Genomic DNA, 476,061 nt, shown 5'->3' on the forward strand with positions numbered 1-476,061 from the left:
CGTCTCCACGGGTCTCAATGAAACTGCTAAGCTGGTGTCCGGCCCAAGCCTGAAACTGCTTCAGGACCTTCTCATAGGATTTCCTTGCAGAGGATACCTCCACTGCTCTGCAGCCAGATCTGTCCCCAAAGCAGCGCTTGAGAGTATCGCGTGCAGTAACCAACACTACAAGATTGCTGTGAAGGTCTTTTTGCAGGCAATCCCACTTGGAAAAGCACATAAGGGATCTGGACCATTCCCTGCTCTTCCTGCTTAGTGGGGTCTGCTTCTCGGCACAAAGACACCGGCTTGGAGATGCCCCTTTCACAGCTGGTCAGCAGGGGTGGTGCCTGTGCTGTCTGCAAGGGCTTGCTGGTCTGCACCCCCTCAGCTCTGAGAACAGAACCCAGCAACTGTGGGGAGTGGAGCACCTCCAGAGCTCAGGGTAGCACTGTGCAAGTGAGGACACCGAGCTGCCCACAGGGAGCACGGCGTAGCTCTCAGCATCAGGCCCTTTCGGAAGTCTTCAGCTATTCCCAACTCTGAGACACAAGGAGCTCTCAGGGGCAGGGCTGCACTGCTGGCTGTTACCCTCGCGGCCCCTGAAGACAGGCTACAGGAGTCCCTACTAACTTGAGAAGCCTCCGATGTACACGCTGGTGAAAGGCAGTGTCCTCTGGGGGACGGGAGGCGAGAGCTTTCTGCTGCTCCAGGGCATGTTCCTCAATCAGCATCTCCTCCATCTGCATCTGCAGCTGAGCATCCCACTGAGGAAAGGAAAGACAGGGGCTGGTTAGCCAAGGTCCTTCCCAAGGCACAAGCTTGTCTCGGGTGGAGGATCCCACCATGCTCTTGTTGAGAGGGGCGATGGAGTCAGTCTGCCTCACTGATCGGTGTCTGTGACACTTCCTGCTCTCTCAGGCAGGATCATATCCCCACAGAAATGAACTCCAGTGTCTCTGCCTGCCCAGTTATCAAAGCTGATCTGGACAGACACACAAACAAGCCAGAAACCTTCCAAAGCTCCAAGTATGTCCCTGCCTCCAGTCAGTGCCAAAGCAGCCTGGACAAAAGCTCTCCTGGAAAGGGAACCATGAGAGAGCTGGAGCCTCCTGGAGATACACAGCACAGCCTCAGGATGCATTCAGGCTGCTGCTTTACGCTCTGTAAACCTGGCAGGGTTTGGCCGGTGAGCAACAAACCCCCCAGCACCGCCCTGTGTGTCCTTCAGAGCACCAGAAACCCAACTGCCCGAGCACAGCTTTCAGCATCTCCCTGGGGTAGTCAGGAGCTGGCGCATCGCCACGAGGGACAACTCCCAGAGGTGGGCAGCCCAAGGGGCACGCTGAGCTGACACACTCCGTGGCCAGGGGCGTGCAGGGAGGTGCCCAGTGCCGGCAGGGCCCTGGGCAGCTGCCGTGGGGCGCAGGGGCTCCAGTGTCTCGCAGGAGGGTGGCACGTGCGGGACAGGGCAGCAGCTCTACTCACCACGGTGCCCGAGTCGTCCACGCGGGGCTCGGCTGCCACAGCCTCCCCCAGAGCAATGGCCTCTTCTCTCTGGCTGCCTTTGTCCAGCTTTTCTTTGGCCTTTAGGAGGATCTTCTCATATTTGGCGTTGCCTGAAAGCACAGAACACCACCCATAGCAGTGGGGCAGCACAAATCCCACGGAAGACGGGAAGCCCCATTCCCCCGACACCCAGACACAAACTGCTCCAGCAATGTAGGGAAAGGAGATCCTGCTGCTTCTCACCCCCACCCGTCTTTCTCGCCACACAGGAGCATCTCAGCCCCACAGCGTGATGCAAACCCAACCCCTGTCAAAATCCCTGCCAGCCTCTATTACAGCTTTCCCAAGCTTTTCTGCCCAGCCATCATCTTCCCAGACCTCTTGGCAAGCTGTGCATGATGGTTCCTGCGGCAAAGCCCACATGGGCTCGTCTGCCAGAGGCTAAAGAAGCAACCAGAGGGCTGACCTTGTCTGACAGCCCTGAAACCTCCAGGCCTGCTCGAGGTGCCTGTGAGCTGCCCTGTGGGCATATGGCATGGGGGAAAGCCGAGCAGACAGGCAGTGCTCACCTTTGATGTTCCTGGGCAGGTCCAAGTGGATCCTGGGAAAGGTCCCCTCTCCTTTCAGGGAGATTTTTTCTGGCTCCAGGTGACCCAGTTGGATCTGGAAAGCCCTGCAGAAGACTCCAGGCACTCCTGGCAGGTAATACACTTTCAGCACTTGCTGCTTGCCAGGTTCAACGTAACCCTGCAGGGCACACAAGAGGGAGGGACGTAGTGTACCAAAGAGGATTCAGTGGAGGGATGGCTCACATGACAGATGCGCTGAGAGCACAAGACAGGTTCTCATACATAAGGAAACATCAGACATCACCACCTCCAGCTTTCCTGTATCCAAACGCCTGAGTCTCACAGCTCTTCTGCTCACAGGGTTTACCCTCTGCTAGCCAGAGCCAGGCACAACAAACCAAAGCTCTTTCACCAGCTGCTCTGGAAGAACGGAGAAGGGCCTCTGCTTCCAGCAGGGCCAGCAGCTCCTGGCAGCAGCTTGCAGGAGAGGACATCAGCATGTCACCCCTCAGACGGACAGGCACTGAGGAAGGTGGAAGCCACTTGGCCCTTTGGCTTCCTCTTCCCATCGCAAAAGGGCACCAAGACAGGAACACTGCTCCAGCTCTAAGACACCCAGGCAGGATGACAAGCTGGGATGGAGTGATGCTCCAGTGATGGCACAACCAGAGAGCTCAGCACTCAGCTCCAAAGAGCTCCCGGAGCACTCGTGCCTCCCACTGGTGCTTGCTGTAGGACAGCAGAGCCAGCGGCGCCCAAGGACAATCAGGGGCTCTGTTAGGATTCTGCTCGATGGACCTCCTCTGCCTCTGCAACAGTCGCTCACAGCCCTGTGTCTCCTGGCTGGTTTTGGACGGGGCTTGTGTGTTCATTCCCCCTGTTTTCCCCCAAAACGCTCTCCTGGGCAGCCTGACACAGACCGGGTGAAGCCCTTGTGCTACTCACCCTGCTGGGCACGACCAGGGGCACGCCAGGCAGAGGGCTGGCTGCAGTGCCTGTGCCGGGGCTCAGCACCGCAAAGGCAAATCCCAGCTTCCCACTGTTTTGCAGGGTCACCGCTGCTTCCGTGACTTTGTTAAACACCTGAGGAGAGGACAGAAGAGCAGGAAGTTACAGGCACACGTCTGCTGCCGAGAATTTCATTCCTCTTCCATCGGGTTGAAAGCAAAGGAACACAGCCCAGAAGCAGGGAGCGCACAGGAGAGATGGGCACTGGGCTCTCTGGGTTAGCCTGGGCAGCCCGCGGCCACAGGGTACCCCTGGGCCCTACACAGGAACAGCTATTTGTGGCAGAGGTGCAATAGCAACCATGGAAAGATCAGTAATAAAGCAAGTAGGGGACACAAGCTCTCTGCACTTGAAGGTGTCACCCAACTGCGAGCTGAAACGCAGGAGGAGGCATTGGGGCATTTCAGGAGAAAAGGCACCTGCACACAAGTATTTGTGGGCACAACACAAGCCAAAAGGGAGGGAGAGAGGGCAACGCACACAGGGCCAACAGCTGGAAACAGCTGTGGGGGTTGTAACCGGAAAGAAGTACAGTGAGGGTTATTCGGGGACATTCTATCCGGCTACGGTGACTGGAAGCCCAAGTCAGCTGCCTCCTTGGTTGATGAATCAGGAGCATTAAAAGAGAGCACCTCATTTGGGCTTTAGGAGCAGATCAGCGGATGGATGTCTCAGGGACACATCCCTCTGCAGATCACCACTGGGATCCTGCCTGCCCCAGGAGGCAGCGTTAGTTAGAGGAGGGATTCCCAGCTTTGGGCTGGGCTGGGGTGGAGATGGCCATTAAACGCCAGCTTGGAGGTATCCCCCAAACGTTGGACTTCCAAGCCACAGAGCCAGCGAAGCAGCTGGGAAGGGGGGAGAGCCCTGGACCCGGGTGGGCAGCAGCCCACCGGTCATGCTTGGAGGCAAGGAGCACTGACAAGAGCAGCGTGCGGCACCTGCAGCCCGCAGTCGATCTCGGTGGTGTCCAGGAGGTAGCTGATGCGCGAGGCCTCCCCACGCAGAGCCACCTCGTAGCTCGGGCCTCCCTCCACCCCGCACAGCGCCGTGACCTGGCTGACGGTGTTGGCGTGGCCGAAGAAGGAGAAGCAGACGCGCTGGCTCTGGCCCGGCTGCAGCTCACCGTGCAGCGGCAGGATATCGAAAACCTGCACGCAGGGAGGAGAGATCCACACGTGGAGCACGGGATTGATGCAGGAGAGCAGCCTCGGCTTGGGCCAAAGGACAGACGTGGCTGCAGGGGCCTCTTCCTCAAACACAGGCAACATCATCCTCATCTCACACTGCAGCCGTTCCACTCACCAACGGAGAGACCATGGGGAAAACCTTCTCCCACAGTCCCAATTAATGCAGTAGCTAATACACTACATTCATTTGTGATGTCTCCTGGCAGCAAGAAATTCTCTCTGCTGCAGAACTTGCCTTCAAAAACACCTTTTCCTGACCTCAGAAGAACACGAGACTGGGAGCTGAGAGCCTGTGGAGCCGGGGGCAGGATCCAGCCCAGCTCCTCGCACTCCTCATGCTTTTCCCTGTCTCTGATTCACATCCTGCTCTCTCCAGATGCTGCAGCAAATGCTGCCGCAGCAAATGCTGCTGCAGCAAATGCTGCTGCAGGAATTTCCTACCCACCACTTGATGAGGACCAAGATGGATAAAGTCCTCCATAGCTGCCGCACAAGGAGTGTTCTTGACCAGCCCTATAACACCTCCCATGTGGCCTCTCCAATGACCAGCGATGCGCTTGTTATGACATGAGGCCACTCCGGCAGCAGCACCCAGGACACCAGTGGGAGTGGGAGTACGTAACTGCTTGCTACACTGGAAATGTGGAAGTGAGACAGATTCCCACTTACCTCCTCCACACCCAAGGCGAGGGGCTCTGTCTCCATGAACCTGGAAAAAGAACAGACCTTTGCTCAGGGACCTTGCAGTGGGAGGGAGGGAAGTCTGCACAGCAGCTCCTCGGCAGGATGGGGCCCCTGCGGGGGCATCAGTGGTGTGAGCTCAGCAATGAGCTCCAAAACTGGGATGGAGCAGGTCAACGCCTGGCAATGACACTGGCACAGCAGCGCTGCAGGCAGCTGGCAACTGCTTGCCTCCAGATCTGCTATCTCCTGCTGCGTGATTCTGAAGATCCATTCCGTCACTGGAGAAAACACCTTGGTGCAAAGTCTTAGCTCAGCTTTGAGCTCTCAGACGTCCAAGGGGTGAGGCTTAGGGTTAGTCTGTCTCTAACCACGTGGGTCTACAACAAGAGTAACCATGAGAGATTCATGCCTCAGAAGTCAGAGAAAGGGCACACGTTGGTCTACACTGCCTATGTCCAGCCACACAGCAACAGTTGGATTGTGTTGCTCATATGATCACTCTGCCCCAGGTAGCAGCAATGACCAAAGAGCAAGGAGGAAAGAACGGGCTGGACAATTAGAAAGAAAAAAATGTAAACACACAAAGTCTTGTTGAGGCAGAGAAACAGCATTTTTCTCTCCTGACCAAAATAAATGTGTGCGACTGATCCTGGGAGTCTCTGATGACCAGCTCCAGCAAGGTCCCAGGTAGGGAAAGTTCCAGTCTTTGATCTCCCCTTCATGAGACCTGATGTTTGATTCCCTCCATGTCAGACTGAGTTAGAGCTGATAATTTAGAATACCAACAGTGCTTAGTGTGGACCAGAAATAACATCTGACACGCTGCTCTTCTGCAGGCTCCTAATGAACACTTTGAGGTGGTAACACCTTAGAGACCATCTTCATTTCCAGCTCTGGCACACAGCATCCCATGGTGTCTGCGGAGCACCCCGGAGTGCTCCAGTGCCCTAGTCGTCTCCCCCAAGCCCTCCTAATAGCCACAGCTCATCTCCAGTTCCCAAGAGGTCACCTCCTCCGAGTCAGATCCCAATTCCCTTCACACAGCTGCTTCTTGATCGTTTCCCTTGTTTGTAATAACAGCGCTTCAGTGCCATGTGGTGAACTTTGCTGGGTTTCCTAGGGCATTACTGAAAACCATTTGCTACCGTCCTTCAAACTGCCCAGAGCAGACTTTTGTGCTATGCAGAGAAGCCGCAGCAGAAGGAGCACTAGGAATGTGCTTCTAGATGTGCTTCAGCACCACTACAAGTTTGCTCTTGGCCTTGGAAACCATAGACCACCACTGCATGGTCCTCCTTCCCAGGGATGTCCATACAAGGGCTCCCTCCAGCATCTACAGCTGGACCTAAAGTCACAGCAGAACCTGCCATTCCTCACTAAAACTCTACATAGCTCTTCTGTGAATGTGACGTGCAGTTCAAGAGATGAACACTCACTTCAAGGGGCTGTTTGCCTCAGGCCACGAAGATCTGAGAAAGCAGCTTTCTACATCAGCCCTCCTGCCCCCAGGAACCCATACAGGCCTACAGCAAAGCAGAGCAAGGGACTGCGACAGCAGTGTGTCACTCTGATGGCAGTGCCTGGGTAGGATCTTAGTACAAAATGACAACAGATGGGCTTAGCAGGAAAGGACACCTTCTACATCCGCTTCTCCAAGTGCCGAAGCATGCCTTTGCAGCTGCAGAGATAAAGCAGAACTCCAGCTTATGGCTATGTGAAAAGGGTCAGTAGTGTCCTGCAGTCCCAGCCTGGCTGGAGAATGCTGTCTCCTTCCCAGCATCAAACCGGTGGAGATCACCTGTTCCCTGAGCACCTTGGCTGAGCACAACTGAGAGGTGTGATTTCCTCAAGGGAAGGTTGAAAACAATTTGGCAGATCAGGCAAATGGCCTCAGGCTTTGCAAACCACAATCAGGACACCAGGAAGAAGAGCTTCCAGGAGGGGGAGAGGTGCGCATACCTCACTGGGTTCACCTGGCTGTCCTTCAGGAATGCCCAGTGGTACTGGACAACCAGTGGGCTGCAGTTGGTCATCTCCATGTAACGCACATCCTTGGTGTCATTCAAGATGCAGCCAAAGTCCACGGCCGTGGTCTGGATCTGGAGATTCGGGAAGTAGACTTCTCCCCGGACGGTGACCTGCTCTTCGTGAGGATGCTCCAGGAACTTGATCTTCAGAGCCTTCTCCGCTGCCCGGATAAGCAAATCCTCCTCATAAGCAGGGTTAAATCCGATGCAGAGTTGAAGTTCCTCCCCTGTCCTCAGCTTCATGGGCTGCAAGGAGATGAAGAGAAAATGTTCAACATGTGACCCCAACAAGGGCTTCTGGCTTCATCCTTCATTTTCTTCACGCTGTCTGACCAAGCACCGCACTTTTTTCTGAAGCTGCCTGAGGCTCACGGTTCTGTGCTCTGCACCAATACAAGAGGAAATCCACATTGGTCTCCTGAATTCTGGAGCCGCAGAAGCCACCTGCTAAACACAACCAAAGCAGCACTCTGGCACCCAGGCCTTCGCCCTCACTCTGGAGGAACTCCTTTAGCCTGCAGCACAGCGGTGGCTGCACCTCTGACAACACGTGCACTGCAGAGCCCATGCCCAACACCTTCCGCACACACCAGGGCAGGAGCCAGACAGCAGCTGGAGAAGCCTACCTCAGCCTTCCCAAAGGCAGGGCTGCCCTCAAAGACAGCAAGCTGTTCCCCAGCTTATCTGAAGATGGCTGCTGGAGAGCTGGCATGCCTTCCAGCAGACACCTTTCCTACAGCTTGCCCACAGCTGGGTGCCTGCTCCCTCCTCCCCCTGTCTTCAAGCCAGGAGGTCTCTTCCCGATTCAGATGGCATTCTGTTTCCTTCAGCAGCTCGTTTCATATCTGATTTAGCTCGGGCCACTTTACTGCAGACTCTACAGAACACACTTCCATCATGGAGGACCTCCCAACAGAGACACACCACCACGTTCATCCCCCTTCAAAGCCCAGCAGCAAGACAGTCCGGGGCTGCTCACCTGAGCATCTGCAGGGAGAGGCTGCTGGTCCGCAGTGCAGATGGAGAAGGGCTGCTCTAAGGCAAGGACCACGCTGAGGGGCAGCGAGCACATGTTCTTTACAGAGAGAGGCTTATACATCACAGCCAGGACATCACTGGGGTGCTACAGAAACAGGAGACAAGAAAAAATGACCTTGAAGTGGCCATGGACCTCCTCCCCTTCAGACGCATTTCAAATTTTCCAACCCCAAAAGTGCATCCATCTCTATTTACTCTTTTGATTGGTTTCTACCCCTCTGCAAAGTTTGTCCTCCAACTCTAGCAGACGCTTTCGCGTTTAGAACCCACAGCCTTCCCCAGGGGACAGGGAAACAGTCTCGTACAGATGAGGGAGCAGCCCCCCAGAGGAGGCAGCTGCTTCAGCAAGATCCAAAACAGAAAGTGAACCCACTCTGGCTCCAGTTGTGTGTCCTCTCCTGCCCAGAGAGGACACACAGGCACAAGGCACAAGGCCATTTCCACTCCCATACAGTAGTTTCTTACCACACTATCAGCTCTGCCAGGCCTGTAAGGCAGTGATGCTGCTCAGAGGAGGCAAGCAAGCAGGATATGGCCTGCAGCGGACAGCCTGCAGCAGCCCGAGGTCAGCTTTGAACATTCACGGGCACATGCAGACAGCTCCAAACCTCAACAGTCTGGCCGCAACCTGCTGCCCCTGCTCCACTGACAAGATGTTGCAGCCTCAAAGCTAAGCTCAGCCTAAGCCTTTTCCTCCTGTCCATGCATTGCTCCGCGCTTCCTGCATGGTTTATTTAAACTAGACAGTCTTTGGGAAACTAATTGTGGATGCATTGGCATCCAACTCCTGCAGTGTCGCAGCACGCAACACATGGGAGCATGTGGCATCAAGCAGACCACAGGCAGACATCAGGGGGAGCTGAAAAGCTTCTGATTAGATGTGAACCGCCTGCTCACAGGATTTGTGCTTCTCTGGAAGCCTGGGAAGTGGAGGAGAGACCTGAAACCGCAGAAACTAAATCATGAGCTATCTGCTCTTTTTCAGACACCTCACGTGACGGGGAAAGGTGATGCAGGAGTCGGGATCCAGACACTAAAGGGCACACACGTTGCACTGGTGCTCTCATCGCTGCAGCTGAAGGGCACTCGTGGGTCCTTTGAAGAAGGTGAGGCTTGGGAAAGGCAAAGAGGCAGCACCCATACCGACGGCAGGGAAGGCAAAGAGGCGCAAGAGATGCCAGTTTTTCCTCATCAGCTTGAGGAGTTGACAGGAATCTCAGCTTTTCTCAGCTTCCCTACACGATCGCTGCTCGGACATCACCACACCTTGGAAGATCCTCAAAACCCTGCCTACAGACACTGGCGTCTCTCTAGAGGGGGGCATGCTCCCCCTCGCCAGAGCAGCTGTAATCTCAGTTCTACCTGGCTCAACTTAGAGAACAGCCTCATCTCTAGCAGCATCCTCACTCCTCTCACCACCACCTCAGGGAGGGTGAGGAGGGATCTGCTCTCCACCTGCAGCCCCAGCACACCAAGTGGCTCTTCCAAAGCCCACGCTGCTCTCATGGGTCCCACATCTCAGCCCGTGCCCTTGGCTCAGCAGCTCAATTCTGTCTCCACCTCGAGAAGGGCAGAATAGAGCTGCGGAGACTGTCCCCAGCCCCACAGGGGTGAAATAATGATCTCGGCATTCATGACAAAAGCTGGGCCTAGCTCAAGTCAACAGCCAAAGCTCTGTGGACTTGGAGAACTTCCTCCTTAGGACACAGGCACACCCCAGCCACACCAGTCAGTGCCAGGATGCAATGCAGAGACTCACCTTCTCCACCCGGAAAGTGATTTCTCGGCTGGATATTTGCAGAGCAGGAGCAATGAACTCGCACGTGACGTCCACCTGCACGATCAGATTCTTCACTCCCTCCTTGCCCACGATGGCGTGACACAGCAGCTTCTCCTTCACCACCTGCATGCGAGCCACACGGCCCCCAGCGGGTGTTATCAGGGTGTCCACAAAACACACTGCATCTTTGAGCCGCCCACCCACACGCCCCATTACTGCATGAAGTTACAGCCATTGGTCTCCTCAGGAGCCCTCTCTTCTTTATAAGCTGCATCCTCTTTGTTCTGCACTCACGCGTCCCTCGTGTTACAACCCAACCACCACAAAAGGCCCTCAGGAGTCTTGTGCTGCCTACAGCTCTCAGAACAATCCCTGCCCAAACGGTTATTGCTTTGCTTTGTCCCACTGCCAAACAAAATGCTTACCGAAAACTGTAGGAACTCATTAAAAAAAAACAAACCAGACTGTATGAAGGGAAACAGGGGATAGAAGGATCAATGCCAGCAAATCCTCCCTTGCAAGTTTAGTGGAAAGGATCCCTGGGAAAACCCCAAACAGACAGCCTGCCTTCCTAGGATGTACTGTGTCCCCCTAGACCTGCCTGTAAAACAAACCTCCCCAGGAAAGAGATGTCTTCAACCTGGCATGAAAACCCTCTACTTAAGCTGGATGCTCTTACATCCAAGACTTTTCCTGATTCCTCCTCATGGTTTCACTTCCCCACATTCCTCCCTTTTTTCCTCTCTCTTCCCTCTGATAGACCACCACAACCCAACTCCTCCTCAGAGCCTAGAGACGTCAGAATCACCTGTGCTGCACGTGCACCACAGGGTCTTGGGCTTCTAACCAGCCTCAAGAGTATGAAGTTCTCGAGACCTAGGGAAGGTGGAAGACCCAATCCCAGGCTCTTGGCTTGGACTGCACGAGCCAGGTAGCCACAGCTGAGATCACAGATGCCCATTTGGCTTTCCAGGAAGGCACCCTCACCAGTGGCCTGACCATTTCCCTTCTGGTTCCTTCTTCCCTCTTCAGCAAAGCCTCATGGGCTCAGGACTGCACACGGACAGTCCCATCGGAGTCAACCAGCTGAGAGATCAAGTCTTCCTCAAGCTACCACTCAGGCAATCCTTTAAAACACCTCTCAAACTCTTGCAGCAGCAGGAGCTTAATGCACATTTATTCCCCATTCACTTAAACACTTGTGCCCAGTGCTCCTGGAGCCAGGGAAGGCACACCGGGGTCAGACGGCAGCTCCTCTGCAGAGCTGGATTTCCCCCGGAGAGAAGGGTCCAGGGAGGAGAACACTCAGTGACCCTGCTGAAATCTGCCCCTCTGAGCTGCAACCCAAGGGTGCTGCAAGACCTGCCTGCCCTCGGCACACGGGGGCTGGCTGAGGGAGCGGGGCGAGCGCTGATGGGAATACTGACACAAGTCAAGCTCTCAGTTCTAATGATCCCTGGAACACTTTCCCATGTGGACGGACATCATTCGGATCATTAGAGCTGGCACACTGGGTTCATTTCTCTCGTCCCGGTCTCCGGGACGGACAAGCTCCCGGCCCGTGTCTGTCTACAGAGGAAAATCAATGCTGCTCCCAGACACTCCCTACCTTCCTGGGTGTTTTGTTTCACTCGCTGCTTCCCCACACAGACAACTGGCCATTTCTTTAGTTACTTTCTGCCTGGGCTCCCAGTCTACCTCTAACTTTAAGGCCAGCTGAGAAAACTGGGGCTGCTCAGCCTGGAGAAGAGAAACCGCGGGGAGACCTCAGAGCAGCCTTCCACTAGCTGAACGGGGCCTACAAGGATGCCGGACACGGACTCTTCTCAGGGACTGCAGCAACAGGACAAGGGGTAATGGACTTAAACTCAAACAGGGCAAGTTCAGGTTAGATACAAGGAAGAGGTTCTTCACTGTGAGGATGGTGAGGCACTGGCACAGGTTGCCAAAGCAGTGGTGAATGCTCCATCCCTGGCAGGGTACAAGGCCATGCTGGACAGAGCCTGGGGCGACAGTGCCTTCAGGCCATGTTTTGCTACCACCAAGTTGGCTTTATGGTAGCCATGGAACTCAAAAAGCCTCAGCAACTGATGGTGGCGAGCATGGAAAGCAACTGGTGCTGCCACGGTAACTTATGGCAGGAAACCAGGTTCTCAGAAGCACTTGCCCATTTGCTCAGGCAAATGTCAAGGGGCTGCAGAAATGCCCTGATGCAGAACTCACCTGGGGGGTGCTGCAGGAGCCTTTCAGCACCACCTCCGCTGTCTGGCCGGGCATCAGCTCCGTCCTCAGCGGCTGAAGCTTCAGCACGGGGCCACAGGAGGAAACCTTGCCCTTGCTCTTACTGATGCGAGGGAGACGCTTGCGCTGCTTAAGTGTGGTGCCACCTTCTGTGGTCCAATAGAGCAGATGGGTGCGTCGTCCTTTGTTTGTCATCTTGAAGCGGTAACAGCAGGGATCCAGGCTAGAGGAGAAGCAGAGACACAAAATGGCAGGGGAGCTGCTATTTGCCACTGGTCACCCAGCTTCAGCACCCTGAGGGCACGACCTGACTGCACACTCGGCTTCACCAAAAGCCAGACCTTGGCTGCCCCTAGGTTTGTCACCATCCAGCAGCTGCTCTGCTGGCACCCTTCCAGCAAGGAAGAGCTTCGTAAAGAGCCGGCCCCACATGCAAGTAGCTGGAGGAACAGCCTAGCTGCCACTCCACCTTCCCCTTGGGAGCTGTTGTTCATGCCTCTGAGGCGTCTCGTAGGGAGCATCCAACCCTCATTGCCCCCAACGTACCACCCTCTGGTGGCGGCTCTGCAGCCGACAGCAATGGCAACAGCTCCAAACTGAGCCCGCGGGCAAAGACATAAAGGGGGGCAGAAGACAACTACATGAATCACATGGACACTGTCCCCTCCATTGTGCAGCCAGCTTGTGGCTGCACTGAGCACAGGAAACTCTGGACAAGCACCAACCTCCCTGCGATGTCCCTGCGTACGTGGAGGGCTCGTGGGTGCGTATTTTACCTCTCCAAATCTATCCCAAGTACTTAAGGTAGGATTAAGCTGCTCTTTCTACCCCAAGAATTCAGGTATCGGAGCACCACGGACCCTCTTTGCAGCCACAGAAAGGAAGAGCCACCCCAAGAAGACTGTTCTTCTTCTCTGAGGAGGTCTCCAACACAAGGCAAACAGCACTTTTTTCCTCCTGTCTCCAAGAACATGACTGGTTTCAGACACACACGTTGGGACCACTGAATCCTCTCCTTCCAGCTCACCAATTTCAATCGAGACTCTTCATTTATCCCACTCCACCTCAGCAGACTTCCACACTTCCACACTTCCTCCCCCTTCCAGAGCTGGTCCTGCATCCACACTCGCTTGCCCGTGCCTCGGGAAGCAGGCAGGAGAAACCAGGGAAGAGCCACCACGTCTAATAAAGAGCAACCGGGCACGGAGTGGGGGAGAGGAGCCAACTGGGGGATGACACAGGGCAAAGAAATTCTGCTGCTCCTCCAGGGCTCCTGGCCAGAGGGGAAATAAACCAGCGCCATTCATTCAGTCGAGGAGCTGCTAACAAGCTACTGCCCAGGCTTGCTGCTGCTCTGAGATCTTACTCCAGACGGAATGGCAAAGCAAGCAATATCACTGCAGAGAGAAACATGTCTGTACTTGAAAGGCAGCATTTCTCAGCTGGAGGCTTCCAGGACCTGCTCTCTTCCTCCAAATCTTTGTTTGATAAAGTGAGGAGACAAATGGATTATGACTAAAGACAATTCAGCAACAACTTAGCAACTGCTCTCCAGCTCGGTGGCTTTCAGAGTACCGACTGACTTGCAGATGGCCATAAAATGTTTCCAAAGGAAGCCCTGTGGCTTCAGGGAAGCAGAGCCAGGACTGTGAGCACTGAAGAAGCTTGAGGGACTGCAGCAGAACTCCTCCTTGCTGAGCCCATGGGGAAGTGGGAGCTGAGAGATTCCCTACCTGAAGCAGGGCGCCAGGTTGAGCTCCGGGCCAAAGGGTTTGTCAATGACAATCGTGGTGCCAACGCCAACAGCCTGGACGGGGATGACGTAGGCACGACTGTTCTCAATGAACAGCACCACCTCGTCCTTGAATTGCTCCGTGTCATCCAAGTTTGCAGTGACAGCCAGAGACACCTCAGCCTTGGCAGGGATCACTCCCTGACTGGGTCCAACGGTCCAGCACGAGTCTGCACCAGCCTGGAAGACAACACTCATTTAGGACGGAAACCACGGACCTGGCTGCCACCAGCCAAGGCCTGCCCAGGCAACACGTTCACACCGAGCCAGTGGGTGTGAAGATTCCACTGACATTCATGCACAGCTTCTCTGGCTCGTGCTGACACAGGGCAGCTCGCTTGGAAAGGAGCCCTGAGAGCTCCGCTCCAAACGTGAATCTGAGAGTCTGCTCCCTGACAAAGCTCATTTATCAAAGCTTGGCAACAAGCCCGCCAGAAAATTGTACCCCAGAAACTATTCCTGAGGAATGAGGATGGGGGTCTCGACGGAGCCAGACCTTCAACTCCCTGGCGTGACCCAGCACAGCCCTGCTGGGCCCGCCCAGGCCAACAGCCCACGCCAACAGCCCAGGCCAGGGGAGGACGATTTGCATCCTCTCCTCATTCTTTCAGTCAGCATCTGCTCTGGCTCCAAGGGGCAGCACCGTGCACTGCTGAACAGGAGACCTGCCAGGGCCACAAGGCTCTGCCGAGACACATTCCCTTGGGTTTCTAGGTCAGCTTCTGCCTGCCCCCAATCCAGCCTGTGTCTCAGAGACAAGAAACCTCTTGGAGCCACGCTACAAAATACCCCCACTTTCAAGACAAATACCCAACCTCTGATAACATCTCTGCTACTTGCTTATCCTTGAGTGCGCCGCAAAATGATGCCGTAGCTGCATGCACTGCATGCACAAAGACAGTGGCTATTTCTGACCCTATAGCAGCTTCTTGTACTATTGGGCATCAGAGCTCCTGAGTAACCAGTAAGGGCTGGGATCCACCACTTCAGAAGTTCACCACGATAATCAGAATCTTATCCCAGCACAGACGTCCATCGTGAATGAAAGCTTCCACAATCTGGTTACAATGGACACCAGTGTGCAGCTGACGGATGGAGGGAGGGAAGGAGAGAGGGAGGAAGGGACGGATAGCTGCCCCAAGGGATGACTGAGGAGACACCACAATCAGCTCTCTTGAATCTGTTTACAGATGAGTCACTGAAGTGATCTGGTCACTCTGGCCTTGCACAAGAGGCAGAGGAAGCAGAACTCCACGTTACAAATGCAGCTGCACTTGATCAAGCCGTAGCTCTAGCGAGAGCCGTAGCTCTAACAACAGCATTCCCATTCCCGTAGCTCTAACAACAGCATTCCCATTCTCAGTCAGGCTGAGTCACTGTCCTCGTAGGGCTGCTCATGAAGGGGAAATAAACCCCGTCCTGCACCAGCTGGCTGCAGAGCCTTGTCCCAGGTGGTTCAGCATTCCCGGTGGGGGGGACCCTCTGTTCTTCATTTCAAAGCTGCTCCTTATCCACACAAACAGCCAGTGGCAGGAAAGAGCCCAAAAGCACCCCGAGCCCTGCAGGAGGCGGAGATCAGAGCCTGAGGCTGGCTACATGCTCCCGCCAACAACCGGCCTCCTCCTGCCTCCTCAGCATCAGCATCTCCTCAGCACAAGCACGGGGACCACTGTGGTTTAGCCTCTGCCCCGAGCACCGTCAACGGGATGTTTTACGGGATCAAGGGGCAGAGCTTGTCTCCATTTGTGCTCCCTGTCCACAGCTCACCCCTCCATGATCGCATCTGCCCTCCCTGCCAGGCTGGGGAGGCCAGGGACACCACTCTGCGCATCGCGGCTCTCCAGGGCACGGCTACGGCTTGCCCAGCTGCTGCCAAGCACAACATTTAAGAACCAAACTGCTCCTGCTTTGCCTTTGGGAAAAGCTCTCAGCTTGCTTCTAGAAGCACAGCTGTCTTGAAGACTTCTAACCCTCTGTAATTCAGTTGCCAATAGGCACAGCGCAACAGGACATGTTTGCTTTCCCCTGACGAGCAGAGTAACAATTGCTTTGCTTACCAGCAAGTAAGAAAGGGCACTGAAGGAGGCAGCTGCTGAGGGCACTGGGGTGCTTGCTCTTTGCAGAGGTCAAAAGCAGATTTTTATGGTGCGGACAAAGCAAGCTGCCTGCGAATCCCCCACTTTGAGGTTCTATTTAACCCCCAAACGCCTGGAAAAGCAGCAGGAGGGAAATTCAGCCCCCTCCTCCTTGCCCAGGGGGCTGAGCCTGTGCTCTCACACCCTGCTGGATGCCTCATGCGCAGACACAACCAAGTCCCCAGCCACAGGCCTGCGTGAAGCGGCTCCAGAACTTCAACAACCCAGCCTGCAGAAGAACAAACCTCCTCTCAAGCCCCTCACAGACGCCCCTCCGGTGGGGAGCACCCCCCAGACCCAGCACACGAGCCCTTCCTGGCTGCATCAGCCCCTGTCAGAAGACCCCACAACCTCCTTCTGCTCCGCAGCCTGTTCCACCGTGCCGCCTCCAGGAATTAAACAGCCTCTTTCTGCAGCCACATGCTCTACAATGTTACAGAGCACACAGGCTCTGCAGGTACACAACCCTTACAAGTCTGCTTCTGGGCAACAACCCAGCTGGTTTGACCCCTGAGGAGGTGTGAAACCCACTTCACCGTAAGCGCCTTGAGGACAGACCTCTCAGTTCCAAAAACAAAGACTCTCACAGCTAAACACCTTCCACAAAATAAAGGGAGAACTTGCAGAAATGAACTCCTTTCTGCTCAAACATCTCTGCAAACTCTGTTTTACTGACGGGTGCCCCAGCTACAAGTGCCCCCGGAGCCAGGCTCCTCTTGCTGCACTCGGATGGACCATCTGGCTTTCTCTCTCAGACACATCTCAGTGACATGGAAATGTTGCATAGAAATAAGTGCTCCAGTCACAGGCTGCTATGGGCCACTCACTTGCTCTGGAAAACAGCCCCAGCGACACTTACCATCTTTGCCGAGAAGGATGCAGGGATGACAGACTGATTGGAGAGGTGGAGAGTCCGGGAAGCATCTTGTAGAACTTGGATGCTGCCAAAATTTATCTCACTTGGGTGCACGTGGACAACTGGTCCTTCTCCAGTGCTCAATAAATGGATTTCCTGCTCCAGGAGGCAGGCAGGAAAGAGAAAAAAACAACAGGGAAGGTTTAGAATGACTGGACAGCTCTAAGGGTGCTCGTAGGCTGAGGGAATTCTGACTGTTTGAAGCTGTCAGGGTTGTGAGGCTGAAACAGGAAGGCTGGAGCAAAGGTGGCACCTGGAGTGGTCCCTGCGGATCTGAAAGCCACAAGATCCCATTATGAGGGGATACAGAACCCCCATCTCCCACACATGCTTTTCACACCTCCTCCATGCTCTCAGCTCTCCTTCCGCTACTCTGTGCCTACGCCTGCTCCTTGTACTGCTCCATCATGCCATAAACCACCCTCCCTGACTGCTGCGGCTGCACAGCCACACTGCACAGGAACTTCTTCAACCTTCCCAAAGCTTCTCCTGTGAAAACCAGTAGAGGCTGGAAGCAAAGCTCTTCTCAGCAGAGATCATGCAAGTTAGTTGCCTCTCATTTGTGCTTGTGTGCATTCCTGGTATTACTTCTTTATTGCACCAAGACATTCATTATTAATTGCATCATTCGAGCAGTATTTTTTTCTGCTGACAGCCTGAGACCCAAAAGTTTGTTCCTGCAGAAGGGGCACAAACTAGCGGAGGAGGAATGTGGATCCTTTTGCTAAACCCCCTTCTCACATCACTAAAACCAATGAGAATTTATCCAGTCTGGCGGGATTTCCCCAGCTCCAGACACCCCAAGCCTTAACCAGGCTTGTAGAGCCTGAAGAAGGGAGGGCTCTGGGGAGACCTTAAAGCACCTTCCAGTGCCTAAAGGGGCCAACAAGAAACCTTGAGAGGGGCTTTGGATAAGGGCCTGCGGGGACAGAACAGGGAAGGACGGCTCTAAATTGACGGGGGGGGGGGGGGGGGGTGGTGATCAATACGGGATCCTGGGAAGAAGCTCTTCCCTGTGAGGGGTGGTGAGGCTCTGGCACAGGCTGCCCAGAGGAGCTATGGCTGCCCCATCCGTGGCACTGTTCAAGGCCAGCTTGGATGTGGCTACCAGCTCCCGAAGGTGCACTCAAGCCATATGGCAGACCTAGAGGAAATGACACCCAGAAACTCCCATTTGTGCAGGCAACACCCAGCCAGGTTTTGACCAGCATTTGCGGGCTGCGAGCAGCAGCCGAGCACGAGCGCAGCGCCTTGAGGATGGATTGACCGGGCACAGGGTCACTCAGTCCCATGTCTTCTCCAGGCATTAGTGTTGCTTATGCCACGAATGCCTTCTTTCCTTGTAGACAACAGCCATAGATCATTTTCCCTGGAAGAACCCCTGTACGCTCTACATCCCACCAAGATGAGAGGCACAAAGGCACACGTCTGCCCCAGCACTCACCAGTGGGGATTCTTTACTCCCAAACACCGCAACACGAGCAACGGTGTCCTGCTTTCCCGTCACCTGGACTTCCAGTGTGAACGGGATCTCCACCGAGCTGTGAGGCTGGATAATCCCACGGGGCTCAGGGCTGGAGTACCACACAGCAGCAGCATCCTTGTTCTCCTATAAGGGACAGAACCAAACACGGCTTCAGACTGACCTTTGAGGAAACTTTCAACTCTTTAACATCTACCACAACGGCAACTCACACACGTGTCTAAAAATGCCTAGGAGAAAGCAGAAAGGCACAACTCAAGATGCAAGACATGTATGGGTTCAGCATCCTGAGGGGGGCCAACAGCTGCTGCCTCCACAACCCCCCGTCCCGTGCTGGCAGCCTCCTTGCAGCAGCTTTTCACAACCCTACAAGTTCTCCCGCATTGAAAGCATCCCGAAGACTAGAATATAATCTGCTTCCTGGAGAGTTTAAGCTGCTTCCTGGAGTTGATATTCAGGTAGCTTCCTGTTCCCAGCAAACCTTTAGGGTTGAATACAAACCAGCAACATCTTAACCAAACCCGGTTTTTCCCTAACAAACCCCTAGGTGACATTGGAGGCAGGAGGCGGATGCGATGCCAAACCTGAGGAAGAGCCCAGTAGCAGCCTGGAAGGTTGCTGTCGTTCACAAGGGTCAGCATCTGCTGGTAAGGGACTTTGAGAGAGCATCGTCCAAAGGTCAGAGCCGGGTGGAGCACTCGCAGCGGGGGAATTACACATCTAGGCAGAGAGATGAGCAAAAGGGAATTAGATTCTGACACAGCGTTGCTTACTTGTTTACTTCTCAATGAGCACCAAATGGAGCACGACCCATTTGTCACCGTCAAATAGACATTTGATACACCTACAGTGAGAAACAGCCTTCAACTTCTTTTTACCCAACAACCTCTTGCAAAAGAGGGGCAGACCCTGAGTCTCAGCATCACAAAAGCTGCTCAGTGCCCAGGCAGAGCACGGTGCCCTGTCCCAGGTCAGCTTTGCCCCTCCTTTGCCCCAGGAGGCTCGCAAGGACCCTCTCAATGGCCCCAGCGAGGTGTGAGCTCTGAGGGAGCTTTCCCACCGAGGAGCAGCGCTCGCCAAGGCTCCAGGAACACCAGACTCCAGTGTCTCAGGGAAAACACCGCTGTGTCCCTGCCTGAAATCCAGCCCTTTACCCCAGCAACGCAGGGTGCAGGCCACCACCTGCCCTGCACCGCGAGCGATAACCCTCTCCCAGGCCCTGTGGCTGCCTTGGTCCTTTCCCCACGGGTCCACACGCCAGCTGCTCCCATTTGCACTTGTTCTACACAACTGCAGCCCAGGCACTGACTGCACAACTCTGCCCGGGAGAGGGAACAGCACCGGTGAAATGCATCCCTCTTGCCGTTGAACTGACGCCCACCGCAGCACAACAGGCCTGAATGTGGCTGAAGCAAGAACAACTTTGAGCTTAACTCCGAGAACATCAATGCTCAGCAGAGCCAGACGGAAGCACAAAAACCTGAGCTCACCTTCCACACCAAGGACTACTTTGTCACAAGATCTCGCCTTTACTTTTCCCTCACCAGTCTTGCCCTAAGCCCCTTGCCCGTCTGCACGGCCCCTCCTTAACTGAGGCAGACAACAGCTTGCAGCAGCTGCTTGCTGTGGCCCAAACCAGTCCTGGATTCTGGCCACAACCCAGCACAAGTCCAGCACTTGCAGGAAGGAGGAGAGGCGGCCCTTTGGAAACATTACACCTCAAGCCCCCAGAGCAGGCCGATAAGGAATATAATCACAGTTTCCTGTAGGAGAAGGCCCTGGGCCGTGCCTGTGGCTGAGCACAAGTGCTGCTCATCATGGACTGCTTTCCATGCGCTGCTGTTCTCCTGTCTAGCTGGGCAGAACTAGCTCATTGAGCAATGCTCCTCATTTGGAGCTGGAGCCAGCCAGCTCTACGCAAGGCAGCACCACTTGCTTCTGGCAGATGCATAGGGAAAGAAGAGGGGCTGCAAGGGAAGCGTTGGTACCTGGCTCTGACGGGCAGTGATAACACCTCTCTGCCAACACCATCCACATCAACCACCAGGGCCAGCTTGTATCTCTTCACGGTGTTGGAGCACAGGGTGACCTGGAAGACAAGAGCATCAAATACTTCATCACTCCCAAAACCTATCGGCCATATGCAGTGCCCTCCACATCTCCTTCCACAGCAAGGAAAGGGAGGATTTAGTAGATATGAGGAAGATGAGGTATCAGGAAGAAGTTCTTCCTTGTGCGGGTGCTGAGGCCCTGGCACCGGTTGCCCAAAGAAGCTGCGGCTGCCCCATCCCTGGCGGTGTTCAGGGCCAGTTTGGATGTGGCTTGGAGCAGCCTCGTCTGGTGGAAGGTGTCCCTGCCCATGGCAGGGGGCTGGAACTGGATGAGCTGTAAGGTCCCTTCCAACCCAAAACAGGCTAGGATTCTGTGATGTTTGCCTTTAATTCTTCTGCTGGTTCATGTGTAGGGCACAGTCTCTGGCAGTAACAGAAGTCTTTGGACAATACCTGAATTACCGAATGCGCTTTGCGTTGCCAGGGCAGATGTAGAGCCCAACACTAGTGCCCAACTCTCACTCGCAGGATGCTCAGAGCCAGCAGTGCTAAAGCCCCCTCAACGCCACCGAAGCTCCAGCTCCACCTCTGAAGCACACAGGGCTGCGTACCTGGATATCCAAGTGTCCCTTGGCACAGATGGTCCCTGTGCAGGGCCTGATAGTAAATTCAGCTGGCTTCTTGGCACCTGGGGCTCGCTTTCTCCACGACGGACCAGTGCTGTCTGACACCTGAGCAAAACTGGTCACGCTGGGTGCTCCCGAGCCGTCCCCAGGAATGCGAAGGTTGAAGTTGAAGGGCACCGAGGAAGTGTTAGTGAGGCGGCAGCACAGGGTGCGAGGAAAGCCTGGGAAAAGGACACAACAGGAGTTTATTATCCCGTGATTCCTGGGGTGGACATCCTGCGCTGATAAAACTGCGCTTGGAGTTTGCCTCCTTTCAATGGCAATTACAGCTGATTGAGAAGCTCTGTGGGGAAGTCGTTGTCAATTACGGTCCCTTTTACGCTTGTCACACAGAAATGCCACTCTGACACAGGTGTCTCTAACTGTGAGGAGCTCTCACCTCCCCCAGACCAGCACCAATTCCTTCTCAACCGTGACGGTGCATCCAGAACATTTACTCTCAAAAGTCAGTCCAGAAAAGTCCCTGTGAACTCCACAAACACTCCCACAGTTTTCGAGAGATAAAAGCAGTATGCTGCCATCGAAGAGATGATCCAGGAAAGGAAAGGAAAGATGAAATTGGCAGCCACAGCATGATGCAGAGCACTCTGAAGCAGCTTCTCCAGACAGGAACCTCGGTGCATCTCCTGGTTTGGGACAATCGAGACCGAGCCTGTGGCAGCTCACGGCCCACTTCACTGGAGGCAAACCTGATGCTTGCTCAAGAACAAGCAGGACCTGTGTCTCACCCTCCCGAAGGAGCGGGGACAAACGGCCATGCTGCACACCGCCTTTCATTACCCCACAAAGGCTGACATGGCTTCAGCTTTGGTACTTGCTTTCCATAATGGAAGCCACTGAGACAATCGCAGCTGATCTGGGGGGTTGAGTTCACGTTTAAACTTGAGACCATCTCAGTGAGAAGTCCTTTGCGAGACTGAGGTGGAGAACCAGAATCTGCATCTCAGTGGAGAAGCCCTGGGTGCACAGCCGCCAGCTCTGTCAGCAGAGCTGGGCTTTTGGTGGGGAAGGAGGAGCCCATGTCTGAAGACATGGGCGCCCAATGCGGAGCTACTGCTTGGCCATGTTACCTGGGAGCTGACAACGAGTTGGCCTCACAGCACTAATTGATTTCTCACGCTAACGGTCAGGTGGGTAAATGGTGCCCTTGCCTCACAACAGCAAAATTCACCCAGGGCACCTACAACTTGCCTTCAACTCCCTTCTCCAGTTGGCCGCGGACAAGAAAGACTTTCACAGTCATTCTGTTGCTGAGGACTGGCAGATTGGGGCTGGACTGACTGTGAGGGACACCAGAGAACACTGACTTTCTACTCCTTCCGTTCTATTTGAACCATTCAATTGGCTCTGTGCCATTCTGTCTGGTTCTGTTTGATCTCATGATGGCAAAATACTGCCTAGCAGCTGGCAGTCCTGGTTTTGACATGCTGAAGGTGGCTATGGAGGAACACAAGTGACAATGCTGTCCTGGACAAGTGCTCCATCTGGGTAAGGCTCAGACCTCCCACCCTGCAGCCCAAGCCCAGGGCACACTCACCAAAGGAGACTTCACCGAAGCGGAGGGACGATACATTGAAATGAAACGCCGGCCCAGTGACACAGCCACTGTGAGGACAAAGGCAGAGGAGACATGGCCTCGGTTAAAGAGAACTGCAAAGCCTTCAGCTTTCCTTACCGTTCCGGTGGGTAAAAGCCGGCCTGAGAACCTCAGGGGGTTTCAAATCAAGCCCTCACCCTCATGCTCAGCACAGCATCCAGGTGGACGGGAGGCAGCCAAAGCAAAGCGGTCAGCAGCCCATAGCTGCTTGTGGGGCTTGGGGCACAGTGTCATGCAGGGTATGCCCCCAAGTTGTTGATGGCCTGAGGAAGGACACCAAACAAGTGATGGCTGCGTGCCTCAGTTTCCCCATCTGTAATGTGTTGGACACAGGGGTGTCCCCAGTAAAGCACACTCAATGTAACTACCCTTCCCAGCCACAGCTTTCCTGCTTTGGCATTTCTTAGCTGGAACCGCTCTTCCCATGGAGTACAGGAACACCTTGCTCAGAAGATCTTGATCCACGCAAGCGTTATGGGGGCAGGACTTTGAGACACGAAGCCGGGGGAGCCCCAAACATCCCTTGACAAGAGCCGCAACAGCTCAACAGAGCGGACAGTTGAATCTTGGAGGAAAACATCAGCCAACCACCAGGGCACCAGCTGACCCATCCAAGAGCAACACGTCTTAAACCACCCAACACAGAATCGTCAAATCATCTACGCTGGAAAAGACCTTTAAGATCATCAAGTCCAACTGTCACCCCAGTGCTGCCAAGCCCACCACTAATCCATGTCACTAAGGGCCTCGTCTACACGGTTTGGGAACACTTCCAGGGATGGTGACTCCACCACTGCCCGGGGCAGCCTCTTCTAATGCCTGACCACCCTTTCGGGGAGAAACTGTTCCTAACATCAAGTCTAAATCTGCCCTGCACACACTGAGGCCGTTTCCTCTTGTCCTTTCCCTTGTTACTTGGGAAAAGAGACCAGCCACCTCCTGGCTCCATCCTCCTTTCAAGTAGTTGCAGGCATAACGGAACCTGAACACACCGCATCTCCTCACCCGCCCTTAAATTCAGCAGACTTGAAGGCTCCAAACTCCAGGACTCACCAACATCCACCTGAATCACCACGTGAAGCTGCACAGCACCCATTAATTTATTTCATGGTTGATGCCAACCAATGCCAGCTCTGCCTCTCAGCTCAAAATCAAGGACCACAGCAACTGGTGTGTTCAACCCAACCTATTCCATGGCTCCCTCTTGCTGAGAATTCCACTTCATTTGCTGCTGCGGTCGCAAGGAGTCAGCGTCAAACTGGAGTCAAGGTTAGTGTGGGCTCCTAGTGTGGGGATGCCAGGATGAGAGCCAAGATCAAGACCTCAGACAAGCCTTTTCTTTCTCTGCTCCATCAGCAAATGAGGCAGGTGGGAGATGACTACCCAGAGAGAGCTACAAATGTGGCCACCAAGCTCCTAGAACCCTCCTCACCTCACAGTCAGCGTCAGAGGCTCAGGGGATCCCTTCACATTGAACTGGAATTCCTCTGTGAACTGCCCCACGACACTGGCATTGAAGGAGATCCAGATGGCCTGATGATCAAAAGGCAAAAGCATGCCCTCCCGGGGGCCAAAGGTGAAGCAGGAGCCCAGAGCTCTCTCCGGAGAGACCACGCTGAAGGGCGTCTCAGTAACTCCTCTGTTGAGCAGGAACACCTGCAGCAGCAGCGAGAAGGCAACATTGAAATACATGAGGAATCCTCTTTGCTTACAGAAGGCTCACTTCTTTTCTAGTTTAGCAATTAACATCTGTAAAAGGCAGAAGATGCTGAGCGCTGCTGCCAAATACAACAGGACGAGTTCTGCCTCGGGGTTTTTTTCCATGCAAAGCGGGGATAACTTCACACAAACAGAGCCACTCTGGGCTTATTCCCCTGACACAGAGCACTCCACTTGACCTGCAGTGCCAAGCGCCTGCTCAGCACCACCAAGTTGATTCAGACCCATCCCACAGCTCCACGAGGCTCGCTGCTGCCCGGGAGCCATCCGGATCCACCCCATGCCCTGCGCCCCGTCCTGCTCACCCTGTAGCTGTGGCTTGAGCCAACAGTCACCTCCCCGATGCTCAGCTGGTCACAGCTGAGTTGGACCTGGGGCCCGACGCCTTCCCCGCTGATGCACAGGGGCAGCCTGGTCTCACAGCCTGTGGAGGGAAATCTCTGTGAGTGCAATTCCCTCTGCTACCCGGCACTTTCCAGGTTGTCTCAGTGCTGCTGCCGGTCCCTGGGCTGGATGGAACCAGCTCTAGATGCTCCAGGAGAAGATACGGGACCCATCTCGTCCCTCAGGACATACGCCTTGGGGCTGCTTTCTCATTTCTAACCAACCCCCTGGGCCGGTGTCTCAGACAACCACAGAATGGTTTGCGTTGGAAAGGACCTTAAGATCATCCAGTTCCAACCCCTTGCCATGGACAGGGACACCTTCCACTAGAGCAGCTTGCTTCAAGTCCCGTCCAGCCTGAACTTGAACATTGCCACGGGTGGAGCAACTTCCTTGGGCAGCCTCTTCCAGTGCCTCACCACTCTCACAGGAAAGAATTTCTTCTGTACATCTAAACTAAATCTCCCCTGTTTAAGCTCGAACCCATCAGCCCTTGTCTTATCTCTCCAGTCCCCGATGAAGGCGCTCTCTCCAGTCATGGAAAACCAGCCTTCTCACTGAGCAGATCACATAAGCCATAAATGTACTGCTAACGTGCACATCCCTTGGTGCAAAGGCAACCGAGACCTCAAGGCTTACAGCTAAACTCCAAGGTGGGTCCTTTCCCTTACATTTGCTAGAGATGACAGAGCACAAGATCTTCAGTCTGAAGGCTGCTCTCAGCCACTGAAGCAGCCTAAGGTGCCTGAATCCTGGCTCAAATTTTGGATGAGCTCTCACTGCCATCCCAGCCTACCCTGCACACAAAGTGAGCAGCACGAGAAGGAGGAGAGAGCCACGCCACAAAGACTCATCTTGGACGTAACTGGTCTGCAGGGGCCTGGTGCTCCTTCACTAAAGCTGTGTTGCAAATGCTGGCAAAGCCATGGCGGGAAAGCTTATTCCTTCACTGCTTGGTCACTTCTGGGATCAGGAAGGCAGAGCCAGGCATCCTGAGCCCTGGCCTCCGACAGGAGACCACCGGGAACCACGGGGACAGCGGCGTGTGCCAGCACTGCCCTGTTGAGCCCTCCAGAACTACATGAGGTCCGAGTGGGCTGGAAGAGTGTTTCTACCTCCTCTGTGGGAACAGGAGCAGGAGGAAAGAGCTGTACCTGAGATGTCACAGTAGACTGTCTCTTGGTAGACTCTGGCTTCTTTGGGCTGAAAGATCACACTGATTTCAAGGGAAGAATTGGGCAAGACATCTCCCTCCTGAAACAGAAGTGACAGCAAACCATTTATCTTCAAACATCACATTCTTGTTTCCACTGCAGCCCTGGAAGCCTTTATTTAGAGCATCAGCAAAGAGCAAGGAGCAAGCAACGCTTGTCAACAGCATTTATAGGAGAGCTTGGAAGCAGCAGCTTCCAAAGTCCCTCGCCTTTACTGGCACCCGGAAGGGGCATTTTGTTCCCCTCAGAAGAGACTGAGCTCTTGCCCACGGATTTAAGTCTGGGCCACGCTATCAGTTTCTGCAACTCTCTGCTGCTCTCGCAGAGGATCCTGGCACTGGTGCACAGTCCCAGGAAGCCCTGCCACACATTTCAGGAGGCATCCCTGGTTTCTATAGGCTCTCACTTCCTGCAACTGGTTTAAGGAAAGGCACCTCTCAGCCTTCCATGGGCTGCAGGAGCAACCAAGAAGAGAACAGCAGCCCCTTCCTCGGAAAACAAAATAGAAAAAATAAACTACTTTCACCCACTGTAAAAGAAAGAAGAGGTTGGGATTATTCCAGGGTTTACTCCAAGATGAGAAGGGATGCTGCGCTGCTCAGACAGCAGCCATTCTTCATCTCAAGACCATGCAAATACTCAGAAGGCAGGCTCTGGCTGATTGAAGGCCATGGGGTTTTTGCTGGCATCACCAGGAAAGTGAGCAGTTTTCTCTGCCTATCTGCAGTAGAACTCAAAAAGCCCGTTTAAACCTGCCAGCCTCGTGTCCAGGCTCACAGACGACACTGGAAGGGAGTCTCAGATGTGGTATAAATCCAGGTTTTAGGAAGGGATTGCTGTGCTTGGGCTCAATTTGGCCTCCTTTCCACCCAGGACCATTGCATTCTGCAGGTCAGTATGTGAACTAACAGTGCACCAGTGTCCTTTCTTCACCCCCGCGCGCTACGTGGGAATGTGTCCTTACGGAGAATAACTGATACCTCTGAACACTGTGAGGACACTCATGACGTGCCCTTAATTCACAGCCCTTGCAGCAGAGCCCAGCCTGGGGTCGGCTCTTGCCGCTGTTCAGAAATGCTTTTTGCAACAAGTGCCCCTAGCCTCACCAGAAACCGGATGTCTCCTCTCTTGGCACATCAAGCAGCTGATGTGGGATCTGCCAAGGGACCTCCTTCAGAGATGAGAAGGAGGAGGAGCAGCAGGAAGGGAGGTTCTCAGCCATCACTTACCATGGGCACAATGGTGAAAATATCACTGCAGAAAGGCATGGAGCCTCCCTGCACCTCTGTCCCCTGGTTCTGGGAGCTGCAGATGGGAAGGGAAGGGTGTTCTCTGAGAGGGGGGACCAGCCCGTGCTCCGCAGGAACATCAACCAGCTTGTCCTCTTCCTGCCTCTGCAGCCTGTGCCATGGGAGAGACGAACCAAGCAGATAATTGAATAAGCAGCAGATTTGCAAAGCCTGTCGTGTCAGTGCACGAGCAGCAAAGCACTCGGCGAGGAAGAGCAGCAGCTCAGCACAGGGCTGACCCTGAGACACAGGCTCCCACATGGATCCCATTATTGCCGTTCTTCCCAGCACAGCAAGGAGTTTTACTCCTCACTGACGAGCTAACAAGAGGTTTCTTAAAGCTGGCAGCCCTCAAGAAAAAGCCTCCTGCATTGGGAGGGGAGAAGCAACTGGCTTTCAGCTGCTCGTTACCAGCATCACACTTTTCCCCTTCCCTTTTGCACCCACAGGGGTGAGGAGACAGTATCTGCACTGCCTTCCACCAGAGGATCCCGGTGCACTTCCAAAGCAAAGCAACGGATTTGGGCATCCCATCACTTCAGTGACACAAATGGGTTTCTGAGCATGAAAACATAGGTGCCAAGAGACGAAGGGACTCTGCCCAGCATCACCTAGTAAAGAAGTCAGGACCAGCATCTCTGAATGCAAACCCTACGTGGAATCTTGAACCACCTCATCTTTTCCCTCGTTTTGGCCTCCACTGCAGAGCTGTGATGCACTTAACCTCTCCCTTTATCGGCGGCTGCAGCAGAAATCAATCTAGTGTTTAAAGATCACAAGCGGGAGATGAAAGGGGAGCACTGCTGCAGAGCGGTTGCTCCTTGCTGGCACACTGCTGTCCCCCCTTCACGCTCCAGTCCCCTGGCCATGAAGAACCAGCGGGTGACAGCACTGGGGGACCAGGGGAAAGCTCCATGTGCAGCAAATCGAGGCAACGCCGTGTGAATGATCATCACCCAGCTAAATCCAAACACAAAGAGAAGGGAAACAGGCAAGGACGTTACTTGCTGCACACACACTGAGCCTCGCGCACATGCTGTGCATGAGGAGGGCTTCCACACACTGGCATGAGCAGCCCTCAACTCAAGCTCCGTCAGCAGGCCAGAATCACATCCCCAAAAGCGCTGCAGGAGGGACACCTTCTAATGGGCCATGTCTTTTGGGGTCACATCCCAACACAGGCGCCTGCACTGCCTCCTCTCAGGAAAAGGCCCTCTCTCCTCTGAGATCTCAAAAGCTTCTCTGACAGCAGGACGGTGGCCTTGGACCATCCCCAAAACTACGAGTAAGGAGGAACCAAGCGTCGTGCTCAGAGTCAAGGACAGAGACTGGCACGACAGCAAGTCTCATACGTAAAAAATCAGGTTGAAGTGAACTCTGGGGAAAGCTGGTGGCTTCTGAGGGGACAGAGGATCACCCAGGGTCCAGTCCGAGACAGGCAGGTGGGGAGAGATGCTAAAGAAATGGTCCAGGGAAGAATCAAGGCAAGCTCACGAGATTTTCTTTTAACTCAGTGCGTTTGCACAGAACTCACACACTGTGTCATTAAAAACAGACAACAGTGGAAAACCAGTTCTGGCCTTTGAGGCATTTCTGACCTAATTACGCTGAACTTGATGTGCTCAAAGCCCTTGAAAAGTGCTGCAGTTCAAGGCAGTTTCCTGATCAGCTCTGGGTTCAGACTAACTCCCGTATATCTGCACCCATCTGAGCCTGAAAAGTCGCACAAGGATTGCCCAAGTCACATAAGCTTTAAAGTGTCATTTCCAGTTCATCCCCCCAGGCTGTGAGTGTTTCTCTGCTGCCTGAAATGGCAATTTCAAAGCTTCGCCAGAGACACCCTTGGAAGAACCTGCCCCATCTCTCACCACCACGACGACACAGGTTGCTGAAGCCCAAACGCACTTCCAAGTCCTGGCTGCCCTCCCTTCCCCGCAGAGCCCTCCACATCTGCCCAGCCTATGAGGAAGGGGAGAAACACCTCGTTGGGCCAGAAACCAGGACACTGAAAGGCAATTCCCCAGCCTACGGCAGGACGGCCTCCACCTTCTGGGCCAACCAAGCACTCTACCCTGCCTGTGACTGGAAAAGGAGCCTGCCAGCTTATCAAAGAAGAAACTGCTTGAGTATCACAATAGCTGTGCCACCTGCAGCTCTTCAGTGCTACTGCTCAGTGCAGTCCCAGGTACCGAGTGCTGACACCTTCCTCAGCCTCATGGACCCTCCGTAGTGCACGGATCTCTGAACTCAATAGTTTGCCGCTCCCAAACGTGAGTTTGCCCTCTCAGGCAATCCAGTGATTGCACTCAACCTTCTCTCCCCAAAACATCATCCTCAGCTGTAGCACGGCTGGGACTGCAATGGCAAGGGTTAAGCTCCACGCTGTGCATGGGTTTACGTGCCCTAATCCGTTCAAAAGCCCCAACAGCCCTCTGAGACCGTGTGTTAGTTTTCCCCTGGGGCATCTATCTTTCTGAGACGAATCTCTCAAACAAACCTCAGCTTCTGCCGCTCCTCCTCTTCCTGATCAACAAAACGCTTCCACTGGAAGTGGGCCGTGATGGCACTCTGATTGTGGATGACCAGGGAGCTTAGCTTTGACAGCGTGACAGAAGTCTTCTCAACTGTCAAGGAGCTCTTGTCAAGCCTGATGTTGACATTTACGGCTGTTCCACAAAGGCTTTTGTGAACATCTTCACCTGGAACAAAGCAAAAGCAAGTCTCGCCTCATCTCACTTGCTGACGGAAGTACAAGGAACAGAGCAATCTGCAGGCAACAGAAGAAAGAGCTGCAGTTTTGAGCTGCATAAGCAGTTCCCCGGATCAGGACACTTAGCATATCCTGACAGCTGCACATGCTACAGCATGAGGATGTCCTGGCACCACCTTAGGCACCTTATTTTGGGGGACGTTCGTGGAGATGTATCTTTTCAGATGTGCCCGGGTGCCCTTTGGGCTGCCATCCCACTCAGGTCACAGGGAATTCTACATCCAAGTCACTCAGTGACACTGAGGAGCGCCACCTCAGCCATGCCTTGCCCAGGGTCTCCTGCAGGCAGGAGATGCCCCCAGTGTCGTGTCATCCTCATCTCCTGGTCCTGAAATACTTGGCATAGCTCTGATCTCAGAACCCAAGCGGGAGCATTTGAAATGAAATGGAGAAGGGCAGAAACAACAATGGAAACTACAGAGCAGCTTCGGTGCTGAGCTCTGCACTCAACAGGCTGCTACTGGGCCCTCGGATCCATCTGCCAACTCCTTCTTTGGCTCCTGCTACGGTCACAGCCAGGTGCCTCACCACTGCCCGCACATTCTTCCTTGTCAAACGTGCTGCTGTTACCACTTCACCACCGGAGAAGTGAGTCCCTTCACTAGGGTAAGTGTCCTCTGGAAGGCTGGAGACTTACTTCCAGCACCAGAGCAACACGCACAGCAGCACAGCCATTTCAAAGTGTTTCTCCAAGGTGGTGCTCACGACCTACCTTCAGGCATCATTGCGCCCTCACATTACTGACTCCAGCCAGCCCTAGCAGCAGCTTGCTCATAAACCTCACCACTAAAGAACTGCTGCTAACAAGGCGGTTTCTACAGAATCATTCCCAGGCTACAGCAAAGCTCAGAGCACCCTAATGGCTACCGCTGCCACAGTTACTGCTCCTCCTGGTCACAAGTCCTCAGCATGGCCCAGCTCTCAGCACAGCACCAACTGTACCCATGCAGCACATCACAAGAAGAGGGTCTCTACCTCAAAGGCCTTCCCAGGAACTGTAACACAACAGATCGGGATGAAAAGCAATGACCCGTCAGGAGAGCTCTAGGGGACAGGTTGCAGGCTCTTCAGAGAGCTCTCTTGCACGTTAAAAGCCATCTCCTTTTCAGTCAGGCTCCCTGCTGTGAGTTCTTCTGCAATGGAGCACCCAGAATATTCGCCATCGCCCCCGGTGCACCGTGCGCAGGAAGATCTGCCTGCCTTGTTACAGGCTGAAATACTCCAGCACAGGAATATCTGGCAGCCAGCAGGGGAGCTTTGCTCTACTCAGCGTGAAGGAACCTTGCAGAAGGGATTCAACAGGACAATGAAGCCACCAGATGATGACAGACAGCGCAGACACCGCTCTGGTTCGAAGGACACACGGAGGGTGCTCCACGCGCTTACCTGTGTCATAGTGAACGATCATTGGACTCGTATAAACACCGGTCTTTGGTGGGTGGAATTCCACCGTGACTTCCATCGCTTCTCCAACGCCAAGAGTCCCAATGGAGGGATCCACAGAGAAAGGGCTGCAACACAAAGAGAGAGATCAGGACTGTATGGGAGACCCGGGCCCTCCGTTAAGTTTGCAGTCTAGTTCGCTTCAGCTCACTTGTGCAAGCAAGGAGCAAGCAAACCACAGTCGGTACAAGAAAACCAGAACATCCAGGATCAGAAATAGAGCGGGTGACTCTCCCTGCTGAAAGAGAACCAGACCTCAGAAGATCCCGCGGTATAACACGACCCCAGCCCCCCACACTCTGCACCCAGATCTCAGTTCTCAGCTCTTCACCTCTGCACACGTGCAATCCAGTTACTCAGAATTCTGCTTTTTTGTGTAGTTCACTTAAAACTTTCCTAATGCTTCCCATTTCTTTATTGCAACTTGGGACTGAAATAGTTCATTGCCGAAGTTCGGGAACTCTTAAAACCCTTGTCAAGGAGCTCTCAACACACGCTCTATTACCCAGTAGAGTAGTTGGCAAGCGCCTTGCAAATAGATGCTAGACTTCACTGGGTATTTATTGTGGTGGTGCCTCTCACCAGCTCATTGCTTGCCTGTTTCTTGAGGCTGTGTTTGGGATCCGTGACCTGAGCCCCTCGAACTGTCCTCTGCCACACAGCACCTTCTTCAGCAGTCAAGCTGCCTTCCTACCTTGCCTCTTCCAACCCAACAACATCAGACCTGCAAGATGCTGCGTTGCAGACACCACTGCAGTGTAAAACTTGCTTGCAGAGCTTTCTCAAAACACTGCAAGCAATGGCAAACCCCACGTGTCCTGCCCATCTCCAGCACCTCAGATGCTCTGCCTCCTTTTTCTCACAGTTTACAAGCCCATGACCACGCAACAGCGTTTTGCGCAAGGGATGAGCTCCTTTACCTCAGAGTGGTGATGCTGTAGCAAGCCTCCCGCTTCCCCACGTTGCGCACCAGCAGAGTTTTCTGGGTGCTGAACCTGACTGGACACTCGGAGAAGTTCAGCTGCTCAGGGAAGTCCAGGCTGGCTCGGGCACCTATGGCTCGGATAGGCACAAAGAACTTCTCCCTCTCTGTGATGATGATAAGCTCGTCGAAATAATCCTGCAGGGAGAGAAACAATCTCAGCACAGTGCCTTTAGCACCATGCCCATGGCAGAAGAAGAGCTGCTGGTTTCTGTGACTCTCACAGTAGCATTCGGTAATGTACATGCACTTTTTACCTTCATGGCCTTTCATTACAGATTATTTCACAAGCAGGGGCAGCCAGGGACCATGGGGCAGATCCTCTTTAGTTTCTACAGGCATGCTGCCCGAGGGTAGGCCAGAGTATTGAACTACATTTAAGCAGCAAACAGAAGATGAGGAAAAGGCCGTGCACAGGCAGCAGACTCTCAGCCCTGAAGCCAACAGACGTTACGTTAAATATTCCACCACTGAAGGGGAAAACAGCCTGAAACAGGCAAGAGCCTCCAGCCTATGGGAGCACAACCTTCACCACCAGGAAAGAGTCTCCCCCAGGTCTAGATCCAGTGCAACTCCACTGAACGCAGGCCACTTCTTCAAAACCCACACCACACGCCTGCTTTGGAACCCAGCCCTGCAGGTTCACCTTCCCCTCAAGGCGCCATCTCTCGGGACCTCCACTCTCACCTTGTCCTCATCAGGTCTGAAAAGGATGCGGTAGGTTGAAGACATGCCCGGTGCTACCTTATAGTCCTCATTACTCGGGCTGATCAACTCGAAGTAAGGAGAGTTCCCCAGGATGACGTTCAGCAGACGAGGAACCTGCAGGGAAGACACAAGTAGGATTTTGTCGCTTGTGGAAACATGAGAAGGGACCAGGACAGGCCATGTGACATCCTTCCTTACCACCTTTCCAAAACACTTTTAGCTCTGAAGCTACACGCACGTAACACACGAGAGTGGACTTGAATCCCTTCTGCTGAGCTACACAGCTGCAGCACAGAGACAGTAGGAACAACACGCCCTGCTCTGAAGGCAGCAGGAAGGAGATGCAGTACCTCAAGCCACCTGCGTATTCAACAAGCCCAAAGAACATGCTTGCTTCTGCCTGCACACATCCATGCAGTCATACCTCTGGAGGGGGAATGTATCATCTGAAGGCAAACCAGCGTGCGTTACACAGGGAGGGAAGGAAGTCACTTCTGACACACCAGGGTGGAGCGGGGTGGTCAAGCTGCGGTGCTAGTCATGGCGGTGGACCAGCAAGAGAAGCAGACCACAGACACTCTGGGCTTCCTGAGAATAAAAGCTTACCTCAAGAGCAAAAGGACGAGCGCAGGAAGACAAAAGAACAACCCCAGGAAGAGGCAGATGGCTAAGAGAATTTAAAGGGGGCTGCAAAGCAGCAAGGGAGATCCGTAATACAAGGAAAGGCTGGTGCAGAGATGAGAACACCCAACGTGCCTCTACGATGGATACCACAGGCACGGAGACAGCAAACAGACATTCTCTAGCACACAGGCAGCAACGCCCCAGCACCCAATCTCATCTCAGAAAGCATAACAAGGAGACTTTGAATGACAGGCAGCTCCACTGATGAACACGACGAGCCTTGGAAAAAATGGAGGCTCATTCTGCACCCCTGACCCAAGCCTGGTGACCCATGGCCAAGGCAGCCCTGGACGCTCTAAACACCCTTTGCTCCCACCAATGCCCTGGGGCAGCAAGCTCCAGGAGCCCATTTCCCACTGCAGCCACACGTTCTGGTCGCCAAGTCCCTTGGCACGTGAGCCCAGGTGGCAAAGATCTTCAGCAAGAGCCACCCAGGATGCCTCTGAGGGTGCTGAGGAGCAGCCTGAAGACAGGAAAGCAATTCGACAGCAAGTAGGCAAGAGCAGTAAGCACAGAGTGCAGCACTTCCGTATCGGAGTGAATACAGAGCACCTATTGGGCTCGATTGCACTTTGCCTCTGTTACACATTGCTGCTAGCTGCAGTTTTAGGGAGCAGACAACCTCAGCTACCACGCAGGATACATCAGTAGGATTCCGAGGAATGTGGGAAACTCGTGAGACAGAGCACAATGTTCCTTTTCTCCAGGACATGACCAAAACCCAGCAAAATTAGAACATAATGAACTCTCTTGGGATTAGCATCTCTATCTTTGTGCATTTAAATATGCAAATGGCATCTTAGGGTGCATTAGAAAGGGAGTGGTTAGTAGGTCAAGAGAGGTTCTCCTCCCCCTCTACTCAGCATTGGTGAGGCCGCATCTGGAATATTGCGTCCAGTTCTGGGCCCCTCTGTTCAAGAAGGACAGGGAATTGCTTGAAGGAGTCCAGCGCAGAGCCACAAAGATGATTAAGGGAGTGGAACATCTCCCTTATGAGGAGAGGCTGAGGGAGCTGGGTCTCTTTAGCTTGCCAAAGAGGAGACTGAGGGGTGACCTCATCAATGTTTACAAATATGTAAAGGGTAGGTGTCAGGATGATGGAGCTAGGCTTTTTTCAGTGATATCCAGTGATAGTTCCACGTTAACATCAGGAAGAAATTCTTTACTGTAAGAGTGACAGAGCACTGGAACAGGTTGCCCAGGGGGGTTGTGGAGTCTCCTACACTGGAGATATTCAAGGCCCGCCTGGACAAGTTCCTGTGTGATGTACTGTAGGTTACCCTGCTCTTGCAGGGGGGTTGGACTAGATGATCTTTTTAGGTCCCTTCCAACTCTTGGGATTCTGTGATTCTGTGAAGGGTTTTCCTTAGAGCTCATCTGCCTTTTACACCAGGGCTCTCTGACGCCTGAGGTTGTACCAGCTTCACAACTGATTCATTTTGGGTAAAATCAACAGTTCACACACTGCCTCCCCTTCACAGGGCATAGAAATCCCAAGCTGCAGCTGTTACCAGTCTCTTACGTTTTATTGGGAATGGCACCAACATCAATGCAGGTGTTGTTTTCCACTTGGGAAGCACGAATAGAGCAAATTCACTGTTTGCCTCTTTGCTGGTACTTGGCAAAGGCAAACATTCTGAGGAGCTGCACGGATGAGGGAGCAGCTGAAGCCAAAAGGCACAGTGGCAACGAAGCAGAGCAGTAGGAAAAGAGAAACAGAGGCCCATTTTAATAAGCAAAGGGCACACCTGCAGCAAAGATTGCCCAAAGTCACTGTGAACCACACCAGTGGTGTCCCTTGGGCATAGGTACCCACATTGCAACTTCCCAGTATGCCCAAGCTACACCAGGAATGACACAGTACTCTCTGGGAGTAACTGAGGGACCATACCTTCATCCTTCCTTGCCAAAGGGTCTTCCATGCTCTACCACGTCCCTGTAAAACCCGTTATCTCAGGAGATACTTTGACTTCTCTTGCTGTTCCTCCCCCTACATTAAGCCCTGACGGTGTCATTCCTTTTGTCCCCTCCTTTGTTTCTCCCAGCAGGGAGATTTGAGGAGGGCGTTAATTCACCTGCACACTTCCACCTCCCCCCCAGCTCCCCGCTGTGCCCTCCTCTCACACACACGTCTTGCTCTTTCTTACACAACCGGATCCTGAATTACGCCTGTTTCTCACCTTTCTCTGCTTCCAGCACACTTCCTCTTACGTACCAAGAGAATCCCTGTGCGGAAGAAAGCGCTCCGCGACAGGACATTGAACTCAGCCCCTTTCCTCCCTCCTGTCTTTTCCCACCAGCTTGCTCTTGGCACATGCCTCACTGGAGCAAACGTTTCCCCAGCTGAAATTCAAAAGGTCTCCATTTCCCCCTCTACAGCAGAGCAGAACAAAATTGCTGCCACTTCTCAACTTCTCCCTGCTCATTTTTCGTAGGAAATCTCAACAGGATCACAATCTTTCCCGTTCCAAGTTGGAGACCTTCAGGAGCACATTACCCTGCCTGTGCTGGGATTCTCCAAAGAGAACGCACAGCCACGCTGGCTTAGAAACACCTGAGCAGAACCGAATTAGGCTTAGCAGGAGACTCAAGTGGCACCTCAAGTCCAGCCCTTTAACTGCTGCTGCTAAGCCAGCCTGTTTCTCCTGCTCTTCCAAAACACCCAGCCTGGAGTGCTAATGCCAGGAGTTACAACTTACTCCAGCACAAAGTGGAGAAAACTCAAGCCCTGTGCTTTGACACGGAGTTGCACACAGGGGGCTCAACAGGCTGAGAGAGGGAAACATGCCCTGCCAGAAACCAAGATTAACCAAGGAGCCACCGGGACATGGTGCACACTCGCGGTAAAGCATGACAGCAGGCAAGCACTGCCCAGCCCTCGACATTCCCATCAGTCCAGGGCTTTCAAGGGGAAGCATGCTGGCTCAAAAAGCTCCTTTGGCTTAGTTACCACCAGTGCGCGGCCAAAACCAGCGGCAGAATCCCCAGCATGGCAACATTTCCCCCATCTTGCAGAATCACGCTGCTGAGACATTTTATTCTGGATGCGCTGCGCTGCAGCAGGTAACTTGCTCTGCTGCACACCACGTGAATTCCACTGCTCTCCTCCTCCAGCCCAGTGCTCAGCCTCCACAGCCCAGCACTTACCCTGTCGATGTTCCTCAGAGCTAGCGCCGCTATGTAGAACTGGCGGGGAACGTAGTTCTCAAACACCACCTCGGATGGGAAAGGCTGGAACAACCTCTGGTCCAGGCCAACTGCTGAGAACTGCAGATGCAAGACAGAGCAGAGAGAGCTTCAGCTGCTGGGAGAAAGATTAACGAATGAAGATCCCACACTGATCTCCAGTAAACACAGTCTCTTGGTGAGTGCATCTGCCCAGCTCACACTAGGAGATGGGAGCCCACCCACCTCCGCTCTCAGCTCACAAAACGTTTCTGGACCATGTTGAGCAGCCTCAAGCTAAGAAGCTCTTTTGCAGGCTCTTTCTCCAGGTTGCCTTCTCCAAAAGGCAAAGCAGCGCCCACCTCCAGCAGAGCCCTCTGCTAAGGGGCTCCCTCAGCTCCAGACGCTTGCTGGAACAGTCACGAGCACTCAGGGAGCAAGCAAAACCCAGGAGTTTCCAGGAGCCTCCACAGGAAACAATTTGCAGGTGAACTTCCCTCTGAGACAGCGAGACTGAGTCCCACGCATCCCAAATATCTTTTTGGTTTTTTGATGCAGACCCGAGAAACCAGTCGGAAGACACCAGTACCAGGGAGGAAAGGCCAACAAGAAAGAAACAGGGCAGGTGGGAAACAGACAAATGAGGTGAATGCTGGATGGGGATGAAGTTTCAGCTGAAGTCTCAGCATTACGGGGCAACTTGAGCTAGACTGCAATTCGTATCCCCTTTCCCCACGAGCTTTAAGTTGATGCTTCACTGTATTCTCTTACTGCTCGTTTCTTGAACACCGCTGCAGAAGCAGCTCTGAAAAATGCACGCAAAGACCAAACGCTGACCCAGCAGAGGCAGTACTTGGAGATAATTCCTCCCTGCTTGCTCTCCCCTCTCCCAGCTGCACTGTTGTCACGCGAGAGACACAGGCAGCTCTCCCGCTTCTCCACAAAAGCCACGCTCAGGCCGAGCCCAGTAGCTGTAGCACTGCCAGTTATTTGGGCGCCCGTCTTACGTGTTCCCACCTCCTGTGCTGCCTGGGGCAACCCGTAACCGATGTGCTACATCAGGTCTCTTGCTGGCAGCTTTCTGCTCAACAGCCTACCTCAGTCATCCACCCACCTGGACTGTGTGTTAGACTGAGCAGTCCTGCAAGAAAAGCAGCTTTGAACATCCATCTAAGAGAACACTGATCCAGGCAAAGCGCATCCACTCTTCTCTGCCCAGCAAAACCCACCCACTGCAGCAGAGGTTCCACCGCCTTTGTGCAGACCAGGAACTTCAATGGCTCATTGGAGAAATGTGTTTTTTGCCTTTCCCCCAGCACAAAGAACTCCACCACCACCAGTTGGAAATGACAACAGGACCTCATCACCAAGCTGCTTGGGTAAGCTGGAGGCAAGGCTGCCACAAGCACGTGCCCTCTTCAAATGTCACATCAAACGGCAAGGAGAAGAGCAGGGAAAGGCTACCTTTTGATGGGAGACTTCACCCATGTCCCGAAGCTGGGTAGCCCGGGGCCGCCTCATCTCCCGAGGGCTGGCCAGCCTCTGCCTGGTGGTGAGAGACTCTTCTGCCTCTCTGACCAGCTTCGGATTACGAGATGCTACCACTCTGCTCTGGAATCCATCCGCCCTTCTGGAGGACCTCATGGGCCGGGGGGTCTTGCCACTGGCCATGTCGCAGAGGTCGCCTGGAAGAAGCAACAGTTGGACAATCCACAACCCCAGAACCTTAAAACCCTGGACCCATGGAACCCTGGAACCCCGCAACCTCAGGGAAGGGCCCTTAAAACTCACCCAGTTGCAACCCCCTGCCATGGGCAGGGACACCTTCCACTAGGGCAGGTTGCTCCAAGCCCCGTCCAACCTGGCCTTGAACACTGCCGGGGATGGGGCAGCCACAGCTTCTCAGGGCAACCTGTGCCAGGGCCTCGCCATTCCTGGCACACCCAAAGGACACAGCTGTGTCTCCAGCCTCTGGCATCCTTCCTAAGCGGAGAACACAGGGCCTCCCCACCCTCACTCATGATTAGACCATATTTAGGCTCCATTCATAGACGTAAAACCCCACAACAAACAGACCCTGAGCCAAAACAGCCTTTTGCTCTGGGGGCAGTCCCACGAGCCACACAGACGCACCAGGCGCTACTGGCACTTCTCACCCTCTCTGCAAGGAGCCTGATGATGTTTCTAACTAACTCAGCACAGAGTTCAAGACTCTGATTAAGAACTATACTTTCTCAAGGCTACTTTGCCTGGCTCACGTTACAAAGATTATCTGGCAAAAACGGCTCCTTCCAGGCAGGAAATCACCCCACTGCCCAAGAGCATTTCTCCATGCAGAAGGACGCCCTCATTTTCGCTTGTTAACACCCAAACTCCAGGCTCCCTACAGGCACTCCAGGCTGCCACAGCAGGAAAAAAGCAGGAAACCATCGAAGGCACATGAGCAATTAGCTCAGAGCTACGTAAAATCCAGGATGATATTCCCTCCTGCTTCCCTGTGCTCCACATCACCTCTGCTGTGTGCACTTGCTGGACACAGCAAGACAGCATCTAGGCAAAGATGGCCATTCCCTGCCCCTCGACTGCTCCCCACACCCTGCAAGCAAGGCAATCACTTCATTCCTTTACTGCCAAGGCAGCGACAGCACTGCACGTGTTTGTGGTGCCGGGCCCTCCACGGCTTCAGGAAACAAGGCTACCGTTTCCTTTTGTCCTTGCAAGAAACTCCAGAGCTCTGCACTGCCCTACGGACAGGAGGACCTGCTGCAGCAAGAGCTGGGATTTAGAGCTGGAAATAACTCCTTTTCAAGGGAGAAACCTAATGGGGATGATCCAGCATTAAGCTGGGTTTCAGTGGTTTCTTACCGGGTCTTAAGAATAACTGCCTTATTCGTTCCAATTCTCCGAGCTGTGATTTCACTTCACTTGAAACGAACCCTGTCATCGCCCCCACAACGCTTATTTCCAGAGGGCTTCCAACCTCCACAGCCCAGCCAGCCCAGCAGCTTCCCCCCGCGCCCTGGAGCAAGGCTCTTCCACAGCCCCAGAGCCTGCAGGGACCAGCCTCCCAGAGGAGCAGGAAAGGAGCACAACGGAGCAATCGGGCACATCTCCCTGCAGGGGCAGGACAAACCAGCCACCAGGACACAGCACCCCTCCAGCCCACCACCCCACGGCTCCCTGCTCCCCACCTCAGACAGCCAAGGCTCCCTTTGCTGCAGGACCTACAGCCTAGCTCCAAGTCTCTACCCTCCCTGCAAGTTGCACGGCAATTTCAGAGCCCGTTCAAGCCCTTCTACCTGCCCAGCCCTGCTCTTAGCCCAGGGATGTTTAAATCCTGCCGGCTATCACACAACTGCCCCATCCCTGCTGCCAGCGGAGCTGCCTCCTCCCTGCCCAGGGCCAGACGCTACCTGAGCACGGGTGATTCACGCTTCTCCTGGAGGATTCCTCCGTGCGGGGCCCAGCCTTGGCTCCTGAATGCCCTCGCGCTGCTCGGCAGCTGTGGGCAGCTGCAGGGACAGGAGCCGCCCAGGGACGCCTCGGTGTGGCTCCTGCCCACCAGCACAGCAGCTAACTGCTGCTGGGCTGCCAACAGCCAGGGGAACCTGGGCAGCAAAGGACAGGGCTGGCACCTGGGCTGCCCAGCCCCTCTCCTCAACGCTCTGGCTTTGCCAGCTAGGGCAGGGTTTCACCAGCGCCTCGAGGAAGCAGAGCTCAGAGCCTGACAGTAGCTCAAGCCTGCTCCTGCCTCAGCGGCTCAGCAACTCCTGCTCTCACTGGGCCACGGCTGCTGCTCGCCTTTAACAGCAGCAGCTCCCCTGTACGTCACAATAGGCGAGGGCCACACGTGGCTTCCACGGCCACCGCAGGGCCTTGCTAAAGCTACAGCCTTGCGGATCCCTGCAGCCCCCCTACGCCTTCAATGTCTCCCCCGCAGTGAAGCCCTGCACCAGGGCTAAAGTGCACCTTACAGCAGCATTTGGTCACGCTCCGTGAGCGACACATAAATTGCTGGAGACACCGCAGATGAGCCAAGAATTTCTCTGCTTCAGCAGGAAACAAAAAAGCTTCCGCACTGACTACAAAGCAACCATTTAATTCCTACTTTGCTGGCCCACGAGGAGCCCCGCCACACCAGGGCCATGGCCAGCCTGCCTTTGGGGTGACCCCTGTTGCTGTCCCTGCTGAGCGCCCGTCGATGACTTTGTACCCATTAAGCCTGCGCACACGGGCACACGCACCACACAAGGCCACCCAACTGCCCGGGGCATCTCAGCTGCCAGGAGCTTCACACGTTTGCAGCACAGCGTTTGCCAGAAACAAAAGCTTCCCATGAGACTCGGGGCCACAGGCAAAGCAAATCCTCACACCTGCCTGGCGGGGAACGTGGAGCCCTCACTTTGAAACCAACACTCATCATCTGGGCCTTTACAACACAGGCAGGGAGGATATGAGCCCCGAGTGCTAACTGGCTCTCCAGGCAGCCAGCCTCTGGAAACACTCCAAAACATGTCCCGCACCATGTCCAGCCACGAATCCAGCTGGAAACTGGAGAGCTCAGGCAAAGACACCTCAGGCGTGACACCCCTGTGTGCTGAAGGCACCAAGGCAGAAGCTCTCTAACTAAAGGAAACCCCTTACAAAAGCTCTACCACAGCTGACATCATTAATAGGAGCCCACTAGTAGAGCTTCCTGCTATTTCCTTCATAACCTTCAACTGCCAGCCAACGCCGAGACAGCCCAAGCTCCCTTCCAGGGTCATAGAATCATAGAATCATAGAATAGTTAGGGTTGGAAAGGACCTCAAGATCATCTAGTTCCAACCCCCCTGCCATGGCCAGGGACACCTCACACTAAACCATCCCACGCAAGGCTTCATCCAACCTGGCCTCGAACACCGCCAGGGATCGAGCACTCACAACCTCCCTGGGCAACCCATTCCAGTGTCTCACCACCCTAACAGGAAAGAATTTCCTCCTTACATCCAATCTAAACTTCCCCTGTTTAAGTTTTAACCCCTTACCCCTTGTGCTGTCACTACAGTCCCTGATGAAGAGTCCCTCCCCAGCATCCCTATAGGCCCCCTTCAGGTACTGGAAGGCTGCTATTAGGTCCCCACGCAGCCTTCTCTTCTCCACTCTGAACAGCGCCAACTTGCTCAGCCTATCTTCCTACGGGAGGCGCTCCAGTCCCCTGATCATCCTCGTGGCCCTCCTCTGGACTTGTTCCAGCAGTTCCATGTCCTCTTTATGTTGAGGACACCAGAACTGCACACAATACTCCAGGTGAGGTCTCACAAGAGCAGAGTAGAGGGGCAGGATCACCTCTTTCGACCTGCTGGTCTCGCTCCTTTTCATGCAGCCCAGGATACGGTTGGCTTTCTGGGCTGCGAGCGCACACTGCCGGCTCATGTTCATTTCCTCATCGACCAGCACCCCCAAGTCCTTCTCTGCAGGGCCGCTCTGAATCTCTTCTTTGCCCAACCTGTAGCTGTGCCTGGGATTGCTCCAACCCAGGTGTAGGACCTTGCACTTGTCATGGTTGAACTTCATAAGGCTGGCATCAGCCCACCTTACAAGCGTGTCAAGGTCCCTCTGGATGGCATCCCTTCCCTCCAGCATATCAACCGGACCACACAGCTTGGTGTCACTGGCAAACTTGCTGAGGGCGCACTCAAGCCCACTGTCCATGTCAGCGACAAAGATGTTGAGTAAGACCGGTCCCAACACCGCTCCCTGAGGGACACCACTCGTTACCGGTCTCCAGCCGGACATCGAGCCATTGAGCACAACTCTTTGCGTGCGGCCGTCCAGCCAGTTCTTTATCCACCGAGTGGTCCATCCATCAAATTGGTATCTCTCCAATTCAGAGAGAAGGATGTCGTGTGGGACAGTGTCAAACGCTTTGCACAAGTCCAGGTAGATGACATCAACTGCTTTACCCTTGTCCATCAATTCTGTAGCCCCATCATAGAAGGCCACCACATTGGTCAGGCAGGATTTCCCCTTAGTGAAGCCATGCTGGCTGTCACCAAGCACCTTGTTGTTTTTCATGTGCCTTAGCATGCTGTCCAGGAGAATGTGCTCCACGATTTTACCAGGCACAGAGGTGAGACTCACTGCTCTGTAATTCCCCGCGTCTTCCATTTTCCCCTTCTTGAAAATGGGGGTTATATTTCCCGTTTTCCAGTCGTCGGGAACTTCACCTGGCTGCCATTATTTTTCAAATATGATGGCCAGTAGCTTAGCAACGTCATTCGCCAGCTCCTTCAGGACCCGCGGATGGATTCCATCAGGTTCCATGGACTTGTGCACGTTCAGGTTCTTAAGACGGTCTTGAACCAGATCCTCTCCTACACTGGGCCTAAGGTCTTTAAGTGGAACCGACTGAAGTCTTAACCGTGCTTTCCCAAAGAATCTTAGAGAATAACAGAATCGCAGAACGGTTTGGATTGGAAAGGACCTTAAGATCCCCTAGTTCCAACACCCTGTCACAGGCAGGGACACCTCACACAAGACCATGGGGCTCAAGCCCCGTCCAACCTGGCCTTGAACACTGCCAGGGATGGAGCATTCACCACTGCTTTGGGCAACCTGTGCCAGTGCCCCACCACCCGCACAGTGAAGAATTTCTTCCTTCTAGCTAACCTGAACTTCCTCTGTTTCACTTTAAGCCCGTCACCCCTTGTCCTCTTGATACAGTCCCTGATGAAGAGTCCCTCCCCAGCATGCTGGTAGGCCCCCTTCAGATACTGGAAGGCTGCTATGAGGTCTCCACCCCGCCTTCCCTTCTCCACGCTGAACAGCCCCAGCTTTCTCAGCCTGTCTTTGTGCAGGAGCTGCTCCATCCCCCTTAGCATCCTCGTGGCCCTCCTCTGGATTTGCTCCAACAGCTCCATGTCCTTCTGTTGAGGACACCAGAACTGTACACTGTGCTCCCAGTGGGGGTCTCATGAGAGCAGAGGAGCAGGATCACCTCCCTTGACCTGCTGGTCATGCTCTTGGTGATACAGCCCAGGACACAGGGGGTTTCCGGGCTCAAGCGCACGCTGAAGCGCCTCATGTTCCAACCCCCAGGTCCTTCTCCTCACGCTGCTCTGAATCACTTCTCTGCGCAGCCTGTAGCTGTGCCTGGGATTGCCCTGACCCAGGGCCAGGAGCCTGCACTCGGCTTTGCTGAACTTCATGAGGCTGGCCACCTCTCCAGCATGTGCAGGTCCCTCTGGATGCCATCCCTTCCCTCCAGCGCGCCGGCTGCACCACACAGCTTGGTGTCATCTGCAAGCTTGCTGAGGGTGCTCGATCCCACTGCCTGTGTCAGCGACAAAGATGTTGAACAGGGTCTGCCCCAACACCGACCCCTGACGGACACCATTCGTCACTGGTCTCCGTTTACACATTGAGCCATTGACCGCGACTCTCTGTGTGCAGTCATCCAGCCAATTCCTTGTCCACCGGCTGTGCATCCAGCAAATTCATGCCTCTCCCGTTTAGAGACAAGGACGTCGTGTGGGAGGATGCTAAATGAAATTTATTGGCTCCAGAGAGCACGAACGTGGCGGGAAGGGCCAGGGGCAGCTGGTCACTTGCGGGTGGAGGGCAGGCCCCGGAGGTGGTAGATCCAGGAGCCGCCAGGGCAAGAGACCACCAGCCTGCTGGTGACAGGAGCGGGGCCGCCCGTGAAGGAGACGGTGATGGTGGTGCTGCTCTTGGCGCGCAGCATCTCCGGGGCCCTGACGCTGAAGGCCGGGTGCTTTACGGCATACTGGAACGCCGTGGCCCTCGGGAAGACGTTCCTGAAGGAGATGGAGGTGGTGCCGCCGGCTGGGATGAGGAAGGGGCCCTGGGGTTCAGGGGGCAGCGCAAGGCCGATGAGTGGGATGCAGTACTGCCCGCCCAGTGCAGAGCTGAGCTGCAGCGTGGCCTTGGCTTTGCCCAGGTGGCAGGGCTCAAAGGTCACTTCCACGTTCAGCTCCGAGCCCCCAGCGCTGGCGGGTGCCGCACTGATGGATTTTGCCGTCTGGAAGTCGGCACAGTCGGTCTGCGCAGGGGAGACAAGAGACCATGGGGGGTTGGTCACAACAGCAGAGCCAGCGCCTCGGGAAGAACACGATGGTCCCCTGGCACTGGCCCGTCCCACCCAGACCATAGCCCTGGTGAGTGCCTGCGGTGAACGGGCACGAGAAGTGTGCAAACGTGCCGAGCAGGGACAACCCTGCACCCAAGCCCCAAGACTGCCAGACCTGGGCTGCAAGCGGGAAGCAAGCCCAGGCACCACGGGGCCTGCAAAAGCAGCTCCAACCAGGGCAGCAGACACGGGCCCGCAAGGGAGGACAAGCCCACACTAGTGGGAAGGCCCCTGGGCTCACATGGCCACCCTGGCTCTGCCAGGCCACGCCAGAGGCACTCGGACCCCTTGGTGGAGAGGGCTGGTGCTGGCCAGAGGAGCTGCCTCCCAGCCAGAGCCCCGGCAGCCCGGGCTCACCTGTAGGAGGTACTCGGTCTCCTGCTGGGCAAAATTCCGGATTTTGGTGGTGATGGTCTGACGGGAGCCCAGCGTGGTGCGGAAATACACGGGCTTCTCTGGCCTGCTCGAGGTGGCTTTCAGCTGCAGGTTGTAAGACAGAGAGCCCAAGTCGCTGCTCTGGAGCACCAGGTGCCCGGTGCTCTCACCCGTTTTCAGGGGCTGATACTCCAAGACAAGATCCGCCTGGGAGGAAGGAAGGAAAAAGCCACGGCGTCAGGCACAGGCAGGGAACACGTGTGCCTGAGAAGGGGGCAGCTGGTCCCTGCTCTGCTCAGGCAGCGCTTGAAGGCTGGGCTGCCTTCCCCGCTCTGACTCCCTCTCTCTCGGGCACAGCCTTGCTCCTTCTGGGGGACGGTTCACTCAGGGACAGATCCCAACAGCTCAGAGCCCTCCAGCATGATGCCAGAAGCTGCCCACCCTAAAAAGCCCCTGTGCTCCCCCAGGGCACACACCACCTCCTGTCAATGCAGGCTGCAGACAACCTGGCCGCGGGATCAGGCTTGTCCTGCAGCCACTCGCACCTGGAAGCAACACATTAAATGAGGGGCACATGGCACAAGGACCTGCCACGTGACGCCCAGTGGCGGCGTGTTACAGGGGCCAGCAGGGCAGACTCCACCAGCGCAGGATGATTCCCACTGGGGATATTCTCGCACACTGCTCCCTCTCTACATCATCGGCAGGGAGCTGCCACCACGGAAAGAGGCCCCACATGGCTCCTTTCAGGCATCACCCTCCAAGAGCCCCCCCTCCGGCCACGAGTAGGGAGAGCAGAGTGAGCCGCAGGAGCTTTGCTCCTACCTTTGACTGTGCAGGAACAGTAAAGTGCTGTGGAACGCTGACGCCCGGCACTTTGCAGTTGATGGCAAACGTCACCGGGACAGGCAGAGGGTTGTCCACCTTGACGGTGGAGGACACTCTCTGCCGAACGGCGGTGCTCATTTCGACAGTGCCGATGGGTCCCGAAGCCATCACCTTGAAAGTCACCATGTGGAACAAGTACTCTCCGGTTGTCTCGTTGAGGAAGGTCACCTGAATCAGACAGAAAGGGAAGTGCTGCTCATTCCACACATGAAAACAGACCCGGAAGAGCCCACCGAGCTCAGCGCCCTGCTTCCAGGAATGGCTATGAGCACCCAGCGAGGAGGAGTGCAAGACCAGAGAAAGCACCTGTGGTATTTCATAGGACCCGTGCACGTGGAGGTATGAAAACAGGCGTGTAGCTTCTCGGTGAGCCAACAGCTCCTTGAAGGGCCCTGCAGACCAGTGTCCTCACTCACCTTTGCCCTGTAGACTCCTTCTTTGTAGGAGAAGAAGGTGAGCTGGTAGTCCTTCTTCGCAGAGCTCGGCACGTCGATGTATGAACACCCCTGCAGCACAGAACTGCTTTCCAGGTTCTCTGGTTTGAGCATGTCAATAACCACCAGGAACCTGCGGGTGAGAAGGACGCAGTGAAGGTCAACAGGAAGGACTCCCATAGGATACCCATCCTGCGGGGGTACAATACAGCCCCTCTCATCCTCAGTGCCTCGGGCACAGGGCGCCAGCTCTCACCCCCCTTGGAGGAAAGCCCTCCAGGATGGCTCTGCACAGGCAGAACGTGGGTATGGCCAGACACGGCCAAGGAGAGGGAAAAGCTTTCAGGAAGGAGCTTCCAGGCACTGGAAGCTTCCTGCCTTGTGCTGCTGCAGGGATTGCTCATGAGGCCAGACTCCCTGGGCTGGACTCACCTCTGTGGTCTCTGCAGCCAGTTGGACACAGGGATGAGCTCCGTGTGGGAATTCCTGCACGGAACCTGCCGGGAAATGGCCCCTGAACACCTGGGGGCTTCAGCAGTTCCTTCCAGCTGGTAGCGTAAGCCTGTCCCGTCCGGCAGGGGGAAGAAGATGGAGCCCTACAGACAACGAATAGGACAAGTCGGCTCTGGAGCACCCCTGGACAGTCCCATGCCTGAGGCTCTCACTGAGGCAGCTTTCAGCACGTCCAGCTGGCAGAGCTGTGACTGCAGCCCCGTCCCGCGCAGGAGGAGACAGACGCCAGCGTCGCACCTGCTCTGAGCTGCTTGTGAGCGGGTGCGTGGCCCACAGGACACGGCACAGCTACAGGACACAGAGGCATCATCTCTGGGCAAAGCAAGGAAACACGGGCCCTGCAGCAGAGCTGCTCTGCACATCCCAACACTCCCTTACTGGCCCCACTCACCTTGGGCATGTCCCTGCCAGCCTGTGCTCACGCAGGGACAGCCGTGGGCAGGGGGTGGCCGTCCCTGATGAGCTCCATTGCCTCAGTCCTGCTGGCCTTAGCCCCAACAGCGCTGACCAGAGAGCAGCCTGTAAGCTGGCACAACAGGGGCCCCCAGACATGGGCCATGGAAAGCTCATATCCATGCTCATTCTGGGTGCCCGTGGATCCCAGACACCTGCCTCTGCCTCCACAGCAGCTGAAAGCTGCAAGACTCCTCACGCAGGCTGTACGTTAAAGAGATGCTGAGCACGTGCCACCCTAAGGGCACAGATCTGCTGAGCACCCTGGAGACTTGAGGCCAGAAATCTCTGACCTGGCCCACTGTAAGGCCAGCTGGAGCGGGACAAGGAGCGCAACAAGGACCCGGCAGCTCCAGCACCACAGAGCCCTTCTGAACTGACCCCTTGGATTTAGGAGCTTGTTGCTGGCCTGGCACAGAAAACATTGCAGAGGGGCCAGTCACCCCCATGTGCCCAGCCTGAGACCTGCAGGAAGGGCTCCTCCCAAAGCTCCTGCATGACCCTCAAGAGATCTCTCTCGTTTCCCACCTGCCTGCTCACGGCCAGGACGGCACTGACAAACTGCAGGGCAGCTTTGCCCTTCTTGCTCCCTGCAAGCTGCAGAAGGACACCAGCCAGGTGCTGCTGGCAGAAGTGGTTGTGCCCGGGGCTTGGAGAGCCTGTGCAGCCCGTGCGCTGAGCATGGGGGTCTCTGAGCCCCCTGGGCTGCCACAAGCAGCGACCCGGAGCTACGCAGAACAAACTTCATTTCTTGGCCTGCAGAAAGCCTGGCTTTTTACGTTAGCTGCTCCAACACGTTTGGTGCTCAGTCCCGACTTCCCATCTGCCCTTTGCCCGTGCCTGGCCCCCAGCCACCACAAAACCCAGCTTCCAACAGAGAGCACAGGACACCTTCAGCTTGGACAGGGCCTCCAAAGGTCATCTCGGCCAACCTCCTGCCCAAAGGAGAGTGACCTACGAGGGTCATGCCACGAGGGTCAGCACGCTGGCACAGCTCACCTACCTGATGCTTCTTGTTCCCACAGCTCATGGTTAGGGGTCTGTAGGTGACCTGGTAGGCCTTTTCCTTTTGCCTGGCCTCCAGATGGATAAATTCAGGCCCTTTCCAGTATTTCCCCTCAACAATGGGCTTCAGGGTCCAGGAATCGCTGCTCGGGTTCGACAGGAGGATGGTCTGGCTCTGCTTCTCACGCACATTGCAGATGAAAGTCAGGGTCTGTAACAGAGGAGCACAGAGGCTGCTGGGTCGTACCCACAATCCTTGCCACTCTTCTCACGCTGGCTCTACACCAGGACCTGGAGCACAGGGAGCAGCTTTTCCTTGTCACATGCAAAAATTACACTTTGGCCACAGCTTTTGGAGTAAATCAAGCTGGTTGTTCTTGAAGAAGGGAGCAGAACAAGCCTTTCGCATGCTGGGTGAAAGGAAACTTCAGGGGAGTCCTGAAAGGAAAGTGCTGTGCAAGGACAGATCTGCAGCCACACAGCCCCTTCCTTCATGGGCAGGATGAAGAGGAGCTCCATGCTCTCTTTGGGAGCAAGAGCCAACTGCTCCCAAGCTACCCCCTCCCAGGGGCTGGATGCAGATGCCTTGCCCCTTCCTACTGCTGAATGCCCTCCCCTGGCCCGGTATGGGGGAGAAGTGTGGCTGCGAGTGCAGTGCTGGGATACAGCGGGGTGGCTCTGTGGGGAGGGTCTCAGGAGAGCCCGGCAGGGTGCTCCCACGGCACGGGTGCTGCAGTGCAGAGCCAGGACAACCGAGCTGCTCACTGGAGGAGCAACACCTCGAACAGGGGAGAAAGGCAATGACAGGGCTCAGGAACTCTGGCAGTCCTGCCCAGCACTTTCTCTCTGGGATACCCCGGCACAAGCGAGTCTGCGCTCGCAAGTGTCCTTCAGTTCCTGCCCTGGGAGAGATGTGGCGCAAATGCTGGGGTCCAGGGGCCCATCCTGTCCCTGCTGCGTTACCTCTCTGGTGCCAGGGGCCTCCACGCAGGATCCTGATAGCGTAAGGCGGAGCGCCTCGCTGCCCGGGATGAAGCACCGCAGCCCCTCGTACTGGACAGCCTGGCTCAGCTTCGAGGGGCGGAAGGTCACAACGAAGGGGACATCCACCCCTGGCCTGATGTAACCCTTCGTGGGGCTGATAGAAAAGTCCGGCTGGAAGCTCTCCACGTCCCACAAAAACCTTGCCAAGGAAAGCACAAGGACAGGAAAGAAGGATTAGCCACGGGGAGCTGTCAAGGCAGGGTAAGTCTCAGCGTGAGGCTCTCTGTCTCTGGTGGGCTTTCCCACCACATCTCAGGCCTGATGCTGAGCCACCTGGCAATAAGGCTTCAGGCTGGGCAGGACCCACTGCACCCATCTCTAAATGAGCTTTTGCTCGTACCCCCTTGCTAACTGCCAGGGCCTGACTGCACGGCCATGGCTGCACGACTCTCCAGCGGGATGGAGAAGCAGAGAGGAGCTATCTGGGCACACTACGGCTCCTCACAACCCTCATCCAAGCAATCAGCCCTCAGAGAGGCGGGGGGGTCCTGCTTTACCTGACTCCTGTGTTGCCCGCGTTCCGCATGACGATGCGCCGGCACGTGTAGCTCTGCCGCACCACGGCTCCAAAGCTGAGCTGGTCCTGGTCCAAGCTCACGAGGCTGCCCTGGCAGGAGCCCCGCACCGCAAAGAGGGAGCGCACCAGCCCGCGGCACTCCAGCAGCACTTCCCCGCTGAACGGCTGCATGCGGCGCTTCGGGGAGAAGGTCACCTCCACTTTGCAGGTGTCTCCTCTGGCCTTCAGCTTTAGCTCCTTGCTGGGCTTCAAGCACAGAACCTACCCGAAGAGATGAGTGGAGACTATTTCATCTGGCAAGCCAGCTGCGGAGCCTCCCTCACCAGACTCAGGGAAGAGGCTTCCAATTCCTCTTCTGTCCACACCAACACTGACCCAGTCCCACTCATTCCCTCGTAGGCATTCCTAGGTAATACCAAAGGTGTTTTCTGCCATGTGTCCACCTGGTCACGGTGAGGTCACCTCTGCCTTCTAAAGCTTTCACGGAAGTTCCAACAGAGCTGTAACCCTCCCTCTTTCAAGATTCACCTCCCTCGCCTTTCCAGATCTAAAATATGCGGCTGCATCCTGACCTATGCGTCTAAAACAGGTTAGAGGAATTGTGCCGCCTTCTCACTTGTGGCTCTCGGGGAGTCCTGGCACCCAGCTCAGCTGAAGCGTTCACACTGCAAGCATCTGCTGGCAGAGCAGTGCCAGCAGGGAGGACGGGGCAGGCACAGGCAGCCAGGGCAGCCCACAGCTGTCATTAGCTACTACCTCCCACCCACAGCAGCTCATCGCTCCCTGCAGGCACACTAAAGTGCTCTGCAGAGAAGGAATGGCACTTACCCCAGCTTCCTGCAACTCTGGCACGGTGGATGTGACTCTGAGCTTAAAGGCGAGAGGGCCTGCGCTCTTGTTGGCTATGGTGACGATCTTCTTCACCGTCTGCCCAATGCAGATGTTTCCTAGCTTCACCACCTTTCCTGGTGGATGCACAACGTCAACCTGAGGCAGTAGGGATTGATATCAAGCCAAAGGAAAGAAGGAGAAGAGGTTTTCTGCCGCTCTCGTGGCAGAAACACAAACCATGGTAGGCTGGGGAAGAGATGAGGAAATGAGAAAACCATGCTGGTTGCCACCTGCACTTTTAGCATTTAGATTTCATCTCACCTTCATTTCTATGCCCCTTCCTTGGGCCTCAACAGTCAGCTTCTCAGCCGGGGCACACGGAGGCAGCAACAAGCTGTTGTGGCTGTTGTCGTCTTTAGGTGTCCGTAGGAGCTGCGCACAGAGGGAAGAGAAACCACAGACAGCATGAGTTTCTGGACCTTCACCACGTGAACAGACTCCCCAGACGAGCCATCCCCTCCCATATTCTTTCCCCCCAGTGGCAGGGATTATCCAAGTCCCTCCACAGCCTGCCAGCAGAGCCGGCTAACCCTGGGATGCCGCCGGGCTTTGCCCTGCGCGCTGCCCCCGTTTCCCTGGCACAAGCCTGGGAATGCTGGAGCGCTGGGAATCTCCAGGAGCGTGCACAGACCTTCCCCCTCACCTGCTCCTCAGCAAGGTGCTGCTGGTCAAACTCCAGTGAGTAAACCCCACAGGGGTTCTTCACCACCACCGTCCCCTCTTCCCCATGGCTCTGTGGCAGCAGCGGTCCCAGCTCGAGCTCTGCGGGGCTCAACTCCAGCCGTGGCTGCAGACCACATCCCAGGACCGGCACCCGCAGGCGTTGGCTGCTCTGGCAAATCTGGATCTGCAGCTCGCCCCGGTAGCACTTCTGCAAAGAAGCAGCACAGAAAGCTCCTCCGTGAAGCCCCAGGTGACAGCGCCTCCAAGGCAACAATCGCCCCAGGCTCAGGGGTCTTCTCAGCACCTCTAAGCTGAACCCAAACCAGGCAGTTACTTAGAGCAGGGGCTACAGCATCTGCATGGCTCTGAGTAACTGCGGTGAGTCCTGCTGGGGAGTGTAACTGGTCAGTTGGCTACCAGATGGATCTAAAACGGCCTATCAGAGGTTTTCACCTAGTCGTGGGGGAGCGCAACGCACGTGAGAAAAGTCTGCTTTCTCAGACACAGTCCTGGCGCTGCAGCACCGGGCAAACATCAGCTGTGTGAAAGAGGCAGCTGAGCTCTCACTGGACAGAAATAAGGATCGTCTTCTCTGCTCAGTGCTTGGCTCTGGTCAAAGCCAGACACGAGACGCTGAAATCTCCACGAGCAATTGAAAGATCCCTGCGACTGTCCCAAGCCATGGAAGCACTTGGGTCCATCCTGTCACACGCTGCCAGTTTCCAAGTCACGGTGGCCACATGCAAACTGCCTTTGGGAATGCTCCACCATTTAAGCTGACTCCCAAACTGCGTGGGACCGTGCAGGGGAAACTGAGGAACGGTGGGCACAGGGCTGGCAGAAAGCTCCACGCGGAGGCAGAGCTCATTCCCCGCTCCCTGTGCTGGCCTCCCCTTACCACACTGCCCTGACAGACCTCCTGGGGGTGACACCCACCAAACTCACCTCTTCCGTGGGTGAAAAACGGACTTGGACATGGCACTGCTGTCCTGGAGCGAGGGTTCCAGCTGAGGGCAGCACCTCAAAGCCACAGGGCGCGGGCCTCATCTCCTCCCACAGCTTGTCATGCTCGCTCGCTGGCAGATGCTTGTCCACCTGCGCACAGAAACCAGTCGCGTGAGGTCTCCTTGGTCTGCGAGGACAGACCCTCGGTTCCTGCAGTGCTCCGAGATGCTGGCACGGTGCAGGGAGCACCTTCATCCCACCCAGACGTGGCCACCCCTGCCTAGAACTGGAGGGCAAACATGTTGGCAGGGCAGGCAGATGGGGAGGCAGTGTCCTCGGAGGGGGAGGAATGGGTGAAGATGGCAGAGAAGTGAAGCATCAGCTAGTGAGCAGGCCCAGGTGAACCAGCCTTGCTCTGTACCCTCAAAAGCTTCCTCAAGCGAGCTGCAGCCCAAGTGCTCAGGCAGCCAGAGGGGCGGGAAAGCCAAGAGAGGCAAAGAAAACCCAACCGAGAAGTTGTGTGTTACACGTTGTCTGTGCTTTACCTCCTTAACAGCCTCATTCATGCTCATGGACCATTTACAGGGGACCTGGGACGTGTTGTGGAGCTGGATGGTTTCTTCCTGCCACTGCCCACACTGGACAGAGGAGAACTCCAGCCTGTCCCTCGAGAGGCAGAGGGACGGCTCAGCCACAATGGCACGCAGGCGGACCTGGAACGTGGGGCCTCCTCTGACCTAGAGAAGGACAGAGCATCCAATTGAGAGCCCGGCTGACACTCGCTGCTGTGCCCAACCTGCTGCCTGCCCCACAAGCTGGCCTACCTTGATGGGCAGGAGCACATCCACCTTTCCCAGGGGCACGTTGGCACTTTGTGGGTCGAAGCACACTTCAAATGTCTTGGTCTCACAGCAGGGCAGGCGCTTCACAAGGTCCAGGCACACGCTGAAGCCTGAACACAGGAAAATCAAGCAGCTGAGATACACAAGCAACAGGAAATGGCTCAGGAGCATGGCAAGGCCACAGGGGTGTCCTGGCTGGCAGCTCTGTGAAAGACCCCTTTCCATCTCCAGAGAAGCTGCTCTTCTCCCCTTGTCACTGCCCAAAGCAAAAGGATTTTCACAGCCAGAATCCAGGGGTTGCAGGGTAAAACCGAACCACATTGGTTGAGGAGCTCCAGCAATTCCTTCAGCAGGCATCTCAGGGAAGGACGCATACACCTCTCCAAAGGACAATTTCCAACTAAGATACCAAATGCTGTGGTGTTCCCTGGACAGTGGCTTAGAAGAGACGCCTGGCCACCCCTCACAGACAGCAGTCCCCATGTGACGGAGCTGCAGCCTTACCCCAAGGCCTCTTTGAGAAGCCTGTTTCGATACGGCACAGGATCCCACAGGCCGTTCAATAAGGCTGAGCAGAAGTGCTCTGGCACTAGGAACTCTAAACAAAGCCCTTCCGAACCACAGAGGGTCCATCTGGCTGCAACATAAACCCTCAGAGTGCACAAAGAAACTCCGATGGTGCTCACGGGAGCCAAGAGCAGAAGATGCTGAGAATCGATCACGCTGATCAGCCTATCTGGCCCCTGCAATGACTTTTTAGGGCAGCCACAGGCAGACCAGGTCTCTGGGCACTGCTCGACAGAATTCAGGCTCTTGAACAGGGCACCGGCCAGAGGGGTACGAAGGAGGAAAAAGCTGCCCAAGGAAGTACTCAAATCTCCCCATGCCCAATGGCTCCAGCTGATGTGGCAGAGACAGCCCCTTCAAGCCCCCGTGAAGCCACTGGTTACCTGTGTTATACAGGACATATCCATCGGCCTTGAAAGATGCAGGGAAGTGCCCGGTGTTGGTGATCTTCACCATGTGTGTGTGGATGTCACCAGGAACGACATAGCCAAGGTCCAGGACGTATTCGGGCAGCTCAGCTCTGAAAGGAGGAGGAAGGACACTCTGTAAAGCCCAGCATGGCGTGGGGTGGAGAAGCAAATGGAGTGGATAATTCTGTATCCACTGCTGTGAAAACTCAAGCCAAGCCCAGGAAACCCAAGGCCTGACCTGAGCACCCAGTAATAAGACTTGGCTAAGTCATGGGGAGTGCAGGGCCTAGGATTTATCAGCCACCAACGGGATCTTCGAGTCAGTTTAAAGTGGGTACTGGACACAGTTCCTATGCTGTGAAAAGCCATTGCAGAGAAGTCCACTGCGTCTCCACGGGTCTCAATGAAACTGCTAAGCTGGTGTCCGGCCCAAGCCTGAAACTGCTTCAGGACCTTCTCATAGGATTTCCTTGCAGAGGATACCTCCACTGCTCTGCAGCCAGATCTGTCCCCAAAGCAGCGCTTGAGAGTATCGCGTGCAGTAACCAACACTACAAGATTGCTGTGAAGGTCTTTTTGCAGGCAATCCCACTTGGAAAAGCACATAAGGGATCTGGACCATTCCCTGCTCTTCCTGCTTAGTGGGGTCTGCTTCTCGGCACAAAGACACCGGCTTGGAGATGCCCCTTTCACAGCTGGTCAGCAGGGGTGGTGCCTGTGCTGTCTGCAAGGGCTTGCTGGTCTGCACCCCCTCAGCTCTGAGAACAGAACCCAGCAACTGTGGGGAGTGGAGCACCTCCAGAGCTCAGGGTAGCACTGTGCAAGTGAGGACACCGAGCTGCCCAGAGGGAGCACGGCGTAGCTCTGAGCATCAGGCCCTTTCGGAAGTCTTCAGCTATTCCCAGCTCTGAGACACAAGGAGCTCTCAGGGGCAGGGCTGCACTGCTGGCTGTTACCCTCGCGGCCCCTGGAGACAGGCTACAGGAGTCCCTACTAACTTGAGAAGCCTCCGATGTACACGCTGGTGAAAGGCAGTGTCCTCTGGGGGACGGGAGGCGAGAGCTTTCTGCTGCTCCAGGGCATGCTCCTCAATCAGCATCTCCTCCATCTGCATCTGCAGCTGAGCATCCCACTGAGGAAAGGAAAGACAGGGGCTGGTTAGCCAAGGTCCTTCCCAAGGCACAAGCTTGTCTCGGGTGGAGAATCCCACCCTGCTCTTGTTGAGAGGGGCGATGGAGTCAGTCTGCCTCACTGATCGGTGTCTGTGACACTTCCTGCTCTCTCAGGCAGGATCATATCCCCACAGAAATGAACTCCAGTGTCTCTGCCTGCCCAGTTATCAAAGCTGATCTGGACAGACACACAAACAAGCCAGAAACCTTCCAAAGCTCCAAGTATGTCCCTGCCTCCAGTCAGTGCCAAAGCAGCCTGGACAAAAGCTCTCCTGGAAAGGGAACCATGAGAGAGCTGGAGCCTCCTGGAGATACAGAACACAGCACAGCCTCAGGATGCATTCAGGCTGCTGCTTTACGCTCTGTAAACCTGGCAGGGTTTGGCCGGTGAGCAACAAACCCCCCAGCACCGCCCTGTGTGTCCTTCAGAGCACCAGAAACCCAACTGCCTGAGCACAGCTTTCAGCATCTCCCTGGGGTAGTCAGGAGCTGGCGCATCGCCACGAGGGACAACTCCCAGAGGTGGGCAGCCCAAGGGGCACGCTGAGCTGACACACTCCGTGGCCAGGGGCGTGCAGGGAGGTGCCCAGTGCCGGCAGGGCCCTGGGCAGCTGCCGTGGGGCGCAGGGGCTCCAGTGTCTCGCAGGAGGGTGGCACGTGCAGGACAGGGCAGCAGCTCTACTCACCACGGTGCCCGAGTCGTCCACGCGGGGCTCGGCTGCCACAGCCTCCCCCAAAGCAATGGCCTCTTCTCTCTGGCTGCCTTTGTCCAGCTTTTCTTTGGCCTTTAGGAGGATCTTCTCATATTTGGCGTTGCCTGAAAGCACAGAACACCACCCATAGCAGTGGGGCAGCACAAATCCCACGGAAGACGGGAAGCCCCATTCCCCCGACACCCAGACACAAACTGCTCCAGCAATGTAGGGAAAGGAGATCCTGCTGCTTCTCACCCCCACCCGTCTTTCTCGCCACACAGGAGCATCTCAGCCCCACAGCGTGATGCAAACCCAACCCCTGTCAAAATCCCTGCCAGCCTCTATTACAGCTTTCCCAAGCTTTTCTGCCCAGCCATCATCTTCCCAGACCTCTTGGCAAGCTGTGCATGATGGTTCCTGCGGCAAAGCCCACATGGGCTCGTCTGCCAGAGGCTAAAGAAGCAACCAGAGGGCTGACCCGGTCTGACAGCCCTGAAACCTCCAGGCCTGCTCGAGGTGCCTGTGAGCTGCCCTGTGGGCATATGGCATGGGGGAAAGCCGAGCAGACAGGCAGTGCTCACCTTTGATGTTCCTGGGCAGGTCCAAGTGGATCCTGGGAAAGGTCCCCTCTCCTTTCAGGGAGATTTTTTCTGGCTCCAGGTGACCCAGTTGGATCTGGAAAGCCCTGCAGAAGACTCCAGGCACTCCTGGCAGGTAATACACTTTCAGCACTTGCTGCTTGCCAGGTTCAACGTAACCCTGCAGGGCACACAAGAGGGAGGGACGTAGTGTACCAAAGAGGATTCAGTGGAGGGATGGCTCACATGACAGACGCGCTGAGAACACAAGACAGGTTCTCATACATAAGAAAACATCAGACATCACCACCTCCAGCTTTCCTGTATCCAAACGCCTGAGTCTCACAGCTCTTCTGCTCACAGGGTTTACCCTCTGCTAGCCAGAGCCAGGCACAACAAACCAAAGCTCTTTCACCAGCTGCTCTGGAAGAACGGAGAAGGGCCTCTGCTTCCAGCAGGGCCAGCAGCTCCTGGCAGCAGCTTACAGGAGAGGACATCAGCATGTCACCCCTCAGACGGACAGGCACTGAGGAAGGTGGAAGCCACTTGGCCCTTTGGCTTCCTCTTCCCATCGCAAAAGGGCACCAAGACAGGAACACTGCTCCAGCTCTAAGACACCCAGGCAGGATGACAAGCTGGGATGGAGTGATGCTCCAGTGATGGCACAACCAGAGAGCTCAGCTCTCAGCTCCAAAGAGCTCCCGGAGCACTCGTGCCTCCCACTGGTGCTTGCTGTAGGACAGCAGAGCCAGCGGCGCCCAAGGACAATCAGGGGCTCCGTTAGGATTCTGCTCGATGGACCTCCTCTGCCTCTGCAACAGTCGCTCACAGCCTTGTGTCTCCTGGCTGGTTTTGGACGGGGCTTGTGTGTTCATTCCCCCTGTTTTCCCCCAAAACGCTCTCCTGGGCAGCCTGACACAGACCGGGTGAAGCCCTTGTGCTACTCACCCTGCTGGGCACGACCAGGGGCACGCCAGGCAGAGGGCTGGCTGCAGTGCCTGTGCCGGGGCTCAGCACCGCAAAGGCAAATCCCAGCTTCCCACTGTTTTGCAGGGTCACCGCTGCTTCCGTGACTTTGTTAAACACCTGAGGAGAGGACAGAAGAGCAGGAAGTTACAGGCACACGTCTGCTGCCGAGAATTTCATTCCTCTTCCATCGGGTTGAAAGCAAAGGAACACAGCCCAGAAGCAGGGAGCGCACAGGAGAGATGGGCACTGGGCTCTCTGGGTTAGCCTGGGCAGCCCGCGGCCACAGGGTACCCCTGGGCCCTACACAGGAACAGCTATTTGTGGCAGAGGTGCAATAGCAACCATGGAAAGATCAGTAATAAAGCAAGTAGGGGACACAAGCTCTCTGCACTTGAAGGTGTCACCCAACTGCGAGCTGAAACACAGGAGGAGGCATTGGGGCATTTCAGGAGAAAAGGCACCTGCACACAAGTATTTGTGGGCACAACACAAGCCAAAAGGGAGGGAGAGAGGGCAACGCACACAAGGGCCAACAGCTGGAAACAGCTGTGGGGGTTGTAACAGGAAAGAAGTACAGTGAGGGTTATTCGGGGACATTCTATCCGGCTACGGTGACTGGAAGCCCAGGTCAGCTGCCTCCTTGGTTGATGAATCAGGAGCATTAAAAGAGAGCACCTCATTTGGGCTTTAGGAGCAGATCAGCGGATGGATGTCTCAGGGACACATCCCTCTGCAGATCACCACTGGGATCCTGCCTGCCCCAGGAGGCAGCGTTAGTTAGAGGAGGGATTCCCAGCTTTGGGCTGGGCTGGGGTGGAGATGGCCATTAAACGCCAGCTTGGAGGTATCCCCCAAACGTTGGACTTCCAAGCCACAGAGCCAGCGAAGCAGCTGGGAAGGGGGGAGAACCCTCGACCCGGGTGGGCAGCAGCCCACCGGTCATGCTTGGAGGCAAGGAGCACTGACAAGAGCAGCGTGCGGCACCTGCAGCCCGCAGTCGATCTCGGTGGTGTCCAGGAGGTAGCTGATGCGCGAGGCCTCCCCACGCAGAGCCACCTCGTAGCTCGGGCCTCCCTCCACCCTGCACAGCGCCGTGACCTGGCTGACGGTGTTGGCGTGGCCGAAGAAGGAGAAGCAGACGCGCTGGCTCTGGCCCGGCTGCAGCTCACCGTGCAGCGGCAGGATATCGAAAACCTGCACGCAGGGAGGAGAGATCCACACGTGGAGCACGGGATTGACGCAGGAGAGCAGCCTCGGCTTGGGCCAAAGGACAGACGTGGCTGCAGGGGCCTCTTCCTCAAACACAGGCAATATCATCCTCATCTCACACTGCAGCCGTTCCACTCACCAACGGAGAGACCATGGGGAAAACCTTCTCCCACAGTCCCAATTAATGCAGTAGCTAATACACAACATTAATTTGTGGTGTCTCCTGGCAGCAGGAAATTCTCTCTGCTGCAGAACTTGCCTTCAAAAACACCTTTTCCTGCCCTCAGAAGAACATGAGACTGGGAGCTGAGAGCCCGTGCAGCCGGGGGCAGGATCCAGCCCAGCTCCTCGCACTCCTCATGCTTTTCCCTGTCTCTGATTCACATCCTGCTCTCTCCAGATGCTGCAGCAAATGCTGCCGCAGCAAATGCTGCTGCAGCAAATGCTGCCGCAGGAATTTCCTACCCACCACTTGATGAGGACCAAGATGGATAAAGTCCTCCATAGCTGCCGCACAAGGAGTGTTCTTGACCAGCCCTATAACACCTCCCATGTGGCCTCTCCAATGACCAGCGATGCACTTGTTATGACATGAGGCCACTCTGGCAGCAGCACCCAGGACACCAGTGGGAGTGGGAGTACGTAACTGCTTGCTACACTGGAAATGTGGAAGTGAGACAGATTCCCACTTACCTCCTCCACACCCAAGGCGAGGGGCTCTGTCTCCATGAACCTGGAAAAAGAACAGACCTTTGCTCAGGGACCTTGCAGTGGGAGGGAGGGAAGTCTGCACAGCAGCTCCTCGGCAGGATGGGGCCCCTGCGGGGGCATCAGTGGTGTGAGCTCAGCAATGAGCTCCAAAACTGGGATGGAGCAGGTCAACGCCTGGCAATGACACTGCTATAGCAGCGCTGCAGGCAGCTGGCACCTGCTTGCCTCCAGATCTGCTATCCCCTGCTGCGTGATTCTGAAGATCCATTCCGTCACTGGAGAAAACACCTTGGTGCAAAGGCTTAGCTCAGCTTTGAGTTCTCAGAGGTCCAAGGGGTGAGGCTTAGGGTTAGTCTGTCTCTAACCACGTGGGTCTACAACAAGAGTAACCATGAGAGATTCGTGCCTCAGAAGTCAGAGAAAGGGCACACGTTGGTCTACACTGGCTATGTGCAGCCACACAGCAACAGTTGGATTGTGTTGCTCATATGATCACTCTGCCCCAGGTAGCAGCAATGACCAAAGAGCAAGGAGGAAAGAACGGGCTGGACAATTAGAAAGAAAAAAAAAAATGTAAACACACAAAGTCTTGTTGAGGCAGAGAAACAGCATTTTTCTCTCCTGACCAAAATAAACGTGCGCGACTGATCCTGGGAGTCTCTGATGACCAGCTCCAGCAAGGTCCCAGGTAGGGAAAGTTCCAGTCTTTGATCTCCCCTTCAGGAGACCTGATGTTTGATTCCCTCCATGTCAGACTGAGTTAGAGCTGATAATTTAGAATACCAACAGTGCTTAGTGTGGACCAGAAATAACATCTGACACGCTGCCCTTCTGCAGGCTCCTAATGAACACTTTGAGGTGGTAACACCTTGGAGACCATCTTCATTTCCAGCTCTGGCACACAGCATCCCATGGTGTCTGCTGAGCGCCCCGGAGTGCCCCAGTGCCCTGGTCGTCTCCCCCAAGCCCTCCTAATAGCCACAGCTCATCTCCAGTTCCCAAGAGGTCACCTCCTCCGAGTCAGACCCCAATTCTCTTCACACAGCTGCTTCTTGATCGTTTCCCTTGTTTGTAATAACAGCACTTCAGTGCCACGTGGTGAACTTTGCTGCGTTTCCTAGGGCATTACGGAAAACCATTTGCTACCGTCCTTCAAACTGCCCAGAGCAGACTTTTGTGCTATGCAGAGAAGCCGCAGCAGAAGGAACACTAGGAATGTGCTTCTAGATGTGCTTCAGCACCACTACAAGTTTGCTCTTGGCCTTGGAAACCATAGACCACCACTGCATGGTCCTCCTTCCCAGGGATGTCCATACAAGGGCTCCCTCCAGCATCTACAGCTGGACCTAAAGTCACAGCAGAACCTGCCATTCCTCACTAAAACTCTACATAGCTCTTCTGTGAATGTGACGTGCAGTTCAAGAGATGAACACTCACTTCAAGGGGCTGTTTGCCTCAGGCCACGAAGATCTGAGAAAGCAGCTTTCTACATCAGCCCTCCTGCCCCCAGGAACCCATACAGGCCTACAGCAAAGCAGAGCAAGGGACTGCGACAGCAGTGTGTCACTCTGATGGCAGTGCCTGGGTAGGATCTTAGTACAAAATGACAACAGATGGGCTTAGCAGGGAAGGACACCTTCTACATCCGCTTCTCCAAGTGCAGAAGCATGGCTTTGCAGCTGCAGAGATAAAGCAGGACTCCAGCTTATGGCTATGTGAAAAGGGTCAGTAGTGTCCTGCAGTCCCAGCCTGGCTGGAGAATGCTGTCTCCTTCCCAGCATCAAACCGGCGGAGATCACCTGTTCCCTGAGCACCTTGGCTGAGCACAACTGAGAGGTGTGACTTCCTCAAGGGAAGGTTGAAAACAATTTGGCAGATCAGGCAAATGGCCTCGGGCTTTGCAAACCACAAACAGGACATCAGGAAGAAGAGCTTCCAGGAGAGGGAGAGGTGCACATACCTCACTGGGTTCACCTGGCTGTCCTTCAGGAATGCCCAGTGGTACTGGACAACCAGTGGGCTGCAGTTGGTCATCTCCATGTAACGCACATCCTTGGTGTCATTCAAGATGCAGCCCAAGTCCACGGCCGTGGTCTGGATCTGGAGATTCGGGAAGTAGACTTCTCCCCGGACGGTGACCTGCTCTTCGTGAGGATGCTCCAGGAACTTGATCTTCAGAGCCTTCTCCACTGCCCGGATAAGCAAATCCTCCTCATAAGCAGGGTTAAATCCGATGCAGAGTTGAAGTTCCTCCCCTGTCCTCAGCTTCATGGGCTGCAAGCAGATGAAGAGAAAATGTTCAACGTGTGACCCCAACACGGGCTTCTGGCTTCATCCTTCATTTTCTTCACGCTGTCTGACCAAGCACCGCACTTTTTTCTGAAGCTGCCTGAGGCTCACGGTTCTGTGCTCTGCACCAATACAAGAGGAAATCCACATTGGTCTCCTGAATTCTGGAGCCGCAGAAGCCACCTGCTAAACACAACCAAAGCAGCACTCTGGCACCCAGGCCTTCGCCCTCACTCTGGAGGAACTCCTTTAGCCTGCAGCACAGCGGTGGCTGCACCTCTGACAACACGTGCACTGCAGAGCCCATGCCCAACACCTTCCGCACACACCAGGGCAGGAGCCAGACAGCAGCTGGAGAAGCCTACCTCAGCCTTCCCAAAGGCAGGGCTGCCCTCAAAGACAGCAAGCTGTTCCCCAGCTTATCTGAAGATGGCTGCTGGAGAGCTGGCATGCCTTCCAGCAGACACCTTTCCTACAGCTTGCCCACAGCTGGGTGCCTGCTCCCTCCTCCCCCTGTCTTCAAGCCAGGAGGTCTCTTCCCGATTCAGATGGCATTCTGTTTCCTCCAGCAGCTCGTTTCACATCTGATTTAGCTCGGGCCACTTTACTGCAGACTCTACAGAACACACTTCCATCATGGAGGACCTCCCAACAGAGACACACCACCACGTTCATCCCTCTTCAAAGCCCAGCAGCAAGACAGTCCGGGGCTGCTCACCTGAGCATCTGTAGGGAGAGGCTGCTGGTCCGCAGTGCAGATGGAGAAGGGCTGCTCTAAGGCAAGGACCACGCTGAGGGGCAGCGAGCACATGTTCTTTACAGAGAGAGGCTTGTACATCACAGCCAGGACATCACCGGGGTGCTACAGAAACAGGAGACAAGAAAAAATGACCTTGAAGTGGCCATGGACCTCCTCCCCTTCAGACGCATTTCAAATTTTCCAACCCCAAAAGTGCATCCATCTCTATTTACTCTTTTGATTGGTTTCTACCCCTCTGCAAAGTTTGTCCTCCAACTCTAGCAGACGCTTTCGCGTTTAGAACCCACAGCCTTCCCCAGGGGACAGGGAAACAGTCTCGCGTACAGATGAGGGAGCAGCCCCCCAGAGGAGGCAGCTGCTTCAGCAAGATCCAAAACAGAAAGTGAACCCACTCTGGCTCCAGTTGTGTGTCCTCTCCTGCCCAGAGAGGACACACAGGCACAAGGCACAAGGCCATTTCCACTCCCATACAGTAGTTTCTTACCACCCTATCAGCTCTGCCAGGCCCGCAAGGCAGTGATGCTGCTCAGAGGAGGCAAGCAAGCAGGATATGGCCTGCAGCGGACAGCCTGCAGCAGCCCGAGGTCAGCTTTGAACATTCACGGGCACATGCAGACAGCTCCAAACCTCAACAGTCTGGCCGCAACCTGCTGCCCCTGCTCCACTGACAAGATGTTGCAGCCTCAAAGCTAAGCTCAGCCTAAGCCTTTTCCTCCTGTCCATGCATTGCTCCGTGCTTCCTGCATGGTTTATCTAAACTAGACAGTCTTTGGGAAACTAACTGTGGATGTATTGGCATCCAACTCCTGCAGTGTCGCAGCACGCAACACATGGGAGCATGTGGCATCAAGCAGACCACAGGCAGACATCAGGGGGAGCTGAAAAGCTTCTGATTAGATGTGAACCGCCTGCTCACAGGATTTGTGCTTCTCTGGAAGCCTGGGAAGTGGAGGAGAGACCTGAAACCGCAGAAACTAAATCATGAGCTATCTGCTCTTTTCCAGACACCTCGCGCGAGGGGGAAAGGTGATGCAGGAGTCGGGATCCAGACACTAAAGGGCACACACGTTGCACTGGTGCTCTCATCGCTGCAGCTGAAGGGCACTCATGGGTCCTTTGAAGAAGGTGAGGCTCGGGAAAGGCAAAGAGGCAGCACCCATACCGACGGCAGGGAAGGCAAAGAGGCGCAAGAGATGCCAGTTTTTCCTCATCAGCTTGAGGAGTTGACAGGAATCTCAGCTTTTCTCAGCTTCCCTACACGATCGCTGCTCGGACATCACCACACCTTGGAAGATCCTCAAAACCCTGACTACAGACACTGGCGTCTCTCTAGAGGGGGGCATGCTCCCCCTCGCCAGAGCAGCTGTAATCTCAGTTCCACCTGGCTGAACTTAGAGAACAGCCTCATCTCTAGCAGCATCCTCACTCCTCTCACCACCACCTCAGGGAGGGTGAGGAGGGATCTGCTCTCCACCTGCAGCCCCAGCACACCAAGTGGCTCTTCCAAAGCCCACGCTGCTCTCACGGGTCCCACATCTCAGCCCGTGCCCTTGGCTCAGCAGCTCAATTCTGTCTCCACCTCGAGAAGGGCAGAATAGAGCTGCGGAGACTGTCCCCAGCCCCACAGGGGTGAAATAATGATCTCGGCATTCATGACAAAAGCTGGGCCTGGCTCAAGTCAACAGCCAAAGCTCTGTGGACTTGGAGAACTTCCTCCTTAGGACACAGGCACACCCCAGCCACACCAGTCAGTGCCAGGATGCAATGCAGAGACTCACCTTCTCCACCCGGAAAGTGATTTCTCGGCTGGATATTTGCAGAGCAGGAGCAATGAACTCGCACGTGACGTCCACCTGCACGATCAGATTCTTCACTCCCTCCTTGCCCACGATGGCGTGACACAGCAGCTTCTCCTTCACCACCTGCATGCGAGCCACACGGCCCCCAGCGGGTGTTATCAGGGTGTCCACAAAACACACTGCATCTTTGAGCCGCCCACCCACACGCCCCATTACTGCATGAAGTTACAGCCATTGGTCTCCTCAGGAGCCCTCTCTTCTTTATAAGCTGCATCCTCTTTGTTCTGCACTCACGCGTCCCTCGTGTTACAACCCAACCACCACAAAAGGCCCTCAGGAGTCTTGTGCTGCCTACAGCTCTCAGAACAATCCCTGCCCAAACGGTTATTGCTTTGCTTTGTCCCACTGCCAAACAAAATGCTTACCGAAAACTGTAGGAACTCATTAAAAAAAAACAAACCAGACTGTATGAAGGGAAACAGGGGATAGAAGGATCAATGCCAGCAAATCCTCCCTTGCAAGTTTAGTGGAAAGGATCCCTGGGAAAACCCCAGACAGACAGCCTGCCTTCCTAGGATGTACTGTGTCCCCCTAGACCTGCCTGTAAAACAAACCTCCCCAGGAAAGAGATGTCTTCAACCTGGCATGAAAACCCTCTACTTAAGCTGGATGCTCTTACATCCAAGACTTTTCCTGATTCCTCCTCATGGTTTCACTTCCCCACATTCCTCCCTTTTTTCCTCTCTCTTCCCTCTGATAGACCACCACAACCCAACTCCTCCTCAGAGCCTAGAGACGTCAGAATCACCTGTGCTGCACGTGCACCACAGGGTCTTGGGCTTCTAACCAGCCTCAAGAGTATGAAGTTCTCGAGACCTAGGGAAGGTGGAAGACCCAATCCCAGGCTCTTGGCTTGGACTGCACGAGCCAGGTAGCCACAGCTGAGATCACAGATGCCCATTTGGCTTTCCAGGAAGGCACCCTCACCAGTGGCCTGACCATTTCCCTTCTGGTTCCTTCTTCCCTCTTCAGCAAAGCCTTATGGGCTCAGGACTGCACAGGGACAGTCCCATCGGAGTCAACCACCTGAGAGATCAAGTCTTCCTCAAGCTACCACCCAGGCAATCCTTTAAAACCCCTCTCAAACTCTAGCAGAAGCAGAAGCTTAATGCACATTTATTCCCCATTCACTTAAACACTTGTGCCCGGTGCTCCTGGAGCCAGGGAAGGCACACCGGGGTCAGACGGCAGCTCCTCTGCAGAGCTGGATTTCCCCCGGAGAGAAGGGTCCAGGGAGGAGAACACTCAGTGACCCTGCTGAAATCTGCCCCTCTGAGCTGCAACCCAAGGGTGCTGCAAGACCTGCCTGCCCTCGGCACACGGGGGCTGGCTGAGGGAGCGGGGCGAGCGCTGATGGGAATACTGACACAAGTCAAGCTCTCAGTTCTAATGATCCCTGGAACACTTTCCCATGTGGACGGACATCATTCGGATCATTAGAGCTGGCACACTGGGTTCATTTCTCTCGTCCCGGTCTCCGGGACGGACAAGCTCCCGGCCCGTGTCTGTCTACAGAGGAAAATCAATGCTGCTCCCAGACACTCCCTACCTTCCTGGGTGTTTTGTTTCACTCGCTGCTTCCCCACACAGACAACTGGCCATTTCTTTAGTTACTTTCTGCCTGGGCTCCCAGTCTACCTCTAACTTTAAGGCCAGCTGAGAAAACTGGGGCTGCTCAGCCTGGAGAAGAGAAACCGCGGGGAGACCTCAGAGCAGCCTTCCACTAGCTGAACGGGGCCTACAAGGATGCCAGACACGGACTCTTCTCAGGGACTGCAGCAACAGGACAAGGGGTAATGGACTTAAACTCAAACAGGGCAAGTTCAGGTTAGATACAAGGAAGAGGTTCTTCACTGTGAGGATGGTGAGGCACTGGCACAGGTTGCCAAAGCAGTGGTGAATGCTCCATCCCTGGCAGGGTACAAGGCCATGCTGGACAGAGCCTGGGGCGACAGTGCCTTCAGGCCATGTTTTGCTACCACCAAGTTGGTTTTATGGTAGCCATGGAACTCAAAAAGCCTCAGCAACTGATGGTGGCGAGCATGGAAAGCAACTGGTGCTGCCACGGTAACTTATGGCAGGAAACCAGGTTCTCAGAAGCACTTGCCCATTTGCTCAGGCAAATGTCAAGGGGCTGCAGAAATGCCCTGATGCAGAACTCACCTGGGGGGTGCTGCAGGAGCCTTTCAGCACCACCTCCGCTGTCTGGCCGGGCATCAGCTCCGTCCTCAGCGGCTGAAGCTTCAGCACGGGGCCACAGGAGGAAACCTTGCCCTTGCTCTTACTGATGCGAGGGAGACGCTTGCGCTGCTTAAGTGTGGTGCCACCTTCTGTGGTCCAATAGAGCAGATGGGTGCGTCGTCCTTTGTTTGTCATCTTGAAGCGGTAACAGCAGGGATCCAGGCTAGAGGAGAAGCAGAGACACAAAATGGCAGGGGAGCTGCTATTTGCCACTGGTCACCCAGCTTCAGCACCCTGAGGGCACGACCTGACTGCACACTCGGCTTCACCAAAAGCCAGACCTTGGCTGCCCCTAGGTTTGTCACCATCCAGCAGCTGCTCTGCTGGCACCCTTCCAGCAAGGAAGAGCTTCGTAAAGAGCCGGCCCCACATGCAAGTAGCTGGAGGAACAGCCTCGCTGCCATTCCACCTTCCCCTTGGGAGCTGTTCATGCCTCTGAGGCGTCTCGTAGGGAGCATCCAACCCTCATTGCCCCCAACGTACCACCCTCTGGTGGCGGCTCTGCAGCCGACAGCAATGGCAACAGCTCCAAACTGAGCCCGCGGGCAAAGACATAAAGGGGGGCAGAAGACAACTACATGAATCACATGGACACTGTCCCCTCCATTGTGCAGCCAGCTTGTGGCTGCACTGAGCACAGGAAACTCTGGACAAGCACCAGCCTCCCTGCGATGTCCCTGCGTATGTGGAGGGCTCGTGGGTGCGTATTTTACCTCTCCAAACCTATCCCAAGTACTTAAGGTAGGATTAAGCTGCTCTTTCTACCCCAAGAATTCAGGTATCGGAGCACCACGGACCCTCTTTGCAGCCACAGAAAGGAAGAGCCACCCCAAGAAGACTGTTCTTCTTCTCTGAGGAGGTCTCCAACACAAGGCAAACAGCACTTTTTTCCTCCTGTCTTCAAGAACATGACTGGTTTCAGACACACACGTTGGGACCACTGAATCCTCTCCTTCCAGCTCACCAATTTCAATCGAGACTCTTCATTTATCCCACTCCACCTCAGCAGACTTCCACACTTCCACACTTCCTCCCCCTTCCAGAGCTGGTCCTGCATCCACACTCGCTTCCCCGTGCCTCGGGAAGCAGGCAGGAGAAACCAGGGAAGAGCCACCACGTCTAATAAAGATCAACCGGGCATGGAGTGGGGTAGAGGAGCCAACTGGGGGATGACACAGGGCAAAGAAATTCTGCTGCTCCTCCAGGGCTCCTGGCCAGAGGGGAAATAAACCAGCGCCATTCATTCAGTCGAGGAGCTGCTAACAAGCTACTGCCCAGGCTTGCTGCTGCTCTGAGATCTTACTCCAGACGGAATGGCATGGCAAGCAATATCACTGCAAAGAGAAACATGTCTATACTTGTAAGGCAGCATTTCTCAGCTGGAGGCTTCCAGGACCTGCTCTCTTCCTCCAAATCTTTGTTTGATAAAGTGAGGAGACAAATGGATTATGACTAAAGACAATTCAGCAACAACTTAGCAACTGCTCTCCAGCTCGGTGGCTTTCAGAGTACCTACTGACTTTCAGATGGCCATAAAATGTTTCCAAAGGAAGCCCTGTGGCTTCAGGGAAGCAGAGCCAGGACTGTGAGCACTGAAGAAGCTTGAGGGACTGCAGCAGAACTCCTCCTTGCTGAGCCCATGGGGAAGTGGGAGCTGAGAGATTCCCTACCTGAAGCAGGGCGCCAGGTTGAGCTCCGGGCCAAAGGGTTTGTCAATGACAATCGTGGTGCCAACGCCAACAGCCTGGACGGGGATGACGTAGGCACGACTGTTCTCAATGAACAGCACCACCTCGTCCTTGAATTGCTCCGTGTCATCCAAGTTTGCAGTGACAGCCAGAGACACCTCGGCCTTGGCAGGGATCACTCCCTGACTGGGTCCAACGGTCCAGCACGAGTCTGCACCAGCCTGGAAGACAACCAACACTCATTTAGGACGGAAACCACGGACCTGGCTGCCACCAGCCAAGGCCTGCCCAGACAACACGTTCACACCGAGCCAGTGGGTGTGAAGATTCCACTGACATTCATGCACAGCTTCTCTGGGTCGTGCTGACACAGGGCAGCTCGCTTGGAAAGGAGCCCTGAGAGCTCTGCTCCAAACGTGAATCTGAGAGTCTGCTCCCTGACAAAGCTCATTTATCAGAGCTTGGCAACAAGCCCGCCAGAAAATTGTACCCCAGAAACTATTCCTGAGGAATGAGGATGGGGGTCTCGACGGAGCCAGACCTTCAACTCCCTGGCGTGACCCAGCACAGCCCTGCTGGGCCCGCCCAGGCCAACAGCCCAGGCCAGGGGAGGACGATTTGCATCCTCTCCTCATTCTTTCAGTCAGCATCTGCTCTGGCTCCAAGGGGCAGCACCGTGCACTGCTGAACAGGAGACCTGCCAGGGCCACAAGGCTCTGCCGAGACACATTCCCTTGGATTTCTAGGTCAGCTTCTGCCTGCCCCCAATCCAGCCTGTGTCTCAGAGACAAGAAACCTCTTGGAGCCACGCTACAAAATACCCCCACTTTCAAGACAAATACCCAACCTCTGATAACATCTCTGCTACTTGCTTATCCTTGAGTGTGCTGCAAAATGATGCCGTAGCTGCATGCACTGCATGCACAAAGACAGTGGCTATTTCTGACCCTATAGCAGCTTCTTGTACTATTGGGCATCAGAGCTCCTGAGTAACCAGTAAGGGCTGGGATCCACCACTTCAGAAGTTCACCACGATAATCAGAATCTTATCCCAGCACAGACGTCCATCGTGAATGAAAGCTTCCACAATCTGGTTACAATGGACACCAGTGTGCAGCTGACTGATGGAGGGAGGGAAGGAGAGAGGGAGGAAGGGACGGATAGCTGCCCCAAGGGATGACTGAGGAGACACCACAATCAGCTCTCTTGAATCTGTTTACAGATGAGTCACTGAAGTGATCTGGTCACTCTGGCCTTGCACAAGTGACAGAGGAAGCAGAACTCCACGTTACAAATGCAGCTGCACTTGATCAAGCCGTAGCTCTAGCGAGAGCCGTAGCTCTAACAACAGCATTCCCATTCTCAGTCAGGCTGAGTCACTGTCCTCGTAAGGCTGCTCATGAAGGGGAAATAAACCCCGTCCTGCACCAGCTGGCTGCAGAGCCTTGTCCCAGGTGGTTCAGCATTCCCGGTGGGGGGGACCCTCTGTTCTTCATTTCAAAGCTGCTCCTTATCCACACAAACAGCCAGTGGCAGGAAAGAGCCCAAAAGCACCCCGAGCCCTGCAGGAGGCGGAGATCAGAGCCTGAGGCTGGCTACATGCTCCCGCCAACAACCGGCCTCCTCCTGCCTCCTCAGCATCAGCATCTCCTCAGCACAAGCACCGGGACCACTGTGGTTTAGCCTCTGCCCCGAGCACCGTCAACGGGATGTTTTACAGGATCAAGGGGCAGAGCTTGTCTCCATTTGTGCTCCCTGTCCACAGCTCACCCCTCCATGATCGCATCTGCCCTCCCTGCCAGGCTGGGGAGGCCAGGGACACCACTCTGCGCATCGCGGTTCTCCAGGACACGGCTACGGCTTGCCCAGCTGCTGCCAAGCACAACATTTAAGAACCAAACTGCTCCTGCTTTGCCTTTGGGAAAAGCTCTCAGCTTGTTTCTAGAAGCACAGCTGTCTTGAAGACTTCTAACCCTCTGTAATTCAGTTGCCAATAGGCACAGCGCAACAGGACATGTTTGCTTTCCCCTGACGAGCAGAGTAACAATTGCTTTGCTTACCAGCAAGTAAGAAAGGGCACTGAAGGAGGCAGCTGCTGAGGGCACTGGGGTGCTTGCTCTTTGCAGAGGTCAAAAGCAGATTTTTATGGTGCGGACAAAGCAAGCTGCCTGCGAATCCCCCACTTTGAGGTTCTATTTAACCCCCAAACGCCTGGAAAAGCAGCAGGAGGGAAATTCAGCCCCCTCCTCCTTGCCCAGGGGGCTGAGCCTGTGCTCTCACACCCTGCTGGATGCCTCATGCGCAGACACAACCAAGTCCCCAGCCACAGGCCTGCGTGAAGCGGCTCCAGAACTTCAACAACCCAGCCTGCAGAAGAACAAACCTCCTCTCAAGCCCCTCACAGACGCCCCTCCGGTGGGGAGCACCCCCCAGACCCAGCACACGAGCCCTTCCTGGCTGCATCAGCCCCTGTCAGAAGACCCCACAACCTCCTTCTGCTCCGCAGCCTGTTCCACCGTGCCGCCTCCAGGAATTAAACAGCCTCTTTCTGCAGCCACATGCTCTACAATGTTACAGAGCACACAGGCTCTGCAGGTACACAACCCTTACAAGTCTGCTTCTGGGCAACAACCCAGCTGGTTTGACCCCCGTGGAGGTGTGAAACCCACTTCACCCTAAGCGCCTTGAGGACAGACCTCTCAGTTCCAAAAACAAAGACTCTCACAGCTAAACGCCTTCCACAAAATAAAGGGAGAACTTGCAGAAATGAACTCCTTTCTGCTCAAACATCTCTGCAAGCTCTGTTTTACTGACGGGTGCCCCAGCTACAAGTGCCCCCGGAGCCAGGCTCCTCTTGCTGCACTCGGATGGACCATCTGGCTTTCTCTCTCAGACACATCTCAGTGACGTGGAAATGTTGCATAGAAATAAGTGCTCCAGTCACAGGCTGCTATGGGCCACTCACCTGCTCTGGAAAACAGCCCCAGCGACACTTACCATCTTTGCCGAGAAGGATGCGGGGATGACAGACTGATTGGAGAGGTGGAGGGTCCGGGAAGCATCTTGTAGAACTTGGATGCTGCCAAAATTTATCTCACTTGGGTGCACGTGGACAACTGGTCCTTCTCCAGTGCTCAATAAATGGATTTCCTGCTCCAGGAGGCAGGCAGGAAAGAGAAAAAAACAACAGGGAAGGTTTAGAATGACTGGACAGCTCTAAGGGTGCTCGTAGGCTGAGGGAATTCTGACTGTTTGAAGCTGTCAGGGTTGTGAGGCTGAAACAGGAAGGCTGGAGCAGAGGTGGCACCTGGAGTGGTCCCTGCGGATCTGAAAGCCACAATATCCCATTATGAGGGGATACAGAACCCCCATCTCCCACGCATGCTTTTCACACCTCCTCCATGCTCTCAGCTCTCCTTCCGCTACCCTGTGCCTACGCCTGCTCCTTGTACTGCTCCATCATGCCATAAACCACCCTCCCTGACTGCTGCGGCTGCACAGCCACACTGCACAGGAACTTCTTCAACCTTCCCAAAGCTTCTCCTGTGAAAACCAGTAGAGGCTGGAAGCAAAGCTCTTCTCAGCAGAGATCATGCAAGTTAGTTGCCTCTCATTTGTGCTTGTGTGCATTCCTGGTATTACTTCTTTATTGCACCAAGACATTCATTATTAATTGCATCATTCGAGCAGTATTTTTTTCTGCTGACAGCCTGAGACCCAAATGTTTGTTCCTGCAGAAGGGGCACAAACTAGCGGAGGAGGAATGTGGATCCTTTTGCTAAACCCCCTTCTCACATCACTAAAACCAATGAGAATTTATCCAGTCTGGCGGGATTTCCCCAGCTCCAGACACCCCAAGCCTTAACCAGGCTTGTAGAGCCTGAAGAAGGGAGGGCTCTGGTTAGACCTTAAAGCACCTTCCAGTGCCTAAAGGGGCCAACAAGAAACCTTGAGAGGGGCTTTGGATAAGGGCCTGCGGGGACAGAACAGGGAAGGACGGTTCTAAATTGACGGGGGGGGGGGGTGGTGGTGATCAATACGGGATCCTGGGAAGAAGCAACCGAGCATGAGCGCAGCGCCTTGAGGATGGATTGACTGGGCACAGGGTCACTCAGTCCCATGTCTTCTCCAGGCATTAGTGTTGCTTATGCCACGAATGCCTTCTTTCCTTGTAGACAACAGCCATAGATCATTTTCCCTGGAAGAACCCCTGTACGCTCTACATCCCACCAAGATGAGAGGCACAAAGGCACACGTCTGCCCCAGCACTCACCAGTGGGGATTCTTTACTCCCAAACACCGCAACATGAGCAACGGTGTCCTGCTTTCCCGTCACCTGGACTTCCAGTGTGAACGGGATCTCCACCGAGCTGTGAGGCTGGATAATCCCACGGGGCTCAGGGCTGGAGTACCACACAGCAGCAGCATCCTTGTTCTCCTATAAGGGACAGAACCAAACACGGCTTCAGACTGACCTTTGAGGAAACTTTCAACTCTTTAACATCTACCACAACGGCAACTCACACACGTGTCTAAAAATGCCTAGGAGAAAGCAGAAAGGCACAACTCAAGATGCAAGACATGTATGGGTTCAGCATCCTGAGGGGGGCCAACAGCTGCTGCCTCCACAACCCCCCGTCCCGTGCTGGCAGCCTCCTTGCAGCAGCTTTTCACAACCCTACAAGTTCTCCCGCATTGAAAGCATCCCGAAGACTAGAATATAATCTGCTTCCTGGAGAGTTTAAGCTGCTTCCTGGAGTTGATATTCAGGCAGCTTCCTGTTCCCAGCAAACCTTTAGGGTTGAATACAAACCAGCAACATCTTAACCAAACCCGGTTTTTCCCTAACAAACCCCTAGGCAACATTGGAGGCAGGAGGCGGATGCGATGCCAAACCTGAGGAAGAGCCCAGTAGCAGCCTGGAAGGTTGCTGTCGTTCACAAGGGTCAGCATCTGCTGATAAGGGACTTTGAGAGAGCATCGTCCAAAGGTCAGAGCCGGGTGGAGCACTCGCAGCGGGGGAATTATACATCTAGGCAGAGAGATGAGCAAAAGGGAATTAGATTCTGACACAGCGTTGCTTACTTGTTTACTTCTCAATGAGCACCAACAGGAGCACGACCCATTTGTCACTGTCAAATAGACATTTGATACGCCTACAGTGAGAAACAGCCTTCAACTTCTTTTTACCCAACAACCTCTTGCAAAAGAGGGGCAGACCCTGAGTCTCAGCATCACAAAAGCTGCTCAGTGCCCAGGCAGAGCACGGTGCCCTGTCCCAGGTCAGCTTTGCCCCTCCTTTGCCCCAGGAGGCTCGCAAGGACCCTCTCAATGGCCCCAGCGAGGTGTGAGCTCTGAGGGAGCTTTCCCACCGAGGAGCAGCGCTCGCCAAGGCTCCAGGAACACCAGACTCCAGTGTCTCAGGGAAAACACCGCTGTGTCCCTGCCTGAAATCCAGCCCTTTACCCCAGCAACGCAGGGTGCAGGCCACCACCTGCCCTGCGCCGTGAGCGATAACCCTCTCCCAGGCCCTGTGGCTGCCTTGGTCCTTTCCCCACGGGTCCGCACGCCAGCTGCTCCCATTTGCACTTGTTCTACACAACTGCAGCCCAGGCACTGACTGCACAACTCTGCCCGGGAGAGGGAACAGCACCGGTGAAATGCATCCCTCTTGCCGTTGAACTGACGCCCACCGCAGCACAACAGGCCTGAATGTGGCTGAAGCAAGAACAGCTTTGCGCTTAACTCCGAGAACATCAATGCTCAGCAGAGCCAGACGGAAGCACAAAAACCTGAGCTCACCTTCCACACCAAGGACTACTTTGTCTGTCACAAGATCTCGCCTTTACTTTTCCCTCACCAGTCCTGCCCTAAGCCCCTTGCCTGTCTGCACGGCCCCTCCTTAACTGAGGCAGACAACAGCTTGCAGCAGCTGCTTGCTGTGGCCCAAACCAGTCCTGGATTCTGGCCACGACCCAGCACAAGTCCAACACTTGCAGGAAGGAGGAGAGGCGGCCCTTTGGAAACATTACACCTCAAGCCCCCAGAGCAGGCCGATAAGGAATATAATCACAGTTTCCTGTAGGAGAAGGCCCTGGGCCATGCCTGTGGCTGAGCACAAGTGCTGCTCATCATGGACTGCTTTCCATGCGCTGCTGTTCTCCTGTCTAGCTGGGCAGAACTAGCTCATTGAGCAATGCTCCTCGTTTGGAGCTGGAGCCAGCCAGCTCTATGCAAGGCAGCACCACTTGCTTCTGGCAGATGCATAGGGAAAGAAGAGGGGCTGCAAGGGAAGCATTGGTACCTGGCTCTGACGGGCAGTGATAACACCTCTCTGCCAACACCATCCACATCAACCACCAGGGCCAGCTTGTATCTCTTCACGGTGTTGGAGCACAGGGTGACCTGGAAGACAAGAGCATCAAATACTTCATCACTCCCAAAACCCATTGGCCATATGCAGTGCCCTCCACATCTCCTTCCACAGCAAGGAAAGGGAGGATTTAGTAGATATGAGGAAGATGAGGTATCAGGAAGAAGTTCTTCCCTGCGCGGGTGCTGAGGCCCTGGCACCGGCTGCCCAGAGAAGCTGCGGCTGCCCCATCCCTGGCGGTGTTCAAGGCCAGTTTGGATGTGGCTTGGAGCAGCCTCGTCTGGTGGAAGGTGTCCCTGCCCATGGCAGGGGGCTGGAACTGGATGAGCTGTAAGGTCCCTTCCAACCCAAAACAGGCTAGGATTCTGTGATGTTTGCCTTTAATTCTTCTGCTGGTTCATGTGTAGAGCACAGTCTCTGGCAGTAACAGAAGTCTTTGGACAATACCTGAATTACCGAATGCGCTTTGCGTTGCCAGGGCAGATGTAGAGCCCAACACTAGTGCCCAACTCTTACCCGCAGGATGCTCAGAGCCAGCAGTGCTAAAGCCCCCTCAACGCCACCGAAGCTCCAGCTCCACCTCTGAAGCACACAGGGCTGGACTCTTCGCGTACCTGGATATCCAAGTGTCCCTTGGCGCAGATGATCCCTGTGGAGGGCCTGATAGTAAATTCAGCTGGCTTCTTGGCACCTGGGGCTCGCTTTCTCCACGACGGACCAGTGCTGTCTGACACCTGAGCAATACTGGTCACGCTGGGTGCTCCCGAGCCGTCCCCAGGAATGCGAAGGTTGAAGTTGAAGGGCACCGAGGAAGTGTTAGTGAGGCGGCAGCACAGGGTGCGAGGAAAGCCTGGGAAAAGGACACAACAGGAGTTTATTATCCCGTGATTCCTGGGGTGGACATCCTGCGGTGATAAAACTGTGCTTGGAGTTTGCCTCCTTTCAATGGCAATTACAGCTGATTGAGAAGCTCTGTGGGGAAGTCGTCGTCAATTACGGTCCCTTTTACGCTTGTCACACAGAAATGCCACTCTGACACAGGTGTCTCTAACTGTGAGGAGCTCTCACCTCCCACAGACCAGCACCAATTCCTTCTCAACCGTGACGGTGCATCCAGAACATTTACTCTCAAAAGTCAGTCCAGAAAAGTCCCTGTGAACTCCACAAACACTCCCACAGTTTTTGAGAGATAAAAGCAGTATGCTGCCATCGAAGAGATGATCCAGGAAAGGAAAGGAAAGATGAAATTGGCAGCCACAGCATGATGCAGAGCACTCTGAAGCAGCTTCTCCAGACAGGAACCTCGGTGCATCTCCTGGTTTGGGACAATCGAGACCGAGCCTGTGGCAGCTCACGGCCCACTTCACTGGAGGCAAACCTGATGCTTGCTCAAGAACAAGCAGGACCTGTGTCTCACCCTCCCTCTTCCTTTTGGTGGGGAAGGAGGAGCCCATGTCTGAAGACATGGGTGCCCAATGCGGAGCTACTGCTTGGCCATGTTACCTGGGAGCTGACAACGAGTTGGCCTCACAGCACTAATTGATTTCTCACGCTAACGGTCAGGTGGGTAAATGGTGCCCTTGCCTCACAACAGCAAAATTCACCCAGGGCACCTACAACTTGCCTTCAACTCCCTTCTCCAGTTGGCCGCGGACAAGAAAGACTTTCACAGTCATTCTGTTGCTGAGGACTGGCAGATTGGGGCTGGACTGACTGTGAGGGACACCAGAGAACACTGACTTTCTACTCCTTCCGTTCTATTTGAACCATTCAATTGGCTCTGTGCCATTCTGTCTGGTTCTGTTTGATCTCATGATGGCAAAATACTGCCTAGCAGCTGGCAGTCCTGGTTTTGACATGCTGAAGGTGGCTATGGAGGAACACAAGTGACAATGCTGTCCTGGACAAGTGCTCCATCTGGGTAAGGCTCAGACCTCCCACCCTGCAGCCCAAGCCCAGGGCACACTCACCAAAGGAGACTTCACCGAAGCGGAGGGACGATACATTGAAATGAAACGCCGGCCCAGTGACACAGCCACTGTGAGGACAAAGGCAGAGGAGACATGGCCTCGGTTAAAGAGAACTGCAAAGCCTTCAGCTTTCCTTACCGTTCCGGTGGGTAAAAGCCGGCCTGAGAACCTCAGGGGGTTTCAAATCAAGCCCTCACCCTCATGCTCAGCACAGCATCCAGGTGGACGGGAGGCAGCCAAAGCAAAGCGGTCAGCAGCCCATAGCTGCTTGTGGGGCTTGGGGCACAGTGTCATGCAGGGTATGCCCCCACGTTGTTGATGGCCTGAGGAAGGACACCAAACAAGTGATGGCTGCGTGCCTCAGTTTCCCCATCTGTAATGTGTTGGACACAGGGGTGTCCCCAGTAAAGCACACTCAATGTAACTACCCTTCCCAGCCACAGCTTTCCTGCTTTGGCATTTCTTAGCTGGAACCGCTCTTCCCAGGGAGTACAGGAACACCTTGCTCAGAAGATCTTGATCCACGCAATCGTTATGGGGGCAGGACTTTGAGACACGAAGCCGGGGGAGCCCCAAACATCCCTTGACAAGAGCCGCAACAGCTCAACAGAGCGGACAGTTGAATCTTGGAGGAAAACATCAGCCAACCACCAGGGCACCAGCTGACCCATCCAAGAGCAACACGTCTTAAACCACCCAACACAGAATCGTCAAATCATCTACGCTGGAAAAGACCTTTAAGATCATCAAGTCCAACTGTCACCCCAGCGCTGCCAAGCCCACCACTAATCCATGTCACTAAGGGCCTCGTCTACACGGTTTGGGAACACTTCCAGGGATGGTGACTCCACCACTGCCCGGGGCAGCCTCTTCTAATGCCTGACCACCCTTTCGGGGAGAAACTGTTCCTAACATCAAGTATAAATCTGCCCTGCACACACTGAGGCCGTTTCCTCTTGTCTTTTCCCTTGTTACTTGGGAAAAGAGACCAGCCACCTCCTGGCTCCATCCTCCTTTCAAGTAGTTGCAGGCATAACGGAACCTGAACACACCGCATCTCCTCACCTGCCCTTAAATTCAGCCGACTTGAAGGCTCCAAACTCCAGGACTCACCAACATCCACCTGAATCACCACGTGAAGCTGCACAGCACCCATTAATTTATTTCATGGTTGATGCCAACCAATGCCAGCTCTGCCTCTCAGCTCAAAATCAAGGACCACAGCAACTGGTGTGTTCAACCCAACCTATTCCATGGCTCCCTCTTGCTGACAATTCCACTTCATTTGCTGCTGCGGTCGCAAGGAGTCAGCGTCAAACTGGAGTCAAGGTTAGTGTGGGCTCCTAGTGTGGGGATGCCAGGATGAGAGCCAAGATCAAGACCTCAGACAAGCCTTTTCTTTCTCTGCTCCATCAGCAAATGAGGCAGGTGGGAGATGACTACCCAGAGAGAGCTACAAATGTGGCCGCCAAGCTCCTAGAACCCTCCTCACCTCACAGTCAGCGTCAGAGGCTCAGGGGATCCCTTCACATTGAACTGGAATTCCTCTGTGAACTGCCCCACGACACTGGCATTGAAGGAGATCCAGATGGCCTGATGATCAAAAGGCAAAAGCATGCCCTCCCGGGGGCCAAAGGTGAAGCAGGAGCCCAGAGCTCTCTCCGGAGAGACCACGCTGAAGGGCGTCTCAGTAACTCCTCTGTTGAGCAGGAACACCTGCAGCAGCAGCGAGAAGGCAACATGGAAATACATGAGGAATCCTCTTTGCTTACAGAAGGCTCACTTCTTTTCTAGTTTAGCAATTAACATCTGTAAAAGGCAGAAGATGCTGAGCGCTGCTGCCAAATACAACAGGACGAGTTCTGCCTCGGGGTTTTTTTCCATGCAAAGCGGGGATAACTTCACACAAACAGAGCCACTCTGGGCTTATTCCCCTGACACAGAGCACTCCACTTGACCTGCAGTGCCAAGCGCCTGCTCAGCACCACCAAGTTGATTCAGACCCATCCCACAGCTCCACGAGGCTCGCTGCTGCCCGGGAGCCATCCGGATCCACCCCATGCCCTGCGCCCCGTCCTGCTCACCCTGTAGCTGTGGCTTGAGCCAACAGTCACCTCCCCGATGCTCAGCTGGTCACAGCTGAGTTGGACCTGGGGCCCGACGCCTTCCCCGCTGATGCACAGGGGCAGCCTGGTCTCACAGCCTGTGGAGGGAAATCTCTGTGAGTGCAATTTCCTCTGCTACCCGGCACTTTCCAGGTTGTCTCAGTGCTGCTGCCGGTCCCTGGGCTGGATGGAACCAGCTCTAGATGCTCCAGGAGAAGATACGGGACCCATCTCGTCCCTCAGGACATACGCCTTGGGGCTGCTTTCTCATTTCTAACCAACCCCCTGGGCCGGTGTCTCAGACAACCACAGAATGGTTTGCGTTGGAAAGGACCTTAAGATCATCCAGTTCCAACCCCTTGCCATGGACAGGGACACCTTCCACTAGAGCAGCTTGCTTCAAGTCCCGTCCAGCCTGAACTTGAACATTGCCACGGGTGGAGCAACTTCCTTGGGCAGCCTCTTCCAGTGCCTCCCCACTTTCACAGGAAAGAATTTCTTCTGTACATCTAAACTAAATCTCCCCTGTTTAAGCTCGAACCCATCAGCCCTTTGTCTTATCTCTCCAGTCCCCGATGAAGGCACTCTCTCCAGTCATGGAAAACCAGCCTTCTCACTGAGCAGATCACATAAGCCATAAATGTACTGCTAACGTGCACATCCCTTGGTGCAAAGGCAACCGAGACCTCAAGGCTTACAGCTAAACTCCAAGGTGGGTCCTTTCCCTTAAATTTGCTAGAGATGACAGAGCACAAGATCTTCAGTCTGAAGGCTGCTCTCAGCCACTGAAGCAGCCTAAGGTGCCTGAATCCTGGCTCAAATTTTGGATGAGCTCTCACTGCCATCCCAGCCTACTCTGCACACAAAGTGAGCAGCACGAGAAGGAGGAGAGAGCCACGCCACAAAGACTCATCTTGGACGTAACTGGTCTGCAGGGGCCTGGTGCTCCTTCACTAAAGCTGTGTTGCAAATGCTGGCAAAGCCATGGCGGGAAAGCTTATTCCTTCACTGCTTGGTCACTTCTGGGATCAGGAAGGCAGAGCCAGGCATCCTGAGCCCTGGCCTCCGACAGGAGACCACCGGGAACCACGGGGACAGCGGCGTGTGCCAGCACTGCCCTGTTGAGCCCTCCAGAACTACATGAGGTCCGAGTGGGCTGGAAGAGTGTTTCTACCTCCTCTGTGGGAACAGGAGCAGGAGGAAAGAGCTGTACCTGAGATGTCACAGTAGACTGTCTCTTGGTAGACTCTGGCTTCTTTGGGCTGAAAGATCACACTGATTTCAAGGGAAGAATTGGGCAAGACATCTCCCTCCTGAAACAGAAGTGACAGCAAACCATTTATCTTCAAACATCACATTCTTGTTTCCACTGCAGCCCTGGAAGCCTCTATTTAGAGCATCAGCAAAGAGCAAGGAGCAAGCAACGCTTGTCAACAGCATTTATAGGAGAGCTTGGAAGCAGCAGCTTCCAAAGTCCCTCGCCTTTACTGGCACCCGGAAGGGGCATTTTGTTCCCCTCAGAAGAGACTGAGCTCTTGCCCACGGATTTAAGTCTGGGCCACGCTACCAGTTTCTGCAACTCTCTGCTGCTCTCGCAGAGGATCCTGGCACTGGTGCACAGTCCCAGGAAGCCCTGCCACACATTTCAGGAGGCATCCCTGGTTTCTATAGGCGCTCACTTCCTGCAACTGGTTTAAGGAAAGGCACCTCTCAGCCTTCCATGGGCTGCAGGAGCAACCAAGAAGAGAACAGCAGCCCCTTCCTCGGAAAACAAAATAGAAAAAATAAACTACTTTCACCCACTGTAAAAGAAAGAAGAGGTTGGGATTATTCCAGGGTTTACTCCAAGATGAGAAGGGATGCTGCGCTGCTCAGACAGCAGCCATTCTTCATCTCAAGACCATGCAAATACTCAGAAGGCAGTCTCTGGCTGATTGTAGGCCATGGGGTTTTTGCTGGCATCACCAGGAAAGTGAGCAGTTTTCTCTGCCTATCTGCAGTAGAACTCAAAAAGCCCGTTTAAACCTGCCAGCCTCGTGTCCAGGCTCACAGACGACACTGGAAGGGAGACTCAGATGTGGTATAAATCCAGGTTTTAGGAAGGGATTGCTGTGCTTGGGCTCAATTTGGCCTCCTTTCCACCCAGGACCATTGCATTCTGCAGGTCAGTATGTGAACTAACAGTGCACCAGTGTCCTTTCTTCACCCCCGCGCGCTACGTGGGAATGTGTCCTTACGGAGAATAACTGATACCTCTGAATACTGTGAGGACACTCATGACGTGCCCTTAATTCACAGCCCTTGCAGCAGAGCCCAGCCTGGGGTCGGCTCTTGCCGCTGTTCAGAAATGCTTTTTGCAACAAGTGCCCCTAGCCTCACCAGAAACCGGATGTCTCCTCTCTTGGCACATCAAGCAGCTGATGTGGGATCTGCCAAGGGACCTCCTTCAGAGATGAGAAGGAGGAGGAGCAGCAGGAAGGGAGGTTCTCAGCCATCACTTACCATGGGCACAATGGCGAAAATATCACTGCAGAAAGGCATGGAGCCTCCCTGCACCTCTGTCCCCTGGTTCTGGGAGCTGCAGATGGGAAGGGAAGGGTGTTCTCTGAGAGGGGGGACCAGCCCGTGCTCCGCAGGAACATCAACCAGCTTGTCCTCTTCCTGCCTCTGCAGCCTGTGCCATGGGAGAGACGAACCAAGCAGATAATTGAATAAGCAGCAGATTTGCAAAGCCTGTCGTGTCAGTGCACGAGCAGCAAAGCACTCGGCGAGGAAGAGCAGCAGCTCAGCACAGGGCTGACCCTGAGACACAGGCTCCCACATGGATCCCATTATTGCCGTTCTTCCCAGCACAGCAAGGAGTTTTACTCCTCACTGACGAGCTAACAAGAGGTTTCTTAAAGCTGGCAGCCCTCAAGAAAAAGCCTCCTGCATTGGGAGGGGAGAAGCAACTGGCTTTCAGCTGCTCGTTACCAGCATCACACTTTTCCCCTTCCCTTTTGCACCCACAGGGGTGAGGAGACAGTATCTGCACTGCCTTTCACCAGAGGATCCCGGTGCACTTCCAAAGCAAAGCAACGGATTTGGGCATCCCATCACTTCAGTGACACAAATGGGTTTCTGAGCATGAAAACAGAGGTGCCAAGAGACGAAGGCACTCTGCCCAGCATCACCTAGTAAAGAAGTCAGGACCAGCATCTCTGAATGCAAACCCTACGTGGAATCTTGAACCACCTCATCTTTTCCCTCGTTTTGGCCTCCACTGCAGAGCTGTGATGCACTTAACCTCTCCCTTTATCGGCGGCTGCAGCAGAAATCAATCTAGTGTTTAAAGATCACAAGCGGGAGATGAAAGGGGAGCACTGCTGCAGAGCGGTTGCTCCTTGCTGGCACACTGCTGTCCCCCCTTCACGCTCCAGTCCCCTGGCCATGAAGAACCAGCGGGTGACAGCACTGGGGGACCAGGGGAAAGCTCCATGTGCAGCAAATCGAGGCAACGCCGTGTGAACGATCATCACCCAGCTAAATCCAAACGCAAAGAGAAGGGAAACAGGCAAGGACGTTACTTGCTGCACACACACTGAGCCTCGCGCACATGATGTGCATGAGGAGGGCTTCCACACACTGGCATGAGCAGCCCTCAACTCAAGCTCCGTCAGCAGGCCAGAATCACATCCCCAAAAGCGCTGCAGGAGGGACACCTTCTAATGGGCCATGTCTTTTGGGGTCACATCCCAACACAGGCGCCTGCACTGCCTCCTCTCAGGAAAAGGCCCTCTCTCCTCTGAGATCTCAAAAGCTTCTCTGACAGCAGGACGGTGGCCTTGGACCATCCCCAAAACTACGAGTAAGGAGGAACCAAGCGTCGTGCTCAGAGTCAAGGACAGAGACTGGCACGACAGCAAGTCTCATACGTAAAAAATCAGGTTGAAGTGAACTCTGGGGAAAGCTGGTGGCTTCTGAGGGGACAGAGGATCACCCAGGGTCCAGTCTGAGACAGGCAGGTGGGGAGAGATGCTAAAGAAATGGTCCAGGGAAGAATCAAGGCAAGCTCACGAGATTTTCTTTTAACTCAGTGCGTTTGCACAGAACTCACACACTGTGTCATTAAAAACAGACAACAGTGGAAAACCAGTTCTGGCCTTTGAGGCATTTCTGACCTAATTACGCTGAACTTGATGTGCTCAAAGCCCTTGAAAAGTGCTGCAGTTCAAGGCAGTTTCCTGATCAGCTCTGGGTTCAGACTAACTCCCGTATATCTGCACCCATCTGAGCCTGAAAAGTCGCACAAGGATTGCCCAAGTCACATAAGCTTTAAAGTGTCATTTCCAGTTCATCCCCCCAGGCTGTGAGTGTTTCTCTGCTGCCTGAAATGGCAATTTCAAAGCTTCGCCAGAGACACCCTTGGAAGAACCTGCCCCATCTCTCACCACCACGACGACACAGGTTGCTGAAGCCCAAAAGCACTTCCAAGTCCTGGCTGCCCTCCCTTCCCCGCAGAGCCCTCCACATCTGCCCAGCCTATGAGGAAGGGGAGAAACACCTCGTTGGGCCAGAAACCAGGACACTGAAAGGCAATTCCCCAGCCTACGGCAGGACGGCCTCCACCTTCTGGGCCAACCAAGCACTCTACCCTGCCTGTGACTGGAAAAGGAGCCTGCCAGCTTATCAAAGAAGAAACTGCTAGAGTATCACAATAGCTGTGCCACCTGCAGCTCTTCAGTGCTACTGCTCAGTGTAGTCCCAGGTACCGAGTGCTGACACCTTCCTCAGCCTCATGGACCCTCCGTAGTGCACGGATCTCTGAACTCAATAGTTTGCCGCTCCCAAACGTGAGTTTGCCCTCTCAGGCAATCCAGTGATTGCACTCAACCTTCTCTCCCCAAAACATCATCCTCAGCTGTAGCACGGCTGGGACCGCAATGGCAAGGGTTAAGCTCCACGCTGTGCATGGGTTTACGTGCCCTAATCCGTTCAAAAGCCCCAACAGCCCTCTGAGACCGTGTGTTAGTTTTCCCCTGGGGCATCTATCTTTCTGAGACGAATCTCTCAAACAAACCTCAGCTTCTGCCGCTCCTCCTCTTCCTGATCAACAAAACGCTTCCACTGGAAGTGGGCCGTGATGGCACTCTGATTGTGGATGACCAGGGATCTTAGCTTTGACAGCGTGACAGAAGTCTTCTCAACTGTCAAGGAGCTCTTGTCAAGCCTGATGTTGACATTTACAGCTGTTCCACAAAGGCTTTTGTGAACATCTTCACCTGGAACAAAGCAAAAGCAAGTCTCGCCTCATCTCACTTGCTGACGGAAGTACAAGGAATAGAGCAATCTGCAGGCAACAGAAGAAAGAGCTGCAGTTTTGAGCTGCATAAGCAGTTCCCCGGATCAGGACACTTAGCATATCCTGACAGCTGCACATGCTACAGCATGAGGATGTCCTGGCACCACCTTAGGCACCTTATTTTGGGGGACGTTCGTGGAGATGTATCTTTTCAGATGTGCCCGGGTGCCCTTTGGGCTGCCATCCCACTCAGGTCACAGGGAATTCTACATCCAAGTCACTCAGGGACGCTGAGGAGCGCCACCTCAGCCATGCCTTGCCCAGGGTCTCCTGCAGGCAGGAGATGCCCCCAGTGTCGTGTCATCCTCATCTCCTGGTCCTGAAATATTGGGCATAGCTCTGATCTCAGAACCCAAGCGGGAGCATTTGAAATGCAATGGAGAAGGGCAGAAACAACAATGGAAACTACAGAGCAGCTTCTGTGCTGAGCTCTGCACTCAACAGGCTGCTACTGGGCCCTCGGATCCATCTGCCAACTCCTTCTTTGGCTCCTGCTACGGTCACAGCCAGGTGTCTCACCACTGCCCGCACATTCTTCCTTGTCAAACGTGCTGCTGTTACCACTTCACCACCGGAGAAGTGAGTCCCTTCACTAGGGTAAGTGTCCTCTGGAAGGCTGGAGACTTACTTCCAGCACCAGAGCAACACGCACAGCAGCACAGCCATTTCAAAGTGTTTCTCCAAGGTGGTGTTCACGACCTACCTTCAGGCATCATTGCGCCCTCACATTACTGACTCCAGCCAGCCCTAGCAGCAGCTTGCTCATGAACCTCACCACTAAAGAACTGCTGCTAACAAGGCGGTTTCTACAGAATCATTCCCAGGCTACAGCAAAGCTCAGAGCACCCTAATGGCTACCGCTGCCACAGTTACTGCTCCTCCTGGTCACAAGTCCTCAGCATGGCCCAGCTCTCAGCACAGCACCAACTGTACCCATGCAGCACATCACAAGAAGAGGGTCTCTACCTCAAAGGCCTTCCCAGGAACTGTAACACAACAGATCGGGATGAAAAGCAATGACCCGTCAGGAGAGCTCTAGGGGACAGGTTGCAGGCTCTTCAGAGAGCTCTCTTGCACGTTAAAAGCCATCTCCTTTTCAGTCAGACTCCCTGCTGTGAGTTCTTCTGCAATGGAGCACCCAGAATATTCGCCATCGCCCCCGGTGCACCGTGCGCAGGAAGATCTGCCTGCCTTGTTACAGGCTGAAATATTCCAGCACAGGAATATCTAGCAGCCAGCAAGGGAGCTTTGCTCTACTCAGCGTGAAGGAACCTTGCAGAAGGGATTCAACAGGACAATGAAGCCACCAGATGATGACAGACAGCGCAGACACCGCTCTGGTTCGAAGGACACACGGAGGGTGCACCACGCGCTTACCTGTGTCATAGTGAACGATCATTGGACTCGTATAAACACCGGTCTTTGGTGGGTGGAATTCCACCGTGACTTCCATCGCTTCTCCAATGCCAAGAGTCCCAATGGAGGGATCCACAGAGAAAGGGCTGCAACACAAAGAGAGAGATCAGGACTGTATGGGAGACCCGGGCCCTCCGTTAAGTTTGCAGTCTAGTTCGCTTCAGCTCACTTGTGCAAGCAAGGAGCAAGCAAACCACAGTCGGTACAAGAAAACCAGAACATCCAGGATCAGAAATAGAGCGGGTGACTCTCCCTGCTGAAAGAGAACCAGACCTCAGAAGATCCCGCGGTATACCACGACCCCAGCCCCCCACACTCTGCACCCAGTTCTCAGTTCTCAGCTCTTCACCTCTGCACACGTGCAATCCAGTTACTCAGAATTCTGCTTTTTTGTGTAGTTCACTTAAAACTTTCCTAATGCTTCCCATTTCTTTATTGCAACTTGGGACTGAAATAGTTCATTGCCGAAGTTCGGGAACTCTTAAAACCCTTGTCAAGGAGCTCTCAACACACGCTCTATTACCCAGTAGAGTAGTTGGCAAGCGCCTTGCAAATAGATGCTAGACTTCACTGGGTATTTATTGTGGTGGTGCCTCTCACCAGCTCATTGCTTGCCTGTTTCTTGAGGCTGTGTTTGGGATCCGTGACCTGAGCCCCTCGAACTGTCCTCTGCCACACAGCACCTTCTTCAGCAGTCAAGCTGCCTTCCTACCTTGCCTCTTCCAACCCAACAGCATCAGACCTGCAAGATGCTGCGTTGCAGACACCACTGCAGTGTCAAACTTGCTTGCAGAGCTTTCTCAAAACACTGCAAGCAATGGCAAACCCCACGTGTCCTGCCCATCTCCAGCACCTCAGATGCTCTGCCTCCTTTTTCTCACAGTTTACAAGCCCATGACCACGCAACAGCGTTTTGCGCAAGGGATGAGCTCCTTTACCTCAGAGTGGTGATGCTGTAGCAAGCCTCCCGCTTCCCCACGTTGCGCACCAGCAGAGTTTTCTGGGTGCTGAACCTGACTGGACACTCGGAGAAGTTCAGCTGCTCAGGGAAGTCCAGGCTGGCTCGGGCACCTATGGCTCGGATAGGCACAAAGAACTTCTCCCTCTCTGTGATGATGATAAGCTCGTCGAAATAATCCTGCAGGGAGAGAAACAATCTCAGCACAGTGCCTTTAGCACCATGCCCATGGCAGAAGAAGAGCTGCTGGTTTCTGTGACTCTCACAGTAGCATTCGGTAATGTACATGCACTTTTTACCTTCATGGCCTTTCATTACAGATTATTTCACAAGCAGGGGCAGCCAGGGACCATGGGGCAGATCCTCTTTAGTTTCTACAGGCATGCTGCCCGAGGGTAGGCCAGAGTATTGAACTACATTTAAGCAGCAAACAGAAGATGAGGAAAAGGCCATGCACAGGCAGCAGACTCTCAGCCCTGAAGCCAACAGACGTTACGTTAAATATTCCACCACTGAAGGGGAAAACAGCCTGAAACAGGCAAGAGCCTCCAGCCTATGGGAGCACAACCTTCACCACCAGGAAAGAGTCTCCCCCAGGTCTAGATCCAGTGCAACTCCACTGAACGCAGGCCACTTCTTCAAAACCCACACCACACGCCTGCTTTGGAACCCAGCCCTGCAGGTTCACCTTCCCCTCAAGGCGCCATCTCTCGGGACCTCCACTCTCACCTTGTCCTCATCAGGTCTGAAAAGGATGCGGTAGGTTGAAGACATGCCCGGTGCTACCTTATAGTCCTCATTACTCGGGCTGATCAACTCGAAGTAAGGAGAGTTCCCCAGGATGACGTTCAGCAGACGAGGAACCTGCAGGGAAGACACAAGTAGGATTTTGTCGCTTGTGGAAACATGAGAAGGGACCAGGACAGGCCATGTGACATCCTTCCTTACCACCTTTCCAAAACACTTTTAGCTCTGAAGCTACACGCACGTAACACACAAGAGTGGACTTGAATCCCTTCTGCTGAGCTACACAGCTGCAGCACAGAGACAGTAGGAACAACACGCCCTGCTCTGAAGGCAGCAGGAAGGAGATGCAGTACCTCAAGCCACCTGCGTATTCAACAAGCCCAAAGAACATGCTTGCTTCTGCCTGCACACATCCATGCAGTCATACCTCTGGAGGGGGAATGTATCATCTGAAGGCAAACCAGCGTGCGTTACACGGGGAGGGAAGGAAGTCACTTCTGACACACCAGGGTGGAGCGGGGTGGTCAAGCTGCGGTGCTAGGCATGGCGGTGGACCAGCAAGAGAAGCAGACCACAGACACTCTGGGCTTCCTGAGAATAAAAGCTTACCTCAAGAGCAAAAGGACGAGCGCAGGAAGACAAAAGAACAACCCCAGGAAGAGGCAGATGGCTAAGAGAATTTAAAGGGGGCTGCAAAGCAGCAAGGGAGATCCGTAATACAAGGAAAGGCTGGTGCAGAGATGAGAACACCCAACGTGCCTCTACGATGGATACCACAGGCACGGAGACAGCAAACAGACATTCTCTAGCACACAGGCAGCAACGCCCCAGCACCCAATCTCATCTCAGAAAGCATAACAAGGAGACTTTGAATGACAGGCAGCTCCACTGATGAACACGACGAGCCTTGGAAAAAATGGAGGCTCATTCTGCACCCCTGACCCAAGCCTGGTGACCCATGGCCAAGGCAGCCCTGGACGCTCTAAACACCCTTTGCTCCCACCAATGCCCTGGGGCAGCAAGCTCCAGGAGCCCATTTCCCACTGCAGCCACACGTTCTGGTCGCCAAGTCCCTTGGCACGTGAGCCCAGGTGGCAAAGATCTTCAGCAAGAGCCACCCAGGATGCCTCTGAGGGTGCTGAGGAGCAGCCTGAAGACAGGAAAGCAATTCGACAGCAAGTAGGCAAGAGCAGTAAGCACAGAGTGCAGCACTTCCGTATCGGAGTGAATACAGAGCACCTATTGGGCTCGATTACACTTTGCCTCTGTTACACATTGCTGCTAGCTGCAGTTTTAGGGAGCAGACAACCTCAGCTACCACGCAGGATACATCAGTAGGATTCCGAGGAATGTGGGAAACTCGTGAGACAGAGCACAATGTTCCTTTTCTCCAGGACATGACCAAAACCCAGCAAAATTAGAACATAATGAACTCTCTTGGGATTAGCATCTCTATCTTTGTGCATTTAAATATGCCAAGGATTTTCCTTAGAGCTCATCTGCCTTTTACACCAGGGCTCTCTGACGCCTGAGGTTGTACCAGCTTCACAACTGATTCATTTTGGGTAAAATCAACAGTTCACACACTGCCTCCCCTTCACAGGGCATAGAAATCCCAAGCTGCAGCTGTTACCAGTCTATTACGTTTTATTGGGAATGGCACCAACATCAATGCAGGTGTTGTTTTCCACTTGGGAAGCACGAATAGAGCAAATTCACTGTTTGCCTCTTTGCTGGTACTTGGCAAAGGCAAACATTCTGAGGAGCTGCACGGATGAGGGAGCAGCTGAAGCCAAAAGGCACAGTGGGAACGAAGCAGAGCAGTAGGAAAAGAGAAACTGAGGCCCATTTTAATAAGCGAAGGGCACACCTGCAGCAAAGATTGCCCAAAGTCACTGTGAACCACACCAGTGGTGTCCCTTGGGCATAGGTACCCACATTGCAACTTCCCAGTATGCCCAAGCTACACCAGGAATGACACAGTACTCTCTGGGAGTAACTGAGGGACCATACCTTCATCCTTCCTTGCCAAAGGGTCTTCCATGCTCTACCACGTCCCTGTAAAACCCGTTATCTCAGGAGATACTTTGACTTCTCTTGCTGTTCCTCCCGCTACATTAAGCCCTGACGGTGTCACTCCTTTTGTCCCCTCCTTTGTTTCTCCCAACAGGGAGATTTGAGGAGGGCGTTAATTCACCTGCACACTTCCACCTCCCCCCCAGCTCCCCGCTGTGCCCTCCTCTCACACACACGTCTTGCTCTTTCTTACACAACCGGATCCTGAATTACACCTGTTTCTCACCTTTCTCTGCTTCCAGCACACTTCCTCTTACGTACCAAGAGAATCCCTGTGCGGAAGAAAGCGCTCCGCGACAGGACATTGAACTCAGCCCCTTTCCTCCCTCCTGTCTTTTCCCACCAGCTTGCTCTTGGCACATGCCTCACTGGAGCAAACGTTTCCCCAGCTGAAATTCAAAAGGTCTCCATTTCTCCCTCTACAGAAGAGCAGAACAAAATTGCTGCCACTTCTCAACTTCTCCCTGCTCATTTTTCGTAGGAAATCTCAACAGGATCACAATCTTTCCCGTTCAAGTTGGAGACCTTCAGGAGCACATTACCCTGCCTGTGCTGGGATTCTCCAAAGAGAACGCACAGCCACGCTGGCTTAGAAACACCTGAGCAGAACCGAACTAAGCTTAGCAGGAGACTCAAGTGGCACCTGGACTGCTAAGCCAGCCTGTTTCCCCTGCTCTTCCAAAACACCCAGCCTGGAGTGCTAATGCCAGGAGTTACAACTTACTCCAGCACAAAGTGGAGAAAACTCAAGCCCTGTGCTTTGACACGGAGTTGCACACAGGGGGCTCAACAGGCTGAGAGAGGGAAACACGCCCTGCCAGAAACCAAGATTAACCAAGGAGCCACCGGGACATGGTGCACACTCGCGGTAAAGCATGACAGCAGGCAAGCACTGCCCAGCCCTCGACATTCCCATCAGTCCAGGGCTTTCAAGGGGAAGCATGCTGGCTCAAAAAGCTCCTTTGGCTTAGTTACCACCAGTGCGCGGCCAAAACCAGCGGCAGAATCCCCAGCATGGCAACATTTCCCCCATCTTGCAGAATCACGCTGCTGAGACATTTTATTCTGGATGCGCTGCGCTGCAGCAGGTAACTTGCTCTGCTGCACACCACGTGAATTCCACTGCTCTCCTCCTCCAGCCCAGTGCTCAGCCTCCACAGCCCAGCACTTACCCTGTCGATGTTCCTCAGAGCTAGCGCCGCTATGTAGAACTGGCGGGGAACGTAGTTCTCAAACACCACCTCGGATGGGAAAGGCTGGAACAACCTCTGGTCCAGGCCAACTGCTGAGAACTGCAGATGCAAGACAGAGCAGAGAGAGCTTCAGCTGCTGGGAGAAAGATTAACGAATGAAGATCCCACACTGATCTCCAGTAAACACAGTCTCTTGGTGAGTGCATCTGCCCAGCTCACACTAGGAGATGGGAGCCCACCCACCTCCGCTCTCAGCTCACAAAACGTTTCTGGACCATGTTGAGCAGCCTCAAGCTAAGAAGCTCTTTTGCAGGCTCTTTCTCCAGGTTGCCTTCTCCAAAAGGCAAAGCAGCGCCCACCTCCAGCAGAGCCCTCTGCTAAGGGGCTCCCTCAGCTCCAGACGCTTGCTGGAACAGTCACGAGCACTCAGGGAGCAAGCAAAACCCAGGAGTTTCCAGGAGCCTCCACAGGAAACAATTTGCAGGTGAACTTCCCTCTGAGACAGCGAGACTGAGTCCCACGCATCCCAAATATCTTTTTGGTTTTTTGATGCAGACCCGAGAAACCAGTCAGAAGACACCAGTACCAGGGAGGAAAGGCCAACAAGAAAGAAACAGGGCAGGTGGGAAACAGACAAATGAGGTGAATGCTGGATGGGGATGAAGTTTCAGCTGAAGTCTCAGCATTACGGGGCAACTTGAGCTAGACTGCAATTCGTATCCCCTTTCCCCACGAGCTTTAAGTTGATGCTTCACTGTATTCTCTTACTGCTCGTTTCTTGAACACCGCTGCAGAAGCAGCTCTGAAAAATGCACGCAAAGACCAAACGCTGACCCAGCAGAGGCAGTACTTGGAGATAATTCCTCCCTGCTTGCTCTCCCCTCTCCCAGCTGCACTGTTGTCACGCGAGAGACACAGGCAGCTCTCCCGCTTCTCCACAAAAGCCACGCTCAGGCCGAGCCCAGTAGCTGTAGCACTGCCAGTTATTTGGGCGCCCGTCTTACGTGTTCCCACCTCCTGTGCTGCCTGGGGCAACCCGTAACCGATGTGCTACATCAGGTCTCTTGCTGGCAGCTTTCTGCTCAACAGCCTACCTCAGTCATCCACCCACCTGGACTGTGTGTTAGACTGAGCAGTCCTGCAAGAAAAGCAGCTTTGAACATCCATCTAAGAGAACACTGATCCAGGCAAAGCGCATCCACTCTTCTCTGCCCAGCAAAACCCACCCACTGCAGCAGAGGTTCCACCGCCTTTGTGCAGACCAGGAACTTCAATGGCTCATTGGAGAAATGTGTTTTTTGCCTTTCCCCCAGCACAAAGAACTCCACCACCACCAGTTGGAAATGACAACAGGACCTCATCACCAAGCTGCTTGGGTAAGCTGGAGGCAAGGCTGCCACAAGCACGTGCCCTCTTCAAATGTCACATCAAACGGCAAGGAGAAGAGCAGGGAAAGGCTACCTTTTGATGGGAGACTTCACCCATGTCCCGAAGCTGGGTAGCCCGGGGCCGCCTCATCTCCCGAGGGCTGGCCAGCCTCTGCCTGGTGGTGAGAGACTCTTCTGCCTCTCTGACCAGCTTCGGATTACGAGATGCTACCACTCTGCTCTGGAATCCATCCGCCCTTCTGGAGGACCTCATGGGCCGGGGGGTCTTGCCACTGGCCATGTCGCAGAGGTCGCCTGGAAGAAGCAACAGTTGGACAATCCACAACCCCAGAACCTTAAAACCCTGGACCCATGGAACCCTGGAACGCCGCAACCTCAGGGAAGGGCCCTTAAAACTCACCCAGTTCCAACCCCCTGCCACGGGCAGGGACACCTTCCACTAGGGCAGGTTGCTCCAAGCCCCGTCCAACCTGGCCTTGAACACTGCCGGGGATGGGGCAGCCACAGCTTCTCTGGGCAACCTGTGCCAGGGCCTCGCCATTCCTGGCACACCCAAAGGACACAGCTGTGTCTCCAGCCTCTGGCATCCTTCCTAAGCGGAGAACACAGGGCCTCCCCACCCTCACTCATGATTAGACCATATTTAGGCTCCATTCATAGACGTAAAACCCCACAACAAACAGACCCTGAGCCAAAACAGCCTTTTGCTCTGGGGGCAGTCCCACGAGCCACACAGACGCACCAGGCGCTACTGGCACTTCTCACCCTCTCTGCAAGGAGCCTGATGATGTTTCTAACTAACTCAGCACAGAGTTCAAGACTCTGATTAAGAACTATACTTTCTCAAGGCTACTTTGCCTGGCTCACGTTACAAAGATTATCTGGCAAAAACGGCTCCTTCCAGGCAGGAAATCACCCCACTGCCCAAGAGCATTTCTCCATGCAGAAGGACGCCCTCATTTTCGCTTGTTAACACCCAAACTCCAGGCTCCCTACAGGCACTCCAGGCTGTCACAGCAGGAAAAAAGCAGGAAACCATCGAAGGCACATGAGCAATTAGCTCAGAGCTACGTAAAATCCAGGATGATATTCCCTCCTGCTTCCCTGTGCTCCACATCACCTCTGCTGTGTGCACTTGCTGGACACAGCAAGACAGCATCTAGGCAAAGATGGCCATCCCCTGCCCCTCGACTGCTCCCCACACCCTGCAAGCAAGGCAATCACTTCATTCCTTTACTGCCAAGGCAGCGACAGCACTGCACGTGTTTGTGGTGCCGGGCCCTCCACGGCTTCAGGAAACAAGGCTACCGTTTCCTTTTGTCCTTGCAAGAAACTCCAGAGCTCTGCACTGCCCTACGGACAGGAGGACCTGCTGCAGCAAGAGCTGGGATTTAGAGCTGGAAATAACTCCTTTTCAAGGGAGAAACCTAATGGGGATGATCCAGCATTAAGCTGGATTTCAGTGGTTTCTTACCGGGTCTTAAGAATAACTGCCTTATTCGTTCCAATTCTCCGAGCTGTGATTTCACTTCACTTGAAACGAACCCTGTCGTCGCCCCCACAACGCTTATTTCCAGAGGGCTTCCAACCTCCACAGCCCAGCCAGCCCAGCAGCTTCCCCCCGCGCCCTGGAGCAAGGCTCTTCCACAGCCCCAGAGCCTGCAGGGACCAGCCTCCCAGAGGAGCAGGAAAGGAGCACAACGGAGCAATCGGGCACATCTCCCTGCAGGGGCAGGACAAACCAGCCACCAGGACACAGCACCCCTCCAGCCCACCACCCCACGGCTCCCTGCTCCCCACCTCAGACAGCCAAGGCTCCCTTTGCTGCAGGACCTACAGCCTAGCTCCAAGTCTCTACCCTCCCTGCAAGTTGCACGGCAATTTCAGAGCCCGTTCAAGCCCTTCTACCTGCCCAGCCCTGCTCTTAGCCCAGGGATGTTTAAATCCTGCCGGCTATCACACAACTGCCCCATCCCTGCTGCCAGCGGAGCTGCCTCCTCCCTGCCCAGGGCCAGACGCTACCTGAGCACGGGTGATTCACGCTTCTCCTGGAGGATTCCTCCGTGCGGGGCCCAGCCTTGGCTCCTGAATGCCCTCGCGCTGCTCGGCAGCTGTGGGCAGCTGCAGGGACAGGAGCCGCCCAGGGACGCCTCGGTGTGGCTCTTGCCCACCAGCACAGCAGCTAACTGCTGCTGGGCTGCCAACAGCCAGGGGAACCTGGGCAGCAAAGGACAGGGCTGGCACCTGGGCTGCCCAGCCCCTCTCCTCAACGCTCTGGCTTTGCCAGCTAGGGCAGGGTTTCACCAGCGCCTCGAGGAAGCAGAGCTCAGAGCCTGACAGTAGCTCAAGCCTGCTCCTGCCTCAGCGGCTCAGCAACTCCTGCTCTCACTGGGCCACGGCTGCTGCTCGCCTTTAACAGCAGCAGCTCCCCTGTACGTCACAATAGGCGAGGGCCATACGTGGCTTCCACGGCCACCGCAGGGCCTTGCTAAAGCTACAGCCTTGCGGATCCCTGCAGCCCCCCTACGCCTTCAATGTCTCCCCCGCAGTGAAGCCCTGCACCAGGGCTAAAGTGCACCTTACAGCAGCATTTGGTCACGCTCCGTGAGCGACACATAAATTGCTGGAGACACCGCAGATGAGCCAAGAATTTCTCTGCTTCAGCAGGAAACAAAAAAGCTTCCGCACTGACTACAAAGCAACCATTTAATTCCTACTTTGCTGGCCCACGAGGAGCCCCGCCACACCAGGGCCATGGCCAGCCTGCCTTTGGGGTGACCCCTGTTGCTGTCCCTGCTGAGCGCCCGTCGATGACTTTGTACCCATTAAGCCTGCGCACACGGGCACACGCACCACACAAGGCCACCCAACTGCCCGGGGCATCTCAGCTGCCAGGAGCTTCACACGTTTGCAGCACAGCGTTTGCCAGAAACAAAAGCTTCCCATGAGACTCGGGGCCACAGGCAAAGCAAATCCTCACACCTGCCTGGCGGGGAACATGGAGCCCTCACTTTGAAACCAACACTCATCATCTGGGCCTTTACAACACAGGCAGGGAGGATATGAGCCCCGAGTGCTAACTGGCTCTCCAGGCAGCCAGCCTCTGGAAACACTCCAAAACATGTCCCGCACCATGTCCAGCCATGAATCCAGCTGGAAACTGGAGAGCTCAGGCAAAGACACCTCAGGCGTGACACCCCTGTGTGCTGAAGGCACCAAGGCAGAAGCTCTCTAACTAAAGGAAACCCCTTACAAAAGCTCTACCACAGCTGACATCATTAATAGGAGCCCACTAGTAGAGCTTCCTGCTATTTCCTTCATAACCTTCAACTGCCAGCCAACGCTGAGACAGCCCAAGCTCCCTTCCAGGGTCATAGAATCATAGAATCATAGAATAGTTAGGGTTGGAAAGGACCTCAAGATCATCTAGTTCCAACCCCCCTGCCATGGCCAGGGACACCTCACACTAAACCATCCCACGCAAGGCTTCATCCAACCTGGCCTCGAACACCGCCAGGGATCGAGCACTCACAACCTCCCTGGGCAACCCATTCCAGTGTCTCACCACCCTAACAGGAAAGAATTTCCTCCTTAGATCCAATCTAAACTTCCCCTGTTTAAGTTTTAACCCCTTACCCCTTGTGCTGTCACTACAGTCCCTGATGACGAGTCCCTCCCCAGCATCCCTATAGGCCCCCTTCAGGTACTGGAAGGCTGCTATTAGGTCCCCACGCAGCCTTCTCTTCTCCACGCTGAACAGCGCCAACTTGCTCAGCCTATCTTCATACGGGAGGCGCTCCAGTCCCCTGATCATCCTCGTGGCCCTCCTCTGGACTTGTTCCAGCAGTTCCATGTCCTTTTTATGTCGAGGACACCAGAACTGCACACAATACTCCAGGTGAGGTCTCACAAGAGCAGAGGGGCAGGATCACCTCTTTCGACCTGCTGGTCTCGCTCCTTTTCATGCAGCCCAGGATACGGTTGGCTTTCTGGGCTGCGAGCGCACACTGCCGGCTCATGTTCATTTTCTCATCGACCAGCACCCCCAAGTCCTTCTCTGCAGGGCCGCTCTGAATCTCTTCTTTGCCCAACCTGTAGCTGTTCCTGGGATTGCTCCAACCCAGGTGTAGGACCTTGCACTTGTCATGGTTGAACTTCATAAGGTTGGCATCAGCCCACCTTACAAGCGTGTCAAGGTCCCTCTGGATGGCATCCCTTCCCTCCAGCATATCAACCGGACCACACAGCTTGGTGTCACTGGCAAACTTGCTGAGGGCGCACTCAAGCCCACTGTCCATGTCAGCGACAAAGATGTTGAGTAAGACCGGTCCCAACACCGCTCCCTGAGGGACACCACTCGTTACCGGTCTCCAGCCGGACATCGAGCCATTGAGCACAACTCTTTGCGTGCGGCCGTCCAGCCAGTTCTTTATCCACCGAGTGGTCCATCCATCAAATTGGTATCTCTCCAATTCAGAGAGAAGGATGTCGTGTGGGACAGTGTCAAACGCTTTGCACAAGTCCAGGTAGATGACATCAACTGCTTTACCCTTGTCCATCAATTCTGTAGCCCCATCATAGAAGGCCACCACATTGGTCAGGCAGGATTTCCCCTTAGTGAAGCCATGCTGGCTGTCACCAAGCACCTTGTTGTTTTTCATGTGCCTTAGCATGCTGTCCAGGAGAATGTGCTCCACGATTTTACCAGGCACAGAGGTGAGACTCACTGCTCTGTAATTCCCCGCGTCTTCCATTTTCCCCTTCTTGAAAATGGGGGTTATATTTCCCGTTTTCCAGTCGTCGGGAACTTCACCTGGCTGCCATTATTTTTCAAATATGATGGCCAGTAGCTTAGCAACGTCATTCGCCAGCTCCTTCAGGACCCGCGGATGGATTCCATCAGGTTCCATGGACTTGTGCACGTTCAGGTTCTTAAGACGGTCTTGAACCAGATCCTCTCCTACACTGGGCCTAAGGTCTTTAAGTGGAACCGACTGAAGTCTTAACCGTGCTTCCCCAAAGAATCTTAGAGAATAACAGAATCGCAGAACGGTTTGGATTGGAAAGGACCTTAAGATCCCCTAGTTCCAACACCCTGTCACAGGCAGGGACACCTCACACAAGACCATGGTGCTCAAGCCCCGTCCAACCTGGCCTTGATCACTGCCAGGGATGGAGCATTCACCACTGCTTTGGGCAACCTGTGCCAGTGCCCCACCACCCGCACAGTGAAGAATTTCTTCCTTCTAGCTAACCTGAACTTCCTCTGTTTCACTTTAAGCCCATCACCCCTTGTCCTCTTGATACAGTCCCTGATCAAGAGTCCCTCCCCAGCATGCTGGTAGGCCCCCTTCAGATACTGGAAGGCTGCTATGAGGTCTCCACCCCGCCTTCCCTTCTCCACGCTGAACAGCCCCAGCTTTCTCAGCCTGTCTTTGTACAGGAGCTGCTCCATCCCCCTTAGCATCCTCGTGGCCCTCCTCTGGATTTGCTCCAACAGCTCTAGGTCCTTCTGTTGAGGACACCAGAACTGTACACTGTGCTCCCAGTGGGGGTCTCATGAGAGCAGAGGAGCAGGATCACCTCCCTTGACCTGCTGGTCATGCTCTTGGTGATACAGCCCAGGACACAGGGGGTTTCCGGGCTCAAGCGCACGCTGAAGCGCCTCATGTTCCAACCCCCAGGTCCTTCTCCTCACGCTGCTCTGAATCACTTCTCTGCGCAGCCTGTAGCTGTGCCTGGGATTGCCCTGACCCAGGGCCAGGAGCCTGCACTCGGCTTTGCTGAACTTCATGAGGCTGGCCACCTCTCCAGCATGTGCAGGTCCCTCTGGATGCCATCCCTTCCCTCCAGCGCGCCGGCTGCACCACACAGCTTGGTGTCGTCTGCAAGCTTGCTGAGGGTGCTCGATCCCACTGTCTGTGTCAGCGACAAAGATGTTGAACAGGGTCTGCCCCAACACCGACCCCTGACGGACACCATTCGTCACTGGTCTCCGTTTACACATTGAGCCATTGACCGCGACTCTCTGTGTGCAGTCATCCAGCCAATTCCTTGTCCACCGGCTGTGCATCCAGCAAATTCATGCCTCTCCCGTTTAGAGACAAGGACGTCGTGTGGGAGGATGCTAAATGAAATTTATTGGCTCCAGAGAGCACGAACGTGGCGGGAAGGGCCAGGGGCAGCTGGTCACTTGCGGGTGGAGGGCAGGCCCCGGAGGTGGTAGATCCAGGAGCCGCCAGGGCAAGAGACCACCAGCCTGCTGGTGACAGGAGCGGGGCCGCCCGTGAAGGAGACGGTGATGGTGGTGCTGCTCTTGGCGCGCAGCATCTCCGGGGCCCTGACGCTGAAGGCCGGGTGCTTTACAGCATACTGGAACGCCGTGGCCCTCGGGAAGACGTTCCTGAAGGAGATGGAGGTGGTGCCGCCGGCTGGGATGAGGAAGGGGCCCTGGGGTTCAGGGGGCAGCGCAAGGCCGATGAGTGGGATGCAGTACTGCCCGCCCAGTGCAGAGCTGAGCTGCAGCGTGGCCTTGGCTTTGCCCAGGTGGCAGGGCTCAAAGGTCACTTCCACGTTCAGCTCCGAGCCCCCAGCGCTGGCGGGTGCCGCACTGATGGATTTTGCCGTCTGGAAGTCGGCACAGTCGGTCTGCGCAGAGGAGACAAGAGACCATGGGGGGTTGGTCACAACAGCAGAGCCAGCGCCTCGGGAAGAACACGATGGTCCCCTGGCCCGTCCCACCCAGACCATAGCCCTGGTGAGTGCCTGCGGTGAATGGGCACGAGAAGTGTGCAAACGTGCCCAGCAGGGACAACCCTGCACCCAAGCCCCAAGACTGCCAGACCTGGGCTGCAAGCGGGAAGCAAGCCCAGGCACCACGGGGCCTGCAAAAGCAGCTCCAACCAGGGCAGCAGACACGGGCCCGCAAGGGAGGACAAGCCCACACTAGTGGGAAGGCCCCTGGGCTCACATGGCCACCCTGGCTCTGCCAGGCCACGCCAGAGGCACTCGGACCCCTTGGTGGAGAGGGCTGGTGCTGGCCAGAGGAGCTGCCTCCCAGCCAGAGCCCCGGCAGCCCGGGCTCACCTGTAGGAGGTACTCGGTCTCCTGCTGGGCAAAATTCCGGATTTTGGTGGTGATGGTCTGACGGGAGCCCAGCGTGGTGCGGAAATACACGGGCTTCTCTGGCCTGCTCGAGGTGGCTTTCAGCTGCAGGTCGTAAGACAGAGAGCCCAAGTCGCTGCTCTGGAGCACCAGGTGCCCGGTGCTCTCACCCGTTTTCAGGGGCTGATACTCCAAGACAAGATCCGCCTGGGAGGAAGGAAGGAAAAAGCCACGGCGTCAGGCACAGGCAGGGAACACGTGTGCCTGAGAAGGGGGCAGCTGGTCCCTGCTCTGCTCAGGCAGCGCTTGAAGGCTGGGCTGCCTTCCCCGCTCTGACTCCCTCTCTCTCGGGCACAGCCTTGCTCCTTCTGGGGGACGGTTCACTCAGGGACAGATCCCAACAGCTCAGAGCCCTCCAGCATGATGCCAGAAGCTGCCCACCCTAAAAAGCCCCTGTGCTCCCCCAGGGTACACACCACCTCCTGTCAATGCAGGCTGCAGACAACCTGGCCGTGGGATCAGGCTTGTCCTGCAGCCACTCGCACCTGGAAGCAACACATTAAATGAGGGGCACATGGCACAAGGACCTGCCACGTGACGCCCAGTGGCGGCGTGTTACAGGGGCCAGCAGGGCAGACTCCACCAGCGCAGGATGATTCCCACTGGGGATATTCTCGCACACTGCTCCCTCTCTACATCATCGGCAGGGAGCTGCCACCACGGAAAGAGGCCCCACATGGCTCCTTTCAGGCATCACCCTCCAAGAGCCCCCCCTCCGGCCACGAGTAGGGAGAGCAGAGTGAGCCGGAGGAGCTTTGCTCCTACCTTTGACTGTGCAGGAACAGTAAAGTGCTGTGGAACGCTGACGCCCGGCACTTTGCAGTTGATGGCAAACGTCACCGGGACAGGCAGAGGGTTGTCCACCTTGACGGTGGAGGACACTCTCTGCCGAACGGCGGTGCTCATTTCGACAGTGCCGATGGGTCCCAAAGCCATCACCTTGAAAGTCACCATGTGGAACAAGTACTCTCCGGTTGTCTCGTTGAGGAAGGTCACCTGAATCAGACAGAAAGGGAAGTGCTGCTCATTCCACACATGAAAACAGACCCGGAAGAGCCCACCGAGCTCAGCGCCCTGCTTCCAGGAATGGCTATGAGCACCCAGCGAGGAGGAGTGCAAGACCAGAGAAAGCACCTGTGGTATTTCATAGGACCCGTGCACGTGGAGGTATGAAAACAGGCGTGTAGCTTCTCGGTGAGCCAACAGCTCCTTGAAGGGCCCTGCAGACCAGGGTCCTCACTCACCTTTGCCCTGTAGACTCCTTCTTTGTAGGAGAAGAAGGTGAGCTGGTAGTCCTTCTTCGCAGAGCTCGGCACGTCGATGTATGAACACCCCTGCAGCACAGAACTGCTTTCCAGGTTCTCTGGTTTGAGCATGTCAATAACCACCAGGAACCTGCGGGTGAGAAGGACGCAGTGAAGGTCAACAGGAAGGACTCCCATAGGATACCCATCCTGCGGGGGTACAATACAGCCCCTCTCATCCTCAGTGCCTCGGGCACAGGGCGCCAGCTCTCACCCCCCTTGGAGGAAAGCCCTCCAGGATGGCTCTGCACAGGCAGAACGTGGGTATGGCCAGACACGGCCAAGGAGAGGGAAAAGCTTTCAGGAAGGAGCTTCCAGGCACTGGAAGCTTCCTGCCTTGTGCTGCTGCAGGGATTGCTCATGAGGCCAGACTCCCTGGGCTGGACTCACCTCTGTGGTCTCTGCAGCCAGTTGGACACAGGGATGAGCTCCGTGTGGGAATTCCTGCACGGAACCTGCCGGGAAATGGCCCCTGAACACCTGGGGGCTTCAGCAGTTCCTTCCAGCTGGTAGCGTAAGCCTGTCCCGTCCGGCAGGGGGAAGAAGATGGAGCCCTACAGACAACGAATAGGACAAGTCGGCTCTGGAGCACCCCTGGACAGTCCCATGCCTGAGGCTCTCACTGAGGCAGCTTTCAGCATGTCCAGCTGGCAGAGCTGTGACTGCAGCCCCGTCCCGCGCAGGAGGAGACAGACGCCAGCGTCGCACCTGCTCTGAGCTGCTTGTGAGCGGGTGCGTGGCCCACAGGACACGGCACAGCTACAGGACACAGAGGCATCATCTCTGGGCAAAGCAAGGAAACACGGGCCCTGCAGCAGAGCTGCTCTGCACATCCCAACACTCCCTTACTGGCCCCACTCACCTTGGGCATGTCCCTGCCAGCCTGTGCTCACGCAGGGACAGCCGTGGGCAGGGGGTGGCCGTCCCTGATGAGCTCCATTGCCTCAGTCCTGCTGGCCTTAGCCCCAACAGTGCTGACCAGAGAGCAGCCTGTAAGCTGGCACAACAGGGGCCCCCAGACATGGGCCATGGAAAGCTCATATCCATGCTCATTCTGGGTGCCCGTGGATCCCAGACACCTGCCTCTGCCTCCACAGCAGCTGAAAGCTGCAAGACTCCTCACGCAGGCTGTAGGTTAAAGAGATGCTGAGCACGTGCCACCCTAAGGGCACAGATCTGCTGAGCACCCTGGAGACTTGAGGCCAGAAATCTCTGACCTGGCCCACTGTAAGGCCAGCTGGAGCGGGACAAGGAGCGCGACAAGGACCCGGCAGCTCCAGCACCACAGAGCCCTTCTGAACTGACCCCTTGGATTTAGGAGCTTGTTGCTGGCCTGGCTTGCAGAGGAGCCAGTCACCCCCATGTGCCCAGCCTGAGACCTGCAGGAAGGGCTCCTCCCAAAGCTCCTGCATGACCCTCAAGAGATCTCTCTCGTTTCCCACCTGCCTGCTCACGGCCAGGACGGCACTGACAAACTGCAGGGCAGCTTTGCCCTTCTTGCTCCCTGCAAGCTGCAGAAGGACACCAGCCAGGTGCTGCTGGCAGAAGTGGTTGTGCCCGGGGCTTGGAGAGCCTGTGCAGCCCGTGCGCTGAGCATGGGGGTCTCTGAGCCCCCTGGGCTGCCACAAGCAGCGACCCGGAGCTACGCAGAACAAACTTCATTTCTTGGCCTGCAGAAAGCCTGGCTTTTTACGTTAGCTGCTCCAACACGTTTGGCGCTCAGTCCCGACTTCCCATCTGCCCTTTGCCCATGCCTGGCCCCCAGCCACCACAAAACCCAGCTTCCAACAGAGAGCACAGGACACCTTCAGCTTGGACAGGGCCTCCAAAGGTCATCTCGGCCAACCTCCTGCCCAAAGGAGAGTGACCTACGAGGGTCATGCCACGAGGGTCAGCACGCTGGCACAGCTCACCTACCTGATGCTTCTTGTTCCCACAGCTCATGGTTAGGGGTCTGTAGGTGACCTGGTAGGCCTTTTCTTTTTGCCTGGCCTCCAGATGGATAAATTCAGGCCCTTTCCAGTATTTCCCCTCAACAATGGGCTTCAGGGTCCAGGCCTCGCTGCTCGGGTTCGACAGGAGGATGGTCTGGCTCTGCTTCTCACGCACATTGCAGCTGAAAGTCAGGGTCTGTAACAGAGGAGCACAGAGGCTGCTGGGTCGTACCCACAATCCTTGCCACTCTTCTCACGCTGGCTCTACACCAGGACCTGGAGCACAGGGAGCAGCTTTTCCTTGTCACATGCAAAAATTACACTTTGGCCACAGCTTTTGGAGTAAATCAAGCTGGTTGTTCTTGAAGAAGGGAGCAGAACAAGCCTTTCGCATGCTGGGTGAAAGGAAACTTCAGGGGAGTCCTGAAAGGAAAGTGCTGTGCAAGGACAGATCTGCAGCCACACAGCCCCTTCCTTCATGGGCAGGATGAAGAGGAGCTCCATGCTCTCTTTGGGAGCAAGAGCCAACTGCTCCCAAGCTACCCCCTCCCAGGGGCTGGATGCAGATGCCTTGCCCCTTCCTACTGCTGAATGCCCTCCCCTGGCCCGGTATGGGGGAGAAGTGTGGCTGCGAGTGCAGTGCTGGGATACAGCGGGGTGGCTCTGTGGGGAGGGTCTCAGGAGAGCCCGGCAGGGTGCTCCCACGGCACGGGTGCTGCAGTGCAGAGCCAGGACAACCGAGCTGCTCACTGGAGGAGCAACACCTCGAACAGGGGAGAAAGGCAATGACAGGGCTCAGGAACTCTGGCAGTCCTGCCCAGCACTTTCTCTCTGGGATACCCCGGCACAAGCGAGTCTGCGCTCGCAAGTGTCCTTCAGTTCCTGCCCTGGGAGAGATGTGGCGCAAATGCTGGGGTCCAGGGGCCCATCCTGTCCCTGCTGCGTTACCTCTCTGGTGCCAGGGGCCTCCACGCAGGATCCTGATAGCGTAAGGCGGAGCGCCTCGCTGCCCGGGATGAAGCACCGCAGCCCCTCGTACTGGACAGCCTGGCTCAGCTTCGAGGGGCGGAAGGTCACAACGAAGGGGACATCCACCCCTGGCCTGATGTAACCCTTCGTGGGGCTGATAGAAAAGTCCGGCTGGAAGCTCTCCACGTCCCACAAAAACCTTGCCAAGGAAAGCACAAGGACAGGAAAGAAGGATTAGCCACGGGGAGCTGTCAAGGCAGGGTAAGTCTCAGCGTGAGGCTCTCCGTCTCTGGTGGGCTTTCCCACCACATCTCAGGCCTGATGCTGAGCCACCTGGCAATAAGGCTTCAGGCTGGGCAGGACCCACTGCACCCATCTCTAAATGAGCTTTTGCTCGTACCCCCTTGCTAACTGCCAGGGCCTGACTGCACGGCCATGGCTGCACGACTCTCCAGCGGGATGGAGAAGCAGAGAGGAGCTATCTGGGCACACTACGGCTCCTCACAACCCTCATCCAAGCAATCAGCCCTCAGAGAGGCGGGGGGGTCCTGCTTTACCTGACTCCTGTGTTGCCCGCGTTCCGCATGACGACGCGCCGGCACGTGTAGCTCTGCCGCACCACGGCTCCAAAGCTGAGCTGGTCCTGGTCCAAGCTCACGAGGCTGCCCTGGCAGGAGCCCCGCACCGCAAAGAGGGAGCGCACCAGCCCGCGGCACTCCAGCAGCACTTCCCCGCTGAACGGCTGCATGCGGCGCTTCGGGGAGAAGGTCACCTCCACTTTGCAGGTGTCTCCTCTGGCCTTCAGCTTTAGCTCCTTGCTGGGCTTCAAGCACAGAACCTACCCGAAGAGATGAGTGGAGACTATTTCATCTGGCAAGCCAGCTGCGGAGCCTCCCTCACCAGACTCAGGGAAGAGGCTTCCAATTCCTCTTCTGTCCACACCAACACTGACCCAGTCCCACTCATTCCCTCGTAGGCATTCCTAGGTAATACCAAAGGTGTTTTCTGCCATGTGTCCACCTGGTCACGGTGAGGTCACCTCTGCCTTCTAAAGCTTTCACGGAAGTTCCAACAGAGCTGTAACCCTCCCTCTTTCAAGATTCACCTCCCTCGCCTTTCCAGATCTAAAATATGCGGCTGCATCCTGACCTATGCGTCTAAAACAGGTTAGAGGAATTGTGCCGCCTTCTCACTTGTGGCTCTTGGGGAGTCCTGGCACCCAGCTCAGCTGAAGCGTTCACACTGCAAGCATCTGCTGGCAGAGCAGTGCCAGCAGGGAGGACGGGGCAGGCACAGGCAGCCAGGGCAGCCCACAGCTGTCATTAGCTACTACCTCCCACCCACAGCAGCTCATCGCTCCCTGCAGGCACACTAAAGTGCTCTGCAGAGAAGGAATGGCACTTACCCCAGCTTCCTGCAACTCTGGCACGGTGGATGTGACTCTGAGCTTAAAGGCGAGAGGGCCTGCGCTCTTGTTGGCTATGGTGACGATCTTCTTCACCGTCTGCCCAATGCAGATGTTTCCTAGCTTCACCACCTTTCCTGGTGGATGCACAACGTCAACCTGAGGCAGTAGGGATTGATATCAAGCCAAAGGAAAGAAGGAGAAGAGGTTTTCTGCCGCTCTCGTGGCAGAAACACAAACCATGGTAGGCTGGGGAAGAGATGAGGAAATGAGAAAACCATGCTGGTTGCCACCTGCACTTTTAGCATTTAGATTTCATCTCACCTTCATTTCTATGCCCCTTCCTTGGGCCTCAACAGTCAGCTTCTCAGCCGGGGCACACGGAGGCAGCAACAAGCTGTTGTGGCTGTTGTCGTCTTTAGGTGTCCGTAGGAGCTGCGCACAGAGGGAAGAGAAACCACAGACAGCATGAGTTTCTGGACCTTCACCACGTGAACAGACTCCCCAGACGAGCCATCCCCTCCCATATTCTTTCCCCCCAGTGGCAGGGATTATCCAAGTCCCTCCACAGCCTGCCAGCAGAGCCGGCTAACCCTGGGATGCCGCCGGGCTTTGCCCTGCGCGCTGCCCCCGTTTCCCTGGCACAAGCCTGGGAATGCTGGAGCGCTGGGAATCTCCAGGAGCGTGCACAGACCTTCCCCCTCACCTGCTCCTCAGCAAGGTGCTGCTGGTCAAACTCCAGTGAGTAAACCCCACAGGGGTTCTTCACCACCACCGTCCCCTCTTCCCCATGGCTCTGTGGCAGCAGCGGTCCCAGCTCGAGCTCTGCGGGGCTCAACTCCAGCCGTGGCTGCAGACCACATCCCAGGACCGGCACCCGCAGGCGTTGGCTGCTCTGGCAAATCTGGATCTGCAGCTCGCCCCGGTAGCACTTCTGCAAAGAAGCAGCACAGAAAGCTCCTCCGTGAAGCCCCAGGTGACAGCGCCTCCAAGGCAACAATCGCCCCAGGCTCAGGGGTCTTCTCAGCACCTCTAAGCTGAACCCAAACCAGGCAGTTACTTAGAGCAGGGGCTACAGCATCGGCATGGCTCTGAGTAACTGCGGTGAGTCCTGCTGGGGAGTGTAACTGGTCAGTTGGCTACCAGATGGATCTAAAACGGCCTATCAGAGGTTTTCACCTAGTCGTGGGGGAGCGCAACGCACGTGAGAAAAGTCTGCTTTCTCAGACACAGTCCTGGCGCTGCAGCACCGGGCAAACATCAGCTGTGTGAAAGAGGCAGCTGAGCTCTCACTGGACAGAAATAAGGATCGTCTTCTCTGCTCAGTGCTTGGCTCTGGTCAAAGCCAGACACGAGACGCTGAAATCTCCACGAGCAATTGAAAGATCCCTGTGACTGTCCCAAGCCATGGAAGCACTTGGGTCCATCCTGTCACACGCTGCCAGTTTCCAAGTCACGGTGGCCACATGCAAACTGCCTTTGGGAATGCTCCACCATTTAAGCTGACTCCCAAACTGCGTGGGACCGTGCAGGGGAAACTGAGGAACGGTGGGCACAGGGCTGGCAGAAAGCTCCACGCGGAGGCAGAGCTCATTCCCCGCTCCCTGTGCTGGCCTCCCCTTACCACACTGCCCTGACAGACCTCCTGGGGGTGACACCCACCAAACTCACCTCTTCCGTGGGTGAAAAACGGACTTGGACATGGCACTGCTGTCCTGGAGCGAGGGTTCCAGCTGAGGGCAGCACCTCAAAGCCACAGGGCGTGGGCCTCATCTCCTCCCACAGCTTGTCATGCTCGCTCGCTGGCAGATGCTTGTCCACCTGCGCACAGAAACCAGTCGCGTGAGGTCTCCTTGGTCTGCGAGGACAGACCCTCGGTTCCTGCAGTGCTCCGAGATGCTGGCACGGTGCAGGGAGCACCTTCATCCCACCCAGACGTGGCCACCCCTGCCTAGAACTGGAGGGCAAACATGTTGGCAGGGCAGGCAGATGGGGAGGCAGTGTCCTCGGAGGGGGAGGAATGGGTGAAGATGGCAGAGAAGTGAAGCATCAGCTAGTGAGCAGGCCCAGGTGAACCAGCCTTGCTCTGTACCCTCAAAAGCTTCCTCAAGCGAGCTGCAGCCCAAGTGCTCAGACAGCCAGAGGGGCGGGAAAGCCAAGAGAGGCAAAGAAAACCCAACCGAGAAGTTGTGTGTTACACGTTGTCTGTGCTTTACCTCCTTAACAGCCTCATTCATGCTCATGGACCATTTACAGGGGACCTGGGACGTGTTGTGGAGCTGGATGGTTTCTTCCTGCCACTGCCCACACTGGACAGAGGAGAACTCCAGCCTGTCCCTCGAGAGGCAGAGGGACGGCTCAGCCACAATGGCACGCAGGCGGACCTGGAACGTGGGGCCTCCTCTGACCTAGAGAAGGACAGAGCATCCAATTGAGAGCCCGGCTGACACTCGCTGCTGTGCCCAACCTGCTGCCTGCCCCACAAGCTGGCCTACCTTGATGGGCAGGAGCACATCCACCTTTCCCAGGGGCACGTTGGCACTTTGTGGGTCGAAGCACACTTCAAATGTCTTGGTCTCACAGCAGGGCAGGCGCTTCACAAGGTCCAGGCACACGCTGAAGCCTGAACACAGGAAAATCAAGCAGCTGAGATACACAAGCAACAGGAAATGGCTCAGGAGCATGGCAAGGCCACAGGGGTGTCCTGGCTGGCAGCTCTGTGAAAGACCCCTTTCCATCTCCAGAGAAGCTGCTCTTCTCCCCTTGTCACTGCCCAAAGCAAAAGGATTTTCACAGCCAGAATCCAGGGGTTGCAGGGTAAAACCGAACCACATTGGTTGAGGAGCTCCAGCAATTCCTTCAGCAGGCATCTCAGGGAAGGACGCATACACCTCTCCAAAGGACAATTTCCAACTAAGATACCAAATGCTGTGGTGTTCCCTGGACAGTGGCTTAGAAGAGACGCCTGGCCACCCCTCACAGACAGCAGTCCCCATGTGACGGAGCTGCAGCCTTACCCCAAGGCCTCTTTGAGAAGCCTGTTTCGATACGGCACAGGATCCCACAGGCCGTTCAATAAGGCTGAGCAGAAGTGCTCTGGCACTAGGAACTCTAAGCAAAGCACTTCCGAACCACAGAGGGTCCATCTGGCTGCAACATAAACCCTCAGAGTGCACAAAGAAACTCCGATGGTGCTCACGGGAGCCAAGAGCAGAAGATGCTGAGAATCGATCACGCTGATCAGCCTATCTGGCCCCTGCAATGACTTTTTAGGGCAGCCACAGGCAGACCAGGTCTCTGGGCACTGCTCGACAGAATTCAGGCTCTTGAACAGGGCACCGGCCAGAGGGGTACGAAGGAGGAAAAAGCTGCCCAAGGAAGTACTCAAATCTCCCCATGCCCAATGGCTCCAGCTGATGTGGCAGAGACAGCCCCTTCAAGCCCCCGTGAAGCCACTGGTTACCTGTGTTATACAGGACATATCCATCGGCCTTGAAAGATGCAGGGAAGTGCCCGGTGTTGGTGATCTTCACCATGTGTGTGTGGATGTCACCAGGAACGACATAGCCAAGGTCCAGGACGTATTCGGGCAGCTCAGCTCTGAAAGGAGGAGGAAGGACACTCTGTAAAGCCCAGCATGGCGTGGGGTGGAGAAGCAAATGGAGTGGATAATTCTGTATCCACTGCTGTGAAAACTCAAGCCAAGCCCAGGAAACCCAAGGCCTGACCTGAGCACCCAGTAATAAGACTTGGCTAAGTCATGGGGAGTGCAGGGCCTAGGATTTATCAGCCACCAACGGGATCTTCGAGTCAGTTTAAAGTGGGTACTGGACACAGTTCCTATGCTGTGAAAAGCCATTGCAGAGAAGTCCACTGCGTCTCCACGGGTCTCAATGAAACTGCTAAGCTGGTGTCCGGCCCAAGCCTGAAACTGCTTCAGGACCTTCTCATAGGATTTCCTTGCAGAGGATACCTCCACTGCTCTGCAGCCAGATCTGTCCCCAAAGCAGCGCTTGAGAGTATCGCGTGCAGTAACCAACACTACAAGATTGCTGTGAAGGTCTTTTTGCAGGCAATCCCACTTGGAAAAGCACATAAGGGATCTGGACCATTCCCTGCTCTTCCTGCTTAGTGGGGTCTGCTTCTCGGCACAAAGACACCGGCTTGGAGATGCCCCTTTCACAGCTGGTCAGCAGGGGTGGTGCCTGTGCTGTCTGCAAGGGCTTGCTGGTCTGCACCCCCTCAGCTCTGAGAACAGAACCCAGCAACTGTGGGGAGTGGAGCACCTCCAGAGCTCAGGGTAGCACTGTGCAAGTGAGGACACCGAGCTGCCCAGAGGGAGCACGGCGTAGCTCTGAGCATCAGGCCCTTTCGGAAGTCTTCAGCTATTCCCAGCTCTGAGACACAAGGAGCTCTCAGGGGCAGGGCTGCACTGCTGGCTGTTACCCTCGCGGCCCCTGGAGACAGGCTACAGGAGTCCCTACTAACTTGAGAAGCCTCCGATGTACACGCTGGTGAAAGGCAGTGTCCTCTGGGGGACGGGAGGCGAGAGCTTTCTGCTGCTCCAGGGCATGCTCCTCAATCAGCATCTCCTCCATCTGCATCTGCAGCTGAGCATCCCACTGAGGAAAGGAAAGACAGGGGCTGGTTAGCCAAGGTCCTTCCCAAGGCACAAGCTTGTCTCGGGTGGAGAATCCCACCCTGCTCTTGTTGAGAGGGGCGATGGAGTCAGTCTGCCTCACTGATCGGTGTCTGTGACACTTCCTGCTCTCTCAGGCAGGATCATATCCCCACAGAAATGAACTCCAGTGTCTCTGCCTGCCCAGTTATCAAAGCTGATCTGGACAGACACACAAACAAGCCAGAAACCTTCCAAAGCTCCAAGTATGTCCCTGCCTCCAGTCAGTGCCAAAGCAGCCTGGACAAAAGCTCTCCTGGAAAGGGAACCATGAGAGAGCTGGAGCCTCCTGGAGATACAGAACACAGCACAGCCTCAGGATGCATTCAGGCTGCTGCTTTACGCTCTGTAAACCTGGCAGGGTTTGGCCGGTGAGCAACAAACCCCCCAGCACCGCCCTGTGTGTCCTTCAGAGCACCAGAAACCCAACTGCCTGAGCACAGCTTTCAGCATCTCCCTGGGGTAGTCAGGAGCTGGCGCATCGCCACGAGGGACAACTCCCAGAGGTGGGCAGCCCAAGGGGCACGCTGAGCTGACACACTCCGTGGCCAGGGGCGTGCAGGGAGGTGCCCAGTGCCGGCAGGGCCCTGGGCAGCTGCCGTGGGGCGCAGGGGCTCCAGTGTCTCGCAGGAGGGTGGCACGTGCAGGACAGGGCAGCAGCTCTACTCACCACGGTGCCCGAGTCGTCCACGCGGGGCTCGGCTGCCACAGCCTCCCCCAAAGCAATGGCCTCTTCTCTCTGGCTGCCTTTGTCCAGCTTTTCTTTGGCCTTTAGGAGGATCTTCTCATATTTGGCGTTGCCTGAAAGCACAGAACACCACCCATAGCAGTGGGGCAGCACAAATCCCACGGAAGACGGGAAGCCCCATTCCCCCGACACCCAGACACAAACTGCTCCAGCAATGTAGGGAAAGGAGATCCTGCTGCTTCTCACCCCCACCCGTCTTTCTCGCCACACAGGAGCATCTCAGCCCCACAGCGTGATGCAAACCCAACCCCTGTCAAAATCCCTGCCAGCCTCTATTACAGCTTTCCCAAGCTTTTCTGCCCAGCCATCATCTTCCCAGACCTCTTGGCAAGCTGTGCATGATGGTTCCTGCGGCAAAGCCCACATGGGCTCGTCTGCCAGAGGCTAAAGAAGCAACCAGAGGGCTGACCCGGTCTGACAGCCCTGAAACCTCCAGGCCTGCTCGAGGTGCCTGTGAGCTGCCCTGTGGGCATATGGCATGGGGGAAAGCCGAGCAGACAGGCAGTGCTCACCTTTGATGTTCCTGGGCAGGTCCAAGTGGATCCTGGGAAAGGTCCCCTCTCCTTTCAGGGAGATTTTTTCTGGCTCCAGGTGACCCAGTTGGATCTGGAAAGCCCTGCAGAAGACTCCAGGCACTCCTGGCAGGTAATACACTTTCAGCACTTGCTGCTTGCCAGGTTCAACGTAACCCTGCAGGGCACACAAGAGGGAGGGACGTAGTGTACCAAAGAGGATTCAGTGGAGGGATGGCTCACATGACAGACGCGCTGAGAACACAAGACAGGTTCTCATACATAAGAAAACATCAGACATCACCACCTCCAGCTTTCCTGTATCCAAACGCCTGAGTCTCACAGCTCTTCTGCTCACAGGGTTTACCCTCTGCTAGCCAGAGCCAGGCACAACAAACCAAAGCTCTTTCACCAGCTGCTCTGGAAGAACGGAGAAGGGCCTCTGCTTCCAGCAGGGCCAGCAGCTCCTGGCAGCAGCTTACAGGAGAGGACATCAGCATGTCACCCCTCAGACGGACAGGCACTGAGGAAGGTGGAAGCCACTTGGCCCTTTGGCTTCCTCTTCCCATCGCAAAAGGGCACCAAGACAGGAACACTGCTCCAGCTCTAAGACACCCAGGCAGGATGACAAGCTGGGATGGAGTGATGCTCCAGTGATGGCACAACCAGAGAGCTCAGCTCTCAGCTCCAAAGAGCTCCCGGAGCACTCGTGCCTCCCACTGGTGCTTGCTGTAGGACAGCAGAGCCAGCGGCGCCCAAGGACAATCAGGGGCTCCGTTAGGATTCTGCTCGATGGACCTCCTCTGCCTCTGCAACAGTCGCTCACAGCCTTGTGTCTCCTGGCTGGTTTTGGACGGGGCTTGTGTGTTCATTCCCCCTGTTTTCCCCCAAAACGCTCTCCTGGGCAGCCTGACACAGACCGGGTGAAGCCCTTGTGCTACTCACCCTGCTGGGCACGACCAGGGGCACGCCAGGCAGAGGGCTGGCTGCAGTGCCTGTGCCGGGGCTCAGCACCGCAAAGGCAAATCCCAGCTTCCCACTGTTTTGCAGGGTCACCGCTGCTTCCGTGACTTTGTTAAACACCTGAGGAGAGGACAGAAGAGCAGGAAGTTACAGGCACACGTCTGCTGCCGAGAATTTCATTCCTCTTCCATCGGGTTGAAAGCAAAGGAACACAGCCCAGAAGCAGGGAGCGCACAGGAGAGATGGGCACTGGGCTCTCTGGGTTAGCCTGGGCAGCCCGCGGCCACAGGGTACCCCTGGGCCCTACACAGGAACAGCTATTTGTGGCAGAGGTGCAATAGCAACCATGGAAAGATCAGTAATAAAGCAAGTAGGGGACACAAGCTCTCTGCACTTGAAGGTGTCACCCAACTGCGAGCTGAAACACAGGAGGAGGCATTGGGGCATTTCAGGAGAAAAGGCACCTGCACACAAGTATTTGTGGGCACAACACAAGCCAAAAGGGAGGGAGAGAGGGCAACGCACACAAGGGCCAACAGCTGGAAACAGCTGTGGGGGTTGTAACAGGAAAGAAGTACAGTGAGGGTTATTCGGGGACATTCTATCCGGCTACGGTGACTGGAAGCCCAGGTCAGCTGCCTCCTTGGTTGATGAATCAGGAGCATTAAAAGAGAGCACCTCATTTGGGCTTTAGGAGCAGATCAGCGGATGGATGTCTCAGGGACACATCCCTCTGCAGATCACCACTGGGATCCTGCCTGCCCCAGGAGGCAGCGTTAGTTAGAGGAGGGATTCCCAGCTTTGGGCTGGGCTGGGGTGGAGATGGCCATTAAACGCCAGCTTGGAGGTATCCCCCAAACGTTGGACTTCCAAGCCACAGAGCCAGCGAAGCAGCTGGGAAGGGGGGAGAACCCTCGACCCGGGTGGGCAGCAGCCCACCGGTCATGCTTGGAGGCAAGGAGCACTGACAAGAGCAGCGTGCGGCACCTGCAGCCCGCAGTCGATCTCGGTGGTGTCCAGGAGGTAGCTGATGCGCGAGGCCTCCCCACGCAGAGCCACCTCGTAGCTCGGGCCTCCCTCCACCCTGCACAGCGCCGTGACCTGGCTGACGGTGTTGGCGTGGCCGAAGAAGGAGAAGCAGACGCGCTGGCTCTGGCCCGGCTGCAGCTCACCGTGCAGCGGCAGGATATCGAAAACCTGCACGCAGGGAGGAGAGATCCACACGTGGAGCACGGGATTGACGCAGGAGAGCAGCCTCGGCTTGGGCCAAAGGACAGACGTGGCTGCAGGGGCCTCTTCCTCAAACACAGGCAATATCATCCTCATCTCACACTGCAGCCGTTCCACTCACCAACGGAGAGACCATGGGGAAAACCTTCTCCCACAGTCCCAATTAATGCAGTAGCTAATACACAACATTAATTTGTGGTGTCTCCTGGCAGCAGGAAATTCTCTCTGCTGCAGAACTTGCCTTCAAAAACACCTTTTCCTGCCCTCAGAAGAACATGAGACTGGGAGCTGAGAGCCCGTGCAGCCGGGGGCAGGATCCAGCCCAGCTCCTCGCACTCCTCATGCTTTTCCCTGTCTCTGATTCACATCCTGCTCTCTCCAGATGCTGCAGCAAATGCTGCCGCAGCAAATGCTGCTGCAGCAAATGCTGCCGCAGGAATTTCCTACCCACCACTTGATGAGGACCAAGATGGATAAAGTCCTCCATAGCTGCCGCACAAGGAGTGTTCTTGACCAGCCCTATAACACCTCCCATGTGGCCTCTCCAATGACCAGCGATGCACTTGTTATGACATGAGGCCACTCTGGCAGCAGCACCCAGGACACCAGTGGGAGTGGGAGTACGTAACTGCTTGCTACACTGGAAATGTGGAAGTGAGACAGATTCCCACTTACCTCCTCCACACCCAAGGCGAGGGGCTCTGTCTCCATGAACCTGGAAAAAGAACAGACCTTTGCTCAGGGACCTTGCAGTGGGAGGGAGGGAAGTCTGCACAGCAGCTCCTCGGCAGGATGGGGCCCCTGCGGGGGCATCAGTGGTGTGAGCTCAGCAATGAGCTCCAAAACTGGGATGGAGCAGGTCAACGCCTGGCAATGACACTGCTATAGCAGCGCTGCAGGCAGCTGGCACCTGCTTGCCTCCAGATCTGCTATCCCCTGCTGCGTGATTCTGAAGATCCATTCCGTCACTGGAGAAAACACCTTGGTGCAAAGGCTTAGCTCAGCTTTGAGTTCTCAGAGGTCCAAGGGGTGAGGCTTAGGGTTAGTCTGTCTCTAACCACGTGGGTCTACAACAAGAGTAACCATGAGAGATTCGTGCCTCAGAAGTCAGAGAAAGGGCACACGTTGGTCTACACTGGCTATGTGCAGCCACACAGCAACAGTTGGATTGTGTTGCTCATATGATCACTCTGCCCCAGGTAGCAGCAATGACCAAAGAGCAAGGAGGAAAGAACGGGCTGGACAATTAGAAAGAAAAAAAAAAATGTAAACACACAAAGTCTTGTTGAGGCAGAGAAACAGCATTTTTCTCTCCTGACCAAAATAAACGTGCGCGACTGATCCTGGGAGTCTCTGATGACCAGCTCCAGCAAGGTCCCAGGTAGGGAAAGTTCCAGTCTTTGATCTCCCCTTCATGAGACCTGATGTTTGATTCCCTCCATGTCAGACTGAGTTAGAGCTGATAATTTAGAATACCAACAGTGCTTAGTGTGGACCAGAAATAACATCTGACACGCTGCCCTTCTGCAGGCTCCTAATGAACACTTTGAGGTGGTAACACCTTGGAGACCATCTTCATTTCCAGCTCTGGCACACAGCATCCCATGGTGTCTGCTGAGCGCCCCGGAGTGCCCCAGTGCCCTGGTCGTCTCCCCCAAGCCCTCCTAATAGCCACAGCTCATCTCCAGTTCCCAAGAGGTCACCTCCTCCGAGTCAGACCCCAATTCTCTTCACACAGCTGCTTCTTGATCGTTTCCCTTGTTTGTAATAACAGCACTTCAGTGCCACGTGGTGAACTTTGCTGCGTTTCCTAGGGCATTACGGAAAACCATTTGCTACCGTCCTTCAAACTGCCCAGAGCAGACTTTTGTGCTATGCAGAGAAGCCGCAGCAGAAGGAACACTAGGAATGTGCTTCTAGATGTGCTTCAGCACCACTACAAGTTTGCTCTTGGCCTTGGAAACCATAGACCACCACTGCATGGTCCTCCTTCCCAGGGATGTCCATACAAGGGCTCCCTCCAGCATCTACAGCTGGACCTAAAGTCACAGCAGAACCTGCCATTCCTCACTAAAACTCTACATAGCTCTTCTGTGAATGTGACGTGCAGTTCAAGAGATGAACACTCACTTCAAGGGGCTGTTTGCCTCAGGCCACGAAGATCTGAGAAAGCAGCTTTCTACATCAGCCCTCCTGCCCCCAGGAACCCATACAGGCCTACAGCAAAGCAGAGCAAGGGACTGCGACAGCAGTGTGTCACTCTGATGGCAGTGCCTGGGTAGGATCTTAGTACAAAATGACAACAGATGGGCTTAGCAGGGAAGGACACCTTCTACATCCGCTTCTCCAAGTGCAGAAGCATGGCTTTGCAGCTGCAGAGATAAAGCAGGACTCCAGCTTATGGCTATGTGAAAAGGGTCAGTAGTGTCCTGCAGTCCCAGCCTGGCTGGAGAATGCTGTCTCCTTCCCAGCATCAAACCGGCGGAGATCACCTGTTCCCTGAGCACCTTGGCTGAGCACAACTGAGAGGTGTGACTTCCTCAAGGGAAGGTTGAAAACAATTTGGCAGATCAGGCAAATGGCCTCGGGCTTTGCAAACCACAAACAGGACATCAGGAAGAAGAGCTTCCAGGAGAGGGAGAGGTGCACATACCTCACTGGGTTCACCTGGCTGTCCTTCAGGAATGCCCAGTGGTACTGGACAACCAGTGGGCTGCAGTTGGTCATCTCCATGTAACGCACATCCTTGGTGTCATTCAAGATGCAGCCCAAGTCCACGGCCGTGGTCTGGATCTGGAGATTCGGGAAGTAGACTTCTCCCCGGACGGTGACCTGCTCTTCGTGAGGATGCTCCAGGAACTTGATCTTCAGAGCCTTCTCCACTGCCCGGATAAGCAAATCCTCCTCATAAGCAGGGTTAAATCCGATGCAGAGTTGAAGTTCCTCCCCTGTCCTCAGCTTCATGGGCTGCAAGCAGATGAAGAGAAAATGTTCAACGTGTGACCCCAACACGGGCTTCTGGCTTCATCCTTCATTTTCTTCACGCTGTCTGACCAAGCACCGCACTTTTTTCTGAAGCTGCCTGAGGCTCACGGTTCTGTGCTCTGCACCAATACAAGAGGAAATCCACATTGGTCTCCTGAATTCTGGAGCCGCAGAAGCCACCTGCTAAACACAACCAAAGCAGCACTCTGGCACCCAGGCCTTCGCCCTCACTCTGGAGGAACTCCTTTAGCCTGCAGCACAGCGGTGGCTGCACCTCTGACAACACGTGCACTGCAGAGCCCATGCCCAACACCTTCCGCACACACCAGGGCAGGAGCCAGACAGCAGCTGGAGAAGCCTACCTCAGCCTTCCCAAAGGCAGGGCTGCCCTCAAAGACAGCAAGCTGTTCCCCAGCTTATCTGAAGATGGCTGCTGGAGAGCTGGCATGCCTTCCAGCAGACACCTTTCCTACAGCTTGCCCACAGCTGGGTGCCTGCTCCCTCCTCCCCCTGTCTTCAAGCCAGGAGGTCTCTTCCCGATTCAGATGGCATTCTGTTTCCTCCAGCAGCTCGTTTCACATCTGATTTAGCTCGGGCCACTTTACTGCAGACTCTACAGAACACACTTCCATCATGGAGGACCTCCCAACAGAGACACACCACCACGTTCATCCCTCTTCAAAGCCCAGCAGCAAGACAGTCCGGGGCTGCTCACCTGAGCATCTGTAGGGAGAGGCTGCTGGTCCGCAGTGCAGATGGAGAAGGGCTGCTCTAAGGCAAGGACCACGCTGAGGGGCAGCGAGCACATGTTCTTTACAGAGAGAGGCTTGTACATCACAGCCAGGACATCACCGGGGTGCTACAGAAACAGGAGACAAGAAAAAATGACCTTGAAGTGGCCATGGACCTCCTCCCCTTCAGACGCATTTCAAATTTTCCAACCCCAAAAGTGCATCCATCTCTATTTACTCTTTTGATTGGTTTCTACCCCTCTGCAAAGTTTGTCCTCCAACTCTAGCAGACGCTTTCGCGTTTAGAACCCACAGCCTTCCCCAGGGGACAGGGAAACAGTCTCGCGTACAGATGAGGGAGCAGCCCCCCAGAGGAGGCAGCTGCTTCAGCAAGATCCAAAACAGAAAGTGAACCCACTCTGGCTCCAGTTGTGTGTCCTCTCCTGCCCAGAGAGGACACACAGGCACAAGGCACAAGGCCATTTCCACTCCCATACAGTAGTTTCTTACCACCCTATCAGCTCTGCCAGGCCCGCAAGGCAGTGATGCTGCTCAGAGGAGGCAAGCAAGCAGGATATGGCCTGCAGCGGACAGCCTGCAGCAGCCCGAGGTCAGCTTTGAACATTCACGGGCACATGCAGACAGCTCCAAACCTCAACAGTCTGGCCGCAACCTGCTGCCCCTGCTCCACTGACAAGATGTTGCAGCCTCAAAGCTAAGCTCAGCCTAAGCCTTTTCCTCCTGTCCATGCATTGCTCCGTGCTTCCTGCATGGTTTATCTAAACTAGACAGTCTTTGGGAAACTAACTGTGGATGTATTGGCATCCAACTCCTGCAGTGTCGCAGCACGCAACACATGGGAGCATGTGGCATCAAGCAGACCACAGGCAGACATCAGGGGGAGCTGAAAAGCTTCTGATTAGATGTGAACCGCCTGCTCACAGGATTTGTGCTTCTCTGGAAGCCTGGGAAGTGGAGGAGAGACCTGAAACCGCAGAAACTAAATCATGAGCTATCTGCTCTTTTCCAGACACCTCGCGCGAGGGGGAAAGGTGATGCAGGAGTCGGGATCCAGACACTAAAGGGCACACACGTTGCACTGGTGCTCTCATCGCTGCAGCTGAAGGGCACTCATGGGTCCTTTGAAGAAGGTGAGGCTCGGGAAAGGCAAAGAGGCAGCACCCATACCGACGGCAGGGAAGGCAAAGAGGCGCAAGAGATGCCAGTTTTTCCTCATCAGCTTGAGGAGTTGACAGGAATCTCAGCTTTTCTCAGCTTCCCTACACGATCGCTGCTCGGACATCACCACACCTTGGAAGATCCTCAAAACCCTGACTACAGACACTGGCGTCTCTCTAGAGGGGGGCATGCTCCCCCTCGCCAGAGCAGCTGTAATCTCAGTTCCACCTGGCTGAACTTAGAGAACAGCCTCATCTCTAGCAGCATCCTCACTCCTCTCACCACCACCTCAGGGAGGGTGAGGAGGGATCTGCTCTCCACCTGCAGCCCCAGCACACCAAGTGGCTCTTCCAAAGCCCACGCTGCTCTCACGGGTCCCACATCTCAGCCCGTGCCCTTGGCTCAGCAGCTCAATTCTGTCTCCACCTCGAGAAGGGCAGAATAGAGCTGCGGAGACTGTCCCCAGCCCCACAGGGGTGAAATAATGATCTCGGCATTCATGACAAAAGCTGGGCCTGGCTCAAGTCAACAGCCAAAGCTCTGTGGACTTGGAGAACTTCCTCCTTAGGACACAGGCACACCCCAGCCACACCAGTCAGTGCCAGGATGCAATGCAGAGACTCACCTTCTCCACCCGGAAAGTGATTTCTCGGCTGGATATTTGCAGAGCAGGAGCAATGAACTCGCACGTGACGTCCACCTGCACGATCAGATTCTTCACTCCCTCCTTGCCCACGATGGCGTGACACAGCAGCTTCTCCTTCACCACCTGCATGCGAGCCACACGGCCCCCAGCGGGTGTTATCAGGGTGTCCACAAAACACACTGCATCTTTGAGCCGCCCACCCACACGCCCCATTACTGCATGAAGTTACAGCCATTGGTCTCCTCAGGAGCCCTCTCTTCTTTATAAGCTGCATCCTCTTTGTTCTGCACTCACGCGTCCCTCGTGTTACAACCCAACCACCACAAAAGGCCCTCAGGAGTCTTGTGCTGCCTACAGCTCTCAGAACAATCCCTGCCCAAACGGTTATTGCTTTGCTTTGTCCCACTGCCAAACAAAATGCTTACCGAAAACTGTAGGAACTCATTAAAAAAAAACAAACCAGACTGTATGAAGGGAAACAGGGGATAGAAGGATCAATGCCAGCAAATCCTCCCTTGCAAGTTTAGTGGAAAGGATCCCTGGGAAAACCCCAGACAGACAGCCTGCCTTCCTAGGATGTACTGTGTCCCCCTAGACCTGCCTGTAAAACAAACCTCCCCAGGAAAGAGATGTCTTCAACCTGGCATGAAAACCCTCTACTTAAGCTGGATGCTCTTACATCCAAGACTTTTCCTGATTCCTCCTCATGGTTTCACTTCCCCACATTCCTCCCTTTTTTCCTCTCTCTTCCCTCTGATAGACCACCACAACCCAACTCCTCCTCAGAGCCTAGAGACGTCAGAATCACCTGTGCTGCACGTGCACCACAGGGTCTTGGGCTTCTAACCAGCCTCAAGAGTATGAAGTTCTCGAGACCTAGGGAAGGTGGAAGACCCAATCCCAGGCTCTTGGCTTGGACTGCACGAGCCAGGTAGCCACAGCTGAGATCACAGATGCCCATTTGGCTTTCCAGGAAGGCACCCTCACCAGTGGCCTGACCATTTCCCTTCTGGTTCCTTCTTCCCTCTTCAGCAAAGCCTTATGGGCTCAGGACTGCACAGGGACAGTCCCATCGGAGTCAACCACCTGAGAGATCAAGTCTTCCTCAAGCTACCACCCAGGCAATCCTTTAAAACCCCTCTCAAACTCTAGCAGAAGCAGAAGCTTAATGCACATTTATTCCCCATTCACTTAAACACTTGTGCCCGGTGCTCCTGGAGCCAGGGAAGGCACACCGGGGTCAGACGGCAGCTCCTCTGCAGAGCTGGATTTCCCCCGGAGAGAAGGGTCCAGGGAGGAGAACACTCAGTGACCCTGCTGAAATCTGCCCCTCTGAGCTGCAACCCAAGGGTGCTGCAAGACCTGCCTGCCCTCGGCACACGGGGGCTGGCTGAGGGAGCGGGGCGAGCGCTGATGGGAATACTGACACAAGTCAAGCTCTCAGTTCTAATGATCCCTGGAACACTTTCCCATGTGGACGGACATCATTCGGATCATTAGAGCTGGCACACTGGGTTCATTTCTCTCGTCCCGGTCTCCGGGACGGACAAGCTCCCGGCCCGTGTCTGTCTACAGAGGAAAATCAATGCTGCTCCCAGACACTCCCTACCTTCCTGGGTGTTTTGTTTCACTCGCTGCTTCCCCACACAGACAACTGGCCATTTCTTTAGTTACTTTCTGCCTGGGCTCCCAGTCTACCTCTAACTTTAAGGCCAGCTGAGAAAACTGGGGCTGCTCAGCCTGGAGAAGAGAAACCGCGGGGAGACCTCAGAGCAGCCTTCCACTAGCTGAACGGGGCCTACAAGGATGCCAGACACGGACTCTTCTCAGGGACTGCAGCAACAGGACAAGGGGTAATGGACTTAAACTCAAACAGGGCAAGTTCAGGTTAGATACAAGGAAGAGGTTCTTCACTGTGAGGATGGTGAGGCACTGGCACAGGTTGCCAAAGCAGTGGTGAATGCTCCATCCCTGGCAGGGTACAAGGCCATGCTGGACAGAGCCTGGGGCGACAGTGCCTTCAGGCCATGTTTTGCTACCACCAAGTTGGTTTTATGGTAGCCATGGAACTCAAAAAGCCTCAGCAACTGATGGTGGCGAGCATGGAAAGCAACTGGTGCTGCCACGGTAACTTATGGCAGGAAACCAGGTTCTCAGAAGCACTTGCCCATTTGCTCAGGCAAATGTCAAGGGGCTGCAGAAATGCCCTGATGCAGAACTCACCTGGGGGGTGCTGCAGGAGCCTTTCAGCACCACCTCCGCTGTCTGGCCGGGCATCAGCTCCGTCCTCAGCGGCTGAAGCTTCAGCACGGGGCCACAGGAGGAAACCTTGCCCTTGCTCTTACTGATGCGAGGGAGACGCTTGCGCTGCTTAAGTGTGGTGCCACCTTCTGTGGTCCAATAGAGCAGATGGGTGCGTCGTCCTTTGTTTGTCATCTTGAAGCGGTAACAGCAGGGATCCAGGCTAGAGGAGAAGCAGAGACACAAAATGGCAGGGGAGCTGCTATTTGCCACTGGTCACCCAGCTTCAGCACCCTGAGGGCACGACCTGACTGCACACTCGGCTTCACCAAAAGCCAGACCTTGGCTGCCCCTAGGTTTGTCACCATCCAGCAGCTGCTCTGCTGGCACCCTTCCAGCAAGGAAGAGCTTCGTAAAGAGCCGGCCCCACATGCAAGTAGCTGGAGGAACAGCCTCGCTGCCATTCCACCTTCCCCTTGGGAGCTGTTCATGCCTCTGAGGCGTCTCGTAGGGAGCATCCAACCCTCATTGCCCCCAACGTACCACCCTCTGGTGGCGGCTCTGCAGCCGACAGCAATGGCAACAGCTCCAAACTGAGCCCGCGGGCAAAGACATAAAGGGGGGCAGAAGACAACTACATGAATCACATGGACACTGTCCCCTCCATTGTGCAGCCAGCTTGTGGCTGCACTGAGCACAGGAAACTCTGGACAAGCACCAGCCTCCCTGCGATGTCCCTGCGTATGTGGAGGGCTCGTGGGTGCGTATTTTACCTCTCCAAACCTATCCCAAGTACTTAAGGTAGGATTAAGCTGCTCTTTCTACCCCAAGAATTCAGGTATCGGAGCACCACGGACCCTCTTTGCAGCCACAGAAAGGAAGAGCCACCCCAAGAAGACTGTTCTTCTTCTCTGAGGAGGTCTCCAACACAAGGCAAACAGCACTTTTTTCCTCCTGTCTTCAAGAACATGACTGGTTTCAGACACACACGTTGGGACCACTGAATCCTCTCCTTCCAGCTCACCAATTTCAATCGAGACTCTTCATTTATCCCACTCCACCTCAGCAGACTTCCACACTTCCACACTTCCTCCCCCTTCCAGAGCTGGTCCTGCATCCACACTCGCTTCCCCGTGCCTCGGGAAGCAGGCAGGAGAAACCAGGGAAGAGCCACCACGTCTAATAAAGATCAACCGGGCATGGAGTGGGGTAGAGGAGCCAACTGGGGGATGACACAGGGCAAAGAAATTCTGCTGCTCCTCCAGGGCTCCTGGCCAGAGGGGAAATAAACCAGCGCCATTCATTCAGTCGAGGAGCTGCTAACAAGCTACTGCCCAGGCTTGCTGCTGCTCTGAGATCTTACTCCAGACGGAATGGCATGGCAAGCAATATCACTGCAAAGAGAAACATGTCTATACTTGTAAGGCAGCATTTCTCAGCTGGAGGCTTCCAGGACCTGCTCTCTTCCTCCAAATCTTTGTTTGATAAAGTGAGGAGACAAATGGATTATGACTAAAGACAATTCAGCAACAACTTAGCAACTGCTCTCCAGCTCGGTGGCTTTCAGAGTACCTACTGACTTTCAGATGGCCATAAAATGTTTCCAAAGGAAGCCCTGTGGCTTCAGGGAAGCAGAGCCAGGACTGTGAGCACTGAAGAAGCTTGAGGGACTGCAGCAGAACTCCTCCTTGCTGAGCCCATGGGGAAGTGGGAGCTGAGAGATTCCCTACCTGAAGCAGGGCGCCAGGTTGAGCTCCGGGCCAAAGGGTTTGTCAATGACAATCGTGGTGCCAACGCCAACAGCCTGGACGGGGATGACGTAGGCACGACTGTTCTCAATGAACAGCACCACCTCGTCCTTGAATTGCTCCGTGTCATCCAAGTTTGCAGTGACAGCCAGAGACACCTCGGCCTTGGCAGGGATCACTCCCTGACTGGGTCCAACGGTCCAGCACGAGTCTGCACCAGCCTGGAAGACAACCAACACTCATTTAGGACGGAAACCACGGACCTGGCTGCCACCAGCCAAGGCCTGCCCAGACAACACGTTCACACCGAGCCAGTGGGTGTGAAGATTCCACTGACATTCATGCACAGCTTCTCTGGCTCGTGCTGACACAGGGCAGCTCGCTTGGAAAGGAGCCCTGAGAGCTCTGCTCCAAACGTGAATCTGAGAGTCTGCTCCCTGACAAAGCTCATTTATCAGAGCTTGGCAACAAGCCCGCCAGAAAATTGTACCCCAGAAACTATTCCTGAGGAATGAGGATGGGGGTCTCGACGGAGCCAGACCTTCAACTCCCTGGCGTGACCCAGCACAGCCCTGCTGGGCCCGCCCAGGCCAACAGCCCAGGCCAGGGGAGGACGATTTGCATCCTCTCCTCATTCTTTCAGTCAGCATCTGCTCTGGCTCCAAGGGGCAGCACCGTGCACTGCTGAACAGGAGACCTGCCAGGGCCACAAGGCTCTGCCGAGACACATTCCCTTGGATTTCTAGGTCAGCTTCTGCCTGCCCCCAATCCAGCCTGTGTCTCAGAGACAAGAAACCTCTTGGAGCCACGCTACAAAATACCCCCACTTTCAAGACAAATACCCAACCTCTGATAACATCTCTGCTACTTGCTTATCCTTGAGTGTGCTGCAAAATGATGCCGTAGCTGCATGCACTGCATGCACAAAGACAGTGGCTATTTCTGACCCTATAGCAGCTTCTTGTACTATTGGGCATCAGAGCTCCTGAGTAACCAGTAAGGGCTGGGATCCACCACTTCAGAAGTTCACCACGATAATCAGAATCTTATCCCAGCACAGACGTCCATCGTGAATGAAAGCTTCCACAATCTGGTTACAATGGACACCAGTGTGCAGCTGACTGATGGAGGGAGGGAAGGAGAGAGGGAGGAAGGGACGGATAGCTGCCCCAAGGGATGACTGAGGAGACACCACAATCAGCTCTCTTGAATCTGTTTACAGATGAGTCACTGAAGTGATCTGGTCACTCTGGCCTTGCACAAGTGACAGAGGAAGCAGAACTCCACGTTACAAATGCAGCTGCACTTGATCAAGCCGTAGCTCTAGCGAGAGCCGTAGCTCTAACAACAGCATTCCCATTCTCAGTCAGGCTGAGTCACTGTCCTCGTAAGGCTGCTCATGAAGGGGAAATAAACCCCGTCCTGCACCAGCTGGCTGCAGAGCCTTGTCCCAGGTGGTTCAGCATTCCCGGTGGGGGGGACCCTCTGTTCTTCATTTCAAAGCTGCTCCTTATCCACACAAACAGCCAGTGGCAGGAAAGAGCCCAAAAGCACCCCGAGCCCTGCAGGAGGCGGAGATCAGAGCCTGAGGCTGGCTACATGCTCCCGCCAACAACCGGCCTCCTCCTGCCTCCTCAGCATCAGCATCTCCTCAGCACAAGCACCGGGACCACTGTGGTTTAGCCTCTGCCCCGAGCACCGTCAACGGGATGTTTTACGGGATCAAGGGGCAGAGCTTGTCTCCATTTGTGCTCCCTGTCCACAGCTCACCCCTCCATGATCGCATCTGCCCTCCCTGCCAGGCTGGGGAGGCCAGGGACACCACTCTGCGCATCGCGGTTCTCCAGGACACGGCTACGGCTTGCCCAGCTGCTGCCAAGCACAACATTTAAGAACCAAACTGCTCCTGCTTTGCCTTTGGGAAAAGCTCTCAGCTTGTTTCTAGAAGCACAGCTGTCTTGAAGACTTCTAACCCTCTGTAATTCAGTTGCCAATAGGCACAGCGCAACAGGACATGTTTGCTTTCCCCTGACGAGCAGAGTAACAATTGCTTTGCTTACCAGCAAGTAAGAAAGGGCACTGAAGGAGGCAGCTGCTGAGGGCACTGGGGTGCTTGCTCTTTGCAGAGGTCAAAAGCAGATTTTTATGGTGCGGACAAAGCAAGCTGCCTGCGAATCCCCCACTTTGAGGTTCTATTTAACCCCCAAACGCCTGGAAAAGCAGCAGGAGGGAAATTCAGCCCCCTCCTCCTTGCCCAGGGGGCTGAGCCTGTGCTCTCACACCCTGCTGGATGCCTCATGCGCAGACACAACCAAGTCCCCAGCCACAGGCCTGCGTGAAGCGGCTCCAGAACTTCAACAACCCAGCCTGCAGAAGAACAAACCTCCTCTCAAGCCCCTCACAGACGCCCCTCCGGTGGGGAGCACCCCCCAGACCCAGCACACGAGCCCTTCCTGGCTGCATCAGCCCCTGTCAGAAGACCCCACAACCTCCTTCTGCTCCGCAGCCTGTTCCACCGTGCCGCCTCCAGGAATTAAACAGCCTCTTTCTGCAGCCACATGCTCTACAATGTTACAGAGCACACAGGCTCTGCAGGTACACAACCCTTACAAGTCTGCTTCTGGGCAACAACCCAGCTGGTTTGACCCCCGTGGAGGTGTGAAACCCACTTCACCCTAAGCGCCTTGAGGACAGACCTCTCAGTTCCAAAAACAAAGACTCTCACAGCTAAACGCCTTCCACAAAATAAAGGGAGAACTTGCAGAAATGAACTCCTTTCTGCTCAAACATCTCTGCAAGCTCTGTTTTACTGACGGGTGCCCCAGCTACAAGTGCCCCCGGAGCCAGGCTCCTCTTGCTGCACTCGGATGGACCATCTGGCTTTCTCTCTCAGACACATCTCAGTGACGTGGAAATGTTGCATAGAAATAAGTGCTCCAGTCACAGGCTGCTATGGGCCACTCACCTGCTCTGGAAAACAGCCCCAGCGACACTTACCATCTTTGCCGAGAAGGATGCGGGGATGACAGACTGATTGGAGAGGTGGAGGGTCCGGGAAGCATCTTGTAGAACTTGGATGCTGCCAAAATTTATCTCACTTGGGTGCACGTGGACAACTGGTCCTTCTCCAGTGCTCAATAAATGGATTTCCTGCTCCAGGAGGCAGGCAGGAAAGAGAAAAAAACAACAGGGAAGGTTTAGAATGACTGGACAGCTCTAAGGGTGCTCGTAGGCTGAGGGAATTCTGACTGTTTGAAGCTGTCAGGGTTGTGAGGCTGAAACAGGAAGGCTGGAGCAGAGGTGGCACCTGGAGTGGTCCCTGCGGATCTGAAAGCCACAATATCCCATTATGAGGGGATACAGAACCCCCATCTCCCACGCATGCTTTTCACACCTCCTCCATGCTCTCAGCTCTCCTTCCGCTACCCTGTGCCTACGCCTGCTCCTTGTACTGCTCCATCATGCCATAAACCACCCTCCCTGACTGCTGCGGCTGCACAGCCACACTGCACAGGAACTTCTTCAACCTTCCCAAAGCTTCTCCTGTGAAAACCAGTAGAGGCTGGAAGCAAAGCTCTTCTCAGCAGAGATCATGCAAGTTAGTTGCCTCTCATTTGTGCTTGTGTGCATTCCTGGTATTACTTCTTTATTGCACCAAGACATTCATTATTAATTGCATCATTCGAGCAGTATTTTTTTCTGCTGACAGCCTGAGACCCAAATGTTTGTTCCTGCAGAAGGGGCACAAACTAGCGGAGGAGGAATGTGGATCCTTTTGCTAAACCCCCTTCTCACATCACTAAAACCAATGAGAATTTATCCAGTCTGGCGGGATTTCCCCAGCTCCAGACACCCCAAGCCTTAACCAGGCTTGTAGAGCCTGAAGAAGGGAGGGCTCTGGTTAGACCTTAAAGCACCTTCCAGTGCCTAAAGGGGCCAACAAGAAACCTTGAGAGGGGCTTTGGATAAGGGCCTGCGGGGACAGAACAGGGAAGGACGGTTCTAAATTGACGGGGGGGGGGGGTGGTGGTGATCAATACGGGATCCTGGGAAGAAGCAACCGAGCATGAGCGCAGCGCCTTGAGGATGGATTGACTGGGCACAGGGTCACTCAGTCCCATGTCTTCTCCAGGCATTAGTGTTGCTTATGCCACGAATGCCTTCTTTCCTTGTAGACAACAGCCATAGATCATTTTCCCTGGAAGAACCCCTGTACGCTCTACATCCCACCAAGATGAGAGGCACAAAGGCACACGTCTGCCCCAGCACTCACCAGTGGGGATTCTTTACTCCCAAACACCGCAACACGAGCAACGGTGTCCTGCTTTCCCGTCACCTGGACTTCCAGTGTGAACGGGATCTCCACCGAGCTGTGAGGCTGGATAATCCCACGGGGCTCAGGGCTGGAGTACCACACAGCAGCAGCATCCTTGTTCTCCTATAAGGGACAGAACCAAACACGGCTTCAGACTGACCTTTGAGGAAACTTTCAACTCTTTAACATCTACCACAACGGCAACTCACACACGTGTCTAAAAATGCCTAGGAGAAAGCAGAAAGGCACAACTCAAGATGCAAGACATGTATGGGTTCAGCATCCTGAGGGGGGCCAACAGCTGCTGCCTCCACAACCCCCCGTCCCGTGCTGGCAGCCTCCTTGCAGCAGCTTTTCACAACCCTACAAGTTCTCCCGCATTGAAAGCATCCCGAAGACTAGAATATAATCTGCTTCCTGGAGAGTTTAAGCTGCTTCCTGGAGTTGATATTCAGGCAGCTTCCTGTTCCCAGCAAACCTTTAGGGTTGAATACAAACCAGCAACATCTTAACCAAACCCGGTTTTTCCCTAACAAACCCCTAGGCAACATTGGAGGCAGGAGGCGGATGCGATGCCAAACCTGAGGAAGAGCCCAGTAGCAGCCTGGAAGGTTGCTGTCGTTCACAAGGGTCAGCATCTGCTGATAAGGGACTTTGAGAGAGCATCGTCCAAAGGTCAGAGCCGGGTGGAGCACTCGCAGCGGGGGAATTATACATCTAGGCAGAGAGATGAGCAAAAGGGAATTAGATTCTGACACAGCGTTGCTTACTTGTTTACTTCTCAATGAGCACCAACAGGAGCACGACCCATTTGTCACTGTCAAATAGACATTTGATACGCCTACAGTGAGAAACAGCCTTCAACTTCTTTTTACCCAACAACCTCTTGCAAAAGAGGGGCAGACCCTGAGTCTCAGCATCACAAAAGCTGCTCAGTGCCCAGGCAGAGCACGGTGCCCTGTCCCAGGTCAGCTTTGCCCCTCCTTTGCCCCAGGAGGCTCGCAAGGACCCTCTCAATGGCCCCAGCGAGGTGTGAGCTCTGAGGGAGCTTTCCCACCGAGGAGCAGCGCTCGCCAAGGCTCCAGGAACACCAGACTCCAGTGTCTCAGGGAAAACACCGCTGTGTCCCTGCCTGAAATCCAGCCCTTTACCCCAGCAACGCAGGGTGCAGGCCACCACCTGCCCTGCGCCGTGAGCGATAACCCTCTCCCAGGCCCTGTGGCTGCCTTGGTCCTTTCCCCACGGGTCCGCACGCCAGCTGCTCCCATTTGCACTTGTTCTACACAACTGCAGCCCAGGCACTGACTGCACAACTCTGCCCGGGAGAGGGAACAGCACCGGTGAAATGCATCCCTCTTGCCGTTGAACTGACGCCCACCGCAGCACAACAGGCCTGAATGTGGCTGAAGCAAGAACAGCTTTGCGCTTAACTCCGAGAACATCAATGCTCAGCAGAGCCAGACGGAAGCACAAAAACCTGAGCTCACCTTCCACACCAAGGACTACTTTGTCTGTCACAAGATCTCGCCTTTACTTTTCCCTCACCAGTCCTGCCCTAAGCCCCTTGCCTGTCTGCACGGCCCCTCCTTAACTGAGGCAGACAACAGCTTGCAGCAGCTGCTTGCTGTGGCCCAAACCAGTCCTGGATTCTGGCCACGACCCAGCACAAGTCCAACACTTGCAGGAAGGAGGAGAGGCGGCCCTTTGGAAACATTACACCTCAAGCCCCCAGAGCAGGCCGATAAGGAATATAATCACAGTTTCCTGTAGGAGAAGGCCCTGGGCCATGCCTGTGGCTGAGCACAAGTGCTGCTCATCATGGACTGCTTTCCATGCGCTGCTGTTCTCCTGTCTAGCTGGGCAGAACTAGCTCATTGAGCAATGCTCCTCGTTTGGAGCTGGAGCCAGCCAGCTCTATGCAAGGCAGCACCACTTGCTTCTGGCAGATGCATAGGGAAAGAAGAGGGGCTGCAAGGGAAGCATTGGTACCTGGCTCTGACGGGCAGTGATAACACCTCTCTGCCAACACCATCCACATCAACCACCAGGGCCAGCTTGTATCTCTTCACGGTGTTGGAGCACAGGGTGACCTGGAAGACAAGAGCATCAAATACTTCATCACTCCCAAAACCCATTGGCCATATGCAGTGCCCTCCACATCTCCTTCCACAGCAAGGAAAGGGAGGATTTAGTAGATATGAGGAAGATGAGGTATCAGGAAGAAGTTCTTCCCTGCGCGGGTGCTGAGGCCCTGGCACCGGCTGCCCAGAGAAGCTGCGGCTGCCCCATCCCTGGCGGTGTTCAAGGCCAGTTTGGATGTGGCTTGGAGCAGCCTCGTCTGGTGGAAGGTGTCCCTGCCCATGGCAGGGGGCTGGAACTGGATGAGCTGTAAGGTCCCTTCCAACCCAAAACAGGCTAGGATTCTGTGATGTTTGCCTTTAATTCTTCTGCTGGTTCATGTGTAGAGCACAGTCTCTGGCAGTAACAGAAGTCTTTGGACAATACCTGAATTACCGAATGCGCTTTGCGTTGCCAGGGCAGATGTAGAGCCCAACACTAGTGCCCAACTCTTACCCGCAGGATGCTCAGAGCCAGCAGTGCTAAAGCCCCCTCAACGCCACCGAAGCTCCAGCTCCACCTCTGAAGCACACAGGGCTGGACTCTTCGCGTACCTGGATATCCAAGTGTCCCTTGGCGCAGATGATCCCTGTGGAGGGCCTGATAGTAAATTCAGCTGGCTTCTTGGCACCTGGGGCTCGCTTTCTCCACGACGGACCAGTGCTGTCTGACACCTGAGCAAAACTGGTCACGCTGGGTGCTCCCGAGCCGTCCCCAGGAATGCGAAGGTTGAAGTTGAAGGGCACCGAGGAAGTGTTAGTGAGGCGGCAGCACAGGGTGCGAGGAAAGCCTGGGAAAAGGACACAACAGGAGTTTATTATCCCGTGATTCCTGGGGTGGACATCCTGCGGTGATAAAACTGTGCTTGGAGTTTGCCTCCTTTCAATGGCAATTACAGCTGATTGAGAAGCTCTGTGGGGAAGTCGTCGTCAATTACGGTCCCTTTTACGCTTGTCACACAGAAATGCCACTCTGACACAGGTGTCTCTAACTGTGAGGAGCTCTCACCTCCCACAGACCAGCACCAATTCCTTCTCAACCGTGACGGTGCATCCAGAACATTTACTCTCAAAAGTCAGTCCAGAAAAGTCCCTGTGAACTCCACAAACACTCCCACAGTTTTTGAGAGATAAAAGCAGTATGCTGCCATCGAAGAGATGATCCAGGAAAGGAAAGGAAAGATGAAATTGGCAGCCACAGCATGATGCAGAGCACTCTGAAGCAGCTTCTCCAGACAGGAACCTCGGTGCATCTCCTGGTTTGGGACAATCGAGACCGAGCCTGTGGCAGCTCACGGCCCACTTCACTGGAGGCAAACCTGATGCTTGCTCAAGAACAAGCAGGACCTGTGTCTCACCCTCCCTCTTCCTTTTGGTGGGGAAGGAGGAGCCCATGTCTGAAGACATGGGTGCCCAATGCGGAGCTACTGCTTGGCCATGTTACCTGGGAGCTGACAACGAGTTGGCCTCACAGCACTAATTGATTTCTCACGCTAACGGTCAGGTGGGTAAATGGTGCCCTTGCCTCACAACAGCAAAATTCACCCAGGGCACCTACAACTTGCCTTCAACTCCCTTCTCCAGTTGGCCGCGGACAAGAAAGACTTTCACAGTCATTCTGTTGCTGAGGACTGGCAGATTGGGGCTGGACTGACTGTGAGGGACACCAGAGAACACTGACTTTCTACTCCTTCCGTTCTATTTGAACCATTCAATTGGCTCTGTGCCATTCTGTCTGGTTCTGTTTGATCTCATGATGGCAAAATACTGCCTAGCAGCTGGCAGTCCTGGTTTTGACATGCTGAAGGTGGCTATGGAGGAACACAAGTGACAATGCTGTCCTGGACAAGTGCTCCATCTGGGTAAGGCTCAGACCTCCCACCCTGCAGCCCAAGCCCAGGGCACACTCACCAAAGGAGACTTCACCGAAGCGGAGGGACGATACATTGAAATGAAACGCCGGCCCAGTGACACAGCCACTGTGAGGACAAAGGCAGAGGAGACATGGCCTCGGTTAAAGAGAACTGCAAAGCCTTCAGCTTTCCTTACCGTTCCGGTGGGTAAAAGCCGGCCTGAGAACCTCAGGGGGTTTCAAATCAAGCCCTCACCCTCATGCTCAGCACAGCATCCAGGTGGACGGGAGGCAGCCAAAGCAAAGCGGTCAGCAGCCCATAGCTGCTTGTGGGGCTTGGGGCACAGTGTCATGCAGGGTATGCCCCCACGTTGTTGATGGCCTGAGGAAGGACACCAAACAAGTGATGGCTGCGTGCCTCAGTTTCCCCATCTGTAATGTGTTGGACACAGGGGTGTCCCCAGTAAAGCACACTCAATGTAACTACCCTTCCCAGCCACAGCTTTCCTGCTTTGGCATTTCTTAGCTGGAACCGCTCTTCCCAGGGAGTACAGGAACACCTTGCTCAGAAGATCTTGATCCACGCAATCGTTATGGGGGCAGGACTTTGAGACACGAAGCCGGGGGAGCCCCAAACATCCCTTGACAAGAGCCGCAACAGCTCAACAGAGCGGACAGTTGAATCTTGGAGGAAAACATCAGCCAACCACCAGGGCACCAGCTGACCCATCCAAGAGCAACACGTCTTAAACCACCCAACACAGAATCGTCAAATCATCTACGCTGGAAAAGACCTTTAAGATCATCAAGTCCAACTGTCACCCCAGCGCTGCCAAGCCCACCACTAATCCATGTCACTAAGGGCCTCGTCTACACGGTTTGGGAACACTTCCAGGGATGGTGACTCCACCACTGCCCGGGGCAGCCTCTTCTAATGCCTGACCACCCTTTCGGGGAGAAACTGTTCCTAACATCAAGTATAAATCTGCCCTGCACACACTGAGGCCGTTTCCTCTTGTCTTTTCCCTTGTTACTTGGGAAAAGAGACCAGCCACCTCCTGGCTCCATCCTCCTTTCAAGTAGTTGCAGGCATAACGGAACCTGAACACACCGCATCTCCTCACCTGCCCTTAAATTCAGCCGACTTGAAGGCTCCAAACTCCAGGACTCACCAACATCCACCTGAATCACCACGTGAAGCTGCACAGCACCCATTAATTTATTTCATGGTTGATGCCAACCAATGCCAGCTCTGCCTCTCAGCTCAAAATCAAGGACCACAGCAAATGGTGTGTTCAACCCAACCTATTCCATGGCTCCCTCTTGCTGACAATTCCACTTCATTTGCTGCTGCGGTCGCAAGGAGTCAGCGTCAAACTGGAGTCAAGGTTAGTGTGGGCTCCTAGTGTGGGGATGCCAGGATGAGAGCCAAGATCAAGACCTCAGACAAGCCTTTTCTTTCTCTGCTCCATCAGCAAATGAGGCAGGTGGGAGATGACTACCCAGAGAGAGCTACAAATGTGGCCGCCAAGCTCCTAGAACCCTCCTCACCTCACAGTCAGCGTCAGAGGCTCAGGGGATCCCTTCACATTGAACTGGAATTCCTCTGTGAACTGCCCCACGACACTGGCATTGAAGGAGATCCAGATGGCCTGATGATCAAAAGGCAAAAGCATGCCCTCCCGGGGGCCAAAGGTGAAGCAGGAGCCCAGAGCTCTCTCCGGAGAGACCACGCTGAAGGGCGTCTCAGTAACTCCTCTGTTGAGCAGGAACACCTGCAGCAGCAGCGAGAAGGCAACATGGAAATACATGAGGAATCCTCTTTGCTTACAGAAGGCTCACTTCTTTTCTAGTTTAGCAATTAACATCTGTAAAAGGCAGAAGATGCTGAGCGCTGCTGCCAAATACAACAGGACGAGTTCTGCCTCGGGGTTTTTTTCCATGCAAAGCGGGGATAACTTCACACAAACAGAGCCACTCTGGGCTTATTCCCCTGACACAGAGCACTCCACTTGACCTGCAGTGCCAAGCGCCTGCTCAGCACCACCAAGTTGATTCAGACCCATCCCACAGCTCCACGAGGCTCGCTGCTGCCCGGGAGCCATCCGGATCCACCCCATGCCCTGCGCCCCGTCCTGCTCACCCTGTAGCTGTGGCTTGAGCCAACAGTCACCTCCCCGATGCTCAGCTGGTCACAGCTGAGTTGGACCTGGGGCCCGACGCCTTCCCCGCTGATGCACAGGGGCAGCCTGGTCTCACAGCCTGTGGAGGGAAATCTCTGTGAGTGCAATTTCCTCTGCTACCCGGCACTTTCCAGGTTGTCTCAGTGCTGCTGCCGGTCCCTGGGCTGGATGGAACCAGCTCTAGATGCTCCAGGAGAAGATACGGGACCCATCTCGTCCCTCAGGACATACGCCTTGGGGCTGCTTTCTCATTTCTAACCAACCCCCTGGGCCGGTGTCTCAGAGAACCACAGAATGGTTTGCGTTGGAAAGGACCTTAAGATCATCCAGTTCCAACCCCTTGCCATGGACAGGGACACCTTCCACTAGAGCAGCTTGCTTCAAGTCCCGTCCAGCCTGAACTTGAACATTGCCACGGGTGGAGCAACTTCCTTGGGCAGCCTCTTCCAGTGCCTCCCCACTTTCACAGGAAAGAATTTCTTCTGTACATCTAAACTAAATCTCCCCTGTTTAAGCTCGAACCCATCAGCCCTTTGTCTTATCTCTCCAGTCCCCGATGAAGGCACTCTCTCCAGTCATGGAAAACCAGCCTTCTCACTGAGCAGATCACATAAGCCATAAATGTACTGCTAACGTGCACATCCCTTGGTGCAAAGGCAACCGAGACCTCAAGGCTTACAGCTAAACTCCAAGGTGGGTCCTTTCCCTTAAATTTGCTAGAGATGACAGAGCACAAGATCTTCAGTCTGAAGGCTGCTCTCAGCCACTGAAGCAGCCTAAGGTGCCTGAATCCTGGCTCAAATTTTGGATGAGCTCTCACTGCCATCCCAGCCTACTCTGCACACAAAGTGAGCAGCACGAGAAGGAGGAGAGAGCCACGCCACAAAGACTCATCTTGGACGTAACTGGTCTGCAGGGGCCTGGTGCTCCTTCACTAAAGCTGTGTTGCAAATGCTGGCAAAGCCATGGCGGGAAAGCTTATTCCTTCACTGCTTGGTCACTTCTGGGATCAGGAAGGCAGAGCCAGGCATCCTGAGCCCTGGCCTCCGACAGGAGACCACCGGGAACCACGGGGACAGCGGCGTGTGCCAGCACTGCCCTGTTGAGCCCTCCAGAACTACATGAGGTCCGAGTGGGCTGGAAGAGTGTTTCTACCTCCTCTGTGGGAACAGGAGCAGGAGGAAAGAGCTGTACCTGAGATGTCACAGTAGACTGTCTCTTGGTAGACTCTGGCTTCTTTGGGCTGAAAGATCACACTGATTTCAAGGGAAGAATTGGGCAAGACATCTCCCTCCTGAAACAGAAGTGACAGCAAACCATTTATCTTCAAACATCACATTCTTGTTTCCACTGCAGCCCTGGAAGCCTCTATTTAGAGCATCAGCAAAGAGCAAGGAGCAAGCAACGCTTGTCAACAGCATTTATAGGAGAGCTTGGAAGCAGCAGCTTCCAAAGTCCCTCGCCTTTACTGGCACCCGGAAGGGGCATTTTGTTCCCCTCAGAAGAGACTGAGCTCTTGCCCACGGATTTAAGTCTGGGCCACGCTACCAGTTTCTGCAACTCTCTGCTGCTCTCGCAGAGGATCCTGGCACTGGTGCACAGTCCCAGGAAGCCCTGCCACACATTTCAGGAGGCATCCCTGGTTTCTATAGGCGCTCACTTCCTGCAACTGGTTTAAGGAAAGGCACCTCTCAGCCTTCCATGGGCTGCAGGAGCAACCAAGAAGAGAACAGCAGCCCCTTCCTCGGAAAACAAAATAGAAAAAATAAACTACTTTCACCCACTGTAAAAGAAAGAAGAGGTTGGGATTATTCCAGGGTTTACTCCAAGATGAGAAGGGATGCTGCGCTGCTCAGACAGCAGCCATTCTTCATCTCAAGACCATGCAAATACTCAGAAGGCAGTCTCTGGCTGATTGTAGGCCATGGGGTTTTTGCTGGCATCACCAGGAAAGTGAGCAGTTTTCTCTGCCTATCTGCAGTAGAACTCAAAAAGCCCGTTTAAACCTGCCAGCCTCGTGTCCAGGCTCACAGACGACACTGGAAGGGAGACTCAGATGTGGTATAAATCCAGGTTTTAGGAAGGGATTGCTGTGCTTGGGCTCAATTTGGCCTCCTTTCCACCCAGGACCATTGCATTCTGCAGGTCAGTATGTGAACTAACAGTGCACCAGTGTCCTTTCTTCACCCCCGCGCGCTACGTGGGAATGTGTCCTTACGGAGAATAACTGATACCTCTGAACACTGTGAGGACACTCATGACGTGCCCTTAATTCACAGCCCTTGCAGCAGAGCCCAGCCTGGGGTCGGCTCTTGCCGCTGTTCAGAAATGCTTTTTGCAACAAGTGCCCCTAGCCTCACCAGAAACCGGATGTCTCCTCTCTTGGCACATCAAGCAGCTGATGTGGGATCTGCCAAGGGACCTCCTTCAGAGATGAGAAGGAGGAGGAGCAGCAGGAAGGGAGGTTCTCAGCCATCACTTACCATGGGCACAATGGCGAAAATATCACTGCAGAAAGGCATGGAGCCTCCCTGCACCTCTGTCCCCTGGTTCTGGGAGCTGCAGATGGGAAGGGAAGGGTGTTCTCTGAGAGGGGGGACCAGCCCGTGCTCCGCAGGAACATCAACCAGCTTGTCCTCTTCCTGCCTCTGCAGCCTGTGCCATGGGAGAGACGAACCAAGCAGATAATTGAATAAGCAGCAGATTTGCAAAGCCTGTCGTGTCAGTGCACGAGCAGCAAAGCACTCGGCGAGGAAGAGCAGCAGCTCAGCACAGGGCTGACCCTGAGACACAGGCTCCCACATGGATCCCATTATTGCCGTTCTTCCCAGCACAGCAAGGAGTTTTACTCCTCACTGACGAGCTAACAAGAGGTTTCTTAAAGCTGGCAGCCCTCAAGAAAAAGCCTCCTGCATTGGGAGGGGAGAAGCAACTGGCTTTCAGCTGCTCGTTACCAGCATCACACTTTTCCCCTTCCCTTTTGCACCCACAGGGGTGAGGAGACAGTATCTGCACTGCCTTTCACCAGAGGATCCCGGTGCACTTCCAAAGCAAAGCAACGGATTTGGGCATCCCATCACTTCAGTGACACAAATGGGTTTCTGAGCATGAAAACAGAGGTGCCAAGAGACGAAGGCACTCTGCCCAGCATCACCTAGTAAAGAAGTCAGGACCAGCATCTCTGAATGCAAACCCTACGTGGAATCTTGAACCACCTCATCTTTTCCCTCGTTTTGGCCTCCACTGCAGAGCTGTGATGCACTTAACCTCTCCCTTTATCGGCGGCTGCAGCAGAAATCAATCTAGTGTTTAAAGATCACAAGCGGGAGATGAAAGGGGAGCACTGCTGCAGAGCGGTTGCTCCTTGCTGGCACACTGCTGTCCCCCCTTCACGCTCCAGTCCCCTGGCCATGAAGAACCAGCGGGTGACAGCACTGGGGGACCAGGGGAAAGCTCCATGTGCAGCAAATCGAGGCAACGCCGTGTGAACGATCATCACCCAGCTAAATCCAAACGCAAAGAGAAGGGAAACAGGCAAGGACGTTACTTGCTGCACACACACTGAGCCTCGCGCACATGATGTGCATGAGGAGGGCTTCCACACACTGGCATGAGCAGCCCTCAACTCAAGCTCCGTCAGCAGGCCAGAATCACATCCCCAAAAGCGCTGCAGGAGGGACACCTTCTAATGGGCCATGTCTTTTGGGGTCACATCCCAACACAGGCGCCTGCACTGCCTCCTCTCAGGAAAAGGCCCTCTCTCCTCTGAGATCTCAAAAGCTTCTCTGACAGCAGGACGGTGGCCTTGGACCATCCCCAAAACTACGAGTAAGGAGGAACCAAGCGTCGTGCTCAGAGTCAAGGACAGAGACTGGCACGACAGCAAGTCTCATACGTAAAAAATCAGGTTGAAGTGAACTCTGGGGAAAGCTGGTGGCTTCTGAGGGGACAGAGGATCACCCAGGGTCCAGTCTGAGACAGGCAGGTGGGGAGAGATGCTAAAGAAATGGTCCAGGGAAGAATCAAGGCAAGCTCACGAGATTTTCTTTTAACTCAGTGCGTTTGCACAGAACTCACACACTGTGTCATTAAAAACAGACAACAGTGGAAAACCAGTTCTGGCCTTTGAGGCATTTCTGACCTAATTACGCTGAACTTGATGTGCTCAAAGCCCTTGAAAAGTGCTGCAGTTCAAGGCAGTTTCCTGATCAGCTCTGGGTTCAGACTAACTCCCGTATATCTGCACCCATCTGAGCCTGAAAAGTCGCACAAGGATTGCCCAAGTCACATAAGCTTTAAAGTGTCATTTCCAGTCCATCCCCCCAGGCTGTGAGTGTTTCTCTGCTGCCTGAAATGGCAATTTCAAAGCTTCGCCAGAGACACCCTTGGAAGAACCTGCCCCATCTCTCACCACCACGACGACACAGGTTGCTGAAGCCCAAAAGCACTTCCAAGTCCTGGCTGCCCTCCCTTCCCCGCAGAGCCCTCCACATCTGCCCAGCCTATGAGGAAGGGGAGAAACACCTCGTTGGGCCAGAAACCAGGACACTGAAAGGCAATTCCCCAGCCTACGGCAGGACGGCCTCCACCTTCTGGGCCAACCAAGCACTCTACCCTGCCTGTGACTGGAAAAGGAGCCTGCCAGCTTATCAAAGAAGAAACTGCTAGAGTATCACAATAGCTGTGCCACCTGCAGCTCTTCAGTGCTACTGCTCAGTGTAGTCCCAGGTACCGAGTGCTGACACCTTCCTCAGCCTCATGGACCCTCCGTAGTGCACGGATCTCTGAACTCAATAGTTTGCCGCTCCCAAACGTGAGTTTGCCCTCTCAGGCAATCCAGTGATTGCACTCAACCTTCTCTCCCCAAAACATCATCCTCAGCTGTAGCACGGCTGGGACCGCAATGGCAAGGGTTAAGCTCCACGCTGTGCATGGGTTTACGTGCCCTAATCCGTTCAAAAGCCCCAACAGCCCTCTGAGACCGTGTGTTAGTTTTCCCCTGGGGCATCTATCTTTCTGAGACGAATCTCTCAAACAAACCTCAGCTTCTGCCGCTCCTCCTCTTCCTGATCAACAAAACGCTTCCACTGGAAGTGGGCCGTGATGGCACTCTGATTGTGGATGACCAGGGATCTTAGCTTTGACAGCGTGACAGAAGTCTTCTCAACTGTCAAGGAGCTCTTGTCAAGCCTGATGTTGACATTTACAGCTGTTCCACAAAGGCTTTTGTGAACATCTTCACCTGGAACAAAGCAAAAGCAAGTCTCGCCTCATCTCACTTGCTGACGGAAGTACAAGGAATAGAGCAATCTGCAGGCAACAGAAGAAAGAGCTGCAGTTTTGAGCTGCATAAGCAGTTCCCCGGATCAGGACACTTAGCATATCCTGACAGCTGCACATGCTACAGCATGAGGATGTCCTGGCACCACCTTAGGCACCTTATTTTGGGGGACGTTCGTGGAGATGTATCTTTTCAGATGTGCCCGGGTGCCCTTTGGGCTGCCATCCCACTCAGGTCACAGGGAATTCTACATCCAAGTCACTCAGGGACGCTGAGGAGCGCCACCTCAGCCATGCCTTGCCCAGGGTCTCCTGCAGGCAGGAGATGCCCCCAGTGTCGTGTCATCCTCATCTCCTGGTCCTGAAATATTGGGCATAGCTCTGATCTCAGAACCCAAGCGGGAGCATTTGAAATGCAATGGAGAAGGGCAGAAACAACAATGGAAACTACAGAGCAGCTTCTGTGCTGAGCTCTGCACTCAACAGGCTGCTACTGGGCCCTCGGATCCATCTGCCAACTCCTTCTTTGGCTCCTGCTACGGTCACAGCCAGGTGTCTCACCACTGCCCGCACATTCTTCCTTGTCAAACGTGCTGCTGTTACCACTTCACCACCGGAGAAGTGAGTCCCTTCACTAGGGTAAGTGTCCTCTGGAAGGCTGGAGACTTACTTCCAGCACCAGAGCAACACGCACAGCAGCACAGCCATTTCAAAGTGTTTCTCCAAGGTGGTGTTCACGACCTACCTTCAGGCATCATTGCGCCCTCACATTACTGACTCCAGCCAGCCCTAGCAGCAGCTTGCTCATGAACCTCACCACTAAAGAACTGCTGCTAACAAGGCGGTTTCTACAGAATCATTCCCAGGCTACAGCAAAGCTCAGAGCACCCTAATGGCTACCGCTGCCACAGTTACTGCTCCTCCTGGTCACAAGTCCTCAGCATGGCCCAGCTCTCAGCACAGCACCAACTGTACCCATGCAGCACATCACAAGAAGAGGGTCTCTACCTCAAAGGCCTTCCCAGGAACTGTAACACAACAGATCGGGATGAAAAGCAATGACCCGTCAGGAGAGCTCTAGGGGACAGGTTGCAGGCTCTTCAGAGAGCTCTCTTGCACGTTAAAAGCCATCTCCTTTTCAGTCAGACTCCCTGCTGTGAGTTCTTCTGCAATGGAGCACCCAGAATATTCGCCATCGCCCCCGGTGCACCGTGCGCAGGAAGATCTGCCTGCCTTGTTACAGGCTGAAATATTCCAGCACAGGAATATCTAGCAGCCAGCAAGGGAGCTTTGCTCTACTCAGCGTGAAGGAACCTTGCAGAAGGGATTCAACAGGACAATGAAGCCACCAGATGATGACAGACAGCGCAGACACCGCTCTGGTTCGAAGGACACACGGAGGGTGCACCACGCGCTTACCTGTGTCATAGTGAACGATCATTGGACTCGTATAAACACCGGTCTTTGGTGGGTGGAATTCCACCGTGACTTCCATCGCTTCTCCAATGCCAAGAGTCCCAATGGAGGGATCCACAGAGAAAGGGCTGCAACACAAAGAGAGAGATCAGGACTGTATGGGAGACCCGGGCCCTCCGTTAAGTTTGCAGTCTAGTTCGCTTCAGCTCACTTGTGCAAGCAAGGAGCAAGCAAACCACAGTCGGTACAAGAAAACCAGAACATCCAGGATCAGAAATAGAGCGGGTGACTCTCCCTGCTGAAAGAGAACCAGACCTCAGAAGATCCCGCGGTATACCACGACCCCAGCCCCCCACACTCTGCACCCAGTTCTCAGTTCTCAGCTCTTCACCTCTGCACACGTGCAATCCAGTTACTCAGAATTCTGCTTTTTTGTGTAGTTCACTTAAAACTTTCCTAATGCTTCCCATTTCTTTATTGCAACTTGGGACTGAAATAGTTCATTGCCGAAGTTCGGGAACTCTTAAAACCCTTGTCAAGGAGCTCTCAACACACGCTCTATTACCCAGTAGAGTAGTTGGCAAGCGCCTTGCAAATAGATGCTAGACTTCACTGGGTATTTATTGTGGTGGTGCCTCTCACCAGCTCATTGCTTGCCTGTTTCTTGAGGCTGTGTTTGGGATCCGTGACCTGAGCCCCTCGAACTGTCCTCTGCCACACAGCACCTTCTTCAGCAGTCAAGCTGCCTTCCTACCTTGCCTCTTCCAACCCAACAGCATCAGACCTGCAAGATGCTGCGTTGCAGACACCACTGCAGTGTCAAACTTGCTTGCAGAGCTTTCTCAAAACACTGCAAGCAATGGCAAACCCCACGTGTCCTGCCCATCTCCAGCACCTCAGATGCTCTGCCTCCTTTTTCTCACAGTTTACAAGCCCATGACCACGCAACAGCGTTTTGCGCAAGGGATGAGCTCCTTTACCTCAGAGTGGTGATGCTGTAGCAAGCCTCCCGCTTCCCCACGTTGCGCACCAGCAGAGTTTTCTGGGTGCTGAACCTGACTGGACACTCGGAGAAGTTCAGCTGCTCAGGGAAGTCCAGGCTGGCTCGGGCACCTATGGCTCGGATAGGCACAAAGAACTTCTCCCTCTCTGTGATGATGATAAGCTCGTCGAAATAATCCTGCAGGGAGAGAAACAATCTCAGCACAGTGCCTTTAGCACCATGCCCATGGCAGAAGAAGAGCTGCTGGTTTCTGTGACTCTCACAGTAGCATTCGGTAATGTACATGCACTTTTTACCTTCATGGCCTTTCATTACAGATTATTTCACAAGCAGGGGCAGCCAGGGACCATGGGGCAGATCCTCTTTAGTTTCTACAGGCATGCTGCCCGAGGGTAGGCCAGAGTATTGAACTACATTTAAGCAGCAAACAGAAGATGAGGAAAAGGCCATGCACAGGCAGCAGACTCTCAGCCCTGAAGCCAACAGACGTTACGTTAAATATTCCACCACTGAAGGGGAAAACAGCCTGAAACAGGCAAGAGCCTCCAGCCTATGGGAGCACAACCTTCACCACCAGGAAAGAGTCTCCCCCAGGTCTAGATCCAGTGCAACTCCACTGAACGCAGGCCACTTCTTCAAAACCCACACCACACGCCTGCTTTGGAACCCAGCCCTGCAGGTTCACCTTCCCCTCAAGGCGCCATCTCTCGGGACCTCCACTCTCACCTTGTCCTCATCAGGTCTGAAAAGGATGCGGTAGGTTGAAGACATGCCCGGTGCTACCTTATAGTCCTCATTACTCGGGCTGATCAACTCGAAGTAAGGAGAGTTCCCCAGGATGACGTTCAGCAGACGAGGAACCTGCAGGGAAGACACAAGTAGGATTTTGTCGCTTGTGGAAACATGAGAAGGGACCAGGACAGGCCATGTGACATCCTTCCTTACCACCTTTCCAAAACACTTTTAGCTCTGAAGCTACACGCACGTAACACACAAGAGTGGACTTGAATCCCTTCTGCTGAGCTACACAGCTGCAGCACAGAGACAGTAGGAACAACACGCCCTGCTCTGAAGGCAGCAGGAAGGAGATGCAGTACCTCAAGCCACCTGCGTATTCAACAAGCCCAAAGAACATGCTTGCTTCTGCCTGCACACATCCATGCAGTCATACCTCTGGAGGGGGAATGTATCATCTGAAGGCAAACCAGCGTGCGTTACACGGGGAGGGAAGGAAGTCACTTCTGACACACCAGGGTGGAGCGGGGTGGTCAAGCTGCGGTGCTAGGCATGGCGGTGGACCAGCAAGAGAAGCAGACCACAGACACTCTGGGCTTCCTGAGAATAAAAGCTTACCTCAAGAGCAAAAGGACGAGCGCAGGAAGACAAAAGAACAACCCCAGGAAGAGGCAGATGGCTAAGAGAATTTAAAGGGGGCTGCAAAGCAGCAAGGGAGATCCGTAATACAAGGAAAGGCTGGTGCAGAGATGAGAACACCCAACGTGCCTCTACGATGGATACCACAGGCACGGAGACAGCAAACAGACATTCTCTAGCACACAGGCAGCAACGCCCCAGCACCCAATCTCATCTCAGAAAGCATAACAAGGAGACTTTGAATGACAGGCAGCTCCACTGATGAACACGACGAGCCTTGGAAAAAATGGAGGCTCATTCTGCACCCCTGACCCAAGCCTGGTGACCCATGGCCAAGGCAGCCCTGGACGCTCTAAACACCCTTTGCTCCCACCAATGCCCTGGGGCAGCAAGCTCCAGGAGCCCATTTCCCACTGCAGCCACACGTTCTGGTCGCCAAGTCCCTTGGCACGTGAGCCCAGGTGGCAAAGATCTTCAGCAAGAGCCACCCAGGATGCCTCTGAGGGTGCTGAGGAGCAGCCTGAAGACAGGAAAGCAATTCGACAGCAAGTACGCAAGAGCAGTAAGCACAGAGTGCAGCACTTCCGTATCGGAGTGAATACAGAGCACCTATTGGGCTCGATTACACTTTGCCTCTGTTACACATTGCTGCTAGCTGCAGTTTTAGGGAGCAGACAACCTCAGCTACCACGCAGGATACATCAGTAGGATTCCGAGGAATGTGGGAAACTCGTGAGACAGAGCACAATGTTCCTTTTCTCCAGGACATGACCAAAACCCAGCAAAATTAGAACATAATGAACTCTCTTGGGATTAGCATCTCTATCTTTGTGCATTTAAATATGCCAAGGATTTTCCTTAGAGCTCATCTGCCTTTTACACCAGGGCTCTCTGACGCCTGAGGTTGTACCAGCTTCACAACTGATTCATTTTGGGTAAAATCAACAGTTCACACACTGCCTCCCCTTCACAGGGCATAGAAATCCCAAGCTGCAGCTGTTACCAGTCTATTACGTTTTATTGGGAATGGCACCAACATCAATGCAGGTGTTGTTTTCCACTTGGGAAGCACGAATAGAGCAAATTCACTGTTTGCCTCTTTGCTGGTACTTGGCAAAGGCAAACATTCTGAGGAGCTGCACGGATGAGGGAGCAGCTGAAGCCAAAAGGCACAGTGGGAACGAAGCAGAGCAGTAGGAAAAGAGAAACTGAGGCCCATTTTAATAAGCGAAGGGCACACCTGCAGCAAAGATTGCCCAAAGTCACTGTGAACCACACCAGTGGTGTCCCTTGGGCATAGGTACCCACATTGCAACTTCCCAGTATGCCCAAGCTACACCAGGAATGACACAGTACTCTCTGGGAGTAACTGAGGGACCATACCTTCATCCTTCCTTGCCAAAGGGTCTTCCATGCTCTACCACGTCCCTGTAAAACCCGTTATCTCAGGAGATACTTTGACTTCTCTTGCTGTTCCTCCCGCTACATTAAGCCCTGACGGTGTCACTCCTTTTGTCCCCTCCTTTGTTTCTCCCAACAGGGAGATTTGAGGAGGGCGTTAATTCACCTGCACACTTCCACCTCCCCCCCAGCTCCCCGCTGTGCCCTCCTCTCACACACACGTCTTGCTCTTTCTTACACAACCGGATCCTGAATTACACCTGTTTCTCACCTTTCTCTGCTTCCAGCACACTTCCTCTTACGTACCAAGAGAATCCCTGTGCGGAAGAAAGCGCTCCGCGACAGGACATTGAACTCAGCCCCTTTCCTCCCTCCTGTCTTTTCCCACCAGCTTGCTCTTGGCACATGCCTCACTGGAGCAAACGTTTCCCCAGCTGAAATTCAAAAGGTCTCCATTTCTCCCTCTACAGAAGAGCAGAACAAAATTGCTGCCACTTCTCAACTTCTCCCTGCTCATTTTTCGTAGGAAATCTCAACAGGATCACAATCTTTCCCGTTCAAGTTGGAGACCTTCAGGAGCACATTACCCTGCCTGTGCTGGGATTCTCCAAAGAGAACGCACAGCCACGCTGGCTTAGAAACACCTGAGCAGAACCGAACTAAGCTTAGCAGGAGACTCAAGTGGCACCTGGACTGCTAAGCCAGCCTGTTTCCCCTGCTCTTCCAAAACACCCAGCCTGGAGTGCTAATGCCAGGAGTTACAACTTACTCCAGCACAAAGTGGAGAAAACTCAAGCCCTGTGCTTTGACACGGAGTTGCACACAGGGGGCTCAACAGGCTGAGAGAGGGAAACACGCCCTGCCAGAAACCAAGATTAACCAAGGAGCCACCGGGACATGGTGCACACTCGCGGTAAAGCATGACAGCAGGCAAGCACTGCCCAGCCCTCGACATTCCCATCAGTCCAGGGCTTTCAAGGGGAAGCATGCTGGCTCAAAAAGCTCCTTTGGCTTAGTTACCACCAGTGCGCGGCCAAAACCAGCGGCAGAATCCCCAGCATGGCAACATTTCCCCCATCTTGCAGAATCACGCTGCTGAGACATTTTATTCTGGATGCGCTGCGCTGCAGCAGGTAACTTGCTCTGCTGCACACCACGTGAATTCCACTGCTCTCCTCCTCCAGCCCAGTGCTCAGCCTCCACAGCCCAGCACTTACCCTGTCGATGTTCCTCAGAGCTAGCGCCGCTATGTAGAACTGGCGGGGAACGTAGTTCTCAAACACCACCTCGGATGGGAAAGGCTGGAACAACCTCTGGTCCAGGCCAACTGCTGAGAACTGCAGATGCAAGACAGAGCAGAGAGAGCTTCAGCTGCTGGGAGAAAGATTAACGAATGAAGATCCCACACTGATCTCCAGTAAACACAGTCTCTTGGTGAGTGCATCTGCCCAGCTCACACTAGGAGATGGGAGCCCACCCACCTCCGCTCTCAGCTCACAAAACGTTTCTGGACCATGTTGAGCAGCCTCAAGCTAAGAAGCTCTTTTGCAGGCTCTTTCTCCAGGTTGCCTTCTCCAAAAGGCAAAGCAGCGCCCACCTCCAGCAGAGCCCTCTGCTAAGGGGCTCCCTCAGCTCCAGACGCTTGCTGGAACAGTCACGAGCACTCAGGGAGCAAGCAAAACCCAGGAGTTTCCAGGAGCCTCCACAGGAAACAATTTGCAGGTGAACTTCCCTCTGAGACAGCGAGACTGAGTCCCACGCATCCCAAATATCTTTTTGGTTTTTTGATGCAGACCCGAGAAACCAGTCAGAAGACACCAGTACCAGGGAGGAAAGGCCAACAAGAAAGAAACAGGGCAGGTGGGAAACAGACAAATGAGGTGAATGCTGGATGGGGATGAAGTTTCAGCTGAAGTCTCAGCATTACGGGGCAACTTGAGCTAGACTGCAATTCGTATCCCCTTTCCCCACGAGCTTTAAGTTGATGCTTCACTGTATTCTCTTACTGCTCGTTTCTTGAACACCGCTGCAGAAGCAGCTCTGAAAAATGCACGCAAAGACCAAACGCTGACCCAGCAGAGGCAGTACTTGGAGATAATTCCTCCCTGCTTGCTCTCCCCTCTCCCAGCTGCACTGTTGTCACGCGAGAGACACAGGCAGCTCTCCCGCTTCTCCACAAAAGCCACGCTCAGGCCGAGCCCAGTAGCTGTAGCACTGCCAGTTATTTGGGCGCCCGTCTTACGTGTTCCCACCTCCTGTGCTGCCTGGGGCAACCCGTAACCGATGTGCTACATCAGGTCTCTTGCTGGCAGCTTTCTGCTCAACAGCCTACCTCAGTCATCCACCCACCTGGACTGTGTGTTAGACTGAGCAGTCCTGCAAGAAAAGCAGCTTTGAACATCCATCTAAGAGAACACTGATCCAGGCAAAGCGCATCCACTCTTCTCTGCCCAGCAAAACCCACCCACTGCAGCAGAGGTTCCACCGCCTTTGTGCAGACCAGGAACTTCAATGGCTCATTGGAGAAATGTGTTTTTTGCCTTTCCCCCAGCACAAAGAACTCCACCACCACCAGTTGGAAATGACAACAGGACCTCATCACCAAGCTGCTTGGGTAAGCTGGAGGCAAGGCTGCCACAAGCACGTGCCCTCTTCAAATGTCACATCAAACGGCAAGGAGAAGAGCAGGGAAAGGCTACCTTTTGATGGGAGACTTCACCCATGTCCCGAAGCTGGGTAGACCGGGGCCGCCTCATCTCCCGAGGGCTGGCCAGCCTCTGCCTGGTGGTGAGAGACTCTTCTGCCTCTCTGACCAGCTTCGGATTACGAGATGCTACCACTCTGCTCTGGAATCCATCCGCCCTTCTGGAGGACCTCATGGGCCGGGGGGTCTTGCCACTGGCCATGTCGCAGAGGTCGCCTGGAAGAAGCAACAGTTGGACAATCCACAACCCCAGAACCTTAAAACCCTGGACCCATGGAACCCTGGAACGCCGCAACCTCAGGGAAGGGCCCTTAAAACTCACCCAGTTCCAACCCCCTGCCACGGGCAGGGACACCTTCCACTAGGGCAGGTTGCTCCAAGCCCCGTCCAACCTGGCCTTGAACACTGCCGGGGATGGGGCAGCCACAGCTTCTCTGGGCAACCTGTGCCAGGGCCTCGCCATTCCTGGCACACCCAAAGGACACAGCTGTGTCTCCAGCCTCTGGCATCCTTCCTAAGCGGAGAACACAGGGCCTCCCCACCCTCACTCATGATTAGACCATATTTAGGCTCCATTCATAGACGTAAAACCCCACAACAAACAGACCCTGAGCCAAAACAGCCTTTTGCTCTGGGGGCAGTCCCACGAGCCACACAGACGCACCAGGCGCTACTGGCACTTCTCACCCTCTCTGCAAGGAGCCTGATGATGTTTCTAACTAACTCAGCACAGAGTTCAAGACTCTGATTAAGAACTATACTTTCTCAAGGCTACTTTGCCTGGCTCACGTTACAAAGATTATCTGGCAAAAACGGCTCCTTCCAGGCAGGAAATCACCCCACTGCCCAAGAGCATTTCTCCATGCAGAAGGACGCCCTCATTTTCGCTTGTTAACACCCAAACTCCAGGCTCCCTACAGGCACTCCAGGCTGTCACAGCAGGAAAAAAGCAGGAAACCATCGAAGGCACATGAGCAATTAGCTCAGAGCTACGTAAAATCCAGGATGATATTCCCTCCTGCTTCCCTGTGCTCCACATCACCTCTGCTGTGTGCACTTGCTGGACACAGCAAGACAGCATCTAGGCAAAGATGGCCATCCCCTGCCCCTCGACTGCTCCCCACACCCTGCAAGCAAGGCAATCACTTCATTCCTTTACTGCCAAGGCAGCGACAGCACTGCACGTGTTTGTGGTGCCGGGCCCTCCACGGCTTCAGGAAACAAGGCTACCGTTTCCTTTTGTCCTTGCAAGAAACTCCAGAGCTCTGCACTGCCCTACGGACAGGAGGACCTGCTGCAGCAAGAGCTGGGATTTAGAGCTGGAAATAACTCCTTTTCAAGGGAGAAACCTAATGGGGATGATCCAGCATTAAGCTGGATTTCAGTGGTTTCTTACCGGGTCTTAAGAATAACTGCCTTATTCGTTCCAATTCTCCAAGCTGTGATTTCACTTCACTTGAAACGAACCCTGTCGTCGCCCCCACAACGCTTATTTCCAGAGGGCTTCCAACCTCCACAGCCCAGCCAGCCCAGCAGCTTCCCCCCGCGCCCTGGAGCAAGGCTCTTCCACAGCCCCAGAGCCTGCAGGGACCAGCCTCCCAGAGGAGCAGGAAAGGAGCACAACGGAGCAATCGGGCACATCTCCCTGCAGGGGCAGGACAAACCAGCCACCAGGACACAGCACCCCTCCAGCCCACCACCCCACGGCTCCCTGCTCCCCACCTCAGACAGCCAAGGCTCCCTTTGCTGCAGGACCTACAGCCTAGCTCCAAGTCTCTACCCTCCCTGCAAGTTGCACGGCAATTTCAGAGCCCGTTCAAGCCCTTCTACCTGCCCAGCCCTGCTCTTAGCCCAGGGATGTTTAAATCCTGCCGGCTATCACACAACTGCCCCATCCCTGCTGCCAGCGGAGCTGCCTCCTCCCTGCCCAGGGCCAGACGCTACCTGAGCACGGGTGATTCACGCTTCTCCTGGAGGATTCCTCCGTGCGGGGCCCAGCCTTGGCTCCTGAATGCCCTCGCGCTGCTCGGCAGCTGTGGGCAGCTGCAGGGACAGGAGCCGCCCAGGGACGCCTCGGTGTGGCTCTTGCCCACCAGCACAGCAGCTAACTGCTGCTGGGCTGCCAACAGCCAGGGGAACCTGGGCAGCAAAGGACAGGGCTGGCACCTGGGCTGCCCAGCCCCTCTCCTCAACGCTCTGGCTTTGCCAGCTAGGGCAGGGTTTCACCAGCGCCTCGAGGAAGCAGAGCTCAGAGCCTGACAGTAGCTCAAGCCTGCTCCTGCCTCAGCGGCTCAGCAACTCCTGCTCTCACTGGGCCACGGCTGCTGCTCGCCTTTAACAGCAGCAGCTCCCCTGTACGTCACAATAGGCGAGGGCCATACGTGGCTTCCACGGCCACCGCAGGGCCTTGCTAAAGCTACAGCCTTGCGGATCCCTGCAGCCCCCCTACGCCTTCAATGTCTCCCCCGCAGTGAAGCCCTGCACCAGGGCTAAAGTGCACCTTACAGCAGCATTTGGTCACGCTCCGTGAGCGACACATAAATTGCTGGAGACACCGCAGATGAGCCAAGAATTTCTCTGCTTCAGCAGGAAAGAAAAAAGCTTCCGCACTGACTACAAAGCAACCATTTAATTCCTACTTTGCTGGCCCACGAGGAGCCCCGCCACACCAGGGCCATGGCCAGCCTGCCTTTGGGGTGACCCCTGTTGCTGTCCCTGCTGAGCGCCCGTCGATGACTTTGTACCCATTAAGCCTGCGCACACGGGCACACGCACCACACAAGGCCACCCAACTGCCCGGGGCATCTCAGCTGCCAGGAGCTTCACACGTTTGCAGCACAGCGTTTGCCAGAAACAAAAGCTTCCCATGAGACTCGGGGCCACAGGCAAAGCAAATCCTCACACCTGCCTGGCGGGGAACGTGGAGCCCTCACTTTGAAACCAACACTCATCATCTGGGCCTTTACAACACAGGCAGGGAGGATATGAGCCCCGAGTGCTAACTGGCTCTCCAGGCAGCCAGCCTCTGGAAACACTCCAAAACATGTCCCGCACCATGTCCAGCCATGAATCCAGCTGGAAACTGGAGAGCTCAGGCAAAGACACCTCAGGCGTGACACCCCTGTGTGCTGAAGGCACCAAGGCAGAAGCTCTCTAACTAAAGGAAACCCCTTACAAAAGCTCTACCACAGCTGACATCATTAATAGGAGCCCACTAGTAGAGCTTCCTGCTATTTCCTTCATAACCTTCAACTGCCAGCCAACGCTGAGACAGCCCAAGCTCCCTTCCAGGGTCATAGAATCATAGAATCATAGAATAGTTAGGGTTGGAAAGGACCTCAAGATCATCTAGTTCCAACCCCCCTGCCATGGCCAGGGACACCTCACACTAAACCATCCCACGCAAGGCTTCATCCAACCTGGCCTCGAACACCGCCAGGGATCGAGCACTCACAACCTCCCTGGGCAACCCATTCCAGTGTCTCACCACCCTAACAGGAAAGAATTTCCTCCTTAGATCCAATCTAAACTTCCCCTGTTTAAGTTTTAACCCCTTACCCCTTGTGCTGTCACTACAGTCCCTGATGACGAGTCCCTCCCCAGCATCCCTATAGGCCCCCTTCAGGTACTGGAAGGCTGCTATTAGGTCCCCACGCAGCCTTCTCTTCTCCACGCTGAACAGCGCCAACTTGCTCAGCCTATCTTCATACGGGAGGCGCTCCAGTCCCCTGATCATCCTCGTGGCCCTCCTCTGGACTTGTTCCAGCAGTTCCATGTCCTTTTTATGTCGAGGACACCAGAACTGCACACAATACTCCAGGTGAGGTCTCACAAGAGCAGAGGGGCAGGATCACCTCTTTCGACCTGCTGGTCTCGCTCCTTTTCATGCAGCCCAGGATACGGTTGGCTTTCTGGGCTGCGAGCGCACACTGCCGGCTCATGTTCATTTTCTCATCGACCAGCACCCCCAAGTCCTTCTCTGCAGGGCCGCTCTGAATCTCTTCTTTGCCCAACCTGTAGCTGTTCCTGGGATTGCTCCAACCCAGGTGTAGGACCTTGCACTTGTCATGGTTGAACTTCATAAGGTTGGCATCAGCCCACCTTACAAGCGTGTCAAGGTCCCTCTGGATGGCATCCCTTCCCTCCAGCATATCAACCGGACCACACAGCTTGGTGTCACTGGCAAACTTGCTGAGGGCGCACTCAAGCCCACTGTCCATGTCAGCGACAAAGATGTTGAGTAAGACCGGTCCCAACACCGCTCCCTGAGGGACACCACTCGTTACCGGTCTCCAGCCGGACATCGAGCCATTGAGCACAACTCTTTGCGTGCGGCCGTCCAGCCAGTTCTTTATCCACCGAGTGGTCCATCCATCAAATTGGTATCTCTCCAATTCAGAGAGAAGGATGTCGTGTGGGACAGTGTCAAACGCTTTGCACAAGTCCAGGTAGATGACATCAACTGCTTTACCCTTGTCCATCAATTCTGTAGCCCCATCATAGAAGGCCACCACATTGGTCAGGCAGGATTTCCCCTTAGTGAAGCCATGCTGGCTGTCACCAAGCACCTTGTTGTTTTTCATGTGCCTTAGCATGCTGTCCAGGAGAATGTGCTCCACGATTTTACCAGGCACAGAGGTGAGACTCACTGCTCTGTAATTCCCCGCGTCTTCCATTTTCCCCTTCTTGAAAATGGGGGTTATATTTCCCGTTTTCCAGTCGTCGGGAACTTCACCTGGCTGCCATTATTTTTCAAATATGATGGCCAGTAGCTTAGCAACGTCATTCGCCAGCTCCTTCAGGACCCGCGGATGGATTCCATCAGGTTCCATGGACTTGTGCACGTTCAGGTTCTTAAGACGGTCTTGAACCAGATCCTCTCCTACACTGGGCCTAAGGTCTTTAAGTGGAACCGACTGAAGTCTTAACCGTGCTTCCCCAAAGAATCTTAGAGAATAACAGAATCGCAGAACGGTTTGGATTGGAAAGGACCTTAAGATCCCCTAGTTCCAACACCCTGTCACAGGCAGGGACACCTCACACAAGACCATGGTGCTCAAGCCCCGTCCAACCTGGCCTTGATCACTGCCAGGGATGGAGCATTCACCACTGCTTTGGGCAACCTGTGCCAGTGCCCCACCACCCGCACAGTGAAGAATTTCTTCCTTCTAGCTAACCTGAACTTCCTCTGTTTCACTTTAAGCCCATCACCCCTTGTCCTCTTGATACAGTCCCTGATCAAGAGTCCCTCCCCAGCATGCTGGTAGGCCCCCTTCAGATACTGGAAGGCTGCTATGAGGTCTCCACCCCGCCTTCCCTTCTCCACGCTGAACAGCCCCAGCTTTCTCAGCCTGTCTTTGTACAGGAGCTGCTCCATCCCCCTTAGCATCCTCGTGGCCCTCCTCTGGATTTGCTCCAACAGCTCTAGGTCCTTCTGTTGAGGACACCAGAACTGTACACTGTGCTCCCAGTGGGGGTCTCATGAGAGCAGAGGAGCAGGATCACCTCCCTTGACCTGCTGGTCATGCTCTTGGTGATACAGCCCAGGACACAGGGGGTTTCCGGGCTCAAGCGCACGCTGAAGCGCCTCATGTTCCAACCCCCAGGTCCTTCTCCTCACGCTGCTCTGAATCACTTCTCTGCGCAGCCTGTAGCTGTGCCTGGGATTGCCCTGACCCAGGGCCAGGAGCCTGCACTCGGCTTTGCTGAACTTCATGAGGCTGGCCACCTCTCCAGCATGTGCAGGTCCCTCTGGATGCCATCCCTTCCCTCCAGCGCGCCGGCTGCACCGCACAGCTTGGTGTCGTCTGCAAGCTTGCTGAGGGTGCTCGATCCCACTGTCTGTGTCAGCGACAAAGATGTTGAACAGGGTCTGCCCCAACACCGACCCCTGACGGACACCATTCGTCACTGGTCTCCGTTTACACATTGAGCCATTGACCGCGACTCTCTGTGTGCAGTCATCCAGCCAATTCCTTGTCCACCGGCTGTGCATCCAGCAAATTCATGCCTCTCCCGTTTAGAGACAAGGACGTCGTGTGGGAGGATGCTAAATGAAATTTATTGGCTCCAGAGAGCACGAACGTGGCGGGAAGGGCCAGGGGCAGCTGGTCACTTGCGGGTGGAGGGCAGGCCCCGGAGGTGGTAGATCCAGGAGCCGCCAGGGCAAGAGACCACCAGCCTGCTGGTGACAGGAGCGGGGCCGCCCGTGAAGGAGACGGTGATGGTGGTGCTGCTCTTGGCGCGCAGCATCTCCGGGGCCCTGACGCTGAAGGCCGGGTGCTTTACGGCATACTGGAACGCCGTGGCCCTCGGGAAGACGTTCCTGAAGGAGATGGAGGTGGTGCCGCCGGCTGGGATGAGGAAGGGGCCCTGGGGTTCAGGGGGCAGCGCAAGGCCGATGAGTGGGATGCAGTACTGCCCGCCCAGTGCAGAGCTGAGCTGCAGCGTGGCCTTGGCTTTGCCCAGGTGGCAGGGCTCAAAGGTCACTTCCACGTTCAGCTCCGAGCCCCCAGCGCTGGCGGGTGCCGCACTGATGGATTTTGCCGTCTGGAAGTCGGCACAGTCGGTCTGCGCAGAGGAGACAAGAGACCATGGGGGGTTGGTCACAACAGCAGAGCCAGCGCCTCGGGAAGAACACGATGGTCCCCTGGCCCGTCCCACCCAGACCATAGCCCTGGTGAGTGCCTGCGGTGAATGGGCACGAGAAGTGTGCAAACGTGCCCAGCAGGGACAACCCTGCACCCAAGCCCCAAGACTGCCAGACCTGGGCTGCAAGCGGGAAGCAAGCCCAGGCACCACGGGGCCTGCAAAAGCAGCTCCAACCAGGGCAGCAGACACGGGCCCGCAAGGGAGGACAAGCCCACACTAGTGGGAAGGCCCCTGGGCTCACATGGCCACCCTGGCTCTGCCAGGCCACGCCAGAGGCACTCGGACCCCTTGGTGGAGAGGGCTGGTGCTGGCCAGAGGAGCTGCCTCCCAGCCAGAGCCCCGGCAGCCCGGGCTCACCTGTAGGAGGTACTCGGTCTCCTGCTGGGCAAAATTCCGGATTTTGGTGGTGATGGTCTGACGGGAGCCCAGCGTGGTGCGGAAATACACGGGCTTCTCTGGCCTGCTCGAGGTGGCTTTCAGCTGCAGGTCGTAAGACAGAGAGCCCAAGTCGCTGCTCTGGAGCACCAGGTGCCCGGTGCTCTCACCCGTTTTCAGGGGCTGATACTCCAAGACAAGATCCGCCTGGGAGGAAGGAAGGAAAAAGCCACGGCGTCAGGCACAGGCAGGGAACACGTGTGCCTGAGAAGGGGGCAGCTGGTCCCTGCTCTGCTCAGGCAGCGCTTGAAGGCTGGGCTGCCTTCCCCGCTCTGACTCCCTCTCTCTCGGGCACAGCCTTGCTCCTTCTGGGGGACGGTTCACTCAGGGACAGATCCCAACAGCTCAGAGCCCTCCAGCATGATGCCAGAAGCTGCCCACCCTAAAAAGCCCCTGTGCTCCCCCAGGGTACACACCACCTCCTGTCAATGCAGGCTGCAGACAACCTGGCCGTGGGATCAGGCTTGTCCTGCAGCCACTCGCACCTGGAAGCAACACATTAAATGAGGGGCACATGGCACAAGGACCTGCCACGTGACGCCCAGTGGCGGCGTGTTACAGGGGCCAGCAGGGCAGACTCCACCAGCGCAGGATGATTCCCACTGGGGATATTCTCGCACACTGCTCCCTCTCTACATCATCGGCAGGGAGCTGCCACCACGGAAAGAGGCCCCACATGGCTCCTTTCAGGCATCACCCTCCAAGAGCCCCCCCTCCGGCCACGAGTAGGGAGAGCAGAGTGAGCCGGAGGAGCTTTGCTCCTACCTTTGACTGTGCAGGAACAGTAAAGTGCTGTGGAACGCTGACGCCCGGCACTTTGCAGTTGATGGCAAACGTCACCGGGACAGGCAGAGGGTTGTCCACCTTGACGGTGGAGGACACTCTCTGCCGAACGGCGGTGCTCATTTCGACAGTGCCGATGGGTCCCAAAGCCATCACCTTGAAAGTCACCATGTGGAACAAGTACTCTCCGGTTGTCTCGTTGAGGAAGGTCACCTGAATCAGACAGAAAGGGAAGTGCTGCTCATTCCACACATGAAAACAGACCCGGAAGAGCCCACCGAGCTCAGCGCCCTGCTTCCAGGAATGGCTATGAGCACCCAGCGAGGAGGAGTGCAAGACCAGAGAAAGCACCTGTGGTATTTCATAGGACCCGTGCACGTGGAGGTATGAAAACAGGCGTGTAGCTTCTCGGTGAGCCAACAGCTCCTTGAAGGGCCCTGCAGACCAGGGTCCTCACTCACCTTTGCCCTGTAGACTCCTTCTTTGTAGGAGAAGAAGGTGAGCTGGTAGTCCTTCTTCGCAGAGCTCGGCACGTCGATGTATGAACACCCCTGCAGCACAGAACTGCTTTCCAGGTTCTCTGGTTTGAGCATGTCAATAACCACCAGGAACCTGCGGGTGAGAAGGACGCAGTGAAGGTCAACAGGAAGGACTCCCATAGGATACCCATCCTGCGGGGGTACAATACAGCCCCTCTCATCCTCAGTGCCTCGGGCACAGGGCGCCAGCTCTCACCCCCCTTGGAGGAAAGCCCTCCAGGATGGCTCTGCACAGGCAGAACGTGGGTATGGCCAGACACGGCCAAGGAGAGGGAAAAGCTTTCAGGAAGGAGCTTCCAGGCACTGGAAGCTTCCTGCCTTGTGCTGCTGCAGGGATTGCTCATGAGGCCAGACTCCCTGGGCTGGACTCACCTCTGTGGTCTCTGCAGCCAGTTGGACACAGGGATGAGCTCCGTGTGGGAATTCCTGCACGGAACCTGCCGGGAAATGGCCCCTGAACACCTGGGGGCTTCAGCAGTTCCTTCCAGCTGGTAGCGTAAGCCTGTCCCGTCCGGCAGGGGGAAGAAGATGGAGCCCTACAGACAACGAATAGGACAAGTCGGCTCTGGAGCACCCCTGGACAGTCCCATGCCTGAGGCTCTCACTGAGGCAGCTTTCAGCACGTCCAGCTGGCAGAGCTGTGACTGCAGCCCCGTCCCGCGCAGGAGGAGACAGACGCCAGCGTCGCACCTGCTCTGAGCTGCTTGTGAGCGGGTGCGTGGCCCACAGGACACGGCACAGCTACAGGACACAGAGGCATCATCTCTGGGCAAAGCAAGGAAACACGGGCCCTGCAGCAGAGCTGCTCTGCACATCCCAACACTCCCTTACTGGCCCCACTCACCTTGGGCATGTCCCTGCCAGCCTGTGCTCACGCAGGGACAGCCGTGGGCAGGGGGTGGCCGTCCCTGATGAGCTCCATTGCCTCAGTCCTGCTGGCCTTAGCCCCAACAGTGCTGACCAGAGAGCAGCCTGTAAGCTGGCACAACAGGGGCCCCCAGACATGGGCCATGGAAAGCTCATATCCATGCTCATTCTGGGTGCCCGTGGATCCCAGACACCTGCCTCTGCCTCCACAGCAGCTGAAAGCTGCAAGACTCCTCACGCAGGCTGTAGGTTAAAGAGATGCTGAGCACGTGCCACCCTAAGGGCACAGATCTGCTGAGCACCCTGGAGACTTGAGGCCAGAAATCTCTGACCTGGCCCACTGTAAGGCCAGCTGGAGCGGGACAAGGAGCGCGACAAGGACCCGGCAGCTCCAGCACCACAGAGCCCTTCTGAACTGACCCCTTGGATTTAGGAGCTTGTTGCTGGCCTGGCTTGCAGAGGAGCCAGTCACCCCCATGTGCCCAGCCTGAGACCTGCAGGAAGGGCTCCTCCCAAAGCTCCTGCATGACCCTCAAGAGATCTCTCTCGTTTCCCACCTGCCTGCTCACGGCCAGGACGGCACTGACAAACTGCAGGGCAGCTTTGCCCTTCTTGCTCCCTGCAAGCTGCAGAAGGACACCAGCCAGGTGCTGCTGGCAGAAGTGGTTGTGCCCGGGGCTTGGAGAGCCTGTGCAGCCCGTGCGCTGAGCATGGGGGTCTCTGAGCCCCCTGGGCTGCCACAAGCAGCGACCCGGAGCTACGCAGAACAAACTTCATTTCTTGGCCTGCAGAAAGCCTGGCTTTTTACGTTAGCTGCTCCAACACGTTTGGCGCTCAGTCCCGACTTCCCATCTGCCCTTTGCCCATGCCTGGCCCCCAGCCACCACAAAACCCAGCTTCCAACAGAGAGCACAGGACACCTTCAGCTTGGACAGGGCCTCCAAAGGTCATCTCGGCCAACCTCCTGCCCAAAGGAGAGTGACCTACGAGGGTCATGCCACGAGGGTCAGCACGCTGGCACAGCTCACCTACCTGATGCTTCTTGTTCCCACAGCTCATGGTTAGGGGTCTGTAGGTGACCTGGTAGGCCTTTTCTTTTTGCCTGGCCTCCAGATGGATAAATTCAGGCCCTTTCCAGTATTTCCCCTCAACAATGGGCTTCAGGGTCCAGGCCTCGCTGCTCGGGTTCGACAGGAGGATGGTCTGGCTCTGCTTCTCACGCACATTGCAGCTGAAAGTCACGGTCTGTAACAGAGGAGCACAGAGGCTGCTGGGTCGTACCCACAATCCTTGCCACTCTTCTCACGCTGGCTCTACACCAGGACCTGGAGCACAGGGAGCAGCTTTTCCTTGTCACATGCAAAAATTACACTTTGGCCACAGCTTTTGGAGTAAATCAAGCTGGTTGTTCTTGAAGAAGGGAGCAGAACAAGCCTTTCGCATGCTGGGTGAAAGGAAACTTCAGGGGAGTCCTGAAAGGAAAGTGCTGTGCAAGGACAGATCTGCAGCCACACAGCCCCTTCCTTCATGGGCAGGATGAAGAGGAGCTCCATGCTCTCTTTGGGAGCAAGAGCCAACTGCTCCCAAGCTACCCCCTCCCAGGGGCTGGATGCAGATGCCTTGCCCCTTCCTACTGCTGAATGCCCTCCCCTGGCCCGGCACGGGGCAGAAGTGTGGCTGCGGGTGCAGTGCTGGGATACAGCGGGGTGGCTCTGTGGGGAGGGTCTCAGGAGAGCCCGGCAGGGTGCTCCCACGGCACGGGTGCTGCAGTGCAGAGCCAGGACAACCGAGCTGCTCACTGGAGGAGCAACACCTCGAACAGGGGAGAAAGGCAATGACAGGGCTCAGGAACTCTGGCAGTCCTGCCCAGCACTTTCTCTCTGGGATACCCCGGCACAAGCGAGTCTGCGCTCGCAAGTGTCCTTCAGTTCCTGCCCTGGGAGAGATGTGGCGCAAATGCTGGGGTCCAGGGGCCCATCCTGTCCCTGCTGCGTTACCTCTCTGGTGCCAGGGGCCTCCACGCAGGATCCTGATAGCGTAAGGCGGAGCGCCTCGCTGCCCGGGATGAAGCACCGCAGCCCCTCGTACTGGACAGCCTGGCTCAGCTTCGAGGGGCGGAAGGTCACAACGAAGGGGACATCCACCCCTGGCCTGATGTAACCCTTCGTGGGGCTGATAGAAAAGTCCGGCTGGAAGCTCTCCACGTCCCACAAAAACCTTGCCAAGGAAAGCACAAGGACAGGAAAGAAGGATTAGCCACGGGGAGCTGTCAAGGCAGGGTAAGTCTCAGCGTGAGGCTCTCCGTCTCTGGTGGGCTTTCCCACCACATCTCAGGCCTGATGCTGAGCCACCTGGCAATAAGGCTTCAGGCTGGGCAGGACCCACTGCACCCATCTCTAAATGAGCTTTTGCTCGTACCCCCTTGCTAACTGCCAGGGCCTGACTGCACGGCCATGGCTGCACGACTCTCCAGCGGGATGGAGAAGCAGAGAGGAGCTATCTGGGCACACTACGGCTCCTCACAACCCTCATCCAAGCAATCAGCCCTCAGAGAGGCGGGGGGGTCCTGCTTTACCTGACTCCTGTGTTGCCCGCGTTCCGCATGACGACGCGCCGGCACGTGTAGCTCTGCCGCACCACGGCTCCAAAGCTGAGCTGGTCCTGGTCCAAGCTCACGAGGCTGCCCTGGCAGGAGCCCCGCACCGCAAAGAGGGAGCGCACCAGCCCGCGGCACTCCAGCAGCACTTCCCCGCTGAACGGCTGCATGCGGCGCTTCGGGGAGAAGGTCACCTCCACTTTGCAGGTGTCTCCTCTGGCCTTCAGCTTTAGCTCCTTGCTGGGCTTCAAGCACAGAACCTACCCGAAGAGATGAGTGGAGACTATTTCATCTGGCAAGCCAGCTGCGGAGCCTCCCTCACCAGACTCAGGGAAGAGGCTTCCAATTCCTCTTCTGTCCACACCAACACTGACCCAGTCCCACTCATTCCCTCGTAGGCATTCCTAGGTAATACCAAAGGTGTTTTCTGCCATGTGTCCACCTGGTCACGGTGAGGTCACCTCTGCCTTCTAAAGCTTTCACGGAAGTTCCAACAGAGCTGTAACCCTCCCTCTTTCAAGATTCACCTCCCTCGCCTTTCCAGATCTAAAATATGCGGCTGCATCCTGACCTATGCGTCTAAAACAGGTTAGAGGAATTGTGCCGCCTTCTCACTTGTGGCTCTTGGGGAGTCCTGGCACCCAGCTCAGCTGAAGCGTTCACACTGCAAGCATCTGCTGGCAGAGCAGTGCCAGCAGGGAGGACGGGGCAGGCACAGGCAGCCAGGGCAGCCCACAGCTGTCATTAGCTACTACCTCCCACCCACAGCAGCTCATCGCTCCCTGCAGGCACACTAAAGTGCTCTGCAGAGAAGGAATGGCACTTACCCCAGCTTCCTGCAACTCTGGCACGGTGGATGTGACTCTGAGCTTAAAGGCGAGAGGGCCTGCGCTCTTGTTGGCTATGGTGACGATCTTCTTCACCGTCTGCCCAATGCAGATGTTTCCTAGCTTCACCACCTTTCCTGGTGGATGCACAACGTCAACCTGAGGCAGTAGGGATTGATATCAAGCCAAAGGAAAGAAGGAGAAGAGGTTTTCTGCCGCTCTCGTGGCAGAAACACAAACCATGGTAGGCTGGGGAAGAGATGAGGAAATGAGAAAACCATGCTGGTTGCCACCTGCACTTTTAGCATTTAGATTTCATCTCACCTTCATTTCTATGCCCCTTCCTTGGGCCTCAACAGTCAGCTTCTCAGCCGGGGCACACGGAGGCAGCAACAAGCTGTTGTGGCTGTTGTCGTCTTTAGGTGTCCGTAGGAGCTGCGCACAGAGGGAAGAGAAACCACAGACAGCATGAGTTTCTGGACCTTCACCACGTGAACAGACTCCCCAGACGAGCCATCCCCTCCCATATTCTTTCCCCCCAGTGGCAGGGATTATCCAAGTCCCTCCACAGCCTGCCAGCAGAGCCGGCTAACCCTGGGATGCCGCCGGGCTTTGCCCTGCGCGCTGCCCCCGTTTCCCTGGCACAAGCCTGGGAATGCTGGAGCGCTGGGAATCTCCAGGAGCGTGCACAGACCTTCCCCCTCACCTGCTCCTCAGCAAGGTGCTGCTGGTCAAACTCCAGTGAGTAAACCCCACAGGGGTTCTTCACCACCACCGTCCCCTCTTCCCCATGGCTCTGTGGCAGCAGCGGTCCCAGCTCGAGCTCTGCGGGGCTCAACTCCAGCCGTGGCTGCAGACCACATCCCAGGACCGGCACCCGCAGGCGTTGGCTGCTCTGGCAAATCTGGATCTGCAGCTCGCCCCGGTAGCACTTCTGCAAAGAAGCAGCACAGAAAGCTCCTCCGTGAAGCCCCAGGTGACAGCGCCTCCAAGGCAACAATCGCCCCAGGCTCAGGGGTCTTCTCAGCACCTCTAAGCTGAACCCAAACCAGGCAGTTACTTAGAGCAGGGGCTACAGCATCTGCATGGCTCTGAGTAACTGCGGTGAGTCCTGCTGGGGAGTGTAACTGGTCAGTTGGCTACCAGATGGATCTAAAACGGCCTATCAGAGGTTTTCACCTAGTCGTGGGGGAGCGCAACGCACGTGAGAAAAGTCTGCTTTCTCAGACACAGTCCTGGCGCTGCAGCACCGGGCAAACATCAGCTGTGTGAAAGAGGCAGCTGAGCTCTCACTGGACAGAAATAAGGATCGTCTTCTCTGCTCAGTGCTTGGCTCTGGTCAAAGCCAGACACGAGACGCTGAAATCTCCACGAGCAATTGAAAGATCCCTGCGACTGTCCCAAGCCATGGAAGCACTTGGGTCCATCCTGTCACACGCTGCCAGTTTCCAAGTCACGGTGGCCACATGCAAACTGCCTTTGGGAATGCTCCACCATTTAAGCTGACTCCCAAACTGCGTGGGACCGTGCAGGGGAAACTGAGGAACGGTGGGCACAGGGCTGGCAGAAAGCTCCACGCGGAGGCAGAGCTCATTCCCCGCTCCCTGTGCTGGCCTCCCCTTACCACACTGCCCTGACAGACCTCCTGGGGGTGACACCCACCAAACTCACCTCTTCCGTGGGTGAAAAACGGACTTGGACATGGCACTGCTGTCCTGGAGCGAGGGTTCCAGCTGAGGGCAGCACCTCAAAGCCACAGGGCGTGGGCCTCATCTCCTCCCACAGCTTGTCATGCTCGCTCGCTGGCAGATGCTTGTCCACCTGCGCACAGAAACCAGTCGCGTGAGGTCTCCTTGGTCTGCGAGGACAGACCCTCGGTTCCTGCAGTGCTCCGAGATGCTGGCACGGTGCAGGGAGCACCTTCATCCCACCCAGACGTGGCCACCCCTGCCTAGAACTGGAGGGCAAACATGTTGGCAGGGCAGGCAGATGGGGAGGCAGTGTCCTCGGAGGGGGAGGAATGGGTGAAGATGGCAGAGAAGTGAAGCATCAGCTAGTGAGCAGGCCCAGGTGAACCAGCCTTGCTCTGTACCCTCAAAAGCTTCCTCAAGCGAGCTGCAGCCCAAGTGCTCAGACAGCCAGAGGGGCGGGAAAGCCAAGAGAGGCAAAGAAAACCCAACCGAGAAGTTGTGTGTTACACGTTGTCTGTGCTTTACCTCCTTAACAGCCTCATTCATGCTCATGGACCATTTACAGGGGACCTGGGACGTGTTGTGGAGCTGGATGGTTTCTTCCTGCCACTGCCCACACTGGACAGAGGAGAACTCCAGCCTGTCCCTCGAGAGGCAGAGGGACGGCTCAGCCACAATGGCACGCAGGCGGACCTGGAACGTGGGGCCTCCTCTGACCTAGAGAAGGACAGAGCATCCAATTGAGAGCCCGGCTGACACTCGCTGCTGTGCCCAACCTGCTGCCTGCCCCACAAGCTGGCCTACCTTGATGGGCAGGAGCACATCCACCTTTCCCAGGGGCACGTTGGCACTTTGTGGGTCGAAGCACACTTCAAATGTCTTGGTCTCACAGCAGGGCAGGCGCTTCACAAGGTCCAGGCACACGCTGAAGCCTGAACACAGGAAAATCAAGCAGCTGAGATACACAAGCAACAGGAAATGGCTCAGGAGCATGGCAAGGCCACAGGGGTGTCCTGGCTGGCAGCTCTGTGAAAGACCCCTTTCCATCTCCAGAGAAGCTGCTCTTCTCCCCTTGTCACTGCCCAAAGCAAAAGGATTTTCACAGCCAGAATCCAGGGGTTGCAGGGTAAAACCGAACCACATTGGTTGAGGAGCTCCAGCAATTCCTTCAGCAGGCATCTCAGGGAAGGACGCATACACCTCTCCAAAGGACAATTTCCAACTAAGATACCAAATGCTGTGGTGTTCCCTGGACAGTGGCTTAGAAGAGACGCCTGGCCACCCCTCACAGACAGCAGTCCCCATGTGACGGAGCTGCAGCCTTACCCCAAGGCCTCTTTGAGAAGCCTGTTTCGATACGGCACAGGATCCCACAGGCCGTTCAATAAGGCTGAGCAGAAGTGCTCTGGCACTAGGAACTCTAAGCAAAGCACTTCCGAACCACAGAGGGTCCATCTGGCTGCAACATAAACCCTCAGAGTGCACAAAGAAACTCCGATGGTGCTCACGGGAGCCAAGAGCAGAAGATGCTGAGAATCGATCACGCTGATCAGCCTATCTGGCCCCTGCAATGACTTTTTAGGGCAGCCACAGGCAGACCAGGTCTCTGGGCACTGCTCGACAGAATTCAGGCTCTTGAACAGGGCACCGGCCAGAGGGGTACGAAGGAGGAAAAAGCTGCCCAAGGAAGTACTCAAATCTCCCCATGCCCAATGGCTCCAGCTGATGTGGCAGAGACAGCCCCTTCAAGCCCCCGTGAAGCCACTGGTTACCTGTGTTATACAGGACATATCCATCGGCCTTGAAAGATGCAGGGAAGTGCCCGGTGTTGGTGATCTTCACCATGTGTGTGTGGATGTCACCAGGAACGACATAGCCAAGGTCCAGGACGTATTCGGGCAGCTCAGCTCTGAAAGGAGGAGGAAGGACACTCTGTAAAGCCCAGCATGGCGTGGGGTGGAGAAGCAAATGGAGTGGATAATTCTGTATCCACTGCTGTGAAAACTCAAGCCAAGCCCAGGAAACCCAAGGCCTGACCTGAGCACCCAGTAATAAGACTTGGCTAAGTCATGGGGAGTGCAGGGCCTAGGATTTATCAGCCACCAACGGGATCTTCGAGTCAGTTTAAAGTGGGTACTGGACACAGTTCCTATGCTGTGAAAAGCCATTGCAGAGAAGTCCACTGCGTCTCCACGGGTCTCAATGAAACTGCTAAGCTGGTGTCCGGCCCAAGCCTGAAACTGCTTCAGGACCTTCTCATAGGATTTCCTTGCAGAGGATACCTCCACTGCTCTGCAGCCAGATCTGTCCCCAAAGCAGCGCTTGAGAGTATCGCGTGCAGTAACCAACACTACAAGATTGCTGTGAAGGTCTTTTTGCAGGCAATCCCACTTGGAAAAGCACATAAGGGATCTGGACCATTCCCTGCTCTTCCTGCTTAGTGGGGTCTGCTTCTCGGCACAAAGACACCGGCTTGGAGATGCCCCTTTCACAGCTGGTCAGCAGGGGTGGTGCCTGTGCTGTCTGCAAGGGCTTGCTGGTCTGCACCCCCTCAGCTCTGAGAACAGAACCCAGCAACTGTGGGGAGTGGAGCACCTCCAGAGCTCAGGGTAGCACTGTGCAAGTGAGGACACCGAGCTGCCCAGAGGGAGCACGGCGTAGCTCTGAGCATCAGGCCCTTTCGGAAGTCTTCAGCTATTCCCAGCTCTGAGACACAAGGAGCTCTCAGGGGCAGGGCTGCACTGCTGGCTGTTACCCTCGCGGCCCCTGGAGACAGGCTACAGGAGTCCCTACTAACTTGAGAAGCCTCCGATGTACACGCTGGTGAAAGGCAGTGTCCTCTGGGGGACGGGAGGCGAGAGCTTTCTGCTGCTCCAGGGCATGCTCCTCAATCAGCATCTCCTCCATCTGCATCTGCAGCTGAGCATCCCACTGAGGAAAGGAAAGACAGGGGCTGGTTAGCCAAGGTCCTTCCCAAGGCACAAGCTTGTCTCGGGTGGAGAATCCCACCCTGCTCTTGTTGAGAGGGGCGATGGAGTCAGTCTGCCTCACTGATCGGTGTCTGTGACACTTCCTGCTCTCTCAGGCAGGATCATATCCCCACAGAAATGAACTCCAGTGTCTCTGCCTGCCCAGTTATCAAAGCTGATCTGGACAGACACACAAACAAGCCAGAAACCTTCCAAAGCTCCAAGTATGTCCCTGCCTCCAGTCAGTGCCAAAGCAGCCTGGACAAAAGCTCTCCTGGAAAGGGAACCATGAGAGAGCTGGAGCCTCCTGGAGATACAGAACACAGCACAGCCTCAGGATGCATTCAGGCTGCTGCTTTACGCTCTGTAAACCTGGCAGGGTTTGGCCGGTGAGCAACAAACCCCCCAGCACCGCCCTGTGTGTCCTTCAGAGCACCAGAAACCCAACTGCCTGAGCACAGCTTTCAGCATCTCCCTGGGGTAGTCAGGAGCTGGCGCATCGCCACGAGGGACAACTCCCAGAGGTGGGCAGCCCAAGGGGCACGCTGAGCTGACACACTCCGTGGCCAGGGGCGTGCAGGGAGGTGCCCAGTGCCGGCAGGGCCCTGGGCAGCTGCCGTGGGGCGCAGGGGCTCCAGTGTCTCGCAGGAGGGTGGCACGTGCAGGACAGGGCAGCAGCTCTACTCACCACGGTGCCCGAGTCGTCCACGCGGGGCTCGGCTGCCACAGCCTCCCCCAAAGCAATGGCCTCTTCTCTCTGGCTGCCTTTGTCCAGCTTTTCTTTGGCCTTTAGGAGGATCTTCTCATATTTGGCGTTGCCTGAAAGCACAGAACACCACCCATAGCAGTGGGGCAGCACAAATCCCACGGAAGACGGGAAGCCCCATTCCCCCGACACCCAGACACAAACTGCTCCAGCAATGTAGGGAAAGGAGATCCTGCTGCTTCTCACCCCCACCCGTCTTTCTCGCCACACAGGAGCATCTCAGCCCCACAGCGTGATGCAAACCCAACCCCTGTCAAAATCCCTGCCAGCCTCTATTACAGCTTTCCCAAGCTTTTCTGCCCAGCCATCATCTTCCCAGACCTCTTGGCAAGCTGTGCATGATGGTTCCTGCGGCAAAGCCCACATGGGCTCGTCTGCCAGAGGCTAAAGAAGCAACCAGAGGGCTGACCCGGTCTGACAGCCCTGAAACCTCCAGGCCTGCTCGAGGTGCCTGTGAGCTGCCCTGTGGGCATATGGCATGGGGGAAAGCCGAGCAGACAGGCAGTGCTCACCTTTGATGTTCCTGGGCAGGTCCAAGTGGATCCTGGGAAAGGTCCCCTCTCCTTTCAGGGAGATTTTTTCTGGCTCCAGGTGACCCAGTTGGATCTGGAAAGCCCTGCAGAAGACTCCAGGCACTCCTGGCAGGTAATACACTTTCAGCACTTGCTGCTTGCCAGGTTCAACGTAACCCTGCAGGGCACACAAGAGGGAGGGACGTAGTGTACCAAAGAGGATTCAGTGGAGGGATGGCTCACATGACAGACGCGCTGAGAACACAAGACAGGTTCTCATACATAAGAAAACATCAGACATCACCACCTCCAGCTTTCCTGTATCCAAACGCCTGAGTCTCACAGCTCTTCTGCTCACAGGGTTTACCCTCTGCTAGCCAGAGCCAGGCACAACAAACCAAAGCTCTTTCACCAGCTGCTCTGGAAGAACGGAGAAGGGCCTCTGCTTCCAGCAGGGCCAGCAGCTCCTGGCAGCAGCTTACAGGAGAGGACATCAGCATGTCACCCCTCAGACGGACAGGCACTGAGGAAGGTGGAAGCCACTTGGCCCTTTGGCTTCCTCTTCCCATCGCAAAAGGGCACCAAGACAGGAACACTGCTCCAGCTCTAAGACACCCAGGCAGGATGACAAGCTGGGATGGAGTGATGCTCCAGTGATGGCACAACCAGAGAGCTCAGCTCTCAGCTCCAAAGAGCTCCCGGAGCACTCGTGCCTCCCACTGGTGCTTGCTGTAGGACAGCAGAGCCAGCGGCGCCCAAGGACAATCAGGGGCTCCGTTAGGATTCTGCTCGATGGACCTCCTCTGCCTCTGCAACAGTCGCTCACAGCCTTGTGTCTCCTGGCTGGTTTTGGACGGGGCTTGTGTGTTCATTCCCCCTGTTTTCCCCCAAAACGCTCTCCTGGGCAGCCTGACACAGACCGGGTGAAGCCCTTGTGCTACTCACCCTGCTGGGCACGACCAGGGGCACGCCAGGCAGAGGGCTGGCTGCAGTGCCTGTGCCGGGGCTCAGCACCGCAAAGGCAAATCCCAGCTTCCCACTGTTTTGCAGGGTCACCGCTGCTTCCGTGACTTTGTTAAACACCTGAGGAGAGGACAGAAGAGCAGGAAGTTACAGGCACACGTCTGCTGCCGAGAATTTCATTCCTCTTCCATCGGGTTGAAAGCAAAGGAACACAGCCCAGAAGCAGGGAGCGCACAGGAGAGATGGGCACTGGGCTCTCTGGGTTAGCCTGGGCAGCCCGCGGCCACAGGGTACCCCTGGGCCCTACACAGGAACAGCTATTTGTGGCAGAGGTGCAATAGCAACCATGGAAAGATCAGTAATAAAGCAAGTAGGGGACACAAGCTCTCTGCACTTGAAGGTGTCACCCAACTGCGAGCTGAAACACAGGAGGAGGCATTGGGGCATTTCAGGAGAAAAGGCACCTGCACACAAGTATTTGTGGGCACAACACAAGCCAAAAGGGAGGGAGAGAGGGCAACGCACACAAGGGCCAACAGCTGGAAACAGCTGTGGGGGTTGTAACAGGAAAGAAGTACAGTGAGGGTTATTCGGGGACATTCTATCCGGCTACGGTGACTGGAAGCCCAGGTCAGCTGCCTCCTTGGTTGATGAATCAGGAGCATTAAAAGAGAGCACCTCATTTGGGCTTTAGGAGCAGATCAGCGGATGGATGTCTCAGGGACACATCCCTCTGCAGATCACCACTGGGATCCTGCCTGCCCCAGGAGGCAGCGTTAGTTAGAGGAGGGATTCCCAGCTTTGGGCTGGGCTGGGGTGGAGATGGCCATTAAACGCCAGCTTGGAGGTATCCCCCAAACGTTGGACTTCCAAGCCACAGAGCCAGCGAAGCAGCTGGGAAGGGGGGAGAACCCTCGACCCGGGTGGGCAGCAGCCCACCGGTCATGCTTGGAGGCAAGGAGCACTGACAAGAGCAGCGTGCGGCACCTGCAGCCCGCAGTCGATCTCGGTGGTGTCCAGGAGGTAGCTGATGCGCGAGGCCTCCCCACGCAGAGCCACCTCGTAGCTCGGGCCTCCCTCCACCCTGCACAGCGCCGTGACCTGGCTGACGGTGTTGGCGTGGCCGAAGAAGGAGAAGCAGACGCGCTGGCTCTGGCCCGGCTGCAGCTCACCGTGCAGCGGCAGGATATCGAAAACCTGCACGCAGGGAGGAGAGATCCACACGTGGAGCACGGGATTGACGCAGGAGAGCAGCCTCGGCTTGGGCCAAAGGACAGACGTGGCTGCAGGGGCCTCTTCCTCAAACACAGGCAATATCATCCTCATCTCACACTGCAGCCGTTCCACTCACCAACGGAGAGACCATGGGGAAAACCTTCTCCCACAGTCCCAATTAATGCAGTAGCTAATACACAACATTAATTTGTGGTGTCTCCTGGCAGCAGGAAATTCTCTCTGCTGCAGAACTTGCCTTCAAAAACACCTTTTCCTGCCCTCAGAAGAACATGAGACTGGGAGCTGAGAGCCCGTGCAGCCGGGGGCAGGATCCAGCCCAGCTCCTCGCACTCCTCATGCTTTTCCCTGTCTCTGATTCACATCCTGCTCTCTCCAGATGCTGCAGCAAATGCTGCCGCAGCAAATGCTGCTGCAGCAAATGCTGCCGCAGGAATTTCCTACCCACCACTTGATGAGGACCAAGATGGATAAAGTCCTCCATAGCTGCCGCACAAGGAGTGTTCTTGACCAGCCCTATAACACCTCCCATGTGGCCTCTCCAATGACCAGCGATGCACTTGTTATGACATGAGGCCACTCTGGCAGCAGCACCCAGGACACCAGTGGGAGTGGGAGTACGTAACTGCTTGCTACACTGGAAATGTGGAAGTGAGACAGATTCCCACTTACCTCCTCCACACCCAAGGCGAGGGGCTCTGTCTCCATGAACCTGGAAAAAGAACAGACCTTTGCTCAGGGACCTTGCAGTGGGAGGGAGGGAAGTCTGCACAGCAGCTCCTCGGCAGGATGGGGCCCCTGCGGGGGCATCAGTGGTGTGAGCTCAGCAATGAGCTCCAAAACTGGGATGGAGCAGGTCAACGCCTGGCAATGACACTGCTATAGCAGCGCTGCAGGCAGCTGGCACCTGCTTGCCTCCAGATCTGCTATCCCCTGCTGCGTGATTCTGAAGATCCATTCCGTCACTGGAGAAAACACCTTGGTGCAAAGGCTTAGCTCAGCTTTGAGTTCTCAGAGGTCCAAGGGGTGAGGCTTAGGGTTAGTCTGTCTCTAACCACGTGGGTCTACAACAAGAGTAACCATGAGAGATTCGTGCCTCAGAAGTCAGAGAAAGGGCACACGTTGGTCTACACTGGCTATGTGCAGCCACACAGCAACAGTTGGATTGTGTTGCTCATATGATCACTCTGCCCCAGGTAGCAGCAATGACCAAAGAGCAAGGAGGAAAGAACGGGCTGGACAATTAGAAAGAAAAAAAAAAATGTAAACACACAAAGTCTTGTTGAGGCAGAGAAACAGCATTTTTCTCTCCTGACCAAAATAAACGTGCGCGACTGATCCTGGGAGTCTCTGATGACCAGCTCCAGCAAGGTCCCAGGTAGGGAAAGTTCCAGTCTTTGATCTCCCCTTCATGAGACCTGATGCTTGATTCCCTCCATGTCAGACTTAGTTAGAGCTGATAATTTAGAATACCAACAGTGCTTAGTGTGGACCAGAAATAACATCTGACACGCTGCCCTTCTGCAGGCTCCTAATGAACACTTTGAGGTGGTAACACCTTGGAGACCATCTTCATTTCCAGCTCTGGCACACAGCATCCCATGGTGTCTGCTGAGCGCCCCGGAGTGCCCCAGTGCCCTGGTCGTCTCCCCCAAGCCCTCCTAATAGCCACAGCTCATCTCCAGTTCCCAAGAGGTCACCTCCTCCGAGTCAGACCCCAATTCTCTTCACACAGCTGCTTCTTGATCGTTTCCCTTGTTTGTAATAACAGCACTTCAGTGCCACGTGGTGAACTTTGCTGCGTTTCCTAGGGCATTACGGAAAACCATTTGCTACCGTCCTTCAAACTGCCCAGAGCAGACTTTTGTGCTATGCAGAGAAGCCGCAGCAGAAGGAACACTAGGAATGTGCTTCTAGATGTGCTTCAGCACCACTACAAGTTTGCTCTTGGCCTTGGAAACCATAGACCACCACTGCATGGTCCTCCTTCCCAGGGATGTCCATACAAGGGCTCCCTCCAGCATCTACAGCTGGACCTAAAGTCACAGCAGAACCTGCCATTCCTCACTAAAACTCTACATAGCTCTTCTGTGAATGTGACGTGCAGTTCAAGAGATGAACACTCACTTCAAGGGGCTGTTTGCCTCAGGCCACGAAGATCTGAGAAAGCAGCTTTCTACATCAGCCCTCCTGCCCCCAGGAACCCATACAGGCCTACAGCAAAGCAGAGCAAGGGACTGCGACAGCAGTGTGTCACTCTGATGGCAGTGCCTGGGTAGGATCTTAGTACAAAATGACAACAGATGGGCTTAGCAGGGAAGGACACCTTCTACATCCGCTTCTCCAAGTGCAGAAGCATGGCTTTGCAGCTGCAGAGATAAAGCAGGACTCCAGCTTATGGCTATGTGAAAAGGGTCAGTAGTGTCCTGCAGTCCCAGCCTGGCTGGAGAATGCTGTCTCCTTCCCAGCATCAAACCGGCGGAGATCACCTGTTCCCTGAGCACCTTGGCTGAGCACAACTGAGAGGTGTGACTTCCTCAAGGGAAGGTTGAAAACAATTTGGCAGATCAGGCAAATGGCCTCGGGCTTTGCAAACCACAAACAGGACATCAGGAAGAAGAGCTTCCAGGAGAGGGAGAGGTGCACATACCTCACTGGGTTCACCTGGCTGTCCTTCAGGAATGCCCAGTGGTACTGGACAACCAGTGGGCTGCAGTTGGTCATCTCCATGTAACGCACATCCTTGGTGTCATTCAAGATGCAGCCCAAGTCCACGGCCGTGGTCTGGATCTGGAGATTCGGGAAGTAGACTTCTCCCCGGACGGTGACCTGCTCTTCGTGAGGATGCTCCAGGAACTTGATCTTCAGAGCCTTCTCCACTGCCCGGATAAGCAAATCCTCCTCATAAGCAGGGTTAAATCCGATGCAGAGTTGAAGTTCCTCCCCTGTCCTCAGCTTCATGGGCTGCAAGCAGATGAAGAGAAAATGTTCAACGTGTGACCCCAACACGGGCTTCTGGCTTCATCCTTCATTTTCTTCACGCTGTCTGACCAAGCACCGCACTTTTTTCTGAAGCTGCCTGAGGCTCACGGTTCTGTGCTCTGCACCAATACAAGAGGAAATCCACATTGGTCTCCTGAATTCTGGAGCCGCAGAAGCCACCTGCTAAACACAACCAAAGCAGCACTCTGGCACCCAGGCCTTCGCCCTCACTCTGGAGGAACTCCTTTAGCCTGCAGCACAGCGGTGGCTGCACCTCTGACAACACGTGCACTGCAGAGCCCATGCCCAACACCTTCCGCACACACCAGGGCAGGAGCCAGACAGCAGCTGGAGAAGCCTACCTCAGCCTTCCCAAAGGCAGGGCTGCCCTCAAAGACAGCAAGCTGTTCCCCAGCTTATCTGAAGATGGCTGCTGGAGAGCTGGCATGCCTTCCAGCAGACACCTTTCCTACAGCTTGCCCACAGCTGGGTGCCTGCTCCCTCCTCCCCCTGTCTTCAAGCCAGGAGGTCTCTTCCCGATTCAGATGGCATTCTGTTTCCTCCAGCAGCTCGTTTCACATCTGATTTAGCTCGGGCCACTTTACTGCAGACTCTACAGAACACACTTCCATCATGGAGGACCTCCCAACAGAGACACACCACCACGTTCATCCCTCTTCAAAGCCCAGCAGCAAGACAGTCCGGGGCTGCTCACCTGAGCATCTGTAGGGAGAGGCTGCTGGTCCGCAGTGCAGATGGAGAAGGGCTGCTCTAAGGCAAGGACCACGCTGAGGGGCAGCGAGCACATGTTCTTTACAGAGAGAGGCTTGTACATCACAGCCAGGACATCACCGGGGTGCTACAGAAACAGGAGACAAGAAAAAATGACCTTGAAGTGGCCATGGACCTCCTCCCCTTCAGACGCATTTCAAATTTTCCAACCCCAAAAGTGCATCCATCTCTATTTACTCTTTTGATTGGTTTCTACCCCTCTGCAAAGTTTGTCCTCCAACTCTAGCAGACGCTTTCGCGTTTAGAACCCACAGCCTTCCCCAGGGGACAGGGAAACAGTCTCGCGTACAGATGAGGGAGCAGCCCCCCAGAGGAGGCAGCTGCTTCAGCAAGATCCAAAACAGAAAGTGAACCCACTCTGGCTCCAGTTGTGTGTCCTCTCCTGCCCAGAGAGGACACACAGGCACAAGGCACAAGGCCATTTCCACTCCCATACAGTAGTTTCTTACCACCCTATCAGCTCTGCCAGGCCCGCAAGGCAGTGATGCTGCTCAGAGGAGGCAAGCAAGCAGGATATGGCCTGCAGCGGACAGCCTGCAGCAGCCCGAGGTCAGCTTTGAACATTCACGGGCACATGCAGACAGCTCCAAACCTCAACAGTCTGGCCGCAACCTGCTGCCCCTGCTCCACTGACAAGATGTTGCAGCCTCAAAGCTAAGCTCAGCCTAAGCCTTTTCCTCCTGTCCATGCATTGCTCCGTGCTTCCTGCATGGTTTATCTAAACTAGACAGTCTTTGGGAAACTAACTGTGGATGTATTGGCATCCAACTCCTGCAGTGTCGCAGCACGCAACACATGGGAGCATGTGGCATCAAGCAGACCACAGGCAGACATCAGGGGGAGCTGAAAAGCTTCTGATTAGATGTGAACCGCCTGCTCACAGGATTTGTGCTTCTCTGGAAGCCTGGGAAGTGGAGGAGAGACCTGAAACCGCAGAAACTAAATCATGAGCTATCTGCTCTTTTCCAGACACCTCGCGCGAGGGGGAAAGGTGATGCAGGAGTCGGGATCCAGACACTAAAGGGCACACACGTTGCACTGGTGCTCTCATCGCTGCAGCTGAAGGGCACTCATGGGTCCTTTGAAGAAGGTGAGGCTCGGGAAAGGCAAAGAGGCAGCACCCATACCGACGGCAGGGAAGGCAAAGAGGCGCAAGAGATGCCAGTTTTTCCTCATCAGCTTGAGGAGTTGACAGGAATCTCAGCTTTTCTCAGCTTCCCTACACGATCGCTGCTCGGACATCACCACACCTTGGAAGATCCTCAAAACCCTGACTACAGACACTGGCGTCTCTCTAGAGGGGGGCATGCTCCCCCTCGCCAGAGCAGCTGTAATCTCAGTTCCACCTGGCTGAACTTAGAGAACAGCCTCATCTCTAGCAGCATCCTCACTCCTCTCACCACCACCTCAGGGAGGGTGAGGAGGGATCTGCTCTCCACCTGCAGCCCCAGCACACCAAGTGGCTCTTCCAAAGCCCACGCTGCTCTCACGGGTCCCACATCTCAGCCCGTGCCCTTGGCTCAGCAGCTCAATTCTGTCTCCACCTCGAGAAGGGCAGAATAGAGCTGCGGAGACTGTCCCCAGCCCCACAGGGGTGAAATAATGATCTCGGCATTCATGACAAAAGCTGGGCCTGGCTCAAGTCAACAGCCAAAGCTCTGTGGACTTGGAGAACTTCCTCCTTAGGACACAGGCACACCCCAGCCACACCAGTCAGTGCCAGGATGCAATGCAGAGACTCACCTTCTCCACCCGGAAAGTGATTTCTCTGCTGGATATTTGCAGAGCAGGAGCAATGAACTCGCACGTGACGTCCACCTGCACGATCAGATTCTTCACTCCCTCCTTGCCCACGATGGCATGACACAGCAGCTTCTCCTTCACCACCTGCATGCGAGCCACACGGCCCCCAGCGGGTGTTATCAGGGTGTCCACAAAACACACTGCATCTTTGAGCCGCCCACCCACACGCCCCATTACTGCATGAAGTTACAGCCATTGGTCTCCTCAGGAGCCCTCTCTTCTTTATAAGCTGCATCCTCTTTGTTCTGCACTCACGCGTCCCTCGTGTTACAACCCAACCACCACAAAAGGCCCTCAGGAGTCTTGTGCTGCCTACAGCTCTCAGAACAATCCCTGCCCAAACGGTTATTGCTTTGCTTTGTCCCACTGCCAAACAAAATGCTTACCGAAAACTGTAGGAACTCATTAAAAAAAAACAAACCAGACTGTATGAAGGGAAACAGGGGATAGAAGGATCAATGCCAGCAAATCCTCCCTTGCAAGTTTAGTGGAAAGGATCCCTGGGAAAACCCCAGACAGACAGCCTGCCTTCCTAGGATGTACTGTGTCCCCCTAGACCTGCCTGTAAAACAAACCTCCCCAGGAAAGAGATGTCTTCAACCTGGCATGAAAACCCTCTACTTAAGCTGGATGCTCTTACATCCAAGACTTTTCCTGATTCCTCCTCATGGTTTCACTTCCCCACATTCCTCCCTTTTTTCCTCTCTCTTCCCTCTGATAGACCACCACAACCCAACTCCTCCTCAGAGCCTAGAGACGTCAGAATCACCTGTGCTGCACGTGCACCACAGGGTCTTGGGCTTCTAACCAGCCTCAAGAGTATGAAGTTCTCGAGACCTAGGGAAGGTGGAAGACCCAATCCCAGGCTCTTGGCTTGGACTGCACGAGCCAGGTAGCCACAGCTGAGCTCACAGATGCCCATTTGGCTTTCCAGGAAGGCACCCTCACCAGTGGCCTGACCATTTCCCTTCTGGTTCCTTCTTCCCTCTTCAGCAAAGCCTCATGGGCTCAGGACTGCACACGGACAGTCCCATCGGAGTCAACCACCTGAGAGATCAAGTCTTCCTCAAGCTACCACCCAGGCAATCCTTTAAAACCCCTCTCAAACTCTAGCAGAAGCAGAAGCTTAATGCACATTTATTCCCCATTCACTTAAACACTTGTGCCCGGTGCTCCTGGAGCCAGGGAAGGCACACCGGGGTCAGACGGCAGCTCCTCTGCAGAGCTGGATTTCCCCCGGAGAGAAGGGTCCAGGGAGGAGAACACTCAGTGACCCTGCTGAAATCTGCCCCTCTGAGCTGCAACCCAAGGGTGCTGCAAGACCTGCCTGCCCTCGGCACACGGGGGCTGGCTGAGGGAGCGGGGCGAGCGCTGATGGGAATACTGACACAAGTCAAGCTCTCAGTTCTAATGATCCCTGGAACACTTTCCCATGTGGACGGACATCATTCGGATCATTAGAGCTGGCACACTGGGTTCATTTCTCTCATCCCGGTCTCCGGGACGGACAAGCTCCCGGCCCGTGTCTGTCTACAGAGGAAAATCAATGCTGCTCCCAGACACTCCCTACCTTCCTGGGTGTTTTGTTTCACTCGCTGCTTCCCCACACAGACAACTGGCCATTTCTTTAGTTACTTTCTGCCTGGGCTCCCAGTCTACCTCTAACTTTAAGGCCAGCTGAGAAAACTGGGGCTGCTCAGCCTGGAGAAGAGAAACCGCGGGGAGACCTCAGAGCAGCCTTCCACTAGCTGAACGGGGCCTACAAGGATGCCAGACACGGACTCTTCTCAGGGACTGCAGCAACAGGACAAGGGGTAATGGACTTAAACTCAAACAGGGCAAGTTCAGGTTAGATACAAGGAAGAGGTTCTTCACTGTGAGGATGGTGAGGCACTGGCACAGGTTGCCAAAGCAGTGGTGAATGCTCCATCCCTGGCAGGGTACAAGGCCATGCTGGACAGAGCCTGGGGCGACAGTGCCTTCAGGCCATGTTTTGCTACCACCAAGTTGGCTTTATGGTAGCCATGGAACTCAAAAAGCCTCAGCAACTGATGGTGGCGAGCATGGAAAGCAACTGGTGCTGCCACGGTAACTTATGGCAGGAAACCAGGTTCTCAGAAGCACTTGCCCATTTGCTCAGGCAAATGTCAAGGGGCTGCAGAAATGCCCTGATGCAGAACTCACCTGGGGGGTGCTGCAGGAGCCTTTCAGCACCACCTCCGCTGTCTGGCCGGGCATCAGCTCCGTCCTCAGCGGCTGAAGCTTCAGCACGGGGCCACAGGAGGAAACCTTGCCCTTGCTCTTACTGATGCGAGGGAGACGCTTGCGCTGCTTAAGTGTGGTGCCACCTTCTGTGGTCCAATAGAGCAGATGGGTGCGTCGTCCTTTGTTTGTCATCTTGAAGCGGTAACAGCAGGGATCCAGGCTAGAGGAGAAGCAGAGACACAAAATGGCAGGGGAGCTGCTATTTGCCACTGGTCACCCAGCTTCAGCACCCTGAGGGCACGACCTGACTGCACACTCGGCTTCACCAAAAGCCAGACCTTGGCTGCCCCTAGGTTTGTCACCATCCAGCAGCTGCTCTGCTGGCACCCTTCCAGCAAGGAAGAGCTTCGTAAAGAGCCGGCCCCACATGCAAGTAGCTGGAGGAACAGCCTCGCTGCCATTCCACCTTCCCCTTGGGAGCTGTTCATGCCTCTGAGGCGTCTCGTAGGAGCATCCAACCCTCATTGCCCCCAACGTACCACCCTCTGGTGGCGGCTCTGCAGCCGACAGCAATGGCAACAGCTCCAAACTGAGCCCGCGGGCAAAGACATAAAGGGGGGCAGAAGACAACTACATGAATCACATGGACACTGTCCCCTCCATTGTGCAGCCAGCTTGTGGCTGCACTGAGCACAGGAAACTCTGGACAAGCACCAGCCTCCCTGCGATGTCCCTGCGTATGTGGATGGCTCGTGGGTGCGTATTTTACCTCTCCAAACCTATCCCAAGTACTTAAGGTAGGATTAAGCTGCTCTTTCTACCCCAAGAATTCAGGTATCGGAGCACCACGGACCCTCTTTGCAGCCACAGAAAGGAAGAGCCACCCCAAGAAGACTGTTCTTCTTCTCTGAGGAGGTCTCCAACACAAGGCAAACAGCACTTTTTTCCTCCTGTCTTCAAGAACATGACTGGTTTCAGACACACACGTTGGGACCACTGAATCCTCTCCTTCCAGCTCACCAATTTCAATCGAGACTCTTCATTTATCCCACTCCACCTCAGCAGACTTCCACACTTCCACACTTCCTCCCCCTTCCAGAGCTGGTCCTGCATCCACACTCGCTTCCCCGTGCCTCGGGAAGCAGGCAGGAGAAACCAGGGAAGAGCCACCACGTCTAATAAAGATCAACCGGGCATGGAGTGGGGTAGAGGAGCCAACTGGGGGATGACACAGGGCAAAGAAATTCTGCTGCTCCTCCAGGGCTCCTGGCCAGAGGGGAAATAAACCAGCGCCATTCATTCAGTCGAGGAGCTGCTAACAAGCTACTGCCCAGGCTTGCTGCTGCTCTGAGATCTTACTCCAGACGGAATGGCATGGCAAGCAATATCACTGCAAAGAGAAACATGTCTATACTTGTAAGGCAGCATTTCTCAGCTGGAGGCTTCCAGGACCTGCTCTCTTCCTCCAAATCTTTGTTTGATAAAGTGAGGAGACAAATGGATTATGACTAAAGACAATTCAGCAACAACTTAGCAACTGCTCTCCAGCTCGGTGGCTTTCAGAGTACCTACTGACTTTCAGATGGCCATAAAATGTTTCCAAAGGAAGCCCTGTGGCTTCAGGGAAGCAGAGCCAGGACTGTGAGCACTGAAGAAGCTTGAGGGACTGCAGCAGAACTCCTCCTTGCTGAGCCCATGGGGAAGTGGGAGCTGAGAGATTCCCTACCTGAAGCAGGGCGCCAGGTTGAGCTCCGGGCCAAAGGGTTTGTCAATGACAATCGTGGTGCCAACGCCAACAGCCTGGACGGGGATGACGTAGGCACGACTGTTCTCAATGAACAGCACCACCTCGTCCTTGAATTGCTCCGTGTCATCCAAGTTTGCAGTGACAGCCAGAGACACCTCAGCCTTGGCAGGGATCACTCCCTGACTGGGTCCAACGGTCCAGCACGAGTCTGCACCAGCCTGGAAGACAACCAACACTCATTTAGGACGGAAACCACGGACCTGGCTGCCACCAGCCAAGGCCTGCCCAGACAACACGTTCACACCGAGCCAGTGGGTGTGAAGATTCCACTGACATTCATGCACAGCTTCTCTGGCTCGTGCTGACACAGGGCAGCTCGCTTGGAAAGGAGCCCTGAGAGCTCTGCTCCAAACGTGAATCTGAGAGTCTGCTCCCTGACAAAGCTCATTTATCAGAGCTTGGCAACAAGCCCGCCAGAAAATTGTACCCCAGAAACTATTCCTGAGGAATGAGGATGGGGGTCTCGACGGAGCCAGACCTTCAACTCCCTGGCGTGACCCAGCACAGCCCTGCTGGGCCCGCCCAGGCCAACAGCCCAGGCCAGGGGAGGACGATTTGCATCCTCTCCTCATTCTTTCAGTCAGCATCTGCTCTGGCTCCAAGGGGCAGCACCGTGCACTGCTGAACAGGAGACCTGCCAGGGCCACAAGGCTCTGCCGAGACACATTCCCTTGGATTTCTAGGTCAGCTTCTGCCTGCCCCCAATCCAGCCTGTGTCTCAGAGACAAGAAACCTCTTGGAGCCACGCTACAAAATACCCCCACTTTCAAGACAAATACCCAACCTCTGATAACATCTCTGCTACTTGCTTATCCTTGAGTGTGCTGCAAAATGATGCCGTAGCTGCATGCACTGCATGCACAAAGACAGTGGCTATTTCTGACCCTATAGCAGCTTCTTGTACTATTGGGCATCAGAGCTCCTGAGTAACCAGTAAGGGCTGGGATCCACCACTTCAGAAGTTCACCACGATAATCAGAATCTTATCCCAGCACAGACGTCCATCGTGAATGAAAGCTTCCACAATCTGGTTACAATGGACACCAGTGTGCAGCTGACTGATGGAGGGAGGGAAGGAGAGAGGGAGGAAGGGACGGATAGCTGCCCCAAGGGATGACTGAGGAGACACCACAATCAGCTCTCTTGAATCTGTTTACAGATGAGTCACTGAAGTGATCTGGTCACTCTGGCCTTGCACAAGTGACAGAGGAAGCAGAACTCCACGTTACAAATGCAGCTGCACTTGATCAAGCCGTAGCTCTAGCGAGAGCCGTAGCTCTAACAACAGCATTCCCATTCTCAGTCAGGCTGAGTCACTGTCCTCGTAAGGCTGCTCATGAAGGGGAAATAAACCCCGTCCTGCACCAGCTGGCTGCAGAGCCTTGTCCCAGGTGGTTCAGCATTCCCGGTGGGGGGGACCCTCTGTTCTTCATTTCAAAGCTGCTCCTTATCCACACAAACAGCCAGTGGCAGGAAAGAGCCCAAAAGCACCCCGAGCCCTGCAGGAGGCGGAGATCAGAGCCTGAGGCTGGCTACATGCTCCCGCCAACAACCGGCCTCCTCCTGCCTCCTCAGCATCAGCATCTCCTCAGCACAAGCACCGGGACCACTGTGGTTTAGCCTCTGCCCCGAGCACCGTCAACGGGATGTTTTACGGGATCAAGGGGCAGAGCTTGTCTCCATTTGTGCTCCCTGTCCACAGCTCACCCCTCCATGATCGCATCTGCCCTCCCTGCCAGGCTGGGGAGGCCAGGGACACCACTCTGCGCATCGCGGTTCTCCAGGACACGGCTACGGCTTGCCCAGCTGCTGCCAAGCACAACATTTAAGAACCAAACTGCTCCTGCTTTGCCTTTGGGAAAAGCTCTCAGCTTGTTTCTAGAAGCACAGCTGTCTTGAAGACTTCTAACCCTCTGTAATTCAGTTGCCAATAGGCACAGCGCAACAGGACATGTTTGCTTTCCCCTGACGAGCAGAGTAACAATTGCTTTGCTTACCAGCAAGTAAGAAAGGGCACTGAAGGAGGCAGCTGCTGAGGGCACTGGGGTGCTTGCTCTTTGCAGAGGTCAAAAGCAGATTTTTATGGTGCGGACAAAGCAAGCTGCCTGCGAATCCCCCACTTTGAGGTTCTATTTAACCCCCAAACGCCTGGAAAAGCAGCAGGAGGGAAATTCAGCCCCCTCCTCCTTGCCCAGGGGGCTGAGCCTGTGCTCTCACACCCTGCTGGATGCCTCATGCGCAGACACAACCAAGTCCCCAGCCACAGGCCTGCGTGAAGCGGCTCCAGAACTTCAACAACCCAGCCTGCAGAAGAACAAACCTCCTCTCAAGCCCCTCACAGACGCCCCTCCGGTGGGGAGCACCCCCCAGACCCAGCACACGAGCCCTTCCTGGCTGCATCAGCCCCTGTCAGAAGACCCCACAACCTCCTTCTGCTCCGCAGCCTGTTCCACCGTGCCGCCTCCAGGAATTAAACAGCCTCTTTCTGCAGCCACATGCTCTACAATGTTACAGAGCACACAGGCTCTGCAGGTACACAACCCTTACAAGTCTGCTTCTGGGCAACAACCCAGCTGGTTTGACCCCCGTGGAGGTGTGAAACCCACTTCACCCTAAGCGCCTTGAGGACAGACCTCTCAGTTCCAAAAACAAAGACTCTCACAGCTAAACGCCTTCCACAAAATAAAGGGAGAACTTGCAGAAATGAACTCCTTTCTGCTCAAACATCTCTGCAAGCTCTGTTTTACTGACGGGTGCCCCAGCTACAAGTGCCCCCGGAGCCAGGCTCCTCTTGCTGCACTCGGATGGACCATCTGGCTTTCTCTCTCAGACACATCTCAGTGACGTGGAAATGTTGCATAGAAATAAGTGCTCCAGTCACAGGCTGCTATGGGCCACTCACCTGCTCTGGAAAACAGCCCCAGCGACACTTACCATCTTTGCCGAGAAGGATGCGGGGATGACAGACTGATTGGAGAGGTGGAGGGTCCGGGAAGCATCTTGTAGAACTTGGATGCTGCCAAAATTTATCTCACTTGGGTGCACGTGGACAACTGGTCCTTCTCCAGTGCTCAATAAATGGATTTCCTGCTCCAGGAGGCAGGCAGGAAAGAGAAAAAAACAACAGGGAAGGTTTAGAATGACTGGACAGCTCTAAGGGTGCTCGTAGGCTGAGGGAATTCTGACTGTTTGAAGCTGTCAGGGTTGTGAGGCTGAAACAGGAAGGCTGGAGCAGAGGTGGCACCTGGAGTGGTCCCTGCGGATCTGAAAGCCACAATATCCCATTATGAGGGGATACAGAACCCCCATCTCCCACGCATGCTTTTCACACCTCCTCCATGCTCTCAGCTCTCCTTCCGCTACCTTGTGCCTACGCCTGCTCCTTGTACTGCTCCATCATGCCATAAACCACCCTCCCTGACTGCTGCGGCTGCACAGCCACACTGCACAGGAACTTCTTCAACCTTCCCAAAGCTTCTCCTGTGAAAACCAGTAGAGGCTGGAAGCAAAGCTCTTCTCAGCAGAGATCATGCAAGTTAGTTGCCTCTCATTTGTGCTTGTGTGCATTCCTGGTATTACTTCTTTATTGCACCAAGACATTCATTATTAATTGCATCATTCGAGCAGTATTTTTTTCTGCTGACAGCCTGAGACCCAAATGTTTGTTCCTGCAGAAGGGGCACAAACTAGCGGAGGAGGAATGTGGATCCTTTTGCTAAACCCCCTTCTCACATCACTAAAACCAATGAGAATTTATCCAATCTGGCGGGATTTCCCCAGCTCCAGACACCCCAAGCCTTAACCAGGCTTGTAGAGCCTGAAGAAGGGAGGGCTCTGGTTAGACCTTAAAGCACCTTCCAGTGCCTAAAGGGGCCAACAAGAAACCTTGAGAGGGGCTTTGGATAAGGGCCTGCGGGGACAGAACAGGGAAGGACGGTTCTAAATTGACGGGGGGGGGGGGGTGGTGGTGATCAATACGGGATCCTGGGAAGAAGCAACCGAGCATGAGCGCAGCGCCTTGAGGATGGATTGACTGGGCACAGGGTCACTCAGTCCCATGTCTTCTCCAGGCATTAGTGTTGCTTATGCCACGAATGCCTTCTTTCCTTGTAGACAACAGCCATAGATCATTTTCCCTGGAAGAACCCCTGTACGCTCTACATCCCACCAAGATGAGAGGCACAAAGGCACACGTCTGCCCCAGCACTCACCAGTGGGGATTCTTTACTCCCAAACACCGCAACATGAGCAACGGTGTCCTGCTTTCCCGTCACCTGGACTTCCAGTGTGAACGGGATCTCCACCGAGCTGTGAGGCTGGATAATCCCACGGGGCTCAGGGCTGGAGTACCACACAGCAGCAGCATCCTTGTTCTCCTATAAGGGACAGAACCAAACACGGCTTCAGACTGACCTTTGAGGAAACTTTCAACTCTTTAACATCTACCACAACGGCAACTCACACACGTGTCTAAAAATGCCTAGGAGAAAGCAGAAAGGCACAACTCAAGATGCAAGACATGTATGGGTTCAGCATCCTGAGGGGGGCCAACAGCTGCTGCCTCCACAACCCCCCGTCCCGTGCTGGCAGCCTCCTTGCAGCAGCTTTTCACAACCCTACAAGTTCTCCCGCATTGAAAGCATCCCGAAGACTAGAATATAATCTGCTTCCTGGAGAGTTTAAGCTGCTTCCTGGAGTTGATATTCAGGCAGCTTCCTGTTCCCAGCAAACCTTTAGGGTTGAATACAAACCAGCAACATCTTAACCAAACCCGGTTTTTCCCTAACAAACCCCTAGGCAACATTGGAGGCAGGAGGCGGATGCGATGCCAAACCTGAGGAAGAGCCCAGTAGCAGCCTGGAAGGTTGCTGTCGTTCACAAGGGTCAGCATCTGCTGATAAGGGACTTTGAGAGAGCATCGTCCAAAGGTCAGAGCCGGGTGGAGCACTCGCAGCGGGGGAATTATACATCTAGGCAGAGAGATGAGCAAAAGGGAATTAGATTCTGACACAGCGTTGCTTACTTGTTTACTTCTCAATGAGCACCAAATGGAGCACGACCCATTTGTCACTGTCAAATAGACATTTGATACGCCTACAGTGAGAAACAGCCTTCAACTTCTTTTTACCCAACAACCTCTTGCAAAAGAGGGGCAGACCCTGAGTCTCAGCATCACAAAAGCTGCTCAGTGCCCAGGCAGAGCACGGTGCCCTGTCCCAGGTCAGCTTTGCCCCTCCTTTGCCCCAGGAGGCTCGCAAGGACCCTCTCAATGGCCCCAGCGAGGTGTGAGCTCTGAGGGAGCTTTCCCACCGAGGAGCAGCGCTCGCCAAGGCTCCAGGAACACCAGACTCCAGTGTCTCAGGGAAAACACTGCTGTGTCCCTGCCTGAAATCCAGCCCTTTACCCCAGCAACGCAGGGTGCAGGCCACCACCTGCCCTGCGCCGTGAGCGATAACCCTCTCCCAGGCCCTGTGGCTGCCTTGGTCCTTTCCCCACGGGTCCGCATGCCAGCTGCTCCCATTTGCACTTGTTCTACACAACTGCAGCCCAGGCACTGACTGCACAACTCTGCCCGGGAGAGGGAACAGCACCGGTGAAATGCATCCCTCTTGCCGTTGAACTGACGCCCACCGCAGCACAACAGGCCTGAATGTGGCTGAAGCAAGAACAGCTTTGCGCTTAACTCCGAGAACATCAATGCTCAGCAGAGCCAGACGGAAGCACAAAAACCTGAGCTCACCTTCCACACCAAGGACTACTTTGTCTGTCACAAGATCTCGCCTTTACTTTTCCCTCACCAGTCCTGCCCTAAGCCCCTTGCCTGTCTGCACGGCCCCTCCTTAACTGAGGCAGACAACAGCTTGCAGCAGCTGCTTGCTGTGGCCCAAACCAGTCCTGGATTCTGGCCACGACCCAGCACAAGTCCAACACTTGCAGGAAGGAGGAGAGGCGGCCCTTTGGAAACATTACACCTCAAGCCCCCAGAGCAGGCCGATAAGGAATATAATCACAGTTTCCTGTAGGAGAAGGCCCTGGGCCATGCCTGTGGCTGAGCACAAGTGCTGCTCATCATGGACTGCTTTCCATGCGCTGCTGTTCTCCTGTCTAGCTGGGCAGAACTAGCTCATTGAGCAATGCTCCTCGTTTGGAGCTGGAGCCAGCCAGCTGTATGCAAGGCAGCACCACTTGCTTCTGGCAGATGCATAGGGAAAGAAGAGGGGCTGCAAGGGAAGCATTGGTACCTGGCTCTGACGGGCAGTGATAACACCTCTCTGCCAACACCATCCACATCAACCACCAGGGCCAGCTTGTATCTCTTCACGGTGTTGGAGCACAGGGTGACCTGGAAGACAAGAGCATCAAATACTTCATCACTCCCAAAACCCATTGGCCATATGCAGTGCCCTCCACATCTCCTTCCACAGCAAGGAAAGGGAGGATTTAGTAGATATGAGGAAGATGAGGTATCAGGAAGAAGTTCTTCCCTGCGCGGGTGCTGAGGCCCTGGCACCGGCTGCCCAGAGAAGCTGCGGCTGCCCCATCCCTGGCGGTGTTCAAGGCCAGTTTGGATGTGGCTTGGAGCAGCCTCGTCTGGTGGAAGGTGTCCCTGCCCATGGCAGGGGGCTGGAACTGGATGAGCTGTAAGGTCCCTTCCAACCCAAAACAGGCTAGGATTCTGTGATGTTTGCCTTTAATTCTTCTGCTGGTTCATGTGTAGAGCACAGTCTCTGGCAGTAACAGAAGTCTTTGGACAATACCTGAATTACCGAATGCGCTTTGCGTTGCCAGGGCAGATGTAGAGCCCAACACTAGTGCCCAACTCTTACCCGCAGGATGCTCAGAGCCAGCAGTGCTAAAGCCCCCTCAACGCCACCGAAGCTCCAGCTCCACCTCTGAAGCACACAGGGCTGGACTCTTCGCGTACCTGGATATCCAAGTGTCCCTTGGCGCAGATGATCCCTGTGGAGGGCCTGATAGTAAATTCAGCTGGCTTCTTGGCACCTGGGGCTCGCTTTCTCCACGACGGACCAGTGCTGTCTGACACCTGAGCAAAACTGGTCACGCTGGGTGCTCCCGAGCCGTCCCCAGGAATGCGAAGGTTGAAGTTGAAGGGCACCGAGGAAGTGTTAGTGAGGCGGCAGCACAGGGTGCGAGGAAAGCCTGGGAAAAGGACACAACAGGAGTTTATTATCCCGTGATTCCTGGGGTGGACATCCTGCGGTGATAAAACTGTGCTTGGAGTTTGCCTCCTTTCAATGGCAATTACAGCTGATTGAGAAGCTCTGTGGGGAAGTCGTCGTCAATTACGGTCCCTTTTACGCTTGTCACACAGAAATGCCACTCTGACACAGGTGTCTCTAACTGTGAGGAGCTCTCACCTCCCACAGACCAGCACCAATTCCTTCTCAACCGTGACGGTGCATCCAGAACATTTACTCTCAAAAGTCAGTCCAGAAAAGTCCCTGTGAACTCCACAAACACTCCCACAGTTTTTGAGAGATAAAAGCAGTATGCTGCCATCGAAGAGATGATCCAGGAAAGGAAAGGAAAGATGAAATTGGCAGCCACAGCATGATGCAGAGCACTCTGAAGCAGCTTCTCCAGACAGGAACCTCGGTGCATCTCCTGGTTTGGGACAATCGAGACCGAGCCTGTGGCAGCTCACGGCCCACTTCACTGGAGGCAAACCTGATGCTTGCTCAAGAACAAGCAGGACCTGTGTCTCACCCTCCCTCTTCCTTTTGGTGGGGAAGGAGGAGCCCATGTCTGAAGACATGGGTGCCCAATGCGGAGCTACTGCTTGGCCATGTTACCTGGGAGCTGACAACGAGTTGGCCTCACAGCACTAATTGATTTCTCACGCTAACGGTCAGGTGGGTAAATGGTGCCCTTGCCTCACAACAGCAAAATTCACCCAGGGCACCTACAACTTGCCTTCAACTCCCTTCTCCAGTTGGCCGCGGACAAGAAAGACTTTCACAGTCATTCTGTTGCTGAGGACTGGCAGATTGGGGCTGGACTGACTGTGAGGGACACCAGAGAACACTGACTTTCTACTCCTTCCGTTCTATTTGAACCATTCAATTGGCTCTGTGCCATTCTGTCTGGTTCTGTTTGATCTCATGATGGCAAAATACTGCCTAGCAGCTGGCAGTCCTGGTTTTGACATGCTGAAGGTGGCTATGGAGGAACACAAGTGACAATGCTGTCCTGGACAAGTGCTCCATCTGGGTAAGGCTCAGACCTCCCACCCTGCAGCCCAAGCCCAGGGCACACTCACCAAAGGAGACTTCACCGAAGCGGAGGGACGATACATTGAAATGAAACGCCGGCCCAGTGACACAGCCACTGTGAGGACAAAGGCAGAGGAGACATGGCCTCGGTTAAAGAGAACTGCAAAGCCTTCAGCTTTCCTTACCGTTCCGGTGGGTAAAAGCCGGCCTGAGAACCTCAGGGGGTTTCAAATCAAGCCCTCACCCTCATGCTCAGCACAGCATCCAGGTGGACGGGAGGCAGCCAAAGCAAAGCGGTCAGCAGCCCATAGCTGCTTGTGGGGCTTGGGGCACAGTGTCATGCAGGGTATGCCCCCACGTTGTTGATGGCCTGAGGAAGGACACCAAACAAGTGATGGCTGCGTGCCTCAGTTTCCCCATCTGTAATGTGTTGGACACAGGGGTGTCCCCAGTAAAGCACACTCAATGTAACTACCCTTCCCAGCCACAGCTTTCCTGCTTTGGCATTTCTTAGCTGGAACCGCTCTTCCCAGGGAGTACAGGAACACCTTGCTCAGAAGATCTTGATCCACGCAATCGTTATGGGGGCAGGACTTTGAGACACGAAGCCGGGGGAGCCCCAAACATCCCTTGACAAGAGCCGCAACAGCTCAACAGAGCGGACAGTTGAATCTTGGAGGAAAACATCAGCCAACCACCAGGGCACCAGCTGACCCATCCAAGAGCAACACGTCTTAAACCACCCAACACAGAATCGTCAAATCATCTACGCTGGAAAAGACCTTTAAGATCATCAAGTCCAACTGTCACCCCAGCGCTGCCAAGCCCACCACTAATCCATGTCACTAAGGGCCTCGTCTACATGGTTTGGGAACACTTCCAGGGATGGTGACTCCACCACTGCCCGGGGCAGCCTCTTCTAATGCCTGACCACCCTTTTGGGGAGAAACTGTTCCTAACATCAAGTCTAAATCTGCCCTGCACACACTGAGGCCGTTTCCTCTTGTCCTTTCCCTTGTTACTTGGGAGAAGAGACCAGCCACCTCCTGGCTCCATCCTCCTTTCAAGTAGTTGCAGGCATAACGGAACCTGAACACACCGCATCTCCTCACCCGCCCTTAAATTCAGCAGACTTGAAGGCTCCAAACTCCAGGACTCACCAACATCCACCTGAATCAGCACGTGAAGCTGCACAGCACCCATTAATTTATTTCATGGTTGATGCCAACCAATGCCAGCTCTGCCTCTCAGCTCAAAATCAAGGACCACAGCAAATGGTGTGTTCAACCCAACCTATTCCATGGCTCCCTCTTGCTGACAATTCCACTTCATTTGCTGCTGCGGTCGCAAGGAGTCAGCGTCAAACTGGAGTCAAGGTTAGTGTGGGCTCCTAGTGTGGGGATGCCAGGATGAGAGCCAAGATCAAGACCTCAGACAAGCCTTTTCTTTCTCTGCTCCATCAGCAAATGAGGCAGGTGGGAGATGACTACCCAGAGAGAGCTACAAATGTGGCCGCCAAGCTCCTAGAACCCTCCTCACCTCACAGTCAGCGTCAGAGGCTCAGGGGATCCCTTCACATTGAACTGGAATTCCTCTGTGAACTGCCCCACGACACTGGCATTGAAGGAGATCCAGATGGCCTGATGATCAAAAGGCAAAAGCATGCCCTCCCGGGGGCCAAAGGTGAAGCAGGAGCCCAGAGCTCTCTCCGGAGAGACCACGCTGAAGGGCGTCTCAGTAACTCCTCTGTTGAGCAGGAACACCTGCAGCAGCAGCGAGAAGGCAACATGGAAATACATGAGGAATCCTCTTTGCTTACAGAAGGCTCACTTCTTTTCTAGTTTAGCAATTAACATCTGTAAAAGGCAGAAGATGCTGAGCGCTGCTGCCAAATACAACAGGACGAGTTCTGCCTCGGGGTTTTTTTCCATGCAAAGCGGGGATAACTTCACACAAACAGAGCCACTCTGGGCTTATTCCCCTGACACAGAGCACTCCACTTGACCTGCAGTGCCAAGCGCCTGCTCAGCACCACCAAGTTGATTCAGACCCATCCCACAGCTCCACGAGGCTCGCTGCTGCCCGGGAGCCATCCGGATCCACCCCATGCCCTGCGCCCCGTCCTGCTCACCCTGTAGCTGTGGCTTGAGCCAACAGTCACCTCCCCGATGCTCAGCTGGTCACAGCTGAGTTGGACCTGGGGCCCGACGCCTTCCCCGCTGATGCACAGGGGCAGCCTGGTCTCACAGCCTGTGGAGGGAAATCTCTGTGAGTGCAATTCCCTCTGCTACCCGGCACTTTCCAGGTTGTCTCAGTGCTGCTGCCGGTCCCTGGGCTGGATGGAACCAGCTCTAGATGCTCCAGGACAAGATACGGGACCCATCTCGTCCCTCAGGACATACGCCTTGGGGCTGCTTTCTCATTTCTAACCAACCCCCTGGGCCGGTGTCTCAGAGAACCACAGAATGGTTTGCGTTGGAAAGGACCTTAAGATCATCCAGTTCCAACCCCTTGCCATGGACAGGGACACCTTCCACTAGAGCAGCTTGCTTCAAGTCCCGTCCAGCCTGAACTTGAACATTGCCACGGGCGGAGCAACTTCCTTGGGCAGCCTCTTCCAGTGCCTCACCACTCTCACAGGAAAGAATTTCTTCTGTACATCTAAACTAAATCTCCCCTGTTTAAGCTCGAACCCATCAGCCCTTGTCTTATCTCTCCAGTCCCCGATGAAGGCGCTCTCTCCAGTCATGGAAAACCAGCCTTCCCACTGAGCAGATCACATAAGCCATAAATGTACTGCTAACGTGCACATCCCTTGGTGCAAAGGCAACCGAGACCTCAAGGCTTACAGCTAAACTCCAAGGTGGGTCCTTTCCCTTAAATTTGCTAGAGATGACAGAGCACAAGATCTTCAGTCTGAAGGCTGCTCTCAGCCACTGAAGCAGCCTAAGGTGCCTGAATCCTGGCTCAAATTTTGGATGAGCTCTCACTGCCATCCCAGCCTACTCTGCACACAAAGTGAGCAGCACGAGAAGGAGGAGAGAGCCACGCCACAAAGACTCATCTTGGACGTAACTGGTCTGCAGGGGCCTGGTGCTCCTTCACTAAAGCTGTGTTGCAAATGCTGGCAAAGCCATGGCGGGAAAGCTTATTCCTTCACTGCTTGGTCACTTCTGGGATCAGGAAGGCAGAGCCAGGCATCCTGAGCCCTGGCCTCCGACAGGAGACCACCGGGAACCACGGGGACAGTGGCGTGTGCCAGCACTGCCCTGTTGAGCCCTCCAGAACTACATGAGGTCCGAGTGGGCTGGAAGAGTGTTTCTACCTCCTCTGTGGGAACAGGAGCAGGAGGAAAGAGCTGTACCTGAGATGTCACAGTAGACTGTCTCTTGGTAGACTCTGGCTTCTTTGGGCTGAAAGATCACACTGATTTCAAGGGAAGAATTGGGCAAGACATCTCCCTCCTGAAACAGAAGTGACAGCAAACCATTTATCTTCAAACATCACATTCTTGTTTCCACTGCAGCCCTGGAAGCCTTTATTTAGAGCATCAGCAAAGAGCAAGGAGCAAGCAACGCTTGTCAACAGCATTTATAGGAGAGCTTGGAAGCAGCAGCTTCCAAAGTCCCTCGCCTTTACTGGCACCCGGAAGGGGCATTTTGTTCCCCTCAGAAGAGACTGAGCTCTTGCCCACGGATTTAAGTCTGGGCCACGCTACCAGTTTCTGCAACTCTCTGCTGCTCTCGCAGAGGATCCTGGCACTGGTGCACAGTCCCAGGAAGCCCTGCCACACATTTCAGGAGGCATCCCTGGTTTCTATAGGCGCTCACTTCCTGCAACTGGTTTAAGGAAAGGCACCTCTCAGCCTTCCATGGGCTGCAGGAGCAACCAAGAAGAGAACAGCAGCCCCTTCCTCGGAAAACAAAATAGAAAAAATAAACTACTTTCACCCACTGTAAAAGAAAGAAGAGGTTGGGATTATTCCAGGGTTTACTCCAAGATGAGAAGGGATGCTGCGCTGCTCAGACAGCAGCCATTCTTCATCTCAAGACCATGCAAATACTCAGAAGGCAGGCTCTGGCTGATTGAAGGCCATGGGGTTTTTGCTGGCATCACCAGGAAAGTGAGCAGTTTTCTCTGCCTATCTGCAGTAGAACTCAAAAAGCCCGTTTAAACCTGCCAGCCTCGTGTCCAGGCTCACAGACGACACTGGAAGGGAGACTCAGATGTGGTATAAATCCAGGTTTTAGGAAGGGATTGCTGTGCTTGGGCTCAATTTGGCCTCCTTTCCACCCAGGACCATTGCATTCTGCAGGTCAGTATGTGAACTAACAGTGCACCAGTGTCCTTTCTTCACCCCCGCGCGCTACGTGGGAATGTGTCCTTACGGAGAATAACTGATACCTCTGAACACTGTGAGGACACTCATGACGTGCCCTTAATTCACAGCCCTTGCAGCAGAGCCCAGCCTGGGGTCGGCTCTTGCCGCTGCTCAGAAATGCTTTTTGCAACAAGTGCCCCTAGCCTCACCAGAAACCGGATGTCTCCTCTCTTGGCACATCAAGCAGCTGATGTGGGATCTGCCAAGGGACCTCCTTCAGAGATGAGAAGGAGGAGGAGCAACAGGAAGGGAGGTTCTCAGCCATCACTTACCATGGGCACAATGGTGAAAATATCACTGCAGAAAGGCATGGAGCCTCCCTGCACCTCTGTCCCCTGGTTCTGGGAGCTGCAGATGGGAAGAGAAGGGTGTTCTCTGAGAGGGGGGACCAGCCCGTGCTCCGCAGGAACATCAACCAGCTTGTCCTCTTCCTGCCTCTGCAGCCTGTGCCATGGGAGAGACGAACCAAGCAGATAATTGAATAAGCAGCAGATTTGCAAAGCCTGTCATGTCAGTGCACGAGCAGCAAAGCACTCGGCGAGGAAGAGCAGCAGCTCAGCACAGGGCTGACCCTGAGACACAGGCTCCCACATGGATCCCATTATTGCCGTTCTTCCCAGCACAGCAAGGAGTTTTACTCCTCACTGACGAGCTAACAAGAGGTTTCTTAAAGCTGGCAGCCCTCAAGAAAAAGCCTCCTGCATTGGGAGGGGAGAAGCAACTGGCTTTCAGCTGCTCATTACCAGCATCACACTTTTCCCCTTCCCTTTTGCACCCACAGGGGTGAGGAGACAGTATCTGCACTGCCTTCCACCAGAGGATCCCGGTGCACTTCCAAAGCAAAGCAACGGATTTGGGCATCCCATCACTTCAGTGACACAAATGGGTTTCTGAGCATGAAAACAGAGATGCCAAGAGACGAAGGCACTCTGCCCAGCATCACCTAGTAAAGAAGTCAGGACCAGCATCTCTGAATGCAAACCCTACGTGGAATCTTGAACCACCTCATCTTTTCCCTCGTTTTGGCCTCCACTGCAGAGCTGTGATGCACTTAACCTCTCCCTTTATCGGCGGCTGCAGCAGAAATCAATCTAGTGTTTAAAGATCACAAGCGGGAGATGAAAGGGGAGCACTGCTGCAGAGCGGTTGCTCCTTGCTGGCACACTGCTGTCCCCCCTTCACGCTCCAGTCCCCTGGCCATGAAGAACCAGCGGGTGACAGCACTGGGGGACCAGGGGAAAGCTCCATGTGCAGCAAATCGAGGCAACGCCGTGTGAACGATCATCACCCAGCTAAATCCAAACGCAAAGAGAAGGGAAACAGGCAAGGACGTTACTTGCTGCACACACACTGAGCCTCGCGCACATGCTGTGCATGAGGAGGGCTTCCACACACTGGCATGAGCAGCCCTCAACTCAAGCTCCGTCAGCAGGCCAGAATCACATCCCCAAAAGCGCTGCAGGAGGGACACCTTCTAATGGGCCATGTCTTTTGGGGTCACATCCCAACACAGGCGCCTGCACTGCCTCCTCTCAGGAAAAGGCCCTCTCTCCTCTGAGGTCTCAAAAGCTTCTCTGACAGCAGGACGGTGGCCTTGGACCATCCCCAAAACTACGAGTAAGGAGGAACCAAGCGTCGTGCTCAGAGTCAAGGACAGAGACTGGCACGACAGCAAGTCTCATACGTAAAAAATCAGGTTGAAGTGAACTCTGGGGAAAGCTGGTGGCTTCTGAGGGGACAGAGGATCACCCAGGGTCCAGTCCGAGACAGGCAGGTGGGGAGAGATGCTAAAGAAATGGTCCAGGGAAGAATCAAGGCAAGCTCACGAGATTTTCTTTTAACTCAGTGCGTTTGCACAGAACTCACACACTGTGTCATTAAAAACAGACAACAGTGGAAAACCAGTTCTGGCCTTTGAGGCATTTCTGACCTAATTACGCTGAACTTGATGTGCTCAAAGCCCTTGAAAAGTGCTGCAGTTCAAGGCAGTTTCCTGATCAGCTCTGGGTTCAGACTAACTCCCATATATCTGCACCCATCTGAGCCTGAAAAGTCGCACAAGGATTGCCCAAGTCACATAAGCTTTAAAGTGTCATTTCCAGTTCATCCCCCCAGGCTGTGAGTGTTTCTCTGCTGCCTGAAATGGCAATTTCAAAGCTTCGCCAGAGACACCCTTGGAAGAACCTGCCCCATCTCTCACCACCACGACGACACAGGTTGCTGAAGCCCAAAAGCACTTCCAAGTCCTGGCTGCCCTCCCTTCCCCGCAGAGCCCTCCACATCTGCCCAGCCTATGAGGAAGGGGAGAAACACCTCGTTGGGCCAGAAACCAGGACACTGAAAGGCAATTCCCCAGCCTACGGCAGGACGGCCTCCACCTTCTGGGCCAACCAAGCACTCTACCCTGCCTGTGACTGGAAAAGGAGCCTGCCAGCTTATCAAAGAAGAAACTGCTTGAGTATCACAATAGCTGTGCCACCTGCAGCTCTTCAGTGCTACTGCTCAGTGCAGTCCCAGGTACCGAGTGCTGACACCTTCCTCAGCCTCATGGACCCTCCGTAGTGCACGGATCTCTGAACTCAATAGTTTGCCGCTCCCAAACGTGAGTTTGCCCTCTCAGGCAATCCAGTGATTGCACTCAACCTTCTCTCCCCAAAACATCATCCTCAGCTGTAGCACGGCTGGGACTGCAATGGCAAGGGTTAAGCTCCACGCTGTGCATGGGTTTACGTGCCCTAATCCGTTCAAAAGCCCCAACAGCCCTCTGAGACCGTGTGTTAGTTTTCCCCTGGGGCATCTATCTTTCTGAGATGAATCTCTCAAACAAACCTCAGCTTCTGCCGCTCCTCCTCTTCCTGATCAACAAAACGCTTCCACTGGAAGTGGGCCGTGATGGCACTCTGATTGTGGATGACCAGGGAGCTTAGCTTTGACAGCGTGACAGAAGTCTTCTCAACTGTCAAGGAGCTCTTGTCAAGCCTGATGTTGACATTTACGGCTGTTCCACAAAGGCTTTTGTGAACATCTTCACCTGGAACAAAGCAAAAGCAAGTCTCGCCTCATCTCACTTGCTGACGGAAGTACAAGGAACAGAGCAATCTGCAGGCAACAGAAGAAAGAGCTGCAGTTTTGAGCTGCATAAGCAGTTCCCCGGATCAGGACACTTAGCATATCCTGACAGCTGCACATGCTACAGCATGAGGATGTCCTGGCACCACCTTAGGCACCTTATTTTGGGGGACGTTCGTGGAGATGTATCTTTTCAGATGTGCCCGGGTGCCCTTTGGGCTGCCATCCCACTCAGGTCACAGGGAATTCTACATCCAAGTCACTCAGTGATGCTGAGGAGCGCCACCTCAGCCATGCCTTGCCCAGGGTCTCCTGCAGGCAGGAGATGCCCCCAGTGTCGTGTCATCCTCATCTCCTGGTCCTGAAATATTGGGCATAGCTCTGATCTCAGAACCCAAGCGGGAGCATTTGAAATGAAATGGAGAAGGGCAGAAACAACAATGGAAACTACAGAGCAGCTTCTGTGCTGAGCTCTGCACTCAACAGGCTGCTACTGGGCCCTCGGATCCATCTGCCAACTCCTTCTTTGGCTCCTGCTATGGTCACAGCCAGGTGCCTCACCACTGCCCGCACATTCTTCCTTGTCAAACGTGCTGCTGTTACCACTTCACCACCGGAGAAGTGAGTCCCTTCACTAGGGTAAGTGTCCTCTGGAAGGCTGGAGACTTACTTCCAGCACCAGAGCAACACGCACAGCAGCACAGCCATTTCAAAGTGTTTCTCCAAGGTGGTCTTCACGACCTACCTTCAGACATCATTGCGCCCTCACATTACTGACTCCAGCCAGCCCTAGCAGCAGCTTGCTCATAAACCTCACCACTAAAGAACTGCTGCTAACAAGGCGGTTTCTACAGAATCATTCCCAGGCTACAGCAAAGCTCAGAGCACCCTAATGGCTACCGCTGCCACAGTTACTGCTCCTCCTGGTCACAAGTCCTCAGCATGGCCCAGCTCTCAGCACAGCACCAACTGTACCCATGCAGCACATCACAAGAAGAGGGTCTCTACCTCAAAGGCCTTCCCAGGAACTGTAACACAACAGATCGGGATGAAAAGCAATGACCCGTCAGGAGAGCTCTAGGGGACAGGTTGCAGGCTCTTCAGAGAGCTCTCTTGCACGTTAAAAGCCATCTCCTTTTCAGTCAGGCTCCCTGCTGTGAGTTCTTCTGCAATGGAGCACCCAGAATATTCGCCATCGCCCCCGGTGCACCGTGCGCAGGAAGATCTGCCTGCCTTGTTACAGGCTGAAATATTCCAGCACAGGAATATCTGGCAGCCAGCAGGGGAGCTTTGCTCTACTCAGCGTGAAGGAACCTTGCAGAAGGGATTCAACAGGACAATGAAGCCACCAGATGATGACAGACAGCGCAGACACCGCTCTGGTTCGAAGGACACACGGAGGGTGCACCACGCGCTTACCTGTGTCATAGTGAACGATCATTGGACTCCTATAAACACCGGTCTTTGGTGGGTGGAATTCCACCGTGACTTCCATCGCTTCTCCAACGCCAAGAGTCCCAATGGAGGGATCCACAGAGAAAGGGCTGCAACACAAAGAGAGAGATCAGGACTGTATGGGAGACCCGGGCCCTCCGTTAAGTTTGCAGTCTAGTTCGCTTCAGCTCACTTGTGCAAGCAAGGAGCAAGCAAACCACAGTCGGTACAAGAAAACCAGAACATCCAGGATCAGAAATAGAGCGGGTGACTCTCCCTGCTGAAAGAGAACCAGACCTCAGAAGATCCCGCGGTATAACACGACCCCAGCCCCCCACACTCTGCACCCAGTTCTCAGTTCTCAGCTCTTCACCTCTGCACACGTGCAATCCAGTTACTCAGAATTCTGCTTTTTTGTGTAGTTCACTTAAAACTTTCCTAATGCTTCCCATTTCTTTATTGCAACTTGGGACTGAAATAGTTCATTGCCGAAGTTCGGGAACTCTTAAAACCCTTGTCAAGGAGCTCTCAACACACGCTCTATTACCCAGTAGAGTAGTTGGCAAGCGCCTTGCAAATAGATGCTAGACTTCACTGGGTATTTATTGTGGTGGTGCCTCTCACCAGCTCATTGCTTGCCTGTTTCTTGAGGCTGTGTTTGGGATCCGTGACCTGAGCCCCTCGAACTGTCCTCTGCCACACAGCACCTTCTTCAGCAGTCAAGCTGCCTTCCTACCTTGCCTCTTCCAACCCAACAGCATCAGACCTGCAAGATGCTGCGTTGCAGACACCACTGCAGTGTAAAACTTGCTTGCAGAGCTTTCTCAAAACACTGCAAGCAATGGCAAACCCCACGTGTCCTGCCCATCTCCAGCACCTCAGATGCTCTGCCTCCTTTTTCTCACAGTTTACAAGCCCATGACCACGCAACAGCGTTTTGCGCAAGGGATGAGCTCCTTTACCTCAGAGTGGTGATGCTGTAGCAAGCCTCCCGCTTCCCCACGTTGCGCACCAGCAGAGTTTTCTGGGTGCTGAACCTGACTGGACACTCGGAGAAGTTCAGCTGCTCAGGGAAGTCCAGGCTGGCTCGGGCACCTATGGCTCGGATAGGCACAAAGAACTTCTCCCTCTCTGTGATGATGATAAGCTCGTCGAAATAATCCTGCAGGGAGAGAAACAATCTCAGCACAGTGCCTTTAGCACCATGCCCATGGCAGAAGAAGAGCTGCTGGTTTCTGTGACTCTCACAGTAGCATTCGGTAATGTACATGCACTTTTTACCTTCATGGCCTTTCATTACAGATTATTTCACAAGCAGGGGCAGCCAGGGACCATGGGGCAGATCCTCTTTAGTTTCTACAGGCATGCTGCCCGAGGGTAGGCCAGAGTATTGAACTACATTTAAGCAGCAAACAGAAGATGAGGAAAAGGCCGTGCACAGGCAGCAGACTCTCAGCCCTGAAGCCAACAGACGTTACGTTAAATATTCCACCACTGAAGGGGAAAACAGCCTGAAACAGGCAAGAGCCTCCAGCCTATGGGAACACAACCTTCACCACCAGGAAAGAGTCTCCCCCAGGTCTAGATCCAGTGCAACTCCACTGAACGCAGGCCACTTCTTCAAAACCCACACCACACACCTGCTTTGGAACCCAGCCCTGCAGGTTCACCTTCCCCTCAAGGCGCCATCTCTCGGGACCTCCACTCTCACCTTGTCCTCATCAGGTCTGAAAAGGATGCGGTAGGTTGAAGACATGCCCGGTGCTACCTTATAGTCCTCATTACTCGGGCTGATCAACTCGAAGTAAGGAGAGTTCCCCAGGATGACGTTCAGCAGACGAGGAACCTGCAGGGAAGACACAAGTAGGATTTTGTCGCTTGTGGAAACATGAGAAGGGACCAGGACAGGCCATGTGACATCCTTCCTTACCACCTTTCCAAAACACTTTTAGCTCTGAAGCTACACGCACGTAACACACGAGAGTGGACTTGAATCCCTTCTGCTGAGCTACACAGCTGCAGCACAGAGACAGTAGGAACAACACGCCCTGCTCTGAAGGCAGCAGGAAGGAGATGCAGTACCTCAAGCCACCTGCGTATTCAACAAGCCCAAAGAACATGCTTGCTTCTGCCTGCACACATCCATGCAGTCATACCTCTGGAGGGGGAATGTATCATCTGAAGGCAAACCAGCGTGCGTTACACGGGGAGGGAAGGAAGTCACTTCTGACACACCAGGGTGGAGCGGGGTGGTCAAGCTGCGGTGCTAGTCATGGCGGTGGACCAGCAAGAGAAGCAGACCACAGACACTCTGGGCTTCCTGAGAATAAAAGCTTACCTCAAGAGCAAAAGGACGAGCGCAGGAAGACAAAAGAACAACCCCAGGAAGAAGCAGATGGCTAAGAGAATTTAAAGGGGGCTGCAAAGCAGCAAGGGAGATCCGTAATACAAGGAAAGGCTGGTGCAGAGATGAGAACACCCAACGTGCCTCTACGATGGATACCACAGGCACGGAGACAGCAAACAGACATTCTCTAGCACACAGGCAGCAACGCCCCAGCACCCAATCTCATCTCAGAAAGCATAACAAGGAGACTTTGAATGACAGGCAGCTCCACTGATGAACACGACGAGCCTTGGAAAAAATGGAGGCTCATTCTGCACCCCTGACCCAAGCCTGGTGACCCATGGCCAAGGCAGCCCTGGACGCTCTAAACACCCTTTGCTCCCACCAATGCCCTGGGGCAGCAAGCTCCAGGAGCCCATTTCCCACTGCAGCCACACGTTCTGGTCGCCAAGTCCCTTGGCACGTGAGCCCAGGTGGCAAAGATCTTCAGCAAGAGCCACCCAGGATGCCTCTGAGGGTGCTGAGGAGCAGCCTGAAGACAGGAAAGCAATTCGACAGCAAGTACGCAAGAGCAGTAAGCACAGAGTGCAGCACTTCCGTATCGGAGTGAATACAGAGCACCTATTGGGCTCGATTACACTTTGCCTCTGTTACACATTGCTGCTAGCTGCAGTTTTAGGGAGCAGACAACCTCAGCTACCACGCAGGATACATCAGTAGGATTCCGAGGAATGTGGGAAACTCGTGAGACAGAACACAATGTTCCTTTTCTCCAGGACATGACCAAAACCCAGCAAAATTAGAACATAATGAACTCTCTTGGGATTAGCATCTCTATCTTTGTGCATTTAAATATGCCAAGGGTTTTCCTTAGAGCTCATCTGCCTTTTACACCAGGGCTCTCTGACGCCTGAGGTTGTACCAGCTTCACAACTGATTCATTTTGGGTAAAATCAACAGTTCACACACTGCCTCCCCTTCACAGGGCATAGAAATCCCAAGCTGCAGCTGTTACCAGTCTATTACGTTTTATTGGGAATGGCACCAACATCAATGCAGGTGTTGTTTTCCACTTGGGAAGCACGAATAGAGCAAATTCACTGTTTGCCTCTTTGCTGGTACTTGGCAAAGGCAAACATTCTGAGGAGCTGCACGGATGAGGGAGCAGCTGAAGCCAAAAGGCACAGTGGGAACGAAGCAGAGCAGTAGGAAAAGAGAAACTGAGGCCCATTTTAATAAGCGAAGGGCACACCTGCAGCAAAGATTGCCCAAAGTCACTGTGAACCACACCAGTGGTGTCCCTTGGGCATAGGTACCCACATTGCAACTTCCCAGTATGCCCAAGCTACACCAGGAATGACACAGTACTCTCTGGGAGTAACTGAGGGACCATACCTTCATCCTTCCTTGCCAAAGGGTCTTCCATGCTCTACCACGTCCCTGTAAAACCTGTTATCTCAGGAGATACTTTGACTTCTCTTGCTGTTCCTCCCCCTACATTAAGCCCTGACGGTGTCACTCCTTTTGTCCCCTCCTTTGTTTCTCCCAACAGGGAGATTTGAGGAGGGCGTTAATTCACCTGCACACTTCCACCTCCCCCCCAGCTCCCCGCTGTGCCCTCCTCTCACACACACGTCTTGCTCTTTCTTACACAACCGGATCCTGAATTACGCCTGTTTCTCACCTTTCTCTGCTTCCAGCACACTTCCTCTTACGTACCAAGAGAATCCCTGTGCGGAAGAAAGTGCTCCGCGACAGGACGTTGAACTCAGCCCCTTTCCTCCCTCCTGTCTTTTCCCACCAGCTTGCTCTTGGCACATGCCTCACTGGAGCAAACGTTTCCCCAGCTGAAATTCAAAAGGTCTCCATTTCCCCCTCTACAGCAGAGCAGAACAAAGTTGCTGCCACTTCTCAACTTCTCCCTGCTCATTTTTCGTAGGAAATCTCAACAGGATCACAATCTTTCCCGTTCAAGTTGGAGACCTTCAGGAGCACATTACCCTGCCTGTGCTGGGATTCTCCAAAGAGAACGCACAGCCACGCTGGCTTAGAAACACCTGAGCAGAACCGAACTAAGCTTAGCAGGAGACTCAAGTGGCACCTCAAGTCCAGCCCTTTAACTGCTGCTGCTAAGCCAGCCTGTTTCTCCTGCTCTTCCAAAACACACAGCCTGGAGTGCTAATGCCAGGAGTTACAACTTACTCCAGCACAAAGTGGAGAAAACTCAAGCCCTGTGCTTTGACACGGAGTTGCACACAGGGGGCTCAACAGGCTGAGAGAGGGAAACACGTCCTGCCAGAAACCAAGATTAACCAAGGAGCCACCGGGACATGGTGCACACTCGCGGTAAAGCATGACAGCAGGCAAGCACTGCCCAGCCCTCGACATTCCCATCAGTCCAGGGCTTTCAAGGGGAAGCATGCTGGCTCAAAAAGCTCCTTTGGCTTAGTTACCACCAGTGCGCGGCCAAAACCAGCGGCACAATCCCCAGCATGGCAACATTTCCCCCATCTTGCAGAATCACGCTGCTGAGACATTTTATTCTGGATGCGCTGCGCTGCAGCAGGTAACTTGCTCTGCTGCACACCACGTGAATTCCACTGCTCTCCTCCTCCAGCCCAGTGCTCAGCCTCCACAGCCCAGCACTTACCCTGTCGATGTTCCTCAGAGCTAGCGCCGCTATGTAGAACTGGCGGGGAACGTAGTTCTCAAACACCACCTCGGATGGGAAAGGCTGGAACAACCTCTGGTCCAGGCCAACTGCTGAGAACTGCAGATGCAAGACAGAGCAGAGAGAGCTTCAGCTGCTGGGAGAAAGATTAACGAATGAAGATCCCACACTGACCTCCAGTAAACACAGTCTCTTGGTGAGTGCATCTGCCCAGCTCACACTAGGAGATGGGAGCCCACCCACCTCCGCTCTCAGCTCACAAAACGTTTCTGGACCATGTTGAGCAGCCTCAAGCTAAGAAGCTCTTTTGCAGGCTCTTTCTCCAGGTTGCCTTCTCCAAAAGGCAAAGCAGCGCCCACCTCCAGCAGAGCCCTCTGCTAAGGGGCTCCCTCAGCTCCAGACGCTTGCTGGAACAGTCACGAGCACTCAGGGAGCAAGCAAAACCCAGGAGTTTCCAGGAGCCTCCACAGGAAACAATTTGCAGGTGAACTTCCCTCTGAGACAGCGAGACTGAGTCCCACGCATCCCAAATATCTTTTTGGTTTTTTGATGCAGACCCGAGAAACCAGTCGGAAGACACCAGTACCAGGGAGGAAAGGCCAACAAGAAAGAAACAGGGCAGGTGGGAAACAGACAAATGAGGTGAATGCTGGATGGGGATGAAGTTTCAGCTGAAGTCTCAGCATTACGGGGCAACTTGAGCTAGACTGCAATTCGTATCCCCTTTCCCCACGAGCTTTAAGTTGATGCTTCACTCTATTCTCTTACTGCTCGTTTCTTGAACACCGCTGCAGAAGCAGCTCTGAAAAATGCACGCAAAGACCAAACGCTGACCCAGCAGAGGCAGTACTTGGAGATAATTCCTCCCTGCTTGCTCTCCCCTCTCCCAGCTGCACTGTTGTCACTCGAGAGACACAGGCAGCTCTCCCGCTTCTCCACAAAAGCCACGCTCAGGCCGAGCCCAGTAGCTGTAGCACTGCCAGTTATTTGGGCGCCCGTCTTACGTGTTCCCACCTCCTGTGCTGCCTGGGGCAACCCGTAACCGATGTGCTACATCAGGTCTCTTGCTGGCAGCTTTCTGCTCAACAGCCTACCTCAGTCATCCACCCACCTGGACTGTGTGTTAGACTGAGCAGTCCTGCAAGAAAAGCAGCTTTGAACATCCATCTAAGAGAACACTGATCCAGGCAAAGCGCATCCACTCTTCTCTGCCCAGCAAAACCCACCCACTGCAGCAGAGGTTCCACCGCCTTTGTGCAGACCAGGAACTTCAATGGCTCATTGGAGAAATGTGTTTTTTGCCTTTCCCCCAGCACAAAGAACTCCACCACCACCAGTTGGAAATGACAACAGGACCTCATCACCAAGCTGCTTGGGTAAGCTGGAGGCAAGGCTGCCACAAGCACGTGCCCTCTTCAAATGTCACATCAAACGGCAAGGAGAAGAGCAGGGAAAGGCTACCTTTTGATGGGAGACTTCACCCATGTCCCGAAGCTGGGTAGACCGGGGCCGCCTCATCTCCCGAGGGCTGGCCAGCCTCTGCCTGGTGGTGAGAGACTCTTCTGCCTCTCTGACCAGCTTCGGATTACGAGATGCTACCACTCTGCTCTGGAATCCATCCGCCCTTCTGGAGGACCTCATGGGCCGGGGGGTCTTGCCACTGGCCATGTCGCAGAGGTCGCCTGGAAGAAGCAACAGTTGGACAATCCACAACCCCAGAACCTTAAAACCCTGGACCCATGGAACCCTGGAACCCCGCAACCTCAGGGAAGGGCCCTTAAAACTCACCCAGTTCCAACCCCCTGCCACAGGCAGGGACACCTTCCACTAGGGCAGGTTTCTCCAAGCCCCGTCCAACCTGGCCTTGAACACTGCCGGGGATGGGGCAGCCACAGCTTCTCTGGGCAACCTGTGCCAGGGCCTCGCCATTCCTGGCACACCCAAAGGACACAGCTGTGTCTCCAGCCTCTGGCATCCTTCCTAAGCGGAGAACACAGGGCCTCCCCACCCTCACTCATGATTAGACCATATTTAGGCTCCATTCATAGACGTAAAACCCCACAACAAACAGACCCTGAGCCAAAACAGCCTTTTGCTCTGGGGGCAGTCCCACGAGCCACACAGACGCACCAGGCGCTACTGGCACTTCTCACCCTCTCTGCAAGGAGCCTGATGATGTTTCTAACTAACTCAGCACAGAGTTCAAGACTCTGATTAAGAACTATACTTTCTCAAGGCTACTTTGCCTGGCTCACGTTACAAAGATTATCTGGCAAAAACGGCTCCTTCCAGGCAGGAAATCACCCCACTGCCCAAGAGCATTTCTCCATGCAGAAGGACGCCCTCATTTTCGCTTGTTAACACCCAAACTCCAGGCTCCCTACAGGCACTCCAGGCTGCCACAGCAGGAAAAAAGCAGGAAACCATCGAAGGCACATGAGCAATTAGCTCAGAGCTACGTAAAATCCAGGATGATATTCCCTCCTGCTTCCCTGTGCTCCACATCACCTCTGCTGTGTGCACTTGCTGGACACAGCAAGACAGCATCTAGGCAAAGATGGCCATTCCCTGCCCCTCGACTGCTCCCCACACCCTGCAAGCAAGGCAATCACTTCATTCCTTTACTGCCAAGGCAGCGACAGCACTGCACGTGTTTGTGGTGCCGGGCCCTCCACGGCTTCAGGAAACAAGGCTACCGTTTCCTTTTGTCCTTGCAAGAAACTCCAGAGCTCTGCACTGCCCTACGGACAGGAGGACCTGCTGCAGCAAGAGCTGGGATTTAGAGCTGGAAATAACTCCTTTTCAAGGGAGAAACCTAATGGGGATGATCCAGCATTAAGCTGGATTTCAGTGGTTTCTTACCGGGTCTTAAGAATAACTGCCTTATTCGTTCCAATTCTCCAAGCTGTGATTTCACTTCACTTGAAACGAACCCTGTCGTCGCCCCCACAACGCTTATTTCCAGAGGGCTTCCAACCTCCACAGCCCAGCCAGCCCAGCAGCTTCCCCCCGCGCCCTGGAGCAAGGCTCTTCCACAGCCCCAGAGCCTGCAGGGACCAGCCTCCCAGAGGAGCAGGAAAGGAGCACAACGGAGCAATCGGGCACATCTCCCTGCAGGGGCAGGACAAACCAGCCACCAGGACACAGCACCCCTCCAGCCCACCACCCCACGGCTCCCTGCTCCCCACCTCAGACAGCCAAGGCTCCCTTTGCTGCAGGACCTACAGCCTAGCTCCAAGTCTCTACCCTCACTGCAAGTTGCACGGCAATTTCAGAGCCCGTTCAAGCCCTTCTACCTGCCCAGCCCTGCTCTTAGCCCAGGGATGTTTAAATCCTGCCGGCTATCACACAACTGCCCCATCCCTGCTGCCAGCGGAGCTGCCTCCTCCCTGCCCAGGGCCAGACGCTACCTGAGCACGGGTGATTCACGCTTCTCCTGGAGGATTCCTCCGTGCGGGGCCCAGCCTTGGCTCCTGAATGCCCTCGCGCTGCTCGGCAGCTGTGGGCAGCTGCAGGGACAGGAGCCGCCCAGGGACGCCTCGGTGTGGCTCCTGCCCACCAGCACAGCAGCTAACTGCTGCTGGGCTGCCAACAGCCAGGGGAACCTGGGCAGCAAAGGACAGGGCTGGCACCTGGGCTGCCCAGCCCCTCTCCTCAACGCTCTGGCTTTGCCAGCTAGGGCAGGGTTTCACCAGCGCCTCGAGGAAGCAGAGCTCAGAGCCTGACAGTAGCTCAAGCCTGCTCCTGCCTCAGCGGCTCAGCAACTCCTGCTCTCACTGGGCCACGGCTGCTGCTCGCATTTAACAGCAGCAGCTCCCCTGTACGTCACAATAGGCGAGGGCCACACGTGGCTTCCACGGCCACCGCAGGGCCTTGCTAAAGCTACAGCCTTGCGGATCCCTGCAGCCCCCCTACGCCTTCAATGTCTCCCCCGCAGTGAAGCCCTGCACCAGGGCTAAAGTGCACCTTACAGCAGCATTTGGTCACGCTCCGTGAGCGACACATAAATTGCTGGAGACACCGCAGATGAGCCAAGAATTTCTCTGCTTCAGCAGGAAACAAAAAAGCTTCCGCACTGACTACAAAGCAACCATTTAATTCCTACTTTGCTGGCCCACGAGGAGCCCCGCCACACCAGGGCCATGGCCAGCCTGCCTTTGGGGTGACCCCTGTTGCTGTCCCTGCTGAGCGCCCGTCGATGACTTTGTACCCATTAAGCCTGCGCACACGGGCACACGCACCACACAAGGCCACCCAACTGCCCGGGGCATCTCAGCTGCCAGGAGCTTCACACGTTTGCAGCACAGCGTTTGCCAGAAACAAAAGCTTCCCATGAGACTCGGGGCCACAGGCAAAGCAAATCCTCACACCTGCCTGGCGGGGAACGTGGAGCCCTCACTTTGAAACCAACACTCATCATCTGGGCCTTTACAACACAGGCAGGGAGGATATGAGCCCCGAGTGCTAACTGGTTCTCCAGGCAGCCAGCCTCTGGAAACACTCCAAAACATGTCCCGCACCATGTCCAGCCACGAATCCAGCTGGAAACTGGAGAGCTCAGGCAAAGACACCTCAGGCGTGACACCCCTGTGTGCTGAAGGCACCAAGGCAGAAGCTCTCTAACTAAAGGAAACCCCTTACAAAAGCTCTACCACAGCTGACATCATTAATAGGAGCCCACTAGTAGAGCTTCCTGCTATTTCCTTCATAACCTTCAACTGCCAGCCAACGCTGAGACAGCCCAAGCTCCCTTCCAGGGTCATAGAATCATAGAATCATAGAATAGTTAGGGTTGGAAAGGACCTCAAGATCATCTAGTTCCAACCCCCCTGCCATGGCCAGGGACACCTCACACTAAACCATCCCACGCAAGGCTTCATCCAACCTGGCCTCGAACACCGCCAGGGATCGAGCACTCACAACCTCCCTGGGCAACCCATTCCAGTGTCTCACCACCCTAACAGGAAAGAATTTCCTCCTTACATCCAATCTAAACTTCCCCTGTTTAAGTTTTAACCCCTTACCCCTTGTGCTGTCACTACAGTCCCTGATGAAGAGTCCCTCCCCAGCATCCCTACAGGCCCCCTTCAGGTACTGGAAGGCTGCTATGAGGTCCCCACGCAGCCTTCTCTTCTCCACGCTGAACAGCGCCAACTTGCTCAGCCTATCTTCATACGGGAGGCGCTCCAGTCCCCTGATCATCCTCGTGGCCCTCCTCTGGACTTGTTCCAGCAGTTCCATGTCCTCTTTATGTTGAGGACACCAGAACTGCACACAATACTCCAGGTGAGGTCTCACAAGAGCAGAGTAGAGGGGCAGGATCACCTCTTTCGACCTGCTGGTCTCGCTCCTTTTGATGCAGCCCAGGATACGGTTGGCTTTCTGGGCTGCGAGCGCACACTGCCGGCTCATGTTCATTTTCTCATCGACCAGCACCCCCAAGTCCTTCTCTGCAGGGCCGCTCTGAATCTCTTCTTTGCCCAACCTGTAGCTGTGCCTGGGATTGCCCTGACCCAGGGCCAGGAGCCTGCACTCGGCTTTGCTGAACTTCATGAGGCTGGCCACCTCTCCAGCATGTGCAGGTCCCTCTGGATGCCATCCCTTCCCTCCAGCGCGCCGGCTGCACCACACAGCTTGGTGTCGTCTGCAAGCTTGCTGAGGGTGCTCGATCCCACTGTCTGTGTCAGCGACAAAGATGTTGAACAGGGTCTGCCCCAACACCGACCCCTGACGGACACCATTCGTCACAGGTCTCCGTTTACACATTGAGCCATTGACCGCGACTCTCTGTGTGCAGTCATCCAGCCAATTCCTTGTCCACCGGCTGTGCATCCAGCAAATTCATGCCTCTCCCGTTTAGAGACAAGGACGTCGTGTGGGAGGATGCTAAATGAAATTTATTGGCTCCAGAGAGCACGAACGTGGCGGGAAGGGCCAGGGGCAGCTGGTCACTTGCGGGTGGAGGGCAGGCCCCGGAGGTGGTAGATCCAGGAGCCGCCAGGGCAAGAGACCACCAGCCTGCTGGTGACAGGAGCGGGGCCGCCCGTGAAGGAGACGGTGATGGTGGTGCTGCTCTTGGCGCGCAGCATCTCCGGGGCCCTGACGCTGAAGGCCGGGTGCTTTACGGCATACTGGAACGCCGTGGCCCTCGGGAAGACGTTCCTGAAGGAGATGGAGGTGGTGCCGCCGGCTGGGATGAGGAAGGGGCCCTGAGGTTCAGGGGGCAGCGCAAGGCCGATGAGTGGGATGCAGTACTGCCCGCCCAGTGCAGAGCTGAGCTGCAGCGTGGCCTTGGCTTTGCCCAGGTGGCAGGGCTCAAAGGTCACTTCCACGTTCAGCTCCGAGCCCCCAGCGCTGGCGGGTGCCGCACTGATGGATTTTGCCGTCTGGAAGTCGGCACAGTCGGTCTGCGCAGAGGAGACAAGAGACCATGGGGGGTTGGTCACAACAGCAGAGCCAGCGCCTCGGGAAGAACACGATGGTCCCCTGGCCCGTCCCACCCAGACCATAGCCCTGGTGAGTGCCTGCGGTGAACGGGCACGAGAAGTGTGCAAACGTGCCCAGCAGGGACAACCCTGCACCCAAGCCCCAAGACTGCCAGACCTGGGCTGCAAGCGGGAAGCAAGCCCAGGCACCACGGGGCCTGCAAAAGCAGCTCCACCCAGGGCAGCAGACACGGGCCCGTAAGGGAGGACAAGCCCACACTAGTGGGAAGGCCCCTGGGCTCACATGGCCACCCTGGCTCTGCCAGGCCACGCCAGAGGCACTCGGACCCCTTGCTGGAGAGGGCTGGTGCTGGCCAGAGGAGCTGCCTCCCAGCCAGAGCCCCGGCAGCCCGGGCTCACCTGTAGGAGGTACTCGGTCTCCTGCTGGGCAAAATTCCGGATTTTGGTGGTGATGGTCTGACGGGAGCCCAGCGTGGTGCGGAAATACACGGGCTTCTCTGGCCTGCTCGAGGTGGCTTTCAGCTGCAGGTTGTAAGACAGAGAGCCCAAGTCGCTGCTCTGGAGCACCAGGTGCCCGGTGCTCTCACCCGTTTTCAGGGGCTGATACTCCAAGACAAGATCCACCTGGGAGGAAGGAAGGAAAAAGCCACGGCGTCAGGCACAGGCAGGGAACACGTGTGCCTGAGAAGGGGGCAGCTGGTCCCTGCTCTGCTCAGGCAGCGCTTGAAGGCTGGGCTGCCTTCCCCGCTCTGACTCCCTCTCTCTCGGGCACAGCCTTGCTCCTTCTGGGGGACGGTTCACTCAGGGACAGATCCCAACAGCTCAGAGCCCTCCAGCATGATGCCAGAAGCTGCCCACCCTAAAAAGCCCCTGTGCTCCCCCAGGGCACACACCACCTCCTGTCAATGCAGGCTGCAGACAACCTGGCCGCGGGATCAGGCTTGTCCTGCAGCCACTCGCACCTGGAAGCAACACATTAAATGAGGGGCACATGGCACAAGGACCTGCCACGTGACGCCCAGTGGCGGCGTGTTACAGGGGCCAGCAGGGCAGACTCCACCAGCGCAGGATGATTCCCACTGGGGATATTCTCGCACACTGCTCCCTCTCTACATCATCGGCAGGGAGCTGCCACCACGGAAAGAGGCCCCACATGGCTCCTTTCAGGCATCACCCTCCAAGAGCCCCCCCTCCGGCCACGAGTAGGGAGAGCAGAGTGAGCCGCAGGAGCTTTGCTCCTACCTTTGACTGTGCAGGAACAGTAAAGTGCTGTGGAACGCTGACGGCCGGCACTTTGCAGTTGATGGCAAACGTCACCGGGACAGGCAAAGGGTTGTCCACGTTGACGGTGGAGGACACTCTCTGCCGAACGGCGGTGCTCATTTCGACAGTGCCGATGGGTCCCGAAGCCATCACCTTGAAAGTCACCATGTGGAACAAGTACTCTCCGGTTGTCTCGTTGAGGAAGGTCACCTGAATCAGACAGAAAGGGAAGTGCTGCTCATTCCACACATGAAAACAGACCCGGAAGAGCCCACCGAGCTCAGCGCCCTGCTTCCAGGAATGGCTATGAGCACCCAGCGAGGAGGAGTGCAAGACCAGAGAAAGCACCTGTGGTATTTCATAGGACCCGTGCACGTGGAGGTATGAAAACAGGCGTGTAGCTTCTCGGTGAGCCAACAGCTCCTTGAAGGGCCCTGCAGACCAGTGTCCTCACTCACCTTTGCCCTGTAGACTCCTTCTTTGTAGGAGAAGAAGGTGAGCTGGTAGTCCTTCTTCGCAGAGCTCGGCACGTCGATGTATGAACACCCCTGCAGCACAGAACTGCTTTCCAGGTTCTCTGGTTTGAGCATGTCAATAACCACCAGGAACCTGCGGGTGAGAAGGACGCAGTGAAGGTCAACAGGAAGGACTCCCATAGGATACCCATCCTGCGGGGGTACAATACAGCCCCTCTCATCCTCAGTGCCTCGGGCACAGGGCGCCAGCTCTCACCCCCCTTGGAGGAAAGCCCTCCAGGATGGCTCTGCACAGGCAGAACGTGGGTATGGCCAGACACGGCCAAGGAGAGGGAAAAGCTTTCAGGAAGGAGCTTCCAGGCACTGGAAGCTTCCTGCCTTGTGCTGCTGCAGGGATTGCTCATGAGGCCAGACTCCCTGGGCTGGACTCACCTCTGTGGTCTCTGCAGCCAGTTGGACACAGGGATGAGCTCCGTGTGGGAATTCCTGCACGGAACCTGCCGGGAAATGGCCCCTGAACACCTGGGGGCTTCAGCAGTTCCTTCCAGCTGGTAGCGTAAGCCTGTCCCGTCCGGCAGGGGGAAGAAGATGGAGCCCTACAGACAACGAATAGGACAAGTCGGCTCTGGAGCACCCCTGGACAGTCCCACGCCTGAGGCTCTCACTGAGGCAGCTTTCAGCACGTCCAGCTGGCAGAGCTGTGACTGCAGCCCCGTCCCGCGCAGGAGGAGACAGACGCCAGCGTCGCACCTGCTCTGAGCTGCTTGTGAGCGGGTGCGTGGCCCACAGGACACGGCACAGCTACAGGACACAGAGGCATCATCTCTGGGCAAAGCAAGGAAACACGGGCCCTGCAGCAGAGCTGCTCTGCACATCCCAACACTCCCTTACTGGCCCCACTCACCTTGGGCATGTCCCTGCCAGCCTGTGCTCACGCAGGGACAGCCGTGGGCAGGGGGTGGCCGTCCCTGATGAGCTCCATTGCCTCAGTCCTGCTGGCCTTAGCCCCAACAGCGCTGACCAGAGAGCAGCCTGTAAGCTGGCACAACAGGGGCCCCCCAGACATGGGCCATGGAAAGCTCATATCCATGCTCATTCTGGGTGCCCGTGGATCCCAGACACCTGCCTCTGCCTCCACAGCAGCTGAAAGCTGCAAGACTCCTCACGCAGGCTGTACGTTAAAGAGATGCTGAGCACGTGCGACCCTAAGGGCACAGATCTGCTGAGCACCCTGGAGACTTGAGGCCAGAAATCTCTGACCTGGCCCACTGTAAGGCCAGCTGGAGCGGGACAAGGAGCGCGACAAGGACCCGGCAGCTCCAGCACCACAGAGCCCTTCTGAACTGACCCCTTGGATTTAGGAGCTTGTTGCTGGCCTGGCACAGAAAACATTGCAGAGGGGCCAGTCACCCCCATGTGCCCAGCCTGAGACCTGCAGGAAGGGCTCCTCCCAAAGCTCCTGCATGACCCTCAAGAGATCTCTCTCGTTTCCCACCTGCCTGCTCACGGCCAGGACGGCACTGACAAACTGCAGGGCAGCTTTGCCCTTCTTGCTCCCTGCAAGCTGCAGAAGGACACCAGCCAGGTGCTGCTGGCAGAAGTGGTTGTGCCCGGGGCTTGGAGAGCCTGTGCAGCCCGTGCGCTGAGCATGGGGGTCTCTGAGCCCCCTGGGCTGCCACAAGCAGCGACCCGGAGCTACGCAGAACAAACTTCATTTCTTGGCCTGCAGAAAGCCTGGCTTTTTACGTTAGCTGCTCCAACACGTTTGGTGCTCAGTCCCGACTTCCCATCTGCCCTTTGCCCGTGCCTGGCCCCCAGCCACCACAAAACCCAGCTTCCAACAGAGAGCACAGGACACCTTCAGCTTGGACAGGGCCTCCAAAGGTCATCTCGGCCAACCTCCTGCCCAAAGGAGAGTGACCTACGAGGGTCATGCCACGAGGGTCAGCACGCTGGCACAGCTCACCTACCTGATGCTTCTTGTTCCCACAGCTCATGGTTAGGGGTCTGTAGGTGACCTGGTAGGCCTTTTCCTTTTGCCTGGCCTCCAGATGGATAAATTCAGGCCCTTTCCAGTATTTCCCCTCAACAATGGGCTTCAGGGTCCAGGCCTCGCTGCTCGGGTTCGACAGGAGGATGGTCTGGCTCTGCTTCTCACGCACATTGCAGCTGAAAGTCAGGGTCTGTAACAGAGGAGCACAGAGGCTGCTGGGTCGTACCCACAATCCTTGCCACTCTTCTCACGCTGGCTCTACACCAGGACCTGGAGCACAGGGAGCAGCTTTTCCTTGTCACATGCAAAAATTACACTTTGGCCACAGCTTTTGGAGTAAATCAAGCTGGTTGTTCTTGAAGAAGGGAGCAGAACAAGCCTTTCGCATGCTGGGTGAAAGGAAACTTCAGGGGAGTCCTGAAAGGAAACTGCTGTGCAAGGACAGATCTGCAGCCACACAGCCCCTTCCTTCATGGGCAGGATGAAGAGGAGCTCCATGCTCTCTTTGGGAGCAAGAGCCAACTGCTCCCAAGCTACCCCCTCCCAGGGGCTGGATGCAGATGCCTTGCCCCTTCCTACTGCTGAATGCCCTCCCCTGGCCCGGCACGGGGGAGAAGTGTGGCTGCGGGTGCAGTGCTGGGATACAGCGGGCTGGCTCTGTGGGGAGGGTCTCAGGAGAGCCCGGCAGGGTGCTCCCACGGCACGGGTGCTGCAGTGCAGAGCCAGGACAACCGAGCTGCTCACTGGAGGAGCAACACCTCGAACAGGGGAGAAAGGCAATGACAGGGCTCAGGAACTCTGGCAGTCCTGCCCAGCACTTTCTCTCTGGGATACCCCGGCACAAGCGAGTCTGCGCTCGCAAGTGTCCTTCAGTTCCTGCCCTGGGAGAGATGTGGCGCAAATGCTGGGGTCCAGGGGCCCATCCTGTCCCTGCTGCGTTACCTCTCTGGTGCCAGGGGCCTCCACGCAGGATCCTGATAGCGTAAGGCGGAGCGCCTCGCTGCCCGGGATGAAGCACCGCAGCCCCTCGTACTGGACAGCCTGGCTCAGCTTCGAGGGGCGGAAGGTCACAACGAAGGGGACATCCACCCCTGGCCTGATGTAACCCTTCGTGGGGCTGATAGAAAAGTCCGGCTGGAAGCTCTCCACGTCCCACAAAAACCTTGCCAAGGAAAGCACAAGGACAGGAAAGAAGGATTAGCCACGGGGAGCTGTGAAGGCAGGGTAAGTCTCAGCGTGAGGCTCTCCGTCTCTGGTGGGCTTTCCCACCACATCTCAGGCCTGATGCTGAGCCACCTGGCAATAAGGCTTCAGGCTGGGCAGGACCCACTGCACCCACCTCTAAATGAGCTTTTGCTCGTACCCCCTTGCTAACTGCCAGGGCCTGACTGCACGGCCATGGCTGCACGACTCTCCAGCGGGATGGAGAAGCAGAGAGGAGCTATCTGGGCACACTACGGCTCCTCACAACCCTCATCCAAGCAATCAGCCCTCAGAGAGGCGGGGGGGTCCTGCTTTACCTGACTCCTGTGTTGCCCGCGTTCCGCATGACGACGCGCCGGCACGTGTAGCTCTGCCGCACCACGGCTCCAAAGCTGAGCTGGTCCTGGTCCAAGCTCACGAGGCTGCCCTGGCAGGAGCCCCGCACCGCAAAGAGGGAGCGCACCAGCCCGCGGCACTCCAGCAGCACTTCCCCGCTGAACGGCTGCATGCGGCGCTTCGGGGAGAAGGTCACCTCCACTTTGCAGGTGTCTCCTCTGGCCTTCAGCTTTAGCTCCTTGCTGGGCTTCAAGCACAGAACCTACCCGAAGAGATGAGTGGAGACTATTTCATCTGGCAAGCCAGCTGCGGAGCCTCCCTCACCAGACTCAGGGAAGAGGCTTCCAATTCCTCTTCTGTCCACACCAACACTGACCCAGTCCCACTCATTCCCTCGTAGGCATTCCTAGGTAATACCAAAGGTGTTTTCTGCCATGTGTCCACCTGGTCACGGTGAGGTCACCTCTGCCTTCTAAAGCTTTCATGGAAGTTCCAACAGAGCTGTAACCCTCCCTCTTTCAAGATTCACCTCCCTCCCCTTTCCAGATCTAAAATATGCGGCTGCATCCTGACCTATGCGTCTAAAACAGGTTAGAGGAATTGTGCCGCCTTCTCACTTGTGGCTCTCGGGGAGTCCTGGCACCCAGCTCAGCTGAAGCGTTCACACTGCAAGCATCTGCTGGCAGAGCAGTGCCAGCAGGGAGGACGGGGCAGGCACAGGCAGCCAGGGCAGCCCACAGCTGTCATTAGCTACTACCTCCCACCCACAGCAGCTCATCGCTCCCTGCAGGCACACTAAAGTGCTCTGCAGAGAAGGAATGGCACTTACCCCAGCTTCCTGCAACTCTGGCACGGTGGATGTGACTCTGAGCTTAAAGGCGAGAGGGCCTGCGCTCTTGTTGGCTATGGTGACGATCTTCTTCACCGTCTGCCCAATGCAGATGTTTCCTAGCTTCACCACCTTTCCTGGTGGATGCACAACGTCAACCTGAGGCAGTAGGGATTGATATCAAGCCAAAGGAAAGAAGGAGAAGAGGTTTTCTGCCACTCTCGTGGCAGAAACACAAACCATGGTAGGCTGGGGAAGAGATGAGGAAATGAGAAAACCATGCTGGTTGCCACCTGCACTTTTAGCATTTAGATTTCATCTCACCTTCATTTCTATGCCCCTTCCTTGGGCCTCAACAGTCAGCTTCTCAGCCGGGGCACACGGAGGCAGCAACAAGCTGTTGTGGCTGTTGTCATCTTTAGGTGTCCGTAGGAGCTGCGCACAGAGGGAAGAGAAACCACAGACAGCATGAGTTTCTGGACCTTCACCACGTGAACAGACTCCCCAGACGAGCCATCCCCTCCCATATTCTTTCCCCCCAGTGGCAGGGATTATCCAAGTCCCTCCACAGCCTGCCAGCAGAGCCGGCTAACCCTGGGATGCCGCCGGGCTTTGCCCTGCGCGCTGCCCCCGTCTCCCTGGCACAAGCCTGGGAATGCTGGAGCGCTGGGAATCTCCAGGAGCGTGCACAGACCTTCCCCCTCACCTGCTCCTCAGCAAGGTGCTGCTGGTCAAACTCCAGTGAGTAAACCCCACAGGGGTTCTTCACCACCACCGTCCCCTCTTCCCCATGGCTCTGTGGCAGCAGCGGTCCCAGCTCGAGCTCTGCGGGGCTCAACTCCAGCCGTGGCTGCAGACCACATCCCAGGACCGGCACCCGCAGGCGTTGGCTGCTCTGGCAAATCTGGATCTGCAGCTCGCCCCGGTAGCACTTCTGCAAAGAAGCAGCACAGAAAGCTCCTCCGTGAAGCCCCAGGTGACAGCGCCTCCAAGGCAACAATCGCCCCAGGCTCAGGGGTCTTCTCAGCACCTCTAAGCTGAACCCAAACCAGGCAGTTACTTAGAGCAGGGGCTACAGCATCTGCATGGCTCTGAGTAACTGCGGTGAGTCCTGCTGGGGAGTGTAAGTGGTCAGTTGGCTACCAGATGGATCTAAAACGGCCTATCAGGGGTTTTCACCTAGTCGTGGGGGAGCGCAACGCACGTGAGAAAAGTCTGCTTTCTCAGACACAGTCCTGGCGCTGCAGCACCGGGCAAACATCAGCTGTGTGAAAGAGGCAGCTGAGCTCTCACTGGACAGAAATAAGGATCGTCTTCTCTGCTCAGTGCTTGGCTCTGGTCAAAGCCAGACACGAGACGCTGAAATCTCCACGAGCAATTGAAAGATCCCTGCGACTGTCCCCAACCATGGAAGCACTTGGGTCCATCCTGTTACACGCTGCCAGTTTCCAAGTCTGGTGGAAGGTGTCCCTGCCCATGGCAGGGGGCTGGAACTGGATGAGCTGTAAGGTCCCTTCCAACCCAAAACAGGCTAGGATTCTGTGATGTTTGCCTTTAATTCTTCTGCTGGTTCATGTGTAGGGCACAGTCTCTGGCAGTAACAGAAGTCTTTGGACAATACCTGAATTACCGAATGCGCTTTGCGTTGCCAGGGCAGATGTAGAGCCCAACACTAGTGCCCAACTCTCACTCGCAGGATGCTCAGAGCCAGCAGTGCTAAAGCCCCCTCAACGCCACCGAAGCTCCAGCTCCACCTCTGAAGCACACAGGGCTGGACTCTTCGCGTACCTGGATATCCAAGTGTCCCTTGGCACAGATGGTCCCTGTGCAGGGCCTGATAGTAAATTCAGCTGGCTTCTTGGCACCTGGGGCTCGCTTTCTCCACGACGGACCAGTGCTGTCTGACACCTGAGCAAAACTGGTCACGCTGGGTGCTCCCGAGCCGTCCCCAGGAATGCGAAGGTTGAAGTTGAAGGGCACCGAGAAAGTGTTAGTGAGGCGGCAGCACAGGGTGCGAGGAAAGCCTGGGAAAAGGACACAACAGGAGTTTATTATCCCGTGATTCCTGGGGTGGACATCCTGCCATGATAAAACTGCGCTTGGAGTTTGCCTCCTTTCAATGGCAATTACAGCTGATTGAGAAGCTCTGTGGGGAAGTCGTCGTCAATTACGGTCCCTTTTACGCTTGTCACACAGAAATGCCACTCTGACACAGGTGTCTCTAACTGTGAGGAGCTCTCACCTCCCCCAGACCAGCACCAATTCCTTCTCAACCGTGACGGTGCATCCAGAACATTTACTCTCAAAAGTCAGTCCAGAAAAGTCCCTGTGAACTCCACAAACACTCCCACAGTTTTTGAGAGATAAAAGCAGTATGCTGTCATCAAAGAGATGATCCAGGAAAGGAAAGGAAAGATGAAATTGGCAGCCACAGCATGATGCAGAGCACTCTGAAGCAGCTTCTCCAGACAGGAACCTCGGTGCATCTCCTGGTTTGGGACAATCGAGACCGAGCCTGTGGCAGCTCACGGCCCACTTCACTGGAGGCAAACCTGATGCTTGCTCAAGAACAAGCAGGACCTGCGTCTCACCCTCCCGAAGGAGCGGGGACAAACGGCCATGCTGCACACCGCCTTTCATTACCCCACAAAGGCTGACATGGCTTCAGCTTTGGTACTTGCTTTCCATAATGGAAGCCACTGAGACAATCGCAGCTGATCTGGGGGGTTGAGTTCACGTTTAAACTTGAGACCATCTCAGTGAGAAGTCCTTTGCGAGACTGAGGTGGAGAACCAGAATCTGCATCTCAGTGGAGAAGCTCTGGGTGCACAGCCGCCAGCTCTGTCAGCAGAGCTGGGCTTTTGGTGGGGAAGGAGGAGCCCATGTCTGAAGACATGGGCGCCCGATGCGGAGCTACTGCTTGGCCATGTTACCTGGGAGCTGACAACGAGTTGGCCTCACAGCACTAATTGATTTCTCACGCTAACGGTCAGGTGGGTAAATGGTGCCCTTGCCTCACAACAGCAAAATTCACCCAGGGCACCTACAACTTGCCTTCAACTCCCTTCTCCAGTTGGCTGCGGACAAGAAAGACTTTCACAGTCATTCTGTTGCTGAGGACTGGCAGATTGGGGCTGGACTGACTGTGAGGGACACCAGAGAACACTGACTTTCTACTCCTTCCGTTCTATTTGAACCATTCAATTGGCTCTGTGCCATTCTGTCTGGTTCTGTTTGATCTCATGATGGCAAAATACTGCCTAGCAGCTGGCAGTCCTGGTTTTGACATGCTGAAGGTGGCTATGGAGGAACACAAGTGACAATGCTGTCCTGGACAAGTGCTCCATCTGGGTAAGGCTCAGACCTCCCACCCTGCAGCCCAAGCCCAGGGCACACTCACCAAAGGAGACTTCACCGAAGCGGAGGGACGATACATTGAAATGAAACGCCGGCCCAGTGACACAGCCACTGTGAGGACAAAGGCAGAGGAGACATGGCCTCGGTTAAAGAGAACTGCAAAGCCTTCAGCTTTCCTTACCGTTCCGGTGGGTAAAAGCCGGCCTGAGAACCTCAGGGGGTTTCAAATCAAGCCCTCACCCTCATGCTCAGCACAGCATCCAGGTGGACGGGAGGCAGCCAAAGCAAAGCGGTCAGCAGCCCATAGCTGCTTGTGGGGCTTGGGGCACAGTGTCATGCAGGGTATGCCCCCAAGTTGTTGATGGCCTGAGGAAGGACACCAAACAAGTGATGGCTGCGTGCCTCAGTTTCCCCATCTGTAATGTGTTGGACACAGGGGTGTCCCCAGTAAAGCACACTCAATGTAACTACCCTTCCCAGCCACAGCTTTCCTGCTTTGGCATTTCTTAGCTGGAACCGCTCTTCCCATGGAGTACAGGAACACCTTGCTCAGAAGATCTTGATCCACGCAATCGTTATGGGGGCAGGACTTTGAGACACGAAGCCGGGGGAGCCCCAAACATCCCTTGACAAGAGCCGCAACAGCTCAACAGAGCGGACAGTTGAATCTTGGAGGAAAACATCAGCCAACCACCAGGGCACCAGCTGACCCATCCAAGAGCAACACGTCTTAAACCACCCAACACAGAATCGTCAAATCATCTACGCTGGAAAAGACCTTTAAGATCATCAAGTCCAACTGTCACCCCAGCGCTGCCAAGCCCACCACTAATCCGTGTCACTAAGGGCCTCGTCTACACGGTTTGGGAACACTTCCAGGGATGGTGACTCCACCACTGCCCGGGGCAGCCTCTTCTAATGCCTGACCACCCTTTCGGGGAGAAACTGTTCCTAACATCAAGTCTAAATCTGCCCTGCACACACTGAGGCCGTTTCCTCTTGTCCTTTCCCTTGTTACTTGGGAGAAGAGACCAGCCACCTCCTGGCTCCATCCTCCTTTCAAGTAGTTGCAGGCATAACGGAACCTGAACACACCGCATCTCCTCACCCGCCCTTAAATTCAGCAGACTTGAAGGCTCCAAACTCCAGGACTCACCAACATCCACCTGAATCAGCACGTGAAGCTGCACAGCACCCATTAATTTATTTCATGGTTGATGCCAACCAATGCCAGCTCTGCCTCTCAGCTCAAAATCAAGGACCACAGCAAATGGTGTGTTCAACCCAACCTATTCCATGGCTCCCTCTTGCTGACAATTCCACTTCATTTGCTGCTGCGGTCGCAAGGAGTCAGCGTCAAACTGGAGTCAAGGTTAGTGTGGGCTCCTAGTGTGGGGATGCCAGGATGAGAGCCAAGATCAAGACCTCAGACAAGCCTTTTCTTTCTCTGCTCCATCAGCAAATGAGGCAGGTGGGAGATGACTACCCAGAGAGAGCTACAAATGTGGCCGCCAAGCTCCTAGAACCCTCCTCACCTCACAGTCAGCGTCAGAGGCTCAGGGGATCCCTTCACATTGAACTGGAATTCCTCTGTGAACTGCCCCACGACACTGGCATTGAAGGAGATCCAGATGGCCTGATGATCAAAAGGCAAAAGCATGCCCTCCCGGGGGCCAAAGGTGAAGCAGGAGCCCAGAGCTCTCTCCGGAGAGACCACGCTGAAGGGCGTCTCAGTAACTCCTCTGTTGAGCAGGAACACCTGCAGCAGCAGCGAGAAGGCAACATGGAAATACATGAGGAATCCTCTTTGCTTACAGAAGGCTCACTTCTTTTCTAGTTTAGCAATTAACATCTGTAAAAGGCAGAAGATGCTGAGCGCTGCTGCCAAATACAACAGGACGAGTTCTGCCTCGGGGTTTTTTTCCATGCAAAGCGGGGATAACTTCACACAAACAGAGCCACTCTGGGCTTATTCCCCTGACACAGAGCACTCCACTTGACCTGCAGTGCCAAGCGCCTGCTCAGCACCACCAAGTTGATTCAGACCCATCCCACAGCTCCACGAGGCTCGCTGCTGCCCGGGAGCCATCCGGATCCACCCCATGCCCTGCGCCCCGTCCTGCTCACCCTGTAGCTGTGGCTTGAGCCAACAGTCACCTCCCCGATGCTCAGCTGGTCACAGCTGAGTTGGACCTGGGGCCCGACGCCTTCCCCGCTGATGCACAGGGGCAGCCTGGTCTCACAGCCTGTGGAGGGAAATCTCTGTGAGTGCAATTCCCTCTGCTACCCAGCACTTTCCAGGTTGTCTCAGTGCTGCTGCCGGTCCCTGGGCTGGATGGAACCAGCTCTAGATGCTCCAGGACAAGATACGGGACCCATCTCGTCCCTCAGGACATACGCCTTGGGGCTGCTTTCTCATTTCTAACCAACCCCCTGGGCCGGTGTCTCAGAGAACCACAGAATGGTTTGCGTTGGAAAGGACCTTAAGATCATCCAGTTCCAACCCCTTGCCATGGACAGGGACACCTTCCACTAGAGCAGCTTGCTTCAAGTCCCGTCCAGCCTGAACTTGAACATTGCCACGGGCGGAGCAACTTCCTTGGGCAGCCTCTTCCAGTGCCTCACCACTCTCACAGGAAAGAATTTCTTCTGTACATCTAAACTAAATCTCCCCTGTTTAAGCTCGAACCCATCAGCCCTTGTCTTATCTCTCCAGTCCCCGATGAAGGCGCTCTCTCCAGTCATGGAAAACCAGCCTTCCCACTGAGCAGATCACATAAGCCATAAATGTACTGCTAACGTGCACATCCCTTGGTGCAAAGGCAACCGAGACCTCAAGGCTTACAGCTAAACTCCAAGGTGGGTCCTTTCCCTTAAATTTGCTAGAGATGACAGAGCACAAGATCTTCAGTCTGAAGGCTGCTCTCAGCCACTGAAGCAGCCTAAGGTGCCTGAATCCTGGCTCAAATTTTGGATGAGCTCTCACTGCCATCCCAGCCTACTCTGCACACAAAGTGAGCAGCACGAGAAGGAGGAGAGAGCCACGCCACAAAGACTCATCTTGGACGTAACTGGTCTGCAGGGGCCTGGTGCTCCTTCACTAAAGCTGTGTTGCAAATGCTGGCAAAGCCATGGCGGGAAAGCTTATTCCTTCACTGCTTGGTCACTTCTGGGATCAGGAAGGCAGAGCCAGGCATCCTGAGCCCTGGCCTCCGACAGGAGACCACCGGGAACCACGGGGACAGCGGCGTGTGCCAGCACTGCCCTGTTGAGCCCTCCAGAACTACATGAGGTCCGAGTGGGCTGGAAGAGTGTTTCTACCTCCTCTGTGGGAACAGGAGCAGGAGGAAAGAGCTGTACCTGAGATGTCACAGTAGACTGTCTCTTGGTAGACTCTGGCTTCTTTGGGCTGAAAGATCACACTGATTTCAAGGGAAGAATTGGGCAAGACATCTCCCTCCTGAAACAGAAGTGACAGCAAACCATTTATCTTCAAACATCACATTCTTGTTTCCACTGCAGCCCTGGAAGCCTCTATTTAGAGCATCAGCAAAGAGCAAGGAGCAAGCAACGCTTGTCAACAGCATTTATAGGAGAGCTTGGAAGCAGCAGCTTCCAAAGTCCCTCGCCTTTACTGGCACCCGGAAGGGGCATTTTGTTCCCCTCAGAAGAGACTGAGCTCTTGCCCACGGATTTAAGTCTGGGCCACGCTACCAGTTTCTGCAACTCTCTGCTGCTCTCGCAGAGGATCCTGGCACTGGTGCACAGTCCCAGGAAGCCCTGCCACACATTTCAGGAGGCATCCCTGGTTTCTATAGGCGCTCACTTCCTGCAACTGGTTTAAGGAAAGGCACCTCTCAGCCTTCCATGGGCTGCAGGAGCAACCAAGAAGAGAACAGCAGCCCCTTCCTCGGAAAACAAAATAGAAAAAATAAACTACTTTCACCCACTGTAAAAGAAAGAAGAGGTTGGGATTATTCCAGGGTTTACTCCAAGATGAGAAGGGATGCTGCGCTGCTCAGACAGCAGCCATTCTTCATCTCAAGACCATGCAAATACTCAGAAGGCAGGCTCTGGCTGATTGAAGGCCATGGGGTTTTTGCTGGCATCACCAGGAAAGTGAGCAGTTTTCTCTGCCTATCTGCAGTAGAACTCAAAAAGCCCGTTTAAACCTGCCAGCCTCGTGTCCAGGCTCACAGACGACACTGGAAGGGAGACTCAGATGTGGTATAAATCCAGGTTTTAGGAAGGGATTGCTGTGCTTGGGCTCAATTTGGCCTCCTTTCCACCCAGGACCATTGCATTCTGCAGGTCAGTATGTGAACTAACAGTGCACCAGTGTCCTTTCTTCACCCCCGCGCGCTACGTGGGAATGTGTCCTTACGGAGAATAACTGATACCTCTGAACACTGTGAGGACACTCATGACGTGCCCTTAATTCACAGCCCTTGCAGCAGAGCCCAGCCTGGGGTCGGCTCTTGCCGCTGCTCAGAAATGCTTTTTGCAACAAGTGCCCCTAGCCTCACCAGAAACCGGATGTCTCCTCTCTTGGCACATCAAGCAGCTGATGTGGGATCTGCCAAGGGACCTCCTTCAGAGATGAGAAGGAGGAGGAGCAACAGGAAGGGAGGTTCTCAGCCATCACTTACCATGGGCACAATGGTGAAAATATCACTGCAGAAAGGCATGGAGCCTCCCTGCACCTCTGTCCCCTGGTTCTGGGAGCTGCAGATGGGAAGAGAAGGGTGTTCTCTGAGAGGGGGGACCAGCCCGTGCTCCGCAGGAACATCAACCAGCTTGTCCTCTTCCTGCCTCTGCAGCCTGTGCCATGGGAGAGACGAACCAAGCAGATAATTGAATAAGCAGCAGATTTGCAAAGCCTGTCATGTCAGTGCACGAGCAGCAAAGCACTCGGCGAGGAAGAGCAGCAGCTCAGCACAGGGCTGACCCTGAGACACAGGCTCCCACATGGATCCCATTATTGCCGTTCTTCCCAGCACAGCAAGGAGTTTTACTCCTCACTGACGAGCTAACAAGAGGTTTCTTAAAGCTGGCAGCCCTCAAGAAAAAGCCTCCTGCATTGGGAGGGGAGAAGCAACTGGCTTTCAGCTGCTCATTACCAGCATCACACTTTTCCCCTTCCCTTTTGCACCCACAGGGGTGAGGAGACAGTATCTGCACTGCCTTCCACCAGAGGATCCCGGTGCACTTCCAAAGCAAAGCAACGGATTTGGGCATCCCATCACTTCAGTGACACAAATGGGTTTCTGAGCATGAAAACAGAGATGCCAAGAGACGAAGGCACTCTGCCCAGCATCACCTAGTAAAGAAGTCAGGACCAGCATCTCTGAATGCAAACCCTACGTGGAATCTTGAACCACCTCATCTTTTCCCTCGTTTTGGCCTCCACTGCAGAGCTGTGATGCACTTAACCTCTCCCTTTATCGGCGGCTGCAGCAGAAATCAATCTAGTGTTTAAAGATCACAAGCGGGAGATGAAAGGGGAGCACTGCTGCAGAGCGGTTGCTCCTTGCTGGCACACTGCTGTCCCCCCTTCACGCTCCAGTCCCCTGGCCATGAAGAACCAGCGGGTGACAGCACTGGGGGACCAGGGGAAAGCTCCATGTGCAGCAAATCGAGGCAACGCCGTGTGAACGATCATCACCCAGCTAAATCCAAACGCAAAGAGAAGGGAAACAGGCAAGGACGTTACTTGCTGCACACACACTGAGCCTCGCGCACATGCTGTGCATGAGGAGGGCTTCCACACACTGGCATGAGCAGCCCTCAACTCAAGCTCCGTCAGCAGGCCAGAATCACATCCCCAAAAGCGCTGCAGGAGGGACACCTTCTAATGGGCCATGTCTTTTGGGGTCACATCCCAACACAGGCGCCTGCACTGCCTCCTCTCAGGAAAAGGCCCTCTCTCCTCTGAGATCTCAAAAGCTTCTCTGACAGCAGGACGGTGGCCTTGGACCATCCCCAAAACTACGAGTAAGGAGGAACCAAGCGTCGTGCTCAGAGTCAAGGACAGAGACTGGCACGACAGCAAGTCTCATACGTAAAAAATCAGGTTGAAGTGAACTCTGGGGAAAGCTGGTGGCTTCTGAGGGGACAGAGGATCACCCAGGGTCCAGTCCGAGACAGGCAGGTGGGGAGAGATGCTAAAGAAATGGTCCAGGGAAGAATCAAGGCAAGCTCACGAGATTTTCTTTTAACTCAGTGCGTTTGCACAGAACTCACACACTGTGTCATTAAAAACAGACAACAGTGGAAAACCAGTTCTGGCCTTTGAGGCATTTCTGACCTAATTACGCTGAACTTGATGTGCTCAAAGCCCTTGAAAAGTGCTGCAGTTCAAGGCAGTTTCCTGATCAGCTCTGGGTTCAGACTAACTCCCATATATCTGCACCCATCTGAGCCTGAAAAGTCGCACAAGGATTGCCCAAGTCACATAAGCTTTAAAGTGTCATTTCCAGTTCATCCCCCCAGGCTGTGAGTGTTTCTCTGCTGCCTGAAATGGCAATTTCAAAGCTTCGCCAGAGACACCCTTGGAAGAACCTGCCCCATCTCTCACCACCACGACGACACAGGTTGCTGAAGCCCAAAAGCACTTCCAAGTCCTGGCTGCCCTCCCTTCCCCGCAGAGCCCTCCACATCTGCCCAGCCTATGAGGAAGGGGAGAAACACCTCGTTGGGCCAGAAACCAGGACACTGAAAGGCAATTCCCCAGCCTACGGCAGGACGGCCTCCACCTTCTGGGCCAACCAAGCACTCTACCCTGCCTGTGACTGGAAAAGGAGCCTGCCAGCTTATCAAAGAAGAAACTGCTTGAGTATCACAATAGCTGTGCCACCTGCAGCTCTTCAGTGCTACTGCTCAGTGCAGTCCCAGGTACCGAGTGCTGACACCTTCCTCAGCCTCATGGACCCTCCGTAGTGCACGGATCTCTGAACTCAATAGTTTGCCGCTCCCAAACGTGAGTTTGCCCTCTCAGGCAATCCAGTGATTGCACTCAACCTTCTCTCCCCAAAACATCATCCTCAGCTGTAGCACGGCTGGGACTGCAATGGCAAGGGTTAAGCTCCACGCTGTGCATGGGTTTACGTGCCCTAATCCGTTCAAAAGCCCCAACAGCCCTCTGAGACCGTGTGTTAGTTTTCCCCTGGGGCATCTATCTTTCTGAGATGAATCTCTCAAACAAACCTCAGCTTCTGCCGCTCCTCCTCTTCCTGATCAACAAAACGCTTCCACTGGAAGTGGGCCGTGATGGCACTCTGATTGTGGATGACCAGGGAGCTTAGCTTTGACAGCGTGACAGAAGTCTTCTCAACTGTCAAGGAGCTCTTGTCAAGCCTGATGTTGACATTTACGGCTGTTCCACAAAGGCTTTTGTGAACATCTTCACCTGGAACAAAGCAAAAGCAAGTCTCGCCTCATCTCACTTGCTGACGGAAGTACAAGGAACAGAGCAATCTGCAGGCAACAGAAGAAAGAGCTGCAGTTTTGAGCTGCATAAGCAGTTCCCCGGATCAGGACACTTAGCATATCCTGACAGCTGCACATGCTACAGCATGAGGATGTCCTGGCACCACCTTAGGCACCTTATTTTGGGGGACGTTCGTGGAGATGTATCTTTTCAGATGTGCCCGGGTGCCCTTTGGGCTGCCATCCCACTCAGGTCACAGGGAATTCTACATCCAAGTCACTCAGTGATGCTGAGGAGCGCCACCTCAGCCATGCCTTGCCCAGGGTCTCCTGCAGGCAGGAGATGCCCCCAGTGTCGTGTCATCCTCATCTCCTGGTCCTGAAATATTGGGCATAGCTCTGATCTCAGAACCCAAGCGGGAGCATTTGAAATGAAATGGAGAAGGGCAGAAACAACAATGGAAACTACAGAGCAGCTTCTGTGCTGAGCTCTGCACTCAACAGGCTGCTACTGGGCCCTCGGATCCATCTGCCAACTCCTTCTTTGGCTCCTGCTATGGTCACAGCCAGGTGCCTCACCACTGCCCGCACATTCTTCCTTGTCAAACGTGCTGCTGTTACCACTTCACCACCGGAGAAGTGAGTCCCTTCACTAGGGTAAGTGTCCTCTGGAAGGCTGGAGACTTACTTCCAGCACCAGAGCAACACGCACAGCAGCACAGCCATTTCAAAGTGTTTCTCCAAGGTGGTCTTCACGACCTACCTTCAGACATCATTGCGCCCTCACATTACTGACTCCAGCCAGCCCTAGCAGCAGCTTGCTCATAAACCTCACCACTAAAGAACTGCTGCTAACAAGGCGGTTTCTACAGAATCATTCCCAGGCTACAGCAAAGCTCAGAGCACCCTAATGGCTACCGCTGCCACAGTTACTGCTCCTCCTGGTCACAAGTCCTCAGCATGGCCCAGCTCTCAGCACAGCACCAACTGTACCCATGCAGCACATCACAAGAAGAGGGTCTCTACCTCAAAGGCCTTCCCAGGAACTGTAACACAACAGATCGGGATGAAAAGCAATGACCCGTCAGGAGAGCTCTAGGGGACAGGTTGCAGGCTCTTCAGAGAGCTCTCTTGCACGTTAAAAGCCATCTCCTTTTCAGTCAGGCTCCCTGCTGTGAGTTCTTCTGCAATGGAGCACCCAGAATATTCGCCATCGCCCCCGGTGCACCGTGCGCAGGAAGATCTGCCTGCCTTGTTACAGGCTGAAATATTCCAGCACAGGAATATCTGGCAGCCAGCAGGGGAGCTTTGCTCTACTCAGCGTGAAGGAACCTTGCAGAAGGGATTCAACAGGACAATGAAGCCACCAGATGATGACAGACAGCGCAGACACCGCTCTGGTTCGAAGGACACACGGAGGGTGCACCACGCGCTTACCTGTGTCATAGTGAACGATCATTGGACTCCTATAAACACCGGTCTTTGGTGGGTGGAATTCCACCGTGACTTCCATCGCTTCTCCAACGCCAAGAGTCCCAATGGAGGGATCCACAGAGAAAGGGCTGCAACACAAAGAGAGAGATCAGGACTGTATGGGAGACCCGGGCCCTCCGTTAAGTTTGCAGTCTAGTTCGCTTCAGCTCACTTGTGCAAGCAAGGAGCAAGCAAACCACAGTCGGTACAAGAAAACCAGAACATCCAGGATCAGAAATAGAGCGGGTGACTCTCCCTGCTGAAAGAGAACCAGACCTCAGAAGATCCCGCGGTATAACACGACCCCAGCCCCCCACACTCTGCACCCAGTTCTCAGTTCTCAGCTCTTCACCTCTGCACACGTGCAATCCAGTTACTCAGAATTCTGCTTTTTTGTGTAGTTCACTTAAAACTTTCCTAATGCTTCCCATTTCTTTATTGCAACTTGGGACTGAAATAGTTCATTGCCGAAGTTCGGGAACTCTTAAAACCCTTGTCAAGGAGCTCTCAACACACGCTCTATTACCCAGTAGAGTAGTTGGCAAGCGCCTTGCAAATAGATGCTAGACTTCACTGGGTATTTATTGTGGTGGTGCCTCTCACCAGCTCATTGCTTGCCTGTTTCTTGAGGCTGTGTTTGGGATCCGTGACCTGAGCCCCTCGAACTGTCCTCTGCCACACAGCACCTTCTTCAGCAGTCAAGCTGCCTTCCTACCTTGCCTCTTCCAACCCAACAGCATCAGACCTGCAAGATGCTGCGTTGCAGACACCACTGCAGTGTAAAACTTGCTTGCAGAGCTTTCTCAAAACACTGCAAGCAATGGCAAACCCCACGTGTCCTGCCCATCTCCAGCACCTCAGATGCTCTGCCTCCTTTTTCTCACAGTTTACAAGCCCATGACCACGCAACAGCGTTTTGCGCAAGGGATGAGCTCCTTTACCTCAGAGTGGTGATGCTGTAGCAAGCCTCCCGCTTCCCCACGTTGCGCACCAGCAGAGTTTTCTGGGTGCTGAACCTGACTGGACACTCGGAGAAGTTCAGCTGCTCAGGGAAGTCCAGGCTGGCTCGGGCACCTATGGCTCGGATAGGCACAAAGAACTTCTCCCTCTCTGTGATGATGATAAGCTCGTCGAAATAATCCTGCAGGGAGAGAAACAATCTCAGCACAGTGCCTTTAGCACCATGCCCATGGCAGAAGAAGAGCTGCTGGTTTCTGTGACTCTCACAGTAGCATTCGGCAATGTACATGCACTTTTTACCTTCATGGCCTTTCATTACAGATTATTTCACAAGCAGGGGCAGCCAGGGACCATGGGGCAGATCCTCTTTAGTTTCTACAGGCATGCTGCCCGAGGGTAGGCCAGAGTATTGAACTACATTTAAGCAGCAAACAGAAGATGAGGAAAAGGCCATGCACAGGCAGCAGACTCTCAGCCCTGAAGCCAACAGACGTTACGTTAAATATTCCACCACTGAAGGGGAAAACAGCCTGAAACAGGCAAGAGCCTCCAGCCTATGGGAGCACAACCTTCACCACCAGGAAAGAGTCTCCCCCAGGTCTAGATCCAGTGCAACTCCACTGAACGCAGGCCACTTCTTCAAAACCCACACCACACGCCTGCTTTGGAACCCAGCCCTGCAGGTTCACCTTCCCCTCAAGGCGCCATCTCTCGGGACCTCCACTCTCACCTTGTCCTCATCAGGTCTGAAAAGGATGCGGTAGGTTGAAGACATGCCCGGTGCTACCTTATAGTCCTCATTACTCGGGCTGATCAACTCGAAGTAAGGAGAGTTCCCCAGGATGACGTTCAGCAGACGAGGAACCTGCAGGGAAGACACAAGTAGGATTTTGTCGCTTGTGGAAACATGAGAAGGGACCAGGACAGGCCATGTGACATCCTTCCTTACCACCTTTCCAAAACACTTTTAGCTCTGAAGCTACACGCACGTAACACACGAGAGTGGACTTGAATCCCTTCTGCTGAGCTACACAGCTGCAGCACAGAGACAGTAGGAACAACACGCCCTGCTCTGAAGGCAGCAGGAAGGAGATGCAGTACCTCAAGCCACCTGCGTATTCAACAAGCCCAAAGAACATGCTTGCTTCTGCCTGCACACATCCATGCAGTCATACCTCTGGAGGGGGAATGTATTATCTGAAGGCAAACCAGCGTGCGTTACACGGGGAGGGAAGGACGTCACTTCTGACACACCAGGGTGGAGCGGGGTGGTCAAGCTGCGGTGCTAGTCATGGCGGTGGACCAGCAAGAGAAGCAGACCACAGACACTCTGGGCTTCCTGAGAATAAAAGCTTACCTCAAAAAGGACGAGCGCAGGAAGACAAAAGAACAACCCCAGGAAGAAGCAGATGGCTAAGAGAATTTAAAGGGGGCTGCAAAGCAGCAAGGGAGATCCGTAATACAAGGAAAGGCTGGTGCAGAGATGAGAACACCCAACGTGCCTCTACGATGGATACCACAGGCACGGAGACAGCAAACAGACATTCTCTAGCACACAGGCAGCAACGCCCCAGCACCCAATCTCATCTCAGAAAGCATAACAAGGAGACTTTGAATGACAGGCAGCTCCACTGATGAACACGACGAGCCTTGGAAAAAATGGAGGCTCATTCTGCACCCCTGACCCAAGCCTGGTGACCCATGGCCAAGGCAGCCCTGGACGCTCTAAACACCCTTTGCTCCCACCAATGCCCTGGGGCAGCAAGCTCCAGGAGCCCATTTCCCACTGCAGCCACACGTTCTGGTCACCAAGTCCCTTGGCACGTGAGCCCAGGTGGCAAAGATCTTCAGCAAGAGCCACCCAGGATGCCTCTGAGGGTGCTGAGGAGCAGCCTGAAGACAGGAAAGCAATTCGACAGCAAGTACGCAAGAGCAGTAAGCACAGAGTGCAGCACTTCCGTATCGGAGTGAATACAGAGCACCTATTGGGCTCGATTGCACTTTGCCTCTGTTACACATTGCTGCTAGCTGCAGTTTTAGGGAGCAGACAACCTCAGCTACCACGCAGGATACATCAGTAGGATTCCGAGGAATGTGGGAAACTCGTGAGACAGAACACAATGTTCCTTTTCTCCAGGACATGACCAAAACCCAGCAAAATTAGAACATAATGAACTCTCTTGGGATTAGCATCTCTATCTTTGTGCATTTAAATATGCCAAGGGTTTTCCTTAGAGCTCATCTGCCTTTTACACCAGGGCTCTCTGACGCCTGAGGTTGTACCAGCTTCACAACTGATTCATTTTGGGTAAAATCAACAGTTCACACACTGCCTCCCCTTCACAGGGCATAGAAATCCCAAGCTGCAGCTGTTACCAGTCTATTACGTTTTATTGGGAATGGCACCAACATCAATGCAGGTGTTGTTTTCCACTTGGGAAGCACGAATAGAGCAAATTCACTGTTTGCCTCTTGCTGGTATTTGGCAAAGGCAAACATTCTGAGGAGCTGCACAGATGAGGGAGCAGCTGAAGCCAAAAGGCACAGTGGGAACGAAGCAGAGCAGTAGGAAAAGAGAAACTGAGGCCCATTTTAATAAGCGAAGGGCACACCTGCAGCAAAGATTGCCCAAAGTCACTGTGAACCACACCAGTGGTGTCCCTTGGGCATAGGTACCCACATTGCGACTTCCCAGTCAAGCTACACCAGGAATGACACAGTACTCTCTGGGAGTAACTGAGGGACCATACCTTCATCCTTCCTTGCCAAAGGGTCTTCCATGCTCTACCACGTCCCTGTAAAACCCGTTATCTCAGGAGATACTTTGACTTCTCTTGCTGTTCCTCCCGCTACATTAAGCCCTGACGGTGTCACTCCTTTTGTCCCCTCCTTTGTTTCTCCCAACAGGGAGATTTGAGGAGGGCGTTAATTCACCTGCACACTTCCACCTCCCCCCCAGCTCCCCGCTGTGCCCTCCTCTCACACACACGTCTTGCTCTTTCTTACACAACCGGATCCTGAATTACGCCTGTTTCTCACCTTTCTCTGCTTCCAGCACACTTCCTCTTACGTACCAAGAGAATCCCTGTGCGGAAGAAAGTGCTCCGCGACAGGACATTGAACTCAGCCCCTTTCCTCCCTCCTGTCTTTTCCCACCAGCTTGCTCTTGGCACATGCCTCACTGGAGCAAACGTTTCCCCAGCTGAAATTCAAAAGGTCTCCATTTCCCCCTCTACAGCAGAGCAGAACAAAATTGCTGCCACTTCTCAACTTCTCCCTGCTCATTTTTCGTAGGAAATCTCAACAGGATCACAATCTTTCCCGTTCAAGTTGGAGACCTTCAGGAGCACATTACCCTGCCTGTGCTGGGATTCTCCAAAGAGAACGCACAGCCACGCTGGCTTAGAAACACCTGAGCAGAACCGAATTAGGCTTAGCAGGAGACTCAAGTGGCACCTCAAGTCCAGCCCTTTAACTGCTGCTGCTAAGCCAGCCTGTTTCTCCTGCTCTTCCAAAACACACAGCCTGGAGTGCTAATGCCAGGAGTTACAACTTACTCCAGCACAAAGTGGAGAAAACTCAAGCCCTGTGCTTTGACACGGAGTTGCACACAGGGGGCTCAACAGGCTGAGAGAGGGAAACACGCCCTGCCAGAAACCAAGATTAACCAAGGAGCCACCGGGACATGGTGCACACTCGCGGTAAAGCATGACAGCAGGCAAGCACTGCCCAGCCCTCGACATTCCCATCAGTCCAGGGCTTTCAAGGGGAAGCATGCTGGCTCAAAAAGCTCCTTTGGCTTAGTTACCACCAGTGCGCGGCCAAAACCAACGGCACAATCCCCAGCATGGCAACATTTCCCCCATCTTGCAGAATCACGCTGCTGAGACATTTTATTCTGGATGCGCTGCGCTGCAGCAGGTAACTTGCTCTGCTGCACACCACGTGAATTCCACTGCTCTCCTCCTCCAGCCCAGTGCTCAGCCTCCACAGCCCAGCACTTACCCTGTCGATGTTCCTCAGAGCTAGCGCCGCTATGTAGAACTGGCGGGGAACGTAGTTCTCAAACACCACCTCGGATGGGAAAGGCTGGAACAACCTCTGGTCCAGGCCAACTGCTGAGAACTGCAGATGCAAGACAGAGCAGAGAGAGCTTCAGCTGCTGGGAGAAAGATTAACGAATGAAGATCCCACACTGATCTCCAGTAAACACAGTCTCTTGGTGAGTGCATCTGCCCAGCTCACACTAGGAGATGGGAGCCCACCCACCTCCGCTCTCAGCTCACAAAACGTTTCTGGACCATGTTGAGCAGCCTCAAGCTAAGAAGCTCTTTTGCAGGCTCTTTCTCCAGGTTGCCTTCTCCAAAAGGCAAAGCAGCGCCCACCTCCAGCAGAGCCCTCTGCTAAGGGGCTCCCTCAGCTCCAGACGCTTGCTGGAACAGTCACGAGCACTCAGGGAGCAAGCAAAACCCAGGAGTTTCCAGGAGCCTCCACAGGAAACAATTTGCAGGTGAACTTCCCTCTGAGACAGCGAGACTGAGTCCCACGCATCCCAAATATCTTTTTGGTTTTTTGATGCAGACCCGAGAAACCAGTCGGAAGACACCAGTACCAGGGAGGAAAGGCCAACAAGAAAGAAACAGGGCAGGTGGGAAACAGACAAATGAGGTGAATGCTGGATGGGGATGAAGTTTCAGCTGAAGTCTCAGCATTACGGGGCAACTTGAGCTAGACTGCAATTCGTATCCCCTTTCCCCACGAGCTTTAAGTTGATGCTTCACTGTATTCTCTTACTGCTCGTTTCTTGAATACCGCTGCAGAAGCAGCTCTGAAAAATGCACGCAAAGACCAAACGCTGACCCAGCAGAGGCAGTACTTGGAGATAATTCCTCCCTGCTTGCTCTCCCCTCTCCCAGCTGCACTGTTGTCACTCGAGAGACACAGGCAGCTCTCCTGCTTCTCCACAAAAGCCACGCTCAGGCCGAGCCCAGTAGCTGTAGCACTGCCAGTTATTTGGGCGCCCGTCTTACGTGTTCCCACCTCCTGTGCTGCCTGGGGCAACCCGTAACCGATGTGCTACATCAGGTCTCTTGCTGGCAGCTTTCTGCTCAACAGCCTACCTCAGTCATCCACCCACCTGGACTGTGTGTTAGACTGAGCAGTCCTGCAAGAAAAGCAGCTTTGAACATCCATCTAAGAGAACACTGATCCAGGCAAAGCGCATCCACTCTTCTCTGCCCAGCAAAACCCACCCACTGCAGCAGAGGTTCCACTGCCTTTGTGCAGACCAGGAACTTCAATGGCTCATTGGAGAAATGTGTTTTTTGCCTTTCCCCCAGCACAAAGAACTCCACCACCACCAGTTGGAAATGACAACAGGACCTCATCACCAAGCTGCTTGGGTAAGCTGGAGGCAAGGCTGCCACAAGCACGTGCCCTCTTCAAATGTTACATCAAACGGCAAGGAGAAGAGCAGGGAAAGGCTACCTTTTGATGGGAGACTTCACCCATGTCCCGAAGCTGGGTAGACCGGGGCCGCCTCATCTCCCGAGGGCTGGCCAGCCTCTGCCTGGTGGTGAGAGACTCTTCTGCCTCTCTGACCAGCTTCGGATTACGAGATGCTACCACTCTGCTCTGGAATCCATCCGCCCTTCTGGAGGACCTCATGGGCCGGGGGGTCTTGCCACTGGCCATGTCGCAGAGGTCGCCTGGAAGAAGCAACAGTTGGACAATCCACAACCCCAGAACCTTAACACCCTGGACCCATGGAACCCCGCAACCTCAGGGAAGGGCCCTTAAAACTCACCCAGTTCCAACCCCCTGCCATGGGCAGGGACACCTTCCACTAGGGCAGGTTGCTCCAAGCCCCGTCCAACCTGGCCTTGAACACTGCCGGGGATGGGGCAGCCACAGCTTCTCTGGGCAACCTGTGCCAGGGCCTCGCCATTCCTGGCACACCCAAAGGACACAGCTGTGTCTCCAGCCTCTGGCATCCTTCCTAAGCGGAGAACACAGGGCCTCCCCACCCTCACTCATGATTAGACCATATTTAGGCTCCATTCACAGACGTAAAACCCCACAACAAACAGACCCTGAGCCAAAACAGCCTTTTGCTCTGGGGGCAGTCCCACGAGCCACACAGACGCACCAGGCGCTACTGGCACTTCTCACCCTCTCTGCAAGGAGCCTGATGATGTTTCTAACTAACTCAGCACAGAGTTCAAGACTCTGATTAAGAACTATACTTTCTCAAGGCTACTTTGCCTGGCTCACGTTACAAAGATTATCTGGCAAAAACGGCTCCTTCCAGGCAGGAAATCACCCCACTGCCCAAGAGCATTTCTCCATGCAGAAGGACGCCCTCATTTTCGCTTGTTAACACCCAAACTCCAGGCTCCCTACAGGCACTCCAGGCTGCCACAGCAGGAAAAAAGCAGGAAACCATCGAAGGCACATGAGCAATTAGCTCAGAGCTACGTAAAATCCAGGATGATATTCCCTCCTGCTTCCCTGTGCTCCACATCACCTCTGCTGTGTGCACTTGCTGGACACAGCAAGACAGCATCTAGGCAAAGATGGCCATTCCCTGCCCCTCGACTGCTCCCCACACCCTGCAAGCAAGGCAATCACTTCATTCCTTTACTGCCAAGGCAGCGACAGCACTGCACGTGTTTGTGGTGCCGGGCCCTCCACGGCTTCAGGAAACAAGGCTACCGTTTCCTTTTGTCCTTGCAAGAAACTCCAGAGCTCTGCACTGCCCTACGGACAGGAGGACCTGCTGCAGCAAGAGCTGGGATTTAGAGCTGGAAATAACTCCTTTTCAAGGGAGAAACCTAATGGGGATGATCCAGCATTAAGCTGGGTTTCAGTGGTTTCTTACCGGGTCTTAAGAATAACTGCCTTATTCGTTCCAATTCTCCAAGCTGTGATTTCACTTCACTTGAAACGAACCCTGTCGTCGCCCCCACAACGCTTATTTCCAGAGGGCTTCCAACCTCCACAGCCCAGCCAGCCCAGCAGCTTCCCCCCGCGCCCTGGAGCAAGGCTCTTCCACAGCCCCAGAGCCTGCAGGGACCAGCCTCCCAGAGGAGCAGGAAAGGAGCACAACGGAGCAATCGGGCACATCTCCCTGCAGGGGCAGGACAAACCAGCCACCAGGACACAGCACCCCTCCAGCCCACCACCCCACGGCTCCCTGCTCCCCACCTCAGACAGCCAAGGCTCCCTTTGCTGCAGGACCTACAGCCTAGCTCCAAGTCTCTACCCTCACTGCAAGTTGCACGGCAATTTCAGAGCCCGTTCAAGCCCTTCTACCTGCCCAGCCCTGCTCTTAGCCCAGGGATGTTTAAATCCTGCCGGCTATCACACAACTGCCCCATCCCTGCTGCCAGCGGAGCTGCCTCCTCCCTGCCCAGGGCCAGACGCTACCTGAGCACGGGTGATTCACGCTTCTCCTGGAGGATTCCTCCGTGCGGGGCCCAGCCTTGGCTCCTGAATGCCCTCGCGCTGCTCGGCAGCTGTGGGCAGCTGCAGGGACAGGAGCCGCCCAGGGACGCCTCGGTGTGGCTCCTGCCCACCAGCACAGCAGCTAACTGCTGCTGGGCTGCCAACAGCCAGGGGAACCTGGGCAGCAAAGGACAGGGCTGGCACCTGGGCTGCCCAGCCCCTCTCCTCAACGCTCTGGCTTTGCCAGCTAGGGCAGGGTTTCACCAGCGCCTTGAGGAAGCAGAGCTCAGAGCCTGACAGTAGCTCAAGCCTGCTCCTGCCTCAGCGGCTCAGCAACTCCTGCTCTCACTGGGCCACGGCTGCTGCTCGCATTTAACAGCAGCAGCTCCCCTGTACGTCACAATAGGCGAGGGCCACACGTGGCTTCCACGGCCACCGCAGGGCCTTGCTAAAGCTACAGCCTTGCGGATCCCTGCAGCCCCCCTACGCCTTCAATGTCTCCCCCGCAGTGAAGCCCTGCACCAGGGCTAAAGTGCACCTTACAGCAGCACTTGGTCACGCTCCGTGAGCGACACATAAATTGCTTGAGACACCGCAGATGAGCCAAGAATTTCTCTGCTTCAGCAGGAAAGAAAAAAGCTTCCGCACTGACTACAAAGCAACCATTTAATTCCTACTTTGCTGGCCCACGAGGAGCCCCGCCACACCAGGGCCATGGCCAGCCTGCCTTTGGGGTGACCCCTGTTGCTGTCCCTGGTGAGCGCCCGTCGATGACTTTGTACCCATTAAGCCTGCGCACACGGGCACACGCACCACACAAGGCCACCCAACTGCCCGGGGCATCTCAGCTGCCAGGAGCTTCACACGTTTGCAGCACAGCGTTTGCCAGAAACAAAAGCTTCCCATGAGACTCGGGGCCACAGGCAAAGCAAATCCTCACACCTGCCTGGCGGGGAACGTGGAGCCCTCACTTTGAAACCAACACTCATCATCTGGGCCTTTACAACACAGGCAGGGAGGATATGAGCCCCGAGTGCTAACTGGCTCTCCAGGCAGCCAGCCTCTGGAAACACTCCAAAATATGTCCCGCACCATGTCCAGCCACGAATCCAGCTGGAAACTGGAGAGCTCAGGCAAAGACACCTCAGGCGTGACACCCCTGTGTGCTGAAGGCACCAAGGCAGAAGCTCTCTAACTAAAGGAAACCCCTTACAAAAGCTCTACCACAGCTGACATCATTAATAGGAGCCCACTAGTAGAGCTTCCTGCTATTTCCTTCATAACCTTCAACTGCCAGCCAACGCTGAGACAGCCCAAGCTCCCTTCCAGGGTCATAGAATCATAGAATCATAGAATAGTTAGGGTTGGAAAGGACCTCAAGATCATCTAGTTCCAACCCCCCTGCCATGGCCAGGGACACCTCACGCTAAACCATCCCACGCAAGGCTTCATCCAACCTGGCCTCGAACACCGCCAGGGATCGAGCACTCACAACCTCCCTGGGCAACCCATTCCAGTGTCTCACCACCCTAACAGGAAAGAATTTCCTCCTTACATCCAATCTAAACTTCCCCTGTTTAAGTTTTAACCCCTTACCCCTTGTGCTGTTACTACAGTCCCTGATGAAGAGTCCCTCCCCAGCATCCCTATAGGCCCCCTTCAGGTACTGGAAGGCTGCTATTAGGTCCCCACGCAGCCTTCTCTTCTCCACGCTGAACAGCGCCAACTTGCTCAGCCTATCTTCATACGGGAGGCGCTCCAGTCCCCTGATCATCCTCGTGGCCCTCCTCTGGACTTGTTCCAGCAGTTCCATGTCCTCTTTATGTTGAGGACACCAGAACTGCACACAATACTCCAGGTGAGGTCTCACAAGAGCAGAGTAGAGGGGCAGGATCACCTCTTTCGACCTGCTGGTCTCGCTCCTTTTGATGCAGCCCAGGATACGGTTGGCTTTCTGGGCTGCGAGCGCACACTGCCGGCTCATGTTCATTTTCTCATCGACCAGCACCCCCAAGTCCTTCTCTGCAGGGCCGCTCTGAATCTCTTCTTTGCCCAACCTGTAGCTGTGCCTGGGATTGCTCCAACCCAGGTGTAGGACCTTGCACTTGTCATGGTTGAACTTCATAAGGTTGGCATCAGCCCACCTTACAAGCGTGTCAAGGTCCCTCTGGATGGCATCCCTTCCCTCCAGCATATCAACCGGACCACACAGCTTGGTGTCACTGGCAAACTTGCTGAGGGCGCACTCAAGCCCACTGTCCATGTCAGCGACAAAGATGTTGAGTAAGACCGGTCCCAACACCGCTCCCTGAGGGACACCACTCGTTACCGGTCTCCAGCTGGACATCGAGCCATTGAGCACAACTCTTTGCGTGCGGCCGTCCAGCCAGTTCTTTATCCACCGAGTGGTCCATCCATCAAATTGGTATCTCTCCAATTCAGAGAGAAGGATGTCGTGTGGGACAGTGTCAAACGCTTTGCACAAGTCCAGGTAGATGACATCAACTGCTTTACCCTTGTCCATCAATTCTGTAGCCCCATCATAGAAGGCCACCACATTGATCAGGCAGGATTTCCCCTTAGTGAAGCCATGCTGGCTGTCACCAAGCACCTTGTTGTTTTTCATGTGCCTTAGCATGCTGTCCAGGAGAATGTGCTCCACGATTTTACCAGGCACAGAGGTGAGACTCACTGCTCTGTAATTCCCCGCGTCTTCCATTTTCCCCTTCTTGAAAATGGGGGTTATATTTCCCGTTTTCCAGTCGCCGGGAACTTCACCTGGCTGCCATTATTTTTCAAATATGATGGCCAGTAGCTTAGCAACGTCATTCGCCAGCTCCTTCAGGACCCGCGGATGGATTCCATCAGGTTCCATGGACTTGTGCACGTTCAGGTTCTTAAGACGGTCTTGAACCAGATCCTCTCCTATAGTGGGCCTAAGGTCTTCATTCTCAAATTTTTACCTTTAAGTGGAACCGACTGAAGTCTTAACCGCGCTTTCCCAAAGAATCTTAGAGAATAACAGAATCGCAGAACAGTTTGGATTGGAAAGGACCTTAAGATCCCCTAGTTCCAACACCCTGTCACAGGCAGGGACACCTCACACAAGACCATGGTGCTCAAGCCCCGTCCAACCTGGCCTTGAACACTGCCAGGGATGGAGCATTCACCACTGCTTTGGGCAACCTGTGCCAGTGCCCCACCACCCGCACAGTGAAGAATTTCTTCCTTCTAGCTAACCTGAACTTCCTCTGTTTCACTTTAAGCCCATCACCCCTTGTCCTCTTGATACAGTCCCTGATGAAGAGTCCCTCCCCAGCATGCTGGTAGGCCCCCTTCAGATACTGGAAGGCTGCTATGAGGTCTCCACCCCGCCTTCCCTTCTCCACGCTGAACAGCCCCAGCTTTCTCAGCCTGTCTTTGTGCAGGAGCTGCTCCATCCCCCTTAGCATCCTCGTGGCCCTCCTCTGGATTTGCTCCAACAGCTCTATGTCCTTCTGTTGAGGACACCAGAACTGTACACTGTGCTCCCAGTGGGGGTCTCATGAGAGCAGAGGAGCAGGATCACCTCCCTTGACCTGCTGGTCATGCTCTTGGTGATACAGCCCAGGACACAGGGGGTTTCCGGGCTCAAGCGCACGCTGAAGCGCCTCATGTTCCAACCCCCAGGTCCTTCTCCTCACGCTGCTCTGAATCACTTCTCTGCGCAGCCTGTAGCTGTGCCTGGGATTGCCCTGACCCAGGGCCAGGAGCCTGCACTCGGCTTTGCTGAACTTCATGAGGCTGGCCACCTCTCCAGCATGTGCAGGTCCCTCTGGATGCCATCCCTTCCCTCCAGCGCGCCGGCTGCACCGCACATCTTGGTGTTGTCTGCAAGCTTGCTGAGGGTGCTCGATCCCACTGTCTGTGTCAGCGACAAAGATGTTGAACAGGGTCTGCCCCAACACCGACCCCTGACAGACACCATTCGTCACTGGTCTCCGTTTACACATTGAGCCATTGACCGCGACTCTCTGTGTGCAGTCATCCAGCCAATTCCTTGTCCACCGGCTGTGCATCCAGCAAATTCATGCCTCTCCCGTTTAGAGACAAGGACGTCGTGTGGGAGGATGCTAAATGAAATTTATTGGCTCCAGAGAGCACGAACGTGGCGGGAAGGGCCAGGGGCAGCTGGTCACTTGCGGGTGGAGGGCAGGCCCCGGAGGTGGTAGATCCAGGAGCCGCCAGGGCAAGAGACCACCAGCCTGCTGGTGACAGGAGCGGGGCCGCCCGTGAAGGAGACGGTGATGGTGGTGCTGCTCTTGGCGCGCAGCATCTCCGGGGCCCTTACGCTGAAGGCCGGGTGCTTTACGGCATACTGGAACGCCGTGGCCCTCGGGAAGATGTTCCTGAAGGAGATGGAGGTGGTGCCGCCGGCTGGGATGAGGAAGGGGCCCTGGGGTTCAGGGGGCAGCGCAAGGCCGATGAGTGGGATGCAGTACTGCCCGCCCAGTGCAGAGCTGAGCTGCAGCGTGGCCTTGGCTTTGCCCAGGTGGCAGGGCTCAAAGGTCACTTCCATGTTCAGCTCCGAGCCCCCAGCGCTGGCGGGTGCCGCACTGATGGATTTTGCCGTCTGGAAGTCGGCACAGTCGGTCTGCGCAGAGGAGACAAGAGACCATGGGGGGTTGGTCACAACAGCAGAGCCAGCGCCTCGGGAAGAACACGATGGTCCCCTGGCCCTGGCCCGTCCCACCCAGACCATAGCCCTGGTGAGTGCCTGCGGTGAACGGGCACGAGAAGTGTGCAAACGTGCCCAGCAGGGACAACCCTGCACCCAAGCCCCAAGACTGCCAGACCTGGGCTGCAAGCGGGAAGCAAGCCCAGGCACCACGGGGCCTGCAAAAGCAGCTCCAACCAGGGCAGCAGACACGGGCCCGCAAGGGAGGACAAGCCCACACTAGTGGGAAGGCCCCTGGGCTCACATGGCCACCCTGGCTCTGCCAGGCCACGCCAGAGGCACTCGGACCCCTTGCTGGAGAGGGCTGGTGCTGGCCAGAGGAGCTGCCTCCCAGCCAGAGCCCCGGCAGCCCGGGCTCACCTGTAGGAGGTACTTGGTCTCCTGCTGGGCAAAATTCCGGATTTTGGTGGTGATGGTCTGACGGGAGCCCAGCGTGGTGCGGAAATACACGGGCTTCTCTGGCCTGCTCGAGGTGGCTTTCAGCTGCAGGTTGTAAGACAGAGAGCCCAAGTCGCTGCTCTGGAGCACCAGGTGCCCGGTGCTCTCACCCGTTTTCAGGGGCTGATACTCCAAGACAAGATCCGCCTGGGAGGAAGGAAGGAAAAAGCCACGGCGTCAGGCACAGGCAGGGAACACGTGTGCCTGAGAAGGGGGCAGCTGGTCCCTGCTCTGCTCAGGCAGCGCTTGAAGGCTGGGCTGCCTTCCCCGCTCTGACTCCCTCTCTCTCGGGCACAGCCTTGCTCCTTCTGGGGGACGGTTCACTCAGGGACAGATCCCAACAGCTCAGAGCCCTCCAGCATGATGCCAGAAGCTGCCCACCCTAAAAAGCCCCTGTGCTCCCCCAGGGCACACACCACCTCCTGTCAATGCAGGCTGCAGACAACCTGGCCGCGGGATCAGGCTTGTCCTGCAGCCACTCGCACCTGGAAGCAACACATTAAATGAGGGGCACATGGCACAAGGACCTGCCACGTGACGCCCAGTGGCGGCGTGTTACAGGGGCCAGCAGGGCAGACTCCACCAGCGCAGGATGATTCCCACTGGGGATATTCTCGCACACTGCTCCCTCTCTACATCATCGGCAGGGAGCTGCCACCACGGAAAGAGGCCCCACATGGCTCCTTTCAGGCATCACCCTCCAAGAGCCCCCCCTCCGGCCACGAGTAGGGAGAGCAGAGTGAGCCGCAGGAGCTTTGCTCCTACCTTTGACTGTGCAGGAACAGTAAAGTGCTGTGGAACGCTGACGCCCGGCACTTTGCAGTTGATGGCAAACGTCACCGGGACAGGCAGAGGGTTGTCCACCTTGACGGTGGAGGACACTCTCTGCCGAACGGCGGTGCTCATTTCGACAGTGCCGATGGGTCCCGAAGCCATCACCTTGAAAGTCACCATGTGGAACAAGTACTCTCCGGTTGTCTCGTTAAGGAAGGTCACCTGAATCAGACAGAAAGGGAAGTGCTGCTCATTCCACACATGAAAACAGACCCGGAAGAGCCCACTGAGCTCAGCGCCCTGCTTCCAGGAATGGCTATGAGCACTCAGCGAGGAGGAGTGCAAGACCAGAGAAAGCACCTGTGGTATTTCATAGGACCCGTGCACGTGGAGGTATGAAAACAGGCGTGTAGCTTCTCAGTGAGCCAACAGCTCCTTGAAGGGCCCTGCAGACCAGTGTCCTCACTCACCTTTGCCCTGTAGACTCCTTCTTTGTAGGAGAAGAAGGTGAGCTGGTAGTCCTTCTTCGCAGAGCTCGGCACGTCGATGTATGAACACCCCTGCAGCACAGAACTGCTTTCCAGGTTCTCTGGTTTGAGCATGTCAATAACCACCAGGAACCTGTGGGTGACAAGGACGCAGTGAAGGTCAACAGGAAGGACTCCCATAGGATACCCATCCTGCGGGGGTACAATACAGCCCCTCTCATCCTCAGTGCCTCGGGCACAGGGCGCCAGCTCTCACCCCCCTTGGAGGAAAGCCCTCCAGGATGGCTCTGCACAGGCAGAACGTGGGTATGGCCAGACACGGCCAAGGAGAGGGAAAAGCTTTCAGGAAGGAGCTTCCAGGCACTGGAAGCTTCCTGCCTTGTGCTGCTGCAGGGATTGCTCATGAGGCCAGACTCCCTGGGCTGGACTCACCTCTGTGGTCTCTGCAGCCAGTTGGACACAGGGATGAGCTCCGTGTGGGAATTCCTGCACGGAACCTGCCGGGAAATGGCCCCTGAACACCTGGGGGCTTCAGCAGTTCCTTCCAGCTGGTAGCGTAAGCCTGTCCCGTCCGGCAGGGGGAAGAAGATGGAGCCCTACAGACAACGAATAGGACAAGTCGGCTCTGGAGCACCCCTGGACAGTCCCATGCCTGAGGCTCTCACTGAGGCAGCTTTCAGCACGTCCAGCTGGCAGAGCTGTGACTGCAGCCCTGTCCCGCGCAGGAGGAGACAGACGCCAGCGTCGCACCTGCTCTGAGCTGCTTGTGAGCGGGTGCGTGGCCCACAGGACACGGCACAGCTACAGGACACAGAGGCATCATCTCTGGGCAAAGCAAGGAAACACGGGCCCTGCAGCAGAGCTGCTCTGCACATCCCAACACTCCCTTACTGGCCCCACTCACCTTGGGCCTTAGCCCCAACAGCGCTGACCAGAGAGCAGCCTGTAAGCTGGCACAACAGGGGCCCCCCAGACATGGGCCATGGAAAGCTCATATCCATGCTCATTCTGGGTGCCCGTGGATCCCAGACACCTGCCTCTGCCTCCACAGCAGCTGAAAGCTGCAAGACTCCTCACGCAGGCTGTACGTTAAAGAGATGCTGAGCACGTGCGACCCTAAGGGCACAGATCTGCTGAGCACCCTGGAGACTTGAGGCCAGAAATCTCTGACCTGGCCCACTGTAAGGCCAGCTGGAGCGGGACAAGGAGCGCGACAAGGACCCAGCAGCTCCAGCACCACAGAGCCCTTCTGAACTGACCCCTTGGATTTAGGAGCTTGTTGCTGGCCTGGCACAGAAAACATTGCAGAGGGGCCAGTCACCCCCATGTGCCTAGCCTGAGACCTGCAGGAAGGGCTCCTCCCAAAGCTCCTGCATGACCCTCAAGAGATCTCTCTCGTTTCCCACCTGCCTGCTCACGGCCAGGACGGCACTGACAAACTGCAGGGCAGCTTTGCCCTTCTTGCTCCCTGCAAGCTGCAGAAGGACACCAGCCAGGTGCTGCTGGCAGAAGTGGTTGTGCCCGGGGCTTGGAGAGCCTGTGCAGCCCGTGCGCTGAGCATGGGGGTCTCTGAGCCCCCTGGGCTGCCACAAGCAGCGACCCGGAGCTACGCAGAACAAACTTCATTTCTTGGCCTGCAGAAAGCCTGGCTTTTTACGTTAGCTGCTCCAACACGTTTGGTGCTCAGTCCCGACTTCCCATCTGCCCTTTGCCCGTGCCTGGCCCCCAGCCACCACAAAACCCAGCTTCCAACAGAGAGCACAGGACACCTTCAGCTTGGACAGGGCCTCCAAAGGTCATCTCGGCCAACCTCCTGCCCAAAGGAGAGTGACCTACGAGGGTCATGCCACGAGGGTCAGCACGCTGGCACAGCTCACCTACCTGATGCTTCTTGTTCCCACAGCTCATGGTTAGGGGTCTGTAGGTGACCTGGTAGGCCTTTTCCTTTTGCCTGGCCTCCAGATGGATAAATTCAGGCCCTTTCCAGTATTTCCCCTCAACAATGGGCTTCAGGGTCCAGGCCTCGCTGCTCGGGTTCGACAGGAGGATGGTCTGGCTCTGCTTCTCACGCACATTGCAGCTGAAAGTCAGGGTCTGCAACAGAGGAGCACAGAGGCTGCTGGGTCGTACCCACAATCCTTGCCACTCTTCTCACGCTGGCTCTACACCAGGACCTGGAGCACAGGGAGCAGCTTTTCCTTGTCACATGCAAAAATTACACTTTGGCCACAGCTTTTGGAGTAAATCAAGCTGGTTGTTCTTGAAGAAGGGAGCAGAACAAGCCTTTCGCATGCTGGGTGAAAGGAAACTTCAGGGGAGTCCTGAAAGGAAACTGCTGTGCAAGGACAGATCTGCAGCCACACAGCCCCTTCCTTCATGGGCAGGATGAAGAGGAGCTCCATGCTCTCTTTGGGAGCAAGAGCCAACTGCTCCCAAGCTACCCCCTCCCAGGGGCTGGATGCAGATGCCTTGCCCCTTCCTACTGCTGAATGCCCTCCCCTGGCCCGGCACGGGGGAGAAGTGTGGCTGCGGGTGCAGTGCTGGGATACAGCGGGCTGGCTCTGTGGGGAGGGTCTCAGGAGAGCCCGGCAGGGTGCTCCCACGGCACGGGTGCTGCAGTGCAGAGCCAGGACAACCGAGCTGCTCACTGGAGGAGCAACACCTCGAACAGGGGAGAAAGGCAATGACAGGGCTCAGGAACTCTGGCAGTCCTGCCCAGCACTTTCTCTCTGGGATACCCCGGCACAAGCGAGTCTGCGCTCGCAAGTGTCCTTCAGTTCCTGCCCTGGGAGAGATGTGGCGCAAATGCTGGGGTCCAGGGGCCCATCCTGTCCCTGCTGCGTTACCTCTCTGGTGCCAGGGGCCTCCACGCAGGATCCTGATAGCGTAAGGCGGAGCGCCTCGCTGCCCGGGATGAAGCACCGCAGCCCCTCGTACTGGACAGCCTGGCTCAGCTTCGAGGGGCGGAAGGTCACAACGAAGGGGACATCCACCCCTGGCCTGATGTAACCCTTCGTGGGGCTGATAGAAAAGTCCGGCTGGAAGCTCTCCACGTCCCACAAAAACCTTGCCAAGGAAAGCACAAGGACAGGAAAGAAGGATTAGCCACGGGGAGCTGTCAAGGCAGGGTAAGTCTCAGCGTGAGGCTCTCCGTCTCTGGTGGGCTTTCCCACCACATCTCAGGCCTGATGCTGAGCCACCTGGCAATAAGGCTTCAGGCTGGGCAGGACCCACTGCACCCATCTCTAAATGAGCTTTTGCTCGTACCCCCTTGCTAACTGCCAGGGCCTGACTGCACGGCCATGGCTGCACGACTCTCCAGCGGGATGGAGAAGCAGAGAGGAGCTATCTGGGCACACTACGGCTCCTCACAACCCTCATCCAAGCAATCAGCCCTCAGAGGGGGCGGGCTCCTGCTTTGCATGACGACGCGCCGGCACGTGTAGCTCTGCTGCACCACAGCTCCGAAGCTGAGCTGGGGTGGGAGTCGGCTCCGCCATTTTTTGTGATGTCTCAGAATATCTTCTGTCCAAAATGGCTGACCGAACAAGGGCTGTCATGGCCACAGACCCCGTATTACAGGGCTAAGCACGCCCCAATGTCAGCCACGAATGCCCCCTTCCCCCTTGCCTCGTAGTCCTTCAGTTCCGGCACCGCGGACGCTGATCGGCTGCGGGCAGCGCCCGCTGCAGCTAGCTGGCGAGTAACAGCAGGCTCAAGGCCGAGAAGTTCCTGGCCACGGCCAGCACCGCTGACGGCACCGAGAAAGTGATTGGCATAAGATGGTTCAAGCGGAATGACTCAGCTAAATGAGAAACTTATGAGAGTGTCACTGAAGAACCTGCGGACCGTCAGCAGGTCCATGGGACGCCGCGGCACCCAGGGTGCTACTATTTTTACTTTTAACCTCTTTTCTCTTCCCTTCTCTCTCTCTTCTTCCCCGTACGTTAGATAATAACCCTCAGCAGTTTAACTAATAAAACGACACGAGTTCCGGTTACCGTTAGGGCGCCCTGTTTGCGCTTTGTCGGCACTCGGTGATCTCGAACCTCTTTTATCAGCCAGGATTCTTAGGCAGGGGTGCCCTCTAGCCGCAGGCGGGTAGAGCACACCAATAAAACTATAGGCGGGCTGCACTAGGGGGCTGACTGCATTGTGTTCGCTGTGGGTTGCTGCTGATTGGGAGAACTCCAGGAACTCACCGACAAATCTGCAGTTGACAAGCAGGAATTCTTTACTGCGACGTCGGGAGACGCGGGGTATAGCTCCTCCTAGCGTGTCTCTCCACATTGCTAAACAAACCGTCCTTATATAGTCACTAAGCATGCATATTCATTACGTACATACATGCATATTCATGGCGCTACTTATGTATTACATCATTGTTCTAGAAGGTTTCCTCACATGCGTACAAAAACGTGGTGGTGGTCTCTGAGTGTCGTTTACTCCTTCCAACAATCTTCATCACTTCTGGCAGTCTCTGAAGCACGCGCAGTAGACAAAGCTTACAGCAGCCTAATGAGTTCGATAACACTGCAGACATAATCATCCTGTCCTACTTACCTGTTAGCTTAACTGCAGACCATCCTGGACATCTCCTCATTTCAGATACTCTGTATCTGCACTTAACTGCTCTTCTATCCTGATTTCCTTACACTTATTTTTGTACTAAGGTTGTAAGGACCTAAAACAACAACAGCTACAACAGTTTATATTATACAAGGATTCTCAGTATGTTCTCTAGCTTCACTCCATTTTTTCCTTCTCTGAAAAATGTACCCCAGTTATTTTCCATTGCTATTGTTACAAAGCCATCAAACTTGACATCACTTACTCATTTACAAAGGTTTGTATTTCAGCTGTTGTGGCTGCTGTCGTCTTTAGGTGTCCGTAGGAGCTGCGCACAGAGGGAAGAGAAACCACAGACAGCATGAGTTTCTGGACCTTCACCACGTGAACAGACTCCCCAGACGAGCCATCCCCTCCCATATTCTTTCCCCCCAGTGGCAGGGATTATCCAAGTCCCTCCACAGCCTGCCAGCAGAGCCGGCTAACCCTGGGATGCCGCCGGGCTTTGCCCTGCGCGCTGCCCCCGTCTCCCTGGCACAAGCCTGGGAATGCTGGAGCGCTGGGAATCTCCAGGAGCGTGCACAGACCTTCCCCCTCACCTGCTCCTCAGCAAGGTGCTGCTGGTCAAACTCCAGTGAGTAAACCCCACAGGGGTTCTTCACCACCACCGTCCCCTCTTCCCCATGGCTCTGTGGCAGCAGCGGTCCCAGCTCGAGCTCTGCGGGGCTCAACTCCAGCCGTGGCTGCAGACCACATCCCAGGACCGGCACCCGCAGGCGTTGGCTGCTCTGGCAAATCTGGATCTGCAGCTCGCCCCGGTAGCACTTCTGCAAAGAAGCAGCACAGAAAGCTCCTCCGTGAAGCCCCAGGTGACAGCGCCTCCAAGGCAACAATCGCCCCAGGCTCAGGGGTCTTCTCAGCACCTCTAAGCTGAACCCAAACCAGGCAGTTACTTAGAGCAGGGGCTACAGCATCTGCATGGCTCTGAGTAACTGCGGTGAGTCCTGCTGGGGAGTGTAACTGGTCAGTTGGCTACCAGATGGATCTAAAACGGCCTATCAGGGGTTTTCACCTAGTCGTGGGGGAGCGCAACGCACGTGAGAAAAGCCTGCTTTCTCAGACACAGTCCTGGCGCTGCAGCACCGGGCAAACATCAGCTGTGTGAAAGAGGCAGCTGAGCTCTCACTGGACAGAAATAAGGATCGTCTTCTCTGCTCAGTGCTTGGCTCTGGTCAAAGCCAGACACGAGACGCTGAAATCTCCACGAGCAATTGAAAGATCCCTGCGACTGTCCCAAGCCATGGAAGCACTTGGGTCCATCCTGTCACACGCTGCCAGTTTCCAAGTCACGGTGGCCACATGCAAACTGCCTTTGGGAATGCTCCACCATTTAAGCTGACTCCCAAACTGCGTGGGACCGTGCAGGGGAAACTGAGGAACGGTGGGCACAGGGCTGGCAGAAAGCTCCACGCGGAGGCAGAGCTCATTCCCCGCTCCCTGTGCTGGCCTCCCCTTACCACACTGCCCTGACAGACCTCCTGGGGGTGACACCCACCAAACTCACCTCTTCCGTGGGTGAAAAACGGACTTGGACATGGCACTGCTGTCCTGGAGCGAGGGTTCCACCTGAGGGCAGCACCTCAAAGCCACAGGGCGCGGGCCTCATCTCCTCCCACAGCTTGTCATGCTCGCTCGCTGGCAGATGTTTGTCCACCTGCGCACAGAAACCAGTCGCGTGAGGTCTCCTTGGTCTGCGAGGACAGACCCTCGGTTCCTGCAGTGCTCCGAGATGCTGGCACGGTGCAGGGAGCACCTTCATCCCACCCAGACGTGGCCACCCCTGCCTAGAACTGGAGGGCAAACATGTTGGCAGGGCAGGCAGATGGGGAGGCAGTGTCCTCGGAGGGGGAGGAATGGGTGAAGATGGCAGAGAAGTGAAGCATCAGCTAGTGAGCAGGCCCAGGTGAACCAGCCTTGCTCTGTACCCTCAAAAGCTTCCTCAAGCGAGCTGCAGCCCAAGTGCTCAGGCAGCCAGAGGGGCGGGAAAGCCAAGAGAGGCAAAGAAAACCCAACCGAGAAGTTGTGTGTTACACGTTGTCTGTGCTTTACCTCCTTAACAGCCTCATTCATGCTCATGGACCATTTACAGGGGACCTGGGACGTGTTGTGGAGCTGGATGGTTTCTTCCTGCTGTGGAGAAGTGGCTAACAGAGAAAGGTCACGTTCCCATCAACGAGCTGAAATAGAACATTTGTTTAGAGAATGGTGCAGACTTACTAGCACCAGATAATGAGGAACTGAGGGACATCTGGAGGGAAGCGCCATGCTCTGGCCAATTACAGACAAGGACACTAACTAATAAACAAGATAAGCACATAAAAATAGAGAATATAAGAGTACACGGTTTAAATGTAAAAATAATGAGCTTACGCAATACCTTATTTGTGCCAGAACCAATCAAGTGCCTAGTATTTGCATATTCACTGTTGTATTAACCGAAGGTAGAAGCCCAATAAACGAATCGTGTTTATTGATCACTATGGTTGTGTTGATTCCTCCCTGCTGCAACAAACTGGCGCCCGAACAGGGACCCTCTTGCTGTTGCTTGACTGAGCGAAGAAGGCAGCTGGAATAAGAGGGGAGCGGACCGATTGGAACAGGAACCCAGGTACCTTTAAAGGCTGGGAAGACAGCAGGGATCGGGAAAGCTCCGAAGAATGCAGCCTTCGGAAGGCAAAGAACGCTTCGCTGCTGGCAGCGTCGGTTCCGAAAGCCTGAGCAAGATTTTACTTGGCTCGCCGCCCGTATTTCGTCTGCCTCCTGGTGAGCTGCACTGGCGCCAACGTCTTATGAGTTGAGAAAAAGTTGAGTAATAATTGAGTAATAATGGATAGAGAGGCAGCATATGATTTATTTAAGTGCTTCTTAGAGAAGCGGGGAGTGGATAAGGAATTGGACTTAACGAAGCGATTAAAGGCTCTGTTAGAATACGCGAGAGAGTTAGGCTGTTTCCAAGATCCTAACGATGTATTTGATCTACCCAAATGGAGGAAGTTTGGGGATGAGCTTTGGAATAGAGTGATTGATGATAACAAGCAAGCGAGGGGAAAAAAAAAAAGTAATCGAATGAGCAAAGAAGAAACGGGAGTACTTCAACTCTTCCGATATATCCTCTCTGTGAGAGGGATAGCGTATGATGAAGCTATGCTAAAAAGATTGTTTTTTTCTGGATTAAGGAGAAGGATTTCATCCAGGGGGTTGGAGAAGCCTTTGAGCTGGGGACTTGGGAAAAAAAATCACTAAGGAAGAAGTCTCTGTTTTATGGATGTTTTCAGTCCTTAAGGTGAAGGGAACAACCTTTAAAGAGACAGACTTAAATTTAATATTGAAATGGTCAAAGATGCATTATCCAGAGACTGATGAGTCTACCGTATCTGAGGTCTCTTTGTGGAATGGTGCACGAGTTAAGTTGTGGGACGCAGCCACAAAAGGCAGTGACACTGTGAAACATTTGTTAGTCATTTGGAGAACTATTTTAGAGACGTTAAAGTCAAAAAGTGAGATCGTGGAACCCAGTGTCCCCCCCACCCCCGGCCACCCTTGAGCCTCTGCCAGTTGCCACCGCGGCTGCAAAGACTGAGGACAGAGATGAAGACAGTCTTTTTGACCCGGGCCCTATTGACTCCAAGAAGGAACCTGTGCGTGCTCATCAGGCTGCTGTTGCTGTTCCTGAGGTTCTGACGCCTGTTAATTCTGATGCTGACCTGGATGGTCCTTTTGACATGGAGCCGGAAAAGAAGCCTGATTTATATCCCCAGATCCTCATGATAAATGGGCAGCTGTAAAGGGAGAAGCGAGATGGGTGTGGGATGCAGATGTATTGTGTGCTTTCCCTGTGATGTATGTGCTGGATCAAGACCCGCGGTGGGAAGGTCTCTCGTATGCCCTTATCAGGGGTATCGGGCGGACTGTGGCGGACCGTGGACTTGGGGTCCCATATACAACTCATTTGATACAGTCCCTCTGTGATACTCATGTACTAGAAGTTGGCAAATATGTCTATGATTCTACTGATGCTTGGAAACCTTTATAGATATTGCGGGCCACTTCTTCTGACATAGGCTGGCCACCTGTGCCAGAATGAGTGTGCATTTTGGTCAGTATAAAAGCCCAAGCCTCATGCGATGTGGGGGAGGCAGAGCCTCTGCGGGGATGCTCGCTAGGGCTGAGCCTGCCACCTCACACTGCGATGATGCTTGTTGGAGCTGGTTTCCTGATAGTCCTCACAGAGTCCTTGTGCCACGTTCTGTATGTGGGACTGTGTAGTGGGAGTAATGATTGTCTGAATTTTGTGTTTCAAATGTTGTAGTTGTGTGGAGTGTGCTTGTGGGATCCCATACGTATGTGTGTGTGATGAGGGCAGATGGTGTTCTATGTATTGTTTTTGTTATCGTGTTCATGTAAAAGCTTTTAACAGGTAGTGGTTTAACATTTCAGGCAAGAAAGGGTTAAGGCAAAAGTGTGGTTGCTGACAGGTATTTATGGTTGCTGCTGAAGCAGGCAGGCAGCTGTAGCTGCTGCCGAGCAGGCTGCTGTTTGTAGCCGTGCAAAGCAGGGTGAACAACTTTTGAAAAAAAAGAAAAAAAAAGAGAGAAGAAAAGAAGGTAAAGTTGCAGAGCACAGGTAGACAAATGCGAATCCAGGTGATAGACTGGAAATCTATTCAGAGAGAGGCTCTGTCAAACAATGATTTTGATTGTTTGCAGGCGTTGCAGGAAAAGATTCTCGCCTTTCCTGTTAAGTACCAGATTAACGCTCAAGGTCAGGCAGTAAATGCTGAAATGTCTCCCTTAAATTGGAAATTGCTCTCTCAGTTAAGGCAAACTGTTTTTTCTACAGGCATTCAGTTTGAACCCACTAGGCAAATGTTGTCATATATTTGGGGAACAGATTTGCTGTTCTATTAAAAGTATTGCGAAATTAATCCTCACGCCTTCGCAGTTGTTGTTATGGAACATGTATTGGCAGAAAGCCTGTCAAGAGGCGGCTGCAGTTCAGCGAGGCCAGGGAGATCCCCTGATTGGGGTGCAATTACAACACCTGATGGGAATTGGGCAGTTCTCCACTAAGGAGGCTCAAGTCCAGCTAGGTCCAGAATTGTTAAAAGAATCTATGAGACTAGCCTTGCGAGCTCTATCACAGATTAAAGATACTACTGCAGCTCCTGCCTACATGAAAGTGACACAGAAAAAGGACGAGCCCTTCAGTACCTTTGTGGATAGGGTAGCTGATGCTATAAGGAAGTCAGGTACTCCAGAATACATGCATGGTATTTTACTGCGTCAGTGTGCAATACAGAACTGTAATGATGCTGTAAGGCAGATACTTGTTCAGTTACCTGCAACTGCCACTGTAGACGAGATGCTAGAACGAATGGCACGGGTACTTATGGGGCATCAGGCAATGTTGGTTGAGGCAGTAAAAGCAGTGGGAGAGGCAATTCAAAAAAGTCATTCGCAAGTATTAGCGGCCTTGGCACCTTTGCAAGCCACCGGTATGGTCAAGGGTCCTTGATGTTTTAGATGTGGTCAAAATGGGCACATGAGAAAAGATTGCCACCACTCGGTTTGGTGCCCTAATTGTCAAATGGATAACCATTGTGCTGCTACCTGTCGACGTAAACAGAACCTGTCGGGAAACAGGCAGCGGAGCGCCAAGACCCGTTGCGCGATGGTCCCAAGCATGGGTACTACAGCCCCTGCGCCTCAACGTGTGTACGCAGCAAATCAAACTCCATCGCCCTGCAACCAGCCACCACCGGCAGCCTCCGAACGGACTTGGCAACCGCAGCAGATACTACCTTATATGATAAGACCGTGTCATTGCTCTCTACCGGAATGTATGGTCCTCTGACTTTAAATAATAAGCCTATAGGAGCCTTGCTACTGGGGAGATCATCATCTGCGTTGAAAGGACTATTCATTGCTCCAGGTGTCATCGATGCTGATTATATGGGTGAAATTAAGATCATGGCAAAGACTGACTATCCTCCTCTGCATATACCAAAAGGCACACGTATAGCACAACTTGTGCCCATTTCGCAGTTAATATCAGGAGCACATCAAACCGTTCGTGGCACTGGTGGTTTTGGATCTACCGGAGGACTCGCCCTATTTTCTCTATCAATGGCAACCCGGCCAGAGATTACAGCAATATTAACTTGGGGAAATCACTCGATAACTTTGACTGCATTGCTTGACTCTGATGCCAATATTACCATAGTTTCTCTGAGTAAGTGGCCATCCGCTTGGACGTTAAAAGAAACATTCAGGCATAATAGATGTTCAAGAGCGGATTTCCTTAACATTGTATACATTAAATTATCTATGTATCTTTGGTGATGAACAAACTCCAGCGGTTGTTAAGCACTTTGTACAAACAGAACCGCAAAAGATGAAGCCTTCTTTTAAGGCGTACTATCGAGATCCTAATATGGGTTTGTGGCAGGGACAGGCAGAAGTAGTATATCTGGGCAGTGGTTACGCCTGTGTTTCTGCTCCCACAGGACCCTTGTGGGTACCATCCAAGTGGCTAAGACCAGCTGCTGCAGAAGCTCCAGTGACGGCGTCTCCGAGCTAGTGTATGGACCCTGACTCGCAGGCCCGGGAGGAGCGTTGCTTGCGCCGAGCGCTACAGCACTAATAGAAGAACTTGACTGCTTAACCAACACAGAGCTTTCATTGAGCACAGTCGCCCTCCTATATCCAGTCCATGGCCACAGACATATAGTGGTACAACTGAGATTGGTGATACAACAAGTCCTTCGATAACTCTGTAGTTTTTGTCATCAGTGTGACCCTACAGTAGAATTGTATTGTGGTGGTTGTCAGTCTATAAGGTATCTTCGCCAGAGCTGGCTAAAACAAAAGACCTTTTGTGTAGCTTGTCGGAACAAATTTTATCGCAAAAGTGACCCGCTTATAGCGCTTCGGAAATATTTAGCTGATTTTAGAAGTACAGATTTTGAATTACTAGAGTTATTTGAAAAATCGAGGTTCGCTTCATAGAGCTGCATATATGTTTGCTTTACAAGCTGCTTTGCCATAATAGGACTCATAATTATAGGGGGCTTGTTGCTTTGTTGTGCTTTGCAATGTTGTTCTGCTTGTTTACAGTGACTCCTGACTCAGTCCTTATTCCTTCATAAAGAAAAAGGGGGAATTGTGGAGAAGTGGCTAACAGAGAAAGGTCACATTCCCATCAACGAGCTGAAATAGAACATTTGTTTAGAGAATGGTGCAGACTTACTAGCACCAGATAATGAGGAACTGAGGGACATCTGGAGGGAAGCGCCATGCTCTGGCCAATTACAGACAAGGACACTAACTAATAAACAAGATAAGCACATAAAAATAGAGAATATAAGAGTACACGGTTTAAATGTAAAAATAATGAGCTTACGCAATACCTTATTTGTGCCAGAACCAATCAAGTGCCTAGTATTTGCATATTCACTGTCATATTAACCGAAGGTAGAAGCCCAATAAACGAATCGTGTTTATTGATCACAATGGTCGTGTTGATTCCTCCCTGCTGCAACATCCTGCCACTGCCCACACTGGACAGAGGAGAACTCCAGCCTGTCCCTCGAGAGGCAGAGGGACGGCTCAGCCACAATGGCACGGAGGCGGACCTGGAACGTGGGGCCTCCTCTGACCTAGAGAAGGACAGAGCATCCAGTTGAGAGCCCGGCTGACACTCGCTGCTGTGCCCAACCTGCTGCCTGCCCCACAAGCTGGCCTACCTTGATGGGCAGGAGCACATCCACCTTTCCCAGGGGCACGTTGGCACTTTGTGGGTCGAAGCACACTTCAAATGTCTTGGTCTCACAGCAGGGCAGGCGCTTCACAAGGTCCAGGCACACGCTGAAGCCTGAACACAGGAAAATCAAGCAGCTGAGATACACAAGCAACAGGAAATGGCTCAGAAGCATGGCAAGGCCACAGGGGTGTCCTGGCTGGCAGCTCTGTGAAAGACCCCTTTCCATCTCCAGAGAAGCTGCTCTTCTCCCCTTGTCACTGCCCAAAGCAAAAGGATTTTCACAGCCAGAATCCAGGGGTTGCAGGGTAAAACCGAACCACATTGGTTGAGGAGCTCCAGCAATTCCTTCAGCAGGCATCTCAGGGAAGGACGCATACACCTCTCCAAAGGACAATTTCCAACTAAGATACCAAATGCTGTGGTGTTCCCTGGACAGCGGCTTAGAAGAGACGCCTGGCCACCCATCACAGACAGCAGTCCCCGTGTGACGGAGCTGCAGCCTTACCCCAAGGCCTCTTTGCGAAGAGGCCTCTGTTTCGATACGGCACAGGATCCCACAGGCCGTTCAATGAAGGCTGAGCAGAAGTGCTCTGGCACGAGGAACTCTAAACAAAGCCCTTCCGAACCACAGAGGGTCCATCTGGCTGCAACATAAACCCTCAGAGTGCACAAAGAAACTCCTATGGTGCTCACGGGAGCCAAGAGCAGAAGATGCTGAGAGGCGATCACGCTGATCATTGCTAGGCCACTTTCCATCATCTTTGGTAAGTCGTGGGAAACGGGCGAGGTGCCTGAGGATTGGCGGATGGCAAAGGTCACACCAATCTATAAGAAGGGCAAGAAGGAGGACCCGGGTAATTACAGACCGGTCAGCCTTACCTCCATCCCTGGAAAGGTGATGGAACAACTTATTCTTGACTCCATCACTAGGCATATCAAGGACGAGGGGGTCATTAAGAGCAGCCAACATGGTTTTATGAGGGGGAAGTCATGTATGACCAACCTTATAGCCTTCTATGAGGAAGTGACTAGGTGGAGGGATGATGGTAGAGCGGTAGATGTAGTTTTTCTTGATTTCAGTAAGGCATTTGATACTGTCTCCCACAGCATCCTCATAGATAAGCTAAAGAAGTGTGGGCTTGACGATCAAGTAGTGAGGTGGATCGAGAACTGGTTGAAAGGAAGAAGGCAGAGAGTTGTGGTCAATGGCGCAGAATCTAGCTGGAGGTCTGTGACTAGTGGAGTTCCTCAGGGGTCGGTGCTGGGACCGGTGCTGTTTAATATTTTCATCAATGACCTGGATGAGGGAACTGAGTGCACCCTCAGCAAGTTTGCTGATGACACAAAACTGGGAGGAGTGGCTGACACACCAGAGGACTGTGCTGCCATTCAGCGAGACCTGGACAGGCTGGAGAGTTGGGCGGGGAGAAACTTGATGAAATTTAACAAGGGCAAGTGTAGAGTCTTGCATCTGGGGAAGAACAACCCCATGTACCAGTACAGGTTGGGGGTTGACCTGCTGGAAAGTAGTGAAGGGGAAAGGGACCTGGGGGTCCTGGTGGATAGGAGGATGACCATGAGCCAGCAATGTGCTCTTGTGGCCAAGAAGGCAAATGGCATCTTAGGGTGCATTAGAAAGGGAGTGGTTAGTAGGTCAAGAGAGGTTCTCCTCCCCCTCTACTCAGCCTTGGTGAGGCCGCATCTGGAATATTGCGTCCAGTTCTGGGCCCCTCTGTTCAAGAAGGACAGGGAATTGCTTGAAGGAGTCCAGCGCAGAGCCACAAAGATGATTAAGGGAGTGGAACATCTCCCTTATGAGGAGAGGCTGAGGGAGCTGGGTCTCTTTAGCTTGCAAAAGAGGAGACTGAGGGGTGACCTCATCAATGTTTACAAATATGTGAAGGGTAGGTGTCAGGATGATGGAGCTAGGCTTTTTTCAGTGATATCCAGTGATAGGACAAGGGGCAATGGGTGTAAACTGGAACATAGGAAGTTCCACGTTAACATCAGGAAGAACTTCTTTACTGTAAGAGTGACAGAGCACTGGAACAGGTTGCCCAGGGGGGTTGTGGAGTCTCCTACACTGGAGATATTCAAGGCCCGCCTGGACAAGTTCCTGTGTGATGTACTGTAGGTTACCCTGCTCTTGCAGGGGGGTTGGACTAGATGATCTTTTTAGGTCCCTTCCAACCCTTGGGATTCTGGGATTCTGTGATTCTGTGACTCCCCCACTGCAGTCCTGAGTCCAACTCTGAGGCAACAACACACGAGGGACGTGGAGCTGTTGGAGCGAGTCCAGAGGAGGCTACAGAGGTGCTGCAAGGGCTGGAGCAGCTCTGCTCTGGAGCCAGGCTGAGAGAGCTGGGCTGGGTCAGCCTGGAGAAGAGAAGGCTCCTTAAGGGGAGACCTTAGAGCAGCTCGGTGCCCAAAGGGGCTACAGGAAACCTGGAGACGAGCTTTGGACAAGGGCCTGTAGGAACAGGACAAGGGGGAATGGCTTCAACCTGACAGAGGGGAGACTGAGATGAGCTCTTAGGCAGAAGTTCTTCCCTGTGAGGGTGCTGAGGCCCTGGCACAGGGCGCCCAGAGAAGCTGTGGCTGCCCCATCCCTGGCAGTGTTCAAGGCCAGGTTGAACGGGGCTTGGAGCAACCTGCTCTAGTGGAAGGTGTCCCTGCCCGTGGCAGGGGGCTGGAACTGGATGAGCTTTAAGGTCCCTTCCAACCCAAACCACTCTGATTCTATGAAAGGGACAACACAGAAGCCATCTCTGTCCCTTCACTGGCTCAGACGATTTGCTGGAGGAGCTGTGCCTCTGGGATGGCTCCAGGGTGCCTCCAGCATGCAGCACTTCTTCCTTAGCAGTTTATGCTTCGTAACCAGCTGTAGTTGTCACAGGAATCAAAGGTTGCTCAGCATTCATCCCCCCTGAACCTCACCAAAATCGCTAACCAGGATCTCACTAGACATAACAGAATGCTGAGACCCTTCCTTGGGGTCAGGCCCCATGTGTCATCTCACTGCTCTCTACATGTAACATCCCTTGCTTCCTGCCACCCGCCTGCAGCCTCTCAACAGTAAGGAAAAGAGGCACTTACTCCATTTCAGAGAGACAGGGACAGCTCCGCAGCATGACAACAATCTCCTTTGCATGTTGGGAAGACAGGCTGCAGTCCTGCAAGCTGTGAACAGGAATGTTTAATAAGCAAGCAGTGAGCGGACAGCGGGGCTCATACACTTCTGGTGTCTCTCTCCAAGTGAGGGCACACAGAAACAGTACCAAGAGAGAATTTTTTACTCTCTGCTGTCACAACCCTGGGCATTCTGTCCCTCTGTAGCCTCTCTGCAAAAGGAGTGCAGAGGGACGCACCAGCAGAGTTGCTGTGCAACTGCAACACCTTGTGGGAGCTGCCTGTCACCACCATCCATGAGAAGGGGATGGATAGAATTGTTCCTGTTGTACAGAGTAGTGACAGAAAGACGAGGGATGGGAGGGCCATTTCCCAACATTGTCAGGCTCAGATTACATGCCTGAGGTCTATTTTGAGAAAACCATTACTCTCTTCTAGAGCCCAAGCAAGAAAGAAAACTATTATGCCTTTGAACATATGGCAAGATGGCCACTACCAAGGGAACTCTGCCTCTCTAGGGCTGCTCTCTAGAGCCCAACACACAAGTAATAAAGCCACTGGCTGGCCCAATAGCAATTTCTATTGTTATTTTTATTTACTGATTCAGGTTTATTTAAAATATTTTTGTATGTGGAAGCATATTCTGTCCTTAAGGAACAACACAGATGCTACCTTTGTCCTTCTGTAGTAGCTGTCATCTGCAAATCACATTCACCAGCAGGGATTTCAATGCCTTCTCTTACCATAACTTCACTTGTCTAGTTGGAATTACTTGTTCTTTATTCTCCTCCCACCTCAAATCCAAAGATCTGCAAGCAAGCAAAATATCTGGCTTTTAATATCCCTTCATAAATAACAGGATTTGAATGCTGGTTAGTATTTTCTGGCAGAAACCACAAATTCTGTGTTCTGTGCAACCATTCCGTGCAAGGTTAAGTGATTTTCAAGAGCCAGAGAGCTCTATCAGGAGATGGGAGCACAGGGATTTCACTGTATATTTGAATCAACTTGATAACTGAGCCCCAGTTCAAAGGCACTACCAAGATGCAGGATGTTCTGCCTCTGTGTGGGACTGTGCCATGACAGGAAGGGATAAACAAATCCATGTGTGCTAGGCTGCCCACAGCATCTGAATAGAATGTTCAGGCATATGAATAGTAGTTTCTACAGGGCCAGGCTGAGCCAGTTTACACATTTGTAGAATACTGGGAGGTCCCTCAAGGACTGCATGACAGGGTAAAGTGAGCTCCCTGGCAGGGAACAAGTGATTGTTTTGTAGTTTCTGAATTAAGGTCAAATCCACCCTCCCCTCAAAAGTAAACAGGCAGGAAGAACACAGGAGCCAGCCAGAGAAACAGCCAGAGAAGGAAAGTCTTTTCCTTCATTTGGCCTCACACTCCATTGTTTTTCAGCAGTTTTGCAGTAGAAAATCAGCACATCAAGCTTACTCAGGCACTATGGTGAGCCTTTGTGGAACTGGCTGGTAGGTCTGTGTAAAGACCAGCTATTTTGCTTATGTTTCTGCTTGCTCAGGTGGATTGAGCTCTGTCAGATACAAGGGTAGAGACAACCAGTTCTGTGGCTGGAGTGGTTTATGGTAATGCCAAGCTGATGGCTCGAATCAGCCTAACGTATATAGCACAACCCCGAGTGCAGTTTCTCAGCTTGGAACTTTCACAGATGGACCAGAAAAGCATATAATCACAGTGTCCTTCCTGGAAAAAAGAGGTGCTTAATAAGGACTGAAGCTGTTGCCTGGAGGCTAAAGAGGGCCTTGGCACCTTCCACACCAGCACATTGCCACAGGCAAGCCACATGCCTCCAGGGCAGCAGGACACCCCTCATGCTGGGGCGGTGGTACACACATCACAGTAACACAGGTAAGAAGACTGAGCTGGGGTTTTTCAATTCTTTTTTGCAAGACCAGCAGTTTGTTGAAAAGAGGATCTGTAGAAACTCCATTCCAGCAAGAAAAATATTAAAAACCTGCATGCAATTTGGCTTCCCTGAAGTCACAGCAAGGATTCATTTGGGCTGTTAAACTTACAACATATGACAACCATAAGAGCTAGGATTTAAAAATTCTATCTTTTCTTGGTCATTCTGGAACCATGAAAACACCAAAAGCTGTAATTTGAAGGAATACAGAGCTAAAGCTACTTAAATCCACACCTTTTCAATAAACTTAGCTGATTTGTAGCAAATTCATGCTAGCTGGTAAAGAAGCTGATGTATCCAGAGCTTAAAAGCAAGTTTAAATTCTATTATATAAGAAGAAGTATTACAGCCTGCAAAACAATTTCTAGACCAAGGATAAAACGATCTGTTAAAAAAATACAAAGAGTAAGTCCATAATGTGATGGATTTGAATTTTGTTTCAAACAGAAAACAAAAAGGAGTAAAATTATTTTTTGTTGACTTGATTAGCCAACAATTAAGCTGTAAAGGAGTGTCCGTTTAAAAGGCAGCACCTAAAGAGACAACCTACAGCATGTATTGATGTATGTATTGATACCTGACAAGCAGCTCAGTAGCATTCTGACAAGTGATGACTTCTTTTGCCAAAGTGAGAACAGCATCCAAGGAAAGGCTGTTGCTGCTCAGACTGTGAACATGAGGAAGAAGACAACCTCAGCTGCTGGACCCAACATACTTCTTGCTGTAATAAATCCCATTTAAGTACGGCATGTTACAGTAGCATGGCATGAAACCCGTTATAACACCCCTGAAGACACAATACTAGCAACCCCTGAGGAGATATTCTTTAATTGCATGTTTATTTTGTTTCAGTACTTGTTGGACCTCATTAAATATGAACTGTGAGGTCTTGCTTCTCTTTCTGGGGTTCTTTTAAACACTTCTAATCATGCTATAAAACCACTAACTCCTGCACAGGATCCAGCAGTAATTGCAGGTTATATTTGATTCACCTGCTTGCACCTGGGGGTGTGTGGAAGACCTTTAAAGAGGCACTCCCTTTTAACTTGGGTAGGAAGGCGGTTGTGTGGCTTTGACTCAGAGCATGCCTCTTACTGTTGAAAATCCAAGGGAACAGTGTCTTTTCTGTCTCTTCCTTCGAACTGTAGCTAAAATCCATGTGGAAATGGGATGTTGTAAGTGGTTTTGTCCACAAACTGATTTATCTAATACTGTTCCTGATTACAGTATCAATAGTTGGACTTGTTGATCTCAAAGATCTTTTCCAACCTAAACGTTTCTATGATTCTATGATCTGTGCAAAGAAAACCCCAAGCCATTAAACTTACACGTCAACTGTAAATACCTCAAGAGACAGGTTCTGCCTTTTGGTACGGTGACACCATGCAGAAGTGCTGCCACAGACGAAGAGTCAGCCCTACCACACGTTCCAAAAAGGTAAGGACCCCGGAGACAAGGATCACACAGGGGCAAACCAAACTCCTATAAACAGAGATTGTTTCCCAGCTCCCACATGATGAGCTGTTGAGTTACAAGAGCACTGATTTCAGGTCAGATATTTTAAATTTGGGCAGCAGAGAATCCAGAGTTGTTCAAAATATAAAAGACACAAGGTATTCAGGGAAAGTAACTCTTTTATAGATGAAACTGATGGTGTTGAAAAAAACAAGCAAACAGGGAAGCTTTCAGGCACACGAGCACTCCTTTGAATCAGCTGCAGAATGTACTGATTATAGGATGCATTGGTACACAGCACCCTGGGTTGCACGTCTCAAACAGCATGTTTGGGGGCCCTGAAAGCAGAAAACCACCTATGGCCCTGTTGCCCCAAGTGCCCCCATCACCCTCCCCTAAATCAGAGGGGATCAGGAACATGCTGCACAGGGGTGGTGGCATAATGTATATGGCCCACAGTCACTAGGAACATGCCTGAGGTGATGCTTGGGGTCCCACTGCCCTTTGCCCACCCTTGCAAGAGACAGTTCTCAGAGTGCTGGTATCCTGCAGGCCATAAACAAAAGCAGGCATGGACTAGAGTGTGTATGAGCCAAGGAAGAGTCCCCCAAGATCCTGTGTTTCATTCTCCTAATAGAAGGGAACATCCCAACCAATCTTGGTCATCTGCTAAGCTGCTCGTGGGCCCCATGCACTGCCCTGTGCCTGCATGAGCAATTTACAGTTAGGATGTACCATCAGAAAGCTTTTCTAACAGCAAACTGCATGGTATTCCAGTTTTTCTTAATGGAGGCAAAGAACAATCAATGCTGTCCTTTTTACAATAGTATTGCTGGCCAGGTATAGCAGTTTTCATGTCTGTTTTTGCTCCTCCTCCTCACAGCAGACAAAAACATTCTCTTCAGGGGAAGGTAATTCTCCCCCCGGCTGCTCCCCATGTTCTACACATTAGCAAACTCTACATATACTCCTCTGAACCCAGTCACAGAAATACAAAATGAGACCTTTTCCATGACAGGATCCAAAGAGATCCTCCTCCAAAAGGCCTTCCAGCATTATTACAGCAAAGCACCAACAGAGAGCACCTGAGATTGTCATCTTTTGGTCACCTGGTTTATGGTGATTTCATACTTTCTCATTTGCTTGCAGGATTCACCCTGCACGGTCAAGAAATGTCCATCATTTTCTCTCTTCTCTACTACACTAATTACCTGATTATTTAATTGTTTCAATCAAAACAAAGAAGCACACAAAAATATCTTTATATATATCCTTAACATCCTTCCCTCACTCATAATTTTTTTATTTCATAAATTGCTTCAGTATTGAAGTTACACTGTTCAGATCAGCATTTCTCACACCTTCTTTCTCACCCTTCTAAAACAAATCCGGGCTCGCCTTTCCAACCCCTTGCCCTTTCTCCCCACCACCAGCCCATAGCACTCAGTGTGTTTACCTCAAGTCCTCTACATTTTTACAGCTGACCAGAATTTCCAAACAGTCAATGTCCACGAGACATCCTGTAAAATCCAAACGAGTCAAACCCTGGCCCAAGTTCATGACAAAAAGCAAAGCCAACATGTCCAGGGCTGTCAGTCTAAAGTTTTTGAACTCGCACTTGAAATTCAGCAGGCTCCAGATGTGCTGGACTACTTTGAGGTCTTGTGTTTCAAAAGTGCAATGGCAGAGCTCAATGACCTTAGGCCCTGTCAGATTAGTGGCTGCCAGTTTCTTGAGAAACTGCAGGATTACATCCTGCTTATCCTGCATCCAAGCTTCATCTTGTTCAGCTGGCAGTATGAGAAATGTCCTGCGTTCTTTCGACAGCAGGCCTGAGAGGAAGAAGAACTTCTACCTCAAGTAGTTCTTGTCCATCCTCTTACTTATCATGAGACACAATGCCGCAAAAAAATCTTGCAAACTCAATTGCACAAAGGCACAGCCAACCTCTGGGCAAGCGCCACTCATCTTCACCTCAAAAGTGGTCAGCAATCCATGTAAGGAAGCAAATTCCTTCATGTGCTCTGGAATTTCTCCAGTATAAAATACAAGCTTTTTTTCTTCCAGGCCTTTCATTGCGAGATCAGAGACCCAAAATGGCCTTTTTGTTGCAGTGCAGCTCAGCCTCCTCACCACCTTCATGCTCTCCCTGCTGTTTATTTATGAAGATGAGAAACGTTTTGATATAAAACTGTGTCATAGTCTAAGGAAGCTCCACATTCATCTGATGCTTAAGGAGCAAATACTCCAAACAGTTGCACGCAACATAACACAGAGGAGGGATGTGGCACATGTTGAGGAGTTTAATGCTGTTCTTCAGGTGAGCAATGGCTTGCTCTTTGAATGAATGCTGATGAAAATAGTGGCTAGCATATTCCTTAATCTTCTCATAGTCAAATCCCCGTATTTCTGCTAGCAGATTTACTGTGGTTACTAAGAAGTCAAGTAGTCTCATAGGTCAGCTGGTGACCAACACTGTGCACCCAGGCAGGAGCTTCCCATGACAGAGGTCTGCAAAGAACTCAGATATGGACATACAGGAAGTAAGGGTTGGCCTTCCCTCAGAAGAGCCTGACACATCCATGTTAGCTGCAAACTCATCCAGCCCATCAAAGATGATCGATGTATGGCAGGTATTTTCCAGCAGGTACTGGAACACTGCATCAGGGCTGTCTTCTGTCTGAAGGAACAGGTCAAACAAAAGCTCCTTCAGAGTCAAATTTCTTTATAATAAATTCAGCTGCCGAAACTCAAACAGGAAAGTGAAAAGAAACTGAGGTAGGTCACCTTCAACCCATTTCTGACAAATGCTGTGCATTAGCATGGTCTTGCCTGTACCTGGTTTACCAAACAAAAAGATCACCTTTGTTGTGCATGATGGGACCACACTACAAAACAGATCTGATACTTTCACGGCTGTATCCACATATTCTTCTGGCTTACGAGCATCTGCCACATCCTCTCGGGATTTCTGTGTTCTCTCTTTTAAGCAGGAGGTTTGAGAATAACAAGGTTGACAAAGGCTTGGTTGACAGCCAGTGGCTGCATTTGTTCCTGCGCTGCTGCTCCTGCTGCTCTCCAGCTTCCATATCTCTAGCAGACAGAATCCATAAGGAGATGCCAGTACTTTTTAGGTGCATCTGAGAAGACAACAGAACAAGTATGAGGGTGAAAAAGTTAGTTCTGAACAGTGACAGATCCAAAATACTACCAAAGAAAACATGGTCTTGGTCAGAGGCTGCTGCACACAGCTGGGTAGAGATGACAAATTTTGAACACACGAAAATAACTTGTACTTTTTCCTGCTTTTGCATAGGGGCCAAAGGAAAACAAAGCTAAGGGGACAGGTGAAACAGTTTTTGTAAAAATTAAATCTTATTATCTCCTTAAGCTATTGGTACGTTATGCATATAGCCTCCTGTTCATTAGCTCCCTGTTCACCCACACTGATCTTGTGCCACGCTTGTCAGCTTACCAGCACCTTGGGACACTGCTTTTGCTCTGAGAACTGGAGATCCCTGATGGTACCAGCATCTCTTTGCTGAAGAGAACAGTGGCAATCATTAAGGGTGCTCAGCACCTTCTGAAAAACCCTATCCTCACTCATGTCAGCAGACAAGATCTGGCATCCTGGGAGCACCTCAAGGCCTTTCCTGTACACAAACTGTCCATCAAAATCCAGCTCCAGCCCAGCAGCAGCTGCTGGGAGTTTTGCCATGCTCCCCACGTTCCCACATCAGACACTGGAACATGGGCATCGCAAGGCTAAAAGCAGAGGTGGAAAAGTGTGGAAGGACAGCTGATGAAGGAAAGGACATAGACTCTGGTGCAGGACAGCCTGCAAGTCTGCTCAGGCTACCCAGTTCTTCCTGGAATTACTCTGGCTCAACTCTGTCATCACTCATCTATTCAGTTCTCTGTTTTAGAGTGAGCTGAAACCATACAAGTTTTAAATGTGCTGGAGAAACTGTGGAGCCTTTAGTGGGTTTTCAATTGCTAGTATAGCTCATGATTTGGCTTTAAAAAGAGCAAACACAGGGATGACCTACAATAGAATGCTTCACCAACATATCACACTTCTAACAGAGTTCTTAGCCTGTGCCACACTTCTCCACTAGATTTAATACACCTCTGCAAAGGAAATGGATACTTGTTTTTATTCACCAGGTTCCATTGTCTGTGTATTTTATAACCTGCTGCACTAAGATTTTATGCAGCTACTAAACAAAAGTTACCCTCAAGCTGGGAGGCTGGGTTTTTGGGTGCTTAAATAGGTCCTTCCTCAGAGGCAAGCACACCACTGCTTTGCTGCTGGAACTTCTACTTACTGAGCTGCTGCTGTTTCACATCCTTCTCACACATAGAGCTGCTGTGATGGTGACATCAAGCAAAACCTGAAAGTTGAAAACTCAGAAACATGTCAAATGAGGATTTTGAATGGCGCATTATTAAAGCTGAGGAAGACCCTCCAGCAAAGCATTTGGGCAGCTGGAGAGGCGAAATCAGAGACAAAACTATTAGCACATTCAGGCTGAGTTTACAGAACTGCTTTTGCAAACACTGAAGTAAAAGCAGAGGGGCAGCTAGCTATAGAAAGTCAGCTTGGGCTGGTCCTCATGAGGCTAATCCATCCTCTAATCTCACCCCAAATATGCTACAGCTCTCAGAAGTGACCGAGGGGTCTGGGATGGTTTAAAGGCCTTCAGTAATGGAGCTCCCTGAACCTCTCTAGGCAATCCATTCCAACACTTCAGTTTGTTTATATAGATTTTCCTAGTGGATAACAACAATCTTGCCTGCCTCAGTGTGAACTGCTACCTCTCCATTCTCTCCACTTGAATCTTTCTGCAGAGAAATCAAGCAAGTCCTTCGTCTTCCCTGAGACACATGATCAGCTACAAGGATTCAACATTTATCTAATACTGGAAAATGATGTTGTGCTTCACAGAGATGCTTATAGCCAAATCTTACTCCTCTCAGCCAGGGGCAGCAGAGACATCAGAAACACGGAGGTGCAAGCTTCTGGTGGAATCCTGGCTTTGGAAATCTTTGCAGGAAACAACATGAATTTTAAAAGGTATGTTTTCCAAGAAATGTGTTAGGTTTAGCAAATGATGCTTTGATCCTTTTGCTCAATCCCCTCATTTGCTTAGAAGCATAGTGCCAAGTAGTGCTAGAACATTACAAAAAAAAAAAAAAAACCCTATCACAACAGCCCATCAAAATGTACCCTCAGAAATAGTCCTGCTGGCAGCACAGCTGCTGGAAGGCAAAAATAACAAGGTATCTGTTCAGAAGAGCGTACAGCAATAGAGAGCATTAATGACTTGATCAAAGACAGGGTCCCACAAGGTCCACAGAATCTTCCATCCTCAAATCAGGCCATTTCCTACAGAAAGGGTGAAGAAAGTGCCCACCAACAGCAGCCAGGCCTAGCAGCGGTGAAAAAGCACATCTGAAAACATGAACTATTGCTATTTGCTCCAATAGCTATTTTTGGAGGTCCTGATCTTACTCCAGACATTATGGTGAAAGGCAAGAATAAACCAAGTGGCTTGGTTAAAAAGGCTTGTAACTGCTGGACACCACAGAGAGGACTGCCAGTTCACATGGACCATGTGAATGAGGCACTGATGTTCTCTCTGCCTAGCCTGGTCTGTTAGCTCTGGGGGCCAAGGCATTGGCTGTGTTTGGAGATAGTTAGAGAAAGCTGGCCATTGCCTTCTCTTGCCAAACTCAAGAGCTGTGTCTCCAGGTCCAGCGGGAGGTCGCACTCCATGCAGAGGCATTGTACAAATTGTTCCCAGGTGGCAGGGCCAGCCTCCCCCAGCAGGCCAAGGAGCATTGAGACTTTTTCTTTGTGGTTGGTGATCTCATCCAGGCCATTCAGGGCCACTCCTGGGAGGAAGCGCTGGGAGGTCGTGAGCAGCCATATGGGAGGGTGGCTGAGGAACTCCACTAGCTGGGAGTGGGCACTGACTACATCCAGGTCTAGATCATCACTCTGAAGTGGGGGCTAGAGGGTAGCAATGGGCATAGAAGTGAGAGATGTGGAGCAGCCAGCACAGCCCTTAATGACTTGATCTGCTTTTCTAGCCCCGGTCTAACTCAGAATATCCTAGCTGCCGTACTCTCACAGTGTAATGTGGACAGCCCCAGCCCAGCCATGATACAGTGCAAGGACCACAGTCCTTACCTGCACACTGCCTAACGCAGCAGTACTGTGAAGGGCAGGAGAAAGCAACAGGAGTCAGCCTCTCTGGCATCAGCCAAAGAGAAGCTCTGTTGACATCTGTATCGCTACAGTGGCCACACACCACATGTGACAAGCTTCACATGCAGCAGGAGGCATGTGAAGAGACTCTAAGAGCAAGGTATTTCCCTCATCTAAGGGCTCAGACAGCTGTTCTTGCTGCTCCTTTTGTGGGGATGAACAACTCGTTTCTGCTTTGGTGTCAAAGTCTCTCTCCACTTTCACTTCCTTCCCACAGCAAACCTGTGCAATTACAGCCTCCTACCTGCACTGTTGTATGGTCAGCCCCCTGTCCGTTGCCAAGTGCGAAGATGGCTTCTGCTCCATTCCCTGATGAAGACCTGAACTGCTAGCAGCAGCACTTCAGCACACCCCAACCCATGGTGCATGCCAATATATGGCTGTCTCACTCCATGTAGTTGCCTAAGGATAGTAACACAGCAGGATGCAGATAGGAAAGCACATAGGCAATTACACAGATCACAGATCTAGAGCTCTGCCTTTAATCCTAGAGTCAGCTCTGGAGCTTTTAATCTCTAGGTAGCAACTTCCACTCAAACCAGCAGTGACCACAGTCTGGACATTTGAGGATCCACTACTGGTGTGATAAAAACACAGGAGTGAGCCATGTGCCCTAAGACGCAAGGGAAGACAGGCTTTACAGGAGCACTTTAAAGGAATCACAGCTTTCCTGGTGTCACCAGCCATCCAACCTGGCCTTGAACAATGCCAGGCATGGGGCAGCCACAGCTTCTCTGGGCAACCTGTGCCAGGGCCTCAGCACCCTCACAGGGAAGAACTTCAGCCTAAGAGCTCATCCCAATCTCCCTTGTGTCAGTCTAAAGCCATTCCCCCTTGTCTTGTGTCCTGGTTTAAGCCCAGATGATAACTCAGAACCACGTAGCTGCTTGCTCATGCCCCGCCTCCTTTCCTCCTCCCCTTTCTGGGTGACATGGGGAGGAGAAACAAAAGAATGTATACCCCAAGGGTTGAGATAAGAACAGTCCAATAACTAAAGTATAATATAAAAATACTAATACTAATAATATTACTACTAATAATAATAATTATAAGGGGAATAACAAAGGGAGAGAATATAAAACTAAAAGGGGAAAGGGAAAAACCCAAGAAACCCAAGTGATGCCCAGTACAATTGCTCACCACCCACTGACCAATACCCAGCCTGACCCAAGAAGTGATGTAGCCCTTCTGGGTAACTCCCCCAGTTTATATACTGGGCATGATGTGCTGTGGTATGGAATACCCCTTTGGCTAGTTTGGGTTAGGTGTCCTGTCTCTGCTTCCTCCTGGCTTTTCATGCCCCTCTTCACTGGCAGAGCATGAGACTGAGAAGTCCTTGGTCAGGGCAAGTGCTGCTGAACAACAACTAAAACATTGGTGTGTTACCAACACTGTTCTCAGACTAAAAAACACAGCACTGCACCAGCTACTAGGAAGGAGAAAGATAACTTTTACAACTGAAACGCAGACATCCAGTCACTACAAACCCTTGCAAAAGGTACCACTCCAGGTTTTGCTCAAATTGCTCAAGATGTTTGTCCTACTTATGTTTAAGAGGATACTCCTTCCCCATAACCCACCACTCTCTGCCCTCTCTGTGCTGCCTCTTTGAACAGCCTGGCATGTTCATGAGACTAAAAGACAAATAAATGCAGCAAAAGGATGTGACCTGACTGAGTGCTGCAGCAGATGACAGGGTGGAAAGGACCTCATCAGTCTTTTCTCTTCCTGCACTCCAAAAGACAAGCAGACATCCCACAAAAGCAAAGCTGGTGACACTGGATGCTGTTTTACTGATCTCTGATCCTTCAGGTCAAAACCATGTCATAGTTGGTTATCATGTAGTGTTACCATACATTGCTATAACAGAGTATCACTGCAAGAAAGGCTTCTCCCAGGTTCCCATTCCTGATGAAGCTTTCAGGATGTGTTGTGTAAAACATGAGGCATCTCTGGGATCCACCAAAATGTGGGCAAACCCCTCAGTTTGTAAAAAGCCTCTAATGCCCATCACTCACTATTCTAACAAAAACAACATCAAAGTTCCTGGTGAAATGCTAAGAAAATTGGTCTTAACCAGGATCAGTTTTCTCCTCAGGCTATTCCCATAAATCCAAATATTCAAATTCTGAATGTCCTGGAAAGGACTCTCCAAGTTCTCATTCAAAATTTTTATTATGAAATGCATTTTATATTACCAGTTATACAAATAATGAAGGCTAACAGTAACACATGCATTAAAAACAAAGGAAGCAATGGAAGACTTAAAAAAAGACTTAAACATGTCAAATTTTAACAAACTGCAAAATAACAGGGCTTCTGGCAAAATAAACATAATTTCCCAGTAGCCTGATGAGTCAAACTTTAGGGACTTTCATTTTATAATTCCCCAGCCAAGAAAAAACCCAGAAACCTGTAGACAGCAACACCCGACTTTATTCCCCTGGTGATGAAGAGCTACTACTTAATATTGAATGTAAATATTGAATCGTGCCAATGAAGACTGGAAGCCATTCAGACAAAGACTATAAATTAATTTCTTATGAACTGATGAAAGACTCATATTCAAGAAGTCTACACTGAGAAGTTAGATGAAAGCTCAGGCAGTGCTCGCAGCTCTTGTGCTACTACTGCTCCGCTAAATAAGACCATCAGAAATGATGGGCAGTGACCTACAATAAAACACCTCTGAGCTTAAAATGGAGCACAAAAACTTCCCAAGAGCCAAGAAACTTCTGAGCCTTGACCCTTGGCCTCACTCTTCAAATGTAGAAACACCATTAAAACAAATTAGAAAACCACTCCTTGCCTCTCCTTCCCAACTCAGCATTCCCACTATCTCCAGCCACAAAAAAAAAAAAAAACCAACCAAATTTGAAGCTCCCTGTGGCAAATCTACTCTGGCAATTTCTTGCAGTCTCTGATGAGCACTGGCTACTTACTAAAAGCCCAGAAACATAGCAGTGGCACTGAAACCAAAGTGGGGTCACGAAACAGAGGGGCTGGGGGACAATGTCCACTGCCTTGATCTCTTCACTTGCTAAGCCACCTCTTCCCTGAGGTATGCAGCAAAATGAAAGAAAAACCATCTAGGAATTCCCCAACCGCAGCTCCTCTGTGATAACAACAGCAAGGGGAGCAAAAACACCCACCCGGAAAAGCAGAAGAGCATTATCCTTATCTAAAATATATATAGCTAGATGATAATTCAGGAAGATTTTGGGGAGTTGTCCAAAGAAATTGGACTTGGGTGCGAATACTCTCTGTGGAGTAAATTCTGACTTGGTTGTGGTTAAGGCTGTTGCAATGGGAACATTTTAATTTATTTGCATTTACTCTGGCACACAAAGAATGTTTATTTATCATTTCCTTTATATCTAAGGGAAAAAGGCAACATGCCTTTCTTTGGGAATAGGGACAAGGTTTAAGGGAGAGTAGATATAAATGACCTGAGAACAAATCCCATGTATCTAAATAGAACTCTGTGAAGTGCGACAATTAAATATTATTTACATTTCTCTATACACCAGAGAAGCGATGCTGGAAGCTCAGATGCAGCCTGCACCTGACCCTCACACAAGGCAAGATGGTAGACACCACTGTTTCAAAATTCACTTGTCAGAAAATGAGTAAAAGGAAAAACCAACGCCCCCAAAAAACACATATCCAGCAATGCCCACAACTCCAGACAGAAACACCTGCTCTGCTTGTCGGGCTTTGAGTAGGGTGCAGAGGATGGGGGAGCTCTGAGAGAGCTGGGGCGTGGGTGGAGAGAACTGGGATGGTTGGAGGGGACCAAGGAGTGGATGAAGGAGACCAAGGAGTGGATGGAAGAGAACAGGGGTGGATGGAGGGGACCAGAGAGGTGGATGAAGGGGACCAAGGGTGGAAGGAGGGGATGGGTGGGTGGATGGTGTTTCCACCAGACCAGAAGTTGTCACTGCGCTATCAATGCAACCCTTTTATGGCCAAATTAGCAATTTTGTGCCTAAAAGTCCCCAACATCATCCTTGACAGATTCCCATATATCACTTCAGTTAGGAAAAGCTGTGATACTGGTGAGACCAAGCCATTAGGCCTTAGCTGAAATAACTTTACTTTTTAGCATGAGTATGACTTAGCACCCAAATGTGACTTCTCACTCAACACGGGACTCCTCTGAGGGCTAGAACCTGCCCCTGAGTGGGCATGATAAACAATGCGTTAGAATCTGAGCCTGTAGATGGCTTGCATCTGCTTCTGTAAATTGCTTCTAAGCAGGGACATCCCTAATGGTAAGATACGTTAACAATTTGAACAAAGAACTAAGCACATAGCTCGCAGGTATTAGCAGCTGATCAATACTACTAAAGCTAAAAGGTAGGCAATAGGCTGTTGCTGTGATACCTGGGAATAAAGGGTTAATATTGTGCCTTCTTGCTTAAGCAGTCCCTGTGCTTGGTGAAGCAGAACCGTAGGAGTCAAAGTTGCTAGAATGGTGAAGCAGAATTGGAGGAGTTGCAGCTGCTAGGCAGAATTGTAGTAGGTAAGATTCATAGCTTAACATTTAAGACATTCTTGTTTAAATAGTATCCATAGAAAGAAAAGGAACAAAGATAGCCAGAGTAACAAAATTTGCAAACTTGACAAGTTTCTGCTTTAAGATGCATAAAGCCGGCTTGTACCGAACCTGAGGTTTGGATAGGAGCCGAAACCCTATTGAGTCTGCGTGAAAGCAAGAGGTTACTCGCGGTGATGAAGAGGAACTAGAGGCCTTCATCCTCACGACCCCCTAACGACCACGACCAGGAGGCACTGTGCAGGTGCACCAATGGGACGAATGCCAGAAAACTAATTATAATACTAGATGGGAATAGGTTTTGCATATGTATTAGGCGTGAAGCAATCTCATGTTTAGGTAATCATTATGTGTAATATAAACGAGCTGAGTGACAAAGAAAAGGTGTGCATGCTTTTGGAGGAGCGATCCCCGTGCACCTCAGCACTGAATAAAGCATACATACTTTACAACTCTAACGAGTTGTGGAATCAATCCGCGTATCAATTGTAGCCCTAATCCAAGTGTGCAGGAGGATGAGAGTTCTATAACTTACTGAATTGTCTGTGTGGATGCTTTAGATAAAATTGTATCAAGATGAGAATGTAAAGTAGAAAAAACCCTGAAATTTACTGTGCTTTGGAGACGTGTATGGAGCTTTGAACCCCCACATGATCCCGGCACCAACAAAGGTCTGCGCTTTACTATACAGTGATTTCTTTGAATCACTGGTTTGATCCCAGCACCAGGGAGCAAAAGGCATCTCCATGAACGCATCCAGCCTTAGCCCTGGGCGCGGAGAAGCAAAAACCGCGGCCACACCCGCTCGCCCCGTCCTCTGAGCGCTCTCCGCAGGACGCCCCCCGCCTGCTGCCGCCGCGGCACCCACCGGTGCGCAGTCGGTCGGTCGCAGCGGCAGCGCGGTCCGCCTCGAAACAGAAGCCGCCCGACGGCGGAGCGGCTTTGCCGAGAAAGTACGTGGGGCAGCGGCACCGGCTGCGCGACGGGCTCGGCCGCCGCCGCCTTCCTCAGCTCTGCTCCCGGCGTGGGGCTGCGCCGCCATGTCCGGGGGCGGCGGGAGGGAGGCAGGTGAAGGCGAGGCGCGGCTGGGCTCAGCGGCCGCCCGGGCTGGCCCTGCGCCGCCGTTTCGCGGTGGTACCCTCTGGGGTCTGCTGGACTCTTCCCTCCTTCTCCCCTCGGCAGAGCTCCTGCTCTCTATGCGAGGGCAGCCGGCTTGGGCAGCCTCAGTGGGCCCCAGCAGGCTCCTTTGGCTGGCACGGCAGGGCACCTCTAAGGGTGAAAAAAGGTGGGTTTTTTCCCCTGCTTGTCACTCCACTGGAATATCAGGAGGACTTGACAGGCTCGACAGAAGCCAGTTCCCATACAATTCAGCAGGCATTGCCAATGCGAGAGGGGACACGTCACCTCAGCATCAGTGGCTTTAGAGCAAGAAGGAACACAGGCAAACCCTTAGCTGGTACTGAAAAAGCCAGCAGAGACAGCATAGGGACAGGGTAGGAAGGGAGGTGAGAAGGTGCCCACTACACCAGGGCTTCTTCAAGGGTAGCGCTAGCCCTGCTATGGTGTCACTGTGAAAGCTGCAGTGTCATGGACACGGCTGGTTGAGGCTCAGCAGGATAAACCTTCCTTGGCTGCCATGGAGCAACCTGTAACCTCAGCCCACTCTGTGTGCCACAGTCTGCTCCTCCACCAGCCTTGGCACCAAGTCCATTGAACAGGTCTTGAACCCAGCCGTTGTGGGGAGCAGGAAGCGCTGGGGAGGTCAGAGGCTCCTTCTCCAGGGAGGACACCCATGGCAGTGCAGAGGGAGCAACCACCATGCCCAGGGAGCTTAATAAACCAAGGTTGTCCTGTTGCCAGCCTCATAGGGCTCTTTCCAGGAGCCCCAGCTTTAATACAGGTTTGTGTGGAAGGATAACATCATCCTCTGCCTTTGTTAATGTGATCACCACTACAGCCTTAGGTGTGCTAAGGTCTCTTCTAAGTGAAGAGACAAATATAAAACAAGGAAGCATGAATTGGTACACGAAAATAACAGACACTTCAAATAAATTGTAGGAAGAAAGAGGGACCTGCTGTCTAACTGGACTCCTGCTCTTTCTCTTCTGATCTTTTTGTCTTCCTTACAATTTTATTTGTTTTTCTCAAGTTTGTTCCCATCGTCTCAACAACATGGGCATCGCAGTTTACCTGGAGCTCTACGAAGAGTACAGACTGTGTAAATAAGGCACCCAGCATGCGAGATCTGTCAGTTCACATCCATTTACATTTTTTCAGCCACACCCAGGTCTTTTAGTATAATTGGTTCTGAGTTTACTTGGAGTCTGGTAATGTCACTGGAGTTGTCAAAATCAGGAGCCTCTTGGCTCATGGTAGAAATGAAACCCAGGGTCAACACAAAAGATGCTACATTTCCAAAATGTAACAATGAAGATGCCAGAAGCATCAGATGCAAAGCCCATTTCTTCTGCCTCCCCTGAGTGCTAATCCAGAGCCCAAGCCCAAGCCTTACTCCTAAGCACACAAGTCCTTAAAGATTCTGGAAAAGTAATGTGCATAGAAGTGCAGAATTCAAGATTGTTTCAGAGAAAAGGCTCCATGGAAGTACAATTGCACAAAAACTGGAGCATTTATTAGGAAAATGAAAGAAAATTAAACTGAAACTCATTTAAATCAGCTCATCTTTTAACTGGTTCACACACGGTCTTTCATTTTGTACACAAGTTCCTGCGCTCCTTTAAGAAGAGATCATCTTTATAATCTATTCTGAAGAAAATCAAGAAGCAAATGGTTCGGGAAGCTAAAGTCAAGTTGTACAATTATGTATCCCTAAAAAGGGAGGATAAAAGAGAAAAGTATTATATTAGTTTGTGTCACACTCACAAGAAGGGCTTTGAGATCCAGGTATTTCTAAACTCTGCTTACCTTTCTTGTGATGATCTCAGGATTTCTGATCTCAAATAGATTAAGCCCTTTGCTGTTCATCAGTGAAGTCAAAGCTGGTTCGATCCCTATGGAATCAGTAAACCAATGCAGTTACAGGTACAGCCATCCTGGCTTGCTGCTCATCATGTACTGCTACCTTTTCTGCCTCTTGCCAAAAGCTAATTGTGCCTCAATTCCCCACATCCTTCAGCATGACAGAAGACTCACTTTTCCTTTGTCCCAGCCATTCATAAAAGGTTCCCCATTCCCCAAGTGAATCCAGCAGAAATTTACTTGAGTAATGTGGTCCCCCAAAGCTGTCAGGGTTATTGATGTATTTTTTAATGCTTAGGTTTAGGAGATCTGATGTTAGACACTTTAATGGAGTAGGCTGGCACTTCCCCAAAGGAAAACTCACTTGAAATCACTTCTGGGATACCAACAACCGAGATCATTGTCTGCAGGAAGTTTCTTATGGATGGGTCATTCTAAAAGCCAGAAAATTCATACAAACAGGTTTGAAATACATCATTTTGCCACAGGTGGCCTGGAGAATACTTTCTTAGGACTTACCTCACTTGGATCAGCTGTGCAGTTAAAGACTTTAAACTCTATCCTGAAGGGAAGGATGAAAAGGAGGGGGAGAAATCACTATGGGCTGCAGAGATCCTCTTGTCATGCTGCTCTCAGATACAGGCTAAAAGAGGCAGAGAAACCCCCCAGAGACCACACTACCGACCTGGAGTCCAGAGGATTCAAAATGAGTTTCTTTTCTGCATAGGCGGCTTGGATGGTGACCGTGATTTCCTGCACAAAGATGAGCAGTAGGGTTGAGACCTAGCTTATCTTGCCTTACAGCAGCAAGTTACATTTGGTCATTTTGGTTTACTTTCTATGACCCAGAGTTCAACATCCTTCTGGCTTTACCTCCAGATATTACTAGAGAAGGTCATCATTTTACTTCTGTATTTGCATACAGTGAACTCCTCCCTGATGCCCACAGCCTCATCCTGTGGTGTTCTACACTGGGTTATTCACAGGACTGATGCTTTTGCCATTTTGTGAATCAAATCCTGCTTATGCAGGAAGGAAATGGGTTATATAGGGTAATGTTTCCCAATGACCATCCAGTTCAACACGAAGGTCATCAGATAGAATGTGGAGAGAATAGCCACAGATACTACAAGTAGTCTTCCTATAGTGTTTGCATTTATAACCAAACTTAAAAAGAAAGCAATCTCTGAATTCTGGCCATTTAGGATCATTTTCTTGCTTCTGCCTGTATGCAAACATTCATTTAAAAGGAGCATTTTGTGATCTAGGAGGCTGGCAGGCCAGGAGCAGATCACATCCTGAGAGCCACAGCTTTGGGCACTACCTCTAGTCCAGTAGTTTCCTACCAGAAATTAGTTTCAAGAGATCACCTGAAGCAGAAAGACCAGCCATGCATGTTTCCCTGGAATACTCTGCTAGTGTGAGATGCTTGCAGAAGGCAGGAGGGAACTGTACTCAATTGAAGTTTAACCCTTTAAATTGAAGAGGCCAGTCTACCCTCAGGCAGGATTTGCTTTTATGCACTGTTTAGTGTCTGTACCAGCCCATAATTACAAGGCTGGACAGACATACCACTTTCTTGTGATGTTACCCATGACAGCAAGGCTGTTGGCATTTCTTTTTTCTGCCTCCTTAGATTCAGTATAAAGGAGTTTGGGGTAAAACACAGTGTAAGCAGGAACTTTCATACAGGCATATATAGTGGAAAAGGTTATATTTTGAGCTTCGCATTCTCCAGAGCTGTACCTTGATGTTGGAGACAACCATCTTCTAAGCAGGGGCCAGAGCTAGAATTTGGGAATGAGGAAGTTTGAAGTTTCAAAATAAATACATTCCCATGGTGCCTTCATTCTCTCCTAAAATACCTCAGCTAAAGAGTTTCACTGTGTCTGGTACAGGCTAATGGGGGCTCGTCAGAGCTTTCTGCTGCTTTTACCACTTTGCACACCAGTGATGGGCTAGCCTAATAGGGGAGGCACTGAGCCAGCATGATTGCTCTCATCATCCCAGCTTTAGTTGTTGAGGGAAGAGATGGGAGTGTTAAAAGGAACTGATATGCTTTCTCCACCTCCCATGGTTTAGCCACCCACCCCTCCCAAGGTCTTCACAGTCAGGAGAAGCAAGAACTGACCTTCTCCATGTACAGAACCATTAGGGACTCTTCTCCCACAGGAAGGGTGCTGACCTCCACTGCTACCAAGGACTTCACGACTGTCCCTTCAGGCTGAACAGAGATTTGGGGATGGGCAAGACTCCACACCCTGGCCACAGAGTCATTATAGGAGGTGCCTTGAAAAATCTGGTCAAGTGAGGAGCAACAGAAGAGTCAGGCTTTTTCCCGGTTTCATGCCAATTTGCCTCAGAAGTGCATCCCTTTTGTAGCCCCCAGTTTTTCCTCCAGCTCACACAAGGCCAGTAATTCAGCTGAGTTGGAGGGAACCTGTGCCAGCTTGGAGGGTGAAGAAATCCTTGCAAGGCACAGTTTCTCCATCAGTCCCTGGTTTTCCCCATCAGGCCCACCCAAGATTCAAGTTGTCAAGGGAAGGACAGTGTTGTTACAGTGCAACAGAATCTATTTGAAAAGTTCTTTGTTTGACATAAACCACTTTGAATAAAACCAAAATTACCATCTGCACCGCATTCCTCTGTGCTTCCGTATCTTCCATTTCAAACAGCGCCTTCAGAAACAAACCAGAAACAGGTTGTAGAAAAGCACGACAGAGGTTATGGTCAGCCCTGATGCAGGCTGGATGGCCAGAGTGGCTTGTGGCCAGGTCAGAGGCATGGCTAAGTTCCCCCTGAGCTATCTCAGTACTCCCACAGAGAGCCACATCACTTTGCAGTTCAGAAGGCATGTTTTCTACCAGCTGGTGTTACTGCTCTAAGGTATAACACTGCCTGGTAGCACATTCTTGCTAAGAAGGCACAAATTTCCGACCAGGATCACATGTAGTGACTGACTATAGATGTCTGTCTTCTACGAGCCTAACCCTCACCAAAAAAACCCTCCAGTATTTAGGGACTTTTTTACTGTCTCGCCACAATGCGATGTAAGGAGGGAACCACCCCTGAAATCACCTGCAACTCCTCTCCTCTGATGGTCAATTCCAGGCGCTTGTCTAAGAAAGCTGCCGAAGCCAGAGAGTTGAGGATGTGTTCAGACAGCCAGAAATAAAGCATCCGGGACTCAGTCAGCAGCGATGGGGAGAAAATGGAGTCAGTGAAGACATCAGAGTAGTTCTTGTACAGGACGAGGCCCTTTAAAGGGAAGCAAGCATGTTGGTCACCTCAAGCAGCTCGCAGACAGGGCAAGGTGTCAATACCTGCATTTCCATTGCAAGGTGAAGGCTGGACTTGGAGCAGAGCATGAGCTGTGTGCCCAGGTAAAAGACTGGTATCAGGCCACACTGCAAATGCAGATGTAGCCCATGCTCTGCATGACAGCAAGGGACCAGCTGCTCACAGCCGTCCTGCAAACATCATCCACAGAAAACCTTTAGTCTCTGAGCAGCATGGGTTACTTTACCTTGTGGTGGGATTCTAGGTAATTTGCTTTTATTAAAGGAACTGATGCAAGGGAGATATCGATGCTGATACCTTCATCCCGGACAAAATTTTCTGCAGGAAGAAAACACCAAAACCTCACACCAGAATGTGACTGTGGGCACAGCATGTGGCCATCACTTTTAGGACTTGCTGCAGAAGGTGACTGGGAGTTACAAAAGGACACAGAGATGTCTCTTCATCAGGGACTGTAGTGACAGGACAAGGGGCAATGGGTTTAAACTTAAACAGGGGAGATTTATGTATACTGAAGAATTTTTTTACTATGGGAGTGGTCAGACATTGGAACAAGGTGCCCTAGGAAGTTATGAATGCCCCGTCCCTGGCAGTGTTTAAGGCCAGGTTGGATGGGGCTTGGAGCAACCTGCTCTAATGGAAGGTGTCCCTGCCCATGGCAGGGGTTGGAACTGGGTGAGCTTTGAGGTCTTTTCCAACCCAAACCATTCTAGGATTTTATGATGGGACTCAGGGACCCCATTCCTTTGGGTGCTAGTGCTGGGTCTTGCTACTGCCCAATGACTCCCTTGGAAATGGTGGGAACTACTCTCAGTTTTACATTTTTTTTTTTTTTTCGTATTCCATGTCCTTTTCCCTGATATCTGGGACTGGGAACTATGGGAAAATCATCAGCAGGCATATACAGGTGCTGTAATATCTCAGCCTCAATACTCAAATGCATATTCCTGTGCTAGCTAACATCAGTCCTTTTGCAGTTGTTCCGCACCTCTGGTCATTGCATGATAAAGGAGAAATACCTCATTCATGAATTGAGGTATTTCATGTCTTTCAACCAGGCAATCACCCTTAAAATCAACCTGATACAGAAAAATTCAAACTAGAACTTTGCTAAGGTTTATTTTGCCTTTGCCTGAGGGCTTGGGATCCCATATACAGTTTCAAAGGATTTTTTTGATGGATGTAGCTATTGCCCTGCTTGGGCTCAAGCATTAAAAGTTGCACATAGAAAAGAAAGCAGAAAACCCAAGGATATGTACCTGCTAAATCATGTACAAAATTTGCCAGCACCTGGGCAAGAAAATTGATTTCGTTGCACACCTACAAGAGGAAAACAAGGCGTTAGGACTTCGGGTTGTGAAGCAGAGCTGAGCCTCATGGTGAGACCTGACGGCTATTCTTCAGTCCAGCACCATCCAAGATTCCAGCATCAGTACAACCTCTGACCCCATCCAAGCTGCGGTGGGGGCAGGTTTTGTGGATTCTATTTATTTGTCTTATTTTTTGCAAGCACTAAAATGCTATTGCTATTATGTTGTGTGCATACGTGAGCAGAGGAGTGTGTAGCGAACTGACCTTTCCTCCATCCACAGGCAGTGTCTGATCTTACCTCACTCTTGAGAACAAACTTCAAAGTGAAGGAGATGAAATCCGTGAAGAGCTGCTTCAGCCAGCCCGGTCTGCACAGAACATGAGCATGGTCAGGGATCACTCAGCAGTCCCCAGGGTGGGTGTCACTTGGGCTGAAGTACATGGGGACCAGCAGCCGGGCAAGTGAAGCCTGATTTTGAAGGGGGACAGACTCACTCCTTGTCTCCCTGCAGGTGAAGCGTGAGTTTGTGGAAAGTCAGGTAGCAGTCCGAGGCATCGGCAGCCACTTGGTCCTTCTGGCACACTGCACGGGACGAAAGAAAAGAAAAAATAGCTAATTTGCTATCAAGGTGAGGAGGATGAGTGCACTTTGCAGACCCTGCAGACCTGAAGCTGGGCATCACTGCAGAGGGGCAGACAATGTCCCCCACACCTCCCAGGCCGTGTTTCCAAAAGATCCAGGACCCTGCAAAGCTGGGCCTAATGAGGCTACCTTGGACCTGGATGGAGGGTTTCTGCTCGCAGCTCCAGCTGAGCTAGTTTACCAAGCACCCTTCTTTACACTTCATTTAGATACCAGCTCCTTTGTTGTTTGCTAACATCACCCAAGAGAACTTGGGCAGTACATACAACCCACAGACCAGAGCATGGAGGGAATTACATTGTAGTGCAGAACGTTAGAAAATTGCAGTATACTGTCATCAAGACCTTCACACTGCTCTCCCCCTGGACCTTACCAGGAAAATGTATTTTGAGGCAGGAAAACGTATTTTGAGGCCCATGTGATAACACACATTCCTCTCATCCTTTATGGAGGTTTGCCTCTGTCCTTTTCTAGTCTAGGTCTACTGACTTTCTCAAGAAATAGGCTTTGCAGAAATTTTCTATACCAGCTTCTTCTGCTTGACCCATTAAAACTACAAGTTCTTTGAGGGCCATGTGGTCTCCTGTCCTGTGTACACAGGGTGATAGAGACCCACTTGAGGTGCCAGCTGCTACCCCGTCCCCACAGAGGTGAGCGGAGCCAGATGTCCAGTCCTTCCTATGACTCTGGAGGAAGCACACATACCAAGACCCTTGCAGCCTGCAATCCCCAGCTGTTACTTACTCAGCTTAATGTTTATCTGGAGGTCAATGGAAGACTCGATTTCAAAATCAACTGAATGAAAAAGCTGCAAACTGTAATGGCAGAAGAGAGAACATTTAGCAACCTGAATGCTAAATGGGATGCATCTTCCCCCTGATCCCCCAACAGCCACAGGGTGGGTTTTGTAACACTTTTCACATCAGTCACATTAGTGTAAAACCCTAATATGCAGCAGCACATTCAGATACTCTGGTTTTAAATCATTGCAAACCACTGCCTTAGCAGCACTTGAACCAGGAGCATTAAACACCTTTTTTCCACCACTCAAAGTATATAGAGCAGCAAAGGGGAAGGAAGAACCTGCATGCTTTGGCCATTTGTCTCCTCACGCAGGGGATGATGGTGAAGACAGAAAGGCAGAAAGCAGGATGAGAAGAGTTGTGATAGGGCTGAGCAACACTCCTAGTATATAAAACCTTTTCTCATGTAGGCAGTAAGCAGTGCTGCTATCCAAGAGAGCCAGAGCGCAGCCCCTCAACAATGACACATGCCTATGGGCAGCAGCATGAGAGGGTGTGTGGTGTTCAGCAGCAACCAGCCCTCTGGTACTTACAACCAGGCCCCAGCATAGCCGTAGTTCAGGGTCCCTTTGAAGAAGGCTGTCACATTTTTAATAGCAATGTGAATGGCATCGTTCTCCTTGAGCTCCACCTCACTCTGCTCGATGGACAAGTCATTTACCTGTATGCTGGAAACAACAAAAACCTGGTTTGTCACCAACCCCAAGGCTGCTTTCTGTGACCAGGAGAGACAGGTTTGCTAACGAAGACTTGGGGTCCCTAAGGGGCCTCTGCCGACCCTTGGGAGCTTTTGCAAATCACAGGGGTAGCGCCACGCACAAGGACAACAGTGATTTTGCTCAGCCTCAATGCAGAGTCAAGGGGAATGCTTTAAACAGGAAACACAGAGCACTGCACTGCAGAAACAGCCGTTTTCATAGAATCCTGTCCTGGTTTGTGTTGGAAGGGACCTTAAAGCTCATCCAGTTCCAGCCCCCTGCCACGGGCAGAGACACCTTCCACTAGACCAGGTTGCTCCAAGCCCCGTCCAACCTGGCCTTGAACACTGCCAGGGATGGGGCAGCCACAGCTCCTCTGGGCACCCTGTGCCAGGGCCTCAGCACCCTCACAGGGAAGAACTTCTGCCTAAGAGCTCATCTCAGTCTCCCCTCTGTCAGGTTAAAGCCATTCCCCTTGTCCTGTCCCTACAGGCCCTTGTCCAAAGCCCCTCTCCAGGTTTCTTATAGCCCCTTTAGGCACTGGAGCTGCTCTAAGGTCACCCTGGAGCAGGTGCTGTCCAGGCTGAACAAGCCCAGCTCTCAGCATGTTTCATTGCAGTGCTTTCTGTTCACCGCAGACGCAGCAGGAAATCCATCCTGTGTTTGCACCATTGCATTTGTTAGCCCAGATCAGCAGCCTAAACCTCAACGTCCAAATTGTCTGCAAGGCGCAGATCAGAAAGTGGATCTGTCCCAGTTCAGACCTTTGCTTTCACCAGAATTGGTGGATCAAAGATCCCCCCGAGGCCAGTTCCCAGTCCCCTCTGTCAGCCCGCACCTCAGCTGGCATGGTGATGCAGAGACACTCACTTGGTCAGCCCATAAGCCACCTTGCCGAGGAGCCGCATGGACCTTTCCCCAGTGATATTTGGGAACTTGGCATTTCTGAATGCTGCTTGAATGACCTGTGCTGTTTCCTGGTTCACTGTTGGAAGAAAAGGGCAAAGATATCAAACTGCAACCTGTCCCTGCTGCAAAGCTGAGTCAGCACCCTGGGTTAAAGCTCTACAGGACAGTTTCAATCAAGGCATTCCCATTAGATTAAGGAAGCACAAGAAGTAGTTTCAGAGCATACTAAACACAAAACCAACTCCAAACCTGACTTTAAGAGCTGGTGGCAGCTGGCAACAGCCACATGTGGGCTGGACAGTGACCAGTCAGGCTGTTTCCAGGGAATCAAGTCCAGCTTTCACACACCTCACTTGCACCTTAGGGCAGACTTTGGAAAGGTTGAAGGTCCCTTATCCGTACACTGAGCAAACTGTTGACTTTTTCACCCTGGTGCTTTGCCCTGTTGCTGCTTACTTGTATTGCAGCCAGCTGATGGGTCTCCAAAGCAAAACTGAGATTCAAGTTTCTGTACCCATTTTTCAAATGTTATCCATCTGATTCCAGCCTCAGCATCAGGCGCAAGCCTGTACTGGACTTTTTCCTTGCAGAAGTATCCTCTCTGAGTTTGGCCGAGCATCCTTCCCTGTATGTCCCACTGTTGGAGAGGATAGGACAGAGCTGCTCCCACCCTTTGCACAAGCTCTAATTATTCTTCTTCCACCTGCAGAGCACCCAGAGCCTTGCACAGAAACCCCAGTAGCAGAGAACCCTTGTTTCTCCCCTTCTGTGCTCCCGCCCCACGCAAAGTGAGAAATCAAACACACATTTGCTCTAGCTCTTCCATCACACCAGCTCCCCGTGACTAACATTACTAAAGGTTTGGGCTGTGGAGAGGGCTTGGGGATTATTTTCTAGCTTCTTTGAGAAGTGCTATTGAGTTCAGGTGCCCATGCTTTAACCAGTGCTCCCAGGCAGGTATTAATACATCTTATGGGATAAACGGTTTCCACAAGAGCCAGGTAAGCAAGAAATGCACTTCCTTGACTGCTCTATCACTAACTTGCAGTTGGGAGTGGGGAAGCGCAGCCCGTACAGCAGATACTTACGCAGCAACGCGGCGGGCTTGGTCATCCTGCAGACGATCCCTGTGACACTGTAAGGGAAGGGCCCGAACTCACAGGCTGCTGCCACGTGGACCAGCACTAGAAAGATCCTGAAGGTCCCCAGCCTCATCCTGCCAGCCCAGAGCTTCAGCCAGAGCAGAGAGTGCCGACGAGATCAACTGCTTCTTGACCGTGGCAAAGCCTGCTTTCATACCTCCAAGCAGTGCTCATTCAAAGCAGGACATGACCTGCTTCCTCCAGTTATCAAAACTCATCACACATTTCCTAATGTTCCTATAGTTTCCTTAACACTCTTCAAGTCACACACTGCCTTCCTCCCACAGCAGGCACTTGGGCTGCAGGACTTGGTGCCAAGACTGTTTTAACTCAGGACATGCACGCATCAAAGCAAGCAGAGAAAGCTGCAGGGGGATGGAGATCAAGGCGATGAAATCAAGGTAGCAGCCTCATGCTCTGCCTCCAGCCAGTTCATCATTTGCTCTTTACACAGAAATATTCTGTATTTTGCATTCCTGCAGTAACTTCATAGAACCACAGTCTGGTTTGGGTTGGAAGGGACCTTAAAGCTCATCCAGTTCCAAGCCCTGCCACAGGCAGGGACACCTTCCACTAGACCAGGTTGCTCCAAGCCCCGTCCAACCTGGCCTTGAGCACTGCCAGGGATGGGGCAGCCACAGCTTCTCTGGGCACCCTGTGCCAGGGCCTCAGCACCCTCACAGGGAAGATACTGTTTTTCCCAGCAAAGCCCTGTTTGGGTGGTACCTCTGTTGTCCACTGCTTCCCCTTCCACTGATTTCCTTTCCACTGTGAGGAAACTGAGGCATGCTCCTGGGAAGGGGTCTCGTCCCACTGCGACTGCTGGGTGAGTGTACATATCCAACATCTGTGGAGAGCCCCAGGACCACAGGACTTGGGAGCTCTCTGCCTCTGGGCTGGATTTTTGGGCTCTCTTTGGTTTGGCACATTCAGGATGGGGAAGAACCCACCACGCTGGAGCCTTCCATGCACCTAGCCTCTCAGCTGCTACATGGGAGACATTAGAAACCAGGTTTACATGCACTCCTCACTCACCCACCGTCCCCTGGCACCCTGTTGACTCGCAGGGGCCCACCCCAGGACAAGCTGCAGAACAAAACAGGGTGAGCTCATTTTGTACAGAAGACTTGCAGCAGCATGTCTTGTGAACCAGTCAGCCAGCAAGGACTGACAGAGAGGGAAGGGTGAGATCTTGCAGCTCTGAGGGGCACACTTGAGCCCCGAGCGAGACAAGGTGCCAGCCACCCTCCTCTCCCTAGCAGACGCTCCGTGCTCCCTGCTCTGAGCGAGGACACTTCCTCCGGGCCCCGCTGTCCGGTCCCCGCCCTGACACACTGTTTGCGTCCGGAGTTGAGATGTGAACGGCCTCAGGTACCCGCGGGGCACTCGCGGCCACTGACCTGCCCAGCAGCTGCCACAGCCTCATCCAGGCAAGTGGCCCAGAACAGGCTGCTCACTGCAAGCCCATACTGGGCAGTCAATGAACAAGGACATTTGACAAGGGCCTGTAGGGACAGGACAAGGGGGAATGGCTTTAACCTGACAGAGGGGAGGCTGAGATGAGCTCTTAGGCAGAAGTTCTTCCCTGTGAGGGTGCTGAGGCCCTGGCACAGGGTGCCCAGAGAAGCTGTGGCTGCCCCATCCCTGGCAGTGTTCAAGGCCAGGTTGGACGGGGCTTGGAGCAACCTGGTCTAGTGGAAGGTGTCCCTGCCCGTGGCAGGGGGTTAGAGCCAAGATGGAATTTCTATGATACCTTAGTATTTGGAAGCATGTATAAAGGTAGCGGGTGCCTGACCAGCAGAGCTTCTGCATGGCAGCCCAGTGCTATCACCCCAGCTACTGTGGCATCCTCACAACCACTTTTCAGGGGAGCTGCAAAGGGCAGACCTGGTAAAAAAATATTACAATTCAAGAGGCTTTAACCCTGTGACAATTCTGGGTTCTGCTCTTCTTCAGCTGAAGGCTCCCACATGCCCAGCCCTCCCCACAGATCACAGTTTAAGTGATGTGCAGTGGCCAAGAGCTGGGGTCACAGTAGGAGGGGGTGCCACCAGCAGAGCCAGTGAAGCACTTAAGCTGGCAGAGACAGGGTTCTGCTGGATGTTACACAAGCACATCTGCCAGTATCCTTAGCACCAGTGATGATGATACAAACTTGGGTGTGCTGTGAAGTTTTGAGTTTTATTGGAACAGATCCAGAGGAGACACTGCAGCAGGGAAGTAGCCCCACTGAGGCTGGTCTCAGTCACTGTAAATGAAAGCAGAGCAGGGCCCGTGAAGACACTGCCACCCCCTTGCCCAGAGCAGCAATTCATACCAGCATGAAGGGAGAAGCAGAGCAGTCTGGTACAGGGGTGTTTGTCACTGGTGTCCCAGGTTAGACACAGGCAGAAAGACCAAGAACCCAGACCCAGTGTGCTGGTCCTGATAGATCTAGCACATTGGCAGCCCCTTACAGGCTGCCTCCCTGCCCCATCACCACTTGGGAAGCTGCTGCTGGGATGACCTGAGGTGAGAGCAAGGGAGGACAGGGGACTGCAGGGTATTGACCTCCAGGGGGAACAGGAAGGCTAGAGACTTCCTGCCTACAATAACAAAAGCATATGAAACACGGAGATGCTACAGGAACCCCTGCCCTGGAGTAACCAGGCAGAGGCGAGGGCAGTAGGGACACAGCATCCTCCTCCTCCCCGTGCAAGGTCAGGCCAGCAGGAGACAGGTCAAATTTAAACACCCTATAGAAAGGTTAAATTCAGGTACCAGGAGGCAGGGTAGGGTTGAAATGCCAGAGAAAGGTAAAATGCCCAAGCTGGTGCGTAGTGCTTGCAAAGGGGACACTGGAAGATGTTTTGATAAGTACTTGTTGTGTAAGGCTTTATCTGAAGGCCATACACGCACACCATGTGCTCACCCTCTTGCCGGGGATCGTCCTGTAACTGGGGTTGTTTTTCCCCCACACTAACCAGAGCAGAGGTACATCACAGTGCCATTAATCTTTGTGCTGCATTGACCCCAAACGCTCAGTGTTACCCTGCAGCTGCTTCCTGCGATAGCCTCCAGGTACTGCACTGCATTCTGCTCCGTCAGCAGGACAGGCCCAGCACCACGCCAGGCTCAGGCAGCAGTTCAGCCCTGGGTGGCAGGAGGGCCAGGCCAAAGCTCTCATCTCACCCTGAATCCAGTGCTCACAAGGCCATGGTCAGTCCCATGGAGAACACAGCCACACGCCCTGCGTTGTCCTTGCCGTACCCCAGCAGTGGGGATCTTGAGTTCAAGAGACTCAGCTTTGAGGAGAGCTTATTTCTCACAGTTAAAAATTACAACCATGATGGCTTGGATGGTCAACAGCAAATAAATTCAAACTCCTGTTTGTGAATGGTGAGATTTTAACAGGCTCTCACCTGGGAAGTAAACCACCCATGAGGCTTTTGTGAACAATGAAGTCTCACATGGTTTTCTACAGAATTCTCCTGAAACTAACCCGATTTCTTCTCTTCCCTGACAGTACCACCCGTAACAGCCTCCAAAACCTGTAAAAATAAACTAGCAGGCACAGGCCAGCTCAGGTTTTTCACCTCTGAGTCTGCCCAGGGCAGCAGGGTTAAAGCCTGGAAGAGCAGCGGCTGTTTCTGCACTGCCCAAACCCAGACTGGAACAGCAACAAATACAATTTTCAGTGCTAATATAGGAAAACTGGGAGGTCCTTTTGCAGCACAGGCCACCAAGCAGACACAAGATATAGGCCTAGGAGCAGCACATCCCAGCATTTCCCAACGCTCCTGAGCGGGCAGCTGAGCATTAACTGACTTCTAGCCCCTCACTGCAGGTTTCTGACCCTGGCTGAGCACCAGGTCTGGGTTACACCTGTGGTATCACTCATTTGATATTCAAGCAACATAAATACGAGCAGATATTTCAAGAGCTATTCTTAGGAAGCACAGGCTGGGATGCGGTGCTGGAGGTGCAGTTGGCATGTTTGGTAGCTTGACTGGGGAAAAGGGGCAGACTGACACCTTCCCCCAGATAGACACATTCCCCCCTTACATCCCCCCCAGCTTATCTGCTCAGCAGCAACCTCATTCTCATGAGATTTATGTTCCACAAGTTGAGGACAGGTGCATGCCTTTGGTGACAAATAGGACTTCAGTGTCTCCTTAAGTAGGAAGACTGTTACAAGTTTCTGCAGAGAAGAAAGCAAGTTTCTGCAGAGAAGAAAGATGCGTGAGAAGACACACTAGACTGTACATTTCTCCTTTGGCTCTTCCAGGACAGAAATCTGCTCTCAGCAGGGGGAACCACAGCAGCAGAATCACACAGCTTGAAGCGTGGCCAAAACAAACCCAGCTTCCTAAGCCCACAGCCTTGAGGCCCTTTCCCTTCTTCACAATTCGTGTCACAGCACAAGGTCATGTTATTCCCAGAAAATCTCTCTGGGATTCCTATGCTCTTTCAGCAGCCTTGCTCTCAAGTTTCAAGGCTCAAATCACTGGCACAGGTTGCCCAGAGAAGCTGTGGCTGCCCCATCCCTGGCACTCTTCAGGGCCAGGTTGGATGGGGCTTGGAGCAGCCTGCTCTAGTGAAAGGTGTCCCTACCCCGGGCAGAGGGTTGGAACTGGATGAGCTTTAAGGTCCCTTCCAACCCAAACCATTCTATGATTCTATGATACAATTCTAGTGTCTGACCTAAATTCAGCCAACTAACTCAAGGCCCATGCTCCTGTCTCACCACAGCAGGCACGCAGGCCATCTCCCCTTCCTCACCATCACTATTTACATACGCCCTTGTTCCCACTGCCCTTCACCTAGGCTGAGCTGCCTCCATCTCCCTCCACTACTCCCACACCTCAGCCATCCCCACTTGCTCCCAGGCTGTCTCAGGCAAAGCCAAGGGATCCCTGCTGAGGGATTAGTAGCAATTAGGACCACACCAGACTCACAGCTCCACATACCACCAGGCTAGCCCAGTCCCCTGGCCCGCAGCCAAGGTCTGCTCTCATTCCCAGTGTTCCTGCCAGGATGCAGCAGAATTACACACCAGTTACTCACATGATCCACCCAGTGCCCCCTGATGTAGTTCCCTCCGCCACACAGATGCATTTCACTAAGCCATCCAGGAAATGTTCCCCAAGGGCCAGGAACCTCACCACATGCCTCCAGCAGCATTAGCTATGCTTAATTAGTTTTCCAGCTAATTTTAAACCAGTCTGCCTACCTGTGGGAGCAGCAAAAGCCTCAAGACAGCAAGAGATGTTTTGCTGTCTCTGCTAAAGTTCACAAGTAAGCCAGCACTTGGTGCTTGTTGCCTAAATCACACCAAACCCATTCAGCTCTGGCTGCCAAGAAACTGGCAGATTTCCTCCAGGCCCACACACATCTCAGTTGATTTAGGCACTTTGAAACACCTGAGTGATTAGATACACCCTGAAGAAAAAATATCCTGAACACAAGTAGACTTACCACTAGCAAGAGAAAGAGGGAACACTGCTTGTGCAAACATCCTCAAAAGCTTATGCAGAATATATCTCAAGTAACAAGTCATCTCCTCTCAATTTACTTCAAAGCATTTAAATCCTTCATTGCTAAACTCTACCTATCCTCCCCCAAGCCTCCAGCAAACTGAAGCTGTGGCAGAAAAAAAAACTAATTAGTAAGAGGCTGAGAAAGAAAACTTGTTCAAAGCCAAAAATAACATCACCAAGGTTAAACTTGGTACTGCAGGTGAACACCACACATCTAGCATCAGTGTAACCTGAAGCAGCAAGATCAAGTGCTGACAGCTGGGCTGTTACAACCACTTGTACCAACTCCTGTGTGTCAGCCCTGAGACTCTTCGACGAACAGTTTTGCCAACTGCAGGTAGCACAGAGGAAAAGCACTACAATTGTCATGAGTAGCTGTTCCTGGGCAGCACATTTCAAGCCAGGATAACAAACTGCAGCACCACTGGTCACACACAGGACTCAAGGCATGAAACTCCAGACTTACCAGATCCCTCCAGAATTACCTGCTTCAAGGTATATACGGCCTTTGTGCCAGCACCCTTCAGTGAGCGAACATGAGCTGCAAGCTATCCCAAGCACTTTAATTGCTGAAGCTTGCTTCATGAAGAATACAGTTCAGCAAGGAGCTGAGTTTAAGGCTCTGTGGGCACTTTTTCCCTTCACATCCCAGTTCATTTATCATGATTTTACAATAAAAATCAAGGTGAGAGCAGATCCTGTGCTTTGCACAGGTAGTCTTCTGACTGCTGTACAAGTGTGGATATGAATGTTTGCAAAGTTTTATTTGAATCAAAGGCCTTGACAGTATCAGAAAGTAAAGGGAACAAACTGAAGTAACACAAGGGGGTTGCTCTGCAGTAAGAATGCATCAAAACTGAATACAGGCATTAGACTGCTTTAACTTCCCATCCAAAAGCACTGAAGTTTTATATCTTGCATAAATTCTTGCTAGTTAAAGCTGGACACACTCTTCTCTCATGATCTGCCAGGGGAAAATTAAGTCTGAAGTTTAAACTGCCTGAATTTGGCAACATGAAATTTAGCCTACAACTCCAATAAGGTAATTGCTTTAAGAAGTCACTGTAAGAATCCTCCACTTCAAACCAGCAAGGAAATTGCATCATACATCATTCATAGGAAAATATTTACAAAAATCTTAAACTCTTTGTTGAAGCAATTTAACAATAGATCTAAAAATCTGCAATCTGCTAAAGCTTATCTAGCAATCTTTTTTTTTTTGAGATCCTACACTCAGTGTAATTTAAATAGCATGAGACATTCCAACAGGAATCACATTGCACAGAAGCAGCAATTTGCTTCTCTGACATTCTTGCACACCTGCTTAGAGCCTGTGCATTTAGTGCACAAGTTCACAATGCCAAGCTTCAACACAGGTAACTAATAAATGCTTCAGAACAAAGTTCTTTGGACTAAGGGCAAGCATCTCAGTCTCTAGGCTGCAATGACTTAAGGCTTCTTGCAGTTTTATTTGCTTGGTCAGTGAAAGCCAGAAGTGTCATCAACTTTCACTCCTGGTTTGCAGTGTCAGACAAGCAGACTGATGACAGGTCAGTTGTGGGTCACTCCGAGCCCTTCTGGAAGGAGGGATGCAAAGAAAGTCTTAAAGAAAACCCACACTGTGCTCATCAGTGAAGGGTTTGTCTGCTGCAGCTCTTGTAAGCCTTGTCCATCATCAGGAGATGCCTCAGATTCATCTGCTCCACCTGCATTCTCCCCCTGCCAAAAGAAAGGGTATTTGGTGAGTAAGGTAATTTCAGAAATGCATTAGAAGTATCAGGTGTCAAACAGCATTTTGTTACCCAAATATCTGTCATAATATAAAAAGCTTTCAAGTATCCCAGACAACCACCACCAAGTCAAAAACCCAAGCTGCACACTGGTGCTACTGGTGAACTCTCACAGCATGTCCAGGAACACTGCTTAGGGCAGACATGAAGCACCAGGCTCAGGTGAACTGTGGATGAATTCACAGCTTTCCCTACCATCAGATAGAGCATCAGCTTGAAATGCAAGACTGATTGTTTACCAACTCAAATTCTGCCACCAAGGTACTACTCTAAACCCTGCCTTCAGCTACAGAACCTGGGACAAGCCACTCTCCATACAACATCCTGAAGGACAGAAGCAACTAAGTGGTAACATTCAGCCTGAAATACCTTGTAGAACAGAGGAATTAGCAAAGGAGGACTCAGGCTGGCAGTTCTGCCCCCATGAAAGATAGCTTCTGAATAAAGTTCAAAGAAAAGTCGCTGCTACAACATGTCGTTAGTAAACTGAAAGTAAAATTCCACAGGTTTTCATGCTCATGGTTTAAAAACAAAATAAGACAGTACCTGTAAGTTATTATTCTGGTCCTGGTTTATAGCTGCTTGAGGAGGAGCATTGCCTGGGAAGGGCTGAATCGGTCTTCGTCTAAATGGAAGCCATCCAACATGGTGCCTGGGGAAGGCAACAGATTTGTATTAATACTACTTAAACATTACTCCTTCCTGTTACACCAACACAGCTCAGAGCTGCAGACAGCAAGGTTAGCATATTAAGGTCTCTTTCTACCCTAACCCAGCAAGCACTTTCAAAGCCTCCTGTTAGCAGCAAGCCATGGGGTAAGAGGGGAAGGCTGACCATCATCTTGCACTCAGAATAAGCAGCACTACATCCAGGTGTGTATCCAGCATGCTGCCAGAGGGCCTGCTTGGTCACCATGCTCTGTGCACCCCAGATTAACTTCCCTGTACTCACCCTAAGAAAAGGGGCACAAGGAATATATGAAACACAGCACTCTGACCAAAACATAGGCCATATAGACCTTCTTAAAAGGTCTGTATCTCTACAGCACAGACATGTAACCCACAAAGCAAGCTGTTCACATTACGCTTTAGAACTACCAACAGCAATTAATCTTCACTCTCCAAAGTCTGCATAGAGGCTGGCAGAACTGATCATTTGAGCTGCTCCAGCTTTAACTCTTAGACCTACTGGCAGGAATTCAGAGGCCTACTTCACAGGTGATCAAGGAATTTGAAAGGACAGATTATCTTTCTCAGGCAAGACATCCCAAAGCACATCAGCTGAGGAGCCATTACCTTCTTGTGCTTCTAAGATTTATCCCAACCTTTCTAACACAATAATAAATATTAACACCATACACTCACAGGTACATCAGGATACTGCCACCCATAACCAGAAGGAATCTGCTGACACTGGAGTAGAAATAGATCATGTTGACAAATACATAAAACAACGTTGCCGAGTAGAGCCAGTCCAACCAATCTCGACGGCCACCCTCCTCCTCTTCCTCCATGAGGCGACCCCCTTGTGCATTCATTTGCAAGTTATGGTTGGCCACTGCGTTAACCTGGGCAGCAGCATTCTGGTTTCCAGGCTGATTTTGTGCAGGAAATGTGTCTGGGAGAGGACCCGGTGTTGTCACTGGAATCTCTTGAGAACGTTGTGCATGGGATGGGTCAGCAGATGCAGCAGTAGAAGCCAAGCTGAAACCAGAGAACACAAAAGTACAGAATAATGCTAAGTCAAATAATTTTACTCTTAACACAGGCACTGAAAGTTCATCCATCTTTAAATAGAGGCAGATCACATGCAAGCAGAAAGCATCAAGTTTAGAGGATACAGAAACCCAAGTTTCAGTTCTTTCCGTGACAATGGTTACACAGAAGAGACTTCAGGAAGTCAAACCAGGAACCTTCCACTTTATGAACAATTTCAATACTTCGCAAAAAAACTCTTCAGCAATCCACAAATAGTCTGGAAGGCTCCTGCCAGTCTCAGCTTTACCTCTGCTACCTATTTTCAGTTAGTGCCTCTCTGTGCTACTTTAAGCAGTCAAAAATATGGTGGAGCTGAAGTTTATCACCAGGATTACAGTTACTCTACAGACATGTGCCCTCCCAAAAGAATCAGAGCTGCAGATTGCAAGATTCAAAACCACTGGCCTAAACCAGAAGCTATGCACCACATGACAGGTAGAGGAACATTCCCACACCATTCAATGTGAAGTTACAATACCAACTACCATCAAAAGAAGAACTGCCAGCAGCTCTCTATTCCCTTGTATTACAGTTCTACTTCCTACTGGTAGCTTTGGACAGAAAACTTACTATTGCAAGTAGTACTGTCTTGCGTATATCTGCTGGAACCAGGACATCTGAAGCATGTTGTAGGTTGTATACACAGAGAAGCCAGGAGCCACACGTTGGAAGGGATGTTGAATTGTTTCCAGCCTTGGTTAAAATTTAAACATACATTAGCAAATACTGGACAAGCTGCACAAGTCATTTATTACAGGACAATGTAAATAGTTTCTGCCATTTTGCAAACCGTAATGCAAAATCAGGGCTTCCTTCCAGAGCATTAACAACATCTCTTCACCAACACAAATAAAGGGATGATTTTTTCAATTAACAGAGCAGTGCATTTTCCTTCAGCTTCTTCCATGTCCACTAAAGCTTTCATATATAATTTCATCATCTCTGACCCACATTCTGTGGGCTTAAGACAATATATGTGGCATAAGAAGCTGGTATCCAACACAAAGCCAGTGTTTCGAAGGCCATATTTACCTATTCCTGACTTCTGCTGAAGACTGGCCACCAGAAGAGCATCTCGGTCTTTCACCATCTGAAGAAGATACAGCTGGCTCTTGACTAGCTTCTGATGGTAACTTTGGCTGATCAGCTTTAACCTAGGGACAGCAATGCAGTGAGTGAGGTTTATTCAGGACACCATATAAGCATGATGCAATGAGGTTACACCACAGAGAACACTCTTATAACTGTCATAGACTTGATGCACTTTGGCCTGCACAGTAGCTCCAGCACTGCCTGAGCACTGACACTGTTCTTAGGCTCCATGCCACAAGCACCTCCAACAGTATTTTAAAGCTCCTTAAAAAGTGACTGACACATAAACCTGATTTTCTGTTTACCAGATCTACACCTGTGTTTGTTACCTTTTATGCATGCAGTCAGGTCCCATTGGGTTATAAAAACAACTGGAAGAAACAGAGGGAACTGTGCTCAACACAGTTTGACTTCTAGCTTTGTTAAATTTGTACTTGCATACACAAACCATCACACACAGAATTCAAGAGTTGTTCTATGGCAATCCATCTGTGTAATACCAAAATTGGCTCACATCTAGCAACCATCAGACAAGGGGAGGATAAGCTCAGATTGCCTATAAGGGGCAACACAAACACAACTCTAGACACACCAGCATGTCCACTTCAGAGTAAAAATTGGGTTTGGCCATTTGCACTGGAAGAATGGAAAGTACTCAGCTGAGCCTTAGTGCCTGAGCTTCAGCTTCTTCTCCACAGGCTGAGTCATTAATGAGAGCAGCTACAGTGTCCTCCACTAACAGCCTTCTTCCTCCCCCACAGCCTGAGGGGAACCCACTTCCACTTTAATACCCTGCCCTTTGCCCACCAGCACAGCCTCTGTCCCAAAGAGCCTCAGACATGGTAAGTCATACTCTGCTTAAAAATTAATTTACCAGAAAGCACTTCTACTCTGAGCAGTAGGTTGCTACAAGATTAGTTTTGATATTTCTTAACAGATGCCATAAAAGCCTTTACTGATGAACTGTAGGTCAATTTTTCTAACTTTGCTTAATCCAAATACATTCTCACATACCTTATCAAATTGTCACAAAGTAATACTGCCACTACAGAGACTGCAGCACCAGTGAACTTTAGAGTAGCTGTTCAGCACTTCCCTTTTTTTTAGTCACAAGCCCAAGATTCAGAGTAGTAGATTCACTTAGTTTAAGTACCTCTGCACTGGATTCTTGCACATGTGCAGGAGTCCTGAATTTGTATACCAGATGAAGAGCATGCAACTCCCCGTGCTAAAAATGAAAGGGGAGACATGTTCAAAAAACAATCACTTTCCTCGTTTCAGCACATAAAAGTTTATATATATATATATATATACACACACACACCTTTGGCAGCAACTCTCTCAGATACTGATGATCCAGCAGCAGCTTACCAGAATAAATCAGTTTTTGGTCCTCTTCAGGCTTTGAAGAAAGAAAACAAAGAACAGTATGATTTGCTCTGCCAAGCACATACCAGCACTAACTGACAACTTGCAGCCAGACGGACAGAGGGACACCGCTGGAAGCACCCTAGACAGTAAGGCATATTGTGCACGTGGAAATTCAGCTGATGAAAACAAGTCACTGAAGTGCAAGATTTACCAACAATGAAGTCTAAGTCAGCAGGAGGCTATAAAGTACTCCTTTCGCAAAGAACTTTGTTACATGCCACCTCCTCTAGAGTGTCTTTTAAGAGAGGTCTGAAGTACAATATAATCTGACCAGCACTGGAGGTGGTGGTATCAAGTCAACGCGTTACACCCCATGAGACGAATCCCAGCAGGTAGATAAAACCCTGTGTCCTTCCCACCGCAGCCCAGCAGTGGGCGAAAGCACAATGATCTTTGCTCCCGGGAAATCTCAGGAAAGCAGGCAAAAAGCGCGACCTCCTGCCGAGACAGCGCCTGTGGGGTACCGCGGAGCTGGGCTCCCGTGGTGCCGGCCCAGAAGGAACTCAGTCTTCTGCACTCTCACGTCTAGAATCCCAGCTGAGCACTGACCAGGCCGCCTGCCCTTGGAGGAGTCAAGAGCTTGCGAAGGAAGGCGCCACGGCAGCGGGGTGCCACCCGCACACCGCTGCCCAGCCCGCAGCCAGGAGAAAGCCGCTAATGCTTAACAGCGGCCGAATCGGAACCCAGGTTCAGCCCCCGGCATCCCCCGCGCGGGAGGGCAGCGGGGTGCGGGACACTTCGGAGGCTGGGGGCAGAAACGGTCAGGGCTCGGCCGGGGGAGGGGGAGGCCGCGCTCCCCACAGCGCCCGTGCGGCGGGAAGAGGCAGGCGCGGCGGGCTCACCGGTGCCCCGGGAACGAGGCGGCGCAGCTCGGCCTTGAGGCGCCCCACCGTCCAGGCGGGCTCGGCGCGCAGGCGCAGGTCCGGGTGCCGCTGCGCGGGGCTGCGGACGAGCAGCCACAGAGGCTCCCCCATGGCGGTGGCACGGCCCAGGACCACGCTAGCCCCCGGCAGAGCCTTTTATAGGCTCGCGGCGCGCCCCGCCCTGCCGCAGGGCCGCGCTGGCTGCAGCTGATTGGCAACGGCGGGAGCGGGGAGAGGGATTACGACGTGGACCAATGGGACGGAGGGCTGCGTAAGAGGGCGGTGGCGGTAGAGGTAGGAACTGATTGGGGGCCGACCGGTGATGGGCGGGGACTCCAAGGTCGTCGCGGCGTCACCATGACAACCACGACCCCTGCCCCGGAGCTCGCTGGGCCGGGGGGAGCCTAGCCGGGAGCGGCCGTAACACCGGGCCCGGCCTCGGCTACGAGGGGGGCCGGGACCGCCTCCGGGTGCATCTCATCCTTCAGACACCCACCCCGCAGGCCCGCCAAAACCTGCGCCCATCGCTGGCAGCGCAGGAACGTTAACCCAGGTCCGCACAGCCCGTGAGGCTCCGCTGCGGGCTCCTTCGCTGCGATTTCCTGGTCCTCCACTCAGGCAAGAGCTCCAAAGTGCCGGGTCCTGACTTGCGTCCCCACAGCCGCACGCAAGGCTCCAGGCTTGGGGAAGAGTGGCTGTCAGTGGAAAAGGACCTGGGGGTGCTAATTGGCGGGGCTGAACATGAGCAGCTTGTGCCCAGGTAGCCAAGAAGGCCAAAGGCATCCTGGCCTGTATCAGCACCAGTGTGGCAGCAGGGCCAGGGCAGTGATGATCCCCCTGTACTGGCACTGGTGAGGCCGCAGCTTGAATCCTGTGCTTAGTTCTGGGCCCCTCACTACATGAGAGACATTTTGGTGCTGGAGCGGCCACAGAAGGGCGACAAAGCTGGTGAAGAGCCTGGAGCACAAGTGTGATGGGGAACGGCTGAGGGACCTGGGGGGGTTTAGTCTGGAGAAAGCTCGGGGGGACCTTATCGCTCCCTACAACTGCCTGACAGGATGATGGAGCCGGGAGGTGGCTGGTCTCTTCACACAAGGAACAAGGGATAGGACAAGAGGAAATGGCTTCAAACTGCACCAGGGGTGGTTTAGACTGGAGATTAGGAACAATTTTTTCCCCAAGGGGTGTTCAGGCATTGGAACAGGCTGCCCAGGGCAGTGGTGGAGTCACCGGCCCTGGAAGTCTTCACAAAAGATGTGGAAAGGGCCCTTCATGACATAGTTCAGTGGTGGCCATGGGAGCGCTGGGAACGGTTGGACTTGATGATCTTGAATATGTTTTCCAACCTGGGTGATTTTATGATTCCACCACACATCAGCTTTGGCAGCAGCGCCAGTTTTAGGGATCCCTGGCTTTGCTCTTCCATCTCCCCTTCTCCTGCAGCTCCCTGTGGGGTGCTGTGCACGCCAGATCCACAGCCTGGCCCTGGTGAAACATCACTTTTCTGATGCTTGTTTTACCAGATCTGTGTAGGTACCTCAACAGGTTTGTTGCTGACCTTGCGGGACAGAACATGCCGTGCTTCTGTGTGGCGCAAAAGGAATGTGCAGGGGGGATTAGGGAAAGGTGGCAATTCAAGACCGTAGCACTATTAAAAAAAAAAAAAACACCAAATGAAACATAAAAATGTACAACAGCAGCTTCTGAGCCCTCCTCCCCGTCTTCCTTTGAGATGTGATCCAGCACTGCGAAAAACAGTGGTAATGATCCTGATGCACCAGGAGGGGGTTTTAGCATACTTTAAGACAATATCATAGGAATATGAGATGTCAGTTTTATCTGCCAGCACCATGTATTTACTCTGCATGTTCATCAGCTGCTCAGTATTCTTTGGCAGCCAGACCTGTTGCCCAGAGGCATGGATGAGTTTACAGCCAGAACCGGATTTTGCAGCCTTCCACCGTGGGGATGCATCACCTCACTGCTTCCTGGGGAAGAGCTGCAAAGACATGAGCTGAAGCATCTGCTCCACAAACCCTCCACAGCTGCCAGGGTACATTCTTGCAGGGCTGGAGATCCTGTGCAGCATCCCTCCCCACAGCAAGCACTTCAACTGGCCTCAACCCCCATCTGGCTCTAAGGCCCCACCACGCCGAGGAGACACTGTGTCAGGGACCCCGATCCATGTCCTGATGGCAGTGGAAGAGGGGAAGAACAATGCAGTGTCGAAGGCTGCCTGTATGAATGTGCCCCCTAAGGTCAAGGTGACTTTGCTGCTCGCTCGGGTGCAGCCTTTACTTGGAGAGCCCAGAGGGAGGCAGGTACAATGCACAGCTGTGCAGAGGCTAGCGTCAAACAAGATACTCCGGCTCCAATTGTGTGTTTTTCTGGGACTCCTTGTGCCTGTGGACCAGGTGTGCAGGTGTAGTTGCAGCACTGATCCTGCCTCCAGCTCCAGCTTCTCTGCTTCTCCCAGCCATGGTCAAGAGGGACAGAGCTTGCCCAGGCTGCCCACTGCATTGCTCAGAAAAACGCTAGGAAAACCAACTGTTGATGAGAATATGCTGGACAACACCAGCACTGACCCAGCTTTGAGCAGGGGTGGAGAAGAGACCTTCTGAAGTGCCACCAACCTGAGTGCCAGACCTTGGCACATTCCCTTCAAGCTGGGGTACTGAGCCCCCCTGAGAGCCCACAGCAGCCTAGAGCTGGTGGACCTGGAACTGTTGGACATGTCTGGACATTTGGTAGCACATACTCCCATCCTGGAGGCTGATTCACAGCTCCTAGTACTAAGACAAAACAAATACCTGCCCCAATAGCATCTGCTTAGTTTAGGTCTCAGTTCAGGGGCACTGTGCAAAACGGAATGTGTGACCAGCAAGTCACCCAGTGGCCTGCCGAACAATTAACTTCCACTTACCAAAACTGGAGATGAAGGGCTGCAAGCTCCTTTTGTCACTGGTGCCTGTGCAAATATTAACTCTGGTCTAAATCAGGGTTATCTCTGACCTCAAAATGAAAAGAAAGTAAAACCCCGGAGGGTGGGGAGGATTGCTGATGAGTTCACAGCTCTGTGTGTGCCAGGCTTGGTGTCGCTGCAGGAGCAGCCAGTGGAGGATCTGGGGGTACATGAGGGGGTGTCCCACGGCCTCACAGCCTGGCAGGCTCCCTCTCTCCCGTGCAGTGTAGGGGAAGAGCCTGCGGGACCCGCAGCCTTGCTCTGTGGGACTGGGGCACTGGTGGTGCCATGGCTGTTGCAGTTTTGTGCTGGACAAAAGTTGCTCCACAGGCTGGGATAGGGCAAGGATCAGAGAACTGTGTGATGCAGAGAAGCCAGGTTGGTTCTCAGGGTTCAGATCAGTGTGTTTGTTCAGCAGGAAGCACTGCCCTTTGTAGCTTCATGGTAGGTTTCATGGTGCTGTTGTCACACCCCAGCAGCCACCGTTGCAGTTGCCTCAGAGCCTGTGACCAGGACTTTAGCCTTGGTTGGTGACCCTGGTGCTGGCAGCACATTCCGGCATTGCGCAGGCAGAGCTGCACCATGGGGGGGATGCCTGTGTATCCAGGAGCACTGCTGTGCCTGCACAAGTCCGGTTCCACCAGAGACACATCCTGAGGGCATCACCCATGGGCACACAGGCAATATGAGGAGATGAGTGTCTCCCAGCCCTGCAATGTTACAGTGAGATGAGTACTTTGCTGTACACCTAGTAAATTCCTTGCACACGGATGCCATAAAATCAGTCAGGTTGGAAAAGACCTTCAAGATCATCGAGTCCAACCATTACCCCAGCACTGCAAGGCCACCATTGGACCATGTAATGAAGGGCCTATCTGCACAGTTTGTGAACACTTCCAGGAATGGTGACTCCACCACTGCTCTCAACAGCCTCTCAACAGTTGTAGGGAGTGATAAGGTCCCCCTGAGCCTTCTCTTCTCCAGGCTATACCCCCCAGTTCCCTCAGCTGTTCCCCATCACACTTGTGCTCCAGGCCCTTCACCAGCTCCATTGCCCTTCTCTGGACCCACTCCAGCACCTCAATGTCTCTCTTGTAGTGAGGGGCCCAGAACTAAGCACAGGATTTGAGGTGTGGCCTCACAATTGCTAAGTACAGGAGGACGATCACTGCCCTGGCCTTGCTGGCCACACTGGTGCTGATACAGGCCAGGATGCTGTTGGCCTTCTTGGCTGCCTGGGCACAAGCTGCTCATGTTCAGCTCCGTCACTCAGCACTTCCCGATCATTTTCCATGAGCAGCTTTCCAGCTGCTCTTCCCCAAGCCTGGAGCATTGCACGAGGTTGTGGGGACCCATGTACAAGACCGGGCATTTTGCCTTGTTGAACCTAGTCTCACTGGCTTTGGCCCATTGATCCAGCCTGGCCAGATACCTCTGCAGATTCTCCATCAGATCTCTCCTACCCAACCACTCAGTAAAGCAGCTCCTCCCAGAATGACAAATCCCACCAGACAGGTGACGAACCCTTCCGGAGGGCAGGGGGTGAATCCAGCAGGAACGTGGAGCCCGGGTCTGGAAACGTCGTGCCACCGGCCCTCGGTACCGCGCCCAGGGCTCGGGTTGCGCAGAGCTCCGCCGGTGCCCTCCTGCTGCCGGGACGGGCCGAGCCGGGGCTCCAGACGGTGACAGCCGCGGGACTCAGCGGGGCCGCTGAGCGTGTCGGACCGCAGGGGCTGCGGAGCCGGGCGGGTGTCTCCGCGGCGGGTCTAATTGTGCCGCTAGCGAGGGTCCGCGGAGAGGGCGGGGGGAGCAGGGGAGAGGTGGGGGCGCTGCCGCCCTACGGCCCCGCCCCCGTTGCCACGGCGACGTTGTCAGCAACCCTCCGGCCACGCCCCCCGTGCAGCCTGGCCAATGGCGCGGCGCGCCCGACCTGCTGCCCGGTGACGTCATGGCCGGTGAAAATCCCTGGTGGCCGCGGGAGCGGCGCTGGCGGCGGCGCGGGGCCCGGCCCGCAGCATGGCCAAGCACCACCGCACGCCGGCGCGCTCCGCCGAGCCCGTCATCGAGGTCAAGAGCAAGGTAAGGACCGCTGGGTCGGAGCCGCGCCGGGGCGGGAGTCACCCAGTCACGACCGGCCGCGCCTTCTCCGCGCCGGTCAGCGCACGTGGGGCGGCACCGTACACCGGGGAGCGGCGCGGGAGCTGAGCCGTACGGGAGCTCCGTTCCGCTCCGCTCCCCCGCGCTGCGGCAGCGCTGCCCGTGGCCTCTCTGAGCCTTGCCCTGCGCGGGGGCTGCAGCGTCCCACACCGCGGGCTCGGGCCCGCTTGGCGCAGTCGGTACCGGCCGTGTAAGCGCCGCCGGCGAGCGCACGGCAGATGTGCACCCGCGCCGATGTGCGGTGCCGGCAGCACTGATGCGTATGGCTGTCCCCGCGGTGCGGGAGTGCTGTGCTTATGCCTCACCCAGATGTGCTCTCACCCAGCTGCCAGTGCTGTTCCAGCACCCAGATGTGCACCCCAAGCACGGGGTAACCCCCACGCTGTGCACATGCTCGCCCAGGTGTGCATCCCCAAGGTGTGCCTGCACATTCAGATGTGTGCTCACCTGGCACATTCTTGCACAGATGTGCTCCTTTGCCCACTTGTGACCACCCACCCAGTTCTGCACTCACCCAGATGTGTGCATCCCCCTTGTGCACCCTCGTCCAGCTGTGCTGGGGTGCTCCGCCTGCAGGGCTGGGACCCACCTCGGGCAGCGGGAGCCTCACAGCGCTCCTCTGCCTCTTCTTAATTGGCTTCTCCTTCGTCGTGACTGAGGGAGGCAATAATTAACGCTGTTGCTCACCAGGTGCTGCAGTAGTGCCTGTGTCGCAGGGAAGGGCCTCCTGGCAGGTCCGTGGCTGGTGGCACGGCTGGAGGGTCCTTCCTCTGCTACCCGGGCAGCTCTCCATGCTGTCACTTGGCTGTTTGGGCAGGTAAAAGGCTCCGTTCCTTTTATCTTGCTTCTAGGACAGGCTCTGGCTGACGGGTGGACTGCCTTGGTACTGCTGGGGCTCTGGAGCCGCCCGTGCCTGGCTCTGCCTGTGCGAGGGCAGCTCTGCTCCGTACCCTGCCTGCATAGGTCCTGCTGCTTGGAGCCAGCCTGGCTAGTCTTAGCATCTTTCTCCTTCTCGTCTGCAGTTTGATGCTGAGTTTCGCCGCTTCGCCATGAAGCGCTCCGGCATGGGCAGCTTCCAGGACTTCTACCGCCTGCTACAGACAGTGCACCAGATCCCGCGGGTGGATGTGCTCCTGGGCTACACAGACATCCACGGCGACCTTCTGCCCATCAACAACGACGACAACTACCACAAAGCCCTGTCCTCTGCCAACCCCCTCCTCAGGATCATCATCCAGAAGAAGGGTAAGAAGGACTGGGAGACAGGCAACAGATCCGTCCTCCCCATCAAGAGACTTGAGCCACACTACCACTGCTTCCACATTTGGGCTGCATCAGAGGTGGTGGATCACACACCCTCCAGCCACCACTGTGGCACCAGGAGGTGGTGGCACCAGGAGGCTCCCAGAGCCCCACTGGGCTGTGGCCCCCTTGTGGGCTCTCCTCCAGCCCCTCCCCATACCAACAGGCACCTGCCCCAGCCCAGCCCCGTGCGACCCGGTGAGCAAAGGCAAATCCTTGCCATTCACCCCTTTGAAGTCATGTTTTCCAGCCAGGCACCTGGAAAACACTGCGTTGCTCCCATGAGTGCCACACCAGGAGCCCTATCCGGCTCCCTGCCCTAAGGCAGTGGCAGCTATCACTTCGGCAGAGTTCTCAGGGTGCTGGTTGCTGATGAGGTTTTGGGGTGGAAGGAGGCTCATCTCCTCCCTGGCAGCCCAGCGACTTACCCTGACCTTAGTAGTGTGTTCCCAGACAGCAGCTTCCTCGCATAGGAGCCCGAAATCACTGTGATAGCAGGGTGAAAACCTCCCAGTGACAAACACCCTGGCTGCATCTCCCCTTCACTAGGGAGACAAGCCTGTCCCCTCACACTTGGTTGAGTAGCACAGAGGTTTTCCCTTGAGTAGCACCATCAAGCAACAGTGCACAGAGCCAGAGTCTGATCTCAAAGCTCCTGTTTTCCCAGCATGGTGTCCAGAATGACTCTGTGTTTCCAGCTCCTGTTAGTGAGCTGTGTCAAAGGCCCTGGGTAAGGGGTAATGCTGGTGGCTGGACCCAGCTGCTGTGCCAGTGTTCCTGGGCTCTTTCACAAGGATGGTGTGGGGTGCCCGGGACATATTTCCTCTGGGGCCACATACTATTGGGGCCGGCGGCAGCAATCCAGGCACTGAACTATGGCCTGTTCCTCGACCCAGGCTGCAGCACAGGGAGCCACTACAGGGCTGCGTGTGCCAGAGGTGCCATGGGAGAGTTGCTCCTGCTCCCAGAGCCACTTAATCTGCTGTTAGGAAAGCATGTGGAGCCTGTGGGTGACAGTGCCGAAGTGGCATGCTGTGTCCAGCGGGCAGCCACAGCCCTGGCACCATGCACAGTGTGATCAGGAGGCAGCACCAGCACGACCCAGCACTGGCTGTGCCTGCGGGACAGCAGCCACAGGGCTGGCAGAACCAGGGGAGGTGTGTGGAGAGGCCAGGAGCAAGCCCTGTGTGAGTCACAGCTGATTTAAAATGGATCCAGGTCATCCTGAGGCTGGGCTGTCGTTGAACCAGTCCGGGTCGGTGAGGAATGTGGCTGTGGAGCTGCTCACACAGCCATGCACGCATGTGTACATGTAGGTGTGCACCCACCAGTGGGCTCCGGGCAACCAGGACTGCCGCAGGGAGGTAAAAAACAAAGGCTGCAGCTTGGTTCCTCTCTGCACTGTCACTCTGCTGGGTACCTGGGGGGCAGCCTGGCTGGGGACACGGTGCTGGGCCACCTCGGCTGGGCTGGGCTCATGGGAAGGGCAGGGGAAAGCATGGCACATCACCAGAGCTGCTGAAGCACTCATCCCTGGGGTGCTGGCCCTGCCTGGCCCAGCCACCCGGCACCCCACGGACAGGCGCTGTGTGCTGGAATAGCTGTGGGAAAGCCTCCACCGCCCTTCCCCATGCTAAATATATGCTGGGTTGCGTGTGCAGGGAGATATTTATAACCCAGGAGCCCTGGCAGGCTGCTTGGCTCAGGAGAAACCCCACATCCCCTGGGCTTGGGAGCATCCCCAGCTCCCTGCTGCTGGAGCGGGGTCTGCGTGCTGGTGGGGGGCATCATGGGGGACTTGCCAGCAGTGAAGCATCCAGATCTGAGCTCCCATGTGGAAAGGGATGGGGAGAAACCAGAGAGGACACAGGGGATGCTCCCCAGCGCCTGCTGGATGCGGCCAAGGAGGCAACATGGTGAAGCTAGGCTCCACGGAAGAGCCCCAGGGCAGGGTAAGGGAGGATGGAGTCAAACCCTGTGTGGTGGTGCCAGATGGTGGAGTAAGATGCAGTGGCACAAATCATAGTTTAGGATGTTCCCGGGTCCCTGGGATGAGTCTCCAGGAGCAGAGGAGTCTCCATCCTTGGGGGTGGCAGGGCTCTGCAGGATGCAGCTGTGGCCACCCCCATCCCATGCCAGTGGTGTCCTTGCTCCAGTGAGGACAAGGAACTCTGGTGCTGTCTCAGGGACTAGACTTCTCAGGGAGCTGCCACCACAGCAGCCCCTCGTGCAGTGGGCTTCCCTCTCCCCAGACCCAAAGTGGGGCATGGCCATGGGACCTGAGCAATCAGGGCTGGCAGCTCTAGTGTTAAGCTGCAGAGTTTGGCTTAAAGTGTGATTAAGGCTGAATCACCGCTTAGATCCCTCTAATCCTGGCCTTGTGTACGCTGGGTAATCCCAGGAGATGGGCCCAGCAGGGACAGGCTGCGGGGAAAGCCAGGGTGATGCTTTGGGGAGGAAAAGCTGGTGAGACCTGTGAACAGGGAGTTTCTCCTGCTGGCTTCCCCAACACATGGGGCATGTGGCTGCATCCATAGGCAGCTGTGGTGCCTGACCCTTGTCCTCTTTGCTCCCTACAGCAGAGTCTGATGCCAGTGTTTTCGCCTCAAACTCCTTGCAGCGAAAGAAGAAGGGGCTGCTGCGCCCTGCACACTATCGGACCAAGACCCACCTCCTCATTGGCATGCCCCAGGACTTCCGACAGATCTCCTCCATCATCGATGTGGACATCCTGCCCGAGACTCACCGCCGTGTGAGGCTCCACAAACATGGCTCTGACAAGCCACTGGGCTTCTACATCCGTGACGGTGTCAGCGTGCGTGTGGCCCCACACGGCGTTGAGAAGGTGCCTGGGATCTTCATCTCCCGCCTGGTGAAGGGTGGCTTGGCCGAGAGCACGGGGCTGCTGGCCGTGAGCGACGAGATCCTGGAGGTCAATGGCATCGATGTGGCTGGCAAGTCCCTGGACCAGGTGACGGACATGATGGTGGCCAACAGCCACAACCTCATCATCACTGTCAAGCCAGCCAACCAGCGCAACAACGTCATCCGCAGCAGCAAGGCCTCAGGCAGCTCGGGCATGTCCACAGACAGCACCCCCAGCCAGCAGACCCCTAGCCCGGCCTCGCAGTACCTGAGTAACTACAGCACGGCTGAGAGCGATGAGGAGGGCGACCTGGTCATCGAGAGTGACAGCACACCCCACTACATCCCTGGGGGCTGCCCCAACGGGGGCCCCACGGACCAACCCCTCCAGCAGAGCCCATCGCTACACAGCTCCCAGGGCTCCCTCCAGTCCCTTGGTAGCCACAACAGCAGCCCTGGCCGGGGCAGCGGGCAGGAGGATGGCACCCTCCTCACCCTATAGCCACAGGGTCCCATGCCACCCTCGGCAGCCACCACAGGGTCCTGTGCCACTCTTGGTGACCAGCCAGGTTTCCACACAGACGGGCTGGTTGTGGGCCCTACGGCAATGATGGGGCTGGTGGGCAGGGGTGGAGGAGGGATGCCCTCTGTCCATGTCCCTGGGAGCCCCACTGCCACCAGGCACTGTCCTTCTGAGACCCCCAGCCTCCCACCCCCTGCATTCAAGCAAGTGGGGGTTTTTAAAGTGTTTTATCAAAATATGCATCATCAATTAATATATTGCAATGGACAGTAAAACCTTTTCTAGAAAGCACCTTGCTGGTCCCTGGTTCATGTCACCACAGCAGCTGGACCCCAGCAGCCCAATAAGGCACAGCCCCCTCCAGGACAGCAAACAGGCCCAATGCCATGAGATGGGGCAGACACGTCCCCCACCAGCCCTATTGCCCCTTCCCATGCTGTGGCCCATCCCATCGTGGACCAGCATGAACCTCATGATTAGCTCCACAGGCCCCCAGGAGGAGAGGACAGTGGTTGTGGGACCCCAGCCCTGGGGCTGTGGGTTTGCTGCTGCGCCAGGGGACCCCAATGAGGTCCACCATGGAAAATGTGGAGGGATGCTGGAGCACATCCTCCCCCTGCACATCCCTGTCCCACGGCACGTGTCCAAGCTGTTCTGGGCAGTGAGCCTGGCATGCCTCCCCCAGTTCCCACCTTGTCTCCACTGCAGGGCTTTTTCCACACAGGAGACACCCTGATCACATCCACAGGAGCTGGATGGCACTTGGGCTGGCAGAGCACCATGGCTGTCACACAGCCCCAGTAAATGCTGGATGGCACGGCTCCATCCTCCTCCAGTCCCAAGCCCAGGAGGCTCCTGGAGCCCTCCATTCCTCTCCCAGCACTGAAGTGCTGAGCTGATGGTGGCTTTCACCTTTGCTTTGCTGCTGGCCTGGCCCAGCCTCAGACCAGCACCTACCTGCCCACAGGAAGGGATGGAGCAACACCCCAGCAAAGAGATGCTGCTGAGTCCCCATGGACCCAAGGGGGTGACAGCTTCTATTTCTCCTGTCCTGGTGGGAACAGGCCTGGCCATATGGCTGGCCACCATCTGTGGCGACCATCTTCACCCCATCACCACATCTGCAGCATCATCCTTCAGCATCAGAACTAGGTGCCCTAGCCTGGCTCTGAGAGCAATGCTAAGGACAGGCAGGAGTGTGCCCCACGGCCGGTCCCCTCTGCAGGGAAGTGGGACTATGTCCTGTTGCTTTCGCTGACCTCTGAGAACCAAGTCCCAAACCCCACGCAGCTCCTGTCCCGAGGCCCCAGCATAGCCAAAACCTTCCAAGGCTGGTTCAGTGCCAAGGGTCTGCACAAGCTCTCCCAGGCCTACAAACAGCATCCCCTCACCAGCGCTGATGCCAAGGGCATGTCGTGGGGCTGGGTGAGGAGGAGAAAGACCCACAGCTCTCAGGGTCTGAGGAGACAGCACCAAATGTTCAGGTTTTGACCGTCCATCAAAGCCACAGCCCTGCCTGGGGCAAGCAGGGATTGCAGCTCCAGGGCTCCTGAGCCAAGTGACACTCCGGGTGGACAGCAGAGCAGGCAGCAGAGCAGTAAAGCAGCAGAGCAGGCAGCAGAGCGGCAGCAGAGCAGCCGCAGAGAAGGCAGCAGACCAGGCAGCAGGGCTGGTTAGTCCAGACTTGCTATGGGCAGGGAGCTCCCATGAGGCTGGTGCCCACAGCCCCCAGCACCACTCTTATCCAGCCAGCTCAGCCTGGCTGCAGCGTTTGCTCTGAGAGCAGCCCCATGGGACCAGGGCAGATTTTCAGGTTGGCATCTTCATCTCCTCCAGCACTAAAAGCTTCCTCATCCATTGGTAACAGTGTCACCCCCTGATGTCCCAGGACACTGCAGTATCCCCCAAGTTGCTGTAGGCAACACCCGTGCCCCAAAAACCCTCCCCAGGTTGGAGCAAACCCCTGCTTGGGCAGTCATCCCAGCGAAGGAGATGGGGCAACAGGCACAAGCTGCAATGAGGGACATTCTGATGGGACTTCAGAGCTAAAAAGAGTTTCCCTGAGGATGGCACTGCCTGGAGACAGCCCCAGTGAGGTGGTGGTGGCAGCCCTGTCCTTGGAGATGTTAACTCAGCTGGAGAAGGCCCCCAGCTGTGGATCTGGCCCTCTGCTGAGCAGGACATGGACCAAGCCCTCCAGAGATCCCTTTTAGGTCAAGTCTGTCTACATTTCACTCAGCAGGATCCCTGCAAAGGTCTCCACAGGTCACTGTGTGGCCTCTGGAGGTAAGGAGGCCATGAGCTCACCTCCACAATGGCATCTGCCCAGCCTTGTCCTGTCAGGCTGCAGACTGAGATCTACCAGGACTTTGCTCATCCTCCACTCAAGTCTACCACCACGTCCCAGCACCCCAGCCCTGTGAAACCTGACTTCCCTGGCCACCTTGGACCTCTGCAGGAAGTGGTTTCTGCCACACACCAGTGCTCCTCAGGCCCTGCTGAGCCTACCGGGAGCTGCACACACACTGAAGGAGGAAACGATGCATAATGGAAGCACATCCTGCCCCCCACACAACAAAACCTTCTCCTGACATCCTGCCAGACTCCCCTGCAGCCATCCCAGCTCTTCCCTGGGCACAGGACTGAAGCTCTGTGCCTCTTTGTGGTCCCTGAGCTGTGTCAGGAGGATGGGGCAGTGCTCAGGACTGGGGCACATGCGGCAGACCAATAGCACAAGGTTTTTGTGCAGACAAGTCTGCAGGTGCCCAGAATGAGCCATGACCATGGGCCAGCTCAGGAGAGAGAGAGGGACAAGGAACACCACAGGCAGCTGCATGGGAGACCTCCTACCAGTTCCTAGAAGTGGGAAAAAATGGGAAAATAAGAGGTGATGCCATGGATCCAGAACAGAGAGCTGATCTCTGAGAAGTCAAGCAACACAGAGACAACTGTTCTCCAGACCACAGAGAGTATATTAGGGCTTCTCCTTCCCTTTTCCATGGACAGACACACCACTGAAGCATGAGCAAGAGCCGCTGGCTGCACACTGGACACTGCATTGGCACCTGCATGGGCCCTACCCCTACCCCAGCTCAGGCGTCCAGCTTGATGAAGACCTTGGGCCTCGAGAAAATTTTGATGGCCTCTTCTATCTGGGAGAGCTTCCTCTCCAGCTCCACCCGTCTCTTCTGCATGCTGAGAGTGTCTGCCCTCACTGGCAGCATCACCAGGTCCTTTACCAGCTGCTCATGGCCTGCAAAACACAAAACCAAACCAAACAAGTTGTGTAAGTGGAAGAGCAAAGAAATCTGTCCTTTTCCCATGACCTCAACCTCAGCGATAAAAATGATGGCAGCACTAGAAGAAGGACTTGTAATACCCATCTTTCCATTGAAAGCTCTGCTGGATGAGGACCTGAGTGACCTGTGCCATCTCTGGAAGAACCAAAGGCTGGAATACAGACCTCTGAAGGTCCCTTCCAATCAAAATCTTTCTATCATATTAAGAGCAATAGTAACCCTAACATCAGGTCTATTGGACAAGCCTGCCTACCAGCCTGAAGGAAATTGCTCTTCCCACACATGCATCTCACATCCCAACTACACACCTTTGTCCAGATAACTCCAAGAGACAGAAATCTGTGTCCGAGAACTCATCTCCCAAATCCTGGCTAGAATCACCCATTTTTCTGAGCTGGAATCCCTGTTTCTTTTCCTCTTACTCTGCTTCAGACTGCTGAGGGTCTCCAGCCGCTGGTCCTCCTGCATCATGGTATGACCAGGTGGTATGTTGGGATCTGGCAGGTTTCGCAGCCGCTCCTCCATCTCTCTGCGCCACAGCTCCTTCCTCTCCAGCAGGCTGGCAAGGCAGAGGGAAGGCAAAGGAAGCACATGTCATTACATCTGGCAGAAGCAGGTGCCCAGGGAGATAGGGAGAGGCCAGGAACTGAGCCCTTCAAACCTCACCCAGCATCTCTGCCTGAGGACCACAGAGACCCATGCTGCCAGCTCACACGCCTGCCATGGAGGCGTATACTGGGCTTAGCCGACATGCATGGACCAGCAAACATGCTCCATGTACATTGAATCACTGCTGGAAGTGATGCACTGAGGCCGACACGAGCTCTTTGGAGACAAGGGATTCTGCTCCTTGCTTCTGGCCCAGGCTACTGAGTCCTCTCAAAATCATCTGCAGGCCAGTGACAGAATGAAGCTGGACAAAGTGGCTCACAGCCAGGGATGCTGGCAGAGAACAGCATGCACAGTACACAGCCGAAGGACTGACACCATGGTCAGTCCTAGGACAGGGTCACCAGGAGGTTTTCCACTCAGAACCCCAACAGGCAAGTCACTAATTGGATGTTCCTCAGACCCTCGGTCCACGGCTGAATACTGCAAGACAGAGCAAAGTGCTTGCCTCTCCAAAACCAGGCCTTGTAATATTGAAGCTACGTCATGTAGAGCAAGGCTTACAGGGGGTAGGAACATGCTTCTCATAGCACAGAGCATCCCCATGTCAGCACCATCAGATAACAGCAATCCAGGGAGGAAGGAGACAAAATTCTTTCTGAGCCCAGTCACACTGGCCATGGGATGCTTGTGAAGAAACCAGGAGGAACTGCTTTTATTCCCCAGGCCACTGTAAATCCCACTGCTTGCACATGCCAGGAGCACCTCTGTCCTCAGCCCCCCTTCTATGCAGAAGCTGAGAGACATGGTGAACGAAAGCGGGAAAGGCTCATGGACCAGAGAGGGCATACATACTACTGGGGGACATGGCCCTTTTGCTTAGTGTTGTAGTCCTCCTGCTCCCGGTGCTTCTGCTGCAGCAGCTTGGCCAGCGCCTGCTCGGACAGGGACCGCCGCAGCAGGGCCCGCTTGGCACTGCGGGCATTGTGCTTAACAAAGTCGATGCTCCTGCCCTCCACCTGCATCTGCAAGAAGAGAGAGGGAGGCAGCAGGGTCCAGCTCACACTCACACACACACAGAACCCCTGTCCCCATAAGGGACAAAGCAAAGCGGCATCTGCACAAGACACTGAATTCGGGGTGTAGGGCAGTAGCACAGGTGCACCCTCAGCCCATCCCACCTCAGGTGTGGAGCCATAGTCAGGCAGGAGCTATTGACTGTGGTTTGAGAAGGCAAGCACCAAAAGCCAAGCCTAAAACTGGATCTTTTAAGGTCCTCAGGCTGACCACATGCCCTCAAAGTCAGAAGGACAGAAAGAACTAGGCTTGGCGTAGTTCACACAGCTCCTGCTGGTGTATTCTGAGCCCATCAGGGCAGCTGGAAGGTCAGAGTTAAAACTGTTTGGGCCCTCACCAGAAGCCTGGCAGAGCTTAGCTGGTCCCTGGGGGCATTTCCTCAGATGACAGCACTCACTATCACAGCTTGTCTGGTGGCCAGGACAGGGCAGAAGGTCACTGGATTTGAGTTTAAGGTTTTCTTGGGTTTCCTCCTTAGGATTTTATGCCCTATTTAAATTAAGGCCCTCCATGGCCTTTGGGAACCAACAGACTGGCAACCCCATGCTTGCCAAAGAAAGAATAAACAAGTCACAAAACAGTTTAGGATGTCCCAGACAGACCACCAGAAAGGTTTAACTGTTAGTACTTATTTAACCTTCCTTTCTAAAAAGCTCACCCATTTTCCCAATTTTTTATCTAACATCCAGAAGCCACAGTTCCTTTGATTAAGGTGGGAGCAGCCTCCAAAGCCCCAAGACCTCCTGCAAAGCCCTACAAAGAGCAGACTGGAGATCACTGGCACTTGTACAGTAAGGAGGTGGGATTTTCAAAGGGAACTTCAGGATCTCTTTAACTATGAGTAGGGGTGAAGCCAGAGGCAGTATTAGCAATCCTTGAACACACAGTGACCAAAACCCTGCTCCCTCCCTTCAGCCAGGAAGAGTATTTACAGATCTCCCTGTTCACACAGCATACCTGACTCAACACTTTAGAAGAACACATGAAGAGTGCAAAACAGGAGCGAAGTTAAGTGCCAGAAACGCCTGGGATGGATGCAGTCAGTGTGCAACTCACCTTGATTTCAACACCCAGTGCCTCTGGATCCTCTGTGTCTGCTCCTGTTTTCATTCTAGCAGGCCCTGGGGAGAGCGATCTGCATGGCCTGATTCCAGGACCACAGCGAGAATATGCTCTCAGGAATTTCAGAGCCTCTGGATTTGGAGGCGGGGAGCTCTCCTGGGAGAGGGAAGAAAAGATCCAATAGTGGAGGAAGGCTGGAGAAAAGAGAAACCAACCCAACAAAGCCTAGGAGGTCAACCACAAGCTCAACCACAATTTTCCAGCAGGCAGATGACAGCACGCTCTTTCTGCCATGACTTGGCAGGAGTTGTTGGGGGAAGACAATCTGGACTCAGCCAGCAAAGGCCAAACTAACTGCCTACAGCAACAAATCCAGACCTGGCAACTGAACTCTGTAAAGGAACACTAAAAAAAGGAGGGGAAATCTACTGAAGCACACATTTGGATCAAATATACACACAGCATAGGCTGGAGAGTCCTGGTACTGACTAAAATGGTAGGCATGAAAGGAAAGCAACACCAGATAACCCAACAGAGATACCTACCAGAGCTAGGGACACTGTCTGTACTGACATTGATCACAACTCCTTAAAAAGCAGAAATCTTCCTGAGAAAGGGGCACATGGCAATGTGGAGAAAGCAGGCTGAAGGCAAGACACAAGCCAGTCTCCCTAGTTGGTAACAGTAGAGAACTTGAGCTCCCTGAAGCCATCCCAGTGCCACAAATCCAGAGCCCATTCAAGCAGACTTGACTGAAAAGGCCCAGGTAGACACGAAGGTGAGTGCTGAGCTGCTGGTCTCAAGTGCTGCTCTGCTCAGCACCCCAAATCTGTGGTTATGCTACTCTAGACAGAAAGAGGAGTGGGGAGTGGAGGAGTCTGGTGTTTTGGGGAGGGTGGAATAGCATGAGAGGCATCTTCAAAGGCTGTGGTTACAAGTGGCACAAGGTTACACTACCTGACGTCTAACAGAAGGCCTGAGGACTACCTCAGACAGTGCTATTGCAAAGAAACCTTGAAAATTGAAAGTTGACTGTGACAAGTGGGTGACCTTATGATAAATCCAACCAGTGAACTGCTCTGCTGTTGGAAGTGACAGGAACTGTACAGGGCAGCCTCCAAATCATCACAGGTAGCCAAGCTCCCAGCTGTTCTCTTAGCTGAACTGCAGGCCCCTTGAGGCAGATTCCTTGTTGCCAGCCCATGTAGTTTGGCAGACATGGGATAGGATGCTCAAATAACTAGTTGTAGTGTTAAGAACCAGGGTATGCAATGCCCTCAGCACTGCCTGGACAGATCAGACTCCAAAGATGATCAGTCTTGTTGCAGCAGGAGCCAGGAGATCCAGATCTCTCCGGTAAGTTAATGAGAAATGACTTTACCCAGCATGGCTGGTTCAAAGTCGAACAAGTTATAGCAGGTACAACCACCCCAACAAAGCCCTGACAAAGCCCTGACAAATAGGAAGTTAGGTCCTGAGCCTATGGGAGCTACATGACCGTATCTGACCACAGCTCAGGTGCGACAAGAGTATAAAAGAAGCCTGGCTGGAGAGCCCGTTGGAGTTGTTTCTCCTTGGAGCAGTGGGTCTGCACTCAGAGACTCTCCCCTTGGGTCACGTCACCATCCAAGGGAATTCCTTGAGTTGAGAGCCTTCCCTTTTCAGGCGAGGGATTGCGCATTTTGGATCACTGGCCATAAAGTTTGAGAATCAGCAGTGTAGTGACAAATCCATGTGACATCCCAAATCTGGAGGTGATGTTGGTGGAGCTTGAATTGAGTTTGAGCAATAAATGTCATTTAGCCTCTATTTATTGGTTCTGTTACATTTAAACGGGCATAGTCAGTGGAATGCCTATAGAGGAAAGGTGACAAGTGCACGGATGATCACTTCTCCCCTGGGTGTACAGTGGGTGAAGGAGAAGTGGTTTTACCCAGGAGCAGAGAGAATGGAACAACACTGTGGAGATGGGGGAGGTGGTGAAGAGAGCACGTGTGCCATCCTGGGCACGGGCTTGGTACAGGCACAGGATTGTTTTGCAAAGAATTATTTGGAAATGGACTGTTTAGAAGAGGAATTTAGAAGAGAAAGAGAGCAAAAACATTTATTGGAACAAAGAACTGAAATTATGCTGGCATGAGCACAAAGACCCACCAGTGTTGTCCCAGTTTGGCAGCTGATTATGGGCACAGACCTTGAGGATGCAGACAGGGATATGTGGGGAGGTTCTGGTGAGAGCTTCGAAGAGGTGGTGGAGCTGGAGAAAAGGAACGTGGGAGCTCTCATTAAAACTGACAGGCAGATGGGACTGCACAGCAGGACCCCGGCCCATGTTGTGCACTGCTCCTGGTCGGGACCTGAGCTCAGGGAGTTGCACAGGAAGTTTTTGAGCAAAAACAGAGACAGACTATTTGTGGAGAGCCTGTGCCATGGAGGATGGGGTGTTGTGCAGTGATGAAGAAAAGAGCAGGTTTGGAGGTCCAGGAGTGGTTCTGAATCACAGACTGGTGGGTCTGTGATTCAGGTCTCAATAACCTACTGAGGGGGTTCTTGTAGGGGGGTGTAGAGCCCTGGCAAGAGGAGAGCCTGTCCCTGCCCCAGGAAAAGCACTGTCCAAGCTGCTACAGGGAGTGCCAAAGGCTGATTGTACCCAAGCGAGGTATGGGACCTCCAGGAGGTCCCGGCCACCTCAGAGCCCTCCTGAGAGGATCACCAGACACCCTGGAAACAGTCAGTCTCTGAGAGAGAGAACTTGGGCAGCCATGGAGCACAATGAGCAGGATCCCACTGGGATCTTGAACCTTCCTGAGATAGACCATTTACGGCTCAGAAAGAAATGCCCTTTAGTGAGGAGTATGTCGTACCTGAGTGCAGCTGCACTGATAGACCCCCCACACAGAGGAAGGGTCAGGAACCCAGGCAGACACAAAGGTGACACAACCCCAAACAGCAGTGGTGCCCTTAACCCTTTGGCACCTCACTGGGAGGACCTGAAGGGGTTAAAATCCACAACTCTGGGATTTGGGTTCAGCTGCCCACTCACCTAGTGATAACTGCTGATGGCTGCTTCTAAGAGCTCATAGACATATTCCCTAAGTCTTGGATTTTTAACTGATACAGGGCCCATATTAGTGTTTTAACCAATCAGCAAGTGGAGAAGTGAGGAACTAACCCATCAAGGAAAGCTGTAAATACAGTCGGGGTAACTGGTGTAGCAGAAAAATTCCACTAAGCACAACCTCAACTCTGGCTGCCTGGTGAGAAAATGATGGCAGCTGTGGAAGTGGCTCTGAGCCCTCACAAGGAAAATAGATGAGGGTTTGACATACTAGCAGGCAAGGGATGGGATCTGCCTTATGGTAAGGTGTGGAGTTTGGAATGCAGAGAAGCAGAAGCTTCTTTTGTGAGGCTTTCACATGCTGCCGCTACACTACCGCAGCCTAGAGCAACCTGTGCCGCTCGGTATCTGCTGCCAAATGGAGCATCTCCAAAGTGATTAAAGAGAAGACATTTTCCAGATCGTACACATTCCCCTTGGAACTCTCCAGTCTGTCCAGTCCATAAGGCTGATGGCCAGTGGTGTTTATCAACAGATTCCAGGGAACTTAACAGCAATGCTCCACTGCTGACTGCTGCTGTCCCAAACCTAACCTCAGCAGTGACAGCAGGACAGGCTGCTGTCCACCCTTGGACGGCCATGCCAGATATTAAGGATATGGTCTTTATGGTTTCCCTAAGGGGAGAAGACAAACCCCAGTTGGATTTCACTTGGGAGGGGATGCAGTATACTTTTAACCAACTCCCACAAGGATATAAATATTCCCACATTACTGCCCACAGTGCTTTGGCCAAGCTCCTCGGTCCTGTGGAGGTGCCAGCAGATCTTCACATATACGAATGTATAGATGATATCCTAATGGATGGAGACAATAAAGAACAGAACAGGCAAGGGGCTGCAGCCATCTGGAATCTATTGAATAAAAATGGGCTCAACATTCCACCCTCCAACTGCCAAGGTTCCAGACAAGAAGTTAAATTCTTAGGGGTCTGGTGGATAGCAGGAGCTGTTGCAGTACCTGATGATAACCTCTCAAGCATCAAGAAGGACAAACCCTGGGCAATAAAACAGAATAACAATAGCTGTTAGGCACATGAGGTTATTGGTGAAAACATGCATCAGGGTTTTTGGTAATTGCTCGCCCACTATACAACTTGCTTTGGAAAAATAAGGAATGTGACTAGACTCCACAACTAGAGAAGCCCTTAATCCTCTGAAAGATGAACTCAAAGCTTACCGGGGACCGGGCTCCCTGCACCACAGGACCCATTAACAGTGAAGTGGGGATTTGCCCCCACGCTTCTTACTGTGGTGTGTTCCAAAAGGGACCACGAGGACCAGCCAGGCCTCTACTGTTTTCTTCTACCTCATTTAAAGAAACTGAAGAGTGATACTCAGATTGAGGACAAGGGGTCCTGTGCCTTACTAAAGCCATTAAGGAAGCTGAGAAACTACACACATCTCAAGCTGTTATAGTACAGGGTCCTCTTCCCCTTCTGAACCCAATCCTTAATGGATCACCTCCTCCCCAGGGAGTAGCTCAAAAGGCCACAGTTCAGAAATGGGATGCATACTTAGAAGGAATTAGTCAATTATTGTTGTTAAGAGAGGGTCTGATCAAGGTCTCCAAACTGCAGAAGCCCATAAATCCAGACCCAGGCTTGCTAAGTCAAGCCTGTAAGCCTTCTTCTATTAAAGAAGCACTCTAACAGATTGAATTTAAACTCTGAGCAGCACCAGCTCCACCAAAGATGGAGATCCTTCAAAGGGAACACCCCAGCTCCAGAAGAACCACAGTAATAGTTAAAGCAACATGAGTCAGCATGAGGGCTACCCGCCACCTCTCTCTGGAGCACAAGGAACACACCACGCAGAAACTGCCTGCACAGAGACCACCCCCTTCCCCAGAACAAAAGAAGAAATTATCTCAATCTTCCTCTAACCCAGAGGATTTGTCAAACGAGAGCGTAGGCTTGTGTTCCTAAAGCATATGTGGGTTTGTTCTCATGTGTGGAAAGGTCACAGACCTCAAGGAGGTTGGTGTCACCGGGAAGAAGGGACACAGCATTTGGAACCACTGGCTTGGAAGTCATCTTGCCAATTTTTGCAGTTGTTAGCAGTACACATAATTTTAGTGTCAACAGCTGGATGGAGGGCTGCTTTGGACCAGGGTGAAGCAACACAGAGATGAGGAGGAACTTGGAGGTTCCAACTCAGCAAGGGAGTACCAAGTGAAGGCTTGTGTAAGTGGCAGTGCTTGAGGTGTCACCCAGCTTGCACCCACTGTCTGCACAAGCAGCAGCTCCCTGTGTCAATCCTGTCCACACAGCCTGGTTGGCTGCAAAAAGAAAAGAGATGGAGACCATGAAGGCTACCAGGGACTTGCAGGACAAAGCCCTCTCCAGAGGCTAATGGGAATGCAGGCTCTAACAGTTCAAGGTTACACTGGCCAAGGCAGGAGCCCTGCCTTGCCCCTTGCTCAAGGAGTTTCTCCCATGTGAGGCTGAGCTGGAAGGGAGCCCTGGGGCCTCTTCTCCAGGAGGTCACTATGATGGGGGTGGCACAGCACTCCTCTGCTTGCTGCTGTGCAGCAGGAGCCAACCCCATCCATAAGAGCTACAGTGCCTTTTTCTGGACAAAAGAAGAGGCTAATGGAATACAAGAGGTCACCTGGACCACAGGGGCTTCCAGACTGATGACAACAGATTCACCCAAAGATAGTGATGGAGCTTTCCTTCCCTCTCCCATGGCCTTCACTTTCGTTTCTGTACAAACAGGTACAACTCTACCAAGGCAGTGTCTTCGGTGCTTTTAGCAAAGCCTTCTGACAGAGGCACCATTTGAACACCAGGAACCCACCAGGGGAGGAAAAATGACCAAGATAAAGAAAGAGAAAGAAGCAAACACCAACCCAAAACCTTCACAAAGCCACACATCTGCTTGTTTCAGCAGCTGAGAAAGCCTGAGGAAGCAAGGCACAGCCCCACAGCCCTTCTCCTCACAAGTACAGGAGGTACATACACCCTTGCAGGTTGTGTTCACCTGTAAGACCTCCACCTTGATTGCCTGGAGATGCTGTGTGCCCCCATGGCACACGATTTATCCACCACAACAATTACTTGGAGAAGAATTTGGAGACATACAGCCGACTGTGGGTCCACAGGGTGGTAAGAGTTGGACTGAGGTTTGATGCAGCCTTGAAGACAAACCTCCGAGGACCATGATCCATGGGACAGAATACCACAGCCCTTTGGCACTAACCCCAGACAAGTGTTGGCCCAAACACCCGGAAGCTGAAAAGACAGCTGGATGCACCTCCAGACTGAGAATACAACTGTCAGTGGAAGCCTGTATATTCCCAAGAGGCCAAGCAGGAGCCTGCAGGCAGAGGGTGTAATGAGATTTTCCTCCTCTCAGCTTCTCCTGCATGAGGGATCTTCTGGGCTGGACAGGACGCGGATTATTACAGCAATCACTCTCTGGAGCCAGATGCCACATTCTCGCTCAGCACACAGCCCCACTGTCACATCTGTCCTCTGTGCTTCTTCACTGAGCTGCCCCAGATCCAGAGGTTCTGGGACTCCCCCATGTCAATTTTCCCACAGAGCCTCACGGCTGAACTGCATCCCAGGCCCAGATAGCTCAAGAGCTGAGTGGGTACTGACCTGGAGTTTGGCCTTCACCTTTGACTCCACGTTTTCATATTTCTGGGATTTCCAGAGAGCTTTCACAGGCTTGGGCTTGCTGTGCTCTTGGGCTCGCTCCTTCTCTTTGTACTTCTTCTGAATCTCTTTTATTCTCCTTACATTTTCTTTCTCATGATCCTTGGACTCTTTCCCTGCACAGCAAGGGGAGACATAGCCTTCACCCCTCAGACACTGCCCAGGGATTCAGGCTTTTGGAGCGCTGGCACCAGAGCCCACAGCTCTGTCTCCAAAGCTGGTCCAACCACCTATACAATAGCAAGCTCTCCCCTTCTCTGCAGACTAGACAAGCTCTGCATTCTTCTTGATGTTAGATGCACACTCCAGGATTGACCCTCTTCTGCCAGAGGATCCCACAGTGCCCAGCTGAGAGCTGTCAGAAGTCTGTGCACATTACTGGTGTTCACAGACTCCCTTGTTCTGAGAGACTGTGGCTCACTTGTCCCATTTGGGACTATGCCAGACACGCCATACCAGCACCCTCTTGAGAGCAAGGTCAATTCCCAGTTCAGCACACATGGTGTTTCTGAATGGTTAATGGCAGCTGCAGAGCCTTAAATCGGCACTCTTCCTGGTTTCAGGGTCAGCTGTTGTTGCACATCCAAGGGGACATAATCAAGACTACAGATTGTATTTGTTGGTTTTGAATCAAAAATGGTCCTTGGACTCTCCAAGATGGGGAGGATCTCAGCTGACACAACCAGACCCTCTTCATTCCCCTCCTGCTCTGGCACAGCAGTTCGGCTGGCAGCCACCACACTGGCACCAGGCAGGGGCAATTCCAACATATGAAGTAAATCAGACACCCAGTGCTCAGCCTTATCTCCTTCCTGGACTTCTGAATGTACTCTGGGTGACCTCCATGGAGAAGGGAACATCTTTTTCAGAGATATTCCCAGTATCCACACATACGGTCTTCCCAAATACTGCCTGGATTTGTTCACTAACAAGGAATTCCCCATATTAAACACCCTCTATACATAAAGATTTCACCCGATCCATTTTTAAGTTTGACTGTAAAGATACTGGTTGTATTCAGAAACAGCAAATTAGAAGGGCTTTGTTTGTTTCCAGCACCTCCTAATAGCCTCTCATCCATGACTAAATACTCAAATACAAATTAAACAGCTTCTTTTTTACAGTTTCCTTTCCCATCCCAGACCTGGGCCAGACTGGAGTCAGGAAGGTCACAGCAGCACTGGCTCCCGCACGGGCAATGGCCCAGGGACACCAGTGCCAGGTGAAATGCAGGAGATGTGACTGGCCCTGCAAATCTCAAGCTCTCCTCAGGAAGCAGAGCTGAGGAATTCAGCCAAAACCCTGATGCTTCATCCCTGGTACCAAACGCAGCTCAGGCCAGCAGCAGCTCAGCTGTACTTACTCTCTACTGGCAGCCTCCTGTCAAGGGAGAGCCCTTCAAGCTGCAATAAGAGACTGAGCGTCCCCTTCTGTCCCTTCTCCAGGAAATCCTTTCCACTGGGGCGAATACGAGGGGCTGGTTGGACCTGGCGGGCACTGTATGGGTTAGGATCCAGAGGGTCAGAGCTAAAACCCAGCTTCAGAGCATTCCCTTCCAGCCTCCCTCGAGCTACAGAGAAAGAAAGAGAAAGAAATTATCAGGAAACTATCTTGCCTCATGGTTTTCTTCACCCACAGCCTACAATGCCGAAAACCCCTTCTCCACCTCTGCCTTATGCTTTCCAATCTTTTGACCAGCTGTACACACCACCTTTAGGATCAGCATCCATGAGGCAGGACCTGCACCAGTGTGACTGGAGACTGTTGAGGATGTCAAAGAGGAAGGACATCAAACGGGCAAGCTGCACCAAGCCACAGTACAAAAGTGTATATCCCTAACAAGCAGCAAGAACTCACCTGAGAAGGGGCGTTTGTAATAGTCTGGAAAGAGTGTAGGGTCTGGAGGAATGGGTCCACAAATGCTGGATGGCCCTTCACACATCCTGCCGTGGCTCTGCCTCCACCACAGGAACCAGTCACCACTGAGAACAGAAATGAAGAGGGCTCACTGAGTCACTGAACATACACATTTATATATATACATTCATGTGAACTTCTGACCTTCATTAGAGAGCTTGCACTCACCTACAGAGATGAACTGCAGGTAGGAAACCACAAATCACCCCAAACTGGACTCCATGCAGGTGAAGCAAGGGATCCAGCAGTACTGTCCCTGTTGTGGGGCTAATCAGCATTTCTACCAGCATCAAACACGAAATGTCCACAGTTGCTGTAGTATCGGTATCTTCAGTACAGAAAATCCTTCCTATCTCTGCTCTCCCATACAGGAACATTTACTGCAGACATGCAAGCATGAACTGAGCTGCTATAACTGCCCTTTGTGCCTTTAGTGAATAGAAACACAGCGTAGCTGGATACCATCTGAGACATTTTAGCCTTAGATTTGAATTACCTCCTTGTTCCTTAGGCTCTTTCTAATTAGCTCCTGTGGTTCAAACACAACCTATACAAAGCAAGCTGAATCTTGTACCCCACACAAGTAAACTCACTGCTCTATCCTCCACAAGACACACACCAGTACTGTCACCACCCTTGAGCAGGCTGGGGCTGAATCTCAAAAGGACCTGAGAAAAAACACTTCACTGCAGGACCATGTAGGGGCAGATGCTGAATTTCTGGGCAAGAGCACCAAGATTAAAAGAGCCCAGCTGGTCTCAAGGAGACCAGAGTTACCTGTTTAGAAAACATCTTTTTCATTACTAAAGAACTTTTCAACATTAACTGCTGGATGAGCACAGATCCACACATCCCTGCCCTGGTCCCTGCTGTCTCTCTCCTCCCCACAACCAGAGGAGCACAGATCCTTGCGGCAGAGCAGCAGCTAGCATCGCTCACGAAGATCTCATGGACAGCATTCTATTGCCTATGTGAAGCTTGAGGGACTTGCTCCCCGCTCAGAAAACAAGGATGCAAGATGACACAGGAACAGGCACAGACCACTGGTGAGCTTTTGGCAGATGCCATAAAAGCCTCAATCCCTCCTCAGAGTCACACCATGATTTTGACAGGCACCAGGGCAGCTTGGCTGTTGTCACTGCTACAAGAGCTGGGGCTAAACCTGCATGCCCTGACTCCTCAGGCAGTAACTTAAAGATTTTGGAGAGATGTCAACAGGAAGAACCCTCTTCAGGATCTCGGCATGCCAGCACCATCAGGATGCAGCTTCTGCGATTTCATTTATAAACGAATAAACCACCAGTACAATGCTGGGTGAGTCTGAGTCATGGCAACTAATGTACTGCAGTCTTCCTTGCTAAATCACCCCTGTTGACATGAGACCCATTAGTGAAAATCTGTTATTCATCTCTCAGACACAATTGCAGAGGCAACGTAAGCAATGCTGACTACTGCATGCCAGCATACAGGTACAGTCTGTACTCAGCTCCTCTGGAAAAGCTCTTTCTGAAGAGCGAACACAGACCCTCAGCCTAAGGTAAAATGATACTGGGTTTTTATTATCTCCTTGATAATGGGTTCCATTAAGCTCAGGCTTACTGACTCTTGTCAGTAAGTACTTGTAAGTAGAGGCTCTTGTACTCTAGGGAAAAAAAAAGCATGTAACATGAGGTCCCTCCAGAACAGCTACTGGCCTTGAAGTTCATGTCTGATCTTGGTCTGAACTCATGTTCAAACCCAGCAATTTACACACAAAATGACAGGCTGAAATCATGACCTGTTACCAGAGCAGGCAATTGTTGTGGGGGATTGAAGGAGGAAAGGCAAGCTGATGGGCGGCGGGGGATGGAAGGCTCATTTTATACCTTCGCACAAGTCACATAATCACATTGCACATCCCAACAGCATCCTGCCCTGCTGCAGGGAATTTGCAAATGACACCCACTCCCTGATTTGCAAGTCACATCACCTCTGGATTGAGATCTTGCAAGATCAGAGAACCTTACTACAATGATAAGTATCTTGCCTATCTAGGTACCAGCAGTGAACTCACCTGCGTGGGACACAAGCCCCTTGTATCAGTCTCTTAGCCCTGAGAAGCAGCCAAGGCTCAGCTACCAATGATGAGAACAGCCTTCCCAAGCTGCTGCTTTACTCCTACCAGTCATGGGAGTATTTGAGGATACTTCTCATGGCTCACTTCTGTCAAAAGGTGATGTGTGGACACCCTCTGCTGCTATTCCCATCCTTCTGCTTCATCTCTTGTGACAGCCTTGTAGTTCAAATGGTCCTGTGCTCAGTTGATTCGACACTTCTTTTTCTGGGTTTCTCCCCATTTAACCTTCTGACCAAAAGTAACCTGGCTGTAACCTCCACAGGGGAATCAGAGGGGCAATGGAGCAAGCGCAAGAGACACATGGTAGGAGCATGTGCTTATGAACTCAGAGGAGAGAGGAAGAGCGAACAGGGTCAGCCCTTTCCAGCAGTGATCTGATCACTGTCTCAGCCACATTCAAATTTGTACCCAAGAAGGCATCTTCTCTATCACCACCTTAGAAACTTAAGCATTAAGAATACAGTACCCAATCTGTTGCCACCAGTAAGAAACTACTTAGAGCACTGGTAGGCCATGAGATGCAGCCAGATGGGTTAAATCCTGGCAGTGTGTCTTTGACTCCTCTCTCTTCGTATCGCCCTGCCAGACTGCAGAACTCACAAGCGAAGCAGCCTCCTAGCCACAGGGCTGCACCAACCCTGCTCCCTGCCTCACACAGCCTAAAGAGGTGCACGGCAGTTGCCAGAGTAACCTAACAATTTCAGCATTGCTTTTTTCACCAACCTGAGCGCCGCTGGCTGCCCACATCCCCACCACCGTTTAACGCTGGCCTAGGAGTCTAAAGCAGGCTCCAGCCCTACCCTTCTCAGAGCATCCCAATAATTCAACTCTTTGTGCCCTCTGCCCCAGCTTACCATGTGTCAGAAATGGTACTTATCCCCCAGGTGAACAGATCTTTCAGAGCCTGTAAGAACCACAGCTTCCTTTAGTGCCTTTTTTTTGGCATTGTAGTTAAGGATACTACAAAACATGGAAAGGGACAAGGCTTTGGCAATTTTTTTTTTCTCAGCCTGTAATCGGCTGCATCTGCCTTTGAAGCATTCCCTCTTCTTTAGAGATCACATTTTCACTGTGCCTGCATCCCTGTCCAGGAATCTGCTATCACTCACAGAGCTGAAGCAAGCCCTGCTTCATGTCTTTATGAGCCAATCTCTGCAAAAAGCATGGGGTAAAAAAATCCCACAGTTGTGATAAACTGTGATAAGCAGAGCAAGTCATCTGCAGAATATCAAAGAGCTAATCTCCATGCAGCTGGTCATGTCTGCTCCCTCCCTCAGTAGTTTTAGTTGAAACGAGAAGCAGCACCAGGAGAACTCTGGGCTCAAGGGCTGCACCAAAACAGGTGGGCACACATATCTGGGACCATAGTTCCCGCGGAATCAGGGATCAGGAAATAAGGTCAATACGCTGTGAATTGACCCTGTGATGTTAGTCCATGCTTACGCTTTCCCCTTGCAGACTACAATGGGAAAGATTAGTATTCTCCTTTTAATAGTATTCATCACTCAGGTTCCTTCAGGAACTTCCCCACCTCCCAGTCTCAAAGCCCCTTTTCTCTTCTGTCTCTCCAAAGACAAAGAGGGACAGGTAAGGCCAACTGTGATACTGGCATCTGCATGTGGAACATGTTCCTGGCAGTTAGGCACATGTCCACCAGCAGTCCTTTAGGAACAAAGCCAGCTTGCACTGTCTGCTCAAGGAGTCAGACGTGTCCAGCAGCAGCCTGGAATGATGGCCACCCTCTGTACTGGACGGTGGGCAGAGTCTGATGAGGCTATTGCAGAACTGCAGCAAAGTCAGAGAATCATAGAATCCCAGACTGGCTTGCACTGGAAGGGACCTTAAAGCTCACCCAGTTCCAACCCCCGCCTCGGGCAGGGACACCTTCCACTAGAGCAGGGTGCTCCGAGCCCTGTCCAACCTGGCCTTGAGCACTGCCAGTCCTCTCCCAGAACCGGACAGGATGATGATGGAAGAGAGGCCCCACCTTAACCCGTGGGGTTCTTTGATGCAAGGGCGAGCCACGTGCTGAGATTACAGGAGCTCATGTGCAACAGTGCATCCAGCAATGGAAAGTGGAGCTCGTGCGGCAGCCTACAGCCTGCTCTGGCCGTGCTGCCTTGGGGAATCAGTACGAACCCTGTTCTGGGGCCCGTACCAAGATCCAAGACCCCACTGAATACCACCACATGCTCCTGGGAAACCCCTCCCGGGTTTCATCCCGCGGGAAGGGGGTAGGCGGGGACGGGCTGCCAGAAACGCGACATAGAGGGGCAGAACCAGCCAGGAGCCCCCAGCGTTTCACCCAGGCGGGCGCAATGACACCGTGGTGGGGCTGCAGGCTGCAGCCCGGCTGCCCTCGGAAGGGGCACGGCGGCACCGCCCCCCGCCTCTGCCGGACCGAGGTCCCGCTGCCACCCGCGGGGCAGCGCCGGCGGGGACATTGGGGGCCGCGAGGGACGTCTGCGCCACCCCCCAACCCCCCGAGCACTCACCGCGGGAGGCCAAGGACCAGCTCTCCCGGCCGGGGCCCGGGCCGTGGGTGCTACGGCAGGCCAGGGAGGCCGCGGCCTGCGCTGGGCCTGGAGTGGGTCCGCCAGCCGAAGGCCCGGCCCGGCGCCGCCGCGCTGCCCGGCAACCGCCGCTTCCGACGGGAGGGGCCGGGCCCGGCGCAGCGCCGGGCTGGCAGCGGGTCCGCGGCGCTGCCGCGGCTGTAGCGCCCACCTGCGCTCTCGCCCTCGGCGGTCCCCAGCGGGCAGGTCCCCTCCCCAGGCCCGGCGCGGCCAGGCGCTGGTGCAGGCGCGCCCTGCCGCAGCATCTGCTTTCCCGGGGCTTTGGGGAGCATCCGAATCGCGCCCTCCTCCAGGGCCTGGGGAAGGAGCCGAAGGGCTCCTGTCGGCAACGTGGATGGTGGGATCGAGCATGCTTAGCGTGCCTGTGGTGGTACTGAGCTCTGTATTGTGGGTGATACAGTGGAGGGAAGCGATGAGATCCAGAGGGACCTGGAACGGCTGAAGAGGTGGGACCATGGAGTTCAACAAGTGCAGGTGTGAGGTTCTGCACCTGAGTCGGGGCAGTCACCAGCAGAAGTCCCCAGGCTGGGCAGAGGCTGGATGGAGCAGCCCTGAGGAGAAGCATTTGCGGGTGTTGGTGATGAGAAGCTCCCCATGACCCAGCTTCAGTGTGAGCTTGAGCCCAGATCCCCGAGTGCTGGGCTGCATCCCCAGAGCATGAGCAGCAGGTTAGGGAGGGGATTCTCCTCCTCTACTGCGCTCTGGGGAGACCCTCCCTGCAGTCCTGTGTCCAGCCCTGGGGCAACAGCATAAGAGGGATGAGAGTCCAGAGGATGCCATGGAGATGCTGTGAGGGCTGGAGCAGCTCTGCTCTGGAGCCAGGCTGAGAGAGCTGGGCTGGTTCAGCCTGGAGAAGAGAAGGCTCCAAGAGACCTCATAGCAGCCTTCCAGTATTTGAAGGGGGCCTACAGTGATGGTGGAGAGGGACTCTTCATCAGGGCCTGTAGTGACAGGACAAGGGGTGATGGGTTCAGACTTAAACAGGAGAGATTTAGTTTGGATATAAGGAATAAATTTTTCTCTGTGAGAGGCATGCCCTGGCACAGGTTGCCCAGAGAAGCTGTGGCTGCCCCATCCCTGGCAGTGTTCAAGGCCAGTTTGGACGGGGCTTGGAGCAACCTGCTCTAGTGGAAGGTGTCCCTGCCCGTGGCAGAGGGTTGGGACTGGATGAGCTTTAACGTCCCTTCCAGCCCAAACCAATCTGGGATTCTACATATCCCAACCTTCCACAGAACCAAGGAAGTCAGTCTCTAGAGCTAGCTTCTACTCATGTGCCTACCCTACAGCTCAGAGCAAGGCTGGTGCAGTGCATCAAAGCAGCCATACCAGGCAAAAAGCTCCTGCAGCTGTGGGAATGGATTCCCTGGTATCCAAACTTCAATGTGTGACTTAGTGTATGTCCTGTAAGAAAACTGTGGAGTGCAGGTACAGAACAAGGCTTGAGGTATATACATACCGTGGTGAAATAGTTTCTCCTTTCTGTGATTTTCTTTCCAGTTCAAGCAGCTGAACTTTTATTTTCCAAAATAAACCCATGTTAGAGTATGCTCTCCATCAAGCTGCTGTTTGCTGGGTGAGAGCAGAAGACTCCCTGAGCTGGGTCACATCAAGAGGTTCAGCTATGTGAGAGCAGCAGAATGAGCACCCCAGCCAGGTTTGCTGCACCAGGAGACCACCATGTGCATTAATGTGTTTTCTCATAACCAGACTTTTCCCTCCTAACAGTATGTCTCAGTGTTGTTGCTCTGGACCCAGGTGGTTAAATAAACAACCCAGGGGTGTTTATTGCTGAGCAGAGGAGATACAGCTCTTGGGGTCAGCCTTCACCTGCTGAAGCAGGCCTTTGATTGCCACATCACCCTCTTCGGGCTATAAAATGCCATCGTGTTTACAAAGGAGCCGTGCAAGAGCCCATTTGCTCCCCCCATGGCATGATGAGGACAGACCCCACTTCTCTGCTTACAGTCAGCCCCTCCTGAGCACTCTAGGTGCAGAAGTCAAACAAAATCCCAGTATTTTCCGGGCTGCTGGCTTGAGGGCTGGGACTTGGAGCTGGTCTTCATAGACTCCACAATAGCATTCATGAGGAAGTGACTTCTGGGGCCCCTGATTCCCATCACACCAGTGTCACCATGGCCGCAGCCATGTCCCACAGAGCCCTGCCATCGCTGAGGACGGAGACTCCCCACCTCCTGATGGCACCTCCCAGAGCCACAGCATCCCTAGGACCCCTGAGCCTCTGTCACCACCACAGTCAGTCCCGCTGGGCCCAGCTCCACTGTGTCCTGCAGGTGCCAGGGAGCATCCCCTGGGCCCCCCCTGGTTCTACCACCTCCCTTCTCACACGAGCCCGGATCTGGGGACCTGTTGCCATGTGTCCTCCACAAGAGCTAATGGTCTTCTGGAATCTTCTGCCAAACCTTTAAACCTTCAAGCCTTCAAACCCATCCCCAGAGCTGAGAATGGGGAGGCTTGAAGGGGAAAGGTGGGGAGGTCAGGCTCAAAGTGACACCACTCAACCCATTACCAGGGCTTGAAACACTCAGAATTGGCTTTGCAGCTCTCAGCAGCCTGTGCCGTCCTCCCCGTCCTATATTCCTGGTGCAGGACTGTCTTGCCGCAGATTTGGTGGCTGGAGAGAGAAGCCAGTGCATGTGGGGACCAGCGGTGAGATGCTCAGGGCAGACAGACAGCGCTGCAGCCACTCAGGGTGGCGGTTGGCCAGTAGCAGATGGCTGTTTAACAGTCAAAACGTCGCTTCACATGAAGGGGCAGCAACACCACGTCCTTAGCCAGGGGCTGGGTGCTGATAGTTAACTTGAAGGAGGTACGAGGCAAAGGTGCAAGGTGTGCTGGGTTGGTTAGGGGCTTCTGGCAGCCCAGGGAGGGGTGGCAGGCTCCAGCAGCTCCCTGCATTCATCCCCAGGTGCTCTGGGAGAGCTCCGAAGACCCGTGCTTTGGAGCACCTCATGGAGGCTTTGTACTGGGCAGAGCTCAGTCGCTTCCAAGCTGCTGCCTGGACCCAGGGCTGGGAGGGGGAACCACCACCAGCAGCTCAGCCCATGTCCATGTCCCTGCAGCTGGGGCTGGCCCTGGCCGTGCATTGGGGTGAGCCCCAACACAGACCTCAGAGCTGTTTCCCTGCACACAGCACACACTGGTGGCCAGGAGCTGCTGCCATGTCTGCCCCGGTGGCAGATCCTTCTTCGCTGGAGAGGAACTCCGAGGAGGAGCAGCGCAGCCGCCAGGGCCTGGAGCCCATCCTTGCTCAGCTGTCTGCAGCCCTGGAGAGCCCAGACATCAAAGTTTTGGAGGTGCAGGGTGACGGTGCACTGGGGTTGCAATGGGCACGGGCTTTGTTCCCAGAGCCATGTGTGAAACAGGGGGTCCCAATGCGTGCCATGAGCTGGGGAGGGAAGGAACAGGTAAAGCTCCTTTCTGCAGAGCGTGGATGTCCCCGAGCCAGATCTGCTCCCTAGAAACAACAGGCATGATGTTACTCCCAAGTCTTCCTCATTGGAGCGTAAATGGCCCCAAATAATTACCTGAGAGTTTTGAGTTAGGCCTAAATCCAGGAGGTCATTACCAGCCAGCAAATGGTCTGAGACTTGGTGGCCAGGTCATCCATGCCAGTGCAGGGGGGAAGCAGATGGAGGAGCCAGCAGGACAGGAGCGTCACTTATCAGTGCTGTCCCACATGTCCACTGCAGTGGTCTGAGGATGGGCGGGATGTTCTTGTCCATGCTGAGCTGTACAAGGAGGAGATGGAGAAGAACAAACAGCTCTTCCCGGAGCTGGCGGACCTCAGTGGCATGGCAGAGCTGCAGGCCTGGCTGCTATCCTATGGCTTCAAACTCAAGAGGGCAAAGTAAGTCCCAGCATCTCCTTCATGAGCCAACATCCTGCTGCTGACACTGAGGTCTGGATCTGCCCTGGGTGGGCTCTGCAGCATGGCAGTGAAACAAGGGACGGAAAGGACGAGCATGGGATCAAAGACACTAGTATTCAGGGTTTGTGGCTGGACATCATTCTGATTTGGCTTGTATTTTGCTGAGAACCAAGGAGCAAAGTTGGTAGCAATTTTGAGAGTTGCTTAGGGTTTAGAAGATCAAATAAACCGAAGTGTGGAAAGGGAGAAGCCCAAAGAGCTGTGGGGCTCACAGTGGGAAGGGAAACAGCAGCTTTGGCAATGCAGGAGCTCAGAGGCATCTGTCAGCCACAGCCAGTGATGTCCAAGTGCAGCTAGGGAGCTGAGCCAGCCCAGGCAGGGCAGGAGCAGCCCCAAGCAGCACTGTGTCACAGTGCAGGCACAGACCAAGGGTTGCGCTGGGACATGGCTCCTGTGCCACGGCCACGGAGCAGGCTGTGCCCCACAGTTGCTTTCTGCCCCACAGGCTCGACTCGCAAGTGCTCCTGTTGCAGCACCCTGATTTCCAGAGGGCACATCCCACTGTCAAAGAGACAGGTGCTCTCTCTGCCAAGCACCAGAAGAAAAGGAAGACGAACAAGAAGAAAAAGAGGCAAGAGAGCCACCTGCTCCCACTCAGCGGTGCCACGTCCGATAACAAGCTGGGTGAGCAAAGCTAGTGACTGCAGCCGCACAAGCTGGGCTGGACTGGGACAGTGTGTGCTTGAGCTGACTCATCTCAGGAATGGTGCTGGTATGAGGCTGGATCCATAGTCTAGCCCTTTTGCTTCTCCCAGACTGGGCAGCATCCCCATGGGTTGGGTGATGGTGAGGGCTCTGCCACCAAAGAGTTTCCAGGTGGGCACTGTGATTCCCAGACAGGCTGGTCATGTCTCTTCCCTCCAGCTGCTGCTTTGTCTTTGGGATGTGGCCATGCATCCCTGGCATTGACCCCACCAGGTAGCCTTAGCTCAAGGGCCAGGTTCTCCTTCTGGCAGGGCTGCTGCAGCCTGTGAGCTGGGATGGTCAGCATCGGGCTCTTCTTGGACCTCTCCAGGAGAAAGGCCACGCCTGCGCAACTTGTACCAGTACATCGACCATGGCACGCCGGAGCTGAGTGACCTGTCAGCAGCAGAGGAAGCTCCAGCGCTGGCACAGCCGAGCCAGGACCCTGCAGCCTCCGGGAGCGCAGCAGCTCAGCAGATGGAGTGTGAGCTCCAGCAAGGTTTTCCTCGCTTTAGCATTCCCCAGGGAGCTGGCCTTCTCCTGCTGGTCCCCACAGCTTGTACCCACCCCCTCACCCCCAGCTTTGCCCGTGCTTGTGCTGCTTGTGTCACCTCATTCTGCTTCTTCCACCCTTGTCCCCACCTTGTAGAGAAGTGGATTGGATGTCTCTGGTCATTTTGACCATTTGTCTCTCTATCATCCAGCCCTTTGCAGCAACTCTGCTCTGCCCTTGGGTTTTCTCTTTAAGCTTTTAGGCGGCCCAGCCAAATGAAGCAGATCTTTCCCCCTAGGAGTTGACTCCATAGTCTCCATGTTCCAGAGCTGTTTTCCAAGACTTGGTGGGACAAGGACAAGGCCAGCCTGAGCTGGAGCTGGTGAAAGGCCTGCTCCAAGCAGGAGATCAGGCTTTGCAGCTATTCCCCCTGCAGTGCTGGGGCCTGGTGTCCTGCTGCTGCAAATAGCCTTCCTCCAAGGAGGCAGCTGGCAGGTGATGCACTCACTCTCTCCTCTTGCAGATACTGGGGTCAGCAGTGCTCCAGAGATCCCAGTGCTGGGAAGCAGATGACAATTCCGTGGAGCTGGATGTTGACAGAGTGCTCAGATGACCAGCTCAGCTTTCCGCCTCCTGTTTGGTGACTACAGCCTGATCTGCATTGGTTTGGTTTTTTTTTTAGATTTTGATTGGCTGGCTTGTAGCTGGGTTTTTTTCCTGGTTGCAGGGAACTTGATTTGCCTGGGAAAAAAAGCAATTTTGCATTATAAAATAAACCAGCATGTCACCTGTCCTTAGGATGCACATGCTGTCATTTGTTCTTCAGATGTGAAAAGCAGCTGGCTGGGACCAGCTGCTGGACTCTACCTGGCGCAGGGCCCGTGAGACAGGACAGTGTGGCACAAACTTCCTCATGGAGCAAAGGAAGTGATGCCTTCAGTACCACGGGTTTGCTGCTTAGCTGGTGTCTTCCAGCAATGCCTGCAGTGAGTCAGGCTGAAGAATAAAGAGCCTGTTGATCACAAAAGTTGACATGATAAGTCCAAGATAGGCAAGAGGATCTCCAAAACCATCTACTCAACAGCTGTCTTGTGAGGGAAGCAGCAAGGAGGTGGGAAGTGGATCTTCTGGTGGGACTTACTTGCCCTTGGCAATAAGTGGGTGAATACAGTGAAATCTGGGTTTTTCACACATGCAGCAGTATGTGTCTGCCGTCGTGGCTCTTACACACTCTCATCTCTGTTTCAAGACGTACAGATTGATTTCACTGCATGTGTTCCGTGAGGAAGGGTCTCAGTGGGCAAGGGTCTCTTATGGCAGAAGGTGTTTTAGTATTAGAATGAACTGAGTTCCCTTAGGAACACCGTTGTCTTTGGTTTGCTGGGCTTTTCAAAATTACACCTGCCTTCCTAATCTTTATGAAGTGAGCTACTGGTCTCCTGATCCAGATGGTTTCTGCATCAGTCTTCTACCTCCTCTCGAGGTCTGAGAGCTTTAGGGAAACACTGGACTTCCTTGTGACATGCAAAATTCAAACCTCAGCATTTTCATGCTTTTGCACGCATAGTACTTTACAAAATCTTACCTTCTTTATTGCCAAGTAACAATTCCCACTTCGAGACTTAGACAAATATTTCGTATTTAAAATAAGTCTCACTTAGATCCCTTTAATCTCAAATCTCTGTCCTTGGGAGGCTTCAAGACTTTCTAAAACCACCTGCTCATATTCTTCCCACTGACATACATCTAATTGGAATTTCTTCCTACTCGTTATGGGGGGCCCTCCTCAAATCTTTCCTGAGTTGTGGATGCCATCATAGGTGAGGATCCTGATACTACTACTCATATAATTATGTTCTTGATACATCCAAAAATCGTACAGGCTATTGCATTCAGAGTTAATGAGCATACTCAAAGTTTGAAGTAGGCTCTGTAACCTCCCTGGTAAGGAGAATCCCACCCTGTGGGGCATTTTACGCAAAGACACACTTTCCATGGTGTTCTCAGATCACAGCTAGTTTTTGCTACTCTCTTCAGCTGATCTAGTTGCTTGTCCAGATTTTCAGTGCTGTTTGGAATATGGGCATTTTTCCAGTCCAGATAGCCACAGACTCCATGTTTGTGCAATAAAAGTAAGTTGAAGTCCAGGTGATTCTGTGAAGTCATTTTGGAAGTAGCTTGCAGCTGGATGTTCAGTTCTTCCATTCCCAAGGCTTCCATCTGTAAACCTGAATGATATAAAGAGAGCCTGGTTTTGAAAGAGGCTGCCTAAGATGTAAAGATGATAGACTCTAGAAGCCACCCTATAATAGTTCCAGTACTGGGGTGTGCCATGAATGTGTCTTGCCTTATCCTTCCCCACAGGCTGGTTCCTAGAGGTGCTTTTATCCACAGATGACACACTGTTAGTAATCCTTGTGCCCAGTATTGATTCTGACCTGCAACAGCGAGGTGAGCTGCCCATTTTCCTTCGCTGCTATTCCATACTGTGGGTGTGAAAGCTGGAATCCCTAACTGAGTGCAAGTGATTCCTAGGGATCATTATCTGCTTGGTGAGTGGGGTTGACACATGGTGACCAAGAGTCATTTAAAGGGGTGGTATCGTTTCTACATATACATCCTGGCCTTAAAGTTTGAGCAGCTGGGAATATTCTTAAGATTTGGGGAACTGGGCTACTACAATTACAAATCTTGAAACAGTTCCAATTTGGTTTTATGTCCTTTAAGTGGTTCAGGGTGTAGAGAGGTTAGAATACGTTAGTGTTAGTTGTAAGGGATCCTCTGGCCTTTCTTCCTCTCCTTCCCAAGTGATGCACCATTTTGCTGTTTGGGCATATTCCCACACTCCTGCTCGTGGCACCTTCTGGACTGGGGGGATTTGACAATCCCATGGGATATTAGTACATTGATCTCCCACCGATCTATATATAATTTTTGTTGCTCATGGGACTTGGGGTTTATGTTACAGCTGTTAGTCTTGTCCTTCCCTGTGCCCCTTTGTTGGCAACTGGTCACTAGTAGTGTCCCCCAGGGCTAAGTACCAGGGACTAGTGTTGTTTAATATCTTCACTGATCATCTGGAGAGGCAACTGATCTGCTGGAGGATAGGAAGGCTCTGCAGAGGGATCTGGACAGGCTGGATCAATGGGCCAAGGCCCGTGGGATGAGGTTCAACAAGGCAAAGTGCCAGGCCCTGCACCTGAGCCACAACAGCCCCATGCAACGCTACAGGCTTGGGGAAGCGGCTGGAAAGCCCCTGAAGGTAAATGACCTGGGGGTGCTCACCAGCAGGTCAAAGGAGGTGATCCTGCCCTCTATCCTGCTCTCATGAGACCCCACTTGGAGCACTGTGCACAGTTTTGGTGTCCTCAGCATAAGAAAGACATGGAGCTGTTGGAAAGTCCAGAGGGGGCCACAAGAATAAGGGTACTGGAGCACCTCCTGTATGAAGACAGGCTGAGAAAGGTGGGGCTGTTTAGAAGAGAAGGCAGCGTGGAGACCTCAGAGCAGCCTTCAAGTATCTGAAGGGGGCCTACAAGGATGCTGGGGAGGAACTCATTAGGGGCTATAGTGATAGGACAAGTGGGAATGGGTTTAAACTTAAACGGGAAGTTCAGGTTAGATACAAAGTTCCTTACTGTGAAGGTGCTGAGGCCCGGGCACAGGTTGCCCAGAGAAACTGTGGCTGCCCCATCCCTGGCATTGTTCAAGGCCAGGTGGGACATGGCTTGCAACAACCCGGTCTAGTGGAAGGTGTCCCTGCCTGTGGCAGGTAAATGGTTCATCCCTGGCAGTGTTCAAGGACAAGTTGGACAGCACCTTGAGTAACATGATCTAGTGTGTGGTGTCCCTGCCCACAACAGGGGGTTAGGACTAGATGATCTTAAGATCCCTTCTAACCCAAACCACTGCTCAATTCTGTGGTACCACTGAGCTTTTTCCACACCCAAGCCACCCAGCTGGCAGCAAAACAGCACAGAAGTAGAGAAGAACTCAGCTGAGGAGTTCTGAGGAGCTGTGAGGAACTGATCCCCAGCTGTAAGTTTCTTGTTCACTTTTATTAGGATGGCTTTAGCTTGACCAAATCAAACCCAAGCACAGAGCTGCATACGGAATGTTTTCAACAAACACAACTTTTTATTTCTGTATAAACCAAGACACTTTTCAGGAAGGACCAGTTTATCAAACAGCAGTTTGCCTGTTAATATACTTAAATACACCAAGTTACAATTTAGTGGGAAATACATTAAAAAAAGCTTTCAAGTAGACAAAATAAATGTAGTAAAATTGGACTATCCTTCGCACATGTGTCCCTCAGAGAGAAACGTTTCTCCAATGGAATGAAATTCTACCCATCATCTGCCAACAAATCTCTCTACTGGACACAAGCTGCAGGAGCAAGTGAGGGTGGGCAGGGACAGAGGGTTAATATCCAGTGTTGGAGATTAAGAGCAGTCTGAATCACGACAGGCCAGTCCCCATTCCCTCAACTGTCAGGATGTGTATAGGGTAAGAGTAACCCAGCCAGCACCCAAAGAGAGCTGCAAGAGGTAGGAAATGCCTCCCTACTTCCCACCACCATGTCCCTGGAAGGTTAATGATACCCAACTTCATTTCCCACAGCACTGTGGAACTCCTGTGACCCTGAGAGGTGTTTATGAACAGTCACAGGAATGGGGACATAGCCCCACAGTCCCCAGTGCTGCTGGGCAGTGAAGAACCAACAGACACAGAGCTTATGGAACAAAGCTGCTGGATGTAGGTGACCTCTTGAGTAGAAGGAATAATGTCTAGAGATACGGGAGAACAGCACAGATCAGCACAGGCATATGTTCCTGCCAGGACACAGGCAACAGAGAATTCATAGCATCATTTAAATAAAATACCAGTCTAAATGAATTTGAAAGACATCTGCCATGTGCAGAAAGCCAGAAAGCTGATTGTGTTGCAAACTGGAATTCAATCTTCCTTCTACTTTTTGTCCTTTTGCTTTTTGTCCTATTTCTACCTTTTGTCTTTTTTGTTCAGAGACACGATCCATCACTAAATTCTTTTACCAGATTTTGCAAACTGAGGAGTAAAACTTACCCACTTTCCAAGAGAGAAGGAAAAGGCGTCTGAACAAAAGATACTTCCTGATCTTGCCCTGTGTGCTGTCATGTAAAAAACGTGAAAAAAGGCACTGTGTGCAGCAGGGGTTGTGTCCCATGTCCCATTCCTGAGCCACACAGTGGCAGAGCTCCCAGGCTTCACTTCAGCAAGTGCAAAGGGCAATTCAAGTTTTCCTACCAGTTGCCAAGACTAAAATTAAATGTTTGTAAAAACAGAAACATTTAAAACTCTTTAAACAATTTAAATCAGAACAGTTTCTCTCAGAGCATGACACATTTTATGTTTAAAAAACCAAGGGAGGTGGGTTATTAAATAAGAATCTACATATCTTAAAAACAGAGGTTCTTTACGTTACAGCCAGCAGTGTTGACTGTCCTAAACTGTCCTATCCCCCAAGGAAGAATGTTCATAAGTTATTTCTTTGAAGTGCCTCGCAGAGGTTTTGATTGGCATCTGGTTCCTCAGTCATCACCTCCACAGCCTCCCACTCCCCTGACCTGCTGGACTTCTTGATGGCCTCTACTACACTTTGCATGTACAGACCATCTTCAAAGGAGGCTGCCATGGAGACAGGTTTGTGATCCCATGTCCGACGGTCTTCCTGGTCCTCAAAAGACTGCCGCAGTGCTTGCACCATGTACACCATTCCTTTTAGGTAAAGCAGCGGGATGTCTTTAAACCCCTGATCCAGAAGGCCCTTGTTGACAGTCAGAGAGTCTGTAAACAGTAGTTCTTCCTGAAGAGCAGTGTTTTTCTGCCCATACAAGTCCGTCCCGCGAGCTACGAGGCGACCGGCAGACCCCACAACCATGACTTCATGGATGAATGATCCAGGCATGTTGAAGTTGAGAGTCACAGTGCAACAGATGCCATCGCTCATCAGCATCTGGAAGAAGCAGAAGTCATCGCTAGTAACGTGGCGGATACCACTTATGGCTGTGTTCTGCTTCACAAAAGTCTTGAGCAAACCATGGACCTTCTCTGCTCTCTTGCTGATGAGGTGAGTCAGAAGGTCAATAATATAGGTTCCCATTGTATGCAGGCCACCTCCTCCCATCAGCTCATCGCAGATCCAGTTGTACTTGTGGCTGAGCAGGCTTCCCCCATACACTCGCACATCGCATATCATCACAGTGCCCACATAGTGTTCCTCTATCAACTGCTTCATCTTCACAAAGGTGGGCAAGAAACGGAGAACATTGCCAACAATGCTCATCAGCTTAGGGTAGTACCTGGCAGCTGTGACCATTCTGAAGGCATCCACAGAGGTAGCAGCTTTCTCACAGATCACGTTCTTCCCTATTCCTGCAGCACAAATAAGGAAAAAAAAATAAAAATATAGAACACGTGAGAGGAATATGCTGAGATGCTCCAAAGGCTGCCAAGAAGTGGGGTTGGAGTCAAGCCTTCCTCCTGCAATTTCAGAGGTAAAGGTCTGGGAACTGAAATAAGAATGCCAAGAGCAGCAAGTCAGAGCTGCTTCCAGGATGCTCCAGTTGTAGAGCTGACAAACTCCCACACAGAGACTCCAACTAAAGATAGGGCTTTTACATCCTGAAAGACAAATGGCATCACACGGCATCCATCAAGGCACAATTTCCATGTGATAGCTGGAAAATTATCTGAACACCTGTACGGACAGAAGAAATAAAACTACATGTCCCCTGCAGGGAAGAGGTGAATGAAGGGGAGATTTGATTTTCACTTTGTATTTCACCATCATTATGAATTTAGTATTTCAAACAGATGAATAGAAATGGGGCATAGAACTTATTTAGTGGCCTGTGTACAGAGTACCAGAATTAGAAAGAATGCTTTGGAAGGTGGATTGTTTAAAAAGCATTGCTAAATGCAAAGCAACACGTATTGGTCTGCACATACAGCCTTCCTACTAATGCACTTTAGCTTGTGCTCAGCCTCAATCAACCTGAGCAGTCAGCAATTCATTTTTATTTAACTTTAAAGCAGAAATAAAGCAATACAAGAGCATTCCAGTGCAAGCTCCAACCAAATTCCTACATTCAACGGTCCTCCTCCCCCATCTTCACCCATAGCATGGCTTTAATCTTCCATAGTCTTCTGCTCTGAAAAACACATTACGTTTTTCAGGGTAACAACCAGGGTGCACCTACAAATCTCTGACACTGCCTCGTGCTGTCAGACCTGAAGGTCAGTCACACCATACTAGTTTCTACCCCAAGAACTGCAGGAATCACTGCACATGGTGGTTGGCACCTCTCCAAAAGCCTTGTCTTACCCAGGAGCAGACTGTGCTCCCTGCTCAGAACAGCTTTTAATGGTCTCCCTGATGAGCAGGAACCAGTACTAGTACTGACATGGGGCTCTGACAGGTGAGAGGAAGCCAAATCCCCCAGTGCAGCTCCTGGCTGCAGTGCCCAGCTCAGCCATGGGACAACTACAGCCAGAGGAAAATTAGAACCTGTATTTCTAATAAACACAAGCAAAATCTAGTCAGAGAGGAAGACTACAAATTTTAGTGGTCTCTTCCAAAGAAATCCCCTAAATTGACATGAGTCTAGAGAAGGGCAAGGTTGAACTCCCTGGGGACACTCTGGCTGCCCACTGGTAACCTCCTGTTTGAGGGACCATTTTCAACTCCCTCATCCCCAATCCTACTGCTGAGATGAAGCACAACACTGTTGGTCTCCTCTATGCCTCAGCCTGGGTGCAGACCAGCACTCCACGAGAAAGACTCTGAGACAACCTCCATCGAGGAGGTTCTTCATGGCCAAGGGGGGCCTGCCAAGTAGCCTGCATGGTTAGAGGTCCTGCTACCCTGTGTCTTGGTTGGATGTGCAGGTGAGTGGACACCATGGGGTAGCCATGCACAGAGGTGTCCCTGCAGCACAGTCAGGAGGGGATGAGCTATGTAAGAGGAATGGGATGGGCAGGGACAGTCACTGCTTCCCCTCTTCAGCTGTTGCTTTGCTTGGCTATCATAGCCACAGCTGTCCATCCAGCACTGTCGATAAACCCCTAAAGTCCCCAGACTCGCCTCTCTCAGCATAAGCTCTAATGTTGACTCCACCTACTAAAGCTATTTATTTATCCCATGCAAACATACCCATTGAACTGAAACCCCAGTTCTTTACTTCCCTGAATAACACCAGGTACCCAAGGCTGTCTTCCAACAGACAACTGGCTGCTGCTGAAGCACACCAGACCTTTGACTGTTGCTTTGTCTACCATAAGATGCCAGGAGCATCTGAGGAGTCTTCCCAGATAACTGGGCTGCTTCAGACGGACTTGCTTAGGGAGCCTCCCCATGGATGAACGCTCATTCCAAAACACACTCCTCCACCACAGTTCCTGTTTGCCTGCAGTTTGAAAGACCTCCATGCTACTTGTCACAGAAATGGGAAGCACAATATGCAAAGAGCACTCACAGCATGCTTGTTCATCTTATTTCAAGAACAGGAAATCTGGATTTGACCACTCAAAACAGTGATAGAGCCCTTTCGCACTCCTTCCTTTAGAATTAACACGTATGTGCTGTAATCTGTAGGGACTCCACAAAACCAGGGGGTCAAACAATCTGCTGCAAAGATATCATAAACAATACAGTCAACCACTATAAACCAAGAGGGATGAGAATTCTCTGCAGCCATTCCAGAAGCCACCCTTTGGTGGCTGGGCTCAGTACAGGCAGCAGCATTATCTTTAGTATTCTGAAGAAATTTTACCCTGAGGACTTCTCATGTTCTCCCTCACGCACAAGCATCCCATATTTTACACTCTACTCTAGCCAGAAACTCCACTCTGTACTCCCTTAATGCAAAGGTGGATGCATTTTAACTGTGGGACATGAACCACAACACAGACATTCTGTGAAATTAATTTAGTTCCTCTGAGATCAAAAGAAACAAATTTTAGGATAGCTTCTTGCTTTGCCTGTTGTGGAGATAAACCACAAGATTACACTGATTTGAATTTGAATTATCCTCTCAGCTTTGATTTGTTCTGTCTGGTTCATGAACTCAATTCAGTGGTACTACTTTGTGCCCATCATGCTAGAACTGTACCCAGGCTTGTTTATGGGTGTCTCTCAGTAAGAAACTTTATGTAAGCAAGTTGTATCACATGGAAAAATTTGGTCTTTCTCTCATCTCTGCCAGAAGTAAAAATGTAAGCACATTTTAAAACTGGCAAAGAAAAGAAGTATATGAATAATTAATAAAAGTGTAAGCATTTTAGAACAAACAACCCCCAAGAAAACAAAACACACAAGACCTGTACTTTGTCCAGCTCTGAGGCCTCCAACACAGGAGGGATGTGGAGCTGTTGGAGTGAGACCAGAGGAAGCCACAGAGATGCTGTGAGGGCTGGAGCACCTCTGCCTGGAGCCAGGCTGAGAGAGCTGGGCTGGGTTAGCCTGGAGAAGAGAAGGCTCCAGGGAAACCTTAGAGCGGCTCCAGTACCTAAAGGTGCTACAAGAAACCTGGAGAGGGCTTTGGACAAGGGCCTGTAGGGACAGGACAAGGGGAATGGCTTTAACCTGACAGGGGAGACTGAGATGAGCTCTTAGGCAGAAGTTCTTCCCTGTGAGGGTGCTGAGGCCCTGGCACAGGCTGCCCAGAGAAGCTGTGGCTGCTCCATCCCTGGCAGTGTTCAAGATCAGGTTGGACGGGGCTTGGGGCAACCTGCTCTAGTGGAAGGTGTCCCTGCCCATGGCAGGGGTTTGGAACTGGATGAGCTTTGAGGTCCTTTCCAACCCAAACCATTCTGTGATTCTATTTAGACATCACTGTATCAATCTGAACTTTTAAAGAAAATGTACTTGCCGTCTCTAGCCCTACCCTGATTTTGTGTTACTTCAGAACGTTCAATCACAGCAAGCCATCCAACACTGGCTTAAAATGTCACGACATATTTGGTAGCAGATCTATAAATACTATTGTGACGAACCTAGGAAGCTGACAGACAATGTCATCATCACGCTGGGTCTGAGACGCCTGCATCAGTTTGCAGATCAGAACGTTCTACAACATCCCTCCAGTTCCCTAACTTTTCCAGCTTCCCACTTATCTGTGCTGCAGTCAAGTACACATTATCACCTCTGTACTACTGCACCAGCTTTGCCTCCGTTTCCCCCTCTGGATAATGTCATCTTACAGGTTCCCAGCCATTGAAGAAAAAAATTTCAGTCCGTTTTCATTAATAATTCACTAGAGAAGATTCAATCTTCTCCTTTTAGCCCACTTGATCACCAAGAGCTGTGAGAACTAGTGAAATACTGATTACCTTACTAGTGCCTGAAAGAACTTCTAGCACATTTAAAGAGACAAATTCTAACTTACAGGTCAAATCAGAATACCTAAAACGTGAAGGACAGTACTCTAACAAGGTAAACAAACTAATCTAGCAATGTAAAACAGAAAAAGAGGAAAAAAACCTGCCTGAAATCCCTCTCTGCATATCTAAGTGCACTACAAATGTTTGTGCAGCAAGTTTTTTACTTCAAAAATTAACTGCTATAGAGCAAAGAAGTGAAGAACAACACACCACCCTGGATCACATGGTTTGAGATAATAGCCCTCCTAAAATTAACTCGTGTGGACCTCCTGTAAACACAGTAAAAATATCACACTTGTTATTTACAGGATTACACACAAACCCACACCCACACTGCACCAGGTGAGAGGACATTAACACTACAAAGTCCTATGCTGAAAAAATAAAGGAATGTCAGGATGCCCATGCAGTTGGCTCCCACTTCCCTGCCCAACCAGTCTGGGGTGTCTCCCAGACACCTTAACCCGCCCATCTTGCTGGATTGCTCCTGCTGTCCCCACCTTCTCCTCCCTCCTGCATCAGGTGGTGAAAGGATTCCTTCAGCAAATCTGCACCCAGGACCAAACCAGCCTGCCATTGGCATGATGTCCAAAAAGACCTCCAGGAGGTGGTCAGGGTCACAGCACACTGGCTGAACCCTCTGCCCCAGGCACAGCCTGGTTTCCTATTGCAGAACATGAGAAGGTTTGAAATTAATGAAGCAGCTTAAGTTGCCAGGGGGTGGTTTGGGTTTTTTGTTTGATTTTTTTCATTCGTTGGGTTTTTTTTTCAAATGGGCATAAAATCATTTTACACCCCCCTCCCCCATCAACATCATCTCTGAAACAGCTCATTTTTATTAAAACCTCCCCATTATAACCCATCATGAGTTTAGTCTGAGGAAGACATGAGATATTTTAGCCCAACTGGTTCAAGACTTGCAAACCTATAAAAATTTTAAACAGCATATTTACAAAAAACTTCTAGGTGACCTCTCTCACAGATGGAGCTACCAACTCCACACAAAACCTCCAGCACTGCATCTGCACGTTGGTGCAATGAGAACTGTGCTGAGCTAACAGCTGGAAATTTCAATCTGCCAAGGAACAAGGTATTTCTGGTCCAACTCCAAAGATAAAAAGGTACCTAGAGCCTTCACAGCAATTTGCCGAGTTAGTGGTGGAGGGATATTGATGCAAACCAAATCTACATCCTGGTGCAGCAATACATCATCAGTTTGACTCGTGTAGAAGGAGATGCGCATTTCCTCTGCCAGCTGCTTGGCTTCCTCTTCTGTCTTGCCCCAGAGAGCTTCAATGGAGAAGCCTTCTGCTCTCAGTAAGGGCACCAGTACCCGGGCAGTGCTGCCAGTTCCAAACACACCCACTCCAGGGAGCATTTTCATGCTGCAGTCATTCATGCAGCAGGGTCTACAAGCAAGCCTTCAGTAAAAAGTTCAGCCCCTCAGCTGTCTGTTCCATCCACGGTTCCTGAAACAGGAAAAGTTACAGGTCAATATCAACAAAAGGCATATTTTGGTATCAAACACGTCCACCATCAACACTACCTTCTGGCAGCATTCAAAATTCTCAAGAACCTAATGAATAAAAACCCAACCCAAAATCCCCCAAACTTGCAATCCAGACAGAAACAGTATTAGGGGACAAGTCTGATAATCCTATTGCAGAAGAAAGCATCTTGACAAAGTCCTGACCATTTCCTGTGCTTCAGAACTCAGGGCACATGTACAGAAACACACACAAGTACACCAGGACAACTAGAGATGGTGTGGGACAAACTGGGAGCAACAGAAAGCATCAAGAGGACAGACATCTAGTCTATTACACCAGTGGTAAAAGCAGCACTGCTGTAGCTGTGATGATGTCAGTATCTAAATGAGATAAAGTTTTGTGAGGTGAAGTAATATCTTTTAACAGACCAACTGAGACAGTTGGAGTGTGCTGGGCTGCATCCCCAGAGCATGAGCAGCAGGTCAAGGGTGGGGATTCTCCCCCTCTACTGCACTCTAGGGAGACACCACCCCCCACAACCCCCCCGCAGTCCTTCCTCCAGCTCCGGGGAAACAACACAAGAGGGACATTGACCTGCTTGAGCCAGTCTAGAGGAAGCCACGGAGATGCTGTGGGGGCTGGAGCAGCTCTGCCTGGGAGACAGGCTGAGAGAGCTGGGCTGGTTCAGCTTGGGGAACAGAAGACTCCTTAAGGGGAGACCTTAGAGCAGCTCCAGTGCCTGAAGGGGCTGCAAAAAACCTGGAGAGGGGCTTTGGACAAGGGCCTGTAGGGACAGGACAAGGGGGAATGGCTTCAACCTGACAGAGGGGAAACTGAGAGAAGCTCTTAGGCAGAAGTTCTTCCCTGTGAGGGTGCTGAGGCCCTGGCACAGGTTGCCCAGAGAAGCTGTGTCTGACCCATCCCTGGCAGTGTTCAAGGCCAGGTTGGACGGGGCTTGGAGCAACCTGCTCTAGTGGAAGGTGTCCCTGCCCCTGGCAGGGGCTGGAACTGAATCCTCCAACCCAAACACCATTCTGTGATACTATGAAATAACAGGCAAGCTTTTGGGCACATAAATTTTTTCTTCCAAACTAAATACACAAACTGAAAACAACTACTTGGAGCTTAACTATTTCATTGCAAACAGTTAAGCCCCTCCAGGGAACATCTAGGAAATGAGTCCTTGGGGAAAGCCTGGATTCACTGAGCTTGTTTAGCCTGGGGAAGTGAATGCTCCAAGAAAAACTCTAATGTCAGTTTGTTTAAATACAGAGAAAACATTTTTAGAAAGAAAAAGGGCACTCCTCTGCAACAATGTGGTCAGTGAAAAGTTTTACTTAACTCAGGACAGTTATAAATACCTCCTTCTGCCCATGCCACCTAAGCACCAGGAGTGCAGCGGTTTGCACACAATTCTTATACTCATTCCCTCCACACAAACATTTGGTGAAGTCACAATTCTTTTGTCGTTTTAAGTATTTCCTGGTAAATTAATCCCTTCAGACCCCAACTTGCCAGTAGTCTCAGAACTGCTTCTGGCCACAACTGGCTGAATTGCCTTTAGCACTCGCTTTAGCGCTGACTTCAGGGAGAGATGTCAGAAGTCTTCTTGATCCATGACACCACAGCAACCTACGATCTGGCTTTTGTTCTGTGCCTTTCTGAATTCTTACCTACTACACCCACTCTGACCTTTTCTGAATGATTTGGAGATTGTTTTAGAAAGAAAATGTTTTCTTACTGTTATGAACATGACACATTCAGGTATTTTTAGATGTTTATAACAAAAAAGCTAAGTCCATGTTTAAAAGGAGAAGTGGTACTAACACCAGATCAACACCTTTAGAAAAAAAAAAAAAAACAAGCAACAAGAGTCACGATCTGTTTCAGAAAGGGATGGTTACTCATCTCCCTATCCTAAAATACTCACCCTAAGTTACACTGTGTGAAAGCAAACCCTGACATAGCGCCAAGAAGTACCAGCCTGCAAGTCCCACTACTAACAGTGCCAATGCTCCATGTGCAATCAGAATTTTATTAGCCTGGGGGTGCCTACACTGACCAGCACAACAGAACTGCAACCCTGACTGAACTTTGGGAAGTTTTGTAGTGTAGTCAACTAAACCAGAACACAAACAGCAACATGTGTGAATATTTATTTTGCAAAACACACATAAATGTTAGGAGATGCTATAAAACACCTTATAAAATATTTACTAATTTAAATATTTACTGAACAAATTCAGCAGGGCATTTTCCCTTATTCTGTGTAATGTTAGGTTTGTAGTGATCCCATCATTGTCTTTATAAAAATTTAAAAGTTCATTTGAATTAACTCCTTTTTATCCAGCATCTAGCAGAACACTCAAAGATGTCTTAAAAGGATCTTGAAAATATTTACTATTCTACGTTAGAGTGCAATTTACTGCCAGGAAGGATAGCCTGTATTTGAGCTTGTTTTCTATAAATGTTGCAAGCAAAAATAAAACTGTCTGAGCAGTCAGTATAGCTGCTCAAGTCCCCACACAGCTGTGTGTGGCAGTTTACAGGCTGGAAGAAAAAAAGAGCTTTCAGTGAAAAGAGCATTATCATCTTAGGCACAAGAACAATGAGGTGGTTGGTGACAGCCAGCATGGTTTCACTAAGGGCAAATTCTGCTTGATGAGCTTGGTGGCCTTCTGAGATGGGGCTACGGAACTGATGGAAAGGGCAGAGCAGCTGACATCATCTGCCTGGACTTGTGCAAAGCACATGGCACTGTCCCACACAACATCCTTGTCTCTAAACTGGAGAGACATCAATTTGATGGATGGACCACTTGGTGGAAAAAGAACTGGCTGGATGGCCGCACACAAAGAGTTGTGGTGAATGACTCAATGTCCAGCTGGAAACCAGTAACGAGTGGTGTCCCTCAGGGATCGGTGTTGGGACCGGTCTTATTCAACATCTTTGTCAGCAACACGGACACTGGGATTGAGTGTGCTCTCAGCAAGTTTGCCGATGACACCAAGCTGTGTGGTTCGGTTGATCCCCTGGAGGGAAGGGATGCCATCCAGAGGGACCTTGACACGCTTGTGAGGTGGGCTGATGCCCGCCGTATGAAGTTTAACCATGCCAAGTGCAAGGTCCTGCAACTGGGTTGGAGCAATCCCAGGCACAGCTACAGGTTGGGAGGAGAAGAGATTCAGAGCAGCCCTGCGGAGAAGGACTTGGCAGTGTTGGTAGATGAGAAAATGAACATGAGCTGGCTTCAGTGTGCGCTCACAGCCCAGAAAGCCAACTGCACCCTGGGCTGCATCAAAAGGAGCATGACCAGCAGGTCGAAAGAGGTGATCCTGCCCCTCTACTCTGCTCTCGCGAGACCTCCCTTGGAGCATTGTGTGCAGTTCTGGTGTCCTCAACATAAAAAGGACATGGAGGTGTTGGAACAAGTCCAGAGGAGGGCCATGAGGATGATCAGGGGCTGGAGCACCTCCTGTGTGAAGACAGGCTGAGAAAGTTGGGGCTGTTCAGCCTAGAGAAGAGAAGGCTGCGTGGGGACCTCATAGCAGCCTTCGAGTACCTGAAGGGGGGCTATAGGGATGCTGGGGATGGACTCTTCATTAGGGACTGTAGTGATAGGACAAGGAGTAACGGGTTAAAACTTAAACAGGGGAACTTTGATTGGATATAAGGAAGAAGTTCTTTACTGTGAGGGTAGTGAGGCACTGGAATAGGTTGCCCCAGGAAGTTGTGAATGCTCCATCCCTGGCGGTGTGCGAGGCCAGGTTGGATGAAGCCTTGCGTGGGATGGTTTAGTGTGAGGTGTCCCTGCCCGTGGGAGGGGGTTGGAACTAGATGATCTTTCCAACCCTAACTATTCTATATGATTCTATGATTTTTGAAAACATTTGGGCTAAGCAAGGCAGAAGGGACAAGGTGAGCAAGTGCCTGCTGGCATGGTTGCACAGACATGGAGTCACAGAACCTCAAACTGGTTTGGGTTCGAAGGGACCTTAAAGCTCATCCAGTTCCAACCCCTGCCACAGGCAGGGACACCTTCCTCTAGAGCAGGTTGCTCCAAGCCCCATCCAACCTGGTCTTGAGCACTGCCAGGGATGGGGCAGCCACAGCTCCTCTGGGCAACCTGTGCCAGGGCCTCAGCACCCTCATGCTCAACAATGTCAAAATTACAAAACACAACAAAAGCTTAGAAAAAGTGTAATTCTTTTAAAACACTATTAAGAGCACATTGTAGCAACAGGAGACTGCTGCTGCTCAGATCAGCTGATTTCTGTAATGCTCTCCCAGCATCAGTTTTACATTTTTCTGTTTCCCATCCAAGCGCCTTTTCAAATTCTCAGTCAAGTGGAATTCATTTTAAACTCACTTATTCCCAAAACATAACAGGCTGCTGCATCAGTATCACAAGCAGCTATTGGCACAAACCCACAAGCGCTAGCAATTTACTACCATGGAGACCAACTCCTGATGATACCAGATCTTAAGGACACCAGCTCACCACTAGTACCACAACAAATCAAGAACTGGCCAAGCCAGCCTCAGCAGTGACTTCCATCAAGGCTATCGGGCTCCTGAGGGAGGAAGTTGTGGCTTGCACAGTCACAGGCTTGAGACCCCCCCCAAATGCTTCAGCCAGCATGCTCCCTGCCCTCATATGAGAGCCACCCATAGCCTCTTAATCCCTCTCCAGTCCCTCACCAACTGGGAAGTCCTGGTTTGTCAGGAATGGATGTAGACACTGAAGGGCAGCAAACCCACAGTCCTCGCATAGGGCAAGTCACAGAGCGTATGTGGCGCCGGCAGAAACAGAGTAACTGCTGAATGAACTGTAACTGGAGGTTCAATGAGAGCCTTTGAAAAGGAGCTACATATTGGTACCCCCCCCCCACACACACACCCTGCAGACATACTCAAGTGCTAGTAGATGAGATATTCCAGCCCAGGCCACCCTAAAGAAGCAATCTAAAACCCCACTGTATCAGAACTTGGCCACAACTGAGAAGAGGCAGCTGTAATACAAAGTCTACAAAGAACCAAAAGATCAGCACTGTCCCACTGCAGAAGTCCCCAGAGCACAGTTCTCTGGAGGGCTACATGCATTTCTGATACTTCTTTTCTAAGGGGAGATAGAAAAGTAGAAGTGGAAACGATTCAGACAAGGGTGATCAACAGCGTACTACATCTTCTCTGTAAGGAAGACCTAAGTGAGCAAAGATTCCTCGCTTTGGAAAAGCCACCAAATTAGTTATGTAAATCATGAAAAGCCTTTTATAAGCCAATCTTTCAGAAATTAAAATTCTTGTGCATTGATATCTCTGGGGATGGAACACTGGAATTAACACACTTGTGAGGACGCTCCCACAGAAACACCAAAAGACAGCGCTTTTATATGAAGTGAAAGCCATAATCAAACAGGAATCTTCCGCATCAGGAGATAAAAATCAATCTCCTTTTTAGAGAGACGAAATAATCATCATCTGCAACTCCACTCTGAACCTAAATGTTCAAACAGAAGCACTTAAAGCTCTTTAACCTTTTATGCGGACACAGATTGTTTCCATTCTGGCTGAATTGCACGGTGAATTTAAAGTTCCATCCTACAGTCACATAAAAGAGCTGTTTGACTCATATATATTCTTACACATAGCAGCAAGCATTTTTATGAGCCAATGCAACAAAAAACCGGATGATTCTTACAGGATCCAATTCAATTCTAAGTTGAAGCAGTCAGGGAATTCAGACAGCAGAAGTCTCAAGGGCTAGAGTGCCTCGAAACCATTGTGGACCATGAGAGATGGCCAAAGAATAACAGCCTGTGTCCAGAAAGACGTTGGTCAGGGTACCGCTGGCTCTGCAGAAGGAGAAACAATTCATGCTTCTCCAATTCACCCTAAAAAGTTCCACTTTGGCTCCAAGGAAGGTGAGTCAAGTGGAAGAGGAGCACACCAACAATAGGGGCACTGTTTTCATCTAGTTTGTCACTACTGTTCAGTTTGCAAAGAAAGCAAAGACAAGTAACAAGGGCTGTACAAGTAATAAGGCTGTTACTGGTGACATCCACATGGACTTTAAGGCTGCATGAGAACCTTTGACAAAATCTATGCAGGAACCACTCAGACTTCACTCTGCAGCAGCGGTTGTATACCTGTAATGTTAATGCACTGCACAGACCTCTGCAAAAACGGATGCTGCCTCAGTTCTGCAAGGACCCCAGCAGAGGTGTCACCAATGCTGGCAGAGTCTGCAGGCATCACCCTGGAAGCCAGTAAGGTCCCTGCAGGAATCCAGCTGGGGAACCTCGTTACACTGCCCCAAGAAGCTGGAGGTCACCCCCATAACATGGGGTCATTATTTTCCTGTGACACTATCCATCCAGCCTCCTGGCATACAGACACCTGAAACTCCATGTGGAACAGTTCACAAACTGATGTCAGAAAGATGCTTTTTTTACTAAACGTGTTTTAATTCACTGCAGGCAGGTTGTATGATAACCCACGAGTCCAAAGCCTGGGGCCACGCTCATCACACCTCAGGACAGGGACAGCACAGCACTCATCCTTCCTGCTCCAGATGTACAACAGCAAAGCCCCGTTATTGTCACGCCGCTTCCCGCAAGAAACGCCCGAGGTCAAAGGCGGCGGCGAGGGCAGTGCCAGAGGCAGCAGGGCGGGCAACTCGTGGAAACCGAAGCAGTCCTCACGCTACCACCGTGCTGCGGCGCTCGGGGCACGGCCACGGCAGCCCCAGGGGTGCTTGTGGCAGGGCCCACTGCACTCGCTGCCGACCGGGGCTGAGGTGCTTGGGCGGATCCTTATGCGGCGAGTCCCTTATGGGGCTGGACCGGGCAGGCTCTCACCTCACCGGGCTGGACCCGGCAGGCCTCCACTTCACCTCGGGAATCCCTCCCTTCACCCAGGGCACCGGCACGCACGGAGGAAGTCCCGCCGAGCTCCTCCTCGGCCGCGCCCGACCCTCGGCCCCCTCACGGCCAAGCAGCCCCCTCGGCTGCCCTCCCTCACCTGCGAGCGCCCGGCATTGGAGGCTGCCGGCACCGCCCGGTCTGGCCTCGGCTCACCTCGGCCCCGCGCATCCTCCCGCCGTGCGCGCTCCCGCGGCGGCAGCCCCTCGCTCCGGGCCCGCGCAGGCACCATGACCCCGCCCCTTCGCCGGGCAGCACGCCGAAAATGGCGGCGCCCACGAAGGCTTCGCCTGCCTCGTGTAGAGCTGCCTATCAGTGGGGCCTACAGGGGCAGGGGGCGGGCCTTTAGCCGACGGACAGCATCAAGAACCAATAGAATACCGGTGTGGCCTTCGTCATCTCGAGGAGCTCCCCTCGAGCAGCCCCTAGGAGGGGTGCACGCCCACTCTCCGCACTGCGCCGGTGGCTCCTAGGAGACTGGCGCAGCCCCCGGGAGGAAGAGCTTGTGTCAGGGCAGTAGGCGGGTGCTTCTCAGCGCCTCTGTCAGCTCCCTGGTTCACTGCAGAGGGGAGGAGAGCAGCGGCTTTGGGCAAGGGCCTGTAGGGACAGGACAAGGGGAATGGCTTTAACCTGGCAGAGGGGAGATTGAGATGAGCTCTTAGGCAGAAGTTCTTCCCTGTGAGGGTGCTGAGGCCCTGGCGCAGGCTGCCCAGAGAAGCTGTGGCTGCCCCATCCCTGGCAGTGTTCAAGTGCTGGCTCCACAGCAATGTTCCATAATGTTCTCGGCAAAGGAGAAAGGAGAGCAGGAAATTACAGTGCTGTTAATAACACAGGATGACCCTTATTGGCAGGCAGGTGCAGCATGCATTGTGCAGTATGTCACAGAATCCCAGCCTGGTTTGAGTTGGAAGGCACCTTAAAGCTCATCCAGTTCCAACCCCCTGCCATGGGCAGGGACACCTTCCACTAGACCAGGTTGCTCCAAGCCCCGTCCAGCCTGGCCCTGGCCTGTGATAGGGATGGGGCAGCCACAGCTAGAAGCAGATGCTTCTAAGTCTGACCACTGCAAAGGGGGTCAGCTTCACGTGGAGGAAGTGGATACTCCTTAGCGCAAACCCAGCCCTCCATATGTGAGGTGTTTTTTGGCAAGACTTGCTTGCCAGCTTTCAGCCACAATCGATGTGTCAGTAGGGTTAGATCTCATTTTGGAGTGTCTGCTCCTGACAGGCTCGAGCAGCACTGCTGGGCCCGTGCTCCTTTAATAATAATTGAATACCACCTGAAACAACGGAGAAAAGCAGAACAAACGTGTTGTGGAGATGAAAAAGGGTTCCATTCAACTCATCTTCACCAGCATGGACAAAGAACATACAAGAATGTATATATGCAGGATGGAGAACATGAGGAACATGCCCAAGAAGAGATATTCCAAATGGAACAAAAGTGGTAAGAGACATAAGCCCACCAACATCCATGGGAGTGGAGAGAAAGGGATTACTTAGGAAGGGGTGGAGGACTGCTGAGGAGCCGAGAGGTTCAAAAGCGATTTTGAAGTACTGCAGAGTGAGCATTACAGGATGAGATGAAGCCAGAGAGACTGGAGAGGTCTGTTACATTTTCTTTGGCTCTCTAGGGCTGATCATTTCCCCACAGCTAGCCCACTAGTCCACCTCATGCTCCATGAGCTGGTGGAGTCTGAGGCCTTGGTGGCCCATCCTGCTCAGGTGCCAAAATACCCTTCTGCCTAGATTGCAGAAGGAGGAGGAGGTGTCTTCCCCCAATCCTCCCATTTTCAATCCTTTTTGAGATAGAGAAATGCTTGTACGCTGTGCAGAGTTGGGTAGCACTAATGAATGAGTAGCATTTCGAAGTTCACTGTTGAGGAACGTTTAGCAGCTGTATTTGAATAAGAGCATCATCTGCTGGTGGAAAGAACAGTTACTTCATAGTGTCTTTCATGACTTTAACATGTCAGTGGGATATGACCCGTGCAAGGTCATAAATATGATTTATATTTCACTTCTCACTTACACTTTTGTTTCCTCTAGGGACTGTCAGCCAGCCAGAAGAGTTAGTCATCACCACGGAGTGCAGGTTCAAGATTGGAGTGGGTAATCTCATGGTACATGTGAATTGGTACAAACCTGCAGGCTTGGAGGGGTGGAATCAAACCAACACCACTTTGGGAGGCAGCTGTACCCATCTCACCAGCCCTGGTGTGCATACCACCAGCATGGTGATCTGTGGGTGTAGGGTCTTCATCACAAGAGTAAACTTGACAGACACTGGAAGTACCACAAAAGGGACAGTGAGTGGCACTGCTCCTGTTTTCATCGGGTGATGAGCAGGCAGAGGAGGGTGCTACGATAAGCACCATTTCCCTCAAAAGCAACCCAGACACTGGAGGAGCTGGCCCAGTGCAGCCCTTCTAGCAGATGCATCCGCCAGGGAGCTGTGTGGCCATCGTGTACTTGGACCTTACATGTTCTCCATCCGTGTCACATCCAGGTGAATGCTGAGCTGCTGGAACCGTGCTGGCAGGAGCAGGACAGTCGGGGATGTGTGTCCAGCATCCTTCCCCAGAGCAGAGCGGGGAGCAGAGTATCCTCTGCCTCCAGGTAGTCTCTCACTTGTGTTTCTGTCTTCTAGGCTGTAGCCCTCAGGCACCTCAGACCAGTGTCACCGAGAAAAAGAACTGGACAGGTGAGTCCTCACAGCCACATGGCTGTAAGCTGGGGGACAGGAGAGGTCCTAAGGGAGAAAGAGGAGCAGCAAAGGAGGGAAACACATCCTGATGTTTTCCTATGAGTGGGTGGGAGCTGCTGGCAAACTGGGATAGCCACTAGTGAATCAGAGGCAGTGATGCTGGGAAGGGGCTCTGATGCTCTGATCACCTCCCTGGCTAAGTTTGGATGAGTTCAGAAGAGTTTTTGGAGACCATTCTCCAACGATCAGTCAGTACCCTGGGGCTGACAGAGTTGCAAGTGGTTTGGAGTCTGGAAGCCCAAGTTTGGAAAAGAGCTGCACTCTCGAAAGAGGCAATGGTAGCATGCAGAGGGCAGCATCCCTGTGTGGTGGGGTGGGGGCTCACAGTGCCTCTGTGATGGTTGTGTGTGCAGCACTCAGCTCCCTTCTGTGAATCATCTTTGTTTTGTGGTCAGATGCGTCTTTACATGCTTATAGTTGGCCTGCTGCTGTGGTGGTGCAGAAGGAATAGGAAAGGAAAGGCAGAGGCCACAGGGAGCCTCTGTCACCTGTGGGAGCCAGCTGGCACCTTCTCCTCACCTTCTGTCCTGGACAACCAGCTTGAGAGATGTCCATCTTTGATATCCTACTGCTCTTGCTTACTTAGTGTTCCCTACACGAGCCTGTCCTCCTGGAGGAGTTGTCCTGGCCTGGAGAGAAGGTTCACCCCCTTCTCTCTGGCCAGATGCTTGTGAGAGCCTGGTTGTGGCACAAGCCATGGTGCAAATGAAATTGGTCTTGCACATCACCCCATCACATTTACAGAAGTGTCCATCTTGGAGCTCTCCTCCAGCCCCTCCAATGCCTTTAAATCCTTGCTAACCCCTCCTGCCCCTTGGTCATCCCCAGAGCCAGCCAGCTGCAGAGCCCCGTCCTCCCCTGCAACAACAGCAGGACCAGTGCAGGTGTTTTCTTCATTTCAAATAGCGATCATTAGCATTATTTTAACTACTGTTTATGTTTCCTTCTTCAGGAAAGCTCACAAGCAGACAAGTGGTGGAGGGGAATCAGCTCAGCACAGTAAGCCAGGGAGGGCTTTGCATGTATCATTTCCTTCTCTGTGTAAAAAATCCAAACCACTGGCTGTTGAATACCTATTTAAAGGATTTCAGAGGAAAATCAGTTTTGGTTTCTGAAAGCATGGTCCTAGACACTTTTTAATTCCTGTTAAATGGGGGCTTACAAGCTTCTGAATAGATGGCACCTCTGAGCAAGCTGAATAATGTTTGGGCAGTGCAAATAGTTGTGCTAGTGAAAAAATATTAGCAGGGGAGATGCAGAAGGGAAGGTCAGGGCTCTGCTCAGTGCTCTGTCCCCTACAGGCAGCCCTGGTGACAGCCGTGATGACCAGACCTGCAGCAACCTGAAGTTTGAAAAGAAGGGGACAAAACCTTCCTCTTCTGACATCAACATCATTTACATGGAGGTCAAACTATCAGTAAAAACAGAGTGGTGGGGATGTCAGCACTGCCAGTGCAGGGCTGGATGTGTCCCACAAGGAAGCTGGTATTTGAGGGAGCAACTCGTGACAAAGGGTGGGGTGTGAGGGTCAAAGTGTTGAACTGAAGAGGCTCAAAGAGGCATCAAAGTTGTGCCCCAGGAATGCAGAGCAGAAGCAGGCTCCACTAAACCACAGGACATCCCCACCAGCCTCCTTCTGGGTACCTGCAACCCTGGAGGAGGAGATCTCTAGGAGTGCCCCAGCTTTGAAAGGGAAGGCTTAAGTTAAATGGGCTGAAGGAGCTGAAGGAGGAACTGGGGCTGGAAGATGTGCCACATCTCTTGGCTACAGCAAGGAAACAAGATGAACGATCTCCATAACATTTCACAGCCCATCGCTCCCTGGGGGCTGTTTCCAACCTATGTGGCTGGAGTTCCATGGGATTTGGCTTAGAGCAGACACCACTCAGCCGTGGATCTCATCCCATCCTTGTGGCATGCGGACCCATTGGTTGCTCTTGGGTGGGACATGAGGGCAGCCATACTGCACCCTCCTGACATGGTGACAGCAATGCATCAGCAGTGGGGCTGCTGGCCATCTTCTGGTCAACAACCAGCTGAACATGAGCAGCTTGTGCCCAGGCAATCAAGAAGGCCAACAGCATCCTGGCATGTATCAGCACCAGTGTGACCAGCAGGGCCAGGGCAGTGACGATCCCCCTGTACTGGGCACTGGTGAGGCTCCACCTCAAATCCTGTGTTCAGTTCTGGGCCCTTCACTACAAGAGAGACATTGAGGTGCTGGAGCGGGTCCAGAGAAGGGCAATGGAGCTGGTGAAGGTCCTGGAGCACAAGTGTGATGGGGAACAGCTGAGGAAACTGGGGGGCGTTTAGTCTGGAGAAGAGAAAGCTCAGGGGGGCCTTATTGCTCTCTGCAACTGCCTGACAGGAGGATGGAGCCAGGAGGTGGCTGTTCTCTGCTCCTAAGGAACAAGGGATAGGACAAGAGGAAACAGCCTCAAGCTGCACCAGGGCAAGTTTAGACTGGAGATTAGAGACAATTCCCCAAAAATTTCTTCACCCAAAAGGGTGGTCAGGTATTGGAACAGGCTGCCCAGGGCAGTGGTGGAGTCATCATTCCAGAGCACTTAAGTTACATGGTTTAGTGGCAGACTTGGCAGTACTGGGTTAATGATTGGACTTGGTGATACTACAAGTCTTTTCCAACGTGGTCGATTCTGTGATTCTATCTAGCCAGGCTGGGGGCCCTTGGGCTGAACTAGCACAGCCCTTCTCATGTTCCTACAGCATGAAACAATCAATGTTGTTAGTTTAACAAGAAAAGGTTTTTAAAAAGCCAACTTCAACTGAAAGGGACTGCTTGTGACTCCAAGAATAGCTGAGACTTCTCAGACACCTGGGATTTCTATTAAAAGCTTTGGTAGCTGGTTATCCTTTGCAGAGGCAAGATGGGAAGCTTCTGAGAAGGAAAATACAGCTGCAGAGAAGTTCTTCAGCACCCCCCCTAGTCAAAAAAAGAAAGAAAAACCACAAAGGACATGAGCAGAATGACAAGATCACTAAATTTCAGAGGCAGAATCAGGAAGCTAGGGTACAAAGTGAGATAAGACTACCAAGGGCTGCAAAAGGCTCTGTGTTTGCTCAACTGCCTTAATAATAAGAGGTAGGAGAAGGGAAAGTTCGGCCCATTGCTTCACCAGGAGTCATTAACTGATGAGGTAGAGAAAACTGGGATGTTCATAATGCTGCATTTGCATCCTCTCTTATGCCAAATGTTAGTGAGGATCAGATCTGGGATAGTGTTTTTAACAAAGAACTAGGGAAGAAGCCATGAAAGTGAAGAAACGCAGCCAGGGCTGCTTAAGGAACTAGCTGAGATAACCTCTTGTGAGCTCAGGGACTCTGCAAGTGCAGGCAGGAAGGGTGGGAACAGCAGCTTTGTCCGTCAACTATTTTTAAACAGGTGAAGTGCTCGGTCAGAGCTGAGCCTCCAAAGTTCAGTTCTCAGAAAGATGCTATCACAAGCAGTTGAGCAAGTGTGAGGAGATAAGGCCATAACGAACACAGTGCCCTCCTTGCCCCAGATGTGTATGACTCTCCAGAGGACAGAGGTCCCTGCTGTCCCCATGTGCACTCCAGGCAGGTGTGCAAGATGTCCATGATGGGTTTCCATGCCAGGAGCATGGAGCGTGTCCTCACTGCCCCACAAGCTTTCCTCACCGCATGGAGGAAGCCTGATTCAAGAAGAGAAACAAAAGTAAAGTGCTGCTTCTCCCAGCATGGTAGGCTTTTTAGGACAGAATCATAGCAACAGGCACCTGGGGAGGCGGTGGAGGAGCCATCCAGCCTGGAGGAGAGCGGTACCAGGGAGTGCAGCCAGTGAGGTCTCTGTAGCTCCCCAGGAGTTGCTGCCTGATGTGATCCCCAAGCTTCACACCCACCATGATGGTGCTTTTGCGTGCTGGTGAACAAGTCCTTAGTGCCACAGTCACTGCCAGCCTGGTTCGTACATGGTCCTCAGCTGAACCTCCCAGTTTAGGGACAGGACAAGGAGGAATGGCTTTAACCTGACAGAGGGGAGATTGAAATGAGATCTTACGCAGAAGTTCTTCCCTGTGAGGGTGCTGAGGCCCTGGCACAGGCTGCCCAGAGAAGCTGTGGCTGCCCCATCCCTGGCAGTGTTCAAGGCCAGGTTGGATGGGGCTTGGAGCAACCTGCTCTAGTGGAAGTGTCTGTGCCTATGGCAGGGGGTTGGAATTGGATGAGCTATAAGGTCCCTTCCAACCCAAACCAGTCTGGGGTTCTCTGAATGGTTCAAAGCTGCACCAGGAGAGATTTATACTGGACATTAAGGCAGCATTTCTTTACCAAGAGGGCAGTCAAACCCTGCACAGGCTTCCTGGAAAGGTGGTTGGAGCCCAGGCCTGTTAGTGTTGAAGAGGCATTTGGACCATGCCCTTAGTAACATGCTTTAACTTTAAGCCCTGAAGTGGTCAGGCAGGTGGATCAGATGATCATTGTAGGTCGCTTCCAACTGAAGTACTCCGTTCTAAACTAGGCACAGCCTCTGCTTGCTCACCTCCTAGGGACAAGTGCCACCTTCCTGGGTGCGGGGTGGATGGCCAGACATAAGGACTAGGAGTGGAAGGAGGAGGGAGGGCTGGCAGGGTTGTGGAGGCTGTAGCAGATGAGAGAATGGGCTAAAAGTATTCACCTGGGGCAAACTCTGCTTGACAAACTCAATTGCCCTCTATGATGAAGTCACCTGCTCAGCTGATGTGGGGCGAGCAGTGGACATTGTCCACCTGGACTTCTCCTAGCGTTTCTAAGCAGTTTCACACATCCTCCTGCCCAGCTGGGAGTAGTGCTGGGGAAAGGGACTTGGAGGTTCTGAGGCGCACAAGCTCCATAGGAATGAAGAGTGAGTGGCTGCGGTAGAGAAGGGCTATAGGGTGCTGGGGAACATCAACAGGGGCATCACCAGCAGAGATAAAGATGTCATTGTCCCACTCTGCTCAGCATTTTTCAGGCCACACATGGAATGCTGTGCTCAGTTCCAGTCCCCACTATATAAAAAAGGTGTGGGCAGGCTGGAGAGCATCCAGAGAAGAGCCACAAAGACAATCCAAGGACTGGGCAGTGTGTGAGGAAAGGCTGGGAGAGCTGGGTTGGTTCAGCCTGGAGAAAAGAATGCTCAGGGGAGACCTTATCCCCCTGTGCCAATATTTAAAAGGTGGCCACAGAGATGGAAACCCCCTTTTTACAGGGAGTCCCATGGAAAAGACAAGGGGTGATGGGCACAAGTTACTCCTGGGGTGATTCCAACTGGACACAAGAGGAAAATGTTTCACAATGAGAACAACCAGCCACTGGAATAACCTGCCTAGAGAGGAGGTGGATTCCCCAACACTGGACACTGTTGATTTGGCTGGACAGGGTGTGGGGACAAAGTCTAGGTTATGCTTTGCCTAGAAAGGTTGGACCAAATGATCCCTGAGGTCCCTTCCAACCTGGTATTTCATGATCCTATGAGATACTCCTCAAAACCAGCCTGATAGAAGCATATTCCCCCCAGCTGATGCTCCACCAACCAACACTCACCTTTTGAAAGCCTCTTGCACAGCAAGAGCAAGTAACACTGTTTAAAGAAAGCAAGATTATACAGCCTTAACCTTCATCAACTGAACTTGGCAGTATCTGAAAGTGTTTCCAGCTTACTTAAATTCCAGCAGGGTGAATCACTGTATAACAAAAGTTTCTGCTGCTGCCTCCTCCCTCTTATTTACTCCTGAAAGTGGAGTTCAGGTTAAGGGCTGCCTTTATCAGGGACTTCTCCCATGGAGACTTGCAGAGATCCAATCTTCTGCTGACAGGGAGGCTGAAAAAAGGCAATAAGCTCACAAAGGTCATAGGTGCACAGAAGCTTTTACCGATTTCTTTAGATCACAAGGTAGGTGCACTAACAGGTTTGTTGCACAGGTTTATCACAAAATTCGTGTCTCCTTGGCAGTTGTTCTCACTGATGACAAAGGCAGGAGGGTAAGGAAGGGTCTGTTGCCTCCAGTCCCGTGTATTCCCCCCAGCTCCCAGGTAAGTACTACACAGCTCACACTGCAGCACCTGCCCCCAGAGCCACACTGGGCTCTTTGCACACCTCAAGGGCTTCCTCCCTTCTCTCCCTGCAAGCATCCTCCTTACTCAATGAGGAGAAAGCCTCTTTCTGAAACCCTGACCAAGTAAGAAAGTTAACCTGGGCAGCTTCATTCTGTTCTTCCCAGTGGGCATCATGTATTGGAGTCATGTTTTGAGTGGAACAGTGTCCTGGGTTCAGCAGTAGCAGTCATTTTTTTTTTCTCCTTCTTAGTAGCTGGTATAGTTCTGTGGTTTTTAACCTTCAGCCTGGTAACAGCGCTGATAACACCGATGTTTTTAGTTACAGCTCAAATGTTTTAGTCTGACAAGGACTTTGTGAGCCTCATGCCCTGCCAGGGAGGAGGGGAAGCCGGTAGGAAGCAGAGACAGGACACCTGACCCAAACTGACCAAAGAAGTGTTTCATACCACAGCACGTCATGCCTGGGATGTAACTGGGAGTTACCCAGGAAGGGCTGGTTTACTGCTCAGTCGGGCTGGGTTTCGATGGGTGGTATTGTATTCTCTTCCCTTGTTATTTCCCTTAGCATTATTACTGGTGGTAGCAGCAGTGGTTTGTGTTATACCTTAGTTACTGGACTGCTCTTATCTCAACCTGTGGGAGTTACATTCTTTCACATCTCCTTCCTGTCCCTCCGGGAACAGGGGAGTGGGGGCAGGGGGGTAGAGGGAAGAAAGGGCAGGGTTGGGGGTAGACTGCGTGGTTCGGATTTACGGCCTGGGCTTAAACCATGACAGTTTACGGAGAACTCCAAGAGTCAACCCAGTATTTAAACAGTTCCAGAACTCAGAGAGGCTGACTAAAAGGAGAGACACACTTGGAATGCCCCAACCACTAGTCTGAAAACAAACATTTTACTATCAGTCACTTTTATTTCAAGAACAGCATAGCCTTTCATCCCAGCTCCCTCTGGAGATCAGTGTATAACTCAGGTAGCACAAGAAGCACTCACATCCTGTAGAGCAAGAGCTCCCAACAAAGCAATCCCCCAGAGACACCAGCATTGGGTTTTCCTCCTCTCCCGCTCTGAGTGAGCAGCCCAGACAGAGCAGTCCCTCACCCTGCACCTTGTGGGTGCTTCAATGATCACACAAATAAATAGTTCTCAGTATCTTGTTGTGTGGGAGCAGATAGTCTAAAAGTTAATTACTGTTGTGTTCTTACCTATTGGACACTGTAGGTAACTGACTTGGTAGCCACAGAGAGAAGCAGCAGGCCCAGACTGCCCTTGTGTTATCAGTTTAGCTGGACAGAAAGGTGTGAGAGGACCAGGCAGATCTTGTTTTATCTGCTCCCTGCTTTAAGGGCAGGAGTTTTCTCAGTGGGACTCAGCCTTTATCATTTTGATGGAAATGGATGGGGTCAGGCTCCCAAAACACTTTGAAATTCACTGTGCCTGCCACACTTCACACAGGCTGCTCAGTGCGCCCCCTGCTCCTGGCTTGTGACAGGAGCTGCTGAGCCACCTTCACATGGCAAGGAACTGCAGGTTCACATTTCAAAGAGAGCAGGAGCCCAGTGCCACCCTGAGTGAGCCAGAACTGCTGATTCATCAGGGAAAATCAGGACAAATTAAAGCTGTACAACATGGGCACCGGGAAGTATAGTCATGCCACACACATACAACCTGACACTTGACTCTACTTCTGTCTGCTGGTGGGACACGCTGTGATGGTCAGTGTCCCAGTATGAAAGCGAGCCAGCTAAAACAAAACATAACATGCTGAAGTCTAATATATATCAGGCCACTTGTCACCAAAGATTATTAAGGTATCCCAAGGCTGACTACAAGTGGTGAGCTCACAGCAGTGTCAGTGTCCACAGTGCCCTTCCCACAAGAAGTATTGGCTGGAAAGCATGAGTTTGAGAGGATGAGGAGGACTGCAGAAGAACCTCAGACTGATGAAAGAGCAGAGGAGTCATTCACGGGACATCCAGAGATGTCTTGGTTAGGCATCATGCAGCTGGTTCTCTTTCAGGAGGATCTTCTCCCCAGGCTTGAAGGCTGGCATCCCCCGGTAAGGGCAGCTGGCACAGCGGAACGCATCCCCCAGGTAGCACTTCCAAGAGAAACAAAGGCACCTTCTGTAACCAGCAGCAACTTTCAGTTCTCTTCCCCTGGAATATGGCTTTTCCAGCTCCTCAGCATGTCAGCACAGAAAACAACTCCCTTCTACCCTCTTCCCAAGGCATGTCTTGTTACCAGAGCTGTGCAGGACATTGTGCAAGCTTCCCCCCAGCCAGTGTGCCCAGGCATGGCTGCGTATTGGGCTGGGGCAGCCCCCAAATCCCCCCTGGCTCCCTCCCACAAGGTGACCTGCCCTGTGAGCACAGGAGCAGGGAGGTGAAGGTTCACTCTTCATTCTGACTCCCACAGGGACAGGTGCAGCGGTGCAGAGTGTGTGGGGAATGGCAGAAGCAGCACAAGCAGTGTTTGGGAGCGGTATGCTAGCCTAGGGAGCACTCACAAGAGAACACAGTTCTTAGATAGAGATCATGCCCTGCAAAGCATAGAAACAAAAATTACTATTTACATTTCCACAGGCAGATTTGGGCTGTGCATTCTTCTTCTCCTGTTCCAGTTCTTCAGCCAGGCCACACGTGCTGTAGGAAAACAAAGAAGTCACCTGGACATTTCTGTTTAAAGGTTGTGAGTCATCAACACTCCTTCCACTCCGACTCACATGCAACAGCTGTCACTCTGTCACACAATACAGCTGACACTGGGACTCTCCTGCCCCTCACTTTGTTCCTCAACACCGCAGTTTGTGTAATAAGTGTTGAAGCACACTCATCACCTTTAAACCGAGTAGGAAATGGCTGCATGGCATTTGCTATGTGTGCTCTTTCTTCCTCAGATCTGAGAAACCAGGGTTTTAGTCAAGTCTGCACAAACTGTGTAGCCACCCTCAGGAAGGCTGTTGATCACATCAGTGTGGTTATTTGTAGCAGCTTCGGGGCAGCTAGTCAATTCTCACTGCACTTGGATTTACATTAAAATAATTAAGAAAAGTTATGAACCAAGAGAATTATGCTCTGAAGAACAGCAAATTGCCCACAGTCTTTTTAAAACCCATCCAGCTCTGAGGGTTTAATGTTACAGTTGAAAGGTTCACCAATATGCTAATTCCAACACTGACCAGTTCTTGCAGGCTTTCTTCTTGCCCATTTCTTTGCAGGATGGAGCTCTGAGGGACAATGGATCTGGCTTTTTCAAATCCTCTGAATCCAACAGCTCATCAGGGTCCAAAAGATCCTCAAAACATAATGAAAGCGAACATGCAGGAAACTGATTTGTCAGCAGGGAATGCCATTGCTCTATTATGTCCAAAGAAATGGCGCTATCTGTAGCACTAACATTAAAGTGCTATAGCTGTGTCCCCTTACCTGTGTCTCCCCTTCACCCTCACCACACCTCTGGGCTGTCAAGACCTCACATATGAGGTATTTTGCCCTAGGGAAGCTTTTATGCCTCGTAAGTTGTAAAGCTTCCCAAAAGGCATGACTGAAACTATTTAGAATAGGAAAGAAGAGGAGAGAGAAGGAACAGCAGCAAAGCCTCACAAACTACACCAGATACCAACCATCTCTTCATCGTTCATATCATTGGCAGAGAGTGTCCACAGCTTGGCAGTGGCTGGGTCCACAGAGGGCTTTCCTGGAGCCAAAACAAAGGAAGAAATAGTAGTAACTCCTGCCTTTGCCCTGTCTACTCCCAGAAAATAGCTGGAACAACTTCAGAAAGACCCACTTCACAGGTTTTTACTGTAGCAGTCCTGGGGTGAGCTGTCCCCCTCTTCCAAGGGGTGCCTGCAGGCAATCAGAAATATAGCACGCACCACTCCTTACCTGAAGCACCAGGTTTCTTGGCAAAGGAAAGTTTGAGCTGACTTGAGGATCCCACTTCAAAATTAGGCTTCTTGCCTTCTATCTGAACAATGAGTAGATCATTGCTTTGGTAACCCAAATGCTCTTGGACTGACTGAGCTTCCTCTGGGGTCAAGGCTTCCTTTTGCAGCTGCAATTTAAGATTTTAGGTTATTACATTGCAGAAGCCCCAGTCCAGCATCCCTGTGAGCACAATCATTATTTTCAGTCCTAAAGAAAACCACTATCTTTGCTATAACTAATGTCTGTGGCAGGCAGTGCCCAAGCACATTTACAGTAAACCAGGGCAGCTAAACACCTTGTCACCCAGCAAGTCCCCAGGAATCACTACCTACATCACAAGGGACTTTCTGGAAGCGGTCAGTACATACATACCTCCTTCACTTCCACCAACCCAGAGAGAGTTAGAGCTGTGAGGAGTTTGGCTGCTGTCTTGATTCTGCTGTTGTTTCCTGGAAGACACAAAAGCAAGTAGTAGTAGAAGGGAAGAAAAAGAATAGAGGTCACTGAGAAACCTGGAAGAGCAAGAGCTTTAGAAGGAACTGCTCAAGCCAAACCTCTGCCTTAAAACTGGGCCTTTTCTGGCAGACAACAGGAGCAAACCAGAAGAATGTAAGCAGCTTCTTCATTAAAGTAGCAGCCTGTGTGACAAAGCTGTTCTAGCTTCAGATCTTTTCTATATATGCCTGAACCTTCCTCAACCCAATTAACACTCATAAAAAAAAAGGATAAAAACCCACCCCAAAACCGTAACAACATTCCCCCAAAATATTTTTACATATTAAAGTGAACAATTCAAGAGGTTTTCAGAACTTGGACTCTTAAATGAACATTTCATTCAGAAGCAACAGTTAAGAGCCTTGTTCTTGCAGACAAAAGCTCTTACACATTCACTGTTTCAGAAACTCATTACAGGTTTATTTGCTGGGGCACAGGATTGTGCTGAATAGAATCCATTCACCCTCTCTCAGTAGTCCCACTTACTCTTTATTGCTAGTCCACCAAATTCCAGCCTGACTCTGGAAAAAAGAAACCTCATCTCCTCCAGATCTGCACGTTCTTAGTTGTGTCCCAGAAGTCTTCCACCTACCCCTAAGGTACCACTTGCACCAGAGCCACTGCTAGCTCCAAAACACTGGCAAATCTTCCCAAGCTGAAGGTGTTTCTGCTGCCACTTACACCACCCCTTTCAGCACTGCAGATGGTGCCAGTGCAAATGTCATCAGCACAGATGCTTCTCTTCTTACCACATGGTGTGTTAGTTCCCACTTCCACTCTGAACCAGCTCCCCATGCCAGCAAAGTTGAATGCAGGTCAAGTACAAGACAGAGAAATAATCTTGTGTTCACCTCCTCTCGTGCTCCCCCCGCTGCCCCTTGGCACATGCTCTGGTTTTACTCTTAAAACTTAAGCCCAAATACTTGTATGTTTTCTGGATACCTATTTCTCAGCTGGCTTCTGGGGCAGCCTCTCCTGGCATTTGTCACCTGTTTTTAAAATCACTTCAAAACCTCCTTCGAAACACAACATCTGCACCTATTTAACATCACATGCCTTTTCAAGGTAGTTTAGGATCAAGTCTATCAGATATTTCTATCAGCACCCTACCTCTGGCAGTACTCAAGGCCAGGTTAGATGGGGCTTCGAGCAACCTGGTCTAGAAGGTGTCCCTGCCCATGGCAGGAGGGTTAGACTGGATGAGCTTTAAAGTCCTTTCCAAACCATTTTAGGATTTTCATAGGGGAAAAGTGACTGCAAATATCTTCAATGGCTACCAGCTTAAACACAGGATAAATGCCTTACTATTCAAGCTAGTGTGTCAAGAGAGTGAACATCGCTGAAGGTCAGTCTGGGTTGCTATCCTTCCATTTCAACCTAATCCTCACGAGAATTACTATGTTGCCATGAAAGGAAGGCTGATGTGGATTCTCTCACCTGATTCTGTAACCACCAGCTCTTTCAGGAGGACACAGCCCCCTGGCTTCAATATCCGGGCTATTTCTGCCAGCACCTCGGCACTGTGCTGCGCTGTACTGCCTGGTACCATGCCAGAGAGAATCACATCAAACACAGACTCCTTGTGAGCAGCTGAAAAACAAGAAAGGGGAAGATGGTACAATTTTACATATTTACACACACAGCTTTGCTTAACGCATCAGTTCCACCTTCCTCCTCATCCCTCATGCTTGTGTACAACAGCAACAACTGATTCAAGACACCACAGGAAGCAAGTATATCACTTCCTTTGCTGCACTGCTGGTGGTAAGAGTTAGCAGTATTGTTGTTCTGAGTGCTGACTTACAAATCACAGAAGAAAATAGAATCCCAGACTAGTCTGGGTTGGAAGGGAGCTTACGGCACATCCAGTTCCAATGCCCCTGCCATGGACTGCAACACCTTCCACTAGAGCAGGCTGCTCCAAGCCCCGTCCAGCCTGGCCTTGAACACTGCCAGGGATGGGGCAGCCACAGCTTCTCTGGGCAACCTGTGCCAGGGCCTCAGCACCCTCACAGGGAAAAACTTCTTCCTAAGATCTCATCTCAGTCTCCCCTCTGTCAGGTTAAAGCCATTCCCCCTTGTCCTGTCCCTACAGGCCCTTGCCCAAAGCCCCTCTCCAGGTTTCTTGTAGCCCCTTTGGGCACTGGAGCTGCTCTAAGGTCTCCCCTTAAGGAGCCTTCTCTTCTCCAGGCTGAACCAGCCAAGCTCTCTCAGCCTGTCTCCAGGGCAGAGCTGCTCCAGCCCTTGCAGCATCTCCGCGGCCTCCTCTGGACTCACTGCAACAGCTCCACATCCCTCTTGCTTTGGGACTCTAGAGATGTCAGCTCACACAACAGAAGCACCCTCTCCCTTTAATGAAAGGGTGAAAAATGAAGCTAATTCTTACACTGAGACAGCTGGTTGACATTTTCCACAGACACACGATCACCAGCTCCCACCAGTGCCTGAACTTTATCCACCAAATCCTTCAGGGCTTCAACGGGCGAGGAGCTATCCCAGATGATGGCCACACGCTGGCCTGGCATGACTCCATACTCCCCCATGTCCACAGCAGAAGCAAACCTGACAGCAGCAGAGACAGGAACGGGTCAGGGGAGGGACACAGAGGAAAGCTTATTGTCAAGCTCAGCATGAGCATCTGTGGACTAAATCACAAAACATTGACTTCTTTTAGTAAATGGAGATTATTTTGTGGAGACAGTCAGTACAGTTCCCCCAAACTGAGCATTAACATGACATTGAGAAATAGCTACACTTAAAGGCATAATTCAGTTTCATTCCAGCTAAGGGGCTAGTTTGCAGGGCAACTGCAGGCCATGCCTAAAAAATATCCAAACCAAACCAAACCAAGCCCCCAAAAACGCCCCCAAACCAAACTAAATAACATAAAAAAAACTTACTTGCTTTCCTTAAAGATTTTAATAGAGACATACACAGGATTTAGAATCACAGAATAGTTAGGGTTGAAAGGACCTTAAGATCATGTAATTCCAAAACCCATGCCATGGGCAGAGACGCCTCGCGCTAAATCACATCACCCGAGGCTCTGTCCAACCTGGCCTTGAACACCACCAGGGATGGAGCATTCACAACTTCCCTGGACAACCCATTCCAGTGCCTCACCACGCTCACAGTAAAGAACTTCTTCCTTATATCCAATCTAAACTTCCCCTGTGTAAGTTTTAACCTGTTAAACCCTGTCCTACCACTACAGTTCATAATGAAGACTCCCTCCCCAGCATCCTTATAGGCCCCTTTTAGGTACTGGAAGGCTGCTATGAGGTCTGTCAGGTTAAAGCCATTCCCCCTTGTCCTGTCCCTACAGGCCCTTGTCCAAAGCCCCTCTCCAGGTTTCTTGTAGCACCTTTAGGCACTGCAGCCGCTCTAAGGTCTCCCCTTAAGGAGCCTTCTGTTCTCCAGGCTGAACCAGCCCAGCTCTCTCAGCCTGTCTCCAGAGCAGAGCTGCTCCAGCCCTTGCAGCATCTCCACGACCTTCTCTGGACTTGCTCCACGTCCCTCTTGTGTTGTTACCCCAGAGCTGGACACAGGACTGGAGGGGTGTCTCCCCGGAACACAGCAAAGGGGATGAATCCCCTCCCTAAACTGCTGCTCAAGCTCTGGGGATGCAGCCCAGCACATCAGGGGGATCTGGGTTCAAGCACACACTGAAGGGAGGTCATGAGGAGCCGGGTCATCGTGAGCTTCTCATCACCCAACACCCCCAAGTCCTTCTCTTCAGGGCTGCTTCATCCAGTCTCCCTCAACCTGTAGCCACGCTTGGGATTGCCCTGACCCAGGGGAGACCTCGCACTTGGCTTTGCTGAACTCTATGAGGTTCTCATGGTCCCACCTCTTCAACCTATCCATGTTCCCCTGGATCTCATCCCTTTCCTCCAGTGTGTCAGCCACACCACACAGCTCAGTGTCAGCACAAACTTGCTGAGCGTGCTCGATCCCACTGTCCATGTCACCAACAAAGTTGTTGAACCACGACCCCCAAGGGACACCACTTGTCACTGATCTCCACTTGGACATTGAGCCATTGACCACAATTCTGTGCATACAACCACCCAGCCAATTCACCAGGTGGTCTATCCATCAATACCATGTCTCTCCAGTTTAGAGACAAGGATGTTGTGTGGGAAAGTGCTGAACTGTACAAGTCCACACAGATGATGTCAGTCACTCTTCCTTTATCCGCCAGTGCTGTGGTCCATCACAGAAGGCCACCAAATTGGCCGGGCACAATTTGTCCTTAATGAAGCCACACCGGCTGTCACCAATCACCCCCTTAGTGTCTATGTGCCTCAGCATGCTTTCCATTTGATATTAAACACTGCTTTGTCTCTCCCACTCAGGAGAGACCTGACCTAGCAGAATCTGCCTCTGCCTTACATGAGGGGAAAAGAAAAAAAGAAAAGCAATTTTCAGCCTTCCCAGCATTCCAAACTGGGACTCTCGACTCATGGGTGACACTGTGTGAGCAGCTGCACAGAGGGGAACAGAATGTGAGGGGAACAGAAAGTGACAGCTTTGAGAAACCTGTGTGCATCAGCATTTTATAAAAAATTGCATTCCTGACATAGCCTGCTGAAAATCCACACTCTAACAGTGTCATAATCACCTGTACTCACAGCAGCACAAGCTACAGGAACAATCACCGAGCCTCTTTCACTCTGCGCCTCCAATACAAACCTGTTTTCCTTCCCATTTAACACACGCACAGAGAATAGGGAGCACAAGTAAGCACACCAGCTACCCAATATACATTCGATCAGCTACAAACCACACGCTTGCTTTGGAACAGCCTGTTGTAAGTAAAGTCCTCACCAGAAGTCATTACATTACACTACACACTCTGTGTACTGTCTTATTGCTACCATATTGTCATGAAAGCATAGCTTACGGGTACCCTGTGCCAGATTCAATGCAGCTGCCTGCAGTCAGGTGTGGAGTGGATTTTGACCCATGGTTCCTCTGGCTCTATGTGTGGTAGACCCCTCTCTCCTTGAAACTGCAAACATGTTCGGAACAGGACAACTCTGCACTTTGTCTGACCCACTCTAGTAGGAATTTGTGCTAATGCAGCCCACAACACCAGCCAATTAAGGAATGGAAGATCTTGGATATGAGCTGCTGGTTACAGCACCTCCCAGTTGGCCTTGCACACATATGCAACACAAGCTAAGCAACTACAACAGCCAGTAACACTAGTAACCACACATATTAATCCCACTAAAATGCCATCTTTCCTAGGAAGATGGCCAAAAACCTCGAAAGATACAAAAGCTGTTATGGTAACGTGGCAAAGCTGAATCCAAAGACACACCTTCCTCTCACAACAGCAGGCTGTGACTTTTCAATACCAGTCCAGAGCCCAAACTGCATCAACGGCAACACCAGCCCACCTACCACACCGAGGAGGACTCCTGCCTTACACCACCCTGTGCCGCTCACGGAGGAGGCCCAAGGGCTGGGCCCAGCATAAAGAGAACCTCCTCTGAATTCCACACACATTTAGCAGCCCTCGAGGAACACCACTGCCCAAAACAGGGCAAGGAGAGGGCTGCAAATAACATTGGAGGCTGCGAGCTGCAACAGATTAAAAACCAAGATACGGGAGAGAACGCCACGAAGACATGTCACACGGGAATTCCCTGATACACACCCCCCCGGCCCGACCGACCTCGGTGGCCGCCTCAGGCACGGCCTCCGGGAACCCTTTTTAAGGGGGAAACCGGTAACTCTGGCGTCCAAGCAGGCCTCCGCTCCCCGAGCCGCGCACGACCCACCTCACCTCACCTCCGCTCGCCTCGCGTCATCCCGGGCTGACGCCGTCACAGCCGCGTCCCGGCGCCGTGACGTAATCGCGCTGCTGCCCGCTTCCAAGATGGCGGCGGCGGCAGCGCGAGGCCTACGGCTGGCGGGCTGGCGGCTTTGGCGGGGCCGCGCCGGTGAGGGGCGCGGGGGGGCGGCGTGCCCGTCCTTGTGCCACCGGCGCTGGGCCGCGGCAGAGGGCCGGGGCGGGCGGCGGGGCGGGCCGGGGCGGGGCCGGGCCGCGCCGGGCGGAGAAGGTGATGTGAAGGGCAGAGAAGCGGCGCCGCTAGGGGGCGGTAGGGGGTTGTGTAGTCGCGCCAGGCTCGGCTCCAGCGCCAGGCTCAGCTCCGGGCTCGGCCCCAGCTCCGGGCTCAGGCTTAGGTCTGGTCCTGCCTGAGGGTGGTGTCTGTGGAGCCTGGTCAGGCCGGCTGGAGACACAGCCTGCCGCAGGGGTATGTCTGGGGCGCGAAGCCTCTTGCGCCTTCCAGGCCCTGACACTGCACAAGGCGTTCGAGGGACCTGGGGGTGGGGTTGAGGAGAAGTTCGGTGATGGTTAAGCGCGGGCTGTGCAACCCAAGCTTATTGCAGTTCAGTTATAAATTCTCACAGAGCAGCCATAATCAAGAGCGGTGTGACCTTTGAGTCACGTGAGAAACACGTGTCATGATCTGCGTTGTGCCTGTTAACACTGCTCATTCTCTGAGATACTACCTGCCTCTTGTCGCAGGCTCAGGCGTCAGTGCCTCTCTCTTAACTCCTCTCATTCCTCCCCTTTGTCAGGGACCAAAAAAGAGAGTGGGCATGCTGCAGGGCAGTCATGGCATGTCTGTGTGCCTGGTTTCTAGTCCAAGACTGGGAAACTCCTTTCTGTTTGCTATATGTGCCATCTGCACAGTTCTTTTCCTCACAAAACATTTTCACTTCATTTTCACCGAGTAAACGTGAGCTCAGCTGAGAGGGATGCTTCTTGTAAGTGTAAAAAGACACTTTCTACACATTTCTGTTCTTCTCCTCTGGGTTTACCGCAGGTCTCTGCTTCATCTTAATTTTCTGTGCTTCCTCATATTGGAAAGACATGTTTGAATCTTGGCTTCCCTTTCAGCACTCCAGTGCCAGCTCTGCCCACCACAGCGTGCTCTCCAGGCCTCAGCTGTGCTGAGGAGAGTCTTTGATGAGCAGAAGAAGGAGCCATTGGCATCGTCTTCTCAGCATCAGTTCGATTCACATCCAGCTGATCACCAGCCTGAGCAGGAACGTCAAGGCCGTTCTCCCAGGTAACTCACTAGCTATTTCTAGTGCTGTCCTGCCAATAGACTTTGCTTTCCTGAAACTTGCATTGAAGCTTGGAGACAACGAGATCCAGAGTTAATGAAGTCTCAGACTGTAGCAACTGGAGAGCTGATTTGCTGAGACAGTGCAAATTCCACTGTACAGTGTGGAGACAGGATGGAACTTGCTTTCAAGAGAGAACCTCTCTGCTCTGCAAAACACAAGCCTTGACTCCTGGATTTTTGTGTAAATACATACAAAATATGGACAATATTGTCCATATTCCTGTAACTGTAGAGTCCCTGTTGGAAAAGCTTATAGTTTAGCTTGTTTTTTTAAAGGAGGGCTAATCTGAGGCCGATTGATCTCCATGAAGGCACCTGGATTGAGCCCCCCTGTCTTTTTCTCTTCTCTTATGGTAAAGGTTCATTAAGAATCCTTTTCCTGGAAAGGGAAGGATTTTACAGGAGGAGGTAAGAATTATACTAAGCAGACCTCAGAAGCATGCCAGCACACAGCAGTGGCAGCGAGTGAGTGGCAGAGTACAGGTTGCTGGTGTTTGATGGTGACATTCCCTCCCTGTAACAATACCTTCTCATAGTTACACTGGCCAGGGCGGCCAGGAGTCTGAGGACTATGAGAGCGAGGAGCAGCTGCAGCACCGAATCCTCACAGCAGCGCTGGAGTTTGTGCCTGAACATGGCTGGACTGCAGAAGCCATTGCAGAGGGAGCCAAGGTATGTGGGAGAGAAGCAACAAATCAGTTGAAAACTGGATGAAGCATAAGTCCAGACAGCCAGGCCTGCATGCTTCCCCCACATACTCTTGGGTGATGCAACCCAGTCAGCAAATGGAATGTGGCCCAGCTACTACAGGATAACCTTGTCAGAATTACAGTAAGGCACAATGTAAAGTAGTGATCCTAAAGAAAGGAAAACATACAGGAAGTACTTTTTAATGCAGCATTGCTTTGTTTAAATTCATATAACTTTGTTCACAAAAGACATACAACACTTCGCAGCTGGATCCTGCTTAGCAGTGTATGACCTGCTCCGTGCTTCTCCCTTCTTCCCTACAGAGCCTGGGTCTCTCTGTTGCTGCCGCAGGGATGTTTCACAGTGATGGCAGTGACCTGATCCTGCACTTTGTGTCTGAGTGCAACACCAAGTTGTCTGAGCTGCTGGAGCAGGAACAAAAGCTAGTGCAGTTGGGCGAAGCAGAGTAAGTATTGGCTATGAAAAGACATCTTCCTTGGCAAACTCTGCCAAAGGGACTGGATAGACAGAGAGGCCTCCTGGGACACAGCTATTTTAAGCTAAAAATTAATTTAGCCAAATAAAACCATCCTCACAGAGTTGTACCAAAGGCATGAAGGATACGTAATACTTCACGTATCTACTGCTGAGGCAGGCAAGCGGCTGATCTTTGAAGTTCAGAATTGAGCTTAATTTGGATTTTCTTCACATTTGGGGTTTTTTCTTACCCAGGAAGAAGCCTACAGATCAGTTCCTGAAGGATGCTGTGGAAGCCAGACTGAGGATGCTGATTCCATATATAGAGAAATGGCCCCAGGTATAAAATGAATATCAAGATTGTCTCCTTTTTCATTTGTATTTTAAACACTCTGTGACCTTCAACATAGTTTCTCCACCAGAGTAGTTCAGGGTTGTAAATGAAACCCTCACTGGCTTCACATGATTTGTAGCCTTCAAGAGGAGAGCAGCCTTGGCAGGAAGCAGTTAGAGATGTCCTTAGAACAACAATTTCTTGCAGTTCTGGAAAAGCAAACTGCTCCATCATTCACCATCTGGGATCCCAGGGGATGAGCCATGTCTGTTCAGTCCTGTTGCGGTGTCACTGCAAGTAAGGCTCCTTGCAGCATTATTCTGGCTGCACCCATATCACCTGACATCTGGGAACACGGAACTCCTGCTTTGCTGCAGGAAACTGCCTGCCCACCATGCAGGTGACAGAACTTTGACAACCTGAGGGGACTGAGAGGGCTGTATGCTTCAAACTTCAGATTTAAGTCTCAAGTCGTTCTTTCTGGGGTAGGAAAGGAATTGAATTGGGACCACAGTAACAAGCAAGGAGTTCCCAACCATGGGCGGCAGAGACTGCTGCAAAGTCAGCCTCTTGTACAGAATCACTGCTGGCTTCTGGGCAGCTGCATCTACCATTTGTTACAGAGAGAGAAGACAGAATTCATGGGTTTGTTCCAGAGTAGCATAACTTGCCTTGTGAGGGATGTGAGTGGTTTATGACTCTCCTGGTCTTGTGTTACTACGTTCAAAGGCTGCAGGATCCCAGCAGGGCCATTATGAGTGGCTGTTCTGCTTTTGGTGGCTGCTTTGAGTTCAAAGTCAAATTCAGAGAAATGAGAAATTTGACTCCCTGCCCATAGGGGGGCAGTGCAAGTGTGAGCCAGTTCAGGCTGTGCTGTTTCCATGCTTGGAGAGGCAGCTCGGGAGAGACAACATAGTGGGGCTCTTGCTGAGCAGGGGGCGTGGAGCAGCACAGGTTAAGGCTTGAGCTCAGGTGCCACGGTGTTCCAACACATATTCCCCACAAATCCTGCCACTTGGAAAGTTGAAGAGAGTAGGGAGGACTTGTCACTGGGAGCTGGAGGCACGTCAACAGCAGCAGGGCAAAGATAACAGTGCATTGTTGGTCCGCCTTAATGTTACATCCTTCTTTCTTCATCTCTCCCATTTATGTGTGTTTCCTTTGCAGGCTCTGAGCATCCTGCTGCTCCCACGTAACATCCCTTCCAGCTTTAACCTTCTCACCAGCATGATTGATGATATCTGGCAGTATGCTGGAGATCAGTCCACAGACGTAAGTCCTGGTGCTTTGCAGACTGGCTGGGGCTACCCCTCAGCACCTGAGCAAATTGATGGGTTGAAGCAGGCGTTGGGCCATGTCTGTCTTGAAATGATCCCGTTGTTGAATGAGAGACATTTTCAGAAGCACCCAAGGGTGCTTTCCAATGAGTTTTAAGAGCCAATAGGACTAAATGCAAATTAGTACCCATGAGATTAGTGCAAATTAAAGGTCTTACCTTCCGAGAAAAAACACTTGTGATTTTGAGCCTAAATCTTGGTCTGTATTCAGTGCACGAGCAGTGTGTCTCTGTCACATGTCTCTTCCACCAGCAGTAGCATTTGCAGATTTGACTTGAAAACTTTTAAAGAACCTACCCCAAAATACCATCAGCTTATTAAAACTTTCATCTTTCTGGCAGGAAATGAAAGAAAATTATAACCTTAATTAAACCAATTAGTAAATTACTTTAATTAGTATAGATGCAGGGAGAAATGGGAAAAGCTGAATGAACCATGTTAATAAAGTACTTTAATAAGGTGCTTTTATCTGTGTATAAAAGAGAAGCTACTGCAGTGAAAAATAAATAAGATGATAGAAAAATTAAAGGAATAAACCAGAAGAGATGTGAAAGACTGTGCTTGCATCAGGAACTGCAAGTCCCTTTTGGGTTATGAAAGTCCAACTGACAGTGTCAGTTGGTGTCTGCACTGAGCTGTTCTAAAGTCTCTTCACAGGCGCAAGGATTAGGAGAGGTTCTAAAGTTTGTCTTTTTCTTGGCACCTTTGTGCCAGTTGCATGATTTTCCTTTGGGAAGCTGTGGTGCTCAGCCCCTCCTCCTTTCCCAGTAACAGGGTTTAGTGTCAATTGTGGTTGACCCCTATTCACCACACCAGGAGCTCAGTAGAGTATGCCAATGCCTCAGAGACCTCTTTAGGTTTTTCAGAGCAGAAGGAGAAATCAACAGAGCGTTTGGTCTAGGGCACCTTAGAGACGCAGCTGCAAGTGGCAGTATTCTTCAAGTTTTTCCCCTCATTGTGGTGCAGGCAGTGCAGAGCTTTCCGTCCAGTTTGTTTTCGAAAACAAGGCCTTTGTAGTCATGAATGGAAGAGCCAGCATTTTTTCTAGGCAATAACAGCAAATGAAGTGGAAGCCTCATTTTTGTGTTTATATATGTTGTCTGCCAGAGGTTCAGGTGCAACTGGAAAGACTGAAGAGTTGGAGTTATTTGTGCCTCTTTGCATTGTGTAACCTGTTGTTGTAACACATCCAACAGCACTGCTGCTAGCAATGTGCTGATGCATTTAGTGAGTCAGCAGGCAGTACTGGCATTTCAATGATAGGATTTGGGAAAGGTGTATCTCTGTGTGATGTCTCGCACAGTTCTGTCCCCTGTTTTTTCCCTTTCTTCATGCTTGTATCTAGTACAAACTGTAGCTCAGCACTCAGTACAGCTCTTTCTCACCTCAGATCTTTGCACTGCCTACTAGGTATCTGTAAAGCAAAGATGGGCGCGATGCAGACAGGCTCACACACAGGGAAGAGAGGATTCTTTGCAGCCAGCAGCAGGTGCTGGAGATCTTGTTCAGCATTTTTAGATGCCATACTTGACCTCTGTCTGGTGCTATAGGAACAGCTGGGCTATCAGATGTTTGTGTTGGCTGGTGGCCTACTGCATCATAGAGACACACATTAAGTGGGGAAGGGAATGTGCAGTTGGAATGCTGTTCGCCATTCTCCTGTCTGCTTTCGTGGGCTGTATCCTTGATCTGCATTCAGGTCACAACTTCCCCTCTCTCTCATTCCCTGCCCTTGTAGTTTAACTGGTACACCCGTCGAGCTGTGCTCACTGGCATCTACAACACCACTGAACTGGTGATGCTGCAGGATTCATCCCCTGACTTTGAGGAGACTTGGCGCTTCCTGGAAAACAGAGTAGCTGATGCCATGAGCATGGGCAATGCAGCTGATCAGGTAATGTTACGGGCAGGGTGCACATGCAGCATCCCCCTTCTCCCCAGATACACATGCAGACATACCTGTCTTCGCAATTACACAGACCATGCAGCTGTAGAGAGACCACCTTGCACTGAGGGGTGGTTGCATAAATGCAATAAATCCTCTAGTAAAAAGGTATTTTCTAGTAAAATATGTGTTTGAGTAAAATTACATGCTGCCTTTGTCAGATTGGCCTTATGGTTTGGAGACATATATTCCCAGGAAATGTCTTCCATGTTTCTTATCTCTGACTATCACTTGTCTGCAGGGCTTGGCTTCTGTCAAAACCTTTCCGTAGTAAATACATGTTTATTGTGCGCTACATCTCTGTACTTGGGTGTCTACAAGCGTAACTGCAAAAGGAAGCAAAAGGTGGTTGGTGTTATCCTTGTGTCTTCTAGGTACGGTCAACAGGAGAAGCAGTTGTCCAGGGCCTGATGGGAGCTGCAGTTACTGTAAGTAATGCAGGGCTGTAAGGGCAGAATTATTTCTCTACCTTTCCACGCTGAGTTTCAGCATGTTTTTCCTCCCAAATCTAGGACACAGCATGAAAATGAATAATCTTTCATAACTACATGTAAGGATGATTTTCTGGGTAGTTTGGTGTTAGTTCACTGTTTTGGGGTGAAGTAACTTGTAATAGAGCATAAAAATTTAAGTCTGAAGCTACAGGGTGAGCTTTAGGGATGAGAGACAAGTGATCAGAATAAATGCAACTGTTCTACATCACTTCTCGAGAGATCTCTTCCTCTGCCAGTGCCTGCCCTGGAGATCTTGATGGAAGGCCCATGCTGCCATGGACACTTGGGAGGTGGCACCTGTCCCCAGGCCACAGCAGGGTGACTTCCCCAAGCTGTTCCAGTTGACTGCAGTGTGCTTCCAAGAATCCTTTCAATTTTTAGTAGCATTCTGGACTGCTTTGTGTCCATGTGGAGGAAGATGCTTTTCCTCTGGGATACAAAACAATCCTTCTTGTACCCAGGAATGGTTTTGAAGGGCTTCAGGGTCTCCCTGTGATTCTATTTTTAGACAACTCGCATTGCATTTAGCAGCAAAGTGATTTCCTTGTTATCAGAAATCCATTCTAATTTACCACTACAGGACAAACAGGCTGGAACATAAACTAGAAATAATTTTTACTGTATGAAACAGTGATCAAGAATCTCTCCCACCTCCTTCCCCCTGCAGTTATGGTGGAATCATTTCACATCTTCAGTGGTTTTCAGTCTCCACTTTCACAAGTGCGTGTGCTAAAAGGACTCCTCCACAGGAAACATTCCCAAGCTCTGTGTGTGCTGCTGTACATCAGCAGATCCACTGTGCAGATGAACAGGAGGAAGTAGGCTGCTTCTGATGGGGGGTTACAGGCAGTTTGTTTTAGGTCAAAATCATCCCAGTACATTAACTGTTACAGACCACAAGTCCTTAACATTCCATGTCCAAGAGTGCTGCACAGGAGTGAGTGCACAGCTGGACAGGTACACTGAGCTCTCCAGGTCTTTGCAAAATGGACAAGCAAGCTGAATCCCTCAAAATCTTAAATTCATTGTCAGAGAATGTGTGCTTGCAAAAATAGAATCAGAGTCAGCAGACTGGTTTGTGTTGGAAGGGACCTTAAAACTCACCCAGTTCCAAGCCCCTGCCATGGGCAGGGACACCTTCCACTAGAGCAGGTTGCTCCAAGCCCTGTCCAACCTGGCTTTGAGCACTGCCAGGGATGGGGCAGCCACAGCTTCTCTGGGCAACCTGTGCCAGGGCCTCAGCACCCTCACAGTGAAATACAGCCAAGCTGAAACCTCCTGGCCTGGGGAGCAAGTTCAGGTCAGAGGATGCCCGTGGCTGGATCCATGGTGATCTTTCTGCCCCGCACTTTTGCGTTCACCCCTGTTCACAGAGGGTGCCTTTCGCCCCAGCCACGCAGCTGTCCTCCCCTCCTCACCCAGCTCAGGCGGCTCTTCTGGAGCCCGACTTGGGTCCAGCAGCGCTGAAGCCTCCGTGGCCGGACAGGACCCTTCGTGCCTTGGGGAGAGCGGCGTCGTCCCGGGGTAGCAGCACTGAACCCACTTATCCCTGTGCCCCGCAGATCAAGAACCTGGCGGGGCTGAACCAGCGCCGGTGAGGAGAGACATGGCGGCGCGGGAGCCGGTCCGGCCCTTCCCCGGCACCAATAAAGTCACTCTGCAGCGTAGCACGGACTCTTTTTGGGGGCGCACCGGGGGAGCGGGGCGTGCCGGGCCTGGCGGCGGGCGGGAGCGGCCATGCCGTACGCCAACCAGCCCACGGTGCGCATCACCGAGCTCACGGACGAGAACGTCAAGTTCATCATCGAGAACACGGACCTGGCGTGAGCGCCGCGGGGGCGGGGCACGGGGGAGGCCGCGCAGGGTCTGCCGTGCCGCCGGCGCGGGCCTCTCGGTGCTTCCGAGATACAGCCTAGGCCGGCGGCTCCGCAGGCGGGCCGGGGCGCTGCGAAGCTGCCGGCCCCTCGTGCCTGAGCACGGGTGTTTCTTCCCCTCAGGGTGGCGAATTCCATTCGGAGAGTGTTCATCGCGGAAGTCCCCATCATAGGTACCGCGTACTGCAGTCAGGCCTGTGGGCTGCTGGCCCGTCATTTTTACTGCTTCCCTTCCTTTTCCTCCTGCAGCTCCCAAGCTGCTTCTAGCTCACCTCATCTGTGTTCAGCCGGTTCTGTGTGTGACCAGAGGCTGCCTCAGTTTTGCTGCAGACTCCACAATGTTTTATGTGCACCCACAAAATCCTCAGCTTTTTCCCACAGAAATTTTCATAGAACCCCAGACTGGTTTGGACTGGAAAGGACCTTAAAGCTCCCCCAGTTCCAACCTCTGCCATGGGCAGGGACACCTTCCACTAGAGCAGGCTGCTCCAAGCCCCGTCCAACCTGGCCTCGAACACTGCCGGGGATGGGGCAGCCACAGCTTCTCTGGGCACCCTGTGCCAGGGCCTCAGCACCCTCACAGGGCAGAACTTCTGCCTAAGAGCTCATCTCAGTCTCCCCTCTGTCAGGTTAAAGCCGTTCCCCCTTGTCCTGTCCCTACAGACCTTTCTGAAAAAGACCATCTTGAAATTTCTTGTAGCTTCTTTAGGTGTTGGAAGACTGTTACAAGGTCTCCCCTAAGCTTTCTCTTTCTTTGCTTGTGACTTTCTCCTCTCTGCAGCCATCGACTGGGTGCAGATAGATGCCAACTCCTCTGTGCTCCATGATGAATTCATTGCACACAGGCTGGGTGAGTGCTGGGTGCAGGGAGGATGTGCAGCAAGGCAAAGGTCATGAATGAAATCAGTCTAGGGACACTGCAGCACCTTTCTCGAGAGGCTGCTGTTCCTCCAGCCATGTTGGCAGGAGGATAAGTGCTCCTGTGGCCTCACTTGGACAGTCGCACAATTTCCTTTTTCCTGTAGGTCTCATCCCACTCACTAGTGATGACATTGTGGATAAGATGCAATATTCCAGAGTGAGTCAAGCAAAATGGGGGTGCTTATTTTGATGGTGGTGGGTGTCTGATCTGATGGGAAGCGCTCCTGATTTCTTTCTGGGAGAGGTTTGTCATAAGTGTCTTGACCCATGTGTTCCAGGATTGCACATGTGATGAGTTCTGCCCAGAGTGCTCTGTGGAGTTCACCCTGGATGTCCGGTGTAATGAAGACCAGACTCGTCACGTCACATCCCGTGATCTCATCTCCAACAACCCCCGGGTCATTCCGGTCAGTGCAATCCCTCTGCTTGTCATTGAGTGCCCTGTCTGTGTTCCTGTTGAGGCAGATGCTTGGGATGTGGTCAAAGTACAGCCTTTGAGCATGTTTCGTGTTGCCTAAAGCCCCACTTAAACTGCACTGGGAGAGCAAAGCATGAATACCTGTAGAGATAGCAGTGTGTGCCAGTGCCCTCCTTTTCTTCACCTCGTTGTCCTCCACTTGCTGTCTTATGGCCTGTCAAAGCAGCATGGCCTTGTTAAAGTTTCATCCCATACCCCTCATCCCAAACTCTTGGGATACTGTAGTGTTGCTCCTCGATCTTGTCTGAAACACTTGGAGCATGTGTGCTTGTGTCCTGCTGCTGTGTCACTTCAGCTTCCTGCCCGCTTATGCCAGAGCTTTTGCAGGAGCAGCCTCTTCGAAGGTTTGGCAGCAACCCCAAGGCCTCTGGTTCTCTGGTTCTTGATTCTTTGCACAGCAAGGTGTGAGGAGCCTGTGCCAGAGCACAGCTGCCAGACTGCTTTTACTCAGTTGCCTTGAGTAGGACTGGTGGAGCCAAAACAGAACAGGTGCAAAGGGGCATGCTTTAAGACACTATTGATGCCAGAGCTGGATGTCACCTCAGCCTGGGGCTGGTGACAATGCCTGACTGGTTAAAGCCTAGCTGTAGCCCACTGTGCCTTGCTCTCTTTGGCTGAGTACAGCAAGTGCCATATATCACTACCAGCAGTCGTGGGTGCTTGTCAGAACCAAGCAGCTAGGCTGGAGCACTCCATCTTGGCAGAGAAAACAGGCAAGCGGGCTGCTGGAGATGGGTGTTACATATGTAGCTGCAGCTGCCTGAATTGTCCCAATTTCCATTAAATGTGGGGGTCTGAATTTGGTCTTGTAAGTCATGCCAGAGTGGGTCGGTGCAGCCTTCAACTTTTGTAGGCAGCTGCTACTTGGTGTAGGGAGAAAAGCTGATCTTGCCGTAATTCACTTGCTTTTGTTGTTCTTCTGCAGGTAACATCTCGGAGCAGAGACAATGACCCCAACGACTACGTGGAGCAGGATGGTAAGCGGTTTTCACAGGGAGGAGGAGCTGGAGGAGGGCATGAGTTTTTCTTTCAGGTTCATTTATTCTTCCTTTAGTAGCTGTGTAACCATAGAGTAGTGGTAAGGTTGGTGAAGAGAGCCCAGCCTCACTGGGCTTAGCAGTTTGTCTTCATGACTCTTCAAGGCTATCCCCAAAACCAAAGTCTGTGTCAGAGGGTGCTTCTGTCTCTTGCGAGAGGTTGGAGATGGCAAAGATGCAAAGTGGTGTGCTGCCTGCTGCTGGCCTGGGACTGTGCATCTCTTAATTTTACTTAGCAGAATGTGTCCTAGATACTCTGGGGACACAGGTGAGCCCCTCTGGGAATCCAAGCGATTGGATTGGATAGTGACATCTTCCTGGGGACTAAGAAGGAATTGTGATCCTTTGCCCTAATGTGATCCTGCACACTCTTTTCTCCTCTGCAGCCTACTCCAACATGCTTGTGCTTTTCCACAGACATCCTCATTGTGAAGCTGAGGAAGGGCCAGGAGCTGAGGCTGCGAGCCTATGCCAAGAAGGGCTTTGGCAAAGAGCATGCCAAGTGGAACCCCACGGCTGGTGTCGCCTTTGAGTACGACCCAGACAATGCACTGAGGCACACCGTGTACCCCAAACCAGAAGAGTGGTATGTCTGGAGGGACTGGGAAAGATAATTCGGGTCAGCAACTGACCATGAGCGTGCCTGTGACTTCCCCTTTCACAGACTATGCTCCATTGTTAGGGTACCAAGGCCAGTCCCTCGGTTGCAGCTGCATACAAGGTGGACTGGTTTGTGGCCACCTCTTGTTCTCCCCTCATGTGCTGTCACTGCTGTTTTACCTCACTTTCTTATTCTTTCCCACCAATTGTTCCTGCTTTTTTCTTTCCTGCACAAGTGGTATGTAGGCTAGGGTAAGTTCTGAGGAGGGAATAAATCCACACAAGGTGGAAGAGGTTATTGTGAGAGCAAAGAACATAACATTAGGTTGCAAGGCTGATTTTGCAGCTCTGAGGAAGCCCAGTGTGTGGCTCTGATCTCCCACATACATCTCCTAACTCCTGGAGCCTGAGCTCTGACAGCAGGGTTTTCCCCTCTGGCCCTTTCCTCTGCTCTGACATACCATCCTGCACATACTATGCGGCATGATTTTGCTCTTGGAAAGCTGCTGCCCTGCTTTGGCCAGGGCGAGGACTTTACCTAGCAGCACCTTTCCATGAGTGTGGAGCTCCACACATCAGCTTTTCTCCCCACACCTGAGCTCTGTATCCTGGTGTTCACTAGGCAGGCATCCTGTCATTGAGCACTCTGGAGCCAGCAGCAGGGTGAGGAATCAGGTGCTTTAGCCAAGGCAGGCTGCGAGCAGGGACTAGGGGTGGTAGATATGCTGCTGTTAACAGCAGGGCAGCAGCCAGATGTCAGGGAGACCTAGGTTCAGGAGCAGGATTTGGTGCAGGGTCTGCAGAAGCAGAGCTGCAGCAGCAGAGGAGGTGAGCAGCAGAAGGGGTTCAGCGGGTCTTCCTCCTCTTGCTGCCAGATTTGTCTCTGCAAATGACTGCAAGCAGTGGAAGGCAGGTGGTGGGCTGTTGTACCTCCATGCTGTCCATTTTAAGCCTGGGTGCTTGGACCCAGAACATGGGATTACCCAGAATATGGATTGCAGAAGATGGCCTCGTGCTCAGTTAGCTGTCTGTGAATGAGCTTCCCGGAGGGGCAGTTAGCTGGATTTCCACCTCAGCCTGACTGCCAGTGGCTTTCTGCTCAGGAGCTGGCCTGGAGATCCTGTGTAGCTAGGTTTGCACTGAGGAGACTTGCAAAGCCTTTTGTTGCTGAGGGTGGAGGTGAGGGTGAGTCCGTAACATGCATGAAATGGGCTGGGACCTGCCTGCAGCCATCGCAGTCTTGTTTTTGGGATGGAAGGAGCGAATGCTGCTTGGCTTTGATGGGGTCTGCAGGGTGTGTTCGTAGGTCCGGTTAGGTCAGTTTGGGTGAGGATGAGATGTGCCAGGTTTTGGGCTCCTTCAGCATTTGGTCAGGGTGGTACGTTGGGATCTGCAGTAGGAACCAGGCTGGCTGGTAGTGCTGGAAATCTGGGAGTGGGCATTTTCCTTAGTATTGATGGGCTGTACATGTGGACTGAAGCTGGATTTTGGGAACTGCCAGCTACAGACGAGGCTGTCAGGGGGATAACCCATAAAGGCTGTTTGTGTTGAGGTGATGCAGTGTGGAAGAGGAGGATGCTGCTCTGCAGTTTTGTGGACAGGAGCATGTCGCAAGAGTTTATGTGCCACCATGTACTTTTTCACAAGCAGTTTTGGGATGGAGCTGGATAGTTTTGAAGTTCCAAGATAGGGGTTTTTTCCAAATGATTTGTAGCAGATAAATTGTCCCACAGTTTAGCTGATGGTCTGATAGATGTATTGGATGTTGAGAAGCAGAAATGTCTCTGTGATGTGGAATTTCAAGTTGGAATTTGAAATCCGTTCTGGCTTCATCTGGTGTTGTAAAAATTCTGTAATTTCTACTGGAGAGGGTCCAGTGGGGGCCACAAGGATAATGCGGGGTCTGGAGCATCTCTGTTACAAGAAGAGACTGCAGCAGCTGGGCCTGTTTAGTCTGCAGAAGAGCAGACTGAGAGGGCATCTCATCAGTGTAGATCAGTATCTTGAGAGGATGATGCCAGACTCTTTTCAGTGGTGCCCAGCAACAGGACAAGGAGCAATGGCCATAAACTAAAACACAGAAAGTTTCACCTCAGCAAGAGGAAGAACTTCTTCCTTTGCATTGAGGGTGGCAGAGCCCTGGAACAGGCTGCCCAGTGGGTTATGGAGTCTTCCTCTCTGGAGACGTTCCAGACCTACCTGGTTCCTGTGTGACCTTCTCTAGGCAGCCCTGCCTTAGCACGGGGTTGGACTGGATGATCTCCAGAGGTTCCTTCCAACCCTGATGATTCTGTGATTCTGTGAAGCTTGACATTAGAACTGTCTGTTCCCTGATACGTCTGTCTTTCCAAGTTCATCCAATTCCTTTGAGGACAATACAGAGACAAAAGCTTCTACTGTCCAATTCTAGCTGTTACTTTTGGTTTGTTTTTTCATGCTAGTTGCTTTTGGAGGCCGTTGGCAGAGCACTGGTATGCAGCTGGACTCTCAAAACAGCTGTGGTGGAAACCTCTGCCCTGTTTTCAGTCATAGGTGATTCTGCAAGTAACGTGAACACCCAGCTGTGTTGACACTTTATCTCTGTCAGTTACAGAGACAGGATTTGTTACAGAGGCAGGATTTGTTGAAGAAGTGCAGTTTTGAGGCAGCTCATGGCAGGGTGCTCGGATCAGCCTTGCTTGCTGTTGCTGGGGCAGAGGAAGGCCAGGAGGAGACCTTGGCGTGCACAGAATTTTGTGTGCTGGCTTTTCAGATAGCTCAAGGCTTTGGATTTTTAATTTTTTTTTATGTGGAGGAAATGCTTCCAAAAAGTCTCTCTGGTGTGATGTCCTATAAGCCAAGGGATGCAACAGGGAGAAAGATGTGTTGGCCTAGCTGATGCACAGGTATGGCAGTGGTTTTGGTAGTGACGTGTAGAAGGGTGGAGGTCATGGGATGGGGCTCACTGATGTACCTGAGGTCAAATACAGGAGATTTTTTTCCTGCTGGGCCCAAGCTGGCCAGACCTTCCCATCTCAGCTGTCCTGCCCAGGCTGAGTGTTGGAGTGCTCCCATGTTTTCCTGGTCAAGGGAAAAGTAGAAAGAAAATATGATTGCTCCAAAACCAGCATCCAGGCTTCTCCATAAAGAAAGTCCCTGCAGACACCACTGTCCTTTCACTTTAGGCACCTACCAGATTGTGCCAGGGTAGGTGAATGGAGCTACAGTACCCTGCACAGGCTCACTGAACTGGGGCAGAGCAGGGCTGATTGCTCTTCCTCCAGCACCACTAGGTGCCTATGTGGCGTTAGTGAGGAACCAGAAAGGGCAACATGGGACTGAGCTTTTTTCTGGGACATGATGCTTTATTACTGCTGGACGCCAGCCCCTGTGCTCGCTCTGGGGCAGTGCTGCTGAGGGCCTGAGCTCCATGGAGCCAGGCTGGAGTGTGGGCTCTGTGCTAACTTGTCCTGCTCTTTGATTCCAGGCCCAAGAGTGAGTACTCGGAGATTGACGAAGAGGATGCTCAGGCTCCCTACGATCCGAATGGGAAGCCAGAGAGGTGGGAAGCTGAATATGTTACTGTAGCTGCAGAATGGGGTAAACTAGCAGGGTCCATGTCGTCAGCTTTTGTCAGTGCAGGAGTACTCGCTCTGTGCTGAAGTTTGCCTGCCCAGGGACCTGGTGTTCCCTGAAAAGCAGGGTAAGAGATGGAGTTAAGTGGTGATATGCCCAAGCCTGGTAGGTTTTCCCCTCTGCGAGGTATTAGATGGCTGTCCCGAGTTTGTGTTCTCAGGCTGGGCAGTGCAGCACTAAGTGGAGTGTGAGGCCTACAGCAGCAAATGGCTTCAGACATTTATTCACCCATGTGGATGTCTCATGCTGTGATTGCTGGTGATACCCCCTCTCCTGGGTTATTTGCACTGCCAGGGTGCCTGCAGCCAGCCTCACTCCCTGGTGTGAGGCTCTGTGCTGGCTCACAGGTTATGGTCCTGAACAGAAATAGTCTTAGAAGTGCTCCTGCAGTCCATGAAGCCACAAGTGTCGGTGTGACAATGGCAGAGTGGCAGTGCTGGCTGTTGCTGCTGGGGAGGTGAATGATGCTGGTGGCTGGGATTCCAAGCAGATCTCCCTGCAGTGAGTCAGGACAGGCTGGCACAGCTCTGCAGGTGGTTTTTGGTTTTGCACCTCCTCACAGAGCAGATGGTGACTTAACCTACCAGCTTGTAACCTCAGGTTTTACTACAACGTGGAGTCCTGCGGTTCTCTGCGCCCGGAGACCATCGTTCTCTCTGCGCTCTCTGGCCTGAAGAAGAAACTGAGCGACCTCCAAACCCAGCTGAGCCATGAGATTCAGAGTGATGTCCTCACTATAAACTGAGGTGACCCCTTTCAACAGAGTGCTGCAAGAGCTCTTTGCCTCTCCCCAGCAGCACTCTGTATCCCCCATCTCCCTCTGCCTTTTCTGCCCCAGATCTGCAGGTTGGTGACATCTCTTCAGTGGCCTTCCTTTCCAAGGAAATCCATCATTATGTCTAGGGTAAAGCAGAAAAGGAATTGGTGAGCATCTTGGCTGGAACAGGCTTTTTTTTTTTTTAAGTGTTTTAGAATTTTAGGCCAGAGTTTGACAATGTGGCAGTGTACCTCAGTTACACAACCCTACCTTATTTGCATGTCCATTCTTGCTATGTTTAATAAAGCTTTACCCCCTTCCCTGTGTTCTGTCATACCTGAAAGCTCCTTGGGGGCTGCAGGAGAAGTCACATCATTTACTTCTCTCCAATAGACATTAACTTAATGAGATCTCCTTGGAGAGAGCATTGCTCTCTACTGCTGATTGCTGCTCTTGACATTATCTCCTAAGGAGACCACACCCCTCCAGCAGGTAGCTCATCATTTGCCGGTCCAGAGCTGTGTTTAAATTAAGCAGATGTTTGATACTGGGCTGTGAAGGGAGATGCTGCAGAAAGCAGTGCTGCAGGGAAGCCCAGGTGGGCTGTGCAGGCTTAGCTGTATTTAAAAACTCCTCTGGAGCAGACTCTACCCATGTGCTCTCCTAATCATTATGTTAGGAGAAGGCATGGCAGGGATCCTGTCGCTAATAACCCCTAGCTGATGGCTTTCCGTCTGTCCACAGACCGAGCGTGGGTTCCATGCCGTTCTGGAGCTTGGTGCAAGTCCCAGACCGTGACCACTGTGGCAGCAGCTTAAGGGCTTCTGCAAATGTCTGGGTCAGCCCTTCTTGTTCCCTCCATCAGCACCCAGGACTTGGGATGAACTGCTTGGTGACATGTTCCTGGAGAGATCTGCCTCTTCCTTACCGCAGCAGCTGGGAGGGAGGGAAATGCGCGTGTGCCACGGTGCTTATCCCAGTGTGGATGTGGGGCAGGAGGACAGCTTGGGAAGCAAGGGTGGGCGCACATGCTGGGCTGCAGTGCTGTTGTTGCTTCCATGTCCTTGCTGTGGCACAGTCAGCTCCTCGTGACGTGTCCCTATGCCTGGAGAGAGCACTGCCCTGACTAGTGTGGCTCTAACCTTGGGGCTGGTCATGTCATGGGTCACTGAACTGGCACAGTTCTAGAAGAGCTGGGAGATGGAGTGTCTTGGAACTCCTTTGGCTGGGGATGCGGAGCCACCACTGCTCTGGGCCATCCACAGAGCCATGGGCTGCTGGAGGTGAGGGGTAGCAGTGGGGTGCTGACATCCTGCTTTACTTGGGGTTGTTTAATGGAGGGTGGCAACTGCCTCCACCCTTCTGCCCTCCCCACCAGTTTTAGCCTTCACTTGGAATGTCCTGGCCATGGCTGGAGGCAGAACAAAGCCCTGAGCTGAGCACGCTGCCAGCAGTGGTAGGAAATCTCCCCGCATCAGCGCTTTTCTCTCTGGCAGACACTTGGACTTCCCGAGTGTGTTTGGATGGAACAGACACATAGGAAGGGTGGATAAGGGTTGTTTATTCATCGAGCAACTCCTTAAAAACAAGAATGAAGAAAGGAAACCCAAACATTTTTGGTAATAAATGTTAAATCCTTTCCAGATGAGGTGTGTAGCCAGGAGTGACACCTCTCCCCAGGGGAGGACGCGCAGCTGGGAGCAGCCCTTCTCCATCCCACCACCCCCCAGCCTCAGCCACAAGCTACACCAACCCAAGAGACAGTATTTACAGACCACAGGTTCCCACATCACAACACTCCTGCCCCTTAAGCACAGACGTGGAGCTTTAAGGGTGGAAATAAACCCACCAACCACCCAACCCAGACTGAAAGAAGACTCCGAAGAAACACCAAGGTTTGCACAGCGATAAAAAGATAGCCCTTCTAAAGGAGGTCAATAAATAGAACTAGGAAAAAATCAATTGCTTTTGAGTTCAGCACATGATGCCCAGCTCCCCGCCAGGAAAGGGCAGTCACCCAGCGGCGGGCAAGGAAGGAGCAAGGACAATGGGAATGCACAGAAACACAGCTTTCCCCTGCTCTGCCCAAGGAATACTTATAGCCACAAAGCTGCCCCTCAGGAACAGATGCTACTGGCCAAAATGGGTCCCTGGGTTGCCCACCAGCAGCTAAAGCAGGGACAAGGCCAGGGGGGCAGCTGGGGGGGTGCTGAGGTGGGGAGCTGGGCTCTGCCTGGCTGCTCACCCTACCAACCCCCAGAGGAAAACCAGGTTCTCCTGAGGCATCCCAGTTCTACAGCAAGTGCTTCAATAGCTTTGAGAAGTGCAAAACTCAGCTTGGGGGTGGTGGGGTGTCCCCAGGAGCACCCCACTCTTCATGGGGGGGTGGGATGCTGGGACCCCACACCTCAGCCTGGCACACAGCCTCCAGTGCTGCTGTGGTGCTTCAGCCTTCCCACCTAGCAGAAACACATGGAATTTCTTGACACCCACCCCTGTCTCTTTGCCACCTCCCAGCCGGATCCCCAAAAGAGTCAAAAACCTATGAGCATCTCTGCCCAAGGGCTCTTCAGCGGCTGCGAAGTTTGCATTCATCTGAGAAGGAAAAATCACTTATAATACAAATATTCAAGATATATTTCAAGTCAGGGGAGGCAGAGGCAGTGTCACCTCCAGTAACATCAGGCAACGAGCCAGTGCCAGCTCCCCAAGGTCCTGGCATAGAGGGTGACCCTGGGGACCCACAGGGGCAGCTGCCTGTGTCCTTGCCACCCCTTAGGGAAGAAAAAGGGGGGCCCCACCACCACGTCCCCCCCTGCCAGCTCACGGGGACGATGTGGGCTCCCTGCTTTCAGGCTGGTCACTTTTGGAGGACTTTGGCTTCAGCAAGATGAACCTGTTGAGGAGGTCGGTGTCTGAGCTGGCCTGGGCGCCTGCATACGCCTCCCCTAGGGACAAAGCAGAGAGCGGGCTCACCTGGGGGGTTGCTGAAGGGGTGGCAGCTCCCCAGGGAGGCCAGGAATACTCACCGGCATAACTGGAGGACTCAGCCATGTTCTGGGAGCCAGTGATGTGGTGCCAGTATGCACTGCGGGGCAGCATGGTGGTGGGAGTGCAGGGGTAGGAGAAGTGCTCAGTGCCCTTGTTCAGCAGCTGTGATAGAGGAGACAAGGCTGAGGGTGACACCCGCCACCCCAAGTTGCCCCCCAGCTGTGTCCCCACAGAGCACTGGAGCTCACCCTGGCATTCTTCTGCATCTCCAGCAGGACCCTCTTGTGCTGCTCAGCGATGGCCAACGTGGCACTGTGCACACGCTGGTAGATCTGCTCTCCCTCCTGTGTCTGGAAGGTGTAGAGACCTTCCCCTGCATCACACATCCTGCAGGGATTGGGCACAGGATGTCACCAGGGTTCACAAGCCCAAGGGATGATAAAACATACCACCCCTGATGGCAGCTGGCCCAGCTCCCCACACTTCCAGTGCTCTCCCTGCATTCCACCCATGACGCTGAGCTGGGACCAGCACCAGTTCCAAACTTCCCTGGCCATGGGGCACCCAATACAGGCCATGGCCATCATCCCAGCATCAGGCCTGCCCTGGCAGCAGTCGCCACCTCCTGTTGTGCCCAACAGGACCCTGCAGTGGTCCCTGTCCCAGCGGAGGTGACATCTCACCTTCCAGCCTCAAAGGTGAAGCGAGTGGCATCGCGCCCGTAGCGGCGCAGGGAGCAGAGGGGCCAGGAGAGCAGCTTCACCCGCGGGTTGCGTGTGTCCCAGAGGTAGATGTTTTCATGGGTGATCTGCAGCTTGCACTCGCCATAAACGTCGAGGTTGGGGCAGGGGAGGAGGAACACGTTAAACCGGTCTGGAGAGGGGGATAAAAGATAGAAAATGGCTCGTGGGGGGTTGTAGCGCAGCCGAGCCCCGCGAGCACCCGACGCTCCGTGCTCACCCGTCTGCTCGCTCTGCACACCGGGCGCCAGCAGGTCGGGCTCCCCGAGGCTGATGTCATTCAGGCGGGCACCCAGGCACTCCACTGACAGCGTCTTGTACCACTCCTCTGCCTCCAGCTCTGCAAGGCACCACGGAGCCCCTGGGCAACCCCAGCCAGCCTGGGGTGTCCCACCAGCACCCCCAGCCCTGGGCAACCCTGGTCAGCCTGGGGAGTCCCGCCAGCACCCCCACCCGTTCCCCTGGGCGCTGCCCATACCCGAATCACAGGTGAAGGTCCGGGCTGAGTCGTCAGTGAAAACAATGGCCACAGCCTGTCTCTTGGTCTCCTTGGGCAGCCGGGTGATGCACTTGACGTTGCTGATCTCAGTGACCTGTGGAGAGGTGGGGGGCACCCCAGGCTGTACCCAGACTGCACACCCAGACCCTGTTCCCACTGCACCCAGACCCTGGTTCCTGCACCCAGCTCCAGCAGCATCCTTACTGGAGTGCACATGGTGACAAGCACCCAGCTCAAGCCCAGCAAGTCCAGGTGAGGGGGGACCCACGCAGTCATGGGGTCCCCCCATTCCCCAGGCCCCCTCACCTTTGGGCACCCCCGCAGGCATGCCGACTTCTCATCCGGGTACTTCTCGAGGCGCTGGGGCCCTTTGCTGGAGGACTTGCGGAAGACGAGCCAGCACCGCCGATAGATCTGCGACACAGCGTGGTTTGGGGATCCCTGTCCCCACTGCCCCGTCCATCCATGCCCCAGCACCCCTCCCACTCCTCCTGACCCTGGGGACAGGAGGGGATGCTGGCACTGGGGATATCCCAGAGCTGCCACCATTCCACCCCTGCCAACGCTAATTACAGGGCTTAACTAATGATAATGAGCATGGACAAGGTTCCCAAGGGGACATCCCATCCCAGCATCTCCCCTGCCCCTCTCCTGCAGCCGCTGCCTCTGGGGATGGCGGGGCCATGTCCCCAAGCTTGTTTCCCCCTCAAGCCTGCTCCCTCTTTGTTCTCCCTAATTAGCGTGGAATTACCCAGCATGCTCGTTGCTGCCGGCTCCAAGCGATGGTGGGGGCAGACAACCCCCTGACCCCCAGCCTCTGGATGCTGCACTCCTTCACCCCCTAATTCACACCCAGCACCCCCCCTCCCACCAGCATGGGGCATTCTCAGTGCCAAAACTGGGTCTGGAGGTAAACTGAGGCATGGGCGGGGGCTCAGGGACACTCCCTAGCTCCCATGGTGACTGTGTCCAGTATCAGGGGGTGCCACTGGGGCAACATCGGGGCCTCTGGGGCTCATGGATGATTTGGGGACCAACAAGTGACACCCTCCCCCCACCCCCAAAATGCCTCTGATTCAAACCAAACCCAGGGGCACCGGGTGCCGCAAGAGGCGACGATGTTGGTGGGTCACCCGTGTGACCGGTGCCAGCCCCCCACCATGCATCCCTCAGACCCTCACTCACCCCCAGCTTCCTGCTCTTCATTCTCACATAGCCTTGCTTGACGATGTCGTTAAAATTCGTCGCCATGGCAATGGCCCGATGGGGTGAGGGATATTTTGGGAGGGGGGGGCTGCCTTCACCTTTGCCCCCCCCTCTCCATCCTCTTCCTCTGTACCCCCCCTCCCCCCGCCTCACCGCTGGCCCAGCTTGGTGCTAGCGGCGTTGCCCATCCTGGCTGAAAAAGAGAAATGACAGATCCACGGCTGACATCTTCCTCCTCCTCCTCCCACTCCTCCACCTTCTCTTCCTCCTCCCTTCACTGCCTGAACCATCTGAGTGGAACAGTCCAGTGTTAACCCCTGTTAGCGCGGCAGAGCCAGGCACAAGCAGTCCCCCACCACCAGCCCCAACCTGTGTCCCAAGGGACAACCACGCTGGACCTTGCCCATGGGTCCTCATCACCTCTCTCCCTGCTTCTCCTTCCTCCCAGAGGGCTCCCTTGGGCAGCAACATGGCCCCAGTCACTGGGCATCAGTAGGGTTCAGTGTTAACAACCTCCTGCCTGGCCAAGCCAGCTCTGCCACGGGATGTTATGGCTCTGAGTGCCAAAGCGACCCTGGCTTTCAACCTCGCACCCATCGGCACAATCCAGCCTCCCTCCAGCCCTACTGCAAGCTGTGCCTGGTCCCACTGCCCAAGGAGAGGGGACCCCAGCTCTGCAGCGGGAGCAGGCAGGGACCACATTCCTTTCCCAGCTGGAAAAATCCACCGTAAAAGGATGACCACGGACCACCTCCAAGGATGCTCTGTGCCGGTGATGCCAGCTCCCCAAAGCTCCAGCATCAGGGGAGATCCATTCTCATCCATCCCATCCACAGCAGCCCAGAGGGACTACACCCCAGCATCCCCCTCCAGCCACTGCCACAGGCTGTTTAGTGCCACCGGGATGGTTCGTGTCATGTGTGTGTCCCCAGGAGCCAGGCTGGCACCGCTGCTGGGACCCGCCACCCTGGGCTCTACTCTGGGGTGTCCCGCTGGGACCAGGCACAGGGATGATGGGAGCACCCCAGGGTCCCCAGAGGGGCCGGAGCCTCTGAGGGGAACATCCCCCTGAGCGAATTCAGAGATGCAGGGGGGCAACTCCTACCCCAGCCTAGCCCACCTCCTATCTGTCACCTCGGTGACACCCCGCAAACCCGGGCACCCCCGACCCCTCCATCACCGCCATGTCCCCGCCGCTCCCGCCAGCATCGTCCTTCCTCGCGCTGTTACCCCCCCGCCTCGGCCAGGCCCCGTCCTGTGTCACACACCGCACCCCCCCGCCCGCAGCCAGGCCCCGCCGCGTCCATCCCGGACTCACCCGCTCGCCCCGCTGCCGGCGGCGGCTCCGCGGCACTGAGAGCCCCGGCTTCGCGCGGCACCGCCCCAGCCCTGCCCCTCAAGGCCCCGCCCCCTACCCCGGTATCCTCCCACCCCCAGGGCCGCCTCCTCCGTCCCTACGGGCACGGCCCAGCCCAGCCAGAGCCACAGCCGGCCGCCCTGCGCAGAGGTTTCCATGCCCGCACATCATTAGGCTTCAGAGTGAACGCCCCACAGAGACTGGCGGCAGCCTCTCCCCAGGCTGCTGTCCCGGGCTGTCCCTAGGCTTAGGCTGGGGACACTTCCTCATCCCCAACCCCCCTGTGCTCCCCAAAACTGCTGACTCTGCCGCGACACCTCCAGCCCCACAGTCCCATTTGTGAGGCCATAAAGAAATGAATAATAGCTGGAAATAAAAGGGCATTAAAAAAACCCCAAGTAATAACATGAGCAGCAAAGAGGCGTGCTTTTAGCCAATCAATTAAAAGGCAGAGGAGGGATTACCTCACCAAAATATTAATTTTTAATAAGGTTGTGTCTGAGCTCTTCCAAAGCCACGCAAGGCCCTGCATTGTTGGGGCTGCGCTGGGCTGGTCAGCAACAGTTGGCGAGTATCCCTACACCCACGGTGACCACTCTGCACCCATGGTGAGCACCTCCGCACCCATGGGTGAGCATCTCTGCACCCATGGGTGAGCACCTCCGCACCCATGGGTGAGCACCTCTGCACCCATGGGTGAGCACCTCTGCACCCACAGGTGAGCACCTTTGTCCGCCCACTGCAGCCCTGCATGTGCCTTCGTGGTCACAGGCCTCCCTGCTCCTTGCTTTGCAGGCACTGCAATAGGTTTTACTCATGTGCTCAGCTTGTCCCCAGGTGTGTGGGCAGCAGTGGCAGTGGGGTGACACCAGCAGCCACACATTCATCCCCAATGCTGCCTCCTCCCACTCCCTATCCCTGCTCCAGCATGGGGACAGACCAGCAACCAGACACCACCAGAGCCTGGGCCCCTCTGTGTTCTGTATTTTTGGTAAAAAAAATCATATACAAATACATACATATATATAATACACATAGAAAATATGGGCAGGAGAGTGTGGCTTGCAACAGAGCTAGCTGCCCCTCTCTGCCCTGTGGCTTCTCTTTATGGGCTGCTCAGGGATACTGCCTTTGGTGGCCACATTTATGTCCCATGAGATGCTGGTGGCCGAGGGGCAATGGATACTGCTCAAGAGGCAGCAGGCTTGGAGCATCCCTGGGCAAAGCCCTCCCCATGCCTCCGTTTCTCCATATATATGAGGGTCACCACCCAGTGACAGGTGCTTGTGGGCAGAGGCCCACCATGGGATGTCCCTGTGGTGGTGACCCAGGGCTCTAGGGCACCTGGATCTGCAGATCCTCATCCTCATCGGGGTCGCTGGTGCCGTCCCCAGTGTCGTCAGGGCCAAAGCGGGTGCTGCGCATCTTGCTGAAGAGTGGGGTGCTCTGCTGCCGCCGGAGCCTGCCAAGGGGGAGCTGCTGGGGCGGGGGACAGTGGGCACAGCCAGGCCCCCCCCGCCCTTTCAGCACCCTGCACCCTGGCAGGATCCATCCCTGCAGCACCAGCACCTCCAGCATGGGGCCAGGGAGCTCTGGATGATGCTTGGCACAAGCCAGGCACCAGCAACAGCCCTCCAGGGCCACACATCACCACGCCGGGCACTGCAGACCCACAGAGAGTGCAGAGCAGAGAAAGATGGCCCCTAAAATTGGGCTCCCCAGGAGCCTGTGGTAGTTTTAGCTTCTTGCTCACCTTTGCATGAAAATTTATGAATCAAATTTGAAATCCAAAAGCCCAGGAGCTGGTCAGACCTGACCAGTTTGCTGCGTTTTACTGGAAAGCATGAATTATTTAAGGTGGAGTGCGGGGGGGGGGGGGGGGGGGGGGCGGGGGAATTGGAGCCTCCATTATTCCTCTATGATTTAATGACGATGTGCAAATAAAATAAAGGAAGATGATAAACACACTCTCCAGCACCTCCCGGAGATGCAGCATCGATCTCCCACGGCCATTTCAGCTCTTTGTTGCTGGGGAGGCAAAGCTAGGCCAGGGAATGTTTTCAAGGGCAACAAATCCCACCTCCCGCCTCCCCAAACCAGCATGGGATGCTTGAAGCCTGCCCTAACTCTGGTACTGGCAGGTGGAACCCCAAGCAGCGTCAAACTGGGCTGTACTGGTCTGTGGGCAGCTTTGCACCAGTTGAACTGGGAGCTGAAGGCTGCTCCAAAGGTGGCTGCACACCCTCCTAGGATGCTGGAGGCACTTTGGGCATGCTTAGCCCAACGCTCAACAGGCCAGACGGTGATTGAGGGATGGTGGTGAGGAGAACATCACCCCACCACGGTATGTTGGTGGTACCCACTGCCACCCACCCAATTCCCGGGCTCACCGCGACTGCAGATGCTCCAGCTGCACTTGGAAGCTCTCACTCTGCTCCGTCTGCTCATCCAGCGACCGCTGCAGCTTCCGCGTCTGGTTGTGGGCCTCATCCAGCTGTGGGATGGGATGAGATGGTGTGGGGTGGGATAGGATGGGATGGGATGGGGCTGTCAGTGATTGAGTGGAACCGCACGCCCCAAGCTCTCTTTCACCAGCTCGAGCTTCCCCACCTCATCCTCAGCTTGGGCCAGCTCCTTCTTGAGCTCCTCCACCCTCAGGCGCAGCTTCTTCACCTCACCCTCATGCTGCTCCACACGGCGGTTGGCATGGGCCAGCTCAGCGGTCTTCTCCTGGTACTGCTTCTTCAGCTTGGTGTGGACATGCTTCAGGTCAGCCAGCTCCTACGATGGGCATGCGGTAGGGGGCTGAGCAGGCAAGAGCCACCCCACCGCCGGGTGCGCCCTCCTTCCTCTCAAGGGATCTCTCCCACCACCCTACCCCATGACAGAGGAGCTGATGGAGCAAGGATGGGGTCACTGCCACCTCTCAGAGGAGGGGTGGTGGCAGAGTTTGGGCTTGAGAAGGTCCTGGGGGATGCTGAGCCACCACTGAAGTGACAGTCACCCAGGGAGGGAGTGTCAGGGAAGGGACAGCACCTTGTTCTTCTCAAAGAGCTCAGCCTGAATGGTTTTGAGGTCGGTGTCCAGGGCGCTGGCAGTCTGGCGCCGCTTGCGAGCCAGCACCTCCTCCAGGTCCTCGATCTGTGCCCGCAACTTCTTGTTCTCCCGCTCCAGGTTGAGCTTCTCCGTCTCCAGCCGCTCCCGCCGGCCCCACTCAGCCGCGTTCTCCGCCTGCAGCCGCTCCATCTGGGACAGGGACGTGGTGTGGCTGGGGGGCAGCAGGGGCCCCCCTCACTGTTCCCTTCATCCCCCATACTGGGTATCGTCCTCACCTCTGCTCGCAGCTCAGCCAGTTTCTTGTCCATGCTGGAGCGAGCGCCCAGCTCGTCCTCCAGGTCCTCGGAGATGCGCCCCAGCTCGTCCTGGTGGATCTCCTTCAGGATGTTGAGCTGGGAGGGGGACAGCATCGAAGGCGGGGAACGAACACTCACCTTGTACCACCCGAACCCTGCCTGCACTCATCTACCCACCCTCTGTGGATAAACCAACTGGCTCAACAGCAGTAATTAAGACCCTTAATGAGCACTCTGGAGCTGGGGAGGTGGCTATGGGTCACCATGTCCATCCATCAAGGACATGCTGCCCACTGGGACACAGGCCACCCCCTGGTGCACCCCTCGTCCGCAGGCACCTTGCTTACCTGCTTCAACATCTCCTGCTTGTTCTTGTTGAGCTCCTCATACTTGATCTTCCACTGGCTGAGCTCACCCTCCAGCTTCTCGATGCTCTTGCTGAGTGCCAGCTTGTCCCTGAGGAGAGACAACACTGGTGACAAGCGGCAGGACACCATGATACGTCCCATCCTGGTAGGGACCATGCTGGTCTCGGCTGGCACCCCACAGAGGTGACGGCCTGAGCACTCACTCCCGCTCCTTGAGCAGCACTTTCTGGGACTCATCCAGCCTCAGCTTGAGGGCGGTGACTTTGGTGGCATCCTCCTCCATGATGCTGACGTCCTCCCAGAGCAGGCGGCTCCGCTCCTGCCGGGTGAAGGAGGCCCGGCTGCTCCGCTGCTCCCAGCTCTCGTCCTGCTTGCTCGCCAAGATGTTTTCCATCAGCTCCAGCTCCTGTGGCACCGCAGGTGGCCCAGCACAGGGGACAGGGTGAGCAGACAGCCCTGGCTTCCCACCCCCTGCAATGCCCACCCTTCACCCCATAACCAAGAACATCCCTCCAGCCAAACCCAGCAGCATCTCTCCCTCATGTCCCCAGGGATGCCCTGAGGCTGGTGGAGAGGGACCTGTCCTCCCAGGGAATGCTTAGGTTAGTCCCAGACGTGCTGCTCGGCAGCAGTGCCATGGTGTAGACTGAATCAGCACATCATGGCACCTGAAGTGGTGACTTCTGCGTCATGGGGTCTTTGACACGTGTCATGACAGAGCTGATGGCAGCAGAACGGGAATGGCTGGAGCAGCTGGGAGCATCCCTGGTGTGGCTCTGGTATCCCCTCCTCCCTCAGCACAGAGCTCCGCCAGAAGCCCATGCAGACACCCTGGCATTGCAGCTGTCGCTGGGAGATGCCATCAGCACTGCTGGTGTCACCATCCCCTCTACCAGCACAATGACTCTGGCCCAACACCTCCAAAGGGAAAGCCCTAAGAAAGCGACCAGAGCCAGTGACAATGCGACCTCCCTGTACAGGGCTACAGGGGGCCGGGACACTGTTCCTAGAGGGGTCTGACACCCAGTGCTGCTTCAAGAGGGGCCGGTCCCCCCAACACTGCTCTGACAGGGGTCAAAATCCTACTCCAAGAGGGGTCTGAGCCATGACTTTTGTGAGAGAGGTCTGACCCCCCCCTGCTGCTCTGAGAGGGTTCTGAGCACCCACACGGCTCTCCTTGTCAGGGCAGGGAGCAGCCTTGTGGCCAGCTGCAGCCAGGGGTGGTTTGGGGATACATGCAGGCAGTGTGTGGGGTGGGCACCCCACCACCAGCAGGCAGACACCCCATGCCCCTCACCTTGGCTTTCGGGGGCGCCTCGGCCCCCACATCCCGCACGGGCTCATGCTCTGGGTCAGCCTCTCCCTTCGCCCCATGCAGCCGGTCGCGGTCACGTTCGTGGTTGTGGTCACGGCTGTGGTCACGGTCACGGTCACGGCGCAGGTTGGCCAGCTCCTTGGTGAGGGCCTCCAGGCGATGCCGCAGCTGCCGCACCTCCTCGCGGGCCCGGTTGCGCTCGGCTCGCACCTTGCTCCATTTCTCCCTCCAGTTGGCCGTGCAGTCCGACCACCACCGCATCGTCTTCTCCATCTGTGCCGCGCGCGCCCGCGCCTCCTCCAGCTCTCGCAGCCGCAGCTCCTCCCGCCCTTCCCAGTCCCCTTCCAGCAGTGCTGGGGGGGGGCCTGGCGAGGGTGTCCCGCTGGGGGGGGACGGGGAGGGCTCAGGGGCCAGCAGCGCCAGCAGCGAGCCCCCCGGCAGTGGAGGCGAGCCCGCCAGGCGCGAGGCCCCACTCTGGCTCATGGTGGGTCTCCCCTAGGACATGTCCATCACCATCCACGGACCTGCGGGAGACAGGGGGGGTCAGGGGAGCCCTGGGGGATTTGAGGGGTGGCACACTGAGTGACAAGGTCACTGGTGTGGGCCCCGGACATGTCACAGAATCATGGAATCATAGACCGGTGTGGGTTGGAAGGGACCTTAAAGATCATTCAGTCTAACCCCCTGTCATGGGCAAGGACACCTTCTACCCAACCATGCTGCTCCCCAGTGAGCACTGGCAATGTCCTCAGTGAGTTCCCTGGTGATGACTCCAGCAAAGAGCCAAACGATGGCCTCAGCCAGGTCTCCAGCAAAGACACTGATGAGCGCCCTAAGAAGAGGTCTCTGGTGATGGCCCCAGCAGGGTTCCCCCATGAAGAATCAGTGAGGTCTCCAGCAAGGACCACAGCCACCAGCAGCTTGCCCCAGCCTGGCCCAGACACCTCTGCCAGCACACTGGAGGCAACAACGGTCTACATGTTATCTGGATGATGTCATCCAGATGACATCATCCGTGGGCCTCCAAGACCATCCCTGGATCTGTGATGAGGGGAAACCAACTGCACCTCAACTGCTCCAGTGAGGGTTAAAGCACGGATCCACTGCCAGCGAGGCAGGAACAGCTTTGGAACAGGAGATGAAGCTGCCAAACTGGCGTGACGGGAGGCTGCACTGCACGGCTGGGCATGCTCTCCAGTGATGCTGCTACAAAGGGCCTGTGCTGCCCACCAACGTCCCAGCAGGGACCTCACACCCGGCATGGCCAGGCGGGTAAACCGCTCTGGGAAACCGTAATGGGAGGCTGCTTGCGTCCTAATGGGATAACTACAGATCCAGCCACAGCCAGCCCACAGCCTCCCGGCAGGTTTTTGGAACGGAACAGCTCTGACCGGGTGCCAAATCTGGTCGGGATGAGAGCTGGAGCAGCAGCTGATGGAATTCTGGGCTTCGCACGGCTGAAAAAGTTAATTTATCTTGTGATACCGGGTAGAAATGATGAAGTTTTGGTACAAGGCCAAGACGAGCCCTGGCCTGCGCCGTCCTGCGGCGCTGGGGAGCCGATCCAGGTCCCTGCAGGAACCGGCACAGCTCACCCCGCAGCGCAGCACCCCCGGGAGCTCGGACGGCCCCAGCGCTCCCCCGCAGCTCCCACCGAGGACGCGCGTGGACCCCCTCCCCCGCCCCATCCGTCGCGGACACCCGTCGGGCGGAGCCGCCCGCCCCCCGCGCCACCCCATTGGCGGCGGCCGCTGTCACTCCGCCGCGGGCGGTGACGCCTCGGGCCCGCGGGACCCGGCGCATTCCTCCGCTCCCGCCGCGCCCCGCGGGTTCGGCGGGGTCCGGCACGGCCGGTACCGCCGGGCTGGGCTCGGCGGGGCCGCACGGCCCAGCGGGAAGCCGCCAGCCCCGTCTCGGCCCTTCCGGCCCGGCCCGGCGCGAAAGCCCCGTCCACGGCCCCGACAAAGTTTCCCGCAAGTTCCCCGCCGCTCCGCGCCGCGCCGCGCCGCGCCCGGCCCGCTCCGCTCTGCCCCGCTCCGCTCCTCACCGGTGCCGTCGGGGCGGGCAGCCCGCGCGAGCCGGGACGCTGCGGTCAAGTCTCCTCCTCCTCCTGCCTCTTCTTCTCCTCCTCCTCTTCCTGCTCCCCCCGCCCGCCGGGGGCCGGTCCCGCAGCCGGAGCACAGCGCGGGGCCGCGAGTGCGTGTCCTGCCCTCCAGGGGGGTGGGATTCGCGGTGCCGTTGGCGCGGGGTGGGCGTGCTAACGTGTGCAGGGCTCGCACAAGTTTGCGAGCGCCTGTCCTCGTGGGAGCAGCGCACACGTGCTGCACGTAAGGACACGCTTGCACACGCGTGTGCAGGCGGGTGTTTTGCCCCCTGAAAACGAGAGAACGTGCTCGTGAACGTTTCTGGAACCGTTTGTACGTGCAGGTGTGTCACACGCAAGTGTCTGTGCCCAGGCAATCATGCAAACATGTTTTGGGTGTTTGCACAGATGCACACGTGTGTGCTCATACATGCGTGTTGTGTGCAAGCTTTGCCACGCAAGAGGTTGCGCGCAGACGCACAGTATTGCTGTTGCTCGTGGGTGCTTGCTGACATGTACGGGAGGATGCTTGCTCCATGAGTGTGGTGCACAGACACATGCTCACATGCAGTCGCACGGGTGTTTGCATGCAGCTGCCAGATTCCAGCCTGGGGCCCAGCTTCTTTCCAGCCTGGGCCTCTTCAGGGTGTCAGTGCTTCTGGAGCCGGCCAGACCCTTCTTCCCTTTGGCTCTGGCTGCTCCTGCAGAACTGGCATCAACCAGCTCCAAATCCATGAGTTGGAGGCTGAGACATGGGAGAGGGTCTGGGAGGGACAGAACATCCCCACCTGAGTGCCTCCACAGGTGAGTGCATCCCAGACCGCTCTGCTTGTTGCCTCCCCACACATCCTGAGCTGGCTGCTTCCTGCTCCTGACCAAGCAGCAAAGCAGCCATTTTGCCCTAATATTTTTCCCTTTGCTGGATGCTATTCAGCAAGAAGACAAAAAAAAAAAAAAAAAGTAAGTAAAGCAGCCAAGAAGATTTGTGTTCCATGGGACATGGAAACGACACCATGGGACACCAACACCTTGTTCTCCCCCATCCTCAAGCAGAGCAGAGAAAAATAAATCCTATTAAAGCAACGCTGCAAATGCTTGTGCATGTTCTCTCCATGCCTGGTATTTTCTGCTGGAAACAACCCCAAAGAACTGGAGGTGGAGGATCCTTTGCTCTCCCACGCCCCTATCGTTGGATTTTGGGCTGGGGAATCTGGAACCAGCGGCTTCGCTTGCATCCGGTAAAGCAATTTTGTAGGCGTTTTGGCCAGAGGTGCTGGTACGTGCTGGAGGGCTGGAGATTTAACCCACTCCTGGCACTAAAGCTGGGCTTTATAAACCGGCAAAGCTTTTCCAAGTGTGACTTTGCTGTCGGCTTTGATGTGCACATCTTGGTGACACCAGCAGCTTCAGGGATGTGTCGCAGCAACCGGGGATCTGTGTATTTTGTCCTTGCAAAAATCAAACCTCCTTGTCTCAGGGCACATCACCTGAGGACATGGGCAGTGACTCATCGCTGTCATCCATGGAACACCCTCCTGGCACCCTTGTTCTCCAGCTTCAGGTGAGGAGCTGGGTTCACAGTGCCTGATCATGCCCAGCAGTTCCCCATAAATACATCCCCAAAGGGCTCCCGTTTTCAGGATGAGTCAGATGGAGGTGGATGGTTGTCCGGAGAGCAGAGGCTAATGAGACCTGGAGTGGCTGCAGGCTCTGGGTGGCATCACGGTCCTGCAGCAGGCACCAGTGTGGCTGAGCTGTCCCCATTCCCTATACCTCTACACAAGACCACATCCCTGCAGTTGGACCCAGCAGCCCCTGGAGCACGAGGTGAAGCCTTCTGGGACAAACTCATTTTTCACCCATTTTGTGGAAAACAAAAAAGACCTTTTGCCTTCATCTGGGCCAGCCACCATTGCTGGGAGCTGTGTCCTCATGGCTGGGGGCAGCACAGAGAGTGCTGGCTCCATCCTGGTAGTAGCATCCAATGGTATTGTTGTAGAATCATAGGATATGTCAAGTTGGAAGGAACCCATAAGACTCATTGTAAGTCTCTGCTCCTCACAGACTACCTAAAACTAAACTGTATGACTAAGCAGCCCCGAGACACTCCATTAACTTTGACAGGATTAGTGCCATGACCACTTCCCTGGGGAGCCTGTTTCAGTCACCCTCTCAGTGGGGAACCTTTTCCTCATGTCCAGTCTGAACTTCCCCTGATGTAGCTCCATTCCATTCATAGAACCATAGAATCATAGAATAGTTGGGGTTGGAAAGGACCTTAAGATCATCAAGTTCCAACCCCCCTGCCATGGGCAGGGACACCTGGCACTAAACCATGTCACCAAGGCTCTGTCCAACCTGGCCTTGAACACTGCCAGGGATGGAGCATTCACAGCTTCCCTGGGCAACCCATTCCAGTGCCTCATGACCCCTACAGTAAAGAACTTCCTCTTTATCTCCAATCTAAACTTCCCCTGTTTAAGTTTTAACCCGTTACCCCTTGTCCTGTCACTGCAGTCCCTAATGAAGAGTCCCTCCCAAACATCCTTATAGCCCCCCTTCAGATACTGGAAGGCTGCTATGACGTCTCCACGCAGCTTCTCTTCTCTAGGCTGAACAGCCTCAACTTCCTCAGCCTGTCTTCATACAGGAGGTGCTCCAGCCCCTGATCATCATCTTGGTCCCTCCCCTGGACTTTTTTCAACAGTTCCATGTCCTTTTATGTTGAGGACACCAGAACTGCACACAATACTCCAGGTGAGGTCTCACAAGAGCAGAGTAGGGGGGCAGGATCACCTCTTTCGACCTGCTGGTCTCGCTCCTTTTGATGCAGCCCAGGATACGGTTGGCTTTCTGGGCTGCGAGCGCACACTGCCGGCTCATGTTCATTTTTTCATCGACCAGCACCCCCAGGTCCTTCTCTGCAGGGCTGCTCTGAATCTCTTCTCTGCCCAACCTGTAGCTGTGCCTGGGATTGCTCCGACCCAGGTGTAGGACCTTGCACTTGTCATGGTTGAACTTCATAAGGTTGGCATCAGCCCACCTTACAAGCGTGTCAAGGTCCCTCTGGATGGCATCCCTTCCCTCCAGGGGACCAACCGAACCACACAGCTTGGTGTCACTGGCAAACTTGCTGAGGGTGCACTCAATCCCACTGTCCATGTCAGCGACAAAGATGTTGAACAAGAACGGTCCCAACACCAATCCCTGAGGGACACCACTCGTTACCGGTCTCCAGCTGAACATTGAGCCATTGACCACAACTCTTTGCGTGCATCCAGTTCTTTATCCACCGAGTGGTCCACCTATCAAGTTGATGTCTCTCCAATTTAGAGACAAGGATGTCGTGTGGGACAGTGTTGAATGCTTTGCACAGGTCCAGGTAGATGACATCAACTGCTTTACCCTTGTCCATCAGTTCTGTAGCCCACCATAGAAGGCCACCACATTGGTCAGGCAGGATTTCCCCTTAGTGAAGCCATGCTGGCTGTCACCAAGCACCTTGTTGTTTTTCATATGCCTTAGCATGCTGTCCAGGAGAATCTGCTCCAAGATTTTTCCAGGCACGGAGGTGAGACTGAGCAGTCTCTAGTTTCCCAGGGTCTTCCATTTTCCCCTTCTTGACAATGGGGGTTATATTTCCCTTTTTCCAGTCGTTGGGAACTTCACCTGGCTGCCATGATTTTTCAAATATGATGGCCAGTAGCTTAGCAACGTCATTCGCCAGCTCCTTCAGGACCCGCGGATGGATTCCATCAGGTCCCATGGACTTGTGCGTGTTCAGATTTTTAAGATGGTCTCGGACCAGATCCTCTCCTACAGTGGGCCCAAGGTCTTCATTGTCACAGTCCCTGCATCTGCCTTCATAGACTTGGGTGGTGTCATCAGAGCCTTTGCAAGTGAAGACTGAGGCAAAGAAGTCATTCAGAACCTCAGCCTTCTCCAAATCCAGGGTATCCAGTTCTCCCAATAGCTTCCGGAGGGGACCTACGTTGTCCCTAGTCTGTCTTTTATTTGCAATGTAATTACAGAATCCCTTCCTGTTCTCTTTCACATCCCTAGCCAAGTTTAATTCTAACTGGGCCTTAGTTTTCCTGACCTGGTCCCCAGCTTCCCAAACAACATCCTTGTATTCTTCCCAGGCCGCCTGTCCTTGCTTCCACCTTTCTTTTCCTTCGAATTTTCCTCAGCAGCTCCTTATCCATCCAAGGAGGTCTCCTGGCCCTCCTGCTGCACTTCCTTCTAGTTGGGATGCAGCACTCCTGAGCTTGTAGCAGGTGATCCTTGAATATCAACCAACAGTCTTGGGCCCCCCTGCCCTCCAGGGCTATATCCCATAGACCCTTACTAAGCAGGTTCCTGAAGAGGCCAAAGTCTGCTCTCCTGAAGTCCAGGGCAGTGAGCTTGACATTCCTTCATGGCCAATCGCTGGTCACCACAGTCGAGATCAGCATCTCCCCTTCCACTGCCCCTCTTGAGGAAGGTGTAGACTGTGATGAAGGCACCCCTCAACCTTCTCTTTTCCAACCTGAACAAGCCAAGTGACCTCAGACACTCCTCGTAAGTCTTGCCCTCGAGACCCTTCACCATCTGCGTCACTTTCTTCTGGACACACCATAGCCTGATGTCCTTCTTCTATTGAGGCACCCAAAACTGCACCCAGGACTTGAGGTGGGGCTGCACCAGTGTGGTGTAGAGTGGGAAAATCACCTCCTTTGACCAGATAGCGATGCTATGCTTGATGCACCCAGGACATGGTTGGCCCTTTGGGCTGCCAGGGCATGCTGTTGACTCCTATTCAACTTGCCATCAACCCAACCACAGATCTTTTTCTGTGGGGCTGCTTTCCAGCCTCTTGTCCTCCAGTTTGAACGTATAACCAGGGTTACCCTGTCCCAGCTGGAGAATCCAGTGCTTGCTCTTGATAAATGTCATAGAGTTGGTGTTGCCCAGCTCCATGGTGTACTTTGATCTCTGTAAGGCCTTTATACCCACAGCTCCTCCTAGTTTAGCATCACCAGCAAACTTAATGTACATTTGATCCCTTCATCTAGATCATGTATAAAACCATGAAAAAGTACTGGCCCTAAAACTGAGCCCTGGGGAACCCCACTGGTGAATGGCCATCAGCCCGATGTGACCCCATTTACTACAACCCTCGAGTCAGTTGCTCACCCAACATATGATGTACTTGTCTAGGTGTGTGACGGACAGTTTGCCCAGGAGGGTACTGTGAGAGACAGTACTCAAAGCTTTCCTAAAATCCAAACCCACTGCATCTGCTAGCTTTCCTTGGTCCACTCCATGGGTGACCTTGTCAGAAAAGGAAATTCAGTTTGTTACACAGGTCTTTCCCCTCATGAACCTGCACTGGCCATGACCAATGACTGCATTGACCCTCAAGTGTTTCTCAATAGCTCCCAAGATATCCTTCTCTGTAATTCACCAGGCACTGCAGTGTGGCTGACAGGCCTGTAATTACAGGGTCTTCCTTCACACCCTTCTTGAAAACTGGGACAACATTTGCCAGTTTCCAGTGAACTGGGACCTCTCCAGACTCCAAAGACCATTGAAAAATAACAGAGAGTGGTACCAAGATGACATCAGCCAGCTCTTTTGGTACCGTGGGATGAGCCCCATTGTGCATCCAGCTGGATGAGCAGGTCTCCAGCAAGTTCAGGGTGGACTGGGAGTTTTCATTGTCCCCCAGTCACAGTCTTCCAATGCAGGACTCCAGAGACCATCCTCAGTGCTGAAGGCAGAGGTGAAGGTGGCAAGAAATGTCTCAGCTTTGGCTGCGCCCCTGTTTGTGAAGTGACTGATCTCATCAAGCAAGAGACAGACATTACTGCTGATCCTCCTTTTGATACTAACATATTTCAAAAAACATTTTTGTTGTCCTTCACCGTGCTGGCCAGCTTGGATGCTCATCAAGCTTTGGCTGCACAGTTTTCCTCCCTGCAGTGGCAATGAGCACCTCCATAATCCTGCCTTTGCTTCCAACGACCTTACGGTTTCCTTTTCCACCTGAGTCCTAGCAGCAGATCCCAGCTGAGCCATGCCAGCCTTCTGTGTCACTGGTACAGGAGAACAGGGGCTGCTGGTGAGCCAGGAGCAGGGAGAAGCTCATTAGAGGCAGAAGGTTAACTATACCACACATGCCCATGTTGCTTTGGCATACGCTGAATCTCAGCTGTGTCCTTGGGTTTGGTGGTGCTGGGGATGTTCCCCCTGCCTTGGTCCCTTGTCAGGCTCTGAAAAAGAACAAGCTAAAGGGTAGCTGGCATTGCTGTGAGCACCTTGGGGTGTTGCAATGGGTGCAAACCTTGCTGCCAGCCACCTTCCCCTCCACCCTGCACCAGGGACACATCCTCCTCCCCAGCTTGGTGCTGCCAGCAAGCCCCAGCACCGCAGCAGACCAGGCTGGTGACACTGCTGGCTTTCAAGCTGCTTGCTGCGGATCTGCAGGCATGGGCTTGAATGGCAGTGGGGCCCCAGTCCCTGCTGGGGCGACAATGGGAGGCAGAAGCCTTGTCCCCACCATGCCTTGCCATAAATGTTGGGCTGTGCCATGCCATGCCATGCCATGCCATGCCAGCTTCCCCAGGTAGAACTATGCCATGCCATGCCATGCTGTGCATGTTCCATGCTGCGCCATCCTTCACCATACCATGCCATGTGGTCCTGTGCCATCAGGCAGGCACTCCCCAGCACCCCTGCCCTCCCTCCTCTCACAGGCAGCAGCTGAGGGGATGACATGACCAGGATCCACATGCACCTCCTGGCTGTGCTGCTTATGCTGGGCCCACCACTGGCCACCGGCACCAAGGGGCTCTGCTGGGTCACTGCCACCCTGATGCACGCTGGCCTTCCCTGCACTCTGGCATGGACAGACACTTCCACCTCCTTCTCCTCTTCATCAAGGTCTTCAGCATCTACATCCAGCACTACCTCCTCAAGCTCTGCCTCTTCAGGAGGCTGGTTTTGTCTTCAGGAAAGGTCTGTATGGATGCCACTCCATCAGTACGTCTGAAGGCTACAGGAATGCACCTATGTGAGTGCCAGCTTCTGGGGCACCCCGTGGACCCTGGGCACCCCTGGCACACCATACACCACAGGCACTGCAGGCACAGCATGGACCCTTAGTAATCCAAGCATCCTGGCCACACCAAGCACCCTGGGCACTCCAATCACACCATGCACCTTGGGCACACCAAGCGCCCAGGATGTGCCAGGCACCATGGGTATGTTATGCACCCCAGGGACTCCAGGCACATGGAGCTGACCCAGGGCTGGGGCCAGCAGGAACCAGCCATAGCAGGGGGGCTGGCAAAGAAGGACTAGGCAATAGTGCTGGGGCTCGCCTGGGTTCTGGCCTTCTTCAGTTTCAGCGTCTTCCTCATCCCCCAGCTCTACCTCTTCACCATCCTAAATACCCTGCAAGGTCATTGGGGAGCACTGGTGTGGTACTGGGGGCCAGGTACCCTGTGACTGGGAGGAATCATAGAATCCCAGATCGGTTTGGGTTGGAAGGGACCTCAAAGCTCATCCAGTTCCAACCCCCTGCCCTGGGCAGGGACACCTTCCACTAGACCAGGCTGCTCCAAGCCCCGTCCAACCTAGCCTGGAACACTTCCATAGGAGCAGTTTCCTTGTTGCCTTCCTGCTCCTCGCAGGGGCTTGGTGCACCCATGGTGGTGACCTTGTTGCCATGCACCCACAAGTACCTTTGTCTGCCTCTGGTAGGTCATCATGCGCTGCTGGAGCAAGCCAGGCTCTGCCAGCAGCCCTCCAGATGTCCTGGTGCTGGGGTGAGGGGCTGTGAGTTGCTCTCCAAGAACATGATGTGGCAGCATCCCCAGCTGGTGCCACAGAAGCCGTAAGTTCCTTCAGAAGCAGCCACGCTCTGCCTTGTCGTTAGTGAAGGTCCCACTAGATGGCATGAGGATTTCAAAATGGTCCCAGCTCTGGACTGTACACGTAGCAGTGCTGGTGATGCCGGTCAGCAGTGAGGGGAACCATAGAATCATAGAACCGTTAGGGTTGTTAAGGACCTCAAGATCATCTAGTTCCAACCCCCCTGCCATGGGCAGGGACACCTCACACTAAACCATCCCACCCAAGGCTTCATCCAACCTGGCCTTGAACACTGCCAGGGATCGAGCACTCACAACCTCCCTGGGCAACCCATTCCAGTGTCTCACCACCCTAACAGGAAAGAATTTCCTCCTTAGATCCAATCTAAACTTCCCCTGTTTAAGTTTTAACCCCTTACCCCTTGTGCTGTCACTACAGTCCCTGACAAAGAGTCCCTGCCCAGCATCCCTATAGGCCCCCTTCAGGTACTGGAAGGCTGCTATTAGGTCTGTCTGACCCTGTCAGGGAGCTGCCACCACACATCTCACAAAGGACAGGCAGGAGTGGGGTCTCTCCAGCCGCATCCCCACAGCCCATTTGATGCCAGCACGGCTGTGGGCTGGCTAGAGTGGCTGTGAGGCAGCCACAGCCCCCCTACCCTGGGTTTTCAGCTGTCACTGCACCCACCACCAACTCTTCTGCTCACTTTGCAGGACAAAGGCCACCCAGAGCCCTGGGTAGCAGGCAAAGGGGTGAGCAGGGCTGCAGCTTGGCAGCGGGTGGACGTGCTGGTGTGGAGAGGGTGGGAAGTGAGTGAATCGATAGCTCGGCTTTCCTCCTGCTCCCAGTTGGGAATTCAGACCCTGTGCAGAGCGCTCCTCGTGGCACTCACTTTACTGGGTTTAAGCAGTTCAGGCTGTAAGAGATAAAGTGAGGACAAACTGCAGGGACTAAAACCATCAGCTGGACGTGATGAGTCAGCTCTCAGCCTCCACTGCATTCCCGCAGACCAGGCTTAACCTCAAACTGCACCCATGGCTTTGCCTTTCCAGGGCCTGAGATTTTGGAGCCAGGATGTTGCTCTGCCCTTGGAGATGCAGAGCAGCAGCACAGCACCATGACTCCAGCACGGCTGCGAATCCACCCATGGTGACAGCAAGGGCTCCTCCAGCCATGTGTTTGTAGCTTGCTGGTGCTGCCAGTTCTGCTCCATTGGAAGGAGACTGGGAATCACTGGCCAGGCTCATGGGGTGACACACTGCCTGTCCCGGCCTTCCCGTAGCATTTCCCTTTCTGGCTGCTTCCCAGGGCCTAGTTCTGGGCAGCGTAGGAAGCTACTGGCTATTGTTCTTTGTTCCCTGCACAAAGGGCAGCCAGCGCCATGGAGTTTCCATCTCTCCTGCCGTCAGCCAGGACAAAAGCCCATGGGCATGGTCCCATGGCGTGGTGATGAGCTGGGCATGCCTCACCGCTCCAGTGGCTGGCTTAGCTATTAAAGGAGAAGCTTGAGGGTTTGGTGAGGTGCCAAGTATTCAGTTTGTCACCCATAAGCCCTTCCATGGGAGAGTCAATCCTAGCTGTGCCGCTCCAGCCCCTTGATTGCTCTTGGGATGCACCTTCCATGACCCTTCTCCACATCTGGAGACTTTGGGGCTTGTGGTGTGTGTCCTGGCAGTCACACTGACTGCCAGCATACACACTGACACTGGTTTGTTGATACACCTGGTGGCACTTGGAAAACAATGGGTGGTGGTTGCCTTCCAGCAGCGGGCACATGGCATCCACAGGGCATGGTGGTGCCTGGGGAGCTGAGCCCACTGGGGACCAGTGTGGCACTGGTCCGTGAAGAGCTCAGTCTGTTTGGGAGCAGTAGGATACAGTGGACCCTGGGGAGCTGCCCATTGCAGGCAAAGAGGGGCAGAAAAGGCACTTGTTTGAGGGTTCAAAACTCCCTGGGTGTCCTGGGAGCGCAGGGTGGGATCCAACCTCCCACCCCTGGTGCCATACAGTGCCAGGGCTCCAAGGGCAGAAGCTGAGTTGGCACCCCCCCAACCTCCCCAAGGAGAAATAATCCTGTTTGCCTTCCCCTGCACCTTACTGGGCAGAAGGCCAGTGCTGGGCTGACGGGTGTGTGCTGTGTGTGCTGTGTTCCATCCTGTTTGCCCCAGGAAAGGTGGCTTGGCGTCAGTGCAGTGCCTTCAGGCCCTGGTGATGACCCAGCCCCAGGAGCAAAGCTCTAGAATTCTTGTAAATTCTCCATATTTTTGGGAAACAAGCAGCCAGGGAAGAGACTAAATCTATTTGGGAGTGGATGCAGAACTTGGCTCCACTTTGGGATCCACCTCTGGGACTTGGCTGTGGTTCCTGCATCCTGCAGTAGCATCCTCACCTAGTGCTTGTGCCAATACCCCTGGGGACTAATCTTATCCCAGACTTCCCTGACATCATCGCAGGTTTATGTGCAAAGCTGAGCTGGAGCAAATAAGTCAAGTTTATTGCTCTCTCTGTGGCTGCATTTTACAGCCCTGGCACATATGGAATTGCTCTTATCATTGCTACCTGATGGAGAATGCCCAGCTTGGTGTGTGAGGGGACCCACCTCCTCATTTGATGCATGTTTGGGAGGAAGGCTGAGAGAGGTGAAGCAGTGGTGATAGGGGAGCAGGAGCACCCACAGCCACTCATCAAGGCAGCTGAGGAGCTTCCTTGGGATCACCATCCTCTGAGGCTCCCATGAATGGCATTGCTCACTCGATTTGCACAGGGCACCTCCAGGCATCCCCTCTCACCAGCACTCATCTGCTTCATCATCCCATTCTCACCTTCCTCCTCCACTCACTGGAGCTGAGCCCCACTTGTGCTTGCACCTCCATTGGGATCACCATTGTCTCCCAACGGGCTTTTAGTGAGGGTCTCTGCACCCTAGGCTGTGGCTGCCACTGCTTGGCAGCAGTGCCGGCACTCACCAGCCTGCCCTCCACTTCCCACAGCGCCTCTGCCTGTACTTGCCTCTCTGTCTCTACTTGCCCCTGTGCCTGTACTTGCTGCACTTTGGCTGCAGCAGCCTGGCAGGACATGCCCTTGCCTGTCCTCACCATTCTATATCATGGCTCTGCTGCCACGCTCCTCCAGCATCCTGCCAGCAGTGGGGACTTGAGGAGCTTTTAGGAATTATCAAGGCTCTTAAGGTTTTTTTGGAAGTTTCAGGTCTTTTAGGAACTTTAAGGGTTTGGGTTTCTTTATCTTTTAGGGCATTCAGGTTCTTTAAGTTCTTTTAGGAACTTTGTGTTTTGCCGGATCTTTTAGGAGCTTTTTAGGGGTTTAGAAGCTTTTAGGACTTTAAAGTTTTTTTAGGGATCTTCTAGGGGTTTTAAGAACTATTAGGACTTTAGGAATGCATATTTATGCATATTTAGGAGCTTTTAGGGCTTTAGGAGCTTTTAGGGCTTTAGAAGCTTTTAGGGCTTTTTGAAGTTTTTAGGCTTTTCAGGATCTTTTACAGCTTTTGGGAACTTTTTTTAATCTTCTAGGAACTTTTAGTGGTTTTAGCATCTTTTAGGATCTTAAAGTTGGGTTTTTTTTTTTGTTTGTTTGTTTGTTTTTTATCTTCTAGAAGCTTTTAGGGCTTTAAGAACTTCAAGGTTATTTAGGAACTTTTAGGGCTTTAGGAGCATTTACGGTTTTCAGGAACTTTTAGGGCTTTGAGGAACTCCCCAGCTGGAGCAATAAACCCTTACCAGGCTGAGTGAGTGCCGCTGGCCGGAGCCCAAGGGCAAACGTCCCTTGCAAGGGGAAACACAAGGATTTCCTCCCTCTCCACGCTCAGCCAGGGTCTTTGAAGACAGAAGCACTGCCTGCCGATTTACGGATAATCCCGATAACATCAACAAGTGCAGGCGTCGACCTAAAATTAACTCCTGATAATGTCAAGTACGGACAAAAGGCTCTTTGTTCCATCAACAGCGTTAGAATGATGGCCTAAAATACCCTTTCCTCCCTGGGAAGTGGGGCTGTACCTGATCCCCCGCTCCAGGAGGACCTGATCCTGCGGGAACTGCCCCTGGATTTAGCAGCGTTGTCCCCAGAACGCAGATCTGTGGGTTTCTGTAAGGAGCTGGTCAGGATGACAAGCAGTGGGAGGCTTGGCTTGCCACGATGCTCCCGCGGCTCCGACCGCCATAAGCATGTGTTTTGGAGCTGGCTCCACTCCGTGTGATCTGGGAATGGTTGGGCTTCAAACGTGGCCGCATTAGGCATGCTCCAGCCACATGAGCCGCTTCCCGTGGGAGCCTCGTCCCATGAGAGCCTCTTCCTGTGGGACCCGGGGGCATTCGGGGCTTGGAGCTGGCGATCAAACCAAAGTGGGGCAATGGGAGTGTGGGGGATGTGCCCTGTGCAGCCGTGGCACCTCCAGTGCTTTTTATCTGCATTGCCTTTCCTGTGGAGCAGGAGGTTGTTTCTTCCCTCAGCAGAAAGAAGCCTCATTCAAGCCACTGAACCTATCTGCAAGGGCAACTCTTTTATTTACCCACAGCATTTCCCGGAGCTCTCCCTGCCTGCCCTGCTCCCTCCAGCTCCTGGCAGCGCCGGCTCCTTCCTGCGCGGCTGTTTTAAAGACACACAAAGGAGCTGGACGCGGGCACTGCTGGCAGAGCCTTTGGCAGCTCCTCCAGTTCCCGTTGCTGCCACGACACCTCCAGCACCAGCTCCCACTGCGGGGTACCGAGGGCAAAGGGGCCCGGTGCCCAGCTCCAGCCTTGGGATGGGTCGTGAGAGCTGTAGGGGGTCACATCCAGGCTCTGTGCTCCCCTCTTCTGGGGATGTGCTATGGGGGGGTACCAGCTCCCCTGAGTTGGGTCCTGGGCTGCGTGCCCTGCTTCCTACCTCCCTCATTTCCTGCAGGAGCGGGGCAGGGTTCGCAGGGACACGCTGTCCCGGCTGCTTTCCCATTAATTGTTATTTTTTAATCCCGTTTGCAGCCAGGCGTGCAGCCTCCCAGCTCCCTCTGGATGCCCGCCAGCCCGGAGCTGAAGGGCACGGGATGGGGCACCCAGATCTCCGTAGCGTACCCAACCGCGGTCCCCGCTCCCATCCCATCCCAGTCGCGGCCGCGCGGGGTGATGCAGCCCGGTGCTCCCGGCCTGGTGCTCCTAGACTGAACCGGGCAGAGCCGGACAGGTGCCGTGACCGAGGGCGAGTGGCCCCACTGCGACCACGGCGAGCTCTGCAGCGGTCGGTGCGACGCGAGTCCCGCCCCGCTGAGTCACCGCCCGCCCTGGGGGACGAAGAGGGGCGGGCCCGTCTGTCCCGATGCACCGCGCCGAGGCGGCAAGGTGCGGCGCTGAGCGGAGCTGAGCCCAGCCGGGCCGTGCCTGGCCGAGCCGAGCCGAGCCGGGGCAGCGCGCCCAGCCCGTCCCGGGCACAGGTATCGGCGGCAGCGGGGAGCGGGGAGGGAGGGGGAGCGCCGGAGGAAGGGGTCCGGTGTTTGCTGTTGGGGTGCTGGAGGCCGTGGTGAGGGGCGCTACGCGGCTTGCCCGTACTGGGGAGACTGGGACGGGATGCTGTGGGGTCCGCGATGCGGGCGGGGAGGTGTTGGGGTGAGCGGGGGGTGTGCGACATCTGCCGATGCTGGGGGCAGCCCTGCAGGACTGGTGGGTGGCAGTGGGCAACAGCACCCCGGGGTGCTCAGCTGGCCGGCAGGGCAGGGATGGAGATAAGGAGGGCTCCGTGAAGACCTCGGGGTAGCCCCAGCTCCATAGATACGGAGGGGGACATTTTGCCTCCCCGTGCCTGAGTGCGCAAGCATCAGGGTCTCTGCTGGTTGGTGGCCATGGGGTGAGTGGTCTGGTGAAGCCTCCATCCCTGGGGAATGGGACTTACCCTCCTCGCCGCCGTGGAGTTGGGCTGGATTCCCTGGATGCAGAGCCACACAGTCCCCATATCCATCTGGGACCAGCTGCTCCCAGCACAGCTGAGCCCCATGAAGCCCCTGCCACCAGGCCAGAGATTGTGTGTGGCCTCTGCTTCCCACCCTAGGGACCCACCAGTGCTGGGTGGTGCAGCATCCCAGTGGTACTGCGGCGTGTCTCGACAGGGCGATCTCCCTCCCCTAAAATGCCTGTTGGGGGATTCCTCCTGCACCATCTCTGCTTGCTGCTGCTGGTCCTGGCACGCTGCTGTGGGATGCGGGATGCTCTGGGTGCTCCCTGCCCACAAGCTGCCTGAGCTGCCCCTTGGGAGGGACCAGCAAAGCCCAGTGAGGCCAGCTGGAGAACTGAAATGAAGTCTCCTGGAATAACCTCCTGGCAGCACGTCCTCATGGCTGCTGGGGAGGAATCTCAGCCAAAGCTCATTTCATGGTCCGAGGGCTGCAGTAACCCCCCTCCAAGCTCCTCTGCCAGGGGGGAGGCAAAAGTGTTTCAGAGATGGAGCGGGTCCTGCAGCCACAGTGGGTTTTGCCATGCCCCTCACTGGCTTTGCAGCTCCCATGTGAATGAAGTGAGGACTAAAAATGCTGCATACTTGGTTGCAGGCCAGCTCTTAATCCCACGGCCTGGGGGCTGCTATTCACAGAGCAACAGGTTTGCAAGCAACTGCATGCTGCTGGGATGGGCACCCCGGGCTGGCACCCCGGGTGCTGGCCATCCCCACACTGCAGTGGCACCCATGGGTGCTGGCGGGACGTGGTACTGCAGGGTCTGCAGCCATTGTGCCAGCTCCCTGTGGTGCCAGTGGGCAGCAGCCTGTCAGCTCCCGTTTTTCAGGAGCGCTCCAACATGCCAGCTCCTTTCCCATCAGCTCCCTGGCAGTTGGGGTTTGGCAGGAATTTGGAGGGGCTGTGCTTATGGCCTCTTACCTGGCTTCTGAGGTGCTGCAGACATTGCCCTGGCTGTGCTTGGCTTTCCTGCAGCCAGAAAGGCCTGCCGGGACCTGGTTCCCCCTCACCAGGCTCCAGGTTAGCCGCTTTCCATGCCAAATGCCTGGGAGCCTGATTTGGGGTGGTCCTAGGCTGCTCTGTGCTGCCCTGTACCTCTCTTCCCTAGCACCCATGGCACAGGCAGGCAATGGGGACTCTGCTCATGCAGAGGGGGACAAAAACTGGGTTGGGGTGTTTCAGGAGCTCTTTAAAAACCAGGTGTGTGATTTGGGTGGAGAGAAGGTACAAAGTGACCCACAAAGAGGCCAAGGGTCTGCTCCTGAAGAAGGCTGAGCAGTGAGAGTGCACTATGAGGGCTGCTGGCGGTACCCCCTGAGCCAGCAACACAGCATGAGGTGCTGGGAGAGGACAGCCCGCACCACTTTATTCCCATTTCATGGCAACCTTCAGTTTGGCACTGGTCCCTTGCATGCCACCGAGCTCTGCACCGTGTTGCCTGGGTGCTGGAGGAAGCAGTGGTTTGAGTTGGCTGTGGCATGTCTGTGGTGGGGTGAGGAAATGAAATTTTGGTTTACATTTTTAGTGTTACAACCTGGCTTTAAACAAATTCACCTTGGGAGCCTCAGGCGCTGGTGGTCTGCCTATGCCAGCCTCTCCCCTGCTCTCCCCACGCCTGCTGGGGAAGGGATGGCTGCCAGCAGCTGGCAAAGGACGGATCTCCTCCACTCCCGTGGGAATTTTTATCAGGTCTGATTTTGTCCTGTCAGCAGAACTCAGCTCGGGGGTGCTGGGTGTTGTGCACAGCCCCACATCCTGGGAAGAGCCAAGCCCATCCCATGGCACAGGCTTGGCATTAGAAAGGCACTGGGTTGGGCTCTTCTGCCCCCGTGACAGGAATGGCTTGCATGCTAATGCAGTGAATAACAGGCACGAGCCGTCGGCTGAGGACAAGGGCCCTGTGTGAAGACCCATGGGACTGATGCTGGGGCATCCCCCCTGTGCTCCCTACTGCCATGCAAAGCTGTTGCGCACCTCACAGAGCCTCTCCGTGCCTCAGTGTCTCCATCCCGTTCCCGAGTCCTTGCCTGGGTGACAAGTGGCAGGCTCGTTGGCATCTCGAGGAACAGTGTCAGTGCTATTTTCCTAGTGGACCTGGAAGGGAAGCAGGTCAAATGCCCTGACTCTCCCTGTTTCTGGTGTTTGAGGCATCAGAGCATTCTTCCCTTCTTGGGAAAATCATCATGGCCAAAAGCCATGTGCCATCTCCAAAGGCTTAAATACCTGCTGCCAAGTCACCCTCAGAGAAGTAAGGTGGTAGGAAACACTGAGCTTTTTTGTCTTGTGGGGTTTTTAGGGTTTTTTTCCGTTTGCATGTAAGTTTAGAGGCCACCATGTTATTCCTTGACTTTTTTTTCCAAGACCAAAGTGTTCTTTGAATGGCAAAGCGAGGGTGCAGTGTGATACCTGAGGAGAGCCTCCTACCCAGCCAGTGGTGAGGAAGCCTGCTCCAGCCTGGCCACCTCTTTTTACATCATCTGGCTGGTTTGGGGTCTAAACCAGGAGTTTTTCTGTGCATTACTCTTCTTGGACGAGCTCAGCCCCCCAGGGGCAGCAGGTAAAGCCATCCTGCCCTGGGTGAAGGGGAGGTAGGATTGGGTGCTAAAAGGTTTGGTCACTGTGATAGCACAGGGCTTTTGTAAATGGGTGACGCTGGGGTGGCAATGCCGAGTATCCCCACTGCTATCCAGGGAGGATGTCCCTCCACTTCCACTGTGAGCTTGGCACTTTCACCTCCCTCCAGTGCTGCAGGCACTGACGGGAACTTTGTTTTCCCACTGAGAAACCATTTCTGGGGGACTTTCTTTTGCTATTGTTCAGCTCAGGAAACAGCCATTGCCGTCGAGATGAGTGGGACCATATAGGGCTTGGAGGGGAAATACCAGCTCCCCCACCCACATCCCCACAGGGATTTCTTGTCCCTGTTGAGTAACAGCTAAAAGGGGCTGATCCTGTCCTCCAAGCACCCCAGGTAACATCCTAAAGATGCCAGCACAGTAGGATGGGCTGAAGCTTCGTTGGGATGCAGCATTCCTCATCCTTAGGGAATGCTTTCTTGGTGTGCTGGCTCTGTGCTATCACTATACTGTTGATGTTTGTATGCCACTTGGTTGCTTTTAAGCTGTCCGGGTGTTTCCCGTCACCACCGTCATTTTGTCACCCCAGATCCGTGCTTTTTGGATCCACATGTATGATTCCCAAGTGTGCAGCAAGGCACTGGGATGCCAGCCCTGCCCACATGCTGCCAAGTCCTGCTTGTGCCATACTCTTCCAGCCCACACCAGGAAGCCTCCTTAGTGCCACACTCAATTATGGCAGCAGGTTAATTAATAACCCGAAGCCCCATCTTCCAATGATAAACTGCTGCAAGAAGCAGACAGGGAGGGGCACAAGCAGCTGTGCCCATGGTGCTGCGCCAGTGCAGGATGTGCCCTGGATCCCTGCTGACCAGGAATGCTCCCAGGAGAAGCCCATGCTTGCAGGGAGATCTGCCAACAAGGATGCCAAGTTCTCAATCAAGTGATATTCCCACAGCCTCCCCATCTGACAGCCCCTGGGTGCCTGGGAAAGCTCAGGAGCCTCTTCAGGTGATGCTTGGTGGGTGCCCCATATCTGCTTGCAGCAAGCAGAACAGGATTCAGCCACTTGCTGGATTTTGAGAAGGATGCTGTGAGAGTGGCACGGGATGCAGTGATTGCAAAATAGGTGCTGGTTTGTATTTGGGCATTGGCAAGTGTTTGGCTCTGCTGGTTGGTCCAGTAGCCCGCATTGATGCTGTCCTGCCCTGGGGAGGTGCTCCCACTGGTTGCTGGATCACCAAGTGGTTTGGGTTGAAAGGGACCTTAAAGCTCATCCAGTTCCAGCCCCCTACCACAGGCAGGGACACCTTCCACCAGAGCAGTTAAAACAAAGCCAAACCAAAGACACTGCAGCATCCTTCATGCCCCACTTGTCAGTCGTGGGCTGAGCCTCGGTGCTCAAGAGATGATGGTGACACCACTGGAGATCTGAGGACACCTTTAGTTTTCCAGCTCACCACAAAGCCTCCCTAGCTCTAAAAATACCCAAAGCCACATCTCCTTCAGAGCACTGCCTGTCTGAAGCATCTCTGGGCTGTGAGTACACAAGGTCCTTGTGCGGCTGGGAAAGCGCACGAGGATTTATCCTTCCTTGCAGAAGCAGCCCTGACATTTACCTCTCCCACCTGCTGAAACAGGATCCCAGGCATCAACCTCCAGGCAGCTTTTCTTGGTGACTTCAAGAACCATCTCTCAGGAACGTAGAATGGCTTGAACTGGAAGGGACCTTAAAGCTCACCCACTGCCAACTCCTGCCACGGGCAGGGACACCTCCGACTAGACTAGCCTCGACCCATCACTGGGGCGATGCAGGGTGAGCAGGAAGTGAAGCTCAGTGGTCCCAGCAGCACCAGAGATGCAGTTTGTGGCATCGGGAAGGTGTAAAGCATGATGGGAAGGGCTGTGGGTGTGAAGGCTGTGGCTTTGTGGAGCACATGGATGCAGCACCACCGGAGGGTAGTTATCACTGGCTTGGGTGCAGCAGGTCACAGCAGCCCTGACTGCATATAAAGAAAAAGAAAACTGGTGGAGCAGAGTACAAGGTGAAGGGGTGGGGAAGAGGCTGCAGAGGACATTGCCTGCCTGGTCATGAGGGGCAGAAGGGGTTTTGGCAGCCACAGTTGCTCCAGGATGAGCCTGGGAGAGTCTGTTTCTGCCAGGCTGCAGTGACAGAGCAGTTTGCATTGTGCCTGGCTCCTCAGCTAATCTGCAGAAGCTGAGAACACCCGAGACAATAATTTCAGGGCTGCTGAACTAGGAAACCACCATTTCCTTCTGTTCCTATCACTTGCGATAAGAAGCCAAGGCCTGAACTGAAATCTGAGGCTGGGAGCAGAAGAGGGGACCCTCCTTCCTGCTCCGAGTCAACTGGTGGTTGGTGCCGGTGCTGGGGGGCTGGGGCACCCCTCAGTGCCCAGACCCCAGGGACTCGCTGCCGGCTGCCCCGTCCTTCCAGCCCTGGTGCTCATGGCTCCTCTGCACAGCAGAGGCACCAGGGAGCTGTTTACCACCACCACAGCCTTTGCTTTCCATCCCCTGACCCCATGGTATGGGTGGTACGCAAATACTCACGTGGCTCCTTTCCTTTGTACCCTTCCAGGCCCTGCTTTTTCCTCAGAGGCCAAGCCAAAGCAGAGAGCTTCCCAGGATGAAGGTCCTTCTTCTGCTCCTCTCCCTGCTCCAAGGTAGACTGCCCCAACTGCGTCCTGCCCTGGGATGGTGAGACAGGTTTGGGCTGCTGAAAGTAATTGGCAGCCCAAAAACCTGCTTGGGGAGTACTGAGGGGTGCTTGCTGCTGTGGTTTCCACAGAGGTGAAATGTCTCATGGGCTGATGTGCCTCTGGTGGGGTTTCTTGGGCAGGATGGATTCTTTCCAGGGAAAGGGGATGATCTCTGTCCATTACTTCTGGGGATGGAGAGGTCCTCTCTCTGCCTCTGCTGATGTGGCTAATAGCACCTGGGAGAGGGTGGTCCCGCAAGACTGGGGCTCCTGCTGCCTCAGGAGCCCTGACAAACCCTCCCAGCATGGCCACGGGGACATCGAGGAGGTGGGCCAATGTCACTGACATCACGCAGCCCATCCAGGACAGAATTGGGGTGACAGCGGCAGAAAGCCCGGCTGAACCACCAACTCCAAACGCTTGTGTACGCAGGGGTGGGAGCATGCGGCCACCAGGAAGAGGACTTCCGCTTCTGTGGTGACCGAAACCAGACCCAGAACAGCTCCATCATCTACGAGCACGGCCCTGCTGCCATTTCCATCGAGAACACAGCCCAGGCGCTGATCATAAGAAGGCCCTTTTTGCCAAGCAGGAGAAACTCCTCCTACAAGTACAGCTTGCCCCCCACGCTGGGCAGGTACCGCTTCTGCATCTGCTGGTTCAAGGCCAACAGCACCCTGCGGCTGGTGTACGGGAAGCAGAGCTTTCTCCTGGGCCGAGACCCAGCCAGCAGCAATGCCCAGAGGAAGCAGGGTCAGGAGACTGTGGGAGCCAGCACGTCCATCTTCAACGTGTCGTACATCTCAAAGGGCGGGAAGAACACCTCACTTGGCAGTACCTCTGAGTACTTCTTCCCCGGTAAAGGCAGTTCAACATTATTTCAATGAAATGCAGGGTTCCTTTCATCCCCAGCCCATTCTTATGCCATCAGCAGTTGGTGTCCCAGGATTTGGTATGGTGCTGATGTAAAGACACAGCTGAATGGTGATGGAAGGGGACCTAGGTTTGCTTCCAGCAGCCCAGAGGCAGGCCTGGATACCCAGGCTCCTGGAAGATGGAGATTTTCGAGTGTATTGCCCCCTAAAATCATGGGTTTTGCAGAAGTTCCAAGGGTCCCATCTGTACTGCTAGGCACCTAGCCAACCTGGTCCTGGTGGCCACAGTGGGAGCCACTGTGCAGCAGGAGAGACCCTCTAAGTTGAGGTGTCCATCAGGTCCCTGGGCTTGGGGCTGCCTTGAAGCCCTCTGCTTTCTGCTCCCACCAGTGCTGTGCCCAGTTGGTTGTGGGGCATGAGAAAGCCAGCTCTGCCTGTGTATTTCATGGCATTCTCTTCTGTGTGTCCTCCAGCCTCACCAGAGGACATGCCCATCTGGGAGCAGGACGTGGAGGAGCAACTTACTGCCTTGGACAGGCTCATTGGACAGCCTGCGGAGCCAGATGCAGGAGCCATGGAGCAGCGGGTGCTTCGTCGGTGAGTTCCCCACTTGTGCCGTTCCACTGCTGCTAATGTGGTGCTGGCTGCATCCCTCACTGCGCCCCCTTCCTGACAGCAAACTCGGGGAGGTGGAGAAGATGCTGGCCAAGGTGGAGCTTGAAGGGCGGAACCAGACCTTTGGAAAGGCCACTGTGCGTGCAACTGTCCTGATTGTCCAGCCCGCTCAGGCTCCTCAGAACCTGGTTTTTGCTTCCCAAAGACAGGTGGGTCCTCGGCAGCCAGTCCTGCTGGTCTTGGCTCACCAGTGCCCTCTCCTAGCCTCCATCCTCATGAGTCTCTCTTTGTAGGAGGACAGAGAGGTCCATGGGATCGTGGTGGACCTGCCAAATAGCCTGTTCATCATGACAAAGGAGAGGGAGGAGGTGGTAGACCACAGGGTGCTCCTGATGGACATCAGCAGCCAGACCATGTTCCAGGTGATGGCCACATGGGTGACATAGAATCATAGAATAGTTTGGATTGGAAAGGACGTTAAAGCTCATCCAGTCCCAACCCTCTGCCACGGGCAGGGACACCTTCCACTAGAGCAGGTTGCTCCAAGCCCCGTCCAAACTGGCCTTGAACACTGCCAGGGATGGGGCAGCCACAGCTGCTCTGGGCAACCTGTGCCAGGGCCTCAGCACCCTCACAGTAAAGATCTTCTGCCTTATACATAACATAAATCTCCCCTGTTCAAGTTTGAATCCATCACCCCTTGTCCTATTGCTACAGTCCCTGAGGAAGGGTCCCTCTCCAGCATCGTTGTAGGCCCCTTCAGATACTGGAAGGCTGCTGTGAGGTCTCCACGCAGCCTTCTCTTCTCCAGGCTGAACAGCCCCCGTTTTTCTCAGCCTGTCTTCATATGGTGGGGTGTCCCCACTGTGACAGTGATTCCAGTGATACAGGGCAGCAGCGATGCTGCCCAGACCAGGGTGCTGGTGCTTGCTTGCAGAAGATGCTTCAAAAATGAGCTGGAAGCTTGATAGGGAAGAGGTGGAGACCTTCCTGGGCACTCTCGGTCACTTCTCTTCTGGCAGCTCTCCCTTCCCACACTGCCATCACCTCCTCTTCTTTTCCAACAGGATGGAAACAGCAGCCAAGTCCTGGGTGACAAGGTGGTCGGCATCTCCCTGGTGGACACAGTGGTGGCCAACCTCTCCGACCCAGTGGTCCTCACTTTCTTCCATGGCCAGCTGCCAGTAGGTGGGGAAATAGCCTCATCAAACGTGATCCCACCAGGAATGGAGGGGCAGGGAGGGCTCAGGCCCTACCTGCTTAGAGATTTGTCACAATCCAGCAGGTCCATGCCGTTGCCTTGCCTGTACAGGGTCTGCTACATCTTCTGGGGCTGTACTGTGATCATGGCTTCACCGTGTGCACTGGTGGTGCTGCTGCCTGCGCCTATCCAGGAGATGCTGCTTTGCATATGTGTCACCTCTAGCACAATCGTCAGGGCTGGGGGACACTTTGAGTTAACAGTCCCACAGCTCATTCATGGTCCTGTTGGGCGCCTGCTCAACGCTGAACCCCTTGTTTGAAAAAGGGGACCTGGGAGGAGGAATCTGCTCCACAAGCTGCCAAGAGAATGGTCTCTGCCTGTCCCCACAGGGCAGTTTTTCTCCTGAGACCGTCTCTCCTCCTGCCCCGTGTTCTCCCCTGTCAAATGTAGTGGCCTTGCAGCAAACCCACCGCTGCATCCTGCTCAGGGCCTGTGCTTTTGTCATTGCAGAGGAACGTGACCCCACTGTGCGTCTTCTGGCGGGAGGACACCACTGGTGAGTGCTTCTGCGCTTGGTGTGGAGCCAGGCTCTGCCTTTGCTCCTTTTGCAGGGTACCACAGATCCACTGGCACGAGTAGAAGTTCCTCTGCACTTCCCTTCCTCACTCCAGCTTCATAAATCTTTCCCACGGGTTGATTTCAGATTCTTCCCTAGCCTGAGAGCTTTCTCTGTCCCCGGGGATGCCAAGGGTGCTATCTGAATGTGTGCTTGGCCTGGGACAGACTGGAACCCCCACTTTGGTTCTCCTCCCTGCCATAGACAACTTGTCCTGAGGATCCCCAAACCCAGAGATGTTCCTGCTGCTCATCAGATGCTGTCCCTTTCTCTTAAACAGCCAACTCTGGGAGCTGGGACAGCTTCGGTTGTACAACAGAGACAGGGGGCAGCTGGACAGAGTGCAGATGCAACCACCTCACCTACTTTGCCGTGCTGATGGTGGGTAGCACCCTCCCATAGCTCTCCACATCTTTCCCACTGGCTGTTTTTCCTCATCATCTCATTCCTCCCTCTCCTAAGGTTTCCTCCCTGGAGATCACCTACATACACAGGGATTATCTGAGTATCATAACCTATGTCGGCTGCCTGATCTCAGCTTTGGCATCTGTTTGCACCATCTTATTCCTCTACTTCAGGTACAGTGTGACAGTTTGCCCCATGCTCCCTGTCTTTGTCCTGTCCATTGCCACTGCACCTGGGTGGATGCAAGCTTTCCAAATGCAGTGGGGTGGCCTGGCTGGGAGTATGATGATGGAGACATGTGTGAAGAAACCAGAGTTCTCCTGTCCAGAAACTGCCCGTTGGTCAGGTCTCCTGCAGGGCACTCAAAAACTGTTTTCAATGGCTGTTTTCAATGACTTTTGGTTGTTGATACGAATTCACAAGCAGAAGCCTGAAAAGATCTGTCAAGGGCCCAGTGGAGAAAATGAGTATCTTCTCCTGAGTCATGTCACTGATCCTGCATGGATGATTCAGAGCTGAAATGATGTTGCTCCCTACGCCACTTGGCCCAGACCTGAGATGAGGGCTCAGCTGCAGGGCCTTGGATTTGCACATGTAATGATGGTCCCAGCTGTGGGGCCAGGCTCTCAGCCCCTGACACCACCAGAGGGTCTCTGTGCTTTTCTGGTTGGGACAAGTTGCCCAATGCAGAGCTATGTTGTGGGGCACCAAGGGGCAGGCCACACCACAGGTGTGGTGGTGATGTGTCCCCACCTTGACCCTCCAGGAGCAAGCAGCGAGACCAGATCACGAGCATGCACATCCACATGAACCTGCTGGGTGCCATCTTCCTCCTGGATGTCACCTTCCTCGTCTCTGAGCAGTTGGCTTCCAGCAGCAGCGAGGCTGTCTGCAGAGCTGGTGGGCTCTTCCTGCACTTCTCCCTCCTGAGCTGCCTCACCTGGATGGGCATTGAGGGCTACAACCTCTACCGGCTTGTGATTGAAGTCTTCAGCACCTACCATGACCACTTCCTCCTCAAGATCTGCCTGGTCGGCTGGGGTGAGCATGGGGGAGGCAGAGAGGCCCCACAGGCCAAGGGGTGGAGGGCACCTGGGTAGGTCTTCCCCACCGTAGATGGTTCCTATATGGGGATGGAGACATGGCTGTGGGGAAGCAGATGTCTGAGAGCAGAGGGATCTCTGCTGGGAGACTCAATGGAGAAGGAGACTCTATGGCTGAGAGTGGAAGCTGGCGGTAGAGCAAAGGTCATGACATAGCAGTGGGGTGCTCTTTCTGAAAGGAACACCCAGGGCAGCCCAGAGATGGGCTTGATGCAAGAAGCACCCGCACGTCTCTGCTGTGCTTCAGGCAGGGGGATGTGGCAGAAAGATCTCATGATCTTTCCTGGCCTAAAATTCCACAGCCCAGTTTGATCCTCTTGCTGGGGTTGATGCCGCACAGTCAGTCCTGCATTAGGGCTTACAGTAGGTGTCGTTGTGTGCTCCATTTTTAGTTCCTCTTGGTGGAGAGGATGTTGGTTTGTACTCTGTACAGGGAGAAAGGGGCAACGAGTCCTTCCAGGAGCTCCAAGGGCTGGGGACTAGGGAGGTCACTTCACTCTGTTCTTGTCACCCAGGACTCCCCTTTTTCTGTGTGATGCTGATCTTCCTGGCCAGCTGGAGAAACTACGGCCCCTTCTCCATTCCCATCTATGAATCCATTGGTGGCAAATCCACCAACGCGACCATGTGAGTCATCAGAACTGGGTTGCCTGGTCCTTGGTCTTAGATGAAGTCAACTGGATAAACCTCCACTGTGTCCCACAGTGTCTCCTCAGACATCCTGTGGCTTTCCTGGGGCTCTGTACAGGGCGGTGGTGGGATCCCCTCCTCCCTGTTTCACTAAGCTGGGTTCTGGGCTTGCACCACACCTTCGTGTTCCTCCCAATCCCTCAAGTTCATGTCCGCGTGGGGTGACACAGCATAACCCTCTGCCCACTCTCCTCTCTCCAGATGCTGGATTACGAGCCCCCTGATCCATAACGTTGTGAACCTGGGTTTCTTCAGCCTGGTGTTTCTCTTTAACTCGGTCATGCTGGGGGCCATGGTCCGGGAGATCCTCCGACAGAATAACAAAGGCCACAAGCTCAAGCATGTTCTTGCCCTCTTTGGGCTGAGCATCCTGCTGGGCATTCCCTGGGCGCTGGTCTTCTTCTCCTTCACCTCTGGCGTCTTCAGCCTCATCTCCCTCTACCTCTTCACCGTCATCAACTCCCTCCAAGGTGAGCCAGGGATGCAGGGCCCCTGTGAAGGGGTGTTGGTGGGGTGGTGACAGGTACGGGAGGAGCTGTCCCTGGCAGGCTGCTGCCTCACTTGAGAGGATTTGCCCACCTTTCCTCCCTTGTCTCCTAGGCTTTCTTATCTTTCTCTGGTACTGGACCATGGTGCTGCAGGCGAGGAAGTCCTCTGATTTGTAGAGCGGCTCCGATGGCACCCAACTGCAGCCCAAGAGCAGGCAGAGCCCCACTATGGCTGTGCCGAGCCAAGGACAGCCACAGGAAGGACCAACGCCGTTCGCTTTGCTACAGCACCCACCTCAGGGGCTGCTGGAGCCCTGGGTCCCCTCATCTCTGCCAGTCCCCTCACCAGCTTTCCCTTGGTATCCCTTGGCTTGGCATCCTTGGGGCAAGAGGGAAGGATGCTCACCCAGGCAGTGGGAGTTGCAAGATGTGGAAGGGGCAGAGACAGGCTCCCTGGTGCCTCTGGATGTCCCCTCCCATGCCCTGAGGCCAGGGATGAGCCTTTTCCCTGGTGGAAAAAGCCCTGTCTTCAGCCCTTGCTGGTGGTTACCAAGAAGGTTCATCACCAGTGAAGACAGCCCCCTCAAGCAGCTGAAATGGTGTATTTTTGTTAATTTGTTGAATGCCTATTTTCGGATGGTGCAGAAGTTCAGTGGGTGCACCTGCACACCAGACTTGTGCCCATTAAAGTTGTTCCTGCTTGGAGCATGGCTCGCTGGGGTCTCTCTGCTGGGCATGTTGGCAAATTGGTGAGCTCTCCGATGGGATCCATCTCTCAGCCAGGGTTGTCCCATCGTGGGCAGGACCTGGTGTGTATCCCGAATGATTCTGCTGAGCTGGTCCAGTGATGATGCTCCTGGCAGAGCACTGGTAGCCCAAGGCCATGGGGATCAGGGTGATAGCGGGAGATACTATGGCTTGGGAAGCTACTGTGGTCTCCAAAGACCCTTGTACTCAGCACTTGTGAGGCAGCACATCAAATCCTGTGTTCAGTCTGGGGCCCCTCACTACAAGAGAGACATTGAGGTGCTGGAGCTGGTCCAGACAAGGGCAATGGAGCTGGGGAAGGGCCTGGAGCGCAAGTGTGATGGGGAACGGCTGAGGGAACTGGGGGGGCGTTTAGTCTGGAGAAGAGAAAGCTCAGGGGAGACCTTATCGCTCTCCACAACTGCCTGACAAGAGGATGGAGCCAGGAGGTGGCTGGTCTCTGCTCCCAAGGAACAAGGGATAGGACGAAAGGAAACGGCCCCATGCTGCACCAGGGATGGTTTAGACTGGAGATTAGGGACAATTTCTTCCGCAGATGATCACGCATTGGAACAGGCTGCCCAGGGCAGTGGTGGAGTCACCATCCCTGGAAGTGTTCCCAGACTGTGTAGATGAGGCCCTCAGTGACATGGTTCAGTGGTAGCCTCAGCAGTGCTGGGAATGGTTGGACTTGATGATCTTAAAGGTCTTTTCTAACCTGGTTGATTCTGTGATTCTATGACCATCACTGCCCAGCAAAGAGGAAGGCCGTTGGAGGATGGGAATCCAAAGAGGGAGTTTTTGCAGGACAGGAATCGTCTCAGTGCCTGCAGGGCAGAATGCAGCAATCCTGGCTGTGCTGCTTGCAAGCCCAGCACTGTGTCTCTCATCCCACCAGTTTGTCTTCTGGACAATGCTTCACTTGCGGCTCATCGCCCTCTGCAGGGATTCTGGCTGGGACGGGGGAACCTTCCTACGAAGGGGATATTTCATTCCCAGCAGCTCACAGCAAAGCGTGGTGGCATGCCTGGTTTCCTGGAGTAACACAATCAGAATGGTTGGGTTGGAAGGGACCTTAAAGATCAGCTACAAAGGGTTGGGATAGGGATACTCCGACATGTCGCTCTGGTAGGGACTGTCAACCAAGGATTTGCAGGATGTGGCTGAAAGGGGAAAGACAAAAGCCCCAAGTCAGATGGAAGTGGCCAAGAAGGAAGGGACATGACTGACAGTTACTGTGAGCTGGGGCAGGAGGTCACTTGCAAACCCACAGGAAGACGTGAGGGGTTCTCAGAAGGGAAATGAAGAGACAGCCGTTGCCTCAGGAGCAGTCACAAGCCTCAGGGGAGCCCAGGGAGGAGCAAAGCTGTTGGTACGTGAGGAGCAGAGCGCTGTGGGATGGCTGGGAGCAGCTCGGACACCACACAATGCAGTATGAACCTGCTCCTGGGCACAGCCCTGCTGCTCCTGGTGCTGCCTGGTGAGTGATGGATCAGGGGGATGTGGGCAAGTGCGGGCTTGGGTGTGGGTTTTCCCATGGAAAGCACTGATTCAAAGACCACACTAGGGTTTCACCATGATATGTGGCTGGACCAGGAGGGAGAGTTTCTGCTGGGATGTGTGGAGAGCTGGCAGTGGGGTGGGTTTGCTTCTGGGGCTGTTTTAAAACCTGGGACCAGCAGCCCAGGGTCTTATCTTCAGCCACCAAGGGGCTGGATGTAGTGGCTTTGACTTCTCCAGCCCTGATGCTGTCCATGTTTTAGAAGCCCGTGTAACTGAAGGGCTGCTCCTGTTGAGCCTGGCAGCTGCCAGATTCTGCTGCCTCCCCTCCTGCTGGAGCAGGGGAGGGCTGACCTGAGATGTTGGGGTTTTTCCCCCATTTCCCCACGCTTTTCCTCCAGACACTGCCAGGGGACAGGAGATCTGTGCTGGTGAGTGGTCCCTCCATCCCTGCCTGGGTCCCCAGTGCCATGCTGCCCAGTGGTCACCTTGTTCCCCTCCTGAGCAGACCTGGTGGGTCGGGGTGATGGGCAACACCAGTGCTGCAACGTGATGGTGGAGGAGGAGGAGCGAGGGGACAGGACGCTCAGCCCCGACCTGCCCCGACACTGCCCGGAGCTGGGGCGCTCGGGCAGCCCCGCATGTGCCTGCCTGCGGGAGCGCTGGCTCAGGTGAGGGCAGCCTGGGCATGGCAGGGTCTGGGGGCTCAGCCCCGCATGTCACAGGTCCCATGGCCCCCTGTCCTGCAGGCTGCTGCAGGTGGTGGGGCCAGTGCTGCACAGTCGTCTGGCCGGGATGAAGGCACTGCTCCTGAACGTCAGCAGGGCTGTCACCCGGGACATCCTCATCTCTTTTTCCCCCATGGAGGTGAGACGTGCCCCTCTCTCTTGCTTGGAGGGGCCTGTGCCTTCTGAGCATCCCTCAGTCCCTGCCCCGGGGCTTGGTGCACCATGGCGTGCTCTTTCTGGACCTTGTTCCACGGTTGCATCATGAGCCAACATCAGCTTTAGCTTCTCTTGCAAGAAGTCATGTTAAATAGTGTTAGGGAGGGAAGAGCCTCCCTGAAGAGCTGGTGGTCAAGGTGAGGGGGAGGTAGATGGGGAACGTGTAGGACGTTGTGCCTTCTGCCCACACAGCAGCTTTCCCACTGTCTGGATGTCGCAGGGAACCACATCCCATGGGGTGATGGTGGGCTGGAGCTCTCCTGGGACCTACTCCCAGCTCTGCCTTTTTCCTGCTGGCTGCTAGGGATGAGGTTCTCCCCTTCTGAGCTGGGGTTCTTGCTGATGTTGCTGAGCAAAACCCATCCAGGCAGGGCTGAATTTATGCCTAGAGCAATGCTGGTGGGTCCTGAACAGAGAGATGATGCTGCCAGCAGCACCTACCACCCTTTTCTGTCACAGCACCCCAGGATGCTGAATGTGACGGAGAAGGGGAAGGCAGGAAAAATCTACCTCCCCCGGGGTATATTCCGGTCCCTGAGCAGCCAGACAGTGCACTTGGTGGTGATGGTCCTCAACATCTCACAGCTGGGCATGTTCCAGGTATGAGCCGGTGTTGCTGGCATCCCTCTGGCCACCGCTACCTGCTGACTTGGCTCAGGCGGCGCTGCCCCCACACAGGAGGTCAACCAGACAGGGCAGGTCCTGGATGACACCGTGGTGGGCATCACAGTGGGAGAGACGAGCATCTCCGGGCTGCGGGACCCCGTGCAGCTCACCTTCACCCATGGACGGCTGCCCCATGTCAGTCAGCTGTGCCCTCCTTCCCTCCCTCCCCTGCTGCTTCTCACTGAGGTGTTGGCTGATGCTGGTCTCTCCCCTTGCAGGGCATCACCCCACAATGTGTCTTCTGGGATCCCAGCAAAGGTCCGATCCTCACTGGGGCCTCGTTGGGGCCAGGTGTGGGTGCTGTGCCTGGCACTTGGGGTCATCATCCTTTGCCTGTTTCAGGGCAGGCAGGAGGCTGGAGCAGCAGTGGATGTGACACACAGCCCCAGGACAAGGGGACACATTGCTCCTGTGACCATCTCACCTTCTTCACGCTCCTGCTGGTGACAACCCTACTCCCTACAGATCCTGTCTGTGCTGTATGCCCCACCACGGTGGCCCCTTGGGTACCACCAGTAGCGGCACAGGGGCAGTTAGAGCTGCTCCAGGGCAAACCAAGGTCCCAAAATCAAGCCCGGCTCAGGAGGGCAGCAGCAACTCGGTGGAGTGGGTACCTGGAGAAAACAGCCCCCAGCCTAGTGCAGGTTCTGGAGCAGCAAGGCTTGGGGTCCTGTCTGCTGCTGGAGGTGCTCACAGTGATCCACCATGGTCTGCCATGAGCATGTCACCTTCACTCATCCCTTACCCCACCCCAGGGAGGATCTCCTCTGAGCCACCGCTGCCCCACTGCCCCCAGAGACCTTCTGGGGAAACAGACTAGGGGCTTGCCTGGAGTCTCTGGAGCAGCCACCAGAGCCAGCAGCCCCGTGGCTTTGGTAGCTGCAGTTGTGTTGTCTAGGTTAGTCCAGGGCCTGTCTAACCCAAAGTGCACGTGTTTGGCAGAACCCAGCTCTGGATAGGTCCACAGCACAAGCCCTGATGTCTGTTGCCACTGCTGGTTGCGGTGTAGCCATAGCTTTCTCCATCTTCACCATTGCCTTCTGCATCTTCTTCAGGTAGGATGTGCCAGCATCCCCCTAGGGACTCATCAGGCTGGGAGGGGTGTAGGGCAGTTCTGGTGCTCCTGCATGAGCCTGCTGTGACACAGGGCACTGCTCATCTGTGACCCTGCCTTTCCTGCTCCCCCTGGGGACACTCAGGTGCAGGTTCAGGTCCGAGGAGACCCTTCGCATCAACCTGGGGCTGCATGTAAACCTGTTGGGCAGCTTGCTCCTCCTCAACCTGGCCTTCCTGCTCAACAGCAGGCTCTCCGCTGGAACCCTGCCGGGGACCTGCAAGGTCCTGGGGGGGTTCACCCACTACTGCCTGCTCTGCTGCTTCACCTGGATGGCACTGGAGGGCTGCCACCTCTACCTTCTCTTTGTCAAGGTCCTCGGCACCTACATCCACCACTACTTGGGGAAGCTGTGCCTGGTGGGCTGGGGTGAGCACCATCAGCCTCAGTGAGAGATGGGCGAGAGGCAGGCAACAGGTTACAGCCAGAGGGGAAACTGGGTGATGCAACAGTGGGCAGAGAATGAGCAAGCCCCTGTCCTGCCCACAGCTCTTTCAAATGTCGTGGTCAGGACTGAGAAGTGTCTTATACGGGCTTGGGGCATCCGCACGTTCCACCCTGCTGGGGAACATCCTCCTGCTCATCAAGCAGCTGATGTCCCTGGGGGTCTTTCTTCACCCATTGCCCTCCACAGCACCGTGGGAGGCACTGGAGCAGAGGAGGGGACACATTGAGCCCTGGTACTCAGCACTGTACCTCCTTCTCCACATCATGTCCCAGCAGCAAACACTGTGCCCCCAGCACTTATGCAACCTCTGCGGTCTCTAAGCTCCATCTTCCTGGAGGCCAGCACACCCAGGGCCATGCAGAGGCCCCAGGCGATGACCTTGTTTCCTTTTTGCCTTCCTGTCCTCCCCCAAATGTCTCCCTTTTTCTTCCAGGCTTCCCCGCTCTTGTGGTGGGGGTGGCAGGAGCCATCAGCAGCTATGGAGAATACAGCATCCAGACCATGGACCACCAGGTCATAGCCCGCCTGTGCGTGCCCCAGCACCCACAGGGCTTAGGGGGCCCTTTGGCGAGGGCAGCAGTAAGCTGGTCCTGCTGGGAGGGTTGGGGTGGTTGGCTGCACCCGTCCTGCTCGGCTTTACGCTGCACTTCTGCTTCCCCAATTGTGATTGCAACACAGCAGCCAGAGCTGTGGTAACCACCACCTCTCGTGCTGAGCCTGCAGCCCCCAGGCCACGGAGGAACATCCAAGGATCACAGGGAGCTTCCCCAGGCTCCCTCTCCCCAGCTGAGCAACATGAGGGCAGCAGATACGCAACACTGTTCCCCCTGCTTCGCTCTGGCCTTGGAAACCCCCCCCAGCACAAGGGTGTCCCTGCATCCCCAACATGTGCCCCTGGGGAGGCCCTCATGGGTGCTGCTGGGGCCAGCAGAGCCACTGGAGGAACTATGGTTGTCTCTTTTCAGGTGCTGGATCACTTCCAAACATCTTCTGGTCCACTACATCACCAACTGTGGCTACTTCGGCCTCATCTTCCTCTTCAACACAGCTGTTTTTGGGGTGGTGATCCAGAAGAGCTGCAGTCTGCAGGGCACAGGGGTAGTACAGGGAGACCGCAAGGCCTGGAAGGTGGCCCTGGTGGCAATGGGGCTCTTCTGCCTGCTGGGAGCCACCTGGGCCCTGGCATTCCTCACCCATGGCACTTCCTCTGTGGCCATGCTCTACCTCTTCACCATGCTCAACTCCCTCCAAGGTCAGGGCTAGCTCCAAGCTGGGCATCCTGGGCTTGGGTGGGGAAGATGGAGGAGCAGGAACCAGCCTGGTAGTGGCTTGACAAGGGTTCCCAAGGCACCAATATCTTCCCAGCACTTCCCTTTGGCAGGGAAACAGCAGGTCCCAGCCACCAGCATGGAGCTGGTCATGGCTCCTAACCACATCCACTCCACTGGGGGTGGTTTTCCTCAAAGGAAGTCATTTGTTAGCAGAGGAAGAAGGACATTATCCAACCAGGGCATGACTCAGCCAAATGGCTCACCATGAATCATGGGGAGACCCTCCTGCCAGAGCAGGAGCGAGCTGGGGGAACACCCTGAAAGCGGCAGGGAAAAGCCAGCAGCATCCCAGCAGGATGCTTCACACTATATCCTGCTGCTGAGTGTCTGCCTTCCTTTCCCTGCAGGAATCTTCATATTCATCTGGCTGGTTGTTCTCTACTACCCAAAGGCAAAGGAGACCGTTGGCTCCTTCTCCCACATCATCAGACCTGACAAAGCCACCACTGCCTCCCAGGACTAGCTGCTGGCTGCACCTCCCTCCCTGCCTGCATGTGCCCCTGCAGGAAGCATGCCTCAATTGCAGTAGGTGCAGCTTCCCACAGAGGATGAGGGCTCAGTTTACCATGCCTCTGTTTACCCTTCAGTGGGCATGACCCGCTTTAGCAGTGGATGCATTTTGCTTCAGCCCAGCCTGCTGTGGGCAAGGAGTTCTGGAGACATCACTTCTGCCAAAGTCCCTCCATGCTGCAGCTGCACCAGGGTCTTGAAGCGCCCCTGATCTCCTTCCCCAGGGGCTCTTGTGGGGGCAAGGGGGGAACCCATGAATCATCTGCCTTCAGCCAGGATGGGGCCATCCTACTCTGCTAGAGATGGCCTTTGGTGCTGGACCAGCCCAGTGGTGGGTTTTTCTGCTGTTGGAGGTGGGATGATTGACTCCAGCCCACACTCAGGGGGTTCAGGGCTGGGAATCATCAGAAACAGAGAAACCCCATGAGGTTCTTTGTGATATATCCCCTCCAAACAGACTGAGGCTGAGCTCTTTGGGCAGGGATCTGCTGAATATCCCTCCTTTCCCAACCATTTCCAGGAGGTCACTGTGCTTCAGCTGAATGCGCACGTGGCCACTCCTCTTCTTTACCTGTGTTTTAGTATTAAATCTCTGTCAGCTTTCTGAGCAGTTTGATTTTAGTCTTTGATGCTCACAATATTGTTTATTATTTGCTTTATACTAGGGATGTTTTGGTGGGTAAAAGTCTTTCCTGGGTTCAGCAGTAGCAGTCATTATTCTCCTTCTTGATAGCTGGTGCAGTGCTGTGTTTTTGACTTTCAGCCTGGGAACAGCGCTGATAACACCGATGGTTTTAGTTGTTGCTCAGTAATGCTTACTCCAACCAAGGACTTTCTGAGTCTCATGCTCTGCCAGGGAGAAGGGGAAGCCGGAGGGAAGCAGAGACGGGACACCTGACCCAAACTGACAAAAGAGGTATTCCATACCACAGCACGGCATGCCCAGTATAATATTAATATACTGGGGGGAGTTACCCAGAAGGGCTAGATCTCTGCTCAGGTCAGGCTGGGTATTGGTCAGTGGGTGGTGAGCGGTTGTATTCTCTTCCCTTGTTATTTCCCTTATCATTATTACTGGTGGTAGCAGTAGTGGTTTGTGTTATACCTTAGTTACTGGACTGCTCTTATCTCAGCCCATGGGAGTTACGTTCTTTCGATTCTCTTCTCCATTCCTCTGGGAGCGGAGGCAGGAAGAAGTGGGGGAGAGTGAGCAAGCAACTGCATGGTTCTGAGTTGCCAGCTGAGCTTAAACCACAACAAAGTCTTGCTGGGAATTTATTATGAATGAAAGGAGAAATCTGTCATGAATGAAGGATGAAATCTCCATGGATAGGTGTATATATATATATATACACATATATATATGTATATATATATATGCATGCACAGAGCAGCCCTTTCTCTACTAATGCTACATCTGTGTCACACAGAACCATGCAAAGCGCAGCTTTGGTGGGCAAGCATCTAGCTAGCTCTCCATGGGTGACTCTCTGGGAAGGAGGAAGGAACCTCCCATCACAGAATCATAGAATCCCAGGCTGTTCTGTGTTGGAAGGGACCTTAAAGCTCATCCAGTTCCAACCCCCTGCCACAGGCAGAGACACCTTCCACTAGATCAGGCTGCTCCAAGCCCGTCCAACCTGGCCTTCAACATTGCCAGGGATGGGGCAGCTACAGCTTCTCTGGGCAACCTGTGCCAGCACCTCACCCCCCTCATATAATGTTATAATTATGCAGACATGCATATCAGTAAGTATTTAAACTGCTTAGAAAGTTAAAATAAAAGCCTTGAACTGTATTGCCCACTCCACACTCACATTAGATGGACTGAGAACCTCACACTCTGCAAGGAAGTTAATTATTAGTTATTGGTAATGTTACTGCTCATTAGGGATATAAACCTAAGAATTGCTCTGTGTGCTCATTATTTAAGCATCCATAATACAACCATTATTGAGATAGACACTGGGTAGGACTGACCTGTGACCAGACTCAGCACAGCAGGTCAAAAGTTCTTATGAACTCAACTGTGCGTGCACGGAAAAGCAAGTTTTGAATAAGTGAATAAGGATGCCTGAGAGCATGGGCCAGGAAGGGATGAAAAGGTCTCAGGAATGCTATGGGGAACCAAAACACTCTGATGTGGCTCATTCTTGAAGCACTGTTTGCATCCAATCATCACATGCAGAAGCCTCTCTCTTGCTGTCACATTTATTTCATAGAATCATAGGAGAGTTAGGGTTGGCAAGCACCTCAAGATCATCCAGCTCCAACCCCCCAGCCATGGGCAGGGTTACCTCACACTAGACTGTATCACCAAAGACTTCTTCCAGCCTGGCCTTGAACACTGCCAATGATGGAGGTTCTCAGAGCATCTGCCTTCTACACCACCCAACGCCTCACGCTGACAGCTGCCACAATCACAAGGAACAAAGTGAGAGTACACAGCACAAGGAGGGTCATAAACACCCATGGGTTGTGTCCTGTTGAAGAAGAGAAAGGTTGGTTACACATATGGGGCCCCTGAGCCACCGTTGAGCCCTGACATAGCATCTTCTGGTGGGGGCTGAGCTGGGGAGATAACAGCCACTGCGGCCAGGGGTTTGTTGGGGTCCTGAGGGCACTAATAACAGGACTCAGTCATCCCAATTGGCCTTATGTGGAGACTCCACCCATACCCACTGCCTAGGGGCTCCATTTAGCTTGTCATTCATATGGCTGGTCTGAGTTATGCTGTAGGTGGGCTTGGTCCTCGATTGACCTCAGTGCTCAGAAGGAGCCTGCCTTGCTGGGTTGATACAGAGATACAGTGTGAGAGCCTAGACTTCCTTGCCTAGCTCCTGGCTCCTGGTTCCTTCCCACCCTGCTCAGCCTGACATGTGCCTGGTACAGAGCTGCTCACCAGAGGCAAGCTCTGTGTGCTGGTTTGGCTCCCAGAGCACACCCTGCACGGCTGTGACACCTGAAAGACTCCACAGTCCTAGGCAGAGCAGCAACTTTAGCAGTGCTTTTAAATAACCAGGCATTGCCTAGCGAGTTGAAAGGGTCTGTGAGCTGCTCCTGCCCTCCCCAGAGGGACATACATACCCTTCGGGTCCTTCTGGTCATTCCTGGAGTGGTTGGTCTTTTTTCCCAGTACATGTATTGGCCCATAGGAGACAGTCTTACTGTAGTCATTGGCCAGTGCCCGCTTGCTCCTCCAGTGCCTAGGGCATTGCTACGGACAAAGCCAAGGGAAGGGTGTTGGGACCAGAGGGGCAGGGGAGAAGCCGGCTCTAGGGCAAGAGCACATCCTAGTGGTCTGCCCCTGCAGAGGTACCGCTGGAACTGCAGCCTGCGAGCAGTCAAGAGCCTGCTCCTGTCCAGGTCCTAGCATAAGCCTCTCCACCTGCAAATACCCTAAAGACAGCAGGAAGAAGGAAAGGAGCTTTCCTTTTTCCAAAGGAGTTGGTTCAAGCCCTTGTACCTTTAGTTCTAGGTGCTGGGCTGAGCTCCTGCTGCTGGGAGGTGTTTACTGTGCTGAGGCATTTAAAACCAGAGCATAGCCCCTTCTCCAAGCAGCAGGCCCAGGGAAGGGAGGTCCCTCTGTGTGGCCAGGGAATGGTGCAGACCACTGGGAGAGCTCACCTTGGCACAGGGCTCCGGGCCGCTGGGGAGACAGAGCTGGACACGGCAGTGCAGGAACACCTTGGTGTAACTGACGATCTGGAACATCTGGAATCTGAACTTGGCAGTAGCGCTCTCTCCAAAGCTGTTCAGGTATGTCACTGTCTCATCATAGGGACACCTAAGACACCATGGCTGAGTCAGAAGGGGGAAACAAAGGGGAGCATCCCAAGCTGCGACACTAAGCACATGGGGACTGGGGGCAGCTGCCAGGCATTGCTGAACAGAACTGTTACTGTTTTGGTGCTGGTGGAGATGCCTTTTCTTGGCACCCTGCATTGTGCCCAGCTCTGGGAGGAACTGTTACCAGCACAGGAGCATGTGGCATGTATCTTGCCCTGTGGGGCCACAGCTCTACACAGGTGCAGTAAGCCTGGCTGTCTTCCTGCTTCCCAGATATCCATGTTACTGGCTTTAGCTTAGCTGCAGCCAACACAAGCTATTCAGCAGAGACCTCTCTGTATATTGCAGCAAGGTCTCCCCTCTCCCCTTCCTGCTCTTTGCCTCACCTGCTGGCCAAAAGTGATGCTGAAGGGAAGGCAACAGAGCAGGGTCAGGAGATGAGGCTCAGTTTACAGTGATTAGAGGGATCATCTATGGGGCTGTTCCACCTGCTTAATGACGTTGTCCACCATAGGTTCCACCCATGCAAATGATGGTGCCATTACTTCTTCACAGCAACCAGTCCTTGGCACCCAGCAAAGAGATGTGACTGTGCTCATGGTGCAAGGAGACCAGTTGCACTACGGGCCCTCCACTCACCCCTCCTCAATGAGCTTGTGCTGCTCTTCCTGGTAGGGATCTGCACTCGCTGTGCCCCAGCAGCCTTCAACGCCCAGCAGGAAGCTGAGCTGGTGCTGTCCTTCTATCTCCAGCAGAACATACAGTGTGTCTTTGATGGGGACAGCCTCAGCTGGCAGGTGATAGGGCTGGAGGTAGGAGGCAGTCTTGTACAGTCTCATGCTGACATTGAAGTGTCCTTCTCTGACCTCGAACTGCGCTGGCCTGAGAAGAGGGAAGGAGACCTCACATACAGAATAAGGCAGGAAGGATGTAGCACAAGTCAGGCCAGCAGCAGAGGTGCATTGACTCAGGATGTGCCTCTGCCCTCAGGTGAGAGCCAGGCCCTGAGCTGCCTTTGGGCTGGTATGGTCACACCATGTGCGGACAGAGGCAAGGAGCTCCGGGAGTTCCTACTGACAGGCTGGCCAGTGAGCGCTATGAGAAAGGCAACTCAGGAGGTCGTGACCTGCACCTTCACAGGGCCCTGGCAGGGGCATCTCCCAGTTCCCACCCTTTATTTTTTGGATAGTTGGTTTCAAGCAGTGAGGCTAGGAGAAAGGTAAATTGTGCGTGCCCCTGTGGCTCTGCCCCAGGCCCAAACCTCATGTTGAAAAACTGTTTCGGGAAGAGAAATGGAGGCAGCCTGATCTCAGAGCTCTCTAGTGGCTTCCCAGAGCCTTTGCAGATCACCTCATTGAAGGCATCTATTTTTCTGCAAGCTCTTTCATGTCAGCAACGAGGTGAAGAGGGACCACTCACCTGTCAGCACTAGTGGGACCTGTGGGCAGTCTCACCACTCGTTCGTAGGTGTAGTCACAGGAGAAATTCAGCTCAAGCTGAAAACTCTCAGGGATCGCCGCCCCATGCACATCCCACCCTGACTCGATGATGTTGGAGTATGACACGTGGGAGCCGTTTTGCTGGAATGACACAGAAATTAAGTCTCCAGAATATGTCTAAGTCCATATGCAGAGCCCTAAGGTTCGCTTCAGGAGGTGCAACCCAGCTGCTCCAGGCCTGGATACCATGTCCAGAAGCTGCTGGCAACCATCACCAGAGCAGGCAGGAGTCAGCAGAGTGACCACTGGTGAGGGTAATGCAGAGCTGGGGCACTGGTTCCTTTGAACCCTCCCTAACCCATGAATCAAGTGAGGGACTAAGGGACAACAGCCAGGGTTGCAGAGCTCAAAGGATGCTACCACAAAGCTGCAGACTGTTATCTAGGTGACAGCTACAGCTTTCCAACAGCCCCCAGTGAAGCCTTCTAAGAGGAATGAGAACTTTACAGCACCTGATATCAAAGGAAAAGCTTCTGGGGCTTCCCCTTTGCTGTGCACACTCTGCACGTCTGCTCCTTCCATGGCCTCAGAGCTACATAGAGAGGCTCTACTGGATCCTTACCTGAGTTACTGATCCACAGGCAGTGTGGTTTTCACCTGTGAGAGTGGCTGCAAAAAACAGCTCACCCCTTTCTTCCACTTCTGAGATCTTGCATGCCTGGTTCCTCAAGTAGACAAGCTGCTTAGGGATCTTCAGGAGGTCGAATGCCTCCTTCCTCACTATCATCTTCATCCGCCCTTCCTCACAGGTCAACTTCAGTATCACATCTAGGGAAAAAAGCCATCTGCAATAGCAGTAGGCAAGAGGCCTGAAGGAGCCCTAGGTCAGCTATGGGGTGGCACAGTCCCACTGAGCTCAGCAGACTCTCATTCCAGCGTGGCTGGAGGCTGCTGGTGGGGCTCTTCACAGACACTGGGCAAAAGACAAACCTGTGGGAACACACAGACGTTAATGTGGGTCTGCTACTTTCTCTCAGTTGCTTGAGACCTGCAAAAGTCTATGGCCACCACTACCCTGAACAGACATAGTAAAAGCTCAAGACATGAAAGACAGGTGTTGTGGGTCTGGCCCCTTTCAAGGGCTGTCTGCAGAATCACTGCAGTCTGCCAAGGGCACAAGGCAGAGAGAAAGATCTGATCTTGCAGATGGAGACAGCTTTTGGCCAGTGTCTGGAAGAGGCTTCACTGGAGCTGTGCTGGAGTATGTGTGCTTTTTCTGACACTGCAAGTCAGCTGTGTTCTACAGCATGCCCTCCTGCATTCTTGGCAACCGAAGAATTAAGGAATGAAGACTTTTGGGGAAAAAGAAATGGCCTGCAACTGGGTTTTGTACCAATGTGTATTCGGGACATGCTGGTGGTGGCAGGCAGGAGCTAGGACATGCTCCTGAAGCTTACACTGGAGAGCAATGGTAACACCAGTGCACCATGCCCATCATCCTTCCCTCTGGTGCCCCTGGACAGACTGGTGAGGGCTCATAGCATTCCCTACCTTCGCAGAATGTCCCTGTGAAGCCCGGTCTGCAGCTGCAAATGGGTCTGCCCTCCATCAGCTGGCAGTGCGCCTCGTGCTGACATGGGTTTGGCAAGCAGGCGTTTGGGCTCCTCTTGATACGGAGGGCAGCCACTCGCCAGGGGCTCGCCAGCAACCCTGCAACAAAGGAAAGGTGAGAAAGCTGAAACTCAGCAAGAACATCTCCCCTGTGAGAGACACGAGAGTGAACTCACCCACAGCATGAAGCCCTGCACAGCTTGCTAGGGCTGAGGTCCTCACCTAGAGCCAGGGCAGACACATCTGAGGAAGAATCTGCCCCTTGGCTTGCCTGGGAGGATGTGAGTAAGAGCCTGAGAGAGCTCCTCAGCATGGCTGTAATCTGGCTCAGAGCTATGGAGCCTGCCACCAGTTAGCAAGGAGAGTGGTGTCATGTCATGGCCACTGTGCCCATCTCCACAGGTTGCATACTGCACATGGTGGGAATGGAGAACCTGAGATTTCTGCCTATTTTTCTGGCTCTTGCACCCCAGTTCCTGCCTACCCTTGAATCCTGCTGTGTTATCTCCCCATAGCAGCCTTCAGCAAGTGCCCCAAATGAGGAACCTGGACACAGGTCAGGCGAGTGTTTGACCTCTCCTTTCTATAGGACCTATCTGTGACCCAGCAGGTACAGTGTACAGAAAGACTCACTCTTGTTGCCTTCAAAGTCAGCCAAGCAGAAGGCACAGACCAGCAGCAAGCATCTCATAGTTCTTTCCTGTGAAAACAAACAGGTTCTGGGTAACTTGGTTTTAGTATGCCCACTGGAGGTGTTTGCAGTCATCCAGAAAGAGCCCACCCTCAAACACTGGGTATGATAACTTCTTTATTCCTTAATTTCTTTTCTCCTTCAGAAACTCTATGTTCAATGGCACAAAGTCATTTCCTAACCCAAAGGGACAGATCAGCAATGCCTGCCCCTCCTAGATTAACGCAAGTGTCAAATACTATCCTAAATTTAGGGAGCTGTTCCAGAACAAGAGGGTGGTAGAAACCAAACCTTGGACCTGCAGGGACGTACTGGCAGTGATAAAGCCACATTTCAATAAGAACAGCCACCTTGAGTAAAACTGTGTAGCTGAGGCATCAGCCCAGGCTCCCCAGAGAGGAAAGAAGTTTCCCCTCTTCCTGCTACAGCTCTTCTGAAGAGCCAGGATTTGCAAAAGGATCCTCACTTTTCCAGTAACCCATATGCATAACAAGAAGACAATGGGATAAACAGAAGGAAAAAAAAAAAAAAAGAAAAAAAAACCACCCCCCCCAAAAAAAACCAAAAAACAAACAAACAAAAAAACCCCAAAACCAAGGCTCTGAACACAACTAAAATTAATGCCACAAAGTCACAGATGAAGTCATCTCCCCTCATGGTACAGATAATGGATTTCTTTTGAGAAATTCATAGCACAGTGTTGGGCGAGCCCTGGACACTGGAATCTTCTTATCAGAGATGTGGGTAAGAGCCATGTGGGGCCAGTGGCTGGAGCAGTGCAGTGCTAAAAACCCCACTCCAGTCTGGCAGCACATGGCTCACCCTCCACATGCCCCTGGAGCTCCAGGCAGGAGTTTACTCCCCGCTCTGCTCCTTGCTCTCCACAGCAGTCCTGAGGGATCCCACCAGCATCAAGCTCTCACCTTGTTCTTACTCCACTTACCATGGCCAGGCTGCTCTGTGCTCCTCCAGACATTGGTGCTTCAGCTGCTCTCGTGCTCCCCACTCGCTGCCTTATATTGCCTTCCTGCAGCTAATCCTTGCCCCCCACACAAACACACTGTCCTATGATTGCACGAGAGCCAGCTTAGCATCTTTCATCATTGGACCCTTCCAAGGTCTAGCCTCCAGCACTGACAACCCTTCCTATTAGCAGATTGCCCTTGACTGCTGACCCTATTCACTGCCCTCATGGTATCCCAATACCGCAGTACCCGCAAAATTCCCAGGAATGTGCTGTTTTGTGCATCCAACTGTGTTGTGGTACCTTGACGCAGCAGTAACAGCAGATACCAGAGCAGAACATTGTGAAGGCCAGATAACTGTGTACTGAAAACATGCGGTTTCACAACCAGAATGTACAGTTGCTTTCGCTGGTTTTTTAATGACTTCTGACATTTAAGATCTGGTGAGAGATGGAGGGATGAGGGCTTAGTGGCTTAGTCCTACCATGCTTTGTGTGCGAAACAGTAACAGGCTGCCAACAGCAGTAATCACTTAAGGTGATGATTCTTAAATATATATTGACTATGTATGCGCTCTAATTGCTACAGTCATCACAACTAAGAGGCAAATGTGAACGTCCAACCACCCAGGTTTTTCCTAACCACAATGAAAACCAGAAAATGACAGTGTTTAGCACTTCACCTTGCTTACAGCCTAGTGAGCAACCCGTTAGAAAGAGAAGCAGAAAGAAAAGGCCTCCTGCCATCCCTGGCTGCCGGGTTTTGCGCGAGAATCTCTGCTTTCCATTATGAGTCCTACAAAGCAGTTGACAGACGCTTGCACAGACTCGCTTAGTGAACCGAAAGCAGCGCAGCCCAAAGGCTTAGGGAGCAACAGAGGAATAGGATGGGGGGGGGGGGCTCGCTTTGCAGTTTGATTATTTTTTAACAATAAGAAGAGAGTGGAGCTGTGAGTTTCAGAGCAGCTTCCTGGTCTCGGGGGCGCTGTTTGAAGAGCTGTCCCAGAGAGCAGGGTTTGCCGGCTCCCCCCGCTCTGCCCAAGTGTCTCCTGGCAGAGGGGGCTGCAGCACACACGGGCTGTGCACCAGGAGCTCAGCCAGCGAGGCGGGCAGAGCAGCGGTGGGGAGGGCCGGGGCAGCCGAGGGGATGCGGGCTGAGCACCTGCGGAGAGCCCGCGGACAGCCGGGGCCTGGGGAGGGCCGGTGGCCAGCCCGGGGTGGTGGGAGGCCTGGGGGGGGGGGGTCCGGGAGGAAGCCCCTCGGTGAAGGCTGGGGTAGGCTCGGGGGAAGGCGCCGGGGGAGGCCGCAGGCCCCGCGCTGCCTCTGTGCCGGCGTTGCCATAGTGCGGGTGCTGGGCAGCGGCGGTGAGGACAGGGAGCGGCGGAGCGGGGCCGCAGGGGCAGCGCCGAGCCCGCGGAGCAGAGCTGGGCCCTCCGTCCCCGCAGCTGCAAGGTCTGTGCCTCAGGTACGTGCGTGCGCCTCACGGGTCAGCCTGACCGCGGGGAGCGGGAGAATTACAGCCCCCACGTCCTCGAGCGGGTATGAGTAACAGACAGCCTCCGTCCTTGGAGGCTGCTGAGCGCTGCGGGACGGCCTGCTCGCTTCAAGGTCCCCGCGCTGCCGCCTCGGCTCCCTCTATCCCTGAAGGCTGTGGCAGGGCCATCAGCTGGTGCATGGATGGTTCCAGAGCCGTCTTCCAGCTGGCAGCAGCCCGAGCGGGTTGAAGGATGCAGCAGGGAGTGCAGCACGACCATGCAGCATGGTGTGCTGAGCCCAGCTCCCCTGGTTAGTAGGACACCCAGCAGCATGCAGCCGCTTATTCACCAAGCCCAGTCCAACCTCAGATTCAGTGCTCACTCCTCACTGTTACAACTCAGCTGTGCTCACATACTAAATCACTGTGGCCAGCATGCTAATGTTTCTGTGCTGCTGTTATCTGTGTCCCACCCCCGAGTTCTCCATGGTGGATGTGTTTCTGTAGTTCCACAGAGGAGGCAGAATGGACGCCCTGGAGGAGGAGGAGGAAGATGAACAAAGAGTGGAAGAAAAGCTGGGGGGTTTGGCAGTCAGTGGTGACCTCCAGGATGTGGAGACAAAGGTGCCTGTGAAGCAAGACTGTGTCCCAAAGCAGTAAGTCATGTGTGTCAGTTGGTTGCTGGCATAAGCAGAGATGATTCCTCTGAGGTCCACAGTGGGAAGGCACATATGTGGATGGCACACATGGTCCCCTGGCACAGGGAGGGGAGCAAGTTTCACGTGCCTGGTTTGTCTGTGCAAGATTGGGCACGTGTGAATAAGACAAAGTAACTCACTTCATTGCACGTGCATTTGCTGCTGTCATGGCACTATACAAAAATCCCCTCAGCCTCTGGGTGTATGTCAGCTTGCCATTACTCCAGAGAAGCTTGGTTATGCCAAAATCATGACCATGGATATGATCCCCTTTGTTCCTGGGGAAGAGGGAACCACTGCCATGTTTTGATAGCAGGTCATCTTGCCTGAATCGCTCCTGGCTTACTACCTCTGTCTTTTTGCCTCCTCCTGCCCTGGAATTGATTTTGGCTGTAGCTCCGTTGACATGTCCCAGTTACCGTCCTCATATAAGACCAATTCACCCAAGGAAAAGCAGCTGCTGCGCGTCGTCGACAATTTCCTCCAGCAGTATATTCACCTCTGCCCTAACCGCAAGCCGCTCTTCCTCCACCCAGTCAACGAGTGTGGAGTGGAGGTATGGGGTGGTCTGGGGCTGGGGCACATGTGCTGGGCAAGGACAGCCCTTCCTTGGGAATGGGAACCCACTTGCTGTGCCCACAGCACATGAACAGGCACCCAGCACCCCGGGAACACCCCGGCTGTCCAAATCCACAAGTGTTGTACCACACACATGATGGTGCTAACCTGTGGGCTACAGGCAGCTCGCAGCCCTGCAGCGCAAAGCTTTGGAAACAGGAAAGACCATAGATACATAAAGGAAAGTAAAAGAAACACGAAATAGATAAGGTTCAGACTTAATTACAGATACGGAATCTGAATCCAGAGTTAGATCTTCCTCTGAACTTTGTAGAAGTTACAGGGAAGGAAGTGCACATGGAAGTTTGTGTCTGGTTTTGTTTAGGATTGGATCCAAGCTTCACAACTGCTGTCTACTTCTGTACCTGATCTGCCCCCTGGCATCTGGAATTGCTACTTTGGATCAGCTTTCCCCAGCGTTTAGTATAAATTGAAAGACTGTGGGTTTAGATTAGACATTAGGCAGAAGTTCTTCCCTGTGAGGGTGGTGAGGCCCTGGCACAGGTTGCCCAGAGAAGCTGTGGCTGCCCCATCCCTGGCAGTGTTCAAGGCCAGGTTGGACAGGGCTTAGAGCAACCTATAGTGGAAGGTGTCCCTGCCTGTGGCAGGGGACTGGAACTGGATGAGCTTTAAGCATCCTTCCAACCCAAGCCATTCTATGATTCTATGTTTAACATGCTAGGCAAAAAATGCTGGATGTTGTAAAAAGCTGGGAAGTGCAGTAGCTGTTTGTCTTGCTTGAAAACTAAGAGCAGAACTGGCTCTCACCTGTAATGTGTCTGGGCTGAGCTTGAATTTTTAGGCACAGACAAGCAGATGGCCTCTCAACCTGTGCAATTTCCATCTTGGAACTGGTGAGGAGGGTTTTTGATGCTGTTGATGTGACGTAGGGAGGTCCTGAATGCGAGCTGCCACACCCAGGGATGTTCTGAGGATGGCTTTGAACAAGAGACTCTCTCAGACATCTGTTGGGTGACCAAAGTCCTCTTGTTGCCCTGCAGAAGTTTGTGAGCACAACGGTGAGGCCAACCCTGCTGCCTTACATGGAGCTGTATGACTGGGATGGCTGTGCGAGCTTCGTCTCAGATTACCTTGTCATGGAGCCCCTTGAATGCCCTATCACTCTGGTAAGAAAGGGGCTGCAGTCCCATCAGAAACAGCCCCATAATGGAGGTGCCAGAGGGGTCTCTTGGCAGGACGCAATATGGAAACCCCAGTGGCTTGGATTACAAAGGTCTCTGACATCTCCTTCATCCCCTCATTACTTAGGCAATCCCCCAATATTTCCAGGCCCTGCACACTCTGGACCTGTAATTGCAGTACACGTGCAGTGTGCTACCTGTCCAGGAGTTAAGCACTATTCCAGTAAGATGGGGCCTGACCCTGCTCCCGGTCATCCCATATGACCAGCTGTCCACTGTCGGTTGCAATGGTGATGAGATTCCCCTCAAAGACCAAAACACCTTGGAACAAAGGAGTGTATGAAGCCTAGGGGATGACGTTTGAACTCAGTGACCTGTTCTTAGGGGTGCTAGACATTTCTATCCCTGTTTGGGGGATATTTTGCAGTGGCTGAAGGGAGATTTCTCAACTGGCAAGAATGAATGATGCCAGAATTTGGGCAAGTTCTTGGCTGGTGTGAATTTAGCTTATGGGTTTTTTGCTGTAAAGCATTTCAGACAGACCAGCTAGAGGTGGAAGTTAAGCCCTTCTCCAGAGTTGTGGTTAGCATTAAATTTTTAGCAGTTGTATGAGCTTGTCCTTCCTATCTCTCCCTATGGTTAAATTTGTCACCAGATTTGGGTCAGAATTTTCCCACACCACTTTGGAGAGTACTTCTGGGGTCTGTGCTGTCATGTTACAAGGGGAATTTTCTGAAAGCCTTTATATTTGATCAGCCTGTCAGTGTCCCTTGTGTCCGACCAGCCTGTCTGCGTCCTGTTGTGCACCCTTTACCTTGCAGGTCCCCTTACACTGTGCTGTGCTTAGGGTCACACAGGTGTTAAAGTGCCATTTGTGGTTCGGTAGATGATTACTGATTTCCTTTAGAGCCATGAGGTTCTAAATCAAGCAGGTTGGAAACGACATTTAAGATCATGAAGTCCAACCATTCCCCAGCACTGCCAAGGCCACTGCTGAACCATGTCACTAAGGGCCTTGTCTACACAGTTTGTGAACACTTCCAGGGGTGGTGATTGCACCATCAGTACTCCAGCAGCACCAGGTAAGATTTTGAAGCTCTCTCTTGTCAGTTAAATTAAACAAAACAACAGACTCTAAGATACTCTGTGTAAAGAAGTCATCCTTTGTGTCTCTCTGATCCACCAATTTAATATTGGTAGTTGATGCTCTTGCATGGTAAATGGTCCTTGGAGCAGACATAGTTGGGTCAGGTTTGACAATATCTCTCTTAAACATAAATGCTAGTCCTGCACTACAGTGAGCCCAGAAAAAAATTAAATTAACCAAGGTTGATGCTATACCAACAATCCAGTAATTCGGAGGCACACAGTTTCATATCTTTGCTCTTGGGCCTGATGTACTGTTGGACAGTGTGATTTGAGTGGCTTTCTTGTGTGCAGGTCGTTGGTCATTCTACATCCTGTTTGGATTTCTTCTCTGACTGTCCCAACCAAGAGGGAAACCCAACTTTCTCTATCCCAACCCCACTCATGTTTTGAATATTAGTCCAATAATTTTCCCACAGTGGCTTATATATAGGAATTTTATGTATCAGATTCTCTATGGGTGCAGAACCCAGGGATATGGGCAATGCCCTCTTACCTCTCCTGTTTTCTGCCTGGTGTATGTTTCAGTTTCACAAGACATGTATCTCTCTCTTTCAAGCCCAGTTCACTTTATTCCCCGACCACCACCCTGAAACACCAGCGAGGGAACTGCTTTGACTTCACCGTGCTGCTGTGCTCCATGCTGATCGGGGCCGGGTATGATGCCTACTGTGTGCAGGGCTATGCCACCCTTGAGACATGCACCATGGATGAGACACAGGAGCTGTGCCCACTGCTCAGGAAGCCACTGGAGGTGAGACCTGCAGGGAGGAGCCCAGCATCCATGCTTAGCCTTTTCATTTCCAGTGAGCTCCAGAGGTGAGCTAAGGGGAACAGCTTCAGGCCCACACTGGGTTTCAGTCTGTATGAAACAGGGACCTCACCAAATGAATCTTTTGAGTGAGTTTCTACAGTTCCTTAAGAGGCTTCTTTGGCTTCACTGAGTTCCTGCACACTAGGTCCAGTATTGCAAATGGCCAAGGGCTGGGAACTGAGAGGTACCTGTAAGCCATGCCTTTTCTCCCTTCTGTTGATCTCTGCTGAGCTTCACAGCAATACCCTGCTTTTGTAGACACAGGTACCAAAAGAGGAGGAGAAGAAAAAGTATAGAATTAAGCCCCTACCAGACATGCAGAGCAAGTTTGAGCTTCAGCAGGAGGTCAAGAAGGCAGCAGCAATTGAAGCTTCTCAGAAGGACAAGGAAAGAGACAAGAAGGTGAGCAAACAATGTCCACCTCACTGTAAACTCCAGGGTCAAGAGATGAGATACAGTGAATGGCTAACCAAGAAAAGAGCTCACTGGCCTCCTCTGTGAAGTATGACAGAACCCGAGCATGGAGATGAGCACTTGGCCTCTGGGAACACAGCGTGTGCTGGCACAGCAGTATGTACTGAGTATGTGTTCAGGGCCTGGAGACCTTTAGAAGAGGTCAGAGGAGAGAATAAGATTGCCATTGGGTTAGACTAAGTAGCAATAAAATGGCAGTAATTACTGCTCTGTCCTCTGTGATACAGGAAGTGGGAAACCCAAAGCATGAACCTTTGCACGGCTTGCGGGTGCACGCGTGGGTTTTGGTTCTGTCTGGGAAGAGGGAGGTTGCTGAGACCTTCTTCATCAACCCCTTCACGGGAAACAGACACAACACCACAGATAAACGCTTCCTTGGGATTGAGAGTGTCTGGAACCACAGGAACTACTGGGTGAATATGCAGGACTGCAGGCACGGCTGCCAGGTAATGAGCCCTTTAGCACCTCGTGCCTGGGAGGGACAGTTGAGCTAACCAGAGTCCTGGGGAAGTCCAAGATCAGCTGTGATCCCAGTTCCACTTAACCATTCCTTGTGTTGGCTCTGGTCATGTTGCTGTGATGGCATAGACTCTGAACTACTCCAGGACATTACAGACCCCGAGCTAGCAAATATGGATCATACCTATTAAACCCCTAGAGTTCTAGAATGTCAGCTTTTAAGGCTGGCTGGATGCTCATTCTCCCAAACAACAGCTTTTAAGGCAGAGGATGTTTTCAGCCCATCAGGAAAGATCTTGGTTAGGCCCTTTCCACACCTCAGCTACTCCCCAGCTGATATAAAGTCTGCGAGGCAAGAGTCTGACTTAGAGCAACTTGACTCTGGGGCTATATGTGCCCGAGGGAAGGAGGCAGAAGCATCTCCAGCAACTTTGATTCATCTGTGGCAGAGGCATCATGAGGAAAGGGGTCTCCAGTCCTTTAGGCACAGGGGCAGTCTTTGGGGTCCCACCAGCCAGCCATGGGTCTGAATCCCACCTCAGTGAGATGCAAGGTCTCTCCTTTATAACTCTCAGGGTTATAAAGGTCTGTCCTTTATAACCTGACAGCCAGCCAGGTCCAGAGCACTGCAGGCAGGCAGAGGCAGCCTTCAGTTTAGTGCCCTTATAGTTAAGTGGGTTTCTTCTGTATGGCCTAGGATCTCATCTTTGACTTGGGTGACGCTGTCCGCTGGGAAATCATGCTTTCAGAGAGCAACCCTCTTCAGCTGCTCCCTGAGGAGGAAGAAGAGTTATTTGACAGTGACACAGTGAGTGACTCAAATGGCTCTGGTGCAGTTGGGATGCTCTATTGAACTGGCATGCTCGTAGGCCCACGTATGTCTGCCTGCCTGCTGCCCCCTCCAGGTTAGGTCACTATTACTGCAACTGGGTTTCAATTCGCACTTTCAATTCCTTCTCCATCTTGAATAGTTCTAATGCTTTTTGAAGCACGACTTCACATGGCACTTCTGGTGTCTTGGGATCTCTGTAGGCCTCCAGTGCATTGACCTTTGGGATGAAATCAGTAAAAGAAAGAAAGTCAAAACAGTCATTTTCCTGGACATTTTTGCCCTGATGGTCAGCACCCAGCCCTCCAGGCTGCTAGGTGGAGTTGCCAACCAAGTGTAGAAACAATGTATGTACTCTAATATAAAAAAAAGCGCTGGGTACTGGAAGCAAAAGATGTTGTATGTTGTCCTGTTGGGAGGACACAGCATGATAAAACAGGCACTGCACCAGCACGGCAGGACAGAGGAACACCAATAAAAGCATGTTCCCTCCTGTTATCTGCCCTTCTCAGACTGTGCCTACAGTCAGGGAGCAAAGTGTACTCCACAGTCTACATAATGTTGGTCATCAGTTTGAATGCTGAGTGTCGTGTTCATCACCTGTCCAGCAGGAACATTAGCCAGGAGAAGATAATTCCATTAGTCTAGAGTAGGGATGTGCTAGGGAAAGTGTGGGGATGCGGTAAAGCTGTCCTTCTACATAAATGCAGTGTGCTGCTTGCCTCTGTCCTTGGGTTGTGTGTGACCAACACAGCTCTTATAGCTGTACCACAGTGTACCTGAGCTGAGTCTGAGCTCTGGTCACTGCACCAAAAGGTCTCCTGGCACAGTAAGTGAAGGTGCCAGAAATGCAAATCTCTTTTTGTGTGTCATCAGGAGAGAGAGAAGAGAATGAGTTTTGACATGCCACCATCGTGGGTAGCCCCAATTCGGATACCTCCCAGAGGTATGTATTCTTTTGCCTTTTTCTTTGCCCCCAGGTACTCTTTTAGTGGATTTGGGATATTTGTTTGGCTCAAGAGTTCTCCCTTCAGGATGGATAAGGTACAGCAGTGAAGTGCAGCAGATTGAGGCAGCAACAGCCATTAAATTGAATGCTTGCCCTCGGTGCACTGTTCATGCTGGGTGGGAACCCCCCCAGATCTCCCCTCGCACAGACACACTGTGTTTTCCTGCCAGATGAAAATCATCCCAGTTTTGCCTGGGATGGACTTTCTATTCCAGTTATGCCCCTGCATTATCAAATGCCTGCTTTGGGATAGAAATGAGTTATCATACTATTACAGCTTTAAGGCAGGGTCTGAACAGCTTTGCTGGCAGCTGAATGTGATCAATAAATGCATGGCTTCCCTTAGACTGTGGTTTGCTCCCTCTTGAATTCTTTTTCCTTGGGCTGAATACAAGGGAGTAAATATTTATGACACCTCTATCTCCCACTGCAGAGTTTGAGACCCGCTATTGCCAGGGGAAGAAGGTGACTCTCTACAACAAAGCAAAACTGGAGAAATGGGCACCATACCTGAATGGCAATGGGCTGGTGCAGCGCCTCACCATCTGCGCAGGGCCAGACTGTAAGAGGGATGGGTCAACAACTGAGCAGACACAACTGGGTTCTGTTGGTGGGAAGGAGTAGGATGTCCCCTTTCTGACAGGGTCTCTCTTGTGCTTTTCCATCCTCCTTTCACATTCGGGGGAACTGTCTACCGCATTTTCAAATGCTTCATCAGGCTGTCAAGCCCCAGAACTCTCCAGTATTGCTAGGGGGTCCTGTGAGAATTTTGAGTCTGTTTTACAGCCCATTGGTGAGGCTGTGCAGTGCCACAGGTCAGCTGCTTGGATTTTCAGTCTTCAAAGAAATGGAAGTCTGGTTTGATTTGATCTGGTAGTACCACTATTCCCACTGGTGCTGATGGAAGCCATAGAAATATCCAGACTGATTTGATCTGGTAGTATCACTATTCCCATTGGTGCTGATGGAAGCCATAGAAATATCCAGACCGTGCCCTTTCTGTGCGCACAGAATGGGAAATACCCAGACTGTGGATATTTCCATACTCAGAAGCATTATTCTTTCGTCCAAGAAACAGTGTAGATTCCTAACTGAACATCCAGTGTCCTGTCCTCAGTCCTCTTGGATAATGTAATGTCCCCATCTCATTTTCCTTAACGCCTGACACTATCATAAAGTATTTGGGATAGAATTTCTCTTGCCTAAATGTAGCCATGTGCCATGCCACCTTCTCCCCCTGAGGTGACTACTTTAATTCTTGTTGATGGAGAGGAATAATTTCTCCTAAGGTATAATATATCTACTCAAATGTAGCTTAGGATTCATATACAAAATGCCCCTGTGCGCAGGGCCAGTTCCAGTGACTGTACTGCACAAGGAGCACAGGGTGCTTGCACAAACACTGAGGGTGCATAAGATGAATCTTACTTCCTCCAACAGGGTGATGTAGGGTTGTGAAATGCTTTGTCTCCTACCAGATACTGATGTAGTGGAGGTGAGAGAATGGTTTGAAAACCGAGAAGACATTCTGGTTAGGAGAGAAGTGAATAAACAAACACAGCTGACCACGGACTACTTCAGCAAAGGACATTCCCTCTGTCTTAAAGGTATTCCAGGTTATCTGGCAGCCACTGCTGCTGATAGGACTCCGTGTGGATCCTTCCAGCAGTGGCAAAAGCCCAATGGTGGGGGTGCAGAAAACTTGTGGGATGAATTGCCTAGTCCTGGAGAGTGCTCCCCCCAGCATAACAGGAGAAAAATACATACCTATCATATATATGGTGATCTAATTTACTTTTACCAGTAGAGGTGATGGAAGTAGAAACTTTCTCGTTAGGATTATAGAATCACAGACTGGTTTGGGTTGGAAGGGACCTTAAAGCTTGTCCAGTTCCAACCCCCTACCATGCAGCGGGACACCTTCCACTAGAGCAGGCTGCTCCAAGCCCTGTCCAACCTGGTCTTGAACACTGCCAGGGATGGGGCAGCCACAGCTTCTCTGGGCACCCTGTGCCAGAGCCTCAGCACCCTCACAGGGAAGAACTTCTGCCTAAGGTCTTGGTTCAATCTCCCGTCTGTCAAGTTAAAGACATTCCTCCTTGTCCTGTCCTAACAGGCCCTTGTCAAAAGCCAGTTTCCATGTAAAAAGTCACTCTTTTGGTCTGTCAGTGTTGTGCAGCTGGGGGAGAGAAAGTCCTGCATCAGATCTGTTGCTCAAGTAGCATTTCACCCAGAGATGGTGTCCATTCCTGATTTGGAAAAAGCAGTGTCCAGGCTCCACTCACTTCTGCATTACTGTGTAAGGAAGGCAGTGACCCTACAAAGCCATCCTGCCATCCTTAGGCCATGACATGTTGGTACGCAACAGTGAGGAGATTACATTCCCTTCCTTACGCTCTTGGGTGCATTTGATTTATTGGCTGCTGAAGAAAATCAGACTTCCTCTGTACTCTGTAATGTCTCTTACATCCTCAGCTCACACCTATACGTCGCTGGAGCCCAAGACTGGACATACAATGGAGTTTTACAATGAGGCGCGAGTTGATGGCCTCCAGAAGCGTGTTGAAACTGCTAGTGAGATGACAGAGTACTTCATGGGGCGGGATGACTTCCTTTACCTCCGGCACGTCGACTTTGGCAAACAAGGAGACGAAACACAGGGAATTGACATGAACTCCAAGCCTATCGTGGTACGGTAAAAGCAGGAACAGAAGAATATCTGTTATAGTGATATTTATACTGTGCAGAACATACTGCCTAGGGCCCTAGGTTCACTTTCAGTGGACACAGCCAAGGCAAAGCTCCAGATAAGATATCCGAGCCTTGCTCAGCTGTTGTGTCTCATGGTTGCTTGCCTGACAGAGAGCTACAATGTGACCAGTTGTCACCAAATGCATTGAGCAGCTAGAATGAAACTGAGAAACTAAGACTTGGAAAATGTGTGTCAGAGGAAAGGAAAAAAGCTTGACTATGATTTTGGAATGAGATTTTCACAGGACTCAAAACTACTTAAATAATCTCATGTTCTGACCCCAAACTAATAACATTTTAGGTTAAGCAGCTTTGCGCTATTTTCCTCAGGCACAGGAAAGAACAGTAGGACTGTGGGCCAAGAGATGCCAATGTAATCCAGGCAGAAAAGCCCAATTTTTCCCTTGGGTTTTTACCCAACTGCAAATCTTCCCAGGTTTTTTGTCTAATCTGCTTCTGTCTCTCTTTTTTCACCCCCATTAGCAAATTAAGGAGTGTTTTCACAGAAACCCAGAAAAGCCTGCTGATGAAGATGTCGCAGAATGTATCTTTCTGATCACAGAGGAGAACATCCATCTGACATACCACCTCAAAGATAAATACATTACTGCCTCAAAGAAGCTTTTCCACAAACTGCCACAGAAGGCTAGTAAAGAACATAAAGTCTTCATGACCCCAGAAACATGTACCACATACCAGGTATGAAGGAAAACTACTTGTATTGAAGTTTTCCTAGAGCACAAGACACAAAGGGAAGGTGAAATGTCATAGAATCATAGAATAGTTAGGGTTGGAAAGGACCTCAAGATCATCTAGTTCCAACCCCCTGCCATGGGCAGGGACACCTCACACTAAACCATCCCACACAAGGCCTCAAACGCAATTGTCAGAAGTGGGATTCAAACCCACATCTCCAGGAGGAGGCTGCGACCTGAACGCAGTGCCTTAGACCGCTCGGCCATGTCAGTGGAAGAACTCCAAGCATGCCTTATTCCATGCTGCCCTCTGCCCCGTGTGCATATCTCCCTAACAGACAGCCCCCATGCTGACAGCACAAATGTCCCTGGAGATGCACTGTCGTGTTGGAATGTAGGACATACTGTAGCATGAAAGGCTTGCTGTGGCCATGCCTGTGGTCATCTTCCTAGACCTGATCGTCAGGCAGCACAGGTACTGGGATCTTTCAGGTTGCTGGTTCAGCAGCTGTTGGCCTCAGTCCTGTGGATTCATGGCAGGGAAGCCAAAATTTCCTCTGCTGTTCTCTCTTGAAGAAGAGGTACAGCAGAGAAGCAGAGGCAGGTATCCCAGACATCCCATCCATTTCTGCCATGGACTTCTTGGTTGATTTTGTTGCTTATATCTTCCAAAGTTTACCCTGCAGATGCAGAACAAGACGCTAAAGCTTAATGTGCTGATAGATAGGTAGATAGATGATAGATAGATAGATAGATAGATAGATAGATAGATAGATAGATGATTGATAGATAGATAGATAGATAGATAGATAGATAGATAGATAGATAGATAGATAGCCTTCAATAAAAGATGTTCTGAAATAAGTGGAGCACTGTCATTAAGCCAAATTCTCTCATTTGGTGGGGGGGTCACTCCACTGACATCACTGATGTGAGTCTGTAACCATAAATTCTGCAGTGATGCTGCACCATAGGAAAATCAAAGAGAGATTAAAAATACAGGATTTTTTAATGTTAAGCAAGTTTTCTTATAGTTTCTATTTCCCACTGGGGAGAATACATAGGGCACAAGTGCCATCCTTTCATCTCTAATCTTGCAAAACTGGTTCCAAATGTATAAAAGTGCAAGATGTGCCATCTGCCTCACATTACCAATGAATTCAAAATCAAAATTAAGTCTAATAAAGTGTTTTCTATGGGTTAGATATTTCAGTGATGGAAATCAGTATCACTATCTTGACTATAGCAGAGTTGTGCCAATTTCTGATAGCAGAGTACCTGGTCTCATGCACCCAGACAGTGCTACTAGCCTTCACTAGTTCATCTGCTTTCAGGCAGGGTCTTTTGAGAAAGGCAAGAGTTTGTTCCATCTGTACAACTTGTTGAAGGAGCTGACAGCGAAAGAGAAGCGGGTGAAGGAGCAAGTCCAGCAATCTGAAGCAGAGGTAACAGGGGAGGTGCCCACACTGGGTCAGATTTGGTTAGGCATGGGAATCATAGAATGGTTTGGGTTGGAAAGGACCTTAAGATCATCCAGTTCAAACCCCCTGCCACAGGCGGGGACACCTCACACTAGACCAGGTTGCTCAAAGCCCTGTCCAGTCTGGCCTTGAACACTGCCAGTAATGGGACAGCCACAGATTCTCTGGGCAGCCTGTGCCAGGGCATCAGCACCCTCACAGGGAAGAACTTCTGCCTTGTATCTAACCTGAACTTGCCCTGTTTATGTCTGAACCTACTGCCCCTTGTCTTATCACTACAGTCCCTGATGAAGAGTGCCTCTTCAGCATCCAAATAATTTGAGCTGATTGGTTGCCAAAATATTCTCAACATAAGCTGCAGTAAAAATAAAACTGGTGCCACAGAGCTGGTCTCCATGCTGAATTCTTGAGCTTGCAGCCCAGCCATTGTTCAGTAAAGATGTAGCTTTAATGTATTTATGGAGAGTCACACACACTTTCCAGCTCCTGCTCTTACTCTTCATTCTCTGAAAGACAGTTTCATGGAGCAAATGACCGTGTATGAATTGGGGCATCTGGAAACATACCTGCCTTTTGTCTGGGAATGAGAACAAAAATAAACGATATTGTATATGATATATCTTGTTGCTAGGCATTTCCAGGAAGTCCTAATCAAAACACTGAAGTAACTTTTTGTGAGAGCAGCTGTAGGGAAATACTTCATAAAATACATTGCTTGTACTGCTTATCACACTGTGACCCTGTACCAAATCCATGTTCTTTGTACTTGTGCTTCAGGTAGTACTTCATGCTAAACACAACCATTCTAGCAGATAGAGGAAAAGCTGCTGGATATTTCTAAATGTTTTGCTTAGGAAGAGGAACCCCTGAAGGAGCTGGAGAAGTACTAAATTCTATTAGCCCAGAATACTAGTAATAATTAAGAACAAGATTGAAAAAGTCTTTCTTATTTTTTTCTCCAGGATTTTGAAGTTTGTTCCCTGTGAACACCTTGCCAAATTTCTGTCTCTTGATGTATCAATAGACAAAATATTCATATTGCTTGTGCTGTATATCCTGTTGAGACAAACAATAAGACAAAGCTATCGGTGCAATTTCAGAAGTATTTGCAAGACCATGACTTCAGAAGAGCTTTCTTAACACATAATATCAATAACTGTGTTCAAGAATTTAATGCAGAGCAGCAACCTAAATATAAAAACACTGTTGGCTTGATCTATCAGCAGAATATGGACATACTTGAATAGATCTCCTATATTTAATCCTGTACTGCATTTCTTGTACACAGCATCTGCTCAGCTACCAGCTCAAGCATGTAAAAGTGCTGTTGTTTTGTAAGAAAGCTGAGGGCTCATTCTTTGATTTTTGGAAGGTATTGACTATTTTGAAGATCCGTCAGACTGAAGAAGCCGATATTAAATTATCAGTTTCAATTTATAATAGAGAGAGGAATGAAGAGAGAAGACGACAGCATGAAGCCATGGTAGGTCAACTTCATTAATCCCAGTATTTCTTACATGTACATAAGTAAATCTAGAGAAAGCTTTTTCTGTCTGAGAATTGCCTCTGAGGAGCTGTTAGTACCATTAAAATACTTGGGCTGATCCCCTAGCAAGTTAGCACAACTTCAGCTGAGTTCCCATTAAAACAACATAATCATGCTTTGATCTTCTAGAAAAAATTGCATCACCAAGACAGATTGTTGTTTTACTTTGTTTAATTGATAAAATAATGAACAAGTATTAGCTGAGAATAGAGATTATAACAGGGAGTATGAGAATGGATTCCAAGGTGCATGTTTCTAGCCAGGCTCATTTTGTTAGGCAAACATGCACTTCTTTGTGTGACAGGAATCAGTTGCTTTCTTGGGTTTCATTTTTACTTGCTCAGCCAGTTTTGTTCCAGGATCTCTGTTGAGGAATTAAGAACTTAGAAATGTTCTGGACAAATACAAATAATAATTACTTTCAGTTTTTCTGAGATCTCCAGGATGCTTCTTGTGAATGGTTTTTAGACTGAATAGAGAGGTTATAAAAGGTGGTACTAAATTTTACATGCTAAACTTCTGCCATGAAACAAAACAGGGGCAAAGATGCAAGAAACAGCTACTTACTAGCCTATAAACTTGTGTCGCTCAAAACACCCTGTCCTAATATCTTCCTGTCCTAATACAAAGAGATTTTGTAGACCCCTTCTTGCACCTCAGTGGATTACACATTTTATATAAGAGATGTCTTTAAAATCAAGGAAATTAGGAGAAATGTTAAAAAGGATGATTGAAAAGAAACCACAAAATAAAAAACACACTGGGAAGGGGTTGATATGCAAAGCTAATGCAAAGCAGTAATTTTGATCAAACTAAGAAAAAGAAATATTATTTCCTTCCTGGGGTGGCCACAGGGGGAGGAGTTTTGGCCTTTGCTTTTGTTTTGTGTTATCATGGGGTGTCTGGGGAAGTAGGTAAACGGGACCACGACTCTTTCTGTCCTTTCCCTTCTAGGAGAGCACCATGAAGGATGAGCTCCTTGGACAGAAGAAACAGGATCTGGATTACCTAGCACCTTTCCTTATTCAAAATGGCTGCAGAGATAAGCTGAACAAGGAGCAAGCCCTGTGTGTCAGAGATGACTGTCTGACTGATTTTAAGCATCATCTCACTTACAAAGTCAACCTCATCCAGGCTCGCCTTGAAAAGGTATTCCCAGTCTTGTTCCAGGATGTGCATGCTTTTAGAGTCTCTTCTGCACTGGCAGGAGGGTAACACGCATCTAATTGTGACAGCAGGCAAGAAACAGACCTCCTTTCATTAAGGAGCCATAAGCATGCCTGGTTTTGTTTTTTTGGGGTTGGGTTTTTTTTTTCTGTTGCTGTTGTTAGCATCTGAGATCAAAGAACAAAGTAGCTCCAGGGTGAAAGTCCCTATCTCAGAGCTGATTTAGGTGCCCAGTGCTTCTTCAATACAGAGGCAACACATTGAGGTTTTGCTGCCTCTTGCTGTTCCACATTTTGATGTCTCTCATTGTCTTGTTCAGTGAGACCTCATCTCAAACTTACTGCCGTCCATGAAAGTAAACCAGGTCAAGTTTGTGATTTCCTTCCTCTCAGCTCCCTGAACTTTGAGTTGCACTTCTGTGTGCCTTTGCTCCTTGCTCTCCTTTCCATTACCCTGACTCCTGGTTGCTTGCTCCCCAACAGGCAGTGGAGGAGCTGCAAAAGAGACACCTGTGGTTTCAGGAGAACAAGAACCAGCTCAGCACAAAGGAGAAGGATGACTACCTCTTTAGTTGCTCTGAATCCATGTTCCATATCAACGTTATAGAGCAGAGACTCAATAGGTAACTGGACTGCCTAAGTAGTGCCCAGGGGAGGTCTACAAGTCAGCCCCCAGGAACTAAGGCTATTTTAGAATCATAGAATCATAAAATAATTATGGCTGGAAAGGATTTTAAGATCATCAAGCCCCAACCCCCCTGACACCTCACACTAAACCATGTCACCCAAGGCTCTGTCCAACCTGGCCTTGAACACTGCCAGGGATGGAGCATTCACAACTTCCTTGGGCAACCCATTCCAGTGCCTCGCCACCCTCATGGTAAAGAACTTCCTCCTTATATCCAATCTAAACTTCCCCTGTTTAAGTTTTAATCCGTTGCCCCTTGTCCTATCACTACAGTCCCTAATGAAGAGTCCATCCCCAGCATCCCTATAGGCCCTCTTCAGATACTGGAAGGCTGCTATGAGGTCTCCAGGCAGCCTTCTCTTCTCCAGGCTGAACAGCTCCAACTTTCTCAGCCTGTCTTCATACGGGAGGTGCTCCAGTCCCCTGATCATCCTCTTGGTCCCTCCCCTGGACTTGTTTCAACAGTTCCATGTCCTTTTATGTTGAGGACACCAGAACTGCACACAATACTCCAGGTGAAGTCTCACGAGAGAAGAGTAGAGGGGCAGGATCACCTCCCTCAACCTGCTGGTCATGCTCCTTTTGATGCAGCCCAGGATACGGTTGGCTTTCTGGGCTGCAAGTGTACACTGAAGCTGGCTCATGTTCAGTTTCTCATCGACCAACACCCCCAAGTCCTTCTCCTCAGGGCTGCTCTAAATCTCTTCTTTGCCCAACCTGTAGCTGTGCCTGGGAATGCTCCGACCCAGGTGTAGGACCTTGCACTTTGCATGGTTAAAATTCTTAAGGCTGGCATCAGCCCACCTCACAAGCGTGTCAAGGTCCCTCTGGATGGCATCCCTTCCCTCTAGCATATGAACTGAACCACACAGCTTGGTGCCATTGGCAAACAATACTCTACTGAATGTACTGCTGCAGTTTTTCTCTGATATCCCTCTTCTTGTTCTAGGGAAAAGCAGATGGCGCCACAGAAATACCTTGCTCTAGAAGATAAGTTGCGCATGGATCCTCGCCTAGCAGAGCACCTTGGTTACATCTGATTTCCCTATTCCTTCACACACCAGACACTGGGAATCAGTGATGAAGCGTGAGAGGAGCAGCCTGGAAAAACAGTATGGAAAGGTTTTCCTATCCGGCTGCAGTAAATCTTTCGCTATTATCAGATTGTTGAAGATTTTAATAAACTTGTTGCATTCCCCTATCTTTTTATTTTCTGTCTTTTAAGTCCCATCTACAGTTGCATCGGTTGTCTGTAATTCCATTATGCTTGAGAAGCCGGGCCTGAGTGAGACCTCACCTTTAAGGTCTGCTTCAGAAGCAGCTACAAATTATGCACACTGTATTGCAGGACTCCTCCAAACCTGCTCCCTAGCTGCTGACAACAAGAGGAGGATTATTTGGGAATACTGATTCTTTTCCAACAAAATAACATTTTTGCAAATTTCTAATTCTATAATTTGGTTTTGTAAGTAGCACAAGCAAAGATCTTGAACTTACAAGATCGCAACAAATGTAACAAGTCTTTGACCCTATTGAGAGATCAGACTTTGGATTTTAACATCTTTGTTTTTCTCTCTGAATGTCTCCACTCACAAATATTGGCAGACAGGGTAAAAAGCAGTAAATCCAAAAGCATTCCCAATTGAATAAATTTTAGATAATCAAGTATTTTGGTTAATTCCCCAAACTCCACAAATGGAAGTCAGTATGTGTGGCATTTATTGGTATTTATGTGAGTCCCTGAACCTGGTAGGAGACAATCCCTGATGTACTCTGTAGTATATCGAGCACTATAGACACCCAAGAGGGTTCCACCTACGGGTCCAGTCCCTCTAAGGGTCATCTTCAGTGAAGACTATACTGATTGCAGCTGGGGATGGCAGAAGCTCACTTTGCTGTGATACCTCAGAGAAAGGGACATCACCCCTGAAATAAGGCATGTACTAGAGCAGACTGAACTTCTTGGTTTATGTTAGCTGTCCATTTTCATGCAATAGATATACAAAACAGCTTTTACAGAGGAACATCCACCCCAACTGCCTGTTTTATTGCAAGAGTCATTTCTCTCCTGTGTTGTTTGTTATATTTTTAAGAGATGAACACACTGTTAAGACCAGAAGCCACTACAGCTCATTATGCCTATGCAGCTAATGGGCTGCAATGTTTGTCGCCCACCACAGCAAATGCCCAGGTCTGCTCAGGCCTCCCAGCTCCCAGTTTTGGAGCTGTGAGATGTTTCATGACAGCATGTTGTGTTCCAAGCCATCTGACAGCAGCAGCAGCCTATTTTACAGCACCACCATTTCTGACAGCACTGCACCCCTCCCTTGGCTCAGGGATTTCAGGAAAGAAAAAAAAAAAAAAAAAAGTCCAAATCAGGAAACTGTGAACTGGTGAAGGACTAAGGGACCTCAGAGAACTGGGGAAAAGGGAAACCCGAAGGTCTCTAAACAAAAAGAAAAGTGAGAAAGGGGAGGAAGAAAGGGAGGGCAGGGGGAGGAAAAAGAAGGGAGTGAAAGATAAAAAGGGGGGCAGAAAAAGGGGGAGGAAAGAAAAGAGAAGGGGAAAAAATGGGGAAAGGAAAGGGATGGCTGAGAAGATGGAAAGAAAAACGAGCAAGCAAGCCTGTGGTTACAAACTCATCAGTGTTAGTTTAACACCAGAATAAATTCATTTAGAATCCTTTTACAGCCACCAGAGACATAGCTGCTGCCAAAAATCAGTTAATGCATACTATCAAGGACTCGCATCAAAATAATTTTATTTAGTAATTGGTTTGAGAGATGGAGTAATTGGCTTGAGAGACAAGAAGGAAAGCACGGAAGTGGCATGACTGCACCCCTGCCAGGCTGAAAGCACCCGGCGTGGCTGTCCCAGGAGGAGAACCCACCCGAAGCGCCGGTGGGCCTGACTCTACGGGCAGCAAGAGGCAGAGGAGCCGGTGCCAACGTTACCTGGCAAAGAGCCCCAGAGAGAGGCCTTGTCTGTGATATCCGGCGAGGGGAACCGCCTCCTAGGGACACACGGGCCACAGCCACAGGGCACAAGCACCGGCGAGCCGCGAGCTGGAGGGCCTGGGAAGGACCTCTGGGAAGCCGCGGGCTCAGGGACCGCTGCAACTCCCCCGACGGCCGAGAAGCGGCAGCACTCAGCCCGCTCCCCGCGGGGAGCCGTAAAATGGCGGCCCTACGGAACCAGCGCGCCGCCTTGCCTCATTGGCAGTGCTTAAAAGGCTCCGCCAAGAAACTGTGCTGCGACTGGTCATCTGCCTTGCTGTCGCTATAGTGATCTCCCTTCTCTCAGCTCCTATTGGTGGAGCTGCGTGTGGAAACCTGGCAACGGCGCGGCGAGGCCCTGGCTCGCGGCCCGGCCCTGCTCTGTCTGCCGCCGCGGCGCGGCCTTCCCGCCGCTGGGCCCAGCGCGCCGGGGCCTCCCCAGCTCCTACCGGGGCCTCCCCGACTCCTACCGGGGCCTCCCCGACTCCTACCGGGGCCTCCCCGACTCCCACCGGGGCCTTTGTTTGGCCTCCAGACGGCCGGGGCAGCACGGGCGCATGGCTCTGCCGCGGTAGGACGTGGCGGCAGAGAGGCGACCCGGGTGGGCGGGCGACCCTCGCCGGTCGGAGGAAGGCCATCGGAGCGGCCTCGCCGAGCGGAGCCATGGCCGAGGCCGTCGCCACTAAGACGGCGTGGAAGCTGCGTGAGTGTGGCCGGGTGCCCGCCCGAGGGAGGGCGGGGAGGCTGCCCCAGCTGGAAGGGGGGTGGAGGAGGCGGCTTGTGATAGGAACGGCTGATCCCTGCCTCGGGTGTGGGTGCCCCTGCCTCTTCCAGCGCGCTGACTTGGACTTTATAACTTCCAGAAATCCCTTTCGAAAGCACAGCCGCACAGTGGAACAGCTTAGGGCCTCGTCGTGGCTGTTTGCAAAGGCTGACAGACTGTGTTATCCTGATGAGGTGCTGTAACGCTATCCTCATTCTGCTCCGGGTAGCCCCACATGAGTAGCGCAGTACAAGAACAACTAAGAGAGGCTTGGAATCCCCCTCAGAGCCCAGGTCACAGTGGGGAGTTGCCCCAGTCGATGTCTTGTTGGCCTGGTTGGGGCTGCCCTTCACTGCTGCTCACTTGTGACAGCAGGTGACTGAGCTCTTTGCTGCGGGAGGGGTGAGGTGAGCTCTGCAGGGCCTGTATGTCTCATCTATTGCACTTGCTTTGTAAGAGACGGTAATAGTCTGCTGGTTTACATCTCTTATTTTCCTCAGAAGGAGCAGTAAACGGTTGCTGGGTATCCATTTCTAGCTGCTTCGCTAGTCACTGATGGGTTATTCCATAGGGGCTGTTGCGGAATGCTTGGAAGCAATGGGAAGATTTCAAAAGTGTGAGCTTTAGACCAGTGATTTGGGGTCTTGAAGTTGCCTAGCAGAAATACAGTACCCTTTGCTGGTAACACATTAAGGGAGCTGAGGTAATTGACTTCTTTAATTTCCTACCTTTTAGAGCAGAAAGCCAAATTGCCATGTTAACTTTCCAGCCCTGAAACTCCTGCAGTTACAGAAAAAGGTGAAAGCTAATCAATCTCCATTCTCAAGTGGGCAGAAGTTCTTGATCTTCATTTTTTGCTACGCTCTACCCCATTTTAGCATCCTCTTTAGAGCAAGAAGCGTTTTGAACGTTAGGAGTGTTTCGGTGATGCTAATTAGGAGCTTTGTACGACTGAGCCGGTGGGTGATAGCTGGTGATGAATACTTCATTAACAAAAACCTCTGTGGGTTTAAGGAAATGGGCATTTTGCTGGGGGTTGGATGAAGCTATCTGGCCACAGCTGGCATCATCAGGCTATAACAAATGGCTTTTATGAACAGAGGGTTGAATGCTTCGGCAATGACTCTTACATGTAAAATGTGTTATTAAAAATGAGATCAAGAGGAGGGAAGCAGCAGAGGTGCTGACGCAGTGCTCTCGGCAACAACACTGAGCATCTGTCCTTTCAGTTTTAACTAGTAGGTTGCTCTGTTAATACTAATTGTACTGTTTGTTCCTTCAAGTCTTTGTATACAACCATGCTTTAGCATTGTCATATGGAAGATAGGTCTTTCAACACAATACAAGCATATTTTGCCCTTCTCATGTAATTTATGATCCAGTTACCTTTGTCATTTGAAAGGTGTTTCTCGTGTAATTTATGATCCAGTTACCTTTGTCATTTGAAAGGTGTTTCTCCAGCTGAAGTGAAAATTGTGCAGTTTTGCTTTCAAAAAAGCACTCTGAGAGCTTGAGATCAAAGTACCTGTAATTATTATTGCAGCCATCTAATATCCTTTTGGATTAGTATTGCATGTAGAATAATCAAATTGCTCCTCCCAGCAAAAACAGAGCAAAAGCTGAATTGATTGTCTTTTCACAAACAAGTTTTGTAACTATTAGGCATGCAAATCCTGTGAACTTTCAGAGAACTGTAAGAGGCAGAAATTGGTAAATACATCTGCAAAAGCTCCTCCAGAAATTTGAGTGGGTTTAAAAAACCACTGTGAAAATTGGATGTCTAAGCAAAGATGCTAGTTTATCTTCTCCTTTGCTCCTAACTTGTTTGGAATGAGGCCTCCTTAGAGCTGTGTCATTGTGAAGCCCTCTCAGTGCCAGAGCTTCCCCTCAGCCCCCAGTTTTTGAGCCATCTTTTAGTATCAGTCCCATTTGTTCTTTCGTGCCCCTTGGGATATGTGTTCATCCTTTCTTTGTCACAGTTTCACATGCTGCATTGCTAAGTTTCACCTGTGATATGCAGTGGGACAGTAGCAAAGCCTCTGCCAAAGCTGGGAGAAGGGAGCTCCACCTACCCCCACTGCTGAGTCTGGCTTTTTCTGTGTAAGGTAACAAACTACACTGCTGCTAATCTGCCAGTTCCTCTCAGGTTGGACAGTCTGCTGCTGCTTTCTAGAACAGGATTAGAAGGCTGTTCACGAGATGACTCTGGCTGCTGCGTATTCTTGCAGCTTCTCAAACACCTCTGCTTACCTAGACCCGCTTGGGATACTGAAGGTAAAGCGGCTTCTTTGAGCAGCTTGCCACAGTTGAGCAGATCTTCAAAGGCTACCGAGCTGCTGCTAGTGAGAGAAGATGCTTTTTGTAAGCCACGTGAGCACTGGAGTTGTGAAGCTTGGTCAGCAGATGTCTTACCTGCAACAGACAGAGCCAGGGAGGGCTGTTTCAAGCATGATAATAGGGTGACTTCTTATCTGAACAGTGAACTGCTGCAGCTTGTCCAGTGGAAACTGGAAAATTTTTCTGAAAGAAGAATATTTTTTTTTTGAGGGATGGGATGAAAATTGCAGTAACTGTTTGCTTTTTGTCCAGATGAGATCACAGCTCACAGCAGCAATGTATCCTCACTAGTCCTGGGCAAAACCTCAGGCCGTCTGCTGGCAACTGGAGGAGATGACTGTCGGGTCAACATATGGTCAGTCAACAAGCCCAACTGCATCATGGTAAGAACAGGCCTGTCTTCAACTTGTGGGGGATGGGAATATTAATTTTGAGGTACAGAAGGTGGGGAATGAGGGGGAAGATTGTTGGGTTGTAGCTTGTGGGACTTGTGAACAGAGTTTACAATACAAAGACTGAATTCTAGCTAAAGATAGGGACAGAATTCAGTAACTGATGAGCCCAGTGCTCCAGAGAAGGTCTGGGATGTGTGGCTGCTTCAGCTGGGCCAGTGCTTGCCCAGATAATGAATACTGTGCTTTTTGTTACAGGCTACATATAATTAAATGCAGAGTTTTGTATGAGATCGGCTAGTTTGAAAGTGCCAGCTACAGGGCCCAGTTTTATACCCTGGAGTTTGCCCTCACAGCAGGAAACATCCCCAGCAATATGTGTTCCCACCTGTCTGTAGTCACTAGTTGTCAGCGCAGAGTTGTCTGTAGGCTGGGGAAGAGTAGTGCTGGGTACAGCGTGTTAGAAAGAGCAGGATTACCCCAGTTGTCATCACTAAAGCAACCAGAAATCAGTTTAACAGGTGTCTATCCTGCATGGCATTTGCTTTGAGTGGGTGTTGTTTTTAGCCAGTGTCCCTTGTCACTTATGTAATTAACACCACAATGATGTTGCGTTATGGATGGTATTTCTCTAACCAGCGTAAATCTTGTGATGAAGCAACTGCGGAAGCAGGATCAAAGAGGCTAAAAGGAGAATGTGTCTATTTTCCCATTCATTTACTGTATAAAGAGATTGAAATGAGTGCAAAAGGAGCTGCTCACCTTTGGCAGTGCTGTGCTGCTTGCAAAGCTGTAGTCAAGCTGTGTCTTCCCAGCCCTCGGTGGTGGCATGGCAGTAGCTTGAAACTAGAGTATTGCCTTCCACGAGAAGGTTGAAGGACTGAATGTCTCTACGCATTCTGTGGGAGCAGAGAGCTGTACCTCTCCTGCGCTTCTTGGGAGTCACAGATGTTGGAAGCTGGTGTTTCTGAGAGCAGGGGGTGGCTGGAGCTGCTGAGTGTTTGTGCCATTCTTGTATATCAAAAGAATCTTGATTTTTGGGGGTTGTGCTTTATATTTTGTCCTCTGAATTTCATTTTTAGTCTTTATATTAGGATTCCATATGTTTACATATTGGGGAAGAGGATGAAGGGGAGCTTTTCAAGTAGCACTGCAGTTTGATTCCAGTTTGAGCTGTCTTACTAAGCAGTGACAGTTGCAGCAGTAGAGTATGTAGAGGATCTCATTTGCACACAAAATCCTAGAAAAGCCCCATCAGAACAGGCAGTTTCCAGCTGGTGTTCCCAGTATGTTCTGTCTTGATGTGTGTGAGAGCTAGCTGGCTTAGCTGTTTAAAAATATCTGTTAGAGGATGGAATAAGGCATAGAATATTGCTTAATTGACAAGTTAAAAGTTAGAGTAGTTGTATTGGTTTTCTAAAGCTCATTTTAAATATTCTTGTGTTCTAATTAAATACTGGCCTTTTCAAAATACCTAATTTGGAAGCTGTTTAGATGTCAAGTTATACTTCAGTAATAGCACCACATTATCAACGTGACACCCCTGCTGGCAGCAACACTGGAGCTCCTTGCTTATGGGAAGGTTTTGAAGTAGCCCTGCTTGTGCTCTTGCTTTGATTTTGTAACTGGCTCATGACACTTTGTGACGCAGTTAGAGCAAACACATTGCTGTTGTTTTTGCCCAGCATAATTGTTATAATGTAAGTGTGTGTCAATGTTGTGTGGGCATGCACACCTAATGTTTAAATACCTGTGCCTCTGTTGATGAATCTTTTCAAAAGTAGTCAGTGTACACCAGAAAGTGAGATGATATGGAAGATACATGCATGGTGCTATATGCAGTGATGGTCTTAGAGAATTATAGAATCACAGACTGATTTGTGTTGGAAGGGACCTTAAAACTCATGCAGTTCCAACCCCCTGCCGTGGCAGGGACACCTTCCAGTAGACCAGGTTGCTCGAAGCCCTGTCCAACCTGGCCTTGAACAGTGCCAGGGATGGGGCAGCCACAGCTGCTCTGGGCAGCCTGTGCCAGAGTCTTCTTCCTAAGGTGTCATCTCAATCTCTCCTCTGGCAGTTTAAAGTTGGTCTTTAGGGTGTTTTATAATAGTGGTAGCAGATGTGAGAAAAGGAGGAGTGGTGCAGGCAGGTGGTTGTAACTCATGGATAAAGACATGAACAATGCCATTATGGACAGGGCTGTGTCAGTAGCTGTTGTTGGTGACTTGTGATTTTCTTTGCAGAGCTTGACAGGCCATACGTCGCCCATTGAGAGCCTACAGGTCAATACGAATGAGAATCTCATTGTTGCAGGGTCCCAGTCAGGGTCCATTCGAGTTTGGGACCTGGAAGCTGCCAAAAGTATGTTTCCATGAGTTCTGTTAATGCATGCTTTTTATAACATCCTTATGCTTAATACATATGGTAATCCAAAAGGTTCCTAGCTTATGAAGGAGCAGGAGCCTGGCATTGCTTTCATCTTAATTTCCATCCTTAGAGAGCTTTTGTGCACTTCCTGCTGAGGCTGTAGAGCTGTGCATGCACACTCAAGCAGAAATTTGTACATGTATTGTGGAGACTGATCCAAGGAACTAGTTTCTAGCACTGACTCAAGTGTGTTGAGATTTATATCCCAGATGAGTTTCCATGCATGTGTAGAGTAACTAGCATATAGAATTTGTATTTAGACTCTGAGCTTAAAATTGATTTTTGGATCCATTTAAGGTTGACAAATTGGAAGTTTTAAGTATATTAGATTCTGACAAGTACAGGAATCCCTCACTTACTGACCCCTTGTTCTCATTCTTAGGTTCTAACTTTTCCTTTTTTTCCTCAGCTGATTCTTCTCCAGTTCTTGCATGAAAGACGTCGTTTTTAATAAGTCATAAAAGCCATGAGCTCATCGAGCTCTGATCCTTTAAAGGCCAACTGTTGACTCATGCTTTATTTATTGCATTTTTCTCAAATCCTAGAACAAGTTTGCAAAGGAATCATGCATCTCTTGAGTGCATTCTAGGAGAAATCCGTAAAATGACTGTTTCTTATAGGTTGCTATTTGTTCATAGAAAGAGTATGTAATGAAGATAGACTTTCACTGGCTGAGCTAAGAAGGCAGATAGCAGGTGGCATAAATAATAAAAACTGCTCATGCAATTCGGACAGTTAAAGTCAGTTGTTCAGTAATAAACTAGTTTGGCTCTGCGAGTGCAGAGTAGCTGAGCCGGCTGAATTTATTAGGACACCTATGAGCCAGTGTCTGTGCAAATGACCACTCTGGCTCAGTTCATTTCTGCTGGGGGAGTCATCAGACTGTTCCAGATGACAGGTGATGGAGAGAGGTTGTCCTTGTTATTATCTGTGCAATTTTTCTTCCTCAAAGGTGAGTCTCTGCTTTCAGAGATATGGTGTTCCAGTTCTACTGGTCCTTTCTGGTTTCCAGAATTAGAAGGGATGTTTACTGGGTTGATAACTTGCTGAAACCCTGCGATCATTCCTCTCTCTCTTGCTTCTCAGCTGTTCTTTCCCAGTCTTTGGAATGCTTTTTGCAAGGAGCAATTGAAGAAGTCCAGGGAGAATATTGGAACCTAAGAGATGGAAGTCAGGCTTGTGCCTGGATGGGAGTGCAGAGTCCTGGAAAGGGTCTTTCCAAACAATGCAGGCAACCAAATGTCCCTTTCACTTCCTAACTAAAACTTTTGTCCCCTCCCTTACCTTGTTTTGCTCTCAGTGTAACAGGTGGGAAGATAAGCTGCCTCAGAAGTGGCTTTTCAGTTTTATTTTCATCATGGAGGCCTCCGGAGTTTTATTCATACTTTCCACACACAGGACTTTCATTAGGATCATTGGACATGGACCCTCTATTGCTGTTTCTTTGCATTGCAAGGGCAAGGTCGGAAACATTTCCATAAAATAATGTATACAATATGCAACTTGTCTAATGTATGTTGCATTAGCTTGTGCTTAATGTATGGCTAAACTTCTGCATGGTGTCTGGGGGAAATGATACCTAAATATTTGCTCCCTATTCCTTCTTGCTCTGCTGCTTCTTTTCCCAGTTCTTCGATCCTTACTTGGTCACAAAGCAAGTATCTGCAGCCTTGATTTCCATCCTTATGGAAGCATTGTGGCATCTGGCTCTTTGGACACAGACATTAAGGTAAAACACATATTCTCCTAGAGGTTGCCCTCTTTACTTGCAGTATGTCTATTTTGAAAAGTGCCAGAATGTGCTTTGTGCCAAGCTGTTGGTAGGTGCTGCACATCATCATTTCCATGTGTGTGGGCAGGCGGATCTGTGAGTGCTTGTGAAATCTATGCGTATGTGTTTGCAAAGACAGTGGGACTCCTGTGCTGTGGAATGTGGCTCATGGTGCCAGCCAAGTGCTGGTGTCACCAAGCACAGATGTCCTGATTGCTGTGGATTGCATCTGCTTCATCATGCTCATCCTAGACTGTAGGAACCAAGCTTCTGTAGTAAGAAATACCTTATAGAAGTGATTCTCACTTGGGGAATTGAGTTAGGAAATACCCCTAAAGGAAACAGGGGTTCAACAACCCCTTCAGTGTTTTCATTCTGTAGTGTCATATCAGCTTGGTTACTGGGAGAGCTCTTGTTACCGGACTCCTGGGCTACCTGCATACTGGTCTAAATATATCTTTTGTTTGCTTTTCTTCCATGTAGCTTTGGGATATGAGGAAAAAAAACTGTGTCTTCAGGTACAAGGTAAAATGCTTCATTAGTTTTCAGGCAAAGAGTGGGGAAAGATTTCTACTGAGAATTTGTGAACAAACTTTAAAGTGATTATGTGCAATTAATTCCCTAGTTTTCCAGTATGAAAATAAGATCTGCACAATTTGTGAAGTGGCCTGGCAAACCTCTGCAGGCCATTGTGAGCTGCATGGGAACATGAAATGGACATCATAGGAGTTAAAGTACTCTATTTTGTTTGCTTTAGTGTGGGGTGGAGAGCATCCATGAGTGTTACTTATACTGTGACTGGTATTACCATGCAAGTCCCCCTGCACCAGGATGGTTCTATTCTTGGGGCGTTTTTCAACCCAAAGGACTTGCTGTATATTTTTTAATTTAGAAAACAGTTTAGTAGAACAACATTTCTGTGTGACTACCCATAAATCTGTGTAATTTTAAATTGTTTCTGAATAAGTCAGATCTGTATTTACCATGCTCAAAGTGTTGCCAGAAGTGTCCACACTCATTTAGTATGGGTGAGTGTTCAGTGTTCTGCCAGCTGTGGACTCTGTGAAACAGTCAGTTGATTTTATTGTATTGCATAGAATTAAAAGCCAGAATTCCTTCAAAAGAAAGGGTAAAAAAAAAAAAAAAGATTAAAATACTATTTGTTGTTCTCATTTCAGGGCCACACAGAAGCAGTTCGATGTCTCCGCTTTAGTCCTGATGGGAAGTGGTTAGCCTCTGCTGCTGATGATCACACTGTGAAGGTGATTTACTGTGACACCTGCATGTGCTTGTGGTGCATAGGAATGCTGGGATCATCTTTTACCAGGCATTACCAGCACTCACTCATAAACACTTTTAGTTAATTAAGCAGCTGACTGAGCCCTGTGACTTTGCAAGAACCAGTCTGTTTAAGAGGATCATGTCCAGTGGCCCACAACATCCAGAAGAGAGCTGTGTGTTGCAGTGCACTTATCCAGCAGACATCTTGGCACTATGCACATGAAAATTCAAGTTTTGGTGATGGTGCAAGTTGTGAGACATGAATATTGGCCTCGGTTGTCTCAATAGTTGTTACAGAATGAGTTGCCCACAGCACATTACTTCACCATACCAGTTTCTGCTCTGCTCAATGAATTCACTAGGAGTGTATTATCATAGGTAGGTTTGGGTTGGAAGAGCCCTTGAGTTTCATCCAGTTCCAACCCCCAGCCACGGGCAGGGACACCTTCCAATAGACCAGATTGCTACAAGCCCTGTCCAACCTGGCTTTGAACACTGTCAGGGATGGGGCAGCCACAGCTTCTCTGGGCAGCCTGTGCCAGGGCCTCACCACCCTCACAGGGAAGAACTTCTTATATCCAACCTAAATCTCACCCTTTTTCAGTTTAAACCAATCACCCCTTATGCTATCACTACAGTCCCTGATGAAGAGTCCCCTCTCCTGCATCTTTGTAACCCCCTTCAGATACTGGAAGGCTGCGCTGAGGTCTCCCTGCAGCCTCGCTTGGCTGAACAGCCCAAATTTTCTCAGCTTATTTCCATATCATATACATTGCACATGATTATCTGTCTGAAAATTGCTGTTGGGACTGAGCAGAGAAAGAATTCAGAAAAGTATCAAGTGAAACAGTGACTTCAGTTGTTTCAGGTGTAGTATGGAGGACTGTGGGCAAAGGACTGTTTTTTGTTTTCAGCTTCACGTGAAATAACCTGATCAGTCGTTTCACTCTGGATTTTTCAATGGTGGCTAATGCTAAGGGATTCAGAACTTTGGGCTTTCTGTCTGCTTTTGAGATATAATCTGTGGGGACAGGTGAATCTGCTGTATTTTATGCCAATCTCTAAATATAAACCAGAAACTTCTAGAGGACAAATGAAATGAAAAAATTAGAAGAATATGCCAAGGGGAAAAAAAAAGCCACAAAAAACCCAGACAAAAAGCACATTCAAATGACTGGGATTGTACTCCTTCCCTGATCACTGAGTCTATTCCTGAAGGGGAAGAAGCATTAGAAGGTTGTGAGTACAAGGAAACCTGAAGCGTATTGGAATTCTCTAACATGAAGTCCTTTCAAGAGTCTCTGTTCTTTCTTTCTTCCAGCTGTGGGATCTGGTGGCTGGGAAGCTAGTGTTTGAATTTACAGAACATACTGGCCCAGTAAATGTTGTTGAATTCCATCCCAATGAATACCTTTTGGCGTCTCGTAGCTCTGACAGGTATGTAAAGGGGGAGGGAGAAAGAAGGGAATAGTGTATGTCTGTTCCCTTTCCTGATGCCTGTCTTTTAGCAATGTGGAAAATAGGAATGTCACAGAACTTAAACATGCCACTGCAAGAGCCTGACATCTAGCCAGCAGCACATCACATCTGTGATGTGAAGCACATGAAGGTCTTGTCTTCTCATGCAAAATTGGTGTCCCTCTCTACCACACCAGAAAACAATGCTGTAGCCTCCAGCCTCTCACTAGGCCAGCTGACATCCTGAACAGCCAGCAGTCCTGCTTGGTTAGCAGGCTGTCCTCTTAGTTCTGGCAGCAATAAATACCTATTCATGTCTAGAGCCTCTAAGCATCTGTGGCTCTATTATGGATCTTAGCTGGACTGGCCTGGGCAGGGTCATTATACGTGCATGATGGCAAAAGCAGTTTGTGCATTATTTCAATTCTGGATCCTACTGCAGATCTCTAGAGGGATGAGTGATTATTTTTATTCTGTTCTGTGTACAGGACTGTTCGGTTCTGGGACTTAGAGAAGTTTCAAGTAGTGAGCTGTATTGAAGAGGAGGCTACTCCCGTCAGGTATATTAAATTCCTACTGCAATGTCCAAGGCAGAGACTGAAGTGTGGGTAAGGGGAGGATTTCCTGAAAGAGACTTTACGGGGGAGAAGTTTGGGCTGCTGGAGATGTTGCCCAGGCCCGCCAGGTTGCACATCTGAATACCAGACTGGTAGGCTTATTGTTAGACACATAGCTGGAGGTGCTTAATGAAGACAGGGGTACAGCCCTAGGGTCACTGTGAGAAGGTTGGAAGATTGCGTGTGCCTAATTTTCCACCTGCCTTCCTCCCAGGTGTGTGCTTTTCAACCCAGATGGCTGCTGCTTGTATAGTGGCTTCCAGGATTCACTGCGTGTGTACGGCTGGGAGCCAGAGCGCTGTTTTGATGTGGTCTTGGTGAACTGGGGAAAAGTAGCTGATTTATCTGTTCGCAACAACCAGCTGGTAAGCCACTGCTCCTGAGGAGGGGGCAGGCAGCTGCAAAAGATGAGATAAACTCCTCCTGCCTTCCTTTCAAGCCTTAAAGGTTCTATCAGACTGTAAGCAGCCAGGGCTTGCCACATGCCTAGCACTTAGACAAAGATTATGTGCTTTTGTGTTGAGCAGTGTCGTGCTCCACTTTGTCTCTCTGGCTTCTGGATGAAAGAACTGGGGCTTGGTTTGACCAGTATTTAGAAACTATGCTTGTCAAAAGTCTTACTACAGCCTTTTGTAAAAACCTGGCAGCTTCAAATTGAAAAAGCCAAAGCAGCTAAGTGGGAAATTCTCAAACAGTTGTGCAGGGTCACTGTGTTATGCCTGCTCTGAAAAAGGCTCAGGGTGTGCGCTATGTTCCCTGGTGAGTTACCTTGGTCTTTTGTCTCTGCAGATAGGTGTTTCCTTTGCACAAAGCACAGTCTCTTCCTTTGTTGTGGATCTCAGCAGAGTCACGAAGTCAGATTCTATTCCTCATGGGCTAATCAGGGATGATGAGCCTCTTGTGCCACCTACCCCCACGGGGTCCTCCTTTCGCCGCATCTATGACAGACCCTCAACTAGCTGCAGCAAGCCACAAAGGTAGGGAATCTGCTAGCTTGTTGTATTTCAAGATTTTAAGGAAACGTAAGAAAAGCTTAGTGCTTTCTCTTTGACAGCATCTCTTTTTCCACAGTAGAGTGAAGCATAACTCAGAGAGTGAGAGGCGCAGTCCCAGCAGTGAAGACGATCGGGATGAGAAGGAATCAAAGGCTGAGATCCAGAACCCAGAGGATTACAATGAGATCTTCCAGCCCAAGAATGCTATATGTTAGTACCAAGGTTTATTGTGCTATTGAGTAGTGTTTGTACTAGCACTGTAGGTGCTAAACTGGTTCAGTAGAAGTGAGCTTTGGCTTACTATCATAGAGGCTTTGTCTGTGACTGGGAGAATTTAGGAAATGTTTTTTTTGGATGCTAAACCACAGATGATGTTGGTGAGCTCTAGGAGGCAGCACCTTTACTGGGTACAGTGATGTCTGGTCAAAGCCTGTCTCAGAATCCAGAGCTCCACTGTAAGCATAGATTCACAGCCTGATTTGGATTGGAAGGGACCTTAAAGCTCATCCAGTTCCAACCCCTGCCACAGGCAGGAACACCTTCTACTAGACCAGGTTGCTCCAAGCCCTGTCTAGCCTGGTCTTGAACACTGCTGGGGATGGGGCAGCCACAACAGCAAAGCATGCTGCCTTCTTGTTTTGATTAGGGAGGACTACTGTGTTACAGGATCTTTATTAGCTTAGAATTGTGCTATCTATAAAATCAGCAGCCTCCGTTAAAGAAGGAAAGACAAAATCTTTTGTTAAAGCAGAAGTAGCTGTTTAGGAAGCATAGTGCAAGGCCTGTGCCATTTTTATGTGAATGTGAAAAATTAGGTACTCCTTTTAAGGAATTAATAATCATTATTTGGATTTACTTATGTAAATCAATTTAGCAGGTGGTGATTTTTTTAATATTTTTTTTTTCTCTCATGCAATTTATTATGACAGTGCCTTTTCTTGTGCTTCACATCTCTTCAGCAGCAATGAACTACATGGATCGGTTTTTTATCTCCCATCCATGAAGGCTGAAAGCCTTTGGCTAAACTCAACAATAGCATCACGATCTGAAGGAGATAACTCTGCTTGTCATATTGCTGATTACCCAAATGTGTGGAGTTTTGGAGGCCTCCCAGCTCCAAGGTTGACTTATCGCTGATCTGTAGCCTTGGATACTTCTTTGTTTGTTTATTCTGTTCCCTGTCTCTCTAGGTCGCACTCCTCCTCGGAACAGTGAGCCCTTTCCAGCCCCCCCTGAGGATGGTGAGTATGAAAACAGCCCCTTAGGGAGAATGGGGTTAATGACCCTTAAAGGTGGGAGAGCTCCACATCTGCAGGAAAGACAACGTGTAATCCAGCTGTACAGAAACTTTGCTATGAACTTCTCTTGAAAGGAACAATCAGTTTCTGCTTTCTCACTTCTTTCCCTCTTTGTAGAGCCCATAGCTGCAAAGGAAGCAATGAAGCCCACCCGAGCTCTGGATGTCCAGACATTGTTGCCAAAGCAAGAACTTGTATGTACTGTTTGATCTGTTAACAGCTGTTCATACTCCCACTGTGAAAGATACGTGAGTGCTAGAGACTTCACAGTTTCTAAGGAAGCCGATTCCTCTACTGAAGAGCAGTAAAAGTGCAGCTTCAGGCTTTGTCCTGCCCTAAGTCTTGCCTGATCAGTAGGATCGAAGGCCAAGCCTCCAAAAGGCAATGACTCTATAGCTTCTGTTCACTTCTTGCACTTGCAGTGGTGTTTCTGCTTGTATCTCAAAAGGGGGGCAATCTGAAGATGACCAAGTGCAGGATACATTATCCTGGCTTCTCTCTCAGCCTTCAGGCTGGCTACAGCCTCTTACCCTGATTTTAGATACCAGTGGCAGCACTTAGCACTTCTGCTGGGACATCTCTCTGTTCTTTGCAAATCTTAATTACATCTTAGTATGTACCTGAGATATTTTGTTGCCTCTTTAAACTGTCCTAGTAAATTGGAGACTGCTTCTGCCTTAGGACCCTGCTGTGAGAGGAATGCAGGTCAGGAAAAAAAAGGCATCAGGCTAGGGCCAGACTGCTGCTGCTAGAGCTTTTATCCTAATTTCTTCTGCAGCCTAATCCAGTCCAGAGGCCACCAATTGCCTCTTCAGCTGCTTTGACCAGAGCAGAGCCGTTGGTGATTCCTGCAGCCAGAAATGAGCCCATTGGCCTGAAAGCGTCTGACTTTTTACCAGTAAGTATCTCTGGACAAAAGAAAAGTTTCTGGCTGGTGTCTGTTTTGGGTGGCATCAGAAAGGGGGTTCTCTGACGTGCAAGTATACTGGGTGCTTTCTGCAGCCTGCAGTCCTCAGTACTGAATGAGACCATGTTACTTCCTGCTCATCCTCTGTCCACTTGGTGCCTTTCCAGCCTCCCAGCTCTTCTAACATGCAGTTCCTGTGGAATCAGCACCTCCAGATTGCTGGACACAGCCCCCATTGCGATTGACAGCAGGCTGATACGAACACAGAAGCATTGATCCGCACTCAAAGAATGTGTTATCAAAGCAGAGAGCTAGGGATAGGGCTTAGACACTGAACAATTCCACATGCTAGACAGTGATTAATTTAGAATATTGGTGTCTGCCCTTACACATACATAATTATTTCATAGCAATTTTTGCCTCTTGGAGGCCTCTTGGCCTCTCTTGGGGAGGATATTTCCTGTCCTGAAAATGGAGAAGGACTAGAGGATCCTCATGAATTCAAACTCGAAATGTGAGCAAAGGAAGTGGTGGTTCCAGCAGGACTTAGCAGGAATCAAACTGAGAGGCTAATAAATGGTGTGAGATTTATAATTGTAATACATTCAGCTGAATGTTTCACATGAAAAATCAGGCGTGTGTGAAAATATTTCTTCATTAAAATATGTTGGTTTTGGAAACCTCCTTTTAATTCACTTCTTTTTAAGTTTTGAGAGTTTCTTCAAAGCTTAAAACATATTTGTGTCTGATGTAGTAGAAAAGGCAGAGGAGAAGTAACTTGGAACAAATTGAGCATTTCAGTTTCAAAATGGCTTTAAAACAATCTTGAAGGAAGTCAGTACTTGCTGGGACTCTGTACACCAAAACCAACTCTCACCTATGCCAGGGAAAGCTCCTACCTTTCTGTGCCACCTTTCTCTATTATTGCTGCTCCATTGGTGTGTACTTTCAGGCGGTGAAAAACCAAAGCCAGACAGAGCTTGTGGATGAGGAAGCCATTTCCCAGATCAGGAAAGGCCACGAGACCATGTGTGTGGTTCTCACCAGTCGCCACAAGAATCTGGACGCTGTGCAGGCTGTGTGGAGCTCCAGTGATATCAAGGCAAGGATGTGGAGATTCCTAAGGCCTGTGAGGCTTGCTCATCCTGGAGAAGAGAAGATTCCGGGGAGACCTTAGTGCAGCTTCCAGTGCCTAAAGGGGCTACGAGAAAATGGGAGAGGGGCTTTGGACAGGGGTCTGTAAGGACAGGACAAGTGGGAATGGCTTTAACTTGACAGAGTTCCCAAGATTTCTTCTTGGGAAGAAGTTCTTCCGTGTGAGGGTGCTGAGGCCCTGGCACAGGTTGCCCAGAGAAGCTGTGGCTGCCCCATCCCTGGCAGTGCTCAAGGCCAGGTTGCACAGGACATGGAGCAACCTGGTCTAGTGGAAGGTGTCCCTTCCAGTGGCAAGGGGTTGGAACTGGATGAGCTTTAAAGGCTTTTCCAACCCAAACCAGTCTGTGTTTCCATGTGATGGGACCAGCTGAACAGCTCTTCTGGCTTGTGGGGAAACAGTTCTGCCTCTTGCACAAAATGCAGGGTCTTACAGCTTTTGTCCCCAGGCATAGTGCTGCTGTGTCCCACCTGCACTTGAATGGTCACAAAGAAACATGGAAGAAACTTTCTCACAAGAGAGTTGTCTTCTCTGCTAGTGAACACATTTCCTCTACCTTGTTTTTGAAAAGCTATACTTGATACTAATTGCACTAGCCTAGCCAGTTTGAGCTTTGTACTTGGTGACTTCTTCCCCTTCTCTCCCAGAACTCTGTGGACTCTGCAGTGGCAATCAATGATCTGTCTGTTGTCGTGGACCTCTTGAATATTGTCAACCAAAAACCGTGAGTCCTGGGTAGGGGCAGCCCCTGGGATACCCAAGAGGCACCTGGCTTGGTGTCAGGAGCGCTGCTTTGTACCTGCCTTGTATCCAGTGGGCAATGACAGCATGAAGTGCATGTGCTTGTAGTCAGATCTTCAGGTCTGCAGCACCAGAGACAGCTGGAGATGCATGGGGCCCTTGCGGTGAGCAAATGGTGCCTCACTTAGAGCTTCATAAAGTGGCTGTTGGATCAAAATAAGTCGAAACCTTCCATTTCCCATCACAAGGGGGAGTCAGTGAACTTGCTCAGTAAACTTGAATGTTGCTGCCTGGGCTTTTTTTGCCGGAAAGCATTATTTGTGTCAACTCAGTTTTGTAAAGCCTCAGAATCCTGTCTCAGCTTGTTTTCTTTTCTTTTCAGGTCTCTCTGGAAGCTGGATTTGTGTGCTATAGTCCTGCCACAGGTAGAAAAACTACTCCAAAGTAAATATGAAAGGTGAGGCCCCAAAAACATGATGTGTTGGGGGAGAAGGTGGAGATACTCCTAGAATTGCTCCTCTGCATGTTTTGTAGCTGAAAGAACATCCTGAAAAATCACAGCAGATACAGTATAATGCCAATACAACAACTGGAAAAGGGCAATGGAGTTGCTAAGTATGTGGGGGAAGAGTTATGGAAAGTCTGCATGGGCAGGAAGAGCAGGATATTGAGATTTGGAGTAGGTGTGTTGTATTGAAGGCCGCTCTGGCAGCCAGGAGGGGTCACATCCATGTAGAGCAGGTGGGCTCTGCACACAGATAGGAATGAGATTGTTGATGTGGAGGAAGAGGAGTGAAATCCTGCATGGGGGTCACTTGAATTGCTTTGAACTTTGTTAGATGGCAAAAAATTTGCAGCCTCTCTTAAGATGGAGTGTCTGCCATTCCAGGTCCCCTCAGCAGGACACCTCTGCTCTTGAGCAGAAAGGTTTTGCTTAGCGGAGAATATGCCAGGACCTTTTAAAAGGACTCACTTTGTCAGTCTTGACTCAGACCAAAATGTATGGGTATTTGGCCGGTGCTCTCCTTACCAGGTTACAGGTGGTGAGTGGGGGTTTGATTGAGTGGATTGTCCCCAGTGACTGGATGTGAGTGACAGCTGTGTGCTGGGAGGACAGGAATGAAACTCAAGTGGGACCCGATTCTTTTTTTTTTTTCTAGTTACGTGCAGACTGGCTGCACCTCCCTGAAACTCATTCTCCAGAGATTCCTGCCACTGATCACAGACATCCTCGGTGCACCACCTTCTGTTGGAGTGGACATCACCAGGGAGGAAAGGTGAGGCACTTACCTCCTCCACTTGCTCCCTTTTTTGACCCAGCCTTTCTCTTAGGTGAGCTTTGCTCCTTGTCATTGAGGCTTTGATACTAGACTGGGCATGCCTGCCCTTTTGTCTGTCAACACCAAAAGCTCCTGCTGTGAGAAAAGACCAAGGACTGCTTTTCTGTCTGTCACTGCGTATTGAGTCATACCTGAGCAAATCGTGAGTATGTCAGGAGTAAAACCACCCTGTGGCTTCACTCTCTACCTTGTAAGACACATGAGTTGTCAGCTGGACACTGGATTTCCAGTTCATTCACAGGATAGCCCTGCTCTGAGAATTCGCCCTCTGAAAACAACACCTCCTTCCTCCCTGGACTTTACTGCCAAAGGGGAAAGGAGTAGTAAAAGAGTCCTTATGTGGATGCCATTCTCCTGTGTCATCAGGATGTGGGCTGAATACATAGTGTTTCTGCAGAGCCGTGCCCACATTTTAGCCTCTTCCAGGCCATTTGCAGGGCTTGTGTTTTCTCGCCTGCTTATATTGCATCTTTTGCACTGCAGGAACAAGCACCTTCTCTTCAGCAGCTGAGGATTCATGCTGTGTCTGCTCTCTGGCTTTTGCAGGCTCCATAAATGCAAGCTGTGCTACAGGCAGCTGAAAAACATCAGCAGCATCATTAAGAACAAGTCTGGGCTCAGCGGCCGCCATGGTAGTACCTTTCGGGAACTGCACCTCCTCATGGCTGTCCTGGAGTGACAGCCACCACCTTCCCATGTGCAAATGAAGGTGGCCAAGCTCCCCTTGGTCTGGCTGGATTTCACCTCTCTCCATGTGTCCATCTTTGCCCCGCACAGCACATTAGGGAAGTGGGATCTCACTGGCTGGTTGCCTGCCTAGCCTGGGTGCCTTTACAGGCTGGATGGAGGACCTGAGTGGAGAGACATCTGTGCTGCATGAGGGGACTTGCCTGGTGGAGGGCCCCACAAAGTCCTGTAGGGAGGCAGCTTCATTTCCTCTTTTCATCTCAGCATCAAGCTGTCGGCTACTCCATCTCTGTGTGATGGCCTTTTGCTGATGGCATCACTGTCACATCGTCACCCATGTGTGCTGTTGGCTTACTGGCTCTATGGGTTGGGGCTGGCTGGCCCCAGTCTCTCTGTGCATTGTGCTGCCCAGAACAGCCTGATGGGGGTTGGAGTGTCCTTTCTCTACAGAAGGACTTCACCTGCCCTGTGGGACTGGCCGTTTGGGCTTCCTTCATCAAACATGAGCCAGGACACCAAGACTCCATGCCTGGGGTAGCTTCAAGGACTTGTATGAAGAGGAGGCTGCCTCTTGGCTTCTCAGAAAGCCCTGCTGGCACCCTGGGCTGCACAACGTTAATACTATCAGAATTGCTGGTAACTGAGGTCTACCTGGAGGAGTTAAAATATGTGACTTAAACAGGACTTCTCATACTTTTACATTTGGGGATAAGGATTTAGGAGGGCTGAGAAACAGAGGCATGTGGACTAATGTCTTTTTATATCCACTGGACTGCTATTTTTCCTTCAATAAATGTCTGTCAGAACCTTTCTGTCCCTCTTTCTTTCCAGTGCAGAAAGAGGTTCCTGTTGGTGCTTCCCTTGCTTCTCCCAGCCTGTCTCCTATTTTGTTATACACTGGAGTTTGTTCTCCAGGAAACTGTAACTTATAATGGAGTTTATTAAAAGATTTGTAACTCTTTTTTTGTAAGAAGTTGTGTTAAATGCCTGGATCTCTTGAAGCCCTGTTCACCTTGTCAGGCCTCCTGGCTGGGAGTGTCCAGGGAAAGAAAGCAGGGCTCTGCTCCCTGTGTCTCATGGGGAAGCCAGCCTTCTCACCATTCTTGTTGGGAGGCTGGGGTGAGTAAGTGGATGTGGTGAGCAAGCTGGAGAGGCAGCACTGGCTGGGTTTCACTTGCTGAAAGCCTGGGGGAGGTTTCACTCTGCTGGCTATTCCCAGCCCAGAGAAGAATGTCATTATTTGTGACTTGTCCTTCCCCCTGGCCTCATGCAGATGTCTTCTTCCCACCTGAGCTCCAGCAGGTCTCAGTGCAGCAGCAGGAGTTTGTATGGTTTTCTGTGAAGTCCTGAGCTAGGTGGTGGTGTTTGGGGGCGTAGGATACTGGTTTGGGTTCGGATAGTGGGGCCAGCAGGAATCATGAAGTCCCAGACTGGTGTGGGTTGGAAGGGACCTTAAAGCTCATCCAGTTCCAAACCCTGCCGTGAGCAGAGACACCTTCCACTAGAGCAGGTTGCTCCAAGCCCGTCCAACCTGGCCTTGAACACTGCCAGGGATGGGGCAGCCACAGCTTCTCTGGGCAACCTGTGCCAGGGCCTCAGCACCCTCACAGGGAAGAACTTCTGCCTGAGAGCTCATCTCAGTCTCCCCTCTGTCAGGTTAAAGCCATTCCCCCTTGTCTTGTCCCTACAGGCCCTTGTCCAAAGCCCCTCTCCAGGTTTCTTGTAGCCCCTTTGGGCACTGGAGCTGCTCTAAGGTCTCCCTTTAAGGAGCCTTCTCTTCTCCAGGCTGAAACAGCCCAGCTCTCTCAGCCTGGCTCCAGAGCAGAGCTGCTCCAGCCCTTGCAGCATCTCCATGGCCTCCTCTGGACTCACTCCCAACAGCTCCACATCCCTCTTGTGTTGTTGCCCCAGGGCTGGACACAGGACTGCAGGGGGCGTCTCCCCAGAGCACAGTAGAGGAGGAGAATCCCCTCCCTAACCTGCTGCTCATGCTCTGGGGATGCAGCCCAGCACTCGGGGATCTGGGCTCAAGCTCACACTGAAGCTGGGTCATGAGCTTCTCATCACCCAACACCCCAAGTCCTCCTCAGGCCTGCTCCATCCTGTCTCCTGCAGCCTGTGTTTGTGATGAAGATTGCCCAAACCCATGTGTAGAACCTTGGCCTTGTTGAATTTCATGAGCTTTGTATGGTTGAGCAAAAAAAAAAAAAAGCTAAAGCCAATCCCAATCTTGCTGATACTTCACCCAAACGTGGTCAAGATTTGGGAGTAAGGAGGAATGTCCTGCT

The 476,061-nt window shown here is 53.0% G+C and overlaps 19 protein-coding genes and 1 long non-coding RNA gene across 41 annotated transcripts; 6 read left to right on the plus strand and 14 right to left on the minus strand.

The window, feature by feature from the left end:
- Window positions 1-566: 566 nt before the first annotated feature.
- Window positions 567-107,478, minus strand: LOC136005853 (hydrocephalus-inducing protein-like). The gene is made up of 60 exons (XM_065663746.1): window positions 107,452-107,478; window positions 106,907-107,056; window positions 106,005-106,169; window positions 104,388-104,497; window positions 100,940-101,018; window positions 100,440-100,619; window positions 98,715-98,909; window positions 92,533-92,622; window positions 91,051-91,170; window positions 87,785-87,919; window positions 87,036-87,235; window positions 86,059-86,183; window positions 84,411-84,601; window positions 80,554-80,653; window positions 79,320-79,438; window positions 78,733-78,951; window positions 77,236-77,296; window positions 75,880-76,115; window positions 75,197-75,297; window positions 73,789-73,924; window positions 73,166-73,330; window positions 71,890-72,042; window positions 68,875-69,113; window positions 67,127-67,367; window positions 64,883-65,026; window positions 63,063-63,206; window positions 62,021-62,329; window positions 60,038-60,094; window positions 59,120-59,329; window positions 58,115-58,252; window positions 57,170-57,347; window positions 56,580-56,710; window positions 55,678-55,853; window positions 55,314-55,479; window positions 53,448-53,639; window positions 52,903-53,052; window positions 52,001-52,165; window positions 51,328-51,390; window positions 50,384-50,598; window positions 49,833-50,025; window positions 48,911-49,053; window positions 46,854-47,004; window positions 46,403-46,605; window positions 46,061-46,094; window positions 45,007-45,087; window positions 44,699-44,889; window positions 31,448-31,572; window positions 18,936-19,006; window positions 18,313-18,477; window positions 13,759-13,997; window positions 12,008-12,248; window positions 9,764-9,907; window positions 7,946-8,089; window positions 6,899-7,212; window positions 4,925-4,964; window positions 4,007-4,216; window positions 3,003-3,140; window positions 2,058-2,235; window positions 1,468-1,598; window positions 567-746 (listed from the first exon to the last, which is right to left on the minus strand). Exons 1-60 carry the CDS (start codon window positions 107,476-107,478, stop codon window positions 567-569), a joined length of 9,291 nt encoding a protein of 3,096 aa, XP_065519818.1.
- A 2,199-nt stretch (window positions 107,479-109,677) lies between these two features.
- LOC136005854 (hydrocephalus-inducing protein-like) lies at window positions 109,678-114,090 on the minus strand. Its single transcript, XM_065663747.1, has 6 exons — window positions 114,042-114,090; window positions 113,124-113,333; window positions 112,119-112,256; window positions 111,174-111,351; window positions 110,584-110,714; window positions 109,678-109,857 (listed from the first exon to the last, which is right to left on the minus strand). The coding sequence occupies exons 1-6, from the start codon at window positions 114,075-114,077 to the stop codon at window positions 109,678-109,680; spliced, it is 873 nt and encodes a 290-aa protein (XP_065519819.1). The 5' UTR covers window positions 114,078-114,090.
- Window positions 114,091-115,698: 1,608 nt separating this feature from the next.
- On the minus strand, window positions 115,699-226,001 carry LOC136005855 (hydrocephalus-inducing protein-like). Its single transcript, XM_065663748.1, has 65 exons — window positions 225,964-226,001; window positions 223,867-223,991; window positions 213,553-213,668; window positions 212,414-212,578; window positions 210,797-210,906; window positions 209,254-209,452; window positions 207,716-207,879; window positions 207,266-207,416; window positions 206,787-207,017; window positions 205,944-206,147; window positions 205,113-205,505; window positions 200,560-200,676; window positions 199,078-199,197; window positions 195,792-195,926; window positions 195,043-195,242; window positions 194,066-194,190; window positions 192,418-192,608; window positions 188,561-188,660; window positions 187,328-187,446; window positions 186,741-186,959; window positions 185,244-185,304; window positions 183,888-184,123; window positions 183,205-183,305; window positions 181,797-181,932; window positions 181,174-181,338; window positions 179,897-180,049; window positions 176,882-177,120; window positions 175,135-175,375; window positions 172,891-173,034; window positions 171,071-171,214; window positions 170,029-170,337; window positions 168,046-168,102; window positions 167,128-167,337; window positions 166,123-166,260; window positions 165,178-165,355; window positions 164,588-164,718; window positions 163,686-163,861; window positions 163,322-163,487; window positions 161,456-161,647; window positions 160,911-161,060; window positions 160,009-160,173; window positions 159,336-159,398; window positions 158,392-158,606; window positions 157,841-158,033; window positions 156,919-157,061; window positions 154,872-155,022; window positions 154,421-154,623; window positions 154,040-154,112; window positions 152,719-152,913; window positions 146,537-146,653; window positions 145,055-145,174; window positions 141,789-141,923; window positions 141,040-141,239; window positions 140,063-140,187; window positions 138,415-138,605; window positions 129,201-129,301; window positions 127,793-127,928; window positions 127,170-127,334; window positions 125,894-126,046; window positions 122,879-123,117; window positions 121,131-121,371; window positions 118,887-119,030; window positions 117,067-117,210; window positions 116,020-116,333; window positions 115,699-115,738 (listed from the first exon to the last, which is right to left on the minus strand). The coding sequence occupies exons 1-65, from the start codon at window positions 225,999-226,001 to the stop codon at window positions 115,699-115,701; spliced, it is 10,515 nt and encodes a 3,504-aa protein (XP_065519820.1).
- Window positions 226,002-236,083: 10,082 nt separating this feature from the next.
- Window positions 236,084-254,122, minus strand: LOC136005856 (hydrocephalus-inducing protein-like). The gene is made up of 15 exons (XM_065663749.1): window positions 254,053-254,122; window positions 251,099-251,226; window positions 250,912-251,011; window positions 245,868-245,920; window positions 245,404-245,484; window positions 244,859-245,008; window positions 243,957-244,121; window positions 240,607-240,819; window positions 239,158-239,321; window positions 238,708-238,858; window positions 238,257-238,459; window positions 237,915-237,948; window positions 237,386-237,589; window positions 236,549-236,941; window positions 236,084-236,212 (listed from the first exon to the last, which is right to left on the minus strand). The coding sequence occupies exons 1-15, from the start codon at window positions 254,120-254,122 to the stop codon at window positions 236,084-236,086; spliced, it is 2,238 nt and encodes a 745-aa protein (XP_065519821.1).
- Window positions 254,123-254,207: 85 nt separating this feature from the next.
- Window positions 254,208-269,511, minus strand: NLRC5 (NLR family CARD domain containing 5). The gene is given in 11 exon segments (XM_065663750.1): window positions 254,208-254,295; window positions 254,988-255,056; window positions 255,912-255,959; window positions 256,760-256,849; window positions 259,094-259,723; window positions 259,725-260,643; window positions 260,646-260,777; window positions 261,966-262,006; window positions 262,848-262,899; window positions 263,359-263,653; window positions 269,338-269,511. Coding segments are annotated over 11 exon segments (2,538 nt in total).
- A 1,625-nt stretch (window positions 269,512-271,136) lies between these two features.
- On the minus strand, window positions 271,137-280,376 carry CETP (cholesteryl ester transfer protein). Its single transcript, XM_065661589.1, has 16 exons — window positions 280,201-280,376; window positions 279,074-279,188; window positions 278,039-278,173; window positions 277,447-277,517; window positions 276,555-276,642; window positions 276,358-276,427; window positions 276,008-276,068; window positions 274,975-275,066; window positions 274,527-274,706; window positions 274,076-274,126; window positions 273,580-273,747; window positions 272,134-272,201; window positions 271,968-272,010; window positions 271,813-271,882; window positions 271,395-271,480; window positions 271,137-271,298 (listed from the first exon to the last, which is right to left on the minus strand). The coding sequence occupies exons 1-16, from the start codon at window positions 280,325-280,327 to the stop codon at window positions 271,224-271,226; spliced, it is 1,500 nt and encodes a 499-aa protein (XP_065517661.1). The 5' UTR covers window positions 280,328-280,376; the 3' UTR covers window positions 271,137-271,223.
- A 6,142-nt stretch (window positions 280,377-286,518) lies between these two features.
- Window positions 286,519-292,848, minus strand: HERPUD1 (homocysteine inducible ER protein with ubiquitin like domain 1). The gene is made up of 8 exons (XM_065662346.1): window positions 292,687-292,848; window positions 291,738-291,815; window positions 291,567-291,641; window positions 290,354-290,475; window positions 289,892-290,014; window positions 288,929-289,267; window positions 288,110-288,215; window positions 286,519-287,492 (listed from the first exon to the last, which is right to left on the minus strand). Exons 1-8 carry the CDS (start codon window positions 292,816-292,818, stop codon window positions 287,325-287,327), a joined length of 1,143 nt encoding a protein of 380 aa, XP_065518418.1. The 5' UTR covers window positions 292,819-292,848; the 3' UTR covers window positions 286,519-287,324.
- Window positions 292,406-303,250, plus strand: LOC136005141 (partitioning defective 6 homolog alpha-like). Of its 2 annotated transcripts, none has more exons than XM_065662349.1 (3): window positions 292,406-292,531; window positions 298,849-299,071; window positions 301,708-303,250. In XM_065662349.1, exons 1-3 carry the CDS (start codon window positions 292,502-292,504, stop codon window positions 302,493-302,495), a joined length of 1,041 nt encoding a protein of 346 aa, XP_065518421.1. In that variant the 5' UTR covers window positions 292,406-292,501; the 3' UTR covers window positions 302,496-303,250. The 2 variants fall into 2 exon arrangements, with proteins under 2 accessions (XP_065518421.1, XP_065518420.1); XM_065662348.1 differs by lacking the exon at window positions 292,406-292,531 and adding an exon at window positions 297,473-297,748 and having other exon boundaries at window positions 301,708-303,249.
- A 2,217-nt stretch (window positions 303,251-305,467) lies between these two features.
- Window positions 305,468-322,032, minus strand: ENKD1 (enkurin domain containing 1). 3 transcript variants are annotated; one of them, XM_065663190.1, is made up of 8 exons: window positions 321,872-322,032; window positions 317,201-317,325; window positions 316,707-316,913; window positions 315,287-315,459; window positions 308,558-308,719; window positions 307,280-307,449; window positions 306,238-306,374; window positions 305,468-305,769 (listed from the first exon to the last, which is right to left on the minus strand). In XM_065663190.1, the coding sequence occupies exons 2-8, from the start codon at window positions 317,283-317,285 to the stop codon at window positions 305,609-305,611; spliced, it is 1,095 nt and encodes a 364-aa protein (XP_065519262.1). In that variant the 5' UTR covers window positions 317,286-317,325; window positions 321,872-322,032; the 3' UTR covers window positions 305,468-305,608. The 3 variants fall into 3 exon arrangements, with proteins under 3 accessions (XP_065519262.1, XP_065519264.1, XP_065519263.1); XM_065663192.1 differs by lacking the exon at window positions 316,707-316,913; XM_065663191.1 differs by lacking the exon at window positions 308,558-308,719.
- Window positions 322,033-331,192: 9,160 nt separating this feature from the next.
- Window positions 331,193-346,191, minus strand: GFOD2 (Gfo/Idh/MocA-like oxidoreductase domain containing 2). Of its 5 annotated transcripts, none has more exons than XM_065663176.1 (3): window positions 346,069-346,155; window positions 338,626-338,969; window positions 331,193-333,492 (listed from the first exon to the last, which is right to left on the minus strand). In XM_065663176.1, the coding sequence occupies exons 2-3, from the start codon at window positions 338,897-338,899 to the stop codon at window positions 332,594-332,596; spliced, it is 1,173 nt and encodes a 390-aa protein (XP_065519248.1). In that variant the 5' UTR covers window positions 338,900-338,969; window positions 346,069-346,155; the 3' UTR covers window positions 331,193-332,593. The 5 variants fall into 5 exon arrangements, with proteins under 5 accessions (XP_065519248.1, XP_065519247.1, XP_065519249.1 ...); XM_065663175.1 differs by having other exon boundaries at window positions 346,013-346,149; XM_065663177.1 differs by lacking the exon at window positions 338,626-338,969 and having other exon boundaries at window positions 346,069-346,191.
- Window positions 346,192-355,623: 9,432 nt separating this feature from the next.
- Window positions 355,624-365,158, minus strand: CIAPIN1 (cytokine induced apoptosis inhibitor 1). Of its 5 annotated transcripts, none has more exons than XM_065664030.1 (9): window positions 364,955-365,158; window positions 361,544-361,719; window positions 360,595-360,747; window positions 359,035-359,111; window positions 358,621-358,789; window positions 358,356-358,429; window positions 357,912-358,027; window positions 357,306-357,375; window positions 355,624-356,831 (listed from the first exon to the last, which is right to left on the minus strand). In XM_065664030.1, exons 2-9 carry the CDS (start codon window positions 361,698-361,700, stop codon window positions 356,721-356,723), a joined length of 927 nt encoding a protein of 308 aa, XP_065520102.1. In that variant the 5' UTR covers window positions 361,701-361,719; window positions 364,955-365,158; the 3' UTR covers window positions 355,624-356,720. The 5 variants fall into 5 exon arrangements, with proteins under 5 accessions (XP_065520102.1, XP_065520099.1, XP_065520100.1 ...); XM_065664027.1 differs by having other exon boundaries at window positions 364,960-365,065; XM_065664028.1 differs by having other exon boundaries at window positions 364,950-365,029.
- Window positions 365,006-373,252, plus strand: COQ9 (coenzyme Q9). Of its 2 annotated transcripts, none has more exons than XM_065664034.1 (9): window positions 365,006-365,111; window positions 366,077-366,248; window positions 366,845-366,980; window positions 367,322-367,464; window positions 367,731-367,815; window positions 368,977-369,081; window positions 370,885-371,040; window positions 371,466-371,519; window positions 373,148-373,252. In XM_065664034.1, exons 1-9 carry the CDS (start codon window positions 365,048-365,050, stop codon window positions 373,181-373,183), a joined length of 951 nt encoding a protein of 316 aa, XP_065520106.1. In that variant the 5' UTR covers window positions 365,006-365,047; the 3' UTR covers window positions 373,184-373,252. The 2 variants fall into 2 exon arrangements, with proteins under 2 accessions (XP_065520106.1, XP_065520105.1); XM_065664033.1 differs by lacking the exon at window positions 373,148-373,252 and adding an exon at window positions 373,008-373,141.
- A 2-nt stretch (window positions 373,253-373,254) lies between these two features.
- Window positions 373,255-381,187, plus strand: POLR2C (RNA polymerase II subunit C). Of its 2 annotated transcripts, XM_065664035.1 has the most exons (10): window positions 373,255-373,408; window positions 373,583-373,632; window positions 374,241-374,309; window positions 374,485-374,537; window positions 374,659-374,787; window positions 375,784-375,835; window positions 376,313-376,481; window positions 379,962-380,036; window positions 380,711-380,856; window positions 380,949-381,187. In XM_065664035.1, the coding sequence occupies exons 1-9, from the start codon at window positions 373,323-373,325 to the stop codon at window positions 380,853-380,855; spliced, it is 828 nt and encodes a 275-aa protein (XP_065520107.1). In that variant the 5' UTR covers window positions 373,255-373,322; the 3' UTR covers window position 380,856; window positions 380,949-381,187. The 2 variants fall into 2 exon arrangements, with proteins under 2 accessions (XP_065520107.1, XP_065520108.1); XM_065664036.1 differs by lacking the exon at window positions 379,962-380,036.
- A 1,223-nt stretch (window positions 381,188-382,410) lies between these two features.
- On the minus strand, window positions 382,411-387,652 carry DOK4 (docking protein 4). 2 transcript variants are annotated; one of them, XM_065664026.1, is made up of 9 exons: window positions 387,622-387,652; window positions 386,283-386,496; window positions 385,404-385,511; window positions 385,077-385,191; window positions 384,819-384,938; window positions 384,542-384,731; window positions 384,107-384,245; window positions 383,897-384,020; window positions 382,411-383,763 (listed from the first exon to the last, which is right to left on the minus strand). In XM_065664026.1, exons 2-9 carry the CDS (start codon window positions 386,346-386,348, stop codon window positions 383,750-383,752), a joined length of 876 nt encoding a protein of 291 aa, XP_065520098.1. In that variant the 5' UTR covers window positions 386,349-386,496; window positions 387,622-387,652; the 3' UTR covers window positions 382,411-383,749. The 2 variants fall into 2 exon arrangements, with proteins under 2 accessions (XP_065520098.1, XP_065520097.1); XM_065664025.1 differs by having other exon boundaries at window positions 382,411-383,815.
- A 468-nt stretch (window positions 387,653-388,120) lies between these two features.
- CCDC102A (coiled-coil domain containing 102A) lies at window positions 388,121-394,840 on the minus strand. The gene is made up of 9 exons (XM_065663287.1): window positions 394,744-394,840; window positions 392,679-393,220; window positions 391,585-391,787; window positions 391,361-391,469; window positions 390,993-391,109; window positions 390,697-390,906; window positions 390,271-390,441; window positions 390,051-390,154; window positions 388,121-389,122 (listed from the first exon to the last, which is right to left on the minus strand). Exons 2-9 carry the CDS (start codon window positions 393,177-393,179, stop codon window positions 388,996-388,998), a joined length of 1,542 nt encoding a protein of 513 aa, XP_065519359.1. The 5' UTR covers window positions 393,180-393,220; window positions 394,744-394,840; the 3' UTR covers window positions 388,121-388,995.
- A 12,822-nt stretch (window positions 394,841-407,662) lies between these two features.
- On the plus strand, window positions 407,663-427,736 carry LOC136005858 (uncharacterized). The gene is made up of 27 exons (XM_065663751.1): window positions 407,663-408,061; window positions 413,750-413,834; window positions 414,303-414,728; window positions 415,219-415,342; window positions 415,422-415,569; window positions 415,654-415,782; window positions 416,428-416,544; window positions 417,075-417,120; window positions 417,461-417,561; window positions 417,643-417,758; window positions 418,352-418,626; window positions 419,204-419,315; window positions 419,580-419,848; window positions 419,979-420,039; window positions 422,047-422,093; window positions 422,515-422,544; window positions 422,622-422,784; window positions 422,863-422,980; window positions 423,517-423,657; window positions 423,736-423,858; window positions 423,942-423,981; window positions 424,066-424,166; window positions 424,666-424,778; window positions 424,923-425,206; window positions 425,719-425,812; window positions 426,251-426,537; window positions 426,964-427,736. Exons 1-27 carry the CDS (start codon window positions 407,678-407,680, stop codon window positions 427,077-427,079), a joined length of 4,050 nt encoding a protein of 1,349 aa, XP_065519823.1. The 5' UTR covers window positions 407,663-407,677; the 3' UTR covers window positions 427,080-427,736.
- Window positions 427,737-429,323: 1,587 nt separating this feature from the next.
- Window positions 429,324-435,699, minus strand: LOC136004710 (uromodulin-like). The gene is made up of 9 exons (XM_065661484.1): window positions 435,600-435,699; window positions 434,599-434,665; window positions 433,906-434,064; window positions 432,977-433,182; window positions 432,335-432,495; window positions 431,555-431,797; window positions 430,754-430,913; window positions 430,214-430,343; window positions 429,324-429,609 (listed from the first exon to the last, which is right to left on the minus strand). Exons 1-9 carry the CDS (start codon window positions 435,630-435,632, stop codon window positions 429,509-429,511), a joined length of 1,260 nt encoding a protein of 419 aa, XP_065517556.1. The 5' UTR covers window positions 435,633-435,699; the 3' UTR covers window positions 429,324-429,508.
- Window positions 435,700-436,923: 1,224 nt separating this feature from the next.
- On the plus strand, window positions 436,924-453,811 carry DRC7 (dynein regulatory complex subunit 7). Of its 6 annotated transcripts, none has more exons than XM_065661468.1 (18): window positions 436,924-437,085; window positions 437,602-437,750; window positions 438,189-438,348; window positions 439,412-439,537; window positions 441,258-441,452; window positions 441,771-441,914; window positions 442,214-442,432; window positions 443,143-443,253; window positions 444,151-444,220; window positions 444,717-444,845; window positions 445,762-445,890; window positions 446,759-446,973; window positions 447,518-447,733; window positions 449,064-449,174; window positions 450,583-450,693; window positions 451,711-451,905; window positions 452,406-452,545; window positions 453,560-453,811. In XM_065661468.1, exons 2-18 carry the CDS (start codon window positions 437,620-437,622, stop codon window positions 453,648-453,650), a joined length of 2,493 nt encoding a protein of 830 aa, XP_065517540.1. In that variant the 5' UTR covers window positions 436,924-437,085; window positions 437,602-437,619; the 3' UTR covers window positions 453,651-453,811. The 6 variants fall into 6 exon arrangements, with proteins under 6 accessions (XP_065517540.1, XP_065517541.1, XP_065517543.1 ...); XM_065661469.1 differs by having other exon boundaries at window positions 436,924-437,072; window positions 437,610-437,750; XM_065661471.1 differs by lacking the exon at window positions 449,064-449,174.
- Window positions 450,910-456,075, minus strand: LOC136004711 (uncharacterized). The gene is made up of 2 exons (XR_010608578.1): window positions 455,565-456,075; window positions 450,910-451,120 (listed from the first exon to the last, which is right to left on the minus strand). It is a non-coding gene; the product is annotated as an uncharacterized LOC136004711 (long non-coding RNA).
- Window positions 455,847-474,746, plus strand: KATNB1 (katanin regulatory subunit B1). Of its 3 annotated transcripts, none has more exons than XM_065661483.1 (19): window positions 455,847-456,309; window positions 458,959-459,089; window positions 461,342-461,459; window positions 463,154-463,254; window positions 463,780-463,821; window positions 464,475-464,558; window positions 465,899-466,014; window positions 466,524-466,595; window positions 466,867-467,017; window positions 467,442-467,629; window positions 467,727-467,857; window positions 468,838-468,888; window positions 469,063-469,139; window positions 469,724-469,843; window positions 470,805-470,954; window positions 471,653-471,729; window positions 472,129-472,203; window positions 472,907-473,023; window positions 473,633-474,746. In XM_065661483.1, the coding sequence occupies exons 1-19, from the start codon at window positions 456,270-456,272 to the stop codon at window positions 473,763-473,765; spliced, it is 1,974 nt and encodes a 657-aa protein (XP_065517555.1). In that variant the 5' UTR covers window positions 455,847-456,269; the 3' UTR covers window positions 473,766-474,746. The 3 variants fall into 3 exon arrangements, 2 of the variants coding, with proteins under 2 accessions (XP_065517555.1, XP_065517554.1); XR_010608577.1 differs by having other exon boundaries at window positions 455,849-456,309; window positions 467,724-467,857; window positions 472,907-473,228; window positions 473,633-473,722; XM_065661482.1 differs by having other exon boundaries at window positions 455,850-456,309; window positions 467,724-467,857.
- Window positions 474,747-476,061: the final 1,315 nt, after the last annotated feature.

The sequence above is a fragment of the Lathamus discolor genome, chromosome Z, assembly GCF_037157495.1.
Source record: "Lathamus discolor isolate bLatDis1 chromosome Z, bLatDis1.hap1, whole genome shotgun sequence".
NCBI classification, from domain to species: Eukaryota; Metazoa; Chordata; class Aves; order Psittaciformes; family Psittacidae; genus Lathamus; species Lathamus discolor.

What these genes read in the sequence shown, in the direction of transcription:
- KATNB1 (XM_065661482.1), top strand. Translation starts at nt 456,270, where the DNA reads ATGGCCGAGGCCGTCGCCACTAAGACGGCGTGGAAGCTGC. An exon ending in GGACCTGGAAGCTGCCAAAA is followed by an intron (nt 461,460 to 463,153) that starts GTATGTTTCCAT and finishes TTCTTTTCCCAG; the next exon opens with TTCTTCGATCCTTACTTGGT. An exon ending in GACATCACCAGGGAGGAAAG is followed by an intron (nt 473,024 to 473,632) that starts GTGAGGCACTTA and finishes TGGCTTTTGCAG; the next exon opens with GCTCCATAAATGCAAGCTGT.
- CIAPIN1 (XM_065664027.1), bottom strand. Translation starts at nt 364,979, where the DNA reads ATGACGCGAGGCGAGCGGAG. An exon ending in AAGAAAGCCTGCAAGAACTG is followed by an intron (nt 357,376 to 357,911) that starts GTCAGTGTTGGA and finishes GTTTTCCTACAG; the next exon opens with CACGTGTGGCCTGGCTGAAG. An exon ending in CCAAATCTGCCTGTGGAAAT is followed by an intron (nt 356,832 to 357,305) that starts GTAAATAGTAAT and finishes TTCTCTTGGAAG; the next exon opens with TGCTACCTGGGGGATGCGTT.
- COQ9 (XM_065664033.1), top strand. Translation starts at nt 365,048, where the DNA reads ATGGCGGCGGCGGCAGCGCGAGGCCTACGGCTGGCGGGCTGGCGGCTT. An exon ending in CTGGAGATCAGTCCACAGAC is followed by an intron (nt 369,082 to 370,884) that starts GTAAGTCCTGGT and finishes CTGCCCTTGTAG; the next exon opens with TTTAACTGGTACACCCGTCG. An exon ending in TGGGCAATGCAGCTGATCAG is followed by an intron (nt 371,041 to 371,465) that starts GTAATGTTACGG and finishes TGTGTCTTCTAG; the next exon opens with GTACGGTCAACAGGAGAAGC.
- LOC136005141 (XM_065662348.1), top strand. Translation starts at nt 297,686, where the DNA reads ATGGCCAAGCACCACCGCACGCCGGCGCGCTCCGCCGAGCCCGTCATC. An exon ending in TCATCGAGGTCAAGAGCAAG is followed by an intron (nt 297,749 to 298,848) that starts GTAAGGACCGCT and finishes TCTCGTCTGCAG; the next exon opens with TTTGATGCTGAGTTTCGCCG. An exon ending in GATCATCATCCAGAAGAAGG is followed by an intron (nt 299,072 to 301,707) that starts GTAAGAAGGACT and finishes TGCTCCCTACAG; the next exon opens with CAGAGTCTGATGCCAGTGTT.
- HERPUD1 (XM_065662346.1), bottom strand. Translation starts at nt 292,818, where the DNA reads ATGGGGGAGCCTCTGTGGCTGCTCGTCCGCAGCCCCGCGCAGCGGCAC. An exon ending in AGACAGTACTACTTGCAATA is followed by an intron (nt 289,268 to 289,891) that starts GTAAGTTTTCTG and finishes CTCTGGTTTCAG; the next exon opens with CTTGGCTTCTACTGCTGCAT. An exon ending in GGCAGTATCCTGATGTACCT is followed by an intron (nt 288,216 to 288,928) that starts GTGAGTGTATGG and finishes TGCCTTCCCCAG; the next exon opens with GCACCATGTTGGATGGCTTC.
- CETP (XM_065661589.1), bottom strand. Translation starts at nt 280,327, where the DNA reads ATGAGGCTGGGGACCTTCAGGATCTTTCTAGTGCTGGTCCACGTGGCA. An exon ending in CACCTGCAGGGAGACAAGGA is followed by an intron (nt 276,428 to 276,554) that starts GTGAGTCTGTCC and finishes TGTTCTGTGCAG; the next exon opens with ACCGGGCTGGCTGAAGCAGC. An exon ending in AGAGGAATGCGGTGCAGATG is followed by an intron (nt 273,748 to 274,075) that starts GTAATTTTGGTT and finishes TCACTTGACCAG; the next exon opens with ATTTTTCAAGGCACCTCCTA.
- LOC136005854 (XM_065663747.1), bottom strand. Translation starts at nt 114,077, where the DNA reads ATGGAGACAGAGCCCCTCGCCTTGGGTGTGGAGGAG. An exon ending in AGATCGACTGCGGGCTGCAG is followed by an intron (nt 112,257 to 113,123) that starts GTGCCGCACGCT and finishes TCCTCTCCTCAG; the next exon opens with GTGTTTAACAAAGTCACGGA. An exon ending in TGGACGACTCGGGCACCGTG is followed by an intron (nt 109,858 to 110,583) that starts GTGAGTAGAGCT and finishes TCCTTTCCTCAG; the next exon opens with TGGGATGCTCAGCTGCAGAT.
- ENKD1 (XM_065663190.1), bottom strand. Translation starts at nt 317,285, where the DNA reads ATGTGTGAAGGGCCATCCAGCATTTGTGGACCCATTCCTCCAGACCCT. An exon ending in CAGGAGGCTGCCAGTAGAGA is followed by an intron (nt 315,460 to 316,706) that starts GTAAGTACAGCT and finishes CTTGCTGTGCAG; the next exon opens with GGAAAGAGTCCAAGGATCAT. An exon ending in CCTCAGCAGTCTGAAGCAGA is followed by an intron (nt 305,770 to 306,237) that starts GTAAGAGGAAAA and finishes TGTGTTTTGCAG; the next exon opens with GCCATGAGCAGCTGGTAAAG.
- LOC136005856 (XM_065663749.1), bottom strand. Translation starts at nt 254,122, where the DNA reads ATGGGGCCTGACCCCAAGGAAGGGTCTCAGCATTCTGTTATGTCTAGT. An exon ending in GGAGTTCTCCTCTGTCCAGT is followed by an intron (nt 245,921 to 250,911) that starts GTGGGCAGTGGC and finishes CTCTTATTCCAG; the next exon opens with CTGCCTTCTTCGCTCAGTCA. An exon ending in CCGGGCGTCAGCGTTCCACA is followed by an intron (nt 237,949 to 238,256) that starts GCACTTTACTGT and finishes TGTTGCTTCCAG; the next exon opens with GTGCGAGTGGCTGCAGGACA.
- LOC136004710 (XM_065661484.1), bottom strand. Translation starts at nt 435,632, where the DNA reads ATGTCTGGAGGAGCACAGAGCAGCCTGGCCATG. An exon ending in CCTGTGGATCAGTAACTCAG is followed by an intron (nt 432,496 to 432,976) that starts GTAAGGATCCAG and finishes GTGTCATTCCAG; the next exon opens with CAAAACGGCTCCCACGTGTC. An exon ending in CACAAGCTCATTGAGGAGGG is followed by an intron (nt 430,914 to 431,554) that starts GTGAGTGGAGGG and finishes ATGGTGTCTTAG; the next exon opens with GTGTCCCTATGATGAGACAG.
- POLR2C (XM_065664035.1), top strand. Translation starts at nt 373,323, where the DNA reads ATGCCGTACGCCAACCAGCCCACGGTGCGCATCACCGAGCTCACGGAC. An exon ending in ATCGAGAACACGGACCTGGC is followed by an intron (nt 373,409 to 373,582) that starts GTGAGCGCCGCG and finishes TCTTCCCCTCAG; the next exon opens with GGTGGCGAATTCCATTCGGA. An exon ending in TACCCCAAACCAGAAGAGTG is followed by an intron (nt 376,482 to 379,961) that starts GTATGTCTGGAG and finishes CTTTGATTCCAG; the next exon opens with GCCCAAGAGTGAGTACTCGG.
- LOC136005853 (XM_065663746.1), bottom strand. Translation starts at nt 107,478, where the DNA reads ATGAGCATGAATGAGGCTGTTAAGGAG. An exon ending in CTCTGAGGAACATCGACAGG is followed by an intron (nt 87,920 to 91,050) that starts GTAAGTGCTGGG and finishes TCTTCCCTGCAG; the next exon opens with GTTCCTCGTCTGCTGAACGT. An exon ending in CCGGGCGTCAGCGTTCCACA is followed by an intron (nt 46,095 to 46,402) that starts GCACTTTACTGT and finishes TGTTGCTTCCAG; the next exon opens with GTGCGAGTGGCTGCAGGACA.
- DRC7 (XM_065661468.1), top strand. Translation starts at nt 437,620, where the DNA reads ATGGACGCCCTGGAGGAGGAGGAGGAAGATGAACAAAGAGTGGAAGAA. An exon ending in TGAACTCCAAGCCTATCGTG is followed by an intron (nt 446,974 to 447,517) that starts GTACGGTAAAAG and finishes CACCCCCATTAG; the next exon opens with CAAATTAAGGAGTGTTTTCA. An exon ending in TCCAGCAATCTGAAGCAGAG is followed by an intron (nt 449,175 to 450,582) that starts GTAACAGGGGAG and finishes GATTTTTGGAAG; the next exon opens with GTATTGACTATTTTGAAGAT.
- LOC136005858 (XM_065663751.1), top strand. Translation starts at nt 407,678, where the DNA reads ATGGGGCACCCAGATCTCCGTAGCGTACCCAACCGCGGTCCCCGCTCC. An exon ending in CCAGCCCGTCCCGGGCACAG is followed by an intron (nt 408,062 to 413,749) that starts GTATCGGCGGCA and finishes GTACCCTTCCAG; the next exon opens with GCCCTGCTTTTTCCTCAGAG. An exon ending in CCTACTTTGCCGTGCTGATG is followed by an intron (nt 417,562 to 417,642) that starts GTGGGTAGCACC and finishes CCCTCTCCTAAG; the next exon opens with GTTTCCTCCCTGGAGATCAC.
- CCDC102A (XM_065663287.1), bottom strand. Translation starts at nt 393,179, where the DNA reads ATGAGCCAGAGTGGGGCCTCGCGCCTGGCGGGCTCGCCTCCACTGCCG. An exon ending in AGCTCTTTGAGAAGAACAAG is followed by an intron (nt 390,442 to 390,696) that starts GTGCTGTCCCTT and finishes TGCCCATCGTAG; the next exon opens with GAGCTGGCTGACCTGAAGCA. An exon ending in TGGCCCAAGCTGAGGATGAG is followed by an intron (nt 390,155 to 390,270) that starts GTGGGGAAGCTC and finishes CCCATCCCACAG; the next exon opens with CTGGATGAGGCCCACAACCA.
- DOK4 (XM_065664025.1), bottom strand. Translation starts at nt 386,348, where the DNA reads ATGGCGACGAATTTTAACGACATCGTCAAGCAAGGCTATGTGAGAATG. An exon ending in TGAAGAGCAGGAAGCTGGGG is followed by an intron (nt 385,512 to 386,282) that starts GTGAGTGAGGGT and finishes GCTGTGTCGCAG; the next exon opens with ATCTATCGGCGGTGCTGGCT. An exon ending in TGAGTCCTCCAGTTATGCCG is followed by an intron (nt 383,816 to 383,896) that starts GTGAGTATTCCT and finishes CTTTGTCCCTAG; the next exon opens with GGGAGGCGTATGCAGGCGCC.
- GFOD2 (XM_065663176.1), bottom strand. Translation starts at nt 338,899, where the DNA reads ATGAATGACTGCAGCATGAAAATGCTCCCTGGAGTGGGTGTGTTTGGA. An exon ending in AATTGCTGTGAAGGCTCTAG is followed by an intron (nt 333,493 to 338,625) that starts GTACCTTTTTAT and finishes TTTGTGCTGCAG; the next exon opens with GAATAGGGAAGAACGTGATC.
- LOC136005855 (XM_065663748.1), bottom strand. Translation starts at nt 226,001, where the DNA reads ATGTTCTTTGGGCTTGTTGAATACGCAGGTGGCTTGAG. An exon ending in GTGGGAACAAGAAGCATCAG is followed by an intron (nt 207,880 to 209,253) that starts GTAGGTGAGCTG and finishes CGTTGTCTGTAG; the next exon opens with GGCTCCATCTTCTTCCCCCT. An exon ending in TACAGCATCACCACTCTGAG is followed by an intron (nt 140,188 to 141,039) that starts GTAAAGGAGCTC and finishes TTTGTGTTGCAG; the next exon opens with CCCTTTCTCTGTGGATCCCT.